This window comes from Argiope bruennichi, chromosome X2 (assembly GCF_947563725.1).
Source record: "Argiope bruennichi chromosome X2, qqArgBrue1.1, whole genome shotgun sequence".
NCBI lineage: Eukaryota > Metazoa > Arthropoda > Arachnida > Araneae > Araneidae > Argiope > Argiope bruennichi.
In genome coordinates, this window is record NC_079163.1 from 73,988,722 (window position 1) to 74,565,437 (window position 576,716).

At 28.7% G+C, this 576,716-nt stretch overlaps 4 protein-coding genes across 7 annotated transcripts; 2 read left to right on the forward strand and 2 right to left on the reverse strand.

Moving 5' to 3' along the window:
- The first annotated feature begins 25,664 nt into the window (after positions 1-25,664).
- Positions 25,665-51,968, forward strand: LOC129960080 (programmed cell death protein 4-like). The gene is made up of 10 exons (XM_056073172.1): positions 25,665-26,149; positions 33,225-33,334; positions 38,555-38,668; positions 40,811-41,032; positions 41,132-41,229; positions 44,406-44,520; positions 45,437-45,544; positions 47,625-47,735; positions 48,626-48,765; positions 51,784-51,968. Exons 1-10 carry the CDS (start codon positions 25,861-25,863, stop codon positions 51,836-51,838), a joined length of 1,362 nt encoding a protein of 453 aa, XP_055929147.1. The 5' UTR covers positions 25,665-25,860; the 3' UTR covers positions 51,839-51,968.
- An 8,706-nt stretch (positions 51,969-60,674) lies between these two features.
- On the reverse strand, positions 60,675-82,293 carry LOC129960546 (succinate--CoA ligase [ADP/GDP-forming] subunit alpha, mitochondrial-like). The gene is made up of 8 exons (XM_056074035.1): positions 82,120-82,293; positions 80,072-80,172; positions 74,499-74,615; positions 70,002-70,214; positions 66,049-66,268; positions 65,332-65,405; positions 61,188-61,376; positions 60,675-60,984 (listed from the first exon to the last, which is right to left on the reverse strand). Exons 1-8 carry the CDS (start codon positions 82,157-82,159, stop codon positions 60,958-60,960), a joined length of 981 nt encoding a protein of 326 aa, XP_055930010.1. The 5' UTR covers positions 82,160-82,293; the 3' UTR covers positions 60,675-60,957.
- A 438-nt stretch (positions 82,294-82,731) lies between these two features.
- LOC129960444 (protein TRC8 homolog) lies at positions 82,732-94,814 on the forward strand. Its single transcript, XM_056073882.1, has 2 exons — positions 82,732-83,087; positions 92,675-94,814. The coding sequence occupies exons 1-2, from the start codon at positions 82,838-82,840 to the stop codon at positions 94,354-94,356; spliced, it is 1,932 nt and encodes a 643-aa protein (XP_055929857.1). The 5' UTR covers positions 82,732-82,837; the 3' UTR covers positions 94,357-94,814.
- A 17,261-nt stretch (positions 94,815-112,075) lies between these two features.
- On the reverse strand, positions 112,076-448,445 carry LOC129960671 (Kv channel-interacting protein 4-like). Of its 4 annotated transcripts, none has more exons than XM_056074230.1 (7): positions 448,390-448,445; positions 160,838-160,962; positions 149,367-149,436; positions 130,371-130,441; positions 126,986-127,198; positions 121,270-121,332; positions 112,076-115,836 (listed from the first exon to the last, which is right to left on the reverse strand). In XM_056074230.1, the coding sequence occupies exons 1-7, from the start codon at positions 448,409-448,411 to the stop codon at positions 115,789-115,791; spliced, it is 612 nt and encodes a 203-aa protein (XP_055930205.1). In that variant the 5' UTR covers positions 448,412-448,445; the 3' UTR covers positions 112,076-115,788. The 4 variants fall into 4 exon arrangements, with proteins under 4 accessions (XP_055930205.1, XP_055930202.1, XP_055930203.1 ...); XM_056074227.1 differs by lacking the exon at positions 448,390-448,445 and adding an exon at positions 438,962-439,097; XM_056074228.1 differs by lacking the exon at positions 448,390-448,445 and adding an exon at positions 222,669-222,739.
- Between the last annotated feature and the right edge of the window lie 128,271 nt (positions 448,446-576,716).

Here is a 576,716-nt window from a genome sequence, read left to right on the forward strand (position 1 = left end):
AGAAATTTGAAATCGTCTTTAATTATACCAATTAAAATTATAGAAATAATTATTATATATTACAGAGATAATTATTCCATAGAATGTCTTTAAAAATAATTAGCTTAATAATTGTAAACTTATATTAGAACCTTTTTGATTAAACCTAACAAAATGAGTTAGATCGCCATAAAAGAAAAAGCATTTATTCACCAAGTAATAAAATTAATACATAAAAGTTAATAATCATACGAATAAATCCGATGATAATCTCAGAAAGAACAACTTACTACTTAAAAGTTTGAGAAAATATTTAGATTTAATTAAATTTACATTTTTTTTCTCTTTCGGATGTAAGAACAACGCTTTATTTCGCAAAAAATGTATTTTATGATTTCTATTAGCACAAGATATTGTATGCGATCTCTCTCTCTCTCTCTCGCTCTGTATATATATATAGAGAGAAAATCAAAATTAAACCAAATAAAAAAAAGAATCCGGCCTGAAAACTTTCTCAAGGGTCACCCTCAGGCAGGGATTAAAAAAAAAAAAAGATTTTTTTTTTTTTTTTCTGTGAAGGAATGCAGACTAAACAGTCTAATATCGATTCCTCGCGACCCGAAAATTCCCTGAAATTACGCCTAAGAGATATACCATTTTAATAGAAAAGAAAAACAATATATTAGAAGAATACGTCCACTAATAAGTAAAGATACAATAACATAAAATAACCATTTAATAACACTCAAATCAGTTATGAAACAAAAAGGAAAGACATACCAGCAGCAGGCAAAAAAATTTTTTAAGCTTTCCCGTTGTGTTTCCCTCGCTCTACACTTCCAAGCTAACGCATTAAGGTAAAAAATAATTGGAGGATCTCAGCGCCATCTATTGAGTTATCTAATATGCAACGGAAGGTCTATTTTTATTTTAGGTAAAGGATTAATCCCAAATCTTTTCTTGTTTTATTAAAAAATTGATATTGCAGTAGTTTCTGGGAAATTCACAATTAGTTAAATTTTTAATGAGGTTATTTGATGCTTCAATATAGGAATTTTTGTTATTACAAACCCTTTTGATCCTGTTAAATTGTGAGAAAGATTTTTGAAAATTTTAGAGTTTAGATTAGAATGATAATTACAAAGTTTCGTTATTTTAAAGTAGAATTCGTCCCTTTTATCGTAGATACCAACTATTGTTTTATCATTAGCAATTTCGATTTTTAAATCCAGAAAGGTAGCCTCAAGTTGATTTTTATTTGTTTCTGTTAGAATTAAATCTTTTGGATAGCAATTAGCAACAATATTGGTATAGTCTAAGTTTATCAAAAGTAGGTCATCAATATACACCCACCCGTTTATTAAATTATATTTAATTATTTTTTCTCATAGTAATGTAGGTAACTATTAGCTAAAGCACTTGAGAAAGCTGTTCCCATTGTAATGAATGCCCTTTACTTGCTTATAAAAATTAATTCCATTAAAAACGTAATTTTCAGTTATATTAAAATTACATTAGCCAGTTATTTTTAGGAATAACATCTTCATTTAAATATTCGTCATATATAAAAGTACAGACATTTATTAATTTTTCATGAGGTAGATTGGTGTATAAATTTTCGAAATCATAAGTATTAAGTTTATTAATGTTGTTATCTTTAAGAAAATCCAGTACTTCTTTTTTACAAGAAATTATAAAGATGTCCTCATCTTTGATTTTGTCCAGGATAATTTTTAAGTATTTAAAGAAATGTTTTCCCGTATAGTAATTATAACTGCCAGTGCTACAAGTCACGAATCTGAATTTTAATGGATTTGTATGAAATTTAACTGTTGGGAATAAATAAGGATAGTTTAGAGAGCAAGTCCTAATTTTTTTTTTTTAATTTATTTATTTTTTGCGAAAGCTAACATTCTTTTATCTAATTCCTTTTTCCCCGTGTTCTTTAAAATATAAGTTGCATTAGAGTTATATTCATTAATTAATAATTCTTTATAATAATATTTACAAATTAAACAGAAATTATTTGCTGATTTATCTATTACTGTAATAACAAATTTTTCTTTTAAATTTTTTATTTCTTTTTTTTAATGTTTTGCTAAAATAAATCCCGCGTTCTTTAGATCTGTCAATATCAGTATTCATTTTTATTTTAATTTTCTCTAAAATACTCACTTTCCATTCCCCGAAACCTTCCGTAGGCCAATGGTATTTTCTAGATAATTTAGCAATAAAAATATCCAAATCTTTACCAATAGAAATTTAAATTTTACTATGGTTTATTTTTTTTCTTAATCTAAATTTAGTTCCTCTTTCCATTAATTCTCTTAAAGAGTTGGATTCAATAATTTTTAAATTACCTGTAATAATATGACCTTTATCCACATCTATAAAATCTTTTAAGTTTTCTTTGTTACAGTAACAATCTGTTTATTTATTTTATCTAAATTTTTGCTATAGTAATTATAATTACGATTTTTTTTCCTTTAAAATTGATGTATAACTAAACGCTATTGAAACACTTGTTTTATCTGATAGAGGAAAAAATATATTATTATTATGTACAATTTTAAGTAATTTTAGATTTTCGAAGTAAATATCCAAGAATTTTATCACACAGAATTCTTTGTAAACATTATTTTAATATTAAAAAGTAAATCGTTTTTTCCAATGTTAAGCTTACATTTAATTAGATCAAGAATTATACATTTGTGTACGAATTTTTAAACTCTAAATCCCCGAATTTATTATTTAATAACCATTTAATTTTAATATTTCTAAGACCAAAAATGTATTTCCTAATTTTGTGAATGTTTTCACTATTATGTTCCAGATTACAGCAATGTTGAAATTCCTCAAATATAATTTGAAAATTGCTACCTTTTCCTTTACCTCTTTTAAATCTTTTAGTATAGTTTTCTTTAATTAGAAAATTTTTAAATATATTAAATTTCTAATAAATTCAATTATTGCTTAAATCTCCGTAACCTTTTTAAATCCCTGCCTCAAGGTGACCCCTGAGAAAGTCTTCAGGCCGGATTTTTTTTTATTTGGTTTAATTTTGATTTTTTTTTTCCTATTAACTTGGTTTTTATTACTATTGTCTCAATTCATCTGTGTTTTAGTAGTAGCTCCATTTGCGCTCTCTAAATACTATGGTGCTTTTTCTGTTCCTTTTTAGGTTTTAGTTTCAATAAGAAATAATTTTTAGTTGCGATTCCGAAATGATTTAATTTCGTTTCCAAAATATATATATGTTTTTTTAATTTTAGATATGGTTACTTATACTTATATATATATAAACACTCATGTCCAAAATTAAGGTCACAAACATAAAATCTGCGAAAAATGAAAAACTATTGACTGTGTTGCCACGAAATTTGGCACAGAGGTACACTACAATGGAAGAAAGAACATAGACACATAACAACATGGAAAAGATTTTAATTGGTAATTAAGAAACAGGTTATATCAAAAAGTGTTACATTATGAATCAGAGATAAAGCATTTATCTCGGGGGAAGCCTGTCTAATATGGAGTATGACCACCGTGCACTGCTATACAGGCTTCACAACGAGCTTTCATACTTTTTATGAGGGTGTCAATAAATGCTTCGGGCAACAAATTCCATTTTTCCAAAAGCGTGGCTTTTAACTCTTGGAGGGTATAAGGAGGAGGGTTACGCTGTGCAATGGCTCTTCCGAGACCATCCCAAGCATGTTCAATAGGATTAGTATCCTGAGACCTCGAGGGTCAGTCCATACGTCGAATACCCTCTTCCTCAAGAAAATCATCAATGATCTGGGCTCTGTGTGGACGCGCGTTATCGTCCATAAACATGAAGTCTGGGCCAAAAGCACCCCAGAATAATTTCACATAGGCTTCAAGGATCTCATCCCTATAGCGATGTGCATTGACAGTACCCGCATTGAAGACGTGCAGTGGTGTACAACTGCCCAACGTTATGCCACCCCAGACAAGGATTCCTCTGCCACCAAATCTGTCGATTTCTTTTACGTAGGAGGGATGATTGCGAGCTCCTCGCTCTTTCCAGATGAAGATTCGACGAGAGTCACTCTGTGTGGTAAATCTCGACTCATCACTGAAAAGAACACGCCCCCATTCTTGCTGTGCCCAAGACTGATGTGTTCGGCACCAGAACAACTGGGCTTTTCTGTTTGATGTAATCAAAGGGACGAACTCAACTGGTTGCCGGGAATAAAGGGTCCTCTCTGCTAGACGTCTGTATACTGTTTGTCTGGAAATTCTTATTCCAGACGCAGCAGCAAGGTCACGAGCAAGTTGAGGAGCCGTTGTCAGCCTATGCCGTCGTGCGCTTAATGCCAGATAGCAATCCTGTACAGGCGTCGTTGCTCTGTGACAGCCTTGGTCAGCCTTCCTGGTTACAGTACCACTTGTTTGGAATTGATTCCACAACCTGAATACCACTTTCGGTACCACTTGTAACCATCGAGCCACCTCCGCCTGAGACTGCCCTGCTTCAAGCCTGCCAACGGCTGTCCATCTCAAGCAATCGTCTAAACGATTATGAGAACTCATTCTCACTGGAAACATGTTAAATATTTTGTTTTAATGCAATATTCACAAAATTGCAGGCAAAAATCCCAGATGCCTAAATGGTGTAATTTCAGTAGTTCCTGAAAAACTAATGCTAAACAACATTTTTTCCAAAAACAAAGATTAATATCGTGTTACCGGTCCTTCACAATATACAAAATATAATTTGTTTAAATTTTACAGATAGCTATTTAGAATTACTTTGAAAAACATTTTTGTGACCTTAATTTTGGACATGAGTGCATATATATATAATATTGAGAGAGAGAGTATATATATACATATATGTACACTTATATAAACAAAACATTATAACATCGAATAGTATTTGATCATACACTTCCTGCTCTGAACTTCTGTACGACAATTTTTTCTTTTTTTACTCAGCTTCAAATACAAGGGCTGTATAAAAAGTATCCAATCTTGAATTTTCCTGCTTAGAGTAGCGATGCTAGGGTGGTGCCACTGCACGCAATGAAAGGAGACACCTTAATATGCATGCCTGAATTTTTTTTTCTCTGGGCTAGAGAGTTCTAATCGCTGCATGGTGGCAGATGAGTGACTTGCTGTCGAATGTATTTGTCAGATTTTTTAAAAAGTTTCTTTCATGATAAATGCACAAATTGAGCAAAAATACTGAATTAAATTCATTCAAAAGCTTGGTGACTCTCAAAGCAAAACAATTCACAAGATTGAATAGGTGTCTGGAGATAGGAGTAACACAAATTAAGGAGTAGTTCAACTTATTTAAAAATGGCTGCACATCAGTGGAGAATGATCAGAATTCCACTTGACTATAAACAGCGCCGGAATGCAACTCTGGTTTTTAGAGTGGAAAATTTGATTTAAAAAAAAAAACATTAGCTGAGAATGAGAAAGGGGTACTATTAATAATTTCTCTGCCAACTCCATGATGCAATTTAGAGAAAAAGGTAAAACCCTCCAATGACGAAAAATTGGCAGTTGCACCAAACAATGCTCCAGCAAAGTCACTTCACCTTTCCAGAATTTCTTGGTGAAACATGGATTTGTTCACTAACTTCTTTGCTCTCCAGACATAGCTCCTTGCAACTTCTGGTTGCTAACAGAGTTTAAGACGATTGAAAACTTTCTTTTAGAGTAGAAAAGAAACAACGCAGAACGTGAAGATCAGAGATGAAGATCATTTTAAAAGAAACTTTCTAGACGTGCTTTCGGCTGTTGAAAAATCGGTGAGCTAAGAGTGTGGAGGCGTAAGCATCCTACTTTGAAAGACATTAGGATCCCAATCCTGTCATGTAAAAAATATTTTTTTTCATCCAGTGGTCGGACACGTTTTATACAGCCCTCGTGCATTCTTTCCCCCCTCTTTTAGTCAGCACGATATAGTTTATCAAAGAGCAGGCTCTTATATAAGATGACTCGATTTCTTTTCAGTCTTGTATAGAGTAGTCAATAGGCAGTTGATGAATGAGTGGAGAAAGGGCATGGAATAAAACTGATAGATGTCAGTATACATGGTGGAAATATTGAGAATAATCATTCCTTTCTTTTTATAAAAATAGTACATTGAAAAACATCGAAATATTGAATAGTTTCTTTGTTTTCACGAAGTTGATTCTTGAAGGTTAAATTGTCTTTACACCTATTAGATTAAAACAATACATATTATAGTCATCAATAAAAGGGGCTTCGAGTTTTTGAGTTTTTCCGAATTCACTGATCCCTCCCCCCCCCCCGAAAATAATTGGCGTTACATTTGTCTGTTTATCTGTGAACACGATAAAAAATATATTGAGCTAGATGGATGAAATTTTGCATGTGATCTTAACACCAAATATGTAGATTTCCATCAAATTTTAGAAGTTTGATTATCGGTCCTTCTGCATAGAAATTCTATAACTCAAAAACTAAAGGTGCTAGGTAGATGAAATTTGGTGCTTTGTTTTATTATTTAAAATTATAGAAAAATTTTAAAATGTCGTAACTGAAAAACTCAGTGATTTAAATAAATGACTCTTCAAATAACGGAGTCTTGTGACTAGAATTGAAGATATTTGTAAAAATTTGGATCCAATCAACAGAAAGAAAGACTCTCAAAATTCATAATTGCCTTTCTACTTTGTACTACGAAACATGAAATTTATTTTTGGATATGTTAATAAAAAGATAATTTTATATTTGTGAAAGCAGAATCGCATTTTTTCCGAAAAACATTTTATCAATTTCGCTGTCAGCAGTTTCTAATTTCGATAAATAAAGATTTTTATCTAAATGACAATAAAAAATATATCTATATAAGGTTCTCATCGTATTATACAAACATTATCAATATGAAAATAAAAAATATTGCATTCTTTTATAACTTTGTATTATTATTATTATTATTTATGTTAGCCACCTTTAGCACCCAACTCATTCACTGAGATTAATGTTAGTTAAAAACTGTAATTAATTATTTTATGTAACTTGCTCCTGATATTTTCCTCAGTTAAATATTTTAAGCTTCAAATTTTGATAGGCATTGAGGTCGTATTATTTAAGAACTCATACTTTTCTATTTATTTGGTTAAATGGAAGATAATTTATTACCTCTAATTTTCTATCACCTCATCTAAAATTTCTCTTTCTACGTTCGACTTCTCGTATATGTGCACATAAGAACACCATCTATAATATGTAGGTAAAAATAATTGTGTTTATATGCTATGCATACAAACGTGCAATTTGTTGAGGAGTGGAAGTTTGGAGAGTGATATAACCAGACGACGAAGGTAATGCCCTCATCGTCCTGATTTTATTTTAATGTTTAGTCATAAATATATTTAATATTATATATAACTAAACTCAGTGGCTCGACAGCCCAGATGGACCAAGGCCTACAGTGCCTATATCTGCTTTCTTGACCTAGGGCCCTGCGGTGAAAGGCATATGTCCCGGTTAGGTGGTCAGCCTACCGCGGTACCCCCAGTGTTTAGTTCCCAAGCATGCTTGGTCCTCAGTTTATCAACCCACTGAAGGGATGAAAGGCTGAGTCAACCTTGTCCAGCCCAAGGATCGAACCTCGGACTTGTGCGTTGGGAGACTAAGCCACAGGTTTCAATATTATATATGCAAAAAGTAAAAAAATATGATTAGGGCTTAGATAAACAACCATCGATTATGTAATCTTTCATAAACATATACTAGTTCAAGGCATTCATACCAGTACAATCAATAGATTTTCCTATAGATTCCTATTGTATCATATATTATAGTGTAACAGAAATTACCTACATCATTGGTGTAGATAAAGTATATGTCATAGTAGAGCATCATCTCTTCATTCATACTTTAGCGGAGTATATAGAATACATTGATTTTTAGGTAAATATTTTTGTTGGCCCATAGACAATCATAGACCATTATTCTCCTCGTTTCCCAATATATTTATATAATAATTTCTAAAATCATCAAATTTTATAAATTTTATGGCTGTGATCAACACATTTTGATTAATTTTTTAATTATTTTCTAGTCCTATTGCGAAACTAGACGAAGTCTATTTTGAGAGGTAATCGCAGCTTTGAACGTTGACCAGACGATGAGGATATCATCTTCGTTATCTGGCATCTTCATTTATCTGTACAATGTAATTTTATAACATTCTACAGACTTCCACTCCACCTCAATTCACACGTTTGTATGCATAATATATAGACACAATTATTTTTACCATATATAATAAATGGCGTTCTTATGTGCAACTGTACGAGAAGTCGAATGTAGAAAGAGAAATTTTAGACGAGGTGACAAAAAATTAGAGATAATATTTTATTCTCTATTTAGCCCAATAAATAGAACGGTATAAGATTTCTTAAATAATAAGAGTTCAATGTCTATCAAAATCGAAGTTTCAAGTCTATCAAATTTGAGGAAGACATTAAGATCAAATTGCATAAAATAATTAATTACAGTTTTTAACAAACCGAGTGCATTAGTTGTGACAGTAAAAAATTTCAAGAAACAATAAAAATAAATATTTTTATATATGTATCGATAACATTTGAATAATTACGATAGAAAATTTATTATAGCTATATTTTTTACTGGCATTTATCTGAGAATCTTTATTTATTGAAAATAGAAGCTGTTGACTTTGTGAAAATGAAAAATTCGTTTCTGTTTCGCCAAATATAAAATCATCTTTTTATTAAAATTCTTCATATTGCCTTTCCTCCACATCATTAAGAAATTTTTCAGTTTTCTCTCGTTCCCATAACTTAGTCACATCCTTATGCAAATACTCTAAATTTGCGATTATTTAGCCTTAAGTGACTGTTGCTTTGGGTTTTGATTACACTCAGATTTTCACTCGCAGGAAAACCGTACGCTGAATTTTGGAGAATGAATTAAGAACTTTGAATCCGGCACTATCCATGTCTTAGAAACTCACAAAAAATATTCTTTATATAAAAGAATATAAACTTTTCTAAGTTTGTGGAACTTGGGAACTGATAAGGGAATGTTAGGCTGTACGTTAGGAACCGAAATGTCCAAAGACTTCGAAGAAGTTATTTTAAGTGCCACAAAAAACTCTACTTTTCTAACTTAGTCTTCTTTACAATTAGAAATGTTTATTCATAATTTATTTTCATTTTAAAAGATGCCCCATTTAAATACGAAATCACTGCATCGTTTTTTCCCTCCTATCCCCTTTAGTTAACTTTAATTAACTCCAATTTCTCAGAGATAAATTTAAAAGAAACTCCAAAGTTTGAGATTTCCTTCCCTAGTAATTCTTCCCCTTCGCTACTAGAAACAAATAGTTGCCGCAATGAGAAGAAAACATTTCTTAATAATATCATAAATTATTGGCTGCGCTAAAAGTAATGAAGATCTAACCATGCGAGATGTGGTTAGTCGTAAACATCTGAAAAATACGCGCATCTGAACTTAAGAGATTGCCATTTGACAATTGCGGTTCAGTAGCATTAGATAAATTTTGCTCGTATTATTCACTTCGGAAAAAGTTTCGTTGTTAGCAGTGTTTTTTCTGTAATTGAAATGGATCAAGATATTGTTCCGTTTGAAGTACTTCTATTTGAAGTGCAATCGCATTATGACACTAAAAGGATTTAAAACACAGATTTTTCTAAATGTTTTCATTTATTGGTAATTTCAAAAATTCTTCATATTTATGTGTAATATGATTATTATTACGAGACACGCATTTGAATTTTGAATTTTTCATATAAGAAATCATAAGAGAAATATTTTTTAGTGTGCATGCTACGCTTTAAATTAAAATAAAGAATTTGAATACTGAAACGCGTGTGCATAGTTCTTTAAAAATTGTAATAATTTATTTAAAGTTAGAATGTCCTTACTTTTGTTAAATTCGCGTTTAGACAAGCTTAGTAGATGCGATTGGATTTTGAAGAAGAATATAAATAAATACTACTCCAACAAATTGCTCCACCTAATGATTCGAAATGTAGCGATATTACACACACGCATGTTGTGTATATTAGATTTAAAAGAGAAGATGCAGAATCATTCTATAAGACAGGTATGGTCATGATGAGAAATACTTGATTTCTGTTATTGGAAAAGCGAGCCTCTAATTATGCTGTTTCATAGTTCACATCTAAGATAGAAAGAGATGATTGTATAACTCTCCACTTGGGTTCCATTAATAAGGGCATACCAGCGTGGAGAGGGGGAAGGAAAAATTGGTGGTATAGTAAATTTGGTGTCTACAGTGCTTTTATGTCACCTTTTTAACTAAATATAATGAAGGAGTGAAGAATATAAAGCCATGTCTTGGGCGCCATTTATACTTGCTAAGCCACTGATGACGACTGGGGCAAAATAATCATATCAAGCATTTGGTACCACATAGCCTCTCTACACCACTCCACGTTAGCAAATCCTCGGGGTGTTGCAGTTTCCTAAATCTGGTTAGACTCTGATTTTTATACACGCTAGCTTTAAAGAGGTCGCTAAATGATAACCAGTCATGCAGGTTTCCATTAAAGAAAGTGAGAGAGAGCAAAGTGAGCTTCATATTTCCAGAATTTTCTTCATTAAATGCTATGAAATAGTGGCAATGTTGAATTTAAGTAACTAATTTAGTCAACTAGGTTTCATAGATATCCTCTCCAATTAATAGTTGCTCCCAATAAATTTATTCACCTTTTCATTATTGTTTGTAAAATATACTTACTTTTTTTATTTTAATATCATCAGTTTTTAAGTTTTTTTTTTCTTATTATTTAATAAGATTTTTGACATTTTGAAGAAAAGTTTCAAGTATTCACTCAGATAAGATGACTTTTAAAAGATTTCTCTCTCCTTCACATACATCCACACACGCACCCGAAACACCTAACACATTTCACTGGAAACAAAATGAACAATATGAGAAAAATCGTCACTTAATTGACATCAATAAGTCCGAATCAACTCCGGTTTTCAAAAACCAAATTTTATGTCATAAGCACAAGAAAAAAAAATGGCCAGTAATTACAAATTGTCAAGTAATATTTATTGAGCTGGCCAGAACTCGCGCCACTCACTAAAACAAAAAAATCTTTTCATTCCCTCATGGGCTTCCATCTGGGGGTTGTTGATTCGCACAAGGGGGATTGTCAGGGAGCTGAAGAATTTGCCCATGGAAATGTGAACAGGTACCTTCTAGCAATAATAAAAATCTAAAATATCTAAAATGGTTGTATAAACTATTTGTTCACCGTTGAAGAATAACCCACTTTTGTTTCTATGAGCAAAATTGATTTTGAAGGACATGAAATGTAGTTTTGATGATTTCGCAAGCAGCAAAGTATTTCTTTCCTCAATCTAAAAACTGAACTTTCAGTGAAATGCTAATGAAATATTTCACAAGGTTACTGTATTTAGAAGCAACACCGTAATATCTCACATTCTTTTTTTTTTTTTTTTTTGACATAGCTATCTTTTTCTGACATGGCCATGCAAGATGAAATATTGCATTCGATTACTTTTTCAAAATCTACCGTTTGATTTGACTGAAGTCCTACTTAAAAAAAAAAAAAAAAAAAAAAAAAATCTGGGTACGTATCCCACTGCACTCAATCCCCTCTCCTTGCGATTTCTGGTTGAGTTGCGGGAAAAATATTAGTATGTCCCAGCAACTGTTTATCGTCGTTATGCCTCTAATATCCCAATAACAAAGAAATATTGTAAATAATTTATTATTATATAATAATGTGAATATCTAGAAATAATGAATACTTTATTAAAACAATGTAAAATATGTAACAATGTTTGCAATGTTTCAAAAGTATTATAAAATATAGTATAAAAATATTAATTCAGTTTATCTCTTGACTTATTATTTTTTTAAAAAATCATTCAGATTCTCTAAAATGATGAATATTATGTCATATTATGCAATACAGTAGAAATATTATGATATCGTAATCATTCAGATAAAAGTCACTAATTAACTGTTGTTTTGAGATATAGCCAATTTAAACTTTTGATTCGCTATGAAAAATAGTAAAAATTATTTTTCATTCCTGTAACTTTCATGGAAGGTTTATTGGTGATTATACCATTGATTTAGATCATTAAATAACTAAACGTAAGTTCTTCTACAATAGTCATTTAAAACCTTTTTTTATATATATTTATTGATTTTTTACCTGCCCAAATATAAACTGCTTCTATACTTTCTTTTGGATCAGAAACAATAATTTAAGTTAGCTTAACAAATATTTATTAAGTTTTTAATAATTATTTATTAAATTTGTTTATAGTACCAATCTGATTTATTTGCATAAACACAATGTATTAACAACATTCACACAGAAAAATTGATCATTAATAATAATTTATGATAATATTGTATTCTCATGCATTACATTAGGTATATATTTAAAATTGTTTTTGATATTCTTCACTTAATCTGCTCATCATGTATTTTAATAATACCTTAACTATATAGCTAAGCAAAACCTGCTTTATTTCCGGAGTCACTTTTCAGGCTTTTGATTTTCAAAATTCTTTGAACTTGGCACAGAATTATTCCAAAAATGAAACTCTTGTGGTATCACTCCTTTCTTACATAGTCAATGAAGTCACTATATTTATATTCAGGTAAAGAGAGAAGTATAAGCCTTTGAAAGTTTAGGAGTCCTGAAACATCCCTGCCCACAGAAAATGATGTTTGAGTAATTCTCTTTATGATCGAATCTGAAAATTATCGACTCAGGATGTTTTTCTCAGTTTACTTTTAGCCAGTTAACTTTATTTCCTTTATGTATCGTTGTTTTATTTCGCATAAGTATCCGAGAAAAGTTTGAAAATTCAAGAAAATTCACTGAACATAAGTTCCTGTAAAGAATAGGAGAGAGCCTTCTTCCGTTTCTTAGCGGAGGTGTCTGTGTTAAATTGTTCTTCCAGTTATGTATTGTGTAGACACGCATGTATTTTTTCCGTAACTCAATAATGCTTGATATACTGCTACACCCCATCATTGAATATCCATATTTCAGAAATTTTTGCTGAATAATTTCGATATGAGTTGTCTGTACTAAAAAAAATCAATAACGATACTATATTTTGGTTTCAATTCTGACCACCACATGAGTCAAAGAAAAGTGTCACCTCTTTAATAATTTCTGGGAATGGAACACATGTGCTCCATTTTCTAAACTACCCCGCTTGCCACTTACTTCATGTCATGCATAATAAAATGCTTACATTGGAGGAAAAGGGGGTGCTTGGTATAATTAATAATTATAACAGTTAAAATTCCTGCTATAATACATAGGTGACACATTACTGGATCAAATCTGAGAACACTATGAAAATCAAATGAAACACTCATAAAATTATTATCATCTGTTGCTCTTTGTCAAATGATTTGCTCTCATTTCCTTCTTTTCTTCACGTTGGTATGGTTCTTGGTATGCCTTTTGTTTTATCATCTCTTAGGTTTTTATTATAATTTGTACACAAAGAGTGCTACACTGCATTTCCCCACATTTCACATGTAGCCTTCCTCATTGTGTCATACGGTCATTTGATCGCCAATGACCACCTTCAAATGCTGTCAAAAGAAAATATCATACTACTTCCAAAAGTAGAAGACAATCATTAAGAGCTTTTAGAGCGCATGTGCATCCGCGGTGAATCTGCTAAAGTAACTAAGTAGAGTTGACTTTTACTCGACTGATAAATGCGTAAAAAGCTTAACGAAACACGCACATCTCTATTACTTAAAACAAAAAGCAAAAAAAAAAAAAAAAAAAAAAAAAAAGGCAAAAAAAAATCAAAGTAATTAACGAGTTATATAAGGACGTAGAAAATTATTTGGAGATGAAGATCAGACGTAAAAACCAATTTTTTTTTTTAAATCTTAGTGCGTTTTGCTTGAATGACGACGATATTATAATTCTTATATTTATCGACCGTGTAGATATGATGAAATGGGAATGGGACGAAAGAAAAACATTGGATTTGACTTTCAATGCTTCAAAAATATTATAAATGTTAAAGGCATCTTGCAATGCGCTTTCGATACAATTGAAAGTGGAATAAAAAATTAACCCTTATCACAAATAATTCTGTTTATTATTTAGTACCAAAATTATGAAACTCTCTCAAAATTACTCTGTTTAGGAAAACTATAAATGGATAAGATGAGTAATATGAATAATTCTTGTTTTTTATAGAGAACTATTTCACTTTTAATTAATATTGAAATTTTTTTCATAAATTAAATCAAAATAGGAAAAAGAAAACAGTCTACCAAAGGGTTTCGGAAAAATAAGTAATTTTAAGAGCAATTACTTTTTAACTTAACTTCCTTAATTTATTGCGATAGTTTATCCTAATTTCGAATGGAAATTTCCCTCTCTCTTTGACTTACATTAACAAAAAATCATAAAGAATTAATTTAATTGATTATTCAAAATTAGGTGTCATAATAGTGTGATACTTCATTTTCAGCAGAATTTCTTAAAATAAAACATTCCGTTACCATACTCACCCAGTGTTTGGTGCAGTTTAATCATATATGATTCTCGCGCCAATAAACTCATTCAAATTGAAGCTCAAACCCCTTATCATAATCTATCATCATTATCCCAGCCTCGCTAATTCAGTCGTTCAGCCAACCAAAAGGTTCAGTGTCTGAAATTCATCAGGAGGTGCGAGTAGTATGACAAAAGAAATAATAGAGTAGAGTTATATAACTAAGTTATATAACTCTACGAGTTATATAAGAGTAGTGAACAGAAATCTCGAAAGATACTGTACGAGCGATTAAAACTTATTCTCCCGTGCTCTAATATAGTTAAATTAGATCATCATCACTCAATAATATTATGCAACGCTATTCTTTAAGCTCACTTACATCGCCAGCCTTCCTGGTATGGCGAACAAGTAAACCCTTCAAGTCAGAATGGATTTTCTTGCGAGCTGGACCACGGGATAGATGATCCTCTTCTAAGCAGGAGACGAAACCCTCCTATCTGGGATTATTGTACATATTTACCTCCTAATGAGCGAATATGTGGTTTAATAGTGCAATTTTAAAGTACCTTAAATAATTTATATTAAGATACTAATCAATTCTTATATTTTGCACTGCTCTGATATTGAGGAAAATATTATATAATATTACTTTTGCTAATTTTATGTCATTCGACGATATTATTTTGCTCCTCGAGAATGCATTATGATGGATTTTCAAGTTATTGTTATTATCTAAAAAGCCAAAGTAATTTTAGTTATAGTCACAATCGCTCAACTTGACAAAATTGGTTAGTACAAAAATTAAAGAAAAAGAAACAGAGAAATGTTTCTAGCTATATTTAAAAAAAAAAAATCACTTTGAAAAGGGCAGAAATACCGGTTCAACTATGCCAGAAAATCAAATGAGAATTTATTGCAGTTTGAAATGATTTCACCTAATATGATAGTAGAAATCTGTCTGGTAACACAGATTTTTTAGCAGTTGTTTTAGATAGTCATAATTATGTGTTAGATATGACAAAAAAGCATTTATTTAAGTTTTTAAAATTATATTTACATCAATATATTTTTTGAAGATGAATAATTAAGCTTTTCAAATTTTTTTTCCATTAATCGTTGTCTTTATAGGATGGTCCTCATTGTAGATATGGATATAGTTTTACTCATATTTTGGTTGAGTTCTCCGCTTAGCATTTTGTAATTTAAACTGCTGCCATATAAATTTGTCTTCTGTTCTGAGCCCTAAGGTAAAATAATTTTTGACTCTTCGAAATAAATATAGAATTCTATAGTCTTTTTATTGTCAGTTTCTACAACCAGAAGCAGCATTAATAGGGGGGAGGGGGGCTGTTGCCTCCGTTTTGGTAACCGCTTGGCCTCCCGCCTCCCACCCCACCGCCGGCGAGAAAAATGAGAGTTCCGTCGGTAAAAGCCTTCACCGCTTCGGAACCATTGAGAAGTAGGCATTAACGAATATGATAATAATAATAATAAAAAAAAACCCATCTTAACTCTTTAACATCCAAGCACTTTTCAAGTGGCACTCCCTTTAACATCCAGACTTTCTCAGCGTGTCTCTGAAAGACATGGACTCGTCCTAGCTGAGGGGCAGCTACCCCCCGCACTCTGAAGTAATAAAACTGTCCACGCTTTACCTTGAATAATTGCCTTGCGGTTTTCGACAACGAGATTCGTTTTCCATCCGCTTAAGAGTTTTATTCTAATGTATTTATATTTTTTAGTGTGAAGTGTTTCGCTCATCATCTTTGCGGGGCATTTTTCTTTTTACAAAAAATTTGAAATTTATTCTATAATTTAAAAAATAGTTTTTTTTTTTCCGTAAGTTTCATGTTAGGCTTCCAAACCATTTAAATAAAAACTGGCTTTACTAGCAGTTTCAAAAACATCTTTATGTTCCATTTAATTCTCAATAGGCTTTTACATTTTTTTGTTGCCAAAATTAAATAATATGTCATATATTACCATGTAAAAAATTTTTACATAGTAATGTAAAACATACATTATCAATGCAATTACTACATTTTTTTTTACATAGTATAGATGTCAATGCTTTTCAGTTATAAACAAGATAATGTTTTAAATCTTCATTTAATACCGAAATAAAAACAATCGTTGGATAAAAAAAAAAAAAAAATGTTATTACTCTTTTTGAAAGATGTTTCGAAAATAATATGTTCTTTCAACACTCAGCGAAGATTTGTTTTTTTGTTTTTTATTGTCTTTAGCATTTTTTTTTTTTTAGTATAAACGATTATCTTTATTGAATTTTTAAATATAAAATATTATTTTGCATTTTCGATAGTGATACTAAGAGAAAAATTTTAGAACTTTAATTAAATTTTTAAAGAAGTTTTCACATTTTTTTTCTCCAAAACCGTACGCATTCTTGCTTTTACATTAAATAATCGAAAAAGAATGTAGAGTAAAGATAAATTCTAAAAATATCTGTATTTTGCCACTCATTTTATCTTTTAAAATATAACTATTAAAATTTTTTTCTAACCAAGGGAATATATTACGTCAAACGTTATATATCTCATCTATCGAATTGTTTCGATAGATGAGATAACATATTTTTAAAACTTCATTTAATACTGAAACACAAAAATTTATGAAATAAAATTCGGGGGGGGGGGGGAATTACTCAGCGAAATATATTTCAAAAATACATTCCTTCAGTTTTCAGCCTGAACATTTTACTAAAACATTACATTCTTCATAAACTAAATATGAAGATTTAACACATTTAAAATTACATTAATCATAAATATTACTTTTTTAGTATGAACTGTCATATTGAATTTTTCAAGCTGAATTTCTGATTTTAAAATGTTATGTGAAGTTTTCTATAATATTGTTAAGACAAGATAAATTTTTGAACAAAAGCTTCATATTAAATTTCCACAAATTTACACACGAGGGAATCATTTGCAAATTTTTGATAATATGTATATTATATAACATTTTTTGACTCCTCATCTCTATCTCTCTCGTTCACCTGACCCTCGTTAGTTTCATCTCCTGCTTATTTGCTTAGAATAAACGAGAGATCAGCTAAAGTATCATTTTTTGGCCAACCATCATCTTCGCTGATAGATCACTGTCACTTTCATCAGAATCAAGTAAAATTGCTTTAATTTCTTCTTCAGTGTGTTCACGATTTCTTTTACTCATAATGAAGAAATAATAAGCGTTTCAATAGAAAAATTACTCTGATAATCCAAACACCCGATTCACAGTACATAAAATAAAGAGTAGAAATTCACAACTGAAGAGAAATTTTCTGAATGGCATTCTAAAAAGGAACTCAGTATTTATATAAATTATCTCACTCTTTGAAGAGGGCGATAAAGAATAATCCAAATCTTTTTTTTTTTTTTTTTTTTTTGTCTTTAATTCTATTTTAAAAGCGGTAGTTTGTACACGGCCTCAGAATTTCCGACAGTCCTTTGATGAAAGAATAAGATGCAGTGTAAAACGACTTCCTTCCATAGTAACAAGTATCGCTACCCATTTTGTGAGAAAACTGCGATGTGAATAGGCCGCATTGACAATGCAATGGTTTGTCTTTATATCATTACAATAGTCTTACTACTGGAAAGGTCTTCTGATGCTTGTCCGAAAAATAAACAACGTGTCGGTATCCTTATATATCATTCATCGTTACCAGAGAACTTCAGTGGAAAATTTCTTTTATAAATGGCCATAAAATCTTTCCAATTTTGAGCTAACAACACGTGAAAATAGAAACTAAAACCCTTTTAAAATACAAAATAAACGCCAATAACCTATTTAGTGAATTCCTCCTCAACCCCTACCACCCGAAGGCACAGGGGAAACTACTGTGAAAAAGCCGCGATTGTCGAAGATAACGAGGACCTCCTGGAGTGTTCAGTAGAATAGCCACTTTTAATACCCATCTCCCTTAAAACGGCTAGCAGCCACCCCAAACCACCCCACGTGGATGTTATAGGGTAAATTCTCAAACCGCCCCAAACCGCCCCGCTGGAATCGAGAGGGTTTTAAAGTTAATATGTTATAAACGATCAAAATATCTAAGTTACTCTTTAAATCGGCAAAATGAGTGCATTTGCCAAAATTGGTGACAGGACGACAAGTCAATAGGATGTCCCATTTTACCGATTCTTTTTGATCAGTCTTTTAAGAAATCTATGCGACGGATTCAACGGAATTAAGTCTGTAGAGTTTCAGACATATGATTCAAAGATCGTTCATTCAGCATCTAATTTGCACTACTTTTGGCAATATAACTAACAGGGTTACAGATGAATGAGATGTCGCGTTTTCCCGACAATTTTGCAATCTAATTCATTAAGATGTAATTATTTCATTAATGAGATTTGACTGACTGCAATTGACGACAAAAAGATATATATGATATACTATCTTCTTAGCTACACTAAAAGCGCTTTTCTAAGTATGGATTAAACGTTAAATAAATTAGTAGTTAAATTTTTCAGATTCTACATTTAGTTTTATAACTATGCCATCTGGAAATGTAATCTTTTTTTTTTTCCCTTCAGTTTTTCTTCTAATTACTTTTCAAGACAAAAACTAAATAATTTCAAATGCATCTAAGTGTTGTATTAACTTTGATAAGGGTGTCTTAATAAAACGATGATTAAAATAGTTATTCATAGAATATTCATATATAATATATTAAGAGAAATCAATGCATACAACTGAGAAAAAAAAATTCTTTATTTTTTTTTCGAGTGGGGGGGGGATATTAGATTGCGATAGCTTCGAAGGAAACAGCGTTTAATCGTACGAACACTTACCTAAAAATAGAGATAGGGATTTCAAATTTAAAATCTAATTATTTTTCAATAAATGCATTAATTTTTCAGTTTTAATATATAAATAAGTATATGGCAAATCTGATGTAGTTTCAGTAAATGTTCACTACAGAAAAAAGTCCAATTAAATAGAATTTCATACAAAAGGAAATTTTTAAAAAAAATTCTTTTAACACCGAACTATGAAAATATTGCAATATGAACTGAGAATTTAAAATTTAAACACATTTGGGATTAAAAAAGTAATAAACTCTGGACTTTAAATGCATTAAGAAACATTCATGGAGATTAAACGCAACTTTTAAAAAACATTAAAAAACAGATTAAGAATTCAAAATTTCTAATTATTTTATCTTAAAAATAATAACGTACATTAAAAATTTCAAGCTTCTTAGAAACTTGTTAAAATGTGTGGAAAATTTACATAACAAATAATTATTTATATAATCGACTTAAAAAATTCAAAAAACTAACAAATTCTTTCGTTAAAAAATTCTTTCTCTCAAAATAGCTAGGGTTAAAAAGACAGAGCATGCACCCAGGTAATGATTCCAGTCATGTCTTTGGCTGGAATGATTTCACTCAAAGAATTTGAGAGAACTTTTAATGTCTTTCTTTCTCGTAAGACAACATATTGAAATTTTCATAAATTAATTGCAATTAACTTAGACCTCAACTGATCTCAAATATTACATGAAACTTGATGATGGGAAATTTATCTGACCGTGTATGCTCGAACATGATACCCCAACACGGAAGCAACTAGATAAGTTAAATGCAGTATGCAATTTTATCAAAATGTAGATTTGTATTTTTTTTTTTTGCATATAATCTGTTAAAGGGTGATTATACGTGAGTCTGTCTATTCGTGAGTGTCTGAATAATCATTTAGAATCACACACACAAAAAAAATTATATTTGGTACGTTGCTTTGATATCATTATTACAAATATGTGTCGTATTTTTGCTCCAATCGAGAAGGATAGAAAGACGTACAAAATTTATACTTGATTCTATTCAAATGTACTAAGAAATACAGATAACGTTGCACTGCGTAAGCATATGCATAGTAAAAAGCAGAGAGGTAAATTCCACCATTGATCTTTATTTTGATTGTAATTCCTTAGATTACTTTTAATAATAATAATTAAAAAAAATATTGATAAAATTGTTTTCCAGTTTGGGCTCTACAACTTTTAAGCTCGATCCTGCCCCAATGTGTGCAATTTATGAAGTTTTGTTCCATAAGTAACACCCTCACCAGTAACAAATTCTGAGTGAAGTAATTTAAAATTCTTTATTTAATATGAGTAAATAACAGGTTGTGATTTCAAGGCATAACTGTGAATGCTACACTTTTGAATATTCAAAAATAATTTATTGTCCACATGCCATTGAAGCATATATCTGCATTATTTTGCATTAGAACATCCTTAAATACATGTAATTAAAAATCGTGCTGTACTTCGCACAAGATTCATCAAAAGCTATCTGATTTATCCGCCCAGATTTTATCTTCTACTGAAGTATGTGCATTAGCATATCAACAACAACAACAATATATATATATGTGGTGTACGGAGAATCATCCTAGCGGTGCTCGCGGTACGGAGCATCATCCTAGCGGTACGGAGCGTCATCCTAACGGCGCTCGCGTCGTCACTCAACAGCCAATAAGAAGCTATCTGATTAGGGATGACGAATATTTTCAGAGTGGTTATTACGTAACCAATATCAAAAAGTCACAAATACAAGTGATCAATACTTTTCAGAGATGGGTGGGATTCAAATCCTTGATACGATCTTACTGATGATATTTCGATTACAGGTTTTGGCTCACGATTGAAAGTAACATTCGATACGATATCACTGAAATTTGCCGGAGCGGTGACTTTACTGGAAAGTAAGAATCGATACGATCTGTCCAATGGAAGCTCTCGAAAGAAATCTGTGATTGGATTGAAAAGTGAACGGACCGGTTATTGGAATTATCGTATCGTATCATTGAATTGCATATCACTGAAATTTATCGGAGCGGTGATTTCACCGGAAAGTGCGAGGCTTCACTGGAAAGTGCGAAGTCACCGCTCAACTTTACAGGAGTGACCGATATTCGTATTTGATGATGCGCTATTCCATACAGATCATTTTTAATTGTTCGTGACAAGATTGACTTTGATTACATGTACTCTGTTTACTGCTGGCGCCATCTATTGGTAGAATATAGGACTAAAGTAAACATTTTAAAGAAATGACATATATTTTTAACTCATCTTTTCCAGAAAATGGTTCACTCTAATAAATAAATTAAATAAATAGTTATGAGAAAAAAAAATTTAAGAAGTAAGCTGAAACAGATAAATTAATTCAATCACACGTTAATTAAATTAGTAAATTAAGTATTAATTACAATTAATAAATTTTATATTTAATATTATTTTATATTTAATAATTTTTAATGAATAATATGATTGAAATAACAGATATTTGGAACGCTTATTTAAAAATAACAATAGCAGTATTATATGTTATTCAAAAAATCGTGGATTATGCATCTCTATATCTGATTCCCGCCCTAAAAACTGTGTTCAGTACTGTACTAGCGTTCATCGATGTAAAGTGGCCCAGCCGTTCGTCCAGTTCATTAAATTTGTTTATGTTAAATTAGTGAGTGATTCTCTTAATATGAGCCATCTCTGCGCATTAATCTCAACCGGGCTTTCCCCTAGGACCCGTGAGAGATATTTAATTTGATATATAATTCGATTAGTAGAGGCCTGTTTTTCGATCCAGAGTTAACATACCTCTACACACACACACACACACACACACACACACACACACACACACACACACACACACACACACACATATATATATATATATATATATATATTGCTTCAAAGAACTGTAAAATATAAAATAAATACAGAATTTTTAAACTTACTATTTATTTTTATAAATTGTTTTATAGATCTAAAATTTATCTAAGAAATATCTAAGAAATATATCTTGTTTGATAAACTATTGAATATCTAATCTAATTTTTTCAATTTTTCAATAGTTTATCAAACAAGATATCTAAGAAATATATCTTGTTTGATAAACTATTGAAAAAATGTCTTAAGATAGTTTACGGTGTTAAAATTTTTACGATGTTGTCAGTCTCTTAATATTCCTAACAAAATTATTCAAACATTTAATTCAATTTATTTTGCTATTTGTTTTCATATACATCAAGGTATATTAAGACTAAATATTAATAACTTTCCGAATAGAATTAATTTTAAAAAATGTTCTTGTTGTTTCATTTATGAATTTGAAAGAAATTATTTTATTCAGTTCATTAAAGAACTTTAAAAAGGAGTTGCATTATAAAAAAAATCGGACACATATGTCCATGTTTTTACACAATATAAAACTGAAAAGAAAAACACTGTATTTTATTATATTCTTTGAAATTTAGACTGCTTTAAAACGCAAAATTCAGTTGCATCTGTTTACTTTGTGAGAAGAAAAATAACTGGAGGTTGAGATTAGCGTAAAAAGTATAAATTTGCATTATAAAAATAGTTGAATTGCATTATAAAAATAGTGCATTATGAATAATAATTCAATGGAACTTTAAAACAACGTTTCGATCAAATAAGTTGTATCAAAGAAATACTATTGAAAGCAAATACAATTTAAATATAAGTCCACATAGAGCTATTATGGGGCACACAATTGGGGGAAAATCCCTGCTCCTCTTTTCTTGAACGAGTCCTTTCCCTTCTCAAAATTCGTTCGTCCTTAACACCGACACCATCACAATGCCTTACGCCTAAAGGAATCTTTAGGCCCTCATATCCTGTGACATCATTAAATGGCCATAAAATATTCATTGTGTTGAATACGCTCGAATACGTCAATATGTCGAAACTTGTAGGGGGAAAGAAATATGTTAAATAAGACTGAAACATTCTTCGAGCAATATACTCCTTACTTAATTATCCGTGCAAATCGAATTTGCTTCGTACCTGACCCTACGTTAAAATGCGTGCAACGCGATTTTCAAGATAAATTGTGCTACTTCGAAATGCGAGTGGAACCCTTAGTGAGTTAAAGAAATATATTTAAGTATAGATTTTAAGATATCAGAAATGTAAACATTAAATTAATCTTAACAAAAGGAAATTAATATTCATTTAAATAAAAATCATATAGCATTAAATCGAAAATCAAAAACTTCAATAAATTTAATTTAAAAGAATAACAGGTTTCATGAAATAGAAAATACACTGCGAAATAATGCTTCATTAAGGATAATTTTCTGCATATATGACCAAGGAAAAACAACAACTACTACATCTTATTTTAGTAAATTAATCAGAAGAAAAGTAATTTTTTTACAAAATTAAAACACATGAAAGGGATACTTAAATAGATTTCAAGATATAAAATATATACATCCATTTTAACTTTTTCTGAGTAATAAAAAATTTGTATTCTTTGAAATGAAAATAGCGTAAAACAAAAAGTCAAGCCCTAAAAGAAATTTGATAAACAAGGATAAATTTTTATGAACTTAGAAACACACCACAAAAAAATGTTTCATCAAATATAAAGGCAATTTTCTGCATGCATCATCAAACACAGAAAAATAAATCAACATACCTATTTGTTAAATTTACCAAAGAGCAATTCTCTTGAAAAATTTAAATTGCACATTCTTTTTTTATGGTTTTCATTACTAGTGAAATATACTTAAATTCAAATTACAATACATATATATATATATTTTGTGTATTTAAATTTACCTACCAACAAGCAATTTCTATTGGAGTTAAAATTACTTTATAAACAGTTTGAAATAAATCGTATACTTTTCTTCAACATATCAGTTTATTATTCTTAAAATAATTAGGCATTAGCAATTGAAATGGTTGATAAATATCACTTTGATATTCAGCAAATATGTATCACTTCTAGGAATCGGAAAAGTTCTCCTGCATGATCAGTTCATATTATATATATATATATATATATATATATATATATATATATATATATATATATATATATATATATATATATATATATATATATATATATATATATATATATATATATGCATACTTATTTGTTTAAATGATCAAAAATGTTGTTGTGGATATGAATTCATTGAAAATCACGAATAAGTAAACACGCTAAAATCCAAAACATTCAGCTAGATCGACTTCTGTTGCACTGAGGATTAGAAACTTGCTCGTCAAATTTGTGAAACGTCAAATTCGGAGTCAACTCCCGACATTCAGCTCGCTCTTTTGGCGACGAAAGTAACAAATTTGCGAGTTACCCTCCTACAAAGTCATGGTTAAGTCATGTTGGTGAATACGGTCATTAGTGCTATAATCTATGGTTCGATCCAAATACTAAAGTCTAGAATTGACATGTTTTCCAGAATTATATCCCTGAGCAATTAAATTTCAAGAATCTCTTTAAGAATAAACTTGAATGTGAATAATCATTTGATAACCAGTAAACGAAACTGAGAATTTTTTTTTTTTACAAATGTCCTAGCAAATTTTTAACGACGAGAGAAAAATTAGGATCAGTATTTGAATATAAAAGAAAATTAGAAAGGCGAAGAATTTTAATGAGCTAATTAATGCTTAATGGGCTCTAATTAAAAGTAAAATAAATTATTATGAGTTATTTTGAAGCTAAATTTGAGAAATTGTGCCTGCTTTCCAGTCAGAATTGTCTGTCTGCAAAAAATCTGTGCAAAATAATTAATACCCTACTTCGACAGCAAATGAAAATAGTTTATATATAACCGAAAAAGAGCAATAACTCAGCGATTATGACGTCAGTTTCGTAACTTCTAAAGCAGAAGCAAACACTTAAAATGTGAGCGTTTTAAAATATTTTCAAGTCATAAGAATCGAAAAGCAAGATTTAAAATTCTGACAGCAATTTCAAAAAATGTGCAGAAATATAAATATTCTTTTTCACGTCAGAAGTTTAACCATCTTGCGAAAGTGCAATACATAGAAAATTAACAAATCAGAAAAATCGTCCTGAATGGAAATTTCTAGAAAGAGTAAAAGAAGGGAAATTTTAGAATAAATAAAATGTAGGCAGTTAAAAATATTGTTGTTTACCATTTTCTATTGAAATAAAATAAAATAATGATAAATTTTCCCTCTAGTGGTGGATTTGGTAAGTATATCTGCACGCTCATATCGTTCGGTAGATAGATTGAGCGTTACCTACATTATGAAAATTTTGTGTTGTGTTTTTGTCAACGGTAAGTGCGATCTAATCTTCTGATACTCATCTATCAATACTTCTAGAACAATACTTTATCATACAATTTTGTTATTTTATTGTAGAATAATTTATATTGTTATTGCAGATTTGAAAATTTATACTTTTACGGATAATATTTTAGTTCTTTGATCCTTATCGGTTGTCTTGTAAGTAGCAGTATTCAATGGCTTCCGATACTCACTCCAGCCTTAACTTTGCTGACGACGGACTGGGCAGTAATATCGGAATCCAGAATGGATCATCGCAGAAAATTATTATTGAAAATAATAATCCTTCCCCTTTAGAAGAATCATTGGACAATCGATTGAAACGAAAAGCCAAACGACCATCCAAATCTCTTGGCAATGAAGAAAATGTTGGTAATGTTGTTAATGTGAATGGGTCTTATTTACGGTACACGAAAAACAGTCGTAGGTCTAGGAATGGGTTTGGACGAGGACTTCCCAAAAAAGGTAAATAAATACATTTTGTTGTTTGTTTCTTATCTATTTGAAGCCAGACTTAATAAATTGATTATTTTTGTTGCGTAGAAAGTATTGTTATGAATTTAAAATTATCTTTATTATTATTTGAATAATTAAATAAGTATTTCAATAGATTGAGTGGAAAATGTAAATAATTTTTATTTGCATTATTTTCATTACGTTGCTTATTAAGTAGATATTCGTCGATAAATTGATTGTCTTCCATATGGATGGATTTGGGAAGCATTTTTTTTTCTTTTTTTTTACGAGATACATATAAAACTGCTGATTAAACATCGACTCAGGTGTTGATTTTCTGTTGCGATAGTTGAGTTATCTAGCTGAAGGGGAGAAAGGGGAAAAAAAAGCTGATTATCAAAATATTTGACGGATATTTCAACGGATTTTTCAGACGCTTAATCTCCGCTTTAAACAAAATTGCAAACAGTTTAATAATTCTTATTTATTTTGAAGTTAAACTAATTAATCAACCAGAATAGTACTCATTAAAATGTTTCTTAAATTATCCTTTTGTACATATGCAGTGAACACTTATTTATATTTAATAATTTATTAAAATGCATATTTATTGTTTATCTTTGTTACATATCATATATATTATATAAAACTGTCGCAGTGTAGCATATTCTAGTTCATGTGTCATAAAACAATAACTAACAGGAGAATTGGATGGATTCTTGCATTTTATTTCAGCTTGATATATTTTTAAAAAAAGATATTTCTTTATTTAAAATCATTTTATTTATTATGATGTCTGAAATTTGGCAATGGGATTGAAGGAATGTGAATATTTTTATTACGTATGAATTTGTAAAACATATTTAATTAATGATTTGTTAAAAGTTTTATGTGCTTTCTTCTAAAAATTGCATTTTTATTTTTAAATATTTTTAATTGAAAATGAAATTAAAAATTGCATTTTTATTTTTAAATATTTTTAATTGAAAATGAAATTTGTTAAAGATTAAAAAAAAAAAAAATTAACAAGCATAAATGGGAAAAAAAAGTTGTTGCAACTTTGTGTATTCCAAATAATTACCTAGGGAATAAATATCAATGTTACACAGAATACTTTTCTTTAATATAATATTAATTTTGATATATAATTATTTTATGTTAAATCAATTTAAAATTTAATTTTCTAATATTTATTATTAAATTTAAAAATTTTCATTTTAAAAATAATCTAATCTTGATTTTACTAGCCATATGGTGTGATAAATTTAATATTTCAAACAATGATAATGCTACTTTAATTCTGCTTTAGTTAAATAGTAATAATTTTATTCTAATAACACAAGCCAAAATGGTTGCAAACAGGTATGTGTTTATTGTGTAGTTTTCAAGTGCTGGCTCGGTGCTTATTTCAATATTGCTACTAAAAAATCATTAATTTTTCTCTTTATATAATACATATCTTTTAAAAATTTGATATATTCTGGTTGTCTGTGGTGTGCTGATTGTCTAATTAATACATTCAAATTATGAAAATAAATGGATTATGATATGAAACATAAAAGAATATATCTTGAATCAGTTATGTAGTGGCTACCTTTTTGTGTAAATTTATCATCATGCTGATTCGTATTATTATTGCATTATCTTTAAAAAGATTAAAATTCAATGGAAGTACTTTTGTATAACTTAATATTTGTTGATTTTGAAAGACATGGATATTTTCCATTTAAATAATTTTTTAAAAAGCTGAATAGATAAAAATCTACCAGTGACATATAAATGTGTTGATAAGGGTGAAGTAATATATTTACAATCTGGTAATTTTGACCATACCTGTGAAAAGAAAAAATGAGTTTCTAAAATATAACATCATTTTAACTTTTCATGATTCGTATCTATTAAATAAATAATTGTGAAAGGGAGATACCAAATTTTGGAGTATTATAAAAATCGGTTGATCTTTCAGAATGTTCCATCTTTTAAAGTTTCCATTATTAAATGAAAAAATAAACATTAAATGAACAGTGTTCATACATACTTATAATTTCAATTCTATAAACTGTCATGGTTTTTTTTTTTATTTTTTATTAAAGGTAGTATAATTTTTAAAATCGGAGCTGTTTTATACCATAAAAATAAATCATATTGGAAATTGTTTTCAAAGCATGTATCTGCGAGAAAAATCTGTTGTAAAACCTATGGAATAGGGGAGGAAAAAGAGAAAAATTGTAAGCATTTTGTGTCGAATTGGCTGTTTAAATGTTGTGTATTGTCATAAAAACCTTATGGAAAGTGTTAATGAACTTTGTTTCCTGTCTTTGCTTGTGTCCTTTGAAATATGTTCTAAAAAGCCAGCCAATGAACTAATTATCTATTGTTTTTCAATTCCTATCTGCCTCTGCCTTTTATTTTTAATATTATGTTAATATTTTGGGATTCAATCAGTTTTCATTAATTTAATATGCAAGGAAAAAAACCAGGATGCTGAGTAAATGTTTTTTTAACATAAAATGTTCATTATGAATAAAGTTAATGTGAAACACCTTATTGTACAAAATGCTGCCAATTCTTAAGATCTAATAGAATTTTTATTTTTATGAACTGCATGTTATAAAAGCTTAAATTTTCAGGTCAGACTTATATCACTGGTTAGGATGGAACTATATTAAATCCAAAGGTTTCAGTGTTCCTAGACTAAACATATGGAACATAATAATAAAAAAGAAATCCTTAACTATCTTAAAATGTAGAATTTTTAGACTTGGGATACATTTTTTGTAATTTTTCAGACTTATTAATTTTGTGATATTTTGTATTGTTTCCTTTTCTTATGTTAAGAAATCATAGGTGTTTAATTTTTTAAATTCTTGATCTTGAGTTTTAGCCAGTTAAATGATTAGAGCATATTGAGAAGAAAATATTTAAATTTAATAAAATATACTTATTTTGAATTCTTCACTTATTACATAATCTTATGCTATCAGAGGTTGTTTTATTTTCCAATATCTTACATAATTGAAACGCAAGAATTTTTGAGTCTCCAATTTATTTACTTCCAGTTAGAACCCTGAAAGGTAGATGCTATTTAATTTTTGTGTTGCATAGTTGTTAATTTGATTTTTTGTAAATAATATCTACATTGAACTATTCAGCTGCTTGTTGTAATGGTACAAATCTTTATTAGTATTTATTATTTTGTAAATTGAATGATTAAAAAAATATTCGGTTGTAGTTGTGCATTAATACAAATCCAGTATGTTATTTTTATTTTATAAAGAGCCTTTTTCATGCTGTTGCTTTAAAAAAAAAGATAGTGTGTGACAAAATTGCTGTGTTAAAACTGATGCAGTTTTAGTTTTTTGTAGCTGCTTCAGAAAGGATTTTTGATTTCTTTCTGAGATATTTTTTTGCCTGTTTGGTTATAATAATAAATATTATTTGTTTTAAATGGTTAGAAAAAAAACTTAGGACTAAAAATAAATTGATTGTAATGCTTCTTCATTGCATGGCACTGTACATAAAATGTTTTCAGGCAATGTAAAAATCTTAATAGAGATTTTAACGAGAGCTTTTCATTTTATCAAACTAATTTTACCATGTTAAGTAAATTTGAATATATACTCTAGCATTATAATTTTAGAAAAAAATCTCTAGTTTGTAATGTGTATCTGCCTACAGTTCATATATTTTAAAAATTCATTTTATTATTATTCTAATTCTATTTTTAAATCGGATTTAGTTTTCCTGGAAAATTGCTTGATAGAGCAAATCAGTATTTAAATATTTGTTTCCAAGTGAAAATTTTATCTGGTATAATTTTTAAAAATTAAATTTTGAACAGTTAGGGAAGAGTTAGAAAAAGTGGGGGCAGATTTCACAAAAAAAAAAAAAAAAAAAAAAAAAAAAAAATCCACTGTTTTAAAATTACCATGAGTGCAGTTTGTAAAAATCTAATAGTATGTTCTGTAATTTACTTTTAAAAAGTACAAAAAACAGCTAAATAAAACAACTACCTTTTATTTGCACATTTAAAAATTGTAACATTTTTTTCCCACACCTCCCTTGCACGAGGAAGGAATAGGACAAGGTTTGAGAAAATTAAAATCAATAAATATTTTATTTTGATGTCCTTTTCGTTCAGTGATTTATGGTTTTGTATATCCCAAACAAGAACTAATTTTGAAATCTTAATTGCTGCTGCATTTCAAACATTTTTTTCTTTTGCAACAATTTCCACTGATTACAATATGTTATTTAATATATTTTTATCTTTCTGTATTCTTTTTTTCTCCCATATCCATGGCATTTTTAAGTTAAAAAATAATTAGGCATTAGCAACCTTTTTAATTTAGAGCAACAAAAGTTTTAATAAATAATTTCATAATTTAGTTTCATTTTTTTCATAACTTAATATTTATTATACTGCTTATGACTTTATTATATTTTCGGTACATTTCCCAAAACTAAAATTAAGTGATAAACATGATTTTAGATAGAAAATATTTTTTATTAATGTGAAATGATACAGATTGATTTACAGTGTGTATTCATATTTTATATGACAGATATTAACAAACATAAAGAATAAATGCTTATAGAACTTGTATTCTTAAGTAAATTTTTGAAAATGAGTTGGAATTTTACTTTATGCTTTTTGTTTTAGTCAGTAGAAGTCATGTTTTTTTGTTGTTGTACATTATTATGCTATATATATATATATATATATATATAATAAATCTTGCATAACATTATAATGTATACTAATTTATATATTTTTATGAATTTAAAATCATCAGCTTGCGTTGTAGCAACCCGACAAGTTTTAATATATAACATTAAAAAAAATTAAAAACTTGAATTTTTAGCATAGTTAATTATTTAGAAAATGTGTTGAAAAGTAATAGGGCATGTCCCAATCCTTCCACTGCAGAATTTTCTTTTAAAATGCATTTCATATAAAGCATATTGCATTTAAGCTTAATTTGACTATTAGTTTACCAACAATATATTTTTGAGTTTATTATACATTTAAAATATTTTTGTTTTATAAATAATACGACTGGGAAAAAAATCATTGAAAAAATAAGAATTTGTAGGCATAAAAATAAGGTTTTTTTTTGTTTTAAACACAAATAATATTGTAGTTAGTGTAACAATTAGGATTAAACAAGAGGCTATAGCTGCTCTATCTAATGGATAATCTAGAAATTGATTTAATATTTTATTTAGGCATAAACACATCTATCCCATTCTTTCTAACTCTTTCCTATTTTGAAATTAGTATTTTGTAAAATTTAAAATAACCATGTCCCATATTAACCAGGACTGTTCCAAAATTTAACTATTTATTATGGATTAAGTAAGTGTCCTGAATTTGTACTATCCAGGATTGACTCGAATTTTTTAACATGAGTTATATACAGTTTTAAATAAAATATCAATAAATGTAAAGGAAATTTATGCATTATAATTAAGAGGCGAAAATGAATTCACGTTCATACATGGAATATGATCACAATAATTTAGCCAGAGAAAATAGTGTTTTTCCTTCTGTTGACTATACCTTTAGGAATAGTTCCAGTTTTTGACTATTCGAGTTGGATTTAAAAAGTATTCTGAATTGAGATTGCTGTTTTAGATTGTTTCATTTTTTTTTTAACCTAACATTGAATAGTTCATAAAAAAAATTCTGTATTTAATTGTGTAAAAGCTGAATTATGAAGAATTTTTCCCAGCCTTTGCTATGTATGGAATGTTTGCCAAACATGGCCAATGTGATTGTATCAATTCTAGTAAAAATTCATGAAGATAGCAAAATGTTTTTGCATTTTTATAGCCTTTTTTTTTTTTTTTTGGAAAAATTTTCACGAACAAATGAAATGTGTATGTTTAAAATTAATTTATTAGATTACATCCAATATTCCTAAATCAGGGTTCTAGATTATATTTCCTGACTTTAGTATATCCCAGATTGAAAATCTAGTTAGTTGCACATTAAAATAAGCAGTGAAAGCTTGTGGCCTAAATAGTGCATCTTTTATTTTTTATTAGTTTTTTTTACTATTATTTATTTTGAAATACTAATACATCTTTTCCCACAGTAACTAACCTAGAAATTGTTCCCTCCCCTTCAAATCAACTAACATTTTTTTGTTTGATATATTGCAGCTTGATAATTGTTACTACATTAATTTTTTTGTTTTGTTTTAATATATAAATACCATCAAAACTAAATTTTAAAAATGTGATACGGAAGTTTTGCACAACCGTAATGGTAACTAATAAAAATGTAATTCATGGACTAAATCTGGTTGAGATGTGAATATTTTTTTATATGTTATTCTATGTTTGTATTGAGGAATGCAGAGTATTTAAATTTAATTTTCAGTGCACTTTTTATTTTTGTTATAATTTGGAATCGAAATACCATTAAGGATAAATGTGATTCAAAGAATATAGTTAAGTATAATTTTAAATGCATTATTTATGATAATTTATTTACTTTTATATAATCATGATTGTTATTTTGTACTTAACAAAATTTCTTTTAGTTTAACTGTTGTATTGAAAGAATTTCTTTCAAAAGTTTCAGACTTTTACTAAAATGACAGATTTCTATCAAGGATATGTATTAATATATATTTTAAATTGAGCAGCTATTATTATTCCTTTTTATTTTTTCATTTTTAAAAGTTTTTAATCATTTGGATTTTTTCCCCCTTGGCAATTTTGATTCTATTTAATTTTAATTATATGATTTTGTATGATCTTAATGGTTTGATTATTTGAAATATGAACTACAAATCATTACTGTAACTATGCTTTATTTTCAGTTGCATGTTTTATTGAGATCTTTTTAATTTATCTTTTCACTTACTTGTTTTTTTTGTAACCTTAAATTTGTTTGAATATTGGTGTTGTCCTATTTAGTGGTGTTTGATGCAAACAGTTGTTGGTTTGTTGTCAGATTTTTTTTTTTCAGTAAACTATTCAGTTATGTATAGTAATTATTATCTAAATGTCATTCTAAAGATATGTGCATTGTTACTGTCTGTTCAAATTCTAAGCTTTTAGTTTTAATCAGGAGGTGCTGGTGGCAAAGGGACATGGGGAAAGCCAGGAAGTGAGCTGATGATGGAACATGATGAAATTATATCTGATGTTCGTGATCCAAACTATGATTTCGAAAATCAGGTATGGTACTTAAAGTAAATAACAAAGAAATTCTAGCTTTAAATTTCTATAGACCTTAAATCTTAGCTTATGCACTAGTCTTGAGTAAGGTGTAATATTTTTTATATATGGGAATGGATCCTTATTGCATAACAATTAAAACTTCTTAATGTCAAGCAAAACAGAATTCAATGTTATATTTAATGCAGGTGTTTTTATCTGCATTTTCAATTAATATTTTGGTCATTTTAACCCTTTATTTACTGACAGTACTTAAAAATACCATTTAAATCTGGCTTATATCTTCATAATATGACAATTTTTACTGATGGTATTCTAAAGAACACGGAGAATATAATCCAAATAGCAAGAAGTTAATATAAGCTAAAAGTAGGAATTAAAAATATTTAATAATTAAATTAATTAATATATTTTCTATTAATTAAAATATTTTTCTTGGGTTCCCTGGGAGTTTTCTGCAAGAAAACTTAACTACTAGTGCAAAAATGAAGTTGAAAAATTGATGGCAACATAATTTGGTAAATAAAGGGTTAAAATGTATTAAAAATATTTTTGAATTGAAAAAGGCATCTAAATGTAGAAACTTTAAATTAAAATATTTAACTGAATTGTTAAAAAAAATTATACCTGTTTGAACCATTTCAAATTCTTCATTTCTTTTTCATATTGCTGAACTCATTTTAGTTTTGAAATGCTGTCGAATGTGAAATGTTCCTATAAATATCTTTGTTCTGTTATTTCTTCTAGATTTAATTAAAAATTAATTTCCAATAATTTATGCTAGGCTTTTCTCCTTTATATGTACCTTCAGTCATGTTTATTAGAATGGGATATATGAGTTTAATTACTGTTCTTTTTTGTAAAAAAAAAAATTTCAAGAAGAATGTTTTCTGTAACTGTATTGGTTTGTCCTTCACTCTTTTTAAAAATCTTTCATAATGAAATATGAACATTCAACTGAAATGAAACTCAAGACAATCAAATTCATTTTTCATGTATTTATTAAAATTAGCTGTTTTTACTGATGATAAAATTTAGTTAGGCTGTATCATTCTGCATCTCAAACCATTTAGAGAATTAGTGGTTGATACATAAATGATTCAAAGATACTTAAAAAAAAAAAAAAAGGAGCACTCATATGATATTTAACATTTGTGATTTTTTTTATCATCAAGTCGAAGTGTATTTTCATTCTAAGTTGAGAGAGCATGTCCTGAACTTTAGTTATTATTTGTAACAAGGTAGTTTGTTTAAGTATTGGTTGTATTCCTTATTCTGAATTTTAGCCTATTATGTAAAATTTGAAATGTCTAATTTTTTTTGTTTCTTTATTTTTATTTCTTTTTCTAATAAAATAAAATCTGTATGATTCTGTTGCTCAAGCCATTGATCACTATAGCCATTTTATGCATAAAAATCAGTGCTTAATAATGCCGGATGTTGCAAATGCTTTTAATGAATAACTATGCAATTAACTTTTGGTTTGCATTTTATTTACTCATAAATAACTCATCATAACTTATTAGAATCAAATCCAATAAATATTTTAGCATTGATAAGGACAGAGAGAGTTGGGAAACAAATAGTTTCATTGCTATTTTTTATTGTTTAAATAACATTGGTACATAAACATATGTAAACATAAATATTATAGTCCATTTTTTCTATATAAATAACATTAATTGAATTTTTATTGGGCCTAATGTTGTAAATTGAAATGTTGCCATTTTAGGTAATAAATTAATCTTTTGATAGCAAAAAAGTATGTCAATCTAAAATTTTAATATTTGGCTCAAAAGTTATTGCATTCATATGATTTTATTTTGTAAATTCATTTATACTGTATAATTTATTTCACAAATTAGGTGATGCTATAGTCTTCATATTGTCACTCGACCGACGAACAAATAAACAGCAACAATGAAAACATTTTGCATTTGTATGTCTGTTGACTCATCATATCATGTTGACTAAACATGTTTATTTTCTGCTTATTCAGTATATATATATATATATATATATATATATATATATATATATATATATAATACATAATCCTTTAAATTGCTATAATGGAAACTGAATTGTATATTTCCATTTGCACTGCAATGAAAAATGAATTCGCTTCCGAATATCACCACATTGGTAGATATGTATTCAGTATTAATTTTATTATAAACTAGCCGTCTTTGGCAACCAGTCGGTTCGGCAATCTTAAAGTTCGTTAAAATTTTAATAATTAAATATTTTATGCAATCCCTACTTTAATAGCTTCTTCATCAAAATATTTTAAAACTTCAAATTTTGATAGTCATATAATTCACTCATAATATTATAAAGGCCTTCAGTCATAACGTAATATGTATGTCTCTAATTTTCTGTTACTTCTCGTTGAATTTATGCTTTAAATTAAAGTGTAAATGATTAATCTGCAATTAATATAATAATATTTTTTTACTGAAACAAAGCATTTTTTTTAATAATATGATTACTAATAACAGTCACTGAGCGTTTAAACTTTATGGGCACTAAAGAATATTTTTCTTAATTTATGTAATATCTCAAGAATTTGTCAACAAAATTGAGCAGATTCATCATAAGCAGATCGATTAATTAACAATGTTTAATTTTAAATGCATCAAACACTAAGAAAATAAAATGAATCGTTTAAAATAATCGGTCGAAAACATTAAAAAAAAAACTACTTAAAAAACGATGTACTTAAATCTATAAGCATATATATATATATATATATATATATATATATATATATATATATATATATATATATATATATATATATATATATATATATATATATATATATATATATAACTAACATAAATACAATTTAATTACAAAAGTATACAACTAACCTAAAAATAATTTAAATCAAGAATCATCCGTTGATAATATTGTCAACAATCAGAACACAATGCGCATGCGTGAATTTTCAACGCCAGTTACGGTAACGCAAATGCGAGAATTTTTTTTACGCCAGTTGGGGTAATGCTATGCAGATTAGAAATTTTTAATTTCCTTTATTCTGTGTTATTTTAATTCAAAAGTGCTTCAGAATGAATCTGAAAGATCGATTAATTAACAATGTTTAATTTTAAATGCATAAAACATTAAGAGAATAAACAGAATCATTTTAAATAATCGGCGGAAAAATGTTAACCCTAGCCTCATTGGAGTGGGGGGGGGGGAACTGAAGCCTTACTCATTTGGCGGTGGGGAAAATGGAAGATTTTTTTGGCGGGAAAGTTAGTTTTTTATTAATAATTAAAATTCTTATCAAAAATTCAAAAAGGGGACCCCAGGTGCACATTCCCGACCTCTTAGGTATACATGTACCAAATTTGGTAGCTGTAGGTCAAACCGTCTGGCCTGTAGAGCGCCAACACACACACACACATTGAGCTTTATATAAGTATAGATAGATTGTTGGCATATCATATTTTTTGACTACCATAATTTTGAAATTATAGTTTTGGTATTATAAAATGGTATTCAAAAGGTTGATACACTATCTTATTCATATTTAGAAATTAGTATTAGAAAATTGCTTGTAAAATTTATCTTATTATGTTTCTGAATTTGTTTTAATGTATTGAAAGGTAATGATTTTGGGAAATTTTCAGTTTACTTCAAGTTCATATTTTAAAAAATATCTTAGTAATGCTTTTCCTTTGATTAGTAAATTAATTGCTATTTTTTAGCTATATTTAATATCTGAATTTGATGTAGATTTTGTAAATGAAGATATTTTTTTTTTTATAATACAATTCTTTTTCTGGGATTTAAAAAAAAAAAAAAAGGCTTAGGTTTGCTTGATGTGGATACTACATATTTCATTCATAATTATGCTGAAATGCAGCCAAAAAACTTTGGAAATCAAAGAAGCCAAATATTACTAATTTGAGGGTACTGAACAAAAAGAGATTTACTTTTGTATTCACCAATTTAAAAGTAATGGAGTGTATTTAGTCAACTATCCAGTGAAAATTAAGTGAATAATTTTAATGATTTGTTACATTTATGAAAAATTCATGTTTGCTTTTCAATGATGAAATATCAGTCTACCTGTAGGGATCACCTATGAACTGTAATGTGAATATAAACTTGTTGTTCAAAATGGAATATAAGCTCTATACTTGTTATGCCGTGGTGCACAGAATCTTTTTCAGTGTCTGAAAGAAAAAGTTGTTCCATGAAATTAGGTCTTTGCAAAGGCATTTTTTTACATTTTCTCATTGAATTTTCCCATTATGGTTCTGTGAACAGTAAGCATAGCAAATGTTTCTGTCTTGTCTATTTTGGTATGGAGAATTGGAGTCTGTAAATGTTAGCAGACTACTGCTAGAATACTACGCATGAAATATATGTAAATTCATAAAAGAAAAAATAAATAAATGAAACATTGGACATGCAACAGATATCCTATTGCATTTTTGATGGGGTACATTATTTTTTCATAATAAAAAAAATCTATAGTTCCTTTTCTGTAATTAGTCTATATTGCATTGTATATATGTTAGTAATTTTATTTTAATGATAATGTATATATTTGGTAAACCTGAATTAATCTGAAATTTCCATTGTCATTTTCAAACTCAATACATTTATAAATCTTTAAAAATTTGCATATTTCCTTTCTGAAGCAAACAAAACTTTGAATTTGTTGGCCAGTGTTATTGGAGCAGAATGAAGCAATTGTGTTAAGAGATGTAATTTTTTGTAAAAAAAAAAAAAGTAAAAATAAATAAATAGTGATGATGATTGAATATAATTTATTTTGGACAGTATTAAAATATGCTTATTGATGGAAATATACACATAAAAATACAATTTGCGCATTTCCTTTTTGATTATTCTGTATTGATGCATGGATGTAAATATGTAACAAACTCATGTGCAGCACTGAATATTATTCATCCTTAGCAAATTAATTTGATCTTTTATGTATAATGTTTAATGTGCAATTAATTGATGAGTAGTATATATGTTAGAGATTTATTGATTTTATGATATCATGCTCTTGGATAAATTATTTTGTGATAATTTATTGATGTAACAGAATAAATTTTCCTGTTTTGGTTTATAAAAAAACTCCCAGAGAAATGGTGTATAACAGTTTTAAAACTTATTTTTCCTTTAATTTTTGTGTTAATAATGTAAATTTGTTTTGTGTCTTAATTATTTATGTTTTCTTGTCAGGATGACTGTGAGTTTGAGGCTATAGCACCTGAATTGACACCTGAAGATCTCGATAAAACTGTGGATCCTATAATTCATGAATACTTTGAACATGGTGATACCCAAGAAGTTATTGTTAGTAAACATTTTAATGTTAATATTTTCCATGTAAATTTTGATTGGATGTTTTGTTTCTGATCAAGTGCTACCTCTGGATTATTTTCATATTAGCCTTGTGTATGAGAGGCTGCTTTCCCAGGATTCTTAAGGAATATTACCTACATATTGTTAATAATGGAAGAAATCTCAAAGCTTATTTCATTTGCTGATTGAAATGATTGTTCAAGTGTATTTTCATCTGCCTGTTTCATAAATTGCAGTTTACAAAAACTGAATTGGCAGTCTTTTATAATAAAAGGAAAGTATTATTTTATTTTAATGACGACTTTTTCTCCACTGTATCGGGACTTAAATTTTGTAGTACTACTTTGGTGAATTTGTTCATTTCCTTTTCTCTAGGCATTTTACTTGAATTTTCAATGTTATTACCATTAATAGTGATATTTAAAGAATTAAAGAAATTATGAATGAATTTTGCATAAATTTTGTCATGGGAAATAAAAATAGAATTCAGGTTATCTTTCTAATCTGCTTTCAAAATGCTGTTTTATTCAGATTTAAAAGAAAATCGAAAAAAAAAAAATTATATGAAAAATTTATAATAAAAGTAAAAAATTTTGCAGCATTATGTCTGTGAATTGCTTATTTCACTTTAATTAAGATGGCAGTACTAAAATATTAAGAACTGAGGGAAATGACATTTACTGCAGCAAAAACCAAATATAATCAAAATCAATCAGACTGAAAATTCATTAATTGTCTCAAACAATTTTTAAAAACTATAGCAAGTTGTTTTTATTTCCATTAATTATCAACAATTTTAAATGAATTATAAAAAATTTAGTTAAACAATTGAATAGCAATTTAAATATGTGTTGATATCTGAAGGCGGTCATTTTCAATAGCGAATTTCAATCTGCATTGATTGTTATTACAATGTAGTCAAATTTTGAATAAATTTTTAAGTAAAGGAAACCTTAAAAGTTTTTAGGATAACATTTTTCAATATAATTATCTTATTTTAATATTTTACCTGTGTTTTGGCCATTTTAAATTTGGTGTTCTAGTTAAATCTTTGGAGCTGTCTTTTTTTTCTGCTTGTGCAGTATTATGTATGTAAATTGAAAGTTTTTAATCAATAAAAATTAACTATTTAATTATCACTCATCTTCTTTATACTTCTCAATGTTTGTAAACGAAATTCTATATGGCATAGGAAATGACATTTGTTTTATTTTATAACATTTAAACTTGTATAAAATTAAATTTTTTTACTTATTTTTTTTTAATTAAAAAAGTAACCATTGAATTAAGTATGCTTTAGGAAAATCCAGTATGTTAACATTCCTTATACATAATTTTTCATATTTTTTTATTTATAATGTATTCTGATAGTTTTAACCTCATTTGTTTCTTTCTAAGTTGTTTCTAGCTTTTTTTACATACATTTTATATATTATTAGAAGAAGCAAAGACTGAGTAAGGTTTGAAATTGTTCATAAAAAGAGCATCTTTTAATATAGAATAATATTTCACTCTGTGAGCATTGAATGAAACATTAATCTATCATAAAATTAAAATCAAGTTGAGAAAGAATTAATTTCCTTATTGAGATGATATGCTGAATATAAAATAAGCAAGGGAATGGAAATAGTTTTGAGATGTGTCTTTTGAGAAAATAGTTAATGATTTTATATGATCTTGAATGCTATTTTCATTACATGTCAGATTCTATATTAGGCAGTTATATTTAAGTTACTAAAGCAGTATTGCATGAAATTTTATGCTGCAGTTTTTGGAATTTTACTTTGCGTATGAACCAATCATTATTGCAATTTTGTACAAGAGTCAGCAGTTTTTTTAGCTTGAAATATTTCCTAAAATATTACTTTAAAATTGGTAAAATAATTTAATATAAAGAATATATATATATATATATATATATATATATATATATATATATATATATATATATATATATATATATATATATATATTGGTTTAAAATTCTTAAATACAAAATGGACCAACTCAAGTGTACTTCTTTTTACCAACTGCAACATCTAATTTCAATTTTTATGAGGACTGATTTGTTTTGTACTCTATAGACTTGAATTAGTCATAAAAGAAGGATTGAATAGTTGTTTCTTTTTCTAGGTTTGCCTTGAAGAGTTAAACTTGGGTAAATTGAGACCACAATTGATTGGAATGGCAGTTAGTCTTGCCATGGAACGTAAACCCTCTCACCGTGAAATGACTTCTGTTTTAATCTCTGATATGTATGGCCAGATACTTTTACAAGAGGACATTGCAGCTGGATTTGATCAGTTGCTGATTGATCTTCCTGATCTTGTACTCGATACACCAGATGCTGCTACTGTAAGCTAGTTTTTATTTATAAGTGATTTAAAAGTGAGTTTGTTACTTGTAAATATAAAATTTGATTTTCATATACCTCACATCCTCTAAATTTTAAAGGTTCTAGGAAACTTCATTGCACGTGCTGTTGCTGATGACTGCTTACCTCCAAAATTTGTACAGAATTATAAAGGGAAAGTGGAATGTGAACATGCCAGGTATTTTATTAGCTTTTAGGTTCTTATTGAGGTTTTTTTTATAAGTACCAGTTTTATGCAAAAACTTCCTTCTAGTTAATGCCTGCTGATATTTAGCTTTGCTCAATTTTATTTGTATGTTTCATTTTTTTTTTCATTTTTATGAATAGATTTGCACATTTTCTTTTCATCTGTACATTTAACTAAATGTTGATCGTTTCTTTATTATTTGTATGGCTTACAAAAAAAACATTACATTTATTGTTAAATATAAATCTTGAGTTATTCAGGCATGTACTTCGGTAGAAATTTGACACATCATTGTAAATTTTTCTCTTTAGATGAGCATATCCATCAAATTTCATTCTATTTTTATCATTATGAGCAATTGCTTTTAGAGAAGATATAAATACTTTTATTTAGTTAAAATTTATTTATCAGTATTTCATAAAGAAATCAGGAAATATGGTGAGGATGAATCCTTTGCTTTTAAACTAATAATAAACAAAACTTTGAGAAAACCTACTATTAGTTTTAAGGCAATTATTGGATTTTTTAAGTTTTGAAATTATTTATTAATATGTAATGATAACTGAGATTAATCATTCCTGTATAAGGAATATTGCTGAAGCATAGAAAATGTTGAATTTCATTTAAAGTAAATCATTTGTAGTATGACATGGCTTTGATTGGACTTTCTACAAACATATTTGCATTTTATATGAGATAAAGAAGCAAAAAAAAAAAAAAACTGACATGAATTTAATATTCTTGTTTGTAGCATTAAACATTCAACTTAGAAAAAAGAATGATTGTATTGGATTTTTTATTGAATGCTGACTTTTCTATTCAAAAAAATGTATTATCATTTTGCTACAAATATTTAAGTCAGCTCTTACTTGCAGATAGATGGAAAGGTTCAAAAATTCTTCTAGTTCTGGAAATATAATTTTTGAATTAGTAATTTGTCATATATACGTAATTGTCCCTTATTTTACCCATCGAAATTATATATATGATTAATTATTATTAAGCTAAACTCAGCAAGATTCTCATTCTTGATCCATTAATTAGTAAGTGTTTGCAATCTTAAGTTTTGTGTCAAAGCTAAATTCATTTGGCTGTTGAAACACGATATTATTTAACCGATCTTATGTTTTGGGAACCCATAAATCTGTCGCAAGCCTCTTCATAAGTACTTCCATAAGCTGTAATCCTTTTTTTTTTGGGGGGGGGGGTCTTGTATATTTGTATAGGGGTACTTTTAATTGTTGTTGTTAGTTACTTTAAAATACTTTTGACTGTGAAATAATGAAGATTTTCTTTAGATAATAAAAAGACATACGAAAAAAAAAAATGGTGTGTAAAATCTTATGAATTGCACATCTTGGTAAAATCCTGAAAAAAAAAAAAAAAAAAAAAAAAGAGCAGATTTACCTATTTACTAGTGAATATTGAGAGTGCATACGACAAATTTTGATGTACTAGGGCGAATGAAGATTTTCAAAATATATGATCCTGAGAACTAGATGAATTTACAATGTTATAAAGGTTCAAATGCTGATTTATGACTGGTTCAAGAATACAAACTCATTTATTAGAAAAATAATATTTACTCCTCTTATTCAGAATATGGATGGAAAGATTGTAGCATCAGTTTATATTGTTATCAGAGCACAAACATTATTAGTCGATTAACACAATAATAAGTGAATACATTTATTTTTATCATTCAAAGAAAATATAATTGATTCCTTGTGTATTGAACTTCCAAAAATCGAAAATCTCTGTAAGTTGAACTTTTTTCAGGAAGGAAATCTATGCTTGAACTAAAATTTTTATATGTGAAGAAGAATTTTTGCTTGAAAGATCGCATGCACATTGTAAATAAAATGTGCTTTTCTTTGGATTTCTAATAGTAAGAAAGGAGTATATATTAAGTAATAATTAATAAAAGACATTCATTCTTTTTTACTTTTATAGATAAAACGCCAGACTAGATTATTATTATTTTTTTATGAGAAAGCAATAAATATTTTGTTGTGAGCTATATATTAATCTTAGCATCTGTTTTACAAATTCCCTTTCCTAATTAAAAACAAAAATCTTTACTTTAAATTCAGTTTATTTTTAGACTTCTATTAATCAATATGGATCCAAAATGGAAATTATGAAAAGGTCCAGCTTTGTAAAAGATGTAGAAATCGATTTAACATATAAAGGGGACAAATAAATATGAAATTTTGGGTAATATTATATAAACAATTTGAAAAAATAATGATTTGACAATGAAATGGAGGCTGCGGTGGCCTGGTGGTAAGGTCTTGGCTTCGGAACCGGAGGGTTTCAGGTTCGAGACCCGATTCCACCGAATAACCGTCGTGTAAGGGGGTCTGTTGCACGTTAAATCCGTCCTGACCAAACGTCCTCCCGCTGGTGTGGTGTGGAGAGGGGGGTGCCAGCTCAAGTGTCGTCCTCGTCATCTGACCGCGGTTCAAAATTACGAGGTCCGTCCCAAAATAGCCCTAGTGTTGCTTCAAACGGGACGTTAATATAACTAAACTAAACTTGACAATGAAAAATTTGGAAAGTGTTGGAAGAGATGAGTAATATGGATTTAGAAAATTGCAAGCAAGTTTGCAAATCATATACATATTTGTACATTTTTAAAATATGTTTTATAGTTTTATTTTTAAAGATCTTCAGCTCTAAGGAATTATCTACGCATAGATTTGTTTAGTAAGAATATGATGAGATATTTGCAGTACATTTTTTTGTATGTCGAATTTTTTTCCATGAAATGTGGAAGTTCAATATGTAGAGTTTCTAAGTTTCTACTATATTTTAAATTTCCGTAGGCACTGTTTGGGGGGGGGCAATAGAAGTTAACTTTTGTTCTGTTCCTTTGCAATGCTTGTATTTGAATGTGCTCCCCCGCTCGTAAGTTTTTTTTGTGTGTATTGCATAATAATTATAAAATTTTGCATGTAGATTTAGTTTGACGTATGCATTATGTTTTATAATTCCATTATTACTTATTATTTGATTGGGTATTTACTTTATTTTATTTGCAGTTATGAAAAATTTATTATTAACTTGTAATTAGACGTATGCATTTTCTCAGAAGCTATTTAAAAATTGTTGATTTAAGTTTTTAAATATGAATTATGAAAATATTTTACTGTCTTTTATTTCAGAGCTGCCTTAGAGCATGCAGATGCTCTTCTGAGTATGAAACATGGTTTGGTACGATTGGATAATGTTTGGGGAGTTGGTGGTGGAATGCGACCTGTTAAATATTTGATTAATCAGGTTAGTTTTTATCTTATTTATTTTCCTTTGTTGTTGTTGTTGTTTCTTATGGCACTTGCCATGGACAAGCCCGCTGTTATGAAGACAGCGATTTAAGCTGGTGAGAGAGCGTCTCTTGTTTTTATAATAGCGCCAACTAGGGCCAAGAGTATGACTTTGCTACTCACTCATTCGCTTGCACAACCCTTTTTTACAGAGGGCACATTCACACATCTCACAGATAGAACAACGGAAGAACAACCATGCCCAAACCGGGACTCGAACCCAGGATACCCAGATCACGAGGAAGACGCGCTACCCTATGCGAGGACGCCGGCAGTTTTTCCTTTAAATCATTAGAAGCAGTAGACCCACAAACACTTTCAAATTTCGTTTTTTTAAAGCTTAATTTCTAATGTATCAATATCTTTATGTATTTACTTATTTTTAGCTTATACATTTCTAAGGTAATTGTTCTAGTTTATAAGATAACATTTAAAAAACCGTAGGGATATTTAATACATTTACATCAGGATGAAGGACAGTTAAAATGATTTTGCACTTTGAAATATTTCTGACGTATTTTTAGAAGTTGTGTAACTAGAAAAGTTACTAAATGCACTGAGAAGATTGAAAGTATGTGTACAACAGTGTTTGAAAATTGATGTTATTAGTGAAAATTCTTAAAATTTGTCACTTTCTGCATGAGGCTAGTTACATATCATTGCTTAATTACATATTGTAACATAAAGTGAAACAAATTTGTCACTGTCTGTTTAACTGATTTTAAGAACTTTTTGCTTATTTTCCGTGTTTACTGATAAAATTGAGTTAGATAAAAAATGCTGTTTGTTTGCATATTTTTCGAAATATTTTAACCGTTTGGGATACAAATCTTACTAATCTTTTATAATTTTTTTTAAATTCAATTCTTTAGATGCATTTGCTTCTGAAAGAATATTTGTGTTCTGGAGATAGTGTTGAAGCTTGTCGTTGTATTCAAGAGCTTGAAGTGCCCCATTTTCATCATGAACTAGTGTATGAAGTAAGGACTCCATATTTTTATTAACAATTTAGCACAACAGAAATATTTGGGGAATGAATTTGCCTATAACTCATTAAAATTATATGTGTGTGAAATAAGGAGTTCATAATTTTCTACTGTCTATGAATGAATTAAGAAAATAGATAAAATTTTGAAAATAAATCATATGACTCTTTTATAGTAGTAAATTCATCTTTGATATCTCTTAATTATTTGATTTATTAAATTTTTTTTAATCTTGATGTATTTTGGCATATACTTATGTCGGGTATTAACGTAGAATCGTAGAATTTTGGCATTTTAAAAGCTGTAACATATTTGTAACTTTTTATAAAAATTTAGGATTATACAGAACATTTGTGCACCTCATTATTCTGTGACTGGAAAAAATTTGTCATTTGTTAAGTTCTAAAAACTGATTCTAATTTGAAAGTAATTGTTTCATTCTTAACCCTTAACTGGGGAGGTGCGGTCTACGAGACCGTATTTTATTTACACTCAAATTAAATTTTCTAATGAATGCATTAGTATGAAAAACTGCTAATATATTCTGTAGATATTTTTCTTGATATATAGATATGTTTTAGAAATTTTTCAAAATATATATTATCATTGAAAAAAGTAAATGCGTTGGGACATATATTTTCTTCTCATGTTACAATAAATAATATTCTTGAAAAAACATATTAGTTTCTTCTTTTTAAATGATATTTATTTTTACAGTATATGAAGGTATATAGAAGACAATATAATGTAAAATTTAACAATTATAGGAAAAATAAAAAACATTGACCGTGGGTAAATTGGCCCTTTTTTAGCGGCTTGTGTGACTTTCATAGCACGGTTTTCTTGGGCATTTTGAACATACAGGAACTAGTATAAAAATCAACCTATAAATTCTCTCTCTCTCTCTCTCTCTCTCTCTCTCTCTCTCTCTCTTATATATATATATATATATATATATATATATATATATATTGATTATATTTGAACATACATATCAGAATCGGTTGAATGCGAACTTTCATCGAAAAAACTCTTCCGTACTATTATCCTTATCACTAAAATCATTTACTGCTTCATTTAAAAGTGTCTGGAGCACTGCTTCATAATAGGATCATTAAATTGGATGATATTTCGGGGTCCAAGTTTTAGCGTAATCTGCTAAGCCTTGTTTATTATTGGGACACTAACAGGAAGATGCGGTCTTAGAGACTGCGCTCGAAGAAGTAACTATATTATTTTAAAAAGTATTCGCTGAAATCTGTTGAAAAAGTGCATGTGTATTCAAGGTTACAAAACAGGAAGCTACAGGGTCAATCCATTCAATTGAGCTAAAAATTAGAATAGGGGTGACCGAAAATCCATCGCTAGCGGTCTCACAGACCGCACGTCCCCAGTTAAGGGTTAATAATGTGGGCAAAAGTGGATGCAGATGCAATGGGAACTTTTCTTGGTATACTCTGTTTGTTTGTGTGTGGGGGGGAGGATACAGATAAGAGGTGGAGTTAATTCCAGTAATGTCTAGTAAGGTTGTAGCAGGGAGTTATATATATTCTAGGCGCTATTTACGTTTAAAACTTTCTTTCCAATAAGGGTTAAAATATTTAGAATGTAAAAGCTTCTATTCATTCTTGAATATGATTATTGTGTTTTAAATATTAAAGGTTACTTACTTTGAAATTCTACAAACCTAAAATACTTTTTTAAACTGCAAGCCTTTTTATTTGGCATCTTAAATATGTATTCTGAATTTTGTATCTAATTTGCTGTTAAAATTTATTGCATTTTTATTGATACTTGTGGCACTTACTGTAGCTTATTTATTTGTTCACACTATGTCGTGTATTTTGATGTTTTGTGATGCAATATCTCTGCTAAAAAATCAGGTCTAAATCTGAACTCCTATGTGAAGGTGTATCATTATCTTTTATGGAGTTTCTTGCTCACTGTCTATGATATTTCTGTAATATACTAATTTGATTTCTCCTTAACCTAAAATGTCAACTATATTACATGTAATTTTAAACATTAATATTCAAATTTATATATAATTTATCGTCTTAATTTACTTACATAGGCCTTAATAATGGTGATTGAAGACATACGGGAGAGTTCCATGGATCTTATGTGCAGCCTTTTTAAAGTTTTGGCTTCCAGTGTCATTGTTACTCCTGATCAGATGACTAGAGTAGGTTAATTCCTTTAGTTATGTAATACTTTAACTTAAATTGTAATTCTGACATGTTATTTTAGATCCATTTTCTTTATTTTTTTTAAATGTAATTTTACTCTATTTCGTCATTCTATCATTAAAAACATAAATATTTGTTGTAATGAGCATAATATGCGTTAATGTTATTAGGTTTTAAATAATTCAGTTATGTGATGGGGTTTTTTTTATACTCTTATAAGTTGTAAGACCTATAACTTACTTGATATGTATTACTTTAGTTTTCTGTTTAAGCATTTATTTTCTTTTTTTATTTTCTTATGAGTTTAATACTAAACTTCTAAAATTATTTTTAAATTTTATGACAGTTTTAAAATTTTATTCTTTTTTGGTATTAAATGACTTTCTCAACTCTTATACCCCAAATTCTAAAAAATTAAAATGATTCTAGAATTAAATAGTTTTGGATTTATTTTCCTTATAAATGTGCACACTATCTGCTGCAAAAATGACTAAACTTAGGAAAGAAATCTAAAGCGGAAAAAAGATTGCAGTGTTTGCAAGCAAAACATATATAGAAAAATGTCAATATAAGATTTCAATATGTGATTGAAATCTGTGCTTGCAAATAGCATAAAATAAGCTTTTTTGAGCCCCTTTAGAGGTAGAACTGAGATATATTCGAAAACATTCGCTTATGAGTAGTCTTTTTTGTGTTTATACTTGTCATATAATGTTGAGCTGTGTACTTGTTATGAGTGTAAAATTGTAAAATAGTTTATGCAAATCTAAAGCGTGTATGTTAATTAGTAAAAATTCGTGTATATATGTGATTATTTATTAGAGGATTGATCATTTATTATAAATATTTAGTTTGGACATTGAATTTATAAACTTTACTTAAACAGGGATTTTTTCGTGTATATGAGGAAATGCCTGATATCTGCATTGATGTACCTCCAGCATATTCTGTTCTGGAGAAATTTGTTGATAAATGTAACAAAGCTGGTTTCCTGACTGAAGAAATTGTAAAGAAGTTACCTTCAAGGTGAGATTTTTAATTTTTATTCAAAGATAAAATACGCCTTTGAAAGAGAATAGTTTTGTTGAACTTAAGTATGCTTTAAACAATATGAATTAGTAATTTTCTTTTATGTAGGTTTTATAAATAAGTTTTTAAATATATGATGTTTAAATAAGTAAGTGCTAGATAGATGAATGGATTTTTTCTCACCGTTGTCTGGAATTTATTAAGTGTGTAACAAATAATTGCTTTAAATAATCAAATAAAAAAATGTTTCTTTGTAAAGCAACTAAGTTATGTTTGTTTAAAAGTTATAACAGAGGCTAAAACTTATTTCTTAAATATTTATCTGAAACACAAAATTAGTATGATTGTGCTTTCTGTCTGAAAATCGATGAAGGATGATAAAGTGTGTTTTACCTTGCTACCTAAATTAGTATTTTTGCACATTTCTCCATTAGCAAATTTCTTCCTCTTAAGGTATTATGCATGTTTTTTAGAGTGAATTTCTACTAGCTCTGTACACTGTCTACAATGAAAAGCTTTTTATAGTAGGCTTGTGATGTGTCATTTTCAAGTCTTAATTAATGGCCCAAAAATTCAAATTGTACATGTGCTTATGAAGTGTCTTTTCTTTTCTCTCATTCTTTTTTGGAAGAAAGAGAAATATTTTGGATTTTTATGACTTAAAAGTATAGATATTGAACATTAGTTTGTTTTCTTAGTTTTATCACAAAATGAAAACTACATTGAAATCCGAATAAAATACAGAAACTACAAGTTCTTGTCCTAATTTTAATTTTAGATCCAGCTTAGATGTGTGTATTCATAATGATTATTCTTTTAAGTATTAAAGGTTTTAAAATTATTTCAAGGTTGCTGCATGTGACCATAATGCTTTTGTGTTTTAGTAAAAGACAAATAAAGAAATTTCTGCATAATTTGAGTAGTTATTATTATTTTATATAAATAATAGATTGTTATAATATCAATTTCTTAAACTCTAGCATCAGTATAAATTTATTTCAAGAGATGGGGATTTATTAAATAAGATGCATGTTAATGGAATTTTGATATCCGTTACCTTACTACAAACACTAAAGTGTCTCAAATAGAAGATGGTATAATTTTAACTGAGAAAAGCAGCATAATTCAATAATTTTATTTTCGACGTATTTAATTCTTGTTCTATATCTTAATATAGTAAAGTTCCAAATAATTGTGAAAAAGATAAAACAATGTTTTATAGTTATAATTTAATAATTTCTCTTGTAATGCCTATAATGGTGAAAGGTATGATAAGATTAACTATAGCTGAGTGAATAAGAATTATAACTCTTAACATTAGTTGCTATACTGTATTGTATGATATTCTGCAAAGTTAATCGTGAAAGGTTTAATAAGGATATAATGCTTTTTTTTTTGTAATCTTTATCCTAAGAATCCATTTTTTGGTATCCTTTTGAGTCACTTGATAGATTAAGTTTGACTATATTACTAGTTGTATTTTCAATACATTCCATATAAATCCACAATATAAATAGGTTGAAATTTTCTTATTTTAGCAAGTTCTTTTTGACTGTATTGTCATCCGTGACCTCAGAATTGGTACCTAATTCAATTCAATTAATGAAACAAGATGTATTTGCAATTTGATAATGAGATTACTGTATTTCACTCTTTAACCCCTGCCATTGAATTATATAAAAATTATCGGTGTTTTTTACTCAAAAATACGGTTCAGTCTCTTATGAAGAAAAACAGTCCATAGTGCTGTTCCGATTGTACTAGAATGTACTATTATCAGAAATAGTTACTACTCAAGCCTTCATTTATTTGGTAAAAATTTAGATGACTTGCATCACAAAATTAGGTTTTGTGATTCCTAAGAATTAGACTCCATGACTATTTTCCGCCCACTGAAACACCAGTACCCATAACAGTAGATGGATTGTTGACTAGACCCTTTCTTAATATATCACACCACAAACCATAGTCTTATATGCTGACTTCTTATATTTGTACTCAAGATGACCCTTAGGCAGAACAATTTTTGCTAATCGGACCTAATCCCATTCCCTCGTGCATTTTGCAGATATTTTTTTAATTGAAGGTTCCATGTGTGTTGATTAGAAATAGATTGCAAGTAATTGAATCAATAGAAAATAAATGTATGATCAGAAATTCAAAATTTACTGTATGTACTACTACATAATATGCACTATGCTGTACATATTATAAATGTTTTTAAGTCTTTAACATGCATAGTGTTTTAATGTTTAATTAATTAGTGAGAAGTTATTGGTGGCTTAGTGTATTGGTTTCTTAATCTTCATTCTATCAAATTTCTACTTCCGATAGTGTAGTATATAAATAATTCTGCCATTCTTGAAATTTTCATTTTTTTCTTAATTTTAAGAAGTACTTTGCTGTTTCAATCTGCAAATTTGAAAATTTATGTAATGTATTTGTTATGGAAGTATTTTTAAGTTTTGTTAAAATGCTTGCAATAAATAGCATATGTTGATTAACAAGCAACATTACCTATTTTTATTGTGCCAACATATTTTTTTTTGTAGGCCAACATTTTTTTTTTTTTTGCAACCAATGAAGAAGAATGTAGTAATTTTTTTTTTTCCACTTTTGTTGTGAACATGAATTCGTACATGATATACTGAGGAGAAAAAAAAATACACTATATTTGTTATTAACCGAGAAAAATTGTTTCTATTTCTTCTTAGAAAAATTTGGAAAATTGTGATAGTTGGTGTTGCTTCCGAAATGACGATATGTTTCATTAAAGATTTAATCATAAATCCTATTGATGTGTTTGATTTCTCAAAATAATGGCAACTAGAAATATTTAGAAGAGCATTCTAATTATGGAAGGGTTAACTAATTAAGAAATACAAGGATGTCCATCCTATTATATTTGTCATTTTATTTCATAGAGAATTTCAAATTTGTAATGTAAATCCTCTTCATTTGGAGAATATTTATTTTATATTTTTTATAATGAAATACATTTTTCTATTTTTGTAGGGGACGCAAACGATTTGTTTCTGAAGGAGACGGGGGAGCAGTGAAAACATACTGATTTATAAACATTCATTTGCATGCCATATGGTTTTGATTGCATGAGCAACAGTTCTTGAAAATCCTTATCTTTTCTGTATATATGTGCAGCAGTTTTGTAATGTTTAAAAATAGAGAAATGTGGGGTTTTATTTTTTGTGATGGCTTTTTTTTTTTTTTTACTTACAACGGTTTTTTTTTTTTCATTCAAATAATTCGTTATTTTCAGTCTACACACAGGGTTTTCAAAAAATTGTGATTTCAGTGTATATTAGAATATTGTGATTTAAAATGTTAATGTTTGAAGGCCCAAGCCTTTTGTCTATTGTTAAATGTATGAATGATTAGTTCAACACTCTTACAATTATTTTTTCTTTATAATTACATTTTATGGTTCAAGGTCCTTGTGTTTTTGTCCACTGCATGTTTAAGTTTTTAAGTTGCGAGTTTGCTTTATAAAAATTATTAAATCATTGATTGGGGCATTTTTCTGTATTAATAAATTATGCTTGTAGAGACTTACCCTTGTTAGCGGAAAATCACTGCAAAATTATTATTTTTTAAATCGAGGACTACAATTTGTTTTAGATTAGTTTTTAAATCAAAGACTAGAAATTATTCCAAATAATTGTTTTATTTAATTGTTCATCGAAATCTATAATGCACTTCAGTTGGAAACATGAGTTAAATATCAATTATCAGTGTTCACTGTGGAAATTACCCATTAATTGCATTCTCTTTTATTTTCAAATAAAACATGATTATGTTTAGGTATACATTGTATAGTTGAAAAACATTGCATATATTTAGTGCAGTGTGCAATCTTGTAGCTTTTGTAACATTAATTGAATTAGTATTTAATTGATAATCCTTGTTTATCACAATCATTGATTATTTTGATTTTTCTATGTAAAACATAAGCTTACTTTAGTAAATTCAAATTTAAAAGTAACACATTGTTCTGATGTATCTGTATTATGTGCTTTGCAAACTACAAGCTGTATTGACGTAGACTCATAGACATTTTGCTGCATTGATTGTATCCAAGACTCTTTTTCATATTATCTCTAAATGGAATTGTATACTACAACATAGAAATGGCTTTAGTGAAATATTTGTTTAGTAGTGTACGCCTTAATTTTCAAATGCCCCAGAAATGATAATAATCGTTAATTTTTATGTGCATTAAAGGAATTTGCCTGTGAAGTACAAAATTCTTTTAATCATTTACTCACTCTGAAATATGAGTTAAATTTTTTATTTCCCTGCAAAATTAAATATGAATCATACAGTAAATATTAGAAAACGTCAATTAATTTGATTTTTGTACGATCGTGATCTATGACTTTCAAGTATTAATTGTGAGATCTAGTTTTTTTTTTTAAAGTTTTAATTTTTCATTTGTTATTGTTTTCTTATACACCTGTTTTTTAATATTTGTTTTGTTACAGTGAAAACGTGCTGGAATAGATGAAGTTTTAAAACTATGCTCAAATGTGGTTTAAAGCAATCATGTAATGGATTTTGCATTTCTGAATAAATTTGAGCTCTGTACAAATTTTGCTTTATTTCTTTATATTAAATTTATAGCAATATTTACATATTGGCTAACAGTTGATCATAAGAATAAAATTATTTTGTCATTTTTTTTTACAAAACAGATTTTTTTAAAAATGTTAAATATTAAGGGTATTAAAATTAAAAAAAAAAAAAAAAAAAGGATTTAGGGTATAGAAATCCTTTAGGTATACAAATCCAACCAGCATGAAGAGATTCTAAATTAAGGAACTTTTCTCATTTTTACATCCATCTTTTTAATAGTGATAATATGCTGGATATTTATGAATTCAACAACTTGTTCTATAATATGATTAAAGTTGAGAAATATCAAACTAAACAAAATTATCATTATTTCAACTGGGAGCTTTGGAATCACGGGAAGAAAGGGTGCAAGCTTAGCCCTAAAAGTGCCATTTCTGTAGGTAACCAACCCTGTATAATGTTTGCTCTGAAAAAAAAATGAGCCTGAGATTGCTAAATGTTCTAATTGTGTCGGGCCTCATTACGGCCATGTACAGATGTTGAACTGAATACCCTATAGAATCATTGGGCAAAACTGTTTAACTCGGCAAAAGCCTCGCGGCGGTCGTTGAGGGGGGGGGTCTCGGGGAAATTACCACACACGACAAAGGTGAACGAATGCAGATTAAAGGACAGGTCGGGGTAACAGGAAAACAGATCCTGTCCCTTCCAGGAAGTAGCAAAAGGAAGAGCTAACAGTAGTGACAAGCGAAATCACCCCAGTACGTGAAATATTACAGAAGTCATGGAATTGGTGGCTGAACTTAGTAAAATTTTGCAGTACAGTCGGGAATATCCGACTAATTTTAGAAAGCTATGAGAAGTAGGAATTATGGTTATGAGAAGCTGGTGACCCTTGCGGAAGCATTTAAAGAAAGTTAGTGTAGTTTCTTTCATGAGCATTAACCACCAAACAGACCATAAGCTTATGACATGCGGAAATAGTCAATGGATATTTTAGTATATTGATTTAATAATGAATAACGTAAATATTTTTTTCTAATTTTCTAAACTAAATTCTACTCTATGCTCTCTTTTGATTATAATGCCTTGTACTTTGATGCTTTAAAATTCACACGCAACATTTTGTTCTGCAACTAACTGTTAACACTAAACCGACCGACATTTCACCGGGATTGTGGAACTTGCGCTTAGTCACATTTGCGCTAACTCATTAAATAGTGTCTTGCGCTAACATAGTAGGTTTACTGGAACTTACTTACCTTTGGCAGGAAAACTTGGCGTGCATCTAGAGGAGCTATGTGGAATGCACATTTCTCGTATTGATAGAGAATGATTGCTGATTGGGAGTTCTTTTTCTTGAAATATTCATATTTTTTCTCACTGTAAATATGATCATTTCTCTTTAAGAACGCTGGGAACATTTTTGAAAGTTTATTTTAGATTAGGTGCTCGGTATGTTTGCTTTTTTTTTTTTTCCCTACGTTACTATGATCAGATTTTGAATACGAATAACAGTATTGAAGTTTTCGAAATATCAAAAGGAAAGCCATCAGTTGTGTATAATGGATATCAATATCGCTGTAGCCTTGAAAATGTGGTAACATGGCGTTGCATCATAATTAACGAAAAGTGTAAATGCTGCTGAAAACAAGACAACTGTGTTCTCTCTGAAATGCCTCATTTTTGTCAGCCGGATGAAGCTCAAATCGACATCAAGAAACATTTAGTAAAAATTGAAAGGTGAGATTGATATTTTCAAGCAATGTCCAATTATTATCAATATTCGAACAACGGAAATAAAATAATGATTACATTTATAACCTTTTCTTTCCAACTACTTTCTTTGTTTGGATATTATACCATGCAAAGCTATAATTTATACTAAATATTGAAAAAAAAATCATTTAATTACTACCCTGATTGTAGTATAGTCAAAAAGAATTTGACAGTCTATGAAAAAATGGCACTAAAATCTAGATATATCAAATTTTAGAATAATAAACTTCTTTAATAATTGTTGTTAGCATAAAAGTATCAAAAATTGTTAATATTAATAGTTTTCAATACATCATTTTAGTAGCAGTTAAAGTGTCTTAACATTTATTTAAATCGGATTTGTAAGGGGAAAGAAATCGAAGTAAAAAAAATAAACGTGCTGAAGTGGATTACTTCAATCATGGGATTCCGTCAATTATCTACCAGTTTTAAAATATTGAATGCGACATTTTTTGTTACTTAAAAAATACCGACGAAATATGGTCATATACAAAGTTAAAAAAAAAATATTGACAACTAGAGCTATATCGAAAGTCAATTTGATATTTAAATAAGTAGCATTAAGAGGCAAAATAAACTCATTTTTTTCCTTTCAAAGAACAATTCTTTATGTTATGAAGAATGATATATGATTAATATTATATATTTGCAGCAGATAAACTATAGATTTCAAGAATTCTTCTGCCTTTTTTAAGCAATATATTAAGCTTAGTTTATTTCAATACACCTTTATGTCAAATATTCTTTTAAAAAATATTTTAAATCATTGAATTCTATTCACATAATCAACACTGTTTTTATGCAGAGAATGAATATTTTAGAAAAGAGATAAAGAAAATAGATGCCTAAAGAGGCAATTTCACTTATGAATGTTATATATTAGATAGAATAGGCTATTTAATACATAGGGAATTGAATTTTTAGTCTATGACAAGACTTAAGTTTTGGCTTCAAATTCAGGTTTCAGTGATACAAATATATAAATTAAAAAAAAAAAAAGTAATGTAATTGTTAGTAAATAAAATGATTAGAGTATTCCACACAATTATCATTTTATAGATTTTGTTTCCTTGGCAATTATATTTGTTGCATAAAGAAGAAAATTAGCTTGCTGTTGCTTAGTTTAAAAGAAGTATTTTTAAAATAGCAGAAATAAGGAAAGGATAAGTAAGTGAATATTTGAATCATCTGAACATTTTTAATGAAAACTGACAGAAAACTAATTAAAAAAAATTCACTACTTTTGCTTTATTGAAAGTTTATTTACCTTTAAAAAGGGTAACTTTACCTTTAAAAGGGTAAGTAAAACTTTCAGAGAAATATACTTAAAAGTAGAATAAAACATAGCCTATTAAAATTGTTTCATCGGTTCAATAAAAGAAAATGGTTCCTCAAATTATATCACTAATTTCTTTAAACTCAATAAGACAAAATATTTTTTTGATTTTTCAAGTTCATATCAGCTACAAAATCTGAACTCAAGTTTGATATTTATGAACTATAGCACTTCTTTTTTTTTATTAGTTTGTTCCCCAAGATATAAAAGCACACAGTCTTAGTTTTTGTACTGTTTGGCGTCTTTAACATTAATTTATATCTTTTTGCTTTAGTTTTTTCCAATTCCAATTAATGAGAATGATTATAACTGATTTCTGAGAGCTACAATAGATCTTTTGGTCTGACCATCAAACTTAGCAAATAATTTTAATTCCAATTTAAGCCCCCCCCCTCCCCCCAAAAAGAATAGCCTAACCTTATCTTTAAAATATTTGAATAAAAATTTTGTAATAAGTACTAAACTGAGGTTAATACAATTTACTCTCAAAGGATATAACATGTTTTGTTACTTAATTTCAAGCGGTTTAAAACCTATCTTTCCTTTGATAAAGCATATAATATATTTATTAATTTTCATTATATATATATATATATATATATATATATATATATATATATATATATATATTAAAAATAGCTTGGTATTGCATTAATTCGTGTTTAAAAATTTGTTCCAAATTAACACTTCGGCACCTGTAGAGAATGGCATTATCGTAATAATACTTGGGCTTATGGATCGAGTTTATGTGACATAAGGACTGGCTAAGCAAAGATTTATCAAATATCCACTGATAAAGATAATTAATTTCTTAATTTTTATAGGCATTATATCAGAACTAACTGAATCTATCAGTATCCTACTGTATACTTTTATAGAAAATGGGACCAACAAAAGAATTTCTACAAACAGCAGCATGTAACATACGAACAGAAAACTGCAATCGATGATGAATTTCTTGCACGAAGAACTGTTTTCACTTTTCCAAACGTGACATTTTTGAAAATTAATGTTTCTATCTAGATCAAAGCAACATTTCGTCTCTCTAAACAACAATTTTTTAGAAAAGAAAGTTTTGATTTTACCTAAGGAAGGGCCTATTTGTTTGATTTTAGACGCCGATCTTGTAATTTGTATGAATGCCACTTATTAAAGTTGAAACATTCTCTACACAGTCAGTTCTGAAATGTTGAGTTCTGGACTGACTGCTTCTAATTTAGCAAAAGAATAACCTAAAAATTAGAGAAAAATGTCAATTTTTTTCATCACATATGACACTTTATTCTCACAATTTTTAATCACTAAATCACACAGCCTATTAAAATGTTGGGAACTGAAAATGACATTGTATTCTTCTAGAACTAGGGAGGCATTACGATTACATACAAAATAAATCATAATCACAACCAAAAGTTTCTTGTCTTATATATCATTCTCTTAGAAACTGCACAAGTGCGCTTAAAAATTTTCTTTTCTTACTGAGCATTCCAGTATGTCTCTCAGATATCTTAAATGTTTAGTTCTTCTTCTCTTCAATTTTTTATAAATACGGTGGTGCAAATGACGATCAATGAAAGTGAACAAAGTCGTGTGCGATCAAATAATTGTTGGAGCCAAAATGATTGGATGATGTACTAGTTGCACTCTGAAATAAATGCTTTCTTCCACATTTGTGGCCAGTCATTCGAAATTTAAAACTAAGCATATCTCTGCAAATTTTCTAGATAAAAATGTGAAATTTTGTACGTATAGATGAAAATAAAAGAAAAATTATACTAATTCACATTTGAAATTATATTGGACCTATACAATTTTTTTTTTTTTACAATTGCCTACCTTATTTAATGAAATTTTGTAACTGGAAGTATGTCCAGATGCAGTATTTAAAAAAACAAAAACTTGTCCCTAAGTGCAACACGTAAAGCTTTTTAGAAAGAAAAAAAAAAAAAATGATTTCAGAAACCATGCTTACATATCTGTGAAATTAGTTTTATCTTACGGCCTAATATTTAAATATTTACTATTGTAATTTTAATTACAATAAAGGTCCTATCTACATGAATCTATACTTTTGGCAAAAAATTCAAGGTAAAAAAAAAAAAAAAAACCGAATAAAATGTAAATAATATATTTTATTTCTAGTTTTCTTTCGTGCATAGATTTAGGACGAATTGAAAATTAGTATTAAGTCATTGGCAGCACTTTTACGAAAATAGGCAGAAATTTGCTACTACTTTACCTGCGAATAAAACTTTAGCTCATGATACTGTATCTGAGAATTAAGCGCTTTAATGTAGAACATATAGATGTTGTATTTATATGTCGATTGCTGGTACATTTGATTATATATAGTTAAATATGACAGTAAATAAACTAGAAAATGCGGTAATATATTTCGGATTTGAAGAAATTTCAGAAATTATCAACATTTTCTTATTGAAAATATGTTTTTTTCCTGAAAATTAACCAGCAGTTACTTTTAAAATTACTAACGATTCCTATCTTATTTATTTTAGCCAAAACGCTTATTATTTTCAAAAAAAAAAAAAAAAAAAAAAAAAAAAAATGCAACTTATTTGAACAATTTCAACGTAAAAAATACATTAGCTCATTCTAAGTATCAGCTTGTGGAATATATATACATGCATGCATACATACGTATTGAAAGAACTAAACATTGATATCCATTTAAATTTGAATTTAAAGCATTGAATTGAATTTTGTATGTTTCCTTCTTTTGGCATGACTAATCAGTGCCTGTTTTCCCATATTTCTTAAGCTTATTATCTTCTTACAAAGAGAGCAGTACGTAGCAAATGGATTTTGCGGAACTTCTTTAACCCATTCAGCGAAGTCAGGATTCATATTTTTATCCGTCTAGTCTGAATTAAATAGAGATTTTGCGCAACTCCTTATATATATAAAAAAAATCTCAAACCTACTCTGAATAAGCTCACAATTTCTTAAATGATAAAACATTCAATAAACATGTGAGCGACTAAAAACCAACGCGATGCTTTCGCAAATTGAATATTGCTATTCCCGCTAGAGAAATTTATTCTATTTTCTCAAGAAATTACAGTAGTCACTAGCATCCTCATTACCTACAATCCGGGAATCTCATGGAAAGAGAAAATCCGTCTCTGAAATCGAAATTGAATTGATCTATGAAGAAAAAAAAGGAGAGCGAGTAGAAAAGGGGCGAGTGTCCACTATTGCAGTCGTTTCGTTTTAGGTGCTGTGGCTACGATCCATTCTTCTTGCAATGTTCAGAGATCGGGCTTTTTAAATTAAATTTCAAAAAAAAAAAAAAAAAAAAATTTTAGAAACGAAATTAACTGTATTTTCCCGGTTCTCCCGGTGTCTTGGCAACCCTGCTTACAGATTATTCAAAACACAAAAATAAAATTTTGCATTCCGAAAAACAAAACTGAGTAATGTAAAATTTACATATGTACATTATCATTTAAAAGTATCACAATTCTTTGTGATGACGTATTACTTCGATAGTCTGCTTCGAGTTGCTAGGATTATTGCAGGAAGAGGATATATACGGACTTTGTATATGATAATGTTTTCAGAGTGTTAACCCATAACATCTGAAAAGCCTAACTTGAATTTTAATCTTCAAGAGTGATTGTTAAAATTTAATGTGATATTGTTTTTATGAGAGATTTTACTGCACCTTCAACATGTATTTAACCGAGTTGTTATGCAAGATCTTCCATGTACTGAAAAGTTTAGGGAAGAAGCACTGGACAAATAAAATAAAAAAAATTTCAATGAAAATATAAGACCCCTTCCAAATTAAAAAAAATTCTTCCAACATAAATAACCGAATTTCTTACAGAAATGTCATACAACTCAAAAATAAGTTGCATCTTTGAATGGTATGACATTTACGCATTTAAATTTTTTTTATAAACTTAATAGCATTAAGAGGAGGATAATAACTATGCTGAATTTGAGCCTGCCATATTCTTTCAAAATATATTATTTTTTAGTATTTTCCCTTTAATTTAATTGTGGTATTTTAATGATGTCGAAATGTGTAATAAAATGATCTTAAATCCTTCAAAAATAACTTTTATTTTCAAGCATTTTATTGTATAAAATATAAACGTTTTAAAATGGTATAAAACATTTTATAAATATATAAACGATATAAACTTACAAAAATATTTATTTAGGTAAATAATTATTGCTTTTAAACATTGAAAGAAGTACTTTTTAAAATATTATAAAAAGATTTGTATATAATATTAAAGATAATGTAATGTAAAATGAGCAACTAAGCAGCACTTGAAAAATTCTAATTTTCAAGTAAAACTTTTAAACCGACATTCATATATCCAAGTATTGAAATGCAATAATCTTACATTAAGTAATTTATAAAAAAAAATCTATCAAAAATAGTGGAGTTATAATGTTTGCACAGGTATATTGCAATAAAGGTAGTTTCTTTTAAGTAAGGAGTATTTTATTCAGGCCAGTCCCTTCTGTTGCATAACCTAAATAAAAGAAAAGAAAATCAATATTTAAAACTGTATAGTTTCACTACGAATTGCAAACATGTTGCCGAAAACTGTCAATAGAACTAAATTATTAGGTGTCCATTGAAAAGGAGATTATCTTAAATACTATTTTACTAAGATACATGAATTACCATTTCTTGATAATTTCAGCTGAAGAATTAATAGTTTTAAATACGTACCTGAAGTATTGTTGAGCCCAACTGAGCTGGGGAATTGGTTACTACTACACCAGCAGACCGTAAAGCATCAATCTTTTCAGCAGCACCTCCCTTACCTCCAGAAATTATTGCACCTGCATGCCCCATTCTTCTTCCTTGTGGAGCAGTTAATCCAGCAATAAAAGAGACAACTGGTTTGGAATTATAACCCTGAAATATAACGAAACATAAATATTTCAATCTACAGAAATTTACTGTCTTGCTTTGCTGTTTTCAAAACGAAATTCAAAAATCTGAATATCATACAGAGTGTACAGAAATTGTATACAAGAATAAAAAATCCTACAAAATAGATTTAAAAAAATATGTGGAAACTTAATTTAAAAATAAGAGATTCACAAAATTAAACATTTTACTCCATGCATGGCAAAGTACAACTTTTCTTTATTTCTTTTCTGAGAAAAATTACACTGCCTATGAAAAAAGCAATGTTGCTATATCATTCGTGAAACTTATGCTTTTGCATGTTAAGAGCAATGAACGTCTTTTACCTACATATTTCCACAGAATTTTTCTTTAAATTGCAAAATATCACATAAGAATTTCTTTACAACTCTTCACTCAGCGATTAATATCAGGATATCCATTAACCAAATAAATCTAAAAAGCTGCTACAAAAAATATTCAATAAATAATAGATTTTTTTATAATTTTCTTAGAAAATTTTTATTTTTAAATGGGAAGTTTACAACATGGGAGATATTCAGAAAATTTTAGTAAATTAGCTGAAAAGACAATATCCCTACACTTCCTTTTCATTATTATGCTGTTTAATTTTTCCTGGATGGAGGGAGTATCTATAAATTTTTACGTACCTTCCCAAATAAGTTTTTTAGAAATAAATAATTTAGGGAATAATTTATGAGCACTGAGTATTTACATAAACATTTGTAATCATATTTAAAATAAATTCCCAAAACAGATTTCATTTAGGAAATTTTAAACTAAGAGTTTACACAGCTTATTCAAGAAAAATATACCTGTCACTCAAACCTATCTATGTAGTTATTTTGAAACATCTTTTAACAGATTTCTATTTTTTATACAGCATAAAGTAAAATATCTTCCCTCACTTAGTTTGATTACGAGTATCACATTCAGAACAAAATACACAAAATAAAAACTTTCTTTGAGTGCAAAATAATCTGATATCTATTTTCATTGAAATCATATGACATTATTCCTATTATTAACTTTTACTTTTCCAAGCAAATTTTTCAGGGGACATGAGGGATAATACTATGGAGGAGGAAGAACTATGTCTTTAACTCCTAATGATACTGTTTTAAGTAAACAGAATTTCAATTATATTCCAGAATGATTGTATAACTCCTTTTCTATTCAACTATTAAGGTAGATAGGAAACAGCACAATTACAATTAGGAAAAACAACCCAGCAGCTTTTAAATATAGAAGAAAATACTTATTAAATTATATCAATCAATCAATCCAGAAAGAATGGTAAGAAACAATAAATAAATTAATAAAAATAATTCAGCTGGGAATAGTAAGGCACTGTTATATTTAGCATAAACAGTTTTGTTTATAATTCTAGGAAATAAACAGTTTAAAATAAAATTTAATCAATTAACCTTGTAATATTTTTGGAAATAAAGTTAAATGGTAACTCTTATAATGGATAAATACAATTTTTTCTAAAAAAATATAAAATAAGCTATAGATTTTGAATTGTTAGTCTTAAAATAATGTGTACAAGGTTTGGAATGTAATAGAAGAATATTTATCAGTAATACAAAAAAGGTAATAAATATGCTAATAATTTTCAAGGTAAAATTAAAACGGTTTTGCATGACAAAAGCAAGTCATTCTGAGTTTCTTTATATTTATTGTCTAGAAATGACTATACCACTCTCGTAGCGATTAACCATTTTCAGTTATTTTAATATTATATATATAAACACACACACACACATACATGCGCGCGCGCGAATAACGAAATAATCAATTCTCATTCAACTCAGAAGTGTTTGTTTGTTTCTTATGGCACTTGCCACTGACAAGCCCGCTGTTACGAAGACAGCGATTTAAGCCTGAGGGGGACGTCTCTTATTTTTTATAGCAGCGCCAACTAGGGCCAAGAGTACGACTTTGCTACTCACGCATCACTCATTCGCTTGCACAACCCCTTTTTACAGGAGGGCACATTCACACATCTCACAGATAGAACAACAGAAGAACAACCATGCCCAAACCGGGACTCGAACCCGGGACGCCCAGATCACGGGGAAGACGCGCTACCCCTATGCCAGGACGCCGGCCAGAAGTGTTTATGAATGTGCATATGGATAGTGCAGAATTATTTCCTTCTATTTAGCATTTTTAAAATTATATATTTGGCAATCATATTTTATTTTCTGTTGGTAGATCCTAATTTTCAATTCTGTTATAATGTTAAGTTTTAATTAGAGTTTGTAAACATTATATAGTTACAGGATTGCAAACTTTCCGCTTTATTACCCTGGATTGTAACAAAGACCAATAAACTGAGTCTGCTGATTCATAGCATTCTCAATTCAGTTGTAAATCATTGTTAACATTTTCTTTCAGCACCATCTTATTTTGTAACTGGTACTGCATTTCTGCTGAAACAGATTTTAGTATTTATAAAATCTAATTTTATCATTCTTGAGATCGATTAATAATCTTTTATGGAATAATTTTATAATATTTTTAATACCTCAAGCATTTTTTTTGTATACATTTATTTATTTTATTGCTAATCAAGTCGTATCTTATTTCTCAGTGTTTATGTTTGGTCGAATTCATTATTTTACGAAGTTTAGCGTTTTTTGTTCCAAATTTGTGTCATGTCTTATTTCTTTTTGTTAACGGATCACTATTTGTTTCAAAGCTAATTTAACAATTAATTTTGCTTTGAGTGTTCATGGGAGATCTCATTGTAAGGAAGCAAAAATTTTGAGTTAACTATATACATCTAAAGCGTACTACAAATATTTTTTTTTATTTCTTTCTTAAGCTCTCTGCCAATGTAAATGAGATTTTCTGTTACAACTTTCGGCGACAACTATTTTTTAGATAATCTTAACAGGATAGCGGCCCATCTAGATGAGCACATCTTCTAGTTAATAAATAGAAGAATAAATAAAATCCGAAATGTAGCAGTTAAAATTTGGCATGGGATTCACATTGTATGAAAGCAGTTTTCGTTTGGACTAGTATAAAAAGTTATACAATAATTACGTCCCGTCATTAAACTTTTGAATTAGAAGCTAAATAAAAGCGGATGTTTAGAAAAATCATAAAAATATAATAAGAATAATTATGTGATACCCGCTGTTTAATTGATGCTCCTTTTTCCCATACATTATACAATTCAAACTACAATATTTTTCTCTAGAAAGTTTCCATTACAAGAAATTAGCCTTCTGATATATCAATTAGAAGTCCTTTATAAACATACCTCTAATGTTGATTTTCTTAAAAGCTAATGATATTAAGCTTATAAAGCATTTAATGTGCATATTATTGATTTGCATATAAAACTATGAATTCGGTAGTCTAGATTAATGTATCTACATCAAAAAGACTAATCAAATTTACCTGTAAAATGAGCATCTTATTTGTTGAACACAATTTGTTGTTAATTTTTTTTATTAGATGAAATGGTTGATACATCACAATATAATGAAAATTGAGTTCTCTAATACAAGGGTTAGGATTATAATAAATACTAAAAATGGTAGAGATATTTCGTAAAATGAAAAAAAAGTACACAATTAGTAAATCGAATTTTTCCTACGCAAGTAGAGGTTACATTATCAAAAATACTTGGTTACTGTTCATCATAATGATTAATACGCTCCTCAAAGCCATTTATAATGCAATTTATACAAGGTTGATTCCTTCACGTATATAACACTATAAAATGGAAATTTATATATCTTGGGTAAAATAAGCATATATTAACATACCTGCAATCAGTTTTATTTTATTTTTAAAAAGGAAGTGGTTGAAAATTTAATTTTTTTTTTTTTATCCATAAAAGCCAACCAGTTGTTTTTTAAAATCTTACTGCAATCAAGTTCTTCGGAAATGTATTTTTACCCTCTGAATAAAAACTTACATGATTATGCTCTTTTAAGTATTGTGCAGCCTTTTCTTCCTCAACACCTCCTATTTCTCCGATTAAAATAATACCTACCAAAAAAATTTTAGAAAAAAGAAAGCGTAAAAAATAAATTTGGATAAAATAAACAGAACACCTGAATTAAAACAAAATTTAAGACAGATAATCTAACAATTCATGCATTATTAAATATTAAGTACAAAATAGGACCAAATAGTATTAAAAAATGAATTTTCAAGACAAGATAAATATAAAATGAAATGTTCAAAAGCAATTTCTTAATACACACAAAAAATAGCAATAGAAAAATTTAATATTTCATGAAATTAGAGCATGACTATTTCATAATATTCATCTAAGTTAGCTTTTCATATATTAAAAAATGACTATTAAATTAACTTAATTTGTTTAATTTCTTATATTTTTAACTATATGAAAGAATACTAGCTTTCACCAACATGCAGTTTGTGATTAGTCTAAAATAAAAACTGGTAAGTTTCCACATGATAAACAGGTCAGATTACACAGGCAAAGAAGTCGAAGTTATAATTCCATGATAAAAAACGCCCAGTTTCGAAAAGTGTATGCTTCACTAAAAATAAACTTTGTCGCTGAGGGTGCAAAACTATCTTAATATTATACAAAGGGGATGATATCTATTTAAGAATGAAAATGTATAAAATAAATAAGCAAACGAAAATGTGAAATAAGTACCTTTAGTCATAGGATCATCTAAAAATACTTCAAGGCAATCAATGAAATTAGTACCACTAAAGGGATCGCCTCCAATACCAATACATAATGACTGACCAAGCCCAGCCTGTGTAGTTTGATGGACAGCTTCATAAGTAAGAGTACCGGATCTTGATACTATCCCAATTTTCCCTTTGTGATGGATATGGCCAGGCATAATGCCAATTTTGCATTCACCAGGCTAAAAATTGTAAATTTTCTTTTTATATATCTTGAATTGCATAATTTATTTTGACACATGCACTCATATTTTTAAAAATAATAAAGACATCTATACTAAAAGCGAAACTTACACAAATACAAAATACCAATTACATAATGTAATTAACTACTTTCACAATAAAACGAACTATTTATTATAACAGAACATGATGTTAAAGTTAATGTCATAGTTTGTAAAATTTTAATTGCAAGTTTTATAAAATAACATTTTGCATGAATTTAACAATCTGTCAATTTACTGAATACTATGCAGTTCCATTTTAATGTTTTTGAAATTATAAGAAGTTACTAACACATTCGGAACTGGTGAATTTAGAATAAAAAATAAGACAGTAGGAAAAAAATTCACAGGAGATTCTAATTTTTAATCCAAAAGATTGATTTGTTTGCTCTTATATTTTTAAAAATTTATTTTCAATTATAACAACAATAACATGCATACAAAAAAAAATGCATTTAGCATTACCACAAAGTGCATGTGTATACATGCCGAAATTAACAGAATGAAAAGTATTGTTGCAAAATATATTTAAAATTTATTAAAATTAATAGGAAAAAATTGCACAAAAATCAAATTGATATAAATGGAATATATATATATATATATATATATATATATATATATATATATATACTTAAAATTTTAAAATGGATGAAAAAATTATTCTGCTACAATATGCACCAAAATTATTGAAAAAAAAAAAAAAAAAAAAAAAAACAGATCTTGCTTAATTTTTATTACAAATAAAAATCAAAATCTTGAAAACCAATTCGTTTACTACAGATCCACTCACTATCTAAGAAGTAATACATGTTAATTGTGGTAGCTCAAAGTCAAAACATCTTGCAATGTAAAGCTTTTTGCATGATTTTATGCATTCATATCATTTATCTGTCATATGCCCCAATCGCATCAAAAAATTCTGTATAAATTCCACGATCCAAGCTAAGATTTTTTTTATTAATATGCCATACGAATATTATTTAAATACATGTTATTTCTAAAAATATCTAAAAACTAGGATTTATAGAATTACCATGCTTTTTAGAAATTACAAGTATGTAATGACTAAATTACGAATATGTATTTTAGTCATCAAATTAGAAAAAAATACCAACATATATCGCTGAATAATTTTAACTACCAATTTGAACATTTAAGCACGCTACTAATTGATAAATTTGAAGGAAAAAGAGTACAGTGAATTATCTTTAATATGGGACTCTCCATTCACCAAATAATTACCAGGCAATTTTGTACAGAATATTTTTTTAAAAAAGTAATCGCAGATGATCTCAGTGAGGACACAGGGGTGTTTGTGGGACCCCAAAAAATCCCCTGAAACTTTTACGGACTTACTATCGACATTTTGGAGTTTCGAGAAGGGGGGGGGGAGAAATGAAAAATTACGATTATGAAGTATTGAATGACCTATTAATTATAAAAGTTCAATGAATTACTTTTTTTGCAAAATTAATAACCATTAATTTTGCAAAATTAAGACCTTTGAACCCAGGTGACGTGATCGCACATCTGGTCGAACGAAGTCTCTCCCTTTTTTTTCTGCCGCGCCTACTTGCCGAAAAGAATCCAGAAGAGAATGTCCGAGAACCGAGGGAATGAGTCATAACTCGCAATAAGGAAAGAACAAAAAAGAAGTTTTTTCGCCCTTTTCACGCATTATCACTGCCTTTGGAGAAAGAAAGGAAAAGTTTTCACCACACACACTGACCTTGCGTTTTCTGCTTTCAAAGCAAACAAAATTACCCAGATCAAAATAAATAATTCATTATTATTCCTACTTCCTTTTGAACGACGATCCCCGGAATTTCCGGGTATCGAAGTTCAAAATCCCCGGAATTCCGGGGTTTCCCCGGAGCACAAACACCCCTGGGACACAACTGAAACAAAATTTTAGGATCAAGGAAAAATTACAAATGTTGACTTTTTCAATGGACAAATTTCTTAACATTGTACACAATTACAATCTAACCTATAGTAAAATTTAAAAGTTAAAAACCCATAAGGGTGTTTTTTTTTTCATTTTGTGAAAAAAAAAAAAAAAACTATCAGTGCAGATAATAAATAACAAAAATTAGAAAATTAAATATAGCCCACATGACTGATAGTTTCTTGTTAACAACGTGATTTTTTTGATGTTGCAATTAAAGAACTTTAGATGCACCCTACATTCCAATTCTCAGCCTTTCTGAAAGCAAGTAAAACACGCACGCACGCACGCGCACACACACACACACACACACACACACACACACACACACACACACACACACACACACACACACACACACACACACACACACACACACACACACACACACTTATACAAAGGCTATCCTAGATCAAAACATGATAGTATGTTGAAACATCTACATGCTGGGTATGTTAAAAGTTGAATTCCTGAAAACCTTTCTAAGGTTTATTGGATCACTCTAAAATGTGAGATCTAACAATGTATTGCTAGAGAAAACTCTCCATTGAGTAACCAAAGCAAATTTTTTTTTTTTCTTTTTGAAAGTGGTGTGCCAACTCTTCAGCAGTTCAAATTTAAATAAAGAGGAAACATTTGATCATTGCGTTGGAACTCAAAGTTGCTGCTCAACTCAAAGTCAAAATCTGCTCAAAATTCCACTAAACACCGACTATAAATAATTTTTAAAACATTCTTCATTACACAGCTGGTTCCATAATTAGAACTAACATACATTAAGTGTTTTCAATTATCTAGATTTCTTAGACATACCCACTTCTCACTGCTTGTCAAAAACACCACAAAAGATTAGGCGGGTTTTTCCACAAGAGATCTGCGATTTTCATTCAACAGTTTACTTTGATGGGGTAAGTTCAAGAGGAGCCTTTGTAGATTCCCTACTTGTTTTTATCAAATTATGTTGGATTAAAAGGAAACTAGGAACTTGGAGTGGTTAAGCTGTTTTGCAATCTTTTAGATGCTAGTGGTTGAATTCTCTATATTCTTTTTTAAATCTTAAACTTTGCTGGATACTACTTCCGGCTACAATTTCAAATGTTTGATATTCTTTCTTGAGCTGCTTGAACATGTTTGAGCTATACATTCACTAATCTTGTCAGGATCTTCAACTATGCAAATTTGGCAAGTAGCTTCAGTGATTTTAAGACCAAATTTGATACTATCTCAATGTATCAAAACCCATCATCCGATCTTGCAAAGAAAAATTGGATGAGCAATCATTATAGAAAAATATATCATCTGTTGACAATCATAGTTGCAAAATGCTGAAGAATCTATTATAGAGAACAGGCTAGCAAACAGAAAATAAATATTTTACAACATGAAAAAGTTGCAAAATGATACCTTAACTACTTGCATTAAAGTGCAACATTTGTAATGGGGGAAAAAAAACTGATTTTAGAGGCTTTTTTCCCTCCAGAAAATGAATTACTGATTTAGGCCATGATGAATTTCCACAGTCAGATATAATTTATATAGTGATTTGAATCCAAGAACTGTGATGATCAAGTGCCAGATAAAAGCCTTGGAACATAAGCACCCATAGCACAAAAATACAAATGATACATCCTAATAATATGAACAGATATCCTATTCTTCATGGTGAAAGGAGGAACCCTTTTAGCAAGATTTAAAAATCTGACACAAATAGTTTATTTATCAAAAAGCCATGACCCTTACTTTGATAACACCAGGGCAATTGGGACCTACAAGACGAGACTTATTCTGTGACATCAGTTTATGCCTTACAATTACCATATCTTTCAAAGGAATGCCTTCTGTGATACATACAATCAAAGGAATCTCTACTGCCATAGCTTCAGTAATTGCTGCTGCTGCAGCAGGAGCAGGAACATAAATCATTGTAGCAGTTGCACCAGTCTTTTCAACAGCCTACAGAGACAGCAGAGAAAAGTATGTTTTTTTAAATTCAGTAATTTATAAATTCAATAAAGATTTATAATTCAGAGTTTTAAATTTGTTAGTAAGTTTCAAATGTTATATAAGAATTAATAGCTAAGCAGAATTAAAAAAAACAAACTTGTATTAACATAAGCAATTTGATAAGAAAATACAGAAAAATATTGCACAGCATTAAATATAATAGTTCTTTTGCTCAAATCTATCAAAACATTTTATTTTCATCTAGAACACAGAAACTGATTCTTTTAACAGTAAGTCAAAAATCTTTTTAGAAAAAATAAATAAATAAAGACAAATCTTAAGGACGGACGAGGTTTTAAAGGATTGCATTAGCATAGTGATGGATTTACATTTGTATTAAACAAAGTGAACATCTATACTTAAAGTTAGTGAGTCTAATGCATTTTACTTATCTCTAAATAGCAACAGGTTCACCGAAAATATTGGTTAATTTTAGATAAATTGTTTAGATAGATTTATGCCCATGATTCTGCCAATCTGATATACATTAAAACAGCATTATTTGAATTGTCTTAAGCAAGTTCAATTTATTATATCAAGAACCTTTCTAATGAACAATCACATAACATCAAAGGAATATTAAAAACAAAAATGTCCAGTGCATATATCTTCTAAATTTCATGGTAATGTAACTTCACTTTTATTTGGCTTATAAACTTCACATATATTAAACAGAAACCTTCTACTATATCTTTCAACAATGGAAGAAAACCAAACGATTAAATATTTGACAAAACAATGAAAACGGTTCGAATTTCAGTCTGGTTTGATTCTCAACAATGCAATCTATTGTTGAAAATTAAGAAATTTCATTGCCAAAATTGAGGAATACTTTGCATGCTTGTTTAATTGCATTGTTAAAAAACAATTTCTTACATTTTGAAATTGTATAAAATTTATTTTTGTGCAATAATATTTTCGGAAGTTATCGCGGTAAAATGTCCAAATTCAGATGAATTTATATTTAAAATTCTAATTAAAATTTCAAAAAACTAACCCCACGTTGCATATTCCAACCTCCTAGGTATGTATGTGCCAAATCTGGTAGCTGTAGGTCAAACGATCTGGCCTGCAGCGAGGCAAAATAAACAAATTCATCTTTTTTATTAGAAGAGATTCTGTGGAGTCAGTTTAATACCTTGAAGTCAGTTTTATAACAACTTAAAATAATAACGGATTTTTTAAAACCAAATGCATGTTTTTGTAATTTTTGAGAAGTATAACAGCTATATTCTCATCCATTACAATAGTAGAAATCCCAGTCCGACAACACTTTTTCAGTTGATCACAAGAAGTTATATATAGCATCTTTTTCTATTCTTGATTTTTTAAATCTGTGCCAGACACAAATCAACAAAATTATGAAAACAAGTAAAAAAAAAAAAAAAAAAAAATCTTATTTTGTAAATTAAATTTTACACAAATAGCTATATGAAACCAGTTGGTTCCTCTACGACATTAGTGCACAATAAATAGTAAATTGACCAAATTTAAAATTTGCAAGTTGTTTAATACACAGTTATGTCTCTGTTTAATGGTATCTTTCAATTTATAAACTATTATAAGGAAAATTCTCTAAATAGAAATTTATAAATTATAAAAATAAAAACCTATCTACTTTACTGATTTTAAGACTCCTAAATTGTACAAATAGTTTGCAATCCAGCTTTGTACAGATTTATCATAAAAAAGAATTCACACTTTTGTAAAGATTGAAACACATAATTTAACATTTTCTTGAAACTGTAATCCTTTTATTCTGTATCAAATGTTATTAGCATTTCTTACTGTGAAGACTTTTTACTAACCTCTTCATTACCTTCATCACTGACCATACTATTCTCATTACATTTTATACCACTTCGCAACATGTATGCTTCGTAAGAAATTCAGCAATCATAATGTCTTCACCAAAGTAAAAAACAGCTCTATATCTATGTTCAACAGTTCCCACGTGTTTCAGATGCTGCCATTGTACATGGCAGCTGATTCAGATTTTGCTGAGGACTTCAACACATGAAAAATCCCTAAAACGTTCAACTGGAAAACTTTGTTTGATAAAAATTTTGCAATAGGGAAAGTAAATGTGTAAATATTGTTGAAATTGAAGGTTCAAAAGAAAATTTCATCACCTTTGCTAAACTAAATTTCATAGAATCGAGACTTTAGAAGTAATTATAATTTTAATGTTTATTACTACTAATGCTATCCAACCAAAATGCAAAAATAATTGGGTAGTATGATTCATTTATAAATGAAAAAGATGAATCAGAAGATTCAAATGAAGAATAATCATAAATCAGCTAAAGTTCTGGAAAATTTCAATGTTAAATGTATTTAAAAAAATTACATATAAAAATTGCACACACATAAACAACAGAATATGACATATAATATAACAATGAAATGATAAAACAAATACACACTGTGGCTCTCAAAAGTGTTAGTATACTTATGAATATTAATGAAATCTGCTTTATCCATAACTAAAATTAATTTTTCAGAATGAACATTTTTTTTTTAATATAACAGATTAACAAAACTTCATTAAATATTTCAAGAATATGCCAAAACTCTTTTTGGAAAAACAATAATTAAAAAGAAATAAATAACTCATAAAAGTCTTTGGATACTCAGAAATCTACACATATTAATGAAACTGCGATACTTCCATCAATTAGTACTTAGGATATCATCCTGCAGCTTCCACAACAGCCTTTCAATCTTTGGGCATAGAGTTCACTGGTTTTTTATTTTTTTTATTTCTGCATTAATGTTCCTCCATTCTTCTGAATTTAGTTCAATCTTACTACTAATATAGTCTTGATATTCTAACTTTTCGAATCTCTCTAAATATGCTCTATTGAGTTTAAATCTGGTGACTGAGGTGATGTATTTAGATTTTGAGGACAATTATAGCTACAAATGAGGCGAATGTTGACAGAAGGGTGCTCAAGATCATTATCCTAATTTTTTCAAAAAAAGTTTTTCCAACGGTCAACTTTTAGGTTAATAATTCTAAAAAGACTTAAAATATTTAAATCAAGAGCATGATTGATTATTTTACTTATAAATACTAAATTATCTAGTCTTGATGCTGACATGAATCCTCCCCCTCCCCACAAGAACACTATCATACTTTCCAACTAAGCTCTTTGGATTAAATCGTCTTTTTTCTCCCATAAAATAATGTACCCATCACAATCAAAAATGTTAAATTCGTCTACATCTACAAATATGACAGAATCCCAATAAGTTTTGGGCTTATTTATCATTTATTTTGCGAAGCTTTCTGTTTTCCACTCTAATAAATTTTTTTACTTTCGATTGAATGCACATGTAACCCAGGTGCCAGAGAACTCATTGTGCAGTTTTAGATGAAACTGAAGTATAAAACCTTTCGGAAAATTCTGTAAAAATCTTCAGAGTCCTTAACGGTTGATTTTTCACGTTTCTTTAAATTATAAATACTTTATTATGTTGAGTAAACTTTGCTGGGCGATATTTTTTTTTACCCTGCTTTCGATTCGATTTTCGTCTTTAAAGCATTTTACTGCATTGTGTAATAGGATAAATTTACCATTTTAACAATAAGTCAAATTATTTCGTAAAACTCATGATAAGAAATAAATATCTTTTAAATGCTGCTTTTTATTTCTTTACGGTTATGAAACATTTTAAGTCTTTCGGTGGCTGAATTAGGATGTACTCATGAGAGAGTATTAGACTGAGTGTTGTACTATAGTACTAAACACAATAGTACTACAAACTATTGTGGTTTTATTCACCAGTTTGTTGTGAAAAAAAATTATGATATTGAGCCACTTTAAAATAATAAGAGAAGTAAGCTAGCAAAAATTAAAGCTAAGAAATTTTTAAAATGCTACAAAATGAAAATAGATTATAGACAATTTTTGTTATGAATCTCTTCTAAACGTTTGCAATGTATGGCCACTTTTGTGACCCGTTATATATCTCTGCCTTCTTGCATTTTCATTTTTATTAAGCAAACAAAGCAATTTTTTTTTCAGAATTAAAGATATTATAAAAATACACTGGTCATCAAACCTGAATTCAATATTAAGCTACAGTTTTTTTTTTTATCCTTTAAATTTTAAAAGTGTATGAACACTTTTCAGAGGCACTAAATGTTAATCACAATTATAAAAATGCCAGAAATTGTTACAAACAGAAACAGCAAAAGGAATTTCAAAATATTTCTTAAAAAATTACCTCCTTTACAGTATCAAAAACTGGTAAACCCAAATGGGTGGTGCCTCCTTTACCAGGAGATACTCCACCAACTATTTTACTGCCATATTCTATTGCTTGTTTGCTATGGAATGTGCCCTAAAAATGGAGGGGAAAAAAATTAAACACATATATTAATCCAGTAGATATTTCTACAGAACAGCTACATTAGAAAAAAAATTCATTGCCTTACAAAAAACACTTCATGACCTGTTTCATTTTAGATTACTTTGGTTTTCCCTAATAAAATTTCAAATTCAATTAAAATTAAAAGGAATGCTTAACCAAACATTTACAAAAAAAAAAAAAAAAAAAAAAAGGAAGGAAAGGAAGTATAGGTAAACAGATATTTAAATTATTACAAACTATCAAGGAAAAACTGTTTCATAATACTTCATTGTATCAAAATTTCATAGTTAAATAATTTAATAGCAGTTGAAGATGGTATAAATGCAATATAACAATTTTATGACAGCTAGTAAATAAAATAAGTATAAAAAATAATCAAGATGCAAATATCCCGTTAACAATATTCAAATTCTAATCAAAAGTAGGAGTTAAAGAAGTACCTAGTTAAAGTGTGTGCTAAAGATCCTTTCCCTCCCCGCCCATTGGTAACACAGACCTAATTTTAAAAAAAGAAAACCAAACGCACCGGTAAACGTTAATGAATTTTAACCAAAGAATAGAATTATAACATTCAGATTTAAAATTGTTAATACTATGGTGAAGCCAATCTTTCTTTGCGCGTGCTTACCTCTGAGCATGCGCTAGCAATTTAGCCGCCAGACAAAAACAGAAGTATTACGGATTTTTCTTTTTATGCCGGTACCATTGAACTATGTAAATGAGAGCCGCGAATAAAAGTGTGGATTAAAATATGGATTAATCTTTTTTGCTTTTAAAATAAATCGACAACTTATTACTTTTAAAATAAATCGATTCATTCAGACTTAAAACTTAATGAATCCTTTTGCTAAATATTCAACAAATATTTAGCAAACAATCTTCTGATAACCGTTATTATATTTCCATAACGGTGAACTTGACGATAATTTTGTAAATAAAAATCTTCGCATCTTCCGTTTTCATTTTCCCCAAGATAGCTGAAGTAAGCGCAGTGAGAACTCATTCCTACAATTTCAGTGAACCATATTCGTGGTTTTCTATGTGCGAAAAAACTGTTGAGGTTGGAATACAGACACCAGTGACAGATAGCGTAAAGAAATTCAACTATATTGTGTCGAATTTGACACCGAAAGCCCGCTATTGTAATACGAGATATCATCATAGATCCCGATGCAGGATATCCACATGTTGCAATTAAAACGCATCTTATTCAAACATCCAGCGAGTCTTCGCAGTAAGAAATTCAAAAATTGCTATGCGGTGATGAATTAATAATTTTGAAGGTTTTCTATCCCCCTAAGGACTATGAATCGTCAAACCGCTTCACATAACGTTCCGAAGGAATTTATGCTTGCACATTTCCTGCAACAAAAGCCAACTTCTGTTCAAACTATTTTGATATTTATTACACCAATCACTGAAAAAAGCCGTGGATATCGCTGATCGAAACCTTCGAAGAGAACTCTTCGGATGTATCCCTGTCAACTAAAGCAATATCTTCATCTCGTGATTCTTCAGAAAATTGAAATATTTAACAGGCAAATCGGCGATCTTAGAATGAGACGCAAAAACTGCTCATCTTCCCGTCTTAGGGAGTTAAATGTATGTTGGTACCATAGGGAATTCTAGGAGACAGCAAGGAAATGCATAGCCAAATGTAATTTTTCAAAAAACTCGTAAAGTGGGGAACACAAACGACCTCATGTTTTGCGCCACGACCAACGGTTTCGCTGCCTCATGTTTCGCGTCGCTTATTTATCAAGGACAGACAGTCGAATATCTTTTTTCTCGCCAATACAGGATCTGCTGTTAGTGTACTTCCTACATCATTTGCCGAGAGAAAGCGAGAGAATATACAGTAACTATCAGCCGCGAACACATCTCCCATAAATGTATAAGGTGCATTCAAAAAGAAACGAGCCGGAGTCTGGAATATGCAAACCGGTAGCAGAATAGTAATATCGTAGAGTGCGTAACAAAACATGGCTGCAACAAGACAGCAGTAGTCGACAGCTCGCCGCTAGAGAATCCTGGGTGCATGCCACGTGACTACAAACTAGCAGAAGCACGCTTAAATCGTCCGATTCGCGTTGTAAGCAGTGAAATGTAGGCATAAAAAGAAGAGTAAAAAGGAGAAGAGTACGGATGGAGTTGGGGGAACGGACATTCATCGAAGAATATCACAAGTGTGCAGTGAACACTGCATGTCTCTTGCAAGTGTCAAGGCGTATCCCAAGCGCTTCAGGGAAGAACGGTTGTCTTTAACCGATGATGCACGGTATGGAACACCAAACCGCATTACCGATGACATCGTCCAGCTGGTTGATGGACTCGTTATGCAGGATCGCCGAGTTATGGTAAAAGCCGTAGCTGCTGAGGTCGGATTGAACGTTGAAAGTGTTCACACCATCATGATGTAAAGTCTGAACTGGCGCAATATGTGATTCACAGTCCTCAACAACAACAGGAAGCATGTTAAATGTCCCACTGTCTTGATTATCTGCAGTGCTATGAAAGGGAAGGAAATAAATTACCAGAATCCAGGGTCGTCACCACGCACGCACACGTGCAGGAAAAGTTATGCTGACGTTCTTCTTTGACCAAGACGACCCCCTTCTGATAAGACTTTCTGTAGCACGGGGCAACAGTGAATGCCCAGCGTTACTCGCACACCTTGACCACCCTTCGCCAAGCGATCAAATCGAAACGACCAGGCCAGCTTACCTGCGGTCATTCTGCTCTACGACAATGCAAGGCCTCATATGGCCAATAAAATCAGGGGAACTCATGCAATAATTAAAAAGGTAGGTCCTTGGTCACCTTCCATACAGTCCAGACCCCTTTCTCTGCAATTGCGTCATTTTTGGTTTCTTGAAAACGGCTCTGAGGAGCCTCAGACGCGTAAAGCAGTGTGTTCGGAAATGGTTCACAACACACCCCGGGAATTTTACCAGGCATCTATTCACCGCCTTGTGTCGCAGTGGGTCAAATGCCTCAACAGCCAGTGATAATACCTCTAACATGCAGGTAATGATTTCTATTCCTATGCCTCCGGTTTATTTGCTTTTGAATGCTTCTTATATAAGGTAAGAGACTTTCGACAACAGATTTGAATTTGAGAAGGATATTTCGAAGGTCTTTTCTAATTGCATCTGTTTCGATGTCTATCATAGGAGGCAATTATTTTTAAAATAAAATTTTAACAGTTCTCTTGATCTATATAAAAGAAAATTAACAGATCATGCGACCAAACTAAATACTCGTCTCGCGTCTGTCTCATCTGAAGTTCATTCTATTAAACTTAGCTCAGGCGAGAGTATTTTTCATAATGTTTTAAGCGTTTCTTGAAATTGTTAAACCCCCTTCCTTTTCTGAAGAAATCAAATATAATGTAAAACATTACATCGAAACTTCTGGTCCAATTGTTTTTGTCAAGCCTAAACGATTAACACCTGATCAGTTAAAACCATCAAAGCAGAATATCAGCATATGCTTGATTTGGGCCATATTAGACCTTCTTAAAGCAACTATGCATCTCATTTACATATCTTATAACTGAAAAAGAGCAATTCTTGCATAAATTTATTTCGTGTATTTCTTAAACGATTTGGATAAAATTAAACGCGATTTTACATACACACACTTTTTATAACTATTAGAGCCTTTTTCTGCTCTCATGCTGACAATGTCAGTGCCGTAGGATGATAACCTACTGGTATCTCAAAATTTTGCGAGATGACACTATATGACATTATCCGAATACGAATACGTTCGGCTCACATACAATAGCAACAATGTAGTTATTGTGTTAACCAATTCGAATAACATGTTAAATTAAGTGCATTCACGATGTTTTTTATTTAAATGACCAGTTCATATACTATAGGTAAGACAAAAATATTCATAGGTAATAAATATGTAATTTTTATCTAAATATTTTTTCCGGGGAAAAAAAAAAAAAAACCCACGATAAAAAAACTTCCGCACGAAGCTCGGTTTCTCTGGTACTAGTACCTACGAGAGAGTAATGATTGGAGACCGGCTGGGGTATTACCGTGCCTTGCCTACCCAAACCAAAAAGGATAAGTATTTCAGAGCTACATGGCAAAACCATTTTTTTAGACATTGATTTGGTTAAAGCTTATCGAATACCTATCCAATAAGACGATATTCATAGAAATGCCATAATCACTTAATTTGGACTGTATGAAAGTACTAGAATGCAGTTCGGTCTTTGCAATGTCGCTTCTAGTTTTCAACATTTTATTGATGAAGTTCTGAGATGTTCAAATTTTGTGCATGCTTTCATCGACGATATTTTGGTCGTGTTAGCCCCTGAGGATGACGCAACCAAGTACGTACAACGTTTGCGATTACTTTTTGAGCGTTTGGATCAGTGCGGATTGTCTATAAATCCTAACTATACGTAAAGAGTACTCACATTAGTATTTTTAGGATTTCTAGTAAGAATGTTAGAATAAAACCTTTACCAGATAGAGTAGATGCTAATTTAAAATTTCCGACCACTCAATACCACACAATTACGTCGCCTTCTTGACATGTTAAACTATTCTGATAATTTTATTTTAAATCAATGTAGTTTAAGAAAAATTAGAAACTTGACAGTACTTCAAAAATAAGGGTGCGCAATGCTGAATTCCGATATAAAATTAGTTTACTCAAAAATTCGAAATATGAATATTTAATATAGCCAATTTAATGAAACCAGAAATGCTTAAAATGTTCCACTTTCTTAAAAAAATGCACTGCAATCAAAAAGTGGATTTTTTTGTAGTCAGTCAACAAGAATCTGTAAGGTTATATTTACTAATAATTTTTAAACTTTTTATAATGATACTCTATATCTACATTAAAAAAAAGAAACTAATACAAAAATATACTCTGCTTGGCTCCAAATTTCAATTTAATAAAGGCGGAAAATTAAAAAAAAAAAAAATGCTTATTAGCCTTTCTCTATAACTCAAAATCTGTTTCATGTAAATTAGATGAAAAGTGACCATTTAAATGCATTTCTTCCCCCACAGACTTTTACAAACTGATCCTTGAAAAATTCATGGTGGAGCTCCACAAAATTTCAATGTTTAAATTATGTAAAAACTAGAAAAATCAAAAATAAGTCAGCCAATGAGTGGATAAAAATTACTTGCCACTTTAAAAACTGCCAATAGCTATACAAAATACAACTGAAAACAATTTCCACCCAAATGAAAAATAAAGCAACATATTACCAACTTATTTAATAACCAGAATTAATAATTTTATACAGTTAAATTCACAACTAATTTTATACTATACACGCAAAGAGTTTCTAGGAGGAGAAAAATTATTTGGCTAGGTTGAATGAATAGATTGAATAAAACATACAATAACTGAATGAAATTATAAATTACGATATTTAAGGATACCTGTTTTCCTGTGAATCCTTGACAAATGACTTTGGTATCTTTAGTAATATTGAAGTTTTTCCTTGTATGAGAGTAACAGTTTCGAATTACTGAACGACTTACTGAAAACAAAAATAAATTATGGAATTTCACAAAAATGACTTTAAAATCAAATGTTTTGATTAAGTTACAGGAAAAGCAATTATTAAAATATTAACAACAATTAAAAAATGGTTCTTTTTCGGACATTTTTTATATACAATGTCTTAAAGCTGAATACTCATAAAATTCATGAATACATTTGAGTTTTATATACAAAGTTTTAGAAAATATTACACCCGATTCCAATTCATTCAAAAGTGTTAAAGATTTAAACCGAAATAAATAAATAAAATTTTTAAAAAAAAATCAAAATAGTGAAGTTTACACATGTATTGCATATAAAACCTCATTAAGTTAAAATATTTAAAGTACATGAAGTTTTAAAATCTAATTCTTAATGCAAAAGCAATAAAATGCAATATATATATATATATATATACAAAATGAGAATAAAATATTTAAATAAAAAAATGAGAAGGAGAAAAGCTGTTATCAATATTGCTACTTTAAAATATTATAATTATTAGAAAAATTATAATGCTTAACAAAGCTTTAAAAAATCATACACTGCTATTAAAACAAGAATAAATAGTAAAATATACTAAGTAGCTTTTCCAAATTTTAAAATGGAAAAGAACCATTGTATTCAATAATATTGTACTAGGTATGCTTGGGATTATCTATTTTATTACTTCAGTTACATTATTTTCAAATTCTCTTCAGGAATTTTACTAAACAAAACTCATTTAAAAAATGGGTTTTCTGAGAGAAGGGTGAATCAGGATATGGTAGCTAAATATACTTAGCATCCTGCCCCATTTCAGAAAAAATACCATCCTGAAAGACTTAGTGCCTATTAAAAAAAAGCCATTATGATGCAAAACAATTCTTATGCTTTAAATTCAAGGCCTGGATATATTTATGATACCAATAGATCAAATTAAGACAGTAAAATATTTATTGAATTAATAGTCTAACAGATAGCAAATCACAGACCTGAAGATTTCAAATCAATTAATTACAATTTATTTTTTAAAAAAAATATATATTCTTATATTAGGTTATATAGTATTGGTCATTATATATAAAAATCCACAGGATTTTGAAAAATTATGACAAATACAGTATGGGACTCTCAATAAATGAAATATTAAGTACATAAATAAATTTTTTAGTTTTTAAATAAAGGCAGGATTATTTCAATATTTACTCTTACCTGATTAGCAACAGCTAACACATTAATACAAATATAAAAGAAAAACATAATTTAATTTTGTTTCTTTTAATTTCAAAAATTATTCTAGATTTCACAATCTTGTAACAGTTTCAGATTTATAAGCAAGGTAGCTTAACATGAGGCCTCCCATTAGTTCCTGAGTATATAACTAGTTGATTCATTAAAAAACACTCTGTTGACGACAGGCAATAATTACAGTTTCAGAAGAAAAGTGAGAGTTACTTAAATAACAATATAATTGGACATTGACTAATTTTATACTGTATTTTACTATCTATGTAATGGCATAAATAATAATATAAAAAAACACATTCTCTACCAGCTTTCTTAATCTTTCTATTCTGCCTACAAAACATCAAACACATTAGCATAGTATTTTAGTAAAATAAATTTTTTTTCCAGTTGTTTGTAACTAGAAGAGAGAGAGAGAGAAAGAGGTTTAAACAATTTTATATACCACGAAATTTTATAGTTTAAAATGTTGTAAAATTAGACTGCAGAATTAAATGAAAATAGTATTTTATAGAACATATCCGTAAAAAATTAGCAGCTCTTATGAAAAATATAGTTTAAAATGCTTATAAGTTATCTAGTTGCCGCACACACGTATCAGTATGATTTCAGAGACATGGCATATTAAATGTGCACAAATTTATTTACGAGGAACAGATTCAAACTAAGTTTTGAATATCAAATGATGCTATTTCTTTCAGAATACAGAATTACTTACATAAAAATTTCATAAACGAAGTTGTGGAACAAGTAACCATTGTAATTTTTGAGGAAATAAATATACAATTTTTTTTAATACAAAACACATTCAGTATCCAAGCTTAACTATAGTGAGACGCACACACGCTTCATCAAATTTACAAACTTTGTTAGTCGTTAGTAAATAATATTTATCAATGTGTAATGATGTTGCCATCTTGTCTCAAAATATGGAAAATAATATCATAGAATTATTTCCCCATGCGACTGATTATTTCTTGACATTTGTTTTAAAGAATGTTTTGCTGAAAATTCTACAAAAAATGTATCTCTTCTTTTCTTCTTAAGCCATTTACATATAGTACTGTTATCCGAGATATTTCCACATGTTTTGAAATATTTGCAATCCCACAATTTTCTCATGCTTTTTCCTTAGAATTTTATTTAATGTAAGAAAAAATATTTTTCGATGCCATCCAGATTCAGTAACTTGTTTTATAACAGAACCAGCTTTTTAATTCATGAAATAGTTTGGATAATAACTTTTGCAACTAAGAATTCCATAGTTCCAAAGCTTAATCAATCAATCAAATTTCCCTCCTCCCAGTTTTGGTTTTGTTATGAAATTTGAAGTGGAAAGAGCGGTATGGCGTAGTGTTGATTAATGGGAAGTTTTGAAATCTGAACAGTTTCTCTGAATCTTTATTATTCTTGTTTGAATCACTTAATCAACAGAAATGGACAGTATTTTAAATACAGGAAGGGTGCCAGAATTTTTTACCATTTTACTACGTGTTCCACCCATATTTTTGATGGATATGATTTGCAGTTCTAAACGATGTATAAGCCTAGATGGTTGGCTTATATTTACGAAACTCGCTTCTTTTATCTTGCATCTCCCGCTTTACATTAAATCAGATGCATTATTAGACAACTTGCCTATTCCACATTTGGAAGACGTTACGTATTTCGTTTGGCAGATATTTGGTAATAAAATTATTACCATTAAAATTCTTTAATGTTTCATAACATTTTTATAAGTAATACATTATAAGTTATCTCATCAGAATTTGAACAGCTGTTTCCAAATAATACTTTCAAAAATGTTGCATGTAAAGATTTTGTTAGAAAGTTTCTGAATATTGTCAGTTACTGTTTTTTCCTTGTATACCTTCTGAACTAGTTATCATATCAACATTACTTTAGGGCCACAAAATCGTTGGAAATATTTGCTTCTATCAGTTTCTTTCAAATAAATCAAAAATTATTATGACCTAAGATATTTTATTAAAATTTTTATTTTATAGGTAAACATTAAATAATATTTTAAAAATTTATTATGCTAATATATTTGGCTACTAAATTTATTGTTAAAATTTGTCATGATTAGAAAAAATTGAAAACCCAGTTATTGAATTAATAAAAAACAAATATAAGTCTGTTGAATTTGTCATACTTAGTTTTAACATGGTTATAAAATCAACAATTTTTAAAATTTTTTGTATGGAAATTTCAATATTTTTTATTCTGTTTGTATTGCATGCTGCTGTTACACATGTAAAAGTGTATACATATTTAATATTAACCATTTCTGTAAGTTATTATGATGAGAAAACTTTTCCAAATAAATGTTATTTAAAATCTGTTTTTTAATGTTTGGAATATTCTATTAAATGGTTTAGAATAATTTGAAATTTAGCTAGTTATTTTATGAAAAAAAAAAAATTATTAAAATTATGTGAATATAATATAGAAATTAAAAGTAATATGAATTATTAGTAGACAGTTTGATATATTGATGACATTAGAAAATTATATATATATTTTAAATTTTGTCATTTATAAGAGTATGTGTATGAACTATTAGTGGTAACTAAATTTTATTATTTATAAAGGAAACATATGTTACAATCATTGTTTAACTAAGTATATCAGACTTGTTACTTCGGATTTACATTTATTAATATTTTTGTGACCCTGCCTATATTTTTAGCCTCCTGTTCTTCATAATAGACCTCAATATTTATGCTTTTATGTTGTATTCCCATGTAGGGGGTTCTTACCTTACTGTGGATGGTTGCTAGGATGTTATCGCCAAGTAGTAAAAAAAGTGTTCAATAGCTCACCTTTTTGTGATATTCGTGTTTTGATTGTTGTTAACCCGGCACAAGCTAAGAATCCGTTCAGGAGCATACGCCGGAAAACAAACCTTATTCCTTCCAATAGCTCACCGATGTCAGTTACCTATTAGTTTCTTCCCTGCGAGTGTTATGATCTGTTAGGTGTGAAGCAGTTCTTGTGCATCTGCTTTAGCAAATAGTTCTTAATTTTTTTTTGTCCTTGCTGTAATGTGGTTTTGTACTTCTGCTGTGGCATAAAGTTCTATTTAGTAATGATATTATTAAAAAAAGAATATTAATAAAAATGAGTAATAAAAGTTCAGTTATATGCTAATTAGTAAATTAATTACTGATATAATTAAATATACTTTTTAAGAGAAATTACTCTCGATATTAATAATTTGTTCAAATGTTATTTTTTAATGATATCAATAATTTTTTTACTATATTTTAAATATTTAGAATCATTAGTTTAGTCACATTCTATTTCTTAAGTTGTATTGAATAACTATTTCTTGTATTAGTTTCAAACTTATTTTTTTTATAACAATTAATGTTTTTCCTTCTTTTTCAAGTTTTGGTATAAAACTGACATCAATATTGACAAAAGAACTTAAGGTTTAAAAACTTATATGAATAAAGTACTGTAATAATGTTGAGAGAGAATACAGAACAAGTGTAATTGCATGGAAGATTTTGATTGCAAAGAAAAATAGAAACTTCAAAATACCAAATAAAAAGTGAAGATTTGTAGTTGTGAAGATAATAAAGTAAATTTTAAAGAGCAGGGATTGGAAATGGAGAAAAATTTATTTAATAGAAGTTCCATAAAAGTAGTTTGAGGATGGTATCGTGCATAGCAAAGATATATGTCAACTGAATGCATTACAATTTTTTAATCAAAAGGGTAAAAACATGAGACAAAATTAAGTGGAACAGTTAAAGAAATTTCAATAATATTTAAAAGGCAGTGTTTAATTTCTAAATGTGTATATTTTTGTTTTTATTCGATGTATTAAAAGTAAGCATAAAAATATCTTTAGAAAGCAACAATATTGGCAGAAATGTGTGATTGATATACATGGTTAAAGTGAACTAGTTTTAACATTTTGATATCACCGCACAAATTTCATTTAAATTAACTTTGAAAACTGATTAAAAATGATAGAAAATTGGCATAACAATGGAATTGATGTCACTATGATGCTAACTTTTTTGTTTTAATTTTAAGATAGTATAAACATTTTTTTTTGTGTGTGTGCAGTGATTAATTCAAAAGTAGCAAGTTTAGAAATGTGAATTTAAAATGGTAAAATGTAGAAATGGAAATGTACTCAATACAGAAAAACTATCATATGAAAATATTTGTCTACTAATACATCCTCCAATAATCATGACTTCAAAGAATAGATAAAGTTTTATGGATAAAAAGTTATGTTCATGATTAAATAATTTCATTCTTAAATAAATTTGCCTGAGTTATCAAGCTGTATACTTCCAATCTTGTGATTTTCAAAATCTCATCTAAATTCCTAAAAATAATCTAAATTATAATTAAATTATTTATCGATGATCTTCATAGTAAGTAGCAAATTTTGAATATTTTCTTTTACCTACTTTAATATTTATAACATGTATTGAATTGACTGAACTCTTTACATGGAGTAATTATAATAATAAATAAAAAACTAAAAATATAACGGGAAGTTTAAAAATAATAACTATTCTAATTGCTACCCAAAAATAAGTAGTAATTCTTTGAAAATGATTTTCATAATATTTCTCATAAATAATATTTTCAAAAATTTCAAGGTCCTAATTTAGATACTATAGCATTTTACCTAAATTCTGAGATCCTCTGTTTTTAAGTCTATCTCTATGATGATGTGATTTTGTGTCTTTTGCCATGCTAGAAGTCAGGCCATTTGTCATAGAATTATTTAACTTAGCATATATGTATTTTGGAGGTGGAGAAATGTGCAACTCAAGGTGATTTTTTTGAAATTTTGATTAGAATTTTAATTAAAAATAAGTGAAGTTTTGGTATTTTTCTGCTATAACTCTTGAAAATATTTTGATACAAATATAATTTTTACATTAATATTAAATGATAATTTTAAAATTCAAAACATTATCTCTTTAATTATATGATTTTTTTTGCTGTATGATTTTTTTGCTATATGATTTTTTTTTCTATTCTAAATCAATTAAAAAAATATTTTGAGTGTGTTTTGCAGTAATAAATTTTATTATTGAAGTGAAATTTTAATCATTTTCATTGTTGCTACAAATGTTTTATCCTGGCCTTTTCCCCATTGCTTTTGAACAAATTATGAGGATATGGCTTCTTTCTCCATGCTATGTAGTTTCCAGTATAAAATAAGGCTTTAATAAAAATTTTATTTTCTTACAATTAAGGCTTTAACTTCAGAATCAAATAATGGCAACTACTGTCTTTTCCTGTAATATAATTCGATGTAAAAATTCATGGTTAAAAAATTAAGAAAATGCATAACACAATGAATTGAGTAATGTAAGGCTTCTAAAATAGTATGAGTTATATATGTAATAATGTTTGAAGATTTTCTTGAGGAAGCATGGGAAGACATGGTTCACAAAATATATTTAAGCAAAATTTTTTACAGCCACTAATAATGATGAACCAACTGGTCGATAAAGATGGCTATTATTTCATAAAAAGGGGGGGGGGAGAAATGCTGATTATTTCACTCTCGAGTAGTTTCATTTATAATTTGGGTATAATCAGAGGATATCATTAATAATTAATTACCTAGATAGTATGATATTGTATTAACATCTACAGGATTAAATTTTTAATCCTTTTGACAACTTTTGCATTAAAAAATAGTGTACACTTAAATAAAAATTTGGCTTAAGTAATAAATAAAAATTAACTTGTTTAAATATATTAAAAGAAAGTCCTTCTTATTTTAACAAAATTTAATTCACCTGATCTGTTAAGAGGAATTCACTAAGGTAATAGTTTATTATGTACAATGTTTATTTTTTTAAAGATATCAAATCTATTTCCAATTTTTTTCTTTTCTTAAAAACTCTTGGTTAGAAAATGAATTGTGGGTTCAGAATTGAATTTGAAACATCTTTTTGACTCTCTCAAATCAGGGTATGTGCAAGGAGCCTTTTTTTATGCCATTTAAAGCAGGAAGTAGGGTCATAAACATTCCATCCCTTCTTCCATTGAGAGAGAGAGAGTTTGCTGTCTTTCCTTCCAGGTGGGTACCCGAAGATTATAATCAATCAGTGTCATTATTTGGTGGGAAAATAGTAGAAAGCCAGCTTCTAGTGATCTGATCGACATCAGACCACCAAATTGGTGGTTGTGTATTTACACCTACATTAAATTTGGAAAAAATTTGATTTAAAGGCCATTTTTTTAAAATTTAAAAGTAAAAGTGTATGGAGAAAATATTTATTAGATTTTGTTTTTTAGCAGAATCTTCTGAAAATTCTACTTCAACATTTTCTACTAAATAGAATATCTTCGATTTGATCAGGTAAAAAAAAGAGAATTCCTTCCTGATCAATTTATTTTTACTTTTTTCCTGAACTGGAAGAAAGTATTTTAAATGTTGTGTAATGTCCTCATACAGCAACAGAAGTTAATCAAGAGAAAATTATAAATTTATCAATTATTCAGTGTATTTTCAGTTTGTTATTTTTTGGATAAATTGTATACTTTGTTATCTTCTGTTAATAATCTTTCAAGATCTGTTGATGCAAATGGATTGAAAGGAGATTTAAAGATTTTATTATTTCAATACAGAATTAAAAAATAGCTTACTTTAAAAAAAAACTTTTCAAATTTAGAAATTTTTAAGGGAATATTTCTTTTATTTAACTGAAAATAATGCCTACACCACTGAATCTTTTTTAGATGAATAGTAGTTGTTTTAATGAAACTATTTGGTAATATGAAATTACTAAGATTCTGTTAATTAGTAAGATTACAGTATTGTTTTCAAAATAGCATAGAATTATAAAGATTATTTCATGATTCTTAGAAAAAAAATATACAATTCAAAGAAATAAATTTACAATTACACACTAATAAATGAGAATAAAGAGTAAATAATATTTTTTAATCTCTTATTTTTAACTTGATATTTTTTAATTAACTTTTTCATTAATTAGTAATATAATTTCCTACATAACATTTTTTTTTATCTTTATATTTTTCAGTTATCAATTTATTTTCACTATTCATTCATATAATTTCATACGTTCACTCAAAATTCCATGAAAAGAAAGTATTAAAATTATAAGTAAATTTCCCTTCCTTCATGGTTTATTTTTATTCATTAATTTATATTTGCGATACATTATTTCTTGTTCTTAGTTTTTTCAGGCTATTTTTATTGCCACCTAGGCTGAGAGTTTTAGAAACAGAAGTATAAAACACTTCCAAGGTAACAATAGTCTGCTTATCCGTACTGTATCTTGATACATCCCATAACAAATGTATCTATTAGTATGCTATAAAAAAATTTGTTAATGCGCATACCACTTTGTGCATAGCTTACCAGAGAGAGAGCCATGCGAATATTAGCAATAGTTAGATATGGTGATGCAAAAGGTAAACAAATTGGTGACATCCACGGTAAGGTAAGAACCCCCGTTATATAGCCAGTTGATACTTGTATTATACTAATATTATTAAATGTTTTATCTGGCAACTTTATTTTGCATAATCTTCTGCAATGTGAAAAATACTTTTCTTATTATTTTCCTTTGCATCTGTGTAGTTATTCTTTTTTTACTAAGTTAAAATCTGAAGGAGGGGGATGCCCAATTTCTTTTAGTCGACCTTTGTATTGAATAAAAGCATGTAATGATGAATTGCTGATGAGGAGTAAACTTAAGGAGAAAACTGAAATAATTTCAGTAAATAGATAAAATACTATATTCAATATTTAATAATGCTATTATTGCCTAAGTGTTATATCTAGAGTTACCATTATTGCTGGATATTTGAGTGCTTACTAAATATAACATAGCAAAAGTGGATAGGGATAGGTAATTTTTTTTGTTGAACTTTGATAAAAGGTCAACAAAATTTATGCAATCTCATAAAATGGACACATAAAATAATAAAAAGGGTACAAGATTAATTCTTTCTACCCTAGTTATATTTTAAAGTTGATTTTACTTTCTTAATTATTATTTTTCTTCTCTCTTAATTATAAAATTGAGTTGATATTAAAATTATCATGATAAAACAAAATTGCTTCATTTCCACTGACAACCTGTTATTTTCATCTGAACATTGAGTTTGTGCAAGTTGAGGTTCGAACTCGCAACGTTAGGGTTCATAGCCGAGTAACAAAGCCACTAGACAAAAGTGTACACTCTTCTCCGGAAGTTATCTGGCTTATGATGTTATCACCACAATAGTCCCCCACCAGTGAGTCGGTAGAGTTTATCGCGCCAAGCGTTATGGCGAGCGACGAACGTTGTTATCGCGCCAAGTGTTATGGCGAGCGACGAACGTTGTTATCGCGCCAAGTGTTATGGCGGGCGCGTGTGAGTGGTTGCTACCGGTAGATGAAGACACGACAGCTGAATGAAGGATGCGGTTGTTCAGAATCAGGGTCACCAATGTGCAAGTTGAGGTTCGAACTCGCAATGTTAAGGTTCATAGCCGAGTAACAAAGCCACTAGACAAAAGTGTACACTCTTCTCCGGAAGTTGTTATCTGGCTTATGATGTTACCACCACAAGTTGACATTACTGAAAATGTTTTCTTCACATTTACATTGTGTGCTGGAGTGATAAATGTGTATTCACATAATTTTATTCGACATAGCTTCTGGCTTCATTTTGCGTCTATTAAAAATTTCTATCATTTTTTTCTATTCTAAATTTCATATTAACATCATAGTTTCATTATTTTTCTCTAAATAATAGTTTAGATAAACTGATTCTACTGGTTAAATAAAATATCATTATTGCCAATGTTGATGCTTTTTATTTGTATGTCCCATTTCTTTGTATTCAGAAACTTAGTTGAGAATTATTCATTGGTCTCATTGAATTTTTTGTATGATTGTAACAACTTTTCAATAAACTCCACAGCAGTAGTAAAAAAGTTGATAGTCTGTTTTTTGAAGGTTTCCACTTTGGTGCTGCTTCTAGATCTGAGCTTTAAGAATTTCAAAATTTTTATTCACTATTCCAATATATATTTTATTATTATTATTTTTATTTTGTCCCTTGTTCTTTTGTCTGACCCTTGTGATGACATTACTGGAAATATTCTCTCTAGTTTTGTGATGCTTGATTTTTTTTATTTTTTGAATATGAGAGGAAAACTTTTTGTAATGCAATTGTAGGAATTTAAAACAATTATATTGTCAAGAAAACCTTAAATACCATTTGTTAATCTCTTAATGTTAGTGAACAAATATTTTATTGCTTTCAGTTTCAATCTTCTTTTAACTGTGGGTAAAATGGTTTCATGCCAAATGTTATCTGTATTGATTAAGGTTCCAATAATTGTCTCACTTATGTATGTTGTGTACTTTGTTCAGAAATTAACTGCTTCCCATTCTAATTTTTTAAAAAAAATATTACAAAAAAGTTATTACTTTTTAAATTTTGTTATTAAATATAAGGAACTGAAACAAAATATAATATGCAGGTTTTAAGTTAAATTTTTAATTTTTTACAGCAATGACAGCATATAGTTTTATCATTAATTTACTCTCCCAAGTATCTTGAATAAATGAGAAAAGTTAAATGTTAAACTACTGTATTCAAAGTTCACCTACTCATAATCACTATCTGAAGAATGATCTGCATCACTTTTTACAGAATCACAATTATTTTTGTTGCTCTTTTTTTCAAACTTTTTTTCTCGATTAACCTACTTATTCTGTAACTGATGTACATACAATTTGGCAAAATATGCGTCCAGTCCCATCATTCAGTAGCAAAGATCTCTGACAAAAGCTGGCAAATTGCAATCAGAGTTAAATATCTTTTTTTAAGCTTCAGGCCATTTAAAAATGTGATAAAATAAATTATGCTGACAAATTCTGTTACACTGAAGTTTTCTTGGAATAATAAATTAATTGCAATATATACAAACCTAAGATATTCAGGGAAATGGTTAAAGAGAAAACATGACTTACAATAATACAAGATGGAGTCGTGAAAATGGTGACAGCCTTGTGCATATGAAATGTGTAATTTGTTAAATTATATTTCCTGTCAGAGTGAACAAAAGTTTTTGACCTCAATTAATTTTTGTTTTCTTGTTAGCATATTTACTTGTTTTTGTTAAGTGTATGCAGTATTTTGTTTAAATTACAAGCTTTAAAACTTATTGATTGAAAAATAAGGTAGTGTTTTTGTTCTTTGAAAAAATTTATGTGAATATGAAGAAGTTAATGTATTATAAATGTTTTCAAACATAAGTCCATATATTTAAAAAAAAAACACACACACAAAAAAAAACTTATGTGCGGTTCATAAGTGCTTATTTTAATCTGTCACAAAATATATCAAAAGCATACCTAAAACTACAAATGAAAAAAGACTTGTAAATGCTAGGGTTAATAATACTTTTCTTGTGCTTGTGAAAAATGAAACTGGACCAAATAATTTAAATGTATGTAAATAAATGGGCATTGCTATACAATTAATTTATTCTAACTGTGTGCAAAATTAAAAATTGTTTGTCAGCAGAGTTTCATATTTTAGTGAAAAATTGCATTTCTTTTCAAAATTGAAGACCATTTATAAATACTCCTTGGATTATTTTTTATGGCATGATCTGCTATGTTATTCTTATTACAAAGAAAGCCAATAATTAACAATTTATTCAGTGGAGAAATAAGTGGCATATTCATTATTCTTGGAAGAATAGTGGCCTTCAGTAATTTTCCTAATGTTTTTTTTTAATTTAAATTTTAAGCATTAGATTCCAAGCTTGTTTATTAATCATAATTTAAAAAGAATATTATGAAAGGTATTAAAAACTTGAATTTTTATTATTAAAATTTGATAGATAAGGATAATGAAAATGACAGATAAACTGAATTTATGTCAATGACAGACTTATTAAACACTTAAGAATAACAAATACATTTTTGTTATTCTTAAGTGTTTTATGTAACAAATTTATTTTTAAACTGAAAATAAACTTGCGGAATTCTCAGCTTTGGCTGTTTAGAAATTTAATTTTTTAAACAGTTTTTTATTAAGAAATAATTAATAGAATTCTTAGTTAGCCATGTAATTTAGTTATCGAAACAAAACATTTCATATTTTAGATTTTATAATATAGTTTTTTTTTCTGTTATTGAGATCTTTAAAAGATTATCTTCTCTATTAATAATGAGCTTAAGTTTCCTTTACATATATTTAAAATCTCTTAATGCATACTAATTTATTATTTATTACTTTTTATAGGTTTCCTGATGTCTCTTCTGCTTCTGACTCAAAAGACTCAGCATTTGATAGCATTTTACTTGTCAGTTGCTGCTTTAGGAGTGATTGTGTGGTCATACATTTTGAATGTGGAATATGTCAAGTACTGTTCTGATCTTCTTATTGAACATTCTAGTCTACAGCATGAGCTTTTTGTTTTAAATAGAAAGGCTTTGCAAATTTTCTTTTGCAGTTATATGTCCCAGTCCTTTTTCTCCATTGTGTTTTGTTTCTCAACAATGAATTTGCCTGATTTTACACGTAAAAAGTTTTTGGTTGGAGCTTTATTCATTTTTCCTATTTTAGTGAATGCAGCATTACCATCTACTGTATTGATGATTGCTCCTGAATTAGTTGCTTTTACAACATTTACTATTTTTGTGTGGCATCTAGTTAAGCATCTTTCTAAATTGCCAAATTACTTTTGGTTATTTACAGTGTCTTGGAATTTTTCATTCAGATTTACAAGAATTCTAAATAATTTAGCATTCCACTGGTCTGATTTTAAAATTACTCAAGTTTTACAAATGTTTGCTGTTATTCGTTTAGTTAAAAATCTTATGTTTCTGTTGTATGATTATATATTTATTGAATATTATGAAATGGAAATTTCCGATTTTTATTCTCAGCAACTTGTGTATAATATATTTAAACAAATAACTGTTGTAAGTTTTGAAAATATTGTAGCAGTTTGTGGGATCACCTCAATTATAGCTTATGTTGTTAATAAATTGATCCATAATGTTGTGCAAAACTTCCTAATTGTACCTGATATTGAGCGAAGTAGCATAACTGGCATGATTTCACAATTGTTAGTACTCCTTTGTATACAGTTTGATGTTACTAGTCTAGAACCAGAGGAGCGATTTCAAGTCCTCTCTAATATTAGCTGGATGGTGGGTATATGTGTATTAAGTAGAATAAATCTTCAAATTTGTAAGAAGTTAATTTGTTTAAGCGTAATGGGAAATGCATCATATAAGAAACATGCTAGAGCACTTACAGTAGCGTTTTGTACTTTTATTATTAGTTCTTCATGGTTGATTCTAATTTTTAAATCATATTTATCTGATATTTCATTTCTTTTGCAAATCCCATTCCTGTTTCCTGTTACAATATTCAATGTTGAAATTTTGATAAATCTTGTCATTTCTTTGATTATATATGTATTAAATTTGATCCATTACCATTGTTGTACTTTGTGGTATGAACTTGATGATTATATTTATTATCTCGAAAGTATAAAAAATGTAGTCACAGTTATTTTAACAGTAATTCTTTTTATTAAAGGAATTTATAAACTTTTTGAATATGGTAGTATTTTACGTTTACTGCTTCTTTTTGTTCATTTTTATCACAATGTTTGGCGTCAGTTACTTTTGGGATGGAATCACTGGAAAGAGAGAAGACTGATTTATCATTGTGTGAATTCCTTACCAATTGCTACAGTTCAAGAAGCAACTGAGATGGGAGGTTGTTGTGCAATTTGTTTAAATGATGTTTTGAAACATGTTGGGTGTATTACTCGTTGCAATCACTTTTTTCACAGTTATTGTTTAAGAAAATGGTTGAATGAACGCAAGACATGCCCAATATGCCATAGAATTATTCTTTCAGATTCTTCTACACAAGTTAGAGAAAGGCGAAGATTGCATACAAATTGATTATTTATTATTATTTTTGCAATGAAATTTGCCCCAATTCATTCAGTTTGATGTTGATACACTTAATTCATAATTTTTCATTTTAATGACTCTTATGTGTCTGTGGTTATTTTAAAAACACTTGATGATAAGAAGTGTTTCTGTGATAAAAAAAGATTCGTAATTAGTATGTAAATTATTCTAATAGACAAAATTATCAAGTTATAGAATCGTTTTCTAAAATAGCGGTAACTTAGATTATAAATAAGAAAAGAAACTTGAGCGTAAGTAGTGAGTTTCTAAAGTATAGAATTAATAAATTTAAGCCATGTGGTTAATAATTTTTGGTCGCAGTTTCAGAAGTTTTAGTAAATTTTTAGATATTCTGCAAAAAGAAAAAAAAAAAAATCATTGTCTATTTTTTAATCATAAAAGTTATTTTATTTTTAAAAATGGTTTAAAAAAAAAAACTGCATATAAAAGACTACTATATTACGTGTTACTACTCCCTCTGTAAGATATAAGAGATTTTTTTAAATAAATTTATATTAAAGTAATAATACACTTGAATAATAAATAATAATAATGCACTTTTAATAATTAAAAGTATAATTTTCAGTCTTATATCTAAACAGTTTATTTAATGAAATCAATGAAAATTTACCTGAAATTTTCTTCAGTTGAGGAAGCTATAAAATTTTAGATTGCTTAAAGTGATCTAAGAAAAATATGAAAGATTTGGTTTAAAATAAATAAATAAATAAAAACTTGTAAATGTTATTCCTGGCACTATTAGTGGAATGAAGGAAATTAAAGTTACAATTCTTTCAATACATACCAGTTTGTCAAAGTACAATGAAAAATGATCATTTTTGGATGATATTAAAAATTGTATGAAACATGATGCACATGCACATCTTAGATGTTCGTTAATTTTTTCTGGGCAACATCTTTTCGTCTTCTTTACCGAATGATGAATTTTAGTGTAAACAAATTTAATGGCCCAGTTGATGTCTAGGTGGGAACAAATTTTAGTTTAGTTGCATTTGAGATATTAGATATAGGCTTGGAAGCGGAGACTCTCTGACAGGCCTTTCAGATTCTGTAGGTATAATAATAGTATTTTTATTCTTCATGCTTCATGATTAAGTGTTAACAAAATATTTCTTGGTCGGACGATTTAAAGTTTTGTATGCTGTAATTTTAATATAATTAAACATTAAGTGATGTATTACAAATTGGACTGGACTAATATCTATTTTCTTTAGTTTTAATTTCTAGTCTCTAGGATTTCTTTAAAAATATTTATTTTTTGAAATTTAATTTATTAAATTGCATCTCATGCTCATTATCTTTTCTCCCCGTGTTATATATTTTTTGTTACCTGTAATTTCTTTTTAGGGTTTTGTATTGATTAAATACTATTTACTTATAAACTTTCATTAAATTCCTGAAATCCCTTTTTGGGAGTAAAGTGGGGAGAAAAAGCATTGTAATACATAATAAGAATTTTATCCAGTGTTAAGAATTATTTAATTTTATATCTACGTTATATCTGTTAAAGGATTTGTACTTGAAATGAAGCAGCACATTTATATCCTTCATATGTAATATTTTCATTAATTACTTATAAAGGTTCAGTTTGATCAAACATTTTTTTAAATCAAGCAAATTATTGTTAATATTTTCTCTATATATCTATTATAGTTATTAATGCCTGAAAAAGTTTGTATATGTTGATAAGTTTTTTTTTTCTTTTCAATATATGAACATATTAGTATTTTTCATTTGTTATATACAAATTTTAATTTGTGAAGACATTCTGTTTTTCTATCTTAAGGTGTGTTTTTTTTTGACAGTGGGGAGGTGTTTATATTATATTTTGTTGTACTTAATTTTCGCTGTGTATTTTGGCTGTTAAAACATGCCTTGAAGGTATTACTATATTTGTTAATAATACTTTAAATATATATTATTTATTTATATTCACTGCATTTATGTATATACTTTATATTTGTTGATTATGCAGAAAAGTGTATTCTTTGAATGGATTTTCTAAAGTTATTTGTTACATAAAATTTTAATTTATTTTTATTTGTAAAGAATGAAACATATCTGTTTTTCTACCTTATTTAAAATTTTTTGTGCGTATGTTTCTGATATTTTATTGTATTTAAGTTTTTTTGTGCATTTGGGCTTTCAAAACATGTCCTGAAGGTATTAGTAAGTTTGTTAATAACATTTTGCAAGTACATTATATATTTATTATGTTCAATGTTATATAACATATTTCTGTTCTATGACATTACATTTGTTCTATGTTTACATTTACATTTTATGTAAATGTCATCTGTTTATTAATTATGTAAAAGATTGAATTTTTTATTGCACTTTTTAAAACCAGAGTTTATTTTTTATAGGCAGGTTTTATTTGACCTTTATTTATAATGAGTGAGACATTTTTTTTTTGGGGGGGGGGGTATTTTTTTTTATACTTGAGTTTCTTTTTGTATTAAAGATTTAGAAACATATTTTGAAAGTATTAATATATTTAATTGCATTTATATATTATGTTGCAAAAAATACATTTTTTAAAAAAACATTTAAAATTGTTTCCTTTTATTTGTTTCATACTAATTTTATTTGACCCTGATATTTTTGTGAAAAGTGATGGCACTTTTTTTTAAACTTTGGAAGGGTAGGAGTTTATTTATACTTAAATTTTCAAAATATACTTTAAAGTTCATATGTTTATTTATAGCAAATCTTTCATATGAATGCGACAATATTTAGGATCTTGAAATTTCTGATAATTCCTGTGCATTTTTAAGCATGGGATATTCATCTTGGTCATTGACATATATCTCCGTGATTAATTGATTGATTTAGACTGGAGATCCAAATAATTAAAAATTACTGCCCCTAAGGTTTCTTTATTAAATATTTCTATTTTTAAGGATTTATTGGAAAAGATTGATTGGAAATGTTCATATTATTTTTCTGACTTAATTGTAAATTGCACAATAATTTAACAAAGATGAGGTTGAGAAACTCTCACTAAAAATTATTTTTCAACTTCATTTCAACCCTGATTCTCTTTCATATATTGTTTGTAAATTCAATCTCAAGAAATTAAAAAAAATATATCTTAAGTTTTTCAAAACATAAGATTATGAAACATTGATTCAAAACATAAGATTTCAAAACATATTATGCAGACTTCAAGATCTTATTATTGTTGTTAATGTGTTGCATGTTATATATGTCCTTGACTACATATTATGACAATTTAAATGGTTGAAATTGCAAGATAGTTTTTAATCAAAGATTGAAGGCACTGTTCAATTTCAATACATCAAAATTGGCTTGTAATTGCATATTTATTGTAATATATTAATAGTTGTTTGATGTTACATTATGCTTAATGTTTTTATACTAAAGCGTGGTAACCAAAAATGAATTCTTTTAGCTCTTGCATTGTTCTAGTAGAAAGGTGACCAAACATGTGCTGACTATATTTGAATACTATTCTTGTAATTATCCCATTTTTCCCATGGAAAAGCATTGTATCCCTTCTTTTATAATATTAGGTATACTGAGTATGGAGCCTACCATATACTGTATGTATGAAGAGGGGAGAGGAGGGCTTTGTATAATAGCCTCATATTGTTGGCTCATGGCAAAGAAATATGACCCACTAGGAGAAAGAATCATTTCCCTCCCTTAATATGTCATCTTAAAACTAGGAACCAGGCATTTATATACTTACTTCCCTTTCATACATTAAGGTTATATATATATATATATATAATATAAGGCTATTTGTCTTCATTTGTTAAACTGTAATACATATGTCTTGCATATATAATAAAAGAAATGCTCTTGCATGAAGATATATTATGTTGCAAGAATTTGTACTTTTGATATTGAGTCTATATATGTTAAAATTATTCAATGTCTGCTGGGAAAAAAAAACCACATAAAAATCTCCCATTTTGTTTGTCACTTTCTTTAAATATTGCATATGTATTCCTTTTTAAAAATTAAACAATGAATAACTTCTAAATTAAGACTTTGAATTAATATTTTGTTATTAACTGTAACTTCGAATTAATTAATTTCTGCATAGTCGGGAATTAAATGGTTAGTATTTGGAATAAGAATTGTGTGTAAAAAGAATTCATTCAAATTGAAAAATATACTTTTAAACTGGTACTTGGATTTTAATATCTTCTACTCGCATGTTGTAGCATACACTAATTGAATATTTTGGATACAATTGTATTAATAGATTCTCATAAATATAATCTATAAAGAATTCAAGTGATATTTTACTTATTTTTACTAATGCACTTTGTGATATTTTTAAAACTTTTTGTGATGTTTACTTTTATGTTACTTTATGTGAGTTACTTTTATGCACCTTTTCTTTACTTATTGTGATAATTTTTTGCCTTTATGGAAATTCCTTTTAAGTCTAAAATAAGAATAGCTTCTCTCACATAATGTACCTTTCTACATAGTTTTATTTTTTTGTATTGTATGAAAATTTTGCATGTTTCCTTTAAAGTCGTGTATTTCGTTCTGTAAACATCTGTACTAGTTTGATTCTGATATATATTATTAAATCTGTATCCTATCTTACCTAAATCCTGTGATAAAATATCATGAACAAGAATAAAAGAGTTTTTCGATTTTGTATAGTTTGATTAAAAGAAATGGATTTAAATTGACCGTTATTTGCTTTTGCCGTAATTTTTTAAAAATAAATGTTGCATTTATTTAAAAAAAAAAAAGAATCTGTCATATTTTCGCTTAGGTAAAATCTTATTTTGAAATTATTAAATTATGTAGAAATAAAAAAATTATTGCATATTTTTGCCATAACTAGATGTTTTTTTTTTTGTTGTACCTTTCTGAGTTCTAGAGAAAAAGATGGAATAGAAAATCAACTGGCTATTTAACTAAAAGTCTCATTGTTTTTGGACGGTCGAGTTTAGGTTGTTAATTTTTCAATTGTTTGAAAGTAATGAACATGGAGAAATATAATGACCATTGGCAAATATATTTCAACCTTCATCATGATTTATATTCGAGAATTTTTACATTGTTTTATGTCTGGATTGTAAAAAACTGAATTTTGGTGTTTTTTAATATTATTATAGATGCAGTAAAAGGCTGTAAGATTATTAAATTATTTTAGATCTGTTAGAATGTAATGATCGATAAAGATTTGAAAATATTTAATAATTTTGATCTAGTAGATAAAGAGGAAATAGTATAGATGACTCTCTTGTTTATTCGGGAAAAGACTTCTACAATGCGATTTTTTTTCTTTATAAGTCTACTCATTTTCTTTTCCAGTATTTATCGTGAGGTCAGTCTGATATCGGTGTTACACCTGTTATCTCGAGGTTTTTAGCAATTCTTCCTTCCTTTATTTTCCTCTACGTCTTCTACTTTCAATTTTCCACAGCCATCTTTCGACGGTAAGCTAGGAAGTTCTTTGTGAGAAGTTGTTGCTACTCTGTGCCTCTCATGGAGGGCTAAAACTCACCTATGTTGGCCCGCATGGCTACCTTTTAAACGGTTGATACACTTTTGGTCCCTAGTGTATCAGTTCAGCTGGTAGCTTAGCGATTTAAATGGTTATCCTGCGAAAGTGGTCAAAACTTCCTTGGATTATTGTTAAAGGTAGTTCACGTTCCCAGAAGTTGTCCTGAGTGTATAGGTTCTAGCTAGAACGAAGTTAAGTGCTGTGACTCTAGGTGCCCAGTCTTTGGTTACCTTCCCTTGTTGGACTCTGTGATTGGCGGTGCCGGCAGGAACCGAATTGTTTTGATCTTATGGATCACCCTACTCTCACAGATGTTTCGATTAGTACAAAATTCTTTATCATGCATACTACTAATACTCTCGCAATGTTTCGTTGTTTCTGGCTCATATATCTATCATGTCAACAATTGATGAAGTAAAAAATGTCGAACGATTACGTTTTGGTGATTTGATAATCGAAACAGCAAATCCTTCTTCAGCCGCAACTTAACTCATTTGGACCAACTTACTAATAACAGTCTCGCTCCCTAAATCTGTTTATGAATTCGAGGTTATCAAAAAGCTTTCAAGTCAATAATTGTGTACATTATTGACTTGATAAATATTAGGTGTGATGGTCGCATAATATCTGCTCAACATAATGTTTTGACCTTATCAATATTAGAGGTGCTAAATTTGTTTGATCTGGTTATATACACTGCAATGCTCTTAAATGTGCGCCAAATCCTCTTAGGTGATTTAAGTGGCAATAATTTAAGGTCTGTCATTCAAAGCTGTTCGCTATAGACCAATATGTGCCAAATATACAGAGATCACGACACAAAATCTTACAAGTCTGCCGCATTTAAATGCATTAACTATTCAGTACCTTATCCAGTTTACTGTCGAAATTTGACACTAAAAAATAGAGATTTTAATTAAAATTAAAATTTGTCCTTTTCAGATGCAAGAAAAATTGTTACAAGATTTACACTATAGGGCAGATTTGGATTTGCTTCAACTCTTAAAAACTCTCGAAGACTGGCAATCCAGTGGAATCCAAAACTTTTTTCTGTATCTACTAAAGTTCTTTACCCTAGAGTACCCCAAAAATAATTTCTAAAAGTTCTGGAGAAAATTTTAATTCTAGAATAAACAAATTTACTGAAAATTTAAGTCCGACATCTTCAGTTTCGAGTTCCATTCCATCAAAGTTAAATATTTCTCCCAAACTCGCAAATCCTTCATAAGTCCAGAAAAAACAGAATCTCACTTTTAGAAACGAGCAAACGGCAAAAATGATGTTTTATTCGTAAAAAAAAAAAAAAAAAAAAATCTGCTGCATTTCTAGGCGTTTTTTAAACTAAAGATGTTTTTTTTTTTTTTTTTTTTTTTTTTAATCAAGTCAGTGACACTGTCGCTGCCAGTCTATCAGAATTTGACGAAATATCAGTAAGTGAAATTAAGGATTTGGCATTCTGTATTTATGATGTGAATGAAGACACTTCTGTCGCAAATACTGGTTCTGCGCATAAAAGTTTAAAAAAAGAACCTACAAATATATCCTAAACATAATGGTTGTTCTTTTTTCATGGTACTGTTATGATTTCTGTCATAAACTTGATTTAAGATCAAACATAGCTCAGATGCAAATGTATAATAATATAAGGATCATATCTCTCGCACTCGGAAAATATTAATATGCTTGTTTCACATCGTAGTTCATCTTCCGGTATTCTTTTACATAGTAACTTCTAAGCTGTTTCTCTGACGGTTTCCATAAATTCATCAGTTACTGTATGCAGCCTGTATCTAACTTCCTTTATTCTCCTTTCGCAGAGAGAGAGACAGATGACTCTGCCACTAGACAAAAGTGTACATAACAAGTACTCGAGACAAGTCGCTCGAAACAAGTCGAGAATTTTCTACCTTCTTTCATTATTTTGGGCGACTTCAATGATCATAATCCTTTGTGGGAAATGAGTCTGATAATGCTCGATGAAGGCAGATCGAGAAGTTCATCAATGACCACTCTCTGCATTTTGAATATTGGTGAATATACCTACTTTTATCACCGGAATGGAACGTTTCGTTCCTTAGATTTTGCTCTTTGTTCTCCATCTTTAGCTACTAATTTCAGTTTTAAAAGTCGGAAAGATCGTGAGAGCGATAATTTTCCATTGAGTTCGTTCAGCCGAATGGTTGTTTGTTAACTTCCATATCGATGCATCTTTTCCAACGCCGACTGAGTTAGGATTCTCGATTAAGGCTGTTATAAGAGGCATTATAGACATTAAGAATATACGGGTTATCAAAATAATGGAAATACCTGCGAATAAGAGTAACATTTAAGAATGTACTTCACAAGCATTAAAATAAAATCCTAGCTATCAGTTTTTTTTAAATATAAAAGTTATATATCATGGTAGTACGAGATAGCTTTAGTAAAGTTGTATTTATCTTCGATTTTTGCCAAAAACTGAAAATATCAGACCTTATAAAATTTCAGAAGGGTCAGATTGTAGGAAAACAATTAGCTACAGCAAATGTGACAGAAATACTTCAGTTTTTAGGCATTTGTACGGTGTCTAAAGTCATGACGACGTACACACATCTTATCAAGACAAAATAGTAGACGGAAAGAGATGCTGAGTGAAAGAGACCGACGGGTATTGAAGCGGAATGTAACGGCTAGAAAAGAAACAATGGCAGCAAAAGCTACCGCAGAGTAGGGCTGTGCCGATTTTTGATTTATCGGAAAAAATCGATATTTTTGAAAAATCAATTTTTTGATGTCAGTTTTTGAAAAATATCGATATTATGAATAATGATTCAAGATGAATCTCGATACAATAAATCGATATTTACAATTAATTTGCGTTTTCGTTTTGGTTACCGGTTAGTGTTTATTTTTGTTGCTCTTCATTCTTTTTCACCGTCATACATAATTATTGTTAATATTTCTACAAATACTGTCATATACTAATGTATAAAAATACGTGTTTCAAGCATGTCATTTTGGAATAAACTGTTTTCTGTCCCTTAATTGAATGATACCATTATGGAAAAATAACTGCGGTTATCAGAAGGTTGTTAACTGTCCTTTGTTTAATCGCTAAATATTCATCTTCAGAAATAAAAGCAAAAAGGATCAATTGAGATTAAATCTACAATTTTATTCGTAGCTCGCATTTCCACACACTAGAGTATTCGCATAAAAAAAAAGAAGTTCCGTTATATTTCCGTTAATTTCGCATGGTGGCTGAATTGCTTGCACTTCCGATACTTATAGAATTTTTGATAAATATCGAATTTTCGATATATGTTGTATTTTCGATACTTATCGAATTTCGGGTAATTTCGAGATTTCGATAAAGATCGAATTTACATGACTATTAAAAATCTGTCCTGGCAATGTTTTGCGATTTTTTTTATTGTTATTATTGGATTTCAAGCCATTGTTTTGCATATCAGTGGAAAATATGAGTTGTTCTTCTTTTCTTTTTAATCTACAGTCTTTTCTGTAATATGTGCTTTTATATTTCTAAAAGTGTATAATTTTTCTTGTTTTATATCTTTAAAAAATGTTCTTTTCCAATTTCATTATATATATTTTTATTACAATTTTTTTATTTATTATAAAGTAATATTATTTTTAATGGATAAAATTTATTACTTTAATTCTTTTCACTTAATGAGATTGGAATTATATGTTGTGCTTTTTGAAAATTTTCGCGAAGTTTAAAAGAGTTTTCTTTCCTTTTTTATTTATTTTTATTTTCAAATACACAGTATTTTGAATTGATTTTAAAATTTCTGTATTCTGTTGACTTAAGAAATTTTGTGTAAAATTATTATTTTTCTGTTTTTGATGTAAAAATATTTTAATGGTAATTTTTCAATCTTTTAACTGTTTTTTATATGATCCTTTTTTCATTTCTCCCCTTCATTTTAATTTTTCATATTTTATTTTAATTTTAATTTTAAAAAAATTTCTTTTCGAATTTTATAATATGCTAAAATGTTTATAGAATAATTAGAAATAAAAGATAACTAGCTAGAATTTTAATATTTAGAAACACAGTGTTGTACTTGAGTGTTGGTGATTTTTTTCATTGAGTTTATATTAATGATGATATATAATGGCATTTTTTTTTTTATCTTGATCAGGACCTTTTCTAAAATTTTTAATGTATTACATCATTCGACCATAAATAAATTTAACCTCCATAATATTTGTTATTAATCTTTTACTGATTTCAGTATTACTATTTTTCGTCTCTTTTTGAGTTTTGAAATAGTAAATTGAAGGATTAATTTTAGTAATATAACATACCTATTGTTAAAATGCTAATGCATATATAAATTAAATCTGCCATTAATGCTATTAAAATAAGAATAAAAATTTATGTAATTCATATACAAAATTATTTTTCAAGGCATCAGATTTTGAATTCAGGATTTATTAAAATTACTTAATTTTACTTGTTAAAAATATTATTATGTCGTTTTCCTTACTTTTAATGAAGAATGAAAGAAACTGAAGTTTTTTAAAGTCAGCAGTAGAAAAAGTAAAATTTTCAAAATATTATTTTGAAAAACCCAGCATTATAAATTGTAACGTGCAGACATTGCTTTGGCATTGATATACTCTATTAAAGAGTTTTTAACACAATTATTTTCTAACTATTTTTATTCGAAAGAACACGAATATTTTTATTATATAAAATTTTATTTGGAGTCGTTTTGATCTGCCAGTATGTTAAGAGATGCTATTTATAACTTATAAGAGCTATGAATAAATAATGATATCATGATATATGGAAAAATATCAATATGTGTTCGACGATATATCGCGATGATGAAGTTCGATCATCACCCAGTCCTACCGCAGAGCTCAATTAGCATCTGGTTTCTTTAGTGCCAATTATTAGAGTTAGGAGGCATCTTTATAAACAAAACATTTAGGGCAAAGCAACAATTCTCTAGCCATTTGTTCCAGATATTAATACCAAACGTCTTCTACAGTAGTACCGTAACCACGAAACCTGGTCAATTGATAAGTGGAAGATAGTTATATGGTTAGACGCATCATCTTTCACACGTTTCTCCACAACAGGGTGGGTACACGTTTGGAGGATACCCGCGTAAGCTTATGATCATTATTCTCTCCTTTCAATTGTCAGGCTTGGAAATGGGTTTGTCATTGCATGGGCAGCTATTTCGTGGTTTTTTTGCTAGTCCCAATCGTAATCCTGAAAGGAAGGATCACTGGGGAGAAATTTTAGTTGTTCAGGTCCATCCTATAATGCCAACATTGTTTTCTGCAGCAGATGGAATTTTCTAGTATTATAATGCTTCTATTTATGTAGTGGAACTTGGCTAATCGTGGTTTTATGAACACGAGTATCAAATGAAACATCTGCCTTGGTCTGCGCAGTTCCCTGACCTCAATATGATCAAATCGCAATCGAACCCTTCTCCCGAAACTTTCACATCTTCAAGAAGAATGGTACAATATTTCTCTTAACACTATTCAGCATTTTCATGATTCGAATTTCCGGCGAATCAAAGCTGTATTACATGCCCCGGTCCTTCCCCTTATTAATAAAGATTCTTGTATTTGTTTGTGGTGTTTCCATTATTTTGATAACCAACACTACATATGATGTGATTGATTTGATAACTTAGATTGTTGCTACAGATGGATGTATTCCAAACTTTGAAACACACACACACTGTCCTCTTGGCAAAGGCTAAGGTAGATTCCTTATCATCTAAGTTATTTTCAAATTCCTTTCAGTCCTTAGACAAACATTGAAGCAACCACAGATAATGATTTTATTGCTATCGTACAATTAAGTAATTATTATAAAATAAATATTAAATATTATTATTCAAATATAAGCTTGTTACACAGTTAATATTATTGGAAAACACACTTTTAACATATTATGCAAACTCTGCATTTTAAACATATTTGAAGAAATCAGCTATCATTTGCAATTATTCTTCTTTCAATTAAATACAGAGAATAATGTTTTGTGACAGTAAGTACGAATTTATGGTTTGAATTTTCAGTTATATTGGAGGAAAAAAATCGTCCGTTTTCTTAATTAATATAGGAGTTAGAATCTTATCTGTTGTGCTTTTAAATATTTATTGCAATTATACTATAATCCGTAATTGGTGTAAAAAGGAATGTATCATTATTTATTTTTTAAACATACCTTAGTACTCTTATATAAATTACTGACCAATAGCGAAGGCTTCTGTCATTGATGAATCTAGTCCATAGAATAACATACCTTTGGCAATCTTTTTTGGTGATTAAACGCTGTTATGCAAGTACCCATATTTGTTTTTAAACTATAACAATGCTCTGTTTTTAATACAGTATACTCTCATTAACACAATAAACATCAAACCAAAGGGCCGCCAAAATACTAATAAATAAAAAAAACAACAACCCCGGAATAACGAAGTTTTTAAAAAATACATTTAAAAAGAATGCAGAATTATATAGAAAATCACTGTTCATATAATGAATATTGGAAAATGTAATTCAAAATTTGAGCAGCAATTTATTTTATCCTTTGGCAAAATAGCAGACATCCAATTAGTAAATTGGTTGATCATTATATCTGTCGTTTTCATGATAAATATTTTTTCTTTGGATTGCAAAATATTAATTATCTTTCCGATAATATTTAATCACATTTAAAGAAATCTACTACCCAAGAAACAAATACGTGACAAATTTCAAGTCTATTCTTAATGGTTAAGAATATTCTTTATCAGGGAATGCGTGAGTAATATTTCGCTTTTATGCATGTTGTCACGAAGAAAATACATTTTTAGAAAATAATTTGGTTTATTTTAAAAAGAGAAACGGCCACACAAGAGAATCCAGAACAGGGCGCCATATGGCACCAAATTGTAACTTAAAAAATAAAATAAGTCGCCGAATGTGTTAATATAAGAAATTAAGAAAAAACATTTATTGGTTTGCGTGTTGTGACAGGTTTCGACAGAATTTCCTGGCATAGGGGTAGCGCGTCTTCCCCGTGATCTGGGTGTCCTGGGTTCGAGTCCCGGTTCAAACATCTGTTCTATCTGTGAGATGTGTGAATGTGCCCCCCTGTAAAAAGGGGTTGTTGTGCAAGCGAATGTGATGCGTCAGTAGCTAAGACGTACTCTTGTCGATGGCAAGTGCCATTATAAACAACAACAGAATTTTTTCGCCTTGGCAAGAAAGCTGATATACGATTGTCCTGTTTTACGGGAGAAATAAAACACACACACTCTCATTCTCGCTTCCAAGATAAAGATTATGATAAAATACATTAAAAAAAAACCCGAAAACATACACAGTTTTGGAAAATTTTTAAGCTGATAATTTTTATATAATGTTGTCATTAAATATTTCTTCTTTATTTTTATTTAATAAGTTTAATTTAAGCTCTTAAATTTTTCATTGTTTTCAAATCTGGCAACATGAATAGTTGATGTTAAAAACGGTCAAAATTATGGGTTGAAAGTTTCTTTTTATCCTCTAATTTTTAAGCGATTACAGGTATTAAAAAATTTAAATACAAAAGTTATTCATTTTAATGAGATATTAATTTGCCTAATTTAATTAATTTTTCTTTCTTCAATTATAAGAAAGTTATGAGGAAATGAAAATTTCAACCCACAACCATTTCTACCCTCTTTGTGCTAGTTGGCCCATATACGAATTCATCCGAGTTTTTTACATAATTTCTTGCAACTTATCTGAAGCCTGTTAAAATTACTCTAGTTATCGAGTTAACAATATATATATATATATCTTAATTTAAATCCTAATTAATTTCCTATTTTTTTAATCTTTAACTAAGCTTGCAGATCCAAATTCCACTTTTTTTTATTTCATTATTTCTAACACGCACTCAAAACAAATTGATGATTAATGCCTTTCTCACGTCGCGAACAAAGGAATAAAAATATCTTACGCTTACGGCATTCTTTCAAAGATATGTTCCTTTTCTAAGTTGACAAGAGTCAAAGAAATCCCTATCAGAATCTCTTAGTAAAAGCCTAAGGGAAAAATATCAAACACTTTCCACTTGTGTCGCGATGTCAGAAGATGCATCTCGTTTGTTCTTTCAACAGAAAAATAAATTGAAGTTTATTCCAAAGGTTCCTTCTTTTCGGCCACGCTTCTGCCAAAAAATTTATATATGTATCGATATAAACTTTTGCACGAAGGATTTTTTTTTCTAGGAACAATGTTTGGTGAAAGTCTGCAGAAATTATTCGGAAGTCGTACCAAGAAAATCATTTGTAATAGGTAGTCTTCCTATCAGGAAGGGCAAGGAATAAATCTAGAAGATACTTGTCAACAATGAATGTTATCGTAATCGAAAGAGCAGAGTATTTCGCTGTTAGACTATGTTGAAGAAGAAGTTCATGGATAAAGTTTTTCTCGTAAATTAACTCCTCTGTCACAGTTAAAGAAATGAGGTCCAGTATTAAAAAACTCTTGGATTCTCTACCAGACTGTAACTAGCTTAAATCCAGATCATTCATTCATATTGAAGATTCAATTCTTAAACCATACTCTACCATAGAATAGTTTAGATATTTTCTTTTCTTTGATTCCTGTCTATGTTGGTATCCAGGGAAATAAGAAAGTCGATGCTGTTGCAAAATCTGCAAATAAGCTTCATATAAATATGCTGATGTGCGGACATACATTCGAAAATGGATTTTTCAAAATTGGCAAAAATTAATGGAATTTAAGTTCAGAAAATGCAGGTTCAGAAAATAAATTGTACATCGTTAAAACTTTGATAATACCATGGATCTACTTTCTAAACTACAGATTCGATGTCATCTTAACTCAGTTATGGATTGGTTATTCCGGGATTACCCACAAATATTTACTATATATGGCGGTTTATATTTAATATTAATTATATATGGCGGTACATTATTCACGGGATTCTGGTGTACAGAGAAATTATAACAGAGAACAAAATCTATAACAAAGAGTATGTGTTTGATGGATTGTTATTGCATTATTTATTAAGAATTTTAATGAAATCAGAAAGCTAACTAGGATATCTGTCATTTCCAGATGAAAAATAGAAACAAAATGTCTTTTATTCAACTTACAGACGAGAAAAAATTAGTCTTCCATTGTTGCAGCAAAATAATTAGGACCTGTTGACAATCCAGAGCAGTCAGTCGGTTTCGTCATAAATAATTTGCCATGTTTCTTCTATTTTCTACTTTGCCTTCTTTATTTGAAGTCCGATTTAAATTACTATTTGGCCATAATAATAGGGGTTTGTAATTAATTCATCTAGATTAAAAACTACTTTTTCAAATAATACAAAAAAACCTTGTTTAATCAATAAAATTATTTATGTTGACTGATTAATCTTTTTATTTTGAAAACCATTTTTTTTTTCCAGTTTTTTCAAAAAGAAAAGTACCAAAAAAAAAAACAACACCCATAAATAACTTATCTTAAAAGAAAAATAAAGCTTTTTTTATCCAAAAACTGAACATATTGAAAAATTACCTATGTTGGCATCTATTATTTTCTTGCATATTAGGCTTTTCATATAATGGAATCTAGAACTTCTTGATATTTCTTTTGTTCAATTCCTTTTTATTTAGAAATTCAGTACTTACCACCGATCAACAATTGGACGATTAGCTATCATATTTTTGTTCACTCGATTTAGTACTTAAAAATAAATTTAAATTATTAAATATTAAATTGCTTTCTCTAAACAAATTTAATTTCATGATCTCATTCAAAAAGCCAAAAAGTTTTTAATGATGATGATTCTGCAGTTACATGCGAACCAGTGACAAATGGGTCGGTTGAAATTATTAAAAAAAAATGTCCATTCTTTGTAATGTAAAATTCAAGTAGGTGAATTTACTGCATGTAGCTACAAAAAACTATAGTTAAATTCAAAAAAAAAAAAAAATAGAGAACGTTTCATAAATCGCAGAAAGGCATTATTTATTGTATTCATATTATGCATGCTATTTTATAGTAATTCTTCGACGATAGTTTTAGTAAACCTAATTATAATAATGATAATCGAATATCTAATGATAACAGAATATCTAAATAATTTTAGAGCTCTTAAATATCAATCAATACATTAATTTAGCTAAAGACTAATTTCATTGAGGTGGTACTATTTAGAAATTAATTTGTGAAATATTAATTTTTAGATTCCAAATTATTTATAGTCCTTAATTATGAGATAAATTAAAGATTAAAAACTTGAAAATAATAAAAATAAAAGGATTTTAAACACCGTTTTATTAGTGTAGTAAAAAGTAGAAAATATATATTTATCGGAGATCAAGGGATATTGTAAAGAAATTAAGACACAATGTAATCAAGAAAAAATTCTTAGATATTCATTGAAAGTTGCACTTCAAATGAATGCGATTAAATTCCAATTTATTTAACGCATTTCTATCAGAATTTTTCACTTTTATGGTCTTGTGTTGACATTCTTATTTTTAATTAAAAATTAAAGTGTTGAATTAAGAATATTATAAAAAGATACAAGCTAATAAATTTATTCTCAGAATAGTAATATTTCTGATGCAATCAAGAATATTTACAGTCAAATTAAATGTGCAAATTAATTTTTTTAAAAACTCTGGAATATTAATTAATAGAATGCATTTTTTTCACATTGAAATTTTATGATTTTTTTATTAGGAATGTTAACTTAAAGAAAATCAGCCTATTTGGTTATACTAACCAAGGCTTAGCAGTTTCAGTGTGATCCTGTTCGATTCCCATAGAAGGTTGAGATGTTTACATCTTTTATTTAAGTCTATATATATACTATTAGAAATTTAAAAAAATGAAAACTAGAAAATAATAAACATAAGAAACTTTAAAAAAAAAACATTCTTATTAGTGTATTAAAAGAGAAAAAATAATTTTTTGTCAAACAACTGGAGGTAAAAAAAAAAAAAAAAAAAAAAAAAGAACCATAAAAAGGTGAACGACAGAAGATAATAGCGAAGAATATAGCAGAAGAATATAACAAGAAACAAATTCCTTAACATTCGTGATATTAAAATAAAAGCATTATAATTATTATAATCATAAAAATGTTATATGATTACAATTCAGATTTACACAGTATTTCTGACACACTTTTTCGTTTTTTGTTTTAACTTCCAGATTTTTGACAAAGAAAAATTATTTTTACTTCATAATATACCAGTAAAAACATTTTCTAAAAAATTATATATATATATATATATATATATATATATATATATATATATATATACATATATATATATATATATATATATATATACATATATATATATACATATATATATATATATATATATATATATATATATATATATATATATATATATATATATATATATATATATATATATATATATATATATATAAGAAAAAGTGATCCCCCCTACATACACTTCACTGTCTTCTTTATAGCAGTCGAAGACCATTTCTTTGAAAACTTGGGACTATCATATTGGACTGGCCGAAGTGATTAAAGCAATAAAATCTCACCCATCAATTTGTTCCGACACATGTAGTTGTTTCTTCCCAAGTCAGTCGTCTTAAAAATCAAAGTGATAAAAAGAATATAGGGTTTTAATACATTTATCAGAATATTGTTTAATATTTAAAGCACAAAAGTTATCAAAAAGTTTTTAAAAATACATTTGCTTTTCATCATATTTCTCGATTTTCGTAATAAACTGATTTGGCAAAGGCACAAAATATTTTCTAAATTTCTACATAATAAAAAAAATGTACTGTTAAATCTGTTTTACTATATTTCATCATATTTTCGACCTGATATAGATTGAAAGTGATAAAAGTTATATTTCGGCCGCATGTAAACCGATGGCAATAAAACTTGCATACTTTTTACTCTCGTTAAATAAATGTAGAATTTTAATATATTTATTAGAATATGTTTTAATATTTTTAAACACAAAACTCGGTGAGCAGGTTTTATTTAATAATTTTATTTTCTTTAGTACAGTTTTTCTTCATCAAACTCGATTTTCACAATAAATTAAACCGCTAAAATAATACAAAACTTTTTCTAAACAAGATAAAAATTTAAGCAAATTACTACAGAAAAATTTCATAATTTCTATACAAATAGAACCTCTGATAAAATCTTATATTTTCTGTTATAAAATATGTAAAGTATATTTTTACATTCCAGATGAACTGCTTTCGTGAAAACATAAACATATTTCTTCCAGAATATCTTTATCTCTTCATTTTTAAAGAATGCAACTTAAAATTTGATCTTTTTTTAACACAACAAATTACATTTGTCTATATTGCGTACTATTTGCGAATAACATCAAAAGTTACAGTGATAATACTCGCATTTATGCACATCAGAAGTAATTCATCTCAAAAATATAGACCATTCTTATATCATTTTCATTTGTTGGATAACAATACTACATTACTTCGAAACACTGAACAACATTTGGTGCATGCACAACTTTTAAATCACATTTTAAGTGCAAGTTAATTTAAAGCTCATCACAACATTAGTCGGGGATCTCACAAATACATCATGGAATGTTATGTAAAGGAAATCTGTTATGCAAAGGTGGCCTGAGAGGTAAAAGAATTCATATTCACATGTAATATACAAGTAAACATATAGAGACTGAAGATAAACATATAGTACATGCATAGCTTTTAAATGAATGGATGCTTGAACAACAATTATACAAATTTATTAAGCTTGACAGTATTACATTATGTTGACTGGATTAAGAGAAAACAAACACAAAGCATAGCACGGAAGGCGAATGTTAGTTTCAAATTTTTATTTTAAAGCTACACTGTACCCTAAAATTGACAAAAGTATCGATTTTTTAATGCATTTCTCGATGGTACATATATTTGGGAACCTTGACTCCAAATTTAAGGTTTCATATCTGTAAAGTTTTAAAGGTGTTTAAAGTTTTCTGAGTGTTGTGTCAAATTGTTGGGATGTGATAAGTTTAGTTTTTTTTCATTTTGAAGAAATTTTCCTTTCTTAAAGTTAATTAAATGAATCTTTTTTTTTTGAATAAATAAGTAAATTACGTAAGTTAAATGGCTATCTTTCGCTATTCAAATAATTATGTTCGGCATTTTTTTTAAAAAAAATTTCTTTCAGGACTTTTCACCCCCCCCCCCGCACACACACATTACTCAGAAGCTTTACAGTTTAATGTTTTATTGTTTCTTATTCATTCTTCTATTGAGAATTAAATGCTTTTTTTCCAGGTTTAGCAGGAAAAAGTAATAGTTAAAATTTTCGGAGATTCACATCCGCGATTTCCCATGCACTTTTACTGCCAATAATCAAAGAAATAAAAATCAGTTAAAATGATAAAAATATTAAACATTAAATCTTTTATAGAAGCTTTAAAAATTCTTCAAAAATTTCAATTTAAAAAAATGTTAAAATAATGGTCATATTTTTTGCCTAAATCAATTTAATAATACAAACCACAAAAAAGTCATTAATTTCTTTTGATATAACTGTCCACAAGAAAAAAATGAAAAAGGGTATCGTGTTGTTGTCGAACCTGGTGCATATTCTAAGAGTATTAGCATTTATTATTAAAATAGAAGGTATTAAAAGCGAATTCATTTGACACACTTCATTTTGTAGATAAGTATCACTACAGTACACAAACTTAGTTCAACAATTACATTTTGAAACATTCTGCGTTTTTAATGTATTATGAGTTTTGAATAGTCATGAAATATTATTTGATAATACGAGAGTGCGTGTTTCTTTGCTGTCCATTTAAATAAGAGTACAGCAATGGAATCAATTTATGTGACGTCACAAATAATAAATCCCACAAAAAATAAATACATTTGTCCTCTAAAATGTAATTTTCGGTTAGAAGAAAAATAGTATTAAAAGCATTTAATAAAAAATATTTAAAAAAATAAATTATAGGCGAAGTTGATGTGTATCACGTGAGCATAAATCGAGTCCATTCAATCAAAAAGTTTCTTTTTTTGCTTTGTACAATAGAATTTTTATTACCCTAACCTGTTTTCTTTAAAGATTATGAAAAGATATCATTAAAAATGTTCAAGATTTGTATATTTACGTGTCTATGCTGTAAAGATGTGTGCACTGTCACCTCAACAATGATTGTATATTTATTTTCTTTGTTTTTGTATGGATAATATTTTTTTTAAAAAAATAAACAACAGCTCTCATATTTTATCAATGTTTCCCTCGAACAACTTTTTAACATTTGTAAATCAAAAATTTTCCTTTTGAAAAGCAACAAAAACTTGAAACTCTTTCGCATTAATGATGTATCATAAATGAATAAGCATTTGGTAGTAGACTAGTTGAATTACTTGATACTATTAGAGTAAATGTTAACTACTGAATGTATAAGGTGTTTAAGTAACAAATCGTCAATATCCATATGTAATATGTGAAGTAATAAGCATTTTTTTGTATTTAGAATAATTTATATTGATTCTCAGAACTGTGATAAGTACTGGCTAATTTTTTAAGTACTAGCAGTTTTCGATTGACTCGAAACTAGCAAAATGGAGCCATACGAACTCGGTATTTTATTCGCAGATGATACTATAAGAATGTTTTAAGTCATGATTATTAGCTGCACATGAAAACTCTTTAAATATTGTAAGTTGGGTGACAAATGGTCATCTATTTTTATTTTAGAAATGAAAAAGGAATATAAATTTTTGAAATCCTTTTGAAACACTTAGATTTTTTCCTTCACAAAACATAATAAATAAATAAATAAACAGAAAAGTAAATAGACACATGTTCTTTTTATCATTCTGAATTTTTATAGAAATTGCTAAACATTGGGAAGACATTCATTTATCGATCAATATATCACTAAGTCTAGCCTGACAAAGGATTCTGTCTTAGCAAATGATCGAACAGTAATTGTAAAAGTGAGATATGAAGACAAATTTAATTACTGCTAAATTCATTAGGACGACACAATCAGAATGTTTTTAAAAAATTCAAGAAAATTTATGGTTTTGCATTATTAATAGCCTTATAATTAATGTTGTTATTTATTTTTTATTAATTTTTTGAATCAGATTCCTGTGAAGAGATTTTGTATTATTGAAAAATCTTGTGAAGATTTCATGTGCTATGTCTGTTTTGAGTTTTAAAAAATTATTTAGACGTTTGATATTTATCGTAATTTTCAGTAAATAAATTACATAATTACTGCAAACATCATTCATTTAAATAATCATACATATATTTTACAATCTTATCCTCTATATGTATACCTGAACAATTTTGAGTTGATCGGAATGAAATCTCTAGGAAATATTATTTTCTGATTATCTTTGATATCGTCAAAATTACACATTTTACTTAAGAATCATTAAAAATGAAGCAAATTAAGCAAATGCTGTCAATACAACAGAAATCAGAGAAGTGTGTAAATTCTACACTTTTTTTAACCTGAATGTTCTTCGAAAATTACTGAGAAAACTTCGGAATAAGTCGAGAATTGGAAGAATTAAATTATCATATATAGACATATTCATTTGCATCATAACATCTGCATTTCGACATTCAAAAGTTTTTAAGAGATTATTTTCAACAAAGAGTTTTTTTTAAAAATAAAGTTCAGCGCAAGTGACTCTTTGAAGGTAACAGAAGAATAAAATCACATCGATATTCAACCCTTTCAGACCATCTTTTTTTTCTGTTGGCTAAAGGAGGCCCGCTAAATAGGTAATTTGTACGAGGAATAGGATAAACACAGATGGAATATTTCCGATGTATTCGCCACTCGGGTTTGGTGAACTCTTTGTCAAGTGTTCGACGAAGCCATGGGTCACAAGATGGTGTCCAGCATGAAGAGACTCTTTGTTCTCAATTCATCCTACAGATTAAAAAAAAGTCATGTTTTTAAAAATCGTTTAAGATTTAAAATATTTAAATTCCATATACATTCAATAATATTTACAGTACTGTGCAAATTAATTGGGGCAAACTCCATTTTTTATAAATTTCTTCATTTCTCGGGAATTTTTGCCTCAAACTGGTTTCAACTGCATTTTCTTACAAGAAAAGGGTTGTTCTTGATTAGTCTAAACTGGTTTGACCATGTGATCATCACATGTAGAGTATTTTACAATCAGTTGTGTTTCAGTTGCTTCAGGAGGTTGATTGTGTGAATTGTCTAGTTCTAATGCATATTAAAAAATGTATATATCACTCCCAGGAAAAGGACTAAATTTGATATCCTTAGTCAGCACACTTCAACAAGAGTGAGGAATATTGCTGCAGCAGCTGGAGTTGGAAAATTGAGTGTTTCAAAGATTATTAATCAGCAAATTAAGTTTGGGGCAGTTTCTCCAAAACGAAAGAGTAAATGTGGATGCAAGCGCAATACAACACCTCAGACAAACAAATTTCTTGCAAAAAATAGTAAAATGCACCCTCGCAAAACAAGTCTAGATCTTCAGAGAGAATTATTAGCTAATAGTGTGAGCATTGATTCATCAACAATACGACGAAAACTCATTGAAGCAGGGGGATGGGTAGGAAACCAGTCAAAAAACAGTTGTTAACACCTGCAATAAAGAGAAAACGTTTGTATTCGGGCAAGAAATATCAATCCTGGACTGCACAAGACTGGAATAAGGTTGTATTTAGCGACAAAACATTTTTTTTGTGCAAGAGATTTAATCAACATTTGTCAGACGAAGTGCTGAAAAACCCATCAGAGAACAACATCTTAGTCAAAAAGTTAAGCACCTTCAGAAGGAGATATTTTAGGGTCATTTTACAACTGTAGGATCTGGTAGATTAGTACCAATTGAATTGAACTCTAAAAAATACATTTCAATACTAGAAGAAAAAATTGTGCCTCTGATGCAAATGTTTGCTGGTGGTATTGGTGTCTTTCAACAAGATCTTGCTCCAAACCATCATTCCAAGGTGCTAAAGAGTTGTTTTCAAGAAAAGGAATTAACAGTTTTGGATTGGCCTGATAATTCCCCAGATGTAAATCTCATCAAAAATTTCTGGAGCATTGTGAAGAAACGTGCGAGTAAAACGGACTGTTAAACTAAGAGAAATATGATTGAGAATATCATAAAAGTTTGGCTTCATTTTGATGACATCAAAAACGTATGTTATAAATTAGTGGAATCCATGTTAAAACATATACAGAATCTCATTAAAGCTACAGGAGGACATATTTGCTACTAGATTGCTATACCATGCATGTAAGTGAACCTATACTAATTTAACAACAAAGGTGAAACTTTTTGTATTTGTTCCAATTAAATTGCACAGTACTGTAACTCTCTGAGTTAGTTCTTATACTGCGATTTGAGGGCATGCATTTTTAATTTCTATTTAATGCATCCTTTTTTTGATCATTTAGCTTCTGATAATGCATTTTTTTGTAATATTTAATATTTGGATCAATGTTTGGTAATTAAAATAAGAAAAGTTTCACTTACACATTTATTTATACATTTATAGTATTTAATTATTTAAATATTTAATATTTAAGTATTTAATTTATAAATTTCATTTATACATTTATTGTATTTATATATAAAAAATTGTGGAATCTTTCATTAACTAATTTTGCAAGCCATACCAACATTATTCTTTTGAATTCAGCTATAGTTACCAAAAAATGTACAGTGAGTGACAGAACTTATATTAATAATGACATTTCGGATGACGAAAGTGATTTAAGTTGTTTTGATGATAATAATAGCAATTTATTTGTGCAAGAGATGCTATATTATTTTACTCTCACGAAATAAAAAGGAAGGTATTATATAAAAATTTTCAGATAATTCTGGGTTCAGTAGTTCACTTCTTATAAGTACAATTGAATACAGAAGATATATCTTCCAGAATTTCATGTGCAAATGGTTGGTCAAATTTTCCAAAAGTATTTAGATGATGATACAATTGTTACTTCTAGAAGATCTAGTTCCTTTCGTAATCTTTGAAACTGACAGTTGTCTATATATTTACTAATATCATAAAATATATATATTTCAGAAACGGTGCGCCATTTATTGTCCAACTCCCTCTTTAAAAACAAACAAATAAACAAAAAGCGAAAAATGGCAGAAAAAAATTGCAAAGTAATACTAATTTAAGGTAAAGATTATAAAAAAGAACTTAGCCTTGACCCTATTTTGAGATTTATTATACTAAACTTTATTTCTGGTGTGTATAAATATTTCATTATTTTCATCTGTTTCATAAATTGTATTTTATGCACTGAATGTTTGTGTTTTATAAAACAAATTGAAATATAATGTAGTCCCGATTTATTTTAAGAATTTTATCTTTATATGATTGTATCGCAAATTGTTTTTCAGAAGTTATTTTCTTTTGATCTAAATCTTTATTAATATAATATTTGATCTAAAAAGAATCTATATATTTTAACTCAGTGTTTATAAATCTTTAAATAAAAATTGAGAAATATTATTTTAGAATCGATTTTGAAAAAAAAAATTGATGCTCAGAGTGGTTAATTAAGTAAAGAGCAGATTTTAGAAAGAGGCAATGAAGACTTAATATTGCAAGCAGATCTAACTGCATCAAATTAATAAATGGTAAATAGCTCATTGACATACTCTTCTTGCATTAGAACACTAATTTTTAGGCTTAATTAGTCGATATTACTAAATATACAATCATTTCCTCCTTATAATAAAAATCGAAGTGAAGGCAAGTGAAAAATCGCTATTTCAAGCACTGGTGATTGTTTCAGATTATAAAAAGAATTTAAAATGTATTTACGTCTCTTTTTATATTGGCATATCGATTTTAAGTCAGTAAATGCCTATTTTCGTAAATAGAAATTTTGTTGTTTTTAGTAATTTATTCAGAAGGCATAAGTGCATTTAGATTTATAGAATAAGAACGGGCTTATGCTCCCCATGTCTAATTGTTGACAGAGTGTCTGCACACTACCTGGATTTTTCTGGAAAACTTCCAAGACCTTTTAAAATATCATATATTATTTTTTTAAAAAGTCAGTTAGTGTGCTTTACTATTTCAAAGATAGCTAAATAATAAGAGTTTTTTTAAAAAATATATTGCCACAATTGAAAATTAAAACAATTTAAAAAGAAAGTTATAGATCAATCTTTTCTGAAATATATCACAGGAAAAAAAAAACATTGCATATTTTACCTGATACATCATTTTTCTAAAAACATTTTCTAAAAATATGTATAGTCCCTTTAAAAGCATCTAAGATAATAGTGCTCTTAATCTGCCATGAAAAAGAAGTTTTTAGGTTGTGAAATGCTTTCTTTTTAATCACATGGGAATTTTAATTGTACAAGGGCCCGTCATTCGTATTCATTTTCTTATCACTATCGTGTTTTTCAGTGCCCCCTCCCCCACATTTTCTTTTCTTCTTTTAAAGGCTTCTATATATTCAAAGCACTCCGAATGTGGAATTTTAGATAATTACATGTTAAAAAAAAAGAAAAGAAAATGTCTGAGATAAAGAAGAAGAAATATATAAGAGTTGTTTCAATATCTACTAAAGTAATAAATTGATCCTATAAGACTTAAACATTTTGCATTTCATTATTTGAATCACTTAGTTTGCCCTGAAGCTTTTACCTCTTCTTAAAAATATGCAACGTAGGAGACCAAATTCGATACATGTACCAAACTATGAAACTGAAATTAAATTGTTTTATATTTATTTTTGAATGAAAATTAAGAAAGATTATCATTAAATTATAATTTAACTCATACAAATATCATTAAATTAAATTAATATTTCGAGTTTATTAAGATTTATTGTTAATGCCTTTTTCCATTATCTGTTTCATACTTGGTGGCTTTAAGTTAATTGCATGGAAATTAATGAGATTTGATTTATTCATATCTTCTATATTGCAAAAATAGAATATTGATAGGACATTTTTTATAATATAGTACCTCTATGTTCCCCGAATGTTCTACATGAGATTTTGATCTCTTACTAAACTGAGTCATTTAAATATTACAATATAGTTGAATTAGTGTTTTACTTTAAGATGCATTCATTACAATCATGGCTATGATCTTTGAGTTGTTTTTTTTAAGTGAGACTTTATTTTATTTGAGATATTTAGTAAGACAACATTCAGTATTCCCCGCCATAGGATTCCGTCTTAATTAAAAAAAAATTATAATGCAGAAACAATTACTTCAAAAGCTGTATAGTAATGTAATGATACCATATATATGTCATTGATATATCATAGAAAGAGACCATAAATATAGCATGGATATGTCATAGAAAGAGACCATAAATATAGCATGGATATGTCATAGAAAGAGACCATAGATATATCATAGAAAGAGATCATAGATATAACATGGATATATCATAGAAAGAGATCATAGATATAACATGGATATATCATAGAAAAATAAAATAGATATATCATAGAAAGAGACAATAGATATATCACAGAAAGAGACCATAGACATATCATGGATATATTGATGTGAATTTTTTTGAGAATGATCCCTTGCGTAAGTAAAAATCGCACACATCATTTTTCTAAGGTGAAAGAGATTTTTGGATTTAATGTGTAGTAATTAGTTCCTGAGTAATGTGCAGTGTTCATATATCTTTTTCCATGTGTTTTTTATTACACTTTTATTCCATGTGTATTTAAGTTTACTACAATAAAAGACTTGTTGTATTTAACTGTGAAGTTAAAATGCAAATAAAGATTATATGTTTTCTTTTGGATCTCCATCTCCTTATCGTATTTTTTGAAATCGAACTTGAATTTAAAGATAGAAACTTTATGCATAATCTTTAAAAAGGAGCTACTTATCTCTATCATTTATTAAAAAAAAAGAAAATTCTAATACATATCTGTGAAAAATTTATAAGAAAATAATATTTGTCATTCTATTTTTTTTAGAAATACTAATATCCAAATGTTAAATGCTTTAGAGTTCAAAAACTCCGACAATTCATTGCACACAGACTATCTGTGAGACGTATCCCAATGAAGATGGGGAATGTGTTTAACAATTGTTCCATATCAGCAATGGCATCGGATTTAATCGTAACGAGGAAGAAAAAAATGTTAATAATTTTCATACTATTTGTCTATTTCTTGAAATATTATTTCTTTAAATTATTATTGCTAATATAAGTAAGGGTATTTTTAAAGAATTTATGGCACAAACATTACAAATAGTATTTATCTTTTAAAATGGGTAAAGAATTGAGGAATTTTTATCAGCATCTGTTAACAAAATTACATAAAGTTTAATGTATGGACAAAATTAAAGTAGAACTTACTTTCTGGCACCACTCCATGAATTCATCCATTGTTACTACTCCGTCTTTATTCGAATCAATTTGCTATATAAGACAATAAAAAAAAATCGACTAAATATTTTAGACAATCAGTGCAGTTTTAATAACAATAAAAAATCAAATTCAGAGTACAGAGAACAGTTGCTATTGTATATAAACATATAAAAGTAAGAAATATATTTTTGTCTTAATATTTTTTGAAATAGGTGAAGTGATCAAGTGTTAGTATTATAAGTAAGAATTAATTGGTGATATAATTTTTTTTTACGAATAGTATTACAAACTTCCTGATCTTACGAACAGTATTTTTTTATTTTGTTCATTATACATATTTAGGATCTCAAATATTTGAGTAAAAAAATCCACAAAGTTTAATCATCAAAGAATTCATGGAATTTCTTACCTAACTCTTCGAATAATATTGTTACAAGCTCAGTTTCAATAGTAGTAGAAGGATAATCAATTCTGTTATAGGCAGAATATTTTCGCACTTCATAGAAAGGCTGTATTCAGTCATTTGAATTGCCAAGTGGTTAGTGCTAATATTTTTTTTTTGATCTACCTAGTTAAATGTTTCATCATTTTTGGAAAAATATTCGTAAAACATGCATTATTAGTAAGTTTTCTTTCAAAATAGCGAATACAGGTAGTGATTTTTATTATGAATTCGAATATAAATTTACCAATTTCAAATTAACGTAAAAATTATTTTTCTTTATCAAAAATATTTATTTTTCTTTAACAAAAACAGTTGCAATATCAAACACTATTATAGTTAATTTATATTTTAGGTTATAGTTGCAAAAAATACTTCTTTTTTTATGTGCGAAAAAAGTTACAGCGGTCACGATCTTAAATTAAAATGGCATGTATTGACTCTATTTCTTTATAGATGCCACACATTAGTATCATTATAGATTTACTTCTGACATCCAACAATTTCATTTGTATGCTAATTATACTGTCAGAATCAAAAGAGGAAGTTAAAAGTTAGCTTATTGAATTTCACGAAAAGAAGGGCAGGAAATCCCCTTGCTTATGGCATATTTAGCAATAAAGTCTATTAAAAGTATGCATACATATATATTTTTTGCATGTTTTGTCATTATGATTCGGATTTCGTGAAAATTTATTTTTGAAAATTTTTTATTTATTAAAAGAAGATAAAAGCAAGTTGTTATATAAATTTTGATGATACTACAGACTAAAAACAAGTACTTCTATTTCTGCATTTTCATTCTAACTTATGCTAACAAAATACACGTTTTCAAATTGACCGATAGATCTGATTTGATTTAAAAATTCGTACATTAAAGAGCAATCCAAATTGTTTCGAAATTTTTTTTAGATTACACAGCAGTATACCTGCAATGGGTACATGAAGCGATGAACTAGGTAAGAGTGAGAACGTAATTATAAAATAAAGCTAATTAAAAAAAGCTGTCAGAAAACCTTTCACGAAAGAAAAATGCTTAAAAAATAAATCCAAGCTTGAGTGGAAAATTCATCGACTTTCTGAAATTAGAAAGGAGAAAAAAATGAAATGAAATTCTTGTCGATAAGAAAAATCTCTTCAAGTATATTTAAAATTTACGTGATCTGAATGAAAAAAAAAACCACAGACCTTTTAAGGAAAATGTATTTGACAGATTATGGCTTCAAAGGAAAAAGAAAAATGTTTTGAATTCCAAACACTGACTTTAAGTAGCCGACAGGCATCAGAAGAATTTCCTGGAGTTTGTGTTAATGTGTTAATTAATAAAAGAATTTTTCTTTCCGAGTTTCTTTTGATGTTGCTTTTAATAAAAATTATGAGTAGAAAATGCAGCTATTGAAGAACGATAGAAAGCATTTTTAAATTTTTTTTTTCTGCTGAGCTAAAGATTTTTTTGACTTCGCTGATTTTTTTTTCTTTTAACTATGAGAAGAATATTTTTACTGGAGCACATTTCAATAAAATATTAAAATTTATAACAAACTATAAAAATAATATGCTAATATAACGATAAAATATTCATATCGTGATTTTTTTTAACTTAATATTTCTTTAGGGGCAATTTTCGCAATAATGAATAATAAAGTATTTTTGAAAGCCGCAACAATGTTGCCAAGCAGTTGCAACATCTTTACAACAAATTTTGAAAAATTTGCAATCGAAATAAATTAAAAATAGAGAGTATTTTTTAAATAATAGATTTTAAGTGTATCAATCATTCGAAAAATCAATCACAGTTCAAAACTAATTATCTCATAAAATAAGAATTAATAATAATGACCTTTGAATTGTTCATAAATCTAATAATTTTATCAGATTATTTAACAGCAATATAATTTTTTAAATAAAACGTTTTTGAAATCTTAAAATTATTTAATGAGTACGTATTCTGAGTTTATAGCTATCAGCATTTCAAAAAGACTTAAAAATGAAACAATTAATGGATCAAAAGGGTACTTCGTTAACTTCCTGAAATTTCTGAGTGTATTATATTTTGTTTTATAGTTTTTTAATGAGCAATAATATAAGAATGAGTTGAAATGTAGTTGTGAGAGAAAGAGCAAAGATAATGTTATTACGCAAATTTCGCTGATTACATTAATAAAGAACACTTCAAAAGCAGGATTTCAAATGAAATGCAATGGTTATCATTCTGTTATATTAGAAAAATGACTTTGTTTTTCAAAAATTTTCAAAGAATGCTTAAAAATATTTAATAACAGATGGAGATATTTTATGATTCAAATATATTCCAGACACAACATACTAGACACTTATTTTATTAGGTGCTCTGTAAAAATCTTTATCCTTTTTATACAATACTGCAAAAATATAAAAGACGATAGTTTTCGTCTTTTGTCATTAGTAAATAATTTATTTATTGATCCAATTAATTTTACTGCGCCGATTGATTGCGAAAACTGAAATAAAATTTTGTGAATAGTAACATCATAAAATTATAAAAAATTAAATTTCTTGAATTTTATTTGACATTTTGATATACTAATTGCTTATTAACTATTAGTTATTTGCTACATATTTTGTAAATGTAATAATAATAATAAAAACACGGGTATAACTAATAGGCAGATTATTTTAATGCAAGATTTTGAAATCTTTTATTGAATAAACTCTTGTTAGCATATTGATTTTACCAGTAACTTCATACGAATAACACTAACTTCATTCCATCAACATAACCACCCGATCAAGCATTTTATGTAGCTTCGGTTGTCTCTGGTGTTCTTTTAAGTATTATAAGAACACATTTCTCCTTCCAATCAAAAGTTCGAGACTGATACTTAATGGACGATGTCACAGCTCCATATTTCTTTGTTATGTGACAGGAAAGAAATCTTCAGGTGCCACAGAATTCCTGCTGCTGCTGTAAAAAGTATGAGGCAGAATTCTAAATCTTTATTCCCCAAACACAACGCAACTGTAATCTGATCGCAATCATACGGTGGTGGAGAAAAGATAGAGCCAGCTATAATTTTCGGATATTTACCAAATTTTATAATATTATATATTAAATCTTTTAGAAAGTTAAATATCTAGCAGAAAGAATTTATTTTTTAGTAATTTTTTCTATATTTTAAATATTTTTAAAAATATTTGTATATAGTGAAAGTTGGAAACAAGTAGAGGGCTACAGTATATGTCAGTTTTTTACATTATTCTGAATTTATGTTTATTCTGAATCATCTATTAGATAATACACATAGCTTTTCCAAACGATTTTAATTTATTAGAATCTAATTATAAAAGCAAACGATTTTATTAAACATTTTTAAACTGCGCATGCTAACTCTATTAGCGTACACGATGTTGCTTAATTTCACTATACGTTTTGATAGTAAAATTTATATTATTCTTTTCATAAAAAATATTCTTTGTTTTTTGTTGTTATATTGTGTTACTTTATTCTTCTTATTTTTACAGCAAACACTTATTTATTGAAGTTATTTCTGTTTTTGGTTAAAAGCAGTTTTGATGAAATCATAATATTTTCTCAGTTATGGGAAAAGAAAAAAAGTTGCATGAAGAACTAGGTGAGATTTTGAGTTTCAGAGAATGTGATTTGTCTTCTAGAGAAATAGCAAAACGATTAAGGCCCTCAAAAATTTTTGTGAATAATTTCTTGAAAGATCTTGACCACTATGCTATATATAAACTATCCGGTAGAAAATCGTCTATCTAATCGATCAAAAAGAGCCAAAATTAACCGAGCCCTTTCACAACACCATCTTCTACTCAAATTAAAAAGAGATTGCAACTATCTTGTTCGAGAATTGTACAAATGTACTTATAAAATCTTCATATGTAAAATATATAAAAATGAGAAAACAGCCTCCACTAACTAATCTAAAAACCGTGTAAAATGGGCAAAACAACATATTGCCCTTGGAAATAAATGGAATAACATAAGTTTCTCAGAAGAAAAGAAATTTAATTTGAATGGACCTGACAACTTTCGATATTATTGACATGATTTTCGTCGTGAACGAACAGTGATTCGGTGATGAACCGGTGTGATGAACCGATTCGGCAGTGCTAATGTTATGATTTGAAGAGAATTTTCTCGTAACGGAACTACTCTGATAACCTTTTTGAAACCAAAAACTAAATCTGAAGGATATAAAGACATGCTCGCTGAAACATTATTATCAGAAGTTCCTCTCATTACAAGTGGGCATTTTATATTTCAACAAGATAATGCCTTTATTCATGTATCATCATATACAGAGTCGTGGTTTCAAGAAAATGAAGTAGAAATGAATGAATTATTGGACTGGTCATCAGAAAGCCCTGACTTGAATCCTACTTTCGAGCTTAATGACTCTTGATATTTATGCAAGGGGGCGTTGTTACGCCAATAAATATGAATTCGAGTATGCAATCGAAATTTGCTGGATAAAAAATCGAAACAACTTTTAGAAAAGCCTGGACTCTCTGACATCTTGGCAACTGGTGGACTCTCTGATATCTTGATTGATAGAGATCATGTAATAAAAGGGGCAACGTTCTAAAAAATTAATGTTTTGTGAGCCAAATTTGTAACTGGCCCTATTTTATTTTCCAATTTTTCTTCTGTATAAAACTTAAACATAAGTAAAATGGTAATAAATAAAAAGGAAATATTATTCAAAATAACTTGAAATATTGCATTTATTTATGCTCTTATTATTTTAAAATATATAATGCATTACAACAAATAGTTTAAAATTTACAAATGTTTTTTGTTTGGCCCTATTTTTTTCCACCACTGTAGTATGTGTTGCTTCCATTATGTATTGCATTCAGTGAACCTTTTGCCTCCAATACGAACTGTTCTTGTAGTCATATAGCACATCTTGATAGCGTAATCCCAATCATGCATGTGCATATGCCCCCCTTTCCTTGTTCCCAATGATCTTATTCACATGTCACGGCAACTATCAAAAAGGAATTGATGTGACAACAAATGATAAAGAGACGTAATACAAAGTTTATGCTCATTAAAAATAATAAAAATTAACACTAGTTCTATGGTTTTTGATTCCTAATCAGTAGTTATCCTGAAAAAGCATGGTTTCTATGAAATATAAAGCCAAAATTATATAAGAATATAAATAAACTGGATTAATTAAAAAACAAGACAATACAATTTTTACTGTAAATTCATAACATCTGAAGAATTAAATGCAAAGGGGAGCATCTTACATGAAAAATTTTTTCGACGTGCTCTCTTGCCGAATGTTCTGTCACTGCTGGATCAGTGTAGTGTCCCAACATGTCGTAAATGGCACTCACAATATTGAGCATCTCTTGTTTGGTAATGTATCCGTCGCCGTTGATGTCGTACAGGCCAAAGATCCACTGCAGCTTGTCAACGACACTACCTCTCGACAGGACAGAGAGAATATTGAGGAACTGCTGCTTAGAGAAATACATACTTTAACATGATATTCTAAGTTTTACAAAAATAACATTTAACGTCTTTAGTGAGTTTTTTTTAACCATTTTGAGATTTCATTCTCTGAGTTATTTAAAATGAATGAACATCCATTTCTTATAATGATAATCATGAGTATATTTGTGAATAAGATTATTAATATTGGATAAATGAGTCTTTGTATAATAAAGAGAACTCTCTTTGCTTTTAGTATAAGTTTGTATTAAGAATTTGATGGCAAAGCTTATGTAACATAATGACGGTTTAGTGACAAAGTATCGAAACATTATTATGAGATCATTATACAGATCTTATTATTCAGATATGTCAGTAAGATAAATTAAAACTAATTTATAAATAGCACTAGCATTTCGAGGTTTAAACCCGAGTGTCACTCAAGGTGCCGTTTTCAGTGAAATCGACAAACCCCTAGAGTCTCTTGGGATGAACTTTTAACTCTGTAAGTTACAAAATTTCCTATTATATACGTTCACGGTTCTTTCTGATATTATTTATGAGCCTTTTGGTTTCGAAATTTTTTTATAGGATAGAACAATATTTTTAGAACATATATTTTTATGAAACGATTTAAAAACAAAGGTTATTGAAGTTCATTTAAAAGATTTTATTAAGAAATAATTTTTCTTTCATAGATTTTTTCTAGAAAATATACTTTTTTCAATAATTTGTTATTAAATAGCATTTCTTAATAGATTTAAATATTTTCTACATTATGAATAAAAAAAAAACTTGTAACTTCTAAGAAAAAAATGCTGAGATATGTGTTTCTATTTATACAAAAATCATAAAAGATACCTTGATCCGTTAGTCTACAGGAAAACATCGAAACAGGTCAGACCTGCAAGTGCTAAAAGGAAAAACGTATTCGCAGTAATACTAGAGTCAGTTGCCTTTGATTTGTGTTTTTTGTAGTTTGCCTTAAACAAACAAACAACAGCAACAACAACTACAACAAAAGCGGTTTAAATGCGCCAAACAGGAGTAAAGCTGTAATAAAAGGAATTCAGCTGTCAAGAAACTTGCTTTTTTGGAAGCATCTATTTGTTTGACCTTATTCTGCTAACAAATAAATATTCACATAGGAAAAAAAAAGTGATTGAAACTAAGAAAATTTCTTATGAAGTTTTATTGTATGATATTGTTACAATATTTTAAATTGGTACCATAAAACTTAATGAATGGTTCGAAGTATTTTTGATCTAAAATTTGTACTGGTATCCAAAAACTAAGAAAAAAAATGAGAGCGCCTATAACTTATTCAAAGGATTAAAAGTTTGGGGTATGTTGTTAAACAAAAAGTGTTGAATAAAATTGCATTATGGGAAATAGCTTCGCTGTAATCAGTATGTATTATCTACTAATGCTTGTGTAATAACATGGCCATGGAGTTTGCTGTAATAATGATATTAGAAATCTGAAACAGCCAAATTCTTATACGGATTTCAAAATGTCACCTGTCGAAAGAATATGAGGAGCCATTCGAAGGTTAGAGATAGGTTAAAATAGGTACAGGTGTTAAGATGACTAAATTCCAGTTCTATAATTCAAACTTGTAATCAAATGTTGAAATAATTTATATTAGGTGATAATTTCAACTTACAAGACGGCAACGCAGGGTTCATTTGGAGAAAGATCTTCAATAGAAAACAACACGGACCTGAATTTCATCGAATATGTTTGGGGTGCTTTAAAGATGCATTCTGTCTCATTTTTTTTCATATCTTACCTATCAGACCTTTTTTCTTATCAGACCTATATCTCACTTAAAGCAGCTTTGAAAGCAAAATAGTTTGCGTTTGACCTAAAACAACGCATAATCAAATCGTATTTCGCTGTGTAGTTTGGAGAAATCAGATTCTATATTAAAGAAACATTTGCTACACCTAATAGGGGCATTCATTTTATAAATAACATTTATATGCTGATTTCTTAAATAAAAATAATGGTAAGAGAATTTATTTTCACATTACTCTATATTTTATTAGGCTGCATATTTTATTCAGTTTCACTAAAATCAACATAAAATTCTTTTAGCCAACATTATATATTGGAACTTTTCTTAAATAGGATAGCCAGAGATTATGAAATATACTTCACTATAATATTATAAGCAAGACAATGAACAGCAACGAAAAATATAAACCGTGACTGAAAAAGTTTTATTTATGCAGTATTCGGGGTGAATATTTTCTGATAAAATTCTTATAAAACATGAAATTTATTCAAAAAAAATAATGCTCCTATTTCCTCAAAGATTATTCTTTTTTTATATATATATATTTACATTTTATAAGCAAAAAATGTAGGAAAACTTCTCTCATCGGAGGATAAAATTTAATTTATAAATTATGTTTCGAAACATGACACTAATGCATTCAGTTAAAATTATTTATTTTTTTAGTCATTAATAATGTATGAAGTCTTTAAGTCTTTTTAAAACTGTTATTTTCAATTATTGGTTTCTTGCACTCCCATGACAACCATTAAATTTGAAATTTTATTTATAATCGACTGTTTAAATAAAATGCTTGCTTTTTTATTTGGAACATTCACTTGCTAAATATAAGTTTTCTATGAATTGTTAATTTTAACTTTACGACTCGTCGTTGAAAACGCTGAATCATAAAGTTAGCATTCCGTGCTTTCTCCAAGAATTTCGTAGTCCTCCGCCAGATTTTCTTATCACTGTTTTGAGAAGTGAATTTGTTACATAGAGAGATAAGTGGAACGCAGGCGTAATTTGATATTATTGCCCCCAGTTGACACCAGCGATTTAGCAAATGGAAATAGTGCCCAAAGGCATGATATTATTAATTATTCCCTTGATTATTATTTTTCTTTAAAAAGTGACATAAAGGTACTAACGTTGTCTTAGTGATACCCCCTATGACTGGAGCCAGGGGCATCTATACCCCTTCTGCTTCAACGCTACTTTGAACATTTTCAATATAGATGTAATTTCATTGCTGTTTTTAGCTATTAGTTACGGCGGATTAAAAGGTTTATTATGAAAGAAATAAAAAATGTGAACATAAATTTAATTTTTTTAAATATTTTTTTTAAACATGCTATTTCAGCATTGTAAAGAAGTAATTTTATCGCGTAGATATAAAGAAATAACTTTAAGCTTACCTCAAAATTGATGGTGCCACCGTGAGCTTGCTTGAAGGATTTAAACACATAGTGGGCATATTGAGTAGAATCTATGAAAGGAAAAATACATGGCATTGTCAATTATTTGAATAAAAATCAGCGCGAAATTATTTGAACACAGAAATACAATTCTATCATTATTGCTCGCAAAACTGCAATCTGTTGAAAGAAATAACTCTATCTATTCTTCCAATTCATCTGAATGCTTAAAGTCTAGACACTAAAAATAGAATTTTAATCCTTTAATTTTGGCAAATAATAGTTTCAAATGTTTTGATTCATAGTTTTGATTACAAATTAAATCAAATTCACTAAGAACTCTATTTTATAGTATTTTATATGGCAGATAATAACGATTCGTGTTTAGTAATTTTCTGTGTTTACATACAATTGTAAGAAAAAAAAATGCCTTCGAAATAGAATGCTAGTTTTTCTTAATTTTGAAATCTGCACTCATTGCTTTATTTAAAAGTATCAGAGGTGTTATAAAATCAGTTTCGTTGAATGATTCTTTGGAGTTGTTCGTAACGACATACGTTACGACAATTTCGAACATTTACGACTTCATATTTGACTGGAAAATTCGAGTATGTTGAGGCTTGTACATAAATAAATTGCACTTTATCCTTATAGTTCCCTTTTCTTTTGCTTAAATGTCTATAAGTCTGATGATAACGTTCTATTCAAAATTTCATTCAACAGCTTTTTTACGTTATAGTATTCACATGGATGTGAACTGATTGTTATACAAGCTTCATTTAAATAGACTACATCCAAAATTCGACATAAACTTGTAATTGTAGTTTCAAGTTAAAGAAAGAAATAATCTGTCTAACTTGTATCATTTCTGACTTATCGTATTTGTGGACAGAAAAACGAATTTCAAATAATTTTTTAGGACCCAGGGAAGTTTGAAGCCTGGATAATTATTAAGATTTGGAATTCAAATATTTCTGATAGTTATAATACAGGGTAATTCAAAATTAATATAGAGATTACAAACGACTATAATTATTTAATGAAAAATAATTTATCGATAAGATTAACACATAATGTAGACGGAACTTCAAAATTTTGTATACATACGTCATAGATGTTCTATGTGACATAGATTCAAACGGATAATATCTAGGCGGTAGTCCATTTCACGCCATATATTCTGAAGCATGCCTGCAGTCACCGACACCAGCGCATTACAAATGCGTACTTTGAGTTTTTCAATTGTTTTGGACATGGGAAGCACATTAGTCGTTCAGATAACTCCATAGATAAAAATCGCAGGGTGTCAAGTCTGGACTCGCCAGTTTTACTAATGAGAAGCCCGCAATGAATAGGTGTCTTGTCTTTGCGAAGTTTCAATTCAAGCACACGTATGCTTCCGCTTTATTGTACCAGCGCCTTACGTAAAGAAATTTTGAAGTTCCGTCGACATTCTGTGTTAATCTTATCGATAAATTCTTTTTCATTAAATAGTTATAGTTTTTTGTAATCGCTATATTCATTTTGAATTACCCTGTAGTTTGTTTTGTATACTTCGTATAAAAGAAATGGAGTTCGAGATATAGTCATTCTATGGATCTGATAAAATTACTATCGAACTCTCTTTAAAAAGAAATGTGTAATATCTTTTAATATCTTTATTACGAACAAAGGAAAAAAAATCAGTGTAACGAATTTTCAAGACGATTAATAATCACTTCCATCTGAAAATAAAATCTCCTTTTAAAAACGTCCGATAAATTTCTTGATTTTAAACGTCATAATGAGAATCCTTTTCTTATCAATATGCTACAATTTAGTAAAAAAAAAAAAAAAAAAAAAAAAAAGAAGGAATTTATGTATTTTTTTCACAAGAAAACTTTCTGTGTCCTAATAAATATAATTGGGGATGGAATCAATTACAAAGACCGGATTATGAAATATTTTGAAAAGTAGTGAAATGCTCAAATTTTTAATAGAAAAGCCATAGAATTTGAAGGGGGAAAAATGCTCAAACATCAGTCTGAATTATATTTGGTTAATTTTCTGAAATGCCAATGGAAAAAAAAAATATCGTATTTACTTTTTTTTGCTACTAACAATTTCATATCTACTAATTAATTATACCTACTAATAAATTTAGAACGTAGTTTGATACGTTTTGATAATTCTCGACCGAATTATTGAAAAATTTCAATTTTCGTAATAGAGAACATGTCGAGATAGCGGTTAGCAAATTAATCTGGTTAGTTATTTTGTTGATCTGTATAAACCTGCCTCTCGGGTTATTTTCACAAATAGAAGTTTAATGAAAATGAGATAATAAATACTTGAAATATGTTTGAAAATATGAAAGAATATAGTATATAGGAATACTATATAGGAAAAATGAATGAACGAATGACTTATTAATTATAAATAAAAGGGAATGGAAAATTCTTATTGAAATTCAAATTTATGATTCAATTAAAGAGGGTATTTTCAATTAATTTTATTTCTTGATATTGAAGAATTTAAAAAAAATTAAGGATTGTCAGTATATCAGTGACTTACTTGGAATCTAGGCCCACATTTGAAGAAGACTTGACTCAGAGCTATGCACTGCAGATTTGTTAATATCTTAAGTAAAAAAAAAAATCATACTTTGCAGACGACTTAAAAAGTTGTATGCAAGTTCTCAAAAGTTATTTTTCAGAAATGAAACTTATTGTTTCCTTTTTAATTTTAGAAAACGAGTTTTAATATTAAAGGAAAACCAGAAATTTTTTCCCATGAGATACTTTATGAGCAAAAATAATTTTGAAATAAGTAATTATTAATTATAAATATCAACATGGGACATTTCGTGCATAAGATATTTAGGAAAAATCGATGACGATATTGCATCTGCAAATGTCAAATATAAATTATTAAAAAATATGCAGGAAGATGTTCTCAGGATACTTTTTTATTGATATATTGCAGGATAATATAAATAAAAGGATATTTATTTGGTCGAAGGATTTTAAAGATTCGGTTCGAACAAAATAGTAGAATAAAAAAGAATTCGGTTTAGTTGTTCGAAACAGTATACATTTTGGCCACTAGATGGCACATGCGTACTAAACATTATGAATTTTCGGGCAGTAACACAAGGCTGGGGAACTCGCTACATATCCCTATCTTTTTATGCAAAATTTATTCAAGGAAATAAAAAATTTTCAATTTAAGAGCATTAATAATTTATTTTTAAAGCTAAAATTTATAAAAATAGAATTTTACAAGAATATATATTTTTATACTTATAAAACAAAATAAGGAAAAAGACAATAAGAAGGCGCTCGAAATGTTTTTCTCTTCTTAATTTAAAATTTATTACGAATTAATAATTTAGAATCATTGAATATTTAAAAATTTAATAATTAATCTCATAATAAATAACATAATAAAATAATAATGTGTCATGACTGATATCAAATAATTTATTTTTCAGTTTCCGAATTAATACTTTTATAGTAAAAAAATAAATTTATGTTGATATTGCTTCTTTAATAAATGCAAACTTATGTAAGAATGTTATGAATAATTTGGAAGCTTTACCTGAATTAGATCATTTTTATTTTAAATTTGTGATATCTGCTTTAATTAATTTCAAAATACAATAATTACTCTCTTTACGCAGTTTTTACTTGTAAATGTTTTTATTTGTTATTCTAAAGAGTCGTACTGTTTAATAAAATAAATTAAAGGATTATATGTAATAATTAGAAGCAAGTTATTAAAAATTCAATTAATTTTAACCTAATTAGCTGCGAATATGAAATGAAGGATTAATTATTTTTTGTGTTCAGTTAAACTGAGAAACCATATTTTAGCTTTTTTAATTTACAAAGGAAACCACATAATAAGAAGATAAGAAAAACAATGTTCTTACAATAACTAATTTAATTCAAGCAAGTCTAATACTTTAATATAAAAATTAGAAAATGTGAGAAAACTTAATGATTTGAATTCCTTTTTTTCTCGTATACGAAATACAGGGTGATTCAAATGAAAGTATTCCTGTTTGGGACGATCTAGCGGGAGAGCCAGTCGACGTAATGCCTTCCTATTTGGAGGATATACATTTCAGGTCATGGGAAATTGTTTGGTGCAATAAGAAAGAGTTAAAAAATAGGCCACCAGTTGAAATGTGGCGCTGCGATCGGTTTAAGGTAATGAAGAAACATGACACCAACAATAAAAGATAGAATACCAGGTATCTGTTATAAACTCCATTATTGCGTTACTAACGCAAAATTCGAATATGCGACATTGCGAGCTGCACTGGAGAACAAAATTTGCCTAGTAAGCAAACAAAAGGTCGTTTGCAACAGATAAAAATCTGGCCTTACAAGTTCCGAGCATTCTTACGCCATGACGATGGTTCTCTCTTTGCCGGAGTATGCGTTGTTACTAAAGTTATTTTACCAAAACAGCAATAACACTGCCAAAGCGCTTCGTTTATACCGAAGGCAGAAATCTTTGCGCACAGGTACAATAAAATATTTTGCCTTCTGCGGCAAAAGGTCAAATGTTTCGAGGAAACAGGCAGCATTGCTGTTAAAGCATGGACGTAAAGCACAGATATCGCAGGTGATTGAAGACGTCGCAACCTCTGCCGTTGAGCAAGCCATTTCGAACACATCTAGTGCTCGCGCAGCATCAAGACAGTTGGAGTTGCCATACACCACAATTTGAAGGTGCATGCGGATAGCACTAGAAATCTATCCGTATAAAATCCATCTCTTGCCAGAGTTAAAACCAGCCGATAACGTTGTGCGTGAGGCATTCGCTTTAATTTTCTTGGCACGGATGGAGGTGGAACGGAATTTGCTTAGGAACATCCTATGAACCGATGAGGCTCACTTTCACATGTGAGGAACAGTGAACACCCAAAATTGCCGTATCTGGTCTACTGCGAATCCTCACCAGGTTCAACAAATGCTTTTATATTCACCGCCTGTTACTATTTGGATCGGCTTCACTGCGACCTTTTTGATTGGACCATTTTTCCTTCAGAAATCACTCCGCAGGGACCAACAACCTGTTCTGTAACCGCAGCACGTTATCAGGATATGTTTCAAACTTTGTCATTCCAGAATTCCAGCAGCGAGGATGCCACACTATAACAATATTCCAACAAGGTGGTGCTTCTCTTCATATAGCATGTGTAATTCAACAGTTGCTGCGACGTCATTTTACTGAGGATCGCCTTATCAGTCATGCATTTCCTACAGGATGATCTCTACATTCACCTGACTTAACCCCTTGTGATTTTGGTTTTGGGGTTACTTCAAAGATAAAGTTTATCGAGGAATATAAAAAATCTGGTGTATTTGAAAAACCAGATCTTCTTGCCCGTATGCAACATCGAACCCGATCTGTTAGTTACATGCCGTGGTGAATCATGTTATAACACGGTGTAACATGTTAGCCCAGAAGAAAGGTGGGCACATTGAAAACCATCTGTGAAATTTTTGTTTGCTGTTTTTGCTATCTTTCGTGTGTTGCTATCATTGAAATTTCTGTAGTAACGAAAGTTTGTGCTGTGTACTAAAGTTTATTACATTTTTACCTCGCATTCTGTTCTTTATTGTTTGTGTCATGTTTCATATTACTTACCTTAAACCGATCGTAGCATCACATTTCACCTAGCGGTCTTTTTTAATTAATTCTTAATTGCACCAATGAATTTCCCATTGCCTGAAATGTATATCCTCCAAATATGAAGAAGGCGTTACGTTGATTGGTTCTCTCTCCAGGGCATCCCAAACAGGGATACTTTAATTTGAATCACCCTGTATAAAGAAAAAAATGAAATCATGGAAAAAAAAATTGAATTTGAGATTTTGACGAATCTGCACGTTTCAAACTTTCCTGAATTCTAAAAGTAATTTTTTTGACATTATATTTGTCTATCTGTGAACACAACAACTCAAAAACGCCTTGAACTAGACATATGAAATTCGGTACATGGACTTAAGATCAAATTTATAGATTTTTGCCAAATTTTGAAGGAAATCTATTTGTCTGACTCTTCGAATACAAGTGAGCACGATAACTACAAAATTTGAAGAGCTACTTAGACCAAATTTGGTACACTTCAGAAATGTAGATTCTTCGCAAATTTTGAACCAAATCTGTCAAAGAGTTGGTCTGTTTTTCGCATTCATATAAACGTAAAAATTCATAAAAACAATTATTTAAATCAATGAAATTGGGATTGGATCTTCTGACTACAATTGTAGTTCCTTATGAAATTTTGGTTTCAGTTGGGCGCAAAAGAAAGGCATCTAAAATACATATTCTCACGATATATTCAGAAAAAATGCCACATTATCGCAAAGGGTTTATATTTCGCGACTATTATTTGCTAGCACGGGCCGTGGTGGCCTGGTGGTAAGGTCTCGGCTTGCGAGTCGCAGGGTTTCAGGTTCGAGACCCAATTCCACCGAAGAACCGCCATGTAAGGGGGTCTGTTGCAAGGTAAATCCGTCAGTGCCAAACGTCCTCCCGTTGGTGTGGTGTGTGTGGAGAAGGGATGCCAGATCAGGTGTCGTCCTCGTCATCTGACCGCGGTTTAAAATTACGACGTCCGTTCCAAAATAGCCCTAGTGTTGCTTTAAAGGGGACGTTAATATAACTAAACTAAACAAAACTTGCCAGTGCAATGCAAGGCATTCGTGGCCTTTCCCAAGATCCACAATTTTATGTGGGAGGAGGGGGATAGTATTTGCATTGGAGAGTATGTGAGAAAGTTTTCTGAAGACCACTCCCTCTGGGTTTTATATAAAAATTGGAAAATAACCATCGATATCTTCATAAACGTAAATATCGCATTCCGATTCCTTCGTTAAAGCTGAGAATATTTTTGTTGGAGATTAACTTTGCCCATGCGTACTTGCATTGAATTGCTTAATTTAAATCTCGTTTTGAAGCTCACTTTTGGGTAGATATTGTAAACCTGAACCAAGGTTAGATGATGCGAAAGCACCGGAGCTAACGAATCCAAACTTGTTTATCATTCCAACATGAAGTCCTCGAAACCATGACGGCAAATATAACATGCGTCAGTCTTACGTACATGAAGGTATTCGATGCAATTGGTTCTGCCTCCTTTCCCACCTCTCGTTTTGAAGCTCATTTTTGGGTAGATATTCTAAATCTGAATCAAAATTAGATGATGCAAAAGCACTAGAGCTAGCGAATAGAAACTTCTTTATCATTCCAACATGAAGTCCTCGAACCCATGGCAACAGATATAATATGCGTCAATCCTGTATTTCGATGCAATCGGTTCTGCCCCTTTTCCCACCTTCGATTCTCTAACCCAAATATGCTTCTTCGCAGTATTATTAAGAATGCAATGCAGAGATTTCTATTTGCGGTATGAGTCTGCAATGAAGTGAATACTGAATCGTTTATGGAAATGAGAAAAATAGCGAGCAGAAATGAATGTCGATCAGCTGAGAAAAATTTCTATTTGGATGTCTACTGTGAGGTAAATGCAATTCATGTATCATGCATAAAAATTATGATTTTTGATTTTACAATCATTTAAACAGACAGTCATTTAAGAATACAAAATTAGCCATTATTAACAATTAATTAATTGATTTTCAAAATTATCAAACAATTAATTAGATTAATTAACTTCAGTAATTGAAATTTTTTTTAATAATTTTATATAGAAAACATATCTAATTAACTTTTTTAACAAGGATCAAATGAAGAAGATCGAAGTGTTTAAGGGCAGTATCTAGATATATTTTTATAGAAACGATTCCTTTTTCAAAAAGCATATTACAAAACCAACTGAAGAGTAACTGTTTGCACTTAAATATTTGAAAGAAACCATTTAGATACTTTTAAGAATCTCATAATCTTGGGAATGAAATGATCCCATTTTATCTTTCCTATTTCGGAAAAAATATTGCTTGAAGTGATTGCTTTCAAAACTGATTTATGGTAAGTGCCTATGATTCTGGATTTTACTGAAAACTTGTTTATTTTCAGGATAGCGAAATTATTTTGTTTTATTTTAACTTTCTAATATGGAAATTTAAAAGTTATTGTTTGAGTGCTTCTAAATGCAATCAACAAATGTTGGTGGAACTTGAAGTTTTGCTTTCAAATCTAAATGGTAATAGATCCAGATTGTTTTTATTTGTATATGATTTGGTATTGATTTCGAATTTATCTAGAAAATTTATGAAGCAAAAGTTGAATTGATAGTCTTAAAAATTCTCGCTCGTATGTTTCGAATATAATTGGATGCAGAATGATTGATTTCCTCCAGAGATTTTTGGACGAAACTTATTTACTCTAAAGTACAAAAGCATACATTTGCCAGAAAAATGGTGCGTGCAAACACACATTCAAAATTAAGCGAAAAGCATATTATAATGGTAATATTAATTTCATTTTTATTCATCATATTCCTTAAATAATTCATTAACTTAAAAAAAAATTCGAAAATATAAAAGACATTGTGTTTTTGAAAAATGTGTTAAATTAAAAAATCATAAAAATAGCTAATAGAAAAAGTTTGCTTACAAATGTGATCAAATGTTATTTGCATGTTAAATTTCAGTTTTTTGCAAATACTTATTTAGCACAGGTAAGTAAACTTAAAATGTTGCGTTTTCGGGGGGTTTTGGAAGATAAACTGAATTAAAATTAAAATGAAGTTGAAAGGAGAAAGAGATTACCCTCGGAGAAAGAAATATTATTTTAAAACTTAAGATTAAAGGCAAAACTTCCAGGAGAAAATGCAAAATTGTTGGCGGAACTCCTTCCTATATCTAAAGACTATCGATAATTACAATTTACAGAAATCTGTTATCTCATAGTCACGTAATAGACGTCCATCTTAACTGATTGCCTGTGGAAAGAGATACATACGTATTTATGTCTGTGCGTTTAGATCTTAGGACTACTGCGTCTCAAACTGCAAATAGGATTAGAAAAAGATTACAAAATTTTTTCATAGAGAAGGAAAATATTGAAAAAGACTGATTATTAAGCCATGTAGCTCGTAGAAAGCTAAAGATATCACCTATCAATAAGTAAAAGGCCGCGGTGGCCTGGTGGTAAGGTCTCGGCTTCGGAACCGGAGGATTTTCAGGTTCGGGACCCGATTCCACCGAAGAACTGTCGTGCAAGGGGGTCTGTTGCACGTTAAATCCGTCATGACCAAACGTCCTCCCGCTGGTGTGGTGCGGTGTGGAGAGGGGGTTGCCAGCTCAGGTGTCGTCCTCGTCATCTGACCGCGGTTCAAAATTACGAGGTCCATCCCAAAATAGCCCTAGTGTTGCTTCAAACGGGACGTTAATATAACTAAACCAAACCAAACCAAATCAATAAGTAAAAACATTTAGATTTTGTAAATGAGTTTGTTAATAAATCCACAACTTTGGGAAAATGTTTCTTTATCTGACTAGAAAAAGTTCTATATCTTTGATATCAAAGGGCTTACGCTAAAAAACAAAGTACAGCTTCTCAGTAGACTCTTGAGCCGACAGTTAAGCACGGTAGAGGAGTAACGGCTTGGGGCTGTATGTCAGTTTGTTGCGTAGGTCGTTTAACCTTTACGATTCAACATTAAATCACATGGTATATATAAAGGCGCGTAAGTCGTTTAACCTTTATGCTTAAACATTAAATAATATGGATATGTACCATTTTAAAAGAAAATTTTAAACATTTCTCCCAGTATTTAATCCTTGAAGTTCACCTTTGGTCTATGCAGGACAATGATCTTAAACACACTGCTCCCAATGTGAAGCCTGGGTTGCTATACAATATCAAAAATAAATTGTATTTTCCACCACAATTGTAGGATGCAAACCCTATTGAACGTTTATGGGACTTATTGAAATGCAAGATTAGCCAATATGACATTAACTCGAAAGACAAGTTGAAAAGAGTGACTATTACTGAGTGGAATAGTGCATTTCTTCTGAAGAAACATTCAAACTGTTGCAATCTAGGCCCAAACAATTGACAGAGGTCCTTAAACATTAGGGCTGTCCAACTACTAAAGTTCAGTTTACAATCCATAGTAATTAATTTTTGAAAACTTTTTTTTTTTTTTTTTTTTACTATACGAAAATTTTTGCTAGTTGCATTTTATGTTTTCTAAAAGCTTAATTATTTAAACTATGCGAGTTATATTTCTAAAATTGTTATTAAAAGCGAACGAATCGTTCAAGGAATATAATAAATAAAAATGAAATTTTATACCATCATTTTAATAGGGTGTTTTTTCGTGAATTTTTCGTGTTTGTATATAGAGTTTTTTCTGGCAAGTGTTGAAGAATAAAATTTGGCATATATTTTCATTACCGAAAATGTTAATCAGAATTAAATAATAACTTAACAATAACTTAAAAATGTACAAAAGCTAGACGAGTGAATTTTAGAATGTGATCTTCATGCTCACAATTGTAGGTACGTGTCTAATTCTTGGCCGAACCTGAGAAGGTGTAAATTGCGCGTTTGTTTATCAGTGTGTGTGTGTAAACAAAGTAACTCAGAGATGTAACAACTTGATAAACGCAATTTTGTATGTGTTTTTGAAGTCAGAAATAATTTATCAACTTCAGACCTAATCGGCCATAGACAAGAGGTTCAAAGTGGGTTTTTAATTCTCTTCCCTATGGGATAAAATTAAATATAAAAATATATTCGTATATGTAAGAGCATGTCGAGAGGAAAAGACTTCCACTGGCTTTGAATAACATCTTAAAAGTCAGACCAAAAATGGCTACTAATGTTTGGTTTAGTTGTATCAATCCTTTGCACTCGGAAAAGTAATTCGATGCACAATCAATTTAAATACTTGCTTATTGTTCACCTAATTTAAATACTTGCTTATTGTTTTAAGAAATTCCTTGAAAAATTAATTTACATCTTTTATTATTCTGTAGGTTTTTTAACAATCAAAATTGAAAAATAAATAAATAAAACGCCAAAATGATGCACCGTCTTGAACGGTGAGTGAGAGTCACCATCCGCGTGCAAAGAGTTAAAGTCCCATTTCAAAGTAGCACTAAGTCTATTTTGAGACAGACCTCGTAATTTTCAAACAAGTTTAAATGTCATGCACACATCTGAGTCCCCACTCCCCCATTCTCTAAACTTCTGTACCACATCAGTAAGGGAATATTTGTCCACGACGGGTTTAGATTACACCAAAGCGTCTCTCCACTGAAATCGGGTTTCGATCCCGAGTGGGTTTCTGATCCAGATTCCTAAATCAAACCAATAGACCGTCGCTGTCCCTAGTTGAATATATTCTTCGTCTTGAGCAATTCTAGGCAACCTATATTATATTACATTTTACATTCAACTGGTTAATTCATTTACCAGTATTGGCTTCCTTTTTGTAACATGATATTTAATAAATATTCTAAAGCTCTAAATGTTTAAAAAAAATTGAAATAACGTTCTTATTATTTCTAAGTGAAATGTTTGCTTTATTTTCTTGGTGAAAATCCTATATTCTTTTTTTGCTCAAACGTTGTTAGAAAGTGAAAATGACAGCACTAAAAGATTCTTTTCTTATAACAAATGACGTCATTTCTCAATTCGAAAAACAGCACGGATGGGCTAATGCGAACAAGCTGTGCTCTCCTGGTGCTTTAAATTTAGCAGCCATTACTGTATTTCAAGTAAATTGATTTCTACTCAGAAGAAACCTGCAAGAAATAGAAGTGGGGAAATGTAATTTATTTGTTCATCTGTTTATTACAGTGTTGAGTTGTATGAATGAAACTTTTTAAAGTCATTTGTGTTATATATTGCTGCAGTTTTTCAAGTTCGAATAAACAATCCGGTTTCAGAGACTTGTCTAATGTCGCCATAAAAAAACCCAGCTCGCTTAATTTCACTCACAGTTACTTCGAGGGACGAGATTTTATCATTTTTCACCTCTTCTGAGTACACTAATGGGTTTTTTCCATCTGCACGTCTTCAAGTCATTTCAATTTGTGTATTTCATGCTCTGTTTTTTACCCCATTGTGTTTTGGCATGAAACTCCTCGTTCTTATTTGTAGTGTTTTTTTTAATAGCCAAGGCTGGTTGTTGGTAGAATTTCAAGGATAAGTTATTAAAGGATATGCAGAGTTGGGAAAGGATATGTCTATTCATAGTGGAAAATAAGATGATTAATTAACATATTCTCAAAATGCTGCCTTTATTTCAGAATTCATAATTATTATGAAACTATTTTCAATTAGATGGTATGGAATCAGAGTTTAATAAAATCAGTCGATCCATTAATAAGGAAGTTCTGAAAGTATTAAAATAATACATTGCCATCAAGAATACATAAACATATTATATTTTAAATAAAGCCACTAAGGAGAGAATTGAAAAAATCTATTAAAAAATTCCAAACGGGAAACTTTTCACGTTAAATAAAAGTTTATGAAAATTTTCGATGGTATCTTTCTAACAAAATAGAAAAAGTCGAAGGGAAAAAAATCAAGAAGAAAACACTTTTTTATAAAATGACCATGTTTTGCTCTCTCATTGATGAAGTAAGTATACAAAGAATAAGCATTGTAAGCTTCTAAAAAAATTCATTTTGAGATGTTGTAGAATTGTAGCATTTTAGACTCCAAAGTCATTTTATGTCTATTTATTAGAAAACACGATAAATAAAAAAAGAAAAAAGAGATAAAATATGATAACTGGTATGCGATCTTGAACTAAATTCATGGATTTCTATCCAATTTTGAACGAAATCGTTTTGGGAATGTCTGTCCGTCCGTGTGCATATTCAAAACTGGCTAATGATGGAATTTAGCATAGGGTTTTACAACTAAAATTGTAGACAAAATTCATCTGTTATTTGATTTTTTGTGTATATATGCAAGATTTAAAATAAATAAGCTTGGTATGTGGTTTTTAGATCAAATTAGATCACTAAATTTGGAAACTAAACACCATGTGTAAATATCAGGGAAGAACACCGTACCTCCTACAAATCGGGTAAATCTATCAAGCTTATTCTATAGAAAGCCAATCCATCGATTGCTGTCTGCAGGAATAATTGTTTGCAGAATAATAGCTGCTAAATAGACGATTGAATAGGATTCCAGCATGCACTGAACTACTGACACCATATATTCTTAATCGAAATTATCTTTCTTTGAGGTTAATCTGTTTGAATGCGCTTACGGGAAAGTATTTTACCTAGTCTTGCAGTCATTTAAGTTTCTAGCTATACATTTTTAAATATTTAAAAAAAATCAAGTTGTACCTGCTATTACACTAGTTATTAATAATCCAGGATATGCGACTAAAATCTGGAAACGAAGTCAGAAATCTAGCAAAGCATTGTTAACCCCTTAACCGGTTTGCCCGTACTACATGCATGCATTCATTTATCTCATTTTCCCAATTTTAAACTTCAATTAAGCTATTCGCAATTGTTATAATGATTTCTAAAGTTATATAGAATAAATAAATATCTCAAGTGTTCTATATGAATTCTCATTTGTATCAAAACATTCCCAAAATTGAAAACATCATCTAATTTCATAGTAAGGAAAATAAAACAGTGAAGGGGTTAAACCATACAAATCAATTAATTAAAGCCAAAATAGTATCGCGAGAATTTTATTTTTAATGAAGAGCAGTGAATACAAATGTATTAAATTGTTTATCGTTTGTAACAATGTATTCAATAGAATTTGCGAAATATTCAAATATTCATGATATGAATCAAGCGAATTTTCACTTAATTTTATTATTTAATATGAACGGGCTTATTAAATTATAATTCCTTCGAGGGCTCCCAGGACTGCATAAATGAAGTGTTTTAGATATTTATACTAAGCATTTTGTTACTAATAAGTCAATGTCTATATCCTGGTGGATGAAATATACCTTTGCTATATTTAAACTTCGCCGCAAAAGACAAAAACATGTTTTTATGAAACGGGTCATCAATTATTGAGTTGTTTGAGTAGACATAATAAAGCCTGAATAAATATTTAATGCTCCCAAATATCAGATGTTAGTTGTTATTCGTAATTCAAAAATACATTACCTCTATATTGACTTCTAGAGTACAGACGAAAGTTTAACAAATAGTTGCCTTTATTATCCATCGATTAAAATGTTCATTTATCAGCTGCTCATTGTTTGAAGCTACGATTGCCATCATTTAATATATAACTACATATTCTAATCATTTGTGCCATGCGAAAAAAAAAAATAATAATCTTAAAAAAAATGTGGTCATTTGTTGATAAGCTTTGAAGCAGCTGATTTTTTTTATTTCAGAAATGAATGAGGAAATTGTGGAGATTAATCGATCTATTTTCGCCATTTAAAAGGCAAATTGACTCTCGTTTCATTTGCGATCACTTTGAAAACAAAAGGATGTTTTTTTGTTAATGATAATACATAACAAAATTTGCTTTGTGAAGACCATTAGTTAGATATGTGAAATATATTTAAAAAGTCAGCTATTAAGATTAAATATTAAAAAAAAAGAAAAAAAAAAAGCAGATACTTTTTTTCTTGGATCAGTCGTGATGCAAGACCCATTGTTTAATTAAACAAATGACTATTTATTTTGATAGCAAAATTGGACAAAATAAAGTATTTCAATCTTAATTGAGGTATGAAAGGAAAAAAATAATTATCCAAGTGAAATGAAGTGAAAGAATCCTCGTATTTTTTTAGAAATTTAAAAATGTTTTAAGTAAAGTAAAAGTAAGTAATTTGTTGAACAATTACAATCGGTTTGAATTATTTTCAATGAAAAGTTATTTGTTTTAAAGAAATCTGATTGATAATTTTTTTACGTTACTGTTTATCAAAAGAATTGGGAGAAAATACTTTTGCGATTAACTATTGATTAAATTTTAATTCAAGAGTATCAAGATAAATCAAATCAGATACATTTTTACATTATATTTATGCTGCTGAAATAAGTAATAAATGATTTATTATGTGATATTTATAGAATAAAATAGAATTATTACTTCATAAAATTGATGTTAATATATAACGGGGAGATATTTCATTAAATGTAGCTTATTAATGCAAAGAATGCCAGTTCAGGTGTCGTTTTTGTCATCTGATCACGGTTTAGAATTACGACTTCCATTCCAAAATAGATATTATGTTGCTGAAAAACGGATGTTAATATAAAGAAATAGAAAATCCCTATAAAAAGGTAATAAATTCGTCGAAGTCTGCGTTTTCCCCATCAGAAATATCAATATTGATGATGTAATTTCTATGCTAATAAAAGAAATGTAAATTCGAAGAATGAAGCAATCGTATCAGCATAGTTGACTGCAACACAAAATTCAAGATTTATGTCTACCGCGAGCGAAAGCAGAAATAAAATTTTTCAAAAGCACTTAAATAATGGTTATCTGAGATACTTTTTTTAAAATACAAGAATTTTCCAATTTAGTTCAACTAAAGTCCACACTAGAATTTGATACTTTTCTCGATTGAGAATTAAGATATAATTCCACTGAATAAAACAAAGTATATCAACCATATAGTTTTGAAAATACCTTTTTTGTCATCTATATAGTTTTCTTGTTATGGTGATAAGTTTTTTTATTCGATAATTTAAAGTTCAATGAAAACTGTTAGTTTTCTCGAAGAGATTAATGTGCTCATTGAAAAAGAAAAAGAAAATAAAACTGAAATTGCTAGTAAGACAAACGATTAAAATACACAGTAATTAATTTAAATGGACAGGAATCCTAAGTAAAAATTTTGGACGAATGTTTTAGAAATATTATGGTCAATTTTTTTTATGTAGATAATATATTTATGTATCTAAAAGTACAAATAGAAAATTATAATTTGCTAGAAGTTTATTGAAATTCTACGATTTTCAGGGAATCGACATTACTTTTACTCTAAATATTTCTTAAATTCTGGGTTATTTCTTAATTTTACTGATATATATATATATATATTTTGTGAAAAAACTTCAAAAAGTGGAAAAAAGTTAATTTTGTAAAGATTCACAAAATATTTATTTTACCCAGGGCTTCAAATACTCATCAGTTAGCTTATATTTCAATGTAGTCTGCTTCAAAAAGATTAATCTTTTTACAAAAACGTTAAAAAGATTTTTTAAAAAAATAATTGAACAAAACTCGTGTCTTTCGTGACGTGTAACATTACCCTACTTGAAAGATACGGAACAAGAAAGCATGCAATAGGCGGAGATTATTTCGCAGTATCTGTATTTAAGAACTTCTGGATACAAGCTTATTCTTTTTAATTATTTTTATTTTTAAATCATCCTCTTTATCTTTTCCCCTTTTCCGTACCTCTTATCTATTATTCTTTATCTTTTTTATTCTTTTTATTTTTCTGTTTCATCTTTTGCTTATTCTTTTGCCTCTATTTATTCTTTTATATATTTTCTTCCTTTTTCCCTACCTTTTATATAATTTATTTATTTTTATTCTTTTAACTATTTCACTTCCTTTTTATCGATTTTCATTCAATGTTTCTGTTTAATATTTTTTTTTTTATGTGTATACTTTTTTTAAAATTTCCTTTGTATTTTGCATTATTGAATTTTGTTTTTTCATGTTATTTCACATTTTTTTGGTGTATTTTATTCTATATGTAGAAATACATTTTGTATGATCTGTTATTCAAAAAGCAGTAAGGATTTAAGGAAGGAAATCTCCTTCTTTTATTAATTTTATGAAACAAAGGCAGATTCTCATGTTCAAAAGCTACTTATAACCTACAATAAGGATACTTAGATCTTATTAATAAGGCTATTATCCAAATGTCTGTGAAGAAAGCTATTATAAAATACATTTAGCCTGTTATTTATTTGCATTACATTAATACAAATAAAAGATCATACATAACGCTTGCCGGATAAATTGCATAAGCAAAATGGGATAAAAATAATTTTCGAAAATAACGATAAAAATCATTTTGTAAAGTAACGATATTGAAATTTTCTTCAAAAAAGTTACATCAAATACCTTCTTTATATGGAAGGTATTTGATGTAACTTTGATAATACTTTTCAAATCAAATGGATTACAAAGAGAAATAAGACCAATTTGTAACAAGAATTTATATTTCAAACAAGTAATTCTTTTTTTTTTATATGCATATCGATAAATAAATCTCAATGACATATTGATATCAAAATATTTCAAAGGAACAAATCTTCCTGACTGTGGAGTATTTTGAGATAGAATTAGAACAAAATACATTCCTACGGAATCTATTATTATTTTTTCCCCGTCAAAGCAGAATTTGCTTACGAAGAATTTCACCCATAATCCAAATTTTATTGCTTTCCATCCCAGTGCTGACTCAAATTCAGCTATCGGTTTCCTTTATCGTACAACTTGATATTTGCATATTGATTAAACATGACGGCAACTCAAAGATTCTTACAAGGGTTGAAACAACGAATTATGCATGCAATGGCTAACTCCTGCTTTCTAAAAATCACTCACGCGTAGCACAAAATTTCGCGTGTCTTTTGAAGAAGCAAGCAAAGACTTGTTTAAACGCTGTAAAGCTTTAACACAGTTTAGCATAAATTGAATAAGAAATTTTGTTAAGAATATTTGCCTGAAAAATATTTACAAGCTGAAAAAATTCTTTTTGCGATTTGCAATACGTGTCATTTACGCTCTTGTACAACTTGTGATTTATTTTTAGCCTGTATAAGATACGGAGGTATAGTGAACTGCTAAATTGGGGTAATTCTAAAATTCGTGTTTTATGCTTGTATTCTATTTATTTAGAAACTATGATAACTCATTATTTTGAAACTGATAACTGGAAGCTAAGTTTTATTAATTCCTTAGCATACAATGACGAATCTGACAAGTGCATCGAATTAGTGAATTTTTAATTTGTAATTAAAAGAAAATATTAAGTGATTTAAAATTTAAAAATCATTTAAATAGGCTTCAATATCTGAAACGCTCTTATATTATTATAAAAGTTAAAACAATATTAAATGTCCCAAATAAGATAGGTATCTGAAATAAATTCATAAACAAACGGGTTTTAGTGAACATAGTATATGCCTTAAAATTGATAAAGGAAGCTTGATTGAAAAAAATTCAGTAATATGAAATAAAAAAGAACTATATTCGAAACGAATAGCATATTTTGTTTTACTAATTTATATTTGTATCTAATATTGGATTAATCATTGCAGATTAACTTAGATAGTCTGTGCTTCACACAGCTCAATAACTCATTAGGAAATATATTTCGCAGAAAAATAATCATGTAGAAGTATTAATCAAAAATTTAATTTTTAATTGGGATTTCTGTAATCCTAAGATATTTTTAAAAGTGTTTTTCTGAAACGAAAATTGTTCCCAGCATTTTAATATAAAAATATATTGATGTGAAAACGAAAAAAATTAAAATATAGTTCATATAACCTTGAAAAAAAACGTAGAGGAGGAAGAGAATGAAATCTAACGTCATAATTTTGCTTCTAATTTGAAAATGTCTTACTTTGCAATGTGACGTCACGTTTTTGTCTTTCTCCCGAAAGATGCGTAATCGATTACAAAATTAATTTGATGCGTTTGATGTTTATCATGAGAATATAAATTGGCTCCATTGCATTAATTAAATAAAAGATTGACCTTTCTCTCCAAAAACAGAAGTTATCTCCTTAAAGAGAGAATTTAACAAATATGTTTTTAAATAAATGAATGATTGTAAAAAACTGAAAACAAAGGACATATTTTGTAAAATAGAAAAAAAAATGAAGACAGTTTAGGTGACATCACAGTCACACAATAAATGTAACAGCACGTATCTTTTAGCTTCAAGCTGCATGCTGTTTTACATTATGTTGTAGAATCAGTATGTAATGTGTGCAAAATTAAATTGGCGTGGAATTTTTGAAGAAGATGAATTGAATGCACAACAGTGATTAAATTAGAAGATAACCAAAAAATAGAAATTACCTCCTTGGGGAAAAAATTGGGCAAAAATATCTTTAAAGGTATCTTCGGTGACCACTCCGGTTGGACACTCCTGTATAAAAAAAATTGCAACATTATTTATACACAGAAATAATTAAAAATGCATGCAAACACATTCTACATGTATGTACATCTAATATTTACATCATAACAGTAAATATTTGAATTAAACTATTAACTATTAATGCAAAGAGAAGTTTAACCTTATATAAATTGCCGGATAGTCAAGTTACAAATTAATTATAAATAAACTTTTATATTTCGTTTATTAATTTTCTTTTGTTAAGCAAACGCCGTTCCTGAAAGAAATTACTTGGTGTTTTGTATAAAAAGAAGATCATTTTGTTATTTTCTTTATTAGTGTCATTCTTTTTTCGATGGAAGCTAAGGGAATAAGTTTTATGCATTTCGATGGTAAATCTCACACTGAAACAAAACCCAGCAAAAAAGAAAAGAAAAACCCTATCCCATTAAAGCTGTAGTTCCCGCAGTTGTTTCAAGATCATACGAATGAGTATTCTGCCAACTGTTCGAAGTAGGTAGAAAAAACGCTCTCTTAACTATTTTGGTTTCCTAACGCCTCTCACGTTTTCATTTTTAGTATTTGTTTGTTTACTTCTAATCGACAGATCCGAAGTAAAAAGTTGCCGTGTAAATGGCAACTTTCAAATCAAATAAGTCTCGCTGAAATTTTTTTTCTCTTGCAAAAACAATAACAATAAGATAAGGAAAAAAGACCCACCTTCAAGGAAAATATATCTGTGGAATAATGTCAAAACAGAATTTAAATGGTTATTTGATGAGAAAGAAAAAGAAGAAAGAGTTTTTAAATCTTAATAGATAATTTGTAATTTTATTTGTTTACCATTATTATTGAAATGACATCAATAAATTAAGCTAAATTAAAGCTTGTACAATGGATATACGTTATATTTCAAATATTACTCTGCGTTATACGTTTATTCGTTATACGTTCAAGATCTACGTTATATTTCAAATATTATTCTGCTCTGTGATGGCAACAATTCTTGTGGTTGACGACAGAATAAATTCAGGAAAGATTTTTTCAGAAGAATATAATTTTATTGAAAAAAAATGGGAGTAGTGTGAGATTTCAACAGGAAAATTCATTTAATGATTACAATACTATTATTATTTATTTTGGATGACATGATAATAATCAGATATATTTAAAGAATTTTCTAGTTTAAGTTGTTAACCATGTCTTTTCTCAGCCTTATGTTCCAAATAAGAACTAGAAATGTAATTTAAATTAGAGCATAGCCTTTGATTCGCAATTCAGTTTAATTCTTTTTAATATTCATATTTCGAATGAATTAATTGTGACATTAATAAGTAAACATTTTAAAGACAGACATTATGCATATTGAAACTGCTCTGCGATAAGCTACATTTCATATACATTGAATCTAATGCTGTTTCATTAGATAGATTGAAGTTTGGAGAAAGAAGGGCAATTAAATTGCTGTCAGTTTCTACTGTTCTTGCTAAAAATATTCTATCTCAAATTTGGTTTAATTATGCCATGAGGTCTACCGTATTAGAAAATTTTAAGGTTACTTTTGTAAGCAATTAGGAAATGAATGATAAAATAATTTGTAACTCTTGATATGGATTTAAGTAATAATTTGGAAAAAAACTGCAATTGTGTTTTACAAGCAAAATTTGACATACAAGTGAAAATAAAGGGACAATAAATTCTTTTTTAGGACAAAGACAATAAATTCAATTAAAAATATTCAATTGAAAAAGGCAATAAATTAAATTAAAAATATTCAATTGAAAAAGGCAATAAATTAAATTCAATTTAATTTTCATGAAATGTTTTTTGCACTTACATTTAGGGATTACATTTAGAACCAGGGATATGAAAAAGAATAAAATGTTTCTGAAATCATATTTCTGAATATATAGTTTTAAAAAGTGTGAGCTAAGCTTAGAATTGATTTCAAAATCTTCCTAGAAGTCAGTTTCTAATGGAAAAGACACAATTTAAACAAATTTAATTTAGTAGATAAACTCCAATGAAAAATTGCAGAAATCATACTATAAAATGAGTCATCGAGTGTTTATGAGAATATGTATTCATATGGAAAACGTACTTAGAAATAAATAAATTTATATTTTAAAATCAGATAAAAATGCACCATTTCATGTATAATTTCATACTTGCTTCATACTATTTTTTTTCCCATTTCATTTTGTAATTCTTGAAGCAAATTCTTTTTTTAAAAATAAGATTCAACGCTTCAGAGACTATAAATTACAATTTTTTTTTATCGTATCTAATATTTAGAGGCATGCTATTTATGAAATAATTTTGAACTCGCCTTTTATAGTAATCTCTCAAGTCTTTTTTTTTAAAACATAAAATCCTCGAATTTTGGAATTCATAATATATGCTTTAAAAAAATCAAATGGATCATGCAAATAATGCTTCCATTAAAAATAAAATGACAAGAAATAATCTTAATTATGATTATGGGATTGTGATTTTTGTATTTGATCATATTAGAAAAGTGAAAAATAATATTTTCCCATTATTTTATGAATTAGACAATAGGTGAATAACTTTCCCATTATTTAATTAATTAGACAGTAGATGAATAACTTTCCCATTATTTAATTAATTAGACAGTAGATGAATAACTTTCCCATTATTTAATTAATTAGACAGTAGATGAATAACTTTCCCATTATTTAATTAATTAGAAAGTAGATGAATAACTTTCCCATTATTTAATTAATTAGACAGTAGATGAATAACTTTCCTATTATTTAATTAATTAGACAGTAGATGAATAACTTTCCCATTATTTAATTAATTAGACAGTAGATGAATAACTTTCCCATTATTTTATGAATTAGACAGTAGATGAATAACTTTCCCATTATTTAATTAATTAGACAGTAGATGAAAAACTTTCCCATTATTTAATTAATTAGACAGTAGATGAATAACTTTCCCATTATTTAATTAATTAGAAAGTAGATGAATAATTTTCCCATTGTTTAAATACAGTAGATAAATAACTTTTACATTATTTAATTAATTAGACATTATTACATTTACATTATTTAATTATTTAATTGACTAGATGAATAACTTTCCCATAAAAAAATAAAGTGTGCTTTTGCCTGAAGGCAAAATACAAGAGAAGCAATGAATAGATATTTTCATAAATTTTAAAATTTTATGTAAAGAATACTTTGGTAAACTCACTCTCACTATTAATATTCATTATATAGAGTGTTCTACATTATTTGATAAAGGAAAAAAAACGCACTGTTTTATAAAGAAAAAAAAATGGCATGCACTGACAAAAATAAGTGTATTATGTCTTGATATTTCTTTAATTTCTTTGATGATATTGATAATTATGTTTTAATGAGTTCTAATATTTTCCCTAGCTCTTTGGTTTCGATTTAATACCATACAATTTCAAAACATATTGGGCAGTTAATTGTTTCCAAATACAGCAGCTTTCTTCTTTTATGAAATTATTTTTTCTCTATTGAAAAGATAAACAAAAAGAAGGTTGGCAGAGTGAGAAACGGAAATATAAGAAGGTTTGGATGAGTTCAAAAAGGAAAAAGAACAAATACGTTGTCTGAAAATGATAAAAGACAATATTGCGTCATCATTCTGTACACGAAACAAGACGCAGTGTCAAATTAATTTCATCAACTAAACTTAAACTCGAAACAAAATACCTTAAAAGTTGCACTCACATAATATTTGTTGACATGAAGAAAATATAGCAAATTGAGTATCAAGGGGTAACGTATACGATTTCAAATTGATTTTTCTTCATTGAAGGTCTAGAAGGAGAAATTCACTAAAGAGAACTATTTTAGTTTCCTATACTATTAAAAAGGATTTTTATTTTGTATATTTCAGAGTTTTTTTCCCCCCACATAAAGGATTTTGAAGTTGGAAAAGTTTTTAAGGTCTAGTCATCTTTATAAGCTTGCTGTAATGACTTTTGTTTATTTGTTTTTGAAGAGTAGCATGAATTCTTTTTCTGTTCTTTTTTTTTAAATAATAGAACTATGACAGCAAGAGCTGTGATGCAGTGAGTTACATCTGTGAGCCGAGACTGGTTTAAAGTCTCCCTTGTGCGCTATAATCTCTATTTTTACTGGAATGACAGCGAAAAGTATTTGGAGGAAAGGTTTAAGGCTCGCTTGGGATGGAAGCATTAAAGAATGAGTTGAGGTACAATTGCAACCGTAATTCTTTCCTTTCATAAAACTGTTGCAAGTGTTTCTTGCCTTCTATCGATTTGGAATTGAACTGGAATTTATACCTGGTTCGTTTATAGATTTTATGTAACTCTGTTAGAAAAGTTTAATGCTAAAATTATAATCAATATATCCATGTCAGTATTTGCGGAAGTCAAAGAAGAGATTATAAGCACATATGATTTTACAGTTGGAAAAGAATTTACTTTGATATTTCATCGTTCAGTTGATGCTTCAAGATTTGAAATTAATTAGAAGAATTTATATGTTTATCAACATGCCGTTTTGAAGCTACACAAGAGATATTTTAGGAAGGGTATCATCATTTTGAATAATATGTACCCGTAATCTCGTGGACTTTAAAGAAATCGAGTATCTAACCGACCACACAGCGGCCATGAAGCTGAATCTTCTCAAAGGGATTATTGCAACTCGTCTACACAAGACAAATGGACTAGCTTCTTTTACATTACTTTTGAGTCTCTCTTTATCCTAAAATACGGAATATATCAGTTATTGAGATCCTTGAAGACAAAATTTATTCTTGAAATTGCAAATGAAAACTAGATCTAGGACAAGCAATTCCTGCAGAGTTTGATAAAATGAAAAAGAAATGTGAACGGAAAGAAACTTTATTTAGGAATTGTAAAACTATCAAAAGAAACTCGAACTTGCTATCTTGCAATAACTGTTGTGTTGTGAGAAGGAACAAAAATGAAGAAAATATTAGTAGTGATTGTGATAAATATGAAGATAATTATTAATTTTCCAATTATTTTAGGAGCTTTTTTGTGTAAGATTTAAGAATTCATGTTCTTCTTTTAATTCAAGATAATATGGGTATAGATATTTTGCCGAAGCTATTATCGCGCTTCTCAAATGAATGTGAGACTTTGAAAGGAGTGTTCAGAATTTTTGATGACTAAAACTGCATAGTATAATTTAAAATTTTTATTGCAGTTTAAGAAACTATTGCACTATTGCTTAAAAATATTTTTTTGTGTGTTTTTCTAGTTTTGATAAGCCAATGTTAAGATGCACTCTGTGAATTATTATACCATTTTTTTATATTAAGAATTAGTTTTATTGGTGAGGATTTGTAAGGGAGTAAATACTTGCGAATGAGTGCAGAGATTAAATAATACTGTGATTTGCCTAAATTAATACCATCATCAATAAAAATGGAATATTGCTTTCAGGCAACTTTAGCTGTAACATTTACTTTTCCCTATTCTCTCCCACCTGACACTGACAAGTGTTCTAAACAATACTAATTTGTTTACTGTGCTGAGTTCCGGAGCAAATATCTGTAGACAAATAATCAGTTCTCAGAGCATTGAGAATCAAGCGACTTGGTGAGGTATTTCCCAAGAACCGTCAAAGTAATTATGGTGACGAATACATTACCATTTCCGCTATGCCCTGATTTTCCAGTTGATTTATTAAAGCAGCTAAGTCCAAAGATTAAATAAAGTTTCTGTCAACCAATGACATGGCATAATAAACACACAAAATTTGTGCTCTGTACTTTGAGGCCAGATTTTATCTGCAATTTTCAAAGATTCTTAAAAATAGTAATATATATTATAAAGTGGTGGCCAAAGTTGTGAACACTTTTAAAAATCGTTATGTTTTCTAACTTTGTATACTTATAGAAAATCTTACACTTCACAAAATTCAAACTCTTACATATAATTTTAAAGAGAATTTAAAGCTGATTTCTATACAAGAAGCAAAATTCAAACATTTGGAATACAAAAAAAGTTATTCTTTCTTTAATCTGAATAACAAACACAGTGATGAAGTGGATTGTAATTTCTAACTTTCCTGACAAATCCCTGTTTTTGTTTTCGGAACTAATCAAATGTTAATAACTGCTAGCAGAAGCTGGCATCATGTTTAAAGTAGGAATAAGTCATTATTGTGCTTTTCTCTGAGACTGTTTTTTATGTAATTAAATTGCAAGTTAAAAGTTTCGTTAAACGTTTTAATATACTGTTGGAATTATTGTAAATATTTTCAATATTTAGTCAAGAAGTAGTGATATAAAATAAAAGAATATATTGGGCACCTAGAAAGATAACTAAGATCATTGTGTTACATGAATGGTGTCTTTCCTATGCTAAAATTGCAAGAGAGGTGGGTGGCTTAGTGACTACATCTGGAGTCCGAAAATTTTATTTACGATATTAGGAGGCAAATTAAATAAAAAAACAAAGCAGGAAATGGCTGAAAAAGGTACACCACATCTGTTGATGACAGAAAAATAAAGACTATGTCTCCAAGATAGAAGAATGTCATCAGCGGCCATCAGAAGCCAATTGAATGGGGTTGATATTTATGCTAGTTCAAGAACAATCAGGAGAAGATTATTAAATGTTGGAGTAAGAGGTAGAATTGAACGAAAATATCCTTATCTGAATTTGCAGCAGCTTATAAAAAGATTACAGTGAGCAAAAGAAAGCATTAATTGGACATATGATCAGTGGTCACAAGTTATATGGAGTGATGAATGAAACATATTGTTATTCGGCAGAGATGGTGAAAATAGGTAAGACATAGAATAGGCGAAGAACTACATCCTGAATGCATTCAGGCAACTATGAAGAACTTAGTGTTATAATTTGGTCATACATGTCCGCAGACGATATTAGTATCCTTTACGTTATCGATGATACATTAAATGCAACAAAATACATTGACACTATTCTAGAGCCAAAGCTTACACCTTCCATCAGTGATCCATTTCCCAACAGCGCATCATTTATTTTTCAGCAGGATTCAGCTCATTGCCACACAGCAAAAATATCAAAAGAGTGGTTTAGTGCAAAGAGCATTGAATTGTTGTCATGGCCAGTAAATAGTCGTGACCTCAAAATTATTGAGAACTTAGGGCAACATTTGAAAACTCTTGTACATATGAAGCGAGCATCAAATAAAAGAGGATGAATTGTGGCTATAATTGTTTCCTGGCATCATGCAATAACAAAAGAAGAGCTTAAAACTCTTGTCAGCTCAATGAAACATCACTGTGAAGCTGTAATAAAAAATAAAGACTACCCTACTAAGTTGTGATAACTTACTATAGTCATCAGCATCTAATGTATCTCGATAATTATTGCCACTCAACTTTTTTTGTATTGCAAATATTTGAATTTTGCTTTTTATATTGAAATCAGCATTAAATTCTCTTTAAAATGATATATAAGAGTTTGCATTTTATGAAACGTTACCTTTTCTATAAGCATACAAAGTTAGAAAACATAAATATTTTCAATAGTGGCCACAATTTTGGCCACCACTGTATATTTAGTTAGTTAGTTATATTATATATTTAATTAGTTATATATATTACAGTTAGTACTTATAAATAGTTTTATATATACTTATAACTAAATCCTTAAAATAAATTTAATGGAAAATGTATGGAAATGCATAAAAATATATGTAAAAATGCAAGATTTAATAGATCCTCTTCACAGTTATCCTCTTGTCTAGGCTTTCGTATCTCCATATCTTCATTCAATTTGGTAAATGTCTCTATTATTATGTTTGTACACGAATATGAATTTGTTTCTTTTGGAAAGTGTTTGGACTTAATTGAAAGTTTATAACTGGCAATTGAAAATAGTCCTCAATATTATACAGAAAATGTTAAATGTCACCAAATACTGAAAACGTCAACATGTAATGAATGCTCAAAGAATTATTGGATTTTTCTGGAAAGGAAAATCATAGGACTTTGAAAAGCTATGTGTCATTTTGTTTCTTATTTAAATATTTTAATTTTCGACTACTTCAAAAGTATGAAATAGAAATTGCCCTCACTTTTTGAAAAATTTGATGGAGATTCGAATGTTTAATCGGAAATATCATAACATGATAATGTTTTAGCCCAGATGTCAGCATTTGTATTGTTTTTAAAAATTTGTATGTAAAATTATAGCAGTGATAATGTGCTCACAAAAAATATATTGGATATAAGCGCAACACGTGTATGTATAAATATGATAACTAACGCAGTAAAAAGTATTGTTGCAAAGTTTACTCATTATATTTTTAAACATTAGGGCTAGCAAAAAAAAAAAAAAAATGGTATAACTCAAATGGTAATACTTGAATTTCGAAGTGGAATAAATATTGTTTTTGTACGCTAATAATCTCCGAAATTATTGTGAGAAAGCTTTAACATTTCGAATAATTTTTAATGAAAAATCTAATTAAAATTTAAAAAAATCTTTTTGAGTGAGTATTTATTACCCAAGAACTTTTGTGGTTATGTTCCAAAGATTTGTCCTGCAGAGAGTTTTGAATGAATTTTAAGTCATGCATGTCACATGATACAGTTGCCAGATAGTATCCAGCCTATAAACAATATTATGTTAAGTAAACACCGTCGAATTGTTAAAAACAGTAATATGAATGAATTTCATGTTTACTATAACTTATGAAGGGAGTAAAACTCTTCTAAAATTAAATATTTATTATGTTTATTTATCGAACTAATATTGTTTTGTATTTTGCTAATATCTTGCAAAGGGATTTTTTTATTGTTAAAAACACGGATAGGATTACGATAAAAAGATTGGGAAAGTAAGAAATAATATCGTTGTTAAAAAATGAAAATTTTTCTAACTATTTTCCCCCCATATTTTTATTAGATATTGGCAAAAGACTTGCAGAATGGTTAAAAAATGACATCGAATGCGTTTAATAAATCGTTGATTCCAGATACCCTATATTTTGAAACAAATTAACTTTTTCTGATCGTTTTAATTAATTATTTGAGTTGCCTTTGTAAACGCTTCATTGGAATATTACCTTTCTTCCTACACTATATACCATTCAACTGTTAATAGACGATACACCCCTGTATATTTTGAATGTTTCTGATGCAAGAACTGAGAAACTAATTATGAAAACTTTTTGTATTTGAATACTCTTTATTCAAAATTTTAATGAGTCATTAATTTACTTATCTAAACAAGATATTACCTTCATTATATAAAGATGGTGTGTGTGTCTAGCGAAGAAATCAATTGTTTGAAATTTAATAATTCTGCATGTATTTTGAAACATTGAGACTGTGCTAAAATCTAATTGCCTTTTTAAAGTCTTTTTATTCGAAATTTATAGGCTGTGTAACTGAAATGAAAGAGAAGAAAGAAAATAATTGACGATAGAATTTCAGATTAATATAAGTGTTAAACAGAACGCTTAATCTGACCATGACCTAACACTTAAATACTATTCAGTCAAAAAATTTTGTAATTTAAAACTTTAAAGAGGGAAATAAAACGATTTAATTAGAAAAAGATCAAATCTCATGTTAATAAAATACAAAACATTTGAATTCAACGCTTAACCCCCCCCCCTCCCCTTGCCCCAATTCCTTTTTCTTACAAGGATTTTTCACGACTTCACGATAAATCGTGTTGGATGTTTAGTTTGAATTTAAAAACACACGACTTCATAATGCACTAAATATCGTTTACAATTTTAAAATATTTCTAGTTTATTCATAACGATAAAAAAAGAAAAGGCCACGGTGTTCTAGTGGTAAGATTTCGGGATCATGCTCGAAGTCCGATTTCATCGAGGATTCATAGTATATGCAGGTCTGGTGTATGCGAAATTTCCTGTAGTGGGTCAAACATCCTGTAATGACTTGATCCTGACGGATCAAATATGAGAGTAGCATTACAGACAATTCCTTTATTTACAGTCTTTTATGTACACAAGAACAACTCGTTTTCAGCTAGGTTAATATGATTGATAAAATTTACACAAAAGTTGAAAGTTAATCATGAATAGTTCCCCTATCAGTTCGGAGAAATAACATCACAAGAAAAGCTAACAGGCTGTTAGCTCATCCGGCTACTCCAGGAGTAGCTCTAGAAACCCACCGATCTTCATCGGGTGGATCTTAACTCAGAAGCCCGAATCACACGAAGCTTCTCTGACTTCTTTAAAATTCGACTCTCACTGCTCTCCCCCTTCTCTTCAAAAAATCTCGCATTTTATTTTTTGTCAAATCTCCGGCTCTCACACTGGTGCACTTCAGCTCCCTGTTACCCAATAGTTGTTCAGCAATCCTTCCTCAATGGTCTCCAGTCGATCGTGGGAATGTCAGTTAATGATCCATCCTTGTAGCTAACCCTTCCCGAACACATGTTGATTATAGTCCTTTCACAATGAAAAGAAATTTAACATCCGAATGGTTTGATAGTCTTCTCCCTTGAAGACACGATTTATTTCCCTGAAACGACGAAAACCGCACGTGTGGTTCTTTAACTGGACACAAATAATGATCAGACGCAATGACCCTACTGGAAAAGAGGATCCCCCTTCTTGCAGTCTGGAGACACTTAACAATGTGAGGGTGTTAACAAGTAGTGAAACAGCTGCCCGGAAATGCCAATTATTAGGTGTGGGAAACGGGGGAACGTTACAATCCTCTCCCCATATTGGAATGGTGCTAAAGTTCAGAAAAGGGGACGCCAGACCTACTGAAGTCTTCGTTATCTGACCACGGTCTAAAATTTTGAGGTTCGTTCCAATATTGCCTTGTGTTATTTCGAAACAAGATGTAGTAATGTTTGAACTAATTGTCATGGTGACAAAGGATATGATGAATGTAGAAATACATTATTTTACAAGTAGCAATTGTGAAATAGAAACGTCCTCGATTTTTATATTTCATAGATATGAGGGTGATTGCCTTGAAATAACCATATTTCTTCCTCCCAGAAATTCATTTACTGCTTTTGATGGAAAATATTTTGAAAAATGAACGCCGTTTCTTTAGGGTAGTGACATGAATACTAATGCTATGACCTTTACGGATGCTAGTACAAATCCGAGTAAATACAATCAATTTTATCAATTGATGTTGTTAAATGTGTTTCAATAATAACAGATAGCAAGACCAATTAAAGGTGTGAAAATAAAAATTCGTTGGAATTGCAAAATATAGAATCATAATGAGATAGTATATTTTTGTAAATTTTTAAGATCTTATGAAACCTAAATATTGTTCTACTGCCTAAAGTATGAGTTTAAGTTCTAAGAATTTCAAGGTGTCTGAATAACTGTGCTTTTGGCCAAGGTATAAATGTTTTTAAAAAGTGCTATTTATGAAAATATCAATTATACACTGAAAAGAGATTTAAACTTCAGCTACTAACTTGCTTAAAGCCTTGGTACATCAGCCGAATTTCTTTTCGAGTGAACTTGGTGGTTTTACATAAAGCATCCAGTCGCTCCGGCTTGTATCTTGTCACAAATAACTCCACATCCTCAAGATCATTATCTGTAATAGATAAAAAAATCCTTAGTTATTTAATGAAATATTACGTCAGTACAATTTGAAATAAATGGAAAATCGTTAACTAATTAATAATTACCGCCCTGTAAAGAAAAATGGATTTAAAAATACAATGAAATATATAAGTATATTTATACTATGCAACGTGAAAAAGGGGTAAAATTAAATTACAATATCTGCCATTGAAGATTAATTTATGATCTTATGATCATATGCCATTTCTGGTAGCTGGGTTAGGGTGAGTCGCTATAAATACCCAATTCCTCAAACTAGAGGGTAAACGTCTGTATCCAAGGATGTCCAGCTTCCTAAAAATGAGACAAAACAACAACAACCATGCTTTATTCAGCGTGGAATCTCTTTTACGCACGATTTGTAGTAATTATTGTTAATATAAAAACTTTACATCGGTCGCATATTGTTTGCCCATTCAGGACTCCATTTGAGTTAAAAAAGAACGCGATTAAATGGTATTATGTTCTCCATAATAGAACTTTTCCTTTCTACTTCTGTTTTATACTGTTAATATTTCTTATGCAGTTACAGTTATATTTCGCTTCTTCTTAATATATATATATATATTCATTACATTGAGCTCTTTCCTCTTCGTTTTCGCTTTCTACAGTTATATACGTCTTATGTAGTTAGTTTTCTTGCACAGTTAAATTTCGTTATTGAAACTTTTACCATGCACATACTTTTTAACTCCATAAAACTCAGTAATAATAAAATGAAATATTACCCAAACACAAATACCATTTACCAAAGTTATTTTTATTACTGATTTTTAAGTTATATCTAAATTTCATTTGTGCTGAGCACTCTTTCGAATTTATATCGTCGGCAATGATCTCTGTTACTAAGTCACAAATTTTTTTCTCATTCACATAGTTTATAATGACTTACAGAGGAATCAGTTCATGCGTTCTGAAATGCGTAATACTCGAAGAAGAAAGAAATTTTCTTTCTAAATGTCTGTTTCCAACATTTCCTTTCTTGCCATTTCACACAACAACAATCTTAACAATTATTTGATGGCCTTTACTTACATTGCCTTCCTTGAAGTGAAAATAAATCGTTTTTTCTTCTTGCCCATCTTTGTTGAGCTCTCGCTAAATGTAAAATATGTGTCTAGCTTCTATTGTTCCAGCAAAAGGAAGCATTTTTTTATAACTGAAATGGGCGTGATTTATACTTCTTTCGTCTTAGTTTCTAAAGTGCTTGATTTTTTAAAATGTGAGACTTATATCTCTTTTAATTGATGACATATGAATGAAAATCATCCTAAGTAGATGTCTTTTCAAGGTTTTTCATTTCAAATCTTGTTTCTCGTTAGCTCATTTAAACCAGGAGGAAACAAATGACTTAGTGCATTGTGTTTCAGTTTAACTTTTTTTCAGCTCAATAAGTTTCAGAAAAACCATTAACGTTGCCTTTTTCTTTCAAGGATCTATATATAAAAAAGCATTTTTTTGACAAAATATGCAGGGTATGCAAAATATGCTGAAAATATAAAAATTAAGAATTCGCAACCTTGAAAACTCTATTTGCACAGAAAAGATGGAAATGGAGCCAGACATTTTGATATAAAATCAGAATTTATTAGTAGCAAATTTCATGATATAAACCATCGAATGGTTCAGTGGTCGGTGAAGCGATATAGTGCATAAAATAAGATAGAGGTTGTAGTAATGATTTTTAAATGTTCAATATATCGTCCTACATTATGGAATTCGGCTATCAAAAGTGAAAATATATTTTTAATAATATTATTTTGAAATAATGATCATACCCTAATCCTATTTAACTTACTGTGTATCTAAATTATCGGGATTATAAATGGATGAATAGAAGTTTCAAAATCAGTCAATCTGTTGACAGATATAATCCCAAAATTTTATATAGATCCATTATTTTATTATTAAAATAATGTACCAAATTTCATCTATCTAGCTCGTTTGGGTTTTTAAAGTTTTTCTAATCCTTTGCAAACAGATTTCCCATAGACAAAATTATACATACAAACTTTGTTAGGTATCTATTATTTTGGCGTAAATACTGCATACCAAATTTTATCAGTTCACCTACTTGTGTTTATAATTTTCAAAGACATGCATAGTTTAAAAAATAAATTTAAAAAAAAGCCTTTTTTTGGGGCACAGGGTGGTTTCAAATTTTGAGATTCATTGAAAGTCTTTACGATCACAATACTTTCTTATATGTATTTTGTATGTGAAGAAGTAAAATCTATTCAGTAAGATATCGTAAAATACTTGCTATTTGAAGTTGCAAACCATTTTATTGCAATAATAATACGATTACAATTTTACTATAATACTAATACGATTATGAACTTAAATATTATAATTTTATTGTAATATTAAATTATTAATGGATATTTTATTTGATTACGAAATTGATTATGAAAATGAAATTAATTAGTGAACTATTTTAATGATTACTACATAATATTATTCTGACCGATGGAAATAGTTGAGGTGCTTAATGGTTTCATTAATTTTAAATGATCGGACTTCAAATATTCTTCGAATATTTTAATGAATTCCCGTTCTAGTCACAAAAAATGGTTTGAGAGCTCTATAATAAAAAAGTAGTTTTCACTCTATTAAGCAGCCTGCTATAAAATGTATTTACTACTAAGATGGAACTATTCTTAATTGGGGACGCACAGGCATGATGTATTCTCAACGAGTCTACATTTTATGCTCTATCGGAGGTCTTTTCACTTAATAGGAAAGTTTTCTCTTGCTAAAAGTGTCAAGAAACGTGTGTACAGTATAGAAATGGAGAAGCGAGTGAAGTCTCATAGCCTGGAGGTAATATTATGAGGAACAAAGAATCATGAGAGCAAGTACCTTGGGACACAGTAGAAAATTACCTCAAGGAATAAATGGGTACAATAGCATTTCTCCGCTAAGAATGTATAATAAGGACTTGAAATTAACTGAAGATTATTAAGTGTTAAGTTATAGAGAGCCATTCTGAAAACTTGATATCGCTTCTTTAACAGTTCTTTAGAATAAGTATACTTTTCTTGAGGAATAAAATGAGATGGTTTTGTTTTGTCAGTTAAGGGACAGTTTTCTGTTGCTAATATTTCTAAGATAATGTGTCAGATGGTTGAAGTGAGTTCATTTTAGAAACTGGATTATTGGTGACTTATTTTTATTGCTTGATTTTCATGAAAAAGATTGCTTTTTATCCAGGCTTTGATCTACTATATTTTATTTAGTAAAAATGCAATAAAAATTCGTCTTTTCAATTTCTTGCATGAAATTTTTAACTTCATGGTACTTATATGCAAATCAACCAAAGTATAATGTTTACAACTTTGGAACAATATTAAATGCACTTAAATGATTGGGTGATCCAAATTAAGCAGGAACCTGGAGATCAAAAAGTGCAGGGGCAAGGATCCTGTGCAAAAACTACAGACTTAATTGTAAACAAACTTTGTGCACTGAATATATGGCTTTGATCACTGAAGGGAAAAGATAAATCATATTTCGGTTGATAGAAGTAACATGCAATGCTTGCAATTTGCATCAAATTGAAATACAACTGAAATACATTTCATTGGTATCATTGAATGAATACTCACAGAAAACCTGCTCTGTTTGTACGTGTTGGATTCCGAGACTGCTCATCATTAGCTTTCAAAATCGACGTGCTGTTTTTTCCCCATCCTCCTTATATCTCTGATATATCACCTTGCGATTTTTTTTCTTCACTAATTTAAAGAAACAATCCTGGAATTCGTGTTTTTCCTCATCAGAAGCATTGGCAAATGCTTCAGAGCCGATTTTAGAAGGCCTGTAAAAAAATTGGCTTCCAACGTCTTTTGAAACGCGGTCGAGGCCTTTAGACATATAAAGGTTTCACGAAGAAATTCTGCTATTGTTACAGACCTTCGGTGAATCATTCAGCGTTTTGAAGAGATTAGAACTTTTGTAATGAAACCTGGGGGAGGCCGCAAGTTAACTGGAAAGCAAAGAGTTGATGAACAAGCAATAACAAACTCCCATGACTGCAGTAAAGCAATGCAGTTTGACAAATTCTCGTTGTATCATAAAGGAAAAGTTGTTTTAAATATCTTTTCAAAAATAAACAATTTATTAGCCGAGCTGTACCATCGCCCAAAATATTAACTAATTTTTCTTTCCGAAATCGAAAAAGCATACTTATGGGAATAAATATGTGCACAAAATTTAGCTTTGACTTTATCTACAGTTTTTGCACAGAAGGTATCTAAACATCGCTTGTTTCATTTTGATCATCTCGTACGGTCTAATTATACATTTTGGATTTTATATTACAATGTATGAGTAATTTTAGGCATCTTAATATTTGAAAATTTATTAATAGTTCAAAAAATTATTTTTAGTACTATATAATTTTATTCTGAATTTTCTTTTACAATTCTGTCTTTATGAATATTTATAATCAGCTTGGAAATATAGCATTTTGGATTTTAATTAAATTTCTGTATTTGATTTTTATATAATTTCTTTTGTAATTACAAAATTTTCTTTTTTGTTGGACATGCAAGGGAGGTGAAATATGAATGTGTATATAAAAGTATACGGAAGAAGATTGTATAAATTTAAAAGCATATACAAACATGAAATATTTTTAACTACTACGGGAAAATCGAAAATGCTTTTTCTTTTTAAACGCTCAAATTCTACGAATTCTATCGTCATTAATAGAATTCTAGATGTATAGCAAAAAATAAAATTTACAACGATTTGATCTTTTCATTTTTTTATGTATATTATCTTTCGAATAATTTAAAGTAATATTTTACAACTTATAACGTCCTTATTTGCCATTTCCACCAGTTTCGTAGCTATTGTGATCCGAACTTTAAAATAATGATAAAAAAAGATTCAGCCTGATCAGAAAAGGAATAAAAACTCTTCTTCAGAAAATACTTTCGATGTTAATTAAATCATGGCAAAAAGGCTTTTAAATCTAGAATGTACTGAAATTTGGAAATCGAAGTTTTTTTTTAATGAAGGCTTTAGAAAATTTCTTCAAGATGAATTTGATCAGCATTGGTTTAGAAATTTAAAACAATTTTTGAAATATTATTCACTTATTTACTTTTAGAGAACATATTCATTCATTTAAATGGTTAATGATTTTGATTCTATTAGTAGGAAACTATTATGTTACTACTGCCATTAAAAATACAAACGGAAAGGATTCATTGTAATTATAAATCATTACAAATCTTATTGAATTAAGTAGGCAGAAATAAAATAAAGCCCGCGGTAAAAAAGAGTAAAGAAATACATGCATACATTCGTTTGCAGTACATTTATACACTAGCAAGTTTTATTTCTCGGCATCTATCTTTATTATAAAATTCGATTATTTACAACCGAATGAAGATAAAAAGGTGCCGCTTGCACAGGAAGGCTGGAAATTTAACACCGTTTTCTGTTATGAAACTAGAATATATTGGTGACATAGTCTATGATTTAAATCCCCAGATGATTATGCGTTTTGTAGAGCGATTATAGAAGTGAATGAGTAGACTAACGGTTTGTAAATGTTCAATGCATCGTCCATCATTCAAGTGCAAAGTTGTCAGATGAGAAATCACTCCTTTTCTCATTAGAAACCAATGCCTCTATTGATCATGTTCGATAATACTATCAGAAATGGTATTTAATGCTGCGAGAAGCGACAGAGCCCTTCGGTAGAGGACATCCCACTGAACATTTGTAACGCATCACTCCACTAATTATGGTTCAAATTATTCTAATTTCATGGCATCAGAAAGATCAGCACTTTTCTCTCTTCATTCGTTCGTAAATTCGGACTAAATAATGTAAGGACTTTATAATGTAAGGATTTAAAACGAAATTTGAACCAATTTCCGTTTGTTTTCTTTTAAAAAAGCAACTGAATTCAGGTTTTCGACAATCTGGAATTGATTTCGATTGATTTTTTGGTGGCATTTCTCTTTAAAAGTAAAGATTCTTCATGATTACAGAACTCTTCGGGTTTGTTTAGTCTTTTAAAAATCATACGAAGATGACTAAATCTTAAATTTTATCTTATATTTGTTTGATTTTAGTCTTCAGACTTTAAGGAAAGTGTTTTCTTTAACCTAATTTAACTTAATTTTTTTTTACCTAAAACTTATTTTCATCTGAGAAGTAACAATACCTGAAAATGTAAATAAATTTTTTTTTTTATCTTCCGACTATCCATCTTCTTGTGGATGAATAATGTAAATGTCTGTTTAAATCTTGAAGCTATTTGTATAAAAAATGTTCCCATTATAATCACGCCTATGAGATTAAAAAACAATTTATAAAATTTCGGAGTTAAAAGATTCTAGATCTTTCCACAGCGGTTTTGGAAATTCAACAAATGAATGAAAAAAAATTCATTAAATATTCTTCGTGGTTTTACTCTTCAGCGCTATTTTTTCAAATTCTAAAACAGTTTTGTACATATATTAAATATAACGTAAAAATATGAATATCTACATTATACAACAGAAGGCGTTTCATCAGCAGATAGATAATATATCTTTTTGTTTCTTTTCACATTTATGCATTAATTTAACATTGCAGTCTAGACAGAAAAGAAAACATATCATATATCTTCTTACTTCCTTTCATAAGTATTCTTTGATTAATAATAATAAATAAACAAATTAATAAACAAATTTAGACATGAAAGAAGCAGGTCGGTTTTAGGTTATTTTTCAGTTTCTATGATGCTGCAGATAAAGAGAAGCAATTTAATATTTTCAGTTTTCTCCTAAAACAAATTTCCATTATTATGATTATTTAGACGTTCTCTTCATTAATATCCTGCGTTTCAGTGCCCCTCCATTATGAAAGCACACTAAAATGCAGAAACCACTAACGTGCATCACTTAGCAGCCTTGGATGCGTTGAAGCAAACGTAAAAAAAAGAAAGAACAAAGCTGGAGATGACAAGTTTCTCGTCCAGAATTTTGAGAGAGATCCATATAAATTTCTTCCACGTGAATACATTTACGAAAAGGAAAATGCGAGGCATATGGCCAAATCAATTTTGAGACCTAATCTTTATTAGTAAGTAACATGTGGTGAAGAGTTTTCTCTCTTTTATTAAGGGTGATTCAAGAGTTTGGATATAAGCGAACCAAATCACAAATTTTTAATTTCAGTTTCCTTCCATATCTCTTTACGTATGTAGCATTTTGTAAAATGAGTTGCAAAATGAAATATATATATAAATAAAAGAAGACACCAGAAAAGTATCATAAGAAGTTCGAATTGTACCTAGTAGGTTCACTAGTACTCGCATGTAGTGTATGTCTGAACTGTATTCTTTGAGTATTGGACTTATTTAACACAAACATTAATGAAATCAGCAAATTCATTATTTTATTCAATTCCATACTGCTTGTACTGTATTAAAATTGAGATCTGATGCAGAAAATTTGTGAAGTTTAGAATATCATTTGCCGATTTCTTAAGGGGATATCTGGAAATAATTTTGCATCTCGTGGCATTGGCACTTTCTTCGATGTATGTTTTCAATACTGAGCTACATTTCACCCGCATTTAAAATTTCGCATATATATTCGAGAAATTTTGATTGGCGAGTTGTTGTAATAATCTTTTTTTCACAATAAATCGTGAATCAGTCTGGATTGATCTGATTGGGCCAAAAAATACTACACGAAAAAAATTTTCTTCTTTCTACCATTATTTATGGCATTCATTTATAATTCGCTTTTACCCTCGCATATTATGATGAAGTATTGATGATGAAAAGCAAGAAAGGAAAAGTAAAGATAGCACTTTTATTTGAGGGAATTAAAAATAGTATTACTTTTAAGGACATTAAATTAAGTTTTAAATGCATTCAACATTCGTAAAATTCGTAAAGTTTTTCTGAAAAAGAAAGTTGGTTTGCAATTTTATGATAATAAGATGAATAATGATTCATTGTGAATTATTTTCTTATTAAACTTCAACTATTCTTTCTAGACAGACAAAAGAAAGTATATTTAAAAACTTAGTTATTATACTAAACAGATTCTTTTCCAAAGTAGCTAAAATGATAAAAAAAACATTAAAAGAATTAATTACATTCAACTATTAAAGAATTATAAACCAAAAACAATAAAGAAAAATATGATTGAAAGCAGTGATTGAAAGGGACTAAAAAGTAGAACTGAATGACAAATTTTCATTCAAAATTCCACATAGAAATGACATCTTGAATATCAACAATTAAAAAGGAAATAATTTTACAAAAAATATTAGTGATATAAAACATTAATCGTTTTTTGAGATATATGTATTATATCACTAATATTAAGTGATAATGTATATGAATATATGTATATGAATTAATGTATCAAAAAAGTTATAATAAAAGTAAATAAAGAAAAAGATATTTTGAAAATCTAAGGAGAAAGATTAAAACAGATCAAAATAATTTCATGGTAATCATATAATTTTCTAGACTACAGTAATAACGATTGGAAATATCACTTATATTTATATTGTGTGATTGTTACACAAAACTGATAAATAGTCTTTTTATCACTATTTCATTCTAGTCATTATTTTTTACTGAGTGACAAAACTTTCTATCAGTCAATGGAAAATAATGTAAAGTGCTATTAATGTTCAATTGAAAAATTTTAAAACTTTATTCTCTAAAAGCAAAATTCCGAGCTTTGAAAAGTGTCTTTAAAAATACTTTTAAAAGTCTTTTTGACTTCACATTTTAAAAAGAAATAGAGAATCTGTAATCTAGTATGATGGTATATGCTTGACATCAAAAAGAGTAAATCGCAGTTTCGATTAAATTTCACTCGTAGAAACTTAAAAGCTCGAAGAAATGATTTCTTAGTATGCGTGTAAGAAGAAAGAAAAAGCGATGTTAAAAAATAAATAAGCAAATCCTGCAATTTACTGACATGCTATTTATCTTGCAAATTGGAAGTAATCATATGATGATTATATATATTTATAAGATAAAGAAAAGAAAATGGCACGTATACACGCACATTCTTTTACGAAAACAGAAACACTCTAAATAATTCTCATTTTATCAAGAGAGATCACGGACATTTTTTAATTTTCAAATAAAATCCAGAATTCTCAGAATAGGAAAAGAGAGAGGAAAAAAAATGCAGAGATTTAATTAAAAAGTTTTTAACCATACATATTTATTATTGTACTCGTATTTATTGTGTATACATTTATTATCGTTAACAATATAATTCCAAAATGTTGTCACAAATATTATCCCTTTCGGGACGGGAGGCCTCTATCCTAGACGAACGGACGGAGCGTCGCTAAGCCTAACTTTGAAAAAAAAGAAATTCACGAAAAATAAAGTTTAAGTCCTAACGTCGTCATTTTTTTCTACCTTTTTAGATATATTTCATATTATTTCATTAATAATATATTATTCATTAATAATTATTCATTAAGTGCTCATATTATTTCATTAATAATATGAGCCCATTCTTCCTCTGACAAATTATGTTTTTTTTTTTTTTTTTTTTTTTTTTGCCAAAATAAACCGAAATCAAGGCTTTTTGTAATAAAAAAAGAAGTGCCCTAAATGTATCCAAAAGCTACGCAAAATAGAACAGAACTGACTGTAAAACCAGAAAAGACTACAGTTACACAGTAATAGCAAAATAAATAAATAAATAAATAAAGAAACGCGAATGATTCCATCAAGTGGAAAGTAACACAATCCAGCTCTGTTTATTTATATTACTCTTAACCCCCACCACTCTTAACCCCCCTTTCCCCACCGCAACAGATGATGAGTAAAATTGCAAAGTGAGATTGAATATGAGCAAACTGAAGGTCAGGATAACAAAACTATATTTATTTCAAAAGTAATAGATACAGGGAACCATCTAGTGGGGATTAAAAATCATTCCAGTTTAAAATGTACAGATGCATCACCGTCCCATTACTTCAATTACCAGAAATGCACAGGTGGTACGCCCGGCTGTGGGAGATATCCACTGGTGATGCATATATGACACGCCCGTAGCGAAAGGGTTATGGTATTTTTAAATTAATTTTTTCCCAAATTCACGACTAAGTAGCGTCATTCATACGGCATCGCAATTTAATTATATGAATTGGTATTAATTGCTTGGTATTTAAATTCTGAAAATCTTAATATATTATATCGTCGTCGAGAATACACTAGTATACAAATAAATTTCAAAAATTTCACATAAAAAAAGGGAGTAAAAAGTCTATTATTAAATTCCATCTATACAAACATAAAACAAGTCGAGGTAAATAAAAAAGTGTAAAAAAGAAATGAAAAAATATATCATTTGAGGAATTTAAAAGGAAGCTTTCCTGCTTAACACAAAGTCAATGACTACCATTTGCGTCTCAACAAATTTCTTGCAATAATTTTGCTCTATTGTACTGGCTCGCCCAACAGAACTGGGATATCCAATAAATATTTCAGTTATGTTGATTTCAATATTACTATAAAAATCTGTCACGGTTGATACAAAGTAGAAATAACTTTCACATCTGCAATGGATATTTCGTAATCATCCTGGGGAAATGTCCCGCTGTTAATGAGTTCTACCTTACTTTGAATTGGATATGCTTTATTGAAATGAGGGTGAACAGCTTTGAAAATGGGAAAAGTTTAAGTAACTAAATATTCTCAGCGTAACTGAAATGAAGCCATTTAAATTCTCTTCATAAAGTTTTGAGCTCATTTTCCAAGTTTAGAGTGCAACCTTAGCCTTTAGGAAGTCCAAATCAGGATAAGCTACGGAAAGCAGTGATTTTACGGAAGAACCAAGTAAACAAAAGAAATACAAAATAAAACAAAATTTCTGTTTACATTTTACTGACAAATTTTAATAATTTACTTCTTAGCTATTAATGGTATCTTTTAGCAATAAAATTTAGTAAGTATATTCAAATAATTGAAAATTCTCATTTAAATTTTCTTCATAAAGTTTTGAGTTCATTTCCCAAATTTCGAGAGCATATTAACTAGAGGAAATCATTGCGGGTTACAGTGCCTAAGAAGAAAAGTTACGTTTGACAATACCAAAATAAAATAAAATTTCTGTTAAAATGTTTGTTTTTGACGTGTATTTGTGAGATACTTCTAATCAAAATGGTAGTGGAAGGAATATAAGAAAATTGTTATTAATAACTTTTATCTGTAATGTTACAAATGATTGTTATTTAATGGATTGATTTAATAAGGAAAAATAGAAAGAGAAACGGTTCTCTTAGTTGCCAGTGAAGATAGAACTTCTGATTGGTGACACTTGCATTACCAAAGAAATGTAGTGATATTTTTTAAAAAAAGAGAAAAGAGCGCTGTGATGCAACTCCGGAAAATTTTAGTTCAGGAACCTGTTATTCTACTCACATTTTTTTGTAACTTCTAGTTAGGTAACAAACTCATCTTAAAAGCAGGCTCCTTTTATTTAAATTACAACGTCTCGTATTACTTGAAAACTACTTTGCTGAAATTATCCTCTATGAATTTTATATGCCGATACCTTATTTTTTTATGATCGAGACTAGTTTTCCTGCGTGCATGAATCTGGTGTATGATAAGTCTATCAAACATCAAACCCCTTCAGGAGGAAATATAGTAAGATAATGCTAGCTCAAGAATAGTTCTCATCATCTGACCATTGTTCAAATTTACAAAATTTATCCTGTTGGGTGTTTTAATAAGGGGGGCGTTTTTCCAACTGAACTATTCAGTAAAATGTGGTAATGTTGAAGAGATCCTTTTAATAAATTAATATTTAGAATTGATTAGTTCTATTTTTAATTAATTTACTCTTCTTGCTGTATTTACTACACATGTATGAATAAATATGCAGCAGAACTTATCCTTAATACATTTATATGCAATTTTTTTATCGCAAATATAATTCTACCTGATGCGCATACAACAATTTTTTTTAAAAACTAGTCTTTTAAAAAATGTATACTGCATATTATTTTATTTTTCAATAAGAATTATGCAAATCCGTATTAATTAATAAATAAATGGAAGGTTTAAAAAATTTATTTGTAAATATTGCTTTTATTTAAAATTTCTAATTACGAAAAATTAAAAGGGGAAAAAATAATTTCAAAGGAAAATTGCAGTATGAAAAATATCTAATTCATTAAATTATTTAGTTTTAGTCAAACAAATGTAAGAAAGAAAATGATGCAAATATACATCGCTTCCTAGGGCAGGGCTAGAAGAACATGATATAGAGCTATCTCTTACATTACTTCTTATTGATCTCTGAATCCTGTCATAATAAAGGTAGGATCACAAAAAAAATATAAGTGGATATCTCATTCTCCGCATTTTATTGATTGTTCATTTAAAGATCATCACGATGAAGGTAAAGTAAGATTATCAGCAAATTTTGTTTGGAATATATTAAATGATTTTTTTTGTAGCTTATTTCGAAGTTTGAAATGGGCTTTTAACCCTTTCACTGTCTTTTGTCAAAAAATGATTGTTCGAATCATTCATTTGAATGAATCCAACTGCAAAGGCATTTAGTTAGCAATCTGATTAGGCATGTTCCTTATTTGAAATAATTTTAATCGAAGCAAAGGACATTTTAATTATTAATTTTTTTATGCGACGTTAACCTTTTTACCACGTTATGCTAAAGGATGACTGCTGGGATATAATTCTGATACATTTGAGAGCTGCATCAAAAGGGTTAATGGTTCATTTTTCAGAATTTAACGATTTCATATGAGATCATATGTTTCCTGAAATTTTAATACGGTACTTTGAAAGACAATTTTATTATGGAATCTCTAATAAGCATTTCTTTTATATAGAATTTTTATTGAAATCCATAAAGAGAAATAAATGAAATATTTCTGCCCAATGATAATACAATGCATAGTCACTTCGAAGGAAAAGAAATATTGAGAACTAGAAAAAAAATGTGGAAGAATAAGGTAAAAGAAATGACGGTATTGTCATACCACTGACTCTCCGACCCGTCTCGAAGACACACGGATAAAAAACTGAATGACAGGACCACCGCTACAGCAATACTGACCGGAACTGTGGTTGAGTCCTAAGGGCCATCAGCGGCCACGGCACAATCCTTCCCTAAAGAAGTATGTCCTGTCATTGATGGAAGGAGCCAGACCCCCCCCCCATCTTTTCGTGTACCTTCTAGGGTGGAGAGAGCCAACCACCATGCCGGAAGCTTCTCATTCTCAATTACGAGGTACGCCCTCCCTGGGGGATAAGAAATGAGGATATGAAAAGTGAATATATACCGCCAAAAAATTACATGCGTCTATTTCAGACACATAGTTGATGAAAATCCCTATGATCCACATCCATATTTAATCCGCCGGCGTCCTGACTTAGGGGTAGCGCGTCTACACCGTGATCTGGGCATCCTGGCTTCGAGTCCCGGTTCGAGTTGTTCTTCCCCTGTGTTCTATCTGTGAGGTGTGTGCAAGAGCCCCCCACCCCTGTAAAAAGGGGTTGTGCAAGCGAATGTGTGTGTGTGTCATGCTTCTGTGGATGAGTGAATGAAATGCATGAATGAAGTCCGCCCCGTAAAAAGGGTTGTGACTGCAGTAGCTAAGACATACTCTTGGTCTTAGATAGCGCTACTGAAAACAAGAGACGCTGTCTCGGCTTAAAATCGCTGACTTCATCAGCGGGCTTGCTTATGACAAGTTCCATAAGAAACAACAATAACAACCATATTTAATCCATATTTAATAAATCCATATGATTTACATTTTGGAAAATCTATCTCACAAAGGGAATCTTTCACAAAATTATCAAAATTCCATGGTTTCAACTGGAATTATTTACCTTTGACAATTTTCATGTTTTTTTTATAAAATAATATTATAGAATGTCTAACTGAGGTATCTTTTATTGAGTTTTTCTAAGGAATACCAGTATTAGTGAAGAAATGTATAAAATGCTTCCACCAAATGGTAACGCAAGGATTTGTAAGTTTAGGTGAGAAAGGTAAAAGAAATGAAATTTTTCATGTTTTACATTGTAAAATAATATTATAGAATATCTAACAAAGGTTATATTTATTTTATTATTGTAATCAATATCGGTATTAATGAAGAAATGTATAAAATGCTTCCACCTAATAGTAACACAATGATTTGTAAGCTTAGCTGAGAAAGGTAAAAGAAATGAAATCGTGGATAATAAAAGTTGGGATCAGAAATTGTAAACGGAAGGTAAAAGCAATGAAAATTTGAATAATGGAAAAAGAAACTAACAAATAAAGTAAAAAAAAATGCAGGCATCGACAAGATAAATTTAAAAAGAAATTGATTTCGTTTATTTCAGGCTTAAAAACTATTGTTCTGACAAATGTATTTGAGTTCACACATTAGGAAATCTACCATGTAGTGACAGATATTCCAAAAATACATTGTTTTTGTGATGGAGTCATCTCCCGTTGATAGGAAATGGAACAACTGTCACCTTACTTTTGCTTAATGACCGTCCTTAGATGAAAGGTTGGGATAGACAAGCTTCTGCCGCTATTGCAGTAATGGAAGAGGAGAGACGAAAGTTTTTGGTCTGATTAGTTTATTGAGGGCAGCCGCATTCCGACAACAGTCTATCGACACATTTCCTCAAGAAAAGGCGACATCTTTCGCATTTACCGAATAAAGTAGAATACTTTTTTTGGTATCCTATGAAGAAATTTTCCCGGGTATAGCAACTAAATTTATATGATGCAATCGTATAACGAAATAAATATTTTTAGTATAACTATTCTCAAGAGTGCTTGCGATTTCAAAACCTTTGAAAACTACTGTGGAGTAAAAATACGGAAAGTTTTTAAATAATTCCGGATATTATTGTGATATATTCACTATTGTATAAACGCTTATGTTAAAAACAATTTCAGTAAAAGCATTTACCTTAGTCATTAAAGATATTTATATATTAGATTTAAATTAAAATTAATCTATGTTTTATTCGCTTCACGCTTCCAACGCACAGGTCCGGGGTTCGATCCTCGGGCTGGGCAAGGGCGACTCAGCCTTTTATCCCATCAGTAGGTCGATAAACCGAGGACCAAGCATGCTTGGAAACTAAACACTGGGGGTTCCGCATTAGGCTGACCACCTAACTGGGACATATGCCTCGCATCCCATGGCCCTCAGTCAAGAAATCATATATGGGTACTGTAGGCCTTGGCCCACATAAGGCTGTCGTGCCACTGAGTTTAGTTTAGTTCTATGTTTTATTACATCATTTTACAAAAAGTATTTACTTTTTTGGTTTCTCAATATTTAAGAAAACAATTCTTATGTTTAGTTTACTGGAGTAATTTCACATTTACTTCCCTGCTGGATATTTCAATAGTTTCAAAAGCAATTTTTTAATTTAGTTTATTATTTTTTGGTGGAGAGGTAGTATATGAAAACAGTTATATGTATATTTTGCTGACATTTAAAGCTTGAACTTGAGGTATGCACATAAGCTATTCTAGAAGAGGAATTGCTAGAAGGAAGAGAATGTGAAGAATTTTGGCGAGCTGTCAACTATTAAATATTTCATCCCTAAAATCTTTGTCATGGAACCCTGAGAAAGATTTTATGTTCAAAAAATTTCCTATTCGTTTTTGTTAAATAAAATAATATTACAGATTTAATTTTGATTTCCGAAAAATACATTAACCGATTCAAAATTGTACATTAAAAACTACTTCGCATGCAAAACATTTTCAACAGAAGGTATTCAATTTCTTCTTATTTCCATATATGCGATGTTTGCCAAGAATATCGGAATCTACATTCAAATAAAATGAATATTAAAGAATCATAGATTCAGTTCATGAAACCATCTTTACATATTTGATAATTCAAAAAGGAGCTTACAAGCAACGTTTCGAAGTTCATAATAAATTATGCTAAGAATCTGTTAGAGATGAATTCTCTACTGATTATGTTTGAGGTTTTGAATTTTCTTTTGCATCTGTATAAAACTTTCCTAATGAATTTCGTTCCAAGAATGATAAATGTTCAAAGACATGACTTTTCCCTTTCATCTTTAATGAATGAACTAATTTATGAAATAAATGTGGGCGAGTTTCAGTTTAAATTGTATGATATCTAGATGATACCGCCTACTTCTTTATTAATTATGTATTTGGTTTTCTAGCTGCTATTTACATCAATGTTAGTAAGAAATTTGAGAATTAACTCGATTTTGCTCTATAGTTCAGTATTAACGATTTAGTGATCAAAATCTAAATGCTATGCATGTACATTCAAAAACTCGTGAATTCGAGAATTTATTCATAAATTATCCCTAAAGTACTCCGAAATGTATTCTAAAATTATCAGTTTATACTTGTAGAATGCATTTTTTCACAATAAATATAAATTTTTGTCGAATTAAATATAATTTTTTTTGAAAAGAACTTGAACATAAATGCATAGTTATTCATCTCTGCCAAAGGTTACATTTTTCTTGCTCTCCAAATTGGAATTATAAATAAAAAAGAGAATTATTTTGGAAGCTAGCACAGTAGTTTGGATTAAATAAATATTATCGTTAACGATTTTGGCTTGGATTGAAGAAATATTTGGTTTTTGACAGGCTTTCAAATTTAAGTTGCATTTCAAGTACGTTTGAAAAATGGTATTAAAAATTGATCTAAGTATTGAAATCTTTCTTAATAGAGCTTATTTATCACATACTCTGCATGTCTTATTGAGAATATAGCATATTCTAATCTCCCTAACTTGAAAGTGTCAGACACCTTTATGTAGCATAAAAATGATTATTAATAAAATTAAAATAGAAAAAACACATATAAATTACTGAACACGTTAATTAATAGTAGGCTATAGTTATTTCTACTAAAATTTGGAAAAGTTTCTTTTATATTAAAAATTCTGAGAATGAAAGCAAACGTGTGGCTTGTTAGGAATACTTTATATGAATATTTAACTTTTAATTACTGTTTAGGAGTATTGGGTTTTTAAAAATATTTCTTATCGTAATATTTTCAGGGCGTTTTTAACGTTTTACGTTACGTTTTCGTTAACATTACGTTTTTAAAAGCTTTATATCCCCTCCAGATTTTTTAATTAAAATTTTTTTTATTGTACTCTAAAATGCATATATTTTTTTAAAATTGTCATTTTTAATTACCGTTATTTTATAGATTTTACTTTTTAATATATTTCACAGTTCGTTAATATAATTATTATGAAATATTATAATCCAAATTTACTCAAACTCATTACGAGATTTAACGTAATTACCAATTTCCATCTTTGCAAACATGAAAGATGGGGAAAGTGAGTAAAAATGGAACGATATATTGTGAATTCGTTGAGATATAACAGATCGCTTGAAAAAGATACTCATGTTTATAAAGGATATTATTATTTCCATGCAAAAATATCTTCTTATACAATTAAAATACATTATTCTTATATTTAAGGCCAAATCTAATTCAGAAATCGTCAATGTATTCGTTGACGAATAAATAATCGCATGTTTGACCTTCAAAACTTCTTACTGATTTTTAAAATAATTTCTATGATATTGGAAGGCTTTTATTTGTTCAGAGCTATTTAATTATATGGGTGAAAATGTCTTAGAAATTTATTCTAATCTTCAATTTTCGCATATTACGTTTAGAAAAAAAAATATATATTTAATTAGCTCCAGATACTTCTTTTATTATACTTGAAATAAAAATAAGATATATCTGAAATTAGAAAAAAAAATTTTTCACGCCAAGGAATAACAAAGCATTTAATTTTTATCACTATGTTGGTCATTTCGTGCACTTAATAAGAGACACACTTGAATTTCGATCCTTTTAAAATGTATGCAAATTAACGAAACAAACTAGTCACAACAGCAACAAATAAAGAAAAAAAAATTACAAAATTATCCAACTTTTAAAATATTCTTATTCATTTAATAACGTGACCGTTATACCAAGAATTAATACTACTTGACTTTTTCGCTCATTTTTGCTACTTACACCCAAAATGTCTCGAGTAATATAATTTTTCTGATTTCTTTTTCTAGAATGGTTATTTTGTTATAAAATACTTCAAATCAGCATAAATTTTGAACATTTAATGATAGCGGAATGAGGGAATAAACCATCAACAGCAACAACAATAAAAAAAAATGATTACGAAATTATCCAATTTTTAAATTATCGCTGTTCATTTTATGAGATGCGCACATTTTACCAAGAATTAATACTACTTGACTTTTTGACTCATTTCTGCCACGAAGACCCAAAATGTCTCGAGTAATCTAATTTGCATCATTAGTTTAGCTGTCACATGTAAAGTATCTCTGTTCCCATTAAGTGTTCTACTTTAATGAAATTAACGACGCCAGAGAGAGATGACAAAGATAAACGTTCCAGAAAAATATTGCGTATAAGTGGCCCGTTCACTACTTCGTTTGAGTAAAACTAGTCATTAAGCTTCGCATTTTTCCTAAGTTGTAAACTCTCTTCAAATATATTTTTCCCTTTAGGTTTACGTATCAAAAGTGTTCTCCTCTTCCGCAGTACTAACGAGGCTGTTAAAACAATTTTTGCTTTTAACAATAAAAGTTGCAACGTCGGAAATTTGTAGTTTGTCGAAAGTAAAATATATAACTATGTTGGTTATATTTTTAATCAAATATAGTTTTTGAGAAAAATAAGTTTAGAGTTATTTACATATTTTAACTACAAACGTGTTTTAGGAGGAAAATTTATTCATTTTATAGACACAACATCATGAAATATTTTGACTTAGAGAATTCAACTAATTAAGTATCTTATCTAAAAATATTCTGATTTAATGACTTCAATATTGTGACTGAGCGATCTGTTGACTTTTTACGTTTCACTTGAACGCATATTTGATAAAATGTGTTCTTTCCCCTCGGCATTTATTAGAATAAATACAAAAATTCATATTTAAAGATCGTTTAATTTAAAACGTTTGATTTTAGCTCGAACTATTTAATTAGTCCCTTACTTTTTTATGTGCTATGAATTACGTAAAAAAGAATTTGCCATTAAATTTTATAGAATAATTCACATAATTAAACGGAATATTTTTATTTAAATATGGAAACAACTGATACACATAGCTTATTTTATGAATAGTAAAAAAGGAGAAAGAACACATTTCAAAATAGTAGCCTTTGCAGAGCAACAATATATTTATAAAGTAAAACTGGAATTTAATTTATTGGGTTGGCAACTAAGTAACTGCGGATTTTTTTTTAGAAAATCAAAGACAATTTTTTCATGGAACTAAATAACTTTATTCTGTAATGTATTGCCCATTTTGATCAATGACCTTTTGCCATCTTTCAGGCTGCGTCATAATCCCACGTTCATAAAATTTCTGGTTTTTATTAGCAAAAAACTGAATCAGGTACGATTTGACATCATCATCATTATTGAAATTTTTACCATTCAAGGAGTTTTGTAAAGATCGAAACAAAAAGTAATCAGATGGTGCAAGGTCAGGACTATATGGTGGATGTGGCAAAACATCCCAACCAAGCTCCAATAATTTTTGCCGAGTGACCAAAGATGTGTGTGGCCTTGCATTGTCATGATGGAATACAACATCTTTTCGATTTGTCAATTCGGGCCGCTTTTCTTCAACTGCATTGTTTAATTTCGTTAGTTGTTCAATGTAGACATCAGAATTGATCTTTCGGTTGGGTGGTAAGAGTTCAAAGTAGACAATTCCTTTGTAATCCCACCAAACTGATAACGAAACCTTCTTTTGATGAATATCAGCTTTTGGTGTTGTTTGAGTTGGTTCCCATGGCCTGCTCCACGATCTTTTCCGCTTGATATTGTTCTAAACAACCCATTTTTCATCGCCAGTTATCAGTCGTTTTAAAAATGGATAATTTTCATTACGTTTCTTTAGCAAATCGCAGCTGTTAATGCGTTGCGTTAAATGCGTTTCTTTCAGTTCGTGAGGAACCCATGTATCGAGTTTTTGAACATAGCCAAGTTGTTTTAAGTGATTTTCAATGCATGTATGTGATACATGAAGCTTCTCTGCAATCTCACGTGCTGTACTGTGACGATCCGAATCGATTATTGCTTTGATTAGGTCGTCATCAACTTCAACTGGACGATCAGAACGTTTTTCATCTTTGAGTGAAAAATCACCAGAACGAAATTTGGCAAACCAATTTTGACACTGCCGTTCTTTTAAGGCTTCGTTACCATAAACAGCACATAACTTTTTATGAGCTTGCGATGCGTTTTTCCCTTTGCAGAAATAAAAAAGCAAAATATGACGAAAATGTTCCTTTTGATTTTCCATTTTTCAACGAACGCCAAACGAAAACTACGCAACCGATCAAAAAACTTTTTTTACTGATTGACAGCTGAATTGCCAACTGTCAAATAACAAAATGTGTTTTACATTTGTACTACGTCTGCAAACCTAAAAATTCAACTGAAGCCATCTATGAGTGAAATCCGCAATTACTTAGTTGCCAACCCAATATATATAGAATTTTTTAGTTACTCACTGTTACTTAACTCGACTTTTTAAAAGTAGATTTTTCGGTAATCTACCCTTTCGGTAATCTACCCAGTTATGCGTTTACCATGTCAATGCAATATCTTAAAGTTTTTAGAGTTTAAGTAGGAATTTATTAAAAAACATTTATAATAAAATTTCATAATATATATATATATATATATATAATATAATGAATTATATTAAATACTAAAAAGTAGAAAATAACTTTTTATTGAATATATAGAAGTTAAAACAAAACAGTAAAAGTATGAGGCGGTGAAAAATATACTATTAACTTACCCAAAATGAATGTCCTAAGACAGAAAATTCCTAAAAATTTCTTAGATATTAAAAAAGTATTATATTTGTGATTAAAATTTTAATATACATAGAGTATTTTAATCAAACCCTCACGCTTATCGATTTTATTTTGATCTCCATATTTTTGATAAAAATGTTATTTTATACTTTTGGTTATATTAATAAAAACATGTTTTTAGGAATATCCATGATTTTTGTTAAAGTATAGAAAATTTTCAGTTCTGTATTTTGAGTTTCATTTGCACGCCTGCAAACAGACCAACATATTCTGAGTATATTTCATACAAATTTAAGATTTTTTAAAATCTTTAATCTAAAAGTGATTTATCAGTTTTGTAGAAATAAAATGAATTCTTTCGATTAAAAGAAATTTTTAATGTGAAATCCTTTTGATTTTCTTGGATGATTTAATTCTCAACCTTTATGATGATAAAAGGTTTTGATTCTTTTTAGTGAAAATTACGTAAAGCCCCGTAAGTGAGCGTAATACATATAGAGAAAAAAAATTCAAGAATTTGTTACCTTTATTTTTTTAAAACTAAAACTAGTTTATGGATGCAACAGACTGCCTAACTAAAATTTCTTTATTAAAAAAATTTCGTACTTCAATACAAAACGTAATAACAAAGTAGTTTAAACTTTTAATGAATGATAATTTATAGTGCTGATTTTGAGTTAAAAAATAAAATTTATTTTTTAGCATCTTTACAGTAAAAAGTGGTAGTAAAATAGTTTCGTAATCACATTTTCACATACTTAAAAAAATAAAATGTTGTTATCCCCATCACTTTTGAAACGAGAGTAATAATGCGTAATGTAGTAAGTGGATTACTGTCATATGAAAGCAAAGAGAATGTTCCTTGACGAATTTCTCAAATCACCTTATCTTAAGCAAATTTCTTTGCTTGTTTATGGGTGAAATAATAAGCTGAAGTTTCCGACAATTTTCCTTATACAAAAATGCTGCACTGAACGAGAAAATCCGTCACATTTCTTGAAAGTTTTTCTTCCTCTGTAAAAAGAGAAAATGTGTTATTTTTATCGATTTCTTCTCGGCAAGAAATTTGTCATCATACTGACAGAGGCAGGAGGCTGAACATCCTCCTTATGATCTCCCGTGGCCTTGATTTCTTGACAGTGATGAAAGTACTGTTCTGAAGTAAATGCTTTTACATGACAGCTACTTCCAAGAAAGTATAGTTGGATTCTTAGATCCGCAGAAATAGGGTGTGTGATGGTATCTGTATATTAATACATAAATTATAAAAATAATGTTAGCTAAAAGATTAACGGGAAAACATGATTTCTAAATTTTCAAAAAATGAAAAAAAAAAAAAAAAAGGTTTTTAAAAATACCGTTTTTGTAGTGTGTTAAAAAGTAGAAAAATACCGTTTTTATAGTGCATTAAAAAGCAGAAAAAAAACCGTTTTTACAGTGTATTAAAAAGTAGAAAAGCCCCCATTTTTATAGTGTATTAAAAAGTAGAAAAATATATTTTTAAAAAATATCAAATAAGTAAGAAAAACAAAATCGCAAAATCGAAACACATTAATGGAAATATTCTGAGAATATTGGAATCTTAATCATATTCATAATAGTTTTATTTTTTAATTATAATATTTCAATTATAATATTTTAATTTTTAATTTTTATCGAATGTTTAGTAATTTTTTTCTTAAATATTCATTGCTTTTATGTCCCTTTTTCTATTATTTTCAGTACTTTACATTTTAAAGTTTTTAATTCATCCCTCAAATTTTTGACAAAAAATATTTTCTACTTTTTAATTCGCCAATAATAGCGTCTTAGAAATTAAAAAAAAATATTTTTTTGCTTCTTATTCCTTAATTTATAATTCATTATTTTAAATATTATGGAATCTTGTAATATCATGGCTGCACTTGGTAGTCAAATTTGAGAAAAAATATTACTTTTTCTCAAATTTGACTACCAAGTGCAGCCATGATATAGAATAAAATGTAATTAAAATCAGTCGATTAAATGATGCATAATCAAGTTATGAAAGCATAAAAAATGCATTGCTATTGGAAATACACATCTGAATACAATTTCAAAGTGAACCGAATTAATTTTTCATTCTGAAATGAACGGAAAATCTAATACACCAGGAATTGAGAAAAGGATTCAGTGCAAAACTCCATTTTTATAAACATGAAATAAGTCAAGTTAAATAAATGTATATGAATACGGTTTATTATAAGTTAAATTTGTAATTTTAAATAGACCAAATATAAAAACGACAGTGAAAAAAATCTTATGTTTAAGTATGAAAAAAATAAATAAAAAGTTGAGAAGATTTAAAAGAAGTGCAGGAAATGAAAATTACCGACTCTTAAAACTTATGTAAATAAAATACTGTTTCTCATTGAGAATTCATCATTTTGAATTTTATCTAAATATCAAATTTATTATAGTTGATTGCTTTTTATAAACTTACCGTCAGAAGATTTTGCATATCATATGATGAAGAAAAGCATTTTTTGATTTTTCACCATTTTATTTTGTGTTAGAAACTGGCTTTTAGTTACTTTTTTAAAGAAGCAGCTGTGCGGAAAATGTTACTTTTTTATGTGCTTTTCATCAAGTAAGGTGATAGATGTTTCCACAGAAAGAACAGATGTCTTATTGTCTTATTTTCCTATAAGTTAAATGCTTGAATGCTAACCTACTGTTTTTCAATTAGATTAGAATTTTAGATTAGAATAGTTTTTAGATTAGAATTGATAGTCTTTATGTTTATATATCTCTCTCTTAAAGGCAGAAAATCTCTTCTTTACTGAGAAATAAATAGGGATCTCAATTGCATGAGGAAGAAAGCTTTTATTAAGGGAAAAGTTCTTGCAGGTTCTTTAAAAGCTAAATAACACTAAGCGTAGGTTTATACATTTAATTTCTTAATAAAGCGAAATACTTAATAAGATCTTTTAATGTCACCAAGTCTGGTTACAATTTTTTTTTGTAACACATAACTAGATAATTAACCAAATTAGAAATAAATATTAAGTTTAAATGCAAAAATGGAACTAAAAAGGAAGAAATGATGAATCCGGCTTAAAGACTTTTTCCAAGGGACACCCTAAGGCAGAAATTCAAACCAGAGATTTTTTCTGTGAGGGGTCTGACTTTCGTTCAAAATATTGACCCCTCGTGACCCGAAAATTCCAAGAAATTGAGGTTTTGGAGATATGAATTGGTATCATAAAATCAAAGACAATAAATTACACAATAACAAGAAAAATATTATTTCAAAATTTTGATTTTCTCACAATTTAACAGGATTAAAAAAATTTGTAATAACAAAATTTCTTATATTGAACCAACAAACAATCTCATTAAAAATTTAACTTCTAATGATTTTCCCAAAAACTTTTGCAATATAGAAGTTTTATCTATTTTCTAACATATTCTATTTGTTCACAACTAAAGATACGCTTTCTAGTTTATTTACTTTGGTTTTTCACTCAATAGATGGCGCTGCGATCATTCAATTTATTTCTTATGATGACGAGGCACTTTGAGGAAGTGTTACAAGCATATGCAACTTTAGACGCGGGAAAAGTTTAACATAGTGGATATGCAATGCCAGGTTTATTTTCTTGACAAAGTTTTTAGAGTTTCTACTTTCAACTGGTACGTTCTTTGCTTTTATATTTTAATGATGTGTTTTAATTGTATAATTAAATGGTCCTTTTGAAGTTTTTTTTAAAAATTTAATTTTGCTGTGGTCTTGCTTAAATTTAAAATTTCTAATATAATATTTTGCTTATTATTGCACTATTTATTGTTTTCGATTTTATATTTTTATCTCCAAAACCTCAATTTCTTGGGATTTTCGGGTCACGAGGGGTCAATATTTTGGACGAAAGTCAAACCCCCTCATAAAAAAAATTCCTGGTTTGAATCCTTGCCTGAGGGCGACCTTTGAAAAAGTCTTCAAGCCAAATTCATCATTTCTTCCTTTTTGGTTCCATTTTCGCATTTAAACTTCATATTTATTTCTAATTTCGTTAAGTTCATTTTCGTTTTAGTTGTAGCAGCATTAGCGTCCTCTAAATATAATGTATCTTTTATTAGTTTTGGTTCATGAAATATTTATTGAATTTGATAATGATTGCATTTTTTGGATGTTATCTAAGTAATTGAATTTCCATTCGTATCTTACATGTATACGGGTCAGAGAAGGTTGTTGAAGTTCAGAATAACATTATAAAACAATAATTCTCAAATAAATATAGAAAGGTTCCGCTATAAAGAAGGAACGGAAATTAAATTTTCTCTTTTTCATGAAGCCAATGCTGCTTTTAAAATATGCTCCACCTTCTGAATCATTTTGCGTACGAATGTTAATTTGTGAAAAATTGGAAAAATCTAAATTTTAACCCCAAGTGATTTTGAATCCTATTTTATTTTTATACTTTCTGTGTCTTAATCCATCGATAAACCTATCTGCAATCTGTGGATTCTTATCCTACCCGTAATTACATATAATTTTTATACTTTTTCTTATATTATCACAATCTAGATATTTCTGTAGATAGTTACATATATATATACTTTCTTTCACTTCTTATACGTTTCTTTATTGAAAGGATATTTTAAGCCAAATGTAAGCTCTTTCATGTTGAGATGATATAAATAAGCAAAATATCTACGGATCGCAAATATGTTTGTAAACATGATTATTACAGAGATATATAGTATGTATCCAAAATTTTAAAATAGCGCGGGTAGAAAATCAGGTTCTTTTCTTCGGCACATCGTTATAAATACCCTCTAGCATATTCAATACTTTATCTACTTTCACGTTTTCGTTAACATTAAATCCTGACACTGATAAGGGCACTAAGATCATAACATATGATCGAAGAAATAAGGTTTTCAAATAAACTGCAAAATATATAAATAAACCAATAAGTCTTAACAAGTGAGCCTTTCGTAATATAAGACCCATAAACCAAAGTGTTCTAAAAGAAATCCTCTGTTATCAGAAAAAATATTTGGGGATAATCAATAACCGATTTAGTTGGTATTTACTGGCCCAGGGATATATGACCTTTAACTGATATTAAAGATTAATTGCATGGATTAAATGAATAGCTGTGACCAGATTGATGATAGTAGAAAGCTTTTAGGTTTAATAATAAAATGTGAAATACAAATAATATATTTATCTTGCTAATATAATAGAAATTCGTTAGAAGAAGTTAAAGCATTTGTCTATTTATTTTTGATAAATGACAAAATTGCTTTTTAATCCAGCTTATCAAATCGGATCTTATATTTAATCCTCATTTTATTTTTAAGCTTTCAGTTTATGATAAATGCTTCATATCAGGTATCTAAGCGGGGAATAAAATATTAAAGATCAGTTTAATTTTGTGCATTTCAATGCATATTTTACAAGAGGGTTATTTTCTTATAGGACAGTATTTCTGGTGTTAGCTTGCATAGATACATACAACACACGTATATGAAAAATTTCAATAAATGATATAGATAAAAAAAAAGATAACAATATTTTCTCTGTATTCGCATCGTGAAAAGTAAGAAGGTATTTTTATTTCTGAAGTACATATAGATAAGATTATTTTGATATTTTCTTATTGCATATTTCTTAAATATCGTATGTAGATGTCATAAGATTTAAAAATAATTGCTTTATTTTTAAATCTTGATATATTTATTTTAAAATCATAACTATAATTTTTCTCTTACGCTTTATAGAATTATTGAAATTCAAGAAAAATTAATTTACATATTGTTTCATAAATTGAATGAAACTCTGTATCATCAATAATTACTCACAAAATATGTTTCCTTTTAGAATAAATTTTCCTCATTCTGTTCCAATCTTTCGTTTTTAAAACTAGCAATCTTTAATTGAATATTTAGTTTTAACTTCAGATTGTATAAATAATTTAGCATTTTTTTTTGTAAAAATGATTCAGAAAATTCAATAATAATTTTAATAAAATATTTTTCTGTTCATGTATGATAATCTTATTGTTAGTTAGTAATGATTTCTTATCTAACAAAAGATAAAAGTTTGAAAGGTTACAAATATGTACGATTTCATTTTGCTTTCTATCCTACAAAAATGGGTATTTACTCAGCCTTACCCCTTCCTGCTGCTGCAGATGGACCAGCCAACATTTTGAAGCACAACGCTCGCCAATTTACGATGATAAAATATTCTATATCTATGGATAGAAAGGATTATCAGTTGCAAATTTTCATTAGTTAATGAAATAATTTACCGAAATGAAATGTTTTAGAATTTAAGAGGAAATCTTATTTTAATATCTGACTGAAGTATAATAAAACCTCTCAATTAAAAAGTTTTAAAGTTAGAATTTCAATCCATATTTGTGATTGGAAAGAAGCTGTTTTAATTATTTGTTAGAAATTTGAAATATCGTCACTTAACAAATATCACTACTCGTGATTTTCTGCATCTGATGCCATTATATTTGGTCTCAAATTCGTATCAGATATGAAAAAAAAAAAAATCAGAAATATTCATTATTGATTACAAAATATTGCTTTCCCCCCTTACTCTTGTAAAGCTTGGAGAATTTAAATATCTGGCTTCGCTTGTAAAACAGTAGCATGTTACAAATTATTAGCTTTATTTTGCAATTCATTTTCAAATACATATTTTTTATTTACATATTTTTCGTATGATTGTTCAGCACTTTGACTAAGGAAATTTTGCTGTATTATATTCTTCTTAGTTTAAGTATGCTATGGGTAAAAGAATATTACATAGGTAAATAAATAATTATTCATACTTTAATCATAAGGATAGTTCTAATTAGATGATTAACTACTGAGCATGAGTATGTAGAGTTTACAAGATTGTGGTCTAGTGAGTGAAATTGATTACAATAGCATTATTTCTCTTCATTCTGCTAAGATAAATTTGTCCGCAATGTAAGCAACGTGCTCCAAGTAGGAGCAGCGAGCAATCATCCATTTCTTCTGATCAGAAGTTTTTGGAGGAAATAAGATTATTCGGAACTCTACACAATACAGGGTACATAAACACGCAATCCATAGCAAACATTATTGCCTTTTGTTGCATAATAAGGTAAATCCCAACATCGTTGGACATAGCTTTGCAACCATATGCTATCTGAAGTCCCTGGACATGCTCCCTGCAACCAGTATCTCTCTCCTCTGAAAGATACATCTCGCGGAGCAAACACCAAACTCAAACCTTCTTTTCTTATCTAATATACAATCCTGTGAATTGTTGGATTAAATGTATCATAACACGAAGGGGTTGTGACGAGAAATGACATAATTATTTTCAGTCACTTACATAATGTTAAAAAGTAATGAAATAATTTTTCATTTATTCCATAATTCCATAATGTTTAAAAAATTTAATTTTTTCATTTGTTCTTTCATTTGCCTTTGTTGAAAGAGTTCAATCATTTCATAGTTTAATTAATGATATCAGGAACTCAGAATAACACCTAGGGAAAATTAAATTATCATAAAAATATGCCGTGAATCAACTAAGTAAAGAATTATTTAAAATATTTAGAATTTTTGTGATTCTAGCAACAACAAAATGATGGAATATTTGAAATAGAGTTAAGGAATCTAAACTAATTTTTCTAAGAAACATGACAAGAAATACCTGGATATAATATAATAGCATAATAATATAAAGCTTCGATCAATAAATAACTTATGCTCATAAAAACAGAGTTTATGCATTAAAGGTAAACAGATTTATTAAATCATGCAAAAGCCTTCGATAGGCTCGAAATATTTTCCTTCAGACGAAAAAAACTTTTTGGAAAGATATCTTCGAGTGCCAAAATAAAAGAAATTCTGAAGGATATATTAAAACATCTTTCGAAAACTATATCCAGAAAAGGAAAGAAAAACAACTTTTAAAAATAAATTATTCTCTTGAAAAAGTTGTTCAAGCGTCTCATTCCGGACATTCTTCTGAATCAACATCAAGCAATGAAAAATAATGAAATAAAATAGAAAGTTTTTTTGTTTAAGGACAAAAGATTTAGAAATATTTCGCCCGACGATTTTTGATCTGATTAAAAAAAATAAATGCTTACCCGTGTTTTCACTATCAGAAAATGTTTTCATTCTAATACTTCGTTCAATAAAGGTTCGTAAATTGGTCTTAATAAACACGCCTTCATAGAATTAAGTATATTTTATGCATATTTTTAATCATTTTATTTTAAATTAAGCCTGAAAGGTTTTTAATTAAAATAAAGAGTTTGTTTACGGCATCCGTTATTAATCCAGTGCATTTAAAACAGTGTGCTACAAAAGGTATGAAATCCGCTTAGAGATTTTTTTTCTGTTCGACAATAAATAATTGCTTCTGAATGAAATTCCCAACTTTAAGATAAAGGATGCGGGGGCAGACTTTTTTCTGCAGCTTTCTTAAATATTTGCATATCCATTCCTTTACTTAGCTTAATTGCCAGTTTAGAATTCTTAATCAGAATGAAAATGTGTTTGAAAAGATATATTTTAAGAAAATAGTAACTTTTTCCCTGCACTAACTTTGATTTGTTTTTAAATTTTCAAAAGCCTTTTTTTTATTATTGTAGAAGATATGTAATTTGGAGCTTAATATAATAGGCATTTCATGGTTTACAATTATATCCGTTTCTTACATTATAATCTGTGTCAGGCATTTTAAACAAAAGTTTTCGTAATTTTATTCTGTTCAGACTGTCATTGCAAGTCGATTCAGCGTTAAATGGTCAATAAATCTTCTCGCTATACAACGGAGACTATTTCGGGTAATGGAGGCCACACAAGACCACATCATCCAACACATTCTAAATATAGAAGACAGCAGCGCTGATTTTCGACATCACAAATAGTTGGATTTTCCTGGCATCTGATAGGCTTACCGTTTTCAGGTATTGGCTGTATCCAGGCATTGCATCGACATCTGTCACGACAAACTAATCACAGGGCAAAAAATACAACTATTAGGGACGTCAAAAATCAGCGCAGTGGCCCTACGTATTTAAGGTGTTAAGAGAAAGTGTATTCAAAGGTGTATTTTAAGAGAAATCTTTCAAAGATCATCTCGTGAACTCGCATTCCTCCAATGAAGAAGGCAAGACCGACTTGGATTGCGGTGGCCTGGTGGTAAAGCCATGGCTTCAAACCTGGAGGGTTTCAAGTTCGAGACCCGATTTCACTGAAGAACCATCGTGTAAGTGGGTATGGTGCACGGTTAATCCGTTAGGGCCAAACTTTCTCTTGCTGATGTGGTGTGGAAGTTTGGAGAGGGGAGTGCCAGGTGTCGTCCTCGTTATCTGACCGTGGTTCAAAATTGTGAGATCCATCGCAAAATAGCTCTAGTTTTGCTTTTAAATAGGACGTTAATATAAATAAAATAAACCAAGACCGGCATGGTGTCATTTTTTTTATGAAGCTTCACTAATATAAGTTTAAATCAAGAAAAGTTTGCGATTCTCTCTCGCTTTTAAAATTAATAAATTTCTTAGCTATGCCATGTAATTTTAATATTTTTTAACTATAAAATTATAACTTGCTCAAAGCCAGAAGTTCAAACCTCAAATATTCTCAAAATTTTCATAACTACTTTTAAATATTTAGAAAGTTGGATCACTAAGCTTTTGAAACGATTTACCGTAGAATGGTGAAGTGAAAGAAGGCATTAAATCGCCAAGAGATTAACAACGACAAGCTAAACAAAACGAGACAATCGTAATTTAACGGAATGTACGATATGTCTATGCCTATCTTGCGCGAGAAAGTAGTTTAACAGATATGGTACGTGAAGTTAAAACTTAACCGATATATTTTTACAATTATACATATTTAGTTATTAAATTATATCAACAGTATACAATTTTATTGCGTTTATTAAAAAAGTAGTTATAAAATACAAAATCTAACTAATATCACTGTTAGCGAAGCAATATCAAATTGATTTCTTTTTATAGCATTAGAATTCAAACGATGCATTGCAAACCACAGATATTTTATTATATTTATTATTTTTTAAAATTACATTTGCATCGGCTTATAATGTTGGTATAGTGGCTATGTATCTAATTCATGTTAAAAAAATATATGAACTAGCTTTGATGGATTAAATAAAATTCGCATTCATATTCAGTGAATCAGATGGTGGGTATTTATGGATATCTGAAACACAAACTCTTAGACTTACTTTCTATACAAACTGCTATTTTCTTATGATTTCCAAAATTTACAGCCGCCAAAAACATTAAAATATTGAGATTCAAATATTATTTCATACATCATATTTGATATTTTAATGCTTCTCGAGAATTGGTTTTCATTTCAGAAGGAACTTTAATATGATTTCCAAAATCGGAAAACACATTTTCTGTAAACAAGTGTGATTGAAACTGACAGTTTAAAGTGGTGCATCCGTCATTTATTTTCTCTCGGCAATTTTTGCTAAAAGATAAATATAAGACTATTTCTAACCATCCGTGAGCCTTTGAATTTTAATCTTAAACTGAGTAAGCTTATTATTTTCTGTATAGTAGTGGAATCTCTTATCCATGAGGGCATATAGATTTTTTAAATTTTGTAATCCAGCTTGCGATTATAGATAAGATTTAAAGAAATAAATGGATATAATTTTTTATATCCTATAAGAAGTTGGGTAGCTAATCCTTATCTAAAGAATGCAAATTATCGCTTGAAGATATCTTTGAATATTCTTTTAAATCAGAAGTTCAACTAAGGATTGAATCGAGACAATTTTTGAATTTCGTTAACCGTCTTCTCTTAAGCAATGGGCTTCTATGGCTTAATAGTAAGGCCCCGGGTTCTAAGGGGCCGGAGGGTTTCGAGCTTGAAACCGATTCCACTAAAGATCCATCGTGTATGGGACTGATACTCGTAAAGTCTAACGTCGTGGTTAAAACAATCTCTCGTTGGTTTTTGGACAGAAATTTGAAGTGGGAATTCCGGCTCAGTTGCGTCCTTATCGCCCGATCAGGGTTCAAAAGAACGAGATCAGTCCCAAATAGTTCTATTGTTGCTATCAAACGTGATATTAATATAATTGTATCAAACCAGTCTCTTGAGGATTACAAAAAACGTCTCTTTGTTCCACACAATTTTGTGAGCATTGCTCAATTTCAGAAGTAGGAAAATGATAAATGCGTTACAAAGTTAGTTAATTGTGATAAGTCTCTTAGTCCATTAAAAGACCATCTGTTAAGCAGAGAAATTTAAAGCCAATGTAATAAAAATTTTCTGAAGTAGTTGGAAAAGATATGTTATAGGGAACCAATTCCACTTTACACATTTTGGTAATTTTATTACTTTCATAAAATCTTCTAGAAAAATTGATTTACGTCACCGAAAGCAATTTTTGTATTATACATAGTCTGTTGTGCAATGTATTACAGTTTGTTTAGTTTTGAATGATAAACTGAATACACAAAGGCTCATTTTCAATTGTGAATTTGAAATCTAAAATCCCATTTGCGTCATTGCGTCTAATTTGTATTAAATTTCTTAGTGTTATTTTTGAAAAATACTGTATCAATTATTGGATGAAGGGCAAAAAATGCTATTTAACCACTTTAACAACAGAATACCCTATCCCGAAACAATTATCTTCAATCGAGGAAAAAAAAAGATATTTTTCATTGCTTTCAATTGATTGTTTACGTTTCTTTACAAAGGTTCAATACTGCAGAGTTTTTTTTAATTTCAAATAACATTTTTATACTTCCCTAAGAAAAATCCATGATCCATTCCTTTGTAACTCATATTTTGAATTTATTCTTCGATACTTTCTGTCCTTTTCTAGAAGAGCTTCAAGTTAGAACACCACTCTGTTTTCATAACTTTTATCTTTTTTTTATTGGAAAGAGTTGTTTATTTTTTATGACAACAGTGGGAAGCTAACGTGCTGGAAGTAAATATAAAGATAGAATTGCGAAAAAAAAACCTGAGAAAGAAAATAATTGATTAAAAGATATCCCTAGGAGATAGAAAGAGATTCATCTGGCAGTCTTTCATTTCAGAAATGTTTGAAAACTCCATTTAGAAATGTCGATAGGAATCAATGAATTTTCCATTAAGCAAACAAGGAAATGTGATAATCTTGAGCAGTGGGATTTTCGACTTTATCCAATAGATAACTAAATGCTAATTGGGAAATGAATATTCATGCAGCATGAAAAGGAATAAAAAGTTATCTACATATTTAACTCAATTTAGTATAAAAATTTCGGAGCATTTATAGACTTAAATAGGATTATTTCAATACTAATTTTAGCCACCGAATTTCCATTTAAAGTAAAAATTTTATTCACAAATTCTTTTTGTGAAGAAAAAAGTTTATTTTCTTCTTCCTATTTTGGAAGTTTTGTTGATTTTGTCTTTTTTATTTTAACTCTCAATTACTTACTCCTTAAATATAGCGTTTTTTATAAGTTATCTTTCAATTCAATACATTTTAATGAATTTTATTTAAATAAAGGAAGTAAAGAGTGTTACAGGTATTTTTTTCATTTATGTTGTTTGTACCCATGATAGTAAATCATTAGCATTTTTCAACCGAGCGATGGTTTGTTTATGCAGCTGTAACAAAAAATAAAAATATTAAATATAAAGTGTTCTCAAATGAAAAGTACACCTTAGCTGTGGCAGTGTTGTATCAAATTAAGTTAGTTAATGTGTTTATCGATAGATGGAGTGATGGTATTTTCAGTTGCAAATGCATAGTTAACGGTTTTGCATAAATATCCTCATTTCTAGAGAATTGCTTCCGCTATTCTTTGCGATTCCTCCAGGGAATTCCTAACGTAGGATGAATCTGAGTACGAAATACAGCAAAAAATCATTTAAAATAGAAAATCTGGAAATCTGATTTTATAATTTCTTCCATGTGTAAGATGAAATTACATTTTTATTAACATTTTTAATATTCCGGAAAAATCCGGTGACTAAAAATATGTTACATTTGGTACAAGAAAAAAAAAAATTCAATTTTAATACAAGCAGGAATATTGGTATTAACTTATCACATGATATTTACATATATAGTTGCTATAAATGACCATCGCTCATTTCGAGGCATGCGCGTCTGCGACATGCATTTGTCGACAGCATACGACTCAACAACGAAGTGACAAAAATAGTAGCAAACGAAGAACTAAGTTATTTTCTGAAGGAATTGGGGTTTGATGAACCAATTACTTAAGATGTTTCTATTGAAAAAAATCTACAGGAGTCATACCTGTAAGAAGTCAATCATGACGGTCATTCAACTGACTCCCACTTCCAATCCAGTGATCAGGATATTCTATGGTTTTAATCAGGATATTCTATGGCCCTATTCCTTTGCTTAACTAATACTCGCTTATTTTCTATCTCTTTAAATTGCTCTTCTTTTATAAGCATTTAAGATCCATTTTCTATTTAAAATTATTTATCTTTATTTTTTTAAAAAGATTTGTTGCTTTTCTGTTTCGCAGTTTTGCGATGTTCGATAACTTTTTTTTTTTTTTTTTTCTGACACCGAATGTGACGTCACACATTTTTCGCGAAAGCTATGCGTCGTAGAGATATGGTTCTCTGAATAATCATAAAATTAGTAATTTTAATGTTAACAAAAAGAGCACAAATTCTCATTTTGCACAGTTTCTTTAGTGGTATCCGAAAACCCTTATATTTTTTAGCATATTTTTATATTTAATTCTATTTTTTTGTTGTATTATTTGACATTTTTTCAAAATATTTTGCTGCATGCTATGTATCTTTTTTAACAATACGTCACAACAGATATATCAACTATTCATTAAATATAAAAGGTTACAATCATAAAGTATCTCATGAATTTATACATTTCAATAAAAGTGCTAGTACGAAAAGGAATTAAATAGAAATTTACATTTACATATGTATTCATATTACTTTATTTTTAAACGAATTCTACGAATAAAAACCTCAAAGGAGGATAAAACATTTTATTAAGTGGGAAGTTTTAAATAAATTATGGAATTTACATTGAAAGTAAAACGTTTCAAAATAGCGGCCAATAGTATTTCTGAGTTTTATGAGATGAAGATCCTAATATTAATGCTGAATGTTTCGGATAGAAATGAAAGAAAAATAAACTATGCTAACAAAAAAATATTATCAATATGAATAGTTTTTCATTGATTGTGCTACATTATTTTTTAAGCATCAATGAAATTTTTAATATTGGTAAGTAATTTATAAGCTTGAATATATTGATTTCATTACAAATAAGAGAGAAAGTTCAATAAATTGAAGGAATTTATATTTAACTTTTTTTATTGTAGTAATACTAAAATAGTTGGATAATATAAATGAATTTCATTAAAAGTTTTTGAAATAAGCTGAAAGTTGTAACGTTTTCAGTAGAATTCTCTATTCATTTTTAAATGACTTGTAAATACTTATCGCTTAAATGCATTTCAATTCGAAGGGACCCAAAACTTTCAATTGTTTGTTTTATTAGTAGAAATTTTCTTAAGATTATATTAAGTAGTTGTTTATTTCACAAATTGTCGGTTAAATAATAAAATGGTTAATTTTTAAACATTTCTGAATTTTAAGCTAAATGGTCGAATGTTGATCATTAATTTAGAACGGTTCATTTGAAAGATTTATTAGAGAAATATATCAAAAGATCAGCGTCATTAGACGGAATTGAATTTCTAGAGTTGGAATATCCTTGCGATGGTTAATAGCAAACGATTAGATCTGCATTTTGAGTAAACAGAAGACAGTTTTCATCGTCAACTAACCGACAGGTAAGTTCTATCTGAATTGTTTTCTGAATAAGTTATACATTTCTATTAGGAGTACATTTCTATTTAGAGTCTTTGTTGCATCCATCGTTTTATCAGTTTTACAGTTTTTTTTTTTTCCTGCAAGATGAAAATAATGAAGGAAAAAAAATGCTATCTTATCAGAAATTCTAAATTCAAATAATTACCTTTGACTATTACTAAACTGATTTCATTTTGGAAAACAAATAAAATGTTTTTGCCACTCAATTAATTTAAAGCTCAGAAGTTTTAGAATCTAAATATTTAATCGCAGAGACAAAAATAGAAAAAGTTAAAATATACGAGGAAAAAAAAAAAAACTTTTCAGTGTATTGTAGTTCAGAAAAAGATTTCACGGGAACTTATTATTTTCAATATTTTGTAAGAGTTGCATACTGAAATAGAATCTGATTAAATTATATATTATATTCTATCAACAATGCCGTCTTTTCACATACCACGTGGATGATTGAAGCTTGCTTTTCATGTGGCGAGTCTTTAACAGTCACAACAGCAATTTGTGACCAGCTTCCACTCCTTATTCAATTTGTCCACTAGGACATTAGATCCATTGACTTGCAAATGTATAAGCAGTCATCTTTAATGCTTGCACTCCTGGGCCCTATCTGCAATTTCAGAGGCTCAAAGGGCATACACATTCGGTATTTCATTGACATGTACTAAATAATTTCTAATAACATACCTTTATGGGCAGTACGTCGCGCCTATAGTTCCAGCATTACAACTCTACTGTACGTCATTCCTTAGAGAACTGGACGTGGAATTGTGTCACCACCACGATCGTTAGATCTAAATCCTCTTTATTTCTTATAGGGACCTAAAGGAATTGGTACATTCAATTTCACCTACTTTTGAAAGTGATCTAATTACTCATCTTCAAGCTACCTTCACTTTGTCGACATTACAATGTTAGATTGTTTACAATTAGCATTGACTCGAAATGTGCGGTCGTCTCTTCGGGTGACTATTTATACAAATATCATGCCATATATGAGTATCGCTATTTATATTTGGATTAACACTCATTTTCTTGTACCGGATACGACATCATACCTTCTTTTTTGCATTTTCTCCGAAAACTAAGACTTATAAATGTGTTCTACTTTGGTGAACTTTTATTTTCTCAGAAAGGGAATTCTCTCTCGGACAGGTTGTCCAGCGGTATTGGAACCCCCTTGTATTTCATTATTCTTTGCTATATTTATTATATCGAGAAATAAATATTTAATTCTTAACAGAATACTAAATAAGACATAAAATTTTATTAAAAGGAATAGAATAACTCTGAAAATGAATAGACAAGTTCTGGAAATTTTAAACATTTTATTGTCACCAGGAACACTTCCCTGTACAAAATTTCAGCTCACCAGGGAGTGAGGTATAAATCAATTATAATATTCCTCTTTTCAAAGATGAATATAAGTTAAGTAAATTAAAAGATTGTAAAACGAGAGAAAGGGTTTACTCTGATAATATTTAGAAATCATGAAAGGAACCTGAGCAAGAAATAAGGCAAAAAATTATTTAGAAGCATAAGTTTAATGATCTAATACTAAGTTTTTTTTCCTAATGCAAATCGAAACTAAATTTTTATAAATATCTTTGATATTCTGAAATTTAATTAATTAAATTAACAGTAATTTTATACAGCTCATGAAAAATTACTAACCTTTGCATATATTATTTATAAAAGGCAGAAATATAAATTTAAATATTTAAGTAAATAGAATTCATGGCTTTTATTATAATTTAGTTAAATATCCTCCACTTGATGAGCTGTGTTCTTAACATTTCAGAGAATGGTATATTATTTTCGAAACGCACTTTTTATTAAAATCCTTCTTCACTTATCACGGTAACTTTCTCTTCTATTAATAAAACAGAAATGGTTAGAAGCCAAAAATATATCACAACGCAAATCCATCGAATAAAAATAAAACTTAAGGAGATTAAAGGAAAATTTGCATTTGCTTCCGCATTTAAAATGTTATCTTTTTAAAATTAATCTGAAATTTATGAATGAAAAACTCTCATGAGAGTAAAACATTTAGCTACAAGAAAAGATTTAAATAAAAGACGGAATTTATATCCAAATGACTCAAATAATTGCTATTTCAAGATAGAAAATGCGAAATGCAGATCTACGGAATGGAATTCAAATGAATGGAATGTTTAGATTAGAACTGCGAGAGAAAATAAATTGCAGGCTTCGAAAGACAACTATTCTACATAAATGTGATTTCAATGATACACATTTCCAAACACGACTGGAATTACTAATATATTGGAGTCATTGTTAAGTCTGATAATATGCATTTCATTGCCAACAAGAGCGGAATTTAATGAAATGAATTACTTATTTTTATTCTTATTTAAATTTTTTTTTCACTTAAAAAAAGGTAAGATTTTAAAAAAATCCTCGGGATATTGTAAATTAAAAAAAGGTGTCATTTTCAATTTAGTAAAATTCTCTAGTGATTATTATATTATGATATTTAAACACATATTACCAGAAGGTATTTAAAATTCAAAGGGACAAATTACCTCTAATTATACTTGCGCTTAGGACAAATTTGCTGGTAATTGCAATAAGTTGATTAACATTATTTGCAACCGATTTTAGAAGTTAAGTTTTCAGCATGCCTGCATTTCAACCGTAATTGTAGCATCAATTTAGAATAGTTTCTGTGAAATATTTATTTGACCAATATATTGGAAATGAGCACCGCATTACGGGGATGAATTTGTAGAGTCGCGATGGCGAGTAGTTACTAATACTGCAAAATTAGGCTTCTGACCTCTCATCGAAATCAATTATTCAGTAAGCGGCGGAGAAATTTCTCTTGAAATACTTACCATGTATATTTACAGATTAAGTATTAAAATTATGAATATGCCGTTTTGGCTCTTTAATGTATAGTTAATATTTTATCAGTGAGTTGCTGTTTCTTTTAAAAACACATAGAAGAAAGAAATGATTAAAGCAGAATAATTTTAGAATTAACTATTTGTCAATAAATTCAAGCTCAGAAGTTGCATAATTTAAATACGCCACAAAAATATTGTGACTTAAGCAAATCCAACATTTTTGCTATTGATTCATCTACAATTTAAGAAAAGGAACTCGTGTCCTTATACTTTTTGCATAGGAAGGGAGAAAAATTTTGTCTTCTTTCCCTTATCCTTCTTCTATAACTTTATAATCTGTTTTGCTCCATTTTCATAGTTCCCTATAACAACAAATTTTAAGCTCAATCAGTTGTTTTCTTTCCTGTCGTCTGCTGTCAGATCCTGATTAAAAAAAAAAGAGTCAGAGGTGTAAAATAGATAAAAGGAAAACATGGTTTAAAATTATGAAGTATGTTCCCTATAGCAGCATAGTCATAAAAAGGGAAAATTAATCATAAAGATAAAATCATCAGTGTTGGACAGAATTCTCAAAATTTACTCATGAGTAAACACGCACCTAGAATGGGCAAATTCCAACAACAGCAAAATAAAAAACCCCAGCTAACTTGAAAACACACACTTGCTTTCTGCTAAACAAGAAAAATAAATTACACCATTCCAACAACAACAAAAACAAAACCCTTCTTCTATTCGTTTACTTAAAGTTTACGATCAGTCGAGTTTTGCTCTCAATCTTAAGAGATAACTTTAAAAAAAGTAGCCTGAAAAATGTCAAATACATTAAAAAAAAGTATTGAAAAGTCATTCCAGAAAGACATTACGCAACTATGAATTGAAAACATGCGAAGCTGGAAAAAGAAACATCAGTTGCTTTTGTTTTTATATCATTTTTTCCGATTTTGCGTTGAGGCGGTTGAGGAGATTTATAAATAAGTGATAAAAAAACGGAGATAAAAAGTAAATAAAATAATATTGGATCAAAAGAAAAGTGTGGGTAATCCATTAATTTCAAGTGAAATAAATATGAAGAAAGATGATGAATATTTAATGGTGAAACTGAAATCAAATAAAGCATGGAGTATCGGATTGAAACATAAATAAAACACTCAACACATTTTTTAACATAAATCTTTATAGGTATTACTTTAGAAATATGTTTAAGTTTTTATAAAGTTTTACTTTTGAGCTTTAAACCTAGAAATAATTAAAAAAACACACATTAGTTTCCCATCCTAATTATTATGTTCCAGCATTTTATTCCGAGAATATGACAAAGCATTTTTGATAATATTTTTTTGTTTGTCTTAATAGATTGTAGGACAATTTTTCAGATTTCTTTGTCGATGAATCATATACTACACTAGCATTTTTCTTGTTTGATATTAAAATTCAAAAGAATAGCTATGAAGTATCAGTATAAAATAATTTTGATAGTTCAAGTGTGCAGATGATTGATTGAATTACTTTACTAATCAAAGTACAAAAGTTCAAAACACATAACCATTATTCAGATTGATTTCTCTAATATAAATATGCGAGTAATGCTATAAAATATTGGAAAGTTAGTTTTTTTGAGTATCTATATCTTCTAAAATACGTATATATTAAAAACGTATAATGAGTTTGAAAATTAACATTATTTTTTTCACTTGGTTAAAAACCTTAGTGTATGCAGAACTTATTTTGAAGTTTACAAAAATATTTTGTTAGAAAATTTAATTTTTTTAATGCGTATCATAACCTGGTAAGAATTTAATCATAAAAAATTTAATCATATTATAAAAGTAAAAAAAAAACCTCCCTTCAATTTGAAAGAAAAAGAACATATTCACCGCATGATTTATGCACGTTAGTACATTTCAAGATTTAAAAAAAATCTCAGTGATTTCGTGAAAGCAACGTTAAAGTTTGTTTATAAAACGCATCATCATTGACACATTCTACGTATTCTAAACATAATCAAACATAGAAAAATCACGTTCTTCCTATGTTTAAAAATCATGTTTTCATGATTAAATCGCACATAAGTTCAATCATGAATTTTTGACTTGCCAAAGAAGCTCGCCTAAACTATAACCACGCAGTTAAACTATAAATCTTTATTTACCGACGGTACTTTAAAGTACCGTTTAAATTCGGCTCATATCTTCACAACATAATTTTTTCATGACAATTTCAACATGACAACATGCATTTGAAAGAACACGAAGAACGATTTCTAATAGAAAGCAATAGATGCCAACTAAAAATGAAATTAAAAAATATTTTATTATTAATTTAATTAATTAAATTATTTTAATAAATTAAATTTTTTTCTTCTTCCTGTGTTTATTCTGTGCCAAAATCTAACCAATGGTTCAAAAATAAATTTGAAAAATTGAGGGTAGAATAATTCGGTAAATAAAGGGTTAAGTCGTAATTTCATTTTCTATTTACCTTTAGTTGTTTATAATTAAAAATGATCAAAATTCATTAATAAAATCCCCATTTAAATGGGACTAACATTATTTAAAAAAACAATTATTTGTAAGTCATAAAGTATCTTTACAAAAACGAAAAGCAATAAATAAAATGCTATCAATCAAATTAATTACAACTATCTGAGACCAATTTTCACAGCAGATGAAAGATTTATTTTACTTTTTAGGGAAATAGCATATGATCTATCTAATATTGGAATTAGAATCGATATTCCCCATGAAATATTCATTTTAAGCCCTTTATTCAGTTACTTTTTTCCATCTAACTGTTTATTAGTCAGCTAAAATATTACATTTTGTTCTAGAAAAATGCTTATTCAAATTTCATCTTAGGAAATCCTTTGAAAAAATCTACTTTGGGCAAGAAATATTTCTTGAAATATGATGGGTTTAATAGGCAATGCTTTAAAATTGCTGCTTTATTTCATATCTAGATACATTTTTTTAAATATTAGACGTACGAGTTGTTAAAAATTGGAACCAAATTCCTTTATGAACTCGTTAACACTGCCTATTCGTTTTCTTCGAATAAATTGTTGTTCTCTTTTTCCATTAAATATAAAATGGAAAACTTTCCACTCAATAATATAAGTTTTTTTAATGAAACGAAGCAGATAATAATATCTTACAATAATTGAGGAAACATTAAGCATAAGATTCTCCAATGCCAATTAGCAGTTCTTTCAAAGAAACTTGTTTCAACATTAAATCCGTCTGATTAAGTTAATAAATATTAATAACTTTCCGTCATTTCATTTGCACTTTACATTGGTTTCGTAATTTTGAAGGAATTCGAAACCTTTAGAAAACGGAGTTTTTGTGTGCGCAAAATAATTAAATCTTTTCTTTTTAGGTAGAATGAACAGATATCATTTTCAAAAGTTGTTTTTTGGGGATAATTCATTAACTTATGGGATTAAACAACTTTTCATTTAGAACAAAAATAAGAAAACACAACAAACTAGAAATGTTATTCTATTAATTACTTCCTTTTCATCAAAATAATCTGAAATAATTAAAGAATAGCTGTTATGTAGAAGGAGTTTTTCAATTCGGCTATAATTGAACTGAAAACTATTTGAAATGATTTAAATAGTTACAATTTAATTTAGGAATTTCTAAATAGATAGTTTTTTTACAACACGAGGATTAAGAAAATGAACCGAAAGCCTGAATACATTAAAAGATTAATTTTCTATTTATCAGGATGAAAAAGTACAGATAATTCATTCCACATCTTGGATATTACAGTTTTGAAATGAAATCTCAGATCTAATATTGTAAAAAAATATCAATAAATAGATAGGACGTGAAAGAACTGATGGTATATATTGATATGTATTTTTCAAAAACAATAACTGTTTGTTATTAAATTACAGTTCAAAAGGCTAATTTGGAGTTAGAGGGATCTTGTATTATTCTGATGAAAATGATGATAAACGGCAATGATCAAAATTTTTAAAGCAATTTATAATGGCTTAAAAATATTGAGTAGGCTTAAAAATATTGAGTAAGCTAAAAAATATTGTGCTATAACAAGAACATTGTACTTAATGTTCCATGATTAAACAATATGATGCAGATCTAATAAAATCCTAAGCAAGTTAATTATGATCATCATTGGTAAACTTAATTTACTGATCAAAGGACATAAGTTAAATGCCTTTAAAATAAATGGAAATCAGTAACTTTATACATTCCATACTTATTCAATTGTTTAAAAAAAGTGGAATGATCTTAACAATTTCAGAATCCTTATACAAAAGATGCCTTCTCTTATTGACCACTTCAGTCACGTTTTTCCCCAGTCACAATTGTGACCGCTTCCCCAAATATTCATATAAAATCAATACATAATCATTTGATATTATTGTGATTGTTTTCATCCCCACCTTTGGATTTTTTAGCTCGGGCGCAAGAGGCCACCAGTAAATGAAAAATAAGCTAATAAATTTATATTTAATTTTTAGCATGTAGCATATTATTTTTGATAGTACATATTAAATATTTATTCATATTTAAATAGTAGTAATTAACTTTTAACATATTGATATTAATAAAAAATTAATTTAATTTTTATCAATAAATTTTTCATCGTTTGGTGAAGGTTAATTCTCAATGAAAAAAAAAACGATACAAATATATTAATAATCTTTCTTCTGAAGATAAAAATAAATGATTTCTGCATTATTCATAGTAGGAATATTCCAAATGATTAAATATACAGCTTACAATTTTCTCTTTTAAAATATATTGTTAGCATTTATTTTTAATGCAGTCACTTACATTTTGTTGTTATTTCTTATCTATTTAAGTTTTTGTGAGCTTGTGATGTGTACGAAATAAATTAAACTTGATTTCTTTATTTTACAGCAATTTTTTTTATTATCTAAGTTTAAAGGGTCCTACTAATAACCAGGGATTCGCCAGTTAAACTGACCTAAGGCGGTACAGATAAGTTTTAAAAATACTACTACAACTTTCACATGTTTAATATGGCTTTTATCGTGAATGTAAAACCCTAACCATCCCCAGTGCTCAAATTAGAGAAATCTGAATGCTTTTTTTCTTGTTTTTACAATGTTCTTTGTTGTCTTTAGTAAATAGTTTGATTTAGTTGTAAGTATATCTTGAACCTTCTTTTAATTTTCAGTTCTTTTCTAGTCTAATTATCATTTGTTTTTCCAATTTCTTTTCTAAGGAATCCTTAGATCAGTGGGGTAAAAAGACTGTATGGGTCCCTGCCAGATTTTTAGGGTGTGATTCCTTCTTTTAATCCTGGAGGATAGAAGTGTAACAACATTTACGTATCTTTAAAATTGCAACACTTTGGGTCGGAATCTCCTGCGACAGTGGGTTCACACACCAGAAGACTTCTGCCACTCTATAGCTATGTCATTTTCCAAAGTTTAGTTCAGCATTGATAGTCTGAAGACTAAGGGAAACAAAATTTATTAACTCGAAAAGTCAGAGGTAACTGAGCATTACTGTATCCAGCCCCTTAAGCTCTAATACCTCATTACTCCGAATCAGCATTTTAAGCGGGGTAATTGGGCAACCTCATGTAATTTTTTTTGGATTATACAGAAAAAAGGAATTAAATGGAGATTAAAAGTATTTAGTCTTTTAAAGTGATTTATTTTTTTTATTCATAAAATTGCACTTATCAGATTGTTATGCATCGAATAATGTTTTAAGTAATAGGCATCAAAATTTCTTCTTTCTTATATAACCTTTCGTTTCTTATGCTTTAATGAGACTGATGATTAGGCAATTGTTTGGGAAGAGTAATATAGTGATAGTTGTTATCTCAAGGTTTGAAAACTTCTTTACTCCGTACTTTTTTTTTAATGATGCGTCGTGTACCCAGTTACTCCGCCTTACTATTACTAAATGAAATTTCATATCGTCTTATTATTCAAATTGTAGATGTGTATTATCTATTGTAATCATTAGGATAAGACTTTAAATACCATACTTGGTTTTCCTCGTATTTTGACGCACGAGACAGGCAATATAATATTAGAATACAGGAACTTGAAGCGGAGAACAATTCTGTTGGACAATTAAGCAAAAGTAATAAAAAATATCACTAAGATTTATTCAAAATTATCAATGGTAATTCTGTTTTGGGGGAGTGCATGTGAATTTTGTGTTTTAAAAATTTTAAAGGTTTCTATAAAAGGTTCAATAACAATGATTAAAGTATGTGAATGGAAAATTTTAGCATCAATTTTTTACTTATATTGACGTTGGCGCAGTATGGCCAAGAATGGCTCTTGCGCCAATAAATCCAACAACTTATATTGACAGCCTGCTTTGAAGAATCAAGAGGGTCTCTTTGAGACGGACTCGTAATTTTGAATCGTGATTAAATCAATACCTGTGATGGCATCCCGTCTCCTAGTTTCCTTGTCACACCCGTGGTAGGGCATTTTTGATGGTAAATCTGGTATGCACCAGGTTTATATATTAGGCGGATGTTGGCGAAATCAGTTTTGAATTTGAAACCTTCTGATTATGAAGCTGAAATCCACTAATCATTGTTTGACGGGGACTGTTACTCTTTAACGCATAGAATGCTCATATTCACAAACCCTATTTTTCATTTCAGTGCACATGAAATTTTTCAAACTGTATATTTCACAATAAATACATAAAATCATATTAATTCATAAGAAAATAAGTAAAAATTCGCTATTGCATGTAAGAGATTAGGGCCGTTTAAAATTATGTACAGTTATGTAACGTCAAACTTATGTTTTTGGAAACAAATAAAAAGCGGAATACCTCTTTAATTTAGCTTCAATTAATTATTATAAAAGGCTGACACCAAAATTAAATGCGCTTATTATATGTTTTTCCTTTTTGTGGATTATGAAATGTAATTAAAAAAGAAAAAGTATTCTTAGCGTCATCCGCTTAAAGCAATTCAATTAAGGAGATTTAAATTCATATCATTATTTACCGAAGAATCTAGGTAATTTCAAAGTACTGTAAAATGCAATTTTTGTCCGCAAGTGTCGTCTTTTTAATGATCTTTTAAGAGGCTTCGAAGTTAAAATAAAGAAAATAAGTAAAGGAAGTAAGAAAAAGATTTGAAATTAAGTAACCGAAAATAGCTCCATTTATTTAGAGGAAATTAATACAAAACTCCAACAAAATTTCAAACTTACAAACAGCTTTTAGTTTAAACGTTGCGTTTGTTAATGGCCTCCGGTTGTTAATGAACATGTATTTTTATTTTAGAATCTTGTTTCAAATCGAATACATCTATCATCAGGAGGCCAGAAATTTGTCTAAACGTGAAAGTTAACTCCATGAGTCCGACTGGCGAGAATTCCAACATTTATGAATGGAGTCGTAAAATAGCTTTTAATTTCGTTCAGAGGGACTCGGAGTTTATTTCTGGTGGAAAAGTCATAAACAATTCAATATCACCTTAAGCAAACGGTGTCACGATGACAAAGGTATTTAAGGAGTGGAAATATTTTATTACGGTACAATGTACTTGGAAATTTCAATACCAAAATAGATATTGGGAGCTTAACCGATGCTTCGGTTTATTACTTTTGAAAACAGAATCTTATATAGATTTTTCAAGATTTGTTTTCGGTTTGAAGTATATTTGTTTTGATAGAATAAGCCTGATATTAAAGTTAATGTCTGATACAGTATAACTGATTTGAAATATAGGCCTAAAATAAATTTTTGAAATGTATCCAGTGCTTTGATATGTTATTTCCGATATTACTCTAAACCTGTATAGAATTTTTTAATCATTTATTTTCTTTTAATAGCCCGAACTCTTATAATACTATAGGTATGACATTAGATTAATGGCAGATTTAGTGAGTAATTATCTTGAAATAGGACTCGGAAAAATTTAGTATTTTCTCTGTTTTGTTACTGGGTTACTTTCGCATCACGGAATATTAAAAAGCAAATTTTGCGTGGATTTTATTTATTATATTTATATATCGAATACATCTATCATCAAGAAGCCAGAAATTTGTTTAAACGGGAAAATTCCCTCCTTCAGTTCGACTCGAGAGAGTTCAACGTTTATGAAAATCGTCGTGAAATATCTTCTAACAGAAAGTCGGAGTTTATTTCTCATGGGAAAGCTATCAAGAATTCAATATCATCTTAAGTAAACTCTGTTGTGATGAAAAATGGATGAAAGCATTCATTATGATAATATATGCTTGGAATCTCAATATTAAAATATATTTTGGAATGTTATCCGATAATTTTATATGCTATTTCTGGTAACTTTTAATGATTACTTTCTATCTTCGTAGAATTGTTAAAATACTATAATTGCGTCGTTAAGTTAATGGCGGATATAATAAATAACAGGCTTGAAATGAAGGTTCGAAACAAATTTTATAACTTGCAAAAGTATTTTGCATGTTGTAAAAATAACTTTGCAAGAAATCATATAATAGTTTGAGGAGAAATATTTTAATTCTTAATTATATTATCAAAAATGTTCTTTTTTGATATGTTATTGCAGGAGGAGTAAGACTTTTAAAGTGCATTTAAAATTTTCTTACTTCTAATTTCAAATTAGATATGCACAAAAAAAAAAAAAAAATGAATGTTTTTACCTATAATTCATTATCATATTGCGACCCGTTATAAATAGACCGATAAATTGATTATTGTTTTTAATTTGATCAAAATTTAATACTATTTTAATATGGAGGAATGGTCCATAAAAGGAAGGCATTTTGATAAGGTTTCAAGCAATTCAGTTTCCTATTTTTATTTCGTGTTGAGTTTTTAATAATTTTCAAATGATTCGACGAAACAGCTATAGAACTCTGCGATTTATCACGTAGATAATACAAATTTTAAGTTCATGCTTCTAAAGTCGTATTCAACTGAAAATTTATAGAATAAAAATGTTATGCTGTAAAATGTTCTAAAAATGACTTAGTTCAGAATTGCACATTTTCCCAGTATAAATAAATAAATTTAAACAAATCTAAAATTTGCTTATACGCAATCGGCTATAATTATTAGTTTTTTCCTCTTTCTCTTTTCCGATATCCGATCCGAAGTGTCGTTTGTTCCTTCGTGCTAGGTAGGGGTTGTCCTTCGATAACCCCGTCATGTTTCCCGCATGGCCTCTGGCTAGGTCGAGGTTTTGCTTTCATTCTCTTTCTTTTTTCTCTTCTTTTTATTTAACGAAAGTCCACAAATCAAAACCTTTACTGATTCATTGGTTTGAATTGCGTATAGTAGACTTCAATTTGAGATATGCGATAGAGTCAATCACACTAGTACGACGATAATGATTTTTGAAGCTGCTTCTGATTTTTTGTTCCATAGAATATAATTAACGAAGTCAATTCGAACTCACTTTCACTCATGTCAATTTAATTTTGGAATCCAACTCACTTCTTGCTAAAGGTAAAAGGGTATCGTAAGAATTAAAACAAAGTTCGTATACTTAGATATTAAATGACACGGCTATTTCCTCTTATGATGACTGTGACAGTGACATAACATGAGGTGATGAAGTGTTCTAAGTATAGTAAATTTTTCCCTTAAAAGGTCATAGTATATAAAATATATTGAAAAATAAGTAAATATGAGCAAGTATATGCACTTCTTCCTCATATATTTTCGTATAATGAATTGATTTAATGAAATGCAATGATACGAATGATAATGAAATTTAAAAACTCTATAAATAATCTTCATTTTTACACTCCAGCGAAAATGAATTCATTTTTATCATCAGATTACTACAGATATATCCATTTTAATAATAAAATAAGATCTTGTTGATTGGAAACTAAACTAATTGATAAATAACTAAGATATGTTCTCATATATTATGAATTTCCCCCCAAAAGTGGAATAATATTAAAAAAACTTCTACCCTTCTATTCAAGTTACCATATCAAACTCTGGTATTTTGAAAATGTGTTTCAATTTAATCTAACCGTAAAACATATGCAATTTCTTTGAACAGAGACACGTTTTAATACATTTCTTGTCATTCCAAGCTCGAGAATCAGTTGAAACACTTCAGTCAATGAAAGAACTTTCTGACCGGAAAGGAGAGAATTCTGTCCTGCTGGAACTGAGACCAGTTCTGTTTTTTCTTCGGAGTCAATTACACTTCTAATTGATTGAAAAAGAAATCAATTCTTTTCTAAAGAATTCGATACCTGTTGGAACTTTTATGTTATTTAACTGAAACGAAAAAAGAAAATAAACCTTTCTGATCGTTTTCTAACGCTTTTATTATGAGAAAAGTGCTAAGATATTACAAGAAAATTCTCTTATTTTTATTGATTTTGCGTTTTTTTCCCTTTTGTCTCCTCTTATTCATAAATTTATGAAATCAAAATTAAATATTGAACTTCTTTTTAGTTACTTTCGAATTAAATGATCAGTAAATGTACTTGTAAGATATTTTATTTGAAAAACGAAACCTTGTCAAAACAAAATGCACACCGAGGCATAGAATGCACAATTCTGTAACCATAGAAACGCGTTTCAGTTATTTCATACGATTTCTCGAGTTACATCATTATAGACAAATTTTAATGCATCATGATGTAGTTTTGCCTAGAAATAGTAAATAACTTCTCTGATTAAATATCATAATACTGAGCCCAAATTAAAAAAAAATATTTTTTTTATAGAATGATATGACTTCTTATTTTATCTTACGGAGTTTTTTTGGAGAACCATTAACTATCAACTATCAATCTGTTAAAAAAATGTATTTTGTTGTCAAAATACTGTAAACCTCATCCTGCACTGAAATGAATAATGATGAATGAACACAAAAGAATTTTAAAGGAATCGAAAGGATGCAGAACTTTAATTTTTGTAACACTATATTGTAACAGTAAATACATGCAAGCATTTTACATTAATCTCCTCTAAAAACATTCAAGCATTTTGCATTCATCCTCTTTCGTCGAAATATTTAGAAATTACGTCCCATTATTTCATGAAGTTTCTCAGGCTACATTTTCACAGATTGATTTAAATGAACTATATTATATTACAATGTTGCAAGAAATAACAAACAATTTTCTTTATCAAATAATATTATTATTGCCTTGCATAAATTTTTAACAACAAGTTAAATTCTTTTAAACATAATATTATATTTTCTTATTTAAATTTAGGAATTTATCTGGAGAAATATCTTTTTTTATTTATGGAAATATTAAGCTTTATACATCAAATTAAATCATAGGTAAAACTGACGCAATTTTAGAAAGTTATAACACATGCTCAGATTTATTTGGAATTTCATTATCATTAGTTTTTCATTTCTACTACCATTATTTTTCAACTTTTTGCTATTTCAGTAGTTTTTTTAGCTCATTTCATTCCTACTTGATTTTATTAACAATATCTTAAATGCCTTTAAATCCCAAACAAAAATTAAAAAAAAAATCATTGCAGTTATAATAGCTAATAAATAAAACTATTACAGAAAATATTTCCCATCTTGAAAATGTAAGGAAAATTATCCATTATTATTTCAGATTTACCATTATAGCTGAAATTCGCAAATCATATTACCTTGTTTAGCGCACAGTTGACCCTACAATATTCCAAATGATTTAACTAAAAGGATTCTTAAATAATGCATAATGAAACAAATATGACGATTAAGATTTCGGCATATTAAAACAATCAGTGCATTTCCTAATAGTGAGTATGTTAAATTTGATATTGAGCGATATGGATATTACGAATGAAAAAAAAATAAGAACAAAGCTTTCTTAGCAAAATCTCTTAATAGAAAGAAATACCGATACAAAAATATTTAAAAGGACTTAGCTATTTTTCCTCCGTGAGTTTAATTCAAGAAACATTCATTCCTCATATTTTGACTCTATACTCAGGCAGTGACGCGCATATAATAACAGTTTTTATTTTAAAATTATTTACGAATAATTAAATAATTAGATAAAAAAATATTTTAAATTAATTTTTTGTCTTGAATTATCGAAGTATATTAGTATAGAAATTGTAATTAAACAATAGCTTTTTAGTTAATTTGTTATAATTACAAATTTAAACTAAAATTATTTAATTAACTGTTCTTTCACGGAAATAAAGGAAGTAAAACGAAGTTCTAAGCAATGCTTTTGAGATCAGATTCGTTATAATAGTGATAGATATCGAGAGGAAACATTTTTCTGAGCAACAGTCGTTTTGATTTAGTCTTCTGTCTTGTGCTACTGTTGTTCAAAGAAGTGGTCTAGTTTCACTTGAATAGATTGTCTTGCCGCAATTTGGTATTGAATGAAAAAAATATATAGTTATCAATGGAAGTAGTTCTACTAAATGCTGTTACAAATTTGTAATGTTGCTTCCCAGGACGATTGGTCCAATCACTGGAAAGACCATTTTAGATCAGCTCTGCTGGATGCTGATCGAGTGCCGAGTCAGCAATTCCAGATCTTGGTGACCATTTGGCGACTTTGGTGTCTAAATAAAAAAACTGGAATCTTCCAGAATTTTGATGATAGAGCCAATAAGAACTAAGATATGCCTGATTGTTCCCCGGATCCGGGAACTATAAAATGCCTGCAGTCTCAAGCCGAAGTCAGTAGTGTACAGAATCCTGGAAAGAGACAGCGGAATAGTTGGATCAGTCCGACGAAGCGCAAGCGTTGTGTGGAGCTCAAGCGTTTACTGAAATTAGATGTGTGCCGAGTCCTGGTGTTTATTGTTGAAGCAGCATCGAGTCGTGTAGTAGTGAGTCGGCAGTTAGATACAGCTAAAGCGAGGAGCCAGTGAAGAATTGCAGGAGTTTGCAGAGACGGTAGAGTAACTACGAAGATTGACTCCTCCTGCAGAATTCTGTCTGGCTGCTTTGTGAGCTGTGGTTGTTATTGTTACCGATTATTACTTGCGGGCTATTGTTTGTTGTAGTGTGCTGCTTCCCTGTGTTCTTTTCGGCTGTATATTTGTTGTCTTTGCATTCTTGTCTTCGTGTTTAATAAAAGTCGTTGTTCGTTACTAAAGGACTGTTTCTTCATCGACCAACAAATTGGAAAGAACCCCAAATAACAATGCTAAAGAAATAAAAATGTTCCGTTTTTCAATCGAAAAATCTTTTTTAAATTAATTAAAATAAGAAAATAGGTAAATTTATATATCATTATAAACATTCTTAATAAACAATAACATGCAGTATATTTCAAAAATTTTCGGCAATAATTACGGATTTTATAAGACCCCAAAACATTAGGAACCCCATTTCATCCCCGTCCTTCCCTACTCACTCATTTATAATAATTTTCAAAATTGTGATTGAAAAATGAATTATTATGTAATGTAGGTTTATTTGAAAATTATTTTTTTTCTGTGTCGAATTGTTGGATGAAACGTTTACTAGATCAAACTCATACTAATATCTGAAAATATAAAATAGATATTAGAGACTAATTCTCCTCAATTTTTACAAAGGTTTTCTGTTTTTCATGTGCAAAAGAAAAGAATGATATCTGAAAGATTTTCAAAAATAATATTTCGGTCTGAGTGACTAATGAAGTTTCTTCTTAGTTGAAGATTTTTTTCCCAGAAAGTGGAAAGACCCTATAGGATTACCTGTTTATAATCAGTGACAACTCAAGAAACGAGGAAGTTTCGAGCAATCGTATTTCACTGATTGACGTTGTGTTTCTGCACGTCTTAAGACTGTAGATAGTACCATATAAAAACAATTTAGTTTCATTATTTAGAATGTCAATTATATGAAATAAGAACCAACTTCTAGCAAAATAAGCCTATCAGATCTAAATACAATGATATGAAATAGAGGACCATTTGAACGAACGCAATGGTGCACCGCTTACTATCAATCTGAATTGTCACTCATTATAATATGAATTAAAATGTAATTCCCTCTTTGTTTCCATGATTTTCTGTCTAGTAGCGATTAATTTGTCGAATTTAAAGATAAATTTTTATGAAGCCCTTATAAATTATTTTTTGTTTCAAATAAATGACATTGACTGATCTCTTTATAATTTATATTGATATCAAAAGATTAAATATATAGATCAACAAATTAATGTAACTATTGATGAATATGTTTCCATCAATGGTTATCTTTGAAAATCTTTTATAAGGATTCCTCAGTCAGAGAGCCAAATAAAACTTTTATTCATTTAAAACACAAACAATCTAAAGCAAGGTAACATTTAATTTGTTTTGTTTTCTTCATAAAATTCCAGGTGTGTGTAAATGGGGCCGTGGTGGCCTGGTGGTAAGGTCTCGGCATCGGAACCGGAGGGTTTCAGGTTCGTGACCCGATTCCACCGAAGAACCGTCGTGTAAGGGGGTCTGTTGCACGTTAAATCCGTCATGACCAAACGTCCTCCCGCTGGTGTGGTGTGGTGTGGAGAGGGGGTGCCAGCTCAGGTGTCACCCTCGTCATCTGACCGCGGTTCAAAATTACGAGGTCTGTCCCAAAATAGCCCTAGTGTTGCTTCAAACGGGACGTTAATATAACCAAAACCAAAACCAAAAAGGTGTGTGTAAAATAATAATATTCAAATGTGAAATATTATTACATTTTAAATTAAGGAATTATCCATCAAAACGTTTAAAATTATTTTTGGATCCAATTTTCCAATAAAGTTTTGTTGATTTAAAACTCCATCCATCTGAAAGAATCATTTTGAAAGAAAACTCATGTTTCGCATGGGCCAGGTAATATTTAATTTATTTTGTTTTCTATCCCTGAAGTGATCAGAAATATGCATGTTGAAGAATAAAATTCTATTCCGAAAGATTATTGGAATTGACAGAAAAAATAGGAATGCAAATGGATACCAATTAACTTTTCCGCTCGAAAACCGAAGCAAAGCTCTAGAGGATCATATTATACAAGAACAAAACTTCGGAACAAGGACCTGAGCAACGTAAGAGAGAAAAATTTGAAATTCAGAAAAAAAAAATAATGAATAAAGAACTCGCAATTCTCTTCAAAATCTTCTGAAGTAATTCTCAAGGTTCAAGAAACTGATTTTAAAAGTACGACAAAAATTTAAATTAATTTCTGGATTTCGTGAAATTACCTTTTAGAGGTTGAGAGTGTAATTTGGATGTATTGAATATTAACATTGTTTTCAAGCTCAAAATTACACTTAACATTTAGAAAACATTTTTAATGAGTTTCTTGTTCTATATGATGTTGATAATTGAAGTTGTTTAAGAAATTAAAATTAAGCACAATTTTCCAAAAATCTATTTGTGAAGTTACCTTTTAGAGGTTGCGAGTGTAATTTGGATGTAGGGAATATTAACATTGTTTTCAAGCTTAAATATGCACTTAACATTTACAAAACTTTTTAAATGAGTTTCTTGTCCTGCAAGATGTTGATAATTAAAGTCGTTTAAGTAATTAAAACTAAGTATAATTTTCCAAAAATCTATTGAAGACATTATTGATTCAGAAAGACAGAGTTTTATTCTTCAAGGGTGTAAGAAAGACTGGGAAGATTTTTTTTTAAAACAAAATTTTAGAGGCGAATGATAAGTGACATAATCCAAAAACGCTCATTAAAAAATTTCTAGTTCCTGGGAATCTAATAATGTAGAAAAGTAAAATTTTAACATCAGAGGCAATATATTCTCAAAATCAACAAAAATTTTAGCCTATGCGGACGATATTGACATCATTTCAAAAACTGTTTCCGCATTAAAAGATGCTTTTCTTTCAAATATGATGATGATGATGGAAAAGTAATTTGGATTATAAAGTAAAAGTCAACTAATTAAATTCATATAAACTCATACTAAAGTAAATAATTGTTAAGAAATTAAAAACTTTCCTTTTTTAATTTTGGGTTTTTGAAATCAAATATATTTATATTGACATAGAGAATTTTTTTTTGAGATGCACCGTGTATCAAAGAATTTTTAAGAGCGGGTCAGGAAAATGAAGCGAGAAAAAAAAATTTGTTATTTTTTGGATTTTTATTCAAAACAAGCCTCACCCCCGGCTGCAGTACATTAGCTGCAATAACTTAATATAGTTTCAACGTCTGTTCAAGGGCCTTTTACTGAATGGCTTTTAAAACCGGCGTCAAAACTGTTTAAAGGGTCAAAATATCATCAAAATAAAATTATTTTACCTCCATTTTAAGTTTTAGGAGTGAATGATACTCCTAGGGGGCTAAATCTGGAGAATATTTGGAGGATTCAATACACAGATGCTATTTTTTGTCAAAAGTTTTATGAACAATAAGTAAGCTGGAAATATTAAGTAATAATACTGCTAGCATTGAAACTTTTTTTTTCTGATTGTGTGAATTTTTTTTACGTTTTTTAAACTTTATTTTAGGATCATACTAAGAAAAACACCCCATATTTCATCAATTATAAAATTCTATTTCAGGAAGTTTAGATCATTTTCAATCTCTGAATTGAGGTCTCTGCAATGTGCACTGCTGATTGTTTTTTTTTTTTTTTTTGACTCTGCACATGTGTTAAAGTGTGTGTATCTGAATTTTGGATTTTTTTAAATCAAAATTTTTCTGCCGGATATTTCGAATTTTTTTTAATTGTTGTAATTTAAAGATTTTTTCATAGTTTTCAGAAACGCGCAACGATTTTTGGAGACCTCAATCGCTTCAAATATCCTAGATGGACCTGACCTTCTGGTATATGCATATTTTCGTCTAGTATCTCTTTTTTTCCAAAAGAGTTTGTGCTCACGAAAACATTTCATCTACGTAAGTAAACCACACAGTAAACCTGGTTTATTAATTGGCATGTTTCCAAAACACTTTTACCAAGTTTCACAGTTAAATTTGATTATGGCTTTTTGTTTTATTTTAATATTTCAACACGAAAAGAGCTTTATTCCCTAATGAACTGTCGTATCGTTGGAGTTAGTTTAATAAATGCGCAGAACTTTTCGCAATGTGCTAGCATACGTTCAGGACTCATAAAGCACACTCGATAGCTCTGATAGCGTCCCTGTAGGTTGATATCTGGCACCAGTCTTAAAATTTCTTTTGGCATACTTTGATATACTGCTTGTGTTTCATTGTCATGGAAAATTCCTGCTGTTTCAAGAGCAACATATTATATCTAATGCAATTAAGAATGGAAGGACTACTATAAAAATAATTGTTTCGTTAGTTGATTTAAGGAGTTTTAACAATCAACCATAGAAGCAAAAAAAAAAAAAAAAAAAAAAAAAAAAAAAAAAAAAAAAACGTTTTTTTATTCCATCTAATTTATAAATGAAACAATTGTAAAATTTAAAAATTTAACCATAGAATATTCATAAGCAATTACATTATTTCTCATATTTTCATATAATTTCAAGAAAAAAATTAAAAAAACTTATAAAGAAATATAAATGGAACGTTTTTTCAAAATCTTAAATAACTATATTTTATGGTGTGCGGGATTCTGAATTCAAAAATTTCTCAAAATTTACAAAATTAACAGCTTACAGAAAATGTTCAGTTTTGTACTTTTTATAAGAATTTTTGAGAAAAAAAAATATTTTTAAAATACAATCAGTTTTTTAAAAAAATTGAAAATTTTAGATAATATCTAATTAAAATTAATGTAAATTTTTTTGTTTGAATAATTTGTATAAAAATTTATATATATAAATAGCAGATAAACTTATTTTGAGCATATTCATGAAATTTTAGATTAATAGGATATGCAGTTTTTGAGAAATCCTGCCTACAACATTCATTTTTTTTTTGTTTTGAGAAAAATGACGCTTAAGTAAAAAAAAGAATTTGAACAAAATAATACAAATTAAAAATCCGTAGAAGCATAGTCGCTGTCCTTAGTTAGTTTAAACTGTTTCATTTCTTTTGAAATTTTAATTTTTTTTTGTCCTTATGTGCATCAAAGAATGCTGTGGTTGTATGTCTTTTGACATTCTGGCAGAGAATGTTTCTGTTTACATTTAATTGTTGTTTTTAAGTTTTTTATCGATAACTCTAGAAGTTTTGATAGCATCGTTAAAATTTTGGTAACAAAGCGTTGAGAAGATGGGACTCTAATACAAATTTATTTTTTTTAAATCGAAAAATTTGAAGTTTAAGATTCCTGAGATCCTTTAAATCTTTAATTTTTACGAAAGTTAAGAGAATATTTGAGCCATTTAAAAATAAAAGGGAATTTTGAATGAAAGTTTTAAAAATTTTACTAACAATTTCTAAATTAAATGTTTAATTTTTGCTAAAATAAATGCTTAAAATAAAGTCTGAGTATGAAGGAAAGTTCAGTAATTGGATTAAATATCTATTTAAAAGGTTTTAAATGATAGATTTAAAATGCATTAAACACGGAAGTAGGAACTTTTTAAATTATAAGGGAGTTTTAATTATTATTTTACATTAACAAACATGGAAAATTATTGTCTTGGGCGTCGATTTATCTAATAAGATTTATTCAATATTATAATTTTAATTGCCATAAGACAATTGACCATTCAGATGCAACTAACTACTTTAACTATAACTGGAAAAGAAGCACCTTATATCATGCTAGAAAAATAGAACCTGAAATAGGAGCGTCGAATAATGTTTTAAATTTTTTTTTTATCATATACATTAAAGTGGAATCCTAAATAAGCATTTAATAATTGCTTTATTTATCTCCTGGTTTATAGTTTTTAAGAATTGGATTTTAAAACCTTTCGGAATGTAAGTCTAAAAACGTATATTTAAGATCAGAGAAAGGCTGCAGCAGCCTGGTGGTAAGATCTCGGCTTCGGAACCGGAGGGTTTCGACCCGATTCTACCGAAGAACCATTGAGTAAGTGGGTCTAGTGCACGTTAAATCCGTCGGGTCCAAACGTCCTCCCACTGGTGTGGTGTGAAAGTTTGGAGAGGGGTTGCCAGCTCAGATTGCGTCCTCGTCATCTGACCACGGTTCAAAACTAAGTGGTTCGTCCCAAAGTAGCCCTAGTGTTCTCAATAATCACTATAAGTCAACAATTTTATTCATTCAAAAATCTACTTAAACGAAAGTATCCTTCTTCAGCCATTATTAAATTTTGCACCATTTTCTGTAACAATAAAAAACTCTATATTATATTTGAAGCGTAATTTTTCAGAAGGGTATGGTTGGCAATTTTCATATTTCCTAGTCTAACAATTTTTTCAAATATTATTTTAATAATGTATACATTTATTTTGTAAGAGATTTCGACCGTTGATTTTCATAATAAAATAATATATATTTGACCAAATGGGTAATAGTGAGCCTGATGTGAAATCCTCCAAATTTTAACTTCAGAATAATAGCAAGTCATAAGAAATTAGCACTTAATTAAAAAAATTCATAACTCATAATTTTGCCCACCTGTTTGATGATTCTCCATTGGAAAATAATGCCCTTTAAAAAACTCGTTAAAAAAAGTGTTCCCTGTAAAAAAAATGCGCTTATTGGTTTTGTAACAGATTGAATTAAATCTGTAGCAAAAATCATTACTCTCATTTATTTTTATTCTATAGCAACTGATTGTTTTATGATGAAAATGCGACCTACTCTTTATAATAATAGCGAGTTTTTCAGCTTTATTAATGATGAAAAGCAGAAAGTCATTAAATGTCTCCGCTTTAATTTTCAGTTCTCTTGCAACGAAAAATTCTCGAGCTGATTAATTTTTGATAGATGAGCGGAAGCCCGTGTTCGTCCTTTGAAACGCGCCGCTGTGTTTAACTAATTAATAGGACCGAGAAAACTCATCTCATCGCTTTGATCAATCCCAACTGACTGTTTTAACTAGCTGTTTGTTTATGATTCATAACTAGATCCAGAAAAGTAGCCAATCTACTTGACGAAGGAGGATTCATGAGTTAATTAGAGCAAATGAGAGACAACGAGAGATTTCACATCTTAGATACATAAAGGCATTATCTTCATCTAGTGTCTCATTAGTCCGAATAAAAATAATGGATTTCAGCTGAAGCTAATATCGAATTTAAATGCGGGATATTGAATATTAGTCTTTGATGGTGATAGAAATAAACCCCAGAGGATGATGATTGGTAGGATTGCTGTTACAAGTTTGTTTAACGACTTCCTAAGCTGAGTTTTGACAGGCATACATGTTATACAGAATGAAATCTTGCGTTAAGAAACAAATGGTAACAATTGCGAGTCCCTAGCGGTTTACTAGACTTCGAGTGAATGTACCGAAATCAATAGATGGCAAAATGACATGTAACACTGTTGCGAAAAGTTCTTCTCAAAGTCCGTGACGTTAGCTTATTTTTAATGAATATACAGTTCAGCTGGTTTTCAATAATTATGAGCAGTAGTTTGAAGAAAATTTCTAAACAGGTAGGGTTTAAGAAAGAGTTAACGCAGTGTTTGCAATTTATGAAGAGTGAGAAGTTCTTTTACAAATTGTCACTTGAATTTTCATTTTAGGAACTTTTTCGTGAGCTATTTACAGATTTTCTTAGTGATTTCATATACACTCTTCTCAAAGATTAAGGAATATTTAAAAATGTATATAATACTATGAAAAAGATGAGTTTGATTTTTTTTCTATTCAGAAATATCAACAACACAAAAGCAAACTATAAGATGTAATACTGACTATTCAATTTAACAAAAACATTTCAAATTCTTTTCTATAGCTTCATATTCATTTCGAAATATTTCCTCATTTTTTTAGCTGTTTATTTATTCATTACCTGAAGTGTTTTCTCTAGATGTAAGAAAATAAAATTTTAAAAATGCATTTTTTAGATTATTGGTACAAATCATGATTATTGGTACAAAACAATTTTATCCAAGAAGAAGGAACACCATGATTTTAAGATCCATCTTCAATGTTAAAAATAAAACAAGCCAATTAAGGACATAAATGAAATAATTTTTCATTATTAATACGATTTCAACACGAAGTGAAACTGATATGGAATACTGTAGGCTCTAAGACTGCAGAAGAACTAAACCAGGGTTAAAATAAGTTATAATGTAGGAAAGTGAAATATATCTATCAATTGAAACAGTTGAAGGTAAAAAATGCAAGAATAAAACTGGAATAAAAAGATTGAAATGTGGATTGTCATAAAAAATTCCAATGACCACTTGTGGCATTATTTTAGAGTGCTGTTCACTGATAAAGGAGACATAATCTCTTATTAAATACCAAATTATGATAATTTGAATGGAATTGTTTAAAATAAAATATTTGTTCTAAACGAGAAAACCAGTTCAGCAATCATTCACAATGATATCCAACATAAAACAAGTAATATATGTATATAATTTTTTTTAAATTCAATTTCTAGTTAGGTCAACAAAGAAATTTTTTATTTTTGTTACTTTTTATTAAATAATTGTCAAAAAATTAAGTATCTAAAAATAAGTATAAAAAGTTATTTATTTTCGCAAGAATTGAACTCGCATTCTTCACTTTCACGTGAAAAATACTGAAATCCTTGCATTTTACCGATTGAGCTACTGCCTGTTGATTTCTTTAAAAACTGCTAAAACTCTATTTAAAGTATTAAAAATTAATTAAATTTAATTAATGAATTAATATTTGAAAAAAACTGTATTAACATCAAGTGTCATCCACTACAAGTTTAAAAAAATGTATTTGAACTTGAGTGGATGAATAAAAAGTATCTTATTAACGATTGAAAATTTGAACAAGGCTTATAAATATATATAGGGAGAGTGTGAACTAATAGTAGGAATTGAATAAGTTACAAGAAAATTTTTGACATATCTTCAAAAGGTAAGTTTGATTTTACCAATAAGTTTTGGAAGCAAGGTAATTTTTCTTTCGGTTACTAGCATTTGTAAATAAAATTGGGTCCAACGACATACGCTTTTCTAGAATGTTTTAAATAAATTTAAAAATGGGTTGCAACTTTGTTCAAAACGAATTTCTGTTTTCTTTGGTTTCCTGAATTTTTACAGCTGTATATTCTAAAATTGATTACTTTACATATATCATTCAGTTTTAAAATAAAAAGTATGAAATTTCGATCCTAATGATCAAAGAAATATTAAAATAGAAACTTCATATATATACTCCTAAAACAATTGAGAAAAGTTTTCTTTTATTATTAAAATAACCAATATATAAAAATAAAGAGCCTGAAAATCTGCTGTTTGTAGCAATATAATTTAACATCCTATTTTATAAATTTTTGAAACTAGTAGACTGTATACATATTTTTTCTTGTTCTATGTTAAAATTAATGAAATCTACGAAATTACTCTTGAATTTAATGAAAAATTAGTCTGTAAAATAATGCTCGATATCTATATAGTTCGATTGTTTTTTCAAATATAGTTATGTTTAGCTAAAGCTATGGGTATTTCATTTTTAATGAAATGTCAAGTTAAAACGTTAAAGTAATAAGAAGTGAACACAGAATGTCTATAATATAAACAAATTCATAAAGAATTTGAAAGGACAAAATTATATAAATCTATAATGATATCAATTTGTGTAATTTTAATAAGATTATTCTATATATTTATAAAAGGAATTACAATTTGAATTTTCTTTTTTTATGCGATGAAATTGCTTCAATTCGCATTGTTATTCTGTAAATCACAACAAATCTGGGTGCACTATTGATAGAAAATTATTGATTTTTGTTGCTATAGAAAATAAAGTTTTAGACGCACATAATAATAAAACCCTTAATCTTGAAAATAACGAAATAAGTAGTAGTTTGTTTTGAAAAATAATGTTAATTCAAAAGGTTGTTAATAATAATATTATGACATTTTTTCCTTTATGTAAAATTTTAAAGCACAATTTAAATTAAGAAACATGATATTGGATTAAAAATTAAGGAAAGAAATAGCTATTATAATTTTCTTATATCTTATGGTAAATTCAATGCTATTTTATGAATAAAATCCTAAACATAAAAATGCATTTAACATTTACATAGATGACAGAAGGTACGTAAAATTTCACTTCATAACTCGATATCAAAAAAGCAAATTAAATCAATAGTCATATAATAATACCCATTAAGAATGGAACATGACTTACATAACGACTTATACTGTTTAAAATAACTGCAGGACATGCAGAATGGAATGGAAAGTTGTCTTTCGAGCAACTTATCGTGTCCTCTCATATGCGTCATAGATATATATAAATTCCACCTAAGTCGCGAAAAGCCTCAAAAAGCTTCGCGCCAATTAGTGATTCTCGAAACCTTACAAGAAATGCCAGCGCAGCATTCTCTGTTCATGGCTTCTCAATGTTCATTCAATATTACATAATACCACTGTAGAAGGAAACTCTCTCCCTTTGATAAGGTTGCGCTTTTCGTACTAGCTTTGGAAATAATTAAGGTTCGCTAAATATATGCCTAGAAATCTTTCGGAAAGTTTGAAATTGATCACGTAAGCTGTCAGATTCTCGAGACAAAGAAGTTTCCTTACCTTTATTTATCTAAACTTAATTGCCTTTGCACTGTTTTAAAACTATGGTGAATTGCGTAGTTGGGGTAATCGGAACTTAGACACAGAAAGAACTTTTTAAAAAATCATGAGAGTTGGATTCTGATAGTTAATGAATAACGCACGAATGAATTATTCTTTGCTGTGGAATCGCATATAAACAAAGAGTTCATATCTAATATATGGTAATAGAACAAATAAAGAGCTCATATCAAATATATGGTATGCAAAATAAACGATTTCAGATTCTAAATTTTGCATGAAGTAATAAAAGTATTAGGCTGTTTATATTCGCGAAGAAAACATTATTAGATATATTGATTCTTCTTAAATGCATGTATTATTCGTCAGTATCGGGAATGCATAATTTCTTTAGAAGATAGCTCATATAATTTTTTATTTTATCAAAGATATATTATAATCTGCTTTAATATATTATTGTTTGGATTTCCTTCATAAAAATATATCAATATGTGGAAAATTTTTCGCTCTAGTAACACAGCTGAACTGCATAACATAGATGATATGAGCAATAAAGATTAAGATATAAGCTCAATAAAGAAGGTCAAAACTTTAAAATTCTTAAATTTTAATAACAATCCCCCCCCCCCCCCCCGCATTTTCTTTTTCTTCTGTTAGCTGACCATTTGAAGATCAAATCCATGACTGAAAAAAGGAAAAACAATCTATTTAGAATGGCACCAATGAAATATAAAATGCGTTTTTGTTATAACTTATGTACAACATTATGTATTTCAGAGTTATTAAGACTATATTATATTACTTTTCGTATTTCATAACAAAAAAATCATTTGATACCTTTATTTAAATAGTTCTATGACATTTAGAAATCAGTACAATGTTTTTAGAAATTTGACTCGTTTTTAAAATGTATTCGATGTTAATATTCAAAAGAGACGGAGAAATATATAAGATTTCATGCTATGTATAAATATCTTCTTTTATTTATGAATTTATTAAATATTTAAAAATAGTCTTAACATTTTTCTGTTCAAAATGCGACATCCAAATCTTTTGTACAATCGAATCTCTAATGAAAAATTTCGACTTTTGACAACTTTGCATCTTGAATAATTTTTAGCAGCAGAAATTCTAGATATAATTTGTTTGCAATAAAATATGCAAGAAATCGCTTCATGTATCTTCTTCAGTTTTCAGATTCAGTCTCCGGAAAATCATTAAAGGATAACTACTTGGAATTTCAAATAAGTGTTGGAAAAACAGGAGAAATTCAAATGTTTCAGTTTTCCAAACATTTTTAAATGCCTCAACAGATTTTTAAAAATATTCTTTTTAATTTTGCTACGATAGAATTTATTTTCGTTTATGAATTCATTAGAATGTGAGTATCATTAACAAATTCCACCATTTTATTTTAGTCTTTGCGATGAAAGAAAGTAGAAAATCTTTGCAGACTGTGGATAATTTTATAATTATGACATCATATGAAATTAATTCAATTTTTCTTAATAATATTAATTTTGGTTTGAAATAAAAGCTTAGAAATTCCTTCTTTAATTTCAATAGCTTGTAGAATATCATTAAAGGAGAAATGCTGAAAATTTTCAAATTACTATTCTGGCAAAATATGGAGACCAAAACGAAACTTAATAATTTCGTTTTGCATAACTAAAAATTTGTGATCGCTTTTATAATATATATTTCTATTTTTTAATGATTTAATAATGACAATTTTCTGCCTTAGGCTTCTGCTGGTTTTTGTCTACCGGTTAAACGATAAACGATATTTTAGTACAATTTTTTTTTAACCGTTTTGTGCAACAAGCAAAATGTACACATTTTCAAAATTCTAGTACATCAATACATGTGTGAAAATAGATTATCATATTAAATTTTTAGAAACATGAAACAAAATAAGTTAAATAAAATTTTGTAAAAAACAATAATATTCTAATATTCATATTGAAGCGAAACAATTTTTTTTTCATGCAACGAGGGAAGCTCACTTCTAAAATATTCTTTTTGTTTCTTTTCTTCTTTTCTCATTTATAAATATCCCCCATTTTAAGAAGCTCCTTAATAACACCAGCCTTTGAAACATTCGAGTTCGTGAGCTAACTTATATGGATACAGACTCGTTATTCTTAATAATATGAATTTCGGTCTCCAACGAAAACTGAGAAATTTTCATTTAATGTTTTAACGCCGAGTTTTAAAATAGTAGAATAGATCTTTTAGGAATGAATTTTGGATTTCCAGGTGTCCAGCTTAAATTTGGAATGGCTAGACTGGTAAAAGCTATTCTGTGCGAGAACTCATTCCTTTTAGATGGAAATGAGTAATGGAAATTTTAACGAGATTCAAAGGGCACGAGTTACTCCTCTAAGAATTTTGAAATGTTTCCGAGTTTCCGCTAAACTCTATCTCAATATTTCATAGTAATGCAGAAGTATGATAAATGTTTGCAATTTAATGCAAGGCAACGGATGTAAGTGGATTGCAGTAATTTTATTGCACATTTTCCAGTTGAATGTGTGTTTTGTTACATTTCATTCCTGGTTTTAGCTGGTGATCCAAAAGTAGCTTCTAAAGTGATGCTAATTCCATATTACTAATGATGAAGATGTTAATATCATTTTATGATTTTTTTTCTTTAAATACTTGAAAAGTAACTTTAAGAGTTACATATATTTTAGCCTATAATGTGTCATTTTTTTTAACTTTCAAATATTATCTAATAATTTTATACAAATGAGTACAAAGAATATAGGAAGCATGATTCAAAAAATAAAATTCTAAATATATGTATGCAGTTTTCAGGAACGCCGCATGATCTAATTAAACTTTAAATGAAAATGAAACATCGAAAGCAAATAGATCAAATATATATGGAATGTTAAATATCCTTCATACTCTTCTTATTCTATTAATTGTTTCACCTACAAAACTTTTATTCACTTAGGAACACAAAGTGAGACAATTACATGTTATGTTTCTAAGTGAGTAAATTTTTAACATATGTGCTCAGTTTTCAGGAGGACTAAATGATCCATTTAAGGGACTAATGAGTTTAAAAATATGGAAACCAAATGCGGCAAGCATGAATTCCCATGAATCTCATAAACTAGGAAATGATAAAAAAAATTCATTCTTTTTATATTCTATAAATTACTTCTCATTAACTCGCAAAACTTCTCTTTAACTCACTTACAAACCAAATACAATTATGCGGCTAAAATACAACATCTTTTAAAATTAAACATTTTTTTTACCTCAAAAATGTTACAGAAAACAGAAAAAAAGGCTTATTTTTGAGCCAGGAAGAAAGTCCTTAGAACTAATAAGGTTTGAGCAATAGATTAAGAATGTGAGCGATGCATGCAAGCGTCGCTATACTCTTGGAAATTAGAAGTCATTTTATTTTAATGTTTCAAAGAATATTGAGCCTAATGATAAATTAAAAGCTTTAACTCTATTAACTTACAAAAACGTTACAAAGCATCTTTGCGTTACTTGAATTTTTAAATTAAGTTTTGCAAATTTTAGTAATTAGACGGTAAAATAATTTATTTATTAGATTTTTGTCTTAAAGTAGGAAAATTTTGTAATGAGGAAATTCTTATGTTTCACTTAAAATTTTTTAATTAATGATTTCAATTAAAAACTTCCCTTGACAATTAACTTTCCAATAATATGCTTTTTTGAATCAACCTCGTTTTATACATTTACAAATTAATAGCAAAAAATACAAAAGAGTAATATTGCAGTAGAAGATTAATAAGATCTTCTTATTGCAAAGAAATTATCGAGAATAAATATTCATGGTAGCTATTTTTCTTCTAAAAAATAATATTTGACATATTTACTGAATTTTTACCGAAAGTAGGAAAAAAATAAAATTTTATTGATTGGAATTAAAAATAAAATGTTGCAAGAAAATAATTTTTCGATTTTCTATACACGAACCGAGCCAACCGTAGTAAGAATGTCTTAAAGAACAAATAACTATCATTTATTCTTGGAGATTATATTTTCAAAATTATGCATACTTATATATAGCAAAATTTATGCTTTTGTGGCATGCAGAATGCGGTATTTTATTATAATAATGTTTGGATATCACCAAGAAATTTTAAAACATAAATTTAGAAGACAATACCATTTCTCTTTGGATGTCAATTTAGAGTAGGATGAAAAATAAACGATGAAGCTATTTTCTAGAGGAATATAGTTTATACTGTTTTTGAGACTTCAAAAATCATTAAATTTAAACACAAACTGTTTTCATTCGTACCTTCAATTTAGATCTAAAAAGGCTACCCCGATTTTATATAAAAGAGAGAAAGTTGGAGTATGAAATAGAAATTAATTGTATATAAAAATTTAGTTATATTTTATTTTTTGGTTTATTTATTTTGCAAATTTTTATTCAAATATTCGAAGTCTATATGATTCTTGAACTATTCTTTCTTTCACATATTGTAGAAATGGACAGAAGCAAATGTTATCGGTATTTTCACATAACAAAATTATTGAATTCGATCTTACTTAAGAGTTTGAGCCATATATTAAGAAACCTTGATCTGAAGATGTTCTTCTGATTAAATTTTAAGGGTTATAAAAGAAGTGCTATGAATATTAACCCTTTTTACACAAGGAAACTTCAAAATTTATTTTTTATATGCATACATATAAATGTACATACATGTAAAATACATATTATCTCCCTTCTATTGTATTTCAATTGCTTGTATACATCTAATAATTAACTACCATTGACACAAAACTACCTTGACACAAGAATTAATTTATTTTCCCAATTAAATTACGTATCCTATTCAGATCTTATATAGTTTTTTAGCTCATATAAGAGTATGAAGATACAATAGATAATTAGGCTTGTCCAAGTGGTTTTGTTTTTTTTAAATAAATTTCTATTTTGTATTAATTCTGTATTTAAATATAAAATATTATGCAATGTGATCCTCAAGTGAAATGAAATCATTGAAGTAGGAAGGCTGAAAGCTTTTTTAAGAAACTTTGAATAATAAATAGAATTATTTTTAATTAGGATCTTACACATAATGTACATATTTCTTGGTTGTATTGTTGACAGTTTAAAATTTGGATTTAAAAAATTATCTATTATCCCACAGAAAAAGGACAAAAGTCATAGTAATAAAGAATTATGTATAATGAATGCATATACGAGAATTATATTATATTAGGACGTAGATTTTGTTATTGAACATAATCTACGTGTTTCAAAAATGTTTTTAAAATTTTCTTTGTTTAGTTGTGCTTTAGAATACTTTCAAAGTTTCAAAATATATAAATAAATTTTTTAATTTCTATTAGAAAAGGCACGCTTGTTTTTGAAATAGAATGTTTAAAACTGATTAAAATATGGTAACAAAAGTGTAGTTTTTAAATACAGTGTAAATTAGTTACTTTTTAATTAACGATCTAAATGAATACATATTAATGTGCATTTATATATACTAACTAATATATAAAAAATTAATTCTCGTCATTCTCGATTGTTTCTTAAACTAAAATTTATAATAACTAATATGAAATTCCTATTTTGATCGATAAAAACATGAGAAATGTTTATGGTAATTTTGATTTATAGTTAATTTAACACATTGATTTTAAAGAATTAGATGAAAAAATATTTTAAAACTCATTTAAAAATAAACCACTAAATTTATTGAAAAATAATCCTCTTTAAAATTCAGTTTTTATATAATTTTTTCTGACATTAATTTTGAAATATTCATGATTTTGATTTTCGAAACGTTTTAGAGAGAATACTAATTCAGAAATATTACTTATTTTTATTCCGAAGCATTTTAAGTAGTATACAAGTAATTTAAACATAACTCTCAATATAGATACTGAGACTGAGATACTTTTATTTTACTTAAGTAATAAATAAAAAAAATATTACGAATTTTCTGAGATTTTCGAAAATCACAAATAATTTGAACAGAAAATTAAAAATAATAGGTAATGAAACAGGAAATCTAATAAATTTTTGTGCTAAATAAAAAATGAAAATTGCACTTTTAATCTTTGCCTCTAATTTTTTTTCAATTTTATTTTGAGCACAAAATAATTTCATATCAATTTCGCATAGGCTCTTTTTATTCCTAATATACTAGATGGCATTTTAAAGTTCTTTTATAAAATATGCAGAAATTCATTTCAGTTTAGTTTGTAATGAAATATATTTTAGAAGACGAGGGAATAATTAATATTTTAAAAAAATAAAAAATGACATGGTTAAGATAAAAAAAAGTAGATTGTTTCATCCGCATTGGTTACTTCTTGAAGAACATTATACTTATAATATAAGAATAGATGATTTTTTAGAAACTAACTTGCAGAAAAATTAAATTTAATTGATCTTTTTAAAAACTGGACAATGAATGATCAAATTCAAATTCATTATATCTACTCCTTTTAAATAAAAAAGATGAGAATTTAAAACTTTACTTTTCTTAGTTTAATTTTTAAAAGCTGGAATCCCATATTCTAGTATCAATTATTTATTGTATAATAAACTTATATTCCGTGCAATAATAAAGAAAAATCCAGCAATTTTTTTTAATCTCAGAGAAGAGTGAAAAGTTTTGGACTATCTGGTTAATCCTGAATATTTGATCATCTACGACGAAAAGTTAAAACGAATTCTGTCTGGCTCTGATTCTTCTTATTAATGCTATGAAACTATTTGTATATAAAAATTTAGCAAGCATAAATAAAGTTATGTATGCCATTTAGTTGCCATATTGCACTTTTTAAAGCTAAATAGGAAAACATGATCTTTGTTTTAAAAAAATGATCTCATTTAAAGCTTTTCTTTTATTTGGTTTCAACATCATTTTTGGTTTCATTTTCGCTGTTTTTATTCAAACTTTTAAAAATAAATCACACCGTTTTTTACATTGAATATTTCATATTTCATTCTTCATTTACTATGAGCTAGAAATCTATTTACCCCCCCCCCCCGGAATTTTACTGTGCATACAAAATTTCTATTTATTACAATGCATTCCAATTAAAAAAATAATATAATTAATGAAAATATTTTTGAAAAAAATCAGTTTCTTTGTTTTTATTATTTCATTCAGTACGAAATCTTGATGCCTTGAAAAACTGAAATTAATTCAAATGGTAAAAAGGATTTCCAGGTGAATAAAAAAATGACAAGATTTATAAAAAAAATAATAGCTATTTTATTTAACATGAAAAAACAGCTTTTGCATTCCAAAACAAGTTTATTTTCTTAAAAAGAATAATTCCAAATTACTACCAGGATACATTTACATTTTTTAAATTATCGTTTGTGTTCTGAGAAGAAAAAAATTCTGTAGGTGTTTCCAAAACATTGAGCTAAGTAACACATATTTGAGGGCCGCGTTAGGGAATTATTTATATAGATTATTATCTAGGTATATATTTTAAGATATTATTATCTTGGAATAGCAAAAAAATGTTTTTATCTTAGAACTAGATATTATTTGACTTTGTTTCAAATGTCTCTTTTCCAGTTATCTGAAGATGCTGCATTGCAATATGAAAAGTAATGATGTTGTCCTTTGCTGTACCAATGCATATATTAATTAATTTTATTATTTATTTAATATTTAAATTTTAATATAATGACTTTTGAAGATATATTTTACAGTTTAAAGAAAGGAAAATAAATCATGTGGTGAAAAAAGTTTCGTTTTTGCATGATATTTTCTAAAAATAGTTATTCATTTATAGGTAGTAATTATTTTGAAGCCTTTTTGTTAACTGTACATGTGTACGACAACACAAATCTATTATCTTTTTTTAAACGATATATCAAGTATTACAAAATTGCTAATTGTGAGGAAAACAATTTCTAGAAAAAATCATGTATATGTTGCGAGCTTAAAAAACTTGTCACGATAATGAAAAGAAGTTTTTTCTAAGAAATTTGTAAGTTTTTTCTTTGGTTTTTGAATTTGTGTTATGATGGCCTGAAAATAATCCTTTCATATAAAAGACCACAATCTTTGTGACTTATTGCTTTGTGAAAAATTAAGAACATTCTTATTTAACTTACTGTCGTTTAGCCACGAAAGCAAGAAATCTAGCATTTTTTTAAAAGAGTCTACCCTCCTCCAGTTTTTACATACTTTTCGTTTTTACAGTAATGAATCAAAAAGCATTGTTTCTCTGTAAAAATCCAACCATCTTATATATGCTTTTAAGCGAACAGTAAATTTCAAAGAATCTAATAAAGAATTTTAAAAAAAATCTAAGGCATAGAGTTGTGCTTTTTGGTGATGATGATGGGGAGGGACTATATGAAAACTTCATCAGTGAAAAAGAAAGAAAAAAAAAGCTGCAAAGAAAAGGGAACCGAGTTGAAAGAAAACATTAAGTAATCAAAAACAAGGCAGTAATCGTTACGCTCGGGGTGAAAGAGGTGATAAAACACTCGTACCAAAGAACAGAATTATTCTTCAGATTTTTTTCCAATACTAGAAAGAAAAAATAGATTTCCGAAAGAAAAAGTATCTCAACGTCAGGAAAAGAAGTTAAAAGAAAGGAAGTAGAAAGGGAAAAAATGCAGGAAATAGAGGGAAAAAAAGTAGAAATGCCGCTTTATGCCTGTTATCTGAAGTTTATGAATCGATACTTTGTGGAAGAACTTTTTAAACCCAAAATAGGAAAACGAATGCTTGTAGTTCTTTGAAGGTTAACTAATACAAAAAAAAAAATCTTTTCGTATCTGAAATGAAATTCCTCTTGGTAATTTTTATATGGAACAATTTGTGGCGAAAACTGCCATAATGGTGAATAAGCTATTGTGCATAACCGTAAAAAAGTATAAAAGCAGGAATATTTCGTTTTCCCCGGGGCTTTATCTGATGATTCTTTTATAAAATATTTTCTAGAAAAATACAGATGATAGACTAATGGATTTCAAGCAATAAAAGTCTTAACTTTTTTTTTTTAGAATTTTGAAATATTATTATGAGGGAATCGATGGAAAATGCACGAATAAATCAATATGCATTTTGAAGGCAGATGGTTTAAGTCGAATTTATCTCGGTACTTCAATAAGAACATTAAATAATTAATTTTTGATGTTTTGTAAAAGAATAATAAATTACCTTTTAAGAGTTACAAAAAGATACTTTAATAAATTAACTACGCTATTAGTACTTATTAATTTTATACTTTGGATCCTGGAATCTTCCTTCGAATTTTAATATTACTCAATCTTGCTACTTATCTATACTAAAGAAGGTTGGAGAAACAATTAGTAATCTCTTAATTGTATGGCAATTAATTTATAGCTATTACTTATTAGTTATTTAAAAAAATATTATCTATTTTATTCTTGTTTCGAGATTTTTAATTCATTTTTTTATTTAAAAGGTTTCTATATCTTTTATCTGGTATTTTCAAGTGATTTTGCCTCAGGCTTATTTGATATTTCTTTTTAAAAAATGTATTTTCTACCTTATAAGTAACCTTTAATGATTCCTATTTCAGGACGTAATTTTGACCACGTCGTTAAATTATGAAAGTAAAGTCTCTGAAAAAATTCTTTTATTAGTGTACTAAATAGAAGACACTAATTTTTTAATGAAAAATATAGAAGTAAAAATGTCTGTGTAAATGTCTATGTAAAATGTATATATAACTTCAACCATATTTATAATATATCTTTTATTATTAATGAATTTTTTCGAATTTTCTTTTTGATGTTATTTGTTGTAGTATTATTTCAGCGCCTCACACTTTTATGACATTGTTTTGAAACACCTGATATTAAGAATATTAATTTCTTCAGAAAATTTAATAAAAACTTTTTTTTAAAATTTATCTTTATTATTTCTATTCTTTAGTTTTCAATAAACTTCATAATTCAGTATTATAGATTTTTTGCAATCTTGAAATCAAATATTCTTATATTTATAATGCCGGCGTCCTGGCATAGGGGTAGCGCGTCTTCCCCGTGATCTGGGCGTCCCGGGTTCGAGTCCCGGTTTGGGCATGGTTGTTCTTCTGTTGTTCTATCTGTGAGATGTGTGAATGTGCCCTCCTGTAAAAAGGGGTTGTGCAAGCAAATGAGTGATGCGTGAGTGGCAAAGTCGTACTCTTGGCCCTAGTTGGCGCTGCTATAAAAAATAAGAGACGTTCCCCCTCAGGCTTAAATCGCTGTCTTCGTAACAGCGGGCTTGTCAGTGGCAAAGTGCCATAAGAAACAAACAAACAAACAATATTTATAATAATATGACCTCTTTTAAATGCATTAAAATTTATTAAAAATAAGGGATAAATTGATAATTAAATTCTAAACAATTTAAATGTTTTATATTCATCGGAAATACAAAAGTGTACAAAATTTCAGAGCTGTCGTGCATAAAGAAGTGAATAAAAATCGATTACCAGATCTGTACTAGCATAAGAGATGTCAAGTCAAATAAAAGCATGTAATTAGACGTTGCAATTTTTAAAGAATCTTATTTTACCTTTAAATATATTTTAAGTAATATATCATTCCGTATCTTTTCCGTTACCTCTAGAAATTAAAAAAAAATATATATAAGTTGTCGACATAATTTCTCTGATTTCTATTTAGCACAATTTGAGAATAACTTAAATACACTTTCAACAGACAGTCCTTTTCTAAAATCCATTAACACATAATAATTGCCAAGGACATAATTTCAGAGTTAATTGCTTTCAGACAATTGCAGTTAAAATAATTATTTTTGAAGAGCACCAATTCACTTCCATTTCACAGAGGAAGCAATCTAAGTCTACTTAGTTTCCTGATCTTATTAAACTATCAAATCTTTGAAACAGTGGTTCCGATACTTTAATATGCAAGTAAAGTGCACTTTAAGCAGTTCAATTATAAGTGAATAATAATTAGCTACGGAAGAAGAATAAGTTAAATCAGATAAATGTTACCCTATTTTCAATCTTTTCCATCGGTAGCAAATTATATGTTTCAAAGCAGACTTTGTACAATGAATTCAAACATTGGCCAATTTGTACAGAATAGTTACAGACACTTCTGAACATAAAAAGTAATTTATATTAACTATAAGTTAGAATTACATGAAATATTTGATCATAGTATTTAATTGGATTTGGTTTAGGAATAATGTAATGGTATTAACAGGTAATTTTCAGAAGTTTTTCCTTACCCAATTTGCTAACACCCCTTGGGACACCTCGAAATGAGGATGAGATGCTTCCGGCATGGTGGTTGGATCTCGTCACCCTGGAGGGTACACTAATAGGTGGGGAACTGACTCCTCCCATCGATGACGGGACGTACGTCCTTCGGGGAGGGTTGTACCGTGGCCGGTGACGGCCCTTAGGACTCAACCACAGTTCCCGCTAATGTTGCTGTTGTGGCGGTCCTGCCATTCAGTTTTTATGGTTTAAATTCGTGTGCCTTCGTCGTGGGTCAGAGAGTTAGATGGTTGACTTACCCAATTTGCTACCTCTTTCCCATTAATGCATAAATATTAAAAGTTTAAATTTATACAGATCAGCTTAGGCTTATTTAGTTTAATTCAGGCCATATTGTGGAGCCACAAACTGGCAATTTTGAACGAAGATCAAATACTGAGGATACTTCCTGACCTAGTGAACAGGTCTCCAAATTTCCCACCACTTTAACACAAGCGCAACTAAACTATTGCAATAGATTTAACATGCACCAATACACACATATATGAACGATAGTTGGTGGAATCGGGTTTCGTCATTTCATCCCGAAGCCGAGACTGGACCTCTATTATATGACATATAATGGAGTTTGACTCATTGCATGACTCATTGACACCTTAACTCAATAGATTGAACAGTTTTATTTCTTCTAAATGCTACTACCAGACTTTGCATTTTAATGAACATCAAACTAAATAAAAATTTTGATATAAAATGTTGATAATATTCAAAAACAATAATTTAATTTATTTAAACTTTTCAAATACACTGCATGATTTGTCGAGAACCTAGAAAAGCTTTTCAGAAGAGGTTCTACATTTTATTCCAACATGGCAAAGCAAACACAGATTTTATTACTTCCCCAGCAACAAAGCATGTTTGCCAAAAGTATACGGTTAAAAAAATGAAATTTGGAGTTAAAAAGCTGACCGTAAAAGGAAAGTAGGATTTCTTAACGCATGAAAAACAACGAAAAGCTCGAAGAATCTAATACATTTTCCTTCTTTTTCCATGATAAAAGGACACTTTTCATCCGTCTTTGTCATGGATTCTTATAACTTTTCGGAAATAAAGTATACTGCAGTATCTGTTCCGGAGATGCTATGTACATGGAAATAAAAAGGGAGTTTTGTGTAGTGTTTTTTATTGTCATGTCTTACTTAAAACAGGTATAGTATTTTAAAATTTTACCTTGTGTACATTGAAATTTTTCAACTTTATAAAAGAGTATGATGCATAATATAATATAATATAATATTAGTGATGATAGACTTAAAAAAAAGGGAATGATAAGTGGTATTCTTTTTTTAAAAAGAATATGAATTTGAAAAAAAAAAGGCTCGTTATATAAAATAAAGTTATATAAAATAATACAATTATTTGGTTAAGATTTCAACCATGCCACCATCCATGTTTTTCAAGTTCATAAAAAGGTGATATTTTTTGAAAAGATTACAAGCAAGAAAAAATGCTTTATTGCTGTAATAACATATGTTGTACTATAAAATAATGTAAAAATTTGTGAAACTGCGCTATTCTGAGGCAGCGAACTTGCAGAGCCTCTGTGGTCTGGTGGTAAGGTAACAGTATCAATGCCGGAGGTTTTAAAGTTTGAGGCTCGTTTTTTTATTAAAATTTCTGCATGTATATAAATCTGGTGGACACTAAATCAGACATCATAGAACAACTTCATCTCGTTGGCGTGGTGCTGAGGCTTATAGTGATGGTGAATACCAAAGTGCGTTCGCGTTACCTAACTGCGGTTCAAGATTATGATGGTTTAGTATATTAAGACGTAACCGGTTTGGTAATAATAATATCAGATTAAAAGACCTGCTGGGGAATAACCTTTACTAAAACTTGTTTCTATTTTTATATGGTATAGGAATTGATAACTTCCTTTGGGTTTTTTTTTAAAGCTTTATTGGTGTTTATAATTTTGCCAAGAATCATGAGTATCATAGCAAATCACACGTTTGGAACAACATGAGCAAATATGGCTTTTGCGCTTAAAAACACAACAAAATTGCCATTATGTTGCTTTAATACAGGTTTTTAAATAATGTAACTGAATTAAAGCAGAGCAGTAAATAAGCATTGTTTTCAGTTTAGTTTGATTTAGTTATATTAACGTCCCAATGTAAAGGGCTATTTTGAAACGGACCTCGTAATTTTGAACCGCGGTCAGATGACGAGGACGACACCTGAGCTGGCACCCTCCTCTCCACACCAGCGGGAGGACGTCTGGTCCTGACGGATTTAACATGTAACAGACCCCTTACACGACGGATCTTCGGTGGAATCTGGTCTCGAACCTGAAACCCGACTTCTCACGAGTCGAGACCTTACTACCAGGCCACTGTGGCCCACATCGTTTTCAGAGAAACCTAAACAAACAATGAAATATTTAAGCAGAATGAATTTTAATGGAAAAAATCAAAGTTTGATAACTAAATTTCATTTTTAAGGATCTTATATACAAGCAAATCAAGAAAATTCAATCATTCTTCCACTAAATATTACTTCCTTTGGCCCTTTCGGATCTAATGGACTTTTACATCCCGGAGATCAAATTCCTTCTCTATTGGGTAAAGAAATGTCACTTTCATATGGGTTACCGTAGAAAGAACCATTTTTACATGGGATTTAAAATTTTAATTTTGCAAAATTCGAATCAAAAGGGTTAGTATAAACCTATAATAATAAATATCTATAATAATTAATGTAACATTTATAAAATGCAGCAAATTGGATAAGACATTTTAAATTTACATTTTACAGACATTTAGGGCATCAACCAAGCAACGCTCATTTGTATTTGTTTAGATTCTTGTTTAATATAAGTTTCAAAACTTTCTACTTTTATTTCTGCCATTTCATTATAGAATAAGAAATTAATCAAAATGTTCCATGTCAAAAATGCGTGCAAGCTTATATCGCTATTATTCTGAAAGTTTAAATGCATGATTTGTAGAGGTACGCAAAGAATTTTCCTTCCATACTTTTATATATTCTATAAATTTGGTTTTATATATGCAAGGAAATTTCTAAGAAGCCAGGATAGACGAGGAATATTTTAGATTTTCCATTTAAATACACTGCTGGTCTTAGGAAAAAAAAAGTGACTTTCTTTATTCGTAAAAAAGGAAAACTAAATTCCTTATTCAATGTTTCAAAAATATGATTTTTTAAAAATTCTTTGTAAATATTTGAAATTTTGGAAAAAATAACGACAAATAGTAACATTTTGCCACAAGAATTATGTATAATTATAATATTGCATGTTTACTGACACGTGAGTCCCACGTTGCTTAGTATAAAATGATGATTTACTGAAATTTTTATATTGAATCTTACATATTTTGTTGCAAAATAATTCGGCATATATTATTGCTTTCAAATTAATATATCTCTTTAAGCATATATTTAATGATAAAGTAATATCGCAGCACATGAATATTATTGAAACAATAAAAACCACAATTCAATAATTTATAATAGCAGTAATAAAACCCAAATTGACTCGTTATACGTTTATAGTCAGAATGTATTATAACTTATAAATATATGAAAATTTCTCAATCTGCAATAAAAGTTTTTTGAATTTATAAGTAGGAAAATGTTACAGCTCCCATTAATCTATATAAGATATTGGAGAGAAATTTAGTAACAAAAATGTTTAAAATATTGCTAATTTCTTTCACGAGTTTGTCAACAACATTTTTCTCATTCGAGTCTCTCGAAGTAGAGGACAGGCCAAAAAATTTCTGAAGTTAAAGAAAGGCTTTTATTTCCCGACGACACGATAGAGCCTGGAATGGAATCATTTAATTAATTAAAGTCATGAAAAAATTAAGAAATGCTAGGTTTATTTTATATTTCAAGCTAGCTGAAGAATGGATGGCATAAATAATTGATACAACCAATAATATAGTTCAAAACTCATAGTAATGTTGAGATATTACTGCTATCTTATACATCTAAGTATAAGAGAGCATAAAGGCCCTCCTCCCTTAAGTTTCTTAAAGTATCAAATAAAGAAGTTTTCAAACTTCGCATTGGCAAGATTCGATATGTCTTCCCTCCAAAACAATAGTCTGATTACCAGTCGTATTAGAGCAGTTAGAACAAGAGGCTATTCAAGAAAGGAAGAACTTTCGATACATACAACTTCAAATATTATTCATTTCAAACAAGTTTTATGAGTGCAATTTTATAATTACAATAAAAATAACAAAGTAATTTTAAAGACTTATTGAAGCACCTTTAATGCCTAATTACATTTTTTATTAATTTAAAACAGTGATGTATGGATGCTCAGTGACCCTGAATAAATGGGTGGTTTGGGCAATTAGGTATTAGGCTTGAGGAGTGGGTAAAGGGGTATCCAATTACCCCTGATTTTCTAAGTTAATATAGTTTGTATTTCTAGTTTTCAAACTGCGTCACTACTTTATTAATAACATGTATACAAGTAGCATAATTATAGGGTGGTAATGCTGGTAAAATTCCTAGGATCTACAACTTTAGAGGATCCTAACCCAAGATGTCACAATTACAAAGTTATTTTGACATTGTAACTGTCCTATTCTCGAGAACTTAAAAAAGTGGAATCCCACTCTAAAAATTTGCTGGGACACATACAAGCAAAACTATACTAAATATTAAAGAATAAAGGAGGATGAAAACAAGTATTAAAATAAAAAGAGAAATCATTCAAAGTACTCTAATCCGAGTGCTGCTAGTGCATTTTTTTCTCCACCAAGGTTGTTTGAGTCTAGGTCATCAGTCTCGATAATCACCAAACTTTCGAAAGATGATGAAACTAATACTTTTTTTCCCGGGAAAGTACCAAGGTCGTGTTATCACAGACAGGAAGGAGAAAGAATAAGTTATACGAAACTAAGCAATTTCCACCCTGAGAATAGCTTTTTATTGCAGAAATATTGGTATTTTGAAATTTTTTTTTATTCAAATACATCAGTTACTTTAAAAACAATAGGGGCAATTCAAAACTCTTTTACCGGTTGGAATAAAACACTTTGTAATTTTTACTGTATTGTCACATTAATTTGTATTGGAATATAGTTGGAATATAGATATATGTAAGTTTTAAAGGAGGTGTTTGAGTGGGGAGGTAAATGCTGTCTAACTTCTACGACAGCATGTTTATAAATTAATATTTGCACTTTTATATAATTTAATAGTTTCAAGAAGTGTTCTATACTAAATTAAATGGTAAGGTCCATTAAATGTTTTTATTTATAGTAAGAGTATTTACTAGAGTGCATATATAGCTAGGAGAAACATTAAAATACAGGAAAATCAATTTGCGATGATGTAAAATTGACGTGACCTTAATCCTACTTAGGATAAAGAGTGTCCTCTCTAATCGTGGCCTAATAGCTAATTTTTAAATATATATAAGCTTATCTGTAACAGTTTAAAGATAGGCGAAATGGAAAAATGTTTTAATAGAAGGAAACGGTTATATTTTATTTTGTTCGAGTCAATAAATGAAATGGGTAAAGAGAAATCTAATTTTTTAATACAATTCTCTGGCCATATTAGTTATATGCAATAAAAAAATTCTGGACACACTAACACATATAATAAAAGAATTTCATTGTGATATAGCAGAACCTAACCGAGCTATAATTATTTAAAGTAGATGGGGGGGGGTATACGCAAATTTATTTCAGGAAACAGTTATCAGCTTTTGAAGAAATAAAATGTTTGCATGGATTTTAAAATGTCATTGCAATTTTTTATGGATTTAAATACTCAGGGGGAAATAAAAAAAAACTTGTATAGTTAGCTGCGTAGAAAATAATTAAATCCTCTGATTAATTATTTTCTTCTTCTTATTTTAAACGTTGTTTAAAATAAGATTATGATAAAAAAAAAGTTATAAATTATAAATAATAGTCCGTAATATCTAATAATAATATTTTCCATTGGCTTAAATACAGAAACGTGCCTACCAAACGTATTCTTGAACATTATATATTACTAATGGCGTAACATATATACTTGCTATATAATAACACAGATAGTCGAATCTGTTCTACTCGTGAATTCTCTTTCATAGAATTCACTTTTTAAGAAATCCAAGTGTAGTAATCTGATGTACTTTAAATCTAACGACCGCGAAGTCAGTCACAGGAATCTCTGAATCCGATTTCCACATGCATTCGTCAGAAAAGACAGTTGCCGAAAAGATTTGCGAGCTTCAGTTGCACCGCATTCTTGACAAATCCCATTGTGAAACAGACCCCTCCAAATAACCAGAAAATAACCCCCAAAAATTTTCATACATTTAGCCGACCTAGAGTCTCATCGAAGAAGAATGAGCCAGTCAATGTATTCTACTATATTTTACACCAAGTATTTTCGGAATAACGCATTTCTTGAGTTTGGTTATATATATTACCAGAATAATCTAGCGACGGAGAGTGACTAATGCTCATCTTCAGTTTCAATTGATGAAATGTTTCTTTAAAATGGTAAGTTTCAACTGCTTATGTCTGAAATATTCTTGCATTTATTATTGCATTTCTGTATTTTGAATGAAATATATTTAATTTTAAATTCGATTTCAATTTCTGGAAATTAAAACCGAATTGTTTTGAATACTGATAACAGAATAGATTAGTAATCTTTGTATTAATAATCTGAAGCACATTTCGATTTAGTTTTGAATGTATTGAATATTTAAATATTATGATTTTTAATTTTCAATTTACTTCTGAACAAAATAATTGGATAGGATGTTGTTAGTTAAATTATATTTGGTTGCAACAGTTTTTTTTTTGTGCAATATTTCTTTTCGTGTGAGCATTAAATAAAAAATGAAGTAAATATATTAGAAGTAAATGAAAATTCCTTTAATTTAGTTTACTTTTTTAATCAGTTTTAGCTGTAGATTCCTCCAAACAGGAAACATTATTTTATGGCCTCTGTGTTTGTTTCATATACAGTACAGCATTGTACTGTATATGCTGTAAATATTCAGTACCAATACTGAATATTTACAGCATATGCACTATTATAAAAAAAGAAAATATATATGCTAAAAACTAAAAAAACACGTTTTTATCAGTATTCTAAAAGATGAAAAAAATTTTTTAATCAAAAATTAGAGCATGAAAAAATTCGTAATTGCATGAGGCGCAAAAAACAACATGTTAAGGAATTTCAGCTACAATAAGTATCGAAAAATAAATCCTAAATATTTATTATAGAATAATTAAAGTTTACAAATGTGATTGCAAATCCAATTTATTTAAAGAAATTATATTTGCTACTCACCTTTTCGAGATTTTCATTTGGATCTCCAGCTGTTTTGATAAAACAAATTTTTGAACATTTTAGTATTCTGATAAAAACATTCTGTAGTTTAATTCTTTTTTCACTTTTTCGTATACGAGGTATATAAAGAATTGTTGCTGCCAAAAATCGAACTCGAAATTTTCATGAATCCCCATGTTTCAGAACCTTCATGAGTCGAAAAACACATTTTTGGCATTATGTTTCTCTGTGAACACAATAACTCAAATACACTTTGAGCTAGGTGGATGAAATTTGGTACATGGATTTAAAAACAAACGTGTTGATTTTTGTCAAAGTTTGAGTGAAATCCAGTCAGAGAAAGTTTGTCTGCTTGTTGTTCAAGAACAAGTGAACTTGATAATTTCAAAACGTAATATATAGCGATAACGTAGAGATATTTGGTCACAAGTTTAGCATCAAAAATTTAGATTCTTAGAAAATTTTCAAACAAATTGGTCAAAGAGCTGACCGTCTGTTGGTGGGTATTTTCACATGTATATAAATTCAATGACTTAAACCAATGAAATTGGGCAAGTGATTTGGTGACAACAACTGAAGTTCCGTGAGAAATTTAGATTACAATTGGTTAGAAAAAAGGCGATCAAAATACACAGTGGTAAGAGTTAAATTATTGCTCTTAGAAGAAAAACTACTTGGAGTATATTAAAGAAACGTGGTGCATGTAATATTTGCAGCATGGGGAAAAGAATTACTAAATAAAAAGACATAGTTCAAATTTTCTTCGATAGGTACAGCTATTGCTTTGACGTTACCACGCACGCACGCACACACTTTGAAATGAAAATATTCATTCAAAGTGTAAATATTCATATATCTTTGAAATCAATATTCATATATCTTTCATATATCTTCAAAATCTAATATTCATATATCTTTCATATATCTTCAAAATCTAATATTCATATATCTTTCATATATCTTCAAAATATTCATATATCTTTGAAATGAAATAATTCATTTCAAAGATATGAAATGAATTATTTTAAGAGCTCAATATGTGAGTCTTCAAGTTCATCAAATGCTAGAGACGCAAGATAGCGTGATCCACAGAAACATCTCAAATTAGGTAAACGGGGTTTCCAGGCATTTTGGAAACATCTGCTAACTCTGCGATCTTAACCAAAGGTTTGGTAAATCAGGCTTTTAACAGACTGAGTAACATGAGGTAGAGCTCCATCTAGCATAAATATTGTTGAATTTAAAGCATTTTCTTTCTTGCAAAGCAGGGACCATATTGTTTATTAGAAATTTTCTGTAACTTGTGCATGTTACAGTAGAATGGACTAATCCGGTTGGCATAGGATTCTTGAAAAAAAAAAGGACCAGTTATAAGCTCAGAAGTTATAACCACACCAAACTGAAACAAATGCTGAACTCAAAGGTTTTCTAGAAACAGCATGCGGATTGGATGAACCCCACACCCTACAATTTTGTGTTTCGACCTGTCTTGATAAAGCGAAATGAGCTTCATTAGTTCACAAAATCGTCCGAAGCCATGATTCGTAGTCATCAGTTTTGTAAAGAATGAAGTTGACAAAACCAATTATTTGTTGTGGATCCTCGTTTTTTTAAGTGCTTCAAAATTTTAATTTTATATGGCTAATGTCGTAAAATATAGCGCAAGATTTAACACACAGTCACCCATAATATTGATAAGGTCCTTGCTGCCCTTCCATCTCTTATATGTCGCAGATCCACTGACCCTGAATCAACTGCTTCCCTAATGTCTTTCATAACTTCCTGATCCACAACGCTTCATCTTCTAGTTCCAAGAAACACATCAGATCCACTGATCCTGAATCAACTGCTTCCCTAATGTCTTTCATAACTTCCTGATCCACAACGCTTCATCTTCTAGTTCCAAGAAACACATCAGATCCACTGACCCTGAATCAACTGCTTCCCTAATGTCTTTCATAACTTCCTGATCCACAACGCTTCATCTTCTAGTTCCAAGAAACACATCAGATCCACTGACCCTGAATCAACTGCTTCCCTAATGTCTTTCACAACTTCCTGATCCGCAGCGCTTCATCTTTTAGTTCCAGGAAACATTCTGAATTCTCACATAGATTAAACTTTATTAAGCATTTTCCTCAAGCCATTCACAGACATTTGGCCTTTTCTCAAATCTTTAAGTCTGATATATTCTTTCACTGTTCCTGTATAATTACCATTATTTTAGTAAAAAAATATTACTAACAGAGCACTTTCTATCGTCGACAAAGTCATGGCAGCAGTTTAAAGATATTCTTATAATTTTTATTAGAAAAATGCTCTTAAGTTTGAAGTAGCAGGTATTTTGACATAATTAAGAAAGAAAGAAGGGTTTAAAGAGCTACAAAGTCACTTGTAGAAAAAAAATTGAACTAATTCTTTTTATTTTGTAATTGATTTTTCCTTACTGTAAATATTACAAATCATTCTCTCATTATGGATAGTAATTTTAACACAATATGACAATACCCTGGAAATTTAATAACATTAAAAAAAAGATGAAAAAGATTTCTTGCCTTTTACCAACAGTTTGAAGATTCTTTGAACTTTTGTTGGCCTTTGTTTTCTTATGCAGAAATTAGGGTAGTTAATGAGCATAACAGCCAGTCATAATAATTCTTGTTTATACGGCTTAGTTCTGTGGTAGCATGGTGACTGGCTGTAATTAAAAAATGACACTTGCATTTTAATTATAACTACCCTATGCATGTTCCCCCAAAAGAACCATAAAAAACCTAGATTCACATCAGATACATATATTTCGCATACATATATAGATACATATATAATTAATTGTTCGTCAATACCATGCAAGGCATTCGCGGCCTTACTCAAGCTCCACAGTTTTATGCTGGGGGGGGGGAGGAGAGAGACTTTTATTGGAGAGTATTCAAGAAAGTTTCTAAAAGAACTCTCCAGCGAATTATAATTATTATTTTAATTACGTCTGTTTCATGATTTTTACAGCTTTCAAAAATAAATAAGTGAAATAGGTTAAACTAATTAGTTTCGGATATGGTAATCATATTAAAAAGATTTCGATTTAAGATCAGATGCCAAAACTCAGGCCTTTTCATATTTTGTCACACAATAGAGGAAAATAATTAGCCGAAAATAATGGCCGACGTATTTTATTCGGGAATATATAAGAATTTCTTTACCAAAAGAATTAACTTTATTTACATATATTTTTTATTCAGACAACCCACATGAATTCTTGAATGAGCAAACGGAAGTAGTTCATTTAATAATAACGAGTATCTGATTTTTAATGGAGTGATTTGGTTGCTCATCAAAGCTAAATTTTGGGTTGATGGCCATTTCCATTTATCTCTAAATGAATAGTTTATTCTGTTTTCCATTTGACGGTAATGGCCAACAATTACACATCTTGCCAAATTGAAATGTATCATATTACTCAAGAAAACTCCCATTCAAATTATATTAGTCATTTTCTTTCAAAATAAGCGAATTGTGCGAATGAAATGTCTCTTGTTTTATTGCCTTTTAAAACATCACATTTCAGTGTTGTGAAAGTTGATTTGAGGAAATAAAAAATACCCTTAGAAGATGCCTAGATTTATTCTGAATAATTTTACTTGTTGTTTAGAGGTTTTTATTCTGAGATTCGCAATCAGAAAATGAAGCAGATATGTGAGCACACATTTTTTAAAACCTCTTTTACAGAAAACGACATCTAATTGGTTTAGAAACTTAGATTATTATTTCTAGTGTCTTTCTTGCTTTTCTTTCCTTGTTTTGAATAAGTAAAAATAATTCTATGAATAATTAAATGTTCACATCAGATTGTAAAGAAAGAAATTCATCCTATTCTAATCAAACGCATATGGCGACATTTTTTTTAAATAAAATGACTTGTTTGACGAACATGATTTTTAACAATTAGATTAACGTCTCGTTATGTAGGAACGCGAAGCTTATTTTAATGAACAACTAATTTTGACCAGCGGTCAGATGAAGAGGACGACACTTCAGCCGATGTCTCAGACTTCAAACCTTCTCAGTTCACCTATAGGCGATAGAATATCTACTTAAATGACGGATTTTCTTGAAAAATCAGTCTTGAAAATACGATCTATCGACGTCAGTATGGAGCCGTGGTGGCATGGTGGTAAGGTCTTGGTTTCGGAACCGGAGGATTTCAGGCTCTAAACCCGATTCCACCGAAGAACCGTCGTGTAATCGGGTTTGGTGCACGCCAAATCCGTCGGGGACAAGTGTCCTCCCACTAGTGTGGTGTGGAAGCTTGTAGAGGGGGTGCCAGCTCAGGTGTCATCCTCGTCATTTGACGGTGATTCAAAATTACGAGATCCTTCCCCAAAAGCCCTAGTGTTGCTTTAAAAAACGGGTCGTTAATGCAACTAAACTAAACGATGCCAGTACTCAGATTTTTCCAGTATGTTACTATGGTCAAAATATATCTTATTAAAATAATATAATACAAGAAATAAAATTGAGCTTTATTTTATTATTTTTATATGCATATTAACACTGAAATAATTTAGAAAACAATGTTATAATCATCTATTCGTAATACTATAAACGATTTTTTAAAGTGTATTTTGCGAATGATCCTACCATAGAGTTTATTATTTGTTTAGTATTTTTTGACATCTTATGTATTATGGAATAAAGCTCTTTTCCTTTGAAATGAATTTCAATGCATTGAAACTATTGGATATATATTTTATACTTTTAGTCAGTAAAACAAATTGAACTTCTTGGGAAAATTTGAATGAAAATTTTTAAATAAAATTAGTTCTTTATACTTTCTATCTAAGAATAATTTTATGTAAAATTTATTTTCAAATCCCTTCAAGTTTCAGATTAAGATGAATTAGAATCGTTTAGCTTTAATCAGATTTATTAAAAACGCTTTAGAAATAGATTTTCTTTCCACTTCTAATATTAAGAAATTCAGTTCTAGAAAACACTAACTAAATTTATCCAATGTAAATGGTAACAAAAAATTTATACCAAATATTTAAATACTAAAAAATATGTAACAATTAAAATTTAATGACTAGTTTTAGGTTTCATAGGATTTATTCGCTTTCTTATTGAAGAAAATATATTTAAATATTCTCCCGTGCCGTTTCGTAATTAAAAGTAAAAATAATTTTTCTCGGCACTTTAAAATAGCAAAATGCTGTTTAACAAATGTCAAAGGGAGGTTTCTATTTTTAAATCTGGGAAGAAAAAGTTATATTCTTGAAAAAAAGTCATTAAGTTAAGTTTTTCTCCAATTTATTTTTAATTTTAATACCATTTATTAAAAAAAGAACTGTTTTTGGTTAATTTAATGTTAGTTAATTAAGACCTACAGATATTTAATTATAAGGCATAATTCTTTAAGTGCCATACTTTATTTTTTATCATTAGAGCCAAATAAAAACCAATGCATATTGAATTGCATACATTGAAATAATTTTCTTTAAGGTAGAAGAATTACAAATTGTGGATCGATTAGCATAGTTATATTAGCATAGTAAGAAAATTTGATGAGGAAGATATCAAAAACTTTCGAATTATAGAATTTATTTAGTTATACAATCAGGAAGAAAATATCATCTTCTATCAAATTATGTCTAAGTATATATTCAAAATTTTATCTCAAATCGGTCGTACTACAGATTACTTATAAAGAAATAAAGGATTCCACTCCTGATAATCAGATATACATCAAATATACCTCTGCATTTTTATGCAAATATCAATTACATTTCTTTCATTTATTGCCTCAGTGGAGCATAAGACAATGCGCAGTTGGATAACAGATGATATGCGCATTATTTTGCCATGTGACCAGGAAATTGCATGAAATATAGTGTTAGAATTTGTCTATGATGTTTAATCACAACGGCTACGATTTTATTTTAATGTCTGTAGTGTTCATTACAGATATGAAGTTAAAAATGATAAACGCATTAATATTCTCTCTTGTGACCATGACATTACGTGAAATAACACCAACAGTTTTTAAAACATAGTATTTGTATTCTCCTGTAATGTTTTATAAAAACAGTCGGATTCCAAAATTTGTATTTTGAAAATAGCTCTTCTCAACATAGGAAAAGTATAACACCATTTTAAAGAGAAAAACATTTGAAATGCTGATAATTTTGAGGCTGAAATAGGTTAATGAAATTATATAATTTCTACACCTCAGGAATACTTCAGTAAACTAAATTTTATAACCAGTTTTTGCTTATTAAAGTTTGAATAATTTGAAAATAAAATTCGAAAAGTTTTTATAAATTTAAAGGAAATTTTTTAAAGTAATATAAATATGAACTGTAAAATAATACATTTTTCATAATTTATGCAGTGTATTTTATTTTCTAGGAAATCCTCATCTTTATATTAAATTTGTTTAACATATCAGCTCTGTTTTATTTCCTGATATCTTCAATTCCCTAACTGTAGCAAAAATTGTAGAATAGCGTCATAATCACTGCAATTACGAAGTGTAAGAACAGTAAGAAAATAGTAGAGAGGATTTAAAAAGCAAGTAACTCAAAAGATCTTAGCTTTGTAGAAGGGTAAGGTCATTCCATCGTAAAAGAGCACAAGAATTTTACAAAAATATGAATAAAAATTGTGAAGTATTTCAGTAATCTCAGGTGTGGAGTTAACTTACCATTCTTGTGGTTTCAACAGCTTATGCTAAAATAAAATTAAGGAAGTTGCACACAACAAAAACGAAATTAGGACGGATGCCGGATTATGAAATTAAAATTACGAGGGAAGTTGCAATGTCTAGCCTATTAAATAATGTTTTCATTACTTCACATAATTAAAGATTATGAAACATTATCCAACATATGGTACCAATGAATTTCCCAAAACGAAATACCAAGTAGATCGTTTCTAGTTGAATTGTATGAAAGTTATAAGGAATTTCTGTTTGTAGGTTATGTAATAAATTCTTCAAAAAATGCAGATTAATATCCACCAGTTTAAATTGCAGTGTCTTAAAAAAACTTAGGTATTTTCATAATTTTCTCCTTGTCTCCACGGCACAATAGTGCGAGTCTTTAATTACGTATTTTAAAGGCAAAAGCATGTTTTCACTTTATATGGGTAATCTAAAGCTTCCGAGTTCTTAGTTAATGAGCTTGGGAGATTGGACAGTAAAATAACTGAAGCAATAAATCGAAGAGAAAGCGTACTACCGTAGAATCTCTTTTATCCTGTAAAACGGGCATTCTCTGATGTCAGATAAGAGATAGTTCCAGATGACTAAACACATGTTTTTAGCTCTTTTTGGCCATGATTTTCGATCTACTGGTCACTATTAAATAAATGGTCTCAAAAATTGTATAGATAAAATTAATGTGTGCACATATAATTATATATTCCTGAAAAAAGTTATACATTCTTTTAAAACTAAATAATATCACATTAATTTATGCATTTTTTAGTGTGATGATATATAATATTAACTGTCTGCCAGCTTGTAGAAATTTTGCCATAGTTTTCAAAATTCATCGTGGATTCGAGGAAGCTTCACAAACTGAAGTGCTGACATATGATGGCAAATTTTCTGAAAGTTTTTTTCATTGATAATACCGAAGCTATGTTCAATGCATATATCTTTCTTGATCTAAATGTCGTAATCATCTCCATTTCATCTCCAACCCCATTCATCTAGAATTGTCTACATCCTTATTTTAGTGAACAGTAGAAGGCATTTGAAAATCTGTAATTTGTTATTTCAATGAGTGTCTTGCCATATAAAATACATTTCGCTGAAAGTTGCAGAGTTATTTAATTGTGCACTATACTCTCAACAAATTTTAATATTATGACAGAACAAATTTATTAAAAACAGGTTTTTAAATACATGCATTTATTATGCACTAACAGTGATTTTTTTTTATTTTACTTATTTTCTACTTTTATTTTTATTCCCTTTTCATCTTTTATTTCCTACTTATAGACAATTTAATTTACAGTTCGTTATTATAAATATAACGAAATATTGATATTAATTTCTATCGAATTGTCCATTAGGTGGTTCTATTCGTAATAAATCAAAATTTACCTAAATTGATCAATTAAATAATTATTAAGTTTTAAAAATATTAAAATTGTATATTGTGAATTAGAACACAGAAGTGTGATTAATTTCAGAATAATACATCCGGAAATGAATGAAAAATCGATTCTAAAATTATTTTTTGACGTACTGGAGAGTATTTATATTAAAAAACAGTAAATGTTAATGAAAAATAAATAATAATGCAAAGAATAGTTAAGAATCAATTAAATTTATTATTAATTTAAGAAAGCATCGATAATTTATAAGACATACTCTAATAATTCTAAGAAGGAAAGTGATTCTGTTGAAATTAGAAAAACGTTTTACATAAATTTGACTAAAGTTTAAGAATTCGTAAAAAAAATTCAAACACTTTTAAAACGCTAGAAATGGAATTATAAAATCAAAAATATAAAGACAAAGCAAAGCAAAAAAAAAAAATGAAATAATTGTTCTTAATGTTACAAGTTTAATGTTCTTAATTATAATTACAAGTTATAAATTTCAGCTGGCACAGGACATTTTGAATTCTGACTGCTGAATTTTCAGCATATAGTACAATGTGCGTGAATATTTAGTATAAGGTACATATTACAATATAAGTAAACGTTAATAAAAAAAAGAAGCGTAATTAGAAATGTAAATTATTTCTTCCATTATAAAACATTTATAAGTTGCGCTTCTTTTCACATAATTTATAAATAAGACGAAATGAGACATTTTTGGTTTAATACTATGCATTTATGAGGGGAAACTAATGACATCAATAATTACAAGGCGTTACTGATATAATTATTATATCAGCGACTTAAGTTGATAATGAATATGAATATTTATTTATGTTCATTAATATTGACTTTTAAGGCAGATATCTTTTGCATTACAAACAGGTAAAAATCAATCGTAATTATCGATTTGAAGCTCTAGAGAGACTCTAGTCTATGAGTGGAGAGAATATTTTTCCAATGTATGAATGGATATGAAAAGTATGTTTAAAATGATGAAAGAACTATTTTGAATCCCAAAATACAGAAAGTATAAAAACGTTAACCGCAATTTTCTAAAAAATATTACAGTGCTATTGTTTATGACTGCTGTATTTGCATAAATAAAAAACAATAAAAACTTTCTGTTTTAAAAAAATGACTGAAAGATGGAGTAATCATCATTTTAGAACGCAATAGTCTCATTTTTTTTAAAAAATAATTTTTAGATTTAACTGCTGAAAAAAAGGCTTTTAATTTTTATTGCTTCAAGTGAGTCTTACATTTTTAGAGACATTCTTAAAAATTTTCCTCATGCATTTTTTTTTGAATGAACAATATCGTGGATATATTTTCATGTGTGAAATTTTTACCGAGTTATAATAAGAAAGATATTATTAAATTAAAATTTCCCATTGATAAATAGAAATAATACCAAATATTTTTGAAAAGCCTTTAACCAAGATAATTATACTTCTTATCTTTGATGAAGAAATATTCAAGACTCTGAAAGAATAAGTACAATTTGTGAGTATGTTCTGATAGAGTAAAATATATAGAGTAATTCTCTAAATCAACAATAATTAGTAATTTTCCAATCATCAGTTCACTATCCACAGTTTGAGAAGTTCTGCTTTAAATGCAATGTGATGTGATTGAATATTTAAATCAAAACCATATGGCAAGATATTTACGCCATAGATTTAGCAAAACATTTAAACCAAAAATGGATCGTGCAAGATATTCATGAGAACAATCTAAACAAGTAATTGTTAAAAGTAATAAAATTTAACATATTTATTATTATACATATTTTATATGAAGTGTGAAAATAATGAGAGTTTTTTTTATATTATATAAACTTACAATGCATAAACTAATTTAACACAATTATAATATATAAACTTTATTTAACATCATACATTTTGATATTTCATTATTCCTTCTTTATGTTGTTTTCGAATATCTTTCATTGATAGATTATGACTATAAATGAGCTATAAAGCTTATGTCAAAATAAATATTTAATAAAGTAAAGAAAAAAATATTTTTTTATAAAAATTATTTTCAAAAACGCAATTTTATTAGTGTACTAAAGAATAGAAATATCTTTTTATATTAATTATTTTATAGTACTTAGTTTTTCACATTATTTTTATAAAGGATAAAATTATAATTATATAGGATTTAAATTATAATTGTGAATATAAAGGAACCTTGAAATCAATTTCTTCTGGAATTCTCAAACAGATGGAGCCACAAGTATGACAATCAAAATTTAACTATATAGATCCATTAACTATCAACTAATTTTAAAAATATTTAAATGGTGTATTGTCTTCCAGGATACATAAATCCAAAACTCTAGCAAATCAAAAAGGGAGTTAAAGGAATCACAGCATTAATTTTTAAAATTTGAAACGAGTCAAATGAAATAAAAATATGTTATAGAATTTCTGAATTCAGAGATGAGTACAATTTACATTTCTCTTGACTTTGTTGCGCAAATCCTTTCTTTAATCTTATCAAGTGATGAAAAATGTAAACCCACTTGTCTTATTTTTAGTGCATCACAGAATTAGATCACTGATATATTTAAAAAAAAATCTTGACCTTTTAAAATATTTCATCTGTATTAATCTCCTCATTTTCTCAACGTAACTCCTTTTTAAAAAAATACTGCGTTTTTTTCAAAAGAGTCTAATTAACAGAAACGTATAATTAACTCTTCAGGTTGAATGAATAACTCAAAGACAAAGACCAGTTTGAAGAACATCTTCCTTTTGAAATGGAACATTTCGTCGCCGATGCTCTTAAAATTCAAACGCTATCTTAATACATTTCTTTAATTTTTTTCTTTCATTAACGATTTTTACACTTTTCAATACTTATATTTTGAAGATCAAAACAGTCTTGAGTACTTATTCAATTGTAAAAGAAATGTTTTCAGTTTCAATAAGAGATGAGTACTTTCTTTTTTTTTCGGTATTTATTTTAATTCACTTCAGAATTTTTGATTTTTAATATTCTTCAATCTTTTTTTTTCTGTTTGTTTTGACAATTTGGTATACCCATTGTATAAGTAGCTTCTTATATTATGCGTAAGGAATAAATAATCTTAAAAGTGGAAATACTTTATTAAATAACATTTCTTATAATTATGAAAAGCTTCAAAGTGTTTCTTCAAAAAGTACTTACAGAAAGGTTGACGTTATAGCTGATGAATGAATGAATACCTAATTGTTTGAGACTTTTCATTTTAATATAAAAAATAAATAAGAATAAATAATACTTACTTTAATTAAGCGTATTTATTTGATAATTATCATTAAAAGAGTATTTGAAAGAATCAAGTGACAGAATTAACGACACCATAAGCAAATATATTTGGTTATTTGGTTTCACATTTGTTACTGTGGACCACATAGTTAAACTTTAAATAAAAAATAATTTCCCAAATATTTCCTTTTACTTTAAATTTTTTTCTTTCGGAATCATTTTGTTATTACGATATTGTTCCGAAACATTAAAACGTATCAACTGATTTTCGAATTAATGGAAACTATTCCAATCCATTATCAGAAACATTAAAACGTATCAACTGATTTTCGAATTAATGGAAACTATTCCAATCCATTATCAGAAACATTAAAACGTATCAACTGATTTTCGAATTAATGGAAACTATTCCAATCCATTATCAGAAACATTGAAACGTATCAATTGATTTTCGAATTAATGGAAACTATTCCAAATACATCCCGTATAGAAGTTTCAAAATTATTTGAAAATATTACTAAACGGTGACGTTGTAAGTTATGGTCGCAATAAGAAATTTGTAAAAAAAAAAAAAAAAAAAGTTATAATTTGTTTATTAAAAGGAATTATTGCAATGGCATCATAATCAATTCATAAAGTACTATAATTGTATTACAGAACAACGTATATGAAGAGCGAAGGTTTCAATTACCCTTTATAGTGTGCCATAGGAAATAGACGCACAGATCAACTTTTGATGCTCGTTCAGTATTGAAGAATTGTTTCGGAAAAGAGTGTTCTTCAATGTGCCGCCCAACCAAGCAGAGGTAAGAGTGAGTATGCAGGCCAATCCATGTCAGTTCCAATAAATGTGAAATAGTTGAAAGCAATGACTTTACACACGAAGCATTTCTTCAAGAAAGTCAAAAACTGTCCCTATTAGGACAAAGTGACCTAAAGGATATTGTTACAATATCTTCAGGTTATTGTCCGGCATTCAGAATATCGAAATCATCTTGGACATCGAATTCGAATAATATTATGCACTAACAGGATCAGGAATATGGGGTCGTCTGATCCCATCTTGCTTAAATCACGAAATGACTGGCAACAACAAATTGTTCAAAACCGCAACGTATTTTTCAGTAGTGATCATTCAAAGTATTTTTCAGTAGTGATCATTTTTAGCAATCCAATTAACACAAAATATTCGTATGACACTTCCAAGAGTTATTCAGTATTCTGGATGCCAGACAATATCTTGAAGATATCGCAACATTGTTATTGAACATTTGGGCCAACTGGGAAAGAATACTTCAGAGCATTACTTTAAGGAATCCGTTTGCGATTACAGCATACAACGCTATCTATTGGCGACATTAATAATTAAATTTGAAGCTTCTCTTTCAGATATTTACGGCTTTCAAAATAAATATACCATGTTTCATTCTTCTATTGATCTCCATTCACAAGTCATTTAATTTTAAAATGAGAGATTCCTTTGAGAGAGAAACCCTCAATCTCTGTCCAATCAAAATTTAGAATGAAATACGTATTTTCTATCTGAATCCTTTGTTTGAACGCGGAGTAGTAATCTGAAGTTTTAATTCAATTCAAGTGATTTTGATTTTCGCTCCTGCCGCTGTTAATTCTATTTAGATATTTCGAATCTTGTCTTAACGGCGCGCAAATCTATTCCTTTCCAAATATCCCTTATTTGCTTGTCTTCATTCTGAATTCTTATTTTAAATTAGTGGCGTTGTGATTTCTGTTAAACAGGGGAAATTTCATTGATAGCCTAGTTGACTACTATTATTCTATATTTTTAATGTGGAATTACTGCTGGTTTTCTTAGTTTCCTTTAAGGGATTTCAAAAAAGAGCATGGCCAGCAGGTTGATGAAAAAAAATCATACAGTTTTTCACAATACCTAATTATCTTTAATAGCATTATAATTTACCATTTGTTTCTTATTTCTGAATTTTACATTTCTCTTTGAATTTCGAACAGTTCATTGTTCAATTGCAGTCCTCTTTTTTCCTCGAAAACGATTTTCGAACTTTTGGACAACATAGTAAGTGCCATTTGGAGGTACGAATAAAAATGAAGTCTATTATAAAACATATGTTATAGATGGAGCATTGCTTGAGAAATTTACTAATTTACTACTCTAAGAAAGAAATATAACTTTAATCAGTTTCGTTTCCTGGTCTTCTTTCATTCATTTCTTTTATTATTACCTTCATAATGCAGTTAAAATACCGAAAACAATGAGATAAAATAAATTCTTTTAAAGGCATTTTTCATTTTGAAATACATTTTATCTAGTTAACTATTTTTTTGTATACATAGATTACTATATTCCTATTAAAATCTTATTTTTAATTGCACTGAATTCCAGATATTTCTATCAAAAAGCTTATTATGTTTTTGTTAAACATCTAATCGTATTATTGTTAAAAACCTTATTGTTAATCACCCTGAATTTCAGATATTTCTTTTAGGCGCTGCTAGTGATAGTTGGGATACATAGTATGGTAATGAGAAAGAAAATGAGTTATAAAGGGTAATTCAAAATGAATATAGCGATTACAACTATTTAATGAAAAAGAATTTATCAATAAAATTAACACAGAATGTAGACGGACCTTCAAAACTTTTTACGTACTTTTTAAGTGAAGTGGAAACCTACGCATGCGCGAGTTGAAACTTCGCAACAAGAAACCTGTTCATTGCGGGAGCTCATTAGTGAAAGTGGCGAGTCCGGACTAGCAACTCTGCGATTTTTATCTATGGGGTTATGTGAAAGACAGGGTGTAGTATGTGCTTCCCATACCCAAAACAATTGAAGAACTCTAAGTACGAATTTGTAATGCGCTGGCTTCAGAATGTATGGCGGGAAATGGACCGGCTAGATATTGCCCATGTGATCAAGGGAAGTCAAATAGGACATCTATGGCGTATGCATTCAAAATTTTGAAGTTCCGTCTACATTATTTGTAAATCTTATCAATAAATTCTTTTTCATTAAATAATTATAGCCGTTTGTAATCGCTATATTCATTTTGAATTACCCTGTATTTATAAAGAAATAAAACAGCTTTACAATTTAATGTTTAAATAGCTGCGACCTCAACCTGATATAGCTTTACTGCATTAATATCCCATTTTGAAGTAATGAGAGGGCTGTCGTGAAGCGATGTTCGTAAACTTAAACCGTGGAAGACACTGAACTCTGAATAGATTAGGCCCATATACACGCTGAATCTTTTTGTTAAATCAGACAGGAAATTATGCGATCCTCAGGTAAGGCCCCCTTGCATACACATTAATTCCGGTCGGCCGACAAAATAGGGATCCAGAAAATTCCTTTAGAGGTGTATGGAAAAGAGTACTTCACACATTTCCAACCCTAATAAAAAGTTGGCTACCTGTCGGCGCTTGTCGCTGTCTTTCGCTGACACCACAAACTACTCACATTTTTAGTGTACATATTGTATTACATAACGGCGTACATGTAATATAATGCTTCATTGATCACACACTTATTTCCGTCGACCGCTTTTTACTTTATCGTATACGAAATATAAAAAGTATTGTAATCGTCAAAAAAAGCGAAATCGAGATTTTTTTCGTATATCCACGTTATAGATCCCTTGTGTTCAAAAAACACATTTTTGGAAAATGTGTGTCTGTTTGTGACAAAGATATTTAAAGAAAAACGCTTTGAAATAGATAGGTATATGGTCTTTACACCATATTTCTTTATTTGTACATTTTTTTCAAATTTTGGGCAAAATTTATTCAGAGGAAGTACATCTGTTCCGGTGTTCGAATATAAGTCAACATGATCACCACAAAACGAAGAGAGATATTTAGATAAAATTCGGTACGCATTTTTTGATATTATTCTAATTCTATACTGATATTATTAGTTTAATAAAGAGACGGTTACTTTTAAACAGAGATTCTTAAATGTTAATTTCAAAGTTATTATTCTTAGTAAAGGATAAAGTTTAATTGAAAGCACGACTCTGAAAAGGTATTTTTGAAGATTTAACCTTTCTTTCTTTTAAGATTTTAACTTATCAGTTATACATTTGAAAATAATAATGATGATTTTAATATTTTCTATCCGTGTATCTGTATTTTTATTAACAACAATTAGTTTTATAATTGTTATATTACTTTATTTTAATTAATTCAATTTTTCTTTATTGAGTATTGCAGTAGTTTGAATTCAGTAATTTTCAATTTAAAATACTTCTCTAATGAATTTACATTTAACATAATTCTATAATAACAACCATTTTTTTAGTTTTATCTGAACGCCTATTGGTTTAAGTTGCCTAATCTGTTTCTAGTTTACTTCAACTGTAATCAAAAAATAATATTACATTTAATACAACTTTACAGCTGAAAATGAATAACAATAAGATAAATAAACATTTCTCATAGTATTTATTTATTTAATATTTATTGTTTATTTTTATTAGAGTCAGAAAAAAATCAACTATGAAAAAAATTCTACAAATTGAAAACTTCAGAAAAAAAGAATTCAACTGTAAAAAAAGAAAAAAAAAAAAAAAAAAAAAAAAAAGAGAGAAGTAACCTAAAAAATAGAACCTAATTGAAACCTAAAAATTGAAGAACAATTATTTTCTTTTTCAATGAGAATAAGAAATACAGATTTGATACCCAATTTTCTAGAAATATGTTTTTCCAATAAATTTTTCTTTTTCTAAACACGTTAACTGAAATACGTTGTAAAATATCTTTTTGAAATTTGATACCTGTTTTATGAATTTATAACATTTTCTAAGGAATGAACCAAACATTTAATGATAACGATCCGATGTAAAATTATATCCTTTTATCGCCTTTCTGGTATTTGATGGGAATCTTATATCCCTCTCTTCCTTCCTAAAAATTATGATTTCGCACAAATATATAAATAAAATAAATAAAAAATAAATCATATAGTTTGCAAATAATATAAGATATTAACAATTTTTTAATTTAGTCGTTAATCAACATTCTTATGAACAATTGTGCTAAAGTATATACCATTCTGATCATTTATCGTTTTCCACACTTTTTCTTATGATTTATAATATAAATGTAATTTAAAATACTAAAATGTTGCTTTTCAATACTATTATTTAAAAAAAGCTTGCCTCCTATCGTAGTTGAAACTCTTAGTCAAAACTATGACTGAAATACGGCAATAATTATCGGACATGTTATTTTTATGTTTAATGCTATATTTTAGAGTTGAATTATCGTATACTTTTGGAATGAGATCTTTTGTAGAAAATTGAAATTACTTTTTAGCTAAAAAGAATTTCATTTCTAACAAACTTACGCTTTACAAAAGAAAAAAGAAATCTTAAACTGCCATCGAAAGAAATATTTTTTATATTAGTTTTTTTTAATAGTAAGACATTACTATGAAAATTTAAGTTTAAAATGTAAAAAGATTTGCAGTGTAGTATTTACATTCAAATTTCATCCAAATATTTTCTCATTCTTTTAATAATTTATTGCGCTTTAAAATGCGCTCTTTAAAATAATTTTAAAGAGCGCATTTTAAAGCGCAATATTTTTATTTTTTTTATTTTTTTAATTAATTTTAGTCTTAATTAACTCTTAATTAATTTTAGAGCGCATCCTCAACAAAATGTCGACGGAGGGAAATCAGCTTGTGTGCAAGCGTTCTGCTACTAGGCCATCGCGGCCCAAAGGCAATCTGGAAATCACAACTCATCATTTGTTAAATCATTCTGAACTGCGATTTCTTTTATAGATAGAGATCATCTCGCATTCTGTCAGCTACCTATCTAAATTTTAAAGTAGTAAAGATCACAATTGCAATTTAAGGAATAAAAATAATCTAATTAATTTTTATCTCTTAATTTAACCATTAAATTTTAATAACTGTTTATAAGATTTAGAATCGAATCAAAACTCAAAATTACGAAGGTCAGAAATTTCTAAAATTCAAAACAGATAAAAAAATGCACAAAATTCTAGCTATTAGTAACTATACAAATAATTGAAAGAAATGAAACGACGAAAAACATTTCAGGCGAATGGAAGAAAATTCCTTACTATAGCACCAAAAAGTATTCATAAATTCTTCTAGAAATAAAAAGAGAAACGGGAAAAATTAATAGATAATTTGATTAACTAGATTAGATTTTTATGATATGTATGCATAGTTAAATAACTAACAGCGAAAAAAGTGTCTCAAAAAATATTATCTTATTAAGTTCATGAATTAGACGAAGAAAAATATTTGCCCCCTCAACCTGCAGCTGGAATTAGAGTGTTTAACGGCAATATTTTTCATGATAATTTCCTCTTTAATTTCTTGGTGTAATTTAATAATTTAATTCTGTCTTCTGGTTTGAGGTAATTTGTATATTCTAAAATTAGCTACAGCACGTTCTATTACGAAGCGCATTTCTATTCATTTGAAAAGCACCATGAATTTTTTTTATGTAATATCTCTAAAAAAATGTTACATCAAATATCTTGGTAATATATTTTTTTAAAAATATTTCTATTCGACTTGACTTTGACTTGAGTTACGTCGGTAAACATGATAATATTGAAGCGATTTTTTGCTCAATTACTGATGATGTTTTCAGTATTTATCCTAGAGTTTTCTCATTGGCAATACACTATTTCAATGTTTTGTACAGTAAATGATTAACCGATTAAGTTAATCATTAATTAAATTAAATTTTGATTCTGTGTCAGTGGTGCCAACTGGAAGTGAATTTGAGAAACGGTAGAACTCAAGATATAAAGTAAGAAACAATTAAAATATTTTTACTTCTTTTTTTGCTGTTTAGCAGCATTGAAAAACTGAAATTGTTGTTTAGTAGTATTCTGCTGTTTAAAATAAAAATTTTACACAATAGTGTTTTAATTTTTTTTTTTTGTAATATCTGAAGTTCAATTCAATTGTTGTAAAATATAGGAAACCTAAACCTATATTATACAACAACTGAAAAAAAAAACGTTAGAACTTTATAAAGTTATTTTTATAAACAAGATAATTTTTAATAGTATTATAATGTTATTACAATAGTTATATTTTTAACGCCTTATAATATTATCCATACCTTTTATGAATAACAATTTCAATAGCTTTATTAAAATAACAAAAAACGACTAAAGCTTTTCTGTCATTAGTTTTAAACAGTTAAAGAAATGAATATGAATTTCTTGGAAAAATGATAAAACGTTCGGTTTGTCACTAATCGTTTTCAGTTTAAAAAACTATTCCATCTTGGTATTAGTCTTTTTTTCTTTGATTTATATTTAATAGAATTCATACTAGAAAGCAATTCTGATATAAATATGCCAATTTAATAATGAAATTGAACATTTTTTTTGTGAATGACATGAAAATGATATCGAGTGATAATTGTTTATAAATGCTAGTTATATAAGGCAACAAGTTATCTTTACTTATAATAAAAATGAATATGTGTGTGTATGTGTGTTAATAGAACGGTCTGGCGCTCTGGATGCCAGATCGTTTGATCTGTCTTGAAATTTTAATTACAATATTAATTAATAACAAATAAGCTAAATTTTGAATTTTTACGCTGTAACTTCCGAAAATATTCTCACACAAAAAATATTTTTACACAGTTTTAAAGTCCAAAAAAATGGAATGATGCTATTTTAGTTGCTATAATTTTTTTAAAATTTGGATTTAAGGAACTTTTAAACATATTTAAAGTATATTTCCAAGCAATATTTTCATTTCATTTTCATTCTTTAATCAAATATCTGATTGCGCAGTTTAACTTTCATTGTTGAAAGCTAAAGGAGCGTTCTGTTTAATATCCATTTAGTTTACAAGATGAATAAAAAATGAAGTTACGATAAAGCTAAATTTAGAAGATGGATAAACAAGACATAATAGCATTATGGTGTCATGGAACTAATCGTCATTAGAAACTTTCATATATATGTACATTATATATATATACAGGGTGTCTCAAAAACCTTGACCGCCACTTTTATTCCTTAAATATTGATCGTAGACATATACTGTAATTTACAAAGTTGCGTAAAAAAAATGCGGAAAATGTTATGAAATCAATTAAAATTTTCAGGAGATAAAACTTTAAAAAATACAAAATTTAAATTTTTATACGGACCCCGTACAAAAAAAAACTCCCACCGAGTGAAATGTGCCCCATCCTCTAATAAGGTCATGTATAAAATTGAAGAATTTTATCATGAAGATTCCCAAAGATATGTTAAAACAAAGTTGGAGAAGGATCAATCGCAAATTAAATTGTAAATGTTTACATCTTCAGTGCAGATGACGCGCCGCAGGAATGCATCATAAGAAAATTAAATGTGCTTCATGTCTTTAGTTTTAAATACAAATTTTAAAATCTATGTTTCCTGAAAAGTACTTTAAAATTTTATATCATGAATTTCAGAATATAACTTAAAAATAGCATAGTCAGTGAACTTGTAAAAAATCTTATGTAGTCTTTCATTAAAGTAATCTTTCCTTTAAGTTATGTAATCTTTCTTTTATTATTTCTACACATTTTTAATTTTAACTCCTGCTGAATGGTGACACACACACACACACACACACACACACACACACACACACACACACACACACACACACACACACACACACACACACACATTAAGTAATGAACACACACACACACACACACACACACACACACACACACACACACACACACACACACACACACACACACACACACATTAAGTAATGAACACACACATACACATTAAGTAATGAACACACACACACACACATTAAGTAATGAACACACACACACACATTAAGTGATGAACACACACACATTAAGTAATGAACACACACACACACACATTAAGTAATGAACACACACACACATTAAGTAATGAACACACACACACACACATTAAGTAATGAACACACACACACACACATTAAGTAATGAACAGAGCATATGTACAACTTTTAAAATAACACGACTTTAATGTATGTCAATTTAATGATGGAATCATGGACATGTTTATCTAAATGGTTCAACTGAAATTAAATATAACCAATATCTACGGAGAGTCAACTGTCGCCCAAAGCAACTAGCAACTATATAAATCTATCAGAGCAAATTCAAATATAATTCATGCTGTAATGGGTTTTTAGAACTTTATATAATGCTTTCCCATTTACTTTTTACATGCATATTATATTTTTATTGATAGCATCCAAAAAGTTCGAAAAAGTAGCTATATGCTCAATTCTCTACGTGCATCCCAAAAAATGCAACTCATTTCTTTCCTTGTATGCGTATCTCGTAGTTTGCAATATAGTCTACAGATCATATGAAAAATCATGGTGAAGTCAATATTTATCTCTATATTGGAGATAAAAAAATCAATGAAAAAGTTATTCAAACCCGATTACTGATTTAAAAAAAATCATAATTTAATTTGATAATTGATGTTTGTAAAAATTGTAAAATATATTATAATTAGAATTTGTAGTTGTTTTACATGAAACAAAAGTGGAATATATTTAAAATGTAATTCAAACGTTTTTAAAAGTCTCCAAAAGTAAAATTGGAATTTAAATAGGACTGTTTACAGACTTTCGTTTTCGCGACTTGAGGATAAAGAGCTGGGGGCGAGATTCCATAAAGGATCTGTGGCATATATATATATAATGCATTTTAAATCCTATTTAATAGAGGATTTTTATACTGACAGATTGTAAAATTTCGGAGAGAAGAATACTATCCAGATATCGTCTTTGTTATCTGAACACGGTTCAGAGTTATGAAGTGCGTTCCAAAACAGCTCTAGTGTCGATTTAAAAATGGAAACTGAACTGATATTTAAGTAAAATTCTCATAATAGCTTTAATAAATTTTTGGCTCACGAATCAAATGCTACATTTCAGAGACCCTAATTCCATTGCCATTACAAAAGCTGCTAAATGAACAATTTCATTATGGTTTATTTTTCTGAAATTTTCTTCGTCGTAACGGATTTAATCGCCATTTTCAGTCGCTCTGTCTTTAGAATTTATAAATCAAACTGCATTACTTAGAAACTTCATTGTTAAAACTTCAAACATTTCTCCTCTTTTTGTCTAGTTTTTCAAAAAATTCAAGATAAAACGACCTGAGCAATCCAATCGATTCCATCGAAATTCTTTGAAATGACAGAATCATTTATCACGATTCTGCCACAAAAGGAATAAAGAGCCAAATCCACTCGACCCAACCTTTATCAACAATCCTTTACTTTCCAAGTGAAACTACATTGCCCAATGATGAAATAGGAAAATGAAGTGTAAGAAACGTGCAACTCCTGTAACAAACTACTGAAAAGAATCGATTTCTCTTCCAAATCCTTTCCTGAATTTTCCCTCCTTAAAGATCTATGGATATTCAGAAGAAAAGAATAATTTTTCTTTTCCCGTTGTCTCTTATTCTAGTTTAATTATAGAATTTAGATTGTTTCCACATAGGCGTCGTGATAATAAGAGAGGTTTCGCCGCACAGGAAAATCAAGTTATATTACGGAAAAAAAAGGGGCGGTTTAATTTAGAAGATAAAATATTTCCATTTATTCTCTTAGCGGTCTGCTCACTCAGCAGACAAGGATTTGATGATTTGTGAATAATGTATATGTGCTGGGAATTCTTTTCAGGTATTCAAGTTATCTTAATCTCGCGCATCATGATCCTTTTCTTTTTATTGATGTCGTCAAAGTGTTTGTAAAATTTAAATCAAGTTATAATAAGGAAAAAAAAGGAGAGGTTTAATTTAGAAGATAAAATATTTCCATTTATTCTCTTAGCGGTCTGCTCACTCAGCAGACAAGGATTTGATGATTTGTGAATAATGTATATGTGCTGGGAATTCTTTTCACGTATTCAAGTTATTTTAATCTCGCGCATCATGATCCTTTTCTTTTTACTGATGTCGTCAAAGTGTTTGTAAAATTTAAATCAAGTTATATTAAGGAAAAAAAAGGAGAGGTTTAATTTAGAAGATAAAATATTTACATTTATTCTCTTAGCGGTCTGCTCACTCAGCAGACAAGGATTTGATGATTTGTGAATAATGTATATGTGCTGGGAATTCTTTTCACGTATTCAAGTTATTTTAATCTCGCGCATCATGATCCTTTTCTTTTTACTGATGTCGTCAAAGTGTTTATAAAATTTAATGAGTAACGCAGCAAGAAAGTATTGACAGTAGTGAGATGCTACTAAGAAAAAAAGTCAATTTAGGTAAAAGAAAACGAGATGAGTTTCATGTAGAAGGTAAAATATTAGTTTTTTCCCTGGTATTCCCTTATTCTGATTGCTGTTTGATCATTACAAAAACTATGAAAGTTATGTGGCTTTGCTGCGTACGTTTTCATGTCCTTTTAATATTGTACGCAATTTCTTTTGTTCGTGCAATCAAAAGTCAGTAAATAGCTTATCTACTCTGAATAAATAAAGTTGAGAAAAGGGGAAATACAGTGAAAAGAGAGGTGCAGAAAGTGCATATATCAGATAGTAAAGTAAACTTTTATTTTTAGAAAAGTTTTTAAGTACTACAAACCAGGTGTTAGTCCCGACATGTTTGATTTTCCAGAGTGTCTGAAAAGGTGAATGCGTAATTTTCCACATTTAAGCAAGCTTATGCCTGCGTACCTCGCGCAGAGATATGATCCGCCATCGAAACGGAGGAACTTGATCCCACACCATTTATATATATATCGATGAAGCGAAAAACAATCACCTTATCTAAATTTCTTTTCCCATATCTGAGGGGTCTCTCCTCTAATGTGAATGCTAATTTAATAGCTGTGCTTTTCGTTCCGTTACATGCTTTACATCTATGATAATAGAATTATTAAATATCAAATACAAATTGAAAGTATTATGCTCTCATTGTTATTTATTTCATACTGCTGTGAGTAAATTGTTATCCGTTGAGTATTTGTATTCAACCTATTCGCTTCTGGAACTAATCGAATTGAGATTATTTTAAAACCATGAAAAAATAAAGAATGCAAATAAATGAAGCGTATATTAAATTATAATGAGAAAATATATTTGGATATTTGATTGAATAGTGACAAATTTCCAAATGCGGAATCATATTCTTTGTAACGCTTTCGTATACTTAACTTACAATTAATTTGGAAAAGAATGGAAATAAAATATATTTAATTAAGCAAGATACAAAGTTAATACAATGTTTAATCAATAATTTAAAATAGAAAATATATCATTCTGTCGCAAGGATTCCTCCAAAACTGTGACCAGTAGCATTTTCCATTCCAGTTTCATGTAGAATTTTCAATATTTAAAAATAATTGTTTGTAATGATATTTTATTAAAGAAGCGAAATTATTATGATTAATTCTTTCAAAAATTTTTAGACAAGAGAATTTGCATTTCCAATGTCTCCTGGTGCATCGGCTGTACATGACTGAATAGAGAATACCAAATCAAACGTTAATACAAAATTTATGATAAAAAGAATTATTAAATCAATTATAATAAATAAAGAATAAATATTACAATGATGAAACAAGTTACAAATACAAAGGCTTTTCAATGAAGAAGGATTATAAACTGTTACCGATATTTATTCCTCCGCGAATTCATGGCCTTAAAGCGTTCCTATTTACATGCAATGTATATTTTCTACCTTTTTCCCAAACTTCAAACATATGCTAGAAATCATTTTTTGATAGGTCCTTCAAAATTGCCCTTGTAGCCTTTACCACTGCTGCTGATGTCGGAAAACTCTGAAAGGAAAAAAAATCGCAAGTATCTTAACTAAGGTTGTAAAGAGGATGACGAGAACATGTGGCTTTAATTCTGAAAGACGATGAGGGGTCTCGGAGCTCACAACGCCCAAACACGTGCCACGTAGAATTTTTCTGAAAGCAATGTGCGAGTGGCATCTATGTGAAATGTTCAGTTTTAACAGATCTCTTATTGTAATTCGATGATTTTCAGTCGCTAGCCACCATAAAACTGTTGATGTCTACTTCCGTTTCAGCAAACAATGGTGCTCCGAGTCCACTTTTCTTTGAAATAGATTGTTTTTCATCTTTAAACAATTTGAGGCATCTTCTTACTAGGCTATAAGGAAAATTATGCTATTCGATTCCTGTAGCATTACATACATTTCAGTTAACAATTTTTTAAGGCAAAAATGAAATTTCAATGTGTTTGTTGCCAATCACATACATTTTGGCATAGGCGAAAATGAAACAAGTTGTACTTGACCGGTTTGCAAGCCCATTAGCAGTGACGTCATAACCATGAAATGCGTCATCATTTCCTCTCCTATCCCGCTACGTATGCAATATTAATTTAATTTTTCTAGATTTTTAAAAATTACCTTTAAAAATTTATGATAATTCTTTATTGAGCATCACTTATATAAATCACAAAAAAAGCACTGAACCGAAAATTAAATATAGTCTAGGCGTTAATCGCTTCCTCATTATTACTTCCCATTTAAAAAATTCAAATTAATCCAAATTTGAATGCAATATTAATTTAATTTTTCTAGATTTTTAAAAATTACCTTTAAAAATTTATGATAATTCTTTATTGAACATCACTTATATAAATCACAAAAAAAGCATTGAACCGAAAATTAAATATAGTCTAGGCGTTAATCGCTTCCTCATTATTATTTCCCATTTAAAAAATTCAAATTAATCCAAAGTTATATCGATTTTAATTTAATCAGATAAGAAAGTTTAAATTTCATCCGCATTAACATTAAGATTTGTATATTTTTTCTGTAAGGAAGCAAGTGCAATATTATCCTAATGAAATAGGAAAATGAAGGTAAAGATACCAAGCAACTACTCGCAACAAACTACTGAAAAAAATCGATTCCCCGTATAAAGTGGGCTGCGAAAGAGCATCTTCAGGTCTCATTCTCCACGGAAATAGTGAAAAAAGAAAAATTATTTCCTTCTATCTCTCTTATTCCAGCTTCGTTATAGAATTTAGATTATTTTTAGCATCTTGAAAAGACAAGATCAGATCAATAAAGCGCCGAGACAAATAAAGTATGAGAAGTTTTATGAACACGATTATGGTGGAATTGAGCATGAATGAGGGAATTTTTTGTGTCATCAGTCACCTCTTCAAGCTAGAAAGAAATGAGATTTAATGATGAAGAATTTTCCGATTCAACATGCAGAAGAGGGTTTATTTCTTCATTCGTGTCGAACATTCCCGAAATTGCTTAATAGCGTGTTGTTAACGGTAATAGCTGCTTTCTGTCTCACATTAGGAATAAAATAACCTTCTTATAATATCATAAATCTTTCATGTTAACATTCTCCGTGTCTATATGGGTAGGAACATTTGTCTGTAAGTTGTGATAGATATTCAATGAAATCAGAAATAAGGTGCTGTTCCAGCATCAAATCTAAATTATTTAATCAATGAAAGTAATAGAAAAAAATTACATTAATGTAAGAGCATTCTTCAGTGCGTCGGGTAAACATACAGAAAGTTTAAAAATTTGAGAGTACTTGGGCGTATTTAAATTTGAGTACTTGGAAACGGATTTAAATTTTATTCCTTTCTTAATATAATGTGCACGCTCATAGTTAAAAACGAATCTGCCTCATTATGTGTCTGCCTCATTATCTTGAATTATTTTAATAAAGATTATTGGATACATTGGAAATGATTATTAGTCTTAAAATTCACACTTAGACAACTACAAATTCGAATTAGAGGCACCAACGAGATTCTAAAAGGAGAAACAGATAAGTCTATGACTTATTTGTTTCATACCATCATATGATATCCATATTTTTTTATTTAAAAAATATTACTTATTTTAAAGATGTGATCAGGAGAAGAGCATCTGATGAGCTCTATTGAGAACTGTCGAATTGAAGCCCTATTTTCACTGTTGTAAATGTTGAAATCTGGCTTTGTTTTACCATGTTTGGTGACAGTCAGAAAAGGAACATCAGGCAACTTTAAGTGGCAAGTATAGTATAGTGGCAAGTAAGCAGAGTTAAAACAGTTCTGGATACATTAAAAAAAGCTGCATAAGATTTAAATTCACAGAATTGAATCTTGATTTTCTTACATAAATTATAAGGACTTAAAAACAGTTTGTAAAATTGAATACTGAATTAAATTCTGAAGATTCAGAAATTAAGAAGAAACGCATTGCCTCAAATTCTTAGAAATTGGAATTACATAATAAATTTAAGGCAATGCCGAAATCTGTTTATTTCTGTTGAAAGACAGAATAATTTTGGTTGCTCTACACTTCAATTTAACGCCAATTTCCTATAACCTAAACTTAACATAATGTAAATTTGAGAAAAAGACGGAGTTTAAAGGTTCCTTTGCAACAGCAGTACATTCTCAGACTTGATCCAATCATAGTCAGAAAGTTTCTATATTTTGAAAAGTTCCTTTTCTGATGAATTCTGTTAGTTGATAAAGTATATGCCTTTACTAAACGTTTCATACAAAAAGTCACGTGAAAAGTTAATAGAAAGGCGTGATAAAAAGAAATAGTTCATGCGTTAACCTTTTCTAGGGCCGTGGGAAGTATGCTTCCCACCAAATTTATGTAGGTTGGCATAAGTTATGACAAATTTTTTTAGAAAGACAGAAACTTAGATGCTTCAATTCTTTATCTCACACAAAATGATGTGTCTTGAATTGTTACTTAATTATTAATTAACCAAATTAATTAATTAATCAAATTAAATTTATCTAATAAGCTAAATGAATCCTTTTTCTTATTCTAATTTCAAGCCTAAAAATATTTTAACATAATATGACTAGGAAAAAATGGCCCTTTAAAGGGTTAATAGAAAATTTTCTGGGTCACATGGGCATTTTCCAAATCATTATAATAAATTTAAGAAAATTAGTAGATACTAAGGACGAAGATTGAGAATTTTAAATGCTCTAGGAAAAGAATCTGTTGTTAATTAAATTACCGGTACAAAAACTACAACATGAAATCCGAAGACTACGATTGAGTAAAACAAAAGATGTAAAATCTTCCACTTGGGCAAATTTTTTTAGAATTTTTAAATATCAGTTGTTTATTTATCTCTGGAAACGATTATTTATAATGAATTTTATGTTAAATTATCTACTAAGTTTAAATTTTTTGCTTGTAAAAATATTCAAGGAAACAAATATGAAAAATGCAGCCTTAAAATCTTGGAAAAACACAAATTATTTTAAATGCATTAAATTTTAAAACATGCACCAAAAGTTTATGTAGAATTTTTTAAAGCGTAACTGACTTTACTTTCTATACTTAAATTCTCATCAAGAAACCTGAATAATCAGTTAAAATGCATAAGCTGTCATGGAAGGCACAATTCACTCTTGCATGAAGATATTAAACGCAATAATGCATGTGTTTCAAAGCCTAAATCTAATAGCAAACCAAACATAAATCATACTGCTGATGACAGTATCTGTCAGCACCAGCAAATGCTTGGCAGTAAATTGACTACTCATTGAGCACGGATTAATTTCAGTATTTCTTTAAATGTCTGTAAGTGAATATCGTTTCTTACCCGGGAAAAGCTTTGTTATATAATAATGAAGGTTGTTAATTTTTACTTAGAACCCAAATAGATAGCGGTTTCTAATCTTGTATCATTAGTGAAAATGTTATAATTATTTTTGATTAAAGATAAAGAATGGTATATTATCCTTTATTGGAAGTTCTAGGTAGACACCATATGTGGATGTATGAAGAGTTTATTACATTTAATACTTATATATTAAATGAAATTACATCTAAAATCTCTTTTGAAAACATTAATGCCAAGGACTTAGATTATTTGAAAGGTATGCTTCGGTCAGATGAAGTCATTTTTTTCGGTCTTCGGAGTACGATGTTACTTTAGGATTTGCTTCTTTTCTATTTTTCGATATGCAAAAGTCTTAAGATCTAAAGAGCAACTGATAACTAGAAACATGTAATTTCATTGGGTTGCCGCAGGTCACATTCAAACGGGTTGCCATCATTCTGTAACGCAATTGTATTTGATTTGCATTTAAAATGATGCTAGTATTTATTTAGTTCAACGCTGAAAACTGGAAATAGTTTGAAATGAGTTTATAATTTTAAATTTTGTTTTCATTAAGTAAACAATTTTAGGTGATATGGAATTAAAAAAAAATCTTTAAGATAAACAACAGGTAAATATGCTGAATTAAATAAAAAGATTTAAAAATTTATTTTTCTTGAACTTGAATGCCGTGTTTTCTAAATCACAAGTAAAAAAGTCAATTGTAGTTATAAAATCCGAAAACCCTATCCAAAACTTTTGTTGCTTAAAATAACAGTTAAATTTTAATAAAAGCAGAAGTTATGTTATATGATCACTTTAATTGTATTTTACTTAATATTTGAAAACGTTTTTACAGTAAAATTTTAATCTCTCGGCTGTCTTATAATTAAATGAACTTCAAGAACAAGCACAGATGGTAGTAGAAAATAAGTAAAATAATATAGGTATGTAATGATATTTTAATTCTAATTTCAATTTAATTAATTCCAAGATTTTATCTTAATTTAGCCCATAGTAACTTCATTCTAAAAATATTATCTTATTTTGTGATCCAATTCCACTTTCGGTTTAATTAATTCCTCTATAAAACTAATGCGCCATCAGTACTACGTATCAAATGAAAGTGATACTTCCGTTGCCCTTGTCAAAGGTCAACATATGTATTCCATCGGCTCGTGGCCGGAAATCCTATGTTATATAACACTAGTGATCATTTGTTTCGAGCTCTTATTTTGTTCTGCGCTGTGGCGGACGTGCCTTGTCCGCGTGTCTGTTTGTAAATAATTGTGCTTTCGCGAAATGGATATTAAAATTAATTTAAAAATATAACATGTCTTTTCGACGTCTTCGAACCTGCATTCTGCTTCAACCAAAATAATGTTACATGTATATTCATTCTTCTAAGAAAAAGATAACCCATTTACAGATAAGAGAGAGCATGTTTGAGATTTCGTCTCTAGAAAGTGCCAAGAAAATCTGCTTTTTCTAATCAAGCTGTCGGAATAGAGTGCAGAAGGAAAACAACTACCTATCCAAAGGAAATTTCAGTTATCATTGGCCTCAAGTCTATATCGATATTTGTTAAAAAGGGGATTTTAGAAACGTAATTAGATTCATTTTAAATGAAGCAGCTCTTCTATTTCCCCCCTTCCTCCCAAATCCTAGTTTAAAAATGGTTGGCGCAGTCTTAAATAAAATGAAACATTAATGGAACAAGAAGAATATAGTTCCAGAACTAGATAAATACATCAGAAATGATCCGTATTTAAAAAGATAGTTTTGTTGTTATATACAATCGCAATCGCAAAAGAATTAGTCCCGCCTGACATAGCATCCGGGGTAAATTGATTGACCATCATCATATCCATGACATTCTAGAGGGAACTATGGTTAATTCCTAATGGACATCATCGGTCACGGTTACTCCCTTCTGTAGGAGGTATGTCCCGTCATATTTGCTTCTAAGGACATACCTCTGTTTCATATCTCTACTTCCTGCCATTAATTTATCCAAAAGGGAAGCAAGAACCAACCATCATACCAGAAGCTTTCCATCCACATTTTTTGGGATTGCGATAGCATAAAACGGATCGGATTATTATTTTCATGTTTCTTTAGTTTTAAGTAACAAATAGAGACGGAGCATCGAAATTTGCATGGTTATAATTCCAGAGATCGAGATTAGTTCTGTTATAGCTAGTGACAGCTGAAATAAAATGCAGAAGGAAAACCACGACATGCACGATTATACTCGGTTGAGTAATTCTGATATAACCTTAAAATAATCATAAAATTTGAAGCAGTGGTAATCGATAATCCATCTAAAATTCATGAATATCATGGAATATGAATTATCATGGAACTTTATTTAAAGTCTTAAGACATGTAGAAATACATATTGGGTCATCCGTTTACGACTCGATCGCTACAAGATTTCTACGTACTGCTAACATGAGTTACCAAATTAACTTTGATGCAAAAATATGATATGTGTGTTACTAATTACTAAATGATAAGTATAAATGGATGTTTGTAATTATTAAATGTTAGTAATTATTAACATCCATTTTTACAGTATGCTTTAAATAAATCATCGATACTGTGTTATTAAAAATCATTTGCAAGCTTTGGATGAATTCTTTGTCTTTGATGGAACAGTTTTATTTCATATTTCAATGATTTCTTTAACTTTGACACCTTTGAAAAATATCAAGGATCAAATCCAAATGAAAAAACATGATCCCTTCCGAACTGTCATATTAGTAAAAATAAAATATTCTGAATATTCTTATTAACAAACTATAATATGTATAGTATCTTGATAGTAATAAAAATTACTTAACTATACTTTTTTTATACAAACTGTTTCTTATATTAAGATGTATTAATGACATTTCAATAGTTATTTTAAATTATGTTTATTTCATTTCAGAAATGTTTCCAAAATTCTGTTCCATTGAATAGTCCCATGGCACATGAATAAATACTGAGGTCTCATCTCTTCATTTAACCAAGGCTCAAAGTTTCGATTTCCGTCCCAAAATAGTTGAGTAGTTTTAAAATGGGAAACTGATCTAACTAAACTGCATTTTGAAATATGCATCCAGCAGAATCGACCAATCAGATTGATAATCAATTATTTCTTATTCAAGACATCAAAAGGTTACCTAAAAATCCAAAAACTAGAAAGGATTTTTGTATCGAATCATTATTACACTAATTAATGCTCCGATACATTCAGAATAACGTGAACTTATTTGAACTCGAAAGCGTACAGCATTAAAAATGATAACTTTACTTTACGGAGGAAGGAAAAAATAACTCAGAAAAATATCGAAGCACACATTTTTCGTGAATAACAGCATGGAAAATGGTCACATTTTTAAACTCGAAAAAAAAAAAAAAAACTTTTGAGAGATGCTCTCACATGAAATATTTTCAACTAAAAATAAACGTATGAAACTGAATAAAAAAGTATTTTCCCGTTTTCGCTTGCACGGTGTATTGAGTTCATAACGAACTCCAATACCATGCTTTTGAAAATTTTATTAAAAACTTGATCAATAACTGAGAGAATCCGGACAGTTGTATTTATTTCCTTTAAACTGCAACCGAGGTTAAAGTCAGTAACTAAAGTCTAAACCGGAACTGTGAAAGATTTATAGAAGAAAATATTAAAATAAAGTCTTTTTAATCTGTCGGAAAATTGAATTTATCGTGACTTGAAAAGTTTTGAAGTTGTCCTAGATATTCAATAAATTCCTTTAAAGGGGTGATTTTGAATGTAAATTTTGAGAGGTTATTAAATTTTTTTGCTGAAAAGTTTTCTTTGAATACCCTTCATTAATTCTGAATAGCAGTTGAATACTTCAAAAAAACGTTTTAACAGGAAATGGCTGTAAAATGTCCCTTAACTTAACAATATGATTTTGTGAAATAATATTTTTTGCTTTGAATATAAATTAGAAACTTAGAATATTTCAACTTATAACGGAAAATTTATGCTTGCCATTATTTTGTTGAATTATTTCCCAATCTTGGTTTCGTATTTTCTCACTATTGCCGAAAAATTTATTAATTAAATTTCTATTAAAATCTGAATCTACAAAAACATCCTCAAGGAACATTTTTTGAGAAATAAAAATACAAGGGGTATTTAAATGAAAAGGTACGAAACGATACTGTGGGTATAAATGAAAACTTTATTCAAAGTATACACCATAGGCCTGAGCACAACGATTCCATTGATTAACGAGCCGAAGGATTCCTTGTTCCAAGAACTCCTGTGGCCGTGACGAGACCCAATCCTTCACAGCATCCTTGAGTTCACTGTCCAAGGTCCGCTACATGTTGTTCCTCGAGCACAGAAGCACCATTAACTTCGATGTGTACTGTGAGACGCTCCAAAGACTACGCAGGCAGGTCTATCAAGAACAAAAGACCGGGACTACTCACGGAGGGTGTGGTTCTATTCCATGATAAAGCGCATCCAAGTTCAAGTGGGAGCAGCTCGACCATCCACCCAACAGCCCGGACATGTCTCCCTGTGATTTTCATGCGTTTGGTCCCCTGAAAAAACATCTGAAAAGGAAGCTCTTCAACTCGGACTGCACAGGAATTTTGGGAACAAGGAATCCTTCTTCTCGTTAATCAATGGGCTCGTTGTGCTCAGGCCTATGGTGTATACTTTGAATAAAATCTTCATTTATACCCACAGTGTCGTTTTGTACCTTTTCATTTGAACATCCCTTGTACTCTCTGAAAGAATAAAATAAACTGCATTTATTGGAGTAATAATCTAACAACTTTATAAATTGTAGGGTGGATGGTCGAGCTGCTCCTACTTGAACCTGGTCAGTTCCGCGTGTGTTACCCTGGAGACGTGTGGACGCGCGTTATCATGGTGCAGAACCACACCTTCCGTGAGTAGCCCCGGTCTTTTGTTCGTGATGGACCTGCGTAGTCTTCGGAGTGTCTCACAACTCACAGTACACATCGGAATGGTTCTTCTGTGCTCGAGGAATTCAACAAGTAGCGGATCTTGGACGGCGTACTCAATACTTCAACCATCATCAGGCGGTCTTTATAATATTCGATTTGTCGATCTTGTATTACGAATACACAAGAAAGAGTATAATAAGATGTGTAACAAAATACGCTAAGTGTCTGCTATCAGTTAAATGTACTTTCTTAGTCTATTTTTTTTTAATGATTTTAGGAAATTTGCTTATTGCTATTTAGTTGTTAAGTTGGGAAGATTGGAATGTATTTCTTTATAAGAATAAACTGTTGAATATTCCATCCATGAGTATTATTTTAATCACTCTTACTTTTCACCATAGCTGCACAGAAATTTTTTACCAATGTTATATTTGTATTTATTTTATTAGAACTTCTATTCAAATACTTTTTCACATAGTCTTCCCGATTTCTTTTAAACAAAGCTTATTTCATCGTGTAAAGGAATAAATGTAGATAATTTTTAGAACAGAGAAAGTAGCTTTATAACCAAACAGATTAGTCCTTTTTCCTATCGATTTTTGTTTTAAAATGGGAATGAAAATGCTCAAAGATCAATCAAATACGTTTGGTGAGTAGAACATCCTTATGTTAAAGCATATAGGGAGGCTCAATTTTCAATGTAGAAATTGTTTGGTGAAGTAAGAATCTCAAAACAAGCTAAAATGATGTAAGAAAGCATGAATGGAAATGCCATACTCATGAGTCAGAGGACTCTCTTTTCCAACATTGCAGATGGATTAAATCGATAGTCATTTAATGCACATAATACTGATAATGGTAAAGTGTCGTCCTCTAATGGTGCTTCAAATGCTCAGGAAATGCTGTGCGTTTTTAAAAAAGTTCTCTCGTCTTTTTGTTCTTTTTTGATACTTGTATAACTGTTAATGTAAGAACATAGTTCAATTGTTGTGAAATTGAATGTGTGCATCCATAATTCAAGTTGGTGAGAAGTATACATTTATTCATTCATGGATTGTTACTAATATGTTGAATATTAATATATCAGCTAATCTCCTAAGAAAGTACTTTACAAAATTTTATAGTTTACAATACTACTACTGATTTTAAGAAAATTTTTATCAAAAGTTCTAGTTTTGGCTATAGATCAAAAAATATTACCTGCAAATTCAAGAAACTAACACCGAATGATTATTTTACGATTACAAAATGGTTTCACAGAAACAATCCTATTCAGTAATTTCAGCTTAGAATTTATTCAGCGAGAAAACTTTCAATATCGAATTTGCAAAACGGGTTTTAGTTTGTGAACCATAAAGCGATCACTTACTAAAATTAATATTTCTAGTATATATTTATAAAGTAGGAAGTATTTTGCATTTTTTTCCAGGAAACTCACTCAAAAATTCCATAAATATTTTGTAGAAAAGTCCTGTTCGGCGCTTTTCCCCCTGTTTTAAATCTGCATTTTTTGCATACCTCCAACATTTCCATAAATGTTAGTATGAGAGCTATACTTCCATTTTTTTATTTCCCAGTCATTTCAGTATCTCGCATAAATCAGAGAAAGTAGAATCTAAAAGAGAAAATGAAGTATGGATATCGTAGTAACAATCTGAAACCTCCGAGGAAAACTGTCTTTTATGAAATAGGATTCCCAAAATTGAAAAAGAAATCGATGATAATTTAAAGAAGGAGCCTGAATTTTCCTCTTTATTTGAGAACTTTAAACAATCAGTTGTTGTTTTAAAGTTCCATGAGATTTATTGTAATGGGAAATGTTAATGTGAGATGTACAGCTGTATTTTAAATTATTCTGATCTGTTGTTATGTTATATTTATTTCTTGTTTTCACGATATTTATAAACTTTTCCCTAAAACCCTGAGCTTTATTTTTATTCATCATGTCAAAATTTTGTTAATGGTTCTTTGGGAATAACAGCAACTAAAGTTACAACTATATAAGGCATAATTCTATAGAATTTAAGGTTTATAAATAGGAATAAAATCCCTAAAAATATATACTGTAAACGTTATATAGAATTACGTTACATCAGCTGTAATGCGTTAATATTGCGGATTAAGTTGATTAGGCCGCTGTAGTAGTCAATGTTGTTAATCTTATGTTAATTTTTTGAATGTTTAACCAGTAAGAATTTCATTTTGTATTTTGCTATACGACTGCTTACAATAACCGGTAAAAAGTAAAGAATATTTGTTTAACTAGAAAGCAAATAAAATTAGATAAAAAATGATTAAAAAAAAAGGCAAATTTATACAGGAAAATGCAGTTCATCAAGACTTTGACTGCATAATTGTGATGGGAAAAATTATGAGAACTAGCATTTTAAGGAGATAAAAACTATGAGAAATTGAGATTATGAAGATGTAGAAGAGGCTTTATATATTTAACCGACAAATCTCAGCAAAAAAGAATTTCCTATTTCAGGATTTTATTAGCAAGAAAGCCGGCGACCTGGCCTAGGGGTAGCGTGTCTTCCCCGTTGATATGGGCGTCCCGGGTTCGGGTCCTGGTTCGGGCATAGTTGTTTTCTACCCTGTGTTCTTTCTGTGTGGTGTATAAATGAACAGCCCCCCCCTATAAAAAGGGGATTGTGCAAACGAATGTGCGTGTCATTTTCATATGAGCTAGAAGTCGGACTTCTGCCCCCGGTCGCTCAGGAGCCTTGGTCCTCAGAAGCTACTGCACACTCGGCTTAATTCGCTGACAATTCGTCAGCGGGCTTGTAAAGTGTCATAAGTAACAACAACATCATTTGTAAGAAAAATCTTTTAGGTTTGTAAGAAATTGGCATTGAAAATTATGCTATAAAGAAATGTACATCTATCAAGTATGAAAGATTCTAATATTCATTTAAATAAAAATGTCTTATTAATGTATCTGAAATTTCAAATTATTTAACGTCTATCGGCGTTTGAATCTTTCAATATTTGTTTTTATCTCCAAATTTTATATGAAAACTTTATTTTTTACTTTTAAGCACATGTTTAAAATTTTATTTTATAAATAACGAATGCATGCTGTTATAGAATTAAACTTGGAGGCAAACAGAGGATAACAGATCCCTGAGTAAAGTGGAAATCTAACGACTGATAGGCATAAATCTTGTATCTAGAGAGGCCGAGAACCATATGTAGCTACTGTCAAGAAAAGATTATATCTTATTTCAGAAAATGCACAGGTAAAAATTCTAATTATTTTAAAAAGACACTTTATTGTGTTAATGTATTAACAGCAAACATTATTTCACAAAACGATGCAAATTGAATAAATAAGATAATAAATGCTTGGAACATATGTCACTCTAATTGGGAAATGAAAAAAAATTGTGTATCTCGCCGAAAACAGTAAATGTTTGGAGTTTGTGTTACATTTAAACATCAGCATTCCGGTGGATAAAATTGAACGCTGCTTACTCGGTATCCGCCCTTTTAACGTACATCAGTTCTTCAATGACTCGTCCCAGAGCTTTTCTGTTGCAAATGCTAACTACTGCTGAGCAGAAACGTGCATTTCTTTTTTCCTCGAATTTTTCCTATTCAGAAGAAACAACTGTTTCTGAAGAGGGAAACTTTTCAAGAACTAGTGAGGCCTAATTATATCAGTATTTGACATAGATGTTTTTGGACAAGAAAAATATTCTCCACATTCTATTCAGAAAGTTAGGGAAGTAAAATATTCGCTGGGCCTCAATATAACCACTTTTAGAAGTTGAACGGCTGATTTTAAGCCTCCATTGAAAAAGTATACTCATCTAGGGATTCCATTCCCAAAAGGAGACGCTCAAAGCTGAATGAAGACAAGGTAATTTGGGATAGTTCGTGGAAAAAAAAGGATATTAAATGGCGTTCCTTTCTTCATTTTTTCTTCTCTTCTGGGGCTTTTGAAAGACATTCGACTGAATTCTTTAACTTTTTCCCTAGCCATTATTTCTGTCGTTGATATAAACGTTAAAAAAAAGATTTCAATGTTGCGGTAAGGTAATAAATATGGGAATGAGTAAAAAGTACAGAATTTTTGATCTGGGTATGTTACGCAAAATAAAAGTGCAAGGAATCGACACAAATTTCTTCGAATTGTTTTTATTCTAGCTATCTAGAATACTAAAAGAATCAATTCCATAAAAGGGAAATTCAGAATACAGTTTCTTATATACTTTCAGTTATATAATTTTTCCAGATATGTTTATAAATTGTAACATATTTAAGTGATTTCAATTGATAAGTCTTTGGTGAATTTTTTTTTTTTCATTTAAAAGATATGAAACTGATTCGAAAAGACAGCTGTTGCTAATGAGAACTCTTAGTAATTACATTCATTTTATCGTTGAATTCGACATCCAAAAGATTGAACGACTCTTATGCAAAAATGCAAACGAAAAATGCAAAATTCCTCCTGTTATAGTAGATATTTTTAAATATTCCTTATAAAATAACAAAATATCTTTCTGAAGTAACAAGCCCCCAAAAGATAAAAATAATTCAATTATTACAGGTTATTTTCAATTCAATTATTATAGGGAGTTTAGTTTGATATAATTATAACAACTGCTATGACTTACATTTTACACTGGGCAATACTAAATAGAATATATTTGTTTACCAGTGTTTCATGCATTTCTTTCACCGATATTTTAAAAAAAGCATCATTCAGTTCCAAAATGGAAATAAATTATTCTTGAATCAGTATCCATCTCTGAAATATTTTTCAATAAATAGAAAACTTTTTTGAGTATAACCAGCTAAAATGTGGTAAAATGATATTCCTGCTTTGAAATTTAAATATTCTCTAAGCATGTTATTTATTTTATCATTATTTAATATCTTTAAAATTTGTCCTTACCTGTTAATGTAATTTTCAGTGGAAATATTTACCTATTCAATTTACTGCATATGTAATGCAAAAACAAATGCGCTGTTCATTGTTTTTTTTTTAATTTCTAAAACGGCATAAAAGTAATATTAACCATCCATTGTTGTTTTAATAGAAAATATATCAAGATAATTTCCATTGCAGTCTGGGGTATGAATCTAATTAACATTATTTAACGAACACATTTGACAAAACTGTTTTAAGAAATCTCTAACATAAGAAAATGTCTTTTCATTTTCTATTTCTGTATTTTTTTCTTTTATTCTTTAATAATAATCGCCATAAAATGACAAAATAGATAAGTTCTATATTTAAACCATTTATTATAATCGCATATTGTCACATTCTCCGATCTTTACTTCATTTATTTTTAGTTTCATAATACCATTGCCAATTATTTCGAGATCGTAAAATTCTGATAATCTGCACTTCAATGGCTTTACTGTCCATTGTGATATTAAAGTATGAAAAGAAAAGCAATTAGTGGTGCATTCAAAAGCGGAACTACAACAAAGATAACAGAAACCATTTCATCGTTACATCAAAATCGAATTGATTCACTCGCATTAATCAAGCAGAGCAGATAACATTTGATTGAAGAGAAGCTCGATGAATGTCCTAGTTCCTAGCATTTAGGTTTTAATGTAAATAGAAATGATATTTATTATCATGTTAATAGATTTAACTTTTAGATAATTAGATATGCTTTTTAAATGTGATTCTTTTCATAAAAATGTAGAAAATAGTTCTAGAGTAGAATGCCTCGTAGTCCTTTTTTGCAGCTAAAGTTGTAAATATATATTCATTAAAAGAACATAAAAAAGAAAAAATATTGCTCAAAAATGTAGCCTTTATTCATTGTAATGATATTTAACATATGTAAATAAAATCTGTACTTTAGTTGGCGCAGTATGCTCTTGTATGGATGAATCTTGCGCCAGTACATCTAAGGACATGATTACCTTTAAAATAAAATTTGTATTTTGCTTGGAAAAGAAACAATATTTTACTTTCTCTTTTTTTTTTTTTTGAAGGCACATGGCCGATATTTTCTTTATATTTTGCATACTTTACTTTATATATAGCATACTTTATATTTTGTGCACTTAATGCAGAGACTTTTTCTTATTCCAAGTAATTTTATTTCTGTGGTCAATTTTCTTCCGATTCTTTGGAGTCCTTCGAGCTTTTGAAGAACCCCCATTAAAACCAAATCTGCCGCTGAGTTAGCTGATAGTCTTATCTTCTGTTCAAGTCTCAATCATAAGTCGTCACGAAAGAGTAACCATGGCAACAGAAAATTCTTTCCCATTCTTACAAGTTTTTATTCGTTATACTGTATGTAACGGAACTTCGAGCAATGCACTGTAAATCATAGACGAAAGAAAGCTTACGAAAAAAAAAAATCTTCATAGACATTTGAATAGCAGAGAGAAGGAAGAGATTATCTTAGAAGGTATAGCGCGAAATAAAAACAAGGTTTGCCCTTAAAGTAATCACTGAATATTTCTTTTAGAAATGTATCAATTAATATAAAAGTTGCAAATCGAGCAAATCAAATAATATAATTTTTTTAGATCATCCTTTCATCCCAATAACAATTAATGAATCGACATATGTTTTAGAAATTGACGCTAACAATTTTGAATTTAAAAATAAAAATGTTAATACCATTAAGAATTTTTTTTAAAGAGTAGTTTTCATTTGGCTGAAGGATGAAATATTCTATTTAAATAGATGCTTTTATTTTTACACTACACCAACTTGATAATAGCATGGTTTAGTTTTTTAATTAAAAAATTAAAGAAAATGAGTGATTTTTTTTTTCAGATTTGTTATATTAATATTTCAATTAGTTATCTTTTTTAATTAAAAGTAATTAGCTGAATTGTATGTAAAACCTCAAAAACTTCCGTTCTTGAATTTTAATAAGTTTTTTGGTTTAGTTTAATTATATTAACGTCCTATTGTAAAGCAACACTAGGGCTATTTTGGGACGGACCTCGTAATTTTGAACCGTAGCATACCATACTAATAATAGTGAATTTCAGAAAAAAAAATAGTTTCAAGATCTTTTTCCTGCATTTGTGTAAGATTGTGAAATCCCAGGAAGGATAATTTTGGGATTAATTTATAATAAGGATAAATTTAGGAATGATTACAAGATTTCAGGAAGGAAAAACGAAGTATGTAAATTCTATTAGATATCTAATAGAACATATACTTTTTCCTACTTATTAAACGATGGATAAATATTACGCAGGGAATCCCTCATCAAAATAGTTTAATTTGGAGTGCATACTTAAAATTATTATTTCCATTTTATAGGATAGTAGCTGCCTTTGACGACTAGCTGGTTTGACTGGAATTTTGCTTGTGTTCACTTTCAGTTAAATATCTTTTGCCTAACTTAATGTTCACAGTTTTTTCAAGCAAAAACTGTTAAGCATCAACTTGTTGAAATGAAATCTGTGTTAGTTTAATATATTAAAACTTGTCCTGTTTCTCTTGTATACCTAACAGAATAAAGCCTTATGCCATTATAAAGCTTAAGAACGTAAAAGATCGATTCATCTAACTTTCGCGACACTCTTTCACTTTCTTCTTTGTAGTGTAAACTACTCAGATAGAGTCCTTCTTCTTTAATTTACAACAATGAAAGAAAATCACTCGAATACATTTTTGATGAAATAAGGAAAAATATTTGAATTTCTATGCAATAATGTAATCTATTATTGAAAATGAAAGGAAAAAACAATTAAAATCAAAATTGAGAAAAAATTTACATCACTAATAAATAGGTGCCATTAAAAAGATGCTTTTTTTCTATTTTAATACGGCGCGAAAATTAGTTTTGTGCTGCTATATTTTTTGAAGCTATGGAGGAAAAACACCAAACTTTTAGTTCAAATTCATTAAAATTCACAAAAATTACTCCGAGATACACATTTACTTCTAAAGTATATATGTGTCAAATTGGGTAACTCTAAGTCAAATGGTCTGTCTTGTAAAGTACCATCATACACACACACACATTAATTTTTTTATTAGTAGAGGTACACAAAAATGTGTATCCGTTAAGTTCATGAAATTCATGTTCCAAAACACTGTTTGATAAAAATTAGTATACAAAACTGCCTTCAATCAATATGAATTATAAGCTATGTCAAATATCATTCATTCGAATTTAATCCTCTGTAAGGCAATGGGAAGTATGCTTCCCAAAAATTCATCAATCTTTGGGTGAAGTTATGTAGATTGGCTTAATTTCTGACAAATTTTTCAATAAGACAGAAATTTAGATGCTACAATTCCTTGTCTCACACAAAATGGTGTGTCTTGATTTGTTACTTAATTATTAATTAACACGATAAATTAATTAATCAAATTAAATTTATCTGATAAGTTAAATTAATCACTTTCCTTAAGCCAGTCTCATTCCTAAAAATGTTTCACTATACTATGACTAGAAAAAAATGGCCTTTTAAAGGGTTAAATGGAACAATTGGAAGACATCTGAGGTGCAATATTCAGCCACAAAATAATATGAATTATTTGCGTGCAACACATGAAATCTACCGCCGCTGGTAATGGAGACAGACAATGATTTCAAAGATTAGTATTTGGATATCGAATCAAAGCACAAATTTCACTTTAAATTAAATGAATACAATTCGTTAATTGGTTTAACTAGAAAATTATAATTATGATTAACAAAGTTTCTGTTAAATATTGAAATCAGATCGATTTTCTTACAGAAAAGCTTTCGAGAAGAGAATATAATTTTTGAAGTAGAATGAATCATTCTGAATGAATCAATTTAAACTATCACTTGAGAGGGATATGCTGCAATTTTATTTGAGATCGGAAACCTGCCTACATAGTCAGTTTCAAATCTTATTTGAACTAAAAATAATCATTCTGATCAAACTTGGAAGAAGAGCATATAATTTTTGAAGTAGTATGAATCATTCTAAATGAATTAATTTTAATTATCACTAGAGAGGGATATGCTACAATTTTATTTGAGATCGGAAATCTGCCTACATAGTCAGTTTCAAATCTTATTTGAAGTAAAAATAATCATTCTGATCAAACTTGGAAGAAGAGCATATAATTTTTGAAGTAGTATGAATCATTCTAAATGAATTAATTTTAATTATCACTAGAGAGGGATATGCTACAATTTTATTTGAGATCGGAAATCTGCCTACATAGTCAGTTTCAAATCTTATTTGAACTAAAAATAATCATTCTGATCAAACTTGGAAGAAGAGCATATAATTTTTGAAGTAGTATAAATCATTCTAAATGAATTAATTTTAATTATCACTAGAGAGGGATATGCTACAATTTTATTTGAGATCGGAAATCTGCCTGCATAGTCAGTTTCTTATTTGAACTAAAAATAATCATTCTGATCAAATTTTAAACAAGTGAAACAGAATAAATGAAAATCATAACTTTTATTTGAAAAAGTCACTTTTAAGATAATTTCTTTAATATAATTTTCAAACTGTTAATAACATTTTATATTTGGAAAAAGTTTGCATTCAAATGATGCGATAAATGCATTAAGTTACGTGGATGAGAGTTACGAAGTATAAATTTACTATCCTACACCGTTAATTAACTAAATTTTTAATGTTGTTGATAATAAAGAGTCATTAGACTACAAGTTGTATAGAAAAGGCATTAGTACTCTGTGAACAAATGAATATTTTATTCCTCAGAATCTCTAACTAATCTGTTAATTTTTTAGTGCTTCCTAATTTTCACAGACGGAAATAAACGAATGAAACCATACATTTATTTAAAACTCATCGAAATTTATAACAATCGGTGTTGGTTTGTACTTCCTGCAGTTCATTCTCGTCATTGGTGAATTTTTCTGGAAAGCCGTAAATATTTGTAATCATGTACAATTAATCCACATTAGTTATTTATATTTAACATTGGTGCTTATATACAAAATCATGTACGCAGCAGCCGAGTTTGGAAGTAGCAAAATGCCGGGTTTACACTCAGCCAGTAGGCAGCGCATGCGTAGAAAGGAACTGTATTTATGTTTGCCAGAATTTCATAGGATAGATTCAGGTATTCCATGCTTGGCTATAAATTGCCATTTTGGCATCCCCGAAATTTTCTTTTCACTGCGTATCGTATTAAAATGGCGGATATTTACACGAAGAAACAGGGTTAAAAAATGGTAAATAGACCTAAATTTGGAAAACTATAGGGGATAAGAAACACAACCTAGCATCAGAAAGAACAAAGAGCAAAAAATGTTGGAATAAATCTATAAGTGACAAATTTTTGCACGCCAAAAAACTCGCCAAATTCTAGAAACGCATGCGCAGTAAGAAAAAAATACATTACAGCGACATGTTGTTGTCCCGTCGGGACAATTACTTGCCATGGACCGAATAGCATTTTTAAGCCTTTCTACTCATGCGAGTGCAAACCCGGCATAATATACCAAAGATTCCAGCCTTGATACCTTGACAATGTTAGTGGACGGAATAGTTTGCATTCATACTACATCAATATGTGTCACGTTGATGTTTCTTTGGCATCTGTTCACAATTCAATACTGGCAGCATAAATTTAATGTCGCGGTGAGAGCAGCTTTAACTCCACAACAGCTGGACACCTTCAATTTGATAGCAAAGAATAACAACAAGGTAAGATTTTTTTCTCGTAATCAACATGCAGTCACAGCAAATGTTTAGTACTGTTCTGATGCATCTGGATTTTTTTATTTATATTAAAAAAACATTCCTTGGTTTATATACAAAAGAGTTTAGAAACTGAAAAAGTCCTATATTGCTAACTTAATATGTTGGAAAATACAATATTTTTTTCCTGTAAGCTTATTTAAAATTTCTCGAAATTTTGCCTTAATTTGTGGTATAAATATTAGTTAAGAGGTTTATTAATTTTAGCAATTTGTATTAAACGCTTAGCTGTTGAGATTTATCATCTGTTTTATCTAGTTACTCCACCAATGAGGAAAAGTATTTTATTTATATCGCAAATTAGAACATTAAATTTTAATTTAATGAATATTTGATAATCGTAACGGATATGATTATCTTCCGAACCACCAGATAGTTCTGCCCTCTTCCTATCCTTGTTTACTGATAATTCTAGGCTGTAAGATATGCTAAGATTGTGTTGAAAATGAGTTCATTGATGGTAACACAAAAATGGTTATTAGAATTGTATATAAATGAATACAACCTCATTTAATGCATATTGAAAATATTATTCAAGTTTATAAGATCCCATTTTTCAACCTAATTTGAAAGATGGAGTATAAGTTCTTTATTTCAAAATTGTAAAGATAAGCATCGATAGTGACCCTAAAAGATAAAAAATAGTTTTATATAAAACAAAATTCATCATTAAAGACCATAATTTTAATGCAGGAAGTTTGCAGAATTGTTTATTTGGTCCGCCATCTTTATTGGCGACTTGGCATCCTTGGCGTAGCAAGAGGCACACTAAAGTACAATCTTACCTTGGTGAAAACTTTTCATACTACTGTGTTTTTCAGAATACCGAACTGAAAATGAAATTTTATTTTTGTTTCTCTTGTTTAAGAAAATATCAGAATGTTCAGCTTTTTTAGATTACTTTCTGAGAAAATAAAAATTCATCAGTAATAAATATTTTGTAATGAAGAGGAAAGAGATAAACTAAAATCCCGGCAATATTATGTAAAAAGTATGTTGATTGACAATGTTAGCGTCTTTACGAAACAATATAGGAATTACTCGACAGAGATCTAAGGTACTAAAGGAAGTTATATAGAAAGTTTGCAGTTTGTTTTAATGCTATATTTTTGACATTTATTCTTACTATTATTTAGATATGGGAAATCGATTAAACAGCAGGGTCAAATATATGTGAGTTTAAACTTTACTTTTGCTAATATAATGCGAATTTGTAACACGAGAAAGTACTGTATATGATTTATAAGAGTAATATATATATATATATAATATAAGATTTTTAAAAGTTGAAATTTACACAGTAAAATGTTTAGTTCGTTGTGTTATTTGCGTTCCGTTTTTGAAGCAATAAAGCTATTTTTGAGCGAAACTCGTAATTTTGAACCATGGTCAGGTGAACGCTGACATACTTCTTTCCAAGCATCCCATTACACTAGTAGGAAGTTGTTTACCTCATGTTAGGTTTAGCGTGCACGAGCTTCGAGTACATATTTTTTATGCAATATGGTCTCGAACCTGCGATCTTCCGGGCTTTAAGCCGAAACTGCTACGAGGCCTCAACAGAAAAAAAACTACATTTCCTTTTACTGTAAATTTTTGATTCCAGTTTCAAAATTAAACAGCTTAAAAAGGGCAGATGAATTTTTTAGAAACATTTATAAAAATGGTTCTGCAATTTACCAACTATAATATATCATGGAAAATATACTGAACTTTTCAGTTCTCTCCGAATGAATATGGAGCTTGAAAACCTTGTTTATCCATTAGATTTGAATAATTTTATTTCGATTAAATCAAATATGTTATTCTTATCCATTATCAAAAAGTTTTTGCTTTTGCAAATTTTCATTAATATTTTTATACAATAAAAAAATTATATTATTAAAAGCTTTAAAATGTCTTTGCTTAAAAAAATGACATACCACTGAATTTAAAAGTGAATTGGAAAAATAATTTAGCAGATTTAAAATATCCATTCCATCATTTATTTGAGAAATTTATTTTAAGCAACTTCATTAGTGGTTCAAGTTCCGAAATATCTACGGAATATAATAAATAACATGTAGCTTTTATGTTTCTATCCTTATTTAATCTACGAAAGAAGATAGCCAAGCCAACACGCGAATTCTCCAAAAATTATTTAATACAATAACCCTTGTGAAGACGGCATAACAATTATTTCACTATATATTAGTTATATATTTTAATGAAGAATCCGAGTATTACATTTCGCTTCTCAAAATTCATTTATTTTTCGTTCCATATAATAGCATTATGCAATAATTAAGACGCTTTAATAGCATTATGGAGCCTCTTAAAATTACATTTCATTCGATGTGTAGGAAAATTTGTACATTTTCTGAGTAAAATAACTACGTTTATTATTATTATTAAAATCTTAACAGTAAGCATTTGCATCAAATGTCTCATCTTTATCTCATAATTGATATCATTAACCTAAATTTAAACGTGATTAAATGTTTATAGATGTGTGGATTAATGATAATGGCATTTAAATTATCTTTCGTTTACAAAGATGTTTGTGTCTGTAAATATGCATTTCAAGGAAATAAATACTCCCTTGTAAGGACTATTCATTAAGACATTTAACGGCTCATTCATTGATTGCATCAAAATCATTCAATCGACTCGTAATTTAACGAAAATCTCTTAATATTTTCTGGATTGCTCATTTGATTTGTTTAGATTAACTCATTACACTTGGAAAAGTAATCCGATGCATAATAATTCATCTAATACAAGGGCTTGTTTATTGTTCCGAAAAATAAATATATATAATCGTTTTAAGGTGATTTTTCCTGAAAAATTAATCTATATCTTTTTACCATTCTGTAGGCGTTTCTAAGAATAAAAATTGAAAAATAAATAAAACGTCAAAACGATGCAACGTCTTGAATGGTGAATGAGATGCACCATCCGAGTGCAAAGGGTTAATATTATTTTAACCCTTTAAAGGGCCATTTTTTTCTAGTCGTATTATATTAAAATATTTTTACGCTTGATATTAGAATAAGAAAAGGGATTCATTTAGCTTATTAGATAAATTTAATTTGATTAATTAATAATTAAGTAACAAATCAAAACACATCATTTTGTGTGAGATAAAGAACTGAAGTATCTAAGTTTCTGACTTACTGAAAAAAATTGTCAGAACTTATGCCAACCTACATAATTTCATACAAATATTGATAAATTTGGTGGAAAGCATACTTCCCACGGCCCTAGAAAGGGTTAAGCTGTATGAGGTAGACCTTACAATTTTGCACAGCAGTCAGACAATGAAAATAAAATGCCGAAACCTGAATCCTTATTTTTCCAAGACATACAAAAATACTATCCCATCCTTTCTACAGCAAATTTAACTTGTACAAATATATACAAATACCACAGAATTGGACTCCAAACCGAAGTCTCGTAGCCCTTAATTTGAAACATTATCGGAAAATATTGTAACCCAAATATCTCTGAACAAAAAGGTTATAAGTTTCAGCCTAAATCAGTACATTGATAACTACAATTTTATTCAACTCCATTGGCTTCACGTCTGTAAAGATGAAATTTTATAATGGTTTTTCTCCACCTTTTTTATGGAGTAGAATTTGAAAATCTCGTAGAACTTAACCACTTACCTGTTTTATTTTTTATACTATCTAATAAGATGACACCTTCTATTTTGGGAATATTTTCTTATTTTGATTCAAATGGAAATCCATTGAATATTTGACATATCTATGTATGCAAAGCAATTTTAATTTTGAATTAAAATCGTTATAAATGGTTTATTTTTTTGCTTGCAACTATCAAAATTCGATAAATCGATGCATGTATGGCATACGGGCAAACCAGCTGAGCGGTTAATTATCACCGATTAATTAAAATTTATTGACCGATTAATTTAAATTTTGATTACATCAAATAGCACTGTCTGGTTGTGAATTTGGGAAAAATTGATTTTAAGATTCCAAATTATAATTTTAAATATTTTCTATTTTTAGTCGTTAATACATAAGCAAATTCAACTTTCAAAGCAGTTTAAAAACTCACTCTTATTATTTTGATTAGGTGACAAGTCTATTTGAGCTTGATTCTCTTATTTGATACGCATATTTACAAATATCATTCATATAACGTATTAAACATCATTTACATATTTAGTGCGTTATATAAATGGTAAATAACAAATTTGGATATTTGCTTAAAATGTAAAGATTTATTTACGTTTTTTACCTTTAAGGTAAATTATACATTTCTTTGACTACTTTAACTCCTAGATGGGAAATTAAAAATATATTCAGCTTCGGGTAGCGCAATGCGAGAGAAGCTTCATAAACTTTTTAGTTATAGAATTAGGCGATAAATAAGCGATTTTACTAATTTAAATATATAAAATATTTTAATTGTGTCTTTGAAATTGCGTTTCATGTTTATTGGGATACTCATAAAATTTAATTTTGTTTCACATTAAGTAAAAGCATGGCCTGGTGAAATGAAGCTGATTTATATATCATATTAATTTATAATCACTGTTTTCAATGAATTCGCTTGTTTAAAAAAATCTGCTGAAAACCAAGAATATATATTCATGCATGTTTGGGGAATTATCCATCCACAGGAAATTTTAACCAGTAAAGATTTCCTGAAATGGATCTGACAGTTTCTTCAAGTACGAATATTCATTCTTTTGAATTCTATTCTATTCACTTTGTCCCTCATAGGAATTTTTAAAAAGGTAATTGCTCTGAATGATGAGAGATTTTGAAAGTGTTTCAAGGCCATTTTTAAGTCATATGAAATGTCTTAAAATCATAAGCATACTTGAATATTGAATATGTAAATAGATCAGATCCTTCGAAACTAAAAGTGAGTTGAAAAGATGGAATATATTTCTGTTGAAATGCAAATCAAGCATAAAATTTAATATATGCGATGATTTTTCGTTTGTCACATTTTATGTTACATTCATTGTATAAAGTAGATTACTATATATTATGCATTGTAGAATCTTGCATCTTCCTATTATTCTGTTTTAATTTAAAATCTGACATATATTTACAATTTTGATGTTAAGACCAAAATAACAAATTTTATTTATAGTGAATATTAGGTCTCTGAATTATTGGTTCAATAACACACGGAAAATAAATCATTCATTGACGGATTTGGTTCGAAATTTTATATATATCTAAATTTTTTTTCTAAAAAAGATTTTACAATCTATTTAGCTTGTTGAATCTTTAAGTTATTACAATCATATACACGAATAAATACTCAACCCGTCGTTGTGAAGATATATTTAGTTTAATGGGTTTTTGAGTTATCGCTTTCAATTATACACCAAAAGGCGGTAAATTGGATTGCATGGATTTAATCCCAAACTCTAATAAGATCTGTAATTTTGGAGATAAAACAATATGGTAGCCTTCAATCATATAATTTATTGCTGCTTTGTTTACCAAATTTGCAGTCTGACAGCTATGATTCCAAAAATGTCTTTTTCTAAAACTTTTGATCCGTATGAAGATAAGGAGATTCATCGAAATCTTGAGCTTGAATATTTTGTCAGGTATAACGCGACCATTTTGTATATGTCTCATTGGGGAATGCAAAGATTGACAAATTTTAAATTGTGCTTGAATATCGTATTATAAAGACATGACAATGTTTAATAAACATATATTTCTAATTTGCTATAGGGTCATTAAGACGTCATGACAGTCTCTATTTCGGGAAAGGCATTCATCAAAGAAATGGACGCCGTGTTTGAGCATACATGATGTAACGCCCCTCCCCGGATGCATTGAGGCCGTTATAGTCTTCATCTGATCGCAATTCCAAATTATGAAGCCTTGTCCAAAAACAATTGCAAATTTAGACATTAATTAAATTAAATCTTATATAAGCTTCATAAGAAAGTAAGAAATATTTATCCTTTTGTACTGCATGGAACTCTGGTAACGTGAACTACATCTTCGATTTCAGGAAAAAGTTTATTTTCTGTAAATTACATAAAAGTGAATCTAATTAAAATTATATAAATCGAGTGAAATGAAAACGTAACATTCTGAGTTTTATCATATTTTGTTTTAAAACATATAAACTGATGTAATAGCTTAAAGAAGAATGCGGCAACAAAAACGATGATGCAGTTACGCTTTTTTTTATTGCTAACCGATTAAAATACTTTTTTCATTCGTATTATTGTGTCATTTAAATTTGTAGCCCAAAATTCATTAAGTAAACGTCGCTTTTCAATGAGATACTATTGTATTTATATTATTGTCGTTATAAATTTCTCAACATCAATATTACACCAGGCCGTATTTGAAGACTAGCCTAAAAATGTCTCGAAAACTGTAAATATAAATTAAAATCACATGAACACTGTGTTCGCTTTACCAATATTTTATCTTATTGCAGTTAAACCCATTCCTTTGCTTTAATTTTGATTTCATACAAATTATTGTTGTCAATAGATATTGTTATTAATAAATTATAACCTGATAGATCCCCTCTGACAACTATATAACTGGAACTGCCTTCCTCTGAGTTAAACAAAGATATATTTAATTGCTTGCAATCTCTGTAGACTGCATGGGACATGAGGTATTACTTTAACGGCTCGTTTAACACCTAAAATTAAATTATGTTCTCTACAAGCATTATATAACTACAATCGACAACATGGCCTGTTTGCCAGCGCTTTATCAGTGGATATTACACTTACCGTACCATGTTAACTACACAATTCGCTGTGACCGTAAATGTTCGAAACTTCCCTTTGTGGATAGTCTAAACAGCGCAGACAGCACAAACGGAGAGAGAAAAATCGCCATTTTATAATAAAAGATTATTGTATGTCTCAAATTTATGAATTTACCTTTTTGGCTTGATAGAATTACGCATTGATAGCTTGATTAAAAATGACATTTAATATTAATTATATTAAAGTTAATGCAATTATGTTATTTCATTAAAAAAGTTCCCTAATTGCATATGGGATTAAAATGTATATGTTAAGAAGATCTGGATGGTTGCTTTAAACTGGATGTTTCATGAACGAACATTTTAAATTTGGCAAATACTAATCTCGAGATATTAGTGTAACTTGCGCTGCCGATAAAAATTTAAATTTTCAAAATAGGATTATTAGAAAACGAAAAGAGAGAGGGAGGGAGAGAGGAGAAGAGGGAGAAAATAAAACACGTTTGTTGATAAAGGCAATCTAATGGGTTTTAAAAGTGATGTCTTTCTCGTCTGAATGCCGTGGCTGCAAGGCCGGATTAAGCCTTTTGGAAGCCTTTAGGCGACGCAAATCTCAAGGGCTCACTTTTCTAACATCTTCTTTTCTGCACTAGATATTTTTCATAAATCTTAACTAGATGTGTAAGCAGTTTTATGCAGCAAATGCTGTTAATCTTGCAAAACCTCAGGGCCCTTTTGAGAGGATTGTTTGATATTTTTCGTACAAAAAGTTCAAGATTAAGATTAAAAATAATTTTAAAGAAAATATTAAACTCCAGGGAACATTTTGAATACTATTTAATTATAGAAATGGCCTCTTTTTAAATAAATATAAGGAAATATATTTTTAAAGCTTTTTAACAATATAATATGAAAATTGTAAAATATATTTAAAAGTATTTGGATAATGTTTTAACATCTGATATTTGATATGAATTTAAATTTGCTCAAATGTATGAACCTTATAAATTAAATGAAAACATAAAATTAATATAATCAGACAATATCACAAAAAAATATATCAGTATTTTGGAGGCCTTTCATGTTTCAATCTCAAGAATTCCAAATCTGTGCTATGCATTTTAGAGCATGAGGAAATAAAAGAAATAAACAAGAAAAGAAACATTTGATAAAATTAATCACTCCGACCCTTCAGAACTCTTTACCTTGTAGGTATTAATTGAATTGACTTTTGAGTGATCACGACATTTCTCGGTTTCCTGTGTCACTTACTGATCGTAATTGACTGCGATTGGATTACTTATGGATGGCGAATTATGTCTATATTAGGAAATATTTGACTATTTTCTCCTATCTTTCATATTTGGAATTTCCACAGATAGAAGCAATGGTGTAAAATGCAGGCTCTCGAAATTTAACAATCTTACTTTAGTAATCAGAATAAAAATACGCCAGTGCTAACAAACTCTTGAATGAATGAATATGCTTATTTGATGGAACATTATATGTGTTAAAGAAAATAAATTATCCATTTTGATGCTTTCCTTTTATAAAATTATTCTTTTAAGTTGAATATAAACATTTCCAATATTTTACGATTACTTCCCTGTTTTTTAACATTTATAATTTAAATATTTCCATCTTTCAATTCAAATATTCAATATAAAAGAAAAATTTTCTATTCCATTTGAAATTGAAACAATCTAATAAAAATGTTCAGAAATAAACAATATTCTTTGTTTCATTCTAGCATTTACAATTCCATAATTTAATGTAAATTTCATAGAAACTAAGAAAACTCCTGATAAATTGGAAAATCCCATTATGAAGGATGATAAAATGCAAAGTGTATATTCTGATTTATGCATCCCGACATCGATAAAGCAGTAAATATTCCTAAAGATGATAAGAATTCTTTCCGAAATACAACATGTAATAACAAATCGAGCAGCATTTGCTGCTCATTTATACAGGCAATTAATATAAACTAAGCATATTTCTTCTGTTTTAAAACTAAAGATGATTCAAAGTTCTGAGGATTTATGCATATTGAAATAATTAAAAAAAGTGATTTTTGTAAAAATGTCAAAATTGTTTCATTCCTAATTACTTCATATATCCACAAAACGAGTAACATTCGCTACTAACTTAACTAATATAACTAAGTATATTTCTTATATATCGTAAAATAACTAAGCTTATTTCTTCATTTTTTTATTTCAATTGCCAATATATATTTTTTAATTTACTAAAGTGAAATAAAAACTAAAGGTTAGCATAATTGACTATCAAAATAATTAATTTACTTCATTTACTTAAACTCTTTTAGTATTTTAATCGTGGGGTGAGTTTTATACAGTGCATAAAAAGTTTTCTCAAATCTGAATAATATCACATAAATGCAGTTTAGTGTATTTGTTAGGTTATTCCAGTATCCGATAAGAAATATTCTATTTCATCATCATAACATTTTCATGGTTTAATAGAATTCATCAGTTACTAAGACTTGCATTATGTTTCATTTGAATAATAAACAAATTTTGAATCGTATAAAATTCTCCGGAAAACAGTGAATAGTTACCACTAAAACGTCGAAACCTTGATCAGCTTTAACGACACTTTAGAAACGAATATATTATGCTTTGGCAATAAAAAAAATGTTAACGAGCGTAACTATCATCTTTCAAAATATTATTTTAATTAATAACTCTTCTTTTTGGAACATTGCAAAGTTAATAATTAAATAATCCCATTGATTTGGTGATGCTGTTTACATTACGATTTTAATCAATAGATTCACCGATAAGACATACTCTTTGGTGAAATGTATCCAAAGAATTGAAACATGTAAAAAATTTAAAAACTCTGCTCCTTCCGAAAAAAAAAAGGTTTGAATGTTACCTGGAATAATCAGTCAAGGAGAGATCTTAAATCAAAACACATATTTTAAAAACAAAATTTTAATTTATACCCGAAATAGAAATGTATATGATTTCTTATAATGATCTAAACCGAGATCTTCAATCAAAACATAATTTTAGAAACAAAATTTTAATTTATACACAAAATAAAAATATATGCGGTTTATTATGATGATCTAAACCGAGATCTTCAACCAAAACATAGATTAAAAATATTTTAATTTATACACAAGATAAAAAATATATATGATTTATTATAATGATAATAACACAAGAACAGTAAGACTTTTGAGCCCTGCTACGTCTTATTATCATTAATGTTGATAAGATTGTCCTTTTATTGTAAAGAATAGATGTTCAGAAAATTTCTCTCTTCAGCAGACTATCTAATTGAAGTTATTTAATGAATCATTTAAAAGTTGTCTGTGAGAGAGAGAACAAATTTACTCGACTCCAAAAGTTTTTTTCTCCTTCAACGAGTTTAGAAAGAATGGATATCAAGGGGTAGAAAGCAATAAATTACAGACTTGAGTCATTATTTTGAATCTTTCAGATAAATAGGTGGAGCTTTATCAGCTAGTAGTTCTTTGCAAGAGAAGTTGATAGCTGTTTACGAGGTTTTCCTTTTTTATATAAAATAGTGTTTGTAATATTTAGGACGTAAAAAAAAGCCGGATTTATTTATGATATGAAAGAATTTTTTAAAATCTTCAGAAATGATTGAACAATTTATCGTCAAAAAGTTTCAATAATGTATTTTATGTATAAAAAATCGTACTTGCGTGATATGTTTGCATTTTAAACAACTATTAATCTTTAAGAAAGAAAAAGCATATGACTCCTTAGTATACCTGAAAGAATTCGATCTTAAAAATAGAATAATCACCATTCTCGTATAAAAAATCGTATTATCAAACAAAAAGTTTGGATTAATTTTTTTAATAAACAAGCAAAGATTTGAGAAGAAAACCTGTGGCATGAGAAAAGAATGCTTTAATATCTATACATCAACACAGGGAAAGTTTACCCCCCCCCCCCCGAGAATTTACAAGTTCCCTTAAAAAATGCAGTTGCTAATTGACGATTTAAATATCGCAGGTGACAAAATATCGAGTATAAAAAATAATGTATATAATGATGAAAATAATGTAGCATGAAAAATGAGCTCACCTGTTACAATCCATAGCTTTTAATCTCTCACCCCCCCCCCCCCTTTAAAACAATCCCAATATCCAGCCACTAAGTGAAATGTTAGAATTAATTTAATATGCATTTAAGGGAACAGCCAAATTTTGTTCTTGGAACTGAAGGGTCACTCGGCTCTATTCAATCGAAATCCTCCGTATAAGAGACAAAATATAAGAGTCGCATGTCTTTCCATTGGTGAGATGTAGAAGTTTAGAGTAGAACACCTGATACAGCATTTGATAATTTGCTCGTAGTTTCTACAATTTCCTTGCTACAGTATAGTCAACACATAGCTCTTGTGACAAAGAACTGCAGAATACCAAACCAAGGCTTAGATGTTGTCCTCGTCATCAGCACATGGTGCAAAATCAGGTAATCTGTGCGCTCTACAAACTATGACTTAAGATCAACTAAACTATTTATTAAACAAGATTTAAAATTAAAATCTCTGTACATACAATATTCGCATTAACAAAAAATATTAAGAGTTGAATACATTATATAATTTTCTATTGTTAATTAGGCCTATTTTGTATAATATTTATTCAAAAAGATTTTAAATGACAGTGCATGTAATAATATTTGTAAAATAATATAATAGGAATATTTAAATGTTTCAATAAAGAGTAGTTTGGGTATAAGAGATTTTGAGATCTAAATCTTATTTTAAAAATATTCAAACTGGCAGTGAATTCATTTTAGAAATATTCGCTTTGAACTCGCGCCGTTTGCAAAGTACACAACTTTCATTTTAAAAAAATTGCTAGTTCAGAGTTCTTACGTTCTTGCAAGGGTAAAAAGTACTAAAAAATCACGTAAATACATATTTTTTTAAATTTCTGTTTTAAGGATTCTCATATAAATAAATATGGAAAATCTCGAAATCTGTCGAGAAGCTTTCCATATTTATAGAAACTATGTAGTTTCAGTTTGATCTTGTATGGTTTTCTAGATAAAATTTTCTAAATATGTCTTCGGGTAAGAACAAATTTATAATTCATTTTAGAATTGTTATTCCAAAATTTTCTTTTTAATGGCCTAAATTTTAATCCAAGTCTTTTACTTGCAATACAATGTAGAATTTTCATATTTCGTCTCTAATTTGATTTATGTAGGGTTTTCAATCATTAAAAAGGGGTGCATTTTATTTTAAATTGAGAAAATAATTTAAAATACTAATATACATGAAGACTGTTATATACTATATAAAAATTATAGAACAAATAATTTTTCATTTTTATTGGTATATTATACATAAAGTCTTCAAGTCTTCATAAATGTAATATATTCCTATTCAAATATTAAAAATTTATGAATTCATTTTTGCTAAGTAATTTCTTTCATTTTGCTTTCGGCTGCGATACACGGACAAAACATGTAAAAAGTAAGTATGAAAAAAAAATAAAGAAAGAACTGTAAATACTGCGCGAATTTCTAAAATATTCTCTGTATTTTATATATACAAGCAAACTATTCGAGATACATTTCGATATTCAAACAAAGCCTTTTTCTCTTTCGATGATTCATTTTGCCTTTTCAAAATTATCCGAGAATAGTCAATGTATAGAATTTTTATCAAAAATATAGCAGATTAAGTATAAAACAAAAATACAGAAGAATGGGATGAAATGGGAAAATGAAAGATTGTTCTAATTTATTAAAGAAGCCACAAAATAGTTGACAGGATTATGTCTGCTGTTAGGGGATTAATTCTGGATGTTAGCATTAAATGAAGGAATCAAATGATAAAAAATATTTTAGAGTGACATTTAAAAACTATTTCTTGGTTTACTGTAACTGAATCAATACAGGGTAACGATAAAGTATAAGCCCCCCCCCCCACCTGATAGTTTAAATTTCTTCTATATATTTTGGTATGTCTGTATTATATGTATTAACAGACATATATTTTATTATGTCTGTTAATACAAAAGATAAATTCTGCTTGTTTTAACGTTTTATTATAGAAGCAAATATGGATCAAAATAGTTTAAAGTATTATCTGAAGATAATGTTTTTAGTTTTTGTTGTTAAATAAGAACAGTTTCTCTTTAACTCATAAAAAAGATGAGTTGGTATGTGAAGTATTATGATTTTTGAAGGTTAAGAATAATTTGATTGCTCTCATATGTTCACAAGAACCACGCCTATTGTTTTCGACAACATTGTTCAAAAGGATAAATGGTTTGCCACTGAGAATATTTCTCCAATTTTTCTGTTTGTTTCAATACCTATCCCATAATATTTCCCAAATCCTGTCACGATCTTCATAAAGGAGGCAAGTCCCGAATTCGAATCACGTCAACCGAGTGATAGCGACCGACTCTCCACCTTCCATGATTTCTAATGAGCTTTGCCATTGAATTGACCGGAGAACATAAAAGGTCACGGCTTAAATGCTTCACGAGACTGAGAGATTTGTTTTCCTAACTCACAGTCTTCTCAGGTTACGATAAGAGTCTTAAACTCCCTATAAGTTCAGCCGAGAGCTATTAGTTCTAGATTTCGTGGTTTCTGTCCATAAAGGCCTCTTTGGATAACATTAACGGAGGGCTGAGATCCCATTATCGAGATTAAAGTTGTTACCACTAATACGAGAGACCAGAGGCTTTTATTCCCTTCTTTTTGCCACACAGAATATTGAAACTACTAGAGAAGCAAGCTGTTTTAGAAATATGTTTATTTTTGTGACTAAAAATACTCGATTTAGCTTCATGCATCTTCTTTGAATTTGCATGGAAAGTTAGGAAACAAAAACCCTTACTAAATTCTTAGTTTCCCAAGAAATGTATATTGTTTTCAAAAGTTCTAACTGCCTCTATATATATGTAAAGAAGTCAAAATCTAATTAAAAATACGCTTTACTTTATATGTTAGGAAAAAATAAGTAAAATATGATATTTTATTATTTTAGAGACAAATAGATTCAGAGGTATATTAATATAAACTGAAGAACTTTAGAATGAAAGGATATAGAATATCCTATGAATCTTATAGAAGGCTATTATGTGTATGCGAGAAAAAAAATAACTTTTAAAATCTTATGCATTTTTGTTTTACTCAACTGTTGTAAATGTATAATGTTATTTTATTCTAAAATTGACGATGCCCTACAAAAAAATGGAGAAAAAATTGAGAGCGATGTGCAACAAATCTCCAAAAACTAAACGGTAAAATATTATAAGTGATGCAAAATTTATTTATTATTTATAATAAATTTTAATTGTGTAAACAATAAATTGTATATGTACACTCTGCATACATGAAGGACCATCTGTAGAATCTGGCATCAGACACGCGATCATCCGATCTGGAATATGGAACCGCGGTGGCCTGGTGGTAAGATTTCAGCTTCGGAACCGGAGGGTTTCAGGTTCGAAGCCCGATTCCATCGAAGAATCCCCGTGTAAGCGGATCTGGTGCACGTTAAATCCGTTGGGGTCAAACGTCCTCTCGCTAGTCTAGAGGGGAGCGCCAGCTGAAGTGTCATCGTCGTCATCTGACTGCGGTTCAAAATTACGAGGTCCGTCCCACAGTGTTTCTTTAAAATGGGACGTTAATTTAACTAAATTAAACTGAGACCTTTCTATAGGCTGTCAGCACCAAGTTGATAATGTAGACAAACAATGGAAAAACTTATTAAGGTATTCCTGTCATTTATAAATTTAGCTTTCAATAAAATATCTTGTATTAATTTTATTTTAAGTAACTGAGTTTTAATTATTAAATTGTAAGCATTATCATCAATGTAGTAAGTTGGTTCAAATATAAATTAACAAAAATTCACATCATTCCAAAAGGATCGAATCAAATGTAATATATGAAAATTATGATCTTTACTGGAGGTGGAGTCAAACTTATATCATAAAAATTGGCACCATTACAGCAGATCGAACCATAAACTTAATATAAATAAACGTCATTGTAGCTATGCATGTATGTATACTCTATATCTCTTTTTAAACAAATTGACCTAAATCTATCAAATTTTTCACTCATATTATATAAGATATGAAAAAGAATACCTTTAAATTTACAAAGTACAAAAATTAATTGAATTTTCAATCAATTAAGAATTAACTAAAATTTTGCCTTTTCTCTTAGTTTTGAATTAATCTACCACTATTTTTTTTAAAATTTTTCTTTTCTTTTAACCTGTCATTTGACAATGTTTTTATTGGTTTTACTGTAGGGATTTAACCCTGGGTCAAAATAAGCTGAAGTAAATCGCTCAAAGGAAGACAATCTTTCTTATACTTTAGAATTTGTATAAAAAACTTGTAGTGCTGATATAACAGAATATTGATAGCTTATGGCGAAAACTAATAATCGGCTGTTTTTATAACTCTTCAGGTTTAACTAATATTCTAGATTTAATCAAAAAACGTTTCAGACGGTAAAATGATTTTGTCATGTTATAATACTTTATGCAAAACTAGTTTTTACGTTAAAAATCATATACATGAAAAGATTTTAATTCCGAGCAATGTCGGATATATCAAACTAGTAAAATATAAAAAAATAACATCAATTACATCAGGTAGAATTAAATGTAAAAACTGTTATGCAGAATGAAAATCCGAAAAAATTATGTTTAAGGAGAAAAACGAAGAAAAAAGGAGACAAGAAAACATCGAATAAAAATAAATAATTCTACGTTTTAATATGTAAGTTGGAGATGGAAAAAAATTCAGATTATGCACTTTTTAAGGAAAGATTCAGAATAAACTATGCAGAAAATTTTTTAACAATTCATTTTAACTTCAGGAACACAGTGACTTTATCCTTGAAAGGGCAATGTTGCAAATTAAAAAATATATGTAAAACGAAATAAGTATTAAAAAGACTTGATAAGAAAAATATCCATTAATTTACAAATATCAGAACTGAGTGAATATCTTTTTAAAAAAAATATTGAATTTAGTGCTGAAATTCTTGCTTTTTATTTGTAGTTACATCATCAACTAAATTTTTTTAGCACAGCAGAAATACTGCGAATATTATTGACGAAGATTTATAAGAACTTTTAGAAAAATGGTTTATAGATAGATTGCTATTGAAATAAGGCGTATCAAAGTAAATAATGAAGATAGAAATTTTCATCTTTTTATTAAATTTTTTTCTTTATTTAATCCCAATTTTAAATATTATTTTTCGCCAAAAGAACTTATTATGATCATTATCCTTTTTTACAATTGCTATTTTGTTATTACTTATCTGTTGTTTAAAAAGAATTCTTTTTATTTCTATATTGCAAACTGTATTCGTTAAAATCTTTACATTGTAAATGTCTTAAACTAACCTTTACCTTTGGTAAGCCTTTGTAAATTGTAATTACCTTCGACTACGAATGAAATTCATGACCAGAAGCAGAAATTTAAATAACTAAATTCTTTGAATATTTTTAGTGGCAGCAATGCTTTCTATTTTCAATAAATGCAAAGTTGTTTGTTGCATGTATTTTAATAAAAATGCCTTGCCCCCGCAAATACTAGACCTAATCCTATTATTTTTATTAAGCTTAATACTAATTTAATTCTCGCGAAAAATCCAACTAATGTTTTAATAATTCAATCAAGTTAACTTCGTCAGAAAATCAAATACATAAAATTACTCTGAATCTCCGAAAACTTGATTGGATTATCTCAACTCATATTATCCAGAATTTCCCCTCTCCCAACAATTTTCTGCTAACACCGAGCTGCAAAGAAGACTGTTTATTTCAATGAAGCAGAATGGTTAAGAAATTGTGGAAGCAGTCAGTTTAAGAAGCATTTCGTTATAAATGTGGAGAGTATATTTTTACTTTTGACTGCGAATCCATTAGAAAAATTTATTTTCAAAAATGTAATTTATATAATGAGAATTTTAAATTATTGACATTTTTTATAAAGCTTTGATTATTTGATTCAGAGCTTAGATTGGAAAGGGGACGATTCTTGCTGACTTAATTCACGTCAAATCATTCTTTCGGTTAAATTTTGGAATCTACTGTAAGTTTTTCATTTTCTGCTTCTATTTCTATGTAACAATCAGCGTAGCATGAATCAACATATAGTTAAATGATACTCGCACTGTTTATGTACCATGCTATTATGATGTCATATCATTTAAAAGGGTAATTAATTAATTCGTTTGAAATGGCTTGATAATAGTTAGTGATTTTTCTTTAAAATTTCAACAGACTAGGACTCACAAAGAAAAAATTGCTCTAAGCTTTATTTTAATCAAATAAAAGTGAATATTGGTAGCGCATTATGATTTTGTTATTGATTTGTTAGAAAAATTGCTTATTCATGGCGCATTTTTGTTGGAAATATCCAGGACTAATATTTATATGTTCAAATATCAAACTCGGTGTTTATATGTTAAGATTAGGATTGGTCGGAATTTTATAATATTATTAAGTAAAATTATTTTGGTTTAGTTAAAAAAAAATATAAAAATAATGTACATTATAAAAAATTCAGAACATTTAATTTTTCTAAATTAAATTGAAATTTATTTCAGTTTTGCAAGTCAATCCCTTTTCTATGTTCTTTAGCTCCTGATTAGAAGTTGGATAACTATATTTAAAAGGGAAAAAGCCTAGTATGAACAGACTTAATTCAAGATTAGCGAAAATAATTAAATTTTTCGTGTTCACGCCTGGTTGAATATGTCCGCTTAGAATTCCTTAGCAAAAATATTAGAGTACAACTCCATTTTAAGTAGATTTTTTAATAAACGGAATCAAAATTTCTGCCTTGTGATTAGATTTTCTGCTGATTGAACAGCAAAGAAAAGAATTGCATTCTGATATTATTTATGAAAAGATTTATTTCCTTAATAAATTAAGAATACTAAAAGATATCTGCCATTTTGCAATAATTAGCCAATATAGTTCTTCAATGAATACATGACGATTGTTATAATAATTCATGCTATAATATATAAACCATATATTGTTCTTTGTCAGAAATATACTTTGGAAATACAATATTATAAAATATACTGGAAAATATATTTTGAAAATATTTAGTGATGCTAAGATATAAACTAAAATCTAATATAAGCTTTAACTAATAACAATTTGTTTCAAGATTGAGCCCAAAATTTTGATTTCAAAATGTAACTAGAAATTTAACTTATATGATTGAATAGCGTAAAAACTGAACTCGTAATATCCGCAGTTTCTGTAAACCCAGAAGGAAATTCGGATGCAGGGTGAAAATCGAAATGCGACTCGTAGATTTTCAAAAACGAATTGTGATTCAAAAAATCGATTTGTTTCGCATCGTTGAATTGCTCGAATGATGTATTCAATTTGAATCATACAAATAAATCTTTTTTAGTAAACGAATACCATACCTCGAATTCTGCAGTCAGATATAAAATTCTAACGTCTCGAATGATAGGAGTTTACTCTAGAAATTTTACACCTGGTTTGCCATATCTAGTTTGTTATCAATGGTTGGATTTCAAATTTTTCTTTTCATTTCACTTTCCAGGAAAGAGACGTTTCAGTTTATTTCTACTTTCAAGAGATTTGAAATAAATTCGCGGAGAAAATACTCATGTAATGAAAATTTTAAATACTATTTGCAGCAGTTTTTAAAATTATAATTTTTTAGATTTTATATATCACATTATATTATTTAATAATGACTTTCTACTTTCTTATTAAGAGAATTCATTTAAGTTTGAAAAAATAGATTCTTTTTTATATGTTCAGTGTATAACAGAAATAATTTTAATAAATATATTGAAGTGTATTAATATTTTTACCCCCAAAGTTGTATAAACCCTTGAAATTTTTTTATATTTTTTTTTTTTTGAGAATAAAGTTTTTTTGTGGATATGTATATAAAGACTTCGGGAACAGAATTTTGTTTCTGATGAACTTTGATGGTTGGATAGTAGTAAAGTTTTTTGAGAATAAAGTTTATTTTTAATGCTAGTTAGTGTTTTAGTTTAATGGTAAAACGTATAGTAAAAGCAATTCGAATTACGAAATCAATCGGTTTTATTACTGTCACGTACAGTGACTAACAGAAAGAGAATGACTTACTTTAATTCCAAAATAAAATTAGTCTATAAATAAAGCTAATAGAATTTAAAATTATACATTCATTATTCCATTACAAATGTAATAAATACAATTATCTCAAATTATTTTCCAACTGTTTTTATATTTTTTTCTGCTAACAAATAATTATCTGGCATTCATTAAACCCAAAAGTAAATGTAGCAAAAGGCTATACGATATTATAAATTATATGGTTTAAAGAAAGCGTGTCCATTCTAATGGAAACTCATTAACTAATTTCTAAACTCTTGGAAATAGACATGCACTTCTAGTTGAAAAATTGGCTTAAATGAAGTAAATAATGATATATACAGGGTGTCTCAAAAGCTTTGACCGCGGCTTTTATTCCTGAAATATTGATCGTAGACATATATTGTAAATTACAAAGTTGCGTAAAAAAAAGGTGCAAATTGCTATGAAATCAATTAGTTTTCAGGGGATAAAACTTTAAAAAATACAAAATTTAAATTTTGATACGGACCCCGTACAAAAAATTTCCAGTGAGTAAAATGTGCCGCATCCTCTAATAAGGTCATGGACGAAATTTCAGTATTTTATCACAAAAAATATCAAAGATATGAAAACACAAAAATGCTGAATTAAACCACTTTTTAATACCTGGATATGAGTTCGCAAAGAGAAAAAATCATGTCGGATGCTCCTGTTTTAGTGGTCGTACAGAAATTAACAAAGAAAATAATGATTGAATAATTAAATAAATAATAATTTTACTATTTCTTTTTTCAAAGGTATTAAAGTTTGTAGAAACAATAACTTAAAGAAAAGATTACTTTAATGAAAGATTACATATGATTTTTTACAAGTACACTGTTATTTTCTGTAATTCATGATATAAAATTTTAAAGTATTTTTCAGGAAACATAGATTTTAAAATTTGTATTTAAAACTAAAGATATGAAGCATATTTAACTTTCTTATGATGCATTCCTACGTCACGTCATCTTCACTGAAGCTGTAAACATTTGCATTTTAATCTGTCATTGATCCTTCTCCAACTTTGTTTTAACATATTGTCGTGGCTGGTTCGTGAGTGCTTTGAAAAAAATTAGGCAAATAGAAAACTTAACAGATTTATTTCAGATTCGTTCGAGTTACTCTGCTCAGTAACTCCTTCTCCACCAAGAACCAACACTCGAATGACATCACTCTTTGAATTACACTCGCGCTAGTTGCCTAGCGCCATCTATGAACGTTTATTTTCTTAACGCTTCAAAATCCAATCACTACACATATCTTTGAAAATTTTCATGATAAAATTCTGAAATTTTGTACATGACCTTATTAGAGGATGGGGCACGTTTTACTCAATGGGAATTTTTTTCGTAAAGAGTCCGTATAAAAATTTAAATTTTGTATTCTTTAAAGTTAATTGCCCTCAAAATTTTAATCGATTTCATAACATTTTGCACCTTCTTTACTCAACTTTATAATTTACAGTATATCTCTACGATCAATATTTAAGGAATAAAAGTCGCGGTCGAGGGTTTTGAGACACCGTGTGTGTGTGTGTGTGTGTGTGTGTGTGTGTGTGTGTGTGTGTGTGTGTGTGTGTGTGTGTGTGTGTGTGTGTGTATAATATATATATACGTAATCTGTTTGCATCAATAAGTGTATTTCTGGGAAATTATAAAATTTAAATTTTTATACAGCTCTCGGTCATATTAGTCATTTTCAATAAAACCATATGGTTTCCATACGATTTGATATTGCGTTCATGTTAATGCTGGAATTTAATTTTCACTTCACCTGGAAAACTAGAATTTTGGGGAAAAAATTATCCTAAAATCACTGGATTGGCAATGAAATCGGCGATGAGCAGTGAAATTGATAAGTTAATTCACATTCTCTCAAAATTTAAGGAAAATTTCTCTGAATTACTGACCTAATTATACTCATTATCCTCACGTTGATGATTAATAAATTTATCCCTATTCTATGTAATGGTTCCCTTCCATTCTTTTTATAGAATTAACCCTTTAAATACACATTTATTTGAAACGACTTTTGTATTTGAAACGCTTTTCATTTGTTTGAGCGTGTGAAGGCAGTAGCTTTTACGTAAGAATTCATTTATTTCTTATTTTTCAGAATATATACTGCTTCGTGATATTGAGATAACTTAAGCTAATTAGAATTACAATAAATAAATAAAATGGAAACATAAATTCAAACAAATATGGAACGTTCTGATACGTCAAATGTGGGTATACCCAAAGGGTTAGTGTTGGAAATTTAAAAACTGAATAATAAAATTATTTACTTTTAGAATTTTGTTTTTTGGCTTTAAAATAAGGAAATCTAATAAAGATACTTTAACCACACTAATGCAGTTTTGATCAATTTTAATCCAAAATTAAGCTCACAATTGCTTTTTAAAATTATTTTCTTGTGTTGATATTTATTTATACAACTTTTGTTTAAAAAATTCCTATTAATGTTTATTGTTTATACAATTTTTGTCCATTGTATAATTAATATCGGTCCATTGTATAATATTTGTCCATTGTATAATTAATATTAATCCATTGTATAATTAATGCGAAAAAAAATACTCGTTTTCCTACAAAAAAAAAAAAAATTCTTGTTTCTTCCTACAAAACTAAATAAATAAATTAAAAATTAAAATTCCATAGCATCTGATTTAGAATTACAAAAAAGCATCTTTCAAATTCCAATAAAAAATTAAATCAAGAATTGATTAATTTAAGATGGAAACTCAAGCTATAAAAAGGTTTTTCTTATTAGTGAGTAACAAATATCTGCTGAAAACCTTTCCCTTTTTAAAATGTATTTCAGCGAGGGTTATAAAAATAATGTGCTTTAAAACTCGCGTAAATATGAAATTTGATTCTTTAATAACCGCAGGCATTAAAATTTTTTCTACTCAATTATTTCATTTTCGGTACTTCTTTAGGTCGACTTAATAGGATTTTGAAGAAATGAAGATACATTTTTTCTTCATGGCACTTTCATATTTCATGCATTTTTAACCTTTTATATCTTTTATTGTTACTTATCTTTCTAAAGGGGTTTTAGTTTCATTTGTTTCTTGCTATTATAAATTGTATATATTTTCCAAGATTAAAAAGACTAACCTTTTATCTATATTTTGTTGTTTTCACTTATAATAAAATGAAATGCAATGATTCTTTCGGAGAATTCTATTTAGTTGGTAGATTTGGATATAGTCTGTGAGGAGCTGCTTAAAAATTACAAAAATAGATTCAATCATAAAGATTAATTTAAATAAAATATGATCTAATCTGTAAACCACTGATGATTGTTATGAAATGATTTGGAAATATAGCCATAAGCATTGCATGAGAATAAAGATAAAAATAAAGTTCTTTTAAGTTACGTGAATACATTGCTTATCAGTTGTTGAACTATCAGTGTAAAAAGTATAAAATTTCATTTGTTAAAACTAGAATAAATATTAGAATATATATAATATTACAGGACAATGAAAACGATTTCTTTTCATTTCTAGATGAAATTTTATTACATCTAGAAATGAAAAATTCTTATATTATTTAAAAGTTACAAAAAATATTTGAGACTCTTTACTTTGCATCGCTTAACATTATATCAATATATATATAATATTCAATAATAAATCTTTTAAAAACATACCAATTATGTGTACAACTGTATTGAAATAAAAAGAAATTGGGCGATTTTTTTTTATATCTTCATTTGTAGATGCACTAAAATTAGTTAGAAAGAAAACATGTTTAGCAATATTTTCAAGAAAGTTTGAGTATGAAATTTACGTATTTCTCCATTAAGTCACTTTTCCCAATTAAATTCCATTAACATATATAGTGAATATTTGAAGTAGCTGGTTAGACAACAGAATACTCGAGTTTGAGTTTGATTAGTTCAAAAGTAAATATCTGTTAAATATTGAATATATGAACCAAAAAGAAAAGTGCAAATGAAAAATCAAAAAGGAATCTATCATGTCTGTGAAAAGACTTTTCACTTTTTGCAATGAAGCATCATTTCAGAATAAGTAGCAAAACATTCGAAAGCCAAATATAGCCCATGATGAGGTATGGCATTTTTTTACCATTGTTTTGTGTAATGAAAGGCTCCTTAGTGGAAACATTCTTTTGGTTTGGACACAAAAAATTCCAATTATCCAATCTGCGAAATGTTAACATTTATAGAATGTCTACCACGAATGAAAAAAGTCATCGACCGAAATTTGGGATAGTTTTATACAGCATAATTCGGAAAATATACTAGATACAGTAATCGTTATATTTCTTCAAGCTTCTCTAATTTGTTATTTAAAAGTGTGAAGTCTAACATTATCTTATTGAAAATTATCTCTCCCTCCTATGATGAAAGGAGAGGGCCGCGGTGGCCTGGTGGTAAGGTCTCGGCTTCGGAACTAAAGTGCGTCAGGTTCGAGACCCGATTCCACTGAAGAACCCTCGTGTAAGCGGGTCTGGTGGACGTTAAATCAGTCGGGGCCAAAAGCCCTCCCGCTGGTGGGGTGTTGAAGTTTGGAGGGAGGTGCCAACTCAAGTGTCGTCCTCGTCATTTGACCGCGGTTCAAAATTATGAGGTCCGTCCCAAAATAGCCCTAGTGTTGCTTCAAAACGGGACGTTAATATAACTAAACAATGATGAAAGGAGGGTATTTCGCTTTTGAAGCAATATTTAACTTCTAAACTGCTTGGAGTAAAATTCAAAAGGAACAAGTTGACAGTCTTGCAGGATTGTCAACATATATATAACCACCATAGTTTAGTTCATATTTCATAGTTTAACTAGATTTAGAATTAGTCATACGCGATTCACCTATCTATTCACCTATTTTTGAAGGGGAAACCAACACCATCTTGCTTAATTTGTAACAGTCCTATCTTACACATTCTTGTAGAATGTCCACGGTTTTCTTTCCGACATCTTATATTTTCAGAAATCTCAACCTGATTTGGGAGAGTTGCTTTCCGAAACTCCATATGATAACCGTTTTTCAGTTTTTTAAAGATATTGATTTTTATAATCATCTATAAACATCAGCCATGGTTTCTAGTACTGTTCTTACCTTATATCATTATTGAATTTTTTTTTATGATTTTGCATTTTTATACTTTTAGACACTTAGAATTCGTAGACATTTAATGTTTCGATTTCATTATAAATTGATACAAATGTTTTAATAGCATGAGTTTGGCGCATCTTAGCCAAAAATGACGTTTGTGCCATAAACCACAAATTAACTTTAACTCATAGTTTAGCAATCAATTCGTCTATTTGACAGATATCCGACAATTTTTTCTACTATTTTGGTTTTATAACTATTCCCACTTCTCATTACAGGACATTATTCCTTAGAAAAACCGAAAATGGTGTGGTTTTACCTGAAGAATATTGGAGATTTCCCCTTTTCATTAGCTAATTGTGAGGTCAATTCATAAAAACGTCTCTGTACGTTTTTTGTGGCATAAATAATATTCAACATTGTCTTTGGAATTTCGAAGCAGCGCAATCAATATTCATAGCTGCTCCTGATTACGAGTGTTAAATCTGACCAATCCTGATTACAAGTGGTCAATCTCCTGCTTTGAAGTATTTGAACCACTAATTTTATCAGTATCTCTTCTATGAAATCTGATTTGAGTAATGCTTCAAGATAATAAAATTTCTCCGAGTATAAGAAAAATAATTCAGTTTTAAAGGGAGAAAACTTTAAAAAATACTACGCAGATGCTAATTACAGATGAGCATTTAACGTTTTTGTAACATTTTAAATTCAAAAGTAGTGGTGAGCAAAGGGAGATACAAGCTTCGATATGTAAGTATCAAAAAATAGAAAAAAAATTAGAAATACTTTTGATACATCCTATTTAAATTTGAAGATAAGTTTTACTGTTATTGTACCTTTTAGGAATGGATTTCTAATGGAGATAAATGGCTATACTCTAATATTTACTGTCAACATTTCTCCAAAATTACAATTTGGACAAGAATGTATTACTTTTTGGAATTGTATTTCTATTCCAATAATAAATATAAGAACATTTTCACATGAATCAAATACATACCATGAAGTAAATGAAAAATAGTTTCTGTAAGTTATAAGATTTTACTGTATTCTGTAATTGAAACACCTTAAGAATATTTACAAAATGCTGGTTTAAAAAAGTTTTATTCGATGAATAAGTAGAAACTTAAATAGAATTCGACTGAAAAAAAAACTGTTCTGGGGAATGCAAGCTGTACCTATTTGGATCATCTCAAATTAATTCTATTACCATAAAGGATAGATGACCACATCATGCGTTCTCTTGCCCAATCCAATCTCCTTGTTTCCTAGTTCTTTGACATAGAGAATTTATTAGATTTTTCCGTAGTTCATTTCCAAAGGGAAAGAAAAGCTAGAAATTGGTTTAGAAGGTCTAGCGGCTACAAGAAACGTGAAATTGAGTTTCGCTTCCCCGTACTTTCACAATGTAATACATAACGTCAAAATATGTTTACTGAATTTCGCTGATTATCGTTTATCATCGATATGGTTATATAGATATTGAGCTAACAAGTTATTGATAAAATACTGTTATTTTTGGGTATTCAATTTGTTATATTAGCAATCTATTTCTATAAAAAACAGCAATGCCAAATGTTAGTTAGAAATAAATGAAACTTGAATAAAACGTTGTATATCCGGGTTTAATAATAGAATTTTACCATTATTTTACTAGTCATTTTTAAAATAATGTTCTTGAAGAAATTAAGGCATTCTCATTTTTTTGCTCTATTTTTTATGAAATTAAACAGTAATTAAAAAAACGTTTCTATATGATCAGAACAGATAATATAAAATACCTCATTTCTAATCAAATAATGTACCCCCCCCCAATGGTTTGATATATACACCCACACGCTCATGCAAAATTATGTCTTTTCCTTTTTTCATTTTAAGAAACTATTTTTTTAATAAATTGGATTTTTTTATTTACTCCTATGAGAGATGTCTTAGAAATTCGGAATCCACAATAAATAAAAAAATTATTCGTTAAGAAATATATTAATTTTTTTCAATCAGCTTTGTAATGTTTTTAAATAATTTATATTTATTATTCATATGATAAGAAATTATTTTGTGTAATCCAAATAAGTTTAGAAAGTAAACTGCTCACAAACGATATTAAAAATTTTTTGGTGCTAATTCAAAAAGTATGTGTCTAAATTTTTAAATCTTTGTTTAATTTTAACTAGACAGCTTATTTTACAAGGAAAATTCACTATAAATTATATTCCATCACAAAAATTAACAATTTCCATTTCAAGAAGTTTCTTTGTAGACAATATCATTAAAAAATTGATTCATTTGCTTAAAAATAATGTGAAAGTAAATAGATCTGTCTAAATATCTGTTTTTATGCAATTATGTTAGAAAATTTATATAAAATAACCTTTTAAAACAACGTTAAAATGAACTCTTTGTCGAAAATATGCTGCGAGTGTTTTTTGTGGTTGAAAATACTGAGACATGAACTTATATTTATTCACTATATCTCGTTCCCATAGATTAAGAGTTCACAGTTAAGTATGTTTATTTGCAAAAGGGAAGCCCTCCAGCAATAAACTGACTTATTTAAAATGTTGTTAAATTAAATGGATACATTCACATATCTTTATTATACACATTTCATTATACGAAATAATCGTGCAAAGTACAAAGACAATATTAAAACGAACTATTTGTAGAAGATGCTTAAAACCAAAACATGATACCAGTGCTGTTGAAAATAATGTTACCTCTTCTTCTTACGAGGTAACTTAAAAGGACTCTGCGATGTTTACTGGCTCATAAATATTACGTAGCTGGAATGATTACCCTTGATCTTAGAGAACACCTTCTTTCCCTTGGTACCAAACACTCAACGATTTAATGGTCGAGGAAGAGAACTAGGTTTTCCAACTACTATCTTCTGGGAATATTAAGTTCATGTATTAAATGAATACTCGACTTCAGTAAGATTCACACCTCGGTACTGAAAAGGCTACTCATACATTATTATCTTGCGAATAAAATCGGATGCAATTCGTGGTGGAGAATTTCATTTCAAAGATTAAGTGACTAGAATATTGTGAAACTTTTAACTGATAGAATGTTTCAAGAGTTATTGTGTAATTATTATATTTTGACTCATTTATATTTTCCTGGTAAATAAATTAAATATTAAACGTTTAATGATTGATTTTAAAGTGAGCTAGCAATATAATGAATTTGGAATATTTAATTAACACCAAATGATTTCGTGAACGAAATTCTTTATTTCGCCGGTTTCTATACAATTATTCTGCATATATTAAACAAAGAAATGTCAAGTCCCCTTGTAGTCTAGGGGGTTTATGCAAAGCACGGCTTAATAAATGAATCGGAGAAAGAATTTATGGCTGCAATTTTCTGACTGTGCTCTGAAGTAGCGCTATTCAAAAATTGAAAAACCGTAATGCATTTCTGCAATGCTCTTTGTGGTCTAGCTAGTTCTAGAATTTTTTCTGGTTTTTCGACAAACGGAACACAAATGTCAGCCAGTTTCTTCTAAACGTCTCTAAGCGCTCAGTCTACATTCGTATATTGGAGTTGAATTACACTTCTACCTCAGGTGAATACATAGTTTCTCCTAAGCCGTTTTGATTAACAGAAGATTTCCCTATATTACTAACCCTTGACTTAATATACTAGACTAAGTGGAAATGTACCGCCACTCTTATAAAAATGTGATGACCGTGGTAAAAATTTAAGGAATTATAATTTTTTAAATATCGTAACCTGCATAGTAATTTGGGTAATCAAACACGCAACGCCTTCATGTCTCTATTACAGTATTTAAATGTAGATTTTTACGTTTAATTTTGAGAGATCCAAATATCTTTTTTTTTTATTTCGTACCTTTAAAACACTATAAAAGCTATTTCCTTATTAAATAAGCAAAATTTTCTTTACCTAAAAAAAAAAATCATAGCAATTAGAAAATTAGATTATAAAATTCCGAAAAAATGCAAACATGGTCGAAAATTTAAACATATAAAAAATAAATTTAAAAAAAACCCTTTTCAATAAATTTGACTATAGCTATCTCAATTTTATAGTTTCGCCAATCGTATGCCGATTTTATGATTCATCTGGCACCAACGATAAATACTACATCAAAAAAATATATCTTGAAAACTACTTGTAGAAGGAATATCTGGTATCCCTTGTGTCATGAACTACTGATAAAAAAACTGCTGAGACGCTCAAGTAGGTTCTCAATTAATTTTAACATTATCAAAGTAAGGATATACTTTCAAACATCTTAAAATGGAAGCATGTTTTTAAGAAGCAACTGGTTAAAGCAGAGATTTTTTTCCCCCTCTTTTTCTTAGTAGACTGCCTTTTCTTTAATAACATCACGCGATAAAAAAAAAACTATCGAAATATGCAGTGCTTCACAGATTTTAATTAAATAACTCTCGTCTCTGAGGACTTATTAAACAATTTTTATTAATTTTGAAATAAATTCCATGTAAACATTCCTTGACTAGAGTTTTTTTTATAAATGAATCTTTTTTTTTTTCTTTTTCATTTTCAACTAATATTCATATCTCTAACGAAATGGATAAAAAACAATGCCCTATGCGTGGTTTTACGAGAGTCATCAAACAATGTGGATGGGATAATACCACAGAAATGAATTTCTGATGAACTTGGCCTGATTTCTAGGGAAGGTTTTCCGTCGTTAACAGAGAAAATGAATCTTATCTGAACAACGAAAGGTCATGGAGTATGTGTTTGTATAAATCTTATGCCTGAGGATAAAACCGGGAAATTTTTTGATTTCGGAAGAATAGACTTTCTTCAGAAGTTTCTTTAGTTTCTATACCTATAATTTTTATGCGCTTTTCATTTAATTTTACTCGTTTTCAGTTTATAAAAATAGAATTTTGTAACTGATTTTTCATTCCTTCTTGATACGGTAGGGGTTTGAAATTTTTTTGCACTAGCTTAATTTTCGATGGCAATACAATATCGTAATGTTTTCAGAGCTTAATGTTTAGTTTATTAATATAATTAAATATAGATTCATTATAAGCCAAATGAAAATGAATTTCCAAAACAAAAAAAAACTGATTTCAAAATTTTATAATACTCATAACAATGTATTTTAAATTAAGTAATAAAAATATAAAGAATAATGAAAATAAATGACTTGATGAAAATCTGGATAATATTTGCTTCTCATCGGATTTAAATTTGAGATTGAAATGTAAATTATTAATGTTGATTTTATTCCAGAAAGAAGGAGAAAAACTTCCAGATAAATTCCCGCTTAAATAAGAATTTCTTGAAATATGCCATGAAAGAAATTATAACCCTATTGTTTACAAGGTTGAAAAATAGAACAATGCTGCTGTAATTGGATCTATCCTAAAAAAGCCCCTTAATTGTTTTATTTATCTTCATTAAAAGTGTTTTCCTTAGATTTTTTCCCCCTTTTCTCACATATCAACTGGCGTGAAAACAGCTATGTGTCACACACAGATAAGAAAGAAACGGGCATTGAATCCTATTTATTCAGAAAAGGTGACACATTTTTTAAAGAGATAATAGAGCAAATTTGTAATAAAACATTTACGTAAAATTACCTTATATAAGAGTACTGAATAGTAGAATATTCGTTGTTTTATTTTTTTAGACAGACTTCCTTTTATTTTTATAATTACTATGGAATCTTCAATCAATTTTTCTCAAATTATTTTCAAATAACTTATATGGAAGGAAAATTTTATAAATTAGTCAACACGCTAATAATAAAATTTAAAAAATACTGAAATCGCGTATTGTCGCTGAAAACATGCATATGTACAAAATTTGAAAACTCTAACACATCAGGAAGTAGGTGGAAAATCGATTGCAAAATTTAATCTTTATAAAAATGAAACAAGTAAAGCTCAATAGAAGTGTGAGTAAATAGAACATCTGGCAGCTAATTATTTTAGTATTAAATATTAGTATTAGTAATACTAATATAAAATTATTAGTATTATATTAACTACAATTATATAAAAATATTAATATTAATATAAAAATATTAAATATTAGTAATATTAATATAAAAATATTAAATATTAGTAATATTAATATTAAATATTACTAATATTTAATATAAATAAGTATTTTATTCATTTAGTGAAGAGTTGTTTTTATAAACATTTTTACTTTTATGAAGATATATTTGAGGTTTGTAGTCCATTCATGCATGCGTGCTCCAATTCAAAGGGTGCTAATTCGAGATGCAGTTTGGGGTCGCGGTGACCAGGTGGCAAGGTCTTGGCTTCGGAACCGTAAGGTTTCAGATTCGAGACCCGATTCCACCGAAGAACCGTCGTGTAAGCGAGTCTGGTGCGGCCTCCGGGAACTAAGAGAGCAATAAAAGTTTTATAGGAGGAGAAAGCGCTCTTCTCGGAGGCCCCGGTCTAGTGTACGTTAAATCCGCCCTGGCCAAACGTACTCCCGTTGTTGTGGTATGGAGAGGGGGTGCCATTTCGGGTATCGTCCTTGTCATCTGGCCGCGATTCAAAATGACGAGGTCCATCCCAAAATAGTTCTAGTGTTGGTTTAAAATTTGGTGTTAATATAACTATAAAAACATGGAGATGCAGTTTCGCAGATGATCCGAAGTGTATACAAATTGCATGCCTGCGTCAATTAAGTAGTATAAGTAGTTTATTATTTTTTTAACAAAATATTTTAAAAATTATAGCTTCTCTTAAAATTGTTATATGTAAAAACAATTGAATTAGCAAATAATTAATTTGATTGTCCTCCCTTCTACTTTCTCTTATACTTACAAATTACGGCGTGTTTTGGTATTGAGCTTTGTAATATAATGAAGAAATTCTAGAATGAATTTTAGATCTCTCTTTAGCTTATTTATTCCAGGACGAATCTACAATTTTGATGTTAAGACAATGCACCAAATTAATTTATTTAGCTTGTAATGTGTTTGAATTATTCTGTACACATAGACACGGATAAATTAATGGACAAACATTTTACCTACAGATGGACTTTTCTACATGCCAAATATTTGATATTTATAAATTCATATCTCAAATGTCATCCAGATATTGGGATAGTGGGATGGCATTTGGGATATATAATAAACTTAAATATTTGAATTATGTTCATATTACATACAGATGAACAGACAGAACGAGTTTGATTCAATACCAGTTCCATATATTTCAGCCTATTAAAGTATTATGTAATGTAATATAAAAAGAATATATGGAACGTGGAGATAATACTTTTATTTTTAAATTATTGTTTATCACCAAAAGACTCACTATGCTGTTAAAAAACATTTTAAAAGTTAATAAGAATTTAAGTTGTCTTTGTGACTTTATTTATAGTATCTTTAAATTCTTTTTATTCCTATTCTATTAGTATTCTTTTAAATTCTTAAAGATAGAAATATATTTCTCCTTTATATATAATCGAACACAGTGAACATTATAATTGGAATTAAAATCTTCCAATAAATAAATGAATGGATGGAAATTCCAATAAATGAATGGAATATAATAGAAATAACCCAATTAAAACTTTGCTGAAAAGTCATCAGATAAATATTTCCATTTTTACAATTTGTTTTCCTAATGTTTTATAACTGTGAAAAAATTTGTGGTAAAGATGTCCTTTTTATTTTTGTGTTTTACTGTCTCATTTACTTCATGCTTATAATCCCCCTTCATATGGGAAGGGGGGGATTTTTAAGCGATAAGCTTCATTCTCTCTATGTGATCTTTGGTCTGGTAATCAAATTTTAATAAGCTTTAATCTTTAAATTCAAAGTTAGTTTGTAAATGATAAGATATTGTATAATAGCAAAGGTTAATCTGAAAGGATTTTGGAGTTATTATTCTGAAAATAAAAGACCAAAATGTTATTAGAAGCATGTCTCTCTTTCCATATCATAATTATGTATTCCAGTTTACTCGAATTTGAGAGTTTCTAACCCTTATTTTAGATTGTATTACTAGGCATTAACATTTACAACGCTACCGACGAGATATCTCGTCTTTCAGATACTTCCAATTACAGGTTTCTGTGTTCTAAAATTTGTCTCTCATGCCAGTTTAGATAGGTATTTATAAGAAAGTTCAATCTATCTAAATTGGCATAAGATACAAATATTAGCCCACAGAAACTTGTAATTTGGAAGTATCTGAAAGACGAGATATCTCGTCGATAGCATTCAAAGTGTTAAAACATGAAATGAATATTAAAGATTTATTAATGAAATATTTATGTTGTTACACATGAATGGTATCTTAAATATTAATAAATTATCTTTTATATTTCTTATCAGAATATAAACATATATATAAGTTTGTTCTGATTTTCTCTTACGAGCCTTTTCTCTTTTAACTTAAATTTATAAATCTCTTAAATTCATAAATAAATCAATCTCGGATTGTAAAATAAGACAATTTAGTCAGGTGACTATTTTCTACATTTTAAAACTGTAGAATTTTTTGTACAAAGTTGTTTCTTGTTTATCTTTATATCTTTCGACGCTTTTACAATGCTTCTCTTTGCTTCAAAAAATGATTTCCGATTAATATCCTTTTATAACAGCTAGTCATGTGCATAATAAAACTTTTAGGTATCGAAGTTACCGTAGAGAACGCAAAATCTAATCTCTTTTTATAAAATACTTCATTAAGCAACCATCCTGATCATATATTATTTACAAGCCTTTTATAACATTTTCATTTAATTTAATGATGGGAAAAAAGCGGGTTTTTTTCATTAATGTGGATATGAAGATTCTTCCTTGGATGGCATGCGTCTGTGTGTTTACAGAAAAACCTATTAAAATCCTGAATCCTTACAACTTGTCTTGAATTATTTAAATTCCTCAGGAGGTATCCTTTTAATTAACTTTAATTTCAGAAAAAGAATGGTCGCACAAACTTAGGAGCGAGACACCAGGGGAATAGGAGTGATTTGAATGAATGTCTGGTATGCTCTACTACATCGACTTGTTTGATTTCGATCTTTTCTCAAAAAGGAAAATATTCCAATTGCTACCGCAATTGGAAGGTTACTGTAATGAAAATGTAGTATTTGCAAGAAATTTGATATTTAGTTCATAAAAGTAATACAGCGTGTTTGCTAAAAAAAATCGAGTCTGTGACAGATGCCGAGAAAGGTTAATTTATGCTCACGTAATGCAGGGTAAATATGTAAGGTTAAATTAACTTTGGAATTCAATTACATTGAAAATTAGGACGTAGAATATGAGCCAGCGAAGTTTTTGATGTGAATCCGCAGTTAGATTTTATACTATAAACTGTTAATATTATCCCGCTGTTGGAAGTTTGTGTGAATCGACTCGCAATTCTATGTTAATGATAATGAAGTTTTCATTCGATTTTTATTTTGTGTTTTGCTGAAAATTGAAAACATTTTGCCTTTTGTTGAAAAACGAAAACACTAACTAATATTGTACAGGGTAATTCAAAATGAATATAACGACTGAAAACGGCTATAACTATTTAATGAAAAAGAATATATCGATAAGATTAACAAATAATGTAGACGGAACTTCAAAATTTTGTGTACATACGTCATAGATGCGCTATGTGACTTCCCTTGGTCACACAGATAATATCTAGGTGGTAGTTGATTTCACGCCATGCATTCTAAAGCATGCTTACAGTTACCGACACAAGCGCATTACAAATGCGTACTTTGAATTCTTCAATTGTTTTGGGCATGGAAAGCAAAGTACTCATTTATAATGTGCTTGCATCGGTGACTGCAAATATGCTTCAGAATGTATGGCGTGAAATGGACTACCGCCTAGATATTGTATGTGTGACCAAGGGAGGTCACATAGCGGATCTATGACGTATGTACACAAAATGTTGACGTTCCGTCTACATTTTGTATTAATCTTATCGATAAATTATTTTTCATTAAATAGTTATATCCGTTTGTAATCGCTATATTCATTTTGAATTACCCTGTTTTAGCAAATAGCACATAGTACCAAAGTCCGTAATCTATGTGTAATGAAATGCGCTTTAATTGAACCTGTAACTTCACATGAATAAACATTTAATTTTAGTAATTAAATTAGCTATTGATTTCGAGAAAAAAAAAGAGAGATCAATAGCATTTTGTCGCATGTTTTCGCAGAAATTATTTCAGAGAATATGATTCTTAGTTTTGTATCGTTTTGATAGTTTTACAAAATACATTTCATCATTTTATTTTTTAGTACATGTAATTTATTTTTAACAACATGATATCATTGATTTTGGAGTTGATGTGAACGCAGCTAAGAGTAGAGATATTTAAAAGTTGATATCTCTGTTGCTTACAACTATGATATAATGGTGAATACAAGATATCTTTTATATTTTTTAAAGATACTTTTACGTATTCTGTTTTTAAATTATATCTAATTTGTCTATTAACCTTATTTGAAGGAAAGCTATTATCTTATTCTTACAGTCTTTGAGAAAAAATTTTAGGTAAATGTTTAGGAACTATGCAAACGCTATTTGGTGACAGGCCTCATAATAATGACGATGTTCACGTACACTGCACATCGCAACAATGTGAGGATACATGAAGACAAATCCATACATCAATCCATAAACATTCAAATCCTGTAGTCGAGACTACATCACAGTATTGCAATTTTTATCCTTATAAACTGACTCGTTTTTTTATTAATAAAAGTTTTTGAAAAGAATGCATTAAACTATGCCTAGGCTACATTTTGGGTAAAAAAATTTTACGATACAATGCGAGAAAGCATTGATATTAAAAACTAAAAGAATGTATGCACTTAAAAATGTGTTGTTTGTTTGAATGCACTTATTTTTGAATGCACGTTTGTTTGAATGCATTTGTCAAATGTTGTCAAATTTCAAAATTTGTCAAATGTTGTCAAATTTCAAAATTTGTCAAATGTTCGCAAATTTCAAAATTTGTCAAATGTTGTCAAATTTCAAAATTTGACAAATGTTCGCAAATTTCAAAATTTGTCAAATGTTGTCAAATTTCAAAATTTGTCAAATTTTATTTACCGAGCAATGCAATTGATTCATTATCACATAAGTTAAATTCATCATTATTAGTATCAATTGAATATCGGAATAGATTGGGCCTTATTTAACGTAAAGAGTTAAAAAGAAAGGAGATAAAGGGAAAGCATGGACAGCACGCCTTTAAATAAAACATATTCATCACACTCGCTTGAATTGACTCAGATCCGATATAAAATTTCTCGCGTCGTTCAAAATAGGAATAACTAATAACGTGAAATGACTCCAGTAGCAACTTACTAAATTCTGCACTATTAATTGGTCCTCAGTTCCATGAAGGGATTTATTTAATGCACACCTAGTTTTGAAAACGATTTATTTATTTCAGAATTTAATCCAGTTTTAACAACATTTCTGATTCTTCGATATAAATTGTCTGAATAGTGATACAAAAGGCGCATTATAACCTATTGTAAATATATGCAATCGCCTCTCTTGATAGGTACGTTCAGAATTCTGGATAACTCGCGATGTAATATTCCAATTTTTTGTTTGATCTTTTTCGCCCAAACAGCCATAATAGTCGTCTCAAGAGTTTTCTTGAATAAGAGTAAACAAACTAAAAAGAAGAAGAAAAAAAAAAGAACTATGGAAAGCACTTTCAAGTCTTAGGCGAATCTCAGTCTAAAGCTCATTGTTATGGGGGACAAGGAAAGTTTTTCTGATTTAATCAAAACTTTGAAGGTAGGTGCACTAAAGGAAGACGCAATTTTGTCATCAAATGTTGTAAGAGAAGGGCAAGGCTTACAACAACAACATCTGCGCTGAAGTCCTGCCGCACTGCTTAGCAGAACTGAAATATTTTAATTTCCTACAAAATTTTCGCTTTCGCTCGCAAAATAAGTTAAAGAAGCGATTTTAATTCTTTAAAAAAGTTACTTTTATAATGATGAGTGAATAAATATGAATGAAGCTTCTTTTTTCTAGAATATAATTTAGTTAGATGGATGTAAGATTATATAATTTTTTTTCTTAATTTGAGAATTTAATTATCTGAATGCTATGTAAATTTGGTTACACTTCGTTACTTGCTTAAAATGCAGGCATCATTTTAAAGTTTAATGTTGGCTTGACTGTAAATTATTTGATACTTAACAGCTATTTTTAAAGAAAATCTTTATGTAAATATGTTTCCATTAGAAAAAATTTGTAGAGTATTTTATTTTTAAAAAAACATTATTAGATATGCTATGTTTAGGAGTGAGTTATGTTTCAGAATAATTACAAGGTCCTAGAAAGGTTGAAAATAATTATAAAAGAGGTTAAATTGCTTAAACTGTTTTGAAGGCTTTTACTCATTTGCGGAATTAAATTATTTAAAAGAGTTTATATTTAAGTAGTTAAAAGAAGGTGATAAAATTTTCTTACACAATTATAGAAAAATTTTAATATAAAAATAAAGCATTTATGTTTTAAAGCATTAAAATAGCTAATATTTGCCGAAACCTTGCATTCCACTAATTTCATTACATTTATAATTTGTAAGTAGACTTCTTTGGTCAAAAACACAAAATTTATTCTAGAATTTTACTTTTTAATTTCGTATAGCATTTTAAGAGTATTGCAGATACATCAATGAATTTATAAAAACTACCTTCCTTATAGAATTTTATAATTTATATTTTCCATCATACATAAGTTCGAATTTAAAATTTATAAATGTATGAACTTCTATTTTGAAAAAGAACAGTTCCACAGTAACGAAATATATAAAGAAATATTTCATGAAAAATATGCAATAAAAAGTAAATAAAATATTTTCCGTAAGAAAATTTGTGAAAATAATTGATTTCATTTAATATACTTGAATGTTGAAAATAGTTTATCATATCTACAGGCCAAAACGAAAATTGAAATATCATGAAGCACTTAGAGAAATTAAATTTTTAATTGCATTCATAAAATATTACAATTTTTAAAGGACTCTTAGGAATTTTCTGAATTATGGTATTCACTGGAATTTATTTTACTTATCAGCATCTGACATTTTAGCGTTCATTGTATGGACCTCCAGATTTTTGTTAAAAGAATTTCTATTTCTTAGTACAGCAATAAAATAGTTTTAAAATTTTAAATGTTTTATAAATTTTCTATTAATGATTATCTTCTTCGTTTTAATATTTTAATATATATTAGACAAAGCAGATTAGTAGTATTTAGTATATAGTATATTTACTATATTTTGTAATCTATTAGCTTGATTGAGACACAGCCTTTTTGAAATTAACAACTAAGTGATGCTTCATCATATCAATCAAAATGTAATTAAAATAAACGAGTAATTGATAACTAAATCCTAGAAATATTAAAATATTGTAATATCATCGAGAAACTGCTAAATATTAGATCTTGAATACATAAGGAAATGAGTAAAAATCGATATCACAATGTCTTAATTTAAAACACAAATAGTTTTTAAAAAAAAGCATTTAATAAAGAGAAAATATCTTGAATTTTCAGTGTTTCCTTAAACTGTTTAGATTATCAGACAATTTAAAATTTATAAATGATTATTATTAAATCTTTTAAAAAATTTTCAATTTGATAAAACTTATTTGTTACGAAATAAAAATAAATTTTTTTAAATTTTTCATGAAGAGATGATTACCAAATCAGAATCTTAATTCTTTTATAATAACAATTTGAATTCTTTTATAATAACAAAAAGATGAAATAGCAAACACTAAAGTAAAAGTTTGCGTAATTCAATCAAAGAAAGAATTTCAAAACCTTAAGTTTTTTGTTAACATTAGTTTGTTTCGAACTGCCATCTATTTCATCCCTTCTCTGTTCTTCGAGCTTTACAAGCAAGAAATCCAGGTCTCTCTGACACACCGAACCAAGTATTATCCTGTTGTTTCGAAAATTTTAAATTAGTCTGTCAAAAATTCTACTTATCCTTTCAGAAAACCCACCAGAACAGCCGAACCTTTTAAGCTTTCAGGAGTCATACTTTGTGAAGGTAAGATAGACGATCCGAAGACAGGATAGAAAATTAATTATCTTTTTAAAAAGGATTTTATCAAGTTCTAAAACAGACACTAATGGAAAAATTAGCCTAAGGTAAAACTGACGTATTAAGAACAACTAGGCATTTCGTCCTAGGAGTTTTCGTCTCCTAGGTTATTTTATAATTATAGAACCATGTATGCTGTCGACAAAACCAAAATTCCGCTAAAGTTAAAGTCGAAATTTCACTTCAAAGTCGTTATCTGTTTGATTAAAAGTTAATAAAGGCTGTAATAACTCCCGGGAATGCCTGTGGAAACGGATGGGAAAACATTTATAAAGTTATTTGCTTAAAACTTTGACCTCAAGCACTCTAAAACTAAAAATACCTGTTAGTGAAATTTTGTACACTTTTTTGTACTTTTTTCTGGATTTACGTTTTTAATTTACTTAAATGATGCCACAAAATAATGCAATCTTAATATAAATATATTTTTGCGTCTATGCATGCATATTTCACATATTTTCCTAAACGAATGGGTCGATTAATATTTGCACACTTTTTTTAAGGACATAAAAAAAAATACCATTAATTTTCCAAAATTCCAAAATTAATTAAATATTCATTCAATTGAAAATTAACTGAAATTTTGCTGTTTCAGTAACTTAGTATTAAAATATATCTTATAATTTCCTCCAATCTTAATTCTTTTTAAACTTAAGCGCAGACGAGTTTGAGGTACATTATCAGTAAGATTCTCCTGAAACACTATTTTTTTAAATTTTTGTTTCAAATATTTTGGATTATTTTTTATTGAAGTCATTATTTTTCAGTGTCTAAAAGAAAAAGTTGATATATCCTTCAGATTCAGTCAATCAAATAGTTTGGTGAAGTAAAAAGATTCCGCTTATGAAAGTAATTAACACATAATTAGTTTTTACATTATAAATATCATATATGAAAGTATTTTATTTTCGAGCTACATCTGGTTAAAATATTATGAACTAATATTTTATAAATAATAAATATAACTGAGGATCAAAATCACTTACATTATTTATTTCATACCACAGCTTTTTTTAATATTTGTGCCTGTTTAAAAAGGTTGCAATGAACAATATTTCTTAAAGTTGAAAATTCTTTCAAGAATTACTTTGAAAAGCACATAAGTAATCAATATAATTCAAACAAACCAAAGTGATGCCTACCAATAAATTTCACTCTTTGAGCATTATTTTTCTGTTTTATCATTAAAAAATTATAAAAACAATGAATCATAATAATCGGATATCATTCAAACGTAGAAACATAAGAAATAAAGATAAAAGGAAATGAGGTTGCATTATTTCGCATAGTTTAGTAAAGTCAGTATTTGGTGAATATTTTTATGTGAGATATTCTAGAATGGCAGAAAATGATTTGTGATCTTCGTAATTTATTACAAAGAATCATTCGTCGAAAAATCATTGTAATTTTTGTGTACCCCTCCTCAACTATCCAGAAAACAGTTTAATTATCACAGAATTGGTTGCATTCTTACAATTTCATTTTCTTTCTTATTTCCTTTTTGGAATATTTTGTTTCAATTCAGTATATTTTACGTGTCTGATATACAGACAAAGAAGCAAAATAAAGCACTTATAACATAAAATTTTGGTATCTATTTTCATAAATAGATAGTTTAGATGTCCTCGCATTATTTGTAATGAGGGTATTCTTTGATGGATACAAATATGAATTCAACAGCTAAACAAATTTCTCAATTTCCCCTTCAATTTATTAATGAGTAAGAAGATGGCAATAAAACTACATGAAAAAATATTTTTCACCAGACATCAGGCAAAAATACTATAGTAAGACTGAAATATAAAATATACACGCATTTATTCTAAGTTTTTCTCTGTATTTCATATGACATGTTATGAATAAGCGAAACACATAATGCATTTTGCATGTTGTGGGAATAATCTTAAAAATCATTTAGGGCCGCAGTGGACTGGTGGTAGGGTCTCGGCTCGGAGCCGGGGGGTTTCAGGTTCGAGACTCTATTCCACCGAAGAACCGTCGTGTAAGGGGGTCTGTTGCACGTTAAATCCGTCATGACCAAACGTCCTCCCGCTGGTGTGGTGTGATGTGGTGTGGAGAGGGGGGTGCCAGCTCAGGTGTCGTCTAACCGCGGTTCAAAATTACGAGGTCCGTCCCAAAATAGCCCTTGTGTTGCTTCAAACGGGACGTTAATATAACTAAACTAAAAATCTTTTAATGAATTTAAATTATGTAAAGAGAAGAATAATTTTTTCTCTCTAATACATTTCAACTAAAATTGTCATTTTGCAAAAATATTAATTACTTTTTAAATAAATACATATTTTGGAAATGTAATTTAGAATTTAATCCAGCCTGTTTTCTACTTTACAATTCAAATTTCATTTGATAATATCGAGACTAATGCTTTTTTAAATGAAAATATTACATTAAGACGATAAAATTCATTCAATAAGTATTCGCATATTATAGAAAGTGTTAAATTATTCAAGGGTAAATATGCAGTCACTCCTGCAAGTAATCTCATTAAGTCAAATTAAATCTTAATTACCCAGAATTCTAAAACTAGATCTGCTGAGTAATGCTGCCACTTATTGATCTCTCTTCTCTTTAAATTGAAAATTACCTCTGAAGTAGAAGGAGTAAATTAAGATTTCAAAGTAAATATGCCTAACAATTACTCTGAAGTTGGCACCTTTTTTAATTAAATTTCTGAGATAAAGGGACTTTTTAAAGATTTCATCTGTAATACAAAAACGTGTAAAGAGCTCAATCATAAATAATAAAATTATGAATTATTTTTTTTTGTGAATTCTCTGAGGAGGGAAAGATTTTAAACTAATAAAGATCATTTACATTTTAACGATATAGTTCTACAATAGTATTCATATTTTGTTTAAGATTGTTTCATTTTAAACTGCTCATCTTTGCTCGGTACATCAAATTTTTGTATTAATTTTAATTTCATCAAAATTTTGTATTAATTTTAATTTTTGAACGTTTAAGAATTACTTTTTTCCAATCTACAAATTCAGTGCCATCTTTTAATAGCATGTTTGTAAACTCTAAGCTGTTAATATTATACCATGATGCAAACAATTATTTGAAATAAAATCACTAAAAATGCATTTATATATTTTGAGAAGTATTAGATAATTCATAGATATCTAAGCAATCACTGTCATGAAAAAAAATTCACTTAAAGAATAATAAATTATTTAATCTTAGTCAATTTAGTTTCAGTATATTGGATATGTATTGTTAATGTTTATTAATTTTTCTTTCATTTGGAAAATTATTTTTGAAACAGGACAGATTTAACATTTTAAAGTATGCATTCACAACAGTTGGCAGATATTCGAATTAAATATGTCTATTCATTTATCTACTTGATATTTCAATTGAAATTCAGAAATGCATAAAAACTCCTCCATGAGCAATTAAAATTACTAAGTTTATATTTTTATGCAAAGTTTCTAAGGAGAAAATATTTTAAAACATTTATTTGAAAAGAATCATATGTGACACATGGTTTATAGTAATATAATTGATTAGGCTGAAACCACCTTTCTTTAAAACTATTGTTTTGTTAAATAAGTCGAAATCTAATTTCTACAGTATATTAAATGAATTTAATTTAACGAAATTTAATTTAATTAAATTTAACGAAAGTTTAATATAAATCAACAGATATCCAAATTTATAAGCTGGTTTTTATATTCGGAGCATTTTATTAATCTGACAATGCGCAGTGATTCTTAATCAAAATTATTGATTTTGTTTTTGAATTTCTATTCAGTTTTAAAATTTCCTCCAATTTATTTCAGTTCCAAATCCAATTTCTTCAATAAGAATGGTTTAATTATCGGTTCCTAAAATTATTAGTTACATTTTGACTTCAAAAAGCATGATACCGGTAAAGAAATTTTAGTGAAACAACAAATTATAATTTTAACTAAAATAAAGTTGAAAATTAATTTTTTGATTTATAGTTTGTATTTTTTACACACATTCATGTAAATTTACGTAACTTCTTTTTAATTGAACACTGAATAGTTAAATGCATCATAAGCAGCACATATATCATATATGAACATTATCATATTTGGATAATTATCATATGCACGATCATATTTAGAAGATTTTATCTCATTGAGAGTTAATACGCTGTGAATAACAGGAGCACATTTCTGGAGTTGTATATTACATTTCGAGCATCGTCTCATTGATTGTTTTGCTGTTAACTTGTGCTTATTTTTTTATCATTTTAAATCTATGTATTTTTATATGGCTCCTTCAAATTTTGGGGATAATCTATGTTGTAGTCTCACCTAAATGCATTGATAATAAGAGCTGTATATTATTAAGGTGTATGTACACACTTGAAACTTCGAAAATCGTTCAAAATATCGAATATTTTTTTATTGCTTGATAATTTTTTCTGATCTTTTAGCTTTCAAACGATACCAAGATGTTGTCAATATTCGAAATATTTCTCGAGTTATCATTATTTTTTTTTGAGATGCTTTCATTAAAACTCTAGTTACGGTGTTTTTAAAACTCATTTTATGAAGAATGATATTTTCCCACTATGTTGTTTCATTCAAACAATCATAACTCAACAATAAATTAACCAAATACAGTTATTTATATATCAAAATCTGTATGAAGAAGGGGATATTTTGTGCCTCAATCAAAGTTATATTTATAGAAATAAATTTTTAATAGCTGTTTAAAAGTTAAAATTACAGAAAAAATCTCGCTTTTTCTATTCATTGCTGATGAAAAAATTAAAAAAAAAAACTATACAGTTTTATAACTTGTTTGAGGACAACATGAAGACTAATATTAGGCATCATTTCCAACTAGAATTGTGTGTCTGTACAAATTAGAATTTAAGATATCATGTTTCAAAAAATAGGCTAATTAGATCATTAAATATTATTTAATTAATAATTAGTGTAATATGGTTTTTTCTCACTGAAAAGAGTTTAAACATATATTAATAACCTACTGTGAAAAAACTGGATTTTTCAAGTTAAAATTAAAAAAAAAATCTTCAAGTGTGTACGTACACCTTAAATAAATATAATAAATTATATTTTATTTCACACTTATTTTGATGAAATCAACGTTTTCTGACGCATGCATAAAAGTGCAGAGGGTTTCTTATGAGAAAATAGACAAACGTTTACTATAGCTTCCAAAATATGGAATACACCAGAATAATAATTTGTTCTTTAGAGAAATTTAAGGCTAAGGAATAAGGAAAACATATGGAGATTTTTAAATTCAATTATTCGGGAGAATCACGATTTCTTATAATCCACTGCATCAAAGCCCAATAACTAATTTTTAAACCATTAAAGATAGACATATAGTTCTTGTTTGAAAAATGCTTTTAAGTAGATAAGAAATTATATTTTATGTTTTTGAGTTCATGTATTTATTGATAAAAAAAACCCATGAAATCTAATTTTTTTATAATTACTAGTTTAATAGTTCATATTTAGTATAAATATTGTTCCGAAATTTCCGGGGTTCGTTTGGATAGTGGGGGGTATATGGTGTGAAGAACGCTCAATCACCAGGCGGCAGTAGAAAATAAAACAACGACGTTTATTTACACGAAGATACACAGGACAGCACAAAGACAACAAATATACATCACAGAAGACGATTATCTTCAGCCGAGACGTGCAGCATACAACAGACTCTACTCCAGACAGTAGCACACAGTTTAGTTCAGCACTAGCTTCAGTCCGTCGCTGCTCCGCTTATCTCTGGAAGGCCAGTTCTTTAGCGTCGGTTCCGACTACGACTACCCTGGCAGCCACGGCCGCCTCCTTTTATAGGTCTTAGGGGGCGGGTCTAGAAGCTTCTCAACCAATCAGGAACGTTGGAAGCGTAACTCGGTCTCTTCTGGACGGATCGGGAAAATTCTCGATGTGTCGGGTATAATCTATTTTGACGCCAAAGTCGCCAAATGGTCGCCAAGTTCGTCGCCAAGCTCCGGGACCTCCAGGATACGGATGACTGTAAAACATTCTTTCTGATGGTTGAACCAACTATGCTGGGAAGCAGCATGACAGATTCGTAACAATATTTTTGATACACTAGCATTTTAAACAAACAATTCCACGTTTCTGTAATCAAGTTATGAAACTATATCATTATTTTGGGTGATTTTAAATAAATTTGAAGACAAATTCAGTGAATCGACTTCCTTTCTTCTAAGAATTCAAGGCGGCAAAAATATTTTATTAAATAAGGCTAACGGGATCGGAAGAATGTATAAAAATTTAAAACTGTTAATTTTTCATTTTTTTTTTGATTGAGATAGCTTAAAATTTAATTGAAAGAACATTCATATGACCAACGGTTTAATAACTAATTATTAGATGTGAGTAGAGTGGGGTATATTTGTTATATTAATAGATATATAAGCATATTATGAAAATGTTGATCATGCCACTATCCTGGGGAGTCGAAATACAAATTAAAGATACTGCACTGAAAAAGGAAGTTATTTAAAAAAAATGAAAATGGGCTAGTTGGTACAACTTTTCACTGTACAAAACATCACGTACAAAGATAATAAATCTCAAACATTTAGAGAAATTTGTATTTTTGAATTGCTGTCTAAAAAACAATTTTTTTTCCTGATTTGATTAAAAGGAATAAAAACCTTCTCTGCTATATTTTTAAAATGATAAAAATAAAGCCTGAATAGCTAGATTTCGGGTACAATATCTAAAGATTGAAACTGTCAAAAATCGACCGATTCTTTGCGTTAAAAGAAATATTTTATTCAACCAAGCCGTGTCAGACATCAAATTTCCTTTCTATGTCTGTCAAAATTTATTATACTATATCTAAGGCATTTTGGTCTATTCAACGAATTTTTTCAACTTTTTCAGTCTCGATGCTTATTTATGTTTATTTTTATCTGAATTTTTGATTTAAGAGAGATTGAAATTTAGCTTCGATTTTTCCGAGAAGGTGGATTACGAAAATGCGAAGTATGCTATAAATATCGTAAAAAGTATTTTTATCAATACTACTAGATATTTTATTATATATTTGAACCATGAATCATCCGCAAAAAATTTCTCAGCTATAGTTTAGGTAGAGTGAGTTTTAAAAAAATTAAAATTTTTTTACATTATTTAATACTATATTTATTTGTTCATGCATATGAAATTTTTGAAATTGACTGTCGGCCTTTTATTAAAGTTCTGAATTGCGTGTTTCTTTCATTCGCAGAATTTGTTGGTAATCTTGTACAGCTTCCTATAAAATTCTAAAGAACAAATTAGGAAACGTTGTTTTCCCAAATCCTTGCAATTAATGGTTGCTGACTTTTTCATATATTTTTAAATCGAAAAACATGAAAGTTCAAAATTGTTATTAATTTTAAATATATGAAAAAATGAATTATACTTACTTCAAAAATTTTGTTTCATTTTCTAGATTTATAGGCTATATAAATTTGTCCCTAGATACTAAACTTATCTGAAAATTATTTTTTGTTCTTATAGCTTATTCATTGGCTTAAATCCAGCGGTGAAGAAAAAAATACTAAACATTTTACTGTCGGAAATTGTACGATGCAAGTTTAATCTTAGTTAGATTGGTGATCTTTTATAATTAAAGCGATTTTTCTGGTTCTTTTTTCATAACAAGATTATATTGCATTCATATGAACAGTTTTATTTTTTATGTATAAAAAATGTTGTTAAGAAAAAATAAATTTAATTCTAAATTTTTATTGTTTATTAAATTCTGATTTTATGAGTGCTGAGCCAAAAGTTATTTAATATTTTAGATAAGTTTTGAGCAGTAAATTTTTATTGATGATATAGATTTGTAGATACAGAAGGAAAACTCAAAGTTAACTATTTCAGTGCATTAAAGAACGAACATGATTCTTATCATTTCGAAGCAGATAACAAACTAGTTACTTCAAGAAAAATGTCACAGTTAAACTAATCCCATATGTGCATTATTTTAATTACTTGAACCTTTCTTTGAATGATTTTTCTTTTTTCGTGAAATAAATCAAGGTGATATAATTCATGTTCTAGATTAAAGAAAAAAATGTTTAAAAAATCCTAGTATAAATATATAATTAAAAAACAGGACGATGGAAATATCCATTATCATGCAAATTTACTTGTTAAGTTCAATACAAAATCTTCAATGTCCCTCTGTTCTAAATTTCTGCACTCATTATTGCTTTTATTAGCAAAAAAATCTCATTAGTTATTAAAAAAATATTCAAGAAATTGCGCGTTTCTTCCTACCACAACAAACAGCAGAATGACAAGTTCAAACTGCTATAATGATTGTGACATTTGATATTTTTTTTTTTTTTTTTTTTTTTTTTTTTACATTCCTTATTACTCAATAGTGATGAAAAAAGTTCCAACAGCAACCAATTTGCAGTACACCTGTTTTGAGTAAAAGTTTTTGTTCACTAAGTGTTATGACAGATATTTCCATCATTATGCTAAGAAGGGTAAAATATATTTATTCTAAACTCCTCCAGCTCTTTGAAGTGGTCGGTAAATACCTATCCTGAAAGTACTACATATAACAAAGAACAAAACATGTTTTGGATGGGTGAATTTATTTATTTCAAAAATTTTGCTTAAAAGATATATCATCAAAGAGAAACTCATAGAAACTAAGAAAATGTAAACTCCTAGAGTGAATCAAATTTCATCAACCTATTTGTCAAAAAAATCCAAGGTTGGTGTTTCTGTGATATAAAAATTGCCAGTTTTATATACAGAAGCCACGTAAAACAAATCTGACATTAGTAGCTAAAAAATCTTTTGAAATTTCTGTGATTGTCAGTTTAAAAAAAAGGGGGGAAATGACAACCTACACAACACTGTACATAGTTTTCAATAGGGGTATTTCTTTTAACCTGACACAGATGAAATTTAAATTTAACAAATAATAAAAATATTTTAGTTTCATTACTGAAAATCTTTTATTTTGAGCATTAGAAACTGTTTTGTCACTGAAGGGGAATTCGAGTTATTTACTTCAATTCCAAAAATAGCAACTGTGCGGCATGCATAAAATCCTTTTAGCTACCTAACGGCATTAGTCGTTTAGCTACCTAACGGCATTTATTGTATCCAAGACTGAATTTGTCCCATAGTTTGCTCCAATATTAGTCAGTTGTATTTGACAAGTTGCAATGCACATTTGAATAATGGTTATTAGTTGCATATGATGAATCTAAGCAAGCTTTACTGAATTTCTTTAAAACGCCGCAGATGTTTCGAAGACAATGGTTGCACGGTTCCACAAAATGCCTGTTACGCATTAAACAATTAGATCTTTCGGCGAGACTGGAGATGACAGTTGTCATTAATCAGTGGCGTGCCGTAGTAATTTTGGTCTTAATCTTCGCATTTTAATAGTTAATTGGATGATGTATACCAGTTTCTATGTGAGCATCACAGATATTTAGAAAAGGATTTGTCCTTTCGCTGTATTTCAAATTATAATTAATAAAATTGTTAACTTATTCTACTCAAGTAACAAACGGATTAAGCATAATGTCTGCTTTACATCTATTAATGAAGACATTTGAGGTATTAGGTAGCATGTGAAAATATATGAAGAAATTACGAAAGCACTTCATATAAATTTAGTGACAACAAAATATTTTACTTCTCTTAGAAAATTAATAACAAAGAAATATTTTGAATTATTTCAAAAATACAGTACAAATGGGTTCTTCAGCTTAATGAGTTTCATTAATAACCCCGTTGGAAAACTAAGAACAACGAGTTTCATCAAATATTTTTTAAATTTTTTATTATGTTTAGAAATTTGTAATAATTTGTATTTTTTTTTTTGTTGAATTTTTATTCAGTTTTAAAATTTCATTTAATTTATTTCAATTTCAAATCCAATTTTTTTCAATAAGAATGATTAAATTAGCGATTCGTAAAATTATTTATTAACAAATAACTAATGGATTAGGCATAATGTGTGCTTTACAACTATTAATGTAAGACATTTGAGGTATTAGATAGTATGTGAAAATATATGAAGAAATTACGAAAGCATTTCATATAAATAATTTAGAGATAGAAAAGTATTTTCTTATTTCTCTTTAGAAACTTAATAACAAAGAAATATTTTGAATTATTTCAAAAATAAAGTAGTGCTTCTTCAGCTTAATGAGTTTGATTAATAACCCCGCTGGAAAACTAAAAACAACAACGACGAATTTACATCAAATATTTCTTTAAAATTTCTATTATATTTAGAAATTTGTAATAAGTTAAAAGGTTATTTTAATGCTGGTATTATCATGAATGGGAAACAGACCCAGAAAAATTCCTGTTTTGGAAATTCTCGCTTTAAGCCAACAAAAGTTAAAATTTTTTTCAAAATTTAAAATGTATAAGAAACCCGTGTCTTGGATAATTTGAAAGATTGCCATGAACGCAGTAAATATAGTATATTCCTGCAGACAGCTGAAATGATTTATTTTTATGCTTTGAAAAATTGTATTTAAAATTATTTAAAGGTACATTCTTGATGATAATTATAAAAACAATATTTAAAACCAAACTTTCGTACCTTTTTAGTATTAAATCATACGAGAAGTCAGCACAGAATTTGAATTTAGGATCAAAATGCGGATTAAATGGGAAATTGTTGTATTATATTAAAACGATATTAGTTGCATATACAAGATGCAGCATTTAGTATTCTAATCCAATTATCATACCAGTATCGCCTTTACTGTTTACTATTGGATTAGCACCTTGAATTGATGATACCAGTTGATATATGTCTCTTCTGACGTATATGGAGCGTTCAGCAATAAGAAAAACTGTTGTAACCTATTAGAACTCGGCGCATATTTGGAATGAGCATTAAATAAAATATCTCGCTGTTTTCATTCGATTGGCGTTTTCTTGTACAGTCTCTTTATATTATTTAGTTGAATACAATTTCTTTGTTGTAAGTAAATGTATATTCTTTTCATGGCCAAAATGTTTGACAAACACTTCTTCATAATACATTCTTGATTTTGTACATTCTTGTACAGTCTTTAGCATGTTCTATAATTAAGAAAGTTGTGTAATAATGATGTTAGTGGACGTGAATCTCTTGAAAGTCAGTCGAATGTCAAGTAATATTTCACAATAATCAAAACAGCAAGAATCTTGTCTAATTGTATAAGAATATTTTGTGGCTTGTATTGATCGATCTCTGTGACGTTTTGATGGCTTTCGACATTTGCTTTGTAAACTGATAAAGTATCGACTGATGTCTGAATCACTGGCCGTATATCATTTATATAATTTTATACCAAATATCTTTAAAAAACCTATCATGGACATCCAGAATATGGTTGATTTTTATGTGTTATGCCTATGTCAAAAATTTCTAAAATTCAAGGAAAATATGATGCACCATAAACTATTTTCTCCAATATTTGGCAATTTCGTTTCTGCCCGTATTATATCTGAGGGTTAAATGGCACCTGATATTCTGACTGTTTTTACTTTGAATTATTAAATATGTATTAACAAATTTATCGGTCTAAAGTAAAACAATATTTTTAATTTTATGTTTTTATACCGACAGATGAAATAACTTGGAATTTTTTTTATACCATAGACTGCTTGATCTTAGTTTTATCCATCGGATGGATAGAATGAATATATTAATAGAAATACTGATGAAATTTAGAGACACACTATTGATTTTTTAGATTAAATTTGATAAATCAAATTTTGTTATGTTCTATGAATCGATTTTCTTTCAAATTGATGTGAATTTTAAATTTTCTTCATGCAATGTTATATATAATTATTTTCAAGAAAGTCATAATGCAATTAAGAAACTATAATCTATAAATACTATCTCATTTTCATTCAGAATGTTCCGGATAAAAACTAAAATTCAGATTTTGGAAATTAACCTTTTGAACTATTTTTACTTTCTCTATTTTAAGGTAGGTGATTATGTTCGAAAGTCGATTTTATGAGAAAATATGAAATTTTTTATTCATTATTCTTAATTTGAACTTAATGAATTTTTGAATTTTAAGGAACAATTTTCAGTATTAATTTTCATTAACAACTTCACTTATTAGAAAGTGATTAAAATCATTTATTACAGTGATTTTTATATTTGCATTTATATAGTTTTAATGATACCTTACCTCTTCAAATGCTATTTTCTCATATTCTAATCTTTGGTAGAATTTTCTTACGAAAAATTTCATAAAGTAAAATTTATTGCATATTTTTTTGTTCAAATTTGATATAATAATTTCTCAATATGATCTGCAGCTCTTAAAATCGTGAATAACTAATCATTTATTTAAAAATATTCTATAATTGTTTTTATCCTTCACAATACAGAAAATATAGAAAATTTCACGTTATTCATCAGTAGAAACCGTTATCAGTATCTAAAGAGTAGATAGAAATACAGCTTATTTTGTTCAGAATTTAGGTAATATATTTCTTATGTTATCTGTTAAATTTTAATTAAATCTTTTGATAAACCTCTAAACTATTTTTGCTTAATACCTCTTTTTATCCAAAAAAGCCCTTTTTTCCCATTTTCAAATAAGTTTTGATATTTAACTGATATATTTTGGTTGCATAATTGTTGTTTTTTAATTTTTTTATGCAAGAATTCAAAAAATATAACTATTTTAGAGTATTTTTCAAAAAATTCCCCCCTAACGTAGTCACATCCTTATTTGAATTTAAAATAATAAGGGGTATGAAACTTCATATTTTTTCTTTAAAATGTATTAATCAAAAACTGTTTATATTCAATGAAATAAGGTTCGTACATTTTCCTTAAACAATCATGTAAATAACGAATCAATTTCTTAAACAAAAAATTATTCCAGATTTCGTTTCAAAGCTTCTTATTTACATAGCAAGATAAAAATTCATATTTATCGTAAGTTTGAAAATAGGACTCCAGAGATTCCTAATCTGTACTGCATTTGAATTTTTCTTTCAATAACCTATCTGCACTGCTCTGTGCTTTTATTTTTTACTTGAAACTCGAACATCCTTGATATTAAAGTACTTGAAGTTTCGCTTTCTTTAGAATAAAACTTCGTTTCGTGAGACTTCAAAGCGGTTCGTTTCCGTGCATTTATTATCTTGAATTTCCGTGCATTTATTGTTTGATTCTTATTCGTGGTTTTAGTCTGGCGAAGATAAATTGTTCTTCGTCAAATGTTAGAAAAATATTATTGCTGAATAATGAGTTTACATCCAAGTTCTGTAGTTTTACATGCCATAAATAATATTGCAAAAAAGTTTTTCAAAAGTCGAATGTTGGAATTTCAAATAAAACTTCCCCTTAGTAATTTAATCTGAATACTGAATTATTGAATTCAGTTTTAACATTTAAACGTTTTTTTAAATTGAAAATCTACATCATTTATCAAGCGCTTTTCTTTTCGTTCTGATATTACATTATTTAGACCATTAATTAATAATACATTAACTATTAAAAGCATGATAATGTAAAAAATAAGCGAAATCAAATTTTATAGTAAATATTTAGGATGATCATTATATGAACATATTTTCAACTGTTTTGTAGATATTCTACAAAATTAGCAATTTTAAAGTTTTTGTAGACATTATTGTCGCAAAGATTACGATTAGTAATGATTTTATCAAAACGTTTGTACTGTTTTATTAATTGCGATATCTGATCATTCATTAAATAATTTTGAAATATTTTACAGCTGTGGTTATTTATAAAACCCCTTAGTATTCAACGTAATTTATGTAGCTGCTGAATATTTTATGGGGGAAAAATGCCGTTGACGCACTATTAAGTCTATACAAACGTCTGACTTCTGCATTATTTCTTAACATATTCATATGATTCAAGTATGATAAAAAGACATTAGCTTAATTTTTACTGTACTATAAGTAAAAAAAAAAGCACAAGAATCTACAAAATTGAAACTTATAAAATCACCATCGAAAATTTCACATCCATTTCAATGAAATGTTGTTGCAAAAAATTTTAAATCCAGAATTTATGATTTTTTTTGCTTTGTTATGTCTGATTATTATCTTGTTTATTTCTATAATACTTGATGCATTTGTTCATTTTCCACGGCATAAGGAATTTTCATTCTGTCACAAGTTAGTATTATTATTCGTTGAAACGCGATATATGCATGAAATAATATTTATGAAAATTCATTTATATGCAGAAATAAAATTAAATACTTTTTTTTTTTGGAGAATCTCAATTTACAGTTTTGATTTATTGAGATACCAGAAAAGAATATCTTTAAGTGCACATACATTGAAATTCTCGACTAATTATACATTGCGATATCGAAGTAAAGTCGAACAATTAGGCTTAGATGCATATTTTTGTACAAAATAAATAATAAACTTATTAAATAATCTAAATTAATAGTCTCATTATAAAACTTGATAGAACTCAAGGGATTAATATAGATTTGTGTAGATGATCAAAATAATACATAAAAGACCTGAGAATGTTGTTAAAACATTTATTAAGTTGTTATCGACATTTTATGTGTAAGAACCTTGAAAAAAATTGAAAATGATTATTTATTTGACTAAATTATGAGATTTCATTCACTTTTGAATTATTGGAAGTTAATTATTGTCTTTTCTGTGAGATTTCAAGTCTGTTAACCCCTTTTTAAATTATACTCTGTTAAAGGGTCTAAGTCCATGTATATTTATTTATATCAAAATTTAAGTATTATTTAAACCCGTTTATTGTAAGTATCTAAATCATAAATGAATGATGTAATACGTGTTTCCATGCGTCTTAAGGCCGTGGACGTGATTTATAAAACTTAATTACTTTCTTATTAAACGAATTCTTTTTTTTTCTTTTATTATTTTTATGTTTAAAGCTTAACTTGCAAGAAATGTATCTAATATATTGTCCTTGACATAAGATCAAATTCAGGACGCGATTAGGTCAATTCATTTTTAGATGAAACGCGTAGAATGCGGCGCATCAATTAAATTTCGGAATCCACATATATCTTCTTTATTAAACGGAAGATAATATTTAAAAAAAATTCCTTCGTTTCTCCAATTTTTCAAATGATTTTCACATTTACACGATTGTACACACAGATTTTTACAAAGATTTACACAGATTTTTCATAGTTGTAATACATTATAAAACTCCCTCCTGTAGAAAGACCATGGATAGTAATGTTCGAAATCCGCTTTTGATTTCATTAGTTTGTGTGTCTGCCATGTCAAGTAAATTGGCTCCATTAAATTTGACTAACTTTGATAAATGTCTCCTTTATGAAAAACAGATGGATAGTAATATCCGAAATCCAATTCTCCTTTTGTTTCAACAGATTTTGAACAATGAATTCTTCTCAATAGATACGGAATCAGAATGAATTAGAAAGTCGAGGAATTGAATGAAGTTTTGCTATTCTTTTTCAAACCACATTGATGGGTAAAATATTTCCCTGTATTTCTTTAAGAGATCCTCATCAGATTTGAAGAAAGTCCAATAAACAAAGATCGCCATCGCAGAAAAAGAAAGCTTTTTGAGAGGCGGAGCGGAAATGAGAATCATTGTAGGAAACTACTTTCTTTTAGAGTATAAAAGTAGCTGCTCGATAATTCTTGAAGATACCGAGCTTTTCTCTCGAATAAACGAGACTTACTGAAGAGTTACATGCTAATAAGGAAATGAACACGTCTTTTATTTGAATCCAATGAAATGTATTAAAATTATTATTCTTAGACATTTCCTAGGATGCATGAAAGAAATACTTTCTATCGATGGTTTTCGTTTTTATTTCAGCATTGCTGTAATCACTGCCTTTAATCATTTAATTGTATATTGGATGACAGGCTTTAAGTTCTTAATCCTTTTCGGTGGTTTGATTTTTCTGTTGCTTGACAGGATATTATTAGTATTTTTTGAAAAAGAATATTTGTTAAAAATTCATTCATTTTAAGGATAAAGATCACTGATAAGTATAAATGGTTTATCTACCTTTACATTGATTTATTTATTATCTTCAAGAATCTAAAACATATTTAGTTAAAAAATTGCTTCGATTTTTTTTTTCAGTATGAAAGCTGAAATTGTGATATGCTCATTATGGAAGTTAGAGTGAATACTTTCTTTTCCAATCGGCAATTCTATAATCAGTAGTTCAATGGATATTTTTATATATATCCAGTATTCAATGGATATTTAAATTTTTATTTAATTTGACTTATTTTTGGTTTGTTAATTTCATGTTTGCAAAGATACAATTATTTAATCGATGTTTCATTCATTTCTTGATGTACTGGAATTTTGAAAGTTTGCATAATTTTGTGTACCATTTTAATTTTTGAGATCTTAATTAATATTTAATCGATTGATATTAAGTTAATCATAATTCCACATAGGTGACATGTGAAGACAAGTTTGGAAAAAAGAAATGATTACAATCAACCACCGGAGTTTGTAAAATATGTTGAATTATAAAATATGCCTAAAAGTAAAAATTAGAAAATAATAAAAATAAATTAGTTTTGAAAATCCCTTTTCTTTTAATGTAATAGAAAGTATATAATAATTTATTGATAAAAAAAAATATGGCTTTTAAAATTTTAAATGGCTGTTATTTTGAAAACAATACTGAGGAATCTAACCCCCCCCCCCAGTGAAAAACATAAAGAAAATTATTGAAAGTTCTGTATTACCGAAAAAATTCTAAATGTGATTGAAATTCTAAGTATATCTATTCTATTTTTGGCAGTATCTGACACTTAGTGTTTTCCGTGAATTTTTGAACTTCGTGCTCTTGATAGTAAATTTATTTTCTGCTTTTTAATGCACCAATTTAAGAAAGTTTTTTAAACATTTTATTTATAAATAATTCTTAAGATTTTTTAAATATTTTTTTCGTTTGATAAGACGAAAACTCTTAATAAATCAGCTTTCTCTTAGTAAGAATACAAGTAATAAGAAAGAACAAATTTCACCAGTTTTTTTTATTTTTGGGTTTTATTCATTTTCTAAACAACTCGCGCTTTCTATCTCTTACAAATATATTAATTATCCCAGTGCAAATATAGCAGAATATCGCCAAACAACTCCAAAATAAAAGCTTTAATCGAAATGCTTAGTCTATGGATGTATGCCTACATTTCTATTCTTCTCTAGAAATTAAGGATTAATTCATGGTTATTTTTAACATCAAAAATGACCCAACACCTTAGGATGTTTCATTTTGAAAGAGTGTTCTTTATATGAAAACATTGTCTTTTCTTTTACTTACGTTATGTTATTCGTATAAAAAATATAAGAGGTTTTGCCATTGTCTTTAATAATTTACTTTATTATAATAGAAAATTCATTTTATTCGAATTGCATCTATGCAGCTTATTAAGTTTGATCATTAAAAAGCCAATAAAACATTCATCAATCAAAATTTTGCCAAAAATTTACCATTAAAAAGTCAATAAAACATTCATTAATAAAAAAAATTAGTCTATCATTAAAATTCAATAGATTACTCATCAGTAAAAAATAAATCAAATATTTATCATTAAAAAAATCAAACATTTGTCAGTAAAACTCGATCAGTAAAAATCGAACAAGTATTTATCAATAAAAAACTTTATTTTCTATAAAATAGCAATTAAACTATTTTTGCTTTATTTAAATATAAAGAATAATATCCTTACGATTACATTATAAAAGTCTTGCTTATTTTTTCTACTTAAAAAATATTGCATGCTCTTTATATCTTTGATGGTAAATTTCTTATACTTACTAAATAGTAAGCAATTTTTTTAATATTAAAGACTTTGTTAAAAACTTTAGCAAGATGTTAACTCTCATATCTCAGAGAATTTGTTTTTGAAAATTTCTGAAGCGATTGCCGAATTTTCATTCTTTATATAAAGATCCAAAGAAAATAAATAACATCTGTTTTTACACGTTTCTGATAACTATATAGAACAGAAAAATGCTTCGGATTTCAAAGTTCCCACTGAATGTAAAAATTACTTCAAAATCTCATTTTTCATGATTAAATATTAACACTGGTATATAGAAAAAAAATTAGCCATTTGAAGCTAATGATTAGCTAATGATTTCTGGCTTCTGTAGCTCAATAACATTTTTGTCGAAATTCTCAGCCTTTGTGCAAAATATAAAAAAATAGGACTCATTAATTTCTCTATTTTTAAATACTCCCTATTTTGTAAAAAAAAAAAAAAAAAGAAATCAAAACAAGAGGAAAATTCTCGAATGGACAATCAAATTTTAGCATGCAATTCGTTTTTTAAAATGGTGATTCAGAATATTTTCACGGTTAATGAATTAATTTTGTAATGGGCATTTTAAAGAGATATTCGTTTTTTGCTAATATTCTGGCATTTTAACTTTTTTCTGCAAGATAAGCATTTCGCTTCTTTCAGCTTGGAAATGCTCATGAACTCTTGACATGCATCTCATTTGATTCTATGCTTCAGGACAATGAAAATTCCAGCTACAAATTGCTCCAAATGAAAGAAAAGGAAGCATTGTTAAAAGAGAGAAAAAAAAAATTAATGGCATTCTCTGTTACAGATTACCCCTTCTAAAAAGCAATCGATTCCTCTTCCCATCCCTTTCAAACCTCGTTTTATTCGAGCTTTTACACAGCACGCAGTTTTAAAAGTACATAAATAGCGACATTTTTTTTTTGCTTGGGGGGATTTAAATATTGCCTCGTTTTTATATCTGAGAGTAGGGAAACGTGCTTTTCGGTTCGACACTTCCAGAGAGCTTGATAAACAACGAATATTTTGAATTAGTAGTACCGAAGAAAAAATTGAAGTCTTATGGATAGAAAACTTATGCCTTCCTGAATTTGAAATAGATGTTTTCTACAGGAAAATGACAATTTTGTGTGCCTTTAAAATGAAAAATACGCTTTTCAGCTTTTTTTTTATGTTTACTTTTAGAGATTTATTGGTTCTTTACAGCTGCGTTTTGGGTATTCATATAAAATAAATGTGAAAATACGTTGCTGATAAATACCTTTGCTTATTTTTGCATAAAACACATACTTATACATCGTAATCAGTCGCATAGAATATTCATAAAATACATACACCAGAAAATGAATCATCTTACTATGTGACGTCACAGTAATTTGTGAAAAATTCTGTTTGATGTAGACTTACAGATATTTATACAAAAATCTGTAAGTCTACATCAAACAGAATCAATTATATAAGAGAATGGTATATCAATAATGTGGGTTTTAAAAATAATTTGTAAAAAAATCTTGCTTGGTTTTATTTAGCTTATAGAAATAATATGTAAAGTTGCGAGTGATAGATGGACTACTAAAGTAGCATTAGATTTCATAGATCAGATTTGAGAACTTCGAAAAATTGCTGAATATCTTTGCTATTTAAAAGGGAAACATAAATAGAATATCAGATTTTACGAGAAAAAAACGTTATCAACAGTTCATGCGACTAAAATATTTTACATTTGCGCAACATTTTCAAAAATAGACCCATTCACATAATTTTTTCAAACATTTCAAGAATGAAATTATTTTGTCTACTAAACACTTGCATTATTTGACCTGTAATTGGATTTGCATGGATGCATGTTTTCCAAAGGAACAGGTGCCGCGCTGGCCTGGTGGTAAGGTCTCGGCTTCAGAACCGGAGGGTTTCAAGGTTCGTGACCCGATTTCACCGAAGAACCGTCGTGAAGTGGGTCTGGTACACGTTAAATCCGTCGAGGTCAAACATCCTCTCGCTGGTGTGGTTCGGAAGTTTGGTGATGGGGTGCAAGCTCAGGTGTCGTCCTTGTCATCTGACCGCGGTTCAAAATTACGAAGTCCGTCCCAAAATAGCCCTAGTGTTGCTTTAAAACGGGACGTTACTATAACTAAACTAAACCAAAGAAACAGATTTCAGTCCGTATTAATTTCTTGACTTGCATTTTCAAGCTTGATGAATAATTCGACTCCGCATTCAATTGTTTGCTAGAAAGATTATCTTTGATCAAAATATAGATCGTACTGTTGATTTACTATTTCGTGGTGTTGAAATATTCATTGAAAAACATTTCTGCTGATCTTTGGTACCTAAAATTTTAGTTTCCAGCATAAACTGAATAAAATAAAGGTCAATCTCTCAATAGCTTCACTCGCTATTCATTAATTTTCGGTGGCCGCGGTGGCCTGGTGGTAAGGTCTCGGCTTGTGAGCCGTAGGGTTTCCGGTTCGAAACCCGATTCCACCGAAGAACCGTCGTGTACGGGGGTCTGTTGTACGTTAAATCCGTCATGTCAAACGTCTTCCCGCTGGTGTGGTGTTGAGAGGGGGGTGCCAGCTCAGGTGTCGTCCTCGTCATCTGACCGCGGTTCAAAATTTTGAGGTTCAATCCCGAAATAGCCCTAGTGTTGCTTTACAATGGGACGTTAATATAACTAAACTAAACCTTAATTATCGGTAACATATGCTAGAAGTTATTAATTATTCACCAATTTCCCTTTTCAGTCTTTTGAATATCGTAATAAAGTGAGTTTTTATCTTTCTTTTTTTCAAAATTTTCTGCTTACAATTCTATTTTCTATGAACACTTAGTTTATTAAATTATAAATATTTAGTATGTTGAGGCAAATTCAGTCAGATAAAGCTCTTAATTCTTATGAATGATAATTAGATGGTTAAATTATTATTGAATTAGTAAATTTAAGTTTTAGAAAACAAAATTCAAGCAATATTTTCAGTTAATCTTAAGGGCAATAATATTAAATAAGGAATTTAATGCTTCTCTCTGAGTATAGTAAAAAGAAAATTTTATTTTCTTCAATAAATTCTTGAAGCATTTCATGTTCTTTCTTTCCCCATTTAATTCAAACCTAATAGTCTTCTTATGCGTTTTATTTACTTTGGATATAATTTATAAAGCAAGATATCAAATAAATCTAAAAGCAAGCTAACTCTTTTCCCTAAAGCCCAACTTCCTGAGTTGTACCATACTTTCACTAACAGGTTTAGAATGCAATTTCCTTTTTAGCTCAAGGAAATTTTATGCTGCTACTATCCAATTTAGTGTCGTACTTCTCCAATTCGTTCTTTAGAAGATCATATGTGATCATTTAATCTGGTTGAAACTTTCTAAATTCTTTCTTTGAAATTACGCCAAGCAAAGGGATTTCAAAACGGAAGAAGGATGCACTTAGTCGTTGTTCCCAGGAAGTCTTTCTCTTGTTCTTAGCTTAAACGGTTTGATCTTAATTTTTCTTCCCCCGATGTTTCCTATTACGGTACACTTAAGTCAAAGTCTTTGATTGCATGTACTTACCATGTATTTCGCATGAAACAGATTGTGCCCTGGAAGCAATTTCTCTTTTTTTATATTTGATACCCTACTTTCTAAGTTTAATGGTAACTAATCTCTTTTGTTCTGGTCTTTTACGGTGAACAATGCCAACATCCGAACCGTAACTGCAGTTTAGATCTATTCAGTAAAAGTCATAACTTTAATAACAAAAAAATCCGTTTAAGGTACGAAATGTCGAGTACTTCAAGACATCGTATAAAACAAAACTTTGAAAACTGTAATTTAAAATCAATTAAAATATTTGAGAAATTAACAGTATATATTCGTAACTAATATTTTGCTTATGATAGATAAGATCGTGAAAATTCAGGGATAAAGTCTGACATTATATTGACGAAAATACAAATTTCCTTGAAGTTACATGATAATATTTATTTAAACCATTACAATTAACCATTATAGTTTAGTACTCACAAACTTTTACGAGACATTTAACATTAAGAAATTCCATGGCTTATTTTAATAATCTTTAAATATATCTATCGCGATTTCATTGGTTGTTAATGAGTTAGCTGCATATCATTCTTTGCTTTATAAGAATGAATACACTTTAATATATTAACATATCGTCATTTACTGTATATTTTCATTATGTATTGATAAGTTAGAAATGCTCTGAGTTAATGAGTATATTTTCTATGTTACAAACTATTTAAGCCAAATTTTTCGATGCCACATAAGTTAAGATACTATAAAGATATTTTCATCATACGAAGTTAAATATTCCAAACGAATAATATTTATGAAGATACAGAATAAACGTTGTAAATGTTGCTAAATTATTTAAGTAAATGTTGCTAAATTATTATTGTAAAGGTAAAAGATTGCTTCCGATAACTAGGAAGTTATATGTAATAAATATATTACTAAAATAACTCTAATGCTAGTTTATGAAATAATAAACTAACCCTGATATTTTGATGAATTTAATAATCAAAATTCAGTTTTGTTTCTAATAATTTGCCTAGGGAAAATGTATAATCTTTCAAATAGAAAAGATTATTCCATTATTAAAGCTTAATTTGAATCAAATTCAAAAGTTGTGAAATTCATAAAGGACCTTATATTTTACTAAAAGTTAGGTAAATAACTTTTATGATGTATATGTTGCCACAGTTATCCATTTAGCATTTATAGCTACTTAATATCTTTAAGTACATAAAATAGATAAATATTTAAAAATAAAATGTACATTTTTCACAATAATTGTTTTCATAATTTAAGAAATAAGCAATTGTTACCATAAATTCATACTTAGATATCCGATAAAGGAATGAATTTTTCATATTTTTGCTTTATTGTGCAATCAAAGTTTTAAACAACGGCAATAAAAGATATTAAGTACTGATTATCTGGAATTGTGAAGAAAGAATCCTGTAACAATAAATTTGATTTTTTGTTAATCCTTCTGTCTTGTACTGTCAGAATCAATATTAAATTCTTTTCTCAAGAAAAGACAGCATTTACTTTCCCACTGTCTTTTCCCGAATCGAGAAAAAGCAAATTTCATCCTTGACAAGATGCCTCAATTCTGATCGATAATTTCTTCTAGGGGAAGAATCTCACTAGAGACAGATGGTGTTATTTCTTTGCCGTTAGGTGCGAAAGAATGTTTAAAAGAATAATAAAAATATGGTGTGAATTTAAATGTTTCTGGCGTTTATTATTTATTTCTATAGTGAGGAATTCATTCTGTGGATAAATCCCAAAGCTTCCTCGTTTTAAATTTGTTTTGTGCTTTGAAGCTAGAAAATTTTGTTCAATAAAAAGAACGAGGAAATAAAAATAAAAGATTTTAGCGGTTTGTAAGAACCTGCTTATGACAGAAATTTTCATGCATGCTTAACTTAAAAACAACTTTTCACTTTCACGGAAACTGCTTAATACTTTCGTTGAGATTTTAGAAAAAGTGGTAGAAGAATTAATCTATTGTATGTAACAGTTCCCTTCAGGTATGTCACTTCGGCTAGGGTTAAGAATTTTTGTTTCGAGATAAGGACACAAGTTACAAACCCGATTCAGCAAAAAAAAAAAAAAACTTACGTCAGTTTTATGCAGACTGAATTTGTCATCGAGTGATAGGCATTTTTTTTTTTGTAGGCCTGGCATGGAAATTTGAATTGTGTTCTCATCTTAGGTGTTATTTTTATCATTAGTTCATTTTCAAGTCAATACAAAAGTTACTCTCTTAAAGCTTCAAAACTTCAACTGTTAATCTTACTATACTTCTTGTGTACAGCCAACCACCCTGACACCACTGGACGAGGCAGTATCTACAGGATTAATCTTACTATATTAAACAACTTCTCATATGTTTAATTAATAGGATAACATGTGTAATTCGAGAATCTCTTCTTGAGGGAGTTCCTTATAATCAGGCATTAGTTATAAATGGTGTTATTTATTTGATATACAGATGGAAAAAATATGCTGGAAAGAGTGATTAAAAGGGAAAATTAGGGAGGCTTTACTTAGATGATTTTCTTTAATTCCGAGAAAGAAAGCTGATAATTTGTTAATAGCTTCCATATATTCTTTTTGCTTACGTGCTGCGCTGAAACAGACATTTGTCCGAATCTGAACAACTATAATAGTGGTTTGTACGCGAATACATCTCTGGGAATCTGAAAAAAACAGCTTTTCATTCTTTAGTGAACTGAACTTCCCAAGAGAAGTTATGATAAATTACAATATCTGAAAGACCAATCTTCGCTCGTCAGTTTTTTTTTTTTTTTTTTTTTTTTTGTAAAATTGCGATTTTTAGAGAATATTTAGATACGAATCACATACTGATTACATTTGAGTATGAACTGGTCATTTAAATAAAAATAAATCATGAAAGTATTTAGTTGAGCATGTTATTTGAAACAATCTGCCATATTACAATATTCATCTGCAGTTTATCTATCATTACTTATATTTTCGAACTTATACTCAGTTTTACCATAGTGAAATCGGCTATGTGACATTACCAGCATGAGAGCAGATAGAAAAAATCTCTAATAGTTCTAAAAAAAAAGGTTTTTCCTTGTATAAAATCGCCTTTTTTCGGGAAAGACATTTATATTGATAAACTTAAAAAGCAAAAATATTAAATACATACGTATAAAGCTAAAAGCGCGACTCGAATCTAAGACCCGTAACACACACGTCATTCATGTTATGTATTGCGCCTCCCACACTTCGAAACGGAAGTTCAATATACTTATTCTAAATGTTATAAAAAAAGTTTTATGTAAAATCGCTTTTTTTTTCTTCAGGAAAGTCACTTATACAGATAAACGTGAAAAGCAAAACCTTATCTAAATAACAAATCACATCTAAATAGTCAGAGCCATTTCCGAGATAAACAAAATAAATAAATTTACATGCATACAAGAATTGTTCATTTAAATATATAAGCTATTTCTTTTAGCATACTTTTGATGTATAAGATTGTGTATGCTATATATTAATTTTCACTGATTTAGTTTTTAGCTTATACAATTAAAATTCTAAACAAAAAGGCTTCACATCATAATATTTAACATATTTACTTTTTGTTATTTGCTAATACTTAGAGATTCGTAGCAAAGTGAAGTACAATGTATGTACTTCACTCCTCAGAAGGAAGTACAACTTCCTTCTGAGGAGTTTTTATTAATATTATTACAATTCAAACAATCAAACTGGACCTCAGCAAAGATTCCTCTTGATTGTTGACGTGATTCCTAGTTTATTTTACCTTTGACCTTTGAAAATAACTATTGAAAAAATTATTTTATTTAAAGAAGGACATTCTGCGATTTAGTGACCTTAGCATAGGTTCAGATACACGATCCATAGGGAGACATGGCATCATGTAACGTATTTAGTTTACATTTCAGTGGAATATCGATTTAGCACGAATATGTATCTCGTTCTTAAATCTGTTTTATGTTGCTAAAATCAAAATTGTCCAGAAATATTTTTAAAAAATAAAACAAGAAATGAGGCTCCCTAGCTTCATGTATTCGACGAAAAATATTTATGATAAGGCGATTATTTGAAAATATTTATAAAAAGACGGTCGAATGAAATCCTGATTTTTTTTAAAAATTGTTTTATGTTCGGAAAGCTAAAACAATTTGGTTTTTTTAGAAAAAGAAACCAGAATCGCTTCAAAAGAATTTAAAGAAAACTGTTTATCGCAGAAAATTCCACGTATGGAAAACTATAAAAAAAAAGCACCTTTCAAGGTTTCACCAGAATCTCTAAATAGTTTCACAGCGGTTTCAGAAAAAAAAAATCTAAAATTATTTTAGATATCTCTCAATCTCTCTTTTAGTAAAATTTCTTTTTCAGCCTTAGAGAATAAATTTAGTGAATGCATTTATTTATGATGAATTGCAAAAAGAGCATTTTTCAAGCTTAATGGGATACAATCCATCATTAATTTACTTGAGAAAGTTTCTAAAATAAGTCGAAATATTTCACCGAAATCTATTTCAGCGTTCAATTTAGCGTGAAAGTAAATTTCTTTTGCTTTTTTTAATACAGAACAATATATGTAGCGTTTTCATTTATTCCGAATGTTTTGAAATGTTTCTAAATTCATCTTTGATAAATTTTTGTGCTTTTAAATTTATTTATTTGTTCATATATTTTCCATATAACTTTATAAAATCGGTAGATATTAGAGAACATTTTCGAAAATTGGAAATTAGCATTAATACTTTCATTAAGTTTAAATTACGACTATATATACAAAAGAAACTTTCAATGTAATTTGACTGCTTCGAAATTTTTAAAAATTGAAATTCATCGGTAATACGCAACTTTTTGATATCAATTTGTCGATGATTAGAATTTTTTTCTGGCCTCTTTCATTTCCTATTAATATAATTTTAAAATATCGTCTGTAATGCTAATTTATTGCTTTTAAAACTAATGATCTTGCATATTTCAAAATATTTTCCTTTAGCTACTTTAAGTCTGTGGCTTGTACTTTCAATGGTCAAAAGATTGTAATTTTTAGGTCCTCAATTAATTAAGGTCTCGTATACTTTTAAATTTATAATAGATTATTTATTGAAATTATTACTATTTTAAGAATTATTAAAAGAATTGAAATCATTATTATTTATATTCTGTTCATTAAAACTGTAAAATTAAAAAAAAAACTCATTAATACATCGAGACTTTATTGTAATCTTGCTGGTTTCAAATTAGCAAGTTTCTCTGTATTAATACAAATTTAACTGGAAATCATTACAACTTACTTCGATTTCAAAGTAAATTTCTACTAACATGTAGAAGAAGCATAATGATGAATACAGTTTAACGCGTTTTAGTAGTTATTGTTATCGAGAAGTTTAAGAAAGATGTCAGAAATAATGAATTCTTTTCAATATCTCAAATTTAAAAATTGCATTAACACACACTTTCAGCATGTGATTTATACATCTGGTAAGAGTACTCATGAATTATGATTAGCACATCTTTCACTTATGTGTCTGCTATGGAAAACTAATTAATAATAATGGAAATTTTAATGAGCTACTACCGACAAACATTAGGATGTTAATGGTGTACGTAAATTACAACCCCTAAATATTTAACAAAACTTAAAGCTAGGGCTTGGCAGTTGACATTTTTACTTGGTTTCATAGTTAATTATAATGAATTCTAATGTTATATTCCATTTTTACTTGTTTTAAAATGAAGGATTTTATGATAGACGAAATTTATCAAAAATAATGCGAGCAACCTATCCCCTGAAATTTAAAATATTTCCTCCGGTGTATATTTTTAACAAGCTTTTGTAATTTTGAATTAAATTATTATAGTTTAAAAGAGATTTCTTTCATTTCGCCATCTTCCATTTTTTATATGGTTTCTAAATTATTTTCAAAAATATACATTACTTACTAATTAAAATATTAAAGTAATAAAACATTTTTTAAAGGTATTTTAAAATTTTACTAAATTTCTTGCAAACTAATTGTTATTGTCAAAATATCCAATATTTTAAGTAAATCGATATTTTATTGTAGCATAATCGTGTGTTACATAATACAGTGCTGATAAATTAAATGATTCTTTACTTTTTTGACAACAAATTTGCATGTTAATACCTTTTTGAGAAAAAAATAGAAGGCCTGGGTTTTATTTTGAAAATTATATTTTCACGTGCTGTTAAAACAACCGAGCCCAACACTCTAAAAAAATGAAACGGTACCCGCAATGGGAAATGCAAAACGAACTGTAAACTATAGTCGAAGCACTTTCAAACTAAGAAGCCGAATTGCCACATGCTATAATTCGCACCAAAACGTTCCAATTCCGTGCGTGCTACAGGCTCTACCGTCTCTTGGGGCATTTCACTCGGAAAAAAAAACTGAGCAAAACCAAGGCAACTAGAAATAATGCTACGTAGAATGCAGTGACAAGGTATATATAAATTTTATAAGTACAATGTTGAGAATTTTGCAAAAAATGGAATTGAAGTCCAACAATTATGAGAATATCCTGTAGTGATAGACAATTTTCGACATCTACGAAATTTGATAGAAATTTTTATCAACCATAATGTGCAAATTTTGTGGGTGCAAAGAATGTGTACAATCATGGGATAACGTTAATATTCAATTGGGTATTCCTCTGTTGTAACTTATGCCTTTTTAAGAAAGACATCGTTACTTAATTTCTATCCCTCGCTTTGAAGTATTACATTAAAAGAGTGTTTTGGGCATTTCATTACGATAAGCCTTGGCGTTTTCAACTCTTAATCCTCAAAGCATCCTTATAATGCAGCGAAATCCAAACAGGAACATTAACTCAATGGAAAACATACTTCTAAAAGTAATGCGTTGTGCTAATGAGAACTAAAGTGATGAGTGGTCTAATTTTCTGTCACTAAAATCTATTACTCTTATGAATTCACTCATTAAAACAGGATGATCATTAAACAGTAATTGCTTCTTCTCCTAATAAACTACGCAAAATAAATACAAATCAGGAATTTAGAAGTCAGATTTAAGTGTGAGAAGATTGTAGCAGTCAATTAGAAAGCTCGTCAGCCGTGAGGATTAGGTGTGTTTTCTTAATACATAAGTTTAATATATTTCCTGCATAAGTATAGAAGATTCTTATGATTTCCGCAGAAGCGTTCTTATGACATCACTTTTAAAAATTATCATGCTTAAAATTAATGTAACTCTTTATGATCATTATGAAATAAATACTCTATTTTTGTTTGTTGAATCACACACAAATGTTTCAAAATCATTCAAAAAGTCAAGTATGTACGAGTAAATCAAGTATGCACCTAATAGTATTTTTAAAACATATGGCACTGGACCTGTAAATATTTAGTACATTTAAAGATTTAAATTACTTATCATTTATTAATTTTTTTTTATTTATATGTAAGATAATCTTTGAGCTTTTTATTAGGATTTGAATGTTTATTGGCGTTTCTGATCACTTGCAAAAACGTTTACATTAAACGCTATGTCGAAATATATCGGCTGAACATACAAAAAATATTTCTTTGCTTATAATAGATATTTCCCTTTTCATTAAAAAGAGCCGTGGTGGCTTGGTGGTAAGGTCGAAACCGGAGGGTTTCAGGCACGATATCCGATTCCACCGAAGAACTGCAGTGTAAGCGGGTCTGGTACATGCCAATTTCATCGGGGCCAAACGACAATTTTTTGACATCGTTTTCTATGAGCTCTGGAAATTCAAATTCCATGCTCATTTATTTAATGTCTTATTTATTCTCTTGTCTAATCCAGAAACGGACAAGTTAATTATCATTTGTCAATGTTTTATTTTCCTTTTGAGCAATGACAAACATAATAAATTTCCTTCAATCCATTTTGCAAGCATTCTTGTATTCCTTGTGGGCAATTGTCATCCAGAGAGCCTGATAAAGATGTTAATTTCACAATATTTGAGAGATGTTTATATGAATTAATTATGTTAATAACCTTTCCTTTTAATAATTTTCTTATGACTGGCGATAATGTTAAATGAAAAGCGAGGCATCATCCAAGAGCATATGACGTGGTACGAAATATTTATTTAAGCAAAAGAAAATTAATGGCAACTAGAAAATTGTATCAAGTTTGATATATGTTACTCTCTAGAACGTAACAAAACTTATAATATTCAGTAATTAGATCATCGCTTAGAAAAAGATGACGGAGTGGAAAAGTGGAATACATCCTACCTGAAATTGAATTCATATTCTTGGAAGAAATAAATTTAAAGTCTCCTCGGAAAAATAAAAATAAAATTTAGACCCATTTTGAGAGGAAAATAGAATTTTAAAGTAGGAGGTTGATATAATATAAATACTACAAGTTTCCATCTAAAATATCTATTTGTCTTACTTGATATATCTGCAATTATTATGCATAGACATTTGAAAAATTTGTACCATCGGAACAATATTTGATAGACAGTGTTTATAAATAATTTAAAACTTTAAAAGGAAAGTATTTATAAAATAAAATGTTCATAGACTTGTTGTAATAAAACATTAAATTAATTACCAATATCAGTTTGCCTAAACACGTGAATCCAATTTCATGTCATTCTCTTCACTTGTAGATGTTTACTCGATTTTTACTATCCTACCGTACCCTAATAAACTGAGTTGATATTTTTCTAATATTTTATTTTTTTAGTCGGAAAATGAGCAAGGAAGTATCATCAAAACCCTACCATGTCTTCGGAAATGAATCTAGAAAAAACAAATACTCATATGAAATGATTGAGTTATGAGGTCTTGAACTTTATATTTGACCAATCAACGGCCTCCTCAAAGTTATGGACTCCGTTGATTGGATGAACTTCCTTGAGGCAGTCGTGATATTTTTGGTCTCAGGAGGGTGGAGCCGCTTTAAATTAAAATAATTATGTCAAAGATGTTTTCATTAAATAAAACAAGGTCTGGTAGTGCATAAAATTTATATTTCGTATTTAATAATTCAATTTGAAAAATAATACTTTGACATTTCAAGAATTTTTCCAAACAGAACAATATGTCTGTCTTTAATGGTTAAAAAAAATTAGCTATTGAGCCAAGATAAAAATAGAAATCTTGTATATAGGTCTGAAATTATTTAATGAAGTTTAACAAGGAAATACTAAAAAATTAATTCCTACAGAAGATTCCTTACGTCAAAATTTATTAATTTTGTGTAACGGATTTTGGAAGTAGACATGAAAGTAGTTTAGTGCAACCATTTTTGAAAGAAAAGGCTTAGACAAGAACTATATTACCGTAAAGAACTACCATAAGGGAAAAAATGGTGCCTTCAAAGCACCATTTTATTTAAAGGATTAGAATAAAATTACCGAAGCCCTTTGTCTCGTCTCCGTTTTATTCAAACGTGTGCTTTTTTTTCATGCTTGTCTGTTCAACTGTCTGAGACTGAGCAAAATGAAATTCTTCTTTAAAACAATTGTCGACAGAAAAAGAGATAAAAAAAATTTAATAATGCGAAGATACATAAAAAAGTCTAATCATAAGTATTTACCCATTTACTCTTTCAGCATTAATTTTAAAATTCTTTTGTATTTAGATTATTTTTTTCAAAAATCGGCGTCAGTAATTGTTTCCCAATAAGTGAATAACTTTCAAACAATGCGTGGAATAGTTTCAATTCTGTTTAAAAAATGATGAATTACTTTAAATTGGAAAAAGTGAATAATTTTTTGGCATAAATATTTGAGAAGAACTTTCTCCAGGAAGAAATTTTTATAGCAGACAACTGCTCGAGATTTGCGTTCACAATTTTAAAAAAAAAAATGTTTTGAATATTTGTCAGTCAACAAATAGTTGAAATCTTATTTTTAAACTATTAATTTTATTCATGTGCATTTAAATTACTTTTGAGATATGGCTCATCAAGAAGAAAAATTAATTTTATTATATTGTTGCATGTCTCATAGTCAATAAAAAGTCAGACTGAACGAATCATTCATAATATTACTTTTATCAAAGCTGAACTGTTTCTCAAAAATATCATTCACTATAAAAGGCAACGGCGTAGCACTAGAAGGAAGTGTAAAAAAGTAACAGGAGATTATTTCGGTTATTAAACCAAATATAACAAAGAACTATAAATAACCCGACGCATCATCAATGATGAAAACTACTTTTAACTCCGATGAAAAATACTTTTAACTCGTTGCTTGATCTCGCTTAAACGAATTAAAAAGTTACGACTAAAATCTATTGAAGACTTGATGCATGGTAAATCCGTCTTCGTGAATCTTGAAAATCTTGGGGTGTAAATTCAAGAAAGTTCTTGTTTTTACGTTTCTAAGCAGCGTAACTCATTTCAAAGCAGGACTCATGAAATTTCAGAATTGGATATCAATTCATACGAAAGGAAATCGTTCATAAACTTGTCTGATGTTACACCCTTCATAAAAACAATTTTTGTTTGCATCATTTTATATGTGGTATGTAAATCGTTCCTTTTTACCACATAAATACAGAGCAAATTTCTTTTATGCTACTATTTTATACTTTTTGTCTGTATACTATATTTGTATATATATTTTATAAATATAAACTATGTATTGTATTTTGTAGATATTGTAGTATATATAATATATCATATACATTTCTCATAATCTAATTTAAGTCGTAATTAATTTCCAAATTTTATCTTAATTTAACTCATATTAACTTCATTATAAAATGGTTTCTTTATTACCTGATCCAATTCCATCTTTTTATTTATTTAATTAATGCTGCACAAACTCTGTAAAAATGCTTTAATCAGCATTTTCACGCGCTCTGAGTGTAGGGATAAAAATCTGTCATGCTAAGCAAATTCTTTTAAAAGATACCTATACTTCTCTTTCCTAAGTCTACGCGTGTTAAAGAATCCTCATCAGAATCTCATTGTATAAAATCACCGGGTGAAAATATTTCGGGCTCTTTTCGCTCTTTTACTCTTTTCTTGTGTCGTGGACTGACGTATCTCGTCCCTTCTTGCTTGTACATAAATTATGCCTCCAGGGATGGAATAAATCAAGTTTAAAAATTTTAAAAGTGTCTCTTTGGCCGCGAAACTGCTTAAAAATGTTTTCACATTACATATATTTAAACTGCATAGTTTTAAAAATCCGACATATGAAGAAAGATGAAAAAATAGCAATTTTGATCTATATGTAAAATATTTTAAGTGTTTTAATGTTTAAATTTAGTTTTTGATACTATGAAAGTTTTGATATTTGTTTTATTTAATGCTGGATATATAAAAAAAAATTCACAACCCTGAAAAGCAATATTTTCATAGCACCCCCCTCCCCCTTCCTCTCGTAATATCAGTAATTTAAGACTGAAGCAAAACGGAACTAAAAGAGAAAGTTTTCAAATTAAAAGTGACGATGAAAAGTTTTTAAGAACAAATGTTGAGAGGCCGAAAAATTTATTCCGCCGTTAAACAAATTTAGAATTTGAAGGGAAAATTAATGAAGTGATTTATGTTTTTGTAAATTATGGTTACTATGAGAGAGCATATTGAAAAAAATGAATGTAAAATCACTGTTCAGCGCTTGAGTTTACCATTTAGGTTAGCAGTTAACAAAATACGATTCCTAACTTTCGGGTATATATCATGTAGAAAATTTATTATCTATACAAAGTGTATAAACCCTTTTCACATTAACGAAACTGCGCAACAGTAGCTAATATATTTCGGAAAGGAAAAAGATGCAACAAAGTACATCAACATTTTTGAATCTAAAACTTAATGAAATAAGATGGGTATGCCATTAATTTTAGTCCTTAAATTCGATTAGAAAATAAGGATTTCTTCAAGGGACGTCGTCCTCCTTGTCGTTTTAATTAAGATTAATCGACTTTCTAATGGCTGGAATTTCATTACTGGACTCGCATTAATTAGAAACAAGTTCTGGAGTTTAGAAAAATAACTTACCATTCATTGGATTAATTCTGAAATTTCTTTAAATCTCCAAGTAATTGTAGTATAAAAACCAAACAGTTATGATAGGATTATTACAAAAATAAAAATCTTTTGCAAGTTTCTTTTCATTTCTCAATGTTTTCAATATGAGAGAAATCTCATCCAACTCCCCCCCCCCAAAAACGGAAGCATTCTTGTACAAAAATAATTAAATGTTGGTCGTATATGCTTGCTCAATATATAACAAAAAACCTGTTTACTGGATATTATAAAAGATAAGTAATTTATTGATTGCAAAAGTTTTAGATATCGAAACAAGATTATAAATGTTACTTCCGAAAACATGTATTTTTTTTTTGTATTTTGTTGTAAATAGTAATTATGTTTGTCGTTTTTTTTACTACCACCAATATATTTAAACTTTAATTAGCTTAAATAAAATTTTGTTCCTAAAAGTGCTGGATTATATTTTTCTTTTAATATGACGGATGATTATTTAATCATAGTAGAGCTTGAATGAAAATAAATTTAATTATAACATGTTTTTATTACTATATTATAATGCAACTCTTCATTTTTTTGCTCTTCAAAATTGATTTTTTTTTTCAAATTCTTTGAGGTGGCTTCATTTGTATAGAAGTGAAATTTAATTTTCTTAATTCGATGTTAATTAACTTCTGAAAATATTAAAATGATGTATTAAGCCAGGAACCTCTGGAACATCAGGAAGTGAGTAAAAATGAGATTACAAATATAAAGCCTGTCCAGTATAAATGAATAGAAACTGAAAACTTGCTTTCGTATCGGAAGTAGCACGAAGAAATATTAAAATCTCTACATAAATTTTAAAAGCCATGAATAAATTAAAGTTTATTTGACTTAAAATTTGTAAAACCAGGTTTTTAGGGAGAAAAATGAAATAACATCAATCTTGAAATAACTAGCGAATAAATTATGTTTAAGAAAGCAAAACCCGATATTCGATCTTGTTTTATTACCTAGAAATAATGGCTGGCTCATGATGAGTACAAAGCGGAAAACACTCATCAATGGCATCTTTCCTCCACCTTCCTCTCCATCATCCTCCTCATGCCACGACCAAATTAATTCTCAGAAAATCACTGAGTTCCAACCAAGATCTCTCCCACTTCGGTCTAAACCAATTCGTCCAGTACCAAGCTTTAGCCGACTGTGGGTGACGGCGCTAATGAGCCGTAGGGACCACAAAATAATTGTCTACTTCCAGTTATTCTTTCACTTACAGGATGTCCAGTTTAATCGTGCCCCAACAACTAATTTTTAAAAAGTTGGAGATTGCTATATACTTTTAATTGAATAGTGTTATAAATAAAATAATTAATTACTTTATTCTATTTGAATCCCTAAATGTAATTCTGAAAAATTATGGAATCTAAATTTTTAATACCCCTGTCCTACCAGCCACATTATAATACAAATTATGAAAGAATTGTTTATGACTAAAACTGACCGAGAAATATTTGTTTAAAATAGATGGTGGCTGTACATAAATTTACTTCAGAGATAAAAATAAACCTTAAATTGGCTACTGCGACGCGCCCGATGGCACAGGAGAAATCCTGAATGGATGGACCTCAGCAACAACAGCCTTGGATGGAATTGTGGTTGAGTCCTAAGAACCATCACCGGCCACGGCACAACCCTTCCCTTGAGAAGTATCCTCCCATCTCGTCATCGATGGGAGGATCCAGACCCCCACCTTTTAATGTACCCACCAGGGTGGCAATAACCAACAAAAAACGCCAGACGCTTCTAATCCTCAATTACGAGATGTCCCCAGGGGGGAGAGAGATAAAGATAATATTACATTATTATTATCTTTTTAAAAAGTAAAACATTTGTATAAAATTAAAAGCATTATTTTGTTGGGAGTGAGGGTTAAATATACAAAAGAAAAGTTTAAAATATGAATTCAACTTTCTCTCAAAATTCTTAAAAAATGAAGTAGTTTATGCAGTAAACAACACGATGAAAAGAAACAAATCATTTCATTTGAATATGAAATATTTAAAATGCAGTTATAATACACAATTTTATGAAATTGGAATAAGTCTGTTTTTAGTAGTATTGGACTAAATGTTTCCATCAAATGTACTACAGAAATGAGACCGTGAAACAAATTCTTTTTGTGATTAAGCAACATTGTTGATGTAGTAAAAATAAATGCCGTAATAATGCGTTTATCAGTTCTGCTCTATTCGTAGATTCTCTTTCGTAGTCTTTATTTTCAGTACTAACCCCAAAGGAAGTAATCTACGAACTTAAATCTAACAATCAAGTGGACCACTCATAATGATCCCTATCTCCAATAATTAAAATATACCCGTATTCAAAATCTCAAAGTACGTGGCTAAAAAGATTTGCAATCTAGTGTTAAGCTGAATAATATAAAGCTGAATAATAGCATAAATAATAGCATAAAGCTGAATAATAGCATAAAGCTGAAATCACAGCCTTAACAAATCCCAAAAGCGAAACAATCTGTTCGAAATAATCAGATGATCCGAATGGAGTAGGTATATATTGAACAAACATTAAAAGAATGGTACAATTAAAGTAAGTTTCTATACCACGCGTTAAATATGCACACAGATATGCTTGGTGTCTATTTTGTCGTATGTTAAGAGGATTTTGAGGCAAAAATAACTGATTGTCGTAAAATTTCAAGTCATGATTTTTTCAGCAATAAAATACAGCTGTGAAATGAATTATTTATATTTGAAATATTCTTGCATTTATTTCCCATTTTTCTCACTGGAATATATTTATATTCAGTTTTAGCATCCGGAAAACAACAAATACTAATGATGGAATAAAAATTTCTTTAAATTCGCATATCTTCCTATTAATAATCTTGCGTATGAATCCACTTTAAATGTGTTGAACTCAACAAGGGCGTGGTTTTTGATTTTTTTTTTTTTTTTTTTTTTTACATTTTTTTTCAGCAAAGAAGTAGATAAGTTACTTATTAAATTATATTAGTTTACTACATTTTTTGTAATGTAATTTCTGTGTATCCTCGATTAAATGTAAAATGGAATTACAAATTTAGTTTAATTAAACATTTATTCTCCTTTCTTAGAGCTTCCAATGTTTTGTGCGTGGGCTGCGGTGGCCTGGTGGTAAGGTCTCGAGTTCGGAACCGGAGGGTTTTCAGGTTTGTGACCCGATTCCACGGAAGGATTGTGTAAGCAGGTCTGCTGCATATTAAATCCGTCCGGGCAAAACGCCCACCCACTAATGTGATGCGGTGTGGAGACGGGGAGGGGTGCCAGCTCAGGTGTAGTCCTCGTCATCTGACCGTGGCTCAAAATTTCGAGGTTCATCCCAAAATAGCCCTAATGTTGCTTTAAAACGGGATGTTAATATAACTAAATTAAACCAATGTTTTGGGCTGAAAAATATCAGAAAATTCTTTTAATCTTATTAAAAGGAAATGGTAAGTATATATCCGTTAAGCTTCTAAGATATTTCCATCCTTAATGCTCAGTCATAAATATATGTATCACTTTCTGAATGTTGTCTGGTCAAGTGTCGCCTATAATTTCTTAAATTAATTTGCTAACTACCAGAATTTTGATGCTTTCTTATTTTTCATGATCAGTTTATCATAATAAAACTTACTATATAATTTGGAGATATCTCGGAACAATACTCTGTAAATGCCTAAATAAAATGTCTGAAAAATAGATCTGAATCTTGTCTGAGTAAATAATGTGATCTGAAAGTCCGAAGGTTTTTTCGAAGCAGTTGTAGTACCTCTTCATGCCAAATAATCGAAAGAAATCTAAACCTAATAATAATAATAAAGCCTAACTTCAATTTGCATAGAACCTCTTAAATGTTCTTGAGATAGTGGAATTCAACTGTTAAAATGGTTTGAAATATCGATATTCTAAGTTTCATAACTCGGTCTGTTTTATTCATAGAAGAGCAGAACTTATTTTAACATCAGAGTATCATTTAAAAAAAATAATTATGATTTATAGGATCGGGGTGGATTAATAGGATGTATAAATGTTTAGGTTTCGTAACTTCTTCAGAAACGCATTTTGTTGAACAACATAATTTATTTTTTACTTCATATAAAGCATTCTTTTGAATTAGAAATATATGCCTATCTCTAATGGTCTAGAAATTAGCTATTGGGCTACGATGTGAGTGGACATCTTGAATAGAAGTCTTAAAAGAAAAAAAACCCTTATCTTGTTCTATGCCATTTATTAAAATAAGAACATTTTGTTCTTTATTTCCTTATTTTACGCTAGATTACTCCTAAGAGTTTGCCAACAATTTCTTCTCATCTTTTTTCCCCTGTTCAGCCATCTGTATATCAGAAGCATGAGCGTAAAATGATCTTCACTAAATGTTTCTACATTTTACGGTTATCTCCCTTTTGTGTGACATAATGGATAGCCGACACTGAATATACTTCATACATTATTAGTTGCAGTTAAATAAAGACTCCTCACTCAAATTCTTCTACGGAAGCATGAATTATGGCTTACATAAATAAAATTAGGCTCCCAGTATCTGTCTGAATCATATTAAGTTTAAAAGCACAAATGATGGAAGACTCCTATGTAACACAAACAGGTTTTAAATATAAAGCCACAAATATTAGCTTTATTTTAATTTTAATTTATATTCATGTTTTAATCACATCAAAAAGAGCTTTAGGGTGCTTTTAAGTTTATATCGGTCTGTAAAAAATGTGAATAAAAATAAATATTCGTTTTTATTTATTTTCGAAAATGTATTTAATTCTTTTTAAAAGCTTAAAATTTAATAAAATACCTTACGATATATTTAGATTCAGAATTCAATACAAAAATCAAGGTATTAAATATTTATATGCAATTAATTTAGATCGTGTTATTTCTTAAATGTTCGATTTCATACCTTGAATATTTCATTAGAAAAATAAATATTTTTCTAAAATATTTTTGTGCTAGATAAATTTAAAAATATAAATTTCAGAAATTTCTGATCAAACTCTGAGCAATCATTGATGTATTTTATTATAAGTAGTTGATCTACGTTAAGAAGAGTTTCTAATTGAACAATTGCATGTCTAGATATGTTATACTTTTTACATATACAGAGGCGCTTATTAAAGAACCCCACAGAATGAAATGAAGCGTCGTAAGTGAAATTTGAGACATGCTGAGTTTTTTTACTTGCAATTTCACTTCAGTATTTTAAAATTCAGTGACTTTTACACGTGTATGGGACTTTTTCATTGAAATTTATTTTTCCTAAGTACAATACAGAAATGGAATTTTTCTGACAAAAATAATGAATGCTACTGCAAAATTCACATAATCTTATTGATAAAACAAATCTATCAAATATGCGCATTGCACTAATAAGGAAATCCTTGTAGTGTACTAACACCGTTAATGATTTGACAAGAGAACTTGCGTAGGAAAATCCCTAACCCTAAATGATGGTCAGTAGGATTCGCTATTTATTTACGGCATAGATTTATTTAGAGGCGTCCTTGGAGAAGTAATGGTGAGATTTATGTCGAAAATGGGCGTAAATCAAACAGTTGATGAATGATCGATCTCGCATGCAGGTAGTCACTAGGAAAACGGGAGACACAGTTTCCAAAGAAATGATGCTTGCTATTTGATGCAGCGAAATTTTCACACGAAAAGTTCACATGGAATTCTTACACTTCACTCCTTAATTTATCTCTTTTCACTTCCATTTGTCTTCTGAAAAGTGAAAGAATGCAGTGATTTATAACTAACAATTCTGAAGAATTATAGCAGAATCAGAATCTCCCTGTATTATTTATTTCTTTTGACTATATCCGGCTTTGAAGATCAAATTTTATTTAATTTGGGTTATTTCACTATCTTGTGATTGAAGTATATAAAGAGAGAGTGTTGTTATCGTGGAATGTTTCGACCTCAGGATTTCAATCAGTCTCCATATTTTAGACTTCTCTTTAACAGATTATCGACTTAAATCGAAAAAGACAATTTTTTTTTGAGATTATATCTTTCTGCCCTTCAGCAATATCTTAAAATCTTGTATAAGATCTTCAAACCAATATACTTATGCTGAATTGCATTATTGTAAAAATCGCATTTTATATTGTTTACAAAATAATTGCAAACGAGAAGTTTGAACATTAATACTTAGACTGAAATCTTAAATAAATTCAATTGATAAAAGTTTCTAAATAACAGCAAGGAATTTAGTTTTTAGAATTTATCATTAATAAGTACTTAACCTTTTTTTACTTCTATTCTAAAATTGGGAGCATGAAAATTTCAGTCCTTCAAATAAAAATGGGACTTGATTTTTTTTCTATTTAGAGAAGGATCACAAGTGCGAAAGTATCAAAAAGATTAGTTTTATCAATTACAAAGAATTGAAATTGAAAAGATTAAATCGACAACATTCGAAATCTTACTATTTGGAACATTAGAAAAATATTTTTATATATAAATTTATTATAATTTTTCATTTTTCTTCTGTATGACTAAAATAGTTTTCCGCTTAGAATTCATTGTCTGTTGTGAATTACCTTTTTTTTTTACCGTTATAGCAGAAATTTAAATTAATAATACCAAGTGGTTTCTTTAACCAAGAATATCCCATAAAAATATTACTGAAAATACTTAGTATAGACACTCTTATTCAATAAATTTTTTTTCTGACTTGGTGGGTGAAATTGTGCCGAACTTACTTAGGAAAAAAATTTTATTCAATTTTCTCAAAGGGCCGCGGTGGCCTGGTGGTAAGGTCTCGGCTTCGGAACAGGAGGGTTTTAGATTCAAGACCCGATTCCACCAAAGAACCGTCGTGTATGCACATTGAATACGTCGGAGTCAAGCGTCCTCCCGCTGGTGTGGTGTAGAGAGAGGGATTCCAGCTCAGGTGTCGTCTTCGTCATCTGACTGCTGTTCAAAATTACAAGGTCTGTCCCAAAATAGCCCTAGTGTTGCATTAAAGCGGGGCCTTAATATAACTAAACAAAACTCAATTTTCTCAAAAGGTTTCATCAATATATCAGAATGCATGTACTTTCTTTTCCTTTTTTTTTTTAAATAAATCCATTTCAATACATTTTAGGATGTATCGTCTGATGGCGGAAAAATAATTTTGATAGTGTTCTCATTTAAAGTTACTTCTTTGAAAAATTAGTTTTATTGTTAAAGTTAATCGTTTCAAAGATTTTAGATTTAAAAAAAACACCGCTTGAATCACAAAATAAAAAGGTCGCAGAATAATCATTTATATCACAGTTGGTATAAACATGCATTTCGTCTACATTTTTATTCAAAATAAATAATATTTCATCACATCACTTTATAAAGCGATAATTTGCATCTCATTATCATTATTATCAAAGGTAGGATTTATTTAGATTATAATCAATGAAATTGAAAAGCTTACATAACACGATCTAATTTCAAATTGAAATTAAGAAATGTTGAATAATAAATTTCCTATCTTCTCCAAAAAGATGTATTCGCCTTGAATTCCTCAGCATATGAAACTGGTCTCAAAAGAATTACATTATTTTAATAAATTTAAGGACGAAAGAGTTAAATGTTAACCAAAGAGAGATGAAAAATAAGATTTGCACAAGCAAAAATCTTAAAGTAGGTATGTATGAAATATTTTAAACTTTTATATACAATGTAAAGATTGAGAAATTCAGTGAAGAAAAGACGTATAATGAAAATATCTCTCAAATAAAAACTGAAGTCTCATAGGTCTAATAAAATTAATTTTATCGTCTGGCATATTCAGTTTTTTTTTCTTCTCAGATACGTTTCAAAATGCTTTTAAAGTTATTTTTAGTGTAACATTGAACATCGTCTATTATAGCAATTTAATATCTACCGAAAGATCAAAAGTAGTAAAACATTTTTAAATGCGGTCAACAAATGAAATATATTTTAAAATATTGGCTACATGTTTAAGATTGAGAATACGGAGACACATAAACTTGCTTTGAGAAGATTTAAGTCAGATTTTGAAAAAAAAGTGATTTATATTATAGCTAAGGATTTCATTAAAATTCAGAAGTGTCTTGAAATATGTAAATGCAGATTTAATGGATGCGTTGAAGTTCATCTATCATTCCAATTCTATTATAATTAATTATAAAAATTAGTTAATATCTACCCTGTTTAAGATAGGCATTTAGTTCCGATTGACAAAGAATGCTTTGAATGGCTTAAATTATATGATGTTTGAGTCAATGAATGTAGTGACTGAAAATTTCGAAATTTGAATTATTTTAAGTTTTGGCTCCTTTTAGTCAGTGTGTCAAGAATATTTTATTGTGTCTAACGTTTCAATTAAAAAAGTAAATGGGGACTTGAAAGAAGTATTATTATTATTGCTTTATATATTCTGAGCTGTAGTACAGTATCGAATATTTGGTAATGGATTCTTAAGCAGAAATAAAATATGTTTCTCTTTTTTCCTTCCTCAATTCAATTAAATTCATTTACGTATGTTTTCAAAAACCAAAAATATATGTTAGCGTAAATTCTAACTTTTAAAATTATATAATGTTTAAATACAGCACCCTATGATGACAAAAACATTCTAATTTTGTTGAAAACTTTGTTATCCGGTTGGAGAGAATATTTATTTTCATTTATTTCTCCATTTATTTCATTTTCATTCATTCACGTCAGAAAGTTTTATTTAACATGTTCATTATCTTCTATTTATTCTCAGTCATTCTATAAAATATGTTCTACTAAAAATTTTCGCTTTCTTTGTTTCGTTCATTTTATAAAAAGTATTTAAAATAAAAAGAGAGAAATACCAAGGAAATATATTACATCATATAGGTTCTTCCCCATTTATATTGCTGAAAACAATTTTCTCACAAGCTTCGCTTATCTTTTATGATCTCATTATTTCAGTCTCTCAATAGTCGAGGCGTATTAATAGCAAAAATATCGAGTTCTCATCAGTAATTACCCAATGACAGTTTCCGCACGTGAAATATCGATTCGATTAAATTTCTATTCTTTCAAGCCCCTAAATGACCCGGAATGCAATAAGAAAATAACGGAAAACCCGACCAATAACAACACATCGTTAAGCGGACTCTATCATGTCAAAAGTTGTTGCCGATCGTCCAGCAGCAACCAGGATGGCCTGACTTGGAGACATCGATTTTCGATACATTTCCTTTATTCCCTCCGTGCAACCCGCTCACCTTTGGGGTATATGATCTCTAGTAGTTGATACGGATTTCATTCATGCATTTCCTACAACCTAGGACCATTACTTTATTTCATCGATGTGATACAAACAAGGACATCCATCATTGAAGGTTTCTTAAAGAACGTTAAGATTTATACGTCGATGGAGGGGGAAGGAAGAGGAGTACTTTTCAGCGCTGGAGTCTATTGAGTTTGTTCTAGGAAACTGGAGAATTGGAAGGCTGATGTATCATTTCCCAGTTAATAGTATATCATCTGAGAGTTTAATGAAAGATAAGATTTCTGTTGATAGTATTTGAGCCTGGTGTTTAAAGAGAAAGAAACGATCATATACTCTTTGTTTCCTTTGAACTTAGTTTAAAGAGAGGTAAAATTAAGTTAGGAGAAATATTTAAGGAATTTGCTTTAAAATTTCATTTCAATAATTGTGTAAACTATTTAGAATCATCTTCTTTCTTATTTTATGATTTTTGATGGTCTTTAAGAAAAGGCATTAAATTCTTCATCGATCATGAATTTTCGGTACCATGCTTTTATTTTTTCCGTACAACCAACTCACTTTTGCGATTTATTATCTCTGGCAGTTCGTCTGAATTTTATCCTTGTATTGCCTATGATTCATGGCTGTTATTTTACCACAGCGAATTGACAACGATATTTGAGGATTAATGGCATACCATTTGCTAGTTTAATTAAAGTTCAGAAAATGTTTTGTTTGTAATCTTATTGTATGTCTGCTCTGAAGCAGAAAGAGAATATATTTAGTATGGAATTTTATTATTTTTTGTTTTGCGTAAAGCTTATTTGGAGAAAATTAAAATTTAGTTGAGAGAAGTAATTAAGGAAGCTGCATTAAAATCTAATTACGATGATTCTGAATATCATTAAGGTTTGTGTGATTTGTGTTAAGAGGCTGTAAGTAAATTTATTTCTAAGAATAGGGTGTTACTGGTTGTTAAGAAACGGTATTAAACTATTAATCGATTATCGATTTCCAATAACTTTTCTTTTTTTCTCTCAATGTAAGCCTCTCACCTTAGGGAATTTATAACCTTCTGCCATTGATCCGAATTACATTGTTGTTTTTCTTGCAATTTAGTGAAATTACTTTGCTTCGTCGACAAGATACAGACTTCAGACCATCCATCTTACCTCAAAGGAAGAAGATCAGTGTTGTTTGCAAAAGTGGAGAATGGCATCACTTTCGATTTTGCAGTTGTTTTAATGCAAGCTTAGAAAGATTGCAACAGTAATCTTTCTAGGAAGAGAGAGTTTTCCTCAAAAGTAAAGGATTTATTTTTATTGAAAAGTTAAAATTTAGTTGGGAGCAGTAAATAAGATATGTGAAAATCTAACTGCAAGTATTTTGAAGGCATCAATCATGAAAAGTTGAGATATATATATAATAATTGCACTTAAAAGTGCCAGAATTTTTTTCACTGTCATTTTTATGGTCGTTAAGGGAAGATTTTCAGTTTTTTTTAAGATTATAGATTACCTATATTTTCCCCTTATTCATTCTTTACAAGCAACTTACTTTCGAGGTTTATAACCTCTAGCAATTGATAGAAATTTAATCTACTTATTGATTAGGATCCTGAACAGTAATTTTATCCAATCCATGTGTCACAGACATGTGCGTGCCAATCATTGAGGATTTCTTTAAGAATTTAAACTCATGCATAAAAATGGAAGGATAGTCTGTTGTATTTTTAACGATTAGTTGATATTATCAGCTATAAAGAATATAACAAAAAAATTCTTTTAGTGTCTTAATACCATGATTGCAGAAATGCTTACTTTTTTTTATTCACACCGTTTTAAAGAACATTCAGATTGTAATTTAACATTAATTTTAATATTTGGAGTGATGTTCTTTAGAGCTAAATGATTTCCCTTTCACAAAAAATCACTTCAAACCTCATATTTCGTTTGTGACAAAATATTTATATTAGTTTCTATGAAGAGAACGGGTGGCACTACTAAACACTTTTGCGAATTATTCACTTAGTTATGAAATTTTTTATGCATTTGTATTAAAATATAAATGCGTCAAATTTCTTAAAAAACATTTTAAAACGAAATATATTATTTTTAAAAAAATTAAAATATATATATTTTTTTTTAAAAATTCAAAATATTCCTTGAGATTTAATTAAAAAATTTTTTCTATCATTTTTTCTTATTACGAAATATAAACTCATTTGGAAGAAAACTGTGTATGATTTTGTGACTCTAATTAAATTCAAAAATTTTTGAAATACTTTTAGGCACACTTACTGAATTTCCATAGGAATTTTATGTTTTCCTGAACTAAAATTGACTTTTAACTATCTAAAAAAAACTCGAAGCGTAAAATGCATACCTTATTTTTTTTAATGCTTGGCCGAAATCTTTATTATCAATTCTATTTAATTTCTTCAAAAATTACGACACCGAGAAAATTTCAAAGATATTTGAATTTAATTACAATATTATTTTCAGAAAAGTCATTAAGGTGAACTTTTTTTCCTCTAAACCCTTCAAATATTTATTTTAGAACACTCTTTTAGTTGAATATAAATATATATTTTACTGATAAAATGATAAAAATTAAATTTTACGTTTTCCTCCATTTTTGCTTATTTCAAAATCCACTATCCCCTTAACAACAAGAATAAATTTAAGTGGTCTTAATTTTTCAAGTCAAAATTGCTACCTAAAAATTTCTAAAACCAATTGTGGGCGGTCATAAAAGTCTTAGCACCACTTTTTTCAGCAACACACATCTCGTCTACAGTAACCTTTGCTCAATTACCTTTTTAAAAGTAATGAATTACAACATACCACAATTGATTTTGTTGACTTTCCATACATAGCGGTGTGTAAAAAAAAGTTTTGAGGACGATTTATACCACCAACGAAACGCATTTCGAAAGAACAATAAGACGACTGAAACCAATGCCAGAGACGGTTTAACAGATAAGTTTACACATTTATATAAACATAGCCAATAAAATCATTCTTGCCATGGTACGAAAATAATTTATGGGACATCCTAATATACAGGATGGTTATAATTAAACTTCCCCTATAAACAGTATCCTAGAACACAAACGGGTGAACGGATTGCAACGGAATTTGGTATATAGACTATAAACGAGATGCGCTCACGGAATTCCGAAAAAAATTAGTTCCATAATGTCCACCAGTGGGCACCTTTTCCAGAAAATTTTTACATTTAACACAATAAATGACCAAAATGGAATAAAGAAACAATATTAACAATCCAGAACAAGTATCATGAGTAATTAAATGAAATAACGGGAAAAAGCTGGAAACTCCATAATGTTTCATGAGCGAAGCATCACAATTGAACAATTATGACCTGCTGTTGGACACATTATCCATCCTCTTGAAATTTTGCAGGTGAATGAAGGTGAGCACATGTAGCACCTTTCCCTATATCATCCTAGACAGGATTAGCAATTTTTATAACAATTGTTCCTTTTGTGCAATTTCGTCCTAATCTGTTCTTGTTTCTGCAAACTGAATTTTTTTTTGTTATTTTCCTCTCAAACAGCGTACTGTTATTTTTTCTTTATCTTTACTTAATGTGGTTCGATGACAAGGTGATCAGGTACTACTCAATAAATGTTAATATTGTTTCTGTATTCGGTTTTGGTCGTTTATTGTGTTAAATTTAACGTTTTTCCGGAAAAGACGCCCTCTGGTGGACATTTTGGAACTTTTTTTTCCGAAATTGCGTGAGCGCATCTCGTGTAGAGTCTATATACCATACTTCGTTACAATCAGTTCACCCGTTTGCGTTGTAGGATATTGTTTATAGGGGAAGTTTAATTATAACCACCTTGTATATGTGTCAGGTATATTACTAAATATTACAAAAACAAATGCTTCTAGGTCATGTTGTATAATTTTATTTTGCGCATTGACTTAAATTAGTTTTATTAGCTTTTTTAAATTAAATTTTGGCTTCATTTCAATTTTTCCCAATTTGGCATCATATTAAGGCTACAAAAATTTATCATGAAATTTAATCTAGATTCAGAGTTTTTACGCCTTCAGATTGAATTTCGATTTACAGAATTTTCATTTTTACCGTTTATATTTTGCATTACTAAATTTTATTAATCTTTATTTTCTTTCATACAACATATAGAGAAAGGCAGCTATGAAATCGCGAAAAAAATATTTCTAGATTTTAATAAATTGCCCTGTTTTAGGTTTTCCTGAGTTCAAAATTTTTTTAAAAAAAATGTTTGTCTCTTCGTGAAGAGTTTTCTCAAATTCAAAATAAACTGAAAGTATGAAATGTAGTATGTAATCTTGGCTTCAAAATTATAGAGCCCTGAAAGCTGGGCAAAAACCAACGAACGGAAGTCTCTCTCTTTTAATCCATGTTACAGGGTTGTTTCAAAATACAGCGAATTCAATCGATGCATCTTGGTATATGGCTTTGTCACCTGAATTATAAACGTGTATCAAATTTTGAACCAAATTCTTCGATGTATTGATTTTATGATGGCATGCAGGGTGTTCCGCAAAATTGCTTACACTTTTTGATGGTATATCAGCTGTACAGAAAAAAGTCCACAATAGAACATGATGTCGGAAACTCATAGGAGGTTCTTTATCAGTGAATTGAGTAAAAGAAAACGATGCATCAGACGTACACTGATTTAAATGGAATATGAATTTACAATAGCGCAACAACGCAGCCACGTGAAGTAAATATATGAAATATGTATTGCTTAGAACCCTTTGAACAGTTACTTAAAGTACACCAAATATTTGTTATTATTGCTTTCTATTTGCCCTTAATATCTTTGTTTTGCTGTATTCGATTTGTAATTTTGTTGCTTATGTAACGTTTGTTAAGCAATTGTCAATTTGTATTCTATTAAATTTGTGTTGCGTAAATTATCTGACTCGTCCTTTTCTTATACTTAATTCACTGACAAAAATGTCTGTAGGGGCTCCTCTTTTTTCGTTTCCGACCCCCATGCCTTGCTGCAAAAATGACTGACTTCTATGTGCCAAACCTATCTGAAAGTTTGAAGTTTGCAGATTATTTTTCATATACATTCATGCATAAGAGAAAATGTAGGAATTTAATTGCATGAATTTTAATATGTAGTTTTTATACGAAATCTTTGCATCGTTTCCAGATTTTTGGCTAAAGAGAAGGTGTACTATTACTAAATGTTTCGTAGATTCTCTTTTCTATACCACGAAATTAAGTCCCGTAGGACACTACTTCTTTAAATTCTATGATTACAAAATGGAAATCAACAGCTTCTATCATCTTTTTACTCGTTCTTTTGATGAAATATTCCGTAAAATATTTAATTAATTTATTTCATTTGATGTGCGGTTTTATTAATAAGAAACTAAAATATATAATGTTTGATATCCTGCTTAGGGAAATGGAAGGTAAATGATAAAGAAATGGGTTGTGAAAAGCTTGATTATATTTCGATTTCTATTTTTTTTCCTCGAATCAAAGAGTGGTTCGAAGAAAGGCAGCCAAGTGCGACGGGCAGTCTCCTCGATAAAATTGGGTAATTGAAATCTTAATGAGCGAAGATGCTCTTAAGGGGTAAAGAAATTAATTGAACTCCTTACGAGGAGCCTCAAAGTTTTTCTATTTTCTATCTGGTGTTCTCTTAGGAACAAGAGGACAAAAAAGCTCTTGCCCATCTCAGATCAGAATATCGTTCCAACAAGGTCACAGAACGAAAGTTGTGGCTGCTGCAGATAACTGCTTTTGGGATAATTTTCGCACCGCTGCTTGAGTGATTCATTTTCCCCGGTGATTTTTAATTAATGATCCTTTATTTTCTGAGAAGACGAGTATTGATTTGTTTGATTTAATTATGCATCCTATTGAGGGAAAATTATGTTCATTTTTTACGGTACATATGCTTCCACCAGAAAAAAAAATGAACTAAAAAGGAGAGTCTAAAAGAAAAATAGCGATATACTTTATTGACAGTAGATTGATAAATTTTGTTAGAATTTGGGTCTTCTGAGAATATAATGTCATTTATTTTATGATGGTAATTGAAAGAGGATTATGCGACATAAAAGGGAGGAAGTTCTTAATCATGCCATAGATAAAAACATTATTTTCCTGAAATCCATATTTTGAAAATGTCAAATTTTTTTCCTATATAGCGTGCTTTTATTCTTGCTTTGTTTAAAATAATCTGAAATACAATTTAACGACTTTAAGCAGTGACATTATTTCTGTATTATTCAGAATTTTACTTTTTATAGCTTCTTTTGCTTTATATATCACAAATTTTTATTTCTTGATTTTTTGAAATGATATAAAATTCTATGGGTCAGCTTTAAAATTTTATTTTCAATGGTTTTGATTTTAATGAATCCTCCATTATTTATATGGCTATATAAATATATGGAAACATTATCATTGTTCTTAAATTATTATTTTTAAAGTAAGAAATAAAACAGATTCATTATAACTAATTTCAATTTATATTATTGGGAAATTGCTATACATAGTAATTTCTCTCAGAGCTATATAGAGGCCTGGTGGCCTGGTGGCAAGATCTCGGCTTGTGAGCCGTAGGGTTTCAGGTTCGAGATCCGATTCCACCGAAGAACCGTCGTGTAAGCGGGTCTGTTGCACGTTAAATCTGTCATGCTAAAAGTCCTCCCGCTGGTGTGGTGTGTCGTGGCGTGGAGAGGGGGTGCCAGTTCAGGTGTCATCCTCGTCATCTGACCGCGGTTCAAATTACGAGGTCCGTCCCAAAATAGTCCTAGGATTACTTTACAACGGGACGTTAATATAACCAAACTAAACTAAACTCAGAGCTGTATACTCTTTCACTATAATTCTTCCTCCAACAAAGTAGACAATACAATTGCAGGAAAAAAATATTGAGAAAAAAAAAAGAATTTTAATATCTCAATTTATTTTTAGAAATGTTTGTAAGAAGACAGAATGTATTTAATTTTTTAAACAGCTAGTTTGAAGCAAAAAAATTGCATAGTTACTGCAAAAATGATTAAATGTATCTTCTGTCCTACAACTAATTAATAAGCTATCCATTTTTTACAGAATTTAATAGTTCTACAATGGTTGTTGTTCGATTCTTTTAAAATTTTACTTTATGCTAGATGACAGATGTGTAATGACTGTATCGTTTTTTTAAATGAATATTGACATGATAATCCTTGATCTGAATTAAAACTACTCTTAAAACTGAAAAATCAAATCTCAGAGCTAAAAGAACCAGAAGCCAAAGGGTAAAAGAGAAAAAAATTAGTTGCTGAAGAAGCAAAGGAGTTTCGTATTTAAAACTAGATTATGAAAGAAAGTTTCCCTTCAAAAATTTCTTTTATAAACACAAACAAAATTTTGAAAGATAAAAAAGATTTGGGAAATACATTATTTTACATAATTATAAAATTCTGGCAAAAAAATTATGTTTATAGAAACCTTTATTGTTCAATAAATGCTTAAGTGAATGCATTAAAAGTGAGAAATTTTAATTCTGTTAAAAAAAGCTGGGAAATGGAATTTATTTCAAATGCATTTGACTGAACTAATCTACAAGTGTATTTTTAAACGCATTTTCTCAAAATTGGGTATTTTATTATTACTAATATACGGAAAACATGATATCTCTAAAGAATACTAAATTTCATGAAATTTGGTATGCATGTGTCAAATACCTTCGAAGATATAATAAACTGCGCATTTTCAGATACTTTAATTAATCATGTTTTACAGAAACTTTCGGTTCAATATATAGAGAAATTTTGCCAAAAATTATTAATGACAATTTGAAATGTTTATAAAATATTTATTTATAAAAAATAGTTTTTATCTTGCGATTTATTTCATTCTAGGTAGTTTGAGAAGTATATATGTGAAATAGTTCGATTATTTTTTAACTTACTGTTTTTCCTAACACTGAAATTTTTGCTAAAATTTCATTAACTGAACAGTTTTTCTAAAAACTAATGGTAATGTGTATTTTTTATTGTAATTGTAATCTTTTTAGGCTTTTTCGGTTATTTGGTACAATAAAAAAATTTACCTTATTTTTGTATAAAAATTCCTCTCCGAACCTTGTCGGATTCTTTAAGCTCTTTAAAAGTATTTGGATTATCATAACATGGATATGAAATGTTCACAAAGTTTTTTACAAAGTTGCGATAACAATAAGCGGTAGTTAAAAGCGGTAGTTAATAAGAGCTTCGTTAAATGGATATATATTTAATAATCTAGTGTGATATACTTTCATTCGAAATTCCTAAAAAATATATCAAATATTTGAACTATTTCCTCCTAAGAAAAAATCACAGAAGAAATGTTGTTAACGGTATCATGATGACCTATAGAGGGGAAAAAAAACCCTTGATTTTTTAAAATTTATTTATTTGAATTTGAAACAATCAAAGTGCATGCATTTTTTTAAAAATTGACACGTTACTTTAATTTATTATTTTTAAGTTAAACAAACAGTGCTAACCATGAAATGTTTATCTAAAATATAGCGAAAATGATTTATGGAATTCCCTCTCATAAACAAGCGTTCTAACAAATAGCTCATAGAGCATTGAATCAATTTAAAGTAATTACCATTATATGTTTATTAATCCATTGTGGTAGATTCGTGAAGCATATGCTTTTAGAACTGCATGGAACAGGCTCTACACAGAATCATGTAAGACAAATGCAGCTGACGTGAGTCATGAGGCAGAAGGCCAACAGACGTGTAATGTTCTCTCAGAGGAACGAGCGGAATGGTTAAAGATATTCCATTTTCATGTAGCGTAGGACAAGAAAGTCCCACCATTAATCATTCAGTGGTTAGTCTATTTTATTTGTGGGCAAAATTGTTAGAAAATAGAATGGAATTCTTGTTATTACTATAATGATTATAATATAAATGACGGAAAACAATTTTAAAACTTCATTAAATATTTGCTTACATATAATGGAAAATAAATGTAGTGTTATTATAATTAAGAATGATGGTTAATAAACAATTTTATGTGATGGTATAAGTAACATATACTATAATCTCAAAAGCATATGCTGGCTTTAAATATTAAATGTTGTGGGGAATATTTTATCATCGGTGTTGCTATAGGTATTTTTGGTATAAGGGGCATATCTAAGCAATCGAATATTGGTAAAAGTTAAAAGTTAATCAGTTAATTTCTTCAAAACTCTGTAAATTTAAAAAAAATCAATAAAAAAAAGTGAAGATATTATAATACTTTAAGCAAAGAATAAAAGCAAATTTCAAATATAATAACTATCATTTTGATAAAGAAGCTAAAATCAATAGTATACTAAAATTAAAAATCTAATAGTCTGTAATTTTTTTTAAACATTAGGATATGGATGTTCATCATTATAACTGAAATGTTAAAGTTTCAGATATAAAATATTATGTTTAACTTTATGCCCCTTAAAGAAGAGATGCATTAGTTTTTGATTAATGATCTGTGTAATTATAACTGAAGCCATAAAGAAATCTATTATCCACCAAAGACTATTTATAATAAATGTTGCTGCGGTTTATTCTTTTATCTCGAAATTGAAGATTTTATTTTATTGTTCATACTTTAACATTTTAGAAAAGATAAAATTCCTGATCACTTACAATTGATAAAATATACTTATAATGGCATGAATATAATGCCTGAAAATCCAATATTTCCCTTTGAAAAGGTTTTGAAAATAATTTATTTGATTCCATTCAAGAAATTCTTGTGATCTATAGGCTCTAGGGGAGGAAAGCCATCAGAATAACTTTTACCACTTGCAACTTCAAAAAAAAAAAAAAAAAGATTTCTTTTTTATGTGGTTTCTTTTTTATTCAACCTTTCAGATGGTTTCCACTCAAGGGCTGAACCAAGAAGAATACCTTTTCGAATAATGCGAAAAACGTTCGTTTTGCGTTTTTTCTGTGACAGTTGACTGATCGTGATTCGAAATGTTGTGACCTTCCCCCCCCCCTCTCCTGCCTCCTTCTTGGGGTAAGGTAAGTTATTTTAAGATGTTCAAAGGGTTTGCATTTATTTTCGCTTCGGCTGTTTATTTTGTTTGAATTTTATATAAGAATGCTTATGGTGGCCCTTTGGGAAGTACAAGTTGTATTCGGAGAAGAATTGTATTAGTTTAAAAGGCGTTAAGAAATGTCAAAGTCGAATCTCAGCGATGGAATAACTTGTTATGAGTGGAAATTAAATTTATCGAAGTGTTTGTATAGTGTAATTTATCTTTTAGATTACAGCCTAGACAAAAATATATTTTCAAGTAACTAGAAGATAAAATGTTACTTTTCCAACGCTCATTAGATGCATGTTTTGGTTTACTTTCCTTATCCTTTAATCTTCCTGTCACTTATGAGAGAATTGGACTTGCGAGTAAAACTGTGTGCTTAATGATTAGTGATAAAACAAATCAATTCCAAGAGAGATTTAAAATTCCTAATCCCAACAACACATGCTCCAGTCCATTAGCATATAAAATAATGGTATTTTTTTTAACTAGCTTGTGTTATATATATAATAAGAGGAAAATAATATTTTCCTTAAACATCTGGAAATAGAAATAAAATCATAAGAACCTGAACTGTTGTTCAAATATTTAAATTGGAACTTTAAAGGTGCTCATTATATTTTTGATACTTTTAATGACTGTTTCAGAATTTCCTTTTTTTTAATCATTGCCTCGTAATTTCCGTAATTTTTAGTGTTTAATATTTTAAAGATTTTAGATAAAAAAAAATGCATTTGCCACATTTAAGTTCACTAATAAAAGTGTATTTAAAAAACTTTATTATTTTGTATTTTTCATGTTTAATATATTTTATGATCAAACATTATTAATATATATATATATATTGATTCTCGATGCATAAACTCCTTGTGTGCCAACCACAAGGTTTACAAATGTAAGTTAGTACACAATTGACAGAACATATTTTTGTAAATTCAATACCATATGCTGCGTGTCGCATGGAATATAAGTGAGGTAATTAATTTTTTTTAAATCCATCAGAATAAATCTCCAAATTTAACAAAAGAAAGAATTTGAAAGAAATTTCATATTAAAACTCCTGACACAATTCTAAGAAATTCGTGATAGGAATGTAAAATGTGACAACAGTAGCAAAAAGATGTTTTCCGGGAAAATTATTTGCATTTTCATACATTTTATTCCGAAAATAAATTGGTATGGAAGAATTACAAATTATTGCATTCATTAATGAATGTCAGAAATGAATTGATTCTGAATATGAAAACGCACTACGAATAAAGATAATTTTAGAGAACAATAGTTGTTCTTTCATTTCCCTGAAAGTTAATCAACATAAAAGGATAAAAAAAATATTTGAACCATTGTTTGCATTTAGAAAATGGCACACATTTTTCATTCAGGGTTTGAAGTGCTGCTTATGGCAAGATTAGAATTTGATTCATCCCATTGTTCTCTGACATTTAGATTTTTGCATTAGCCTTACATTTTAAAGTCTGATAGCTCGAGTCTGGAAAATTTCATTTTTATTCAGGTATAGAAAATTTAAACGAAATTGAGAAAATACAAAAGGAAAGATGAAATGAATGGAAATAGGTTATTTTCTGGAGTGAATGACTCATTATGGCGAGAAAATGGTGATTTAAAAACTTCAAATTTTAATATTTGAGTTTAATAAATAAAGAAAACTTAATGATTTATTCCTTTCACTTAATACTTTATGCCACTTACAGTAATCACAAACTTAAATATTTGCAGAAAATTCCTCAAATTTGAGATTTTAATCCTTAGTTTACAGAACAAATTTTGCATTTTTCTAATCTTTTCATGATACGAGATATTATAAAAAAATCTTACAGAAAACAAAAATTATTTTAAGTTATTGGTTTTAGAAAAAAACATAATAGATTTCGCGACATTGTTGTTTAATATTTTAAGGTCTGGTTTCGCTAAGTAACAAGAATTCGCAGCAAGAAAGGTACTCGATTATGTCCTTTGATTTAACTAGCATTATATAAAAACTAGTAGACTAATTTGCGCTTGAATAACGAATTGTTCGCTGTGATCGGCTGGCTGCTGGAGATTTTTCTCCAAAGCAAAGTTGAAATGAAAGCATCAAAAGGGATAAACATATCTCAAGAACTACTTCAGATCTTTGATCGGAAGTGTTTCATCTCTTCTTCTTAATCATGACTTCTTGATTCATGAACTTGGCTAGATATGTTTGACCAATTGGTATTAGAAACATCACTAGTAAAGGTTTTGTATTCATAATCATACAAAGCGTAAGCAACAAAGAATTTTGTACTCTATTCTTTAAAGGAAATAATACAAACGATGGATATAACTCAAATTGCAAGTATTTAGAACTTTTCGAGTTAATGATTTTTTTTTTCACTACGACATTTATCTTAGAAAACCTTTACAGATGAAGAAGCTAATAAGTCCTTTGAGTGAATTCTATTTTGCCCTCTTAATGTAAATGTTTTCAAATAACAAGGTGTAAAACCCTCTCGCCTAGAGACATAATCCTTCACTCATGAATACATTTATTTCCACAACATTTCAGAAAAAAAATTCTTAAAAAAATTTGAAAGAAATCATTCTTTTAAAACCGAAAATATAAATAAATTTCGATGTCAAATGCTCCTGCTTTTATTCTTATACGAAGTTTTATTTGTCTCCAAAATGCGAAAAAACCAAATCAAAGATCTTTGTAATAAATCATTGTTCTTAAAGAATAATATATATTATCCATTTATTTTATTATTCTGAAAAGGAGTAGCACTTATCTTTAACGTGCCAGCAATGAAAAGTATAGTTTTTTGTAGCAAACATACTTCGTCTCTTAAAACAAATAATATATAGAGTCTATATATTTTAATCTGTTAAGGAGATGCATTTGTCTTAATGTACCTGCAAAGGAAAGCAAAAGGTCTTTGTAACAAATGTACTTCGCTTTGTAATAGAAATAATATATACATTCCGGATATTTTATTCTGTTTAGGAGTGGCACTGTCTTTAATAATCCAGAAAAGAAAAAGAACTAGTCTTTGTAACAAGCGCATTTTTTTCTTTAAAACAAATAATATATAGGGTCCATATATTTTATTCTGTTAAGGAGCTGCATTTGTCTTAATATACCTGTAAAGAAAAGCAAATGGTCTTTGTAACAAACGTACTTCGCTTTGTAATAGAAATAATATGCACATTCTGGATATTTTATTGCTTAATGATCTAAATTTGTCTTAATATACCTGCAAAGAAAAGCAAATGGTCTTTGTAACAAATGTACTTCGCTTTGTAATCGAAGTAATATATACATTCCGGATATCTGTTAAGGAATTACACTATTCTTAATATTCCAGAAAAGAAAAAGAACAAGTCTTTGTAACAAGCGCAATTTTTTTCTTTAAAAGAAATAATAAACATATACTCGATATACTTAGCTCAATTACTCGTTAATATGACAATTTTCGTAGTATCATCTTTACAGATGAAGAAGCTGAAAATTCGTTTCATTTTGTCTTCTAAATGAGAACGTTTTCAAAGTCGCTTACTTAAGACAGCTTTTCCTCACAAATAAACACTTTCTTCAAGTGAGATTCCAAATACAAGAATTTTTCTTCTCTAAGAAATCATTCTTTTGAAAACGATAGTATAAATAAATCTCTAAATCAATGTTCCCACAAAGTCCCACTTTTACTTGGTAAGGAGTTGCATTCATCTTCAACATGTCAGAAAAAGAAAAGCAAAATAGCACTACGGCCTTTGTAACAAATGCTCAGCTTTCACTTCTTTCAGAATAAAAGAAGAAATTTTTACTACAGCAATGTTTCCTTCCTTTTTTTTTTTTTTTTTTTTTCTTCTTTATTCCGAAGTCAAGTAAACGTATTCCATATTGTAAAACAGGTTGAAAGTAGAGAAAATGAAACACCGAAAACAGTACACACTAAACTTCTTGAAAATTTCTTCCCTTTTCTTTCCGTTTTGCTCATCCTGACAAAAAGGTCACGTCAAGGCACTTATCATCATCAATATCTCTTGGATCTAAAATTGAGTCGCACGCATCGCTGCTTTTTCTTATGAAAACATAAACTTGACTCTGGGGCCTCGTGTTTGAGAGGAAACAAACTCGACGGGGATTATTGGCGAAATGAATGTTTATTGAAGGTCCATTCTGTTTCATCTGAAAGAGGCATTTAATATGAAGGTTCGTTACTATTAATTAGCAGCTCTAAATAATTCGAATTCATTTTGGAATATTAGGAACGTTCTAAATCATCAAATATTTTATATCTGGTATGCTGCAATATGATTGCGTTTCCAAATAAATAAAATTTCATATATTTCATTGATATCTCAGTAAACAGAGTTCCACAATTCGGAAAAATAGGACTTGTCCGTCATTTGATTCTTGGATTGTGTATTTATTTTTATGTTTTTGATTTTTCTATATATTGTTTTTCAAGTTTTACGGATATCGGTTATAGAAGGGTCGTTTGCTTCTCAAGTTCGAATGGACCATAAAAAAAGTTAAATGTAGAGAAAAAAATAATTTTTTTACCAAAAGTTATCATCAAACATCGTTACTTTCCGACATAATCGTTGTGAAGTGTCGAACATTTGTAATATCAGTGGACCAAGTTTACGATTCCCAAGAACTCTGCCGTCAGTGATAAGAGATGAACTTCAATGTTTTTTTTCAAGCTCCTTCTTAGTCTGGAAGTTCTTTGGGTTTTCTTTTACTGAAAGAAAATGAAGCAGGCACGTTCAAACATTCATTCTGTAAAGCTGCAATTTTGTCATGCTATCCTGTCAACTCATTACCTGAGATTCCAGCATTCTCCGTTTCTTTCGAAAGGCATGATATACACGTTTGGAAAAGATTTTCTATTGTCACAATCTTGCTTACGGTCGCCCTTCACAGAGAATACGGTTTAGAGACGAGTGATTTTCACCTCTTCGCTAAACTGAAGAACTAGCTACGATACTAAAATAATAATTCAAAACTAATGAAGAGTTTCAATGAACGCTAAGATCCATCTTAGAACAATTTTTTTGCAACGCATTTTGAATACAGGTTAGGAAACCTGATCCACCGATATGACAAATGCCTGAATCTTCACTGCGATTATGTGGAACAGTAACCATGATTGTAATAAATTAATTTCGCTCTATATTTTTGCCGTTTTTTATGGTCTATTAGAGTTCGGGGGAAAAAACAAACTTAGCATTCGAAAAACAAATAATAAAATTGAACTCTCAATGAGATGATTTAGCCAGTACATTTATATTACAAGCATCAATATTTATTTAAATTTTTATTGACTACTTTGATTGATTGATGTGAATTAAATGAGAGTGGAAACGATTTTTTTTTCTCAAAGAAACTGTAACATTGAAAAGCAGAACATTCTTAAATTCTTGCGTTTTTCTTTTCCCCCCTCCGTTTTGTGATAAAAAAAAATCACATCGAAGAATTTTTCATCATCAACATCTCTTGTATCTGAAACTGAACAAGCACGCATCACTAATCTTTCATACGAAAATATAAACTTGACTCTAGGGCCTCGTGTTCAAATAAAAAAAAAAAAATGGAGGTTGACTCTTCGCGAAATTAATGTTTATTGGGGGTGTTTTCTGCTCCATCTCAACATCTAAAATGGCATTTAATATCAAGTTATGTTGTTATTTAAGAGTTAAAAATAACTGTAGCTCTGAGGATTTCCAGCAATGAGTTGAAATAGAGAAATGGTTTTTAACACAAGATATGGTCACAGCTTTCTAAACTAATTGAGTTGAAAAATGATTTTGTTTCAAAAGACAAATATAAAAGTTAAATAAAATTAAACATATTTTGATCATATATCAGTAAACAGCATTAATCTACTCTATAAACAATAGTTTTGATAATTAAAAAAATAGATAAAAAACACAATGTGATGGAATTGAACTAGTTTTGATACTATTACCTTTGGTAAAATGGAAGAATAAAAGCTTAATTCGATTAATTTGAACTAATTATTATGATTAGTTATAAAATTTCTTTCTTCCAGTAAATCATCAATTAAATAAAAATGTATTCATTTTGAATTATGAAAGTACTGCTGTTTGTTACTGGAAATGAGTTTTCTTAATTGACAAATTAAACACACAAAAGACAGCATGGAGGATAGCTTTACTTACATAACCTGGGTTACGCTTAAGAGGGGGGGGATAGGGGGGATCTCAAAGGATGAAATGTATCTGGTTGAGTAAGAGACTTCTGACATGTTGTTTATATATCCTGTGACGGAGCGTATTTCCTATAGAAGGAGTGTACGTGAGTAGATGCGTTTCGCATCTATGATCTAATATATCGCAATCACCAGGTCTTTAGATTATTGGGTATCTAAGGGCCGCGGGGACCTGGTGGTAAATTCTCGGCTTCGGAACCGGAGAGTTTCAGTTTTGAGACCCGATTTCTCTAAAGAACCGTCGTGTAACCGGGTCTGGTGCACGTTAAATCCGTCGGGCCAAACGTCCTCGTGCTGGTGTGGTGTGGAAGTCTGGATAGGGGTGCCAGCTTAGGTGTCGTCCTCGTCATCTGACCGCAATTCAAAATTACGAGGTCCGCCACCAAATAGCCTTAGTGTTGCTTTAAAAAACGGGACGTTAATATAACTAACCTGACCTAATCTCGGGTATCTAGGCAGTTTGAGAAATATTTATGGTTATACTACCTGATCGAAATTCTCACCCCACCAAGCATCAAAATATCAAAAAGAAAACTTCGACTGATTCTTTTCTCAGAAGTTACTTTTTGTTTGTTAGAAGGAAGTTTCCAAGAGCTGAGCATATAAAGCTTAGAAATGGGACTCTGAAAACAAAGTTTATCATACACTTTTCATACCATCCGATTTCACGATTAAGTATAGCCACTAATATTGATATATATTATTTACAGTAATACGGACTAAATTAATTGCTCTTCTTCGATATAAAGATATACTTTTTAAAAAAATGAAAATGCCCAGTCATATCCTCAATGCAAATAAATGAAATTTGTTTCTAATTTGAAGAGGTACATTTTTATTTGAGCTATAAATTCAAATAGTTTGTTTGAATAACAGTTTAACAGTGTGAAATTTACTGTTAGCATAGTTACATATGTATTCGTAATATGTGTTAAAATATTTCAAAACACTCTCTATTGTCTGATAACACAAGCATTATTGTTAAACTTGCTTAACCAGTTAGCTGTTTCGACCTCTTCGGAAAATGCGTATCTAAATTGTCATAAGCATATATAATAAACAATCAATTATAAATATAATAATCAAATAGTTATTATATAAACTCGTCATAATGCAAAATTTTATGTTTTTTCCATGACGAGTATACTCGTCAAAAACAGTTAACTGGCTATGATTGATGATTTATTTTTTTCAACAAATGATTTTTTATTTCTTTTATAAGGCTTAAAACGACTTTTTAAGTCACTTTAAACTAAAATTGAAAGTCAAGTTTAATCTTTCAAAAAGTTTAAAACTTTCTGTCAGATTTCGGTTCAATAATAATACAAACACGATACTTGAATTCTGAGCCCAAAGAATAGAAGATAAAGGCCTTAGAAAATGAGCATTTGATTAGAGAGTTTTGTTTTGAAACAAGAGGTATTTTTTCCCCTCTATCGTGTTGTGTATCAAAAAAGATGCTGAATTCTGTTTTTGTCTGTATAGAATGCCATTCTTAAAAGACTTCAATGTAATTTATAAAATAAGTACCAAGGCTTTTTATCAATTTCACATGATATCAAACTACATGATATCCTAGGTTGTTTTATTACGATTTCCTAAACAATGGTTTCAAAAATAGATTTCATTTGGTGTTTTTACAAACTTCGTTATGACAATTTTTTCAATCTAACTATAATTGTTAATATTAAGAAAAAAGCCTTAAAAATTTTGCCGTCACGAAATTTTATTATAAAATATAGCATAGCATAGGCAAAGGTTTCCTCAAATATGGCATTTCCTTCAATCTTGTAATCTTTAATATTTTAACATTTAAAAAAGGATTCAATTTTTTGCTGTTAATATCTTCTAATGTAAAAGAAGAGAATTATATCAAGGAATCAATATATTCATTACTAATTTTTATCTTTTCTGAAATTATTTTTCAGATTTAATAAACAAATATATTTACGTTTCATTTTCCTTTGCTTAGCATACGATATTTTAAATATGATGAATTGTAAGAAGCAATAAAATATAAAAACTAAAATCACTGCTGAAATTTACTTCAAGGCATTTAAACGAATGCGATCGATAACAAAACTTAACTAACAAAGTCATTTTCCTATTCAATCTTTCGTTTAACTGTGCTGAATTTTTGTAATATATTAGCTGATATTGATGCAGTTCGCATTTCACTCTACAGAAATCAAACACCAGCTTATATTTGAAATTTTAAAACGCTGAAAGGAGGAAGTTGATGCTTTTAATTACTTTTCGAATGCGACTTATTGTAGTTTTCCAGATTTTTCAATTTCTTTGTTCGATTGTGCTAGGATAATTAGAATCTCCTCAGTTCATTTAAAAAGATATTTTTATCATTTCAAATAATCTTTCTGGAATCTTTTCCTCAGGAATATTTCTCGAATGATAATCAATAATTATTTATGAATCCTTAGAAGTTCCTCTTTTTCATTAAAAGTAATAACAAAACATTTGACGAGCACTATTCATTTTGAGTTAAATTATGCCTTCTTTTTTATCTCTATGAACAAGAGACCATATAATTAAAAAAAATCGATTTTTATAAATCGTATTGAATCTTGGGAATAAATTTAAAACCAAGAGTTCTTTCTTTTCTCACAGAAATATGAATGCTGTTAACATTTAAAATTCTGAAATATGAGTTTAATTCTTCAAAATTACTCATTAAACTCTACACGTTTATCTAGAAATGAAAACAGAAAAACAGAGGTTTAATTTTTAAAATATATCACTAGCAAAAGTTGGATATCCAGAAAACTTGGATACGTTTTTACTACGTAAACCATTCTTGCAACAGTTTTGAAAATGTCATTATAGTCGTTAAGCTCGTATATTAAGAAATTTAAAAGGAAACATTAATTTTCGACCAATTATAAGAAAATTCTTGCACAATTATCGATCGAATAATTCTTCATGTCTGTAGAAAAATTAAAGGGAAGGTCGTAGGACAATAAAAGAATTCCTTAGTAACAAGGAAAAAAAACCCGTAAAAGTTTCAATTGTTTGAAGAAGGAGATTAGAATTTAAACTGGAAGAGAGAAACCTAGAGACCATAATTAAAAGTAATCAAAGTAAGATTTTTTTTATCCAAAAGTCGAAAATTGGTCTTTGTTAATAAGCTTAATTTAGATTCAAACTAATTTTTTTTCCGAATTTTTTTGAAACGTAGGTTTTAAAATCTCTTTAATTTTAGAAGCATAAATAATCCTCTTATTATTCTTAATTGCTTTCCGTGAAATAATTCGTATTTAAGTGCAGAGAGGTTTATTTTGTGACATCAAGCTAAAATACGCCTTCCTTTTCTCTTATTTAGACTAAACTAGAGAAACACTATACGATTTATGATTGTATATTTTGTGTGGTCTAATAGTATATTAATAAATTTATTGAACAATATGCAAAAATAGAAGTATTTTTTTCCTCTATTAACTATGAAATGTATCAACAAAATGTATAATTATTCATTGATGATAATGAAAAGGTTGATTTCTGAAACGTAAAGTTTCTACTCCTTGATTTCATTTAGTATAAATGTCTGTTTAAACTAAATGAAATCAAGGAGTAGCCGAATTTTAAAGAATTAAACTTATCACACAGAAAAGTTAGTTTAATTAAAAATTAACATTTTTATCGGCTGTATGAATATTCAGTGTACAGCTGATCATACAAAATACGTACTTGCGTAGTATCACGCATGCATGCACATATACATTAAAAGTAGTGCATGCCTTCGTTTCGGTTATTTATAGAATTCATCACTGATATGAGATAATCATGAAGCAATTGATCATTATTACAATCCAGAAGGTAAACTTTAATAATAAAAATGGAAGCAATAAAAAAATATTTCCAATTATGGCAATAAATAACTTATGTTATTTTGAAACGACGATGATGCTAATAGTACCTTCTTTATTCCATATGGAGCAGCAAATTTAATTAAATATTAATGTCTTTATACTACAATATATATAATTTGTTATGAAATGTTTTATTTTTCAATGATTTCATTTTTTTCGTGGGAAAAAAAGCTGTCTGAATTATAAAAAAAAGTATTACCAGTGTAATATGTTGTAAATAACCTGTGTTTTTTATACAGTCGAAGAAATTAAAATATTTAAATTCTTTACTTGCATTTAAAGCATTATTAGTTTTCAATTCGAGTTCACCTGTTAATCAGAGAACTTTGAAATTCACTAAGATTTTTCAAAACTATATTTCTGATACCCACAGCTTAAGCTTTAGTTTTCGAAATTAAAAACATTTTCATAATATGTAATTTACGATTTAAAAAAAAAAAGAATCTTCTGTTGATATTTTATATATTCTTTTTTTTTCTCCTGCAGATAAGAGTAAAGGCATTCCAAATGCTCATAGACTATAAACTATTCTAAACGTTCATGGCTCAAATGTATTGTGTTTCTTCTAACTGATGAAGCATTCTATCTCAGCGATAAAAATATTTACATTGCTTACTCATTATAACTAAACAGAAGTCGCTTTTAAAGCATAGGGAAACTAAATTCTTTAGCTCCCATTTACGAAATGTTTCGAAAAATGTAATCTTCCAAGAAGGAAAATTTCGAACAACATGCAGCCGCCGGCAAAATATCAGGAGTGATTGATTACTTGAGAGATCCTATGTAAATTAGATGGCTGAAGTATTTTATAGCAACTATAGTTTTGGTTGGAAATTCCTGGAAACAATTGGAATCCTTAAAGAATTCAGTTCCTAGTTACTTGGTATGCGTAAGAGCAGTTGTAGCAAATAGCATTTTTTGATGATAGTTGGTTTGGGAACAAAGTCTTTTGTCTTTGACGCTTAAAGCAAAATGTTTTGGCTTCGAGGAAACAACCGTTAGATTATGTTGCTTTTCCATTTATGTTTGCTTTTTTGTTGTTTTGTGTAATAGACATTCTTATTTTCCTGCTGTTCTGCTATTGAAAATGGAATTCACTTGTCTTCAGCCATGTAGGAAACTGCCACTGCCTGTGAGAAGTTAAACACCATGACGAAAAATTTGAATTCAGACAGGCGATGTTTTAGAACAAATTTAAATATTGCTATTTCGAAACAGAATACGTCAATCATTTAGACTCGTTTGTTCGACGAACAAGTTCAAAGGAAATGAAATGCAGAAAGAATAATTAAATTAAAAATAAGCAAAAAATAAACTATTATGCAACAGTGCCATATTATTTTTGATGTCTGATAATTTGATTATTTCAAGTTTTTCTTTTATAAGTTTTCTGATTTTAATTTTGATTATAAATTTTAAATTCTCTATTATATGCACATATATTCAGAAATTATTGAAACTCCAGTAGCTTTATATATACTTTATTCATGGATGGAATGAATTGTTAAAATATATTTTATGAAATTATATCTTTAAATTACCTTATCTTTATATATTTAAATTATAAAATCCTTATATTTAAATTAAATTTAATTTAATGGTAACTTAAATTATCAATTAAATTTAAATGATATCTTATTTACATATATGATTAAATTACATTATTATCTAAAACAATTAAATTACTAGGACATCTTAATTATTATTTAATATACTAAAGTTTAACGGTACTCGAATAATTAGAATAAAAAGTATAATTATTTCTGAAAAAAGTAAAAAAAAATAATTATTTAATCCTCTTTCAATTTCATAGAACTTTTTTTAAAATGCTGACTTATCAGAAGATGCGATATCATATACCAAGTTAAAGACAAATGAAAAAGAATACGCGTTGTACCATGAAGCTGGGTGATACAAGTATATTAAACCTCTGAACTGGAAACAAATTATTCATTAAAATAATTAAAAATAACTTTTATTCTTTTGCCTTTATTATTAAGATAATCCTTTTAGGTGATAACTGCAGTTCATGATAAGTAAATGATGAATTCTTTAAACATATCTCGCCAGAAAAATCACACTACTTCTAGATTATATATATATGCATACATGTGAAATGTTTTTAATAATCAATATTTATATAACCTTGAGCAGAATTCAATTTCAAAAAATCCAAAAAAATTCCCTAAATTCTATTGCGTAATCAAAAGGATGATGATGAGTCTGATATGACTCATTGAATTCAAAGAGACGATGTACTTGAAATTTAAACGTTGTTCTTTTCACTATATACATCAATAAATTACAGCTTGCGAAATAATTGATTTCAGCAATAAATAATAAAAAATTAATTATTCTTGCACATTTTGCAATATTCTATTAATGAATTTTGGACATATGTAAAAAATACAATCATAGACCAGTTAGCTTTTCTCAATACCGTTCGGAATAAAAGCAAAGAAAGAGCGTTTTTCAACTTGAAATCACAAAGAAAACGGAAAAATTCTCGCATTTAATTAGGAATAAATTGGAACAGGAGATTATTTTGAGTAATAAGAAGATTATTTAATACCCTATATTTTTTTCAAATCCAGCTAAATTTAGTAGGGTTTGAAAATCCAGCTTTCAGTTTTTCAATGTTGTGGAGAGAAATTAGTTTTAATCTAATGCAAGCTCAATAACAAAGGCCAATTATCAACTTTTGCATCGAAAAATTCATTTTAATTAAATTTAATAATGGTCCCTGGATTTCTTCTCGTTTTTCTACGCTTCAATAGACAGCTTATCTGTGAATATTCGAAGACAAATACAGAATTTTTTTCTAATTCACATTTTAATCTCCTTCTGCAAACAACTATGGTTTTTTTTTTCAAATTTCGAAGAATTCTTTTATTGCCTTAATTCTTTTATTTTATTTATAGTTTTGAAGCTTTTTTTTATAATTGTCAAAGGATATACTTTTTCTTAAAAGCTCATTATTGCATGAATTCTTAAGCAAATAATAAAAAATAACTCAAATTTTTCGAAAACACTTTTTGCAGAAAGAGAGCAAATATTGTAGGTTTTCTAACTTATAAAAAAACTTTAATCGACTACTTAAAATTATATAACTAGATATAACGGGCACTGCGACTGAATTTTCAAAATTTTTATAAATTTTTATTTCATCTGAAGGGACGTTTAATGTAAGATACAAAAATCAGTTTTGTCACATAGAAAAAAACTCTCACAATTAAACAAGAAAAGAAATGCAGATATTTATAGTAACTACTTGTGACTTCATATACCCCAAAAATATTATCTTGAGGACGAATATAAAAAAAAAAATAGAGTAGCAAATTATCATTGCAGCAATTCAATTACAAAATTTTTAAATGGGATACTACCAAAATAAATAAAGAAATGTATATTTCATTAGCGTAAAAGATATAACATTTTTTTGAAAACTTTTTGGATGATCCTCTTGTGGAAGAATCTTTTGACGACAACAACAAGCTTCTAACTCTGTTAGGAAAAACGGTTCCATCTGGATGTTTATTTACTAGTGTCCCCTTTCCCTTCGCACATTTTAATTCAAAGCTGAAAAATGACAGCTCGCTCTTCTAAGAATTTTTCTTTCGATAATACTCGAATTTAAAACCACTAATTAATTTATAAATCTTATACAACTGCACTAAATTCGTATGATTAAAATTCTTGAATGTTCCTTCTTACTATTGCAAAATTTTATTTTCCAATTAAAAATATTATTTCGCAATTAGTTTCCCCAGATTGGCTTGATTAGACTTTTTTTTAAAATTGTTTCTACTCTTTGATATAGTTGTGTGAAATAATTAACTTCCCCCACCTCATTCACATTTATGAAATAATTTATATTAATTGATATTTAATTTGAATTTTAGGTAATTATTTAATTAAAAGTTTTAGGGTACATTTAAAATGTAAATAATTGGTTTCCACAGTACTACTGCAAATTTTAATATTTCATCAAACTTAGAAATTCAACTGATTATCGAACTCGTATTCTATTGCAAATTAATATACCACTTTTCGTAATATTTTTTCTAATTTTTTTTTTATTTATGTGAATAAATTCTGAGAGAATGGTACGAATCTTGCGAGCAGATAGATATATCCTGCTTGGAATAACCCAAGTTTTCGAAGTTGAAATTAGAAATAAATGCAAAGATAAACATTTTTACCGGAATCAAAACTGAAATTATACTAATAAAGCACAAAAAATGCATAAGAACAATAATAAAAATTAAATAACAAATAACAATTAAGTAAAATTAAATAACAAATAACAATTAAGTAAAATTAATAAAATCTTAAAGCTACAAAGGTGTGTTTCGAACATTTTTTTAGAAATCAAACTTCATATATCGACGCTCAGCAACTCCACATGTAGTGTGCAAATGGATAGAACAATAGGAGTGAAAAATATTTAGATATAATAAAATTATTAACGATTTGAATCAAAATAAAAGCAAATTATGTAGAAGATAAAACAACATTAATTATATTTAAAAATGCTGGCATAATTGCAAAATACAAATCAATTAAACTTCCATTGTAGCGACTTATAGACTAACTGGAGAGACATAATATCATAGCGTGAAATTTCGAAAATTCGTAGTAAAATTTAATCAGTTGTGTATGCCCCTAACCGCTTCTACGGTCAGGTATTGTGATTGATTCAGCATGATTTCAAAGTCACAGTGAAAGACAGGACTAATATGAGATTTGTACTTCACAGAGGAAAATAGCCTATTATGGTCAGCTTTAGAAAATTAAGTAAATAGCACTTCAAACTGAATCGTCAAGTTTTGACAATGCATATGCTATAATTATTGTTCACATTGCGTATTATAAATAAAATCAAGAAAGGGCGGTCCTATAAAATGAGGAGAGTCATTCCCATTCAGAATAGTACGAAGCATTACCCATCTTCCCATGTGTTCAGTATGATAACAAATGACAAAACATAGGAGAATAAAATAATGTAAAATACTCCTGATAGAAACAATTTCATTATAATTTTTGGGGGGTCTATATCTACAATGCTTGGGTCATAATCGAATACAATCAAAATTCAATTTTATATTCAAAATTGAATACCATTTCGAGAAACAAATAAAGCATACGAATTATTTAAGTCGATTAATATTTATTTATCCCCTTATTAATACTGAAAATAGCATCATAATAGAAGTTAGATTTAAAGTGAATTTTAAAACAAAAGTCGAAGATGAAAATGAATTTGCAAAATTGTTTTGTCCATCATAATTGGGTACCGCTAAGTTCTTGACATTCGATGCAGTAATGACAATTACTTGTGCAGATTCGATAATACTAAAAGATGATGGAATTTTAAAACAATGTGATATTTGTCGCTTAATTTTTGAAACATTAATCGCAACAAAATAGTAATTCTACTAACTTCTATCGGCTGGAAAAGATAAGATATTTGGGAGATGAACATGCAAGATAAAAATCAAAATTTGAAACTCTAAAGGCAACTATGTAATTCAAGATATTAGCATATAATTTTTTACCATGTAAGTCATTACGTATTTGACATTTACTCTTTTTTTTATTACAAGTTTTCACCTCGTCCTTCATTTCCATTTACATGATAATTTTACTTAAGACAATTAATATCTTTTCATACATTATCTAGATTAAATCGGCCGTTTATAAATTTGTGAGCATTGTAGATCATTCTAAAGATATATTACAGGATATCAAATCCAAGTAAATTTTGCTTAATGCTTTAACATAGATCAAACTATTTACTAGTCTAATGTAAATTTTCTTTTTATAGTAATATTTAGGATCTATAATTTTTTATTAGACTGATAAATGAAAAGCATTACTTACCGGAGATATGACAAACTTGTTTTCAGGAAAGTCGTGATCTTATCCGTGAAGAATTTCTCAATAACTAGCTTTTTACATATTTAGGATACTTTCTAGCTAAAGTTAAGGATAAAAAAAGGAATAGGAATATCAGATACTTAGATGATGATATACCATTTAATTAATGCTACTTGGTAGTCAATTCTACGTACTCTTATTTAGGTTTGCGCGTTTTATATTCGTCAAGTATACGAAACAACTGAAAACAGATAAATGAATATATCAAAGATCAAATAAATGTATGATCACCTACCAATTTTTGCAAACTTTCTATTTGAGAAGAGAAGTTGCTGAAAAACATATTCACTACTGAATAGAATTTTTCTATTTTTAACTGTATATAATTTTTTGATCTAATCAAATTGACGAGAACATTCCGCATCTAATTTGAGACTAAACTTTATATGTAATATTTAAATTTACTAATTTAACTTTAAGATAATATTTTATGATTCATTTATATGCAAAGCGAACTCAAAAGAAAATGCAACTTGCTATTCTGTTATCTACAGGACAATACCTTCTAAGATTAAATTAACAATACGTGAATTTATATCTATTAAAGCATCATCCTATGATGGCAGTAATGTAGAACTGTAACATATAAATGCCAACGAAAGACTAATTCGTTCATCAGCAAATACTATTAGCTTCATTTGGAAAATGATGAGGGTTTGTAAGTGATTATACTTGTTTGTAAGTTGATTAGTAGAATGCTGTATACGTACTATGTTTTTATTGTACATACTGTGTTTGTGTGCATAATGTCAATTCTAAACGTATCCAAAAGGCTAATTTTTCAATAATTATAGATAGGCATATGGTTCATGTTGGTAAAATACTTTAAATTTTATAAAGAATTATATTTTGTTATTTTAGTCAATAAATTGCTGAAAAAATTATGACATCAAAATGTTTAAACAATCCTCCATACCCATTAATTGCATATAGTAAAATATTTTTGCACATTAACATATTAAATATAAAAGTTATAATCTTCTGTAATCAAACCTCAGTTATGAAGGTTCCAATTTCATTATTTTAGATCAATCAACAACAACTTCGAGGAAATGAAGTCCATTGATCAGACGATCTTCCTTGAGCAAGTTATTGAAATCGTCTAAAATGACAATATTCAAAGCTGCATAACTCAGGCAGATTTGGTCACAGAAGAGCCAAATTTTTTTGTACAAAATATTAGTATGCCAAAAATATTTTACTAAACATGATTTTTAGGAACGGGAAACTGTATTTAGATTTAAATTTCATAACTTTTTTCAATAATTCATCCTTGGGCTGAAACAACATAATAATGATATATTTCTTTACGTCTTTTCAATTATTTTTCAACTTGCATTGTACAATGCAATTTATATGTTTATGTACTTGCAACATGTTATACGTACTTGCAACTTATATGTTTATCTCTAAATGCTTAGAAAGTAGCTTCTGGATTAAGATTATAGTAAATTTCCTGAATATTTGTTTATTTAAAGTCATCTTACTTGCTTTGAACGTATATGCATGTAAGTTTTGTGTTTACTTCATGGAAATGATTAGATTTTAAGATTCCATAAGGATAAGGTCACATATTTATGATTTTTTTCAATCATCCGAATTATCTAATAGGAAATCATGAATTTTTGTTCCTTGCTTGCACGTTGATAAAAACTATAAATTATTTAAATTTATTTAAAATATAGATTTTTTAAAAAAAATTTTAGTTAAATTTAACTTCAATAGAGACTGTGCAATAAACTTCTAAGTGGATTTTTCTTTTAATGTATGTTGATTATTGTTTATGAACCTTAATACATTTTTTATTTATACCAAATGCATATGCTGCCAGTAACACACTTGCGAGTAATAAATAAATTATATAGAGGAATGGAAAAGTTCTTAAGATTATTTTTAAATAAATTTATTCACTTATTCCAACATTTTACTGTTATTTGGAACAACTATTTTTTACTTATTATTTCGTTTCACTTCAACGTTCCACTCTTTACAATCCTTCATTAATTTATCTATTTAATTTTTCCTTTCTAATATTTACATATCTAAAATAATGCAAACATTTATTCAGATTGGAAAGTAAATATTTTTAAATAGGTAGTTAATTATAGCATTTGTTCAATAAATAATTAATTCTCATTGATAATATATACATTTATGTAAAATTTCAAATTAAATTAAATGAATTGACAGACAAATCTTACACATAAAGAGCAAGAAAAAAAGAAAATGCATTAGTTAATAAGAGATCAAAGTATGAATATCAATATTTACATACTTGTTTATCGAAATATTGGGATTTAATTTTAGAAATTTTACGAAATGACGCTTCTAACGGAAAATGAATATAAATCAATACCAGACACGGAATTCGGAAATATAAGTTGAAAGTATTCCCAGGAAAAAGCATTTGATGTTGAGCTAAGTATTTATTTCAGGTTGGAGATGTAAAAGGAAATGTAAAAATTCTAAGGTAAAAGGTAATATAAGAAGAAGAAATCATTAAGTTATCCTTTTTTTGATAACGTTGCTAATATGTGTGAGTAATTTATTGAAGTATAATATACGTCTTTTTCCCTTGAAGAAGGGTTTTCTATAAGATATATCAATAGTTCTTATTCTTAATTACATTACGTTAACAAAAGAAAATTATTTTTCTAAACAATCTTTTTATCGTTTGACGCTCTTCTTAACATAAACGTAGAAAATACTCTATAATTATTGCATATAGTTTTGATGGTACTTGTAGTTCAACTCCTGCTTTTATCCAAGCGCTGCACATAAAATACAGATTAAAAAATAATATAAGAGCAGTTAAAATAGTATTGTGTAGGAAAAAAAATGGTAATTGCGAGGGGGAGGAAAGAATTAGACATATAATGTTTGGATTGATGAATTATATATAATTATTTAAACTTTATATTCTACAATATCAATAATTTAATGCTTTTAAATGGGATTATACTTTTATTTCAAATGTGATTTTTATTTTGAAGGAATGTAGCACACAGTCTGCAACATTTAATTCTCTGTATTGATGACCCGAGAAAAGAAATAAAAATTCACTTTTATCTCGCTGTTTCCTTTAAGTAAAACATAAGTTCGGTCATTTATTTAAAGCGGTGGAATTTTATGTTTTAAAATATCATTGAAATAAATCAGTTTTAAATGCAAATGATTTCGAATAATTTGAATCGTAAAATTAATTCTTCCATAAAATCCCATGATGTGGTTATCTATGCTCTCGCATGTAATTATGTTTTTGAAACTATGATTATAATCTTCATTCAACCCTATTTCAACTAGAAATAAACATAAAGATAACGCATCTCAAATCCTAGTGATAATGATTGAATATATGTTGCATATTTGCTTTATATGAAGAAGACAATATTTAAAAATTATACTTATAATAAATTATTATTTATTTTTATAGTAATAATAATAATAATAATAAATAAATAATAGTAATAATTTATTTTATTTGTGCGGAATAGTTTCTTTTTATTTTAAATACTTTATCTGGTTTGAAAATGATTTTTATTAATTATAATATACAAGTGGTTAACAAGTTAAAGATCGCAAATGTATTATGTTCATGAATTAATTCAAGCTATTTCAATGCAGATTTTTTGATTATATAAAATAAATTGCTTTTAGAAATATAAAGAATAATTCACAGAATTTGTGCGTAGAATATATATTCTATCATGTATTCCATATATTTTGAAATTACTTGTTTAATTTTTTTGAAAAGAAATTTTACTAACAACAAGATTCATTAATTATTTCTCAATATTTATCTCTATGTATTCTCACAGCTTTAAATATTTGCTTGTTCCATTACCAACTCCCTATTTAAACGCCATTTCGTTTGCATAATTTGCTTACATACGCATAAATATTTGAATGCTTAATCTCCAAATTCATGTGATGGGATCCCTGGGAATGCAGCATTACATCAACAATCATAACCGTTACAATATATAAAGAATATTTCGACGAGACTTTTTGTAATTCTATTGGAATTATTTCTGAAATGCACTGCTTTCGGCAGAATGAATAATGTTTAGTATTTGACCATTTGATCCGAAATTTTCTTTTGTGACATTTAATGTATTAGATAATATAATTTTCCGCTTCCCTAAAGAGCTTTTATTCATTAAAAGATGCTAAAATACAGGAGAGTATATCGACTGATAGTTAGTTATATGCGTAGCTTTATTAATTTTGTTGCCTTTTTAAAAATTTTGATTTTAATGAAATTTTTATTTTAATTTCATTGTTGAAAATATAAACGTAAATTACTTTATGTAACAAAATAGTTATTTATCCTTTAAATATTATCCAGATATTTGTTAATGTCTTTAAATTCTTAGAATGATTTTTATTGCATATTGTACAATAAAATATATATACGCTACCCTAAAAAGATTTTCATTAGGTAAAAGATGCTAAAATACATGAGTGTAACGATTGATAGCTCTATAAGTAGCTTAATTTTGGAGCCTCTTAAAAATTTTGATTCTAATTAATTAAATTTTTAATTTTAATTTCAATGTCGAAAATATTAACGTAAATTACTTTATATAACAAAAAAGTTATTTATCATTTAAATATTATTCAGCAGTTAGTTAATGTCTTTAAATTTTTAGAATGATTGTTATTTTTTTACTTTTTCCAGTGATGTATATTTGTACTATTTAGTGATGGTATGGTTTGGGTTAAAGGAATGTCTTATATTATTGAACTTTAAATGATTAAGCAAGTCTAATCATGGTTATTTTTGCTTTTTGTATTACGAGAGGAAATGTAAACTTCCGATTATTTCCTTAATATAGAAGACGTTACAATGCTGCAAGCTGAAGCCTTTAAGCACTATACATCTATATAAGCATTGTATCATACGTTGTAACTGCACGTAATGTTTAATTGCTTGTCGAAAATTAATGTTGGCCTGTTTTGATGCGAAACCTTCCTTTTTTTTTTTTTTTTTTTTTTTTTTTGCAATTACAATCAACAGGCGTCTTTTCACTTTACTCTTTTAATCCCTTAATTGCATGATTTTTTCTTTTTTTGTAAAATAAGTCAGAATCAAATAATTCATGTTCTAGATTAAAGGAAAAATGTTAAAAAAATCCTGGTATAAATATATAATACTAGCCGCCTTTGGCGACCTACCGATTCGCCAGTATTACCGCTCGCTACAATTTTCAATTAAATATTTTAAGTAACTGGTATCTTAATAGATTCTCAAACAAAACATTTTTAATATTCATATTTTGATAGTCATACCAAACTTATACTGTTGTTTAGATCGTTTCGTTCAATTTACTATATATATTTTCCTAATGTGTTGTCATTTCCGATAAAACTTGAACTTTAATTTAAAGTGGAAATGCTGAAATTGCAATTAGTATAAAGATATTTTTTAATGAAACCAAGCTTTTTATTCTATTTATCATTTTTATTGTTATTATTATTATTATTATTATTATTATTGAATATGAGTATTGCAAACAGAATCGCTCGGTATTTATAATATATCATAATTATAATTTATGTAATATTCCAAACAATAATTCAACAAAAATTTCTCAGATTCAGCATAAAATTCGGTTTTTAGTTTTGCTTTCAAAAAGGATTGAAATGAAATCAATAAAAATATTTTGTTCCGGCCTATAAATATATTTCAAAAATTATGAAGTCTAAATTTAATGCAGTAAGGTATCATATTCTGAGAAATATTCTGGACACACCAATAAATGAATGAATGAATCTTTCTATTTTCCACGATCAACGAAGACTTATTTATGAAGTTTTGAATGTTAAAAATTTAGAAAAACTCAACATTTTCATAATCTTAGGCCAATTAATCTTGAGAAACCTGCGGGCTGGTTGGCGTATTTTCTTTGAAACGATCGATGGAAAATCTAAAATTATCCTTTTTTATTGAATAGTGATATTCAAATTTTCATAAATCAGTCAGTTTAAGTGATTGATTTATTTGATTGGAAATTAACTCTTTTTATTTAAAATATTAGTGTTTCAAGAACATTTTGTTATTCGTGATTTCCACAGCAGGAGCTTTATGTAAAATCAAAAATTCGTTATTTATTAGAGCATTTATTGAATCAAGTTACATAAAATATAATCATTTTCCATTTAGACCATTTTAGCAGATCTGTGTCTTACTAAAGGTTTACAAATTAGCTGTGTAGTCCTGATTTGAATGGATATCCTGTTCATATTAAACAAAACTTGCCTTAAAATAAAACTGATTTATTGGATTAATAATATAGAGAGTGTAAAAGATCATAAAATAATTTTTCTTGAATTTATTTTTAAAAAAAAATAATATTTCATATTTGTTTCATTTCCTACAGACACGTGTCGAAAATTATATTTTTGCAGATTTCATTTCCAAAAAGATTTAATTTATTTTTAGTTGGAGCTTTAATCAATGTGATGGCAACACTTTGAAAAAAGCTAATTTTTTCCCATGAATGCGAAACGTGCTCGTTCAGCTTAAATTTTATTTTTATTTTGTACGAAAAAAATTGTTGAAAAATATAGTTAAAATATTTATTTAAAAATTCATTAAAAATAGAAATTTAATTTTAAGGTTAAAACATTGGTATCATTTAAAAGATAAATGTTAACTTCATGTAAAAATCTTTTTTGTGCGGTAATATTTTCGGAAGTTATAGCAGAAACACGCCAAAATTTCGCTTAATTTTTAAATAAATAAAATTCTAATTAAAAATTCGAAAAAATAACCCCCAGGTGCACATTCCCGGCCTCCAAGGTATACGCGTGCCAAATTTGGTAGCTGTAGGTTGAATGGTCTGGCCTGTAGAGCGCCAACACACACACACACACACACACACACTGAGCTTTATTATAAGTATAGATAAAATAATTAAAAAGCAGTGTGATGGAAATATCCATCATCATACAAGTTTACATGTTAAGCTCAATGCAAAATCTTCAATGTCCCTCTTTTCTAAATTTCTCCACTCGTTATCGTTTTTATTAGCAAAAAAATCTGAGATCAGTTCTAAAAAATATTCAAGAAATGGTACGCTTCTTCCAACCACAACAAACAACGGAATGACAAATTCAAACTCACTATAATGATTGTGACATTTTTTTTTTTGACAGCTACGTTCCTTATTACGCAGTAGTTTTGAAAAAAGTTGCCAGTAACAACCAATTTACAGTAAATCTGTTTTGAGTACAATTTTTTGTTCACTAAATGTTATAAGGGAAATTTCCATCATCATGCAAAGAAGGGTTAAGAAAAGATCTTAACGCAAAAAAAACATAAGAAAAGACATGGGATTTGAGCTGAGTGCTAAGAGACCAGTTGCACAACCACAATCCTGCTTTAAATAAAATATCAGAATCACTTAATGCTAAAAATAGTCATGCACCAAAAAAAGGCCTGGAAACGTAATTCATTATAAGATTAATCATTCTTCTTGTGGCTGTTCCATTCAGTTCATCAATTCTGTTGCATTTCAGGATTCTCGATCCTTTCACCATCCTTTTCATTAAAGGCCACAAAGAGACAAAGTGGATTATTCTTGGTGACGCGATATAAGGATTAGAATGTTTGCAAAAGAATATTTAGCTCAATGGAATGAATAATACTCTTTCAAAAATGAATCTGTAAAAATTTACATCACGAAGACAGTGCATGTGAGGTCAGAGTCGCATGACAAACACAATTTCAGCTGTTATCCAACATACATACGCGATAACTGTGAGTTCATTATCTTTATTCTATGGCAAGAAATATAATGAATTTCAAAATACAAGTGTGTCACATTTGAAGTGTATTATGTGAGTACGATTTCACTTCAAGGAAACTGGATGCTTTGAATTTGTAAAACTTCTCATCATAAAAACAATGCATGTCAAAGAGGTCAGAGTCACATGGCAAAAGCAATTTCATTTGTTATCCAATATACTTAAGCGATAACTGTGAATTCATTACTTTTATTCTACAGCAGAGAAATATAATCAATTCCAAAATAAAATTGTCACGACAGATTTTATCTGTATAAAGGGTGCTCATATGAAAAGGTACGAAACGTCGTAACCGTTATCATATTTGCTTATGCCGCTGTGAGAGAACGTAGTGAAACATCTAGGGAAGCGATCAGTCTCCGGCGTAGATCGGAGCATGCGCAGTAGAGAGCAGAGGCTCTTATAAAGAGCGGCGTCCAATTGACTAATAATGTTGAATTCCTCGAGCACAGAAGAACCATTATCTCCGATGTGTACAGTGAGACACTCCAAAGAATACGCAGGTCCATCAAGAAAAGACCGGGGCTACACATGGAGTGTTTTACACACATAGTGTGGTTCTGTTCCATGATAACGTGCGTCCACACGTCTCCAGGCTCACGCACGCGGAACTGACCAAGTTCAAGTGGGAGCAGCTCAACCATCCGCCCTACAGCACGGACATGTCACCCTGCGACCCTCATGTGCTTAGTCCACAGAAAAAAACATCTGAAAGGAAAGCGCTTCGACTCGGATGGTGAACTCAAGCACGCTGTGAAGGACTGGATCTCATCACGGCCACAGGAATTCTGGAAACAAGGAATCCTTCGGCTCGTTAATTAATGGGCTCGTTGTGCTCAGGCCTATGGTGTATACTTTTAGTCTTCATTTATATCCACAGTCTCGTTTCGTACCTTTTCATTTGAACACCTCATGTATTATGTGAGCACGATTTCACTTCAAGGAAACTGGATGCGTTGGTTTCTTAAGAAATAAATATCTTAAGAAAACTGCAGCAGAAGAAATCTATCAAAAATATAACTATATTGATGCAAATAATATTTGTAAATATCAATGGAAGGTATAATTACAAGATAATCAGTTGCGACGTTTTATAGCAGAAATCTGAAATTCATCTTAGAAATGGTCTTGCTAAACTTTACCAGTAAAACACATATACGGTTGTTCAAATCGATAAAAACTTTTGGAAAAGGAAAATATTTTGACTTCCGGTCCTCCATCATTGCTGCAAGCGGAGAATCTACTCGGAAGCTGTATAATCCGATTGTGTAAAGAGAGGGAACAAATGTGATTACTCCGAAAGGAAATTATATTACTGAGGAAGCTTGAGCCGATTCTCAAAACATGACCAATCATCTGAAGTAAATAAAGCATCTCTTCAATATTATTTTTCGTTTCTTCTGCTGCATGTTGTACTACAAATGAACTCTACATTGCGTAACCGGTGCAATTTTTTGGGTCAATAAAGCTTCTAGATTTCCTTCTATTAGAAATGAGATTATGGAATTTCACTTAACAAAGAGCACAATTTCAGCCCTGGTTAGGATCTTATTCCAACGAAGTTTGTCAAAAATGGCTTTTCTTAATGATATAAAAAACAATTCTAATTGGATTTATCCACTACACCATATTAGGATTATTTTCATAGTGAAAAATAAAATTAGAACAGAGGTTTACACTTAAAATTTCTGTACTCCGTTTGATCCTATTAACAAGAATATTCAGGTGGTGTTTTTCTTAAAATCTTTTAAACGTAAACATATTTTTGCACTAATGCTTTTTGTTACTTAACATTGTTCTAATTTGAAGTTTGTAGTAACGGATGTAAGCATATGCTTGAATAATTTAAGCGACATTTTGAAATTATAAATGAATTACCAACGATGGACTGTATCCATTAAATATGGTATATATTTCATGCACATTTTACGCGTGAAGACATTTAGTATATTTACTATATATAATTGCTTTTAATTCAATTCTAGACCGGTCTTTGCGATCCACAGATCTCAAGGATATATACCAAATAGTATATATACAGGGAGTAAGCAAATGGGTCAAATCAACATTCCTACATATAACATTTGTGAAGGGCTAGATTCACGTTAGGGAAATGATGATAGTAGGTTCGAAATTCGCCCCCATCGGATAGCATTTTAAATGCGGATACGGTTATCATTGTAGAATTAACGTTACGTTGATGTGGTCTGAAAATTTGTATGAGTGTTTGCCGAACATATATATAATCCTTATCATTTAAACAAAATTACTAGAGTTCTTCTCTAATAGAACTCTAGTAACTTGAAATGAGGTAGTATTACAACAAAGCAAGAAAACAAAAAGAAAAACATAAAATTGGTAATTTCTGAAAATGCAAATTTGGAGGTAATCCTAGAGATATCTAATTAATATATCTTGTCAATTTGGAAAAGCGTGTGAAGGGCTGCTTTTAATGGATTTTTGAATTCATTATGAAATTCAATGGGTGTGCGTGTGCGTATGCATTTCTCTTCCCCCATCACTTCCGAATGTCTAGGTCGATTTTGATGAAATTTGATACACATGAATAATGTTTGCCATTAAAAACATTGTAATATAAACCGGCACTTAAATAATTCCTTATGTATAAATAATTCCTTATGTAACTTACAAGTAATCTGATATGATTAGACGATTTTTATTCAAAGAATAATACATAATTTTCATTGGCAGACAAAAAAAAAATAAGATAAAGAATCTAAATCCATCTCCTTCTTTATAGAATAAGAGTGAATAGTTAAAAAAAAACAATTCATAAACTAATTTGTATGAATTTTGGTTCGCACATTTAAACTGTCAAATTGATAATATAATGCAGCTTAATTTTCTTGAATCAACCCTAAGGACTCTAGGATAGTGCCATACGAATTACTGGAGCATTTATACCCGAATCGATCAAAGATATTGAAGTGTTAAATCAACGCCCCAATCTATTCCTGATAGTGTGAGGTGACCTGTTGAACTACATTTATCAAATGTAGTGTTCTGCTTTGAAATTTGGATGATATGTTTCTGTATTCCAAATTTGAAATATGGTGGAACTAATTCTTAAATTCCTCAAACAAGTCATTTTGCCAAGAAGCCTAATTAAAATGTTTCAATCTGTCAAATCAAAAATAAATTTGGCTTTAATCTTTAACCTATCTGTCGATTTTAAAACTATCTGTATTATAATTAGTATACATATTCAGAATTACTGGAGCAAATTTTCGGATGTTATGTATAATTTTCGTAAGCGATCTGGAAAAAAAAACTGAATTTTTAGAAACTATTTCTAATTTTTGAAAACTTTTACTCAAAAATTTGAGATACAGAATACTATGCAATCAAATAAAAGAAAAATTACCATATTTTTAGTTTGTAAATTATATTAAAAAGACGAAATGACATTTCATCAAAAATATAATAAGATAATTCTATTGGCAAAACATTGCTCACTTTCCGTCCTCCAATAAGATTTTCATAAGAAGAAATCAACTTGCTTTAATTAATAAATAATTTTTGTATATTTTCCCCTATTTCACTGGACAACTTAAAATATGGTATAAAATTAACTGAGCTTGAAAACATGTTAGCACAGCTTGTAATGACTGATTTTATTTCACCAGTTTTCATTTCATAAACTAATAAAGTGTGTTCCCATTCCATAAACTTATAAAGTATGCTTCCTTTTATTGCAATCTGGAGTTTTTATTACTGATACTGCCTGTAATTAAAGGAAATTCATTAGCTAGGATCTTGTAAAATTTTTGAGGAAGGCATTGAATTTACAGGTTTTACACAAGTTTTACTGTCTGCTATCGACAGTCTATCATCCAAGAGTAATTAATCACTTGATTATAGAAAAAAAATTCTTAAGAAATGATAATTCAATGAAAGCCAATTCCACCGTTCAGTAATTAGAGGAATTGAAATATCTCCCGTTCGATCTTCCGAATTTGTACGGAAATAATTATCTTGGGGTTTCGAATTTAAGCCTTTAATTATCTTTCCAGCTAGACACGTTCTGATTTCAGCTAATTATAAGAACTTGAAGAGTTTCTACGAATTCTGTTTCTATTGCATTTCAACTTGCTGTAATGCACTTAGGAAATGCATGATCTGAACCACAAGAGGTGGGTTGGAGTTTTGAAGAGCACTGCTAATTTCAACTTTCCCTGGTTGCAAAAGCTCGAAAAAAGAATTCTTTCCTCAATTGTTTACAAAATATATCTTTCAAAGTTAATCAAAATTATATAATTCTAGTTAATTAATTTTCGACTAGTAAAAGAAGATCATGAAAGTATAAGATAGCTATTTATAGTCATGAAGTGATTTACATTTGAGCGCTGAAGTACTTATTTGGAAAATAACGCTTTCGTTATTTTCCAAATAAGTACTTCTCAAAGTATACATACTTTTCAGAGACTAATGTCTAATTAGAAAATATTAATTATTTTAATTTCAGTAATATCTAATTACTAAAATAAGCCAAATGAACTTATCATTTAGGAAAATGTTTGCTTTGAGTTTAATCACACACGTTTGAAATTTAACTAATTCACTTGAATTTGAATTGAAATCTAATGAGATGTTTGCGAAGTATGTTTTGATTCACTGTTTTATAAAATAAAGTTTATATCACTATTTAGAAATCTCATCTGCTGAATAAAGATGTTGTTTTTTTCTTCTGTAGTTTTTGAAATCATTTCAAAGATTTAGATACTTATTGTGCTTATGTGAAAAGTCTCGCTGATTAGAATATTTTTAAAAAATGTTTACAAGAAACGAATTCTAATAACAACTCTCGTTTATTCAATGATTTGATCTTAAAACAAGAGAGTAAATAATACGTACCGAATATATTAGCAAATAATGTCTCTCAATAGCGCAGTTACTTTAATAAACAGCTTTTTAAGCGCATACAATACGAAAAAATTCATCGATAATTAATTTCTTTAAATACTTTTATCTATACTTATAATAAAGCTCAATGTGTGTGTGTGTGTGTGTGTGTGTGTGTGTGTTGGCGCTCTACAGGCCAGGTCATTTGACATACAGCTATCAAATTTGGTACATGTATACCTTAGAGGTCGGGAATGTGCACCTGGGGTCCCTTTTTTTGAAATTTTAATTATTAATTAAAAACTAACTTTCCCGCCAAAAAAATCTTCCATTTTCCCCACCGCCAAATGAGTAAGGCTTCAGTATTTTTTTTCTCCCAACAGTAGGGAAGCTAGGGTTGACGTTTTTCAGCGGATTATTTCAAACGATTCTGTTTGTTTTCTTAATGTTTTATGCATTTAAAATTAAACATTGTTAATTAATCCATGTTTCAGATTCATTCTGAAGTACTTTTGAATTAAAATAACACAGAATAAAGGAAATTAAAAATGTCTAATCTGCATAGCGTTACCCCAACTGGCGTAGAAAAATTCACGCATTTGCGTTACCGTAATTGGCGAAGAAAATTCACGCATGCTCATTGTGTTCCGATTGTTGCCATGACAACCATTATCAACGGACGATTTAAATTATTTTTAGGTTAGTTGCATGCTTTTGTAAGTAAATTGTATTTATGTTAGTTATATATTTTTTGTATATGCTTATAGTTTTAAGTACATCGTTTTTAAGTAGTTTTTTTTAACCTGTTTTCAATGATTTAAATTATTTTTAGGTTAATTGCATGCTTTTGTAATTAAATTGAATTTATGTTAGTTATATATTTTTTTGTATATGCTTATAGTTTTAAGTACATCGTTTTTTAAGTAGTTTTTTAAACCTGTTTTCGACCGATTATTTTAAACGATTCGTTTTATTTTCTTAGTGTTTGATGCATTTAAAATTAAACATTGTTAATGAATCGATCTGTTCATGATGAATCTGAGAAAATTTTGTTGACAAATTCTTGAGATATTACATAAATTAAGAAAGATATTCTTTAGTGCCCATAAAATTTAAACGCTCAGTGACTCTATTATCAGTAATCATATTATTAAAAAAATGCTTTGTTTCAGTAAAAAATATTATTATATTAATTGCAGATTAATCATTTACACTTTAATTTAAAGCATAGATTCTACGAGGGGTAACAGAAAATTAGAGAGATACATATCACGTTATGACTGAAGGCCTTTATAATATTATGAGTGAATTATACGACTATCAAAATTTGAAGTTTTAAAATATTTTGCTGAAGAATCTATTAAAGTTGGAATTGCGTAAAATATTTAATGGTACGACCGGAGTTTTACACCCTGCTTGGCGGAATTTTTAAAAATCGCCAACAACGGCCTAGCGAAATGTTCAAAAGCAAAGGAGCAGATGTTCAATTATAGAGTATAATAAAAATTGCCAGCTTCTGCGCGTTATCGCAACTTGGAGAAGACGGGGGTTAAACTCCGGTTCAACCTATTTAATTATTAAAATTTAAACGAACATTAAAATTGGCGAACCGGCTGGTCGCCAAAGGCGGCTATTATAAAATATATATATAAAATATATAAATAAATATATAAAAACATGTTGATATCTTGAATATTGATTGATGAATCTTTAAAGACATATGAAGTTTTCCACATTAAAAACATAAAATGTTTGGGTTTTTTTATTTTGTTAAAAATAGGATACAATCTTGAGAAACGTGTAAACTTAAACGCGCAATTGCATGATTGCCGATATTTTTTTATAATTTTAAAATAACTTTTCATTCTGTGAGCTCTGCGAAAGAGTAAAATTTGAATAGATGAAAATACGCCATTCTTCATTTCCCTCATTTTATATTTATTTGTTTCATCATTTGTATATTTTTACCATCTTCCTCACTTGGGAGGCAACATATTATATATATTTTACGTTTAATCTTTACTGAATATTTCTTCTGTTCATGTTTCTCATTCGCTTCGAAATGCTGATAAATAATAATTTTTTTAAAAAAAAAACTGGGGATTTTATTTGTAATAGAAAGTCTAATCTTGAAGATTTAGTACAAACGAACAACATTTGAGGAAATTACGAAAACAATGTGAGTTCCGTTGATTTTTCTTTACGTAAATGAAAATTTTAGGATTATATGGCAAGAAACGATGGTGAATTCCATTCTGTGCTAAATAGCTGTTCTAACTCACATTTTTTTTAAAATATGAAATGAATTAATAATAAAGTACTGGTGTGAATTACTGGATCAGTAATAAGATAAATGTTATAAATTTTAAAATTTTTATTTTTTTCTAATTAACCGTCAGGTTGCACAATACGATTATATTCAAAGCTCAATTAAATGTATCTGGTAACTGATAATTTAGTGCTGAACATTTTTAAAGGCGAATTCTCATTTGGAACGCATAAATGCAAGAAATACTAAAATTCTGTCAGGAAATTAACTAAAAAATGATTACAAAATTCCAAATTCCAAAATTCCGAAAACAAAAAAGCCGAGTTAAATAAAAGTGTGTAAAAAACGCATTAACTTTTGAAAAATATTGTCGTTTAGTATTGGTTAAACGAAAATGATAAATTAAAATTTTTTAACGTGCGAACTTCGTGGTTATGTAAGTTCGAAAAACTTCTATCAGGAGACGGAAATCACTTCAAATAGTTCTTTTGCTATTTAGATTTTAATACCAGCTATTTTTATGCCATTTCTGATCATAACTTGATACCCAATAAACAGCTCATATATTAAAATATCTTAAATATTCAATTCAATTTATAAAAAAGAAATATCTTAGACCCCGAAGTATTTAACTATCTTTTGGTATACCAATGAGAAAGAGAACCATGAATTCTTTCAACCAAGAATCATTGCTGTTCAATGATGGATGTATGGAAATGACAGTATGTTTTTCTTGCAACCATATCCTAAGATAAGTATAAGTGTCAATGTTTGTCTTGCCTCTACCATTAAACAAAGCAAAGGAAAGGATTATTTTTAGCGTGACAAAAAGGATGTATATGTTCAGTGTCATATTCCGAATGCGTGACAATAATATAATATATTTAAAGTGATGTATTTCCAAACTTTCATCTTAAAAGAAAAATAGCTGTTGTTAAAGAAATATATCCCACTTTTTTACTCAGAGAAAATTTTTCATTCTTTCTAGATAAATTTTTTATTGCTCTAATGTTTTTGAAGAAATTTTCAGTAAGGTCAGAATCACCAAACCGGTCTAATTTTTGCTATTTATAAAGTCTTATCTTCCGCCATTGTTTTTAGTTTTCCCTTAGTGAGTTTTTTCTTTTAACAGTAACTGAATATAATAAGTATTATATTATTGAAAAATATTTTCAATGTAGTCAGCCATACATGGGCTTTCAGATAAAATAAAAATACGCTGACCAAAGTTATTGACAAATAAAATGATTTTTTAAATGATATTTCATTCACAAATGAAAAAAGATGATTATATTATGTAAGAATGAATAACTTTAATGAGTAATTTTTGAAAATTAAGAAAAGAATGTTGTACATAATTTTTTAAGAATGTTCTAAAGTTTTCTCCAGAGTTTTTTAATAATTTTTCATTTTTCAGAATATTCACATATATATTTCTTACGTCTGAGAGGATTTTCAAAACTTGTTTATCTTCCTATTTTGTTGATATTATGATAAAATCTCTAAAACATTTTGAGAAATATTAGCCTAGTCTCATTAATTTGTATGTACATTATATCACGATATGTTGAGTTGATTATCTACATAATTAATTTTCCGTTTTATCTGAAGTATTATCTACAATTACTTATCTAATTAATTTTAATCTAGATATGAATTTTTATTACCGAATTTTTCTTCTTTTTGATATTATCTTTAACATTTTATGACGCGAAATCTTTCTTAGGAAGCCGACATACCTTAGGGTAAAAATAGCTAGAAAATTATGTATTTACATCTATTTTAATATCTAGACACTCTATTTAAATGCATTGTGAGATTGCTTTAGTATTAATAAATTTATTCTGGGATTTGAAAAATGCACAAAACTGCATAAAGTTCAAAAAGGAGAAAAATATTAAAAATGATTTACATTTTTTCATGTTAGTTCATTAAGTTATTAAACGTTTGTTATATTTATAATAGTATGTCTAAATGTGTCATTTAATATTTAGATTTGAAACTGTGAATACATGTGTCGATAGTTCAGTTCTCAACAGTTATTATTGAATTTCTGTCGATGTTTGGAACATGTTCTGTAGATGTTTGGATTTAGACAAAATAATCTCTTGCATTAGTCTTCATTGAAATGACTTTTTTCTAAGCTCCGTCTTCTTAAAAGACAAACACTTTTTAATATCTGATATCTTGCTTAGTGAAACTATCGTCAAATTAGACTTTTAAAAAAACTGGCTGAGTCAGAAATAACTTTTGCGAGTCGAATTAGTTAGATGGCAAAGAGCTTTCCGCATTTGGTCAGTCGTTATCCATCCAGTCAAATGCTGCATTCTTTAGTTTCAAATTAGAGAGATCTTGAATAAACTATAGTTTAAAATGTTCCTACAATTATTCTATTTGCAATTTCATCTCCTATTATCTCGTGGCTAATGAGTCTGCCCATCAAGTCCTTTTGTGAAGCAAGCAACTCTACAATGGATTTTAATTCTGAGACCATTCTGTACTTGGTCAGTAGTTTATTTCCAATCATATGTGATGTTCCTCAGTATGGAGTGTTTTCAGTCTTAATAGCGAACCACGTAAGAATTTTTAATAGATAAATCAGAAATTATCATGGCAAAGAAACATAAGAAATGTAATATATATCATTTGTGAACTCTCGCTTCTTGGAATCGAATAATTACTTTTAAAAAGTACATTATGCGGTAAAAGTAAATTGTGAAACGTAATAAAATAAATAATAATAATAATGTTATCAGTTAATACTCATGCGACATGTGCTAAAAGCCTTCGACATATTTAATTTTGAAATCCTTTGCGTATCTCATGGGTGGCAGAAGGGAACTATATCACTGACTCTCCGACCCGCCCCAAGGCACAGGGATAAATAAAATTGAATAACTGGACCACAGCAACATTGGTGGGAACTGTGGTTGAGTCCTAAGGGCCATCACCGGCCACGGTGCAACCCTTCCAGAAGGAAGTACGTCCCATCATCGTCCAGATCCCCCACCTATTTATGTATTCACCAGGGTGATGAAATCCAACTACCATACCGGAAGCATCTTATCCTCTTTTCGAGGTGACCCCCCTCGGGAGGAGGGTGGCAGAAGGAAAGATAAGATCAGATAAAACGAAGTTAGATAATGGAAAACATGCACACTTACATTTATTATGTAATTGTGACTTCATTTGAACCGTCTTCAATAAAAATAGATTAATATTACACTTCATTTAGATCTTAAATTTTCTTCATCTATTTCTTAATTTTTAATTTCCCGAACTCGTTTGATTGCTCATGTGAGTTGTCTGATCAGTCTTTTCGGTAGATAAATTCTTCGCGTTTATACCGAATGAAATCTATGGTGAGTATTTAATTTAGATAAAACCCCAACATTAAGTTATCATCTAGAAAGTAGTCGTAGGACGAATTATTCTATCATATCTGGTGCAAAATCACCAAAATTCTACAACGAGTATACATACGACAACCACAGTATCGGATTTTTGTTATTTTTGGTCAATTTTTTTCCCTTTAATAGTAATTTATACCTTTTACCGATTTATGAAACCACAATAGTAATTAACGCATCAGAATTTTACCGTATTATATTATTATATATATGGCTCTTTTTTATACATACAGTATAATTATATTTAATTGTTTTCTTTATAAAGGGAACTCTTATACAGAAAAAAAAAATGACAAAACCTGACATTTTCCAATTATTGTTTAAGGGGTCGGTGGACTACATTAAGTACTTTTGCAGAATTATTCATTTAGGGTTATGAAATTTTTAAGGCATATTTATTAAAATATAAACAAGTCAAATTTCTTTAAAAAAAACTTTTAAAACAAAATATACTATTTTTTTTAAAAAAATTTTATATATTTCAGAATATTCCAGGAGACAATTTTTTAATTTTTTTTCTGTTATTCTTTCCTTATTACTCAATATGAATTTATTTGGAACAAAACTGAGCATGATTTTGTAATTTCAATTAAATTATATTTTTTTGAAATATTTTTATGCACACTTACTGAATTTTCATAAGAATTTTTTTTCTGAACTAAAATTGACTTCTGACTATCTTAAAACCCTTGAAATACAAAATGTATACCTTATTTTCTTTTAATATCTAACTGAAATCTTTAATTTATTCTTATTTAATATCCTCAGAAATTAAGATACCTGAAACATTTCAAAGATATTTAAATCTAACTATAATATCATTTTGAGAAAAAGTCATTAAAATGTACTTTTCCCCCGGGCTTTGACATATTCATTTCACTGAACAATACATTTTATGACACTATTTTAGTTGAAATTAAACATATATTTTGGTGATGAAACGATAGAAATAAAAAGTCATTTTTTATCCATTTTGCTTATTTCAGAATCGACTATTCCCTTAAATTGGAACTAAGTATCAAATTTGAAAATCCTACTTAATTAACAATGCATGTATTACATGTGTTTTTGGTTTATTGCTTCTCGGTATGTAATTCTTTATTTTTGATTACAGCTTTAGATTTTCGTTATTATTATGCCATAAAAGAAAATAAGGAATTTCTGAATTACGAATAAACATTGAGATAATTAATAAACCTGTAATTTATTTCGTGGGAAACTCTTTTCTTAATTTTACATTTTACTATAAAAGAATGCGTCAACTTATTCGAAATGTGGTTTAATTTTTAACTTTGCTTCTCTTCTGTCCACGTTAATTAACTAGAAATTTCATTTTCTCGAAATTCTTCACGGGATTCATGATATTATACAACAGAAAATGTAATACTGGCATCTGAAATTTTTTTAAAATGTCGTAGATCTCATTAGTCGACATCGAAATAAATAAGCATTTTTCAGTTCTCACACTAATTATATATATTTCAATTAGTTGTTAAGAAATCACTAATAATTTTTAATGATACGACGGTTTGTAATCCTTTTGTGGATTGTTTATTTTACTTCTGAATCAATGTTGTATAATTTACTATTTAAATATAATAGCGTTTATGCTAAAATGAGTTAAAATCCGATGTGGCAATGATAACATCATCCACAGTTATGATATTATTTCCAATAACTCTGACTTTGAATTAATAAAATATTAAGAATTTGTACATAATAAATGCACACATAATCTTTTTTTTTTAATTTAAGCGTTTGTTAATGTGTTAGAGAAAAAAAAAATATATTTCTTTATTCCTCAATGTATTTTTAATAAAAATTTTACGATACTTGTAATTAAAAGTATTTAAAAATGTTTTACTTCATTAGTACATCTTTTTTTATTTGTCTAAGCATTCCTATGCTTTTTAAATACTATATTATATCATTTCTCAAAGTCGGCGTTCATGCGCTTCGTTGAATTAATTCCCTCAGGTGGGCGGGTTATTGTAAAAACTAAAAGTAGAAAGAAGAAATACTTTGAAGAAAGTATAAATCTAAGGATACTTAGCAACAATCCGTCTTTATGTTTAAAAATTACAGGAAAATTCTAAAAATATTAACAAAATATTAAATCAAATTTATAAGTTTAGAGTACAAGTTAATGATGAAGTAAGATAGTTTAAATTGTCCTTTACAAACGAAATATTTTGAACAAATAATATCATTTTTAAAACAAATAATAATAATAATATTACTAATAGTTATGAATTCTTAAAACGAGGCAAATGACATATAAGCGTAAAGAAACCTCAGCAATCAACTCTTAAAACGCACCAATGTACAAAGATACAACAGCAACCTCTGTTTGGATTGTATAGCAAAACACAAAGATAGGTAATTTCCGTAAGAAATGTGAATCCAAACAATGATGCTTCGATCATAAAAGAATTATATGTTCCGACATCAGGCTATAGTGGTAGACATAATGTAATAACGTTGGCTAATAAATAAACCAGTTCTGTTTTGTTATCATTCTCGTCTTGCTAAGCCCTTTTTTTTTAGGTTTATGCTAATAGTATTCCTTCGGTGAAATTTGCAGCCTACATAATTGTTATGGCAAAAAGAAAACTATAAAAGATAAGATTACGACAAGAAAATGCTATTTTAAATGACCTTACATTAACTAATCAAAGTGCTGAGCTCTGCAAAACTAGTGAATATTCCTTTTTTCAGGAAAAAGATGTTACACGCTTTTTTTTTCTTTATATAATATATACGAAATAAATAAAAAATACGACAAAGAAACTTATGCAATTTTTCAGTTTGATATTAAAAATATATTTTAAGGAATAGAAAACCGCATTTCAAATAAAGGATTACTATTTCCTTTCATTGTGTAGGTAAAAAGACTTTTTTTTTTGGTATTTTTAATAACAGTATGCAATGGCATTAAGAAATACGTGACAAGTATTACCCATGTCTTAATTAATGAAAAATTGCAGAAAGTACAAATGTGTGCATGTTCTCATTTTGTTTAATTAAGTAATTAGATTCATTCTAGCATTTGAAAAAATGTGGCATAGAAATTGGATAATAGAAATTTCTCTAGAGGCTGGTGTTGAAGGACAAGATAACTCAATTAGTGGATTCCGCAATTAACTTCATATTACTGACTTTCGTAGATTTAATACTTAGCAGAACAAAAAAATATGCTAAATATGTGTGATATATTTTTCACTTAAATATAAAACCTTTTTTCATGAAAAGAAAACCTGAAAATAAATTATATGTGCGTGTCAATATTTAAATTCATAAGTTAAATTAATATTTAAAATAAGTTTTCGTGTTGAAATTGAAGTTTGTTTTTAGTTATAGTTTCTTCTCGATAGAAAAGGCATAGATATAAAGCCAGAAATTTACAGAAAAAAGTCCTTTAATTATTTATTGAAAGAATTTTTCTTTAAACATTGTTAGAATATAAATATATTTTTTTATGATTTAAAAGTATTCAAACTGTTTGTTTAAAATATTTCATTAAATGTTCATTAAATGAGTTGCACTTGTTTAAGAGAGTCATTACAGTGTAGACATCAAATTTGCAATGACAAAAACTGGTGAGCATTTAATTAACTCATAGTTTTAAGTATAAAGGACAACCAAAGAATACTCATTGAAATTTCAGATAATTCTGACATTCATTTTAATTGACGTTTATTCAAATTTACTACCGTAAAACACTTTGGAATTTAGAATTCTAGCTTCTGCTCTGCCTAAATTTCAAAAGAGTGAAGCTCATTTTTTCGCTTAATAATTTTTAGAGAATTATCTATCATAGAGCAATATTTTTATAGATAATTTTTGCTTAATACCGATAGTAATATTATTTATGATATTTGCTTATTTTGTGAAGCAAATAATAATGTTACATTTCTATAAATTTGTAATTTCCTATTACAACCAGACATGAAGATATTGTTTAGTATGTACAACTTTGTATCATGAAATGCTTTGTATAACATAAATATATCATGTCTATTATATAACATGTCTCCACTATAATCGTGGCTTAATAACTAATTTCTAAACCGTTCGAAATGTGCATATGGTTCTAAGTAAAAAATACTTTAGATTCAATCAATAAATGCACTGCCAAAGAAATAATGATATCCAAATGTTATACTTTCTCCTATTCCTATAAGTCATATTTAATAAAATATTTTAATACTAAACAGATCAAGTCTTCTGGCCGAATTATAAATTTTTTATTTTCATTATTTTAGAGGATTTTAGATCATTTTAACGAATATCTTAAAAAAGATAATCGATTCAGTGGATTCCAAGCATGCAAAGCTTCAAGTGGAGCATTCTTTCATGTTTTAAAATGATTCAAACTGCTTGTCAACAATATTTATATAAGTGTTCAGATGGGTTTCATTAGTTTAACACAGTCAATACAGTGTAGACATTAGGATTTACTGTGACAAAAAATTGCTAAGCATTTAATTAACGCATAGTTACCTATAATCTGTATCTAATGGTTTATCAATTAACTATTGAGTTACGTCGTATATTATCTATCATAATACTATAATATAATTAATATTTTACTATTACGTTTAAACAGTACATAGGTCATGCAAGAGGGAGTAAAAGCTTAGTATATAATTCAGTACATGAAATGTTTTGTTGAATTTTCGCAGGACATTTCTTTTTACCTCTAAGGACATATTTTATTCTATACTTAAAATAACTTCTTTTTTCTTTATCTTAGGTGAAAAAAATACCTGCATAAGAATAATTTAAAAACGCATCTTGTTCAAAATGGTTCTTTTCAGAAGAAAATCTTTAAAAGTGTTTCAGTTAAATTATATTTCCCAAAACATTTTGCGAGAGAAAAAAGGATCCTGTTTTCCATCCGGCGGATAACAATTTATCCAGATTTGTTTTACGATACATCAACGGAAATGGCTGAAATGTAACAGAGACAATATGATTATCATTCTGGCGTAAATTGCATATTTTTTCAAAATCACCAAATGCACTCATTCCTCAGAAAAATGTAACATTCTGCGTTTTAGCAGATAGATAAATGATACAATTTCCGTTTCTGTAAGCTTTTCCTTAAATAAACCCATTCAAAACTTGCGATGATTAGGTTGAGTAACTGTGACCCCATTAGATCTTCAAAAGATGAGTGTCCAAATATTTGTCATTTATTCTAAAAATCTGGTCACGGGAACACTGCAATTCATTCGTCTCTACTAGAAAAGCTTGATTAATCACGACTCAAACAGAGAGAATGTTTTGACATTGAATGTTTTGATTCGGAAAAAAAAATAATAGGAATCCCCATTAACAAATGACATTCGAATTTCCTGGAATCAGTCTAATTATTTTGTTTCATTCTGAGGAATCCTTTTGTACGGAGCTGTGAAAAAAAAAAGGGAATCGCAATTTGAAAAAGGAAATAAATGATTTCTGAAAAATGACAGAGAAATTTAGAATAAAAACGAATCATTAATAATTGGTTACTTTGAAAATAAATTTTTCAGGAAATTATTTCATTTTCATGCACACAGAAATTTTAAAAAATGCCATCCATTTATTACTATCCAATGAATTTTATTGCAAAAATTGTTTCTTAAGAATATATTTTAAGTAAATAAAAATCTGCTTCAATGCATATATATGCAAAATATAAAACTGTTATAGTGACTCAAATAAAAAATATGTTTTTATTCAAAAACTAAAAAGTAGGTTTGATTTTTCAAAAATTATTTTCAATACTTTATTTATTTATTTTATTCATAATTACAAATATTATTTCATCTTCTTATCAGTTTTGGTCGCAACTTCACTTTGAACTAAGACTCTCTTTGTATACAATTAACTTTAATGAACTTAATGAAACTGATCTTTTTAACTTTAATGAAATTGATCTTTTTAACTGATAGTTAACACATTAAACCAGTTAATTGCCATCGAAAATAAATAAGTGAAGAAAAGGAAGTCATTGAAAATCTATAACAATATTCTTTGTTTACAGTAATGAAACAGTAAGATAAAGTTAACAAAAACAGTTTTTAGGAAAACACATTTGTTAATCTAATAAAAAGGAAACTTTTTAAAAAGTTGAATTATTTTCTATTTTTAATCTTTTATTTTCAGTTCATTATTTGAAATATAAGGAATCCAGAAGAGAATTATTTCATTAAGTTCCCCTCATTAAGAATAAAGTGTACTTAAATCAATGGATTAACTGATAATTAATCCTGAAAATGTGAAAACGGTATTTTCTCATTAAGAATACAAAAATGTTCAAAACCTTAGCTCATCAAGAATTGTGTGAAATTTTGTTTGTAAAATTCCATCTTTCCAAACCTAACACAAGGAATGTTAAATAAAAAGCAAAATGTAAAAAAGCGATAATTTTCAATACGCAGGCAAGTGAATTATCCCTTTTTACATAGATCGCAACGATTTCAGAATTGGGATATATTTAATTTTGTGTGTTATTCCTAATTAAATTGTTTGGAAACAAAATACGATAATACATCTTACCATTGAGATTTTATTGAATATTTTTATGTTACTAAGATGCTCATAATGAAGCTCAGTATTTCGTTTTGAAAGAAGTATAAAACATATTCGTAATTCATCGCTAACGCCATAGTATATAGGCAAATTTCGGCGTATATCCAACATGCAGTTCAAATACGCTTTTACATCTTAAAATGTCTCTTGTTTTGTTGTCGAAATTATTATTATTATTATTATTTTGCAAAAAAGAGAAAATATTTTATAGAATCGCTATATTCCCTCAGAGAAATACTTCGTTTTATTTCTTAAATTTTATTTTTTGGAAAAGGTAAAAACATGCAGTCTGAACTGATCTTATGATTGCGTGCTGTCAGAAAAATCATGGTTTTTCTAGTGCAGATGAAATTAAAAGAAATCATAACAGAATGTTCTTGACAAAAGAAAACAAACAGGGCCTAGTATAAATATAACACGAAACCAATAACTTATCCTCTATGCAGACAAATGAACATAACATCACAATAGACGAAGTGTTCAGAATTATGCTCACGTCCGTATTCAAGTATCCATTAGCTGGACCATAACATCCCGACAGTCACTTTTTAGAGATTTCTCTTTCTTTTCTCACTCATCTATAAGTCCTGAGAGAGTATTTTCGTGCATGAAATATCGTAGGCCATTTTTCCCCTTTCGCCTGTATTTACAGGCAAATGCTTCCTCTTTTCACCCTTCTCTTCATAGGCGTTCTATGAAATATCTCATACTAAAGTATTACGTAACTCCCTAGGGATTACTGGATGTATTGATAGCTCTTTTAGGCTTTCGCTTTACAGGCACAAGCAAATCCCATGATGAAGATCCTGAGTCTTTTTATCCGATATCTGGAGGAAATGTACTAGTTGGTTTTCTGGAGAAGTGGGGCTCTTATCAGATAAAATTTGTTTTCAAATATTAAAAAAAAAAAAAAAAAAAAAAAACAGATTTACTTATCAATATACGATAGCGAAATTTTCAGTGTTTTGAATCGTCTATTTTTTATTTTATTTATTGATTTATTTTGCTAGAGAGTGTGGAACTTATGACTGAGATGTTGGTGTGCTCGAAATATGAAACAATGTAAGTGGTTTCGGAAGTTAAATTTGAATATTTTCGAAAAGACTTTTGAAATATTTTAAACAAACTACAGAAAGCTTTTATAGATTTTCACAATCTATAAAAGCAGAACATTGTAAAATATTTAAAATATAAAACAATCATGTATGCTATAACATTTGAATTTCTTCTACAAAAATTCAAAATTTATTTAGTATAAAGTGAGATGTATTTGTGGGTTGGTTTTGAACTTTTCAAAAATGTTTCTAAAAATTCTTTATAGATATTTTTCATTGTTTCTTAAAACAATGTTGAGAGATAGCTCTTATTAAGCCTTATAATAATATGAAATATTGATTAGTTTATATTAGTTTTGCGTTTTAAAGTTATTTGTTTGGAATAAACTTTATAATTTGAATCGTATTCACGTGAAAAGGATAACTCTTTAAAACACACTTTTCCAATTTTCGGCAAAACATCAGCTGAATGATGTTTGACCTCAAAACTCTGAATCAGCATGATCCCTACATATGCGGAGGGTTTGTGTCGAAGCAGGTCTCACAACCTTGACCCTCTAATGACGAATCTGCTTCTATAATAATGTGCTTTGTCATTATTGTTCATTGATAACGTAAGAAATAAGAAAATCTTATAAGTTTAGAAAATTCAATGAGGGATAACATTTCAGTGCATGAAGAATAAGAATTTTGGAAGGTTTTTAATTGTTTAAAACTGTTATTGTTATGAATCTTATGTCATATTAAAAATAGTATGATATTTCTGTATTAAGCTGAGCGATGAAATGGTCTGACTCGGCGAAAAAATGTATTAGGCACTTTGCATTTTTTATTTAATTAACTACTTATTATTTAACTACTTTTCCTACTAAAGAAGATAAATCGAATGACCTTGAGATATTTAATCTTGAGTCAGATATATTTCTGATGAAAGATGAAACTGAGCATGTAACATATTGTTTCAATGTGTATTTAAAGTGATAGATATCTTCGAAATTTCTCCCGAGGATTGTCTGTTTAAAAGGCCAACCTTTCCTGGGTAATCATCACTGACCAGGATTTTAAATAGTAATTAGTATAAATTGATCGTTAAGATGCTGAAATAAATATTTATCAGCTGGTGTTCATAAATAAACAAATTGTGATTATGTTTTACAGTTTTATTTAATCTTAAAGACTTTACATGTTTTTTGGGCATTGATGAAAATGCATTTTTAACAATTTTGTTTGATTGTAATAAAAAGAAACCTTTTCATTTGATAGTTAATCTAAAAACTTAAGCAAAAGGTGTTCATTGTATAGCTCATTGCAATCTCTTTAATTCAAAGGATCCTTAAATTTTTTTTTTAGTTCTAAAACAGCTTTTTAATTAATATAAAACAAAATGAATTATAATATGAGCCATCTTTGGAATCAAAAGCCTTTTTACGATTAACATTTGAATACGCTGTTAAACTTAGAATTAAAAAAAAAGAATAAAATGATGAAAATCTTTAGAAAATGACGACCAAGCTATTTTATCATATTAATTTAATCATATTAAAATTACTTATGGATGATATTACATTATTAGTAAGAATTTTTTTCTTAATAAATTGATATAAGTAACATATTTCAAGAGGGTTTTTTTATTTCCATTAATATATGAATGGATTTTAAGCATAGCATCATCGATATTGGAAGAAGGGATTTGATTTTGAATCGATTTATGTATATTACTAGTATTCAAAGAATTTATCAAAAATGAAATTTTTTGATTAGTTCTTTAATAAAAATAACTTCAGAAGGACTGCTGATATTCTAAACTCTTTTTGCGCATTATTATCAAATTAAGGAAGACCAATTCTAACGTCGACAATGTAATGACAAAGTTTTTCACGTTAAGAATATTATTTCATGCCAAAAATATAGGAAAATTAAAAATAGATAAGTTTTAATTTGAGGAATTTGATAATAAGTTTCTTCATGTCATTAACCTTTCAGCTCATGACAACGAGGTAATGAAATACGTTATTGTATGTCATAAGAGTTATCTGAAATTTTTTTTCAAAATGATGGTAACATTTTTTTTATGCAAATAATGCGGCATATTAGCTCATAAAACAATCATGCCTTTTAAACCCTTATAAGATAGTTCATTCACGTGTTTCTATTAATTTTTTCATGATTTTTTTACAGTGAGATTCTATTTTAAATTTACAATTCCGATTATGATTTATAGAAGATAAACTGCGTTTTCCGGAAAGCTTTCTCTCTTAGAAATTAGTATGGAAGTAGAACGTAACTACATATCTAGCTTTATTCCTTATCGGAAAGATATTTTAAAGTTCCGATGAAAAATAAGACAAAAGTTCTTATTCATTATTCAGAAGTTTAAATAATAGAGAATAAGAACAAAGCATATTTTCGCGCTTTACTAAGACTCTTTCCATTGAAAGACATTATTTCTGTAGGGTCACATTGAGACAAATATCCCCATCTGGAAAAGCATCCGAATCATGAGAAAGAGCCAAATTCAGCTGCAATCTCTGAGAGCTTTGACGAAAGAGAAGATTCTTCTCCCTATTATTCTCTGATGTTCGGGAAACTACTGTTCTCAGAGATACTTTCTGTATTTGTTGCAGGCTTAATCTTTTCATGAACACGGGGAAAGGAGAAACGCCAACGAAAGACATTCTTATCTATTTAGGAAAGTCGCATCGGAATATTATTTCGGATATTGATTCTGTGGGTGTAACATAAATAAAATGATAAAAAAATGTACATTTTAGAAGCATTAATGCAAATTTATGGATTTTTCTCTATTTGCTGAACGTTATAGATGGACATGTCTCTTCAAACCATTTGCAAAATTTTCCATCAACAACTATTTGCAGCATTTTGTTATTAATTAAGTTAGAAGTCGCTTGGTTTCTTTCTCTTAAATGCTTTAGATTCAGCAATCTTAAAAATTAACAAAAATTATGAACTTTAGAAACGTTGAAATGTAAAAAGTAAATATATTTTTATGAAGACATTTTATTTTAAGCATGTTTTAATAAAGGCATTATTTTTAAATTTTCTTCAAAAAAAAACAAAACAAGAAAAAAGACCGAGAGCTGTGTTTTCTTAAATTTTATAACACTAAAAACTGATTTTTTGAATAACACGGGAAAAAAAAACTGAAATATAATTTATCCAAACAATATTCCAAATCAACTTCCAATTAGTCCACATCTAAAGGATATATTATTGAATGAGAATAAAATTTACAATTAACAAATTGAAATAAATAAGCATTAATGAGAAAATATCTGTGCTTAAAATCAGTTTCAGCATTAATTTTTTAGGTGCATAATCTCTTATTATTCTCCTCTCATCACTTTTTTTTAAGAATTCGTATCTTGTCATCTTTCTGTTCTCATAGAAACATTTAATTAGCACTAGTAAAAACGAATAAAGCGCCTTATTGCATTGCAAAGAATGAATACAAGAAATGATTGATTAGCTTTTTAAAAAATTATTAACAAAGAAGGATTAGAAACCTAAGCGAATTAAAGCAAAAAATATGCACTGATTGTTAATTTCAAAGAGACGGCATGCAGTCTTTGGACACAAGCTACTTACCAACGTTGTTCAGTTTCGTGTGAGGCTCCTACTCTGTCGAAACTCATATCTCATTATCAGTAATTTTAATCAATATGTCTGGTGATCTTTTTCTTTTACAATAAGTTATGGCAACAAAAAAAAAACATATGTGAAGATGGTTATCTCTACAAAATTTTTAGAAAATCTTTTTGGGAAATCTGAAGACGGTTCTTATAAAGTTATTACTTTATTCTATTAAAAAATTGACTAAAACTTGAAGATATTTATTTTAAATTTTTTTGTCGTGGTTTCTTAGAAACATTAAAAAAACATTTGATTTTTTTTTCTCTTTCTCATTAATAATTTGCATCTTATTATTATCGAAATTTATTACCTTATTCTATTATGCAATATAAATAAATAATAATTTGTTTTCTTTCAAATATATTTGAATAAATTTTTGTTGCATCTAAATAATGATTTGTAAAAAATTTTGTAATTAAATATTAAAAATGCAAAATATTGGATGGTTATTTTATTACAGTAAATTCATTGTTACTTTACTTCAATCACATTATGACACCATAAGTTAATTACTATTAGTCTTAATACTAAAGAAATTATACTTATGGGTAGGGCTGTGCCGATTTTCGATTTATCGAAAAAAAATCGATATTTTTGAAAAAATTGATTTTTTGATGCCAGTTTTTGAAAAATATCGATCTATCAAAACCATGATCATGAATAATAGTTCGCGATAAATCGCGATGCAGTAAATCAATATTCACAATTTATTTACGTTTTCGATTTCGTTTTGGTTACTAGTTAGTGTTTATTTTTGTTGCTCTTCGTTCTTATTGACCTTCATACAGAAATTGTAAATATTTCTATATTTCTATAAATATTGTCAGATTCTAATATATAAAAATACTTGTTTTAAAGGCAATGTTATAAATTGTAACATGCAGGTATTGCTTTGGCATTGATACACTTTATTAAAAGGGTTTTAATAAAATTATTTTCTGACTATCTTTATTATATAAATTGAAACTTCCTTTTTTTTTGAGTCATTTTAATCAGTCAATATGTTAAGAGAAGCAATTTATAACTTATAATAGGTGTAAATAAATAATGATGTCTCGATATATCGAAACATATCGATATGTGTTGTACGATATATCGCGATGATGAAGTTCCGTTATCGCCCATCTCTATTTATGGGCCAAAAGAAATCGGACCGAATCTAAAGAAAAAATTCAGAATATGATATTTAACATTTAAATTTATAAAACACCCAGCAGCATGAAAAGAAAAACATATTTGGATCTCATAATTTAAAAGCAGTTTCTTTAGACCATTCTTATGAACAAACATTTGGAAATATCTGTACTTCATAATTTAAAAACAGTTTCTTTAAATATTCCTTGCAAAGTTATTTTACTCATTTTCTTGTGGCCTTCGAATGAGCTCCTTTACGATGGAAATGTACCATTAACCTCATTCTTAGAATGGGATGAGAAAAAAATGTTTAAAAGCTTGCCCACGGACGCCAAAACGTCAGCATAACATGAAACAATACTCTGTTTCGTCCTTATTTTACTTCGTTTGGCAATTCTTTTGATATTTTTTTTTCTTATTCTCAAGTTGCATCCGTTGAGAGTAAACAAAACAAAGTTTTTGTAGTATTTTTATGTGAGCTATTGAATATTTTCCCATCTTTATTGGTTGCAATAAAAAATTTTGAGTATCTTTTTAAAGTAACTGCTCATTTTTATTTGGAAATTAGAAAAACGCCTTAATTAATGACATAGTGTTAACTATTCTCGCCAGCATGGAATATTTTTTGTTACTATTTAATTGCTATGTGGTGAATCCTAATTTTCTCGAATTATGCATTATTTCTTATCAATTATCGAAAAGGTTTTGATGGTTATCTGAATTAAAATATATGTTTCATATTTAATTCTCATAGATGAGATAAGATTCATAGATTTAATATATAATTTTTATTGAATATAGATTTTTAAAAACTATAGTTTGCTGTATGCAATCTATCTTTGAGCTAAAAATGTTTCTTACTGAAACTGAAATTTTTAGCTCCAGTGAAAAATGTTTGCAACTATTTAAGATCAATGCTTCCAGCATTGTTTCAAAAATACTACGAAGTTTTTAAAACCTTTTTTTGTAAACAGTTTCTATTATTTATATAAACTTCGTCAATAGAAAACAATGGCCATTTTCTTTTTGCTCATAATTAAAGCAGTGGGTTGGGGTCACAAAATTCCACATTCTAGTAAAAATGAAGATATTTGAATTAGTGACGACTATTCTTAATACGTAAAAAAATCCATATTTATTTTTATTTCAGTTTTTATTGATTCTTTTACAATTTTTCTATTTGATTTATGGATACATATTTTCCATTTCTGTTAACACTTTCTTTCTTAACATATGATATTCTATAACTATAAATGTTGAATCCATTTTTAAGCACTTTAAAATGTAAAATAAAGAACGTTTTCTATGATATTTGTTTGTCTCTTTACAACTATACACAATATGTCCATAAAGGAACCGAAGTTTTAAATGAAGTCGGCTTTTTGAAAGAGTACCTTTTAGACTCATCCCTTTCGAAATGTTTTCCTACTCCATTTATACACTTCTTTTAGTGCGTGCTTTCATTGCTGAAATGGCCCCAAGATACCTTATTTTCAAATCACAGGCAGGTCTCGCGGAGAATTTTCTTTTCTTTCTTCTGTTGTTTCAAATCTTCAATTTTAAAGAAAAACATTAGTACCAAAGGAAGTCCCCAGAGTCAGATCTGGAGAATTATGATACATTTTAGAAAGTTTGGATCCGCATTTGAACCATCTACTAATTTCTGACTAACTGTGATACAATTCATGCTTTGTTCAGCAATCGATAAAAGAGTCATAGATTGTGTTGCAGTGCGAAGCACCTGCAGGTTATCAATTAAAATTGTGTGGAATTAATTTTTGCTGAAACTTCCTATTCATCATTCATTAAATGAGGATTTGTACGAATCAAAGCACGCACTTTTACGATGTAGAATTCGAATTTCGGTACCATTCATAAAGCTGAATATAGCTAAAACAATTTTCACTAAAATCTTGTAACAGCATCTAAAATGTATCAGTAAAATTTTCACCAAATTTAGATGAAATTTCAGTTAAACTCATTTCTCTTCCATTTTCAAAATGTAAAAAGTCGCCATACGGGCAATGTATTCGTTCTGCCACTTATAAAGCAGACACAAAATTATGTGGCATTTTCAAAAAAGCTTCAGGCACAATCTTAAGATTAACATTATGCAACCTCGTTGCTATGGAGTTAAGGCTTTAATTTAAATATTAGGTTTATGTTGGAACGGACGTCATATCATTATTTTTAGGTTCAATACAATGGCAAAGATCTCTAACAAATTATATCGGTTACTGTTTTATAATAATTTGTATTCCATTATTTTATTTACAAAGCTTTCGTGGAATTGTTGACTTGAAATGATTCGCTTTTCTTTCATCCATTATTGGCTTGAAAGTATCTAAGTTTAAAATCTTGAAATTTAAACGGAATCAATTATAATAATAATGGTTTCATTTTAGTATCAAATTGCAATAAAAACGTCTTATAAAGCAGACACAAAATTATGTGGCATTTTCAAAAAAGCTTCAGGCACAATCTTAAGATTAACATTATGCAACCTCATTGCTATGGAGTTAAGGCTTTAATTTAAATATTAGGTTTATGTTGTAACGGACGTCATATCATTATTTTTAGGTTCAATACAATGGCAAAGATCTCTAACAAATTATATCGGTTACTGTTTTATAATAATTTGTATTCCATTATTTTATTTACAAAGCTTTCGTGGAATTGTTGACTTGAAATGATTCGCTTTTCTTTCATCCATTATTGGCTTGAAAGTATCTAAGTTTAAAATCTTGAAATTTAAACGGAATCAATTATAATAATAATGGTTTCATTTTAGTATCAAATTGCAATAAAAACGTCTTCCAACAAGCCATGACTCTATATTTTACCCTACATAAGATACATGGTAGATTCCAAAATTAATTAATCTAGCTTATTTTATGTGTATCACTTGACCACTGATTTATATCATGAAAAAAAAACTTAGTTATCCTTCTTATTCATCAAGTCTTTCGCCAAAGTTTGTGAAATGATTATTAGAATTTTGTACTTCAAAAATAATAATGAAAAAGTGTTTGATTTGAATTAATTCTATGAAGTAATATCTTTTGACCTCCCAATCTTTTTAAACATTCATTAATGTAAGGATTGAATCAAAACGATTCAAAAATTAATTAGCGTATTTCATTTTCCCAGATGTTTACTGTTTATCTGTAAATATCCATGTTACATAAATACGCTATATCCTAATTACCCTAATTTACGAAAGATGGAAGTAACGAAGTTAATGATCGAGACATAGAATTAAATCAACTTCTAATATTGAAATGGCTCTAATTTTAAGAACGAGTCTTTGTTTGATGACAGAATTTTCTAATATATAATCATTGAAGAGAAATTTAAGTGTTCGAATATTTTTACCGTCATCCGAGTTAAATGTTTTAATAGGTTAAATTTCATTTTATAATTACTAATTCTGAAAGCAATAACAATAAAAAAAATTCTGTCAACTATTTATCACACTGTATACTTCTCATCTTAGAAAAACAAGCTTATAAATTGTAGAAATGAAGAATTTAAAAAAATATAATTATGAAACTGGCACTTAGAGAACGCAGCACGAAACATCATTAACATTAATTAATTCATTTCTTGAGTCCAAAAAAAAATGGTATTCACATGCTTAGATGCCAAATACTCATTAGTAAAACATCAGAAATGAAAATGAATGCAAAAAGTATAAAAATAAAAAAAATAATTCGAAAAAAGAATACATTCCTCATATTCTCTTACTCTTAAATTGAATGATTAATTGGTTTCTTATTTTTACCTTAAGTTTTTAAAAACTTTTTTCTGAAGATTTTGAGATAGGTGCTTACAAACAACTTTTTTAAAACAGACCAGTAATGGTCTCTTCTCCCATTCTCAAAGCATAATCAAAAAAAGAAGAAGAAAGATCATTAACATGAAATACGTAGACATTACACACTTAAGATTTTGTTAGATAAGTTATACGATCTTTTGGGTCAGAGCAATGGATATTGTCTCATAAGTGAATTGCTTTAATACTCTGGAACCAATGGCGAATTATTAATTTTTAATCTCCCTTTCAAATTCTATTTCTGAACACTTGTTTTTGAATAGCTGTTATTTAATTAATTTAAATATTTTTCAAATAAATCAGGAAAACAAATTTTTATTAACCCTTTTAGTTCATTTGGCGTATCAGAACGTTCATGTATTTGCTTGAATTTATTTGCTAATTTTTTTGTAATATTAATTGCCTTAAATTATATCATGTATGTATATAATGAATAATATGAAATAAATTAATTCATGCATAACATCTAGAGCTTTTACATGCCCCAGAAATTAAATGGGCTCCAAATACTAACAAAAATAATAATAAAAAAATAAATTAAAATTTTTTTTAAAATGTTCACTAAAGTTTCTATCCATATTCGACAAGACAAATACATATGCAAACTATGTTTAATCAAGAAAATACTGCAATTCCATGTTATTAGAAAAAATATCAACAGATATTTAATATCGTATAATGGTGCAAGTTTAGAAATCAAATATAAATTAAATAAATTCAACTGCAGTCTATAAACTACAAAGATCCTATTTTTAGATGATTTTGTCTTTATGGAGGATTCAAGAAAAAAATGAAACGGCGCTAAATTTGATTAGTTTAGTTCTTTTCTCTTACAGTTAGACAGATGTACATGGATAAATATACCTTCAGGATTTTCGTTTTAGTAAAAAAACAAAAAAAAAAAAAAATTAAAATACTAGCATTTGAAAGATTACCTTTGGAAATGTTGAAATGTAATTTAAAAATAATTTTCTTGAAAACTTGTATCTATTTTTTCTAATTACATTCAACAAAGAATAATCGAAACTGATTTCTTGATTTGATATTATGTAATACCCCAAATTACTCATTTTCTGATAATGATATTTAATAATCGCTACATGACTTCTGAATATAGTTAAAAGAAATGAAGCATTGTTGTTCTCTGGGTTTCATTTTAAACTGTATTGGTTACAAATTTTTTTTAAAAAAAATCCTTTTTTATTGATAAATTTCAAATTGAATCATACATTCTATTTTGAAAATAAATTTCTTGGCACAGAAAATTTTTGGAGAATTTTATTTATAAATATTTTTTTCTTTTATTATACTTTCACCTTACTTAGTGTAATTCTCAATTAATCTAACAAAAGTGCATTCTCACCAATTGTATGCCCAGCATTTGTCTTCCTCCCTCATCAGGAATGTTCTATCTGCCCTATTGAAAAGTTCTAGCTCTGATTTCATTTGACAGTATTTTTTTTTCTTTTATATCAATTTTCTTTAAAAATATTTTGGTCTGCTTCTTAGTCACAGCAAAAATATGTACTCGGAAGAAATTCCAATTGATAAAACTATAGAAATACGAATGGTAAGATTTGGCATATTTCCATGCAGTCATTAATTCAAAGCTTCAACGAGTCACTGAAATTAATTTTTTACTTATATCAGAAATATTTTTTCTTCCTGTTTATTTTCTGGCCTGTTTTCGAAAAAGAAAATAGGCGAAGCATTTTTCATATTCATGAATCATTCGTGAGTTTCAGGTAAAACATGAAATACCATATAATTAAAAAAATATCGTATTTAGAATTATATGCAAATGCACAAAATATTGAAATCTGCTTATCGAGTAATGCATTGAACTTCAATTTGAAACAATTCTCGATTAACTTTTAATTATTTCGAGTTCTACATTGATTTTCAAAATACGCTTTAGTTGTCTTGAAAACATTTGCATCAGTGATAACAATGCTTTTGAACTTGAGAGTTGAAGAATGTATCTGTTAGAATGCATTTCTAACAAAAGATAATAGAGTTGCATACAAATTTTCCTTACATTTATTCGGTGACAATATTTCAATTTAATTTATTATTTAATTCATGTATTTCTTTCTAATTAATAAGAAGAATCTATTCTTCACTCATTAACATTTGTTTCGGATACAAAATCATTTCATTTCGGTTCGATTACCCAAGAATGGAAGGTCACGAAATTATTTCGTGCATGTAACCTGGAAATTATTGTATAATACTTGTCTCATTAATTACCAATTCTTTTCGGCTCTTCAATCAAGCAGGTATGATGAAAAAGTAATTTCGCCATAGATACAACTTTTTTTCACTCTGTATTCTTATTTTAATTAATCACTTCCGTATATTATGATTCTGTTCTAAATAAATCTATCAGACTTTGAAAGCTAGTAGAAGTTCTCGCGTTTATATTTAAGGTAAAATGAGAGAAAATGATAATCGACTTTTGCACGCGAAGTCAAATTAATTTGGAAGCAAATAATAAGTAGAAAGAAGTCTTTTTTTTATGAACTGTGTATCCTATTTCATTCCTATTTTATGTTAAAAAATATTAAATTTAAATATTTATGAAAACTTTTCTTATCATGAACCATATAATACAAAAATTAAAACAAACATCAACAAAATTGCATGTGATTTTTGTTCACTTAATAACGAAATTAAATAAACTTACTTAAGGTTACACAAATAAATGCAAAATTCTTTTTTGTTTCAAATAAAACTTTAAGAATTGTTTTTTAACCCTTTATAAGGCAATTTTTTCTAGTCATATTATGTTAAAATATTCTTAGGTTTGAAAGTAGAATAAGGAAAGGGACTCATTTAGCTTATTAGATAAATTTAATTTGATTAATTAATTTGGTTAATTAATAATTAAGTAACAAACCAAGACACATCATTTTGTGTGAGATAAAAAACTGAAGCATCTAAGTTTCTGTCTTTCTAAAAAAATTGTCAGAACTTATGCCAACCTACATAATTTCATATAAAGATTGATAAATTTGGTGGGAAGCATACTTCCCACGGCCCTAGAAAGGGTTAAAGGACAGAAATGCTGAATTCAGGTGTCAAATATGAATTGGAGGGGGGGGGGATTTAAATTACTTTAACTGAGCGACTTTAATTTTTTTTCATTTTTTTAATGGAAGTTTAAAAAATGATCAAAATCTTTGCATATTTGTATTCACATTTAAAGGGTTTTCCTGTAGATTCAATCAAAGAGGAGTTTTTCTGAGAAATGTTATTTGCTTAAATGAGAAAAATTACACCATTTTCTTTTAAAACATGTTTTTTTTTGGGGGGGGGGGAATTCCAAAAATTTATCAAGTTTTTCGCATATCTATTTTCAACAACATAATTCATTTTTCCTTGTAAAATCAAAACTATATGAAGCACATTTCTTAAAAATAATTATTAATTAATTAATTATCAGTAAACCACACAACAGCGCAAAAATATATACCGTAAGCTCTAAATATTATAAAAAATATTAAGCTTCTATTTAATCTCTCAGTTGAAATAACAATGTTTTGTAACGTTATTATAATTTCTCCATAGTTATTCTGAGCTTTAAAATACAAAAGAAACGTAAATACAAATAAAAATTCTTAAATCTGAGAATTTAAATACTTCCCCGGAATTCCTTTTTCTTTAAAAAAATAATCTTGTTTTAAAATATCAGAAATAGAAATTACCCAGATCTTACTGAGAAAAACGACTCAAGTCTCATCAATTTAAAACTTATCATTCCATCTGTATTATTCTATGAGCAAAGTTTTCTTAAAAAATGAGCTAGAGGAATTGACATGAAGAAGCCTCAGGGGAAAAAATCTGTTAGGATTGTTAAGCTAACGACATAAAATGTCTCGAAATGGGAAAATAACGATGATAGATGCCTTCAAAATATGTCGTGTCGTGTTCAGTAAAAAGCACAAACAATTCTTAAATCCGAAATTTGTAAATTTGATAGAGGAGGTAAAGTTGGGCTTGTTAGTGATGTGAAAACTCTCCAAAGTAAAATATGTATGTGTAATATAAAGAAAAAATATTAGAGCTTTATTATTTTGCAGTATGCTGCTTAAGCAATTTATGTTAATATGATGCATGCTCAGATGCACAGCACTAATATCAGTCGAGCATTTAGCAGAAGGGAAAAAGAAATGACGTCACCGCAAAGCGCAAGGCAACTTATAATGATAGATACTGTTACGTTCGTCAGTTGAGATACTACATGAACTGATTGGGGGAATTTCAGCGCAAGAAATAAATCCCCTTTTAATCTTTAGGTTATACTGTACAATACTGCAATTAATTCCTTAATTATTTCTCTGTTATAAAGTATATTATGCAATGACTTTTATTATAAAGCATTAAAATTTTTTCCTAAAGCAAAGACGATTATGAGTTAAAGAAAGTAAAGTACAAAAGATTATCATTTCGAACTTATCATGTGAATTTTCATTTTAAATGTCTAAGGCATTCATGTAAGCAATGAAATTCGAGAGATTCTTTTTCTAAATACCCCAACAGGAAATAGATAGTATCTTTTTGGTATTATTTATGCTTAGATTGATTATTATGAAATTCAAATAGAGCTTCCAGAATATCGGGTTCGAATACTTTAAAGCGTTTTTATAAAGAAGGCTAAACCAGAACTTAATCTGGCAGTTATTCACAGTTTCGTTGGTGTTGTACTCGACCGAAACTGTATGTCTTATTTTACCGTTGAACCAAACTTGCACAAAGCAATCTTGAATAAATATATACCTGTGGAAATCACAGGTAACAAAATTGTTATATTCCTTTTAAAAAAATTAAAAATCAGAAAACCAGTGTTATCTAATTTCGAGCTTAATTCTTGGAAAATTTACTTGGATCATGGTTGACATTATAAAGACTATCCGGATGGCATCCTGTTTCAAGGCTAATAAAACTCTCTTAACTGAGACATCCACGTCTCAAACAGGGCATTTCAAATGTCTCGTGTATAAAAGTTGCACGTCTTGCTGTGAGTAGAAAATGTAATATAACAGAAGCCTGTCGTCATCGCTCTTTCTGTGGGAAGGAGTTTTCCGAAAAGAAACTAAGATAGCTTGCTATTTTTTTTAACTTTTATGAACTCGTGGGTATAAATATAAAGGTAAGTAGAGAGGCTTCTGCAGGTCAAAGTAAATTTTAAAAACTTGGTTTCAAAAGACGCTTTTATTAGTTTATTTAAAAGTAAGCATTTTTATTTTAATTATTTTCTAGCTTTTATTTTTTTAAGTCAAAATTCTTTGTTATAAATAATACGAAACTACCGAAGTCATTTTTCCTAAATTCTCCAAGAGGTGGTGCCACGTAGATGGGATTCATTTTTTTAAATGAATCCCCTATGATAACTGAGCAATTAAAAACTAGTTTTCATCGATCATACACAGGCGTGTAGAATTTTAAAACTTCAGCACATTAGGAAATCAGATTAAATTAGATTTCAAAAACCAATCCTTTCCAACATGAAACAAGCCGAATTAAATGAAAGTGTTTAAAAATGTATGTGAAGCGATATATCATTAAAAATTTAAGAAAATTATTTCTTAACAAAAAATTATATTTATAGTTGCTATGATAGATGCACATGTCTTCAGAAAACAACTAAATAAACGGTTCAATGATTTAATTTTCAATTTATCTAAAGCCCTTTGCATCCTAATTCATAGTTAATTCTTTATGAGGTAAAGGAGGAGAATGCTTTATGAGAACCTAAATGAAAATTTTGCTTTTGATAAGGAAATGTGTGTGAAAAGGGAAAAAAATGATAAGGCAAGTATAATGTCTTAAAATTATTTCTATCAAATAGAATTCTCTTTTTATTCCTTTTGAATTCACTCTTTAGCATATAAATTAAATCAAGGTACTCGACGACAAATTTGTAATTGCATTTTTAGCCAAAATGAATTTTTAATGAACAATATCTCTTGCACTCGTTTGATCTCTCTCTATCTGTTTATCTACATATTTATTGTACGTTAACTTTCTATACATGTATATGCGTTTTATATGCACTTTCAAAGATTAAAGAATATTTGCTTCACTCATTGAAAACTGTAGATTCTTTTCCCAATATATAAAATCATCTCTAGAAAAAAATGAGCGAGTGTGGTCTGAGCGAAACTTTCTCTCATACTCTTTAATAAAGATGTTATCCTGCTCCCCCCCCAAATAAAATTGTTAACCACGAGTTTATTTTTGCAGTACTACACTTGAAATTTATGTGCCTAGCAGTATAGTAAGGAAGCTAGTCTTTGTATATATATATATATATATATATTAAATACATGAGACTGGAGAACGATAGTTATGAAAAATTGATGTTTGGCGTTAATCTAGCATCAATCAACGACGATTAATAGCTGACATACGGTTAATACTCAAGTATCAGAAAGCCAGATATGTATTTTGGATGCTTTATTTCTTACTCATTGAAACCAAAATTTGACATAGAATTATGGCTGTAGTCGCAAGATTGCATACCAAATTACATTTATTTAAGTCAGCGAATTTATGAATTATTCCGTTTACAGCGTACGATAGTACAGATTGACAGACAATAAAATTAAGACATTTAGTGGAAAATTTTATACAGATCTGCATTTTATATTTTTAAACTGCGCACCAAATTTTACTTATCTAGCTTCTAGTTATCGCGTACATTTGAATTTGGACAGTCTGACAGACAGAGTTCCAATGGGTAGATTTTATTCAAATTTTGATAGAAATCCACAAATTTAGAGTAAAGACTATATTCCAAATTTTAACTGTCTAGCTCAAAGCATTTTTTCAGTTATTACAATCACAGATTGATATAATTCCAAAAATGAGTTTTTAGGACTCAGAAAAGTCTGAAATATGGAGATTCATCAAAATCTCGAGTTTGAGTTTTATTTATTTATTTATTTTGACAATTACAACGCTTTCTTTTTATGTACTTTGTATACAAGAAAGTAAAAATCCGACTTCAAATAAAGAATTGAGAAATTTCTGGAATGTTTTCAAAAACTTAAGAAAACTACAAAAGAGTCAAAGAAAAAATGGCGTGAAAATAGTCTGTAGTGTTTAAATGAATTAAAAATACTCTAAGGCGGAGATAATTTTTGTCACAGAAAATTGTCAGCACTGAATAAAACTAAAACAGTCTATCGCTATTCTTTAAATTATTAAGTAGTGTATGTTATATTTGTTAACATCACGGAACATTGCCAATAATTTCACTCACGGAAATTTTGTATTTGGCGGGGGGGGGGAGAAACATTTGAGGCGAAAGCCAGTTAATGCGTCTAGATATTATTATAATTTGGTAGTGAAAATAATAAGAAACTAAATTTTACAGGGAATATGTTTATCCAAAATCGGCCTATTCAGGTGAAATTTTTGAAATCTTTGTTTTCTTGTGGAAGGAGACAGATAAGACTAGCCAAATAAATTTTGAAAGTAATATATCCAAGCTGAGACAATCTAATGCTTCTAACTATCTTCTAATGAATAGTTTTTGATATTAAATTTATAAGAAACAAACTTTCTAATGATAGGCACTGTAACAGCCTGAAAAATTTAAAACTATTATAGTTTTCTTTAAAAAAAAGAGTTATTAGAATAATTGTAACTTCATCATTTACGTTTTGCGTTTTAATGAAAAACGAGTCAATAAATAGTCAAAATGACAAATACTTGGTGACTGATAATCCCCATTTGAAAGTGGAACACCATGTGAATTTATCAGATTTTAACTGGGTAGTTAACTAGGGTACAGTAGGTTAACTGAGTACGGAAGTTAGTCAGCGTAAGAATTAAAAGGATCATCCTTTTTTTAGAAGTAATACGTTACGAATGGAGAATACTTTTGACAACATTCAAGACATGTTTGAGAATACAAAATAATACTTCCAGCAAAATGGGGCACCTCCTCATTATTGTAGCGATGAAAGGAATTATCCTGTTGGAATTATAGTGAACGGAGTATTAGAATTCGCATCAGTTCTCGAACTGACGGATTGGTTTTTATGATAATACATAGAATTTGATGACCGTGATTCAAAAATAGAAACAATAAACGAGCTGAGAGCATCCGCTATAAGAGAATAATCCCAAATGCTGAATTTGTTACTCTGATATATATTATTAATTGCTTATGCAATAGTTATTCAAATGTGTATACAGTTTAGGCACATCTTTCTCGTAAATGAAGACTTAACTTCCCATTATTAAATCATTTATTCATGGAATGAATTGAAAATTCCAGTCAGAAGACTTTACATATTTGAGAGAAAGCATATCTTTGTTGTACTTGAGATCCCATTAAATTATGATAAGATATAAAGTAATAACGATACTTTAAAGAATAGGAAAAAGATTTTCTTGATCATTTCCAAGAAAAAATTATATTAACTCCGAAATTCCTTCAAGTTACAATACTACCCAATTTAGAGAAGTTCAAAATTTTTACCTTTATTCGCAGTCCAAAACCCCTTTTTTAATATAATGCTAAAATGTTCATAAATAACGCAACAACACTAATAAAATAATAATAGTGCACAGTATTCATTATTTTTTGTCTGACTCGATACATTCAACAATAGTATGTTTCCAAGGTTTAAAATGTTTTTCGTTGTGTAAAAGATACTCCATATTAATTTTTTTTAAATGTGTGTGGTGTTGCATTCTTTAACATATTTATATCATCTCAAAGATTCCTTTTCGTTATGAAACCATAAAACTCAGACAGCTTTAAAGTCCTTACATTACTCAAAAGCACAGTAAATCTTTTAAAATGAAGTACAAACTTGTTTACTGCAATTCAACTGAAACTAGAATTACAATAAGAGGAGTATCTATAATTTTTTATCCACCTCGGTGCATTTGTGCACTTAAGATGCATTAAGCGCTTTTCCCAATTCTAGAAGTTATCTGAGTATTAAACTTTTTTCAAGGATTTGCGGTGTCAAGACTCTTAATATAAACCGTTTTCAAGGCTTTCAATGCTTCGATTTTATTTTCCTTTTAAATGAAAAGTCAAATCGATTTAAAAGCATATGAACACGTTCAGTTATATCCCTGTGGACATCTTAAGAAATCGAGCGCTATAAAGGACGCAAGGATATATAAAAAGTCCTCCTAAACCCCTTTAAATCTAGGCTTTGTAAAACACATAAAACAGGGATTTAGTTTCGAAATGTAGCTCCTTAATCCTATTTTGTTCAGCATACATTTTTTCATTCCCAAAATATCTTTGCTCTAAAAATTTAGAAAATATTTTATTGCTTTAAAATAATGGAATGCTTTAAGGGATAAAAGCAGCAAAATTTATATTTACATTATTCGATTTATTAATAAATAAAATATTTAATACATTGATTATTATTTCAAATTGTATTTAGTGGTTAAAGATTTATTAAGCTATGAAGGATTCGTTTTACACTCATAAGGCATTTTTTCTTAAACTGAGTTCCCTGCATAAATTATTTTTGGGAATTGAATATTATTTAACCATTAGGTAACTATATGAAATCTGAATATTAGGATTTTGGGAACATAATTGTAAATGAGATTAAATTATATAAGAATTATTATGTAAGTAAAGGATTGCTTAACAGAGTAATATTATGTAATAAATATTATTACAGAGCATCTACCCAATTAGCAAGATTCAACTGAATCACAAAAATGCATTAGTAAGCCAGTTTTAATTGGTTCCAATTAATAATACAATTTTCTGTATGAATCTCTTACCAACCATTTCTTTATAATTTTCTAAATATAATGCTTTTTTTTAATTTTATGTCGCTATTTTTATCCTATTTATCTAAAACTTTTAACAACATTCCCCTAGCAACAACACATAACTACGCACGAAAGCTTGTAATTTGTTACGAAGAAATCATCCTACTAATGCAATGTCAACTCTACACTGAAAAAGATATTTATCCTCGCTTTCGCTCTGCTCTTTCCTTTTTCCATAAATTTTTACTCTTTTAATGATGTAAGAGAATTAATGCGCTTTAGATTCGGTCACAAGGATTGCTGGTGTTGGAAAAGAAATTTATAGGTACTGCCGTCATTCGATAGTAAGCCGATAATGATCTGTAACTCTCATTAATGGTTCTTTGAAATGCACAAAATTTACACAAAATTTTTAAAAAAAATTGCTCCAAGGAACACGTTCTCATCTCCAAAAATGTGTGTTAAATTCGATAGCTCTAAGTTAAACATTCTGCACTGCAGTGGTGCCAACACACACATGCACATTCTCTTATATTATTGCCCACTAGTATATATATATATGCTAGGGGGCTTTGTACGTGTTGTTCGTCAGTTTCAGTTAGAAAGTTTTTAAACTCCACTGACCATTTGTTCAATGCTGGAAGCGTAATCTTACCATGATGGGAACATGCATTTTCCGATTAGTTTACTTCAATTAAAAACATTAAAAGTGTTTTAATTTCAAAATGAGTGTTTATGGTTTATATTATGCCTCATCAGGTCTCAATATTGTAACTTTTAATTGCCTCAGCTTTTTGTGAGAAAATCCTGTCTCGAACACTTAACCTTAGAGAGCCATTTCACTGTTTCTTTCCGGTCTTTGGCATTGGTGTTGTGATGCTTTTACCTGGAACTTGTAAAACTTCTGTACATCTGTCCTGTGAAATTTTCTGTAAAACTTCAGAAACATCTTCTGAAGTTTTACACCTAACAGTCTATCAATTCAGAACTTTACGAGATTATGGAAATATTATGCAATATTTGAATTGGAACGCCTTGCCGTACTTGATGCTTTAGACAAATTTTAATATACCTTCATAGCCAAAAATTTGTCATTCATGGTGGTCATACGGACACAGAAATTAAAAACAATGTTATTTTGCGGTCCACTAAAGTTCAGCCAGTTTGGCTCGGAAGTTAAAGATAAAAAATAAGGTTCTACTAATATAGAACCAGATATGTTACCTACGAATCTGATTTCTCAACACCATCCACATTTAGTTAATTTATTTGACATTAATCAAATATAAATTCAATGAAAGAACGATAATTTATTTAATAAAAGCCATGAAGCCCAAGATGTAATATTACAAAGAAGAATGTACATAAAATATCTATCCCATTTTCATTTTAACTTAAATTATCAAATCACGTCCGTGAACAAATTTATCATCTTGATGTTCAAAAAATAATTAATTAATCCTTTATAGTATTGAATTTTTATTACTTCTGATATTACTGAATTTGTAAAGCATGCTGCTATATACTGACTTATCAAGAAAAGAAAAGAAAAAAATTAGTTTGTTACAGAAATTGCTCCCTATAAGTAAACCTTATGAATGAATTGTAAAAAGTTTCAAATACTTTAATTGGAAAAAAAAATATTGTAATCGACTATATAACAAGGCAGGGTGTGAGATTTTACATCAAAAAATGAAAATTTCAATACTTATACATTGTTTTAATACAACTAATCCAATTTCAAGTTTCTGAAAAATTATTGACTGATAGAAATGCTAAATTTATGTCTACGCGATTCAAAACATTGTCAAGACATTATAATGTGAAATACCTCTTAATTTCAGTTCACAATTCCCGAACTCAGAATAAAGTTTAATATATTAATTAATTTTTAATCATGAGGTTAAAATAGAATTCCTCTTCATCTAAAATTCCATACAAAAAACTATTAGAATAGGTTATTGATAAATATAATTTACCCCCTCACTCAGTAACTAAATATTTTTCGGCAAAATAGTTGTTTGGTACTTTACCTTGTAATTCTCCTATTAATCAAAATAATTATTTTAAAGTTGCTAGAGAAGTTGTTACTTTTAAAGCCCTTAATTTGGCTTTAACCCTTAAGTTCATTTTGTATAGTATACCATACATACAACTTTATAAAAATATACTACCACTATAAAATAAAAATATATAAAAAATATATAAAATATAAAAATATGAAATATAAAAAATATATATATATAATATAAAATAAGCTACCTATATACATTTTTTTTTTTTTTTGCTTTTCTTCAAAAAAGCAATCTTTCCACGATAAGGGTAACAATATATTTTCACGACAAAAATAAAACCAGTTAGGATACTCATTTTATTCAGAAAAAAAATGTAATACAGGAGATGTTGTTCATAAAGAAAATATTCTAATACTAGAAAATAAAAATAAAAGTTCTTTTTCTGGCCCATTTGAATTAATTAAATTATGCTCTGAATTAATTTATCAAATTAATGAATCAATTTTTTTTGGGAAAATAATCAATTTGAAGGTATTTGAAAACTAAATTATTTTCATTCACTAGAGTAACTTCAATTAAGTCAAAAATGAACAGTCAACATAAAAGACAAAAACCTAGTACCTGCCATTGCTATTTTTCTTCTTTAAAAGTATCAATCCAGTCAAAATGATTTCCTTGGGGATGGCTGGTTCTGACATAGTCTTATAGTGTGGTGTTTTTCAAAGGAAAAAAAGAAAAGGAAGAGACATATTCAATGTATAACTGTTTGTCCTAGTATATCACTATTTTGATTTTCTTTTCATATTTTCTTTCTTTGAGTGAAATATGAAACAATGTACAATATCCATGTCTCCTTTTGTACACACCTGTTGGTAATTCCTATTCAGTGAACAACAATTTTCAAACCAAATGTCAAACCAAAAAAAGTCACTAACACAAAGCATTTGTATCAACACATGTCTTTTTCTTATTGAGAACACGTACTTGGATCTCTCTTTTTTTTATTTTTTTTTACATGTTTTGATACAGTATACTTTTCAGAGTTTGAAACGCCTATTTTTATTTCATTTATTTACGTTCACATTCTTCCTTCATATACCAAAAACATTCTAGAGAATTTTTTTTATGTGTGAATAAAGCTTAAGTCACAAAACTGTAATTGAAGAACTGAAATAACTTGAAGGCATAATATCTTCGGCGCAAAAACAAATTGGGAATTATTCACTTTAATTTAAAATTATCTTAATTTTATTGCTGATTTGCTAATTAAATTACAAATAAAAAAATAGTTCTGCATCAGGTTTTAAAATAATAGCCTAAAATCTCGTAAAAAAATGGTTTCATAATTTAGTACGAAAAGACTATTGTTAATGCATATAATGACTATAATGCAAAAAAAGAATTTTGAATCAAAGAGTTTTTATGAGCTATTAAAAAACCTTAAAATTACGTGCAGCTAATTTTGAATTATTAAACAACAATTAGAATGTGAAATTGTTTTTACCTTGAAGTTGAAAGTAATATTAAAAACGAGACGAAAGAAAATTTTGAAACTATCGTTAATGGAATAATTGAACCAAGGAATATCTTATAAAAACGTAAGTGATTTATTTTTAATGCTAATCCAGTCTTAAAAAAATTCTTTTTACTTGTTATTTTTTTAATATGAAGAATGGTTAGACAGTATTTAAACAGGCCTGAATCGTTATAAATTTTTAAAAGCCAAAATTATACTAATTTAAATTAAAAAAAAAAAATCTGCTGACTTTAATGTATTTTATCGAGTAAACACATTTTTCGAAGCCGTATTTATTTTATGTATGGAACTATTATTAAAAGGTTTCCTTTTATAAATCAGTTATCCAAGAGAGAATTCAAAACAGTGCACTGCATTGAAATAAATTGTGGTAATTGATTCTTATGCATCTGTTGCTATTAGCGATAGGCGAGGATCGAACTCGCAACCTTATGGTTCATAGCCGAGTAACATGACCACAAGACAAAAGAAACTTCTCATGTCTCGTAGCTGTTATCTGGCTTATAAAGCGTCACCACACATCTAATATTGAAAATAATTAAATAACTAAGGATTCTAGATACTTGATAAAAACACATTGATTGGAATTTAAAGAGAGAATACGAACATATAATAATTACTTTCAATTTCTCAATCAATATCACGGAAACCTAATACAACGAATCTTTTTGTATTTTCTCTATATTTAGCCACAAAAACAAGCAACCGAATAATTATTTAAAAAAACAGGCCGTTATGGATTCACTCAAATAAATGCTTCTTATTTTTTGTAAGGATATCTAATTAAAACTTTCATTCCAAAAATCAATTATCGTTGAAGAAGGGAATCAAATTTAATTACTGCAAGGTAGTAAAAAAAAAAAATAGAGTAATTCGTTGTACTACATTGTGTTGAAATTCTACCGCTCTTCAAACATTCAATATCGAAAAGCACTTAAATAGTTAAGGATTGTTTGATTTGACCAAAACACAATAATTGGAGTTTAAGGAGATATGCGAGCATTTAATTATTGCTCAATGCTCCTCAAGTAATTTCGCATTCAACATAACAGAAGACCAAGACAACGAATCTTCTATATTTGGTGTATGCTTAGCTATTAACTTGAAGTAAATAATCGAAGAATTGTTTAAAGGACACGTGGTCAGAACATCTATAGTTCTCGCTTGAATATATAATTAAGGGTGGGAATATTCATTGACTTCCTTTCTCCGTTATCTTAGAATAAGTGAATAATTATTCGCTCAAACTGTGGTCTTCAATCTTAAATGGTCCAGGATTCACGAATCTTTGCACGCAGTCAAAGCAAAGAGTAAACAGAATTAAGTAGTTTATGACTTAAAATCTCCAGTCGTATGCATAAGATTAAGTTTCCTGGACAAATGGGAAGTAGACGGAATGTGTTGAAAGTTTACGAAGCGGAATTTATTTTTTGAGTCTGAAATAAGCCCAGTTTCGTACGTTAAATTCATTTCTCACATTAGTTTATACAAAGGATAAAAGAAAGTGTTTTAATTAAGATTTAAGAGAGATTTAGCAGCATGTGTTTACATACATCTCTCACAATAAATCGTCTAATTTGATAAACGTTAAAAAAGTTTAGTGTTTATTATGGTTAGTTTATTCAATATACACACAGAAAATTAACATATATATATATACATGAAATATTTCAGACCGAGTAAAAGTACATGAACATTTTTATTCGAAATATAGACCATCACTTTTTGAAAAAGCTTATTTTTTACATAATAGTTCAAAATAATACATTAAAATGGAAAGTGGTTTTGGTATGATAACATGAATTCACTAAATGCTCAAAAAACAGACATAAAAATTGACCAAAATAAGTATTTAAACTATCCAAAAAGTTTATTAATATTAATAATTATTTAATAATATCATTGAATTATTTTACTCTACGTATAATAGAAAAATTATATTACTGCAATGCACAATGTAGTGAAAATGTATAAAGCAATTTACGCAGGGCAATTTACATCGAGATATGCATATATCAAACTCCTGCCAAAAATCCTTCTAATTCACTCTTAACATTATTTAAAATTACAAATAAGTGTTCTTAAAATACATTTCTTTCATAAAATGAATAATAATAAAAGATGAATATGGAAAGATTAAGAATCTATAATGTGCATATTATGGTCAAAAAATAAATATTCAGCATTCTTAGAAAGCATAAAAAATGAAAAGATTCAGACAAATATTAAGATTAATATCAAAAATAAATTATATTTCATTAAATAATTTATTTAGAAATGGACGGAAGAAATAACATGCACACTGCTGTAAGTAAAGCACTTTTACTAAGAAAATAAGAATATTATAGAAACTTGATCACATTGATTACATTTTTACTTGATTAGTAAGTTAAGTTTTATGCAAATGAGAGACAAAACTTTTATAGTAATATTTATAGATCTAATTTATGATGTAAAACGAGAGGCAATTTTGAAGCCCTACATTTTAAACGAGTGTTTTCAGGTGTTAAGTAAATCACATCGTTTTCAAAAAAATCTTACGGTGGGTTTTGCTTAAGAGACTGAAGAAGATATAATTATTTTATTATTAAACACAATATAAATATTGAACAGACATTTTCTTAAACAAGAAAGAATGACAAGGATGAAAGGAATAAAGGATTTGAAAATACATAATTTTTAAAGATTATAGCTATATGAATAACAATGAAAATGCTCAAATATCTTTGAAATTGTATATATAAAATTATTAAAAATTATAAAAAAAAATTATTGAAATGTTAAGCAGAAAATCGAGTTTTACACTATTAACTGAAAACAAAAAATTTTCAATTAAACCCATGAGGAAATATCGCCACCTATGAAACATAATTTTATTCTATTAATTTTTTATCATTATTTTCGGGGTTTTTTCCATTAATAAGCATTTTTTTTCTTGCTAATGTTTTTTTTTTTATTTTGTAAAATATTTATTTTAAAAATGAAATTTTTTTTCAATTCTTGGTGTAATTTCGTATATTATATACATATGTTATTGAGACACAGATTTCTAATGAATGCTGATTTTTCTCCGGTTAATGTCAACGCTGTTATAGTCGCTTATTAAATGTCAACATTCAGGGTGTACTAATATTGAATGCTGAATAAAAACGTTTTTGTTATGTTAAGACAAAACAGTAAACAAAATCATAGTTTGTTATTAAAAGAAAAAGTAGGAGAAATCGTAAGTAATACCGCATGTAAATAAAATATTGAACCTAAAACGAGCAATATATTTTAAATGAGAAAAGAAAATAATAATAAAACTTTTACAAAATGATTTGATAAACGTTATACAATCTTATTTACAGTAAAAAAACCTGTTATTTCACCTCTCAGGGTGCATGTTTTTTATTTACTTTGTCTTTTACCAGAACTGATCTGTGCCTTCCACTAGCGATGGTTTTACGATATAAAAATATAAGCAATTTTTCGGTCTTTCACAGACTAATTTGGTAGGAGTTAACATTTTTCAATATCGGTGGTAACATATATATGCACATACTGTGTGTAGATAAATATATTTAATTCTAGTTTTGCATAGCTTTTATTCACTTTTTTTAATTATATTTTGTTTTATTTCTCTCTTCATTCCCTTTACTTAATTTTTTGAAAAGTAATTGTTTCATGCACGGAATAAATGGTTTAATATACTGACTTCTGAGAGACCCATGTTGCACATTTGTGATAAAAGAGGAGCAGCTAATGTTCGAATTATAAATAAATTATTTCGAAACAAATCTTCATTGAAGATATAAAAAATAATTCACCCTAATATTATACTCTTACCACGCGTTCCATATCGCTTCCTCCTCAGCAAAGCGGCACTGGTTTTGTAGCAGAATTATTAATTTTAGTCCGTGAAATATTTTAAAGTTTTAGGTAATTTCTGAAATTTTAATGCATAGTATAACTTTTCTACTTCAACGTTTTAGAACTATGTATACATTTATTATAGGTTTCTTCAAGAAATTTAGTTTTATTAATTCTCATGTATTTTTAAATCTACATAAATTTATTAAATCAGACGAAAAATATCAATATTTCGTATATATAGTAATAAAAATCGTCTATCAATAATTTTTGTCATGCAACTAATGATATTTAGAGATTCAATAATTTTTGTCATGCAACTAATGATATTTAGAGATTCAATAATTTTTGTCATGCAACTAATGATATTTAGAGATTCAATAATTTTTGTCATGCAACTAATGATATTTAGAGATTCAATATTTTTGTGCAGCTATATTAATATTAATAATTGTATAAACCCAATATTTAGCAATAAAAGATCACAAGAAAAATTGTTTAAACGGATGATGAAAATCATCAAAGAGTGATCAAAAAGTGAAATAATTTAAATTATCAGAAGAAAATATATCTTAAATTTTATTTGAAGAAAATTGTCATGTAAAATTAAGAGAAAGTGTTATTTCATTTCTTTCAAGTAGTTTTCTTTCAAATGTTTCTTATCAAAATTCTGAATTTAACAAATGTCTCTCATATCTGCTAAAATTTATTTTTATTTCTTTCACAAACTACCTCTTTTAATTTCATTTTTAGTGCCTCAACAATTTGTCTATATATTGCATATTAAAACTACCCCTTATTTGATATCAAGATGCGATTTATTTTAATTATAAAGAGTCTGAAATTACAGATAGTAAAAAATGAAGTAGGAATCAATGGTTTAGAGTTTTTGTCTTAATCTCTGCGGCAGTTACTATTAACTCTGAATTTGATATTATTTAGTTTCGAAACTGATCCAAGTGCCGTTTGAGGAATCTCAAGTGATTCAGTTCGGTTAAATTCGTTCAAAAATTAGATTGAATCAGTAAATAAATCTATTATAATATTATTGAATAAGTAAACAAAGCTATTATAATATTATAAGAATTAATTATTCCTTTTCAAATGAAAGGAATAATTAATTTTTATAATATAAATATTAAAAAATAACAAAATTTCAAAAGTATCATGAGAATCTGTTCAAAACCCATTCCAGAACTAAATTCTAAATAAAAATATAATGATCGTCCAACATTTTACAAATACATCGTTCATCAACCATCGGTTGCAGTAGCAAATTAATTATAACTTTTCAGATGAAAGGAATTACTATTTTTTTATAATAGAAATATTTAGAAACAACAAAGTTTAAAATGTATCATGATAATCTGTTCAAAACCCATTCCAGAACTAAATTCTAAGTAAAAATATAATGATTGTCCTACATCTTACAGACACATCGTTCATCAAACATCGGTTGCAGTAGCAAATAGCGAATGTAATTCCAGTATTGTTGTTTTTCCTCAATATTCCAACATATCTTTTTTAGACTTTTAATAGAATAAATTATTAGCCACCAATTATATTTGAATCCTTTCAGTTTCATAGAAGGAAGTTTTAATTGAAAGAACTTGTTCAAACACTTCATCGGAATGTGTGTGTATATATATATATATAGTATATTAAAAATTATCAGAATATATACATATATATATATAATATATTAAAAATTATCAGAATATATACATATATATATATAATATATTAAAAATTATCAGAATATATACATATATATATATATAATATATTAAAAATCATCAGAATATATATATATATAATATAATGCAGTTTGAGACTACATAATAAATCTCATACATATACATCATTAACATATTTTTAGCTATTAATATTTTTTTCAAGCAGAAACACTTCAAAAGACAAGGTATATTCAATTTCTGCACATTTTATAATAAATTAATAAATATTAATAAGATGTCATCCAGATAAGTCGTATTAATAAGTTTTTATCAAGATAAGTCGTACAGATAGTATAATGTCTGGGTGGAAAGAAACTTCTTAAGCTTATCATTCTTAATTATAAAAATGATACTTATAGTATTATTCAGCACACAACTCATTCTTATGAAAAATTCTATTTCATAACAAAAGTTTTAGCATAACTTTTGCTTTATTATTCAAGAGAAATTTTTAATATAATGTTTTAAAAGTAAAAAGAGGGAACGGAAATTTCAGCCAGTGGATAGTAATACACGCCACTGAATATCCGTTTCTTATATGCAAGGCGTTTGGTAGACAGCAAAACATACTTGTAAAATTTAATGTTTTATTCCTTGTTAGTATTGAACTCATAATGAAATAGTTTTCGATGAAGAAAAGAAAATCTGTGCTTCATTTTTTAATTTCACTCTAGGGAGCTCAAATTTTGACTGAAATGATTGGTTTTGTCTAATTGTCATTTGCGAATAAATTGAATGGGAATCATGTAATATTAGATAATGAAACTTTTAAAACAAACTGGAAAAAATAAAATTATTCTGTTTCTACGACATGTATTTAATAACAGATATCCAATTCCTATGAAAATTAATATTTATCGAAAACTGCTTGTCTGGATTATTTGTCATTAAATTTACAAGTAAATAATACAAGAAAGCAGATTTTTTTTCGGTTTTAGGAAAAATGTGAAGATTTATTTGTCAGATAAATCCAGTATGTTCTAAACAACTGTAAAACGACAAAATAGTTTTTCTTTTAAGAGATAAATAATAATAACTATCTATCATTATCATGCCTTATATATATATATCAATTTAATTTAGTATAAACATTTCTAGATTAAAGGTATTACTTTATAAAGTTTCATGCTATTTATCTAATGGTTTTTTAACATAGCTTTTGCTTATAACGTTTTACATAGTTGTCATATTTGCTATCAACTATTCTTGCACCTATGCGTTGGAACGTTTTTGTGATTAACAAATATTTTCTTTGTTTATTTATTGAGTTAAATTAAAATCTGATTGTACCCGCTTTTAATTGTTGCATGGAATTTGAGCTTACTTAGTTCAACATAATATGAAGGAATGCTTACAATATTGAATCTTTTTAGACAAGAATGTTCTATTAATATTAACCATATATTTTACATGTTTTAGTAAATAATAAAGTTCCTAAATATTAATAAATGTTTCATTAATCTTTTTTATTCATGATCAATGAATTTTATATATTCCCTCTTATTTCTGTAAAAAAGTTACTTCAGCTTTTCATTTTTTACGTTAATTTCACTATTAGATTAAAGAAAGTACCACATACATTTTTCAGTGCTCGTAAAATATGATGTGAAAAGTTTTCATTTGAAAAACTCATTTTGTTTGAGGAAGAATGTGGCAAAAAAAAAGAAAACCATGTAAGAGAAGAGTTCCAAAAACTCATTATCTCAAGGATTTCATTACTATCAAATTTAATGTTCATAAATTTTATCATTAGAATGATTTTTTTTCAAGCATAACTTTAAGCAAAAAAGTAATATCCGAATATTAAAATAATTTATTATTAATGGTTTGTTAAAAATATTTTAACATCATTAATTATAAATTCCTTTCGCAGAATTTAATTTTGTCAATATTGATAATGCCGCCGAGTTTTCGAGCAGTAGTTTTGAAATTGCGTTAGTCTTGTATGACCAAATTATGAAGTTTTACTGCAGTTTTTTATGATTGCGATATTTTGCATGTTTCATAAGAACTTTATGCTTCTCGAGTTATGTTTACATTACTTGATTTAATTTAATAATTTTTTATATATTTGGCATGAAAGCGAGGAGAATTTTAGAATCATAAAAATAGAATAATTTTTATGAGGAAATTGAAAAACCGTAAAATTTATTAAATAAAACCGAAAAAGAAAAATAATAACATCAACGAAGAATATTAAAAGAGAAAAAAAGTCCTGGAGATGACAATTCCATTTTATAAAACTCCTTCATTTCTCTAATCAAATTCAACAATCCTAACAATATACATTATCAGAGCTTTGTAAAGCCATAATAATTAAAAATATTTTGCAGGAAAATTTATTAAAACATGTTTCAAAATATTTTTGAGAGACACTACTGCGTATATTAATCATAAATTAAATATATATCCAGTGCATTCTAATTTCAAACAGTTTTCTTCTTTTACTTTTTGAATTCATCAATGCAACATTAATATTTCATAAAATCTGTTATAATACTATATGTTGGTTAATTTGCATATTTGAAAAAATCTTTATATTCTTTATACGCATGATTTGTATTTCGTACATTTCAAACAGAAATTACCGATTCCGGTTTCGATTTAATTTTGCAATAAATAAATAAATAAATATTACAGCTTTTTATGTTTCTTATCATAAAGATCTCTTTATTCCATCGATATAAGTAAAAAATATCCCCCCGCCCTCTTTATAAGAGACCTTCTGTTTGTCAAAATGTTCTTACTTCACTTCCAAAAAACTTTTCGTCTCTTTTTAAGTAATTAATTTCTCCCAAGTTATTAAATTTATCCCAAATTGCCTTTCAGTTTCCTTTTGAAAACTTTGCAAATTTCTTATATTTTGCATTTTGTGGTGTCCCATCGGCTGCCAACGCGCCCTTTGAAAAAACATGCTTTCCTACTTACCTTTCTTTTTGCTGCCGAACATTTCGCGTGTGACGAGGTGGTTGAGTTCCCGCGGCAGTTCGTGGCAGAATGAAGGAAACGCGGGTTCTGGAATCCTGGATTCGAGCGTGCGCACGGAATCGAGATGCGCGGGAGCCACTAGATTTGATGTCAACAGGTGAGGTGGGGATCGATGGGGGACTCGCTTTCAAAAGATTAAAGGGTCGAGGGGTAAAACTTTCTGAAGGGACTTTTGACTGTCCTACAAGGTGCCTCACTAGTTCAAGTCTTTATCATTGTGCCAAGTCATATTTTTTCAGAAAGCCGTAGATTTTAAACAAAGTTACTTGATAAATTTTTGACGTTACTTGATTTTTTTTTTTTTTTTTGCAGTTCTTGATAAAGGTCAAATAAGTACTCCGAATGACTATAAATAGAAATTAAAAATTGTATATGATATAAACATGAAAAAGGTCGTATTAATCCTTCAATAAACAATTTTTTAAACTTCAAAATCAAAAAAAAAAAATGTAATGGGAAGTTCACATATAACAACAGAAAAACATATAAAAAATCTAAATGGAATTTAAAAAGTTTCTATTCAAACAAATTTTCTTTCTAAATTCTATTCTGAAATTTTTTTCTCTTCTGAGATCTATTATTTCCATGGAAAAATTCTAAAAAAATATCTTCTACTCTAAAAAAAAAAAAAATTATTTTCATTATCAAAAAAATTATATATTAAATTTGATGCAGTATACAGTGAAGGGATAATAATTCTAAATATTATCATTGCTATAGTTGTTAAGTTGGTTTGTTATAGCTTTTGAAGCTATTCATTAGCCAATTTCAAAAGACATTTATTACTAAATATTTAAATATATACAACTAAAATTTATTTGAACAATTAAACGAGAAATAAAGATTTCCCCCCCGGTATTTTGTTCGAATTTTATTCTTTATATAATGTAGATAATTAAACGGGAATTAAAGACTTTCACCCCGGCATTTTGTTCGAATTTTATTCTTTATATAATGTAGATAATTAAACATTTGTTTAAAATACAGGGTTTGAACAAGTAAATAATTGCTGTTAAATTGCTTTTTTAATTTAACAAGGGTTTCTTTATGCCAAATTTTACATAAATTCAATTTCAAAATAACACTGATTGCGGGTTTTTTTTTCTTCTTTTTTTACATGTTGTAGAAAGTAGCGGAAGGCTGGTATCTAAATACATATTTGAAGCTAAGGATTTAAACAAATGAAAAGTAGCATTTCATTTGGTTAGAATTAAGATGAGATATTTCTTATATGAACTGGGAAAAATGAATTCTTGATATCCCAGTATAGAACTCGTAGGGAAGCAATTACTCTTCCTCTGGCTAGTACCTTTTTATTACTTTGGTTGAAGTATGAGATAAGCTATGCTCTCCAGAATAATGTATATACTTAAAATTCCAAAAATATTTTTTGTTAATAAATTTGAATTATTTGTGTCAATCATTTGCTACGGAACCTTTTTTTCTTCAAATAATAATTGAATGAATTTCTCTTGAAATAAATAAAGACTGGTCTGGGCTCACTTTCAATAAAATGTCATTATATCTATGTTTAAAGTCTTATTTTAGAATACAGATTTCCTAAAACTTCCTTTATATTGGCAATGTGAAATACTGATGACTATTTAGTTTAACTTCCACCGTATATAATATGGTTATCTAATTCTTCATTCTTTAAAATATAGATAAAAAAAACAATTAGCGTCGATCTCCTTCATTCCAAAGAACATAACACTTTTTGAAACACTCATAAATAAATCACTTCGGAAATTAATAAAGATGAAATGCAACAGAAACCTTTTATATCTTCCTCATTTAAATATACATTTTCAATTGCCTGGGAACATTTCTATTTGAAGGAATCATAAAATATTTTATTCATTTATCTCCATTCTTATTCATTTATCCTTTCTCAGCTGAAAAAAAGAAAAAAAAATATTCGAGAACCGGAACCGTGGTCATTAGACGGTTGTTATTCTTCCACTCCTCTATGAAAAGTAAATATTGATTCCTTGTTGTGAGAGAAAAAAAAGTAACTACAAACAAACTGTGGAGAGATTTCTTAGAAGAACTGGAAAGTACGGCTCATTTGTTTAAGCAGTCAAAACATTTGTTGCGTTTTTCAAGAGCAAAAATTTCTCCTTTTCTCCAAGACCAATTTCCTCTAAACATTCTTCAAAATTTTGAATCCTAAGCATTTTTTTTTCTTCATATTTTTATCTTTGCTTTGACTAGTTTATAACAAGTGTGTTCAACTAGTATTTCAACCCGTTTCCTTCTGCAAAAAAAAGTTTCTTTATCATCTTATACTTTGGTTATTTTCTTTTAAAATCCGTGACAGTACATTGTTAGATCTAACACAGTAATGACAGCTTGTTTTGAATTAATGTTAACTTTTTTCTTTGATTTCACTATGCTCTTGAATATGAAAAATTAAGATTCACTTCGATTTAATATATTTTCAAACATTGGCTATGCCTTATTCATATAAATTCAGATATATATTAGTTTCTAAACTAAAAATTTGCAATGCCCAATCATCCATATCTACAAGACATTCTTGTCTTTTACATTAATTTAAATAATTTAACAATTAATTTATCAATTCATAAAACTATTCTCATATTTATTGAAATAGAAATGTTTTTAATTAAAATTATTTTTATTTAAAAATTGTAATTTTTAAATTAATTTTTTAGTTATAATTTCAGCATAAAATTAATTTTTGGAATTATTATTATGCATCTTTCACCCACTTATTTTAATAAATTTATACAACTTCGATTAAATTTGGTATAGTTTAATTATATTAATGTCCCGTTCTAAAGCAACACTAGACCTATTTTGGGACGGATCTCGTCATTTTGAACCGCGGTCAGAAGACGAGGATGACACTTGATCTGGCATCCTTTTTCTCCAAACTTCCTCTTCAACCCAGCAGGAGTACGTTTGGCCCCGACAGATTTAACGTGCACCAGACACGCTTACACAACGGTTCTTCGGTGGAATCGGGTCTCGAACCAGAAACTCTCCGGTTCCGAAAGCCGTGATCTTACTAACAGAACTTCGATTAAGAAATAAAAACTTGTGTAGTTAAATGTGCTCAAAAATCAGAAGGACAAAAGATAGAAATCAGAGTAACACGTTAAAAAACTAATTCTAAACTCACTAGACAACTTCTGAGCAATAGAAAAAGTATTCGACTAGCTGTGAATATTAAACAATTTCTACAACAATCGTTCCTATTAATATGAGCAAACGAGCAACATAATTATTTTGAGATTCATTAAGTAACTCGAAATTGTTTCCTCTAAAGACACTAAGAGGTTTTTTTTTTTTTTTTTTTTTACTGAAAAATGAAATAAAAGGAATCAAGATAGAGATAGCGAAACAACATATATTTCAACATAAAATTTTGAAAAACTAATTTTTATGATATATCTAATATTAAATGACTGGTGTGCTGTGACTATTTGGAAAGATGATGCTACCTCGGATCCCGTTTATGTCATTTGATCACTACTAAAAATAAGAAAGTCAATAGAAATAAAGTCATTGTGTAACTTCAAACAGGGCATTAATCTAACTTAGTTAAAGCGAACTCTATTACTTTGTAATCAAATCGAGTTAAACTAGTTAATTTCAACATTTTGTGCTTCACTTATGTTTAGAAATGAGATTTAAGTTAACATCTGATATAAGCTCTTGCGCATGCGCTGAATATGAAGGCTTACTTTAATTCACAGCATAATTTTATTAATTGATATTTTTAATTTTTATTGAACCCCTCAATTATAAGTAGGAGAAAACACTGGTTGGTAGATGGTTCTGATTACCCCAGTGGGTAAAATAATTGTGTGAAGTCGAGTCACTCATACTCGCACCTGTGAGGAGTGGACACATGCTCCGCGTCATTCACTGTACAGCCCGATTTAACCCTTTGCTCTGCGAAAAATAATTCGATGTATATTTATTCATTTAATACAAACATTTGTTTAGTGCTCCGAAAAATAAATATATATAATTCTTCTAAGTTGAATTTTCCCCAAAAAGTAATCTATTTTCCTACCATTCTGCAGTTATTTTTAAAAATCAGAATTTTTTAAAATGTCAAAATAATCCTTTATGTTCAATGGCGCCTGAGAGAATACAGCTGAGTGTAATGGGTTGATTCTCATGGAGATTTGGTCATTCAGAATACCCAGAATGCCTTTTAAAATGTACTTTGTACTGTGGCCTCCTGCCACATGGCAGAACAACTCACCATTTGAAGTGTTCATTAATCAGATCTCTTTTATTATTTCGCAGATCGACAGGTAACTGAAACAATGAACATCACGACTTCCCATCTGATTACTCGCAGTTAGCTCGTTGCGGAATATCCTTTAAAAGAGCAAGCTGTTTTTGAGCATAAAATGAAAATAAAGCAAATTAGAAACATGCCATATACTGAAATAATACTTTCTTATTTAATATGGGTCACAAATTCAGAAAATAAATGAATAAATTCAAAATTCCTTAGAAAACAACTTTTTTAGAAAATAGATTCCTAGTATAGGTCTGATAAGTAACATTGAAGATTAATGTCCATTAAGTTTTAGTTGATGTTAAATTTTGCATTTATAAATTGCGCGCATCCAATTTGCAATCTAAAGTACAGTTTTATTTAAGCCCATGAAGCGCGTCGATAAACACAAGCTGCCATCCGAATAGAAAGTTTACAGCCGTGAAGCAAATTTTACGATTTTGATCACCGACATTGAATTCCAAAAACATTTCCACTTAAACCTCAGGTTTACGATTAAATTGGAAAACCACTGAAGTGAATTGTTTTATTGACAAATGCTATGCTGACGTGTTTTCGTTTGATGATTGATTTTTTTTATTTATCCAATACAATTCATGATTTTCAGTGGACGAGTAAATCAATGTTGAAAACCACAAATTTTGGAAAATGACTTAAGAATTGCCGATGCCTTTTTTTGTATAATATTGACAAATGCTTAGTATTTAACAACGGAGGTACAATTAAAATTCTTCGAATGTATGCTTGTACATTATTAGTTGCTTTAAAATTTATACTAAAGTTAGCAGTCATTTTTAATTTTCTTTAGCCAGCCCGATTTTAAGATAAGGTTGTACATCAAAGAAGGAAAAAAAAGAAAAGAAAAGCAATCCACTATAATATATGTTCATAAAATAACCAAATAACTTCAAGAACACATTACGAAATAAGAATAAAGTATATATATATATATATATATATATATATATATTCTAAAATCTAATTTAAACTTAATTAATTTCCTAAATTTTAGCTCAATTCAGCCCGTATTAATTTCATTCTAAAATATTCTCTTATTTCCTGATCCCATTCCACTTTTTCAATTTAATTAATGCAACAGAAAGCTCTGTAAAAATGCTTTCATCAGCGGTTCCCGCGCTCCGAGTGAAGAGATAAAAATTGCTGACCTAAACAATTTTTTTTAAATGATCCCTATAATTTCCTTACCTAAATTCGACACGTGTAGGAAACCCCTTCCAAAATCTTACAGTATATATATATTGACAGGGATAAAATTTTCATTACCTTTTCTTCATTTCTCTTGTGTCGTTCTGTGTGATGTGCTCATTGCTAATGCTTGTACATAAAGCATGCCTCCCGGGATGAAATAAAACGAAGTTAAAAATTCAAAGTGCCTTCCCTGTCTTAGGCTACGATTCTGGTTCAAAAATTATGGTTATATATATAATTCATCACATTAATTATCTATGAAAGAAAATTTAAGATAACGCGCCAGTTAGATACAAAATCCAATTCAAAATTATTGAATTATTATTAGACTCATCTGGAGCAAAGAATTAATTTTTTTTCACTCGAAAATGACGTATTCTTTAATAATATTTATCTGATAAAATCTGGCCTTATTATTACGGAATTTTAAATTCAATTTTTCTCAAATTTTATTCTAAATGATGCTATTTTTATAACAACAAGGTTTAATTAAAATTAATTGAATGGTTGATACTTAAGTTCTAGAAATATTAGAATTTTGCCTAGTCACCGGAATCTAACAACTTTACTAAATATTAGAATATCAATAAGTAAAGAAGTGAGAGAAAAATCGTTTAAAAATTTATTTAAAAACACGCATGTACTCAAATTCAATTAAAGGGCGTAAAAAGGAGTAATTCATTCTTTTCTATATCTATTTCTAAAATTTCTAGGTCTAGAAATTATTTCTCTAATTTCTGAATTATTCCATCATGTAAATTTCCTTATTCTATAATGTCTGCGGTTTCACAGATTTTATCATCGTTAGAAGAAATAATAAAAATATCAAATATCCAAAAGAAAGCGCTTTTCCTTTTTTAGCAATCAAAATATGAAAAACATTGTTAAAGGTATGAACATCTCAAATAAAACTAAACGAAAACATTTTCAAATAAGAAAAGATTTTTTGTGCAGAGTGAAGTATAAAGAGAGAAAAAAAATATTAAAAATACGGAGATGAAAACAAAAACTTCAGAAACGTAAAGCGTGCTAGAATTGCTGTAAATAAATAGGAATTTTTTCAAATTTAACAAATATTTTAGTTTTTATATAAACAATTATTTGTTTCTTATATTGTTCATCGTGAGTTTATATTCTTTTTTGTTTTCTGCGTCTCACGCTTTTACGATTTTTATTTTAAACTCCAAGTTCTGATTTTTTTTTTAAATTTCAATTCAATGCACCACTATTCTTTAATATATTCGCCAAATGTGATACCACTTTTTTTTAACTATCTGACGAGAAAAGACGGACTTTTATACAATACTTGAACCTCTTCGAGAATTCAACCCAATGATGTTGAAACGCCTTGAGCAGACAAAATTTCTCTTCCGTTTTATTTCAAAATTCTCAGCAGTTTTACTGAATTTCAACTAGACAAAAATTACTTTATATTAATGTTTTTGATAAGTAATCGTACGTTATTTATATATTTATCGTTATTTTAGAATATTAATATTTGAATTTGGATTAATTGTATTCTTTATCTAAGGATAAATATTTTAATTCTTATCTTCTTATAACGTTCTTAATTTCGTACTTTAATTAATTTTTATCAAAAATTCTGACGTTTAAACAAATAAGATATTCTGATAAGGATTCTGATACAAATACTTTATTTTAATTAAAATTTTGATCACTTTTATAATATATTTTAATTTTAATGAATGTTTAGGATTTTTTGTATGGTATTTATTGTATTTTAATATCTTTACAATATTGCTTGATATAAAGAAGAAAGCTCCAATAAAAGAAGGTTTAAACGCTTTTTTTCAATTTCTACTTTTTAGACTATATTATAATTCATACGCAATTTATGGTTGTACATATTATGATATCTGAAAATAATTATTTAAAAAAAATTTTAATGGTCCCATCTATTTGAAATAAGCAATTAAATCAATTTATTATTTGAAATTGAGTATTCTAAAATTATTAAATGCTATATGATCTTCGAGAGAAAATAACTCTTCGATATAACTCTATTCTTAGTAAATAGCTCTGCTCTGTGAATTAAAAACAAATTGGTCTTAACAGATATGAAACATTTCAAGTTCAGTAAAGGCATTTATAAACACATACAGACTATCTGTTATATAAAGAAAAGTGATTAAAATATTTAAGTATATTAGCTTACATTAGTTTAAATGTCATCTAATTTCGATATAAACAAAGATTAATTGTAAAGCATATTTTAGTTAACTGTAACCAAATTCTTTGCTGACAGGAGTTTACACTAAACTTACGAATTAAAAATAATTTAATGAAGCTTACTCAGGACATGTCTCAGGAGTTCACTGCACTTTAACTCAACAATGGTAATTTAATTGTGCGTAATTTCCAATAACAGGATAACCATTTAAAATATTTTTTGTTATATATATATATATATATATATATATAGGGTGTTCATTAATTATTGTCGGAGTTTCCGCACCTCATAACTTTCGAATAAAAAATATTACGCAAAAACCGATTACGTATTCATAAATTACAACTCAAAGAATTTTATTAATGATATTAAAGTGTAAATCAAATGCTCTAAGATCACATTTTGCCTAGTAGAATTCTTTGAATTGTAATTTACGAATACATAATCGCCTTCAGCTGAATGCCTAGAAAGTGCAAATTGTGCAAGCTTTACACTTTAATATCATTAATGAAATTCTTTGAGTTGTAGAATTTTATTAATAATATTAAAGTGTAAAGCAAATGCGCTAAGATCGCATTGTTGCCACGTAAAATTCTTTGAGTTGTAATTTACGAATACATAATCGCCTTCAGCTGAATGCCTACAAAGTGTAAATTTTGCAAGCTTTACACTTTAATATCATTAAAAAGATTCTTTTAGTTGTAATTTACGAATACGTAATCGGTTTTTGCGTAATATTTTTTATTCGAAAGTTATGAGGTACGGAAACCCCGACAATAGTGAATGAACACCCTGTATTTTGTTTCGAGATCCTTTCTCTACAGCCGCGTGATATAATTTTTTGAAGCAAGTTCTTGTAATTTCCTGTTGAATAAAATACATGCAATATCCATTATTTGAGACTCCCGACTGTGTTACAAAAATATCTTTAATAATTTTTAAAAACATATGAAGATGTTCAAATCACAGAATCAAGGGGAGTTTTTAACTGCCGGGAAACTGCATTTGTTTTAAAAATGTATAAAAAAATATAATAATAAAATTACAAATTTCATTTTTAAGTTATATGTACATGTTTTATTATTTTTTAAAACTTTTTCTAAGTTTTTAAATTTCATATTTATAACATTGAAATTATTTAACCGATTATTCTTTTAATTATCTTTGTGTTTGAGCTCTGAAATTCTGAGCAGTTATGTATTAACGATGACAATTAAATATTTTAATATTTTCAGAACTAAATTATAAAGTAATCAATTGATCCGAGTTCAATTTTTATTCTATATGAAAAGTTGTTATCTGGAAGTGAATTTGAGAAAAATTTAATAAAAGATTCCATAATTATTATAATAACAGATTTTAATTAAAATAACGATAAAAAATATAAAATAATTATTAAAAGATGAAATATTTTTTAAATGCTCTTTTAATTATGTACAAAAATAAAAAAATTGAAAAAATGAACCAAAATCTTGAGGTGTGAACCTGGTCTATTTGACGTAATAACAATAAACCGAGGACCTGAAAACAATAAAAAAAAAGAAAGAAATTCATAAATAGGATTATCTTTTATTAGTTGAAATCATGACAAACTGGAGGAGGCCAGAAAGGGCCCTAAAATATCAATTTAAGACAAAAAATAAAATTATAATATCTATCTACCCCAAACCCTCTTCCATAACACTAGAAGAGTATTTGAGAACGTGAAAAAAGACGTCAGAATGCAAGGAAGAAAATTTATATCGGTTGGTAAGAAAAAATTACAATAACGAGAAACAGAATAAAATAAGGATGTCAAATATATTAATTTTCAGTTTTAATTGGACTCTAATTAAGAAGATTGGACTCTAATTAATTCGCTTTATTTCATTTTTTCTAGCTACTTCCGTAAATACTTTTCAGATCAGATTATTTTATTTTGGAAGGCCTCATTATTTTTTATTTTATTTTTTCATTGCATTTTGGACTGAATAAAGCAGATTTCACTTTGACATTCTGCAGTTCTTTTACAGCTGGCATGGAAAACCTCCCTAAGCTGCCCAAAGGGATTCTTTTGTCGATAAAATTGCGAAGTGCGAGATTGCGCGAAGTGTGTAAATAGCGGGATTTCTTTCATTAGTGGAATGGCGTCGCTTTTTTCGATTACGTCAGATTTTCTCTATTGCAATGAAATTTCACTCTCACCGCATTCACTGGCATAAAGCCTTATATTTTGAATCGCTAGGCTTGAGTGCGAACGTGAGCTTGAATTCAGATTTGTCAAGACGAAATTTGAGAGTACAGTAATCCAGTTCATAAGGAATTAAGAAAGCATTAATTAAAAATTAAAGGATATTATAAATTTCATTAAAATTTTTATTCAGGTATAATGTTTCTGTTAGTGTCCCGTAATTTTAATTTAAACCTCCAGATTCCCTAATAAATACAAATTTAAATACGTGTTTTCCAATATTTCTTCTTATTCACAATTTATTTTGCGTAACAGAATTTGGTATATTGGTTATTTGGTATAAAAATATGCGACACTTTTTTAAAATAATATAATTAACAAACTATTTTTGGGGCCTCTGACTTATAAGAAAATAGTATTAAATTACAAGGGGTGTTCAAATGAAAAGGTACGAAACGACACTGTGAAGACTTTATTCAAAGTATACACCATAGGCCTGAGCCCAACGATCCGATTGATTAACGAGCCGAAGGATTCCTTGTTGCCAGAATTCTTGTGGCCGTGACGAGACCCAGTCCTTCACAGAGTCCTTGAGTTCGCCGTCCGAGTTGAAGTGTTTTCCTTCCAGATGTTTTTTCAGGGGACCAAATACATGAAAATCGCAAGAAGACATGTCCGGACTGTAGGACGGATGGTCGAGCTGCTCCCACTTGAACTTGGCCAGTTCCGCGTGTGTGACCCTGGAGATGTGTGGATGCGCGTTATCATGGAGCAGAATCACACCCTCCGTGTGTAGCACCGGTGTTTTCTTCTGGATGGACCTCCATAGTCTTCAGAGTGTCTCACAGTACACATTGAAATTAATTGTTCTTCTGTGCTCGAGGAATTCAACAAGTAGCGGATCTTGGACGGTGAACTCAAGGACGCTGTGAAGGACTGGATCTCGTCACGGCCACAGGAATTCTGGGAACAAGGAATCCTTCAGCTCTTTAATCAATGGGATCGTTGGGCTCAGGCCTATGGTGTATACTTTGAATAAAGTCTTCATTTATACCAACAGTGTCGTTTCGTACCTTTTCATTTGAACAGCCCTTGTATTAAGATATTTTTCTCATTAAAAAATGTCTGCATATTCCAAGTAATGATAGAATTATTTAAGCTATTCTTACTAAGAATGTTCAAAAAATAATGGTGAAATATTATAATTAATACCGAAATAAAATGTTACCAAAATTTATTGAATACTGAAAACATGCTGTCATACTGTCATTATAATGTTAAAGTACATTTTTAACTATTTTAACTATGTATTCACCTTACTTTTAAGACTTTGTATGGAAATTACTCACATTATAATAACAACAAGCTTATCATTTGTATGTGAGGGAAGTTACTGTTTTCTATCATTAATTTATGCTTGATAAAACAGTAAACATTTTATTTTATTAAAATGTCACAGAAGTTACTTTAATTGCGTGAGTAATCAAAACTCTACACCAAAGTAAGATGCAATATTCGCAAACTCAGGAACAGTAATTTTTGAAAATAATAAGAAATAATATTTGTAAAATTATCTATGATTTTATTATTTCTCTTTATATCCTTATGAACATCTCTGTCAATAGCTTTATATGTAATTAATAATTAGAAGTTTTAGAATTAATTGTGTCTTAAAAAAATTACTCAGAATGACGTTTTTACAAATTGAATTGCTGCTTTAGTTCAATTAAAAAATGAGATGGAAATAATTCATTAGCAACAATTAGTTTGATGAATCTGTTCTCCTTTTTTAGATTAATGATGCACTATTATTATCCAGTTTTCTTTTAAATTATGTGGCTATTAATCATGAGCTGTTTACTGTTATTTATCTTGCTTTACGATGCAATAAATAACTAATACTTGCATATAAATAACTTAGTTTTTAAAAAAATGCCAAAAAGTATTTTTTTATCTAAAGTGATGCAATAAAATATATTGTTCACATATATATAAAAAATTATCCATGAGAATTAAAAATGTTCTGAGACACGATATCATATATTTAAAAAAAGGAATTACCTTGCCAAATTAATCCCAATTCTTTCTGGGACGTTCTAACCCTTTTGCGAGAATAAGAATTAAAGTATATTATCTGTGAAAATTGTAACCTTGTTTTTTTACCTTCTTTTTATAGCAAAATATTTTTTTTAAATAAAATTTACAACTAGTAGTAAAATATAACGTTGGTATGAAATATATAATTTCTGATTTTTTTCATGTGTCTGAAAAGCAAAGTGCTGTTTGCATTTCTAAGCCTCGATTCTAAGAATAACAATACGATGTTATGGATTCACTTGGGAGAACTGGGATTATGGTACTATGGAAATGCTACACAATGGGTTTCAAATTTATATTTTTTTCTTACTGTATTGTTTTGACTAAAATAGCATTTTATACCTGAAAAGAGATTTCAGAAACAAAATCCTGAAATAGCTTGGTAGGAAACTTTACATCTTTTCTTGAAGTCAACATTCATTTCGCTATTTATGTAAAATATGTTTTTTTCATATGAACACAAATCCCGCAGGTCCTTTGCTTTTGACAAAATGTGCAGTACACTGCTGCGATATATACTAGCTGCTTCAGCTGAGTGCTGGATTTCTCAGTTTCCAGAAAGGCTTCTCATATATTCTATAAAAGTGATAAAGAAACTTTAACAGTTGTGCTCATTTTATTGAAGGTTTAGAGCCGTTCACGTCGCAAATCCGGATGCGCGCCAAATGGAATTAGAGGCCATTTTTTTATTAATATAATATTAACTTTTGAAATCGTAATAAAATTCTGAATTATGATGAACAATATAATTTGAATAAATTACATTAATAATTTATATTATTAGAAATAATATTGAATACAAAATTCTGTTAAAATAATTATGTTCTTTCCACACTTGAGAATATGAAAGTTGATGTTACTTCTAGGTAATTTTCAGTATTTCGATAAAACATATTGTATTATGTGGTTTTGAAAGCTGATTTAAAGTGAATTTTCTTTTATTTTCTGGAAACAGTATGTATACTGAAGTGTTAAGTTATGAAACTACTCATCAGATATTTCTAATCAAAAAGTCAAATTTCCAATCCAGACGAGGTCCCTACCCTAAAAAATGTTTTACTCATCACCATGGAATTTCAAACAACATTTCAGCAATTATCGGAAATCAAATATTAATAGTCAGAAGTTCAAATCTATTAACAATTTACACATGCTTTGTAATTCTAAGCCTTTTTCAGATAGCGAAGACGAAATATGTACCGAAAACTTCTCTCTAAAATTTCATATCACACCAGAGGACGTTAATGGCAGGCATGCTCACTATGAATGGCAAAATTTGATGATTAATTTTTTTTTTTTTAAATATCTTTTCATTTATTTCTCGTGTAAGTATTTCCATCTGAAAAATAAATTTGAGTTTAAGCTTTTTTTTTTTTTTTTTTTTTTTTGCAAAATAAGTTCTAATTTTAGCATTCAATAAAAGAGTAAAAATTATAAAGATTATTGATGCGTTTTCATGTTCCTCAAATATACACCAAAAATTCATATTCTTGGTACGTGCTAAATTAGATGTGAAACAAAGGGAATATTTTACAAGCTATTTTAACTTCTACCGATATAACTTAACTAAAAAAATAACTTCTACCCGTCCTACTAACTGGCTATTCTAATTTATCGATAAAAACAGAGAAACTATTATTCCAGATATAGATAGAATCAAGAAAATATGATATAGTAATGTATGTGATATCGATTTTTTTATTATTATAATTATTCCATAGAACCTAACTGTCTTCTCCAAGCTTTAAATAAAAAAAAATATGTTAGAAAAGGAACACCTTCACTTATACAAAGGGAAAGAAATGGTAAAGATAGTAATGGAAGATTAAGTCCTTAAACTAGATTTTAAAGAATATATAAATTTTGGAGAAGTGAAAAAAAATGAATGAAATCCATATGAAAAGCATCAAGTACCATTAATTGACTTTGGAATGTGTTATTACTGAGTTAAAGAACATTTAAATTATGATTTACCATGTGCAAAAATAGCAGTGATAGAAAAAGTATATTTCATTGACAAATTTTCATAAGAAATAGAAATACCCCTCACACTAAATTTCTGAAATGCAACGCTTTTATCAAGAACGAATTTACCTCAAAATTTGGCACTGACTATTTGGGGAGATGAATTAGGAAAGCAAAATCAACATGGTCCAATTACGAGTGAACTTTTAAACAATTATTTAAATAACGTTTAAATTCCAAAAACAACTTCCGTTAGATTAAAATTTCATTTTGATCATTTGAATAGTAAAAGATAAATGCTTTTTTTTTCAAAAATATCGAAAAAATGAAACAGAAAGAATAAAATAAGAAAATTTGCATCTGATAATTTTTTGGAGATTTCTTTGAAAACATTTCTATTCAAATATATGTAGGGTCGTGTTCCCAATCGAAAGAAGGCTACATGTTTGTCTTTTCCATATTTTAATAGACAAACACAGGACTACACGGACATTAAGCCAAAGAACAAAAGTATAGGGTTGGTTGCAGTTTAGGCGAACATATAATAGCTGTTATCCTTCAACGACGCTCACACTCTCCCGCTCCAAGCGTTTCTCATCTGCCGTTTGTCTCGCTTCTCTGTCTAGTCGGAACACTACTGCCATCTGCCGGCGAGGGAGGAGGAGTAGCATAGGGGCTCATACTACATATATTTTTTACGATTTGTTACCATAAATTTACACTAATAAGCCTAATCACATTCTTATGTAAACATGTAACAACATGGAAAGCTTCAAAATAATATTCAATGTTTCTATGCTTTCTTTATGACCTCTGCAAAATGAAATTTTTGTGTCATTTTATCTCATAAAATAAATACTTTACAAACATAAATTTCAATTTTATAAATAGTTCGTGTATAATTCATTGAAGTTATTTATATTATGTGATAATACATTCTCTTGAAAATTTCATGGGATTTCAAGAATTTTCTTTATCTACAGAAAATTATTAGTAGAGAACATGTTTTATCGCATTAATTATTTAGTAACACATTGGGAAAATGACTTTGTTAAAGCACTAACTGTTTAATAACATCTCATAACAAGTCCTCTTTCACTCTGTAATTTGTTGGGCATATTCTTTCGCCACTGAGATGGTAACAGCTTGAAATTATCCCTTTTGCAAGTGAAGACGAAACTGCTTGAAATTTTAAAATGTTTAACAACTTTTGAATCTCAGAGCAATTAAATTGCTTTCTTTTTTAGATATTCGTAGATATTGTAGATATCCATTCAATAATTATTAATTATAACATATTGTTTTATAGTTTAAAATAATTTCGGTTCTGCTACTCACAGCATTCTAACACAAGCAAAATTTTATTTTTAAAAACTGGCAATTTCTTCAAATGAAGGCCAAAATAGAAACTCATTTAATATTTAGGAAACACGCATCTTCTTGGTACTTGCCATTTATTATGCAAAAATTTTTCGAAAGCTTTATTAGTCCTTAAAATTCCGGGGAGAATATTGATAGTAAAAGCATCAAGAGTGAAAACTTCAAATACCCTGATAAATGATTTAGTCACGTTTGGCGAAATGCAGCATGTTATGAAATGTTAAGCAGCAGGTTCTTTGAGAATATTTCAGATTTACTGAAATGCATGGAAATATTTTTATCCATGTTTATCGTTTCGTGAGAATAAATAAAGATAATCCTTTGTAGACGCATTACTGAATGGCTTTTTAACATGATATAGGTTAAATACGAGAAGATATTAAAAATAACTTTCCTAATTTTGAACTCGGTAATGAAAAATGCAATGAATGGCAATATAAAAGAGAAATGAAAGTATTACCAGTTTAGTACTTTTTGACAAAACTGCCATCCATGGTGAAACATTTGTCCCGGCGCTGGATCATAGAAAGCTATCGACACGTTTGAGGTAGTCGTCAGAGTCAAATTTCTCTTATCCTAGAAACCTCTTCATGAGTTCAAACAGATTAAAGTCTGAGGGTGCTAAGTCCGGGTTGTATGGTGAGTAAGGTGATTGCTCTAAAACTTCTCAACCGAGTTTCTTTGTATGGTAAGGAGGGAAAATAGGCCAATGGTATTCTATAAGATCGGGATTTTCACACTGATCCAACAAGTGCCTCAACATTAATGACAATTTTTTTGAATTGTAAAAAATAAGAAATACATTTCTGTTTCATATTGCCATTCATTGCATTTTTATTATGTGCTCAAAATGATACGCGTTACTTATCGATACTCCTTCATACTGTCCATAAATTGGGACATGCAGGATCTGAAAACCATTCAAAGCAGACCGTTGGATCTAGAGTTATTAAAGTTGGCTCTGTAAGGTAGTAGGTGCCTTATAAAAAGAATTTCAAAAATTTGAAATTAGGTTGTTGTTTTTTTAATTCGTAGAAACACCAATACTTTTCCTTAATTACTTTGGAGAATATTATTGTACTAAAACCGATTTCCGCATTTCAGTCATAACGGTTTTATTTCCGTAGAAATTCTTCTTTATTTTCAGTTAATTTTTAAGTCTTTTACAATTATACTTTCCGACGCTTTAGTTACTGCACTTATACACACGTACTTTGCGACGATAGTAGACCCAATTTTTCCTTGCATGTTTTTGTTACTATGTAATTATGAATAAATTCTTAAAAATAAATTGGAAACAATTCGATCGAGCTTAAAATTTTATCATGCTAAAATGTTTAAGATTAGAGGTTCGAAATGTTTGGGGCTTGAAGGACGAGAAATTACGGAGCAGATAGTGTAGATGGTGAGAAATTTTGCTCTTTCATATAATGAAGTTGAATTTGAATATAAGTTTTGGAGTTTGGTAAGGCAAGAAAAATGGGTACCAATTTTGCTGCTTCAAAAATTTTCATTCAGAGTCTCAACGTTTTTTTCTGGTTATGGTTTCCTTCATTCGTACTAATGTAACATATCTAAATATTCAGTAGACGTTACACTTTGAACTGATGTATGAAACTTTTTGTAGATCATCATTTATTCAAAAGTAAAAATAAATTTATAATTGCTCATTCGCAAATATCCAATTCAACTTGTTGTCTAAGTTAAAACCCTCCCTTTATTTAATTTAGAAGTAGTAAGAGAACTTTTTTTAGTATCTAGGATGTCTATCTTATATAGTTTAGCAATTATTAGGCATTGATTTCATTGTTAATAATAATAATGTTTTTAATTTAGTTATACGTAACATAGACATTATTTCTACCTCAGCACTAAACTAAGAAAGTTTCAGACATTCTCACTTGTCATTTACAGAGGCAGTTACTGAAACTAACGTAATTTTTCAATCGTTTTCTGTGTTTTTACAAAGGTTTTCTATATATTGGTATACAATATAACTATGAGTATTTTTTCACTGATGTTATTCTTTTTTTGCTTTGTTTTATTTCACTATCCTAAATTCTCATTGATTTACATTACTGGCGGTATTTGTAGATGATACTTTATCAAATATTTCGTTTATCAGTTTGACATAATTAAGTTTTATGCCTTAATGCAAGCATCAGAAAGTTTAGCTAGAAAATTAGCAACATAAAGACGCATAAGCTAGGCTTATGCGTCTTTATGTTGACGCTCTGATTGTGTTTCAATCAAGAGCGTCAAGAATTTTTAACAAAATTCGATTTCATAAACTTAAAGCTTATGCCTCTAACGAACTTTAAATTTTATACGCCGTGATTGAGTTCGAATTTATTCCGAAAAGCGTCAGCTATGGTTTTTACTTTTTCAACTACATTTACAATAGGTCTCCTTCTAGGGTGGAATGGATAAAATAGTTTATATAAGATAAAAGTTCTCCTACATAGTGTACTTTACTCAAGCTTAACTCCCTCTATGTTATTTCTAAAATGTTTTAACTGTATGTTTTCGTATTATTTCGTAGAAGAGCATACGGAGTCCAGACTTAAATTAGGAGTTTCGAGATTAATTGGTTCTTCTTATAAGATTTCCTAGCTGCCGGCGACCTTGCCTAGGGGTAGCGCGTCTTCCCCATCATCTGGGCGTCTCGGGTTCGGGCATGGTTGTTCTTTACCCTGTGTTCTATCTGTGAGGCGTATGAAAGAGCCCCCTGTAAAAAAAGGGTTGTGCAAACGAATGTGCGTGTCATCTTCATATGAGATACTGTTTGTTTCAGTATTCTGAGACGACCACTTTTCGACGGTTCTATCTTATTAAGGGGAGAGACGCGGAAGGATGAGTGCATTTCCAGAATTCTTCGTCATTCGTTGACCTTCATTTTCGCCCTATTGGATAATTTTTTGTTCAGTTTTTTTTCACATGTATGAATGTATCCTATCGTTATTAACAATATTATTTTAATTCAGTCCGCGTATAATCCAATTTTATTTTATTGTTAAATGTAAACATCTCCTCCTGTCATCTTTCCTCTCACCACTATTTTGACGAATTAAACCCATCCTAACGCATGCGCAAAAGCGCGGAGAGTTTTAGAGTCCGTTGTCAAACAATTGAAGTCAGGCTTCAGCCCTCGGATGCTCCGAGGCTTTGCCCTCAAAAGCTACTGCACACTCGGCTTAAATCGCTGACAGTTCGCCAGCGGGCTTGTAAAGTACCATAAAAAACAGCAACAGATTTCCTAGTTTAATTTTCTAATGCTTGCCATTAAAACAGCCATTGTAAGGGACCATTTTTTAAAAATAATATTATTAATTTTTCTTGTAGCTTTCAAGTGAAATTTTTAAAACGTGAAAGATTGTCATATACTGTACACTATAGGGTATCCGGCCTAATGCGGCGGAAGGGCAGATCGGATAGTTAGGAGTTCTATGAACTCGTTTTTTGTCCACCAATACCAGAAGACAAAATTTTTATGCCAAAATTCACTGTTACAATACGTATTTTCTCACTTCTTATTGAATACTAAGCCCTCCATTTATCTCAAGCAACGTAGAATGGGAACGAGGCCGCAGCCCGGTGAATCATAGGAGCCGTTGCCGGTAACGTGCCGAGTTAAAATAGAAGACTCTGTACTGGTAGTTTTTATATGTTTACATACTGCTCTGCTCGTTTCAAGAATTTATTAGAGAAAAAAGTAAGTTAAAGGAAATAAACTGTTCATATTTTAATACAAATTATGTAATGTCTAATTTAAATGCAGGAAACATAAATAAAACGTTAAAGCAAATCGTAGGCCTAATTCTTAAGAAAATTGACTGAAACTGATTATATTTTTCCCTGATAAATGATTACACAGATATTAAAAAGTAACCCTAAGATAAGAATAAAAACTTATAGTTTTTAGTTTTGGAAAGTCCTTAATAGATGATTGCTTCTGCAACGCCTTGCTTTCCTCATTTAATTTCGATAAAAGAAAACTAGGCCGGATAGTACGGAAGTCGGATAGTCGTGAACCGGATACTTGGGAGTTTACTGTACTTCAGTATTAGAGAAAAATATATTATTTAACTAAACAAAGTTTATAGAGTTAGACTTGGCTTAGTTGAGATTTATTTTCATACAGTTACTGTGGCTTAGTAACATCAACTTGCGGTTTTTAAGTAACGGAAACTGCATTAGAATGGATCTACCACGTAGTAAAAAGTAGATAATTCACCTGAGCAGGAAATTTGTCTCTGAACTCCCTCGTCATATCAGAGTTAAGTTAAATTTTATGTGCACCAGATCACTGAGGGAGTCATTTCTATTCTGAAAATCCAGTAACCAGATTTCCAGAGGAAACAGTCTCTTTATACATATATAAGAAAATGGTATATTAGTTAAAAAAAAGTATTGATTTCTAAATTGTTTTTAATTTTATTTTTATTCCCTAGTCACTTTAATCAGGAATTTTCAAAATGTCTGCTATATCCTTCAATTTTTTTTATTTTTTTTTAATTTCTTGAGATAAACTTGAACTAAAACGGTCTCAGGAAGGTTCGCGGTGCATTTCGAAACGGGAGAATGTACTGAAGCAGACATAATAAATAAGAATAACGAAGTGCATTTAAAACAGCGGGAAATAAATGGATTCATCATATATAGTGTTAAAGACAAATATTGTCGTAATAAATATACTTTTTAATATTTTTCTTATAATATTTTTTCATCGACTCTTCGTTCCCAATCGTGCTCCGTAAATTCTTTATTTTTTGTTGTTGTTAATATCTGAATCAATTAATGGAGCGACGAACAATGTAACAAGTCATTTTCTTCATTTTCATTTTCAGAAATTATTTAATTTACAATTTTTTTGATATATTATTCTTATAAAATCTGTATATTAGAAACTTTTTGTTTATTTTAATTTTCATTTTATGTATATAGCTTTTTCTTCACTTTTGTTTTAATGATACTGGTTTTGCGCTATTCCATAAATAATATATTAAATTATTGTTATAAACATCTTTAAATTATGAACTGACAGCTTATTAATAGCTGTATATAAATGAAGAAACATGAATAAATTTTCCAAGCCTGTAATTAAAATTTAAACGTTTAAGACAACAAAAAAAAAGCTGCATCTTTTTTTTTATATTGGCTCAAATTATGGTAAAATAAGTATTTTTTATATTGTTTTGTTTCGTTATTTTTATAAGTTTTTTTTTATTAAATTTATGGCTGCCGAGAATAACAGAGTCTGGAATTCATTCAATCGACTGATTCTGGGGTTTTCCAAAGATGCCTTCAGGTTTTAGAAATTCCAGATTGTTCCAAGTAAGTTTTATAATACTTCAGGCACGCAGAAGAATAGTGGTGAATTTATTGAAGATAAAAATAAAATTGTGGTAAAAATTCTCTGGATAACGGACCAAATGATGATAAGACATTGCTCCGAGCAGAAAAGTCAGCAGCATTCAATGACTGTTACCTGATAAAAAGTACTGCGCATTGGGTAAGCGTCAAACTGGTATTCGGCACTTTCACTTCAGGATATAGTAAGAATAAAATCGTTTTATTGAAAATTTTACCGGATATTATATGAAAACGAGCAACAAAATGTCCCCCCAAAAGGAAATTGAGCTCATTCACTAAGAATGTGCTGAATTCACTGAGTAGTGAACAGGGAGCAAAAAAGGTGGATCATTTAGATTACTCTGACTATTCTGTTCTTAATAGATTTTATATAGCCTTTGAGAATCTTCGATTGGCCATACTGAAAATCTTCTTATTCCTAAACGATTGTGCTCTCATAAAATGCTTCTCCGGGTTAAACTTTAGTTCCCCTATGAACATTTAACATGGTAGAAACATCTTTTTATGACTTACAATGATTGATAAGGTAAACTAAAGAAATAAATTTTGTAAGTTAAAAAAGATACATTTATGAAATAGACATAGTTTTAAAATCTTTAAAAATTTTATATATTAGTATAATTTGTTAATGTATTATTTAAATGAAATAGTAAGCGTTGTTTTTTAAACACTCAAATTAAAACAAAATAAATTACAAAATTCCATGTTTTTGTAAAATATGAATTTATTTCAAAAGGAAATAAAGCTGCCATTTCTAAGGAAATATTCGAACCAGAAATGAACATATATTCATTTATACACATTGCCATTTTCCAACAATTGTGAGCGGAATCTTTTTTATAAAGCGAGATGATTCATAATTCTATACACATTAAGTAGTATTATGATATATTTGATATAAATTTACATTCGAAATATTCTTAGTAAGTTTAATGGTGTTGTTAATGAAATATTGCTAAATGGAAATAACTAATATTGTGTTATAAACGTTCGAATTTAAAAACAAAATTAGCTGAACATATAAGAAAAGCAAATTTCAAATAGAGCTATAAAATGACTTAAATGAAACAATACTTGTACATACCTTTAATGTTTTACATCCCTTCCTTGCATTAAGAAATTCTCAGATACTTTTATCTTAACATTCTGTGTATATAAAACTTAAAAATTGCATTTATTCTAATTTTATGACACATTATCAAATATGAACTTGGAAAAATACGAGTTCCAACATGAATAAAAAATATTTCAAACCTTTTACATATTATTCACTTCACTTTCCTGCTCTCTTTCTTCCAACAAGATTCCTTACTCAAATTAAGCATTTAAAAATACAAAATTATTTTATCCTACATACAATATTTTCAAGATATATAAACAAGAAAATATCTTTTTGGTATTTAACACGAGTAATAAAAAAACAAGCCATTCTAATAAAAATATATTATAATTTGAAGAATATTTTCCTTCAAATTTGCAATTTGTTTGATCTAATGGATATTCTGCATAATAATGAAATTAAAATTAAATAATAATAATGGAATTAAAATTAAAAAATTACATATAAAGTAGATCAACTGCATATTAAAAGTTTAGTATTTAGTCCCAACAATATTTTCTCGCACAATCAATTCAAAATACATTCTTAAAAACATTGATACATCGCTTACAACACAGAAAATATTTTTTGGATTGAATTCTAAAGACCATAACATTAGTGTTTATCAAATAATGTTAATTATTTAAATCGTTTTTTAAACATTTCATTGATAAAAAAATTTATTAAAAAAATAGTCCTCTAAAAGAAGCAGTTTTACCATTATTCGTTTTATTATCTGAAGTTGTTCAAGCTACCAAAAAAAAAAAAATCTGCAGCTGTCTTTATGACTGTCTGCTTCCTGACAGTATTCTTGAGTTATGGGAAATTCTTCTATTCCTTTACCCTTGGCATCAAATCTGTACAAAAAGAAAAAAAAATCTTGTCCGTATTTTCTTTCTTTAGGAAATATATAACTTTCATTTGTCATAATCTTCTCTGGTGTAAGTCTACGCTCCGTATACAAAAAAGTAAGCAGAAATCTATTACGCCTTTAAGAAAAACTTTATACAGAATTATCTTAAAGCCTACATGTATATATATTGCTATTTCTGTTTTTAGAATTTACTCACCCTGAAAACAATGTTATAACAATTTTAAAATTTTGTTATGTTTTAAAATTGTGAAATAATAAAAGTGTGAATAAAATTCTTCTCAATAGATGGTATGTTATAAATTTATAAGTATCATCAAAAATTAAATATCACTTTTTATCCTTACCTATGACTTTATTAGTTTAGCAAAGGACTATAACAACTTGATGGAACCAGGCTAGCTACTTCCTTAAAAAGACAGTTGTACGCATGTGCGGTAAGAGAAAACAGACAGCTGACCTAGAATGTGTTGTAATAAAAAATTATTTCTTTTTTTTTTTTTAGAAAAAAGATAATATTTCTTCGGAAATTCGGAATACGATCGTAGCATTTCATGTAATGGCTGCATTTAGACTATTATTTCTAAAAAAATAAATATTCTTTGCATAATTATTTAAGTTCCACAGAAATGCTCTTTTCCTTAATTTTACAATATATTCGGATCAATATATTCTTTCCAACTAATAAACAATTGCAATGTCCTAAATAATAAATTTAAAGGAAATAAATTAGTCGAAGACCCTTAACATTATACAAGATGCTCACTCTAATCTTACCCCAAAAGCTAACTTCTAAATAATCATATATATAGTCCATGTTGGTAAACTGCTTTAAATGATCTAAAGAATGATTTTTTGTGTTGTTTCGATCAAAAACTGCTGTTGAAAAAATTGTGAAATTCGCATTATTGTACAATCTTCTGTTCTATTAGTTATATTCAATAAAATATTCTCTCCATGCTAATATTTCAGATAAAAAATCACTCTGTTACGATCAAAATTAACCGAATTATGAAGCTTTGAATTCCATTAATTTATACCAATCAAGGCTCCTCGAAGAAACCGAGTCCATTGAATGGAAGATCTTCTGAGAGGCAGTTATTAAAATTGTTTAAAATGAGACAATAGTTTTTGTTAATGGTCCAGACCACTATTATTAAAGTGGATGCTCTGCGTAGTAATATTTCCAACACGTTACGTAGAGTACATAAGTTACTAAAAATCCTTAAATGTAATTATGAGTATGCATGTGCACAAGTACATTTAAGTGTTTTCTATTAATCATCTTCCGTGGTCTTCATTAAAAATACGCTTATGAAGCCCACGGATTAAAATAAATTCGTGGCCTTCATCAAAAAAGTGTATCTAAACATAAGTGTGTGTTGAATGTAATACTGTTATATTATCCACTGCTTTTAAAACGTACAAATTTTTGAAAAAATTGCAGTAAAAAGGATAAGCAAAACCCGCTACTAAAAGTAATTCACATTGCAATTCCTTTCAGTTTTTCCGGTTCTATTAATCTTAAAGCATTCTTTAACATATAAAAAAAAAACGAAATTCACGGGAAACTTTTTGTTCTGGAAGTAATACATACATTTTTATTTGTGAAATCAAATTTAATTAAACAGTGATTGATAAATAAGAAAAAAAATTACAGATGTTAATCATAAAAAGTTATTTTTATCTTCAGGTTTCTCATTTTATGCTTTACAAGGTACAACCCTTTCCTAAGCATCGCAAACAATATTTTTCTTAGTCGAGAAAACAATAAACAGTGTTTGAATCTTCAAATTGACATTCTATTTGAAAAATAGGCGTATTGCTTTGATTTGAATCCCATATAGAGCTTATCGTTTTAAAAACTAATTCAAAACATTGATGTGTATAGCAAGAAAATAAAGAGTTGTGTGAAACAGTTGAACATTTATTTAAGCAGAATGACCATACTGGTTGAACGATGGACAGGTTTCAGAGTTTTTCTTATCACTTGGAAACCGAAGTCATTCATCTTCTAAGAGAAACTGCTGACAGAGCCGAATTGGTAAAGTGAATAAATGAGGTGTATTTCGATGGGCAAACAGAAAAGAGTGCCTGCAGACAAATACAAAGAGTAAAGTTAGATAACACTTTGGGCTTTGAACTTTATACCATTGAGATCTCTCGGGTTTATGTTCTGAAAAAGAAATGCATGTGTTGTGTTCTTTTTAATATATGTTTAGAAGCTGAACTTTAAATATTTATGCACGCTTAAGAAAAGATTACACGCCGAATGCAATTCTTGAATACCCGAGGCATTATCTCTGTATGTTTTATAACAAAGAATAAACAGCTGTTCGTGGAAGTTGACTTAGAAAGAAATGATTCTATGCCGAAACAATTGCGAGAGTGAAATACCGTTCATGAACTTGCAGACTTAATCGATTTTTACCTCGCTATAGTTAACTCTGTTTATCGTATGGTTTCAAAAAGGATATTTTAAAGAATACATAGTTAAAATTTGTATAAAATGTTTTTTAGAAATATCCGTATTACAATCAAAATTATTTAATTATGTGACTAGCCCTGGTATGAGATTTTTCATTTACAAAATTCTATTAAGGCGTTTCTGTATTCTTTGCATCATCTTTACCTTCCATTCGTTTGGGTTCCCAGATTATTATTTATCAAATTTAAATAAGCAATATGAAAGCTGAAAGATCGTGAAGTTAGAAGCATTCATAAATAATCGATTGTTGTGACATTAGAAATGCAGTTTACATCTATGCAGATATAATGTCTGTTGCCATTTAAAAACAAATACTTCCTTTTCCAACTTCTATTAAAAGAAAGTATCTAGAATGTCTAAAAATATCTTTCCATGCTGCGTTAAATGATGTTTCTGAATAACAAATCAGCAGGAGTGATCTCCTTAAAATTTTCTCTCAAGTCTCTAATAAATATGTTATACCATAGAACGTCTTGCACGGCATTAGAGCACAATAGTTACAATTCACTTTTGGCGTTAATTTATTATTTTTACTGAATCTATCATGTCATCTTTGGCGACTTATTCGGCGAATAAACTCTGTCATGCGGTTAATAATACCCGAAAATCGAATTTGCGTTTTCCCTAACCAATTGAATAAAATATTTCTCACAAAACTACACTTGTAGTCACAAAATTCAATACAAATTTAATATATTTTACTCATTATTTGTTTGTCTTTTGAATTTATAGCATTTATATGTTTCTAAAACTGCAGATCGACTGAAGGTTAACCCCTCATTGGATTTGGCTCAAAATTTAGTAGGCTTCTACACTATAGATGTAAAATGTGTGTTCCGAATTTTATCGATTTTTCTCTCTTCGTTTTGTAGTTACTTTATATTCTAACAACAGGACAAACTTCTTCTGAACGGATGTGGCCCAAAATTTGAGAGAAATCTACAAAGTTGGTGTAAAGATCTTATACCAAATTTCATCCTTCTAGATCAAAAAATGTTTGAGTTATCTTGGTCACATACAGACAGACGGACGGAAGGAGTTGTTGGTTGTTGGGCGGATGGTTGTTGTTGAGTACAGTTTTCCTCCCGTGATTAATAAAAAAAATTATAATGTTATGTTTTTGAAACACTAATTGAACAGAAACGAAAATTTAAACAATTTCTTTAACAGTTAAATGAAAGATTTTTATCATAAGGAAAGGTATTAAAATGTATTCAAAGATAAAGAAAAATTTATGTTATTATATGCAAACGAAATGCTTAATAAAGAATGAAAATCAAATATTAAAAAGGATATAAGCATTTTCTTGCACCATTCTTTTACATCTTTCCTTGACCTTAGTGTCTTTTGATTCACCAAAGTTCCATCATCGTCATAAAATAAAAATAAAAAAATGAGTTTGATCCAGTGAGTTAATTGCCAGGCCAGGTCACCGTTTTTATTAGTCTTCGAATGAAAATTTCATGTTTACCGAGGGAAGTTACAGAGCAAAACGCATACATTCATCAAATCAAATCTCCAAATAATTTTCATATCGGGAGGTATCAATATAACGAAATGAATAATTGTTATAACCAGCGAAGCTCAAATAAATCGAATTCTTCCAACATGTAGACCAGGTGGTAGCAGCTTCTAAATCAACAAAAGGGGAAATGACTTCAGAATGGTATGATCGTTTTAGTTAGTAAACTGGCTGGTGAAATGCAAACATACCAGTTAGTTTACTCATTTCCATTTCCTTTGGGTAGGAAAATGAAATGCCGTGCAGAGGCCTTCATATTAACGTAAATTCAACAGAATGGAACGTAAACACAACTATCATTCTAATTCTATTAATATTATTTTGCAACCCATGATAAATTCTGCGTTATTCATACAAATGGTAAAACATTTACACAGAATGCTATTAATTCTTTTTCAAAAATTCAACAATGTCATTTAAATTCTAAATATGTTCAAAAGTTTTTTTTTCAATCGTTTTATGTTCGCACAGCGAATATTTAATCAATCCAGTTATAATAATAACAACTGGCCAGACAAAATACAGAAATGAATGAAACGAAATTAAATAGAACGAATAAATGAATTTATTCGCAAAATGACACATAACAGTAAACGTATATTGGCAAGTAGAAAATAAATAATCGTAATAAAATTCTCAACAACTTCACATTTAAAGTCAGCTGGGAGTTATTCCAAAAAAAAAATTGGTTTCGACATCATCGAAAACTTTTGACATCATATATTACTGTGTACATTATTATTATCAATATTTTACTACATTATTATTATTATTATTGTATTTTAATAATTATTACATTATTATTATTGTATTTTAATAATTATTACATTATTATTATTGTATTTTAATAATTATTACATTATTATTGTTGTATTTCAATGATTATTACATTATTATTATTATCACCGAATTTTAATAATTATTACATTATTATTAATATTGTAAAAGTTTAAAATTTAATGAAACACAGATATTTAATAAAATATAACCAATAATTTTATTTAACTCAATGAAAATATTTAAGCGTAAAATTAAACAATTATTTTCATTTCTTTTTATAAGTTACTTACAAGAATTAATAGTTGTTCTCAACACAAAAATTCTTTCTAATATTACGAAATATACGCTGAATAAAATTTACTAGTTTCTTTTGCCAAAATTAGCATTCGATGTTCTAGGATTGCTTCCTATACATATATGGAATGAAATAACTTACGAAAAAGAAAGGAATACAGAAAATTGTAAAACTTAAAAAGAACAGACTGTTTCATTGCACAACCAGGAGCGAACATGTATATCAACATTTATGCGCACATACACGGTATTCACATACTGAATTATTGACACATTACTGAAACAATGTTTTAAGAGTCCTCTCCTTGTATTCACCCCTTAAAAATAAGAGAAAACAATAACATTACTTCAGGAAGAAAGTGAGTATTAATTTTATATGCTAATGAATATGAAAAAATATTATTAGCTCTGTTATGTCAATTCTTAGATGACGTTATACAGTTTTTTTTTAAATTTTCAAATTATCCCATCTATATAATACTACTACTGATTAGTTAAAATGTATAATTATTTTATTAGTTACATCAGTAGTTATATTTTTGGCCACATACCCCTTAATTCGCGACATTTGGTGTAGGAATATTTTTCCTTAACTAATTATCCTTCATTAATCCTCTTTAGAGAATATCAGATTTTGGTGCTCTTTGTTTACACCATATTGAGAAAAGTAGAAATTCTGTCAAGAGTTTAGAATGTGAATGATTTGTTCAATGATTTCCTATTTTTATGCATTACATCAGTCATAAATTTATTTATATAGCATTCTGAAATTTAGGTGTGTTTTTTTTTAACATAAATAAATAAATTTACATATTTACATTATTTAAAAAGACTCGTCCGGTTTTGAATTATTAAGTATGAGATAAAAAAATACTTAATTCACTATGCGCATTAACCCTTTAAAGGGCCATTTCTTTCTAGTCATATTATGTTAAAATTTAGCTTATTAGATAAATTTAATTTGATTAATTAATTAATTTGGTAAATTAATAATTAAGTATCAAATCAAGACACATAATTTTGTGTAAAATAAAGAACTAAAGCATCTAAGTTTCTGTCTTTCTAAAAAAATTTGTCAGAACTTATGCCAACCTACATAAATTCATACGAAGATTGATAAATTTGGTGGGAATCATACTTCCCACGGCCATAGAAAGCGTTAAGGGATATGCCTGGTCATAAAAAGTCTTCCTGTCACAACCATTCACAATTCAGTGAGATATTCCGAACCACCGCGGAACCTTGTTCTACACAAAATATATGTCATTATAAACCTCTCATGCATTGACTGTGAACCGATTAATACTGTTAATATACAAGATAACCAAGAACATTCTTACATCTATGGCAGAAAGCTTCCTTGAATTCCCCAAAATATGAAGGTAAAAAAGGTCGTTGCTTGAAGTTTATATTGAATCGTCATCGTCAGATATTCATGTGGACGAATAAACATGTTATACACTGAAATATTCATGGTAATAAAAATAACTTTCCAGGAAGGACGCGATTTTCTTTTTTTATAGTTTTTGAATTTATCCATATCAAAGAAGAAACGCGAACTTCTATATTTTAACACAAGAATTTCTTTAAAGTGGATGATCCAGTAAATATGCTTCTCATTTACTGTTAACAAAACGACAATTTTTTAAGGCGAAAGGATTTGAAATTCCATATTAACCAGCTTAACGTCTTCTTTGTGTTTATGCAACAAAAGGGATTTTATTCTGTTAAGAAAGCAATTTTTGTTAATTGTGTCATATATGGAATGCATCAATGAAACAGATAGCAATATAAGCTGCAATTTAAAATCTTTAGTTACGTTTTATTTATTTTTAATTAATTTGTGATGAAGTGATACACAACCGTATGCTACTACTGACGTTCGTATCATATTTAGTATAAAATTGCTATTATTTCTATTGGCATCAAAAACGTTTAACAGCAATAAATTATATCATGTTCTTTTATTGATACAGTGGAAAATTGGAGATTTCAAAAAAAGACTAAGGGATGATGAGCAGAAATATAAAACATGTGTTATGCCTTCGTAACAGTTTTCAAGAATACTCTCCTTTTTCGTTTGAGATATGTTGTCTCTGAGTTGTATGAAGTGATTGTATAGCTGCAAAAATCTTCCGTATTCCGCCGCAGCCCATCAATCACTTTTAGAAACTTACGGCGATGCTGCTCCGTCATATCCCAATTGTCGATTTTGGTTTCGACTATTTAAGAGTGGGGATTTCGATGTCAATGGCTAAGAACGTCCTGGAGAACCAAAAAAAAAAAAAAAATCGACGATAATTAATTGCAAGACTTACTGGACAAAATAGGAAAAAGTTGTAGAAAAAGATGGAAACTGTTTTGATTGATATATAGTGTACCAATTTTTCTCAATAAATCCCTTTTTAACGTGAAAAAAAATGATAAAAATACATACAAGCACCTAATATGTTCTTGTGGTTTCCCAAATTAAATTTGAGTCGACAAACAATATCCTTGAATTTTTCTTACCATAAATATTTAGACTTCTAAGTTTTTTTCAACCTTGTGTTGGTTAAGCAAAAACATAGCAATATTGTATTCAGTAAGGTTTTTCTCCTATAAAAGGCTCCATGCTTTGAATTTTGCAAGAACTTAGAATAGAGTATTCTGTATGTGTGGTAATTACTTTATGAGGTTTAAAACAAAGCTTCAATAATTTAGTGTAATAAATAATAAGTTAATTAATTAATTTAATAGATAGTAATTAAACCTAGTATAATAAAACGCTAAAATTTTGACAAAACAAAATTTTCTGTTTTGCTTCCTTGTAAAAATTTTAAAATAAGGCATTTAATTTCCGAGAAGGATTCTTAAACCATTTAAATCGTGATAACAATTGTTGTATCGGTTGCTAAGCTATTAAGACATATTGTAATAATTTATTGTTTTAGCGTGAAATAATATTTTTATTAAGCGTATAATTTTACATTTTTGTTGATAGATTTTTTTTTATTTTAATAAGAAGTTTCACAACTTTTTAAATAAAAAGTAAGCTTCCAAAATCTATTATTCTATTATTTTTACTTATTATTTCTTCAGCATCGCAGCATCATTGTGAACTTTCCTTTTTTAATATAGTAAACAAACGAATTTCGAGTTTTCATTTATTTGTTATATTTGTGGTTACAACTAATTAATTAAAATGATCATAATAAGATTATAATGATAATCTAGAAATTCAGACGATAAAAACTGTCTCAGAATTCAGAAAAAAATATTTCGCAGAATAACTCGAATTTTTTTTTCTAAAATTTAACACTAGAACGTCCGGGATATCGATTGCCCTTAAACTTCCGCCGGTGTCGTTTCTACACCACGATATAAAATATATAAAATAATTGCAATAACAAAATAATTGCAGGACTTCTGTTCAGTCGAGTTTAGTTTTATGACTTATTAATATTATTTCATATAATTATCATATATTATGACCCTTTATAACATAAAAAATCGTTACAAATCAAATTACTTAATGTTGTAAAATGAAATAATACAATAATATTCATAAATATTAGTATAATGAGAAAATCGTAATTTTTGTGAAATTCAAGTTTTTTTAATCATTATTTATCGTTTTTATGCATTAAGTTTTGTACCTACCTCATTTGCAATGGATGCAGTGATATTCAATTTTTCCTGCACACTTTCCGCACACCATTTGCATACAAGAGAGAGAGAAACATTTAGACACAACAATTTTAGAATAATTGATTCATTTCCGCTGTGAACCCAATAACACTGCATTCCAGTTCAAACAAATATGCGATAGTACTTAGGGAAATTTGTTTTACTAATGGTATCTACTTACGACAGCTATTTATAATGATAAAAATTGTCTTGTTGTTGAAACGACACCAGAGGACGTTCTAGGTATATTTAGTTGTAAAATCTCTGCTAATTAACTTAGAACCACAAAACTTTCTTTGTGTAATCACCATAGAAAATGATTAAAACTCATGAAAAGTATTCAAACTCCCCTGCTACAATGAGGAAAGGAGAACAAACTAAATAGGCTTCGGTGTCCAATCAACACCGACGGACGTTCTAGTGTTAATCATTATTATTCTAAGTAAAAAAATATATATTGGAAAAACATTCTGAAAAAATAACTATTACTTATCGATCCTTCAATAACTACTCCCTATATGAGATTAAAAAAATCTAAATACAAAATATGATTTTTTTTTGTCAAATTTTATTCTTGAAGGCGAAAGGATATTTCTAAGTGCACTGATTTCCTCACCCGCATTTAGTGTTTTCAAAAAATTGCGTTGTATTTATTTTTGTATAAGCTTATATCATTTGGAAATGCCAAAAGATTTACTGAAAATTCGCATCGTGTCTCACTGTATAGATAGAAATGATAAAAAATAGAAATAAAAATTGACAGATTAGAAGAAATTTTTTCTCAACTGGGAAGGTAAAACCTTTTTCTCTTAAGTACGTTTCATTAAAAAAAAATGCATTAGTTGCATGTGACACAAATTCAACATTCGTAAGAATTTACTAAAAAAAAGTTATATAAATAATAATATATAAATAAATATTTGTTTAAAAATCTTTTACTAATTATTACAGCAATTTTAAGAAGCAGATATGCAAACGGGCATATCGTTTGCAAGTCAGTATTAACAGCTTAATCATATCATACACATGAAAGGTCCAGCTCTGGAGGCAAAGCCGTTATCGGGCAGTAGTTTCCTTATCCTAAAATGCCTTGATTAGTTTTCTAAACCAGTTTATTTGAAATAAAAAAAAATTCCAGAATTTCTTTGACGGATAGGATTTCTCAAAAATAGTATAGCAATTGAAAGTGCTATAGGAGTGGAAAAAATATAGACACAGGATGTAAAAGCAAATATTGGACGCTATAAAAACTTTTGATTTATGTGCTGACTACTTCAGCTGCCATAATTCACGTATTGTGACTTGTTCATTGTTTTTTCAAATAAATTGCCGATATTCAAAGATAGGAGACCAGTCGAGCCTAAATTTTGTTCTTCTCTATATCCAACTTCTTTCACGCATGCACACTTTGGAACGACCGGCAGGAAACATGGAATCAGTAACTCTACTCTGATTTCCTTTTACAATAATCACGGCTGATTCTTTTGAAAGTATAACTTGACATTCTCATGAATTTATTTTTATTAATACATAAATCTCCTATATAGTTGATTTCAAAAGTAGTTATTCATGTAAATATCTCTACGCTTGAAATTCTGTCAATTTTGATACTGAATAATTTTATAAAATCGGTAGTTATTACAATTAGAATTAAAAAGTTTCTCACGTTGTGTTATTTTATTTAGAAACATTTTCAATAGAAGTGCAATAAAATTTTCATATCACAGAATTCCTAAAGAAAAAAACATATTATAAAACCAGCATGTAATTTATTTATATTTGCTTTTACCGAAGCATAATATCTTGCATAGGAAATGGCTTAATTTCGAGATTAAAAAAAAAAAACAGGTTTGAGTTTAGTTTAGTTATATTAACGTCCCGTTTTAAAGCAACACTAGGGCTATTTTGGGGCGGACCTAGTAATTTTGAACAGCGGTCAGATCACGAGGGCGACACCTGAACTGCTCCCCCTCTCCAAACATCTACACCGCACCAGCGGGAGGATGTTTGGCCCCGACGGATTTAGCGTGCATCAGAACCCCTTCATCAGATTCTTCCGAGGAATTGGGGCCTGGAACCTGAAACTCTCCGGTTCCGAAGCCGAGACCTTACCACCAAGCCACCGCGGCCCAATCAATTTTGAATAGGCATATTTTACGTGTTTTACAGAAAACACAGACACACTGTAGTAAAATAAACAACATTTCTCTCCAAACTTTCAAAGAGACAATTTTCTTGTAATTTCAGCATGTATTTTCTCTTGTAAATAATGCTTATTTGTCAAAAAATATGACTGAGAACTCTGTTTTGCTCTAAAAAAACCACAACTTGGAGCTCCTAATTAAGCAGAAACATTTCCCAAGTCTCTTTGGAATTGCTCTTCTTAAGAAGGCCAAAATAACTTCTTAAAAAACATTCTTCATTAGCGTGAAATATATATTTGTTTGCTACGCAAAATTCAATCTTTCTGTTTTCAGTTAAAAGGAATTGAAATATTCTGTGTAGTTTGAATGGTATTCAAAAACGGGGAATAATACTGAAGTTTACAGCAAACTGCGTTGCATGAATCAGACTACCCCTAATAAATAACTTTAAAGGGAGTAATTTTTGACTGTCAGAATAAAAAAAAAAGAAGTATTTTCCCGTTTTTATTTATTATTATTTTTTTAAATGAACACAAAATACGTTCCATACAACGCAAGGACTACGTTCCATATAATAGGAAATCGCTTTACAGGACTTACTTTTCGAAAGAAATTAAGTAAGCTCAAATATGTCACTAAATTATAATCATGCATATTTCTATGTTAGAGAGATGTTACTTTTTTTAAGCAGTCAGCATCACTTCAACAGGTAAATGCGTAATATACTTTTCTAAACAAAGAAATCAAAAATCATATGCAAATGTTATCACGATATGAGAAATTATTGCAAATTTTTCGTTGCATTATATAAATTTATGTTAAAAAGGAATCCATTTTATTTTGTAGATTATTACATTAAAATTATGTAATTGTTTTGTTTTCTTGCATTTCAAATTTTTGATACTTGGAAAATTTTTATAGAAATGATATTATTTAAGTTGTTGATTGAATAGTAATTTCATAAGAGACAGCATTTTTAATTAATTTTTTATAAATGGAAATAAATGAATGAAAAATATTTCAATTTCAAAACAAAATAAGATACTTGCCTGCAATAAGGAACTATTTTCTCATTATTGAAATTTGCAAATTTTGATAATGAGAAAATTTCAAAGTGAGAATTAATTCATAATGTCTTTTCGGCTTTATGAAAGATTGATAAATTTTAAGAGAGCTAATCGAAGATAACACAGTTGCGTGATGTATACTTGATTTTAATTTCATAAGAGACAGCATTTTTAATTAATTTTTTATAAATGGAAATAAATGAATGAAAAATATTTCAATTTCAAAACAAAATAAGATACTTGCCTGCAATAAGGAACTATTTTCTCATTATTGAAATTTGCAAATTTTGATAATGAGAAAATTTCGAAGTGAGAATTAATCCATAATGTCTTTTCAGCTTTATGAAAGATTGATAAATTTTAAGAGAGCTAATCGATGATAACACAGTTGCGTGATGTATACTTGATTTTAATTAGCTGCATAATAGCTAACTAGAACAACGAAAGGTCACTGACTTTGTAGTTAAGCGTGCGTAATGTGATGCAAAATGCTAGATTTTTTTACCTAAATCTTCCTAAATATTTATTTTGTCTGTATATTTACTATTTCATTTTAATATTTCCCTAGACATTCAAGATTAAATCCACATATGCTATTAGTCGTTTTAGCTAAGAATTTTATGTTAACGATTCTATCCTGTCCTATCTGGGTTGTTATCGTTTCAAATATCAGTCTATTTTGGACTACGGATTCTTTTCATAAAAAGATGACCGGAAATAATAGCCATAAATGCTTATTAAAATATATGAAGATGGAAAATAATCTTCATGGAGGAAATATTTTATCTCTGTGGAAATATTTTATTTTCTATTTTTTAGTAATGCATAAAAAATATTTGAAAACTTACAATAATGTAATTATTTTCATTGAAACGAAAACTCTGTTTGCATAATTTCTAATTAACGTTAGTTCAGGAATATCTGAATAAGTTTCGTTGGAAAGCTTAAACGAATAGCATTCCTTATGGTCCTACGGAGCAAGAAAAGTTAATTTTCGTAATGCTACATAACACTTACTTTGCTATTCCATTAAATGAAATAGGATTCCAATCAGGAAGAATAACTGATATTTCAGTCCTTTTATGTTGATTATCCATATTAATGATTTATAGCGGATGCTTACTTTCTCATTTACAAAGAAAAGAAAAAGTATAGTAATGTTTAAAATATTCGATCTCGATTCGATTCGATCTTAGTATTTGTTATTTTACATTTAGCCCCTTCAAGTTAGTATATTTTATTAGTTTTAAATGCTAAATAGAATACACTTCAGGATGCTGTTACTTTTATTATTATTTGACTACTTCAATTCACTGAGTTGTTCTCAGAGCTCCTTCATTCTATGAAGGAGCTCTGATTCTATTTTCTATTTTTTTTAGATTCTATTTTCGTATCATAGAGAAACGATTCAGCATTTGGTACTGCATCCTAAAATATACTCATGCATATCTGTGTCACTAAAAATGATGATATTAAGAAGAGAGAGTCAGAATTCTAAATCATGCTTATTTTATTTTCATTTCTCCAATATATTTAATCAGAAATTTTCAATGATTGAATTATATCTATTAAAGAAAGTTTTCAAAATCTAGCCTTGAAAATTTTCAATGAACAGTCAGAATATAATAAACAGTCTGCATTCAGCCAAGCCTAGAAAAGAATGGGGTTAAACGAACGTTTGTAGTAACTTGGAAATACGAAGCTGTAAAGCTTAGACAAAACATCCTATAGGATTCTCGACCTCTCGGTACATGCAAAACAAAAAACGAAAAGAATTGAGGCCGAATTGATTATTTCCAACTTTGAATTGTCGTGTCTGCAAAAAGATTTATGACTTTTATAAAGAGCTTATTAATTCGTAGTGAATTTCCTTGTGTCATTAAATTTTCTTTTGTAAAATTATTTATTCTCATAAGTTCAGGGGGAAATAATAGTTTTTTTTAAATTTCCCTTTTAAAATTTAGAATAACTATCAATCAAAAGACCAAAAGAGTAAAGCTAGTGACAAAACCACCATAATTTGTCAATAAAATGTATCTATTAACAGACTTGGTACCCAGACCATTTTATGTATATATCTCTATAGAATTTCTTTAAAATATTAATATTAGGACTCCAAATGATCAGCTTCTGATAACAACAAGACATTTTTCGCTCGCATTTCAAAGTACCATAAAACATGAAAAGAATTTTGACAAAAAAATCAAAAGTATTGCAATCTTTAAGAAAATTAAAAGTTAAGAAACGAAATGGGTTTTCATGCCATCTGCAAAAAACTAAGAGTATAGTTAAAATAATAGAATCGTGATGTGTTTGACTATTAATGCTATAGGAAATATCATTTAGAATTAGTTTATTGGAAAATTTATAAAATGTGTTATTGATTTTTATTAATCATAAAATACTATACTACTATAATTATAGACAATAAAACGTTTTGAGGATAATTTTTAAAGTTGACCAAAATACTTATAAACGCACATATTTTATAACACTACCATTACTTTTTATCACTTCAAACAGGAACCTTTCCACTGAATGAAATTTACTATGCATAAATTCTGAGGAAAGATTATCTATGCTTGCTGTGACGTTTTTTCAGTATCTTGAATGAAAAGTCTAGGCGTCTATTTTTCAACATTTTTCATGCTAGTTTTCCCCATTCTTACTTCATAAGACTTCCAAGAAGAATGTTTTTGTGAAACCATGATTTTGCGAATTATATTCGTGATAATTTGAGGTTGGTCTCCTGAAGCGTAGTTAAATGATTTTCTACTATTTTCTGACAATCCAATTTTCTATTGCAAAGGGCGAATCTGAAACCATTATTCCTCCTAGTTACCCCCCAAAAAATCTTTTTGGTTTATTTCTAAAATCATACCAGTAAAATTTATACCCATCTAAATTCCACTTTCTGTCTCATCTTTAAATCAGTGTAAAATTAATTGTCATCATAAAAAACAACTTCTTTGTCGTGTTAAGTCGTGTTTATTTTTGGTTTACATCAAATATAGCTTTTTTCATTATTTTCTTGAAAGTTATTTCTCAGTCTCTGATTCAATTATAAATTCGTATTTTTTTTCTCTCTAGTTACATATTTCATCTAGTTGCGTACCAGGTGAAATATATTTCTCAACATATTTCTCCTGGTTGCAGTGCTTAATATCATTTGATTATCTGTTAGAGATGTTTTGTTTTGTATACTAGATCTTCTTTGTTCCTTTTTTGAAAAATTCTCAAAGATAGTTTAAAAAGATTAGAAATATTTTCCTTTAACATTTAAATCATGTATTTTGATGTCTTCTTCGGCATTTTGAAGAAAGCATGAAAGATTCTTAAGTGACAAAACTCAGACGGTACCTGTTTAGAATCATTGTTTAAGCAAAGAAAATTTTAAAAATAATCATTTAAAAGTGTAGAAAATAGTTTGTTTGTTTTTGTTTTTGTTTTTCATTTAAAAATTGGAGATTGTCTGCATTTTTAAAACATACGATTTCTCATTTATCTGTTTTTATACCCTTTTTTACTATTGCTTCATATTTTTAATGAATTTTTTAAAAAATCAATGATTTAAAACAAACTGAATCATTTCTACAAGTATATGAATCGTATTTTGAAATGCAATTTTCTATTTGTTTTTGTATTTTAGTAACACGAAAATTACAAATAATGAATCTTCGATTACATCAAGACGTGTTTGCTTCGCTCAAATGATTCTAAAGCTTGTTATTCATATCCAAATTTCAAAATGTAATACAAGATACAAATGAACAAATGAATGCAAATGACATCTGTCATAATTCTCTGAACAAGATGAGACTTGTTCATATGCATTATTCTTAAATATAAAAAGCTTGAAATTTCTTGTCAAGCAATGCCATTGATTTACATAAAAACAAGAAAAATCCCAAGAATATTCAACCAAAAGATGAATGATAATAATAAAAAGAAATTTCTAAAGTATACCATCCACTCCTGACATGTGTTAAAAGGCTTCCATCAATGGAAATGGAAATAAATTTTCTTTAAATACATTTGAATATTTCATTTTATACTAGCTCTCGGAATCACATTGTTACTTTAACTCTGTTTTCGAAAAATATTATTACTGTTTTCAATGGGGTTATTTTTGTGATATGTCACACCAAGATCATTACTAATTTCAAAGCGTGCATTAACATGATTTACAAATTTAGCTAAAATTGATAAAAGAATTCTCAACTTCATCTAAACTTTTGTAATGACATGCTCATTTCATGTTATTTAACATCAGTAAAGGATAATTACAAATCTCAGATTTTGGTTTGTCAATTTATAATTTTCATTTAATAATGAGCAAAGCTGTTTTAAAATTCTTGATAAATAAATTGATGATACACAATAAAATTTTCATGTAATTTTTTTTTAAATCCAAAAATGCATTTTTAATATTCTCTAAAAATCCTAATTCTTATTTTATTTCGTAGATAGAACTGAAATAGTATAGGTTTAAAACAAATCGTTTACTTTAATAAGAAAAAAAAATACAAGTTCAAAAGATTTTAATATTTTTATCAATTCTAAATATGTGCTTTATGTGCTTTTAGAAGAATATTAGTAATCAATATATGTAATAGAAGTTTAAATAACAACTTTATATAAATCTTTTATCGTCAACTGAAGAACTTTGGAGGTGTAATTTTTATTCTTTCAAATAGAGAGATTTATCTTTGAGATAGAGAGATTTATCTTTAATTTTTGGAAATAGATTGCTGTTTGATTATACATTTAAAGAAGGATCGGTATTCTCATCGTAAGAAATATTGATGTACTAGACAAATACACAAGCTGGTGTTACAGTTCTCTTAAAGATTTGTAAAAACTATTAATGTGACATCACATAGGGAAAAATCACTGATGATCTAATATAAAACCTTTTAATGTTCAGCATATATTTCCTATTATAGATACTTCAAATTTAAATGCAGATCAAAATTAGACACGATATATCGCCAAATACCATATTAACAATATGTCTACCAGATTAGAATTGTTGTGGTCTCCAGATCTTGTATTACAAAATAGCATAATAAAATTAAAATTGTGGATATCTATTCCAAGTCTCGTTACTCAAAATAAATATTTCTATTTTGGGATTAATCCTTTACTAGTAGAAAAAAGGAAAATAAAAATTAAATGATCCGAAAAGAAAGTAAAAAAATTTGTATGATATAATAAAGCTACTATTTTTTATATTTAATTATAAATCATCTTTATTAAATTAGATGAATGGCGATTAATTAGTATTCGGCTAGTCGTCAGTTTCATAAATTGGGAAAACGATGTTGTACGAAATTGTATTGCCGTTAATTAAATCATTATCATTGTTTTTCATTTGTTCTCTTATTACCATTAGTAAATAAAAATATGCTAATGCAATAGTCATAATTAGTTTTTTTTTCTTTTCTTTAATATATATATTCGAATACATAATACATTCGAATTAATTCGAATATTTAAATATATTCGAATTAATGTTTACATAACTTCAACGCAAATTTTTTGGAAAAGCTTTGAATAGAATAATGTCCTTCAAATAGTGTTTCATAAAATATCAGCGAGTCTATGATATGAAAATAAGGTAATCTTTAATTTTTTTATTATGCTGAAAGCATATCTTCAGTTATATATTTATTTAGCAATAAAATTTTAAAAAATGGTATGTGGAAAGTAAGCATTAATATTACACTACTAGTTCGTAAATATTTTGAGCTTTACTTTTCTTTTTTTGAGGCAAAAGTATAAAAACTCTTAATAAATTTTAATAGTCTAAACTGATTCTTAATTGCTTGGTTTGTCTTTACTTATCTGATACATCCATTCTCATTGAATTATAGATATCCACTCTAATCGAGACCCAAGAGCTCATTTCTAAACTGTTAGAATAGGTTTATAATTCCAATTGGAAAAATTATTTAAATAACGTAAAAATTTATATTTTGGACTGTCCAAATCAGTAACTGTACTACAGCATAAATTATGAAGTCTAAATTTTTACACAATTTTCTAGTCTTATTAATCATGTTTAATAAAATATTCTTGACACACAATTTAAACAAAAAAAAGTTTCATTAATGTACAACTAAATCCGACTGATGAAACTGAAACGTGCTTTAGTTTTTAACTTATTGATGATAAGTGCAATCTACAAAATACAAAAGTTTCAAAATAAGTTAAGAATTTAGTTTATATAAATGGAATTAGCACTGATATAAATATTAAAAAAATTACAGTTTAAATTTTTGTATGATCCCTTTAAACAAAATCAGTCAATTATAAAATTCTTTTTGTTAAGAATACATCATTTAAAAATTGTTTACCAGTATCTTTAAAATTGACTATTTTATCCTTAATTAAATATGAGGGGAGCTATGTATTTTGTTTCAGATATCATTAATAATTAAAACACGTTATAACGTTTGCGAACTCTACCTAGACTAAGATTACATTCGCAAATTTTTCGTACTTTCAATATGAGACATGCCTTTTTTAATTGAAAAATTATGTATCTTCATTTAGGCTGAAAATCATCAAAAACTTATTCAGATGATTTCTTAAATGCTGGATTCATAAAAGATATTTTTAAAACTGCAATAAGAAAATTTCTCCCACAAAATAAACGTAAAATTATCGTCGACTATTTAAATTTCGACGTAGAAAATTCCAATCGCAAACATAATTTTAAAAATTTTGCTTATTGAAATAATTATTTATTTTTCTTTCATGTTCTCTTCTGTAGTCTAATTTCATTCGTATGTAAGAATTTTAATTAAACTTTGTGACCTTTTATTATGTTTCGAACTTTGGCTTGTTATTAATATTTTTTTTATTTATGCTGTCATAAAATAGTTCACATTGTTAGAGTATGTCTAATTTAAATATATTGTCATTGTTTTAATTCATAATATAGTTAATTAATTCTACTTAAGCTTTCCAAAATGATTTTTTTTGTTTTTAAAAGTTAATTAAAAACTATATATCTAGTGTGTTAATTAGCATTGTTATAGTTATACCTAAAATATCATAGAAATCTATGTTAACACAGAGTTGTTTAGTGAAAAATGCAAAAAGTTTCTGTATTGCAATGGTTTTCCTTTTTCACAGTATTTTAAACAAAATCAAACAGACATGGCATTTTGATATTCAAAAATGTAACTGTGACGTTACAGAAGCAATCTCCATTTGCCTTTAAATTTATTCATAGCAAAATGATTTTTAAATGAATAAGAAAATGTTAATAATTCATTCGTTTTAAAATTTGCTTATACAAATTAAAATGTTCCACAGAACTGATATGTGGCAATAAAAAAGAATTTGAAATCATTCAGAGAATTGTCAGCATGTGCACTTGTAATCCCATGGATCCACGAAGAGGCCGGAAAGTAACAAGTTTTAAAGTTTTGACAGTGTGTACTTTTATATAACTGGCTTAAATCAAAATGGCAATTATTCGAATTTTATTTACAGCATCTTTGAGCTAAAGAATTCTTATTTATGTGGAATAGAACAATAAAATCCCGCAAAGACTCAAACTAGATTTTTTAAAAATTTAATCTAAAACAAATCTTTCTTAATTTATTTTTTTTACGTGAAACGCAACAGCGAAAGAATTTTTTTTATTTCGATGGAGGGAGGGGGGAAACTTGAAATTAAAAATTCGTTATTCAATAATTTATAAACGAGCTTTTAATTTTATAAATGCAGTTGAAAAATCTGTTAAAGAAATTTTAAACGGAATTTTATCTTGAAACTCGTGTGAAAGAAAGCCATTTTTATTTCTAGAGTGTGACTAGTTTTACAGTTTTAAATGATAAGAGAAAGTCGTATAAGTCTCCTTAATAATTCAGTCAATTTTAAAGACACGAGTATGCAGTTTTTAAACAATGGGAGAAATTTTCCAATTACCACATTTTGTCTAAGGATGTCATAAAAAATTTTAATAATGCAATTCTTCGAAAATTAATAGTAGGAATATTTCATTTAAATGAAAGCATTCCCTAAATCTTGAAATTTTTGGAATTAATAGTAACTGCTTATCTCAGATAGTTAAAAAGTTTAGATGAGTTTCAAATTTTTTAGACTATCCTATATGCACAATTTAATGGAATAAGTTAATGTCGAATTATCAATTATATTTTAGACTCGTTAGTCAAGGTATCAATTTTATTTTAGAATCCATTGTATCTTCCAGGAGTAAAAAATGTAAAATGATGTACAGTAGGGTGGAACGAAAATGGCCTTAATTTTTTTCTTTAGATTTTTGTTTGGTAATAGTGCGGCAAAGCTGCCTTTTAGGTTGAAAAACATTTTTTTTTTTAAATTTGGTTGCAATATTACATTATTCTTAGATGCCGCAAAGAGCTTGAAATTTGAAAAAAAAAATGAAATTTTTAAAAAGGACCTTTAAACATTTTCCTTAGATTTTAATTTGGTAATATGGGAGAAAAGTTAGCTTTTATGCTCAAAAAGAATTTAAAAAGATTCTGGTTGCAATACAACAATATCTAAAGTTTGTGAAATTATAAATTTTGTTAAAATATATTTATGAATTTTTCATTCATATAATGTTACAAAAATGATTTTACATACATATATAAGCATTACAATTGGAAAAAAAATTATTTATACGAAGTATGATGATAAAAAAAAATATTTTTTATGTCTAATTTTGCGTTTTTTACTTCTGTATCCTTAATGATTATAAATGTTACAGCTGCAAAATGTTTGTTTCTATTTCATTGCCACATTAAATCCTTTTTTATAATCGAATTTTGGCATATTCACACGTGAGTAAATTTTTGCTCTTATGTATCCTTTTCTTGCGATTGAACCACAGACATTTTGAGCCGATTCGGCCACCAGTTCCACAGCTCTTTCCACTGCTTGCATGTGACAAGGAAGCCGGAGAAAGTCAATAAACAAGTCCCCTATACTATTTGGTCCAGCTTCAGATGCCTTCTGTATAAAGTCTTTGAGAAAGTCACTGGAACCATGTTTTAACAAGTAATTTTCGAGCCATGAGATCAATCATATCGATGTAATCCTTTGCATCGAAGTTTATCTTTTGAATTTCCTGATCTTACTTTACTTCCTGTTCTTGCATTTAAAACATGTCGTAAACCAAGTTCTCTTTAAATTTTACGTTCATCACTTAACATGAGCAAAGGATATTTTCTGAAGCAGCAAAGTCTCCATTTCTTTGAATAATCTGATCTATAATGTTCTTGAGATCGTCAGAGAGATATCGTGAATGTGATATAAGGTTAAAAAAGATGTTTGGAACCATAAGTACATGAACGGTAACTTAACATTAAATTAATATTAAACCACAGAGGCACCTGGTAGATAATATTAAACCACAGAGCACCGTCCTTACGGCATTTGAAGATGTACTCTAATATTTTTTATAATTTTTATCTATCTTTATCTATACGAAAAGGCAACTTTTCCGTGCTATTAAAAATTAAAAATCAAAAATTGATTACTTCGTAAAAAAACTTTAAAATGTAGCAAAAATTTCAATTTTATGAAACTTTAACGTCCTTGCGGCTCCCCAAGACCTATTCCAATATTTTTCATGTCTATAATTTATTTTATCTATACCAAAAGGCGACTTTTCCCCGCTGTTACAAATTAAAAGTCAAAAATTGATTTTTTTTTTGTTCCACCCTAATGTACAGTTACCACTTACTGCTCATTCTCAAATTCTAAAATCCTTCGTGTTTTTGAGCATGAGTCAGGAGGCATTTATTGAGTCAAAATAGAGGTGAGAGGAAAGTTGAAAGGATATGATTACATTTAACAAGAAGAGGACTTTGGAGACGTAAATGCAGCTGATAACTGCATTTACTGAAAAAGATATTGATTCGAAATAAAATACTTTAGGGCAATTTTTATTTACTGTTAAGGACCTAAGATTTCTGTTCTTAAAATTTGGTAATTCACTTTTATTAAAATAATGATAATGTTTTTAATGTTGTAACAGTTTTTTATTTGTTGTTGAACTTTTGATAACATTGTGAAATTAATAACGGTAGATTATTTTGGTCATATTTAATGATATTATATCAAATATTCTACGTGCCACTCTGAAATCTTTTTTGCCGTTTGAACTAGCTTTTACAAGTTATCAATTCACAATTTTGAGCTAAAATAAAGTAGCACGGCCAGAAATGACATGACATTTACATACACTCGGGGGAAAAAATTCAGCGATAAAGTATCTAATGAGGCGTAAATCAAGGCCAAAGAATGACGAAGAATTCCGAAAATGCGTCGCACCCCTTGGCGAGGTAGAATTGTTGAAAAGTGGTGGATACTGAAATGAACGGTAAGGTGTTATATGCTTAATAGTTTTATTATGTGATTCTGAACTCAAGTGGATTTACTCCTTCACCCCAATTTATGCCATGTATTTTTTTTACTGTTTTATTTTAAAAACATATTTCTGCTTCTCTTTTTTTAAATTGAGAATGCTTTGCTAATGCAAATTTTTATTATTAAAGCATTTAGAAAGAACTTGAACAAACTAAAATTCTATTTATAAAATATTACGCAATCGACTTTTGTATTAACACAAAAGCGCCGATATAATTTTGGTTTGGAGTCCATTACATTTTAAAGACGGAAAAGGTAAACACGAGCTTTCAGTGAAATATTAAATGGCATATATAGCTACTTTTATCACGTGACTGTGTCGTCATTGGAATCGACTCCATTTCCCCCATCCTGGTGTTTCTTATATGCAAACCACCTTCCTACCGGCCTTTTTCTTATTTGTCAATAGCACACTTTGATTGAATTCTGTTGTGAACTTTTACATTTGAACCATTAATGAATTGAAATTTATTCGCAAAATCCTAAATAATCAATTTCTATATCATATAATTTTCACATCAGTCTCTGAATTTCATATTAATGATTACCTAATAGTATTTATAGTTGAACAACAGTTTTATTTGCATAGATTTGACCCTTTTAAAACTTGATTTATTTATAAATTGATATTAGATTCTGAAACATGGTGTTTGAACACGAGATAAAAGGCCCATAGTGCCTTTTCACGGTTAAGTCCACATGAATTCTCTATACAATATTAGATTGAATTAATAATTTCAGTTTAAACTAGCATATCATTTCAGATTAGTCTGTATGGCGACTCAAATCGAATTAAAAGGAAATTTCTGCAAGGGATACCATCAGTGGTACCACTAACATTTGTATATCCCACGCAAATTATACGCGGAGCATCAAATATTGGTCTGCAGTGGATTAAAATGAGTCGTGAATGTGATATTCTATGTAATAAATTATGCTAAAGGAAAGCACCTCCATCTAAGATATTAACATTGATCCAAGCAGCAAATGAAATGAAATTACTCTCTAATTTCCAAATTCAGTTATTTCATTATGATGTGCATCAAAGTATTGGAAGTAGAACTGGCAGTTACATATCAGTTAAATTTAATAAACTTTCTCTGAAAAATCAATAAGAAATTATTTCAAAATGGAAAGATTTACCCTTAACTCTTTTTAATATTTTGATCGACTGGATATGAAATTTGATTAGGATTTGCAATTTTGATGTAAATATCTAAAAAATTCACTTTTCTAACCTGTTGTATATTTTGATAATATTGTTCATGGCAACTAACTCGTTGGTGATATCGAAAGGTTATAAACGTTTCAAGAAAGTATTAATACTGTGCCAAATGAAGGATATGCGAGATCCAAATTTTTTTCAAGTTTCAATGAACCAGGAGTTAAAATGAGGATAGAGAAGAAAATAAATTTATTGTTAAAAGTTATGTACAAACATGATTTGCTTTACAGCATAATCGCTATGAAGATTCACGTATTTGCCAAATCAGTGAACGAAGCTTTCAGTTCCCGCTTCGCCACCTGTAATACGAGTTGATCCTGAACACTCCTTTGAGTTCCCTCATTAATCTAGAAGTTTTTTGAATTTTCTTTTAAGAAAATAATATGGAGCAGGAATGTCTAAATATTAGCCCTCCAAAGTAGCAATTTCGACATGCTGGCCGTCCAGTTTCTTGCCTGGTATTCCAGCACTCTCCTCTTCTTTTAAATCATGTGATCAACTCGTTGAACGAGATCTGTTGCGACGTATTTGCTTCCTTGACCCCCTTCATCGGAAACGCGACTTAATGATTTTCATCTCTTCCCTTAATTGAAGTACTCCTCAGAAAGTCCAAGCTTCCAGATTAATGAGGAGTTCAAAGGAACTTCAATGCCCAACTCACATCACTGGCGGCTAGGGCTGGCCGATGATGGAACTTCATTACCGCGATATATCGTGGACCACATATCGATATTTTTCGATATATCGTGACATCATTATTTATTTACATCTATTATAAGTTATAAATAGCTTCTCTTAACATATTGACTGATTAGAAGGACTCCAAAAAAAAGGAAGTTTCAATTTATATAATAATATTTTTGTCTTCTTTTGAATAAAAATAGTTAGAATATTATAAATTTTGTTAAAATCCCTTTAATAAAGTGTATCAATGCCAAAGCAATGCCTGCATGTTACAATTTATAACATTGCGTTTAAAACAAATATTTTTATAAATTAGAATATAACAATATTTATATAAATATAGAAATATTAACAATTTCTGTATGAAGGTCAATAATAACGAAGAGCAACAAAAATAAACATCAGCGTAACCAAAAAACGAAGTCGAAAACATAAATAAATCGTGAATAATGATTTATTGTATCGCGATTTATCGTGAGCTATTATTCATGATCATGATTTCGATAGATCGATATTTTTCAAAAACTGGCATCAAAACATCAATTTTTCAAAAATATCTAGTTTTTTTCTATAAATTGAAAATTGGCACAGCCCTACTGGTGGCAACGTTCTTCGAACAGACTATCAGAAACCTTGTTAACAGTTATTGAATTACCTGCATCTTCATGATTATTTTGTTAAAAATTAATCAAATTTATACATAACTTCTGGTGATAAATTCGTTTCTTTCTCTAATTTTACCTTTTTTTATGACCCACTGGAGCTTAAACAAAAACTGCCCTCGCATAGTTATATCTGATACAACAATGGCGCTTTCTTGAAACGTTTATAGTCTCTCAATGTAGTCACCAGCCTGTGTAGATTGAACTTGTTTCAATCAATATGGAAGTCATAGAATAGCCGAAACAGAATAAACTATGGCGATGCTGCGGATTGAATGATCTTCCCTTTAATAAACTGTAAAAAGAATACCATAGTGAATGTCAAGAATTTATTTTTTGGAGGGAGAGGGATCGAATCGCAATCATAGGATCTTTAATCCAGGATGAGTAAATACCATTCGAAGAGGACAAAAAAAAGGATAGATCACTCTATCCGAATCATCAACAAAATTGATTTTGCTTCAGGTATTCTGCGTCTTTCGTATTGCTGGAAACAAATTGAGTACAAGACGATGTAAAAGTTTCAAGCTAGTTCCTTTGTTGCATCAGTTTTAATTATTTTTGCAAATGTTAAATTTCTATCTCTTGTAACAAATTCTAAAAGTGAATTGGATATCAAAATAAAACACTCACACAAAAAATATTTATGTATGCTTTAATAAAGATTAGCTTATATGCTTTAAGATTAGCTTATAGCTTAATATGCTTTAATAAAGATTAGCTTATAGCTTAATATGCTTTAATAAAGATTAGCTTATAGCTTAATATGCTTTAATAAAGATTAGCTTATAGCTTAATATGCTTTAATAAAGATTAGCTTATAGCTTAATATGCTTTAATAAAGATTAGCTTATATGCTTTAAGATTAGCTTATAGCTTAATATGCTTTAATAAAGATTAGCTTAGAAATTGTACTAAAAACCATATAATACTAATGTTATACACATACGCAGCTTCTAAATGAACCCAAATAGAAATATTTATATAAATTTTATCATCATACATAGATTATAGTATTTTATGTTTCCCCAAAAAACAATAAATGAAGGAATGATAAAAAAAAATTGCAGATGATGTAATGCATGACTTATGTTGAATTTCAATCATTTTTCAAAGAAAAGCAAAACTTTTAATATCCATATAATACTAATGTTATACACATATGCACCTAAACATACGAAAATACTTGTACGTTTGTATTGTTTAATTCTACTTTTTAAAAACTGAATTGCTGAACATTTTTTTTTCTGTCTAATGGCGTTGCTATATTTGCAGAAAGACAAAAAAATGTTTGAGTGACAAATGGAAAATTATTTCTCTTATTTCTTCGAATCAACTACGAATTATGATCCAAACATATATAACGGATTTTCTAAATAATGAATTTGAAGGTTCGGTGTTTTAGTTTATTGGTTCCAAACCCACAATTAATTTTATTTAAATAAATAATACCAATGTTGGATCATAGAATAGTCACATCAAGTAAAATGCTCAGTTTGCACTATATTATCTTTGAACAGTATTTTCTATTGCATACTATTACTTTCTAACATCGAAACATTACTATTCGCTTTTGAAATTCAGTAGTGAAAAGGCCTTTCTATTGAATCTCAAAACTTTTGATGAATGGAAGTTTTTTTTAAATCAGCAGAATAAAATCTTTCTATACTGAAACATAATTTTAAATATTTTAAACAATCTTTGATTCAATTTTATGGCCGGAAGTAAATCATTAACGATTTTGTAACTTTCGGTACTTCTCTCTTTATGAATTCGTTTTAATTAAAAGAGTTTTTCAAATATTAAGAATCTGAAAAAACCTATTGTGATATACAATTTGAGTACAGAGGATTGAAGTAAGAGAAATTGTCTGCATTATGATAATTTTTCCAATTTTGTAACCTTCATTTAAACATTGCATTTTCAATGGGACACAATTGTTACCCTAAATTTTAAAAAAGAAAATTATAAAAGTATAATTTTTAAGAAACATATGGCTTTTAGTTAAAATGTTTTCTCTGAAGTTGGCTTCTTACCATTTATTAGATTTCTTCCACGTATAATCCTAATGTAGACTAATTTCTCTGAAATGGTCATTACCTCCTTCTTATTCAAGAATAACGCAAGTTCCCAACTCAACAGACTCCGTCTAAGTAGGTATCTTCATACCAAAAATGATAACAAGTGTCATCAGTTTCACCTATAGCAGTGCTTAAAAGATTAAACTTTCATATGCTTGCAATCGACGATAGTAAAATTTAAGAAGTGATCTAACTTTCTTATATAAAAAAATTAAAGCTGTATACATATTATAATTAAAGTTTAGATAAAAAAAATTAAAGTTGGATAATTTTTTATCTAAGTAATGCAGTTGTAGTAAATATAGATTTAAGATCAGATAAAATGAATATGTATTTCGAAGCAATCCCAACGAATATCCGACGAATTATTGAGTTAACCTCTCTTAATCTACCAGCAATCAATTTCATGAGACAGATCTATATCGCAACTAATGCAGAATTAGTGTTCCAGAACAGTGCACTAAGTTCTCGCTCAGCTCAGTAAGCTCGGTAAGTTTAAATAGTTTAGATAACTTCCATTTAACTAACTAGAATGTGTGTAATTTCAATTTGCAGAGAAAATGTTAATGTAATAATGTCACATAATTTTATATTCTAATTTAAATCACGGATTATGACATTTCATCCATTGAAATAAAATAAATTAATAAATACGAGTTACGGCATGTCACAGATCATGAATGAATTAATAAAGTCATTTATTTTAGTTGATGCTAAATGCTTCTTCTTTTCGCATATAGATACATAATTATTTTTTTTGTTCTATTTTCTTAAAATGCACTGCATTAAACATACGCTTTCAAGTACGCTTTAATTTTCATTGCTCATATAAATATCTAATCGCGTATTTTATATATTCGCGTAAGAAATATTTAAATTAATAAGTTAATATAATACTTATTTTTCATGCATTGAAAATGTTTCCTTGCAAAAAATTTTTATTTCATTTTTAAATATTTCTTTTTAAATTTTGAAATAATCACTGTTACGTATTAAGCAATGTTAAAACGTTCTTATATTTTCTAAAGGTTTCTGAAGAATGCTGTTCTTTCCCTTAACCCTTTCTAAGGCCGTGGGAAGTATGCTTCCCACCAAATTTATCAATCTTTGTATGAAATTATGTAGGTTGGCATAAGTTCTGACAAACTTTTTTAGAAAGACAGAAACTTAGATTCATCAGTTCTTTATCTCACACAAAATGATGTGTCTTGATTTGTTACTTAACTATTAATTAACCAAATTAATTAATAAATCAAATTAAATTTATCTAATAAGCTAAATAAATCCCTTTTCTTATTCTAATTTCAAGTCTAAAAATATTTTAACCTAATGTGACTAGAAAAAAATGGCCCTTTAAAGGGAATTTACTGAATAAAAATATATTATAACTCTGTTAGATTGTGTATTGGATTTCCTATTGCAATGAATATTTATTAAATAAATCAACAAAACTCATCCAAAATATTAATCAATACTTAAAATATATTCTGTAGTACATACAAAACTCCAAAGCTGAGTACTTTTGCTTACTGTACTTATATTTTGATGAGCATGTTTTAGTTCACCACGGATGTTATTGGATTAGTTGAATTTCCATCCTTTCTGTATTTACATTAAAGCTCGAAATTTAGATAAGATCATAGACTTACAATTAAGGCGAAAAATATGTCTTTTGAACGAAACAAACTTAAGATACGTAAAGTACTAAGGGTATGATATCTACCACAAAATGAAGTTAAAAAAATACTTAATAGGGAAACTGTTATGACTAAGCTAAGAATAAGGGATTTAAATTAAATAAATTAAATCAATAATCCTAACAAGCAAACGGGTTGTATCTAGTCTAATTAACAAAATGTGATTTCAAAGTAATTCTTTTGCAATTCTACAGTAAAATGCATTTAAAACAAAATTTATTTAATATTCACATTTCAACAAATTTTGATCATTTCAAGCGTGGATTAGTCTAAAGATTACTAAGTTAGTCTAAGCTTACTCTGCAGATTATAATTTGATTGTTTTATTAATAGTACTACGTAAAATGTAAGACTAACTTTTTTCAAAATCCAAATTTGACTAAAGATATTTTCAGTCTTCCACAAAAATTATTTTGAATGAAGAAAAATTATGGCTGTTGTTTGCCTTCCTAAAATTCATTAAAATGACTGCGATCATTGATGAAAAAATATTATCTGTAACTTAAAGTACAAATATGTTATAGTGAAAGTAAAAAGAACATTTAAATAGGTTAGTAACTATATGGGGCCAATTTCAATGAACATGTGTCTGTACAATGCCAGCCTGATATTAGGAACCTTTAATTTTATAAGGTATATTTAACTTATGTATTTAAATATTTATGATATTTCTTCATTTTTAGCTTGATGTCTCTAAATTACTTTGTTATAGTAAAAAGAAACTTGTGTAAAGGAATAAAACTGGAATTAAAATTTAAGTCTGCAACAATTTTTACAAAGATTGTTATTTAAATAATAATGTGCCGGCTAATTTCTTGCTTATATCAAGCATCTATTGCTGATTTTCTGCTCAGTGTTAGCGATTAACGGCTTTTTTACATCTCGCTTTCAAATTTATCCCAATTATATCCTAATTCTATTCAATTCCAGACCAATTTACTAGAAAATGTCTCTTAGTTTATAATGTCCATCTTCTATCTACATGTGATACATATATGGTCGTGCTACTTCTAATATCATTTTATTCAGCATGCCAATGAGTGAAGACTCATGATGAGGGAGCATCTTATCAAAGCTGCCTTAAATCTCCTAGGTAACGCCTAGGTAATCTGAGTTTTACTTTATGGAAGTATGCTGCTTTCCGGGTGGATTTCAAGAGAAATTGACTCAATTTTGTGTTTCGCTTAAAGGAAAAGTAGGAAGAAATTCTGTAGTAACAAGCTCATCTGTTTATTAATTCTTGAATAACATCGGCTAAAAGAAAGATCCCCAAGCCTTCTTTCGCTAATTTATGTTCCTCACCCATGCCTTCATTTCCAAGATCACTTGCATCTTAATGTTAAGTAAACTATGCATTATTGGAATTTTATTTGTCCTGATAAAGAATGTATTTTCCCCCTCAGTTCATCTGAAAATGCTAAAGAAAAATAAATTTTTCACTTAACTGATTCTACTGACACAAAAGATTAAAAAATCCCCTAAGGCAATATAATAAAGTTTTTACAGTAAAAAATAGCAATATAATAAAGTGTTTACTGTAAAAAAATAGCATAACGGGAAAATAATTGTTTCTTTGTAAAGAAATTGAGCTTCCAAACTGTTAGTAGTAATATAAGAATAAATTTCGATGGCATTTGCATGTATATGACTGATAAGTTACTAACGATTGCGGAGCGATTGCGAATTCATACCCCAAGAGAGCTAGTATTAGCTCAATCAGTTACGACGATATTTCGTCTGAATACGATAACGATCAGTCATCGGGAAATCTCTGAGCATTATATCTTTTCTTGCCCGCTGGAGAATTCGGAGAATAAGTATTGATGTTTGTGCTTTACCTCCTGTCGAATTATCAGATTGATATAGTAAGCATTCCAAATTGCAATGCTAAATCCACATATTTCTCCTAATATAAACTATTATACTATTATCATAATTAAGGTCTTTAGTTAATTATACTAAGTTATTATACTATTTTAAATATTAAATATCCATCTTCATTAGTACCAACTAAGATAGCTTACTTTTCTTATGAATGTTTATATACAGTTAATCTCCATCCACAGACAAGGACGAAATATATATACGTAAGCATTATTTTATGTTAAGCAGAATGCAGGTGCGAACAGCAGTGAAGAGACTTTGTAATTTTTAAATTTCTATTTATTCTCTCCGGGAGGCAAGCATGATTATTGACAAGAAGACGCGGACATGGCATGTCCGCCGCAGCGCAGCATAAAAGCCGAAGCGGGGAAGAAGGGACGAAATAAATTATCCCTCGTCTTATATAATCTGAGCTTTTGATAAGGAAAATATTGCTTCATAGGGCTAATATATAATGAGATTCTGATAGGGATTTCTGACCCATGTCAATCACATGTAAGGGAAAAGCAGAGATCTTTTAAAAAGAATGTGCTTACTGGACATTTTTTTATCCCTTCACGCCGAGCGTGTGAAAGTGTCGGCGTTTAACCGATTCAGCAATTTTATAAAGCTTCTCTTGAATTAATTAAGTAGAGAAAGTGAAATTGGATCAAGAAATAAGAGAATATTTTTATAATGAAGTTACTACGGCTAAATTAAGATAAAATCTTGGAAATTAATTAAATTGAAATTAAGAGTTTAAAATATCATTATATATATATAATAACTCAAACGTACATGAAACGGAAATCACTATTTATTTATTTACGAATGGCAACAGTTAAATATAAAGAAATGTGTTTTTATAGGTACACTTAGTCAACGCTTAGTTAGTTAACTAGTTAATGGAGCTACAAAATATTTTTATAAACGCTCGCCGTGTTGCCAAAACTCTGCATTCAGTCAGAGAAAAGAAGATGTAAAAGAAATTAAGAAATAGGTCCTATACAGGAAGTTTAATAAAGCACGAAAAGTAGCTTAAACGTCACCAGATAGGTAAACATAATGGTTTAACTATGGAAATTGAAAATCTTCCAAAACTATTATTTTACAAAAGCAGTTTTTACACTATCTCAAAGCTCAAAAACTAGCCTTTTTAATGATATCAATTTTATTTATGTACAATTTTTTCATTATTTTCTATAACATTTCTTAATCCAATACTCAATGAATACCAATTCTAAATTGATAAACTGAAGTTAAATTTTAATGACTTATAGTGATTGAAAAACAAGACTTTACCAATGATACATTAAGGGAAATAAGAAACCGAATTTTCGATTTATTCACTCATAAATAAGTTATTGGTACAGAACACCAAACATGTCGGAAAAAGAATCTGTAACAATGTTTTTGATGTTACGATGAAATTAAAATACATACAACATAACAGTTAATCGCGTACTTTGGTCAATGTTAAAACTAAGATTAAAAGAAATAGTTTTTTTTTAACTTTAACGTCCTAAACAGAATTTTCATTTCTTCTTTTATTTTGTAGTGTGTAAATATTTTAATTTACATCCACAGTAATTAATAGTACATCAATTCAATTAAATTTCATTTTCATCAATCTTATCAAGAAAATAAAGTATCAAAGTTGAAAATTTTTGAAAAATGCTTTCCATATTCCTTCCATTCCATATTCTGCGTAAAAAGTCAATAATCTGGATGAACAAGATGGTCGCCAAACGCAGATAGTTTTCAAAATTCTAAATATGAAATTTTTCCGGTACTTGAAAAAAAATTAAAACGGATGAATTGATGCACGAGGCATTTTCTTAACTTTTTTTATATGGTTAAAGTGAAACGGGGCATGTTTTTGCAACGCTGGAACTGTCTTTCCTCTGAAACCAACTTTTCTTCTTAACTATTTTCGTACGATTGGCACAAAAGCAGTTAAAAAGAAAGTTGATTTTATCAGATAATGATATTTTGCTAATGAACAGCTTGAAACACTATTCGATTCAAGTAATTCTGGCGAGTGTATTTTTTACGTTTCAGTAAAAATAATTATATAATTTAAGGATTTCACTTAGAAGATTTAATTCCACTTCATCTCATTATGCACGGACAATTATAAAGAGACTACCAGTTTTCCATTTTCAAATCTGATTGGTCCAATTAGTACTAGGGCTTAGAAAACTAGAAAGAGGTAAGATCCAATTGCCCCAAATAGTACCTAGTTCCCTTAATTACTAGGTTAATATGTTTTGTATTTTTCGGTCTTTAAACTATTGCTTCTGAACTTCTAACGTATGAGAACTCATTACAATAAAAGAAAAAGAAGAAAGTGAGAGAATACAAATAAAAAAAAAAGAAGAAGAATATAAATACATTTAAAGGGACAAAAAATTAAATCTTAAAAAATAACATTACAAAAGCAAGGAAAAATAGAAGAAAGTATTTAGGATCGCCAGACTAGAGCTCTATTTCTGATCGGGATATACTTGAAATGAGATGTTTAACATATAGAAGATATAGGAGTATTTTTAAAACCAATTATATTAGTGCCAATAAATTCTGTAGGGGAGACTATTGTGCTTTGGATCATTCCATATTTTTATTTCAGCTATAGGTATCTTATTTTAGGTAGCACTCACTTAACGTTAGTCTTTACTGTGTATATAAACAATAAGGAAGGGTAATTTAAAAAAAAGGAAGTTCATAATTTCATTCATTGTACATGATGGTCTTGTATCATGGAACATACTTTCTCATACCTTGTATCATACTGTTTTCTGCTTTCTTAGACCTGTGTCATCCTAATTTCAAATGCGATGGGGATGCAAAGGATTTAATCTAGTCTTTACTATATATATATATATATATATATATATATATATATATATATATATATATATATATATATATATAAAGAATAAGATAAGGAAGGGTAATTTTTAAAGAAAAATGAAATTTATAATTTTATACACCGTAATTCATTGTACATGATGGTCTTGTTCCATGGATCATACTTTCTCGTACCTTGGATCATACTGTTTTCTGCATTCGTAGTCCTGATTCCTCCTAATTTCAGATGCGTTGGGGATACAAAAGACTTAATATTAACTGCGCGTCTTCAAGGTTTTTAAAGAAGACTTCAACACTAGGAGTGTTGAAAGCTATTTCCCCTGACAAACTTGTCTTTTCTGGCTTTCCAATGGATAATTTTGGAGCGTGCATTGGTATAAATAGTCTCAACCATTCTTTCCCAGCTGTTTTTTCTCTCACATAACCACTCTTTCCACTTGAAAGGCTGGTATTTATAAATGGCTACTGCAAACTTATAAGCCAGACTCCGTGGTCTTATTTTCATCAATCCATAGTTTATCTTAGTCACTTTATTTATATTCTCTACTAAACAGAGCTTTTCTTTTCAGGAATACTTTATTAGTGTATTTCTGAACATCATATATGAATTTCTCTTTCCTTTCTTAAACTTCTTAAAAAAAACTTCTTATGCCCAAATTATGTTAAGTTATCACTAAATATTTAACAAGGCACCCTAATTGAAATGTTCTTCTCTCTATCATCAAATACAGCTTCAATTAATTTTTTATTGATCCGAGATTATTAATTTAACGTTATTTCCCCCTTCTTGCTCCATGGCATAGTAATTATTATATGAAAAGACCAAGATAATAATCATTGTTTACTTCAAATCAGTGAACCATGATACAGGATACTGTTGTAATTTGATTTAAAAGAGGTGTCAGTCTACAGTTTTAACACGCGATAGGCGATCTTTGCAGGTTCTGTTCGAATTTTCAAACTATTAGCAGTTTTATTCAACAAATTATGTAAGGCGAACTGGAATATAGAGAAAATCTGTAAGTCAAAAAGTTTACAATAAAAATATATAATACTTAAAAATTTTATTTTTTACGTATAAAAAATCATTTTGCTGATGCATCCATAAACAAGGCGTGAATGGTAAACAGCAAAAGGTTTCTGATAAACATTAATTAGATTAATTTATTGATTTAATTATTTCATCTTTTAGTATTAAGATGGTAGTCCAAACAGAGGTAAGTATTAGTAATCCAAAATACTAAAAGACCAAAGTACCATAATTCCTCCGATTTTATATGAAGATTAGGAATATCCTTGGAATGTTGTTGAAATAGTTCGAGATAAATTGGAACAAATTGTGAGGTAATATTTAAGAAATTCTTAAAACTGACCTGGAAGAGAAGATATTCTTGTTTAGTAACACAGAAATAATTAACATTCTTAGTCGAAACAGATCAATAATCACATCATGCATGCGTTCCTCATTTATCTTCATTATAAAGATTCTCAACAATTATCCTCTCAATCGGCAATTTAAACTGCCTAAATAGTGCTATATTTAGAATGTTAATTCAGTATAGTATTTAGTAACAGTTGCTTTTGAGGATTGAATATAATTTTTCTTGAAAAGAAACTGTTTATTTAAATCTTCGTTGTTTAACTTATTTTAAATAATGGGTAATAATTTTAATTTTCATTTAAGTGTAGTTTTCTATCATTTATAATAACTTAAACCTTCAAGGCGACTTCTGGAAATAATTTGATATGAAATATAGAGTTTTCAAAAAATACAATCATCTGCTGAAATTACAAAGAAGCGTTGTTGAATTTCCTGCAGCTTCCTGTATATACATCTAACGAACAAATGATAATAAAAGAGAGGAACATAATATGAAATAATTGCCTCCTTACAAATAATTTGAGAGTATCAGATTTTTTAAGTCAACTGTGGATTTATCTTTACTGCCCACAACTATAATAAAAATATCAAATTCTTTATTTTTAACATGAAATTAGCAATTAGATATAGTTACATAAAAAGAAATCCATCCACATACAAAACAAAATTTATCTTTGACAAGAAAGAAGGAAGTACTTAATTAAACAGGTGAAATAGGAAACTGACTACTGTGACTGCATATTTATGATTTCTTCACTTAAATATGCCTTCAGTTTTAAGAAATTAATAAACTAGTTTGAAGGATAATGTCTACTGAGCATTTTGATGTAGGGCAATAATATAAAAAAGAAAAATTGAAGGGTTTGCTGCAAAAAGGATGTAGCTCCAACCTAGGGGACTTTGGAGTTACGTGTACATCACTTGTACTATCATGTGGTATAATAAAAACTTGTTCGTTTGGTGCCAGAAAGATGTAGCTCCAATCTTTAGTTCTCGTGCTACTCAAACTATGGAGTTGTTTGTCTCATTAGTTTGTTGCAATATATAGGTAGCTCCTGGTGCTACCGCCATTTTCCCTACCGATCGTGCCTTCGGAGATACTGAAAAACGTACAAGAAAAGTAGAAAGAGTTTTCCTACCGTGTGAATAAAGAAGACAAGTGAAATTTTTTGTTGTTACTATTGTTACCCAAGGAATGTTTTTCAACTTCATTGAACTATTAAAAAGGTTTATAACTGAAAACTCCTTACATCATTTCTAATGTATACTTATGAAAAATCCCAAATTAATACAAGAAACATATGTAAAAGTGTTGGACTACTCTGTAACAAGACAATCAGAATATTCAAAACATTCCTCCATTAATGTTAAACAAGATTCAGCTATCTTATTCCCACTCCCTTCCACTTAAGAGCCCAAAAATAAAAATGTAATGGAACTAGCTGACAAATACGTCCCCCAAAATTATATGTAGTTATACGATTGCGTAGCACCCGACGACGCAGCAGATGAGCCCGACATTACACAAGGGGAGTATGATGATTAATAGGCTTTAGGGAGTATGATGATTAATAGGCTTGGCTTTAAAAACAATACATTTTTTTGTTTTTAAAGCCAAGTTGTATATATATTTTGTTTATATTTTATAAGTTTACTTTAAATGATATTACAGTAAACTGCATTTTTATTGTGAAATATTTTTCATAGAGGTAGACAGACTACCTATTTGGTTGCGAGAAAGAGGTAGCTCCAACATTCCAACATGTGCCACGTCATCTGGGAAATATATTTTTGAATGAAAATACTGTCATATGTAAGAACATTTAAGAAGATTGAACAAAAGGAAAATCCTAACACAATTTGGAATTTAGAATTTTCAAACGTTTTTTACGGCTTTCTTCAAACTTGTTGTAATTGGAGCTACCTCCTTTTTACAGCTAACCCTTCAATTGCTGCTAACAAAAACGTTCCAGTTCAGAATCAATTAGTGATGTTTTAAAATAAGTATGTATTTAGTCAGTATGTATTATTATGTAGTTGCCCCGATACTTAGCTTTAACAGGATTAATGATATTAATTCTAAACTCATTTTATGATTATTATTCTTTTTTTATTTCAAAGAAATTTATCACTCCACAGAATAAGCTTTAAATAATTCTTAATAAATAAGTAATACTATATATTATTAAAAATCTGTAGTATTTTTATATGCTGCATACGTAAAATATGCAAAATTTCAAGTTGCATTGACTAAATTGTCCTCTTCGATTTATTGTTACCTCAAGTAGTTGCCAGCAAAAGTTCTGTGAAGTCTTTTATGAGCTTCTATACCAGCAATATTATATTATAAGAAATACATGTTTCTCATTAATTCTTGCAAAAGCATGAATGCGTGATAGTTTCTTTGGACGTAATTCTCTCCATTATCTTCATGTTCTTCATTTTCATCGACATCACTTTCTCCTTTTCTAGAATATTATGTCATTCAGTAGAGATCAAGTAAGACGGAAATAAGTAATATTTTGCTTTTTTATTTCGCATCAGAAGTGTCAAATTTCAATTCCCAACTTCCGATCTGTTATTATTTTGATATTGATAGAAAATAAGAGAAGATATTCTACGAATTTCTAAATGATTATTTAGTTATCTTCTATGATACGCCATAAAGTATCATAGTTTTTGCAATATCTAATCAAAATGTAACTGACCTAAATTCCAAACAATTCTTAATGTTTTCACTCGTTTATTTTATTTGTTTCGTAAATCATTAATCAGATTCTCTATACATTATTTGATGATTTAAGTAAAAGTACTAATTTGAAAAATAAAATAATATTGTAATTACTGGTTAATTTTCAAAATATAGTAAACATAGTATAGTCATTTTTTCCAGCCTTTTCATTAATTGCAAAATGTGGAATTCATTTATTCCGGGGTAAAGAAAAGGGAATTCACTTATTACGGATCTTTATATAGCACTGAATTGAAAGAATTTTGTTTAACTCAAGAATTCCACAATTTGGAAAGTTAAAGCTCCATAAAAGTAAAAATTTCCTAAACAGAAAGTCTTCAAAGACTTAAATTTTTCTAGTGTAGTAGAATTAATTAAAATTTTTATTTCTGAATGGGATAAAAAATTTAATTGATTTTAGCAAAGCTTTTTTTCTTTCATGAAGGTTTATATTAGTTTTCATAAATAAAAGGAATTTATCATGAAAGATTTTAATGATAAATTATTTCTTCTACAATTAATTAGCTTTATTATTTAACAATGACAAATGGACTTCTAAAAATTTATTTTATTTTTTATACTAAAATTTCAGCTTATCATTAATTAATTTATTTAAGTTTTTGCGAATACTGAATTGCAGATAACATTTATAAAAACTAGTTAAGATATTAAATTATTTCAGTTGGAAATGAGATATTTAACATTTCGTGACTGACATATATTTAATAAGCACTTAGTATTTAAAAAAAAAATATCGACTACTAAATGTTTTAAAGGTTTATCTAAAATAAAAAATATTTGAATGTGCAAACATAAAAAAGTGTATTTTAGATTAGCAGAAGAATCAATAATATTTAAATATGTTTGACATTGAAATATTAAAATTAATACTTCAAATAATTATAATACTACAGAACTTCAATTATAATACTACAGAATAACTTCAATAATACTACAGATAATTCATCACTACAATGTACGCCATTTTAAAATTTATTTTGAATAACTTAATAATCAAGCAGTAATAAATAATTTATTTATTACACTTCTGCCCTTAAATATGGAAGTTTTTCGTAAAGAAATTTAATTGAGTTTACCTTTTTTAATCAATCAATTTGAGTTTCTTTATTAATGTTTACTTCTGAATGTTTTGCACTCGTTTACATGTGACTAGCTGGTGCCCCGCGTGTTGATGCCGCAGAAGAAACAATTTTGGAAATATCGTTTTAAAATTGAAATAGCTATCTTGTTTAATTAGGAATGACAGAAAGAATGATATTTATTTTCTTCTCGACAATGAATAAATTCTTTGAAATTGATTGATATAAAAAAAAGAAGTATAAATTATTCTTTTTTTCTCTCTCTTTAGATATGATAATTGTACTATGCCTATAACCTTCTCGCAAGTGCAAGCAATAAGTTGGCAAAGTTTTATCGGATGAACGGTACGGCAGCGCATAAAATACGAACAAACAAAAATTCATTTCTTTATATTAGATTGCATTAAATTGAGAAATTATATTAAATATATATACCGCTTACTTTACCATCTTTAAGTATTTGCAATACTTCTCACTGGAGGGGGCCTTTTGCTTCTCCTATTAATTTTTTTTTATCAGAAACAAAACAAAAATAGAGGGATTTTATTTCTTTTTTATCAAATCAAAGAAAAAATGAAGGAAGAGCAAATTATGTGGAGCATCGTTTAAAAGAACACTCCGCATTTGTCCTCTTTAAGCTTAGTCACTAATTACGGAAAGAAACTCTAAGTTCTTCCACTCTACAACAAATGGCGATATCTTTAAAAGGGATTTATAATGGACAAATTTCGTCGTTTCTAATCTGGAAGGAGTCTTTCTATCTTAATAATTCTGAGTATCGTTTTTTCTCTTCTTAATCTGTTAAGTATTTTATTTATTCATTCTGTTTAGATTTTGTATTCTATGTCATTACTTAAAAGGATGTTTAATCATTATGTTTCCATCATCCCTGAATGATAGGTGCCATGGTTCGAGAAAGAATGTATTTCGCGTATTGCCTATTGAGAATCATAGTAGCTTAAGTCCAAAATTAATCAGCTAGAAAAACATTCAGAAGGAATTTTTTTTCTTCTGTTTTACGCATAGCATATGTCGTATTCTGGGAAAGAGGAATTGACTTGAAGTCCTGGGAAAAGTTGAATGTCACAAAAATATGTGAAATAAGACTAGAAATATGTGTCCTATTTTTTACGAAATGTAGAGATATTTCATAATTTTAACGATGCAGCAGCCGTTAAGTCTATTTAAATTATGTAAAATTTTAGAAGAAATTCGAAAAATTGCAATCAAGTTGAAGTGTAAAATATATGGAGTCGGTACGATTTATTCTTTAGTAAATGACGTGGAAATCTCTTTTACTTGGTATTAATTGTCGGTTTACAGAATCAGACAGAGCTTGGAAGGCATCTGGGACAATGTTGTTGAAGCAATCTTTTACTGCAGTTTTTAGATCATATTTGTTTCTATACTTTCGAAAATAACTCGATTGCCTCAAAAGTTTTCTATTGAATTCAGGTCGGAACTCTAAATGGCCACTGAAAAGTTTTAACCTTGCTTGCTTCCATTAAAGATTTTTCAATAAAATATAAACAGATGCATTGTATCGTTAAAATGTCCAGAAGTAATCTGAGTAGCAAAGGCACAAATTATCTGCCAATATATCCTAATATAACGCTGAATTTATTTTTTTCCAACAAAATCAATTTCAGTTGTACCATTAACTGCAAAGGAGAGATCCCCTTCCAAATTAGCTTTTGAAAAAATGTGTTCTTTATGAAGATTATTATCAATTAAGCATAAATCCGTCTTCCCAGTCAAAATTAAAATTTTGATCCAAAAACACCACAACATTTCAATTGGTGCCATCAGTTAAATACTTTTGTGCAAAATTTAAACATGAATCATAAAGCCGCTAAAAAATGGTTGCCCTTTTCTTATACACAATATTAAAATTTCTATGCAATGCATTTTTTTACAATTTGGCTGGTACAAAGCAATTGTTTTGCATCTTTAGCTGGCGAGGATGACATTTTCCGCTTGCAGACGAGACCCTGGATCAATCTTTCTTGATTCGAGGAAACTATCTTTGAACTTCCTTTTCGCTATTTTAAGGAATGGCTATCAGAATATTAATGAGAAAGAGGTTAACTATAGTCCTTTGTCAATCAGTTTTTTGTGCAATTTCAGTATCTTTGTAAGCAATATATACCTCTCAGTATGGAATTAAAATCCAAAATAATAGATCAAATATCTCCGTAAAAATTGTATTTGTATTTAAAATCGGTAAAAAATGCTTTAATAATTTATTTATTCTTTCGAATAATGTAAGCAGCAGACGACTTCAGACTTTTTTTCTGAGCTACTTACAGCTGATTTTCAATATTTTTTTTACATAAGCTCAAAAATATCAAAAATTTTTACAAATATATTTTAATGTATTATTCCTATTACCTATTTAATTGGAATTTTTTTATATTTTAATATAAAAGTAATTTTTCATAATTGGCGGTTTTTTTTTTTTTTTTTTTTTTTTTTTTTGCGCCCGCTTTATACTTTTCTCGCTGTTGTTTTATTTCGTATATTTTGCATGCAAGAAAGGATTCATTTTGGAGCTATTTGGACGTCTTAACTCAAAAATTGATATTTTTTTTATTGCGATTCTCAATAGAGATATATTTTCTTGAAGTATTATTGCAAACATATTTTCATTTATTTGAAACTTTAATTCTACGAATTTTTTTCTACATCCGTAAAAGTTAAACAGAAAAATTAATTGAATTGTAGAGACTATATTTATTTCATGGAATTAATCTGATTTTAAAATAAAATGAACTATAATTTAACAATTTAAATTTCTTATAAAGCTTGAATGTAATAAGATATAACAATGATTAAATATCTAATTAGTCTAGTGAATAACTTATAAATGAAGCTTATAAAAGAAAATGTATATTTTTTTTCTTTCCTCCCTTTTTTCATAGAAGTTAATATTATTTTTAAATTATAAAGACTACAACTTACCCATACTACAGCAAACTTCTACCATGGTTGTTGAGGATTTTTATAACAATATCGCACAATTGTGAAAAGTAACCGATGATTTAAAAAGAACGAAAACTATTATTTCGCTCTCAAACATTTCGCACTTATTAAAAATGTAATGCATATAAAATAATTAAAAAGGTAGATTATTAATTATGTAAAATTGCAGGTATCGCAACCGAATGTACTAATCATATGAATTATTTGTTAAATTATACATACAAAATAAATGCTAAATAAAGGTGGAATTTTTGAAGAAATAAAAAAAAAAACTTAATGAAAAGTAATTTGCCCAGGACAAAGCAAAAAATTTCATTAAATATTGTAATTTTAAATTACATGGAAAAAATATTTGACAATTATTTTACTGAAACAAAACACATTGCCACGGAATATTTCATTAGCCAGTACAATATATCCTTTATTAGGTCCACACTTCACGTGAAATTTTACGTTTGTGATTTCTCTTGGTGATTTTTTTTATCTTCCAAAATCTCTTTCTCTCTCTCTCTCTCTCTCTCTTTGCAAATTTATGAGGAGTCAATGATTCATTAGCACTTCTAACTAACGACAATACTATAGCACTTCATGATGAGAATAGATTCAATGAATCAGATTAATGGATTTTTAAAAATAATCTTCCACGATTAAAGTCCCATTCTTAAATAACACTAGGTTTATTTTGGTACAGATATCATAATTTTGAGCCAAGGTCCAATGACGAGGAAAAACACTTGAGATAACACCCACTCTCCAAGCTTCCGCACCACACCAACAAAAAAAATTGACTCTGACGGAATTAACGTGCACCAGATCACCTTACATGGTGATTCTTCAGTAGGATCAAGTCTCGAAGCTGTAACCATCTGGTACTGAAGCCGAAATTTTACAACCTGACCACCGCGGCCCACTTTAACTTTAGATTAGGTTAGATTAAAATTAGATTTGTTGGGTTATCTCAAGGAAAGAAATTAACATTCTGAACTGAAATGCGTTAAGTGGGAGAACAAATATTTTTTACGATAAATAAATGCTATAGCACTTTAACTAATTTACATTATATCCGCATTGGTAAGTAATTGTGGTTGAAGAGATTTGTTATAAACAATCTACATTTTACAATTACAATTAAAATTCCTCTGAGATATATAAAGGTGAAAATAAAGTGCTAGTTTGTTTAATCTTTAACTCCGTTCAAAATACCGCTGAATTCACTCAATCTGTGCATTATGTTGTTCCCGACAATTGCTGTTTTCCAATTACGTTTAATTTATGCTAATTACTACAGTTTACTAAATATGGTGCTTATAGTTCTTGGAAATTATCTCTTAAATAAAGAAGTTCAATAGCTAGCATGAGCTCTCAAAGTTAGACCCCGAAAATGCTTCACTCGCCATTTTAGAATGATACGCAATTAGGTATCTCATTAGAAGGGAGCCAAAGTGCATAATCAAATCTTCCGAGAGGAGGGCAGGTTTGATTATACGAAAGGTGAAAACTCGATTTGATGGTGGAAAATTCAAGAGTGAATGCTCGTTTGACTCGAGAGAAAATTTCTTTTCCTTTAAATTCACTTTCCAATAATGAAAACTCACATGCTATCTGCCTCCGAAATTTAACTTATTCTCACTTCACCCTCTCAGAGGAGCTTTTATCAAATAATTTTCTCTCAACTTCGCTGATTAGAGTCCGTTGATACGGAAAAATAATTCTATCTAATGTTCATTCTTTCAACATCTCGAGAAACAATTGTAGTCAGATATTCATTCTTATATTCAAATGTATTAGAATGAAAATAAAAAAATTAAAAGATTCTGAATTTTCTAGAGGATTTATGAATTATTTTGTTTCAGATTACATGCAATCATAAGAATATTAGATAATATAACGACTCTCTTTTTTTAATTAAACTGTTATACCATTATACGTTAAATTGGATTTTTTTTTATGATTTTCTTGGCAGTCACCATTTCTCAAAACAATATTATACAAAACTAAATAAAAACTTCTCTAGTTAATTCTTAAAGTAGTTACATTGAAATAATCTAATAATTTCCTATTATACTGATATTAAGACTTTAGGCCTTAGAACATTAGACAGCTATTCTAGGTTTGGTTTGCTTTGGGATTTAATGGCACAACAATCAACATATAGCTCACACTGCGCCAAATATTTTTTCTCCATAGTTCAAAATAATTACCGGAAAATCAGTAATGAATTACAAAATACAAAAAATACAAAATTTAGTTTAAACGCGTCTATAAAATTTTATGGGTTTCAAACCTTTACGGATCCTTAATTCTTCGAATCGCATGTAGGTATGTTTTTGTGTCTAAACAGAAAGAAAAACTAATAAACAGTTTGCTCATTTCCACTTACTTCCATTTGGGACAGTACACAATAAAATGAAATTGTGAAAGTTCTAAATAATTTTATAATAAAATTCTAATATTTTATGAATTATTGGAAGACTCTAATAAGGAAAAGATTTCAAAGACTGAAAAACATTTAATAGATCAATGTAAATAATCTAGCATTTTGCAGGCCTATTTAAAATATATGACAGAGTAAATAAAACTGTAATGATCTCCGTTATTTAAAATATGACAAAAAGTATGCATTTTAAAAGTTGGAATTTGTCCTAACAAAAACTGCAAATGAAGCCTGGGTTGATACTTCAGATCATGAGCATCCACAAAAACAGAAGGTCGATAATGATATATGTACTCAAGAAATACTTTTCATTTGCGTTCAAAAATATAAGGAATATTAGAAAATTTATATTGAAATTTTCAAAGATATGACAAATCATAAAATGGGGAAGTGCAATATATTTAATGCATTTAATACTGTGCATAGTAATATCTTCTATTCTAATAAAATATTTTAAATTAATATTAACATTTGATCTCAAAAGGGAGCATACATTGCAAATCGGATTATATATTCGGAAGAGAAATTTTTTAATAAAAGTAGCGTCGGTTCGTAAAATGCAGTTTTATGAAATTAAACGCTAAAGTTAATAATAAATAATGATGATAATATGAAGGAGATTTTGAAACAAAAAAAAAAACATTTTCATACTAAATTTAGAATTACTTTGGCATGTTACTTTGTCATAGTTTAATTTGCAGATAATATACGTCAGAAATCAGACATTCATTCATACAACGTGTCTTTTTATTAAATGTTCATTTGAAAGATGAACAAATCTCCATAGAATTTAAAAGGAACCTAATAATCGTATTTAATTGAATTCAACCAACTTCCCAAAATGCCGAAATTTCCTTTAGTTACTATATATTAATATTGTATTCATTTATTTCTTATTGCTATTGATTTTATTTAATTTAAATAGTAATTCCTATTCCAGAACGGTTGTAGCACTTATAAAACTTTAAAAAAAACGAAAAACAGGAAAATTAGAATATCAGCTTCTAAAATAATCATAAAGAGAATATTCACTTAAATTTTACGTTCATTTCATTTACAGATGTAGATCTGTTCATATGTTCTAACAACACACTCAAAATGTTTTTAGTGGGCAAATATAAAAGTAAATATAAGTCTAATTTAACTTATAATCTTATTCATAATTTCTGTTTCGTAATTCATTAAAAATTGCTTTATTAAATGTTTCGTTTATCAGAACGGAATTTGTAAATTAATTGACGAAACTAACAAACATCAAAACAAATCAGAAAAGCGATCAAAATAATTCAAGCTTATCTCAAAACAATAGGCTCTGAAACTAAGATAACATCCTTTTTGACAGCAGTTGCTAATAAAACTCTAGTCCACGCGAAGCTTGAGAAAGAACAGGTGTTAGTATGGGCAACCGTTTACCAAGTGTTCGCTTGAAGAATTTCTCGGTAACATAATATACCTGAAAGCGCTGCAGAAAGATCAATATATTCTTGGTGTTAAATTGTATGTGATTACAGCAGATCTTGCCGCGTTTCAATAAACTTAATACCCAGTTACAAAACTTGTCAGCAAATATGTCGGGAAATATAAACTAAACAGGGACAGTATACATGTTATTAAAGCAAAATAAAACTTTATTGTTCTCAATATAAGTATACTGAACCTTCGCTTGTAAATCACAATTAGAGTTGGAGGATATGATCGAAAGTAACTGGAAATAGTTACTTCAGTTTTCACTGGTGAAACCATAGGAAACTTGGAAGCATGTGCATAGGCTAGAGTACTCTAAAGGAAAAATAAAAATACTTTTCCGCTTTTTGTAAGATATTTTTTACATGTTTATTAACTTTACTTACAATTGTGCTTAGAAAAAGCGAAAAAAAATCTTTTGTAAGTTCCATTATTAGTACTTCACACTAGTAATATGCAAGGGAACGTGGTTAAGATATATATTTCTTGGATCTGTTAGATGTAACGACTACGAATAAGATACAATTTTCATTTTAAAAACATTCATTCGGCCAATCTTAGAGAAATCAGAAAAAGGCTTTTATAGTAATAAAGACCTGCATTCTTCATACATTTTGTATAATTTATATGTCAAGATGTGATATTAAATCTAAGAACGTGTTATTGTTCTGTCCCGCCGATAATATTTAATCTTTTATATCAAATTAATAAGTATTTTCCAAAATCCATCATGTGATCTATATATTTATGACATCACGCATGAAAGTTGATTATTTAGAATAGTTTGAAGATGGATTTGGACTATTTAATGCTGATGGAGGAATCTGAAGCCGTCGATTGCGGTTCTTTTCAACAAGAAATAAAGATTGTGAATATTGAGAAAGTAACGGATCTTGAATCATCCATTGTTAATTTTTAAACAGATATTTATATTTTTATCGATAATTTTGAAGGTTCCAGAATGAAGATCTTTAATTTGTAGGTCTGTATAATTGATGAATTTGATGGTGATGAATTGGATGACTTAAGTTTGATGGTTAGAGATCAGTTAAGGGTTAATCAAACTTAAGAGCCACAATTTGACTTGTACATATTTTGCAAGTGACTTTTTAAAAATTAAATATTTTTATGATTTAAATTTTTTAATGAAAGCATATTAAACATCTGAAAAATTAAAATTTTATTGAAAAGGAACATCTTTTTTTTCATATAAAAATTTAGGTATTCATCTTTTTATAAAATCATCGTAGGCAAAGACACTGAAAGGTGGAGTTTAGTTCCGAATGGTTTCTGACGCTTACTTTGAAATTTGTTTTGTGTTTCAACAGATTATGTTCTCTTTCGATTAACAGTTTAAAAGCATAATGCAAAAATATTGTACAAAGTAATCCATTCTCTACTTTTGTAGTAAGGATTTCTATTCAAATTTTTCCTTTAAGAATAGTACCTTTTGATGGAAATAGCTAATATTTTCCTCATTTTTGCTGCTAGCAAAATGATCCGTGAATATATACTGTATATCTTCCTTTTAATCATGTAAGTTGATTAATTATTTGAAAAGTTTAATTTGTTTACAATAATTTTCTCTCTCTCTCTCTCTCTCTTTTTAAAGTTGAGGGGAAATTTCTTTTAAATAGAATGTTTAGAATTTCAGTTTCTTCTAAAGTTTCATAATACTTTACTTAGTTGCACTTTTTCATTTAATATTATATTCACGAAAACAGAAAATAAAGCACAAACCAGGATTTCTTCAAGTTTTCAGTTTATTTTCTAATCACTATTAGACTTCATAGAGGGAATAAAATATAATAAAGTATGTAAATATGTCTTATTTAGTTTTAAACCCTCTCGAGCAATAATGATTAATTGATTGGTTTTGTAAAAAATTGGAAAAAGATTTCCGTCTTGTTGAGATAGTATGAAATCAGTTCCTTTAAGCAATAAGACACTAAACACAGCAGTTTCTGCGAGAAGTTCAGTTTTGTTTTTAACCCTTTATTGTTCGCATTTTTATGAGATACATAATTGAGTCTAACAATTTACGCAATACTTGTATCTGCGACTTCTCGTTTTCAGATTATCAGAAAGTTTACCAATTATTTTCTCATTTTTCTTATGTATTTGATAATTCGATACCTTGTTCTCAAATCTTATAAAATTTTAGAAGTAAATGGTGCATATTTGCCTGAATCTTTTATGTTCTTATAAGTTTCTATATATGTTATCTAATAAACAAGTTCCATTAGCATTTCATGCCACAGCTTCGCTTCAGTCACATTGCACGCCGATTACTCCGAGTCATCCGCAATTGTTAGGTAACAGACATCGTTGCTAATGCTTTGTAGTGCGTTGCTATTTTGTGAAAGAAAAATGTTTTGCTTATGTGTTAATTTGTTAGATGTTTTTTTTAATGCTTTGGGGGAATTTTTTCTTTACAGTCCAAACCTCTCGCCTTCAGATTTTTAGTTCTATTTTCAATTTTAGAATTTCCTTTCTTACAAAATCAGAATCATAATTTTGTGAAACAAGTTGCTACCATCTGATTATCATCATAAGCGATATCGTCCTACGGTGCGGGAATACAAAATATAGTGTTTTCTTATAAGAAATGCCTCAACACACATGATAGTTATGTTTAAAAATAGTCAATTCATGTTCTTCAGTTAACAAAGAAGTGTTTTATATCCATTGCATTTTACGTTCGTCTACTTAGCTTATGATCTGGTGATATGAATCAAAAACATTGATTAGGCTACAATAAGTGCACATGATTTCCGTGTTCAGAGTCAATAAAGCATGTTCACGGTTGCTTATTTTTTAAAAAGTTTTTTTTACTTGTAGTTTCCTAAGTATAAGTTCAATGACATTCGATTTTTTAAAAAAATGTGTGAAAATTAAAAAAATCTTTTACAGTTGAGGGTGGTGGGGAATAGAATACGAGGGCTCTCTAAAATGTATCCGATCTTGAATTTTCCTGCGTTCTGTAATGATGCTAGAACGGTGCCACCGTGCATATTGTAAGAAGACAACTTAATGCACAAGCTTGAATTTTTTCTCCGTTCGAGTGTGTCAGTCGCTGCCTGATGGCCGTTGAGTATGGTGCAGTTAGTTATAAGTGTTCGTCGGATTTTTGATTTCTCTCAAGATGATTCGATCCAGACTTTTTTGGCGAAACTGGAATTCCAGTCGTCTCCCAACATCTCTGTTCTCCAGATATGGCTCTTTGAGGTTTCTGTTCTTTCCGAAATCGAAGATGCCGTTGAAAGAATCCCATTTTGAGTGTATAAGAGATAATGCAGAAAGCGACAACGGAGTTACAACACCATTCCAAAAAAAAAAAAGCCTTCCAGGAGAGTTTTCGTCAGTGGTAGGATCTGTGGGTTAAGTGTGTGAAGGCGAAAGAGGACTACTTTGAATGGGATTAGGGTCCCAATTTCTAATACTTTTTAGACAGCCCTTGTATCTTACAGATAAATTTCAACAAAAAATTATAATAATAATAACAATTATATATAATATAAATAACAAAATATAATATAATAAAAAATTATAATAATTATAACAATAATTCTTTCGGATGATCTAGAATTCTTTTTTTAAAAAAAGTACTTATGAAATAGAAAATTAAAAGAGCTAAATAAATATATTTCTGCTATTCTTATTTAACACCTTCTTTTTCTCGAGAAACAACTGACTACTGTCTCTGAAATATATCTGTAGAAAGAAAATTAAATTTACAAAGAGAAAATATTGACCCAACTAGTTTTCTTTAATTAAGAGATTAAATGAAATCGTCTCTATTTGTTTTGATAGCGTCTGATTTTTTTTATTTCTTAATCCAAGTTACAGTTCCATTCTTCCAAATAAGATTTGATCTCAAACTAGCAATAAAATATTCCACGAAGTTTAATTAAGATACATACTATTTCAAACAGAGTTTTAATTCCGTGTTTAAATTAAACTGCTTGAACGGATATTAATGTGTCAAATGCTCTGATTAAAGGAGAAAAGTATTTAAAATATTATCAACGATAAAGAAATCACAATTTGACATGTATTGGTATTTTATTACATTAGTTATCTCTTTGCTTTAATCATGTTATATTATAACCAAAGTTTTGTCAAGATAAGCAATTCCAACAGCTTTCTTCATGAAATATCCATATCCTACGAATTGTCTTCTTGTTTGGAGACAACTCATCAAGTCATTTTAGGAAGCAACTCGTCAATTCATTTTTTAATTAATCCGAAAATGTCTGATTTTTCCATTTGGATTGTAATTAAATTTATTTTCCTACCCTCACTGAAATTAAATTGCACAAATCAATTATCATACATTCAAAGAATTTCACAGAAACGCGTATACTCTTTTCAATTGAATAAGAAAATTAATACCTAAATGGCTTTTCAGAATCCCTTTGAAGCTTGGATATCCCGATTTTCTAGCACGTAATTAAAATAGTCGCAAAGAATGCATGTTTATTGAATGGAAAAATCGGTTAATTTTGAATACCAATTTCATTTAAAGATTTGTTGTTGTTTTCAATAAACTTCTTTTTCTTATTTCTTTGTTTATTCTATATTAAGTTTGATCCACACATAGTCAAATTATTATTCCTTTATATTAAATCGTTTTTGTTTTCTCCCGTGTGAAACGATACTTGTTTTAGGGAGAATTTATAGTGTTAATTTAAGTTATAAGTTTTTATAAATTATAAGTCTTATAGTGTGATTTTATTTCTGAAAACGTTAGTTGTTAAAATGCAGTTTTTGCAAACTTTCATGTAAACATTTTTTACAGTTTGTCTCCTAGTCTTTTTGTAATTTTTAGAGGAATTTTTGTAATTAAAATAGGTCATATATCAAAAATTATTTCATTGTTTTATATTTAAAAAACAAAAACAGCTTGTATTCATTGAATTGAGTATTATTTATATTGATATTATAACTAATTAAAGTGTTGAATTTTGTTCTACTGTTCGTTTCAGTATACAGAGACTACCACTTTTCGACGCTGAGGGGTGAGACGAGGATGGATGGAATTCTTTATCAATTTTTGACCTTGGTTTTCACCCCATTAAATCTTTTTCCATTGAGTTTTTTTTTTTTTTTTTTCCAAACGTGCATGTAAGTGTCGTGTCATTTCTGGCCGTGTTACTTTATTTTAACTCAAATTATGAATTAATAGCTCTCAAAGGTTTGTTCAAGTGGTAAAAAAGCTTTCAGAATGGCACGATGAATATTTTATGTAATATCATTAAATGGACCGAAATTATCTATCGATATCAATTTCAAAATGTTATAAAAAATTCAATAGCAAATAAAAAAAATTTCGAAACATTTAAAAAAATTATTATTATTCTGTAAAAAAAAAAGTTACCAAATTTTAGAACCGACATCTTCCATTCGTTCGTTATAATTTAATATTTAGGTCCCTTACAGTAAATAAAAATGGTCCTAAAGTATCTTATTGCGAATCAGTATCTCTTTTCTACAATATACGAAATATCCGCTGTTTTTACGTCTCCTAAGTCAGTGAATAATCCGAGTTCCCCTTATTGTTAAATATAAACATACCTTTTCATCTTTCCTTTTATCCCTATTTTGACTAAATAAACGCATCCTGACGCATGCGCAAAGAGCGGAGGATTTTCGAATTCGAGAAAGAACAGCAGAAACCATGATCAGAATCTTGAAACATTTTTCTTATTTGCTTTGAAGCTGAATTGGAGCTTTCTGAATTAAAATTAAACCAATCTGTCTTTCAAAAAAATTTTTTAATTATATGAGAATATATATATATATATATTTAAATTTTAACTAAAATTCCTTAAAATCTAGAATTTTTCAAGTAAGCAGAATTTAAGCAGTTTTTAAGATACCAAATTTATTGAAATACATATGTTTAGAAGTATAAAAAAATTATCTGTAAAAATTGGAGGAAACTTGCTATCGTGAATTTTATTTAAAAAAACACTCATTATAAAGTTTTTATTTATAAATGAAAAGAAATTCAGTTTATGCTTATCAACAGAGCACTGAACGTTGATAGAATTGTTAACGTATTATTTTAAATGTAGGAATTGAATATAATAATTGATTATTCTTATGTCCCTTTTGATATACTAAACTTTCGGGGAATTAACATGAATTGTATACAGTTTTACTAACAAACTTTTTTCCCAGAGATACATGTTTCTATTGTTCCTCTTTGTATATTTCAATACATAAAGAGAATCGAATTTTCAGAGTAACACTAAATTGAATGCCACAAGAAATAAAATACTCCATTGAGCAGTTATTAATTTTTCAAAGTGTATTAAATAACAATATAATCATTTTAGTGGCTTTTAAAAACGTCTGACATATCAAATAATAATAATTCAAGAGCTGAGTACGAATTTATTTCAAAAAATGTTTTAGATCAGTCAAGAAATTGTCTATATTTCCGATCTATGAAATGACGATTTGTCATCGAGAAATCTGTGAATATTATCTGTCTAGTATCTCGCTCGGGAACTTGGGGAATACGTACAAGTCTCGACTTTTATCACCGTTGAATGTCAAGGCTCCCATAACAAGTAAACTAAATGTCAGTGTTAACAATATATACTATTCAACAATTATCTAATTATACTATAAATATAGAATAACGTTCTCTATTAGTGGTTCAAATAAAATAGCATTAGTTTTCGTTTCCAGAATAAGTCTCCACTAACAAAAAAAAAGAATTTTTATAATTTTAGAAATGATATTTTACCAAAAATTTGAGTAGAGACATCTAATTCTTTAAGTACTGACTATATTATTTAAAGAAACTGCCCCATGCATAGATTATTGGTGGTATTTTATTATTTAATTGTATTTTATTTTGAATTCAACTTGCCTTAATCACAAATCCGCATCAAAAATTTCTAAATTTATTTTATTAAATTAGATATGAAATATACCATGATAATACTCTACATTCAAATGACGCAAATATTCATAATCTATATCTCAAAAGTCAGAAGAAATTATTTAATAGAGAAAGAATAAATGTTACACGTAAAACATGCAATATTCCATTTGTAACTGAACTGATGTACTAGCAATGTACTTGAAAATGTCTAGATTACATAGCGGTAAATAGTGTTAAAGAGATTGAAAATATGTGTAGAAGAAATTAAAATGTCAGCGCATTTAATCTTTAGCCCCATTTAAAATCGAATCAATCGAGCTCTGCATTAATTTATTATCGATTCTTACCGTTTTAAATTACACAACAATTATAATTATTATACCATTTATAATAATTTGCTGAACAGGATGTTTATAATGTTTGACTCTCATATCTGACATTAAAAAATCCCGCATCAATTTCGAACCTTCAAGGTTATAAACCCTAAAAACGCTTCCATCAGCAACGATACGCAATTAGGTATCTCATTAGAAAGGAGCCGAAGTGCATAATCATTTCTTTCCAAGGGAGCCCTGGTTTGATTATATGAACGGTGAATATTTGATTAGATGTCGGAAAACCGGAGAGCAAATGTACATCTGGTTCGAGAGAAAATTTCTTCCCAGTGATAAACTTTACATGTCATTAGCCTTTGAAATTTAATTCTTTTCCCCGGTGTGTGATTCTTTTCCTCCATAGCATGGCAGATCAAACATCGCTCATTCCGAAAAATTACTCAAACTAACATCCTACTTCTCCTAACAATAATTTGAGTTCAAATATACACGCCGATATGTAAACTTATAATTATGGAAAACAAATTACGTTTGGCATAAAATTTTAAAATTCCTTTGTTTCAGAATATATCTTTAGCAAAAAAAAAAAAAAAAAAAAGTGTTTAGAAATGTGATGATCTTTTTTTTTTCTATTTCAATCTCTATTATCTCATTATACAAATTCATCTGATTATATTAAATTAATTTGTTACATTTACTGCCTTTTTTATAATTATTTTTATAGAAACAAATAAAAGCAACTCTATATATTATTGAATTTCATTATCCTCCTCTTTTTTTAATTGTACGGTTTATTTATATTTTCTTCTCAGTTTTTGAAAGTAATAGAATTAATAATAAGTGTCCAAATTGTTCTGGATAAAACCAGATTTTCATTAGCATTCTAGAAACCTAATAAATGCAATAAATGCTATCTACTGTTCTTCAGACAGTTTTATGGGAGACAAGAAATGTTATAACAGAAAATATTACGCATTACATACATTTATGTATAATAAAAAACATGTAACGCAGAAATATTCAGCTAATTCAATATTACTGTTAATACTTGAAATAAACGAGTTGCGTACATTACATAATGGGGTAAACTCGCTCATGAAAAGTCCTTAATAAATCTAGTCTCTTTTCGTGACTCTTACCTCTTTTCGTGACTCAGCCTTATCGGACTGAATGCCAAAGGTACGAGTAAATAATATTGCTAGTATAAAGATTTTGCTGATTAGATAAAAAGTATTTCTTACTTATTATTAGATTTTTCTTGGTGTGCTGTCTAATAGTAAAATGTGCATTTGTAACCAATGTCTCTTATGAATTATACAGTTATTTTGTTCACAATATGTGCAATTGTATTTTCATTTAAAATGCGAAGTAAGTTTCATTTAATTTTTTAAGAAACTGTGATTTTAAGATAAATCGTTTCTTAATGTTATATTTAGAATTATATTCTTATTCTCATTATATTTTTCCCGTATTGGTGTAGCATTTATACACGCATCGCTAATATTCCCTGCGAATAACTTAAAATTTATATAATTACAAAATAGTATTTTTTGCCAGAAGTTGTAATATAAATGTTATATTTTAACCCTATGTATATAGTTTCCTATTTCTCAATGAATCAAAATATTTCATCAATTTATGAAATACAAATGAAATGACGGTAATTTTAGTTTAATAATATTAAGTAGTTTGTTTTTCTATGCACACGATTTTGATATTTGTACGCTCTTTAATTTTACGAATGAAACATGTTCTGTCTTTTGAAATATACGCTCATAAATTTTCGATTATTTGAAACTATTCCTTATATATCTAGTATCAAATTAAATAGTTGATGTTAAAAAAAAACAGAAATCGTATTGTGTAGTTTAATAGTTTTTTGTAACTATTAAATTCCCACAGAACATTATCCTGAAAATTCAAGATATATAACGAGAAAAAGTAGAACAATGATAAAGACATACAAGATAGGCCAAAAACTGAAAATAAAATTATTTAGAATGGTAATTAAAAGATACCGCTACATCCATCCTCAAATTACACAAATTTTTTCCCTTACATTTTATACTAAATAGCATATTCTAAAAGTGCATAAAATGCACCATTCTAAAATAAAATAGAAATACAAGTACCCTTAGTTCTGCCCTTTCATTTTGTATTAGATTCTTTATTTTATTGTGTTTTTCACCTCCAACGGGAAATAGTTTATTTAACTTTTAAAATAAAGTAAAAGTAAGCAAAACATTTTCTGACTTGAAAAAAATTAAATAAAAATGTTTTACAACTATTTTAAAACATTAGAATTGCGAACTCAGATAGAAACCTTTTTTTATTGTAACTGTTAATAAAGATCTTATCCAAATCATGGTTGCTCATTTGGGTACTTTTTGTTTATCAAGAGCTAGTTTGAAATACTTCTCTGTAACAAGATAACCTAAAAGAATTATGGAAAGATCAATATATTCTTCAGCGTTAAACGGTGTATGATTAAAATAGATTTCGAAGATGTTCGATGAAATTCACATTTTATCAACAAATTATCAAAATGTGTAGCTAGAATAGTTTACACATAAATTGTCTGATATTCTTTTTACAAAAGAATACTTTTTGTACTTCAAATACAAATGGAGTACTTAAATCAAAATTGAATTTTTTACATATTAAAGGCATTTTTATACACCCGCTTTAATGTGTTTAAGTAGTTTATTTTTAAAAATATTTAAAATGACATGTAAAGTAATTTTTTTAATGAAATTAAATAGTTTTTTGCTTAATAATTAAAATTTATGTATTTCAGATTAAACAAAACAGTTGTTTTCAAATTCCTAAAAAGATAATTTTAAGAAATTAAAATATTTATCAGAAAGTAGAAAACGTTCATTTCTATTACAAAGAATTAGAATTATTAGAAAGAATTTTATATTTACTTTTAATATTCTTCCTTCGAAATTCGTTGGAAAAAGCCATTTACTGTGTTGTGCCATAACAAGGTGAAATTTTTTTTTGCCCAGAATTAGAAATTTGTCCTCGATTGAACTAGAATATTGAATAAGCATAACTTTTATACTGTTTTTATTAATTTTTAAGTATTACCTGATTATTGGAAATTTAAAGAATTAAATAATTAAAAGAAAACAACGTGTAAATATTTGGCTAACCAACTTATTTTATTCGGTTGGTGACTCTTTATCATTTATAAGGAATTTATATGGCCAGTGTCAACGCCTGAGCTACGGATAAAAAAATAGAAAGATTTCACGAGAAGCATGTGTAATTTTTACTGCCCAAAGGAATACGTTTCCTGCGAGACACATTTGCTTCACATGGTGATTAACGTGCCAGCTTTATACTGTAGAGTGATGACTATTTCCGTCGTTTACATTCTTGCCTTTTTAAAATTAAGTTTGAACAATTTAATACTGTAATTATTAAAACTGTTTACTTATCACATGTTTAACATAACTAGGAAAGTTTTCCAAATAAGGCATTTCGATTGCCCAATTTCAGCACTGGTTAGATAACTTAGTGACATAGGCACCGGGGCACTGGATGGCGTTATGTTATGCTATATGTTTTGCCCAATGCAGTTTTTATTTAAAAACTTTAATTAAAGACTACATTTACGATTAATTTTTTAAATGATTAAGAATAAAATAAGAAATTAGATTAAATCTTATTAAAATTATACGAAATGATAGGATTTCTTACATTATTTTTACATATTTACAAAACCAATATATGAATTTTAAAAAAATTTCCTTGTTTCATATTGATAACTAAATACTTTAACTTAAAATCATTATTCTAAATACGATTTTTTTTCTAAATTTTAAGATAGTTAACTATTTACTTCAAATATTCCCCTCAAATACAAAAATAAATTTTGCCGGATTTTTAAAGTTATTATATCGCTAGAAAATTTCCACAAATTAACTCTTATTCTGTTTGATTAACAAATATCGTATTATCATTCTTAAATAGTGAGTTCAAAATTACCGGTAAGTTGCTAAAATGTCGTCAATTATTAGATTCCAAGAATGATTATCAACAGCAAAATCCTTAAAAAATCTTCAGTTAAACGTAACATCTTTATTTTTTTATCAGTTTTTGACTTCCAAAACATAACAAGCACATAAATTAATTTGGCATTGAAAACAGAAAAGCCACATTTAATTAAAAAAATTAAACAACGTTTTGTGTTCTCAAGAAATCAATATTTGACTAACTACATTAAACATTTACATTAAAATAATATTTCATATTTTGCAGTTGCCTTCAAATGTTTATTTGAAAAAAAGGGGGGGGGAACAAAAGGCAAAGGAAGTTTTAAATCATATTGCTTCAGCATTTCTACATTTCTTTCTATCAAACACATCAACGGAATTTGTAACAAACAACTCTCAACGCCTTTCATCATTTTAAATCTTATTTTCATGATAAAATAAATCATGTTTCTCACGCATACCTTCTAAATAAAATGAATTTCGAAGTCACAAAATCTATTAATCCTCCCACTTTCATTAACTTAAGGATTAACTAAAACTCTTTTCTTTTAAAATGAGTTTGACTGCATAAATATTTTCGTTTCGTATCTAAAAAAGTTTCATCCGACAAAATAAATGATGTATATAATGTTACACAATAAAAAAAAATGAGTAACTACATAATTAAGGTATATACTGTTTTAAAATCAATAGAAAACAGTAAAAAGGGCCTAAATTTCTTTTTCAGAAGATATCACTTGATAAATTATCAAATACAGTGAACAAAAATGAAAAACATTTGAAATGTAATCTATAATAAAGAAATAACAATTTGTCGTTCATAGACAACTTATTTCATTACTTACATTTTTTTTTCTGTTTCAACTATCTTACTTTAAGTGACACACTTGTGTGAAATCAAGAAATTCCAAGAATTTTTCTACATACCATCTATCAGTAGTCTCCATTTTGAAAGGAAACTCATCAATTCATTTTTTAATTAACTTGAATGTGTGAGAGAAGAATATGAGATGTATTATTCTTCTCTATGTATTGCAATTAGATTTCTTTCCCTCTTCTGGAATGGAATGGCAGAAATCAATTAACATGCGTACAAAGAGCTCCACAGAAACGTATATACACTTTCCAATTGACTGGAAAGGTAATAAAACTTTTAATATCTGATTGGCTTTTCAGATTCTTTTTGAAAGTTAGATATCGTGGTTTTGAAGTACAGAAATGAATCACTCTCCGAGAACATTTCCTGATTCAATGGGTTTCATTTTCAATATTTATTTCATTTAATGTTTGGATTTTTCGAATGTTACTATTTTGCTCTATTGTCTTTTCTATAATAAATTATGTCAATACATAGTGAACAAAAGTAGCCTTTTTAATAGGTATGTAGCAGCATGTAAAATATACATTTTATACATATTAATACGTATACATACATTTACACATTAATACATTTACATATTAATTTACGCATTAATACATTTACATATTAATTTACACATTAATACACATACATTTTTAAAATTCTCTTTTTAATCAAGTTTCTTTGTGTTTTATCAAATTTTATGTTTGTAAAAATTAATTTTTTACCCATTTCCTGATTCTATTTGAATATTTTCGAAGCTTAATTATCAAATTATTGTTACATTTTTGAAAGTTTTTTTCTATAAAAATGGCACTGTCTGGCAGTGAATTTGAGAATTTTTTTTACAAGATTCCTTAATATTTATAATATTAAATTAAAAACTGAAAGTAGAAAATATCTTTTAAAAAATTCGAATGTATATTAATACAGTAATAAAGTAGTGGTTTAAGAAAATTATTATTGATGCAAACAATAAAATTATATTTCCAGTATTAAATTCTTAAAACTATGTATTTTCATTTGTAATATTCTTTCATAAAACATATAGTAAATACCTGTTTGCTCGCAGCATATTTATAAATAAGTTCTTTCAAATAAATGCCCAATGTAGATTTAAAAGAAAAATATATAATCGTAAAATAATCATTCTTCTCAAACGTATATGCTCGTAATTTTAGTGACACTTTTCCTTTTTTTTTTAACAAAAATAAAGAGAAAATTTTAACATATTGTTCTCTTATCATCCTCATATTTATAAACGTATTTCATATGTATATATATGATTTATTAACGTATTTATATACGTATTATTATACTATATTTATATAACGTATATATATGTTTATAAAAAAATTGTCTCTATCCATTGAATCATATGAGAAATACTCAAACTATTTTTCATAATATGAATTATGTAATGTATACGTCGAATTTTTTTCCTTAAAAATATAACGTCATTTATATAATAATATGGATATTAAAGAAGTTCTTAAAATAACTTTTCTTTAATCTCTTAAATTGTGACAAGCAATTGCATTTCTGGTAACTATTTTTCAAAATGTCTGTGATGTTTAATGATTATAAATAAAAAGAATGTATTGAACTGAATATTGTGTTATAAAGTATTGTTCATTTTATGAAGTTTGAATCAAATTAGAATGTACGAGGGCAATTCAGAAACTAACCTCCGATTGGTCACAGTGCGGGTAGTGGGGGGAGTAGCGCGCCATCTGTGCATTCACACGCTCAGCAGGTCAGTCGGCATCAAGCCGTAGTCGAGTGAACATCGTACCTGCGCTAGTTTAGTTTTTGTGGCAGTTTGAAATGTGTGCTGCAATAGAAAATCCCGCCAAATGTGAAGTGCGTGCTGTTATAAGGTTTTTTACAGCCAAAGGATACTCTGCAGCAGCTATTCATCGTGAGCTTTGTGCCGTGTACGGACCAAAAGTTATGAGTGAAGGAGTTGTCCGTGAATGGGTACGTTTATTTAAAAGTGGACGAGAAAACGTTCATGATGAAGAGAGGAGTGGTAGACCATCCTTGGTGACTGACGAACTCGTTCAGACAGTTGATGCAAAAGTTCGTGAAAATCGACGTTTCACAATGGCGGAGTTGTCTACTGATTTTCCACAGATTTCTAAGACTCTTTTGTACGAGATAGTGACAGCAAGATTGGGTTACCGTAAGTTCTGTGCACGATGGGTGCCCAAAATTCTTACCGACCACCACAAAAGTCAAAGAATGGCCTCTGCATTAGACTTTCTGTCACGTTATGAGGACGAAGGAGAACCATTGTTAAACAGAATCGTGACCGGTGACGAAACCTGGATTAAGTACGTGAACCCTGAGACAAAAGAACAATCAAAGATGTGGGCACATTCAGATTCGCCTACCAAACCAAAAAAAGCCCGGCAAGATTTTTCTGCCAGAAAACTTATGGCAACGGTGTTTTGGGATGCCAAAGGGGTGTTGTTGGTTGAATTCATGGAACGTGGGACGACCATTAATCAAGACGTGTACTGTGAAACACTAAAAACATTACGACGGGCTATACAGAACAAACGCCGTGGTATGCTGACTTCCGGTATCGTTTTTTTGCACGATAACGCCCGTCCTCACTCTGCTCGCAGAACAACAGCCCTTCTTGAGTCCTTCAAGTGGGACGTTTTCAACCATCCACCTTACAGCCCAGATCTGGCGCCAAGCGATTATCACCTCTTCATGCGTATGAAGAAATGGCTCGGGTCCCAGCGGTTTGATGACGACGAAGAGCTCAAAGATGCGGTCACAGGCTGGCTCAAGGCACAAGCGGGTGATTTTTATGCAGAAGGAATTTCAAAGCTTGTGAAGAGATACGATAAGTGCCTCAATCGTTATGGAGACTATGTCGAAAAATAGTGCAAAGATGTAGTTGTAAGATGTATATATTAAAATATTTTTACTTAACTTGGTGTATTTTTTTCAATCAACCGGAGGTTAGTTTCTGAATTGCCCTCGTACATTAAGTAAAGTACATTAGTTTGAATGTACATTAAGAATGTACATTAGTTTGAATTTCTCTGTTTTAAATCAATGTTTAAACTCTTTTATCTGAAAGATATTATATTATTAAAGATGGAATTTTTTAATTGGCTTTTAAAAAAAATACTACTATTAAAAAACTTCAAAATTTTGCACGCTTGCTTGTGCCCGATGAAAATAGACTATTTTGAAATTACTGGAACTTATTTATCAATTGATTTATTGAATTAAATCCATTAGTTATCAATTAACCAATTAAAAATTAATTTAATTAAAATTTGATTCTGTACAGTAGTTCTACCTGGTAGTCAATATGACAATAAAATGATAAAAATAAAAAATGTTTACCACATTGAGAAATTAATTCCTCTTAAAACTATTTATAATTATATTTATTATTATTGAATAGCATAGTGATGCATAAATTTTCAACTAAAAAAATTTTCAGCTTTGGAAATTTATTCCAAGGTAGAAATCAAAATGCGTGAATTTGCAAGCCAGCACTGAATACGAAATGTGATTGGGATACGAATGTCTCTGCGGTATTCTTTATATAAATAAGAATGAGGAGAATAAGAAGTGTTCGTATCTCTATAATCCCTTCTAAAAAATAACTTTTTTAAAATTCTGAAAAGTTATTTCTTTCTAAATTCCAAATGTAAACGGTTTCGCCTCTAGAATACACATTTTCAATGCAACTGCGTAGTAGTTATAAGATCCAATATTTTACTTCTTCACAAATTCCATACTCAATAGAATGGAAAAATTCAATTTGTTTGTATTTAATTTTTTTTAACCTTTTAAAAAGATGAATTATAAAAAAAAATATCCCATTGGAGATTTTCGAAAAGGCGGGAAAAAACAAAATGATATGAACTTACAAAGCAAACTTGAATGCTACGCAAGCAATAAATCATTTCCATTATCATGGTTTATAAAAAAAAATTAAAATAGTTTTTATTGAATTATTTAGGTTACATATGCAGATTAGTATTCGGAAATCCCTTAAAAACTATGTAATTAAAACATTAATGATAAATTTAATTAAATTTTTATTTTTAATTCAAACTGTGTATGAATATAGATTAACAAATCCTTACATCTATAGTGTTATTGATAACTTCTAGAGAAACTGTAAATGAAAAATGGAACGAAATATTATAAAGATTCGAATATAAATCTGTTTAATATAAATATTTTTGTTTACATATTTCTTCAAGATTGATAGGACAACTTGTAAGCTGCGTTAGAACACACTATAACCATCTTCCGCAGGAATGTATGGGTGCAAGAAAAGCGTTTGAGGCCCTGGAAAGGATATACATGATATGACTTCTAAAATGTTTATTCTCAGCATCATTAATATTACTTCTTTGTTATGTTTACAAACTGCACCAACGAACATTAATATATGCTTGAAATGCAGTTTTGGTCAGTCTCAGTAAATTCTCTTTTAGCTTGAATATACAGGGTGTTTATAAAGTCCCGGACCCATTTTGATGTTTAATAACTCATAAAATAATAAAGATAGATTAAAATTAATAACATAAATGGTTAAATAGACTCAAAAAGTTTCATGACCCTTGTCAATGAACTTCCACGTGTGCCCCCTTCGTCGCACGGAGAATATCAAGTTGATAGTCAATTTCACGCCAGGTAGCGACAAGCATGTCGGCATCCACAGAGCCATTTGCGCACATAATGGCGATTAACAATGCCAGAAACATGAAAGGATGCTTCATCGGAGAACATTATGCTCTTCAGAAAATCAGCAGCATCTTCTATCCTCCTTAGCATATCTGTTGCAAAGGTCATCCTCCTAGGTCTATCGTTCGGTTCCAAAACTTGAACAATTTGAACTTTGTATGCATGCAGTCTTAATTTTTTCTTAATAACCTTGTACACCGTCGAAATTGGCATATCCAATTCTGTTGCCGCTGATCTCACAGATATTCTAGGATTGTGTAAAAATGTCTCTCTGACACTCTCAACATCAAAATCACTTGTGCAAGGACGTCTGGAACGTTTCTTATCTTCGATACTTCCAATTTCTAGAAAATTCTTTTTCCACCGCAAGATGCTGTTTTTGGATGGAGGATCTTTTTGGTAAATTCTTCTGAAATTTCTCTGTGCTTGCACTATCGATTTCATTTCTATGAACCACCATAAAATCTGTGCTTTCTCTTGTGGTGTACGCATTCTCCTTAATATCCACTCGAATAAAACATCACATACAAAAGTACTACATAGAACAAACACATCAAAAGTAAACATAACATTGCAATAGTTGCCAAAAACAAAAGAGAGAAAAATGCAATTAATAAGCAGACAATATTTAGAAAAGTACAGATATTTAGACTGGAAAATGAAATTATCTGAAAATAACCACACGTGCAGACGATATTTACAAAAGTAAAAATATTCAAACCTGAAAAGGAAAATATATGAGATATCCATCAATAAATGCCATAAGTTTGTTTATATCTTTATTATTTTACGAGTTATTAAACATCAAAATGGGTCCGGGACTTTATAAACACGCTGTATGTTCCATTAGCAGGAATGCGAATTTACGTGAAGCGTTATTACTGTTGATGGACGCTATTTTGAACAGTTATTGTAAACATATTTGCAAGAAGGCACTTTTAAACGAAGAAGAGAAAAAACAATTTATGTTTTCTCAACGCTTCACTTGAATCTATACATTTTTATATAAAAAAAATGTTTATTGTATTATGCTCTACCACCCCACAAAGTTTATCCTTTAAATTCTAAAACTTCGCGTAGGTTTCATTTTCGGATATTCCCATATTTTAGAAGAATTCAGAAGAATAGAAATCTAAATAGTAGGAAATTCTTGAGTTTATTTTCCTGTAGACTTTATTGGAAATCTTAAGAAAATAATTACATTTCAAAGCACAAGCGAATATAAATATCCCCTGATTGCTATTATGACGAAACACGGCGCGTGTACATTCTTCACTGTAGCATATGTAGAGATAAACGAGAAGCTTAGAATGCCAGAATAATGAATGCAAAATGGTAATGCCGTTATTAATGTAATGCTTATTGGTCCTTATATAGGTATTTGTGATGTTGACTGAACCAAGTAAATGCTTATACGCTGTAATAAAAGTGGAAGTTTCAGTGATTTTATAGAGCGGAGACAAAAGAATTTATTTTATATACATAACATTACCCTCACTCTTCTTTCTATTATTTAAATTATTTTTATTAAGATATAATGCGAATTCTTTCTCCTGGGGAGATTGGTTTAAATAAAATCAGGTATCACTTAGTGAGATTATAGACAATTAGTCTTAAATTGAATTGTGTCATTTCATGGGGGAAAATATGTTCGTGAACATACGGAACAATAGCAAAGCAAATCCTGTCCAAAAGCAATCCAAAAATAAATCTTGTAACTCGCAAAAATCAACGGTACTCATAAATGATTCTTCACTCGTATTCTAACATACGGAAAAGCGAAACACTTCCATGAAATATTTAAATGAGTGCATAGATTTTTATTGTAAATGGCAAAAAATTTGTTCCAAAATTGATAAAGTCAATTTTTCTTAGTTTAACATTTGAGAAGTACTATTTTCCTGATTTTCTATCTTGAAGACTTCACTCTTCGACAAAATTTCTCATATCATAATTCTTTCAAAATTGGTTGTAAAATTTTAGACCAAGTGCTAGTGCACTTGTTTTTAGCCAAATGTAATATAGTACTTCAAATATTTAATAACATTAGAAGCCAAAAAGAATTTATCTCCGTATGTTAGTAGTATCCAGCAGTTTTGTAAAAAAATGCAAAATCTTTCATGCAAAGAAGCTATTATATAGCACCCTAAAGCTGCCTTTGCAGAAAAGAAAAAACGTGAAAACAAAATGCCAGAAAAGAAAATGCCAAAGTGATAGAGATCGAAATCCTTGGCATGATTCTGCTGTTTCCACTCGATATTTCATGGCGGGGATCGCAATCACGTTTCCAAACACTAAGTAGTCGGGTTCCAGAATCCTGCTACAAATGGGCTAAGAGAAATGCTTTAAATGGTCATTAAAATAGTCTGCAGGAGCAGCTTAACAATAGGAGAGGCACTCCATCAAATAGTGAAATCCTGCAAAATCTAAAATGGCTTCATGGTAATTATGGAAAGCAGGCTATGCCATATAAATGGAGATCCGAATCTTGGAAACAGGACTGTATATCATTTAAATTGAAATCTCAGTCAAGACTTCTGCAAGCGTCAGGTTTAAAAGTGGACTTTTACTGGTTAAGTTCATAATTTCTAAGATAAAATTTAAATTCAAAAATTTTGAATAAATAATGACATAAGGGGAGATTCATAGTTGGATCAACAATTTTGAAAACTGTGAAATTTAATGTTTGAGAAGTGAATGGTTGACGTCGGTTTCGCATTTCATCACTTTTAAATAATAAAATGCATTAATTTAATGAATACCTTCAAAATGATATAAAATAGAGAAAGTTTTGGTATTTATCGTTATAAGATAATTTTCTCTTGATTTCCATTAGAATAAATGGCAGAATTTATATCTTATTTTTTTCATAATTATTCGGTACTAAAAATCAGAATTAGAAACAAATAAACTCGTTTCAAAAGTGATTCAAACGTTTCAGTGATGGTGGGAGGAATAGAGGTTCATTTAAAATAAATCATCATAAAATATGCATTGTTGCAAAACAAGTAAAAAGTAAAGAACGTAACTCATATTCTTCAGTTTAAACACTAATTGAGAGAAGGTGCCGGAAAATTCTAGCATTTCCAAAAGGAATAATGATATCATCAATACTTGCAACAAAAGAGTGCTAAAATGCGCTTATTAATGAAAAGAACATATCCTCATTTATCCTGAAGTGGCATTTTATAGAAACGATTTTGTACATCGCCTTATTGCCTCTTAATTCGTTAATTACTCTCTCCAGTCATTATCTTTAGCCTTTTTAAATCATTACTTGATGAATTGTTCTTTATTTAACCTTAAAATTTGTATCATTCATAAATGATAAGTAGTATCTTTCCTAGAAAAGTCCATTTATATATATATCAAGATAAGAGAAACTTAAGATTTCCTTGAATCGTTTTCTCAGATAAACGTAAATAATATGTAAAAACGTATATTTATTAATGTACTAAAAATGATTGTAGTGTACTATATAATTATTGTAAATCAATTTTTCTAAAATTCACTATCAAAATGTCGCCTGCCATATGGAATCAAATTTTAAGGAAATTAAAATTAGCTGATAATTAGTTCTGAAAATATTAAAATAACTTACTGTTATGAAAATATTAAGATAGCATTTTTTCTTCGAGAACATTAAGTGTGCAAAATTTCAAAACTCTAGCACATCAGGATGTGGATAAAAATTTCATCATAAAATTATTTATTTATAAACATGCACTAAATCAAGTTTAATAAAAGTGTGCAGTGATAGTAAAATGACTTATTTTATGTCCAATAGGTGTTCTTCATTTATATTTTATGAGAAAAGAAAATACTTTTCCTAAAAGTTTAAATGTGTATTTCCATTGAAATTTATTACATTAATTCTTTTAAATTTTCATTTTCTAAAAATTTTAAATAACAAAAGCATACGTTTCCTTCTTAAACCAATATGTAAAATATAATGACCAATTTTTAAACCAATATGTAAAAGTAATTGTGAAAGTGTATTTGATTCTAAAAAATCGATTTAAAGTTTTAAAAAAATAAAATTTTTTAAACTTTAAAGAGTTCAGAAATTAGTTTTCTTTTAGTTTAGAAAATTAGTTTAGAAATTGTAGTATTATTATTAGTACTATTTATAAATTAAGTTTTTAGAAATTATATTTTATATTTGGAGGAGATTGATGTCATTATTGCCGGAAGTGACTTATCTACTAAGTTTTTCTACCAATTTGATTTCGTTATCATATTTTCAGGATTGTTTTAAGTTCACCGTTTTTCTTCTTTCGATACTAAATTAATTTTAAAATAACCAGAGAATAAATTAAAGCCTCCGAAAGTTTAATTCTATCTGGTAATTAAAGCAACGAAGAGTTTTATTAATTTTGGCATTTAACTGCTCCTTTCTCCTTTAGAGTATCAAACTGAACAGTATTTTATATGCCCTTAGTGAGCAGTTTGTTTATAACATTTGGCTATCAAATCTTAGATCAGAAAGTTCGCCATCCAGCAATAGCCCTGAAGGATATAGACTCTGAAAATGCTTTTGGCGCAGCATGATCAAGTATGGTTCTTGCTCCAGAAAACCCAAACCAACCAACCAACCTGAAAATGCTTTATTCAGCATTTCCGAACATCACGCAATTAGGTATCTCATTAGAAAGAAGCCAATGCACATAATCAAATCTTCCAAGCTAAGTCCAGGTTTGATTATGTGGAGGGTGAATATTTGATTCTGTGACGAAAAGTTGGAGAACGATTGCTCATTTGATTCGAGAGAAAATTTCTATTCTTTCAAATTCGGATCACAGTGATGAAAATTCACATTCCATCGGCCTTTGAAATTTAACTATTTCCTTTTCCTACACGGTCATTTTTTTATTTAATTATTTTCTTGAATTTTAAGGACCAAACATTACTAGATCTGACATTCAATCTTTCATCTTAGCACCGTATATGATTGCAGTCAAATATTTGTTCTTCAGCACAAGTGCATTAGAATTTTAAAAGAGAGTGAGAAAAATTTATAAATACTGTTATTTTAAGTTATTATTTGTTGAAAATAGATGAATGGTCTGTAATACAAAAATATATTTTATTTTTATTTTGGTTTGAAAATTTACCTGAAAAGTTTTTTATAGTGTATTTTCCTCATCCTTAAGCCAAACCAATTAAAGAAATTTCATTTCATCTAGCTTAATAAATTTCTTTAATATTACTAAAATAAATATATTTTTATTATTTAGCAAATATAAGCTATATTATTAATTTTGAATTTCAAACAGAGAAAGCTTCTTTTCCATTCTAGGAATATAAGAAGCGCAATAAATTCCACATATTAATTTTTAGTAAGTATCTTAAAACACAAGAAGAAACATGATGATAAATATAAAGCATTACATTCATCTATAGTAACAAAACATGGAATTTGCTTTAGAAAAACACAGACTTTAGACATTTCTGCGTAACTATTAATACCTGATATAAACGGGAACGTAAATTACCCGTTCATGAAAAAGCTCTTAGTAAATGTAATGTCTGTTCGTGACACGCAGTTTTATCAAATAGGATACAAAGGTTAACAGAAAATAATGTAAAAAAATAAAGACTGTATTAATAAACGAAAAATGTTTTACCTGCATTTTGATGCTTCGTAGCATACTGTTAGATGAACATTTCTAAATAATCTACTTTACGCACAATTACTCATTCTTTTGTAAGTCACTTTTGGGATTATATTTTCAGGTAAAAAGCACACAAAATTCAATCGGATTTTTCAAAAACTCTTTTCTTAAGTTCACATTTTCAGATTATTTTTTGTTGTTGTTGTTGTTCACATATGTGCAATATAATACTGAGAAAGTTTGTATTTATTAATACTTAAATATTTGCTATTTAGTTAAACATTATACTCAGTTGTTAAACAAACATTAATTTCTTCTTCATTAGAGAAACTTCTTTTATTCAAAATGAAGTATTTTTGGAGCAAAAATTGAAATTAAAATAATGTTGTATATCAGTTACTTAGATTTCTAATATCGTATTTCTAAGCTAATAAAAAGATGGCTCTTAAGATAATAAGTTGTAGAATATTAATAAAGTTAGAAAAATAACAAAAGAGTCAATAATCATTAAAATACCATTTAATTAATTACCATTAAAATAACATTTAATTAAAATACCATACAAAATCATTAAAATACCATTTAAAATTATTTTTTAAAAATATTGCGAATTTCTAAAATTGCATTTTTTCTTTTCTTTTAAGATTTTACGCCAACTCGTGCATTTATAAGTGCATAAAAATTCTAATTATATATAGAAGCTAAAATTCAGCCTCGTCGGTATTTTTTTCTTAAATAAGCTGTCTCGTTGTATATTTCACCCATATCGTAGTGTTTTTCGTTTATCTTAAAAAAAACTATAAATAATTGACGCAATTTCTTATTTGTATAAAATGAAACAAAAACAATTCACCCATTTAAAAAATCATTACATAACCAAAATTCTATTTATACGAACAATCTTTGTTAATTTCACTAAACTTTCATTTCTCACAGCAGCTACTAATAAAACTTTTCTCCAAACGCTCTGAGAAAGAACATTTGTTCTTAAGCGCATCTATTTATCAAATGTTCCCTTGAAAAATTTCTCAATAACCGAATATATCTTAGACTATTATGATTTGTTTAGAACATTCTTTAGTATTAAATCGTGAATGATTAAAATGTTTATTTCGTAATTAACTTATACTCAATTTGTTTCGCATTGAAATATTTCTTCAAATCCGATTAAAATGTTAAAACGGATTTTGTGAAGTTTCAATAAAATTGCTAGCTAATTGCAGGGCTCAGAACAAATTATATATCGATATAAAATTAATTGTAATCTTTTTTCACATACTTAAAATAATAAAAGAAAATTTTATAGTCAAAAAATTTATAGTTTGATGCAGATTACCTTTATGAACATAACAGATAAAATTTTTAAGAAACTAGTTTTTAAATTTAATGGAATTATTATTCAAATGTCAGTTGATTCACCCGGAATTGCTTGGGATTGAAATACTTTTATGTTTAATATTTTTAACCTAAAATCTATTTTATATAAAATATTATGCTATATAAAATACTTTTACCATCAGAAATGTTTTTAATAAGAATTACAATATCAATTGAACCAGAAAATATTTAAAAACTGCTGATAACTAATTTTCTTTATAATTTATTAATGTTTGTTGTATTAGTACTGTAAATTCTGTTTAAAACCATCTACAACTATTTAATTATTTATCAAAGTTCGAAAACTTAATAAAAATTGAAGAAAAATTGCGCAGAAATGAATTTAGTATAATTAAAAAGATTCCCGCATTTAAGGCGACGCTCTCATTTGTTTTACGACTCCTCAAATCGTCATATTTTTGCTGCTGTTTTTGAATAACTGCTTCATTTGTTCACAAAGTTTCTTATTTTTCCTTTGCCTTCGTTTGAATTTAAGCTAGTTTATAAGCATTGTTAAATAGCCACTTTAAAAATAAAAAATGGCTCGTTCAAAACGACATACAGTGGTGGCCAAAAGTGTGGACATTTTTTGAAAGTTTCATGTTTTTCAACTTTGCGTGCTTGTAGAATATATTAATTTTCACTTAAATACAAATGTTCATATATCAAATTGAAGGTAATTTATTGTAGAATGTAATAAAAAAAACAGTATTATAATATCTGTATTACAAAAAAAGTTACGCTCATTTTAGTAGAACAAACAAACACAAATCGTTTTGAATAATGACGTGTTTTGCAATAAAAGCATACTAGCCAATCACAAACACTGTTCTGAGGACCCCAGCAAATGTCTGTAACTGTAGTTTAGGTTATTTGGTATGTAAAATAGTTATTGTTGTGGAAATATTTTACGGAATGATGCATACAAGTACAATTAAATAGAGTATTGCTGTTTTTGAATATTTTAAGTCCTTTTTTCTAATTAAACTAATTTTAAACAATGTCACCAACAAGAAGAACTAATTGGACATCTACAAAAAGAAGCCGAATTGTCATATTGAGAGAAATTGTCCTCTCTTATGCTGAAATTGCAAGACAAGTTGGTGGTTCAGTGACTTGTTCTGGTGTACGAAAGTTCTGTTTACGTTATGAAAAAACGAAATCAGTGGAAAATAAGGCCAAATCAGGCCGAAAAAAGTGCACAAGTGCTACTGCCGATAGAAAAATTAAACGGCTATGCCTTCAAGATAGAAAATTTTCATCAGATGCCATTAGATGTTAAATGAATGCAGCGGGTATTGCAGTAAGTTCAAGAACAATAAGAAGAAGGTTATCAGGATTTAGACTACAAGCTAGAATTCCAAGGAAAAAACCATATTTAAATCAAAAGCAACGCGAAAAACGAGTTAAGTGAAAAGAACACATTAAATGGTCAGAAAATCAATGAAAGCAAGTAATCTGGAGCGATGAGACTAAAATATCGCTCTTTGGTAGTGATGGTAGAAAATATGTGAGACGTAGAGTAGGTGAAGGACTTCATCTTGATTGCATTGAAGCAACTATAAAAACTACAACAAATGCCATGATTTGGGCATGTATTTCTGCAGATAGTGTGGGCCGAATTCAAGTGATTGATGGCATCCTGAATGCAAAAAAATACATCGAAACTGTCCTGGAACCAAAATTGATACTTTCCATCAGGGATTTCTTCCCCAACAAATCACCATTTATTTTTCAGCAGAATTCAGCTCCATGCCACACAGCAAAAGTATGCAAAGCATGGTTTCAAAATAAAGGCATAGATGTATTACTATGGCCAGGAAACAGTCCTAATCTCAATCCAATTGAAAATTTGCGGCAACGTTTGAAAATTCTTGTACGAAAAAAACGTCCCTCCAATAAAAGACAACTTATTGAATCTATAATTGATTCTTGACACCATGTGATTACGAAAGATGAACTCCAAACACTCGTTCACTCGATGAAAAGACGCTGTGAAGCTGTCTTAAAAAATAAGGGTTATCCTACTAAATATTGATTGTGTAAGTATCACTTTAAAAAAAGGCAAATCTAAGATATATGAATGAAATGAATAATTTTAGTAATCTAAGATATTACTAAAATGAGCCTAACTTTTTAAGTTAAAATTAATATATTCTACAAGCAGGCAAAGTTGAAAAACATGAAACTTTCAAAAAATGTCCACACTTTTGGCCACCACTGTATATTAAAAGGAAAGAGATAAAAAAAATATAGTCAGAGTGATGGAAAAAGGGCAAAATGTTGATAAATTTCTAATTAATTGAATATTTAATTAATTTTTGTATTTTGAAAAGTTGACGGTATTCTTTCTCTTTTCTTATATAAAATTCAGAATAATGTTCAAAAGTTGGTTGAATTCTGCCCAGTTGTTTAGGAGATGTGGAATATATATATATAAATGCATAGCTACATACAATGTCAGCCATACATACAATGACTTTTATTTATATTAAGATACTTTCTGTTAATTACTTATCGACTTTAAACAGATATTAAAATCGCAATAAAAATTCATATGTTTAAGAAGAAACACCTTAGTACTTTTTAGATTCAGAAAAGCTGTAAAACTGAAAACATTTTTGAAACACATAGAAAATTGTAAAATATTATTTATAACCTGAAAAACAAATCTTAAGAACGGTGGAAAGAACTCTGTTTTAAGATTTTCCGAATTTAAATATTATTCAAATAACCTTCTTGATTTTATAGATAAAAGTGTGACATTTATGGCTGTTATGGTATCTAGTAAAATTTTATTTAATAACTGGAGTTGACGTTTTCTCCATTCTTGTGACTACCGCTTCTTTATGACTAAGAGCCTTTTGCATATCTCTTCCGAACAGGCATGACATCTTATGAATTGTTTAAACTAACTTTTTCTTTTGTAAAGCAATAATTCTCTCTTTCTTTCCCATATAGCTCATTTGACAATCTTTTACCATGCAGAATTTTCTCAAAGGATTTAGTTTTATTTTATCTAGTTATAATTCATTCCTTTAATCAAGCATCTATGAACACAAACGTATCTCAGCTTTCTTTGGATTTAACTAGACATAAATAAAAAATAATCTTACGATCTTTCAAATAAATTTATTTATGAATCAACACTCATGTTCATTTAGTGAAAGAAGATGTCTTCATCAGGTGTTCATCAGTAAATAATACAATCGTAGAGAAAAGTCACTAAGCATTATTCTGGCTTTGAGCATCGTACATTTCAACTACTAGTAATTTCCTTTCAATTTTCTGATTTATTTCTCCAATATGTTGAATTTTTGTGTTTAGCTTCGTTTAATAGTGAAACGAAATGAATAGTACAATTACAACTTATTAAGTAACTTTAAATTCCCATAAATATCCACCATTTTAATGTCAATACTACATAACAAATCTAAATTATCTAGCTTGTTTAGTTATCGCTTTCATTATACAAGGTGCGTCTAAAAAGTTTGGGGAATGGATGAATATCTTAAAAGCAACGTGAGTGAGAAATGCGGCCAGGTGTATGTGAGAGAGGAACTTATGGAAAGTCGCCATGTAGCAATGAGAGCAAGAAATTGACGCAGATTATTCTGCTAGGGACAATCGAACGTCGTAAGTGTGAAAACTCATGTCAAGTTGAAATGGAGCAATGAATTAACATGAAGTTTTGTTACAAATTGAGAAAAAGGGTTACTACTAAGCATCCAACGTGTTCGCTCACAGTTGTACAGAACTGGTAAGTGGAAACTGTTGCATGACAACGTCAGCCTCCATACTGCGATCCGTGTATGCAACTTCTTGACCAAACTCTGTGTAACTGTCCTCGCGCATCCACCTACTAACCTGGTCTGGCACCTGCGGACTTCTTTTTGTTTCCTGGCCTTAAGGGGATCCTGAAGGCCACACGTTTTGCATACATACCAGACATCCGGTGACGTGTGACATCTGTGCTTCACTCCATTCCAAGGCTTTCGCTGACTCATTCCAACAGCTTTATCAACGATGTCAAAAGTGTATAGTGGTCTATGAATGTAACTTTGAAGGAGAATAAAATATTTTATTCCCATGATTTGTTTTATGTTCCGATTCGCCGTACTGTTTAGACGCACCTTGTACATGAGAATAAATAGACAGGCAGTCATTCAAACAATTTGTTGGATCTCATCTATAATTACCAATCTACATTCAAAAGATAAAATCAGATGCTTTATTTTATCCATGTTTATCCCATTGTGTTTTTGAATTAATCATGTTCACATGGACGTGGTGAAGAGATTCCTTTCCTCTGACAGATTTTTTTTTAAATTTGGGGCAGATGTACACTTTTAAAATAAAAACTGTGTACTAAGTTTCAGTTTTACAGATCTTTCCATTCTTGTGCTTTCAAGTTAACATACAAACATATGCCAAATTATGTATTTATGTATTCATATTCCCTAATATGAATTTTTTGAAGATTGCAATAATTATTATTTGGATATTTCAAGTAGTTAAGAGCTAAAATGATATAAGTTTGGAAGCTTGTAAGAGATTCCGTGCTGAATCAATATGTTTAAAGTTCGTCGATTGACTTATTATGCAAAGTGAGACTTTGGACTTTAATACCCTTTGAAAAAGTTTTAATATAATTAAAATGTGTGCAAAAAATAAAATTAAATAAAATTTGCTTTTTATCTAAATAAATTTGAACTTGCGTCTGTTTAAATTGTTACAGTTGAAAAGGAAGTATTTCATTTTCAGATATTTTAATGATTGAATGTATTCAGATTAAATTAATCATTTATTATTTTAATTATTTATGAAGAAATCAGTCAATTAGAAAAATACATTTTTTTCTTTGCTCCTTTTAGATTTAAAAAAATTGTAGATTATTAAACAGTAATTTAAGAGTACTATTGTTATAAACATGGTATCTGTTTAATTTGTTGGAAATAAGTAGCTAATTTTATTAAAAGAATACGATACTAAATGCAGAATGACCTTGAAATACATTTCCATAAATATTTATTGTTATTTTAAAATGTTCAATAAATTGCACAGTTTTCACTTAAAAGGATACTAAATATAAAAGTCCGTTTCAAAAACAGAAAAAAAAACATAGAAATCCAATGTTTTTTTTATATAAGAATTGCATTAATAAGAGAATTTGGCATTATAAGGCATAGAATATACTCTTTGTACTAGTTCAATTATTTTATTTCATCATCTTTTTTTTTTTTTTTTTGCATTTTTTCTAAGTTTAGAGAAAGACTTATGCGATGATGATTCATAAAATTGCTACCTCTGGTCATTTGAATTTTGCAGTAAGAGATGACTAATAAATAGATTACCACATATATCTGTATAAGCTAATTATCAATAATAAAAAAATCCACTAGTATTATGAAATAAGCGAATAAATAAGTTTTTTCAAATAAGCATTTATTTTCTTATTATTAAATTTTCTTTTCATTTCTTTGTTTCTTTCTACTGTAAGCTACGTTTAGCCATTACAAATCTAAAATTGATATATTTCAATGAGCATTTGACATACGAAATAATGGAGATCTCATTTTCCTAGATTTCAGTTTAACAACTATTCTCAATTTTAATGACTTTTTTCTCATTTGATACAGAAAATGCTCTGCCAGATTAAGTTTTAAGTTTAAGCTTCGATGCTACATAAGTTACAACTTTAATTACTATATTTATAAAACTTCAACATATTTTTCGATTTGGACTCATTAGTGATTAACTGTTATCATATGTAATCTTAAAGTACAAAAATTTAGTTTAGTAAATGCACTTCTTACTAAATTTAAGTGCTATGAGATAAAATATCTCAGTACAAATTTGAAAACTTGGAAAGCTTTTTACTTGAAAATTATTCATCGTCGATATATAATATCATATATTTAACATCTGTAAATACCAATAAAAATGTTTTAACTTAATAAAAGATGTTAATCGTAAATTAAAACAAAATTTGCCTTGAATTTGAAAAGAATTAACATGAACCCAAATTTTAAATGTTAACAAAAGAGAAGTATTTTACAAGAAATACTGAATCTTCTCCTTTATTTCCATATTTCAAAAAAGTTTTTGCAAACTGGAAGGCGAAGGCAGATACCTTTTGTCCAGGGATACAAAGAGAAGAAAATGTCACCCTCTCCGCAATTATACTTTCTAATTTCTAAAAGGATAAAGATTTAAATATAAAAACGGATGAAAAAGAGATTTATGCAAGATTTCAAACATGATATCACATACTTAGTTAAAAAGAACAATCTAAGGAAATGGTTAAAGATCGCCGTTCAGTTCCTAACTTGTATGGAATGGTAGATATTGAAAAACTTTTCATTTAAAAAATTGTTATTTACGATGAGGTGATAATTCGCCTAATTTGGATAATCTTCCTGCTATCGCTTGTAAAGGAGTTATTGGATTAATATTTCCATCTCTTTTGAATTGCATAGTCAGATTAAAAATGCGGCCAAATTCTATACAAGGAATGGATTTGGATTCTAGGGACCATGATCATAAAAATTACATTGAAGTCTCCTTAGAGTCATGTCATGAGAATTATTGCGATAACATTCCACACAAAAAATATAAGGACACTAGACTTTCATTTAAAAAAACAATCTTTTATTTTTACCCAAACATTTTTGAAGACAAATCTTTAAGAATTCATTTGACAAAAAGAAAGTAATGTTATTGGAAATGATAATTTCAAAATTACTACATGAATTTTATCAAGATTATTTTCTACTGCTTAAAAATTTGTAAAAACAGTAGAAAATAGTGATAATGAAAATAAAATAAAAGATATGCCAGGGATAGAGTTTTCTTTCCATTAGCTTTTATCACTGTCTCGCCCTTAATAATACAGAGACAGGATTTCAGTTCGGCAAATATTGTCCCATGCACTATTCAGGGTTCTCCGAAACTCAATAACTCCATCACATATAGTAAATGAACCAGCATTGTCCGGATATTTTCCACTTCAGGGCTGTAAGCTGACCTTAGTGATCTGCACATTATTTGTACAGAACCATTTTTAACTCGATTGGAAGTGTGAATAAATGTTGAAAAATCGTTCTTCCCTTCTTTTGCTCTTGAAGAAATGTTTCAACTTCCAGAATCTGAATATGATCTGTATGTTTCACCCTATCACTCAAAAAGATCAGACTTGTATCTCCAAATGTAACTGATAACCAAACCATCAAAATCTAATTCTTTTCATTTGTCGAGTTGAATAAATTTATTTATTCTTTTTGTCATCTTAGGATATGACAAAATTTCATGGGTGACCTAAGACATGTTATTTTGGTCAAGACTTGCAATATTAATATTGCTTTTTTAAGTCATTTTGAGTAATCCCTATTTTCGTTTTTGAAAGCAGAAACGCTTGAATTTTTACTAGATATAAACTTTTACTTCTAAGATATCAGTAGGCCCTTCTTGAATTCCAGACTTTGATGTAATTGCACTGGTCTTTTGAAACTCTTGGGATTTTTTCATACATTAAATCTTTTGGCCTTCATTCTTCTTTTTCTTTCTGTGGCGTTCTTGTTTTCGAAAAAGTTAGAAATCGCAAGCTGTAGTTAACATGGAGTATGCGAACAATATTTTCATTGGATTGACTTTTAGATAGATAGTAAAGTGTTTAACTGTTAGCAAATAATGACAATTAGTTTATTTTAAATTTATTTAAGAATGCTTTTATTGAATAATTTATCATAACCTAGAGATAAATATCTTCTGAACTGAATTCCGAATTGAATAGAAATTTCTATTAGGATTTAATTTTAATATAACACTAAGCAAGAAACCTCATGCAAATAATGATGAGAAGGATATGAAACGTTCATGTATTCGTATTACATTTCAACGCATGTACACAAAATTGCCACTAGCAACTATGTTCAATACAACTGGGATTCATTCAACTCTTCTCTTCACCACAAATTCTACAAAAGAAATACTAAAGTTCCATTCAATTGCTATAATCAGTTAGAAAGAATATATTACGCAAAAAACTGCCAGATGACTTTCCAGATGAATGGTCAAAATTAATTCAGACAAAATCAAATACTACGCGCTAAACACCTTGATTTTTTTAATGATTATATATATATATATATACATATAATCATTAAAGTAATGACTTATACATTTTATGCAGGCAACTAGAAATTCCTGAATCAGATGTCAAAGCATTACTATACAATATACTTAGAGTAACTTAATTTTGACTCTAACCCATTTCTACGAGATACTTTACAATATGGAATTAGGTTATTAGGAATTAAGGAATGTTACGTGTCAAATTTGTAGACCTCTGCTGAAGAGACTAAGCAGTATAGCTAACTTCTAAGATCATTGCATGGGAAAAAATTTAAGAATTCAAAATTTTAGAAAATAATTTTTTTTTGCCATAAATATTTCCGTACAATAAGAAATTTGATATGGAAAATCACTTTAACTCATCATTATTGCGAATATTACACTTATATAGCAATGTTCATTTTAAAAAAATGTTTTAATTTAGCTTGAACTTTGCATATTTGAGTTAAACTGAGTTTTCAAATTTCATGATTGAAGATGAAGACTAAATGCAGAAGAACAGTGTAGAATAATCACTCAATCTATTCAAATAAAGTATATCTTTCCATACATTTCATTGATGGCATGTAATGATGCGAGGTATTAAATTTTTAATTTTATTAGAAAAAAGGTAGAATTTGAAAAAAGTATTCGAAAGGAGTCAATAATGATTCCGTTATTAATTTCCAATAACAATTACTGTAATTTATTTGCAATACAATATATAACGACACTTTTTTTTCTGATGAAAATCTTGAATGTGCTTAGTTCTCTTTTCCAACTGTTATGTTCATTCTGAAATTATTCTTACCTTCTTACCACTAAAATCATAATATAATTTAATTAGTAAAAGTATAAATTAAAAGTAAGTATTTCATAACAAAATATTAAGTCATTTTATGGAACACGCAAACTCCATAAATTATGTGACTACTGCTTCATTTTTAAATGATGATCAAAAATGGCAAAGATTTGCCTACTAAGAGACAAGAGACAGAAATCCTTATAGCTATTCCGCTATTTCTACTTGATATCTCACATTCAAAATGGCCGACAATGATTCCAGTCACTGAGTGGTCGGACTGCAGAATCACGCAATGATGGTGCTGAGAGAAATGCTTTGAATGGCCATTCATTTTAGCTTTTAGGTTCACTCTGTCGAGAATTCAGGCATAGATAAACCTGGCACAAATCTGAAATGGTTTAATTATAGCGAAAGGACTAAGTTCTATGAATGAAGAGTTGATCTGGAAGTACATGCAAATGGAAATACGACTGTCAAATTAGAAAGCGGTTAGGAGTTCATGGACATCAGGTTGAAAGTTTATAGCCTTAATAGGTTTAAAGCTATAAACTTTCCATGATAAAGGGTATGATGATAAAAAAAAATATAAATAAAAAATTATTAAAGGGAAGACTGGAAGTTTGAATAACAAAATAAATTCAAAACGTTTTTTCTATATGTCTTTTGATTATCTCCTTTTTTTTTTTCATCATCTTAATACAATTTTCAATTTTCTCTTTTTTACTCTAAGATAACTAACAATAAGATAAGAAGATTGTGCGAAGTATTTCAGAAAACAAAAGTAATTATTTTCATAAGGTGTTAAGCGAGTTTCTTGCAGTTTTAATACAGAAAAATTTTAATGTGTTCCATAAAATCATACATATTACATCATATATGTCCGATTTGATCATTATCTTTACAAATTATAGCAAATTTTCAGCAAATATTCAGGAATTAAAAAAATATAGCAATATTTAAACTAAATATGAACTGTTAGAAAAGAATATTTAAAGTTATTTTTAGTCTTTTATCAAAATGTTGAAACAAAAATAATCATGTTTTTAAACTTTTATGGTTTATTATAAAGCAAAATTAAAATATATTGTGGCTTCAAAATATGGGTGTCAAAATAAAATCGTAAAGCGTGAGGTTCTAATAGAAATGCTTAAAAATATTGGAATTTTAATCACATTCATATTTTAATTTTTTTTTTAAATTTTAAGAATAGTACTTTTTAACGTTCACTCTGTATTAACATTTTTATGGTTTTGCTATCAGCCCTCCGTGCTTTTAACAATTTTCCTCTCACATAGTTTTATTTACAAATCATTTTCTCATTTTGAGTTTACTTATAAAAGAGTATTTTTCTAAAAAATATTATTATCTAGTTTTCAGTTCTTTATATATTTCATAATTCATTATCGTAATTATTATGAAAATATACGACCAAATTTTCTTGAATTCATTACTCATATAGAATCAAAATGTAATTAAAATTAAATAACAATTATTAAATTCTGAAAATATTAAAACTACACAGTTGTCAGAAGCAAACAATGGTAAAAAATTTCAGAATTCCCTCCTATTGGGGAATGAGTGAAAAATCAGCAAAAAATTCCATTTTTACTAACCTGAAAAAAATCAAGTTAAATGAAAATACGTAAACAGAGAAATCGCACTTCAACAGCTTTGGTTTTATGTTCTTCTCCTTTTAAAAGAATAGCAGTTTCAGAAAATAGCAGAATTTGAATTAGGATTGAAATATTAAAACTTTCAAAGCTACCGATGAGATATCTCGTTTTTCAAATATTTCCAATTACAGGTTTCTGTGGGCTGAAATTTGTCTCTTATACCAGTTTAGATAGATTGAACTTTCTAATACATATCTATAAAGATATTTAAACTGGCATAAGAGATAAATTTTAGCCCACAGAAACTGTAATTGGAAGTATCTGAAAGACGAGATATCTCGTCGGGAGCATTGAAAGTGTTAAGTATTGTAATTCCTTAGAGAACTTTATTGTAGATTTCATGTGGAAATTTTTTTTCTAATATTTATATAGTGTGAAAAAAGATTTTAAATAATTGTTAGCAATCCTAAAAAAAGCATTATGGAAGCATGAAAAATATATTCAAAATTACTCTTCTTAGTTAATACATAATCAATTTCTCGTTATTTACAAATTCTTTCTTTGTAATTATTTTTCAATTTTGTAGTTTAATAGAAAATAGGAAAGTGAAGTATTTACTGCAGTAGAAGATAATACTTTATTAAGAAAACCACAGGAAACCACTCCTATGATTACAGTGACATTTCCAGTGCATTTTTTTTATTGCAGAGAAAATCCAATGCTAACTTAAAATTGAAGTGTTTAAAAGCAAATAATATATATAATACACACGTACAGTTTCCTTTTTAAAAATTTTAATTTAAAAAGAATTTCTATTTAAACATACTTATCAAAAATTCAAAACTATGGTTTGAAAAACAAAAAGACAAATACGTTATCCACAAAAATTTATTTAGCCTGAAATGAGAAGATTTTTCAAAACTAATCAGAATCAAACTTCAAATAGCGAATTAAATGAAATATTTAGTGAATTTCTCCAGCCGAAATTAATTAATTTCGCTTCCGCACAATGCTACAAATTTTGCGGGTCAAAATCATGCATCAAATGGTTTTGAAATGTTACTCGAGGCATATGCAAATACTTCTTTATTAATTTCAAGCATTTGTTTTTATTCCTTTACAGCTAAATATGTTATCGCAGATGTTATTCCTTTTTCTTGCATTATTAACAATTAAAATAATGCGTAATTTTAATTTAAATGAATGCCTTTTTATGTGCATTTTAATGCTTCGTAAGTGAAGCAATTAACTATTTTTTTTACTTAAAGAGAATGAATCTATTTCGCGATTCATGGTATTCTACTACTTAATTGCAATCATAAATTTCCATTCATTTTTATATTGAGCATTCACTTTTATATTTATTTCTGTTACTGACAAAAGCAAAAAGTAAATTCGGCTTTAAAATATCATATTCAATTTATGCATCTTGAGAAAATACAGAATTGCATTTTTGAAATTCTTCTTATAACTCTAATGATTTATAAATAAAAAGAAAATGTAATGTCTTACATATTTAAAATCTTTACGATATAAAGACTTTTTATGTATTTCTTGCGGAAATTCATTTATAATATGGATATTATTTCACGATTATCATATGCGCTTTTTAATTTTTCTAAGCATGTTGCTGATTTAATTTTCCTTGATAATAGCATTTTCATTTCAATTCTTTATCTTCTTTTCAAAACTAAGAATTTCATTTTTAGTTCATGCATATGAGCGAGAGATAAAAATAACACTATTATGATTTAATTTTATAGCTATTAAAATCATATTGTTTGAAAGAAACAGAATAAATCGCTTTAATTATTTTTTTATTCATATAAGTTAACGAAATAAAAAGAATATTCTTAGAAAAATACTAATTAATTTACTTCAGAAAACAGTTTACTGTTATTAAAATCCATTTATCAAAAAACAGCCACCATTAAATTAATTCCATTATTTGAAATTAACTGATTTCAAAATCATTTTGATTCATTTTGCATCAAACGTATGGCACAATCCAAATTTATGGTGCTTATAAAAAAGTTTTAGTTTTAGAACCAATATAAAATGAAATCCTTTAAGCTTTATTCTATTCGAGAAATTACTGAAGACTTTTAATTTGGTATTATATTACATCATTAGTTGAATCATTTATTTATTTTTAGAAAATTTTAAAGGAAATTTGCAATTTCTAGAAAAATTTGACTTCTTCTAGTACAAGAAAAATTCAGTGATTCTTAGAAAGATATTTCATTTTTACAGCTCTGAACATTTCCTTCGCCGTGCTGCATTTCGTACATATATTTCATGAAACTTCTTTTTATTACTATCATCAAAAACGAAAAACAATTTTCTACTTTCTGACTGATTTCTGAAGCATTGAGATCAGAATAACTGTAAGTAAACAGATTTTATAAACACAGCAAGACGATTTCCTATTCAACTTATATTTTGGGCGCAAAAACATATCAAGCGAAATAGATTCACTCATTTTTCATACAGTTCGTACAGTTCATATTTTATTCCATTTGGCAAGTTTCGACGAATTTCTGTACTCGAAAATGAACTTTCCTTTCATGAGTTACCATTCCGTACCCAATTTCGAGATGGTAAATAACAAAATAGCAATTTCTTAACACTGAAACTACTTTTCAGAAGTTTGCTTTCTGAGTTTGGCATTTCTTAATAATAGAATAGTCTGACATCTGAAGGTAATATCGTGTTTTTCAGTTCCGAGATATCATCAAATAGGAAATAGATCAAAAGAATATAAAGATAAATTTTGAAATTCTGCTAATACTAACCAACATGCACTGACTGTTTTTGACAGAGGCTGCAAAAGCTTTTTTAACTTCAAATTGGAAATTATAAATAAAAAATTGAACTCCTATTTAATCAAGTGATTTAATGAAGCTTCTTAAGAAATGTATTCTGTACATACTGGAGCATATCAATGTCTTAGCATTTAAACCACGTTTGAAAATTTTTTAGTGTTTTGAAATGGATGCTAATCTTAAAAATTTGTCCATAAAATATATTTTTTAAGACTTATAAAATCTTTTTTTAATTCATGGGGTGCTGTGGTAAGTAACGGGTCTGGCGCAAGCTAAATTTACCAGCTCTCCGGCTGGTGTGGAACAAAAGTTAGAAAATGACTAGACCTCCCCCGGGTGTTATCCCCATCTTCTCACCACCATTTAAAATAACGCAACCCGCCCCAAAACAGTCCTAGCATTGTTTCGAAACGGGGTATAGATTTTTAAAAAACTTTAAAACCTCTAGGAATTTTAGAATACTTCTAAAGCTATAATAAAAAGAATTTTCAATATTAACATTATATATGTTTTGAAATATATCAGATTCTCTAAATTTATTAAATTACCTTCTAACTAAATCAGAACCAGCGAACATACTCATTCCAGTAACATACTAATTTAGATTCGAAAGTTAGTGAACTAATTATATATTCCTTATTTAGCAACATTGTTTTCCTGTCAGCAAACGAGGAAGCACTCTACTTCGAAATAAATTTATTAATCATTTCGTACATTTATCTAACAAATCAACCGGTGTAGTCGATTTTAGAATTCATTAGTATGCATCCGTTCACTGACAAACCAATTGAACTAACTAAAATTACATCAGTTTCAATATCTCTCATTGACAATTAATTATCACTGCTTTGATGAATTCCCGGTTAATTGTTAAGTCTATCTCATCCTTGGTAATATTATTTAGTGAACTTTGACAGAAGTTCATTTGTTGGAGGGAGTAAAGATTAGGAGATTTCAATTGAATAAGCAATTTGAGGAATTGCATGCCTGCATTTGAAGCATAATTCATTGATAAAACGATAATGCATAGGAACTAAAAGCAATTTTAAGGTAAATTTAATTTTAAAAAGTTTGGAGATATAACTATTTCTTAGAAAAAGGTTTTGTGATATGTTTACGATGCAGATTAATTAAATAAAATCGTTTGATTAATCTCTAATAATGTATGCATATGTAACAAAAAGAAATCATTAAATTTGTATATAAAGAAAAATTGAAAAGTCCATGCTTATTGATTACTTTTCAACGAATTCAGAAATATGTTTCTCATAATTTTCAAATGGCTGAAAAACAACAAAAAATTTTAAAAGTTAGCATTTACTAAGAAAAAAATTTGTTCTGCTTGATCTTTTACAAATATTTATTTAAAAATTACTTGCGATAAAAAAGTTCGGAAACGGATATCTTAACCACGAACAGTTATTAATTAACGTCAATATCTGTTAGCATGAAAATGACATTGAAACCTCCTAAGCATGCGCCGACAATTCATTGCTTAGATCCTAACTCACCCCACTTTTGTACAGTAGAGCTTTGAAAAATGTGTTTACTGTCTTGTTGTCACATTTATGAAAGCAGAAAAAACTGAGTCAAGATTCTACATCATATTTTAACTAAAACTTGATGAAACCTGTGGTAAGATTTATATTAAAGGAAGAAGGCTTATGGGTGAGTTTGTATAAATCAGACGAGAGTCATGAGAAGTTCAAACTTGTCAACATGACATGAAAGTGTCGAATATGGTGAAACCTAAAACACTAAAGCCTTGACATCCGATGAAATCTAAAACAAGCGTTCAAATGCGTTCATCTTTGAGTAAAATTCATTTTCGTAGGCTCTTTGAGAAGCATTAGTTAGGGTTCAGTTTAGTCTATTTTTACTGAATGTTTGTGTAAACGATATACGCTTGTTAAGTATATACAAAATATACTATTTGCAGACTAAAATAGAAAATTGGTTTCAACTGCGCTCTATCGCCTTCAATGTACTGAAAGTTTGGACTTTTGAAAATGATCCTATTATAATAATGAATTTTAAGTTTATGGTTGTGATTCAAAGAGGTCGAACCTGGTTTTCATCACTGCCATAATAAATGTGATGGCAATACATTTACATATTTTTCAAAGTTCTACTGTACATAAGTAGTGGAAGCTACGACTTCGTTGTTTTTGGCATGTATGGGAGATCAAAATAAATATCTACTAAGAGTTTTCACTCTGTATGTTTAGTCTTGAGGGTAAAGCGCCAGTCACGATACTGTAGTCTCATGCCTCGCATATTTCTGTTTTAAAGTGAAAAGTGTTTTGTGATGTGGTGAATTTCTTTTAATACCCAAGAAACTCTTTAATTGCTATCTGTTTTTATTTAAATACAATTGATAGAAAAGAGTGTAACACGAAAAAAAAATACAAAAATGGTTCTTATTAGTATATTTAAAAGTAGGAAATAATGATTTTTGTAATCAAAAATCTGAGGATCAAAACAAAAAGGTTAAATTACGAGACTGATAGAAAAGTTCTAGGTAATTAGAAACTTGAATCATGTCATGATATATTTTAATTCCTAATGAATGTTTGATTTCTTTCTAATTGCTGCTTATGTTTTTTTATCATACTGTTCTCAGCCTTTCATCCTTTTTATTTTTTTTTATCTTCACGCACCGAATTTTGATTAAAATTTCTATTTACAAAACTCCATCCACTATATTTATTATACTTAATAAAACAGTGCTTTTCAAAAGTTGTTCCTTTTATCATATTCTACTTCTTAGTCTTTATGATTCATCATTGTTCTTATTATTCAATCTTACAATCAATTTTCTCAAATTCTATTCTAGACAGCGCTTTTCTTATTATTAGGTATTGCACAATTTTAAGATGATTCTCGATCACAAAAATTTCTACAAAGACATTCAAAATTGAACTGTGGACATCATTATGTTTATCATCATAACTACTATCGAATCTTTCTCGTCCCCCCACATATTATTATGTAAGGTCTGAAAATTAAACATGTTTGGAAATTACTTGTGGTACCGCCTGATAGCGTACCACAAGTACTTTCCTGTGGCTTTATAGAGAATTATCTCTCTTAAAGATGGTGGCTCCTTCTTTTGTAATATGTTGTTAAAGCCAGAAACAAATTTAACCGAAATGTTAGTAACTACAGTTGCTTATACTACCTCAAATGAAATAACACTATCATTTGAACCTTACTGACTACATTAAAAGTAATAAAACAGGGTTATTAACTCATCGTACGAAGAAACTGGAAAAATTCCCCGAAAAAAGTTTTAAAAAATAACACAGGTGCCTTTGGCATCTACAAACAGTAAAAGGGGTGAATGTCAAAATTCCAGGAGTGGTGACTAGGTACTAGAAACAATCAAGAAGGATCCATCATAGGGGATATTTGAGCTCTTTACTTTGTATGTAATTAAATTTGAACCATTAACTAACAAGGCATGAAATCTTATCGTTTTAACTACGTAGCATATATTTGTTAAAACATATATCATATATTTGCTGAAGCATTGATATTCTGAATCTAAAATATTTTATAATAAGGATAAAAGAAAGTTTGTAATAAACGAAAGCTGTTGTTTAGTGTAAATTTATTTCTGACTTTATATCATGAAATTCTGATGTTTTTCTTAAATTAAAAATTATTTGAAAATATTTTTTAAACATTATTTTTGATTTTGATGAGTTATTCCTATTTTTATGAACATGTTAACCCTTTGCACTCAGAAAAGTATTCCATGTATAATTATTGACACTATCCAAATATTTGCTTATTGTTCTAAAAATAAATATATATAATTGTTTTAGTTGAATTTCCCGAAAACTTCAAACAATCAAAATTTAAAAAATAAACAAAACGTCACAAGGGTGCACCGTTTCAAATTGTACCTGAGAGAAGACATCCGAATGTAAAGATTTAACCATTTGCTCTCGGAAAAGTAATTCGATGCATAATTGTTCATCTAATACAAAGAATTGTTTACTGCTCTGAAAAATAAATAGACATAATTGTTTTAAAACGAATTTCTTTGAAAAATTAATTTACATCTTTTTTACCATTCTGTAGGCGTTTTTAACAATCATAATTGGAAAATAAAAATAAAACGTCAAAATGATGCACCATCTTGAATGGTCAGTGATAGGCACCATTCAAGTGCAAAGTTATTTCTGTTCATGCAACAGTAGTCTCTGTTTTCTGTTCGGCAAAACGAAAAATTGAGTCTTATTTCTCAGGGCGAAATATTGAGGAAAGTGCTCTTAAATTTATATGGAAATCGAATTTGGTACCGTGGATATGATATGAAAGTTGGATGCGTGAAAAATTTTTCATTCCCATTATTTATTTACAGCTGATGTTCTACAATGTTCGAGTTCTAACTGAGTAGATTAAAGCGACGTTTAGTTGCATGAAACAAATTAAATGATAGTAATTCCATGACAAAAGCTTTTTAAAGACAGAAAAATCAAGTAAAATAAAATTTATTGAAGAGTGGCTAGGGAAGCTTATTCTGTACTTCTATTTTTATTTTATTTGTAATTAAATACTTTTTTTTAAATTTTTATCTTACATGAGCATTACTTTAAAAAAATTATAATTTAAAAAACTGATATTTGCTTTATAATTTAAAAAACTGATATTGGCTTTATAATTTAAAAAACTGATATTGGCTTTATAATTTAAAAAACTGATATTGGCCTTATAATTTAAAAAACAGATATTGACTACCAAATATGCTTTCATATGATCCTGAAAATTTTAATCATTCAAATGAAAAATATCAAAAAAGATACTTTAGATCTGTATACTTAAATCTGTCATTTCTATATTCATACGATGTAAAAACATTGTTTCACAATGACAGAGTATGGTACACAAAATTCATAAAAACGTCGTTTCCAGGATATTTTTACGATTTTTAAATTATTTTGTACAAATTATTTTTATTATTTAATTCGAAATTCTGCATTTCGTACTTTTTCAACTAACATTTTTTACTACTGAAATAAAATTAAAAACCGCTCATTTTCGAAATTTTTGACAACATTAAATAACTATGATCTTACAAAGATATTCGATGATATTGTTTAGGGCCTTAATCAATGAATATATTTTTATGCTATAATTTCTCTTTATATAATGACACTATTTTATTCTTTATACAGCATCTTTATTCTGAATTCTTGATTTAGATTGAGAATTACATACATCATCATTCATAATTACCCATGTTGCTGTTTTGTGTAACATTTGTTTAGATCCATAAATATAAATATATCAAGTAAATCTCTACGACCTAGTTCTCATAATTCTATAAATACATTAATAGAATTTTCAATAAAAGCAACAAATTGATAATCTATTTGGAAACTTTGTGCAGTTTCCTAGCTTTAAATGGAATATTTTAACATTTTCTAATTTAAAAAGTACAAAGTTTATAGTCTTAATCAGATTTCATTGAAATTTTTCTTAATCTAGTTTCTTAACCTCATTTCATTTTTTTCCTTGTAATGAGTGAAAAGAAGTATGACAATTTTTTAAAACGTGGTGAAAATATAATTTAATGCATTTTATATTAATCAATAATGAACATTTTGTCAAAGAATGGCTGCTGGTATTAAATTGAATTTTAAAAAATGAACTCCGTGATAGTTTTGAAGAAAATAAGTATCCCATTAATTAGATGTCCATATATATATATATATATATATATATATATAATCTTATTCAGGGTTTCATCTTTTTTGCATATAATCAAGTTTTAAATATATTCCAATATTTCGCATTTTATTAATGATTAAATGGAGAGGAAAGAGCTAAAATCAGTTTATATTTTCTATCATGTAAATGAAATATATTGGAAAAACGTAAATTCGAAATTTTTTTAATAAATTGTGATACTATATCTCTAAAAACTGTTTCATTTTAAAGCATTTTTTTAATTTAATGACAAGAATTCCATATAATTCAGCATTGAAGCAAGCAGCAAAATGAAAACTCTCATAATAATATTATTATATTCATTAAAAAAATATTGATTCACAAAATGTGTCAGATAATATGAATTTGTAAATAAAATTATTCAAGATGTCCATTTCGCAAAATTTCCGGGATATATCTGAATATAAAACTACCAAATTTTGCAACATAATATAAGATCAAGAAACACGTTTTATAATAATCAAATAAAGTTTTCTTACATATTTTCTTCCAAATATGATTTCAGTTTAATGCTATAATTTTTCGAAATAATTCCTAAAAAACTTTCTGAAAATCTGCCATGTCTACAACAAATAACTGATTCTCATTTCTTAATTTCAAATTAGGGGAGAACTTTTTAGAGAAATCATCACTGGTTTTGTTTTTAAGTAATAACCTAATTAAAATTCTTCTGAGTAGAATTTGTAGGAAACATTGATGAACTAAATCTTTAAATAATTCATCATCCAAAATTTGGAATTTTTCCTTAATATATGGGAAAACAAGAGACAAAATAAGATTAGAAACTGGACAAATCGAAAGGAAGAAATACTGAAATTAATATAAATGTTTTTAAAAATATTCTATTATTAAAATGCTAAAAGTTTAAATGTTTTATACTTAATTAATTTCTTCTTTTTTAAGTCTGATTTTTATAATTAATTATTATAAATATTAATGAAACTTGAAATCAGTATGTTCTCATATTCATTACCAGGTGGCGTAACTAGTATGGAATCAAAATTTAATTAAATTGATTGATAAATAATTTCTGGGCATATTAAAATAACTCATTGTCATCGTGAATACATGTGTACAAAATATAGACTCTCTAGCCACATCAGGAAGTAAGTGAAAAAAATCGTTTAAAAAGTCCCATCATCTTTACGAATATGAAATAAATAAAACTGGTTTTGTAACAATGAAATAATTCTATATTTTTTATATCATTCTACAGGGTGTTGCCGAATTCGACCGACAAATTCAGAAGGGTGATAGTAGGCATCAAGAGGATAAAGAATCATCATACAACATAGGGTCCCAAACGACGGTTAGGAGCTGAAAATCGCAAACATATAGGGAGTCGGGGAACTGTTGGAAACTGTAAAAAATTAATTAAAAAATAACAAATGGTGTTTCAACTATGAATTTTTTTTTTAATGAAAGAACATTCTTAAAGGCTATTTTTCATGTAAGTAACATGCCTATTTGATGAACCAGGGGGTCGTAAATTATTGAAAACGAAAAAGTAGTTTAGAACCCTTATCTGCAAAAATATTAAAACTTTAAGAAAAATGAAAGCTTGAAAATATAAGGAATTTTATACTCTTTAATTTGATATAAGTCTGTAGTGTGAAAACTGAGGAGGTTTTAAAATATTCAAGAAAAACTAAAATGCTTGCCGGAAAATATTGCTGCAATATCGGTATCCATGTTTATAGAAGATATTGCAAAATTCTATCGAAAAATTCTGCGGAGTGACTGTCGGCATAAGGAGATAAGAATTTCCAAAGAAATATAAAGTCGCAAACGACTGTCAAAATTTATTTGGTGGTATACAGATACAATATATATATACAGCACAGCCATTTTAACAAAAGAAAGGACACGATGAGAAACCTTTATAAAAATTGCTCAATGTTGCGGCCGCGAAGGGCATTACACAACCGACACTGACGTTTAAAGGACCGCCGAACGCGCTCAAACATATCAGGTGTGCTTGCGATTTCTCCAGCAGCGACGGCGATCCGTGCTACGAGATCTTCCACTATATCCAAAGGTGTCTGAAAAACAAGAGATTTCATGTGGCCCCAGAAGAAGAAATCCAAGGGATTGCGGGCCGGGGAACGTGGAGGCCAATCAACAGGTCCGCTGCATCCAATCCACCACCCAGGATATGTATCATCTAGATAGTTACGCACAGAATTCGAAAAATGCGCTGGTGCACCATCATGCATTAGCCACATGTTCTAGCTTGCAATGGTCAGTATTCCCTGCAGTAAATCCGGAAGGACGTGCTGCAAGGTACTTTGCGCCCCTCAAGCTTTCGGGCATAAGATACGGTCCTAACAGATGATCTCTGAAAATTCCTGCTCAGATGTTAATACTAAATTTGTGTTGCACGTTCGACGAGATAGTGATATGGGGATTTTTGGATGACCAAATATGTGCATTGTGCGCGTTAAAGACGCCTTCTCTAGTAAAGCAGGCTTCTTCTGAGAATAAAATTCTCAAGTTGGACTTTCTGCAAGTGAAAGGGGTACATGTTTTCAGCACGCATGACTTTCCACACCATTTCGTGCCGAATACCCAATTCAGCTTCAACTGATCCCGTGCTTGTCGATGGGTTATCGGCAAATTATTTTGAAGAATCCTGTCTCCCGCAACCGTCTATCAATATTTGCAAAGATGCTGTGGTGTGGACAACGCTTACTTGGATATTGCTCTTGGTATATTCTTTGTGCTTGGAGCCTATTACCATCCGCTTGGCCGTAAATTAAATGCATATCCGCATATTCGTCATTCGTGGAATCTGACATGTTGTTTGAGAATGAAACTTATGGACTATCAACTCTGCAATGAATACAAGCTGCTTTTATACTCCTCAAACCATCAATTCTGCAATACTCGCTGCTTTTATATTCCTCGAACGCATGGAAAATTTATATACGAGAAAGCTTCTTCTCGACTACTTTGTTCCAAATCCATTCACAGGGCCATTCTCTTCGCCAGGCTAATTGTCTCTTCAATGTCTGTTTTTGCGATTTTCACAAAATAAACGTCTCCTGCGACCCTCTGTTTTCTGATAGCTTTTCATCTCCGTTACGCTTACTATCACTTCTCTAAATTTACCTTTCGAATTTGGCAACACCCTCTGTAAAGATCGGTACCGATGTTGCAGTGATGTTTCCTGGCAAACATTTTAGTTTTTCTTGAATATCTTAAAACCTCCTCAGTTTTCACACTACAGACTTGCATCAAATTAAAGAGTATAAAATTCCTTATATTTCCAAGCTTTTATTTTTCTTAAAGTTTTAATATTTTTGCAGATAAGGGTTCTAAACTACTTTTTCGTTTTCAATAATTTACGACCCCTTGGTTCATCAAATCGACATGTTACTTGCATGGAAAATAGCCTTTAAGAATGTTCTTTCACTTAAAAAAAATTCATAGTTGAAACACCATTTGTTATTTTTTTTATTAATTTTTCCAGTTTCCAACAGTTCTCCGACTCCCTACATTTCTGCTATTTTCACCCCTTAAACGTCGTTTGGTGCCCCATGTTGTATGGTGATTCTTTATCACTCCTTTGAATTTGTCGGTTGAATTCGCCAACACCCTGTATATTTATTTACACTTAATCAATAAGCTATATGTTATAAAGCAGCCAATCACCATCTTATCTAAAGTGCAAGTTTAAATCAACTATATTAAGTTTATCTTGAACATAATTATTTAAAATACATTTTTATCGACTTTCTGCAGATCAAAATTTGCTATCATTCAGCAAAAAATTTCAGTTATAATATAATTTTTATAAGATCTGAACTTTCAGCAAATATCAGAATTGAATTTCTCTTTGATTTTTTTTTAAATTTTTTTTAATATTATGATTTTACCTCTACTATCACTTCAGATGCATTGCTGAAACTGAAAGTTCTTTCAAATTGAAGAAGTGATTACTCATATTGAAGTTGAAATAATTTATCCATTTTAGATTATATAAGACACATTATTTATTGCAAAAATAATAATCTAAAAATCTTATAAGTGTGTTTACTTTTTAGAGAAAATAAAGAACACAAAAATTATTTTCAACAAAAAGGCTGCAAATAAATTATTTTGACAAACTTGTGCCATGTTTAAGAACAAATACCGTGTATGAACATAATGTGTTGAAAGCAGATTTATGAAATTTAAAGTATATGATTGTGCTCTTAAACGAAACAGTCCAAAATAGTTCACTTACCTATTTTAACCTTTTAAAACTAATAAATGATAAATAAATAAAGTTTCATGACATATTTGACGTCTATTGTTAGGCGTGGCTTATTCGTGTGAAGTGGATGAAAAGTAATGCGATGGTTTGAAAGTTGCATTGAATTCAGTCAGAAATAAAATAGAGAAGAATCGGTCCTTTTAATATTTTTCGTCTGAGTAGTAAAAGCTTTCAGCTATATAAATAAAAATAAATAATCGACTTAAAGATAAAGAATGGAAGGTTTTCTACAAACCATATTATACGAGTCGTATTTACAATGAAAGTTGAACAAATAGTGGTTACAAAATTATTCCATTTTATATACAATAAAACCTATTTTTATGCGGTCTTTTTTTATGCGATTTTATTTTTGTGCGGTCTTTTATTATGAGAATTTATTTTTGTGCGGTTCTTTTTCATGTGATTTTATTTTTGTACAATTTGTTTTGTGCGATTTTTGCAGTATATGAATTTCCACGGCATTGGCGCAACTGTAATGTTTTCTATAAGTGTATATATACGTACATGTACACTTCAAGAGGCTCTATTCATTTGATTTAAACAGTCTCCCGACAACGCACATTCAATTATTTTCGCTCGACGTGCTAGCAGCATATGCTTTGTATTCCGAGTTTTATCCACGATTCACGCGATTAAGGATTCATTTTATAGTAAGATTAAAAGTAAATAAATTACTTTTGTTAATATTTGTATATAGTTTTTATGATTTGTATTTTATTTTTAGACATAAGTATTCCCTTAAAATGAATAATTGCAGCCAAAAACAAAAAAGTGAAAAGGAAGACAATGCCATTAGAAACAGAGGTTCTAATATAAAATAGACTAGCAGTCTAGCATATTCAGTGCCTAAAAAGTAATTTTAATAAGAAACAAATTGTAGAAATTTTTTGCGGTTTCTTTATCTTTAAAACAAATCAATTATTTTTTTAGGAAATACATTTTAAAATAGAAAAAAATTGCTTTAAAAATTGTAGAATTAGACCATGCGTTTTTCAAATTGAACCATAAACTTCCTTAGGCATAATTAAAGCAGAAGTGCTTTTTTATTCTAAAATTTAATGCATTATATCCTTTTTTTTCTTTTGCTTCCTCAAATATGATACATAATCACGTAACTTTTAATATTTACTGTTTTTATTTCATGTCTTTAATGTTCTCATATTATTATTATTCTTTTATTTTAGCTATTCTACTAATTTATGAGGATTAGAAATAACTATGACTGTTTTCTGGTCTATTCCTCACTTTTAGGGTAGCAGCCAGAATTGATTTAAATACCGCAGCTTGCGCAACCATTTCCGGTTCAATATCTCTGGTCTGTTATGGAATACATCTGTTTCTCGCCTGATAAGCAATAATTCAGCAAAAGAGAAAAAAACTAACCTTATCTTTAAACTATATTTTTTTTAAAAATAATTGCAATAAATTATACCCAAATAAGTTTCTTAGTTGAGTACATTGTATATATTTTGCTATTTACTATTAGTTCATTTGCTAAAATATTTATTTGTTATTTTAAGCAACTTAGCTTTTCTTTAACTGCAACCATTTTCTTAAAAATGATTTCCTACTATATATTTATATCGTTTCAACATAATTTGTTTGTTTTACGGCCCAAATAAATAACAGTATTGAAGTTTGGATAGTGGTCCAATTCTGTTCTCTGTTAAAAATCAGTAATTCTACACTATTTATTATGCATGAATTTGTCTTCAAGCAAAAACATTTCACTGTATTTTATAATGTTTTATTCTTTTTTTATCGATTCATTTAATTTCACCAAATTTAGATCAAATATTTATAATTTAAAATTTTTTTATTGATGATATTCGCATCATGCTTCTTTTCTTTTACACTCTGTTGAGATAAAATTTATTTATTATTAATCAAATTTTTTTTTCTTTCCATAGTGCTGATTTGAATGCTTGATCAAAAATTATCAAATAATTTAGAGCAACGAAAACATTTTACCATTCTTTCGTACACGATTTTCGTCTTTTATATAGCATATTTTGTGAAAAAGTGAAAGGGAGATTATTCCTGTACAGAAAATATACAATATTAACAGATCTGTAGTGAAAAGAAAAAAAATTGATAGTTGACATTCTTTGAAAGTAGTTAAATTTTTTAAAATTATGTCTGAGATCACTTCTCCAGTTGGTAATTTGAACATTTCCAGAAAAGAAAATAGTTGAATTCTTAAAGGTAAGAATTGTCGTGTTCATTCGGTCTATCCATATTGGTGTATTCTCTTACAAAATCGCTTCTATTATAATATCACATTTAGTTGACAGATTCTAAAATTAAATCATCTTTCGATCTCTAAACTGACTTGAGTACTTTAATCATTTGTTCTGAAAGAAATTTAGACCGTATATTATATGTTCTTCTGAATGTTGGAAATTTTTGTTTCGGTTTGATTCTCGAACAAGTAGCATTAAAATGTAATAAAGTTGAAAGTTGAAAACATCTATCAAATAAAAATAGAAAAAAAAATTATCATTATTTTTTTACAATGATTATGATATTTTCGCTAACATAATGGGAGTTCTTGAGTCAAGTAAATGATTTATTAAACGTTCTTCATTATCCTTTTTTTTTCATCAGAAGTCTCAATCTGTACACAACTACACCTAAGGAAACTTTTCTTCTTCAAGAAAGTTAAGAAATATGGAAAAAATGAAATAAAATCGCCATATTTCCCATAAGGGAGGTTCAAAAATTTTATAAAACCCTTATTTAACCATTAAACTATTAGTTAAACGCGTGAGAAAGTTGAGAAAATATACGAGCTCGTAACTAAATAAAAATGATACTTCAGAAACAAAATGTTTTCAAAAATTATTTTAATGTACATTCTGAATATTTGAGATTTCTGTAGACTTTATATCATTGCTTTATTTTATACTTCAGAAACTAGATATAGTAAAATAAAAACCTGTTTTTCCAGAATCTCCCAATTACCTAACTATAAGTTTCCTACCAGAACCTGCTATTTAAATACTCTTTGAGTCGGAGATTACAAAGGTTAAAGTCTGAAAAATATGAAAACCGAAGCACGAGGAAAACGGAGTGACATCCACCGATGAACGATGACACCATCTCTGTTGAAAGTGTCACAAAACAATTTTTAAAAGGAAAGGGAAAATGCAATGACCCTCTGCCCATATATCAAATTCGTGGTATCTATATACTGCTCTTATTCAGAAGCCATTTAAACAGAAAAAAAGAATCTCATTTATTTTCAACGGTAGTTGATATTTTACCTGTCTGTGCAGTTTTTAAACATATAAGAATAGCTAAACTCATACGTACTCCAAAAAAATGGATGAAATTATAGAATATAAGTTTACTTCTGTACTTATTGCGCTGAAATAATTGTATGTTCAGTCAATCATTTCTCTCGGCTATTTAACAATTACATTAAGAACCAGTCTTTATCATGGCTAAGTTATCTTTCACTGTCTGTAATCTAATCTTAAATGTAAAAATTTTAACTAGCATGAAGTACACATTTTAAGATTCAATACATATTACTGAATATTAATATATATTTGCAATTAAATTCGAATACCTACAAAACACTTTGACAGTAGGAATTTATTCTAAAAATAAAATTATTATTCTATAGAAGTTCCCTTTTTGATGAAAAGGTTTAATTCATATTTTTCCCTTAGGGATAATACACATTTTCAAGATTAAAAAAAAAAGAAAGAAAGAAAAGAACCGGAATCGGGAAAATTTGCTGATTTGTTTAGTTTGATTAATATCCTGCTTTGCAGCTGCATGAAGATCCTCTTCATTTTAAACAGACAAATAAATTTAACTTGCTCTAAACCATAATACACCCCATGTTCAACCCAAAATTCCCTATTCTCTGTCTAAAAATATGATAATCTTTTTCCAGAAAATTATTATCCTATCTTTAAATATCTTTCTGCAGAATTATCACTATTTTATTCATTTTTCTATTTTTATAATATTGTTCATTCGCTATAAACATGGTGTACTAGAAGGTACAAAAGTGTTGCCATTTAAAAGTATCAACACCTAAATTAATCTTTGTTCCTCACAAATGAGCTGTCATTTTCTATCTTCTTTTTAGGATTTTCATAAATTTTCATGGCAACTGCTTTTCCCCAACCGGTGTCCTTTACATATTCCAATTCTCAACATTTTCACCATTCAGATGATCGAGTAAATTATGCATCCATTGAAATTATGAATTTGGAGGATTGTACTTTAGGTCGAATGGCATCAAATTAGAATCCTATTTTAAAACAACACTAGGGCTGTTAGTAAATGGATCTCATAATCCTGAACCTTGGTAAGATGACGAGAATAACGTCTGAGCTGGCAAATATTTCTTAAGTTTTCACTCTAATATAGCAGAACTATGCAAACAGATCTATATTCATGTACGCGGCGTTTCATTCGCAAAATTGTTTATAATCTTCTTGCCTCACAGTCGGTACCGCGCAATTTCTATAATATCAGAATTATAAACTGTTTCATTCTAATTCTCATTTTATATGTCTTATCAACCAAGTTTATGGAGTTTAGTCAACGGAACTTGTGAACCAGAACCACGCTGAGAGGACGAGATTACATATAAGGAATACTCACTTTCTAAATTTCCGCACAAAATCAACTTCAGGATGTTTTATCACAACAAAATAGGCAGGTGCATCTTTAGCAAAATTAGGGTTTCAAACCAACGAAATTAAGGCTCTGCCATCATATTAATGGAAGGAATTGAATATTTAATTCAAACCAAATTTAATCTATTTCAGCAAATACATATTTAACTTATTGCTTGTATGTCTAATACGTGACTTAATGAAAAGCATAAACATTTGAAACCATTAGAAACCTCAAATAACTTTTGAGGTTTCAAAGAAATCCGCCATCATTTTCTTATTTATCTACAGCATTTCTAGAAATATTCAAGAAACTTTATAGTAACTGCCATCATAAATCTTTTTTGTAGCTGTTTACATTTTCTAACTCTCAAGTACCCACTATTCAAACTATCGAGTGGTACGGATCCATTGGAGCTGTAATTTTGGAAACTGCACATCTCCTTACGATGTTGAATCAATCGATGATGATCCCATTCATTTCAATTTCCAAGGCTAATATGTTTGGTGAAATGAATTTCCCAAATAAATCACGACGGGTGAAAGATAGGGTTGGGGGAAATTGGCTAGGTGTCTAAATTTCGATAAATAAGCTTAGACACACGATGCAGTTCATGTCATGGAGTGTGACAACAAATTTCTAATCTGATCTCGTGATCCTCATTTTAATGTGTAACAACATTCAGTGTTGATAAATATGATTACAAGTGGCCCGTCTGTGTGGTGAATTAATTTGAAAATGGTTTTAAGAATTTCTAGACTTTTGTTTTACAATTTAAGTTAAACTATTAAGTTGGTGATTATTTTGTTATTTTCTCTGTAAAAAGAAAGATAGAGAAAAGAAGAGTATATAAATAGAGAATGGTGGAAAATGGATATTTTTTCTCAGAAATCGATAAATAATTTAGTGTAGTTATAGCAATATCCTGTTTTCAGCAGAGCAAGGAATATTTTATAACGGGCCGTGAACCATGGTCAGATGACAAAGACGATACCAAAGCCTCTGAAAAAAATGTGAGCCCTAACAGTAATTAGACAAAAGTAGAAAAATATAAAATAAAAATAAATCTTTAATATAATTACAAAATTTAGAAATAAATACAATCAAATAATGATTTGAAGCGCACTGAAAGTTTCTTTTCCTAGAAAATTTAAGCATTTTCAAATAGACGTTCAAAATTTCTTTATGTATAATTACGGAGTTTGAAAAAAAAACAATCAGTTTATTTGAGATCCTGTCCAATCGTAATCCTGTTCATCCTGTCCAATCGTAATCAAATTGTTAAAAATTTAACAAAATCAATTATAAAAAATTTATTGAGAAAATTAGTATCGCAAAATAAGAAATTTCGAAACTCTTATAGCCAATACTTTTAAAATTTGAGTATTGAATATTTTACGAAAGAAACTTTAATCCACTGATAATTAATCAACGTTTTGTTAGAATGTTACAAGTGTTAGAACACTAAAAAAAATTATCTTTACAATTACACAAATATTTGATTAAAAGCATAAAAAGATAAAGCCTATTTTATTTTAAATGTCATACTTGCTGCATTTTTTTTAAATGTTAGACTTAAACTTGAAGTAGTAAATGTCATTTTACTTTTTTATTACAGTAAAAATCTGAAAAAGTACTTTTTATCATAACATAAACAGTGATCGTGTAAAATCGTAATTACAGACAGAAGAACAATTAAGGGAAAATAAATTTCCAAGTTTCACTTTTAATATCGAATAAAAAAGTTCTCAAACCACATAAGCAAAAATACTGTTACAAACCTGCATATTTCTTCCCAGCATGGTTAGTTCAATCACTGGGAAGACTGTTTTACGATCAGCTCTGTTGGGTGCTAATCGGGTGCCGCGTCAGTGGTCTCAGATCTTGGCGACAAACAAGGCGACGAATCTGGCGATTTTGGTGGCACTCGATATCAATGTAAACTTCCAGAATTTTAACAATCCAGCCAATAGGAACCTAGATACGCCTGATTGGTCCAAAACCTACTCGGCCCACCTCCCGGGAATTATAAAAGGCCGATAGTCTCAAGCTGTAGTAATTTCTAGGAATTTACAAGTGCAAAAAGTCTTTTTAAAATAATAATAATAATATTTACATAAAATTACATTTTAAGTTTAATAAATTTGGTTTGAAGTACAAATTAGAAAGAGCTAAAAAATAATACCTTTTTCCAGTATAACTTCGGAATGTTCCCAATTAAATCTGTCTAACGTAAATATAAAATGAATATTCAAATCCAGTATTTAAATAATTGCCCGTCTTCAAAATTTACATAACATTACATTATTACATTTGATAAAGATAATTTTTTATATATACATTCCTTTTTAGAAGGTTGTAAGATTCGAATTATTTTTAATAAAAGGAAGACAGGTAATTAAACAATATTGGAATTTTTTTTTCGATTTTGAGAACTTTACCTCAAGTATATTTTAGTCTTATTGCTTAACTATGTTCTAGAATGTATTACCCTCCCCAAAAAATTTATTAAATTTTGCTGGCTTTAATAGTTATTAGTAATTAAATAAGAGCGTGATGATTATTATATTTATTTATAAACCAAGAAGTAACCAACCTGATGAAGTTTACGCTGAAATGAAGTGAAGCAAATGAAAGTCGAAGAAAAAGGAAAGTTTATAAGAAGAGCTGACTTGAAAAGGAGACTGCGGCTATATTAAAAAAATATTTTAATTAAAGTTTTTGTATAATGTGATACCTCAGAAATTTTACATTGAGAATGATGTATTTGCCCTGGGCATCCCTCTGCCACAATTAAGAAAAGAGTAGAAGTTTCAATGAAGAAACTTCAGAATTATTGATAGACCCATTTTTTCCTGAAATTCCCTGCCATAGGTGAACTGCTGACCTTTTACTCCTTTTTTAAGGAGCAGGTTTGAGTACTCCCCAAAGAAATTTTTCTAGAAGGTCAAAAGTCTTCTTGACCACTTAGAGCCTACCATTGTCCTAGAGCAGCACGTTTCCTTTTCAGAGCTCGTCTTCGCACAAGCGCCTCTAGCACTTGTGAGAAAAACCACCATGGGTATGGCTTAGGGAAAAGGGATTGTTAGCAAGCCACAAATTCCTTTGATTTTTTCCCTTAAAATGACATTTTTTTTTTATTCTTGTATTGAATTGCAGAATTTTTGGTATCGAATGTTTCTTCAAAAAATCTAAAAATATTAAGACATTCTCCTTTTTATTTTATAATGAGAATTTTTGCTCATGGAAAGTTTTTCAAAAGACTTTATTTGTCAAACTTTTTCGAATAAAGTATTAGATTCATTTTACGACCAGTTTAGGTCCCTTTCAAGGCTGATTCTTCTTTATTAGTGTAGTTATGTCAATTAATTCACAACTTTATTTACTTTTTTTATTTGTCATCATCTCTGAATAGAAATAAATCCGCACATTAATCTTTATAAGATAAGACAATTTGTCCAAACTATGCAAATTTGCGAAGTGTCATAAATAATGTATTCACAGTGTGTCATAAATAATGTAACCTGTATCATATAAGTTTGTAAAAAACAAACAGTGATATGGAATAGGGTGTTACATGAACAGATTCCAATGCATCTAGTTTCATTCAAATTACACAGTGCAATAAAAATATTGTCTTAAAATAATTAGTGTTTTTGATAGTTTTTAAGTGCTAATTACTAGAAAGATTATTGAAAAATTCCTTAGATCCTTTGCGATAATACTTAGAGTTTTATCACAAATCACAAATCTAATGGGCAGGAATTTTGAATATTTATGAGCAGTGTAATTTTGTCTAATTTTTAAATAATTGCTTAATATGAACTCTATACGAGAAAGAATGAGCTACTATTTATTTAGGATCTTCCATAAAAATAGCAAATTATCTCTTAAAGGCTTTAGTGAAGCCATAGAAACTAAGTAAGACTTCTTCCTACATTTCTTCATTCCGCTTCTTTTTTTCTGACGCTTTTCTGACTCTTCAATCAATGTCTTTCTTAGTCCAGTTCTGTGCGCAAATATTTCCTAGGAATACACATTCATTTATTACACATCCAAGCTTCGAGAAGAAATTCTTTTTACTTTGAAATTGTATTGAGGTTGAGAAAAATAGCTTTCAGAAGATGAATCGATTCCCCCGATTATTTCTACCATTTTCTATAATTGTACTGTAAAGAAACAACAAAAAGGAGTGTCAGAATATGTGGAGGAAAAGTGTAATTTGCCTATTGTAACGTGATATTAGGAAGCAGAAAGAAAATGATCTTGAAACTTAGAGGCAAAAACAGCCAATTTTGGTTAATCCATAGAAAGTTATACTTCTATCGCTTCATATAAAGTTGTCCAATTTTCTAAAGTATTATCAAATTTACAACATGTCAAAGTATTATCTAAAGAAGAAAAATGTTTCAAATGCTCCTGTGAGCATTTCCCATATTTATTCAAAACAAAAGTTAAAGGAAGAATATTTATGCATAAAATCAACAAAATAATAAAAAATGCAAATTTTGAGCTCACAATGCAAAAAAAAAAAAAAAAAAAAAAAAAAAAAAAAAAAATCAACATTTTAATTCAGTTACATTAAAGTCCTGTTTCGATGTAGCTATCTGACTACATTAAAGCGGACCTCGCAAATTTGAGTCGAAGTCAAATGACGAGGTCGACATCAGAACTGGCATCTTCCGTTCAAACTTCCATACCTCACCCGCAGGAGGACCTTTGGTCTCGGTGAATTTAACATGAATTAAATTCGCTTATGCGGTGATGATTCTCCGTTGAAATCGGGTTTCAAACCTGGAATCTTCAAAGCTGAGACCTTAGCACCAGGCCATCACGGAATAAAAAAGTCTGGGAATCATTCAAAGTAGTAATAACTAGTTTTGTTTGAAGCCAAAAACACCCAAACTATAAATTTATTATGAAAAAAATACCAGCAAATTTCAAGATACTGGTATTTAATATGAGTTCACTCACCTCATCCACGCCTGTATTGATATTTAGATGCAATCAGTTTAAAGCAAGGTGAAAGATTTCAGTAAGACGTATAGTAATGGAAAGGTAATATCAGGAAAGATGGAATATGGGTATGATTCCCGACTGTTGCTGGTTGTTGAAAATTTATGATCTCCCGCAAGTTGAGAAAAAGAGGTTTTCAGGAAAAGAAAACTCTACGTTAAGTAACAATAACCGTTTTTATAAACTCATCTAAATTTCATAAACATTTCGTAAATCATTCAAATCATGGAAGAGCTACAATTAATATAAAGTATGTATATATAAACTGATAAAATAAAAATATCAAAATATTTTGATTTATTTCCCTCAAAACATGAAATCGTTTTCTGAAAAAGCCCTACATGATAAGGAAAAAGACGCATTTCCTTTTTGGAATCAACCCTAAAAATTATACGAAAATCAGTTATCAAAATTAAAACAATTTTCAAAACCTTTTTCTGTAGAACTATATTATCATCTACTTTTACTCTGATTAACCTCAAAACTTAAATTTTTAACAGAAACGAAAACTTCTTTTCTAGAAAGTTTTCATTGTTACCCTGAAAATCTATTTATGAGTAGATACTAAATCACAAGAAATACGAACGCCTTGCATACGACTAGATACGATAGAATTTAACTGGATATTCAAAAGAAGCCTCCAGTTTATTTCAAAAAATTCTACATTGTTACGTTTGATGCATTTTTATATTATAAGCATCTATTGATAAAACTTTGCGCATACTTAAGTACATATTTTTTACTGAAACTTTATTTCTCGATAAAGTCTCTTTTTATCCCAAGGATGAACTTTCACCATCGTTATAAAAATCGATCTTGCCGGCTTTCAGGCAGTTGAAAATCTCTTGGGATCGTGGCTTTTTAAATTTCTCGCGACGGATTTAGTGAGCTAAAGCAAGTCAATTCCAAGTCATTTTTCTAAAAAGAACCGATAAAAAAATTCCCATTCTTTTTCGTGAAATAAGGAAGGTTTAATAGTATGTGCCAAATATATTATCATGAAGCCGTTTTTTTTCTGTGAGACATTCTGTGGAAATGTAAATATATCCTTTTCAGAAATTATACCATACATCTGATATAGCATTGCGTCATTAAATCCTATCAACTGATTGATATAAGACGTTTTATTATACATTCAGCCGAATGACCAAATGATAAAGGTGTTGTGAGGGGCTGCAGAACCACTATGGCATAAGCCCGAGTTCGAAACCAGATTCTGCCTGAGATCCTTTACATATGCTGAAATGGTGCACGTTAAATCCAACGGGTAAAACGTACTCACATTGGTGGAGAAGGAAAGTAGGAAAAATGGCGTCGGCTCTAGTACCGGTCTCGTCTTCAACTCAAAACTGTAAGGTTCGTCCCAAAATAGCCATCGTGTAGCTTCATAAAAGGATATTAATCTGACTGAGCCACATTAATAACAGTTGAGGTATGCTATTCAAAACTAGTAAAGAATTACTGCATCTTCCCTTTTTAATAAAGGAGTTATTGTGAGGGTATTAAGAAGATGGGAATTATTGTGCCTTTTCTCTGTAATAATTTCGTCTTGAAACATTGTATATGAAAGATATGCAGCAGAAAATATGCACTATCTGTCCAACGCCATTTCTGTTTGCTTTCTCTGCTAGTTTATTAGAATTACTTTCTTTGCTTTTTTGCAGAGCATCTGCTCAGTGTCATGTCGTTTTCATGATATTATTTTGTTGAATAATTCACACAGTAGGAGGAGGACTATCGAAACTTTTTCTCTTCATTTCCCTTTTTCTGCTGGGGAGCAATTCCACGAACATACCATGTATGATTTTTTATTTATTTATTTTAATAGCTTAACAATACAATTTAGTAAATAAGCAAGAATAAATTTACAAAATTGCAATTATTTGTGAAATTTTGATAAAACATTTCATATCGAGACAGTTCTCTTAATTTATGCTGTTTACTAATTTTATAGAATCTCATTCTACCCTGTTATGACACTTTTTTCGGGATCTAAAATTTTTTATAGCTTCTCTGAACAGAATAAAATGTCTTTATTTTAACCCTCCAGCTGCGATTTCCGTGGGTTTGCAATCAGTCCATTTTCTATTGCATCCCGCGTTTTTCGCAGTTTAGTGTATTGATTTTTACGATTTCATATTTTTATTATATCATATTATTATCATGTAACATATAGCATCAGTTAACTTTTTTTGAAAACTATTTGAACTTATTTGCAAACATCGCATCTAAATAGTGATTTTAAAAACTTTTAGCAGTCAGAGATTAAATTTATTATTTATAAGTTAAAATTTTATCTAGAGATGAAATTACTCAGACAAAAATCAGCATCTGTTTATTAATACCTCCATTTTGTGGAAAAAATCAAATGGAGTTCAGATATTATAGTTTTAAATACATATAAAATCTGAGCTGTAGTAACAACCCTTTTCGGCGCTTCAAATCTTGATACATGAAAGCAAAATACCGCAAAAGCGAATTCCATTTCAATCAGAACCCATAGGTTATGAAAATGGTGCAATTTAGGAAATTAATGTATGCTGACCTATTAAATCGAATGTCCGCCATGAGTTAAACATTTCGTAAAGTATATTTTATCGAATTCAGATGCAAAATTTTAACAAATGAAAAGCTTTTCAAATAAATTCCTGTGGTCGTTCAGATGGACCATGGTTCGTAAAACGTTACTGGATACACTTAATAACACAGAGTGAATCTCTAAAAGATGTTGAAAATTATTGATTGCATGATTCGCAATAATTAATTTAAAAGTAAAGATTGGTGCCTGGTTTCTAAATAACTTGAAGACACAGGTTTGTCTTTTTGTGGTTTATTGGTAACAGAAATGTAACATAAATAAATTTAGACAAAAAATTTCTTGATAAACATAAGGCACATGATTACGCCTTCGAGGACAATCCAATATTAATACGTACGTCGTATCTAAGAAAATATTACAAGATGTAGCAGGCCTAGAGATACCATACACATAAGTAGGCCTACACATACCATGATATTCGGCAGAGAAGAGAGATCACACCCAACATAGTCCATGATATTCAAGTTCGCTTCTGGTATAAAAAGAAAAATTTTAGCATTAACAATGAGACCACGTGGTAGTTACATGAATGACAGCTGGCTCCGCCCAAGAAGACCATGTGGATAACTGAATTCTTAACAGATATCTCATTATCTGTATATAAATTTTTTTTGTACAGCTGAAACTGAATGAAAA

Coding starts and splice junctions, on each gene's coding strand:
- LOC129960546 (XM_056074035.1), bottom strand. CDS start 82,159: ATGGTTACTTGTTCCACAACTTCGTTTATGAAATTTTTAT. Junction 80,173..82,119: donor TTCGTTTATGAAATTTTTAT/GTAAGTAATTCT, acceptor TTTTGTTTTCAG/TAAGTCGTTCAGTAATTCGA. Junction 70,215..74,498: donor TTTTTGATACTGTAAAGGAG/GTAATTTTTTAA, acceptor CTGTCTCTGTAG/GCTGTTGAAAAGACTGGTGC.
- LOC129960671 (XM_056074227.1), bottom strand. CDS start 439,034: ATGTCAGAACCAGCCATCCCCAAGGAAATCATTTTGACTGGATTGATA. Junction 149,437..160,837: donor TGTACCAAGGCTTTAAGCAA/GTTAGTAGCTGA, acceptor TTTTTTATACAG/GAGTGTCCAACCGGAGTGGT. Junction 130,442..149,366: donor CCAATTTTTTCCCCAAGGAG/GTAATTTCTATT, acceptor TTCCTTTCATAG/ATTCTACTCAATATGCCCAC.
- LOC129960080 (XM_056073172.1), top strand. CDS start 25,861: ATGGCTTCCGATACTCACTCCAGCCTTAACTTTGCTGACGACGGACTG. Junction 38,669..40,810: donor GTGATACCCAAGAAGTTATT/GTTAGTAAACAT, acceptor TTCTTTTTCTAG/GTTTGCCTTGAAGAGTTAAA. Junction 41,230..44,405: donor GTGGAATGTGAACATGCCAG/GTATTTTATTAG, acceptor CTTTTATTTCAG/AGCTGCCTTAGAGCATGCAG.
- LOC129960444 (XM_056073882.1), top strand. CDS start 82,838: ATGGACAGTATTTTAAATACAGGAAGGGTGCCAGAATTTTTTACCATT. Junction 83,088..92,674: donor TTTCGTTTGGCAGATATTTG/GTAATAAAATTA, acceptor TACTTTTTATAG/GTTTCCTGATGTCTCTTCTG.